General features: G+C 42.0%; 16 protein-coding genes and 4 long non-coding RNA genes across 36 annotated transcripts; 10 read left to right on the forward strand and 10 right to left on the reverse strand.

Annotated features, from left to right (window-relative positions):
* The first annotated feature begins 2,642 nt into the window (after nt 1–2,642).
* On the forward strand, nt 2,643–66,937 carry LOC124285935 (rho-associated protein kinase 2-like). The gene is given in 34 exon segments (XM_046722224.1): nt 2,643–3,272; nt 11,912–11,993; nt 13,185–13,285; nt 13,617–13,676; nt 32,699–32,776; nt 35,084–35,259; nt 38,979–39,063; nt 39,453–39,597; nt 39,909–40,047; nt 40,480–40,591; nt 42,847–43,004; nt 46,266–46,382; nt 46,603–46,711; nt 47,484–47,642; nt 47,998–48,078; nt 48,554–48,719; nt 49,460–49,566; nt 49,671–49,821; nt 50,619–50,779; nt 51,248–51,370; nt 51,706–51,767; nt 51,887–51,956; nt 52,215–52,318; nt 52,520–52,706; nt 54,487–54,580; nt 55,148–55,353; nt 56,178–56,403; nt 56,520–56,679; nt 57,065–57,143; nt 57,635–57,694; nt 57,798–57,930; nt 58,053–58,118; nt 63,893–64,025; nt 64,573–66,937. Coding segments are annotated over 34 exon segments (4,089 nt in total). The 5' UTR covers nt 2,643–3,176; the 3' UTR covers nt 64,676–66,937.
* LOC124285940 lies at nt 60,741–60,918 on the forward strand. Its single transcript, XR_006900919.1, has 2 exons — nt 60,741–60,794; nt 60,841–60,918. It is a non-coding gene; the product is annotated as an uncharacterized LOC124285940 (long non-coding RNA).
* A 3,985-nt stretch (nt 66,938–70,922) lies between the features above and the next one.
* Nucleotides 70,923–92,062, reverse strand: LOC124285949. 4 transcript variants are annotated; one of them, XM_046722241.1, is made up of 11 exons: nt 92,046–92,062; nt 88,818–88,909; nt 82,940–83,052; nt 80,285–80,421; nt 79,791–79,945; nt 78,312–78,428; nt 73,846–73,992; nt 73,326–73,407; nt 72,261–72,357; nt 71,581–71,818; nt 70,924–71,460 (listed from the first exon to the last, which is right to left on the reverse strand). In XM_046722241.1, exons 2-11 carry the CDS (start codon nt 88,834–88,836, stop codon nt 71,207–71,209), a joined length of 1,359 nt encoding a protein of 452 aa, XP_046578197.1. In that variant the 5' UTR covers nt 88,837–88,909; nt 92,046–92,062; the 3' UTR covers nt 70,924–71,206. The 4 variants fall into 4 exon arrangements, with proteins under 4 accessions (XP_046578205.1, XP_046578215.1, XP_046578197.1 ...); XM_046722249.1 differs by lacking the exon at nt 92,046–92,062 and having other exon boundaries at nt 70,923–71,460; nt 71,734–71,818; nt 88,818–89,320; XM_046722259.1 differs by lacking the exons at nt 71,581–71,818; nt 92,046–92,062 and having other exon boundaries at nt 70,923–71,249; nt 72,155–72,357; nt 88,818–89,326.
* On the reverse strand, nt 75,808–76,405 carry LOC124285971. Its single transcript, XR_006900921.1, has 3 exons — nt 76,342–76,405; nt 75,980–76,105; nt 75,808–75,874 (listed from the first exon to the last, which is right to left on the reverse strand). It is a non-coding gene; the product is annotated as an uncharacterized LOC124285971 (long non-coding RNA).
* A 14,337-nt stretch (nt 92,063–106,399) lies between the features above and the next one.
* On the reverse strand, nt 106,400–115,467 carry LOC124285977 (A-kinase anchor protein 7-like). 3 transcript variants are annotated; one of them, XM_046722287.1, is made up of 7 exons: nt 113,554–115,467; nt 112,946–113,067; nt 112,025–112,161; nt 111,225–111,382; nt 110,594–110,710; nt 107,124–107,270; nt 106,400–106,744 (listed from the first exon to the last, which is right to left on the reverse strand). In XM_046722287.1, exons 1-7 carry the CDS (start codon nt 114,998–115,000, stop codon nt 106,548–106,550), a joined length of 2,325 nt encoding a protein of 774 aa, XP_046578243.1. In that variant the 5' UTR covers nt 115,001–115,467; the 3' UTR covers nt 106,400–106,547. The 3 variants fall into 3 exon arrangements, with proteins under 3 accessions (XP_046578243.1, XP_046578259.1, XP_046578252.1); XM_046722303.1 differs by lacking the exon at nt 112,946–113,067 and having other exon boundaries at nt 113,554–113,635; XM_046722296.1 differs by lacking the exons at nt 106,400–106,744; nt 107,124–107,270 and adding an exon at nt 108,828–109,190.
* Nucleotides 115,468–117,563: 2,096 nt separating this feature from the next.
* LOC124285996 lies at nt 117,564–128,280 on the forward strand. Of its 2 annotated transcripts, none has more exons than XM_046722315.1 (4): nt 117,564–117,731; nt 121,216–121,330; nt 126,200–126,315; nt 126,858–128,280. In XM_046722315.1, exons 1-4 carry the CDS (start codon nt 117,701–117,703, stop codon nt 126,932–126,934), a joined length of 339 nt encoding a protein of 112 aa, XP_046578271.1. In that variant the 5' UTR covers nt 117,564–117,700; the 3' UTR covers nt 126,935–128,280. The 2 variants fall into 2 exon arrangements, with proteins under 2 accessions (XP_046578271.1, XP_046578278.1); XM_046722322.1 differs by lacking the exon at nt 117,564–117,731 and adding an exon at nt 117,982–118,101.
* A 9,114-nt stretch (nt 128,281–137,394) lies between these two features.
* On the reverse strand, nt 137,395–164,952 carry LOC124286010 (stathmin-like). 7 transcript variants are annotated; one of them, XM_046722338.1, is made up of 8 exons: nt 164,870–164,952; nt 158,236–158,304; nt 145,271–145,390; nt 142,766–142,944; nt 141,708–141,899; nt 140,676–140,816; nt 139,588–139,728; nt 137,395–139,004 (listed from the first exon to the last, which is right to left on the reverse strand). In XM_046722338.1, the coding sequence occupies exons 2-8, from the start codon at nt 158,243–158,245 to the stop codon at nt 138,939–138,941; spliced, it is 849 nt and encodes a 282-aa protein (XP_046578294.1). In that variant the 5' UTR covers nt 158,246–158,304; nt 164,870–164,952; the 3' UTR covers nt 137,395–138,938. The 7 variants fall into 7 exon arrangements, with proteins under 7 accessions (XP_046578294.1, XP_046578300.1, XP_046578308.1 ...); XM_046722344.1 differs by lacking the exon at nt 164,870–164,952 and adding an exon at nt 158,846–158,913; XM_046722352.1 differs by lacking the exon at nt 164,870–164,952 and adding an exon at nt 158,499–158,636 and having other exon boundaries at nt 142,784–142,944.
* Nucleotides 164,953–165,076: 124 nt separating this feature from the next.
* Nucleotides 165,077–313,717, forward strand: LOC124286454 (regulator of telomere elongation helicase 1-like). Its single transcript, XM_046722835.1, is given in 35 exon segments — nt 165,077–165,167; nt 172,181–172,298; nt 176,350–176,578; nt 178,223–178,307; nt 180,239–180,320; nt 183,478–183,538; nt 193,673–193,757; nt 195,798–195,882; nt 198,313–198,378; nt 201,163–201,310; nt 203,501–203,542; nt 204,265–204,343; nt 205,425–205,525; nt 207,975–208,065; nt 209,134–209,234; nt 211,387–211,456; nt 211,883–211,996; nt 212,151–212,191; nt 213,848–213,933; nt 228,056–228,133; nt 274,246–274,323; nt 274,644–274,709; nt 274,712–274,786; nt 275,156–275,271; nt 275,560–275,683; nt 275,923–276,088; nt 279,131–279,240; nt 281,928–281,966; nt 291,693–291,752; nt 292,785–292,874; nt 294,247–294,391; nt 297,691–297,825; nt 298,375–298,740; nt 309,571–309,668; nt 312,154–313,717. Coding segments are annotated over 34 exon segments (3,507 nt in total). The 5' UTR covers nt 165,077–165,167; nt 172,181–172,196; the 3' UTR covers nt 312,247–313,717.
* Nucleotides 239,793–271,928, reverse strand: LOC124286061. 2 transcript variants are annotated; one of them, XM_046722383.1, is made up of 5 exons: nt 271,851–271,928; nt 257,115–257,264; nt 252,153–252,710; nt 240,841–240,927; nt 239,793–240,336 (listed from the first exon to the last, which is right to left on the reverse strand). In XM_046722383.1, the coding sequence occupies exons 1-4, from the start codon at nt 271,918–271,920 to the stop codon at nt 240,887–240,889; spliced, it is 819 nt and encodes a 272-aa protein (XP_046578339.1). In that variant the 5' UTR covers nt 271,921–271,928; the 3' UTR covers nt 239,793–240,336; nt 240,841–240,886. The 2 variants fall into 2 exon arrangements, with proteins under 2 accessions (XP_046578339.1, XP_046578347.1); XM_046722391.1 differs by lacking the exons at nt 252,153–252,710; nt 257,115–257,264; nt 271,851–271,928 and adding exons at nt 241,912–242,511; nt 249,071–249,226; nt 250,126–250,489.
* Nucleotides 313,718–313,846: 129 nt separating the features above from the next.
* On the reverse strand, nt 313,847–314,512 carry LOC124286465 (actin cytoskeleton-regulatory complex protein PAN1-like). Its single transcript, XM_046722848.1, has 7 exons — nt 314,369–314,512; nt 314,236–314,301; nt 314,169–314,204; nt 314,102–314,137; nt 314,035–314,070; nt 313,968–314,003; nt 313,847–313,936 (listed from the first exon to the last, which is right to left on the reverse strand). Exons 1-7 carry the CDS (start codon nt 314,510–314,512, stop codon nt 313,847–313,849), a joined length of 444 nt encoding a protein of 147 aa, XP_046578804.1.
* Nucleotides 314,513–317,139: 2,627 nt separating this feature from the next.
* Nucleotides 317,140–318,625, forward strand: LOC124286507. Its single transcript, XR_006901048.1, has 2 exons — nt 317,140–318,050; nt 318,163–318,625. It is a non-coding gene; the product is annotated as an uncharacterized LOC124286507 (long non-coding RNA).
* Nucleotides 318,626–333,065: 14,440 nt separating this feature from the next.
* Nucleotides 333,066–380,635, forward strand: LOC124286075 (peroxidasin-like). The gene is made up of 21 exons (XM_046722402.1): nt 333,066–333,316; nt 361,823–361,894; nt 364,592–364,663; nt 365,068–365,139; nt 365,617–365,688; nt 367,352–367,515; nt 367,952–367,987; nt 369,123–369,240; nt 369,695–369,858; nt 370,664–370,933; nt 371,171–371,287; nt 372,366–372,527; nt 372,819–373,085; nt 373,207–373,476; nt 373,719–373,952; nt 374,117–375,403; nt 375,712–375,829; nt 375,939–376,141; nt 376,899–377,183; nt 377,866–377,985; nt 378,824–380,635. Exons 1-20 carry the CDS (start codon nt 333,159–333,161, stop codon nt 377,871–377,873), a joined length of 4,149 nt encoding a protein of 1,382 aa, XP_046578358.1. The 5' UTR covers nt 333,066–333,158; the 3' UTR covers nt 377,874–377,985; nt 378,824–380,635.
* Nucleotides 380,636–381,691: 1,056 nt separating this feature from the next.
* On the reverse strand, nt 381,692–389,218 carry LOC124286095. Of its 2 annotated transcripts, none has more exons than XM_046722433.1 (5): nt 389,011–389,218; nt 388,679–388,713; nt 385,876–385,950; nt 385,120–385,306; nt 381,692–384,656 (listed from the first exon to the last, which is right to left on the reverse strand). In XM_046722433.1, exons 1-5 carry the CDS (start codon nt 389,075–389,077, stop codon nt 384,565–384,567), a joined length of 456 nt encoding a protein of 151 aa, XP_046578389.1. In that variant the 5' UTR covers nt 389,078–389,218; the 3' UTR covers nt 381,692–384,564. The 2 variants fall into 2 exon arrangements, with proteins under 2 accessions (XP_046578389.1, XP_046578382.1); XM_046722426.1 differs by having other exon boundaries at nt 381,692–384,659; nt 389,011–389,194.
* A 55-nt stretch (nt 389,219–389,273) lies between these two features.
* On the forward strand, nt 389,274–406,706 carry LOC124286085 (general transcription factor IIF subunit 1-like). Its single transcript, XM_046722413.1, has 13 exons — nt 389,274–389,430; nt 391,889–391,932; nt 392,151–392,229; nt 395,728–395,939; nt 396,755–396,925; nt 399,235–399,361; nt 400,743–400,815; nt 400,948–401,104; nt 404,095–404,270; nt 404,430–404,518; nt 405,080–405,137; nt 405,341–405,431; nt 406,059–406,706. The coding sequence occupies exons 1-13, from the start codon at nt 389,404–389,406 to the stop codon at nt 406,261–406,263; spliced, it is 1,509 nt and encodes a 502-aa protein (XP_046578369.1). The 5' UTR covers nt 389,274–389,403; the 3' UTR covers nt 406,264–406,706.
* A 2,658-nt stretch (nt 406,707–409,364) lies between these two features.
* On the reverse strand, nt 409,365–412,867 carry LOC124286106 (60S ribosomal protein L37-like). Its single transcript, XM_046722446.1, has 4 exons — nt 412,746–412,867; nt 411,376–411,511; nt 410,669–410,753; nt 409,365–409,478 (listed from the first exon to the last, which is right to left on the reverse strand). The coding sequence occupies exons 1-4, from the start codon at nt 412,746–412,748 to the stop codon at nt 409,400–409,402; spliced, it is 303 nt and encodes a 100-aa protein (XP_046578402.1). The 5' UTR covers nt 412,749–412,867; the 3' UTR covers nt 409,365–409,399.
* A 5,670-nt stretch (nt 412,868–418,537) lies between these two features.
* On the reverse strand, nt 418,538–455,009 carry LOC124286115. Its single transcript, XM_046722458.1, has 35 exons — nt 454,823–455,009; nt 453,984–454,040; nt 450,017–450,177; nt 449,559–449,807; nt 443,847–443,999; nt 443,547–443,745; nt 442,854–443,109; nt 442,207–442,372; nt 440,914–441,090; nt 440,561–440,710; nt 439,884–440,456; nt 439,414–439,757; nt 438,381–438,563; nt 437,717–437,978; nt 437,084–437,231; nt 436,339–436,596; nt 433,977–434,240; nt 433,540–433,786; nt 433,077–433,308; nt 428,048–432,739; nt 427,548–427,883; nt 427,180–427,345; nt 426,489–426,957; nt 425,727–425,874; nt 425,292–425,412; nt 424,834–425,105; nt 424,340–424,706; nt 423,813–424,027; nt 422,897–423,301; nt 422,644–422,788; nt 422,334–422,531; nt 421,630–422,004; nt 421,082–421,392; nt 420,100–420,168; nt 418,538–419,190 (listed from the first exon to the last, which is right to left on the reverse strand). Exons 1-35 carry the CDS (start codon nt 454,881–454,883, stop codon nt 419,146–419,148), a joined length of 12,474 nt encoding a protein of 4,157 aa, XP_046578414.1. The 5' UTR covers nt 454,884–455,009; the 3' UTR covers nt 418,538–419,145.
* Nucleotides 455,010–471,103: 16,094 nt separating this feature from the next.
* Nucleotides 471,104–480,543, forward strand: LOC124286123 (protein SREK1IP1-like). Its single transcript, XM_046722468.1, has 5 exons — nt 471,104–471,231; nt 472,035–472,103; nt 474,012–474,149; nt 476,467–476,548; nt 479,934–480,543. Exons 1-5 carry the CDS (start codon nt 471,213–471,215, stop codon nt 480,178–480,180), a joined length of 555 nt encoding a protein of 184 aa, XP_046578424.1. The 5' UTR covers nt 471,104–471,212; the 3' UTR covers nt 480,181–480,543.
* Nucleotides 480,544–491,336: 10,793 nt separating this feature from the next.
* LOC124286132 (alpha-(1,3)-fucosyltransferase C-like) lies at nt 491,337–504,831 on the forward strand. 3 transcript variants are annotated; one of them, XM_046722479.1, is made up of 3 exons: nt 491,337–491,469; nt 500,965–502,124; nt 504,528–504,831. In XM_046722479.1, exons 2-3 carry the CDS (start codon nt 501,027–501,029, stop codon nt 504,582–504,584), a joined length of 1,155 nt encoding a protein of 384 aa, XP_046578435.1. In that variant the 5' UTR covers nt 491,337–491,469; nt 500,965–501,026; the 3' UTR covers nt 504,585–504,831. The 3 variants fall into 3 exon arrangements, with proteins under 3 accessions (XP_046578435.1, XP_046578443.1, XP_046578451.1); XM_046722487.1 differs by lacking the exon at nt 491,337–491,469 and adding an exon at nt 491,550–491,885; XM_046722495.1 differs by lacking the exon at nt 491,337–491,469 and adding an exon at nt 496,743–496,904.
* Nucleotides 504,832–517,800: 12,969 nt separating this feature from the next.
* LOC124286515 lies at nt 517,801–518,787 on the reverse strand. Its single transcript, XR_006901049.1, has 2 exons — nt 518,208–518,787; nt 517,801–517,858 (listed from the first exon to the last, which is right to left on the reverse strand). It is a non-coding gene; the product is annotated as an uncharacterized LOC124286515 (long non-coding RNA).
* A 16,986-nt stretch (nt 518,788–535,773) lies between these two features.
* Nucleotides 535,774–567,757, forward strand: LOC124286522. The gene is made up of 2 exons (XM_046722897.1): nt 535,774–535,854; nt 565,554–567,757. The coding sequence occupies exon 2, from the start codon at nt 565,554–565,556 to the stop codon at nt 567,012–567,014; it is 1,461 nt and encodes a 486-aa protein (XP_046578853.1). The 5' UTR covers nt 535,774–535,854; the 3' UTR covers nt 567,015–567,757.
* Nucleotides 567,758–576,716: the final 8,959 nt, after the last annotated feature.

Below are 576,716 nucleotides of genomic sequence, written 5' to 3' on the forward strand. Positions count from 1 at the left end.
ATGGTTTAACCAGAGTGGCTGAGCTAAGATTTGGTATCAAATTCGTACTTGCCAGTTTCAGAATTCTTGAAATCGGTAACTCGAACTCATAGTTCGAGTGTAAATTGGTGCCTGAATCGTATTCTTTGATTCATATTATTGTTTTGAAAATATGACGTATTACCTTCAGATATTTCAGGTAAAAGTATTTTAAATCATTTTCTTCATTTCTCTAAAGAAAATCAGTGTATCACAACATCAAGTCCAAACTCCTAATCTGCAACTAGAACAGCTGGCGTCAAAACACGAGTCAGCCATTTACAGTGACCAGGACATTCATTTGCCAAGTGCTTGCGACTGATTGTTGTGATTTACTTGTGTTCATAGTAAACTGTTGTTTTAGTAAACTACATCCCTTGGTTGCTCACTATCATCTGTCGAACAACACCCCGTGACTTTCAATGACCATGGCTTCTCAGTAACCACCTCACTTTGTTAAATATCCCGTCCGTATAGTTTAATTATCCATTGTTAATTATCCATTGTGATCTTGTTATAAACATTAGCCAAGAGTTTATATGTCTTTGTACAGTCTGCATCATTCACCTGAAGGAGTACGAATTAACTCCAAAACATCGTGTCAATCATACCAACACGTGGATATCCACAAAAACTCGTGTTCATCATTTCTAAACTCCTTCAAAAACTAAATATAACTTGTAACGACGTTGTCGAAGTTTCCAGCGGACGCATCGGGCCTGTAAATAATCAGTTTGTAACGTCTGTTAATTCGACTCTCTTCTATATATGGGTACAATGTGTGAAGCCCATTTCTGGTGTCCCCCGCCGTGATATTGCTGGAACTCACTCACTCTTCTATATGTATCCGTTTTGTACTATTACCCAATAAATGTTAGTTCCGGCCTGACACTCAACGCAAGGAAGCAGTTTTTCATAATCAAAATCCTGCTCATCTCACACAGGCGTTGTATAGAGGATATTTTGATAAGTTGTCAAATAACATGTATAATTCATCGAGTGGTCTGACATATCAACTTTGTCAGACCACTCGATGAAATATACATGCGCCACTCGTGAACATATCAACTTTGTCAGACCACTCGATGAAATATACATGCGCCACTCGTGAACATATCAACTTTGTCAGACCACTCGATGACATATACATGTTATTTGACAACATTAACAAAATATTCTATTTATTATATTTTGATCATTGTTTATAAATGATCGAGACATCGAGTAAGTCTGTATTTTATTACGCATTTTATTATTATTTTATTAGTAGTAGTTTCAGGCAAAAGTGATATTCTACTCAGTGAAAATACCATTTTTATTTTCACCGATATTTACAGTATTTCACCCTTAAGAATATAATAAATGCATTTATTAACCAACGAGGTTCGAGTGATTATGGAGCAAAATATGTCAGGGTGGAATTCATGTTAATTTTCCTGTTATCATGTGTACCATGCTTGTTATTATATTAATTTCTAAGTCGAAACACGTTCATTTGAAATTACAATTCTGAGTTCGTAATACATTTATGTAAGGCGGTTTACCTCTCGCCAAGAGGTTGTTCATAAACATTACGTTTTTTTATTCAACTTGTCGCAATATAGGAATTTCGGTATTTTTACGATGCAGATCCACACGACAACCACCAACATATATGCAGAATATACCAACATTATGGGAAATATGTATAAAAATATGCATACCGGTATATAGATTCATGAAGTTTCCAAAAGTAATATTTATAAGAAATATCGGAATTAATGAATTAATGAATTTTATTTGTAATATAAAAACCATGTGGTTCCACGATCAGTATTGTTGAGATCAGTGAACATTTTACATGTTTTCGATGAGAAGTTTTTTTAAACAAAAAGACTGAAATTGTCGGTGTTACAAAAGCATTGTATTCAAATTATGCCCGCTTCTTTCAACCCAAGTGAGGTGTAAATGGTAACTGCTTTTCATTTTGCAATCCAAGTATGAGTCAAACTTCCGATTATTATTTCATGAAGTTTAGTGTCTGTCACAGCCAAGCTGGTTTTAAAACGGTAACGAATTTACTAACAGCATGTTGTGAAATGAACATACTGTTGTTCACATAATTAACCATGTGAATTCGCCCCGTCGAATCTGCATTCATTTCCAGCCATTTACAGTTAGTATCGCAACAGCTGATATGTCACACGAAAAACGATGAATGACATTTTTCTTCTTTAGCGATGTTGACCGTAACTGTAAACCACCAATCTTGTTCAATTAATTCCAAGTATATACACTTGTTTTCAACTGATATGTGGGAAATGCCAAAAATAGAATATGATAGGCACATGATATCAGCACTCAAAACGCGCACCTGCTGAGCTTCTGACTGCGGTTGAGAGCGCGTACCACACGGAGTCGGGTAATATGCTACTTTCTCTACAACTATATAAAACCTAATGATTATCGATATTGTAAAATCAAGATTTGTTACCTTTACACTTCAAAGATATCATGTCAAGTATTTTAAAAACAAGAATTGTAATTATTCTGCAAAAGAAATTTAGTTTTACTGCATTGTTTTTATCTTAGTCGTTTTGTAAATGTTTTCCTTAAAATGTGTGTCGAGGCTATGTACATTTCAACCATGGCAGCCATGATCTAACTAACTTGAAACAGGAAAGGAGTACCGGAATTGTCACGTTTAATATCTCCATCGTGTTTAGATTTTCCTTTATTGTTTACACAGAAGAGGTGACTGATATACGCACACTGGAATTCACGGATAAGTGTTAATAATGTGATTGCATCTTCGACTGAAGCGACCGGGTTTCTAGTTGCAGGACAGGAATTTCACATCGCAAGTCAAGCGCCAAATGTGATGAGCTGCGATTAATGTCAAATGGTGGAACTTCTTACAGCCCTGGCATTGCTGCCAAAATGTGTTGTTAAATGGCGAAATATGGCATTTGGTTAATTGGAATTGATTACATCATCATAATTGAAATGTGTAAATGAGACACGGTACGAAAGTGTCGGTGATTTGGGGGCGGTTTGTTGTTGACAGAGTTGACAGTTAATCCCAACTCAAGTGATTACCGTCCCTCAACTGAATATACCTGCACCTGTTGAAATTTAATTTTAATCTCAAGTAGGATCAGAATTGTAAAGATCCCAAGATGGTGATGTCAGATACCGATTACAAACGGCGGCTCGCCAGCCTTGAAGAAAAGATGAGGAATCCTAATTCAGAGATCAATGTAGATGGTTTGCTGGTAAGTTGTTATCTCCATGCTTGACATAGATGGGACTCTTTCTATTACAAGTATTAATGGTTATTATGCATCATTATTGAATTAGTATGCATACCAAGGAATGTCATTGTCTTCAGAAAGCATGGCAAGTGAAGTCTGATGACAGTCTGACAAGATTGATAAGGTCTTGTCTGGCACAAACATAAAAAATCAAAGTCTTTATATTTGAAAAATATTGACAGTGTTTCTGATAGCAAGGTTCTCAAAGGGTATGGGAAAGACATCCATTTTTATCTTTCCTTTCCTGATGTCAGCAGTCACTGCTTTTGACAGAGATTAATTAATTGTGTTGATTACAAAATTTGCTGTTCACATGGGAATGTTATTTGTGCCATGTCATTATCATGATTATCAATGCTTGTTTTGGGAGGGTTTTGTCGTGAGTTAGACTAAAATGATCCTATGCCATAAATGTCCCATGTTTATATCAGGTTTAGGGAAAGCAAAATCCAAGTTGGCAATATTTAAGACTTGGGACAAGGGATGTCATGATACAGGTGCCTAACGATACAATACAATACGTATCTCAATACTGAGGTCATGATACGATACTTATCGCAATACTGCATTTCTATTACCTGGATGGCAAGTTGATACCATAACTCACCAGTCCCCAGTTAATCTAAGTCATGTCTTTTATAGTTAGAGATTATCAGAGACAAAAAAACATTAACCAAGTACCCATCAACCACACTCCTCATTTTTGTTGTTCTGTATAAGAAAATTACGAGAGATAAAAGTGATAAGCTCACTGTTTCATAATCTGTCCTGTTTGTGTTTGACAAAACAAGAAATAAACCTTCTTCGGTTTCCACCCCAGTAAATATTAAGTGAAATGTAACAACTTAAACAGTTAATAATTCACTGTACCTTGCAGATTGCAGAATGCTATGTGAATGAACTCTGAATGAACTCTTAGAGAAACATTTTACTAATAACCAAAGTAAAGTAAAAGCGTAACTTAAACTTGTTCATTCTCTCAAGAATGTAACAGTACAAAAAATTGTTGTTAGCGTCAATGTAGATAGCTTACAGTTATCTAAACAACAAGTTGAAATGGCTTGCCACAATTTTAGATTTTAGTTTAAATGTCACTTCCATATCACACAAGATGTTTTTACAACAAACGTTGCACACCCCAGTATCAATATAAGTGGAAACTTAAAATATTACCAAACAGGAGGCTTAGATTTCCCTGGTGGGTTTGCAAACTTGCCTTCAACAGATTCTAATGATGCTGCTTTTGGTATCAAGATCTGGATGTGCATTTTGATGTTTGTGATTGGCTATGGTCACTAGCATGTACTTGCATTTTTCAATCACATTTGGCGCAATGTATTATCTTAGGCAAAAAGTAAACCAGGAAAGAGTAGGGTAGTCTAGTATTCTTCATTGGGCCAGATAGTTTATAAACAGGCTTTAGTAAACATTTTTATATGAGACATTGGTGCAACATCAAAATAATAATCAATATATTTCAAAATGTGGATCATTAATGAAACAAATGAATCGTGTATCCTATCGTGAAAAACCATTGAATGATTGATAGAAAACATACCCAAACAGTGTGAACATTTCCCATCCTTATATACTTTCCTTTCTACTGAGTATGGTTTTATGCCGCTTTTAGCAATATTCCAGCAATATCGCGACAGGGGACACCAGAAATGGACTTCACACATTGTACCCATGTTGGGAATCGAACCTGGATCATCTGGCGTGACAAGCGGACACTTTAACCACTAGGCTACCCCACGTCCCGTTTCATAATGAACAAGTCATACAAGGGGAATCTTTTTCCAAATAATTTCAGAATGAAATAATGTGTGTACCACAGTGTAGGCATGGTAGAGGAACCCTTCTCTGAAATGTTTCAGAATTAAGAAGTTTCTTGAAGGGAATATTTCTCTGAAATGTTTCAGAATTAACAAGTTGGTCAAAGGGAAATTTTATATATAATGTTTTAGAATGAAGAAGTAGGTCAAGAAGAATCCTCTAAGACTGTTTAAGATTGAATAAAGTCCACATGAGAGTATGCAGGACGTGATGGAGGTTTTATGGATTATGAAGACTGGAATCATTGTTTACCACTCTGTCTAGTCTTGTGTCATGTCTGTTTTCAGCCCTAATGGTTTAATGAGACATGATTATGAATCAGAGAAGGACTGTTTATGCCCCCAGTTGTCATTGTTCTGGTTGTTGACATCAATGCTACACTGCTCTAAATAAATGTGAAAAATATGCAGATTGGAGGAAATTTATCTCTTGATATATGTAGATTTAATCAAAATGAACTTTGTGCCCAAACAGAGCAACCTATGCAACAAGTTATGAAATGTCATTTCACTTACCTTTACATGACCACACTAAAATATTGAAAAAATGACTGATTTGTAAGTTCAGTGAAGTTTTAGAAATGTTTTTGGTTATTCTGTGTATTATATTAGTTTATTTATTCAACAATTTGTATGAGACTTCCCTATATTGCTCTTTGAAGATGTTCCCTGTGGACTGAGAAAAATTATTTCAATTAACTTTGCAAATAGCGCTATCAGTAAAATATCATGAATTTATCGCAAGTGTGTTAGGGATTTGGCCATCCTGTACTGAAAAAGAAATAGTGTATGTGCCACAGATAGAACACAATCTGGTATTTGGTAAATGTGAGCTTCTTAGCAAGGCACCTGGAGACATATGACAAGTTTTAACTATATCTCTTCACCTCTGCTCGATCTGTGAACACCAAGTGAACATGTGTATTAATGTGGTTTTAATGTATTGCCCAGTCCTCTTGTCATGGGAATATATTCTTTATAAACAGAAGATTTTGAAATGTTCCGTGATAATAACAGTATATCATATATATCCTGATGTATTGTATTAATGACCATGTCAGTAATTACTAAATGCTGGTCCTGCTGATGAATGCTGGTAGCTGGTAGACATTGATAGAAATAGTTCACAGAAGACACTCAGAGTATTGGTTAGTCATCGCTAATGAGGTGATGATGAACAGTAATGAACAGTAAAGTTGATTATATCAGAAACAAATATGGGTAACTTTAGTCAGTATTATTGATCAGTCTTTGAATTTAATTTTTGTCACGTCCTCTGCACGTTTCTGTAATCTCAGACTAGCAGAGCTGTTACCTATGCTCAGCTGAGTGATCTTGATAGAACAAAGTATAATGAGACTCATTAAGTCTCCGTTTAACATCTTCAGCATGTCTTTTTAAGCTTAACCAAACCGATTTCACAAATAGGAATGCCAAAATATTTGGCACGGACCAACTGTACCTTTACTAAGTTTTATGTGAATAATCAGAAAATTTGCTTGACCATGTTGACAATGTTAAACATAAGTTTTGGACAATTTCACTGTTTTTATACATTGCTCAATAACATCAGTTCTACAAGGATCTTTCTTTTCCTCTGCTAGTGATTTCTGGCCCAATTTATCGTTAAGTCATAGTTTATTCTTTTAATTGTCCTTGTGCTGGTTTTTACCAATCTGTGATAATCTAGTTATTTCACGGCTCTTTGAAAACAGGGGCGGTGGGGTAGCCTAATGGTTAAAGCTTTGGCTCGTCACGCCGAAGACCCGGGTTCGAATCCCCACATGGGCACAATGTATGAAGCCCATTTCTGGTGTCCCCCACCGTGATGTTGCTGGAATATTGCTAAAAGTGGTGTAAAACCAAACTCAGTCAGTCAGTCAGTCTTTGAAAACAGAATTTAAGACAATTTATATGTATTATCTATATTTATATATAAATCATTGTCATCATGATAAGGCTGAAATGTTGCTGAAGGGATGTAATATTTTAACTCACTCAATCTTCATTTTCATTGTTTAAGTGCAATGGGTTTATAAAACATTTACATTACAGTTCATATTTCCATCAATGGACAATCTAAATGTTGAATTACTGTATAAGTTTTAGGCTGGCTGTCACTATAGATCATAGATATCGATGGTTGTTAACTTAGTTTTTATCAAGTATCAATAAATACCAAAGTAGTTTTGAGCAACAATGACAAAAATACAATCTGAAATAAATCAATCTATTTCACAACACTGATGAATGATGACATGTTTAGGTTTGGATTACTGACATGTCACCATCCTCAACATGATTTGGAAGCAGCATATAAATAACAACCTATGTTGGTGTATTGTCGGAGTAAATAAACACTTTTCTTCCATCAGAATAGTTTATGTGCCATATTACTCCAGTTTCATGTCGATAATCATTCATAATTTTCCCCATAGATGATATATCAAATTATCAATGAATTTAGCCAACCCTAGTTCAGTTTATTACATGCTGGCAGATATTTAGCTGACATCTGTATGTGTTTGTCCCTTGTGGGAATCTGTGACATACCAGTTTCCTATTAACTGTGTTATTAACATATTTGGTAATTGGTATGTAAGTTAAAGAGACTAAAACTGAGGATAGTCAAGTTTCTTTGCAGTAGATTAGAGAGTAGGTTTAATTAGACAAGCTGCCCTGCTGTCAGTGTGAGAGAAGATTTAATAGTCAGCATTCCTTGCTGTATCATTGAGAGCAGGTCCACTAGTCATCCCTTGTTGCAGTAAGGATGAAGCTTGGTCTCATATTGTGAATGGCCTACATTTTGGGGGTTAAGTGGGGCATGGTGTCCTCCTTTGTCAAACCCAGAATGAACGTAAAGATTTGATGGTCAAAACAATGAAGTCAGTGAAGCTAGCAGACAGAGGGTCCCTTGTTTCAGCTGTATTCGGGTCAAGTATGTACTCCGGAAGTGCACATCTTAGTAATAGCAGCTAAACCAAGCAGTGAGATAAAGTAGTCCTATAGCATATGGAGGAGTGTTTCTTTTGTATGGATACAGGTGACTGGGATTGTGAAGGTCTACAATAATGCAGACATTGCTTGTCAGTTTATGGCATGAACTCCATGTCAGGTGACAATTATAGACATATGGTGTAGGCAGGGATTTACCTGTATTTGAGGGTCCCTGGGACTCAAGCTTAAAATTATTATATTGTGTATCATGATCAACATTTTCATTGTTACAATAATGAAATTGCAAATGATACCATAACTCAGCTTGTAACAAACTCAGTGATAACTTACTGTTACTTGATTGGAATTTTTACTAAAGTATTTGGACTTTTACTGCGTCCCTGTATAATTGCTAATCAATTTTGTTGCGTCCATTGTCAATTTTTATGTGTATAGGATGCGTCCTGTAAACCCCTGGTGCAGGTCATGATCAAAGTTGGCTAATTGGACTCGATCGAAGATTCAGAAATTGTTAATTGTAGGAAGTCAGTGGTAGGAAAAGAATTAAGTGAAATGTGACTGTTATGATGAATCCCGTTATTGATTAAAGTGGGGTTGATAATATTCTAATATTGAGTCTCCTTCATCATGTTCACAATATGTTTGTCAGCCAGGCTGGTCCAGTCTTGACTTGATTGGTCCACTGAACAGATGCCAGTGTACAATATGTTGTTAAAACATTTAAGTTGTTTGATCGATATACGATGTCTGTCTCTGTTTCATTTCCCATGTTTGCTGGCAATACACAGACCCTCCTTCCCCAGTGAATTATTATAAAATGAGGAAATCTAATCAAACCTGTTGTTCCCACTTGACATGGTTGACAAATCCGTCATCTTTCTGCATGTTACTGTTAGTGAACAGGGAAGTGGCCAGTATTTACCTCAGTTTCATAAGTAGATTAATATGATACAATATGAGTTACAATGATGTGCATTTGGGATTTAACATACTGCAAATAGCTGTTACTTGTTAAGCTGAAGGGGTGTTATAAACGTTAGAAAGAATGGTAAATCTGTCATAGCTAAGTTACAAATTCAGAATTCTATGAGCTTTCAGCTAGTTATTGCTAATAAATGTATTGACAAAATGTAAATATGTAGAATACTAGCTAGGCATATCATCACTCTACCTTGTCTGCACATGGAAGACAAAAATCTGGAAACTGTTACTTCAAGCAGTAATTTGTCTTCCAATTTGTTCTACTCACAATTTAATGTAATAATACTCTGCCTAATTAATTGTGATATGAAACACATGGTTTGGAGGCTGCAGTTGCCTGTATTACCTACAATGAAGCTGAGTAGGTAACAAGCCACTGTACCGAGTCTAATCATTAGCTTTACAGCCTGCACGAGCTGACTTGGACCACTCTGATTATGGTGGAATATACCAGCGGTAATTTGCATTATTTACTTAAAGACAAACTGCCTGGATTATTTGTTTCTGTATTATAGCGTCAACATGGTCAGAATGTAGGAGGGTAGAGTATTATTCAGTATGTCACAGAGTAGGGGATAAGATAGACTCTATTTGCCAGAAGGAAGTCTTTCGTGCAAGATAAGAATCTCAGAAGTGAAATATACAGAGTATTGAACAACACTTTGAACAGTGGTTGATGGTCAGGTATTTGATTGTTTGAGCTGTAATTGCATTTCTCATAAAACTAGAAGGCCAATAGCACTGGCTAGTTTGTTATGTTCATGATGTTTAGTTTACTAAGTTGGTAAAAAAAAAATGTTTTAATTTTTGTATTTTTTACATTGGTACATGGACTTTGTAAAATGATGTAGATGAATAAATAATCCTTGTCACAGACTAGTCATGACACAATTCAACCGGTTCAGTCAATGACTCTTCGATCCACAACAATCTATTTGCTGTTTCACATTGTGTGTTATGGGTCGGACTTTAAGGTCATGTGTAAAACAAGTAAATTAACTTAGTCTACCAAATCTGATTTCATTTTATATCTCACACTTTAACATATTTGCATTTTAAAATAAGGAAATCCTTGAAAAATGAAGCTGATCAATCAGGAAGTTATATGATTGTACTACAGTGTGTACCAGGAAATTGTGTGACTTATGGTTGTGTAGGAACTCACTGAACACTGACCTTGAAAGCCTTGATTTTTATGAAGGTAATTGAACTGAAGGCAATGGCTACTGCATGGATGTTCCTCCAACAACATGACCATTGATTTAGCTAGTTCAGACTGTTGCCAGATAGCTAGAATTATTCTGACTGCTCTGTTGGAGGAAGTAGCTGGTTCATGATGTTCTTATAGTTACAGGAGCGTGGGCACACATGGGCCCTTTAGTCAAATATTTACACAGATGAATGAGTGAGTATGGTTTTACGCCGCTTTTTGCAATATTCCAGCAATATCAAGGCGGGGGACACCAGAAATTGGCTTCACACATTGTACCTACGTGGGGAATCGAACCTGGGTCTTCGACGTGACAAGCGAACGCTTTCACGTCTAGACTATTCTACCACCCAGTCTAAGTAAACTTAGGCTCATTATTATTCGTTACACTGCTATACTGAGTCTAACAAAACCTAGTAGAAGGTCGCGTCAGGTAACCTTTGAGCAACCTATGACCGTCCAATCAAACGCAAGACGGCCGAACAGATTTAACCAATCAGACAACGGCTACTTGTTAGGGTTCGGCGGGACTTACAAAACAGTTTTTGGATTTTCTCTTCCCTGATCGCTGACACTGATCTATCAATATACAAAAATCCGCATAAAACACAGATATGTGACCTGCAGTATATACGCTTATGGGTTTCTAATGACATGGTAACTATTTGCTTATATTTTCCCAAGATGACATCCTTGAATATTGACAAAGACGCTATTTTCAGCGACTGTTTACTCATTGCGTGTATCACTCGGAAGCGATCGTGCGGAAAATAGCGTTTGGAATCATTCGAAGTTTTTGAGGTAAAGGTTCAAACGGTATGAGCAAATGTTAACTTTCACGATTTGGTAAGCTGTGTTCTGATTGGTCAGTACAAAAGGTTAGCTGACATGACCTTCTACTAGGTTTTGTTAGACTCAGTATATAGTAGTGTAACGAATAATACTGAGCCTAAGTTTATTTAGACTGTTCTACCACCCCACTACACAGATAAAATGACATGGCTTGTTTTTGTACTGCTGCCAGTTTATTTTTGTTTTTGGTATGATGAAAAATATTGTTCCTTGTCTGCAATTACGAGGACATTTCAGATAAAACGAGTATTTGCAACAGTGATAACTGGTGACATGTCCAGTTGTAGAGGGTGACAGGAGGGGGTTCAGCCTGTCAGGAGTTGACAATATGTACAGATATTTCTCAGATGGGGTGTTGTCAGTTGTTATCATTGAAAATGCCTAATATTTCTGTGCAAATCAAATGATTATGAATATAGAGATTCTCTGTATAAGAAAGGGCACTGTGGAGATTGCTTCAATGTGGGTAGTGAGTGCTGATCAGTTCCTGTATGACCTGGCTGTTTTAGTGTGTCGTCATACCCCCAGCAATAAGCAGAGATGTTTCACTGCAACACACAAAGCCCAGCATGACTCCATCTAGCTCAGCATGGCTGATCCTGGTGACCCACCAGACTTGACCACATATGACTGGACAGTGGTGGCCACCTCCTGTGCACTTTGCACTGATTCATTATTGACCACAGGTTTCTCTTCCCTATATCATACACTGCACAGTGGGGGTGCATGGTCCAGTATTGTCATCCTTTCCCTTCCTATTTCAGGACAGTATAACAGCTCTGGTGGCCGATCTAGATCATACAGCCATCAAGCGGAATAAGAATGTGGAACATTTCCTTCTCCGATGTGAGTACACCTCATTTCATTGCATAACAATGCTCACTACAGACAAAACATGCACATGCTTCTGGAATGCTCCCTTGTGTACACAATTACTCGAGCCACTCAGCTTTCAGGGACCACTTTAGAAGGGGGAAATTAAGAACTAAACAACAGAACCCCTAGTCCCCATGACGGTACAGAAATAGCCTTTAAGAGTTCTTGCATTTGAAGAGACAGACACAAACTCCTGTTTGCTGGGGCACATAGACTGGTGGCAGATGGTAGCCTGGGCCACATGGAACATTCACATCCTGAGATAGAGAACTGAACATTCAGGGATATCGATCCCCTTCATGCAGTGGCTCTTTGTTTATTTTTACCAAATTTGGTGTGTGAATCATAAAAGAGATGTTGATAAATGACCAATCAATATTAAGAAGGTCAAAGATTACATGACTGTCCATAATTGGCCTGTTACCAGATTCGAGTTTATAGAAAATTATATTGACAGTTCTAGGTGTATTTGCTATTTTGAAAATTTGAATAGAAATTAATTAGAAATCCTGTAAAATTCACCATTTGTAGATGAGACATGGCCAGCAAAGTCAATATACATGAGTTCAAAGTGACATGACAATGATTGTGTGATTGTTGCATTGTGCTTCTTGTCGCTGTATGCCACAAAGTCAAAAGCACAGAACTTGCATGGCTGTTGTACAGCACAGCTGAGCACAGATGTTAAAGCCTTTCAGTGATAACACCTATCCCTACTCGAGAGACCTCTTTGAGTGATAAAATAACCACCTTTACTTGACAAGGCAGTAAGGCTGATGAAAGTCTGTTAGTGGAGACTGCAGTCAACTCAGACAGTGCCAGTTTGACCCGTGAAGATCCGGGGTAGAATAGGTCTTCAGCAACCCATGCTTGCCACAAAAGGCGACAATGCTTGTTGTAAGAGGCGACTAATGGGATCGGGTGGTAAGGCTCGATGACTTGGTTGACACATGTCATCGGTTCCCAATTGCGCAGATCGATGCTCATGCTGTTGATCACTGGATTGTCTGGTCCAGACTCGATTATTTACAGACCGCCGCCATATAGCTGGAATATTGCTGAGTGCGGCGTAAAACTAAACTCACTCACTCACTCACTCACTGATGCCAGTTGTTTCATTCTCCTACACGGAATTAATAATTTGTAACTGTTCTTTTTCAGATGGAAAAACTGTAGACTTACTAAGGAAACTTCGTATGAAAGCAGACGATTTTGATGTGATCAAAGTTATAGGTCGTGGTGCCTTTGGTGAAGTACAGTTGGTAAGTAGAGTCATCTCTTCAGATAGCACTGTATTTTGTATGCTCTTTAAAGCGATTGGAAGACCATGATATATATCTTGATACACAGGTTATCTCCAAACGATACTCAAAAATAACATGACACAGGCCAGAAATACAAAGAACGTAACTTTGTCTTGATGCCAAACTGTCTCTTATTGTCTTATAGACATGTTTGGTCATGTTTAACGATACAGGTCTATATGTATCATGTATCCCAATGCCTCTGTTTGGGAGTATGTTTTTAACCTTTAATGATACATTGATACACGTAAGAGATATTATTGTGATCAGTTTCAATTCTTCTCCAAAGGTGCGACATAAAAGGGCTAAGAAGGTGTATGCAATGAAGTTGCTCAGTAAATATGAAATGGTGAGTACTTTTAAATATTACCCTTCTCATATAAGAAATATTATTGTACTGTTAGAGTCAGTGGCAAGCCTAGGGGATATTCAACACACATCACATTTTACGCGTTTAATGTTTGAAGATGTGGATTAGGATTGGTCTTACGCAACCCATGCTTGTCACAAGCGGGTCAACATCTCTTGGTTTCTTTGTGGTATATTCCAGTTGTGTCGGCTCACAATGTCCATCAGTGGCAGGAAATGCTCACATGCACCTCCTGTACGTTGGCTATGCTGAGTCTCTGGGTGTTGCAGAATCTTATGTTAGTCGGTTCAAACCAGTATTATCAGCACCACTGCACTGAACTAGTAAACATCTAAGACATGCACAAGAGTACGCTGATGCATCATGTTATATTTGAAATACTCTTAATGTGAAAGCAGATTTGCATGCTCCACTGTACCCAGCAGTACTCAGCCTTTGGTAGATTAGTCAGTCATTCAACATGGTTCATTCATCCTGTACATGTTTGTGAAGGTAACATCAGTGTTTGTTACTGTTTTACTGACACCAAAACTGTTGCTTAAGTGCACAGGGTTCTCCCACTGCTGTTGTGTCGGGGGGTGTACAGGGTTCTCCCACTGCTGTTGTGTCGGGGGGTGTACAGGGTTATCCCACTGCTGTTGTGTCAGGAGGTGTACAGGGTTATCCCACTGCTGTTGTGCCTGGAGGTGTACGGGGTTATTCCACTTTTTTTGTGTCATGATGTGTACAGGGTTATCCTGCCGATGTTGTATCGGGAGTATATAGGATTATCCTGCTGCAATTGTGTCGGGAGCGTACAATGTTATCCTGCCAAAGTTATGTCCGGAGTGTACAAGGTTTTCCTGCTGTTATTATGCCTGGAGTGTACAGGGTTATCCTGCCGACGTTGTGTCGGGAGTGTACAGGGTTATCCTGCCGATGTTGTGTCGGGAGTGTATAAGGTTTTCCTGCTGTTATTATGCCTGGAGTGTACAGGGTTATCCTGCCGACGTTGTGTCGGGAGTGTACAGGGTTATCCTGCGAGTGTACAGGGTTGTTGTGTGTTAGGAGTGTATAAGGTTTTCCTGCTGTTATTATGCCTGGAGTGTACAGGGTTATCCTGCCCGGCGTTATTGTCGGGAGTGTACAGGGTTATCCTGCCGATGTTGTGTTGGGGAGTGTATAAGGTTTTCCTGCTGTTATTATGCCTGGAGTGTACAGGGTTATCCTGCGGCGTTGTGTCGGGGAGTGTACATGTTGGGTTATCCTGCCGATGTTGTGTCGAGTGTATAAGGTTTTCCTGCTGTTATTATGCCTGGAGTGTACAGGGTTATCCTGCCGCGATTTGTGCCGAGTGTACAATGTTATCCTGCCAAAGTTATGTCCGGAGTGTACAAGGTTTTCCTGCTGTTATTATGCCTGGAGTGTACAGGGTTATCCTGCCGACGTTGTGTCGGGAGTGTACAATGTTATCCTGCCAAAGTTATGTCCGGAGTGTACAAGGTTTTCCTGCTGTTATTATGCCTGGAGTGTACAGGGTTATCCTGCCGACGTTGTGTCGGGAGTGTACAGGGTTATCCTGCCGACGTTGTGTCGGGAGCGTACAGGGTTATCCTGCCGATGTTGTGTCGGGAGTGTATAAGGTTTTCCTGCTGTTATTATGCCTGGAGTGTACAGGGTTATCCTGCTGCGATTGTGTCGGGAGTGTACAATGTTATCCTGCCAAAGTTATGTCCGGAGTGTACAAGGTTTTCCTGCTGTTATTATGCCTGGAGTGTACAGGGTTATCCTGCCGATGTTGTGTCGGGAGTGTATAAGGTTTTCCTGCTGTTATTATGCCTGGAGTGTACAGGGTTTTCCTGCCGATGTTGTGTCGGGAGGGTACAGGGTTTTCCTGCCGATGTTGTGTCGGGAGTGTATGTTATCCTTGAGTGTACAGGATACTGTGGATGCTGTGTTGATAACGGGCAGGGTTATCCTGCTTTTGTGTCAACAGTGTACAAGGTTATCTTGCTGTTATTGTGCCTGGGGTGTACAGTGTTATCCCGCCGATGTTATGTCGGGAGTGTATAAGGTTTTCCTGCTGCTATTGTGTCGGGAGTATACAGGGTTTTCCTGCCAATGCTGTGTTGATAACGTGCAGGGTTATCCTGCTTTTGTGTCAACAGTGTACAAGGTTATCTTGCTGTTATTGTGCCTGGAGTGTACAGGGTTATCCCGCCGTTCCTGCTGCTATTGTGTCGGGAGTGTACAGGGTTATCCTGCCGATGTTTTGTCGGGAGTGTATAAGGTTATCCTGCCGATGTTTTGTCGGGAGTGTACCGGGTTATCCTACCGATGTGTCGGGAGTGTATGTTATCCTGCTGCTATTGTGCCTGGAGTGTACAGGGTTATCCTGCTTTTGTGTCAACAGTGTACAAGGTTATCCTGCTAATGCTTTAGTTCTTTTATCATTCATTAGCTGCCCGCTTTTGAAATGCTTGAGTGGAATAGCTAATCAATCAACCTCTAGCAATCTGTACAGGGCCTAATTGCCTGCAGTGATGACCCAGAGCACTTAAAGGTCACATGCAACCAAAAAATCAAACATAATTAAAACACAATTATCACTTATTCGTGACATATAATATACATTGCTGGTTATGAAAAAACATATAAACAAAATGATAAGCGTACAATCGCAAATCAAAAGTGCTATATTGTGTACTTCGGTTTACTTACCAAGAAACGAAGCAGCCGGGATACCGAACCCAGTCAGAGCGGGTGGGTGTGCACTCAAGTGTAACGGCTGGTTCATTTGCATATGCCCTCACGGCTTATTGTGTGTGTATATGTAGAGATGTTGGGTTTTGTAAATACATGCTCAGTTTTTGTGTATAACATTTTGCAATCAACAGACATCATAACATGTCATGTGTACAAGTATCACACCTGCCTGTCTGTGTAATTACATAATATGACAGAGACCAAACTCGGGCCATAAATCAATGCATTTTGTTTATGGTGTATAGTCTGATTGGTGTTAAGTTCAAATTACATGTGGTCAGTGATAGCAGATGTGTATTGAATATTTTCATTAGCAGACAGGCAGGCAGACACACAGATGTCAATAAAACAAGACATTGAGTTTTGTCTGTGACAACGACATATCTATATCACAGTTAGAAATTCTGTCAGCTAAATAATGGCGTTGCTTTTAAGTATCGAACTGAGAAAGTGACTCGGTAAGAAGAGCGTGTGGTGAAATTATATAAACAGTTAATTTACTGTCATAACATATAAAAAGCTCGCAGCCTGTGAGATATCAACAAAACATTAGAAAATAGCTCACACCAAAGCCTTCACCGAAAGTATTCACCGGACAACCAGCTCAAGTTGCGCTGAACCTATTTCACTGCGCCGCGTGCTATGAGCTTAGCCCAGCTGTTGAAACCCGTTTTCCCCAGAAAAGTCTGGGAAAATGAGTGAAACGTTTGAACTCTGATTTCGCGCGTTTTTTTTCATCGCGTTATTTTTCAACTTTATAAGTTGAATTTGCATTTTTGACGCTTTTTTTCGGTAAGTCCATACCGAAAGGTATCAGAATCTGCAAAGTTGTGTTTTACGTTGCATGTGACCTTTAATGAATGCAGATTGTAAAAAATGTAAGATCAGCATTTTTCAGGGTGATGTTATTTGATGTGTCCTTGCAGTTTTAATACCCAACTGAAAGCTATACCAACTTCATGTTATTTCTATGTTCTCTATTTCTACAGGCTGAATCTCCTATCTCACACTGGCTCTTTTTCAATTTAAATGGAACTATGTGTTTCTCTCAGAGTTAGATATTTTCAGACACTAAGCATTCATCATTTTTACAACATGCAAGATGGTATGTTATGAGACATTCTAAGATGTCTAGCGGTTAGAACAATCAAAAAAAAAAATACATTATCAGACAATAAAGGTATAGTTTTTTGATGACGTAACAATTGAATGACGTTATCCCGTCACTGCGCCATTCTAGTGTGCCCCCTCGTAATCAAGCGTCCTCGTGCTTTAACTATAATAGTTCAGGGCAAAAGTGTGTTTTATTACACTATACATGGTGGTAGAGCGAAGTGTATTTCTTAAGTGTTTCTTTCATAACTTCCGCCGTGATATTGCTGGAATATTGCTAAAAGCGGCGCAAAACTAAACTCACTCACTTTCATAACTTCAACAAATGGCTGAAGTAGCTGAATATACCTCCCAACATTCATTCTTTTGAAAAGGTTACCATAGGTACTGCAGTGTAAACTGGACGAGACACAACTGATGTTCCCGGCTGAAGGTACTGGGGGCAAGACAGTTATCTGTGGGCTGTAGGTGGGGTCATGGCTCGCCCATTGTTTGTCTGGGACAGGTGCTCCCTTTCTCTCCAGGCCTGGTGATGTGGTAACCTCTGGATGGCTCACCTTGCAACTGGATAAACACATGTTTGTCATACACCCTGCTGGAATTTGTCTTCAACTGTGTTTATCAACTTTATGTAATATGACCCAGTGATGTTATTACGTTGATCAGATCTGGGTACACATGTGAGTGGTTGTAGAAACAGTATCCATTTAATATATGTATAGTAGTGTCCTCATATCAAACATAATATAAATGGCCCAGGTACCTGTTCAACTAAACAATCTTAATGGTAAGACAATGCTTACTCCCATAATCTCCCATAATCTAACACTGGCTTACAACAGTCGCAACACTAACAGCACTATTGGAGATTTGGGCTGATGATATATGTTAGGATCAAAGCATACTGTACAATAACATATCAAAGTTTTATAATATCATCCCTTGCAATAATGCCCTTTGTGATACCACGGGTAATCTGTGGCTACCTTAAAAGAGAGTTCGTCACCGATCACACTTCTTTATGTCATAGAAAATAGCATATATAAAATCCGCCGCCGTACTCAAGTTAATCATGTTGTAAACTAGCAAACTTCATTGTGGATTGCAGTAAGAAGTGATCATTGTACAGATCCTCGTATTGTGGGTTTTCAGATGTTTAAGAAATATTCAGGGGTTTTTATGAATCACATGAACAACGAAACATTGTACTAACTTATAAAAGACAACTTTATCATAAAGACATGCCATCACCCGAGTACTTATGATGCTTGCTGTGATGCAACACACCAAGTTATTTGTGAGAATAAACACAACCATCCGAAAATGTATGATGTCAGAAAACACACAATAAAACAATCTTCCTAGACTTCATTTCAGTGGATTAAATTTTGTCCCATTTTCATTCATTAAAAACTGTTTGCAGGAACATTGGTGAAAGCGTGTGTGAAATGGCATGCTTATTCTTTACTCATACAACTTCTTCTTACCATGTTCATGAGGGTCCGCTTTTCACTCTACCGCAATTAGTGGTGGTCCGATTAATTGAAATAATCGATGATTGGTCGCAGTGACTAAACGACCAAGCAATCGTTCATATTTTCTCATAATCGAACACAAACAATTCTACAGTGTACTCTGTCAATACCGGCATCAGTCGGGACCAAGTAAAAATGCGGTTTTGACAGAGTGCGGTTTAAGCTAGGTTAAACTTATGGCGCCCTGCGCACCGCGGAAGTTAAGCTGTCAATTATGTACTGTCACTTTAGCATTAACAAGATGTTTGAATAAGAAACAAGGCAGTGTCTGAATGCACATTCATGTTGTTTAAATCAAAAATAAAAATGTCTGAAATCTCTTATTAAATTTCAACTGATCATATATTATCGGCAGAATTAAAATTATAAACTATTTTTCGCAATGTTATTGCAAACAGCGATTCTTGTTTATGCTTGACGGCGGGTCTACAATAGCATTGTCAAAGAGCAAAATAGCGATGTTTCAAACATCGAGGAAATCATTAAATAAATTGAAATCAACAATAACATTCATAAAAGTTGTCAAGCGTACATATAAAATTACTATTTCCATTCTTTTGGCGATCATGCAATGTAAGTCAAGTCACTGACAAGTTACATCTCGGCTTTCACCACGATGCTTAATGTGAAAATATATCGTGAAGCATTTTTGTCATAGGCCATAACCTATACGATATGTCCAATACGTTCCATGATTTCACATTATAGGTAGCGATGTCTTTCTTAATATGTTCAGAATAGCATTATTTTACCCCAAAACTTTCGTCTTAATCTAAAACTTTTTCGTTTCACGAGGGCGGTATCCATTTCCATAATATGATTGGCTGCTTAGGTCGCGTGTCTGATTTTGACCAATCCGACCCTTATAAGCAGAGTGTAGTGAAAAGCGTCGTTAGAAACCAATCTTTATCAATAAAATCGCTTCTTACAAATGTGAAAATACTCTCGGCAAGAGTACAGTGATATTGTTGATGTTCAGAGCTTTCGAGCGATATGCGCCATCAAGCGATTAAGCCTCTATGTAAGTGACGCGTGCCACTCACTAATTAACAAGAAACTGATTGACACTTCCGTTTCTGAATAATCACGGGGAGTCAATACCAGCGAATCAACAAAATGTAAACACTTGCTTGTTTATACAGTCAAACTGCCCACTACATGTATTAATTACTCTGGGTAAGTGTTACATTACCACTCACTGATTAACAAGATACTGATTAACACTTCCGTTTCTGAATAATCTCGGGAGTCACAGCGAATTGTGTTGTTACATCATTTGGACCTAATTGCATCAAAGGGTTACGCCGTCTTTCATGTGCGGTTTTACAGATTCGTTTTCATAACAACTTGTTCGTTGGGACTGAAAAACAATGCCGATATCCTGAATAGACAGATGCCGATGTTTACAGAGGTTTCTAAATGATAATAGCGTGCATTTCTGCGGGACTGAAACTTTGTGCCGATGTAGACAGAGTGCGGTGTTAAAAGAGAGGCGGTATTGACAGAGTCCACTGTAGTAGCATAAGAGGAACGACAATTAATTATCGTGTCTAGTGATGTGCCCATTTCTGGTGTCCCCCGTCGTGATATTACTGGAATATTGCTAAAAGTGGCGTGAAACTAAACTCACTCTCTCACTCACTCTAGTGATGTGCGAATGCAAGTTCATTTACAAAGTTTGTTCGCCTCCTACAAAAGGATCTAGTTTTGATTGGGCACAGTACATGAAATAGAAGTTATGCTATGCACATGGAAAATATGATTTTACATGCCCTTTTCTCTGTGTTAAGTATAATGGGGTTGCCTCTTAATGCAGGGGTCATCCATGCACCCCTAGACCCACCTTATGGTAAGGGATGTAATAATCACTATTGGTGTTATTTATGTCAGATAGAGGTAGGCTTGTCAGGAATGAAGTCGTATCTCTCCTACAGCGGGACCTGTTTTCATATTTCACTCATGATTACACACAGAGATAGTCTAGTGTTGTCATTTAGCTGTGGGTCAGCATGACCTGCAACTTAGGTGCCCTCTATATTTCGTCTGTAACAGCAGGCAGTGGGATTCCATGCATCCTACAAAAAGCACCCTTACACCATACCATTGTGTGAATGTAAGGAATACTGCTTCAGTGTGTGTCATCCCAGTCTCTGAGACAATGCACAGTATTTTGTTTGCTATGTACGAACGTTAAGCACTGACTTTCCTGCTTTGATAATATAGTTGCAGATGATACACGCTGCGTATGGAAAGTGTATTTTGAGCCTACAACTGGGAAAGAAAATTGCCCCTTGACATTGTGATGCTCTGGAATATATGACAGGAATAAGGAACTGTAATTAGATAGTTCTCCATGGTTTTTATCTACTACTTTTGAAGACATGTTGTTGTTTCTTCTTTAGAATGTACAGGGATTTATAAATAGCCAGCCTGTGGAAAACGTGCTTGTAGTGAATGAAAGTGAGCTTTCTTGACATTGTGCGAAATTTTGATGAGTTGAAGGTACTTGTTATAGATGCTGTGAATGTTGCACGAGTAAGACTTATGATAAATTATATTAATTGTATGTTGTTTGTCCTTTTCAAACATGCATTTAAAACTGTAGAACATTTTCTGTTATTTCTTTGAAAAACTAAGCTTTCAAAGTTCTGAACAAAACTTTATGAATGGCATATTTCGTCAGTGTGGAAAGGTCAGTTATGTTTGGAGAAATATTGGCTGGTCTGCTCAGTTTTATTCGTGATATTTTCACCGTGTGAATACTCACGTGAAAGAGCTTCAGAGTGTAACAACTGCGTAATGACTGCTGGCGTAGCTATACACCAGAGGCACAAGTGTCACTATGTATGATGGCAATCGGCCTCAGCCTGGCTGACCCCAAGTGACCGACTTCCTGACTATTGTGACATCAGGCACATTGTTCTAGGGTGACGCTGTTGCTTGTCTGCTGCTGGTGGACTGCCCAGTGACAGGCTACAGGGGCTCCCTGTGTTGGCCGGATTATTTCATGGCCTGGGTGACATTCCATCTCTATTGACCCCAGCGGTCAACAACAAAAGATCAATGATCAAAGTTCCCTATGACCCGTTCTACCGATGTTACAGTGTATAGGGCCTACACACCAGGCCTACCCTGTGTTACAGTTTATAGGGCCTACACACCAGGCCTACCCTGTGTTACAGTTTATAGGGCCTACACACCAGGCCTACCCTGTGTTACAGTTTATAGGGCCTACACTCCAGGCCTACCCTGTGTTACAGTGTATAGGGCCTACACAGCAGGACTACCCTGTGTTACAGTTTATATGGCCTACACTCCAGGACTACCCCATGTTACAGTGTATAGGGCCTACACTCCAGGACTACCCCATGTTACAGTGTATAGGGCCTACACTCCAGGCCTGCCCTGTGTTACAGTTTATAGGGCCTACACTCCAGGCCTACCCTGTGTTACAGTTTATAGGGCCTACACACCAGGCCTACCCTGTGTTACAGTGTATAGGGGCTACACACCAGGACTACCCCGTGTTACAGTGTATAGGGCCTACACACCAGGCCTGCCCTGTGTTACAGTTTATAGGGCCTACACACCAGGCCTACCCTGTGTTACAGTTTATAGGGGCTACACTCCAGGACTACCCCGTGTTACAGTGTATAGGGCCTACACACCAGGCCTACCCTGTGTTACAGTTTATAAGGCCTACACACCAGGCCTACCCTGTGTTACAGTTTATAGGGCCTACACTCCAGGACTACCCCATGTTACTGTTTATAGGGGCTACACACCAGGACTACCCCTGTGTTACAGTTTATAGGGCCTACACACCAGGACTACCCTGTGTTACAGTTTATAGGGCCTACACACCAGGACTACCCTGTGTTACAGTGTATAGGGGCTACACACCAGGACTCCCCTGTGTTACAGTGTATAGGGCCTACACACCAGGCCTACCCTGTGTTACAGTTTATAGGGCCTACACTCCAGGACTCCCCTGTGTTACAGTTTATAGGGCCTACACTCCAGGCCTACCCTGTGTTACAGTGTATAGGGCCTACACACCAGGACTACCCTGTGTTACAGTGTGTAAGGCCTACACTCCAGGCCTACCCTGTGTTACAGTGTGTAAGGCCTACACACCAGGACTACCCTGTGTTACAGTGTATAGGGCCTACACTCCAGGACTCCCCTGTGTTACAGTTTATAAGGCCTACACACCAGGACTACCCTGTGTTACAGTGTATAGGGCCTACACTCCAGGACTCCGCTGTGTTACAGTGTATAAGGCCTACACACCAGGCCTACCCTGTGTTACAGTGTATAGGGCCTACACTCCAGGCCTACCCTGTGTTACAGTTTATAGGGGCTACACTCCAGGACTCCCCTGTGTTACAGTGTATAGGGCCTACACACCAGGCCTACCCTGTGTTACAGTGTATAAGGCCTACACACCAGGCCTACCCTGTGTTACAGTGTATAGGGCCTACACACCAGGACTACCCTGTGTTACAGTGTATAGGGCCTACACACCAGGACTACCCTGTGTTACAGTGTATAGGGCCTACACACCAGGCCTACCCAGGTGTTACAGTTGTATAGGGCCTACACACCAGGCCTACCCTGTTACAGTGTATAGGGCCTACACACCAGGCCTACCCAGTGTTACAGTTTATAGGGGCCTACACACCAGGACTACCCTGTGTTACAGTGTATAGGGGCCTACACACCAGGCCTACCCTGTGTTACAGTGTATAGGGCCTACACACCAGGCCTACCCTGTGTTACAGTGTATAGGGCCTACACACCAGGACTACCCTGTGTTACAGTGTATAGGGCCTACACACCAGGACTACCCCTGTGTTACAGTGTATAGGGCCTACACACCAGGCCTACCCCTGTGTTACAGTTTATAGGGCCTACACACCAGGCCTACCCTGTGTTACAGTTTATAGGGCCTACACACCAGGCCTACCCTGTGTTACAGTGTATAGGGCCTACACACACACCAGGCCTACACACCCTAGGGCCTACACTCCAGGCCTACCCTGTGTTACAGTGTGTAAGGCCTACACTCCAGGCCTACCCTGTGTTACAGTGTGTAAGGCCTACACACCAGGACTATCCTGTGTTACAGTGTATAGGGCCTACACTCCAGGACTCCCCTGTGTTACAGTGTATAAGGCCTACACACCAGGACTACCTTGTGTTACAGTGTATAGGGCCTACACTCCAGGACTCCGCTGTGTTACAGTGTATAAGGCCTACACTCCAGGCCTACCCTGTGTTACAGTGTATAAGGCCTACACTCCAGGCCTACCCTGTGTTGCAGTGTGTATGGCCTACACACCAGGACTACCCTGTGTTACAGTGTATAAGGCCTACACTCCAGGCCTACCCTGTGTTATATACATCTTTGTTGGTGGGAGTTGTTTGACATCTGTGTTGTCATGGAACTATTGCATGTATTGATACATCACTGTTCACGACATAAACACAGGTTATGAGTGATTCCATATTCCATCTCAGTTACGGGCTCAATGACTGTGATAAATTTTTCGTTGCGATCATCATTTAACTTGATTAAAGACTCTAATATCTATTTGAACACGTCTAGTGTAGCATGGTCTAGTAACACTGAGGTAGCTGTGATTGATCCTGCTGGAAGACAAGATACGTGTGAAAGTTCCCAGCAAATCACCCATCTGTATCCAGTTTTAGCTGTAGGCTTGTCATTTCATTCAGTCCAACATGACAAGGTGGAAATACTTGTGTCGATCTCCCACAGCTTTCAGGAACATGTGTAGGCCACCTTCCTACAGTCAGCCCTCCTGGGAAGGCAGGAAACACACTTCTTCTTGTCTGTTGCTACATCCCGTCCCTGGTACTGTGGGAGGACTATAGCTGGGAAATGTAGTGATAGATCATAGTTCAGTATGTAGCCTCCTGCTATTAATATAGATGCAGAGTCAGGTCTGTGGTGAGGGTGATGCTTACAGACTTATGCTTTCCTCCTCTGTTGTTTGAGAGATGTGGGAAAACATCATTAGATGCATATGGTTTTGTGGCATTATGGCTAAACTAAGTCATTTATCGAGACAAGTTTCATACATGCAACAACATTTTCAGAATATTTTCAAGTCTTGCCAATTTTGCCTGAACGATTCATTTTGTTACCTTCATCAGGAAGAATAATATTCTGTGAATAATTGACTATGTTATGTTCTTTTAAAGCTTAGAACCCAAGTTTTCCCCTTGTGTTCCTATTCATGATGTTCTCTGTTGTGAATCTCAGCTGTGTGAATCTCAGCTGTGTCATCATGTCCCAGCTGTATGATACAGACACATGTCATCATGTCCCAGCTGTATGATACAGACACATGTCATCATGTCCCAGCTGTATGATATAGAACTGTGTCATATCCCAGGTACATGTAGAGATACAGACACATGTCATCATATCCCAGCTGTATGATACAGACGCATGTCATCATGTCCCAGCTGTATGATATAGAACTGTGTCATATCCCAGGTACATGTAGAGATACAGACACATGTCATCCTATCCCAGCTGTATGATACAGACCTGTGTCATTATATCCCAGCTGTATGATACAGACATGTGTCATCATATCCCAGCTGTATGATACAGACATGTGTCATCATATCCCAGCTGTATGATACAGACATGTGTCATCATATCCCAGCTGTATGATAGACACATATAATCATATCCCCTCTGTTTGATACAGACTTGTGTCATCATATCCCAGCTGTATGATACAGACATGTGTCATCATATCCCAGCTGTATGATACAGACATGTGTCATCATATCCCAGCTGTATGATACAGACATGTGTCATCATATCCCAGCTGTATGATACAGACTTGTCATCATATCCCAGCTGTATGATACAGACATGTGTCATCCTATCCCAGCTGTATGATACAGACATGTGTCATCATATCCCAGCTGTATGATACAGACTTGAGTCATCATATCCCAGCTGTATGATACAGACATGTGTCATCATATCCCAGCTGTATGATACAGACACATGTCATCATATCCCAGCTGTATGATACAGACGCATGTCATCATGTCCCAGCTGTATGATATAGAACTGTGTCATATCCCAGGTACATGTAGAGATACAGACACATGTCATCCTATCCCAGCTGTATGATACAGACCTGTGTCATTATATCCCAGCTGTATGATACAGACACATGTCATCATGTCCCAGCTGTATGATACAGACGCATGTCATCATGTCCCAGCTGTATGATATAGAACTGTGTCATATCCCAGGTACATGTAGAGATACAGACACATGTCATCATATCCCAGCTGTATGATACAGACCTGTGTCATTATATCCCAGCTGTATGATACAGACACATGTCATCATGTCCCAGCTGTATGATACAGACGCATGTCATCATGTCCCAGCTGTATGTTACAGACATGTGTCATCATATCCCAGCTGTATGATACAGACATGTGTCATCATATCCCAGCTGTATGATACAGACATGTGCCATCATATCCCAGCTGTATGATACAGACATGTCATCATATCCCAGCTGTATGATACAGACACATGTCATCCTATCCCAGCTGTATGATACAGACATGTGTCATCATATCCCAGCTGTATGATACAGACATGTGTCATCATATCCCAGCTGTATGATACAGACTTGTGTCATCATATCCCAGCTGTATGATACAGACATGTGTCATCATATCCCAGCTGTATGATACAGACTTGTGTCATCATATCCCAGCTGTATGATACAGACATGTGTCATCATATCCCAGCTGTATGATAGATACTTGTGTCATCATATCCCAGCTGTATGATACAGACATGTGTCATCATATCCCAGCTGTATGATACAGACTTGTGTCATCATATCCCAGCTGTATGATACAGACATGTGTCATCATATCCCAGCTGTATGATACAGACTTGTGTCATCATATCCCAGCTGTATGATACAGACATGTGTCATCATATCCCAGGTACATGTAGAGATAGAGACACATGCCATATCCTGATTTGATTCGAGATTGATGGATGAATCAACTGTTCGGTCGTACATGATGGAGAGGAAGTGTGATTGTCAGTGTTGAGTGTAGCAGGAAATAATCTGCATACAATACTGCTGAAGAATGTCACAATAGAGCAGACAGATTTAGATGTGAATGTACTTGATTGCTTCTTATGTGTCAATCCTGTGGTAGCATGTTACATTCCTCACAGAGTGTTATCCATGTGTGGTCCCAGTACGTGTTATGGCCCACTGTCGCTGGCCAGTGTAACATGCCGCACATTGTATCTTCTGGCTCTTACAGTCTGTTCAGTGCTAAGGCTTTTACCTTGCCCCCTGGAACTGCAGGGCACCTTAACAAGAAACACCCTGTCACCATCACAGTACAGTACCACATCAGCAGCTTTGTTATAAATGTCCAACACTAGTAATTCTGGGAGCAAAAGAACTCCCCCAACCACAGTACCATTTGTTCAAATTATATGGTGAATTTAAATAGTTCACAATTTGTAGTTTCAGTAACCTGTGGAATATGATGCATAATTTGACAAATTTGCTGAAGTGAATACATCACTGAGTATAAGTTTTAGGGTATGAAGATTTAACCATTGGAACTTCTTTCAACCTATTGTTCAGCTTAATGTAGGTGTCCAGGTTTAATGTTGTTAAAACTGTTACTGTTTGACATTGTAGCTATGTTTGACTAAGTCCGAGCATTTGATAAGGTATCACTTGTTGAGAAAAGGCAACCTCTCAGCCATTGATATTATTCGAAAATTTCATGACTGTCCACGATTCTCAGAAGGAAACAAAAGTTGCTGTTTCATTGAACATGTTATTTGTATATGAAGCTGGCCAAATTTCCAACATTAGTTTGGACGGTTTGTTGTGAAAACAACTAAGCTGTTACGACAACCTCACAGAAGTTGTTGGACCGGGAAGCTCTTGATCTGTTGATATTTGGTTTAGCATGAGTTTGGTGTTTGTCTGGAAATCTCTGAGGTTAAAGCGTGTAGAGGGAGGCGATTATTGAATGCTGGCTAGCAGTTGTGTGAAGCAAACTGGCCACTGACTACATGCAAGAGGCTCTTTCAGAATATACCAGAAGCAAAATCTTGCCTTTGGTACAGAAATCCCCATTTCTTATACACTTATCATCACTGTATCAGTAAAATACTTGGAAATCAATTGGAAGCTATGAAATAGCTTATCAGATGGGTACACAAAGTCCGCATGCTAGACTACCAGTTGTCCGACTTCCATTTTTGTGGAAGCTGCGGTGGCTGAGTGGTCTAGGCATCTGACTTTGTGTGCTGGCGATTAGGTGCCTGACTCTGAGGGTTTGGGTTCGAATCCCGGATGGGACTCAACCCCCCAAAAGTACTAGAATCTGTACTTTACTGAGAAAGTGTAACCCCAAATATAACATATGTTACAATCAGTTGAAACGTTATGTAGCCTTTGACCTCTGTGGTCATGTGTTGAACCCCAAATATTTATTACCTAGAGTCCTATTGACTCGAAAATATATAGACACAGGTAAGTCCTGGCTGATGGAAGCATGCAGCCTCTGAACCTTTGTCTGGACCTGGAACAGAGGAGATGTGTCGGGCAGATTCATGTCTCACATGGATAAGAATCATATTGTTTTTGCAGAAGATGGCTGTTGACTTTACTATAACTGAGGTGATCATAATTCCATTGTAGATATTGACATTTTGAGTTGAGCAAACCATGAATACACAGTTAAAGGGTTATACATTTCTCTGTCATTAACAACTGTAGTTGCTCTTAAAAACATATTAGCTCTATTCCAGTATCTGCAAACATTTCTATTTTAAAGAAAATATTTTTATGATCATGAGGATGATTAATCATGTGTTTGTGTTTGGATATTGAATGGGGTTCATTCCTATATATTTGATAGTCAAAATTTGACAAGATTATGTTATTGTTATTATCATTAGGTTTGTCAGGTACATGAATGGCTATGAGAGGTGGATTAACATGAATGTTCATAATTCCTCACCATTAGTGTTCAATTAACCCTAGAATTTTGGAATTAGCAAGATTGTTTATTTTGTTCATAATGTTTGAGTTGTTAAACTTGGCAATGAGCTCAGTTTTGAAGTTTTCAGATTTCATCTTCTTGTGAAAGTTTCCTGTTGTGATGACTGAAATTCACAGAATACAAAGAAGTCTAAAACGCTTTTGTATTTGTCATTCTTGTTCATTATAGTTATGACATTACTTCATGGCCCAATTCATTAAATAAGACAATTGGATTGGAATCATTAAATAAGACAATTGGATTGGAATCATTAAATAAGACAATTGGATTCATTACTTATTAGTTACTACAGCACTGTATACCGTGGTACTTGAACAAAAACCTTGGTATACCGTGGTACTTGAATAAAAACCTTGGTATACCGTGGTACTTGAATCAAAACCTTGGTATACCGTGGTACTGAAATGTTCGTGGTACCCAACCCTAGTTGTGAATAGAGCTTTCTTACACACCCATGGGTGAGAAACCCATATGAGAAAACTGGTATCAAACATACCGATATGTGTGAGATCGATTTCTAATCCCATGATTGGCTACTCCATGGTGATGACCTAGGGTCAGGTCATAACAAACTACTTTACTGATTAAACTTCATTGATAAGTTACTTGTGCTTCAATCAAACAGAAACCTGTTACTCATGCCAAAAAACCCCTTTACACCTACCTGATATTTTCACGATTGCAACATAAACAGGTATTTATACAATGAAACACAATTACAATAAATATAACACGAATCTAGTTTTTTCTAATTCCTTTTATTAAAACCTTTGATTCTAGTCATGATTTCAAAACGAAACGAAAAATCAGTGATACCTGCGTAAACAATTTTATGAAAATCGCCGTTGGGGATAAAGTCCAGGAGTCCCTTAGAATATTCAAAAATGCCCAACATTGGTACTTTTACTGGAGAGATGCGACAAGTGTATCATGTATCATCTTGCAAAAAATACCTGACACGATAACGTCAGTGCCTGTCTTAGATGAATTGATGCAGATTTTCCAATGTTATCAAATTCACTCATGACAATCAGAAATAAAACACACTCGTTGAAACAATGTGCAATGTTTGCAAGTGTTCATGAGTGCAAATGGCGGCACACGTCCTTTCTATTCAATCGAATATGTACAGGAACGGTTGATCTTCACATAAGACATTGCTTAAGATATTCTTCCGACATATGATAATGCAAAGTTCATGTCTTCATAACATGCAGGATGTAATCAACTCACATTTCATACTGACAACTCCGTAAATTCCATAACATTCCTAGTGGCAGTTTCTGGCTCGGGAAAACGAGAAGACTGTGACGAAGAAGAGTAGTCCCCCATTGACAGTGAACTTAACCTCAGCTATGTCACATTCAAGCACACGGGTTGCACCTAATTACACACACTCAATAGTTTTGGCTCCGGTCGATGGGAGAACATTGAACGTAAACTGGTACACAAGTACAGATCCCCAATGTCCAGAGATATCCAAAACAATCTTCCGATGACAACCACCAAATGATAACGATTATGTCACACGCTCAAATATTTTATGCTTGCAGGAATTAATATCATCCACATTTACATGGCAACATTGTCGTTTTAGAGTGTTTAATTAATTTTGTTTGCATTATCACTATTGCCCTGTTGACGCGAAGATGTGGCAGAAACTCTTTTGTGGAGGGTCACCATGGGGATGAATAGTGATTAGGAAGCCAATTACGTCACTCATTCATAAACGTTGTGTTGTGTATTATTGCGCAGCTACGATGAGAAAATATTAAATTTGAATCTATTCGACCATAAAATGGTGCAATTTTATGGTGTGTAAGAAACAGATTACTGTACTCGTGTCTGTCAGTACCATTTACCTTACAACTCGTAAGATAAACGGTATCTGATAGACACTCGTTTAGTAATCTCTATGTGTATCGTGGCCTAAGTTTCGAGACGATATATCCTGATACCAGTTTAATGAGGCGAGACGATATATCATGAAAGTATTGGCAAGGAACCTGCAAGACAATTATCATCATGACACAATGATACAATACTTTACAATTTCTAATAACAGAACATATATGATAGATAAAATGACTGAAACTTTATTTGTTATACATGAGAACTTGGATTAAATTCACACACACTTAAAAGGCTGTTCATCTAATAAAGTTTCAGTATTTAATAGTTTAGAAAGTACAATCAAACATATTCAGTATACCTTGATCTAACATATATATATAACTTTGAAACTGAAGTTTCCCTTGGGAAGTTGTGTTTCTGCACCAATGCTTTCACAAACAATTCAAGGTAATTTATATCAGAATTCAGTATCACTGAAAAAACCTCTGAAGTATGCTTTCTAAGTTATATCTTTTCTTTGTTCTCTTTCTTAACAAAGCTAAGACATCATTCATAGTTGTTAATAAATGTTAATATATGGTCTTATATGCCAAACAACTAAAACATGTTTCAGTTACTTGAAGACAAGTATTCTACAGTTCACAGAGTTTGAAAAATGTTCACACACTTTGACTTATTCACCAACTCCTTTGTTCATGAAACAAAGATAGCAGACACAAACAAATTCCTTTAAGGTTCAATTTGTTATTAAAATTCAAAGGATTTCAAAGCGACTCCCTTCCTATTCCTAATGCAATACTTACAACTTTAAGTACAGTTAAGTCTCATTAATCTGACGTCGTCCTATGCACGGCAAATTGCTGGATTAACGAGGATGTCGGATTATCGAATTTTGAGTACAGATCACGTTCTTGGACTGTCGGATTAACAAGACTAAATTACGTTTATTCAATTTGTTACCAACAAAAGTGTCGAATAAAGTGGATTGTCGGATAAACAGGAGTCGGATTAACGAGACTTGACTGTAGTATTTAAGTTGTATCAGGATATATCATCTCTTGTGGTGATACATCGATGTATCATGGACCCTCGCGATATAAATATCCTGATATATTGCCTAAATGTGTTTTGTATCGATGCACTCGTATCGCGTAGTTGACGATGCAAACATCGATAAACAAAACTCACTCACTCACTCACTCCTGATCTTTGATCATTTTCAAGGATATGTGTACTCCTTCGTATCCCTGCTCTCCATTTTATCAACATTTCAACAGGAAGGAGTATCATCCCCTAAAATGAATGTTTTGTCCACTTGTCCATTGTTCTCCATTTTCATCAATAAAGAATTGCTAGTTACTGTTTCACCAGCAGAAATGTGCTGAATAGTTGTGTATTTGGTTCAAATGAAGCATGTAAGCATGTAAAGTATTGTATTAAAACATTCAAATGTTACAGGTGTACTTTTAAGCTCAGAGCTTTTCAACCACCACTTGTGTATCATGCATGTATCAGTATTGATCACTACTTTAATTGTGTCACTTCCATGACTTCACTCAGAATTTAGTCTGCTTATTTTTTAAGAGTTTAGACCTGCCAGATTTATGTCATTTTGTATTTGCATTGCAGTTGAAGCGATCCGACTCAGCTTTCTTCTGGGAAGAACGTGAAATTATGGCAAATGCCAACAGCGAGTGGATTGTCCAGGTGAGTGACAGCATGTCTGGAGAGGTGTACTGCAGACATATGGTTGACTAAACACAAATAATCTAGGCTTAAATAGCAGACTGGAAGAAACTGATCTAGTTTGAGATGGCACAGATGTGATATAGTGTGTTTACCAATGTTTTACATAAGTGGTGTTAAATACACAATTCGCCTCCTTGAAGATGTGTACATTAGACTGGAAGTTAGATGATTTGCATCACTTGTCCACAAGCAGATTTTTTGTATTTGTAGATTATTATATCCATTTAGTGTTTGTTTTGTTGTCATTCATAGACACGTTTGATATTTTGATTTCCAGGACATTGTGTGTGTTTTGATGTTAGGTCCTTCCCTGCAAATATCAGATGTCTAAACTTGCCTGTATCTTGAAATAACTGAATTTCTGGATTCTGGTATAATGTAACTTACAAGAGCAAAAGTTTGAATAACTTTTGTGTTGTTTGTCACTGTGTGAAACACATTAAATGTTTGTGTGCTCCCGAAGTGTTTATGTTTTGTATAGAAGAACGCTTATGTTGATGATTGGATATTAACAATGTTGCCCTCACTGCCATTGTCAGCTGATGTTCAGCTCCACTTAGCAAGATAGCTTGAGAGAGATGACAAGTGGTGTTGGCAGTATGCAACAGCTTTTCATGAATGAATATACCAGTGTCTAATTTGTAGTGTTATTTAATTACGGTATGTGGTATTGTATATAATTTGATTAAAGCAGTACAACATTTTCAATTAAAGTCAAATACATGAAACTATTTGATGTGTAGCACTTACATTTCTAGTTTTAATTTCTCTGAATGAATGTTGATGGGATTTTTATATACATGAATATCACAGAATTTAGGCCTTAGTCAATCACATTTGTCTGATTACTCTTCCAATCGGATGCTTAAAATGTGCATTGATGAATGATTTTGCCATTGGTATACTTTGAAATTTACATTGACCTGAAGGAATCTTCCTCATAAACACTATCATAAATAATGTTATGTTGATATTGTATGAACTGATAGCAGATATTTCAACCAAGCACAATTGGCCTTGTGGCTGCAAGCAGTTGCCAGGAGTAAAAACATTACAATAACATGGACACAGTGTGAACAATGAAATCAGGAAACAGGCAATCATATAAAATATAATCCCTGTCTAACTGTGTCTTTCTGACAAGAATGTATGTCTATCATGAGTAGCACCACAACTCGGGAAGAATTACCGTGACAAGATTTAGAAAAACAATGTCCAACAGGCTGGTTCATCTTTGTCATAGTTCAACAGACAAATGTATCTTTACGTTCATGCTAAATACCTATGATGACAATAAAAGGGCAGAAATTCTTAAAAGATAAAGCTAGCATATTTCTTGCGCTCAGGGATTTTACGAAGTAGAAAATTGTAAACAGAAAATATGACCACATACATTAGTGTATATTTACTGATTCTAAAAATGATTTTAACAAAATCACATTCCTGGGCAGGAATCTCTGAGACTAGGGTATTGTTACATCACTCATGTGGCTCATTCAACACATCTCCCAATGTCATAGTCCATAACACCTTGCTTCAGTTGCATTGAAATTAAAGCCTTTGATCTATCATCACTCGTCATACCTTCATTACAATCTGAAAATTCTACAAATGTCAATGAAATAACAGTATAGAAGATATTCTGAAAAAATCAATCATCTGAAATTTGATCTTATATTTTGTAGGAAACTTCAACAAAAAATTACAAAAAACCTAACATTTAATGAGTCGCAAGGGAGGTCTGTTCCCTTCAGGTTGCCTTCTCTTAGATCTGTGTATTGTGAAATGTATCTGTAAGGAAACATTTGGTCATCAGCCCTCTGCAGGGTTTTACATGACACGTGATTCCTGCGTATTTGACGCAACAATTTTGTAAACGACCCTCAAAATATTATCATATGAGTCAAGCTTGTCGCAAGTTCAGTTCAATAAAATCGATTTGATAAGCAAAAATGATATTGTTCGATGATAGTTTGACTTTTACAGAGCTGTCAGATTATTCCAGAGAACTCAGAGGAGACAGTAATCCTGGCTGTTTGAATTGAACAATGCTGTAGTTTCATTTGGTGGTGTGACATACACAGTTACATACTGAGAATGATTAACACAAAGAAATATTAATATTTTCATGACTCCCAAATATTGAAAATGACTCCCAAAAATAAATACTGTGAGTCACCATGACTCCCATTTTTAAAAGTCTGTGTAAAACCCTGCCTCTGATGTAATGCCAGGGTGTACCATGTCTCCGATGCTGTTTTGCAGCTTCACTATGCATTCCAAGATGGCCGATTCCTGTATATGGTGATGGACTACATGCCCGGAGGCGACCTGGTCAACCTCATGAGTAACTATGATGTACCTGAGAAGTGGGCCAAGTTCTACTGTGCTGAAGTTGTCCTGTCCCTAGATGCTATCCACTCCATGGGATTCGTACACAGGTAGTGCCCAAGTTCTTTAGCCAAGTTCAACTTCTCTTTTCAGGATATACACTGTTTAGAATCTATTTGTTTTGTTAAATGAAATCTCGCTTATAAAATGCTTGTGGTAAGAGCTGACATTTACCAAGGGTAAAGGGTTAATTACATCATACTGTGACATTATGGGGTATTGCTCGTAATGTCAGTCACTAGATTGTCTGGTCCAACCATGATATGGCTGGAATTTTGCTCACTGCGATGTGAAACATTGTTCTGTTGCTTACAGTATGTTTCAAATATTTATCTTCACTCATAGAAACTCACTGACTCTTGCATTCATTCATTCACTCATGGCGGTGGGGTAGCCTAGTGGTTAAAGCGTTCTTTCGTCACGCTGAAGGCCCAGGTTCGATTCCCAACATGGGTACAATGTGTGAAGCCCATTTCTGGTGTCCCCCACCTTGATGTTGCTGGAAAATTGCTAAAGGTGGTGTCTCTCTCTCTCTCTCTCTCTCTCTCTCTCTCTCTCTCTCTCTCCTCTCACTCTTGCACTCCTACACTCAGAATCTCAGTAAGTCATTTGGTCACTCACTCACTCGCCCATTTACTCATTCATACATTTACACAGAAAATGAAGCATTTGACAAACAGGACATAACACTGACACCTCTTGACTAGGGATGCCTCGATATATCGAACCATTGATACTTTTTCTAAGACGATACAATTATCAAAACATTCAAAACTGTATCGATACTTAGTTTTGAAAGTATCAGTTTAAATATGTTTATGTATCATTTACATTTTGCAATTGTATCATGTTTTTTGATGTTATAACTAGCTCTCTTAGCGCTAAGATAGTTGTAAGTTAATGTTAATGTATGGCACTTACAACTATCTTAGTGCTAAGAGAGCTTTGAAAATCTAGGCCCAGTTGTAGAAGGTGAGTTGTGGAGTGGAGACTGGTTGCTGAAGTAGAGCTGGACTTTACTTTGATGATGCTTTACAAACGTAGGCCTGGCTTGACTTCATGTTGTGTCATCGTTGAGATCAAGGAAACTGCCTATTACATGAGATAGTGTCACATGCCGACATTGTAACTGCTGTCATGCTAACAGCATGCTCTTTTACAGCTGTCTATATGATGGCTTGATCAACAAGTATTAGACTGACAGATCTTACAATGAGGAGTCATTGACTTCTTCTAGTGCATTACAAAGTTTTCTTCCTGCTGCATATATAGATATTATGTTATCGTTTGTGATCATGCTTGAACTTGAAATTCATTTGAATTCCAGATTTGCATCAGTTAACAAGGGAGATGTTTTTCTGATGTTTTCCTGTTTTCTCCCCAATGTGTTTTGTTACCATGCATGAGGTCCCACCATGTCCATAGGGCCTCACTACCATGTCTGTAGGGCCTCACTACCATGTCCATAGGGCCTCACTACCATATCTGTAGGGCCTCACTACCATGTCCATAGGGCCTCACTACCATATCTGTAGGGCCTCACTACCATGTCTGTAGGGCCTCACTACCATATCTATAGGGCCTCACTACCACGTCTGTAGGGCCTCACTACCATATCTATAGGGCCTCACTACCATGTCTGTAGGGCCTCACTACCATCTGTAGGGCTCCTCTATAGGGGCCTCACTACCATGTCTGTAGGGCCTCACTACCGTATCTATAGGGCCTCACTACCGTATCTGTAGGGCCTCACTACCGTATCTGTAGGGCATCACTACCGTATCTGTAGGGCATCACTACCATATCTGTAGGGCTTCACTACCATATCTGTAGGGCCTCACTACCTTATCTGTAGGGCCTCACTACCTTATCTGTAGGGCCTCACTACCCTGTCCATAGGGCCTCACTACCCTGTCTGTAGGGCCTCACTACCCTGTCTGAAGGGCTTCACTACCTTATCTGTAGGGCCTAACTACCCTGTCTGTAGGGCCTCACTACCCTGTCTGTAGGGCCTCACTACCTTATCTGTAGGGCCTCACTACTCTGTCTGTAGGGCCTCTCTAACATATCTGTAGGGCTTCACTACCATATCTGAAGGGCCTCACTACCTTATCTGTAGGGCCTCACTACCCTGTCTGTAGGGCCTCACTATCCTATCTGTAGGGCCTCACTACCCTGTCTGTACGGTCTTACTACTACCATATCTCTAGGGCCTCTCTAACGTATATGTAACGGCCTCACTAGCCTGTCTGTAGGGCCTCACTACCCTGTCTGTAGGGCCTCACTACCTTGTCTGTAGGGCCTCACTACCATGTCTGTAGGGCCTCACTACCATATCTGTAGGGCCTCACTACCATATCAATAGGGCCTCACTACCCTGTCTGTAGGGCCTCACTACCTTATCTGTAGGGCCTCACTACCATGTTCATAGGGCCTCACTTCCATATCTGTAGGGCCTCACCTTATCTGTAGGGCCTCACACTATCTAAAGGGCCTCACTACCATGTCTTGGGCCTCACTACCATACCCTCACTACCTGTATAGGCCTCACTACCATATCTGTAGGGCCTCACTACCATATCTGTAGGACCTCACTACCACGTCTGTAGCGCCTCACTACTGTATCTATAGGGCCTCACTACCATGTCTGTAGGGCTTCACTGCCATATCTGTAGGGCCTCACTACCATGTCTGTAGGGCCTCAATATCCTATCTGCAGGGCCTCACTACCCTGTCTGTATGGCCTTACTACTACCATATCTCTAGGGCCTCTCTAACGTATCTGTAGGGCCTCACTAGCCTGTCTGTAGGTCCTCACTACCCTGTCTGTAGGGCCTCACTACCTTATCTGTAGGGCCTCACTACCATGTCTGTAGGGCCTCACTACCATATCTGTAGGGCCTCACTACCCTGTCTGTAGGGCCTCACTACCCTGTCTGTAGGGCCTCACTACCCTATCTGTAGGGCCTCACTACCTGTCTGTAGGGCCTCACTACCTTATCTGTAGGGCCTCACTACCCTATCTGTAGGGCCTCACTACCTTATCTGTAGGGCCTCACTACCACGTCTGTAGGGCCTCACTACCACGTCTGTAGGGCCTCGCTACCACGTCTGTAGGGCCTCGCTACCGTATCTGTAGGGCCTCAGTACCACATCTGTAGGGCTTCCTACCACATCTGTCGGGCCTCACTACCACGTCTGTAGGGCCTCACTACCACGTCTGTAGGGCCTCACTACCACGTCTATAGGGCCTCACTACCACGTCTGTAGGGCCTCACTACCACGTTTTTAGGGCCTCACTACCACGTCTGTAGGGCCTCGCTACCTTATCTGTAGGGCTTCACTACCACATCTGTAGGGCCTCACTACCACGTCTGTAGGGCCTCACTACCACATCTGTAGGGCTTCCTGCCACATCTGTCGGGCCTCACTACCACGTCTGTAGGGCCTCACTACCACGTCTGTAGGGCCTCGCTACTGTATCTGTAGGGCCTCACTACCACGTCTGTAGGGCCTCACTACCGTATCTGTAGGGCTTCACTGCCATATCTGTCGGGCCTCACTACGTCTGTAGGACCTCACTACCATATCCTCTATGACTCTCCCAAGTCCATGATGCCTTGGACATATGTCCTCACCAGATCCATATAGACCTACTGGTCTTAAAAACATCACCAGGCTGATAGAACAGTGTTCTGCATGAGATCAGCACACAGCAAATTATCATTACAGGATTGAGGACTGTTGTTCACTGTGTTTGTGTGTTCAGGGACGTGAAGCCAGACAACATGTTGCTGGATGCTGCTGGTCATCTCAAGCTGGCTGACTTTGGCACCTGTATGAGGATGGATGCTGTGAGTTACAATGTCTTGCCCTACCAAGTCCCGTAAAGCCCTGTCATTCTAACGTACTTACCTGTCCATGTGTCCCTTGTACTCGGTACCAGACAAGGAGGGTGTGGCTGCAGTGTTGTTATGTTAGAAGTAGTGTGTAATGGATTGTAATAGTTTTTCTGTCTGTGATGGAGATTCAGAAGGAACTATGCAGAAAGTTCTTTATGTGCTTCAACCAAATGTCGTTCCATCAGTGATATGGTCTGTGTTACAATTAGTATTAGACATTGTTTGTATTATTTAACTGACAGGCATTGAACCACAATCGTAAGATGTAAAAGCGTTGTAGTGTCTGCTGTGTTGCCCTGCACCAGGCTGCCAGTGGTTGTTACTGAGGCTGCTTGTTGCAGGACGGGCTGGTTCGGTCGGACACTGCTGTAGGGACGCCAGACTACATCTCCCCCGAGGTGCTCAAGTCCCAGGGCGGAGAGGGACTCTACGGCCGCGAGTGTGACTGGTGGTCAGTCGGGGTCTTCCTCTATGAGATGCTCGTTGGTTAGTATCCTCAGATTCTGAAAAATTATTTTGTCATTGCATACATAATCATCAAACATTTTGTGGACTGGGCCAGATGTTATTTTACTTTCTACTTCTCTGTCATGTACCTGCAGTCCATTATGGGCATTCAAGCACCTCTGTGCGTGATACTGTTATATTACTGTGATACTGTTCATAGCAGCCTTAGTGCAAACTACCTCACTCCTCCATGTTATTTAGCTGTGACAGTAAACAGATGACTGATGGTTTAAAGAAGCTTCTTATGTACCACTGATATAAGTTTTTCTGAAGTTATTTATTTCCAACAGGTGACACACCTTTCTACGCTGATTCCCTTGTGGGCACTTATGGCAAGATCATGGACCACGCCCGATCTCTGCAGTTTCCCCCTGATGTGGACATGTCGGACCAAGCTAAAAGTATTATATGTGCCTTCCTTACTGATAGGTGAGTCAGGGGATAACAGCCGCAACCATTCTCTTGGTGAGTCAGGTGATAACAGCCTCAACCATTCTCTTGGTGAGTCAGGTGATAACAGCCTCAACCATTCTCTTGGTGAGTCAGGGGATAACAGCCTCAACCATTCTCTTGGTGAGTCAGGTGATAACAGCCTCAACCATTCTCTTGGTGAGTCAGGGGATAACAGCCTCAACCATTCTCTTGGTGAGTCAGGGGATAACAGCCTCAACCATTCTCTTGGCTGAAACAAGCAAACGCTGATATTGTATGTTGATTGCACTACTTTATTCCGATCTTAACCAGGGGAGTTTCTGCCAGACCAATCTCATTGATTACTGTGATCTGACTTTGCCAAACAAATAATAATGTAGCACCTCAAAACTTACAGTGGATCACCAACCATGTCTTGTGTGCTTACAGAACAGGAAGGTTAGGACGAAATGGTGTAGATGAAATCAAAAGACATCCCTTCTTCAGAGACGAGAACTGGACATGGGACAGTATAAGGCAAAGTGAGTAATATTGATGTCCAGTGTTCTGCTGTTTCTGACTGACGCTGTTGTTGAAGTAGTTTGCCAAGTGACAATAACAATACTGCAGGGGTGAAAGGTCACATGTCACATGTAACTTGTTATATGTCACCTAACGTACGACGGCTGCATGTAACTTGATCTTCAGCTGTCACAAGTCACCTGACATACTGCTGTCACATGTCACCTGATGTTCTACTGTTACGTGACCTTAGATGCTACTGTCACATGTGACCTGACATACCTCTGACGTGTGTAACCAGGGCTCACTTGTACAAAGCGATCTTAGCGCTACGATGATTGTAACTCCCATTCTCCAACATAGATCGCTTTGTGCAAGTGGGCCCTGGTGTTCAACTGTCACATGTGACCTGACATACCTCTGACGCATGTACCCTTGTGTTCAACTGTCATATGTGACCTGACATACCTCTGACGCATGTAACCTGGTGTTCAACTGTCACATGTGATGTACCCTGGTGTTCAACTGTCACATGTGACCTGACATACCTCTGACGCATGTACCCTGGTGTTCAACTGTCACATGTGACCTGACATACCTCTGACGCATGTACCCTGGTGTTCAACTGTCACATGTGACCTGACATACCTCTGATGCATGTACCCTGATGTTCAACTGTCACATGTGACCTGACATACCTCTGATGCATGTACCCTGATGTTCAACTGTCACATGTGACCTAACATACCTCTGACACATGTACCCTGATGTTCAACTGTCACATGTGACCTAACATACCTCTGACGTGTGTAATCTGATGTTCAACTGTCACATGTGACCTGACATACCTCTGACGCATGTAACCTGATGTTCAACTGTCACATGTGACCTGACATACCTCTGACGCATGTCAACTGTCACATGTGACCTGTACCCTGATGTTCAACTGTCACATGTGACCTAACATACCTCTGACATGTGTAACCTGATGTTCAACTGTCATATGTGACCTAACATACCTCTGCCGTGTATAACCTGATGTTCAACTGTCACGGGTTCGATCCCTGACCGCATCATACCATAAGACGATTAAAATATGGTACTTGTTGGTCCCTGCCTGGCGCTCGGCATTAATGGGTACATCAAGGACTGCAGGGGTGGAAATAACCCATTGCCCGACGTCCGAGTCCAGTGTATTTTCTGTCGGGCAAGGACATTTGTATATCACGCTGTACCGGTGTCCAGTTGACATTCCAATGTTTGTTTAGAAAATCACCAAGAAAATCGGTCGGTATAGGGGAAAATAACCAGGGCAAGTGATTTTACATGTGCCACTGTACCGGAGTACACTAGCAATTCTAAAGTTATTTCCACCCCTGGACTGGTCAGCTCGGAGTCAGTATACTGTTTCTGAGTGCGGTATTCATGCTTCACTGCGGCATGGTATCTCAGTGGGCTAGCACTATAAAACCAGCTTCAGTCTGAGCTAGTACAAGCAGGCGCACATACACACACATGCACATCATCATATGAGGGAAATATTCTCACGCGGACCTGACATACCTCTGATGTGTGTAACCTGATGTTCACCTGACCTGACATACATTAGACCCAATTTCACCTCATTTCATCTCTGACATGTGTAACCTGATGTTCAACTGTCACATGTGACCTGACATACCTTTGACATGTGTAACCTGATGTTCAACTGTCACACGTGACCTGACATACCTCTGACATGTGTAACCTGATGTTCAACTGTCACACATGACCTGACATACCTCTGACATGTGTAACCTGATGTTCAACTGTCACACGTGACCTGACATACCTCTGATGTGTGTAACCTGATGTTCAACTGTCACACATGACCTGACATACCTCTGACATGTGTAACCTGATGTTCAACTGTCACACGTGACCTGACATACCTCTGACATGTGTAACCTGATGTTCAACTGTCATATGTAACCTGATGTTCAACGTGACCTGACATACCTCTGACATGTGTAACCTGATGTTCAACTGTCACACGTGACCTGACATACCTCTGACATGTGTAACCTGATGTTCAACTGTCACACGTGACCTGACATACCTCTGACATGTGTAACCTGATGTTCAACTGTCACACGTGACCTGACATACCTCTGACATGTGTAACCTGATGTTCAACTGTCACACATGACCTGACATACCTCTGACGCGTGTAACCTGATGTTCAACTGTCATGTGTGGCTTGATCTACCTTGTGGCAAAACTGTTTATATGTGACTGTCTCTGTCTGTTTGCCAGGTGCTCGCCGTTGTCCCAGAACTTTCAAGTGATATAGACACCAGCAACTTTGACGACATCGAGAAAGAGGACACACCACAAGAAAACTTCCAGCCACTGAAAGCATTTGCTGGCAACCATCTACCCTTTATAGGATTTACATATAATAAGGAGTACCAGTAAGTCGTCACACAGGTGTTCAGGCTTGTTGACTATTTTCAGGTGTTATCAGTGGCCAGGTTGTCTAAGATGCAGCAATACAGAGTTGTGTCCCTTGGGTATGCCACGAACCAATTATTGTGTGTTTGACCCAGTGTTTCTACTTTTATCATCTCCAAACCAGTGCTCTTAGGTTTTTGCTAAAATGATGACACTGTAGCTGACATGCTATGATATAACGGAAACAGTGTTCACGCTGGTGTTAAACCCAACCCATTCACTTTTTTTCAAAAGCATTTCAACTTGAAGTCGGTTATGGTATTTATTCCCTATAAGAGGTCTGTGTCTGCTTGTCATGACATTTTATGTCATCTGTTGTCATGTTTCAGATTGTTGTGCTCAGGATCATCTCCACAAGTAAGTATTCAGTACTGGAATTGGTATAGGTGTAACAATTTAAGTCTTGAAAGCATTCCGGAATTGGAAATCATTATGATCAGATAAAATCATACCATTGTTGTCAAGATCTAAATGCTAAGGTGATCCTAACTCCCATACTTTAACACAGACTTACCATCATCATAGCACTGGGGTCACTGTAGCATGTTACTGAGTGAGTGAGTGAGTTAGGATTTTAAGTCACATCGGCAATATTTCAGCCATATCGTGACTAAAGCAAGTTCTAAATATATCAACAATTTAAGTGAAATTATAAAATTCTGCCAACGAAGGACAGTAAAATAACTAGATTATCACAGATATAGATATAAAACTAGTAACAAAATCTAAAACATTTGAACTATACAAGACGATACAATATAAAAAACAGGCTATTGATCGCCAACGACTGAAGGTAGATCACCATACTAGGGACCATGGGGACTTACAGTACATTTTCTTCCTCCATGGACCCTAGCTGGATTTACACCACCCCTTAGCAATTTAGCAAATCTAGCCATACATTAAAAGAACAGGTATTCTACGATTAAAAAACGGAAAGGTGAAATTTACTATGAATGTTTTGGGACTAGCATGTTACTGAGAAGTGGAAGATGACAGTTGCTACCAATAAAACATCTGACTTTGTTTGCAATATTATTTTTTAAATTGAAATGTCGCATTTCAACTTTCTTGATTATTCATCTTGAATTATTTCTTTCCTTGCCCCAGGATTGTGTTGATGTGAGTTATCAGTTGTACAGTGCCTGGTGTATACCGTTCATAACCCCACACCACCAGTATTCTGTCCTCCCTTCTCACATGGCATTCAAATTGGCACAAGCTCCAACTCAAACATAAAACATTTTACATCTTTTTCATGTTAGTTTGGTTTGCATGCATTTATAAATGGGGAAGGTTAACTTTGTTGATGCTGGCTCCTTTGAAATTCCAACAAACTGTAATCTGTAATCACTTTCTGCAAATCCTCATAGTTCTAAGGAATTGAATTTGAATGTCAGTTCTGTGATGTATATTGTTATTTTCTGCAAGTCGACATAATTCTCAGGACTTGAATTTGAATGTCAGTTCTGTAACATATATCAATCTATCTATACAGGCTGCATATTGTCTATATAGGTTTAACTCCTGTATTACGTGAAACTTGAGCACATGATACAGGAGGCAGTATTTCTTTCTCATTATTTAACATTTTCTTGAATATACTGCATACTTTGTCTTCATTAAAACATATCTGTGGAGAGGGAGGTGTGCATAGCATATACCCTATTGAATTTTGATGGTTTGTTTCGTGAAGTACGAGTATTTTCAGTGTAGTATACAAGTAGTGGTTGACAAGGTATGTTATAGCTTATATTTGGAGAAAAAGTGTACAGCTTATTATTATTGCAGGGTTAGTTTACGAGAAAATACACACAGAAATCCTAATCTCTTCATGTGAAACAATGGCCAGCAAAACAAAAGATACAATTGAAATAGTAAATCATCGTGTCTAGCAGTGTTTAAAATTCCCGTCTGCCCGACCGTCCGGAACAGTCTATTTTCATCTCGGACGGTCAAGTTTCTAAAGTAGCCTGTTCGGTGGTGTGGTAGATATTATTACCCCAAAGAGTAAATATTTCATAATATCAGACAGGTTTTCTTGTCATCAGTTTGAGGTGTTAAAGGTATTATGATAATTATGTTAAACTACTTACTTTTGGACAGTTCATGTTGCAATTACCAATCACAACACATGTACTTTCAGTTTACCTAAACTCGGTGCATTGCCTGTTAGTGCTATGTAGTTCACTGGGTAAGACTTCCGCCCGTATCCCCCCTATAAATTATAACGATGAGGAAATATTTCATTCAGTGACATTTATAGAATTCGGACATGTCATTCAGTATGTTCAGATACAATTAAAGAAACCTGTTAAACCTCATCCTTATCAGATGAGGAATATATATTCAGGTGATATGATTTGACTAGAATGGAATTTAAGGGGGGTACAGACGGAAGTCTTACCAAAATCGGACAGGCAAGTTTGTATGCAGATTGGTAATTTTTTAAGTTACCAATCCTGCTGCCTGGCTTGGAATTTTGGGAGTTTTAAACAGTGTGTCTAGTGATGTTTATCTGAAATTTTAGTGTGGTCCATAAGGTAGCTGACTTGTATAGTTTCATGGCCTTCATTAACAGCTCACATGCAGTCATGCACAATGCAGTCATTGTCTTCATCATAACACTTCATCATCAGTGGGAACAATGGTAACTCAGAGAGCTTCAGCGACTATATGTCTTTCTTAGGGAAACAGTTATGGTTAAGCTTATTGATTTATTATATTAAAATCAAATGTGTTATTCTTCAATCAAGCTGCTAATTTGTGCTGTAATATATTGGGTGTAAACGTTTTCTGGATCTGTAGCTATTGCAAGGAAGTTAGATGTTTATTTCCATCTGTGCATGCATTTGTCTCTGTATATATCTGTTCTTGTGATTCAAGGATAGCTTAGTAGTTGTGCATGGTATCATTCTGTGGAGGGATCAAAGAGACAGATGATCTGATGCCTGCATGACAGTGTTGTTGCCATGGTGATTGGTGGTGCGAGATTGGTAGTTGGTATTACAGGCGTACCTCACATCCCAAGTTTGAGATACATTACTCATTGACATTCAGTTGGTCAGAAATAATAAATTGGTTTTGTTGAAATCATTATGTGTCTGAATAAACATTATGGAATTATTGAAGACTTCCTGTGAACTGAAGTGGTGTTTACCTTGATTGAGTGGAGCAGACGCATCAATATATTTATGAAATATTATGTATGTCATCCTCAGTCTGGCGGTTAGTGTTCCCGGGACCAGCAGTGGTGGTGGAGACGATGGTTCTCGGCACCTGGAGAACCAAGTTAAACAGCTCGTGGCATCCAAGGATGACATTGAGAAAAAATATAGGTAAACTGGAAAAGTCCATGGTAAAAGAAATATTTGGAGACTATTTGTGTCAATAATCATTATCAACCTTTCCACCCAACATTGTTGAGTCAGTAAGTTTTTCATTCCAAACTGAGACTTTCTTTAAGTCAGAATTCTTGCAGACGATGTTTTGTCACCTTATGGTTCGTGTACATGTACCTTCTGTAGCTGCGTCTTTGATGAGTGTGCCGCTTTGCAGGAATGCTGTGGAGGATCTGAACCGAGCGTCCCAGGAGGAGTCGATGGCCAAGAAGGAGCTGACTCAGATGGAGAGGACCATGGCGATGATCAAACACGACATGAAGGAGGTAGGCTTGACACTGTGCTATACTGAAGGAGGCAGGCTTGACACTGTGCTATACTGAAGGGGGTAGGCTTGACACTGTGCTATACTGAAGGAGGTAGGCTTGACACTGTGCTATACTGAAGGAGGTAGGCTTGACACTGTGCTATACTGAAGGGGTAGGCTTGACACTGTGCTATACTGAAGGAGGCAGGCTTGACACTGTGCTATACTGAAGGGGGTAGGCTTGACACTGTGCTATACTGAAGGAGGTAGGCTTGACACTGTGCTATACTGAAGGAGGTAGGCTTGACACTGCTGCTATACTGAAGGAGGTAGGCTTGACACTGTGCTATACTGAAGGAGGTAGGCTTGACACTGTGCTATACTACTCCATACGCAATGAGAAGGCAATGTAAGCCAGAGCAAGAGGTTGTGTTGTGTGCATGTTACAATGGTTTTTACCCACAGGAATAGTCAACACACATTGTGCTTGTTTCCCCAAGTGGGGATCCGATGGCGACCATGTGTGGCATGGCTGATAGTGTTGTGCTACCCTGATAGCAAGGTGTGTTCTATTATTATTAGCTACTGCAGTGCTTGACTGTCTCTTATATGGCGTCTTTCTGTCGGGATGTAACTGGAGTATTGTTGATTGTTTCAGAAGAGAGTTTGTGTCCGTGCAAGAAAGTGTGTTAATGTTACAAAAGATGTGTTGATGCGCATGTTTCCGAGATTGAGCTGTTGGCATGTGACAAGAGATCATGTACGTGTAACAAGAGATTGTCTGTCTTCAGCTTCAAAGGAAACTTGATTTGGAGACCGAGGCCAAGTCAAAAGCTGAGAATCTGTTGAGAGAACAATCCAAGAAACTGGAACATGAGCAGACTTACCGCGCCCAGATGGCGTCCAGCAGCATGCAGAACAACGAGAAGGTTGCCAGTCTGGAGAGAACAGTCAGTACAACCTTGCAACATCCCATATTGGGGCTGGGGTGGTGGTTGGTGGTCATAAGCATTCAAGATAAAACATTTTGACATACATTGTTCAGAAGTTCACAAATTGGTAATTTATGATGTTTGTGACGTACACCAGGTGGCCAGGCTTGATGTTTGGTAGCTCAAGAAGAAATGGTCATCAGATGCTACTGTCAGGGTAGTACATGGCAAACAACATTCTTGGCCCCGAATTAAAATCTTTTATTGAAAATTTATGCAGTTTTTATTCTCTCTGTTTGTTGTAATTTTGTTTTAACTTCCAAAGTGAGCCTGTGACATATGGAGTTGTATGAGTGTAGTTACTATGTTGCAGGTTGGAGACCTAACTGATAAGTTTCGAGCAGAAACAGAAAACACCAACAAATTCAAGAGAATGTACACCGAGTTACAGCAGGTAGGTTGAATCAGTACAAAGTGGCACTACTTTTAAGTGTTGGAAGTGATGTGTCAAGGGTTAGATTTAGAGTCTGTGTGTGAGGATGAAGTAATTGGTCCCAAGAATGCTTTGATTTCCAACAGCTTTCGTTTTAGCTCATCTGCAAGAAACCAAAGTACCATGATGATGCAACTATTCAGTCTTGCAGTTACCAGCCCTTATTGTGATCCAGAGTTAGATATGGCCCCAAGTAACTTTGTTTAGAATGGATTAGGCAGCCAAACCAAGTGACGTGTCTGCTTGCATGTCCTTATGCCACTGTCATAACTTGGCCTGGTCAAAATGTGAACATTTATGGTTTGTCAAAGCTGGAAAAATTAGATGCATTAACTCATTCAATCCACAAGTCCTGAATTATGCTGATTGTTGATGGTCCCAGAGACTTTCGTAGTTGCATGAAGTAGTAAGATGTTGGTGTGATGTTGTCCGCCAGCGTTACACCGGGACAGAGCAGAGCTATGCAGACCTCAACAACAAGTACATGGAGGTGGTCAACGCCAGGCAGCACATGGAGCGAGAACTGGTGGCTCTCCAGGCAGCATTAGACCAGGAACGCAACAACCGCAACCACGAGTCAGAGCACACCATGGAACTTAATGGTAAGCACAGGAAATAAAAGGCAGGGTTGATTGTATGTACAGGGCTTGTGAGCAGCTTGGACTTCTGTCTTACAGTTGGGGATTAGAGGCCAGGCTTAATTTGTGGTACGAAGCAAGAAGGTAAAAGAAAAGCTCGATTGAGAAGTGATGACAAAGGAAGTAGGTGTACAAAAGAACATTAAAGGGGGCTGCTGTAATGAAGAATCATACATTCAGTAAATCCAGTGATACATTGTTGGCATGCTTTGGAGGACTACACATTGGTTGAAACACGAGTATGTCATGATAGTTAAAAGTGTTTGAGAGGCATTCTAGTAGTTGTGAGAAATAGGAATGACGAAGTCTTTATGGAGACCCGTGAAGGTCAGGGTCAGAATATTGATCTTCAGTAACCCATGCTTGTCGTAAGAGGCGAATAACGGCATCGGGTGGTCAGGCTCGCTGACTTGGGTGACACATATCATCGGTTCCCAATTGCACAGATCGATGCTCATGCTGTTGATCACTGGATTGTCTGGTCCAGACTTGATTATTTACTGACTGTCGCCATATAGCTGGAATATTGCTGAGTGCGGCGTAAAACTCAACTAGAGAGAGAGAGAGTCTTTATGGATGATCAACTTCTTTATTGTACAATAGCGACCTTTCGGTATAGATGCTTATACCATTTTCATGAAAACTTGTCATTCCTATGATGGTTAAGGTGTATTGGGAAATAGCAATTTCCTTTGTTGTTGTAGATCGGATCCGCGGGCTGCAGAATGAGAAGGACAGGCTGATGGAAAAGGAGCGTGCGAATGGTCAGGAGCTGCAGAAAAAACAGAGCATTGTTGTGCAATTAGAAAAGGTAGGTTCCAACACTAATATCACTGGTTTTCAACAGCATCATTCAAACCTTGCTTTGTACTGAGTAAAGTAAAGATGTCATGAAACCGGTGAATCTTTTGCCAGAGAGTGGCCAATGTGGAACTTGAGAGAGACAACTTCTACCGCAAGCTGGAAGCAGAGATCCAGTCTCACAAGGAGACCGTGGCTCGCTACAATGCTGACAAAAAGAATATCCTTATGTCTACAGAAGAAGCCAACATGGAGGCTATGAAAGGTGGGTCTCGCACTGCCACAGCAGAACCGGTCTCTGAATCAACAAAGCTCTTGTTACATTTACTTCTTACATGATGGAATTATATAGACAAGAAAGTTAATAGAAAGACACCTAATGGCATATAAGCAAACTTTACAGAATTACTCATCCTCGATAATCTCCAGGGTATACGTTCCGATAAATCTCCACTAGTAACCAAGATGCATCTGTGGCGCGGCCTGATAATTTTATTACCTCCCTTTGCTGGCTCCGCATTTGCACAGTAGCCAATCAGCTAAGCCGCCGTTTATGTCAACAAAGATAGCAGTCGCAGCTGTGAAAGTTTTTTCGCAGTGCAACTCAGATTTTTGGGGAAAACATACAGACAAATTGACAGGTCTGAAACCTTAGAAAAGATATGCAAGAACTCTTTCAGAGTACCTCTGTAACAATTATGTTCCAGAGTTTAATCGGTTAGTTAAAAGAAGCAAAAGTGAGTTGTGATTGGTACGCTCAACTTCCCAGTGTAAACACCTGATTGGATAAAAAGCCAGCCAAGGGAGGTAATAAAATCATAGGGCCGAGCAGTAGATGCATCCAGGGTATAGTGGAGATTTATCGGAAAGTATACCCTGGAGATTATCGAGGATGAGAATTACTAAACCTTACACATATGTTTGTTTCAAGTCACAAGAGACACTAATCTGTTGTTTAAATATCCATGCAAATGTTATTGCATTTGAAAGAGGATGCCAGAGTAGACTGTAAACTGTTAAGCTGTGCTGAGTGGGAAGATAACTGAGGGCTGTGTGTTGCAGATATGCAGAGCAAGCTGGACCATGAGCGGGTGGTGCGTCAGAACATGGAGCAGCGCTGTCTGGAGAGTGAGAAGAGGAACAGTGAGCTGACGGTTGATCTGACACAGCTACAGCAGAGGATTACATCATTACAGGCTGAACTCCGTGCAGAAACAGAGAAGGTGGGCATCCCATGTTTGTAGTCGTGTGACAACATGAGTATACCTTGTGGTGGAGTGCTTTTGGGTTTCCGTTTAGTAAGAACAGGCTACTGGCATCTGCCTGATCGCAGTAGGGAAATGGTGTATGTTGTTGGCATTTCTATTAAGATATTTCTGACTTTATTCATGAGATCAGGATTGTATTTTATCTATGGGAGGATGAAGACTACTGTTTAGGAAATGTAGATTTCACAGCTATCATGTTCAATATTTATGCACAAAATCAGTGGTAAATTACACAGTGACACATTCTGTTATTGTCCTGTGTTGATGGACACTCCTTCATTGTCCTGTGGCCTGTTGATGGACACTCCTTCATTGTCCTGTGGCCTGTTGATGGACACTCCTTCATTGTCCTGTGGCCTGTTGATGGACACTCCTTCATTGTCCTGTGGCCTGTTGATGGACACTCCTTCATTGTCTTTCCAGTGTCGGAACTTAGGCTTACAGGTGGAACAGGAGGTACAGAGGAGGAACCTCATGCAGGGAGATTTCAAGACACAGAACCAAGAGCTCACCAAAGCCAAGGCCAAAGAAAAACAGCTGCTTAAGGTAAACATGGTGTCATGTTTGGATAGTGGACTCAGTTACTGGACAGCATCAGGCAGTAGTAGACTTGATCACACATGCTCTGGACAGGAGCAGACAGTAGACATAGTGCAGCACACATCTTCTTGACAGCAGATATTGTCTTGACAGTAGTGGACATGCTGTAGACAGAACACTGTTCAAGACTTCAGTCCAATGCAGTTTCCTTACTTCTGTATCTTTTGGATTTACCATGCCAAAATGTTGAAGAACAAGATTTTACATCTGGTAACATCGACTGACATTCTGAAGCCAGGTTTTGTTTTTAATGGTCTTTAATCATTTCTTGATGTTTCCAGGAAATTGCTGACTACCGGGAAGACAAGAGGAACATGGAAGAAGATATGAGGAAGAAGTCGGAGTAAGTGTGTTAGGGCAGATGTACTGAACGTATCAAGTAGTATGTAACATGGGTGTACGAGGGCAAGCAGTAGATGAGTGGAGACACAAGGCTTTACCCTGTTTAATCTTTACTTCCAGTGATGCCTCTGTTAATGACCTGCAGTTGAAGGAAATCAGTGAACAGCTGGAAGCTGAAAGCTACTTCTCTGTAAGTATTGTAAATATAGATTTCGTTTGAAGTTTCTCTACAAATTCTTTAAATGTTCAGAATTTCTAAAGTAGAAATGTCATTAAGTATGTACTTGATGCTATTTTGAGGTAATGAATTTGTCCTTATCAAATATAAGTTGTTTATACAAATCTTCTTGGATAATTATCTCCCATTTAGAAAGTTGTTCAAGTAATATTATGTAACGTTTGTACACTTGTGATGGGTTGAAGCAGGAGAGTGATGCCTGTGTTTCAGTCTCTGTACAAGACGCAGGTGAAGGAGCTGAAGGAAGACCTGAGTGAGAAGAAACAACAGATACAGGATCTCAACAACGACATCCAGACACTCACTGTAGAGAAGTAAGTCAGACAAAGTCGCAGCTACCAGCTGCTGCACTCACACATGGCTGAATGTTGTATGAATGCCGCTGGAACATGATAATGAGAATATTCTGTTTAGTCCAGACATAAATTTAAAGAAATGTGATTAAATGAAAGTAACTGTAGGGTATCTGTTGCGGATGAGTTATCCTCCTCATATCCTGAATGTGTGCTGCACAGGGACCACTGCCTAGCACAGTTACAACTGGCCATGACAAAGGCAGACTCCGAGCAGCTAGCACGGACCATCGCAGAGGAGCAGCTGTCGGACGTGGAGAAGGAGAAGACCATGTTGGAGCTGGAGATCAAGGAACTCATGTCCAGACACAAGTCCGAGCTCAACAAGAAGGAGTTCAATCTCAACCAGGTACACACACTATGTAGTGCTTGGACCAGCAGGTTCACACACTCTCTAGTGCTAGGGCAACCAGCTGCGCACCCTCTCTAGTGCTAGGGCAACCAGGTGCACACACACTGTGTAGTGCTAGGGCAACCAGCTGCACATACTCTAGTGCTAGGGCAACCAGATGCACACACTCTAGTGCTAGGGCAACCAGGTGCACACACTCTAGGGCAACCAGGTGCATACTCTCTAGTGCTAGGGCAACCAGGTGCACACACTCTAGGGCAACCAGCTGCACACCCTCTAGTGCTAGGGCAACCAGGTGCACACTCACTGTAGTGCTAGGGCAATTAGGTGCACACACTCTAGTGTTAGGGCAACCAGGTGCACACACTCTAGGGCAACCAGGTGCATACTCTTTAGTGCTAGGGCAACCAGGTGCACATACTGTAGAGCTAGGGCAACCAGGTGCACACCCTCTCTAGTTCTCTGGCAACCAGATGCACACACAATGTAGAGTTAGGGCAACCAGGTGCACCCCCTCTCTAGTTCTCTGGCAACCAGGTGCACACCCTCTCTAGTTCTCTGGCAAGCAGATGCACACACTGTAGAGCTAGGGCAACCAGGTGCACACCCTCTCTAGTTCTCTGGCAAGCAGATGCACACTGTAGAGCTAGGGCAACCAGGTGCACACACTCACAAGTGCTAGGGCAACCAGGTGCACACACTCTAGTGCTAGGGCAACCAGGTGCACACTCTCTAGTGCTAGGGCAACCAGGTACAAACACTGTAGTGCTAGGGCAACCAGGTGCATACTCTCTGTAGTGCTCGGGCAACCAGGTGCACACACTGTAGTGCTCGGGCAACCAGGTGCATACTCTCTGTAGTGCTCGGGCAACCAGGTGCACACACTGTAGTGCTAGGGCAACCAGGTGCATACTCTCTGTAGTGCTAGGGCAACCAGGTGCACACACTGTAGAGCTAGGGCAACCAGGTGCACACACTGTAGTGCTAGGGCAACCAGGTGCATACACTGTAGTGCTAGGGCAACCAGGTGCATACTCTCTGTAGTGCTAGGGCAACCAGGTGCACACACTGTAGAGCTAGGGCAACCAGGTGCACACACTGTAGTGCTAGGGCAACCAGGTGCATACTCTCTGTAGTGCTAGGGCAACCAGGTGCACACACTGTAGAGCTAGGGCAACCAGGTGCACACACTGTAGAGCTAGGGCAACCAGGTGCACACACTGTAGAGCTAGGGCAACCAGGTGCACCCCCTCTCTAGTTCTCTAGCAACCAGGTACACACACTGTGTAGAGCTAGGGCAACCAGGTGCACACACTCACAAGTGCTAGGGCAACCAGGTGCACACTCTAGTGCTAGGGCAACCAGGTGCACACTCTCTAGTGCTAGGGCAACCAGGTACAAACACTGTAGTGCTAGGGCAACCAGGTGCACACCCTCTCTAGTTCTCTGGCAACCAGGTACACACACTGTGTAGAGCTAGGGCAACCAGGTGCACACACTCTCTAGTGCTAGGGCAAACAGGTACAAACACTGTATTGCTAGGGCAACCAGATGCACACACCCTCTTGTGTTAGGGCAACCAGATGCACACACCCTCTAGTGTTAGGGCAACCAGATGCACACACTGTGTAGTGCTGGGACAATTTGGTACACCTTATTGTGCTCTAAAATTTTGTCACAATACTGAAACTGCCAGCTATTATAACCTTCCATATACTGTGGAGTTGATTGTATGCTGCGTTTGCTGGTCTTGTGTCATATATATCTGCTGTTTCAGATCGAGGAGTCTAAGAGGGACTATGTCAACAACATCGAGAAGCTGAAGCAGGAAAATGATGATCTGAACATGAGGATCAAGAAACTGTCTGATGGTTTGTGGAGCTTTACCCCATTCTGTTGTTGGTTCACAATTACCTTCTGATGTCAGAGTATTTATAGCAGGACTTGTGACCTGTGGACCTTGTTCACCTGTTGACCTTGTTCACCTGTGGACCTTGTTCACCTGTGGACCTTGTTCACCTGTGGACCTTGTTCACCTGTTGACCTTGTTCACCTGTGGACCTTGTTCACCTGTGGACCTTGTTCACCTGTGGAGTTTCTGGCTAAAAATATGGGTCCCCAAGAACCTGTGTATCTTGTAAGAGGCAAATAGATGGATCAGGTGGTCAGACTGTGTGACATGGTTGGTTGGCATATCATTGTATCCCAATGGTGTGGATTGATGCCGCTAATCATATCAATCACTGGATTGTCTGACACTGACTCAAATGTTTACAGACTTGAGATTAGTTAATGATAATGGATATTGTTTTGCTATTTTCATGTGTATAGTTTTGCCGAAGAATTCAAACACATTTTCAGTCAAATGCTAATCAATCATGGGGTGTTTGTTAATAGATACTTCATCTGTGTCTCATCTTTGAAACATTTCTTAACAGAGGCACAAAATTCCAAGCAGTCAGAATGGGAGAAGATGAAGAAACAGCTGGATGAAGAAAGGATGAAGAAAATCCAGGCTGTGAACAAGTTGGCGGAGATCATGAACCGCAAGGAGTACCAGCCTCACAAGTCCAGCAAGGCCAGCGCTGCAGACCTCAAGAAGAAGGAGAAGGAGCTGAGGAAACTACAGCAGGAGCTCACCATGGTAGGTACTGGTGGAGTGACCGTAGTACACCCACGTGTTGACCGTGGTAGGTACTGGTGGAGTGACCGTAGTTCACCCACGTGTTGACCGTGGTAGGTACTGGTGGAGTGACCGTAGTACACCCACGTGTTGACCGTGGTAGGTACTGGTGGAGTGACCGTAGTACACCCACGTGTTGACCGTGGTAGGTACTGGTGGAGTGACCGTAGTACACCCACGTGTTGACCGTGGTAGGTACTGGTGGAGTGACCGTAGTACACCCACGTGTTGACCATGGTAGGTACTGGTGGAGTGACCGTAGTTCACCCACGTGTTGACCGTGGTAGGTACTGGTGGAGTGACCGTAGTACACCCACGTGTTGACCGTGGTAGGTACTGGTGGAGTGACCGTAGTACACCCACGTGTTGACCGTGGTAGGTACTGGTGGAGTGACCGTAGTACACCCTCGTGTTGACCATGGTAGGTACTGGTGGAGTGACGTAGTACACCCTCGTGTTGACCGTGGTAGGTACTGGTGGAGTGACCGTAGTACACCCTCGTGTTGACCGTGGTAGGTACTGGTGGAGTGACCGTAGTACACCAACGTGTTGACCGTGGTAGGTACTGGTGGAGTGACCGTAGTACACCCACGTGTTGACCGTGGTAGGTACTGGTGGAGTGACCGTAGTACACCCTCGTGTCAATCTAAACATTTTGTCAAACATTGCAGAGCATGACATGCTGTAATAGTGCGGCATCCAAAATTCCCATGCAGTGAAAAAGGAATGCATGACATGTCGTGATGTTACTTCCAACACTTACCTTCCACTGTTGTTGTGTCCAGGAGAAGGAGAAGTACAACCAGATGGTGGCCAAGATGCAGCGGGACATCTCCGACTACCAGCAGAGTGTGTACGAGGAGAGCCAGCTCCGCCAGAAGCTCACCATGGAGATGGACGCCAAGGATTCAGAGATAGAATTGCTCCGACAGAAGCTCTCCGTTGCAAACATGGACTCGGCATCTGTCAACAGTGGTAGCATGGAAGAACCTGTGTCAGAAGAAAATCAAGGTAGGTCACTAAAGTAGTGGATCTGTAACTGGATTAGATGATAGCTGCCCATCTGATGGAATATTGTTACGTGCAAGAAATGAATGGCTATTGGAGTAACACCTGGCCTGTTTCAGACTCCCACATGGAGGGTTGGCTGGCTGTCCCGAGTCGCTCCAACATCAAGAAGTATGGGTGGAAGAAGAGCTATGTTGTCATCAGCAGCAGAAAGGTCCTCTTCTACAACAGTGAGGCAGACAAAATGAATTCTGCACCATCTGTAATATTAGATATAGAGTAAGTATGAATTCTAGTTTTCAAATATCAAGGGTTGTCATGTTTTCAGTGAGATTTGATTTGTGGGAAAAGTGATGATTTGTGTCTATGTTAATGTAATAATAATAGGTTACCATGGTAATCTGACCAATCAACACCAACCATTTCAGAAGGTTGCCTGAAGCCAGTCCCAGCATGATCCATCAGGAACAAGCTAGTTTCATATAATTTACTTGGAGCAGGAAGGACATGATTGAAATACCTTTTTTCTTCAGCATGTTTAGCCATATGTCCAGACCAACTTAGACTCAGTAACACTTCTGATGACACAGTGATAGAGCGAAGTGCAGCTGGCCTTCAGGGGGTGTGTGGACAAGTGTATGATGAAACATTCTGTTTTTTTCAGCAAATTATTCCATGTGCGGCCAGTGACCCAAGGTGATGTTTATAGGGCTGATGCCAAAGATGTTCCAAGAATATTCCAGGTAAGTCCACGATAGATTGACAGCGCACAACTACACCATAATACACGGAGGAGAAACTTAATACATTGTACTTTAGATATTGTTGTCATTTTTTTCTCTGTATTGTGTCATTTTTGTCAAGGCAACACAGATCGGACAATGTTATATGAGCAAAAAGTGGTGATGACTAGTTGGCTGTAAACTGTAGAATCTACTGCCTCAAAGTAAGCATGGACAGTTGGATAACAAACATACATCGGCTTTACGTCATTAAAGACCAACACCTTATAGTGCCTCTATGAGTTCAATTCTACCTCCTTAATAAGTTTGTTTAATTGCAATCATGTTTGATTTACAGATGCTACTTTTAACTTATAAGTGTGATCAGGAGTTGAACTATGGCATCAGCCTTATGTTAAATATAAGGATTAATGGGTGTTTAGACTGAGGTTGGACATCAGCATACTGCGCTTCTGTGTTGAGTTGGTGGTGATGCTGTCACTGTGTTGCAGATCCTGTATGCGACTGAGGGGGAAAGTGCCATCCGGAAGCCAGAGGAAGATCAGAGTCAGGTCAGTACTCCGTCCATAACTCGCACGTCTGGACGCTAGGCCAACCTGCCTTCCCTACTGCCAGTGCTGGACTGTAGAGTTTCAATGTATGTTTGTTTTACAGGACAGAGCTGGTGTTCTCTGTTACAAGGGTCATGACTTCATCCCCCTGCACTTCCGCACGCCGACAACGTGTGACTCCTGCAACAAGCCGGTGTGGCACATGCTACATCCACCCCCAGCGCTGGAGTGCAAAAGTAAGTACTGCTTCTACATGGTGCTACATCTCGGTCAGATTACTGACCAGTGTGTATGAAGATTGCCAAAAGGTATTATCAATCCACATCAGTTTAAATGTACCTGTATTTTCTTGTTGCAGGATGTCATGTTAAAGTCCACAAAGATCATTTTGACAAGAATGAAGAGTTCATCGCATATTGTAAAGGTAAGATTGTCTGTGTTCCATGGCGCCATTGATTGTAGTACCATCTGAGTTCAGGTATGCATTGTTTCCGTCAGCATATTCCGAGGATATTGGTGGCCTTGAGATCTAGGATGCTGCAATAAACTGGGGAGGTTCATCCCCAAGAATGCCAGCATTCATTAATCGTGCGTGTTAGATCCCCTTCGTTATGACCTTGGTGTACTGGCACCATACCCATGGGCATGGACATATCTTACATGTCCTCTAACCAGTATCCCCTTGTGACTGTCTCAAACCGGGAGCTGATATACTGGTGTAACTAACATTTGTGTCATTTGACACTGCGTGCAGCACTGGCTAAGGTATGTGTCACCAGTCTGTATGTCGAGACAGGGGATTGGCGCACGTCAATCGACCTCGAGGTCGCATACCTCCTTGTCTATTGCACCCTGATTTCAGTGTTGTCACCCGTACCTAGGCGACTGGCTCATCAGGGTTTTAGAATAACAGTTGAGTCTGGGAACCTCACGATCAGTGTTGGTCACTCTTACGAAACTATGCCGAATTGTCAACTTCACGCAGTCAGATGGACAGACGTCAGGCGTCTCTCCGAGGGACTCCCCCTGGAGACACCGTCGCTCTCAGTCCAGCCAGATACATCCCTGCCGGGTTGCGGTCTCTTGACAACGAAGTCACAACCTGCACATCAATGTGCTGGAATTGACAGCAGTCAGGTTGGTGTTCGATCCCGCACGCCAGGATACGAATGACCTTTTCTGCCAGACATTCTCACTCTGAACGAGGAGCCACACCCGAATCCTCGGATTCTCTGGGTGGCTTGGCCTCTGTCGGGTCTAACCCCCAGACACGCAGAATTCCTGCAGCCGTTGCAGACACAATTCTGGCTTAGAGGCGGGATTCGACACCCGTTCAGTGTGTTGATCGTAGGGGCGTGCTGGTGTGCGATAGGGGGATATCAGAATCCCTATTCTGTGGATTTAGTTCGGATATTGAAGTTACTATAACCTCGTTTTGGTTGAGAGCCTTATGACCTCCACCATTCCCGGGTACTCCATGGCTATTTCCACGTTTCACACCTCGTTCGATGGTGCTCTGCCTAGGCAGCACCCTCTCGTACAGCGCTTTGTAGCTGGCATGAACAGGGTTCGACCGCCTCAGCAGCAATTGAGCCCACCTTGAAATTGCCAATTATTCTCAATTGGCTGTCTGGCCCTGACTTTTCAAGTATATCGTCTCTCTCACTTCACTTGTTGACTTGGAAGACGGCTTTACTTTTGGTGGTGAGCTCTGGTAGAAGGGTCGGGTACATCCATGCGATACCCACTAACCCGACACTGACAGTATTTTATGCTGATCATGTCCGTATTCTCAGTTTGATATGGCTTTCCACGTGACTGCTCATATCGAACTTCCACCCCTTACCCAGCCTTCCACACCGGGGACCGATCTTTCGATTGCTCACCTGTTGGAGTGACTATAACGAACGAACGAAAGGGATCCGTACGGGTACCCATGTGTTCTGTTTGGTGGCGGGAAGACTGGGGAGTCTGCTAGTGGACTTTATCTCATTGGCTTGTTTCCGTAATTGTTCGGTTACAATGCTATGGTTTACCTTACCCGAGGGGTTGAAGTCAGACTGGGTAGGGCAGATGCCGCTTTGTTGACAATACACAGCGGCACTGCTCAATGAAAAGATCGTTTCTGTCACTCTTTGGAGCCGACAGAACACCTTCATTCGCCATTACCGACTTGACACGCATTGTAAGGATCGTGCACGGTTCGGTCTTTCGGTTCTCTCCAGTGGAGAGTGTCCTGCCAGCCTGACCAAGTTAGTAACTGGTCATTGGTATCGATTCTGTGTTCAATGTCGATATGGTTCATATCACTACATCGTATAAGCCGTACCACCCTTTCGGGTTGGGTCAGGTTTGGGTGTACATACGTCCCTTACGTCCTCTTCACTTAAAGGCAAGAGAGGGCGGGGCCGGTTTTGAACACTATAACCAGGCATATGCTATTAATCCGTCTTGCGGCAGAATTGGGTACGAACCTCCCACAGGTCACTGTTTGGTATGCCTCTCTTCGAGCCGCATGTCACGTGACCAGGTTAGTGTAATAGTGAGCTAACACATGTTCGGCTATGCCTTTCGCTATTCAGGGGATATGTACCCCAAGGAGGACTTCTTCTGAAAAAGAATTATACAAACCTGTAGAGGTTATGAATTCTTTGAAACAAGTCCTCCTTGGGGTACGGCCACCCACCTCCCCTCATTCTGTCTGATATGTTCAGCATGAAAAGTGAGGTATGAGGTAGACGGCGAGAGTTACCTGCTGTTGGCTGTAGGGGGTCCGATGGGGCCCTGTAGGGGTGGTTTCACAAGACAAAACGAGTTTTTTGTTTTGTAAATATTTTATTGAAAAATATAGTTACAACTGCCGTAGGATTTAAAATGGACATTTTAATGCTTATATGTACCCCAAGGAGGACTTTCTTCAAAGAATTCATAACCTCTACAGGTTTGTATAAATTTTTAACTAATCCTGCACTACTTACTTCCTGCACTTATTGCTTACGACTCGAAACGTGGCTGTGCCAGACGATTGATGTTGAAAGCGTAGACTGTGATCACTTCCTGGTCTCAGGTAAACATCCGTCTGCGCACGCATCACCGGAAGGTGACGTCAGCCACCTCAGATTATTGCTTTTCGCACGCCTCACAAGACGTGTGGTTTGCCAGCTCGACTGATTTGTATCCTATGAATTGTGTTTATTGATAATAAACTGACTTTTGGATGTTTTTCCTTTGTTTTTCAGAGGGTGTAGGTATTGGTTCCCTTGACTGAGTGAGTTCCGAACTACCTACGTTTAGGTCGGCACCTCCATGCAGAATTGAGGCGTCCCCTTACTATATCTGATAATCTCAGGGCTTCGGTCATGAGCTCAATCAGCAGTTTGGAGCTCTAGGCAGTGCTCCTCGCTATCCATCACTGGGCGCATTGTCTCCCGGGGCAACTCGATTGCTGTGTGATGTAACAAGAGTTTGACCGGGTTACTGTTTCTAGAAGTTCCGTCTGTTTTCCAGTAATAGCCGACACCCATGTCTGTCTGAGAACTCAGCATATTCCTGGGTGCAGGTACAGCTTAGTGGATGCTATGTCAGGATCTGACAAGAGTCGCTTTCACAGACTGAATGCTACACAAAGAGATACCGGTTTATGTGTCTCTGTCTCAGGATGGTCAGCCTGGGCAGCGGATGGCTTAAGCCTTTCCTGGGGGAGCTACATGCAAAATACGTGTCCTCCAGTCTTGCTTCCAAATGTTTTCGTCCCCATCAAGAATTATCAACTTGACTTCGACTATATTTAGTCGGTCCCAGATGACCAACCAGAGGTTGGTTTCTGATTTGAAGCAGTCTAGTGTCCAGTGTCCCTCTTCAACTAGCCAGATGGGGAAACATCCTATAGTGTATCCTCATCCCACGCCAGAACGGTTCAATTAACACTGCATGTGCAGGTGGCATTATGCTCAAATTACTTTTCAGCCAGAGCATTGTTACTGCATTGCTGATGAACATTAGACTCCCATCAGGCACATGTATAACAAGGGGCAGTCGTTCAAAACAATTGTGTTGCCACAAAGCAGGATCCGCTGAATACACACACACCCCTGTTTATTAGCAGTTTCCCTGCTGTATGTTTAGATGGAAGGCATTTCAGGAGGGACATGGCTGCCACATATGTTAGTGGCAATTCGTTTTAGCAGTCCCATTGACAGGAGTTACCGTCCATGCTTCGTTTCTTTAGCACTTGTGTACCCAAGCTGCAGTTTTGACCACCCGCCAGGACTCTCAACATGGTCCTGGACCGCCTACGCGTTGTGTTTTACATGTCACTCATGAACACTTCCCTTGCAGACTTGCACAGCGATAGCGACAAGGGTCATGCGTTTGGTGCACTTGGTGTTAACTGGATCCAGTTGGAACGACGCAGTCATGGTTCTGTACCTCTGAGTATTTTATGGGGATTTCATCACTACACACCCGTTGCCAGCTAGGGCGAAATGATCGACAGTTCTCTATTTCACCCTTATCGTCTGTTGTCAGCGTGAAGATGTTCCTGTGTTCAGCTAGTGTACTCAGTTTGGACATTAAGCGAACTCAAGCCGTTAGAGGCATGTAAGCAAAACCCTGAGTGTTTTGTGGATACGGACTTCCTTTATTCATGTGTATAATGCGGCTGGTCTGGTTTCCCCTACATCTACGCCAACCTCCAGATAATGCAAGAGTGTTTCTAGAAGTCAGACACCGTCTTTGCCAATCAGTATCCACGCCATATGTGTCCAACGCTTCGGACCATTGGTGCCAGACCAGTACCTCAACAATCCCCGAAGGATATCACATCCTACATTGTTGTTCGCGACCATTGGTGCCAGACTAATGAAGCACGACGATGTCGTGTGGGGAATGAGTTGTTTTGAGCAAAACAACTGGGTATGTCAGTTAAGGAGTAACACTTGGATAGACTCAGGTCCATGCTTCTTACTGCATTCCCTAAAGCTAATAACGCTTTAAAAATCGGGTGGCCTTTCCATTTAAGCGTACATGGCTTATATGCGAATGACCACTGAGATGTAATCCCTCTCTGTCGACCAGTCTTCCAGATTCCACGAAGGTGTCTTCATTCGTGATATTTCTTCCCATGAGGCATGATGTCGCTGTGTGGGAAAAGAGTTGTTCCGGGGAAAACAACTGGGTGTGTCAGTTAGGGAGCAACACTTTGAAAACTCAAGTCAATGCTCTTTACTGCATTTCCCTAAAGCTAATCTCGCTTTAAAAATCGCGTGGTCTTTTCTATTTAAGCCTTCATGTCTTTTATGCGAATTACCACTGCGAGATAGTCACTACTCTGCCAGGTGCAACGAAGATACCTCCCGGGGAAAACAACTGGGTGTGTCAGTTAAGGAGTAACACTTGGGTTAACCTGAGTCACTGCTTTTTACTACATTTCCCTAAAGCTAATAACGCTTTAAAAATCGTCTGGTATATTCCATTTAAGACTCCGTGTCTTATATGCGTATTACCACTGCCTTATCGTCACTCGCTGTCCGATCTAGGTGCGACGGCGGTTTTCCACCACCGAAGGCGCACTTGATAACATTGACTGAGCTGTCTTTGTTTACCTTGCGAGGCAATCCCCACAGATGACATGCCCTCCATCCTGCCTGTCCGATAAATGTGCAGGAAGTAAGTTGTGCAGGATTAGTTAAAAATTTAGTAAAATCTAAATATTTTTTTATATCTGTATACTTATCCTGCACTACTTATGATAAGGGCCCACCCTGCGCTTTCAGCTACCTCCCCTCTTTGTTTTCATCTGTGGGATTTACGGCAATAATCAGAGATGGCTGACGTCACCTTCCGGTGATGCGTGTGCAGACAAATGTTTACCCGAGACCAGGAAGTGTTCACAGTCTACGCTTTCAACATCAATCGTCTGGCACAGCCACGTTTCGAGTCGTAAGCAATAAGTGCAGGATAAGTAAACAAATATAAAAAATATTTAGATTTTACTAATATTTTACTTTGACACCTCTTGACCTCTTCGTCCATTTGGCTGCCTGTCACAACCAGCATAGACGACACTGTCTCAACTTGGAATCTCCACTTGGTTGTTGCTGAAGTCCTGGGCAAGGCTGCATTCGCTGAACTTACTTGATATTTAAGATTGCCTGCATTGTTGAATGGGTGAATAACACGCTGTCCATCTGTTTTCAGTTACATATGATTCCAGTATACAGGCAAAGGAGATGATATTGTTAGCAGAATCCTCAGAGAAACAGAAACTCTGGGTGCAACACCTCAGTAAAAAGGTCTCCAAAAAGGGTATTGTCAGTTCAGGAAATTTAGGGTAAGTTGGACTGTCTGTTTTTTGTTGTTATTGTGTAGAGGTATTGTACAGATAAACCCACACTGATAATATGTTGAATTTGTCAAAACAAGACTTTGTTATGTCTCAGACTTTCCACTCTGCATCACACACAGCTGTTGTAGGACAGACGACACACTCAATAAAGACGAAGTTGATATTCTAATTTCAGCGTCTTTTTATTCCACCCGTGCTATATTCTGATACAGATGCTGGCACCTTTATCTAATAAGTGACAGTACTGATTTCTATAGCCTATCATGAATTCCATATTACCTTGGGATGTTCTGTCCATCTCTAACTGGAAATCACCATGATGTCTTTGAGAAACTCCCCCACTTTTTCAGTCACAACAAAAATCAGTAGCTTTCTGCCACGTGCAGCAAGTGAAAGATAGTGTGAAAAATATATCCTATTTCAATTTTAACCTAATCTTTTACCGTAAGCCATGAAGATTAATCTTAACTGAGATCATTTTAAAATGTTGACCCTGTTCTCCACTATGCTAATCGTTGTTGTCTCCCTGCAGGACGTTACGAGGCACAAAGCAGTATTCCTCCTATGGACCCCAGCAGCGTGGCCATGCCATGGCCAGCAAGTCTGCCACACTGCCAGCCAACCCGCGATCATGAGGACTCCACCCAACATTGCCTAGCTTGTCCCTACCTTGTCATACAGGGGCTCATCCAAGAAGTCTCACCCCGGCCAACGTTTGCCTCCAGGCGGCTGTTGGCTCTGTATCATATCACTGACCTGCCTGACCCTCAACGTCATTGGGACGGCACCTGCCACTCATCAGGAGCTTCATCAGCAGCCCAGTTATGGGCAGAACCGAAAGCCCAAACACATACTCTATAGATATAATCCTTAGGTACTGGCAGTGTGTGGGGTCAACTGGTGCATCTATCTGCTGGTCAGTTGGGTGTTGAGAATGTACCGTGCAGACCCTACTCTGACCAACACCTGTACTCTCCTGCATATCTCGACCCAACACTAACCAGCCAGTGAGATCGGCTGCACTGCCATGGATATCTCCAGCATGGCCTGACTACAGAAAACCACATGCTCTGGCTTCCAGTGTGATGAAACCAAGTGATTACTGAATGGTTGCTACTAAAACATGGAGGTGCAAGGTTGCTGTGATGGATAAATTTTGACATTGTTTGCTTATTTCTTTTGTTGAAATGTGTAATTTGTACCTTGGTGTACGATGTGTGTTGAATGGTCAGTGTCCTCTACCTCTGCTGAGTTGTGCTTTGTGCTGGTAGGTTGGCTGCAACTCTGTGGTGTAGTGTTGACCAACAGGATGGGACACACCACTACACCAGCTGCCAACTACCTTAGCCATTAATATTCAAGTTCTCATAATTATTCCAAATCATATGTCACTTTTGCCAAGCTTTTATGTTGAAGAAATCTTACTATTTATATGCAACTGATCTTTGTGCAGCTATTATGATTATGCAATGTTGGATTGTAAATGTTGTATTTCACACATATCTTACTACTTCAGGGCTGAGTATGGTGCCTAGAAAACTGAGTGGTGTAACAGAACACCAGGGTGGCACCTCTAGCTTTGTTAGGAACTTGTGTTGACTGGTACATTGTGCTTCTGTCTTCATTGCCAAAATCTGAAAAGATTCTTTCAGTGCAATATGAGAGTAACATAGCCAATGGTGTTCAGTGTGAGCCAGGGCAGCTGCGGTTGCTGTTGCTGCTGATGCACCCGTGGTGTGGGGGGGAGGCACAGGCTGCTCATAGCCTTCCACTCTTGGAGGGACAAGGAGAGGTTATGGAAAAGAATTTACCATTACAGCCAAAGATTTTATAAGAATTTCTGTGGCTTTTATACAGGACACTGGGAAGTTGGTAGTTCGTAAACTCCTTGCTCAAACTAATGAATTCATCTGTTTGGCTGGTAGGTATGGCAGTGGTAGCTTGTTGAAATCAAAATACTCACGTGTAGTGGTCATTGCAGAAACTACAGTGCTTAGTCGCTTTATGTACTGCACAAACATCTCTATGCCTAGTGTATGTATATGTTGGCGTTTCATAGTAAAACTAAAGCATACTACTACAGGTCTCATTGTATGGGATTAAGTGCCTCATTATTTATCTTCAAGTATGAACCAAGTGTTCTTTATGTAAATCCTTAGCGCGCGCTGGAGGAAAGCAAGTGTTTGCAATATACCTCCTAATTTCTGAGAATATTAACCGTGATGAAATCCACAGGGTTTTGAGGGCTGTCTCCAGTGATGAATATCAATCCTGCCAATGTTGAATGTTTGACTGGCTTCAAGTGAGCTGGAGCAGTGAAGACTGCGTCATCCTGTCGATGTGGGCAAAGGCTAGACGCGTTAGGAGGTGACAGGGGGCAGCTGGGAATTGGAATGTGGGTTGGTCGGTAGAGAAGGGATCTGACTGGGACGAGAACTGGGACGGGGATGGGAGATGAAGGGGAAAGGGAAGAGCTTATTGGTGCTATAACCTGGATTATATGGTATGATCACTTTGTTTATCTAGAACAGACCTAGATATCTTCTCAAGGTATCCAAGTTGAGTGTGATATTTTGATAATTTGTTGGTGATTGTTATCTTTATTCTGTCAGAGCTTATTTTTCTCTGTTTGGCATGTACTGTGTTTCTCCACAGAGCTTTGTGCAGCCATGTTGTTTGTGAGTTGTGTCGACACACACACACACACCTTCACCTCATGATGGCCATAATAAATCACAGCTGGCACTCCCTGTGTACACCTGCTTCTGCTTCTCAACATATGCTTACCTGCTACCTGGATCTTTTTCTGTGGGAATGTCTGTGAGGGAAGCTCTGCTTCTAGGAATGTCTTGTTCTGGGGCCAGTGCATTAATAGGCAAGACTATTTATGACCAAAATCTTCAGTGCAGTTTTGCAGTTATCTTAGTAATATTGCTGGGTTCATTGTGACAGATGATAATATTGTTAAGTTTGCTATGACACATGGTAATATTGCTTGGGTTCACTGTTACAAATGGTAATATGGCTGGGTTCTAGGTGACACATGGTTATATTGTGGGTTTTAACGTGACACATGGTTATATTGCTAGGTTCACTGTGACACATGGTAATATTGCTAGGTTCACTGTGACACATGGTAATATTGCTGGGTTCAGTGACACATGGTAATATTGCTTGGTTCACTGTGACACATGGTAATATTGTAGGGTTTGCTATGACACATGGTAATATTGCTGGTTTCCCTGTGACAAGGTATTATTGCTGGGTTCATTGTGACACATGGTGATATTGCTAGGTTCACTGTGACACATGGTGATATTGCTAGGTTCACTGTGACACATGGTCATATTGCTAGGTTCACTGTGACACATGGTAATATTGCTGGGTTCACTGTGACACATGGTCATATTGCTGGGTTCACTGTGACACATGGTAATATTGCTGGGTTCACTGTGACACTGGTAATATTGCAGGGTTTGCTATGACACATGGTTATATTGCTGGGTTCTATGAGACACTATTAGTTACACAGTGTTTTGAAGGGGTGTAAGGACTGTAAGACCCTTATAAATTCTGTATTTCCTGAGGCTAATTTGTTACCCTTAAGATCTCTATTTAGATAATCTTTAGACTCAAAACGTTTCGCATTGATTTTTCCTGAACGGTCTTAAAGGGAAATAACTCGTGTTGGCTTAGTTTATGATAAAAATGATCAAATTTGAGGTTTTGTTTAATGACAAATCAAATATAGAAACATTTTATTGTTTTTAATTTTTCTAATTTATACAAACAAATAGGAAATTATGGCAACAATTTTATTACTGTTTATACTCATAATTGTATATACAAACTCTAAAATTTCGAAGAGATCACCTTTTTGGCAGACACATTCCATCTAAGGTCAAGGTCATTTGTACAACCAGTGTAGTGTGTCACGTGACAGATTTGACCAGGTGTATGGTTCGTACACTCTCGCAAATTTGACTACATGGTTTCATATGCTTTGTCTATTGACCAGTCAGAATTCGACAAATTTATCTTAAGGGTAATAAATGGTTATATTGCTGGATAGTCTGTGACACATGGTAATATTGGGGTTCACTGTGATACATGAAGCTGTTTCCACACTTATGTACTGTTGGTAGTGCAGCCATGTTCATTATACTGGTTACTTCTTATTTTAAAAGCATTTTCAGATCAATCAAAAGATTGGGTCATGCAATCTCAGTCAATGGAGGATGCCTTGTGTGCTTCTGATAGTTGTCTATAAAATGGCCCAGCACTGTAACAGAAAGCATGTACACCCCTTAGATGATGCATTAGTTGCCATCGTGCCTTCACTGGGTAGGTAATATGGGGGTCTGTTGTTAAGCTGTCCAGTAACAGCTTAGTCTGCATCCAGAAATACTCTTGTTCTGTTGAGATCAGATGTAGCCCAATCATTGTAGCTGACATATAAATACATACATACATCTATATATATATATATACAAGTGGTACCTGTGGTTGTGAGTAGCCGTAGAAACAGAATATTATTGAACAGGCAAATACAAGTATGTAACAGGCTCTACCTTCAATATGATCTGTATATTTCTGAAATTATATCAAATAATCTCACTTCTATATTCGTTCCATAAGGACAGACAGACATTTGTAAATCTGTGTTTAAAGAGTTGACAAATTTTATTTTCCACATTGGTATATATTGTACATACTTTGCTTCGTTGTGTATCGGCATGCATTACTGATTGTAAATATTGAAGTATGTGTATATGCAATAATGTGTTCAGATACAAGTTGTGTGTCAGGCTGGCTCATGCACTGTTGTCAGCTGTGTGCTTCTGCCTCGCGTCGGAACTGGGAGATCAGACACGGCTACACAATCTAACTGAACTCACTTCCCGGATATCTTAAACTGTTGATGGTCTTCCATGTCTTGAGAGCTTACTAATGATCAAAATCTTTTATTTGTTGTTGAATATTGATTTAGTACCAGAATTCTGCTAAGTGGAATAGGTCAGTGATGGTAGCGCTGACAGTTTGTTATTTGTTAAACAATGTTTATGATCAAGTTCTATAACTGTGGCTGCTTCAGTGCTGCAGGATGTATCATGTAGCTTTATGTGTGAGTGGAGCAAGACAGCAACATGCACCAATGTTCTCATAATGTGACAGTGCCAGGATCTCACCTGATTGTATCTAGTATTGTGTATGTTAGTCTGCTACTGCTATCTGCATATTTGGGTGGCTCTCAGTGGAGTGAGTGTGCATGGGCTTGCAGCGCTGGGTGGAGCGTGACCCAACCCTTCAATACCAACTAGGAACCACTAAGCTACAATTATTAAATCATGGTATTATAGTCAGATTTGGGTTGACCATTAGGTGCCACATTGGCTTTCTGTCTGTAACCTGTGTGTGTATGTTGTAGCAGGGTGAAGCAGCCAGTGGTGACCGCTGCTGTAGCGGTGTATATACGCATGTAGGATGTACAGACCCATCATCATACTGTGCTAGCAGCGGGAGGGGCAACCCACTGCCTCATGTAATCCTAACCTTCTAGTTGGCTGTATTCAACTACTAGCTATCCATTTGCTATTTTTTCATAAAACTTCATGTATGTGTTCAGGAAAGCCTTGTGTAACATGATAACACCTCCTGTTGCATGTCAACTCCCACATTGGTAATAATAAAATTATCAAGATAATCATGTCTTTATTTTGTTCTTTATTTCAAGTGGAGAAATGTGTATGGACACACATACCAGCATCAGCTTCAGAGCCACAGCACAACAATCATGTTTAATCCAGATGAATTTAGACAAGTGTAGGTCAACAAGTATGTACGGACATCCAGCTATGGCTAGTTTGACCCAAAACACCGTAACAGCAGATAGCTCTACTATTTCTGTGGACCTTGCATAGACAGCAACTGCAATGATGTATTGACCATGGCATAATTAGAAAATAAAGCTATTCATTTTCAATTTTGCTGTCCATTACATTTAGCTGTCTTAAATCAACGATAATGTAAAAAAAACCGAACGCATCAAAGATGCTGCCAAGGTAGAAATTGCTGATGTCCAACATGTTTCGTTAAAAACAAAAGTGGTCAACGAGTGCATTATATTCATACGTGGTCAATCAGTCTCTTAAATGGCAGTTTACGGACAGCTAATTAAAGTACGGTTTTGATAAGCTTTCAACCAATCAGAATCGAGTATCACACAATGTCGTGCTAGAATGCGAAACAAAGATGTGTGTGTATCCATGTGCTTCCTCTGCATGGTAAATTGAACACTTCATTCCAGATGATTTTTCACAAAAGTGAACGAGAACTTACTGCTAACAGTCTATCAGTGGGTATCAAGATTTTACACCAAACGTTTCATATTCATCAAAGTCTACCTGTTATCACACACATGCACACACACACACACACACAAACACAATGTCTCATATTTGATTATTGTCATGATATACTAGACACTTATAATTGCTTTGAATTGCTTACCTCGATTAAATTATAGCATTCCAGTTGATACTACCTTGAGACATCAACAGATGTCCTCTCAGCTGCCATGCGTATATAATAATTGTGATGCAGAACCCTCACTGCATCTTGTTGATGAGGGTTGTTGGTATTCAGAAGTTATGTATTCCTGGCCACACTATTAAATATGTATGGCATTGAAGAGGACCTCTGTAAGAGAATATATATATATATATATATATATATATATTGCATAGATAAATAAAAACAGAATGCCTTTGGGCTTGTGGTTATCGTTGTTTTTCCAGAGAAAAAGGCATTCTGTTTTTATTTATCTATGCAATATTTATGACTGAACACCTGTACTACTTTGGACATTTTGTGAGTGTATATATATATATATATATATATATTAGTCTAATTACAGCCTACCGTGCATGGCAGTTTAGGAATTTACAGCTATGATGTATCAGAAGTAATAATCTCACACAACTGTTGTTTGGTTTCTGAATGCAATGAACAAAATAGATTATTTGAAGTGTTCAAAGGAGTGCCATGGCACCATAGCTCTCCTGGGTATGTACAACAGTATAAAATACTAAAGTTGCTGTAACATCTACCGCTACCACGTTGCCAACCACAAGCCCAAACCACTCCGCTCTTTGTTTACCGCGATGTCAATCGTCCTCCCTCCATTTGCTGCTCTGTCCCTCTTGTTTACTACCATGTCCACCGTCCTCCCTCCATCTGCTGCTCTGTCCCTCTTGTTTACCGCCATGTCCACCGTCCTCCCTCCATCTGCTGCTCTGTCCCTCTTGTTTACCGCCATGTCCACCGTCCTCCCTCCATCTGCTGCTCTGTCCCTCTTGTTTACCGCCATGTCCACCGTCCTCCCTCCATCTGCTGCTCTGTCCCTCTTGTTTACCGCCATGTCCACCGTCCCTCCTCCTCCATCTGCTGTTTACCACCTGTCCCTCTTGTTTACCGCTGCTCATGTCCACTTGTTTACCCTCCCTCCATCTGCTGCTCAGTCCCTCTTGTTTACCGCCATGTCCACCGTCCTCCCTCCATCTGCTGCTCTGTCCCTCTTGTTTACCGCCCTGTCCACCGTCCTCCCTCCATCTGCTGCTCTGTCCCTCTTGTTTACCGCCATGTCCACCGTCCTCCCTCCATCTGCTGCTCTGTCCCTCTTGTTTACCGCCATGTCCACCGCCCTCCCTCCATCTGCTGCTCTGTCCCTCTTGTTTACCGCCATGTCCACCGTCCTCCCTCCATCTGCTGCTCTGTCCCTCTCTTTTTACATGCCATGTCCACTCTGCCTCCATGTCCTCCATCTGCTGTTTTGTCCCTCTTGTTTACTGCCATGCCCACCGACCTCCCTCCATCTGCTGCTCTGTCCCTCTTGTTTAACGCCATGTCCACCGTCCTCCCTCCATCTGCTGGTCTGTCCCTCTTGTTTACTGCCATGTCCATCGTCCTGTCCCCATCTGCTGCTCTGTCCCTCTTGTTTACCGCCATGTCTGTCCCTCTTGTTTATCACACCCTGCCTCCATCCTCTTGTCCCTCTTGTTTACTGCCATGTCCATCGTCCTGTCCCCATCTGCTGCTCTGTCCCTCTTGTTTACCGCCCTGCCTCCATCTCCTGCCTCTTTGTCCCTCTTGTTTACTGCCATGTCCATCGTCCTGTCCCCTTCTCCTGTTGCTCTGTGTCTCTTGTTTACCGCCCTGTCCATCGTCCTGCCCCCATCTCCTGCTGCAGTGAACAGCCTGCTCCCTGCCACCCCAAGCTGTCTCTCTGGTAGACAGAACCTCTTCCTCACCAGTCATCCTGTAATGTGAACATGCCTGTGAGCATACCAGCCACTATCCCTGTAGTTAACATTCCTGTATAACACATCAGAATTAGAAGTGATTCAAGTCAATAAACAACAGATACTCTACCTCTGGCCTTGCTTTGATGGAGTTGGATCTATACAGGAAGTCAGACTAATACAATGCAGCAGTTCATTTTAGGGAATTCTAAATATGTAAGAAACATGTAGTTTAGATTACATCTGCTTCTTTTGGTGTCAACAATGCTTGTCTATGGTGGCGAAGAAAAGTGTAGGTAAGAGTGTCAGCCATGCTAGTCTATAAGTGTGGGGAATGAGGAGAAAGTGTACCTGCTGGGGAATGAGGAGAAAGTCGACCTGCTGGATGCCTGGTGAATGAGAAGAAAGTGTACCTGCTGGCTGCCTTGGGGAGTGAGGAGAAAGTGTACCTGCTGGGGAATGAGGAGAAAGTCTACCTGCTGCTGGGGATGTCTACCTGCTGGCTGCCTGGGGAATGAAGAGAAAGTGTACCTGCTGGCTGCTTGGGGAATGAGGAGAAAGTCTACCTGCTGGCTGCCTGGGGAATGAGGAGAATGAGCTGGGGAATGAGGGAGAAAGAGCTGGCTGCCTGGGGAATGAGAAAGTCTATCAGCTGGCTGCCTGGGGAATGAAGAGAAAGTCTACCTGCTGGCTGCCTGGGGAATGAGGAGAAAGTCTACCTGCTAGCTGCCTGGGGAATGAGGAGCTGCCTGGGGAATGAGAGGAGAAAGTCTACCTGCTGGCTGCCTGGGGAATGAGGAGAAAGTCTACCTGCTAGCTGCCTGGGGAATGAGGAGAAAGTCTATCAGCTGGCTGCCTGGGGAATGAGCAGAAAGTCTACCTGCTAGCTGCCTGGGGAATGAGGAGAAAGTCTACCTGCTGGCTGCCTGGGGAATGAGCAGAAAGTCTACCTGCTAGCTGCCTGGGGAATGAGGAGAAAGTCTACCTGCTGGCTGCCTGGTGATCAGCCCCAAATGAAGAACATGCCAACACCTGAGCAGCCTGATCTGTCACTGGTAGTTTGGAGTCTGCAAGGACAGAATGGCTCATTACAACAATTGTGTACAATTAAATTGTGTGCATTGTATCTGTCAAATAATGTTTCGTATGTTAACCTAGTCTACAGTGCACTCAAAGGTACACCTGTTGAGTTAGTCTACAGTAGACCAAGGTACACCTGTTGAGTTAGTCTACAGTAAACCAAGGTAAACCTGGTGAGTTAGTCTACAGTAGACCAAGGTACACCTGTTGAGTTAGTCTACAGTAGACCAAGGTACGCCTGTTGAGTTAGTCTACAGTAGACCAAGATACACCTGGTGAGTTAGTCTACAGTAGACCAAGGTACACCTGTTGAGTTCGTCTACAGTAGACCAAGGTACACCTGTTCAGTTAGTAGACACAACTCACGGTGAGCTGGTCTATATTTGTCTCACATTTGACTCCAGAACACACAGTTCATCACTTACCTAAGTACACTTCATGAGCTAGTCTATAGTAGCCCGACTCAGCCCTCGGCTTGTCCATAAGACACAGCTGTATGCTCCTGACAGTTTGACAGCCAAACTTTGACGACTTAAACTCTCCATATAATGAAGGTTCAATACGTTTAGCTACTGCAAGAAAGATAACATTTGATGATGGTTGTCTTCCCTCTCAACTTTCACACAGAAAAGAATATTGTCTCTATACTTCAATAATAAATAGTTATTCCATAAGTGTATATATGTTGAATAAGTCTTTGTGTTTCATACTAGTTGATTTAGGCCCTTTTGTACAGTGAAGATGGGGTCACTTGATCGTCAAACCCAAAGGTGATGATAACGACAGGGGAGGGTCTCGCTTGGAAACAGCATTAGAACGACTAATAGGTGTATAGACCCTACCCTATTACTATATAAAAGACTTTCTAAGCGAGACCCACCCCCATGATAATAACTTGACCAGCGGGCCTATTTCCCGACCACTATCATATTCCTGTGTCCGTATACACACCTGTGTCTGAATCTGTCAATATGAACACTTGTGTCTGAATCTGTCAGGATACAGTATTCCTGTGTCAGTATAAACACCTGTGTCTGTATCTGTCAGGATACAATATTCCTGTGTCAGTATACACACCTGTGTTTGAATCTGTTAGTATACAGTATTCCTGTGTCAATATACACACCTGTGTCTGTATCTGTTAAATATTCAATATTCCTGTGTCAGTATACACACCTGTGTCTGAATCTGTTAGTATACAGTATTTCTGTGTCAATATACACACCTGTGTCTGTATCTGTTAGTATACAGTATTCCTGTGTCAGTATACACACCTGTGTCTGTATCTGTTAGTATACAGTATTCCTGTGTCAATATACACACCTGTGTCTGTATCTGTCAGGATACAATATTCCTGTGTTAGTATACACACCTGTCGTGTCTGTATCTGACAGGATACAGTATTCCTGTGTCAATATACACCCCTGTGTCTGTATCTGTTAGTATACAGTATTCCTGTGTCAGTATACACACCTGTGTCTGAATCTGTTAGTATACAGTATTCCTGTGTCAGTATACACACCTGTGTCTGTATGTTAGTATACAGTATTCCTGTGTCAATATACACACCTGTGTCTGTATCTATCAGGATACAATATTCCTTTGTCAATATACACACCTGTGTCTGTATCTGTTAGTATACAGTATTCCTGTGTCAATATACACACCTGTGTCTGTATCTGTCAGTATACACACCTGTGTGTGAATCTGTCAGTATACACGCCTGTGTCTTAATCTGTCAGTATACACACCTGTGTCTGAATCTGTTAGTATACAGTATTTCTGCGTCAGTAAACACACCTGTGTCTGAATCTGTCTGTATACACACCTGTGTCTGAATCTGTTAGTATACAGTATTCCTGTGTCAATATACACACCTGTGTCTGTATCTGTCAGGATACAATATTCCTGTGTCAGTATACACACCTGTGTCTGTATCTGTTAGTATAAAGTATTCCTGTGTCAGTATACACACCTGTGTCTGTATCTGTTAGTATACACTATTCCTGTGTCAATATACACACCTGTGTCTGTATCTGTTAGTATACAGTATTCCTGTGTCAATATACACACCTGTGTCTGTATCTGTCACTATACACACCTGTGTGTGAATCTGTCAGTATACACGCCTGTGTCTTAATCTGTTAGTATACACACCTGTCGTGTCTGTATCTGACAGGATACAGTATTCCTGTGTCAATATACACCCCTGTGTCTGAATCTCTTAGTATACAGTATTCCTGTGTCAGTATACACACCTGTGTCTGAATCTGTTAGTATGCAGTATTCCTGTGTCAGTATACACACCTGTGTCTGTATCTGTTAGTATACAGTATTCCTGTGTCAATATACACACCTGTGTCTGTATCTGTCAGGATACAATATTCCTGTGTCAGTATACACACCTGTGTCTGTATCTGTTAGTATACAGTATTCCTGTGTCAATATACACACCTGTGTCTTAATCTGTTAGTATACACACCTGTGTCTGCATCTGTTAGTATACAGTATTTCTGTGTCAGTAAACACACCTGTTTGTGAATCTGTCAGTATACACACCTGTGTCTGAATCTGTTAGTATACAGTATTTCTGTGTCAGTAAACACACCTGTGTCTGAATCTGTCAGTATACACACCTGTGTCTGAATCTGTTAGTATACAGTATTTCTGTGTCAGTAAACACACCTGTGTCTGAATCTGTCAGTATACACATCTGTGTCTGAATCTGTTAGAATACAATATTCCTGTGTCAGTATACACACCTGTGTCTGAATCTGTCAGTATACACATCTGTGTCTGAATCTGTTAGTATACACACCTGTCTTAATCTGTCAGTATACACATCTGTGTCTGAATCTGGTAGAATACAGTATTTCTGCGTCAGTAAACACACCTGTGTCTGAATCTGTCAGTATACACACCTGTGTCTGAATCTGTTAGTATACAGTATTTCTGTGTCAGTATACACACCTGTGTCTGATTCTGTCAGTATACACATCTGTGTCTGAATCTGTTAGAATACAATATTCCTGTGTCAGTATACACACCTGTGTCTGAATCTGTCAGTATACACATCTGTGTCTGAATCTGTTAGTATACACACCTGTCTTAATCTGTCAGTATACACATCTGTCTGAATCTGTTGGTATACAGTATTCCTGTGTCTGTATCTGTCAATATAAACACATATGTCTTAATCTGTCAGTATACACACCTGTGTGTGAATCTGTGAGTATACACGCCTGTCTTAATCTGTCAGTATACACACCTGTTTGTCTTAATCTGTTAGTATACAGTATTTCTGTGTCAGTAAACACACCTGTGTCTGAATCTGCCAGTATACACACCTGTGTCTGAATCTGTTAGTATACACACCTGTCTTAATCTGTCAGTATACACATCTGTGTCTGAATCTGTTGGTATACAGTATTCCTGTGTCTGTATCTGTCAATATAAACACATATGTCTTAATCTGTCAGTATACACACCTGTGTGTGAATCTGTCAGTATACACGCCTGTCTTAATCTGTCAGTATACACACCTGTTTGTCTTAATCTGTTAGTATACAGTATTTCTGTGTCAGTAAACACACCTGTGTCTGAATCTGTCAGTATACACATCTGTGTCTGAATCTGTTAGTATACACACCTGTCTTAATCTGTCAGTATACACATCTGTGTCTGAATCTGTCAGTATACACATCTGTGTCTGAATCTGTGAGTATACACACCTGTCTTAATCTGTCAGTATACACACCTGTGTCTGTATCTGTTAGTAATATTTCTGTGTCAGTAAACACATGTGTCTTAATCTGTCAGTATACACACCTGTGTGTGAATCTGTCAGTATACACGCCTGTCTTAATCTGTCAGTATACACACCTGTGTGTCTTAATCTGTTAGTATACAGTATTTCTGTGTCAGTAAACACACCTGTGTCTGAATCTGTCAGTATACACATCTGTGTCTGAATCTGTTAGTATACACACCTGTCTTAATCTGTCAGTATACACATCTGTGTCTGAATCTGTTGGTATACAGTATTCTTGTGTCTGTATCTGTCAATATAAACACATGTCTTAATCTGTCAGTATACACACCTGTGTGTGAATCTGTCAGTATACACGCCTGTCTTAATCTGTCAGTATACACACCTGTGTGTCTTAATCTGTTAGTATACAGTATTTCTGTGTCAGTAAACACACCTGTGTCTGAATCTGCCAGTATACACACCTGTGTCTGCATCTGTCAGAATACAGTATTCCTGTGTCAGTATATACACATGTGTGTCTGAATCTGTCAGTATACACACCTGTGTCTGCATCTGTCAGAATACACACCTGTGTCTGAATCTGGTAGAATACAGTATTCCTGTGTCAGTATATACACATCTGTGTCTGAATCTGTCAGTATACACACCTGTGTGTCTGAATAGAATACAATCTGTGCCAGTATACACACCTACGTGTCTGATCTGCATCTGTCAGTAGCATCTGTCAGAATACACACCTGTGTGTCTGAATCTGCCAGTATACACACCTGTGTGTCTGAATCTGCCAGTATACACACCTGTCTGTCTGAATCTGTCAGTATACACACCTGTGTCTGAATCTGTCATTATACACACCTGTGTGTCTGAATCTGTCAGTATACTGACTGACTGACTGACTGAGTTTAGTTTTACGCCGCTTTTAGCAATATTCCAGCAATATCAAGGCGGGGGACACCAGAAATGGGCTTAACACATTGTGCCCATGTGGGGAATCGAACCCGGGTCTTCGGCGTGACGAGCCAACGCTTTAACCACTAGGCTACCCCACCGCCCCCTGTCAGTATACAGTATTCCTGTGTCAGTTTACATACCTGTGTCTGAATATGTCAGTATACACACCTGTGTGTCTGAATCTGCCACCCACTTTTTCCATGTTCATGATGCTGATATGAGGATTGAGTGGTCGAGAGTCTGTGGAATATATTCCTTGTTCTGCCATCTTTCCACGTACACATTCTGAAAGGACATTGACATAGTGAAGATAAGTACTCTGCAGTTTTACTTGTGAAATCTGATCTCAGCTTTACTGTGTAATACTGGCATGTGACTCAGGTAAATACACTTGATTGGATTGTACAATTAAACTGGAATCAGTCCATATTCTTGATATGCATCTAAGGAAATAAGTCTCCATAGCTCACCTGAATTATGAAGAAATACTGGTGCCTATGTTAAAAGTTCATTCGGCATATATGGAATTATCAATACAAATTTCCTGTAACATAAGTCATGTAGTTGCAGAAGAGATCTAAATTAAACATACAGAACCTCCAGTAAAGCGAGAAGGTACATGAAGGTCAGAGGTTATAGCTTAATAAAACATGAATACATGAAAATTTCATACAATTAATTATTCCACAGACCACATACTTGCTGCATATCAAGATTCAGAATGTTGTTTGCAGAAATCCCTGTGTAATGGGTAAAATTGACATTTTCACCACGGCCACTGTGGAGGTCATGTTTAAGGCCATAACCAGTGAGTGAGTAAGTTTTGTTTTACGCTGCCTTCAGCAATATTCCAGCAATAGTGGAGGCACCAGAAATGGGCTTCACACATTGTACCCATGTGGGGAATTGAACCCGGGTCTTCGGAATGGCGAGCATACACTTTAACCATTAGGCTACCCCAACGCCCCACCATAACCAGAAGTCTGCAAGCACCTTTAAGAAAGTGAGAGAGTGATTAAGGTTTTATGCTGATTTTAGCAATATTCCAGCAAATCATTATGGGGAACACCGGAAATGAGCTTCATACATTATACCTATATGGGGAAGCAAACCTGGCTTTTCAACATGATGAGTGAATGCTTTAAACACATGGCTACCCAACCACCCCAACTTAAGACTGTTTCACTGTCCTTGTAGTTATAGAGGAAAGGTTGGGATAATAATGAGATGGACAGACAACAGGACTGATGGACAACCAGATGACAGACAACACATGAAGACGTTAATCCACTTGACTTTTAGTCAGATGAGGGTTCAAATCCCGGATGAGACTCAACCCCAAAAGTACTAGACTTTGTACTTCACTAAGAAAGTGTAATCCCAAATATAAGATATGTTACATTTAACCACTTTCTAAATGCCACTGTGTAATTACAGATGAGGTAAAAGTCAACGAAAACCACCATCGATAAACTTGATTGTTTGCTATACTCATTGTTTCTGCAGGTGTGACCTTGACACGATAATGTAATCCAACATGTCCACAAAACAATATCTCACAGTATTATTACCAGCATAATACACACATACATTTTCATAATTTCATGATTTCAGTAGATACTTGATAGGGTTCAGGTCTTATCTCACCATCTATATACTTGATCTGATCCAGGTCTTCACCAGTGGGGATCTGGGCAAAAACGACTTTGTTGCCAAAAGTACCAAGTTGTGCCACTTCAAAGACTGGGAGCTCAGGCTTCTCTCCCAGGACCTGGACACATTCATCTAAGGCTTTTCGTGCTCTGTGCAAAACAAACATAAAATATTTCCTTTAATCAGTTGATACGCAGATATTTACTTCAAATCACAGATACATCAAGTCTTGTGCATACAATTCACTATCTTGTACAGAAAAATAATAATGTTTTCATTGGTAACTACAACTGTAGCAGGTACTTGTGACTGCACCAAAATTGATTGATTTAACTCCATATTTTTACCCTTTAAACCACTGGGTTAATCAACATGGTATGCCAGACGAGACGGGTTGTCTATGAGGGTAGTAAAGGCTTTCCTTTCTACTACAATAAATGAATGCTCTCAAGTCACATGAAGGATCCAGTCTCCACAAATTATCTGACCTTGCCATCTCATCTTCAGTGTCCAACTTCATGACCATCAAGGTGACATGTAGATGTCTAGCATCCACCATCACATCTCTCATCTCCGAGACGACCGAAACTACATGTTGCTGGACCCTGGTCAGTTCCTGGTGGATCTGGACACACACAATACACAGATATAACAGGACACTCAACAGAGGAAAACACTACCATCACATCTCACATCTCCGTGACGACCGAAACTATGTGTTGCTGGACCCTTCTCAGTTCATGGTGGATCTGTACAATGTATAAATACATTGACCAGTAAATGTTAACTTCTAAATCCTAACTGATCAGAGGGATACAGTACATGTACTACCGGACATTATTGGATGTTATGACATTTTTTTTTCCAAAAGATAATAGCATGATTTGTGGCATTTACCTGAATCACTGTTTGACTGCTGACAGGATAAAATCGTAATCTAAAATCGTATGATTTGACACAAGGCATTGTGACACATCCATGAAGAGGTGTGGTGTCAAAAGTCAGTTCACAAATTCAGTATTGTGTGTGTCCACCATTTGCGTTGATGCAGACTTGATATAGATGACACTAAGCAATGTGAAGAAAGCTTGAGGAATGTTGTTCCATGTCTGAACCAACGCTTGTCCCAATACAGCACACGTAAATGGCTGATTCTAGGCTTGATGTAAACATCGCTCCATTTCATCCCAAGCCTGCTCGATAAGAGCCATGGTTGTACCAGAATGTTCTCCTGTCTCAGGAAATCTGTCACAACACAAGCAACATGTGTACGGGCATTATCTGAAGATGGTGAAGTTACATCTCCATCCTCAAATGAACTGTTGCACATGAGGCCCAATGATCTCATCCCTGTATCGCAGACCTGTCAGATTGCTATTGACAATGACAAGTTGTGTCTGACCATGATATGTGATGACCCCCCATACCATAATGCCTCTGCCACCAAACTGTCGATGTTGAACAATGCACGCGTCAGCATACCTCTCACCTCACTGTCTGTACACCCTTGCCTTGCCAATCTGAGCTGTCCAGATGAAATCTCAACTCATCAGTGAACAAAACACGATCCCGATCTTGCCTCCTGTAACGTAGATGCTATCTGCACCAGGCAAGACGTGCAGGCTGTAAGGGCTGGATGTTGTGCTTCCATACAGTCCTGGAACTTATTGGACGTAAGCCAGGAAAGTTGCGAGCCGTCAAACTGACAGTCTGGAATCAGTTCCTTAAGTTAGATGGGTCAGCCAAATGTGGTTGTTTTGCTGATGTGACGCCGGTTTGAGTCAAATCTCTCGTGTTCCCATTATGTTGAAAACATCTCCATAGAGATGAGATTGTGATTTAATGGACACCAAAATGTCTGGCACTCTATTTTGGACCATTCCAATCTCCAGCATATGCACGGCGCGGAGACGCTGATTTCCTGTAAGCTGTGGCATGATGTATGCATACTTTAGGTTGAAATTAACGTGTTTTCCACAACATTCAGAGGCTAGAGATTAATCAAGCATTCTTCAATTTTTAATATCAGGTGTGTGAACTGTCAAAAAGCATGCCAAAAGGGAGTAAGTTCATTGTGCACAAAGTGCATGTGGCATCAAATTTCATGCAAAGTGCTTTACTGTACGTTTATTTTCGGTTATTTGTATAACTTTTAAAATACTTATATTTTATGCAATTTTATGTTATGCACAGTTACATTTTTCCATTAGTATAGTTTCCGGACACTGTGACAGTGTACTGGTCAGTGTTAGTGATCTGTTGATGTTTGCCTCTTAAACCCTACCAAACACAAGTCCATGCATGCATACCTGACAGTTTGCAATTTGCACATGAAAATGGCTTGTTTGACAGTTTTTCCCTTTTCAAATAACGCCATGCTGGCTAAGTGTCAGTTTTTCTTGTGTTCTTGTTGCTTCACATTGACCTCACATGTTGTTGTTTTGTTTCATTGCAATTGGAGGCATATTTCATTTATCAGTAATTATTTTCAATCATTATGTTTGAAATAGAATGCTTTTTGGAAGAGTATAATTTGGAGAAGCATGGCCTACAACCACTGTCATCTCCAAGACTGCCCCCTGAACATGAATGAACTGCAGGCAGTTTCTGGGTTTGTCAAATGTGCCATTGCAAATATTCTTTCCCCATGAATGAGACAGCAGGAGACACCGAGGATGGGCCTCGTCCTATTGTGGTGGTGGTGTGTGGTCGTGTGTGTAGAGTGCTGGTCACAAATCAGTTGAAGTTAAGCAACATTGGGCGCGAGAGAAATGGGTGACCGTGTTTGGCAGCTTGACTCCTGAGTGTTTCTAGGAGTTCAGTCCTGCCCCACAACGAAGAACATGTGATACATGTGGTCTCACCTTAAGCAAGAAAGTTTGTTCAAACTTGCCTCTGTTCATCCAGCAGAAAATGGGTACCTAGTGGGATAAGTGTTATGACTATTAACCTTCTAGCACCTCACAGGCGGTTTAATAATAATCAGATTGTAGCTCTTTGAGCGTGCCCCTCCGTGGTGTGGAATTCAGCTCATTACAAATGCCCTTATAATAAAAATAATTGTACCCCTTTTGGAACTGAGCCCTACCCTCCAACCACTGGGCCATTTAGCCTCCCTCAGTAACACAGGGAAACAGTCTTACCTCTGGGTTTGTGATCTGAAGTGCAACAAAGTAGTTTGGTCTTTGTTTCCCCTGTCTGTGCCTGACCTTAGACCCTGCCTGGCGTTGGTCTGGCAAACTCTTGCCGACACCATCTGCAGAATGGCACAAATACAGCTCCATTCAAACTTATCGAAAAGTATGAGTACTTGCCGAAACAGCAGCAGCAAGCTGGCCCCAGAAACCAGTTTCACAAAACACATGGCCAATGTATTACCAGTGTATGAAATATGGCCCGTCCAACCGCCCGAGACGGGCTAGATTTCTGACGGACGGTCTACATTTACAGCTAGCCAACCCAATGGTCTGGTAAAATAATTTAGAAAAAATGTTCCATACATCTGAGTAAGTTTCTTTGGATTGTCTGATCTGGTGAAATCCATTTTGGGCTGGTAACATTTGAAGTTACCAGCCCTGATGTCGGGCTGGGTTTTGGGCTTATTTCATACACTGGTATTACAACTACAAAACATAAGTCCCATGCCTACAGCCACAATAATAGGACAGTCATAAATGCGCTACCTGCTTAATGACCTTGACCCTCAATATAAGCTTGACTAAGATTGGCATGGGTTCTACATAAAGGTGTGATGTGGTAAACGTATAAAATGTTATGTAATATGCATGGAACACAAGGGAAGAAAGGTTAGTTGAGTTCTGGATCACTGATAAAATGTTGATTGATTAATAACACCTATCTTGCACAGTAGATTTGTCAAAAGTAAATGTTTATATATGTTGGTTTACTAAAGCAGATGCAATACATTCTTCACTTGCCTATGTTAAAACAATATACTTTTTTTGAAAGGATTAGATCAAAATTAGTTGATTGATTGAAACAGATTTCAACATTCTAAATGCTACACATATTTAACAATATCAGATTGTTACAAAAATGTCCGACATGGAACAGGTATTGTATCAGGATGTATAGGATTGTATGGGCTCGTGAATGTTATTGTATCTGGATGTATAGGATTGTATGGGCTCGTGAATGTTATTGTATCTGGATGTATAGGATTGTATGGGCTCGTGAATGTTATTGTATCTGGATGTATAGGATTGTATGGGCTCGTGAATGTTATTGTATCTGGATGTATAGGATTGTATGGGGATTGTATCTGGATGTATAGGATTGTATGGGGTGGTGAATGTTATTGTATCTGGATGTATAGGATTGTATGGGGTGGTGAATGTTATTGTATCTGGATGTATAGGATTGTATGGGGTGGTGAATGTTATTGTATCTGGATGTATAGGATTGTATGGGGTGGTGAATGTTATTGTATCTGGATGTATAGGATTGTATGGGCTCGTGAATGTTATTGTATCTGGATGTATAGGATTGTATGGGGTGGTGAATGTTATTGTATCTGGATGTATAGGATTGTATGGGCTCGTGAATGTTATTGTATCAGAATGTATAAGATTGTATGGGGTGGTGAATGTTATTGTATCAGGATGTATAAGATTGTATGGGGTGGTGAATGTTATTGTATCAGAATGTATAAGATTGTATAGGGTGGTGAATGTTATTGTATCAGAATGTATAAGATTGTATGGGGTGGTGAATGTTATTGTATCAGAATGTATAAGATTGTATGGGGTGGTGAATGTTATTGTATAAGAATGTATAAGATTGTATGGGGTGGTGAATGTTATTGTATCTGAATGTATAGGATTGTATGGGCTGGTGAATGTTATTGTATCTGGATGTCTAGGATTGTATGGGGTGGTGAATGTTATTGTATCTGGATGTATAGGATTGTATGGGCTCGTGAATGTTATTGTATCTGGATGTCTAGGATTGTATGGGGTGGTGAATGTTATTGTATCTGGATGTATAGGATTGTATGGGGTGGTGAATGTTATTGTATCTGGATGTATAGGATTGTATGGGGTGGTGAATGTTATTGTATCTGGATGTATAGGATTGTATGGGGTGGTGAATGTTATTGTATCTGGATGTATAGGATTGTATGGGGTGGTGAATGTTATTGTATCTGGATGTATAGGATTGTATGGGCTCGTGAATGTTATTGTATCTGGATGTATAGGATTGTATGGGGGTGGTGAATGTTATTGTATCTGGATGTATAGGATTGTATGGGCTCGTGAATGTTATTGTATCTGGATGTATAGGATTGTATGGGGTGGTGAATGTTATTGTATCTGGATGTATAGGATTGTATGGGCTCGTGAATGTTATTGTATCTGGATGTATAGGATTGTATGGGCTCATGAATGTTATTGTATCTGGATGTATAGGATTGTATGGGGTGGTGAATGTTATTGTATCTGGATGTCTAGGATTGTATGGGTTTGTGAATGTTATTGTATCATGATGTATAGGATTGTAGGGGGCGGTGAATGTTATTGTAACATGATGTATAGGATTTATTGGGTGGTGAATGTTATTGTATCAGGATGTATAGGATTGTATGGGTTGGTGAATGATTGTAAGATTGGGGTGGTGAATGTTATTGTATCAGAATGTATAAGATTGTATGGGGTGGTGAATGTTATTGTATCAGAATGTATAAGATTGTATGGGGTGGTGAATGTTATTGTATCATGATGTATAAGATTGTATGGGGTGGTGAATGTTATTGTATCAGGATGTATAGGATTGTATGGGGTGGTGAATGTTATTGTATAAGAATGTATAAGATTGTATGGGGTGGTGAATGTTATTGTATAAGAATGTATAAGATTGTATGGGGTGGTGAATGTTATTGTATCAGGATGTATAAGATTGTATGGGGTGGTGAATGTTATTGTATCAGGATGTATAAGATTGTATGGGGTGGTGAATGTTATTGTATCAGAATGTATAAGATTGTATGGGGTGGTGAATGTTATTGTATCAGAATGTATAAGATTGTATGGGGTGGTGAATGTTATTGTATCAGAATGTATAAGATTGTATGGGGTGGTGAATGTTATTGTATCAGAATGTATAAGATTGTATGGGGTGGTGAATGTTATTGTATAAGAATGTATAAGATTGTATGGGGTGGTGAATGTTATTGTATCAGGATGTATAAGATTGTATGGGGTGGTGAATGTTATTGTATAAGAATGTATAAGATTGTATATGGGAATGTGGTGTAAATGTTATTGTATAAGAATGTATAGGAATGTATAAGATTGTATGGGGTGGTGAATGTTATTGTATAAGAATGTCTAGGATTGTATGGGGTGGTGAATGTTATTGTATCTGGATGTATAGGATTGTATGGGGTGGTGAATGTTATTGTATCTGGATGTATAGGATTGTATGGGGTGGTGAATGTTATTGTATCTGGATGTATAGGATTGTATGGGGTGGTGAATGTTATTGTATCTGGATGTATAGGATTGTATGGGCTCGTGAATGTTATTGTATCTGGATGTATAGGATTGTATGGGGTGGTGAATGTTATTGTATCTGGATGTATAGGATTGTATGGGGTGGTGAATGTTATTGTATCTGGATGTATAAGATTGTATGGGGTGGTGAATGTTATTGTATCAGGATGTATAGGATTGTATGGGGTATCATGATGTGAATGTTATTGTATCTGGATGTATAGGATTGTATGGGCTGTCGTGAATGTTATTGTATCTGGATGTATAGGATTGTATGGGGTGGTGAATGTTATTGTATCAGAATGTATAAGATTGTATGGGGTGGTGAATGTTATTGTATCAGGATGTATAAGATTGTATGGGGTGGTGAATGTTATTGTATAAGAATGTATAAGATTGTATGGGGTGGTGAATGTTATTGTATCAGAATGTATAAGAGATTGTATGGGGTGGTAGATGAATGTTATTGTATCAGGATGTATAAGATTGTATGGGGTGGTGAATGTTATTGTATCAGAATGTATAAGATTGTATGGGGTGGTGAATGTTATTGTATCAGAATGTATAAGATTGTATGGGGTGGTGAATGTTATTGTATCAGAATGTATAAGATTGTATGGGGTGGTGAATGTTATTGTATCAGAATGTATAAGATTGTATAGGGTGGTGAATGTTATTGTATAAGATTCATGGGGTGGTGAATGTTATATTGTATCTGGATGATGTATAAGATTGTATGGGGTGGTGAATGTTATTGTATCAAGAATTGTATAAGATTGTATGGGGTGGTGAATGTTATTGTATAGGAGAATGTATATGTATGGGGTGGTGAATGTTATTGTATCAGGATGTATAGGATTGTATGGGGTGGTGAATGTTATTGTATCTGGATGTATAAGATTGTATGGGGTGGTGAATGTTATTGTATCTGGATATATAAGTTGTATGGGAGTGGTGAATGTATAGGATTGTATAAGTTGGGTGGTGTGAAATGTTATTGTATCTGGATGTATAGGATTGTATGGGGTGGTGAATGTTATTGTATCATGATGTATAGGATTGTATGGGTGTTATTGTGAAATGTTATTGTATCAGGATGTATGGATTGTATAGGATTGTAGGATTGGGGTGTGAATGTTATTTATCATTGGATGTATAGGATTGTATAGGGTGGGGAATGGTGAATGTTATTGTATCAGGATGTATAAGATTGTATAGGGTGGTGAATTGTATGAATTGTATCAGGATGGATGTATAAGATTGTATAGAATTGGTGAATGTTATTGTATCAGAATGTATAAGATTGTATAGGAATGTATAAGATGTATGTATGGGGTGGTAGATTTATTGTATAAGAATGTATAAGATTGTATGGGGTGGTGAATGTTATTGTATCAGAATGTATCAAGGATGTATAAGATTGTATGGGGTGAGTGAATGTTATTGTATCATGATGTATAAGATTGTAGAATGGGTGGTGGTGAATGTTATTGTATAAGAATGTATAAGATTGTATGGGGTGGTGAATGTTATTGTATCAAGATGTATAAGATTGTATGGGGTGGTGAATGTTATTGTATCTGGATGTATAGGATTGTATGGGGTAAGTGAATGTTATTGTATCAGGATGTATAAGATTGTATGGGGTGGTGAATGTTATTGTATCTGGATGTATAGGATTGTATGGGGTGGTGAATGTTATTGTATCTGGATGTATAGGATTGTATGGGGGGTGGTGAATGTTATTGTATCTGGATGTATAGGATTGTATGGGGTGGTGAATGTTATTGTATCTGGATGTATATAGGATTGTATGGGGTGGTGAATGTTATTGTATCTGGATGTATAGGATTGTATGGGGTGGTGAATGTTATTGTATCTGGATGTATAGGATTGTATGGGGTGGTGAATGTTATTGTATCTGGATGTATAGGATTGTATGGGGTGGTGAATGTTATTGTATCAGGATTATAAGATTGTATGGGGTGGTGAATGTTATTGTATCAGGATGTATAAGATTGTATAGGGTGGTGAATGTTATTGTATCAGGATGTATAAGATTGTATGGGGTGGTGAATGTTATTGTATCAGGATGTATAAGATTGTATGGGGTGGTGAATGTTATTGTATAAGAATGTGTAAGATTGTATGGGGTAGTGAATGTTATTGTGTAAGAATTTATAAGATTGTATGCACTGGTCTTGAGCCAAGACCACTCAGATTATAAAATTCCATATATCCCAAAAATGAGAAATGTCAAGAATACTTCATTTTAAGTCTTGTGCAGAAAAATGATCTAGTTATTAATCATCTGAACTCATGCTCTCTTCGTAGTTACAAGACCTTGACACATTCACATTATCAAGATATTGATACAGCCAGACATCAGTGTTATAGGAGTCCTACAGGGTGTTGACTGGCTAACCCGACAGAGAGTGTTTTGTTTATAGTCATGGTAAATATTCTTGCATCACCTGGTATCACAAGACCAGGCACAATTGAACCTCACCTGATCTCCGATGATACATGGTCCCAGTTCTACAGATGATAAACTTGTCCTCCTGTGTCTGCAGCTACTTGCATCAGGGATTATCAGTGGACCTACAAACTGATAACAGCTTACAAACTATGCGCTGCACACAGACATTCAACATGGAGAATCATTAGCTGTTCATGGATGGCCTGTCCTCATATTGCCTACACCTCATATTGCCTACACCACATTTTGCCTACACCTCTATCAAAACAAATTTATGGATGAGTGCACACAACACAATCACCTTAATCCCTTTAGGATAATGAACTCTTCCAATGTGAGTTTGTATACTTTGATATACAATATTTTAACACTCCATACATCATACGTGTAGCTTGACACTCAGTCTGTACCTGTAGCCAGCATGTAGGACCTGCTGACTGTCTCTCAATGAAGATACAAACTCAGCTCTGTCAAGATGGGATTACACAATGCCATATAGAAAGGGGTCAAATGTAGCATATGTTATATTTGGGTTACAGACAGACAGACAGACAGACATATTTATTTGTATATGTGGCCCTGAGGCCAATAGTACATGCGTACAATAATAACAGTGCATTAATGCGCAACCTGTAAATACGCGAGTTATAGGAACATCAATAAATCCATAAACACCCATTCACAATTTACATTTTTTCTCTCAACATAAGTATGTGGTACAACACAAGGGCTAGCTTAAACAACAAGTCAATATTTTCTGTGCGAAGTAGCATACAGAATTTTTGTCTTGACGGTTGGTTATAGAAAAAATAAGGCAAATATGTTTCTCTTATTTCTAAATATTTCGGGCATACAAGTAATACATGGTACTCATCTTCTTGCGATAAATTGCAGAATGGACATTGGATATCTATTGCATTTGAAGTTTTGGCAAATCGCGCCGCTTGGACTTTGAAGTTGTAAGCATTACATCTAAATTTAGTAAGCGTACGCTTAAGTTGTGGTGATTTAATCTTTGAAAGGTAAATTTCTGTATTAATACAATATTTATATTCTGAATAAAAGTTGACACAGGTTGATGACGTGATTTCATTATACCAGTCCTGTTGATAAATGTCTTTGCATCTATGCTTGAATAATTTGATGAAATATTGTGTATTACTTACATTTTGAGCGAGCCATACATTTCCAAAGCCATGACTAAAAAGAATAGTTCTAACGAAGGAAACCCAATTAATATCTCCGGTATCATCTAGTGTTTTAAGCATTTCATAACTACATCTTGAATATCGTTAAATTGGTTGTCTCATCAATCTTAGCCAATATGAAATAACCCGACATCGGGCGTTAATAAACAGTGGAAAACGTCCACATTCAGCTAAAATAACCTTGTTCGCAGTTCTGTAGCCAACACGCAACAAGAACTTACAGAACTTTGAATGTACCTTTTCAATATTCTTGTTTATGTTAATGCCCCATATTTCAGAGCCGCACAACAAAATTGGTTGAATTTTTCCATCAAACAGTTTAAATGATGCATGGATCGGTAATTCTTTATATTTGCATATGAATTTCTTTATGACATGTAGGGCTCGTTCAGCTTGCATAGATAATGTTTCACAGGCTCTGGAGAATATATTTCTACATGAAAATATAATACCTAAATATTTGTAATATGATACCACCTCCAATTTTTGGCCATTAAGGAACCATTTTTCACTTTTAGAGATTTTACCCCCATTTTTAAAAACCATTACTTTAGTTTACTAATATTTATCTGAAGACCCCATTTCAAACAATATTCATTTAGAGTATCTATCTCGCATTGTAACTGGACAACAGAATCGGCAAGAATCACGACATCATTTCCAAATAGCATTATTGCAAGATCTCTGATATGTTCGTTAATAAATACACCTCTCGTATCATTTAATAACATTTCCTTAACAAGTTCTTCAACATATAACAGGAAAAGTACAGGTGATAGAATACAACCTTGCCTCACTCCGGCATATGTATCAAATATATCACTCATTAGAAATTTACTGGTTCTAACAGATGCTCTCACATTGGTGTACATATTACGTAAAAGACGTTGGAGTTTGCCATGTATACCTGACTGTAGTAGTACATATAACAGTTTTGATCTATTAACGGAATCAAACGCTTTAAAATCTACTTAAAAAGACAACAAAACTTTCCCCATTTCTTCCGCAGATATTTATGGATAATACTGTTGAGAGTAAATATATGGTCCGTAGTTGAATACTCTTCTCGAAATCCCGCTTGGCACTCAGATAAAAGTTCACGAGTGGATATCCAAGCCTTAATGCGATTATCTAATATAGTGGTAAATATTTTGTTTAGTGTATTCAATAATGCAATACCTCTATAATTGTTTTGATCACCCCTTTCACCCGACTTATGCAGAGGTACAATCAATCCTACATTCCAGGAATCTGGAAAACGCCGCTGTCTAGAACTCGATTAAACAGACTATTCATAAAAGGAAGCAATAAAGAAATACATTCTTTAAAAACTTCAACTTGAATACCATCTACCCGGGTGATTTTCAAAATTTCAAACTTTTACTGCACACAATATCTCGTTATCAGTTATAACGATTACCAAGGTATTCATCAGAAGTAATACAATCCTCACAGTCATTAAAGTTGTGATTACTTATATAGCTAAGAACATGTTCCCCAAAGGAATTATCAATGCTATTCGTATCTCCAGCGAGCAGATTTTTGAAATAGTTAAACCATTCGTCAACTGATATATTTTCAGATATATTTTCCCTACAAAAACAATATTTCTTTATAGATTTCCAGAAATGTCGACAGTCTTGTTTCTTTGCAGCATCAACAATTTCGTTTAAAATGCTTTTTTCATAATCTGATTTCTTTCTATCACAAAGTGTTTTAAAATCTTTCTTTGCCCTTAGATAATGTTTACAATGCAGTGAGTTATTTGATTTTCTGAATCTATTTAGTAAAACATACTTATGTCTTTTAGCCTGCTCGCATTCACGGTCGAACCACCTGGGCTGTACACGTGTGTGCTGTGGGCGAGCACGTGAGCGTGAGTGTGCAAGTGTTCTCGTGGGTCGGTGTGTTTGTTCCCTGGGTGCATGCATGGCTCTACGGATAAAGTCATTCAACGATGTAATAGCACCTTCAACACTGTCATGTAATACATCATGAAATGTTATGCTGAATTCATTAATATTATCTGAAATGTATTGAATAAACTCACCCTTACGGCTAGGGTCCCATCGCTCTGTCTCAATGTTGTGTACCTCTGCAAGCGCATGCTCGGAGTGATTGCTGTCATGTGTCATGTCATGTGATATTTTCATATCTACTATTACAGGCAAGTGGTCCGATTCGGATTGCGCTAGAATATCAAAGTTCTCGAAATATCTATATAAACATGAGGAAACCAAACAATAATCCACAACACTGTTCCCTTGGTGTCCAATGAATGTAAATTCTCCATTTTTATCGTTCCCGTTTCTACCATTTAAAACATGTATGTTAAAATTGCGGCTTATATCAAGGAGTTTTAATCCCTCTGAATTGCGATTTTATCTTTGGATGATCTAGGAACGTTAAATGGATCACTCTCATAGTCTATATCTTCAATTGGTAAATACTCAGTGGAGTCATGTTCTATATAACACTGTTTGTCGCCAATACGGGCATTAAAATCTCCAAATAAACCAAGCGATGCATCGGGATGTTCTCGGGTTAAAGTATATAGTCTACTCTAGATTCCTGAAAGTCCTACATCAACAGAGTTCTGTGTATCAGTCACATATACGAACCCAAATATCCTGGGTTTATTGGCGAGGTCGTTCATAATGTCGCTTCTGAAAAATATACAGTCTGACCACTCGGCGTGTATACGGGTGAATCTTGATGCGATGGACTGTCTCACATACACAGCAATACCGCCACTGAATCGTCCGACAGAGTGGATGCGTTCTCGCACACATTGGTAGGAGATATACCCTGGAAACAGAGTAGCAAAATCTACTGGGTTCTTTGCCCACGTCTCCACGAAAGCGATGACATTAAATTGTTGACATAACCCTGTGAGGTTAGCCAGTTGACTTAATTTAGAATTAAGGCCATTTATGTTCCAACATAGAAATGTATTATAATTACTTTTTTCACCGTTGTTATCGTTATCATTGCCATTAATTGTTGATATTGTCATTTTCAGACTGAAGCACAGACAAAGTACAGATATATATGCCCACCACAAAATTGGAGTAGAGGAGATTGTATTAACATAGTGAAAACTGTGTAGATGATCAAAGTAAATATAAACAATAGTACAAAGTGGATTAAACAATCAAAGCAAACTCAAGGATCAGAGTGTACTATGAAAACTTATGATTTAGTCATTTGCACAAAGGCGAGATATAAAATTCAAAGTGGATTAAACCAGTAATCCTGTTTTGTAATTTATAGGCCAAATGGGGTGTAGGCGAAATGAGGGCAAACAGAACTACATAATAGTGGGAAACATACAGAAATGTCACTTGGTTGAGGAGTGTTTTTTAGTTAATCGCATTTTGATGCTTTATCATTTCTTAAAGCAGTATAAATATATATGTTCTTGAAGATTATACCACAACATTGGCCTAATGTTAGCATGCCAATACTTGCTAAGTGCAATCATAACCGCAACATTCAGTGACCCAATGTCAGCATGCTAACTGCAACATTCAGTGGCCCAATGTCAGCATGCTAACCGCAACATTCAGTGACCCAATGTCAGCATGCTAACCGCAACATTCAGTGGCCTAATGTCAGCATGCTAACTGCAACATTCAGTGGCCCAATGTCAGCATGCTAACTGCAACATTCAGTGGCCCAATGTCAGCAAGCTAACTGCAACATTCAGTGGCCCAATGTCAGCATGCTAACTGCAACATTCAGTGGCCCAATGTCAGCATGCTAACTGCAACATTCAGTGGCCCAATGTCAGCATGCTAACTGCAACATTCACTGGCCCAATGTCAGCATGCTAACTGCAACATTCAGTGGCCCAATGTCAGCAAGCTAACTGCAACATTCAGTGACCCAATGTCAGCATGCTAACTGCAACATTCAACTTACACTGGCCCAATGTGTGTTTGCTGGGTTTAGCTGTACTCAAGCAACTTTAGACTCCACAAATAAGCTTGACATATTGGACTGAAAATGAAAGAATGCATAGTTCAAAATACAATTCATATTGACCTGTATCCTGATTCATTGCTAAAAATACATATAAACATGTACCTAATGAAAGAATAACACTATCTTGGTATACTGATTCTTCATTGGTAAACATTCATTCAACAGCCCAGGCCAAAGCTTAAAACATGGATCAATTTATCTGACTGGTTACATTCAAGCTAAATCATACTACCTTTCAAATCTTAGCCTTTGTTCACAAGCTTGTTGCTATGCTGAAGTATTGAGATACTAATGATATCATGACTGGTGTAGCCAGGTATATATGATATCGCCCCTAGGGTATCAAAATACCATATGTTCACCATCTAATGTTACCATCACATCCTATCATGTCAGGTATCCATTCACTTGTGGGTCAACTCCGCCTATTGAGAACTTGCCTAAGCAGAAACAACATGAACTGCAGGTGCTTCAGAGTTAGCCGTCCAACTACATACTGCTCACAACTGTTATATGTATACAGCTTAATAATCATGATAATGTAACCACAAACATACTTGATTATTTGGCCACTTAGAAACATGTAAGCCACTATCACAGGGGTTCATTCATTACAAAATGAGGCGCCATACACTGATATACTGTCCTATCTGCTGTGATATACGCCACCATAGCTACCATAATGTTGAAGAATATTAGGCTATAGGCTGAGGGACCCGTGAATGTCCGGGTTAGAATATTGATCTTCAGCAACCCATGTTTGTCGTAAGAGGCAACTAACGGGATCGGGTGGTCAGACTCGCTGACTTGGTTGACATATGTCATCGGTTCCCAATTGTGCAGATCGATGCTCATGCTGTTGATCACTGGATTGTCTGGTCCAGACTCGATTATTTACAGACCGCCGCCATAAAGCTGGAATATTGCTGAGTGCAGCGTAAAACTAAACTCACTCACTTACTCACTACAGGCTGAGAATTTCAAACAAATATAAAAATGACACTGAATGGATATTTAAATGAAAACTAGTTTACCTGTTAGATCAGAGGCATGGTGAAATGGGTTATTGCACTAACATACCTATGTGCTGTCTACAAGCCCACCCAGGTACCCCGGGCTTGTCTTATTATACCATCTGATACTGTTCACTACGGAGCAGCAAGAATATATCACTATTCACACTGTTTTGTTTCAGAAACTAAATATCAGTAATTTTCTAGGGAAATGTACAAAACCAGGACATTAGTGATCATATAATATATCACATCATAAATGATCATTCTGAAACATGGCTGAAAACACAAGTCATTTGGACTGTCTGTGAATGACTTAATAACAAGGCAGTCTTTTTCCTATCAGGCATTGGCAGGCCTACCAAAGACAACTTTTCAACTTCCATAACGCGGATCATCATGCACAGGGGAGGTCTATGTTCACTGCTACAAAAATGTTGCAGTTTCATAGTCTTTCGTTGCTGTTTTTACTGTTTCAGTAGCGAGGTAATATGTTTATGTTGCTATTTCCACGATTCATGTGGACTTTTCTGTGTTTTTCTGCACAGGGGAAATTTTTGTTGGTAGGCCTGATTGGAGGAAACAGTGTGGTCTGTACAACCAGGATAAATCATGTTGAAGGTCATTAGCATTACAAGATGACACAGGATTTACAGGTTTAAAGCGGACATTTATGGGCGATAAAAAAAACAACATACCTGATTGACACACAGCTGCTGTTTGGAGTCTGTCTCAGTCCATACATATGAAATAGGCTGACCGAGACTGATAAGGGTGAGTGAAACAGTTTGATATTATTTATCTCTATTCAAGATGCATTTATACAAAATTCACAATCAGAACGTTACTCAAATGGTAATTAACAATACGTTAATTAGAACTGAATTATATTTTGCCTTGTTTTGTTCAACCTTATTTATTATTTCAACAAATCAGGGGTGGAAATAACTTTAAAATTGCTAGTGTACTCCGGTACAGTGGCACATGTAAAATCACTTGCCCTGATAATTTTTCCACTATACTAGCCGAATTTTGTTGATTTTTTAAATAAACAACATAATTAACATTGGAAAGTCAACAGGACACCGGTACAGTGTGATATACAAATTTCCTTGCCCAACAGAAAAAAAACACTGGACTGGGGCATTGGGCAATGGGTTATTTCCACCCCTGCAAATTTGTCCAATATCATCCCAAATTGTTAATTTAAAATTAAATTTGTTTATTACTAATATTTATTTCCATATTATATTTATATTAATTAATAAACAGATGAAGTAAAATGCTTTTCTACAATTATTAATTAAAACAAGTCATGATGTGAGTTGAACGTAATCAAATTCCCATTGATTTCTTGAAGTCAACTTATTTTGTTTCAGGTTTAGCCAGCACTTGTTGATGACATTTGCTTCTCTAAAGATACCATCAGATACCTGCACCATTGCCTGCATATACCAGAAGTTACATTTGCCGACACTTCAAACCTAAGATTAACACTGTGAAACAGTTTTCCAGATGCTGTACTCATGTATATGACCGTCTATAAGCCGAATTTTGAGGACAAAAAAAAAACAGTCTGTAGGAGGGGGTCGTCTTATCCATGGGTTACGCTTTCGTCAAACTTTTTTCCAGGGGTAAGAAAACAACATCGTATCACTTCGCGTGAACAAACAACAGAAGACGACTTTGTCAGTAGAGACGTCAAATTTGCAATTAAACATCACTAGACAAGATTATTTACCTTTTAAGTTATAAGTTGTTTTTGCTGGGCAATGTATTATTTGCAGGGATTAAGATTACCGTGCGTATTTGTCTCGAACACAAAGCCGGAAATGGCAATCAGCTGTGCGGTCGTCGCTATTTTACACCCTCTCAGATGACATGGTGTGGGACTGAATTTATCGACTGTACCATTTTCAAGGGAGGCAATTCAACACAATATATATTTATGTCTACATTATACTCACTGTACTACTCACACACCTTAATACTCACACTGAAAGCTTCTCTGTTGCTTTGTATTTCTTTTTTCGAATTACAATTAACACTTACCTTACCACTCACCCCCCTTAATACTCTGCTCAGGTGATATTGTTTCAAAAGAGATCAAACATTACTTGCACTTCATCAAAGCTTTCATCAAAGCTTCTTTTTTGCTTTTACTTTAACTTTTAGTATTTTTATTCAAGTTACAATTAATTCTTACCTTGCCACTCACGCACCTTAATATCCTGCTCAGGATATGTTGGATTTTTTACTCCACCAATGTGCCATATTATAGTGTTAATTGTAATTCGAAAAAGAAATACAAAGCAACAGAGAAGCTTTCAGTGTGAGTATTAAGGTGTGTGAGTAGTACAGTGAGTATAATGTAGACATAAATATATATTGTGTGCAAAGGTCCTCCCCTGTGAAAATTGGGCAGAGTTGAGTGTAGGTAAAGCTGCTCTGTGGAAAGTTATTTGTGGGCAAGGTTCATAGATTCTTTATCGGCTGGCTATAAAGGAAATTACTATGGCTATGGTAACACTAACGAAAAGGAAGTCAAGATTTCCATGCGTACTTCATTTATGATATGATTAAACTGAAATGTTCATACAAAAAAACCTTAAAGTTGTTATCAATATAACAGTTTTGTGTATTGAATAATACAATCATGAAAACAATAACATGTCCAATTTTTCTCTGAGAGGGTGTAAAATAGCGACGACCCAGCTGTGCACACGTTTCCCGGCGAACAAGTTTAAACATGCACAATAATATAACGGGATGAATTCTGACGCAGTCGTCAGTAAAATATAATACAGAATACTATTATTTAACCAAAAGAAATATATCCTAGCATTGTGTAATTTTATTTACAGTTTTTATGTAAAATATATATAATCAACACTAAGGTTGTACGGACCCTCATGAACGTGGTAAGCACATGGAATGGGGTAAAATACGGAAGCCATTTAAATTCACACATGTTTACCGATGTTACTGAAAACTCGCAGTCAATGGAAAACGAGGCGGTAATCAGTTCGTGATTGTTGGATGGGGTAAAATAAGCAAGCCAGTTTGTTGCTACAATATACATATGATATTTAGAGAAGCAAAATATATTATGCATTTTCTGTCAACTACACTTCGTTTCGATCCGTGAGTAGACACAATATATATGACAGTGAATTCTTTGAATAATGTGGACCAAAGTTATAATAGACCGATCCAGTTTCGGCCGATAAGCCCCGCCCACTTCGTTTTTGACGTTAGGGGGGACAACCACTGGCAAATCACAATGGCGTCACCGCCGGCGAAACGTTACGTGATTGCGAACGTTGTTGATGAATTCTGCTTGTGATACTTTGGTATCCGTCGTTTGTGAATGTTATTTAAAGAGGCAAGTTATGCGTATGTGATTTTTAATATATTTTAGCTGGCAGATTACAACTGATGAGTGAAAATGAGTTACATTCCCGACGAAAAAGCGTCTCGACTAGCTGCTGAGGCTGTAGGAAGCGTAATTTCTTTCGAATCAATTAATCTATCTGGCAATTCACCTCCGTCACAGATATTAGCAGGGAAAGGATAACTGAATTTTGTTGTTTGGGTTTATAATTTTTTAAAACTCGTGAAGACAACCACATGGTCATGTTGCAGATCGTTTCGGTAACTATAAATAGATTATCAACACTGCGCGTGGCGCCTTTACTTGTCCGTTTGCGTTGTTCAAATTTAGTTCAATAATCTGAAAACATGGGTTTCTATCTTTTAATGAATTAAGAGAATGGTAAATTCGCCAAGCTTTCCCTGACTTTCCCTAATATCAAACCATGTTTGTGCGCTTTGAGCATCCTTATGTTTGGAATTAGCGCTATATAAATGCACTATTATTATTATTATTATTTATTATTAAATAAAAAGCAGAAAATATTTCCCGTCTACTACTTCATGCACCTTTTTTGTCTGTACAATTAATGTAAACAAATCAATCACAGCATAACCTATTTAATCCATAGTAATTAGGCTTGTAAACAATATGTTTCCATGGACGTATCTGGACATACCCAGAAAAATATTCAACAGCTGATCTGCAGCAACTCTCAGTAAAGTTTCTCTCTTCAAAATCTGTACACCATGATAAAATGACACTGAATATAAGGAAATCATTTTTTTAATCATCATTTCCATTTAATTTTTCTATATGTACTTTGTTGTGGAATCCGAATTTACATACAAACTTCCACAATACTGGACTTCATGAACTACCAGCGTTTATGTACAGGTATGTCACAGCACCAGAACACAAAGAAGATCCAAGATACAGTCTGCACCTATACACTAGCTGACCCATCTTCCAGAAATAGGAAACATGTGATGCAAAATTTTGGAACAGAGAATCCACAGTTATTCGAACAATTAACTAGCATTGAAATAGAATGTTACACAAAATACAAATGTAGATCTATTGTTTTTTCATCAGAGATGTTAAACTGCTAACTACTAGAGTAAATAAGGTGCAAAGAATATATCCTATGTTCAAAGCCTCCTGTCAATACAATTATTGCTTCTTAATTAAACAATGATAATCTTTGTTTTATTAGATCTGAGACCATATCCCTAGAGGACATAACACTGATGTTGATCTATTTCCTTTTCTGAGATACTTACTGGTGTCATAAAAATTATAGTAAAGTTAATTCAAAATTTGGTAAAAGTCATAACAAAGGTTTAGGAAAACAGACATGAAAATGTCCTGAAGCGTTCACCTCCTACAAACCAGTGTGCAATTTAATATGAAGCTCATTTTGCAAATAACCATCAACAAACCTTGAACAATTTGTCCAAATCCACCATCTTAATAAACACTAGCTTTGGCTCACCAAATAGTAGTAACCTCCTAAAAAACTTATGATTTATCAGTAGAATTACATCAAATATGGGTTAAATATATGTTTCAATCTTTATTCCGTTACATGAAAAGTCACCTGAGATTTTTGTAAGTTATTCTGTTCCAGGACTAGATAATGCCTGACCAGGGTTTGACCAAAACGTAGCCTTTGCTTTTTCAAATTTTCTGTATGTTGAAATAACTTTAATGAGTTATGATACTAGCAATCACTTTCATAATTATTTTATTAGTAAATGTAGTATTTAAAAAAAAAAACATCTAAAAGCAGGAGCCAAGAAACTAAGTTAATACCAAGTGATTGTCCTGCCATGATATGTATGGTGTTTGTTAGCCTACTTCTGCCTTAAAATCTAAAAACATCTGATATGTCAATCAATTAAATAATTATTTATTATTGATTAGATTATTATTAATTTTATTACCCTTCCACGTTTACTAAAAAAAGCAAGATTCTTAAAGCATACCTTGATATCATTTCCAGTGAATTAATCAAAATTACAGTTGTAATATTTCTCCTAAAATGTACCATTATATGTGAATAATTTATGTGGTAACAAAACTTCAAATAATGTTCTAATAATTAAGATATGCACTTTATTTCACTCCGTCCAATACTCCAGAAAGTCACTATTCTTCTCACATAGTTTTCAGATTCGATCAACCTGGAGGAAGGTAATTCAGTTCAAAGTCCCATGCAACTCTTTATAAAAAATCTGAAATATTTCAAGCATGGTTTTATAGGCACTCATATGAACTAATTTTGATACTTGGATATTGCATGATAGGCAACTGCTGACACTGACAATATTTCCGTTTGAATAAAAAAATATTACTCCCGAATATTTTGCTCTGTTAACAAGATACTGTAGGCCTTCAGATTGTGCTTATGAAACTTAAAACATCCTAAAATGTGTGACAAACTGAAGAATATCTAAGAGCGAAGGGGATAATATCCGCCATACATTGTTCTTTCATGTAACATGTTTTGCTATTTCGTTGACCCTAACCGAAATGAAGATTTGTTTACATTGTGTCACGGCTTTCGCCTGTCTCTTTTTTGAGCTTTATGGCGTACCAACTCAATGCCTAGTAGTGACTAAAAACGTTAAGCAAAAACAATTTTGTAGTTACAAGAATTGTCCGTGTTTATAACACTTGCAAAGTCTTAAAGTGCTATTTGTTGTCATCAATTGGTAATGATTTTGCACATGTGCAAAAGTGTGGAAATTCGTGCAAATTCTCATCAGCAGGCAGACGTAGGTTTCCTGAACGATGGTGCAGACATTTAACTGATCGTCAGGCCTATCGCGTTTCTGGATCCGCCTCCATTTTTGTTGTCTTGACCGTAATGGTTTGGTTAAGGTACACATCAAATCGCAGCAATATGTAATAAATATAGCGAGTGTAAATGGCATAATTCGAAGCACATCGCTTCGGATGCATCGTTTGACCCCGGAAATAAGTCTGACAAATCCACACAACGCGCCCGGCCTGCTGATTGGCCAAAATTGACGCATGCGCCAGTTTTGATTGACAGACTGGATCGGTCTATTAGGGGCAAGATAGAATACCGGATACCTATCCGCCATTTTTATTTTGATTGCGCATTTATTTTTTTGCGCACTTCCGTTTTGTTTCCTTAGCAACGGCACGCCATGAAAGAAGGCTGTGTTGAAGCAGTGTTCAATATATATATCAGCCGGAGGTTTCAAATGGAATATTCCCGTGCTTCAAATACTCAATAACACCCGGAAATTGGCCAACACATGATGTTTATCGACATTGTAAACACAAAAGTAAACCAAAAGGTCCACACACGTTTTTGTGTCTGCACTCATTGACATAGAGTACGGGTACAGCAGTGCAATGTCATCAGCCGGCCGTTTTGGCTGTCTCCCATGGTAGCATCTGGAACTGCTCATTTGTGACGTCATTTGGACTTTACATCACAATATGATTTGAATGACGTCATCTCAGCTGACGACGTAACAATACAATGGTGTGAGCAATGCTTGTATGTATTAATACGCAGCGAATTTCCGGGAATCGAAATACCATTTGATCACGTTTTTCAACCAATCATATTAAAGAACACAGTGACTTTTGGTTTACAATTATTGGTAACTGCCAGTTGTCTGTGTTTGCCGCAATTAGGACCCCATCGCGGGGGATCGACTTATGCACGAAACATACCATTTTGACACTGATTTTAAGGGTCAAGTTTGGGGGTCGTCTTATTTAGACGGTCATATACGGTACTCACCCAGTCATTACCGACTGGACTCAGATACAAAATGAAGTTTTGCCTTCACCATTAACTGTTATGATGAAAAAAATAAGTATTTGTCTGAGCAAAGTCTACAAATTATGTGTAAGAAAGTGTTTTCAGATCAGGTAAAGGTAACCCCTGACATGGTTGCAGCACTAGAGAAGGCAACAGCCGGTCAGAGTAAATTGTCAACCTGGTTTGACCACCGAGTGGGACGTTTAACAGCCTCCAACTTTGGTAGTATTTTTCATTGTAGATGTAAACCAGATCAGTTTTCCTTATTGGAAAAGATCATGCAATACGACCAGACTACAGACAGTAAAAACAATTATTGCCGAACTGAGATGCGAGATTCCTGTGAATGGGGTCTAAAGCATGAGAAAGATGCTCTTAAACACTACCAGTGCCTTATGATGTCATCTCATTTCAATCTTGCCTTAAGTAATTCAGGTTTAGTTGTGAACCCAGATTTTCCTCACAAAGGTGCAACTCCTGATTCTTATGTGTCATGTGATTGCTGCGGGCGAGGACTAGTTGGGGTGAAATGTCTCTATAAATATAAAGATGAACATCCATGCAAGTTAGCAGACCAACAGTTCTTCCTGAATCCCCACACTATGTCAAACTCACTCTGTAGCAATGCACTTAAGCTTTCTCACAATCATTACTATCAAATTCAAAGACAGTTACATGTATGTAATCTTGAATTTTGTGACTTTGTGGTGTGGTCATCTAAAGGTCTTCATGTAGAACGAAATATTTAAGAATAAGACAATATGGGATACTTTGAAAGTCAAACTGGACTTTTACTTCTTGCATGTAGTTCTACCAGAACTTCTCACAAGAAAGAATGACCCCAAAATGGAACATGCTTGTCCAACCCCAAGAAAAAAACAGCCACGTAAAGTATGAACAACAACAAAATAAAACATGGGTAGTTGACAATTGTATTTACATCTGGACAAGGGAGGTAATATTGCAATTTTCTTGTCAATTTCTATAATGCAATTATTGTATAATTTTACAATTTTGATGGATGTTGAATTCAAAAGATGTTTGTATTTCAGGCCTTATACAATCATATATAGCTTGAATACACTGATGATTTTAACAGAGTATCACGCTTACACATTGCATTGTAAATGTATTGTTATAGTTTTAAGTTGTTACAGTTAATGCATATACAGGACAACCAGAAAGTATTGAGAATTAGAGATTGTAATTTTTTTTTTTTTAATTTTCAGGAGGCGGTTTGGTATTCTTGTTTCTAAAAACAAACAAAGGGGTTTAGAAAAGCCCACGGTGACTTGACAAAATACTAACTGTTCACCTGTCTTTGAATCTGGAGTTATGTTCTGCTAATATTCACATTTAATACGTGAGTAATGAGTGAAATTTTGTTTCAAAATTACAATCTTTAAATTCTCAATAATTTCTGGTTGCACTGTATATGCATGAAAATAGACTACCCCAAAGATGAATATGCTTGTTCATCTGAATGATTTGGCTAAAGGAACATGGGCATCTCATGTAAGAAACATATTTTCTCATGGTTATGGTTTCATGTGGCTAAACCACTCATCTGGCAATGTGAATCTTTTTGCTATCAATATATTTATTCAAGATAGGCACTCAGTGTGAGATGAAAGCTCACAATATGATTCCTATAGGTTAATGAAGGAAGATGTATGTCCATTAACATATATTAGAACTAGCCCATTGTGTAAAGTACCTATTTCAATTTTTATTTGTCTGTCCATCTTAATGAGATTTGCGTAAACAATATATTCCTGAATGGTACATCTCCAAGTCACCTACTGTAGCATTTAAATAATTCCTGTCTTCTAATGATAACTGTATCAACTTAAAATACAAATATTGCTGAAATGAAAGAAGAGCCGCCTCCTGTCACCGACAGTCAATTTTCTAGGCCTACCTGCGCCTCCCTGGTGCTCAATGCAATATCCATTTGTAATATTTTTCAAAACACGATAAACAGTGGACAAATTGATGCCTGTTCTACTTGAAATCACTTTAGCTGATCTGATGTCCTTGTTATAATACTCTAAAATCAACTTCCTCTTCTCTAAATCATCCATTCTGAGGATCACTGAAAATGTCGTCTGCTAGCAAGTAAACAAAGGGGGATAATTCTTCACAAACTAAGGAAAAAGGATTAACGGAGTTGTCTCTCTTGAATGAAACCAAGCACTTAAACATATTAAACAATTAAACATATTCCTAAAATTCTCAATAATTTCTGGTCATACTATATATCACTTCCACACAGGCAGTCCATGTGGCAGTGTTCCAGGTATGTCAGACCCACAAAGGCAGTCCACATGGCAATGTTCCAGGTATATCACATCCACACAGGGAGTCAACGAGGTAGTGTTCCAGGTATGTCACACCCACACAAGCAGTCCACATGGCAGTGTTCCAGGTATATCACTTCCAAACAGGGAGTCAACGTGGCAGTGTTCCAGGTATATCACACCCACGCAGGCAGTCCATGTGGCAGTGTTCCAGGTATGTCACACCCACACAAGCAGTCCACATGGCAGTGTTCCAGGTATATCACTTCCACACAGGGAGTCAACGTGGCAGTGTTCCAGGTATGTCACACCCACACAAGCAGTCCACATGGCAGTGTTCCAGGTATGTCACACCCACACAAGCAGTCCACATGGCAATGTTCCAGGTATATCACTTCCACACAGGGAGTCAACGTGGCAGTGTTCCAGGTATATCACACCCACACAAGCAGTCCACATGGCAGTGTTCCAGGTATATCACTTCCACACAGGGAGTCAACGTGGCAGTGTTCCAGGTATATCACACCCACACAGGGAGTCAACATGGCAGTGTTCCAGGTATATCACACCCCGCAGGCAGTCCATGTGGGGAGTCCAGGTATATGTGTCCATGTGGCAGTGTCCCAGGTATATCACACCCGCGCAGGCAGTCCATGTGGCAGTGTCCCAGGTATATCACACACGCGGGCGCGGGCAGTCCACGTGGCAGTGTTCCAGGTATATCACACCCACAGGGCAGTCCACATGGCAGTGTTCCAGGTATGTCACTTCCACACAGTGGCAGTGTTCCAGAGGGGGAGTCAACGTGGCAGTGTTCCAGGTATATCACACCCACACAACGTGGCAGTGTTCCAGGTAGTCACCCACATGGCACGTGTTCCAGGTATATCACACCCACACAGGGGAGTCAAGCATGGCAGTGTTCCAGGTATATCACACCCACACAGGGGAGTCCAACGTGTGGCAGTGTTCCAGGTATATCACACCCACACAGGAGTCAACGTGGCAGTGTTCCAGGTATATCACACCCACACAGGGAGTCAACGTGGCAGTGTTCCAGGTATGTCACACCCACACAAGCAGTCCACATGGCAGTGTTCCAGGTATATCACTTCCCCACAGGGGAGTCAGGCAGGTCCAGTGTCAACATGGCAGTGTTCCAGGTATATCACACCCACACAGGCAGTCCATGTGGCAGTGTTCCAGGTATGTCACACCCACACAGGGAGTCAACGTGGCAGTTTTCCAGGTATATCACACCCACGCAGGCAGTCCATGTGGCAGTGTTCCAGGTATGTCACTTCCACACAGGCAGTCCACATGGCAGTGTTCCAGGTATATCACTTCCACACAGGGAGTCCACATGGCAGGGTTCCAGGTATATCACACCCACACAGGGAGTCCACATGGCAGTGTTCCAGGTATATCACACCCACACAGGCAGTCCACATGGCAGTGTTCCAGGTATGTCACTTCCACACAGGCAGTCCACATGGCAGTGTTCCAGGTATGTCACTTCCACGCAGGGAGTCAACGTGGCAGTGTTCCAGGTATATCACACCCACGCAGGGAGTCAACGTGGCAGTGTTCCAGGTATGTCACACCCACACAGGGAGTCAACATGGCATTGATCCAGGTATGTCACACCCACACAAGGCAGTCCATGTGGCAGTGTTCCAGGTATGTCACTTCCACGCAGGGAGTCAACGTGGCAGTGTTCCAGGTATATCACACCCACGCAGGGAGTCAACGTGGCAGTGTTCCAGGTATGTCACACCCACACAGGGAGTCAACGTGGCAGTGATCCAGGTATGTCACACCCACACAGGTAGTCCATGTGGCAGTGTTCCAGGTATATCACACCCACACACGGAGTCAACGTGGCAGTGTCCCAGGCATATCACTTCCACACAGGTAGTCAACGTGGCAGTGTCAGGGTTAGTTACCCCTGAGTATGAACATTAAGCATGTCCACAAGTTTTTACAGTGAATGGTTATTATGCAAACAGTTCTTGGCTCTACTCGACAGATGAGTTTTACCTGGTGTTAATACAGTACAACCATGCCTGCTTTACTTTTTCACTTCTTTGGACTTCTTACTCTTTTGTTTCTTTTTCTGTGGCTTATGTTCTGGTTTTCCTTTACTGTCCTGTGAATTTACTTGCATTTGAGACATGACACTATCCAGCTTAACTTTCTCTAAGGCTGATACAATGGATGACTGGACCAGACAGCGACTGAGCTCAGAAACAGTTACTTCCCCTTGTCCTGAAAACGTATAGGAAGACCATACAACATGCAAAACAAAACTTGACACATACCGGTATGTCAGTTTTATCAGATAATTTCATTAATCTGGCACAGTGACAAACTGTGTTAAATAGGGATACAACCCAGTTATAGATTTTTACAGAGACTTTGAAAAATTAGAGTCATGGTGATTTACAGTTTATGTTCTTTGGACTCGTTATTTTACGAGTTCAGCAGATGTAGCTAAACCAAGGGACTCAACTCCGATTAGTGAACTTCAGCACTTTCAACCACCGAGGCCCTGGGTTTTAAGTCTATCAGAAAAAATCCTAAAACTAAACAGAACTAGAAGTGTCACCAAATGACTACATGTGGTTGAGTGTAAGTCCGTATGTACCTAGGTACACCTCATGAGCTACATGGTAATAGCCAGATGTGTCTTTGGGCTTCAACATTGCACATAGCTGCAGCCTCTGTACGGTCTCTGTGCCAAACGTCATTTCCTTAAACTGGCTGTATAAAGATGGGTCAATTTTCTTGGCAACTGAAAACATAATTTCAACATGACTACTAACAGCTATAGAGATATTTCCATTCTACTTCAGCCTGATAGGGCACAAAGAGTCTTCAGCAATAAACACACCAAGACCTGTACAGATCTAAGATAACTGTTTCAATATTCATCCATCATGTTCATCACACGTTTGTATAAAACATCTAGAACATAGGTTCATGTGGTTACAGAAAATGACTAGAGCATTCTTTCTAAACAAGTGTCTTCAGGATATGGCACATTAAGAAATATTGCTTTTTGGGAATGAAGTTCAGCTACTTTTACCCAACTTTTGGTTCATTGCCAAAGGATAGATATCCTTCATTTTAGTGTATTTCCTTTGTATTCAGTAAAGTCCAACTTGTTGTCAAAAAAGAAAAGAAAGAAAATTGAAACAAATAAAAAAGAAGTAATACATGTTTATACCAGATCATGAAATTAATATACCAGATCCTGAAATGTATATACCAGATCCTGAAATGTATATACCAGATCAGATCCTGAAATGTATATACCAGATCCTGACATGTATATACCAGATCCTGAATTGTATATACAACATCCTGACATGTATATACCACATCCTGACATGTATACACCACATCATGACATGTATATACCACATCCTGACATGTATATACCACATCCTGACATGTATATACCACATCATGACATGTATATACCAGATCCTGACATGTATATACCAGATCCTGACATGTATATACCAGATCCTGAAATTAATATACCAGATCCTGAAATTAATATACCAGATCCTGACATGTATATACCAGATCCTGAAATTAATATACCAGATCCTGAAATTAATATACCAGATCCTGACATGTATATACCAGATCCTGAAATTAATATACCAGATCCTGAAATTAATATACCAGATCCTGAAATGTATATACCAGATCCTGACATGTATATACCAGATCCTGAAATTAATATACCAGATCCTGAAATTAATATACCAGATCCTGAAATGTATATACCAGATCATGACATGTATATACCAGATCCTGAAATTAATATACCAGATCCTGAAATTAATGTACCAGATCCTGAAATGTATGTACCAGATCCTGAAATGTATGTACCAGATCCTGAAATGTATATACCAGATCCTGAAATTAATATACCAGATCCTGAAATTAATATACCAGATCCTGAAATGTATATACCAGATCCTGAAATGTATATAACAGATCCTGAAATGTATATACCATATCATGAAATGTATATACCAGATCATGAAATTAATATACCAGATCATGAAATGTATATACCACATCATGAAATGTATATACCAGATCATGAAATTAATATACCAGATCATGAAATTAATATACCAGATCCTGACATGTATATACCAGATCCTGAAATGTATATAACAGATCCTGAAATTAATATACCAGATCCTGAAATGTATATACCAGATCATGAAATGTATATACCACATCATGAAATGTATATACCAGATCCTGAAACGTCATTTCCTAAACTGGCTGTATAAAGATGGGTCAATTTTCTTGGCAACTGAAAACATAATTTCAACATGACTACTAACAGCTATAGAGATATTTCCATTCTACTTCAGCCTGATAGGGCACAAAGAGTCTTCAGCAATAAACACACCAAGACCTGTACAGATCTAAGATAACTGTTTCAATATTCATCCATCATGTTCATCACACGTTTGTATAAAACATCTAGAACATAGGTTCATGTGGTTACAGAAAATGACTAGAGCATTCTTTCTAAACAAGTGTCTTCAGGATATGGCACATTAAGAAATATTGCTTTTTGGGAATGAAGTTCAGCTACTTTTACCCAACTTTTGGTTCATTGCCAAAGGATAGATATCCTTCATTTTAGTGTATTTCCTTTGTATTCAGTAAAGTCCAACTTGTTGTCAAAAAAGAAAAGAAAGAAAATTGAAACAAATAAAAAAGAAGTAATACATGTTTATACCAGATCATGAAATTAATATACCAGATCCTGAAATGTATATACCAGATCCTGAAATGTATATACCAGATCAGATCCTGAAATGTATATACCAGATCCTGACATGTATATACCAGATCCTGAATTGTATATACAACATCCTGACATGTATATACCACATCCTGACATGTATATACCACATCATGACATGTATATACCAGATCCTGACATGTATATACCAGATCCTGAAATTAATATACCAGATCATGAAATTAATATACCAGATCATGAAATGTATATACCAGATCCTGAAATTAATATACCAGATCCTGAAATTAATATACCAGATCATGAAATGTATATACCAGATCCTGACATGTATATACCAGATCCTGAAATTAATATACCACATCATGACATGTATATACCAGATCCTGAAATTAATATACCAGATTATGAAATTAATATACCAGATCATGAAATTAATATACCAGATCCTGAAATGTATATACCAGATCATGACATGTATATACCAGATCCTGAAATTAATGTACCAGATCCTGAAATTAATGTACCAGATCCTGAAATGTAATGTACCAGATCCTGAAATGTATGTACCAGATCCTGAAATGTATATACCAGATCCTGAAATGTATATACCAGATCCTGAAATTAATATACCAGATCCTGAAATTAATATACCAGATCCTGAAATGTATATACCAGATCATGAAATGTATATACCAGATCATGAAATTAATATACCAGATCCTGAAATGTATATACCAGATGAAATAATATACCAGATCCTGAAATGTATATACCAGATCCTGAAATGTATATATACCAGATCCTGAAATGTATATAACAGATCCTGAAATGTATATACCACATCATGAAATGTATATACCAGATCATGAAATTAATATACCAGATCCTGAAATTAGTATACCAGATCCTGAAATGTATATAACAGATCCTGAAATTAATATACCAGATCCTGAAATGTATATACCAGATCCTGAAATGTATATAACAGATCCTGAAATTAATATACCAGATCCTGAAATGTATATACCAGATCCTGAAATGTATATACCAGATCCTGAAATGTATATACCAGATCCTGAAATGGCACCAGTTCACCACTTGGCTAATCTTTATAGCAAATTTCATCCAGACATATTCGACGGTTTGGGTGTCATGCCCCAGAAACAGAAAACATTTGTTTAGACAACCCGTCATGTCTCAGTGTCCAGAAGAAGATAATTTTTCAATTATGTTATGAACTAATAAGCTGGAAATGCCCGACACATGCACATCTTGTGTTTCTCTGGCTTGCAGACAATTACACAACTTACCTGACCTTCTGAAAGCAGCCTTGACCTTGCTCATCTTCATGATGGTGATGTGAGGAGTCAGGCCTTTGGTCTCTGTGGAGACTACTTCATGGTCAGCCATCTTGTCTATTACACATTCTGTGCAGCAACACAGACTTGCATGTATATAACTACATCAAGGCCCTTTCTAGAACACTGCCACATTGCACTCCTTATAGAGGCACCCCAAAGAAAATAAGTCTGGTAACAATGATGGCAAAGTTGGAGGACAAGTTGGGAAAACCAACTTTTAACTGTGACTTAATTAGCTAATTTTGTTACTCACTGATTGTGTTAAATAATTTGACGAATATCTAAATGTTAGGGACATCTTATTTGAATATAGTAAGCACAGTCTATGACCTCAACATGCCCGGTACTGCCTGATCTTGTGATCCAGGAACATTTAGAGTTATATATTGTCTCATTTCCAGATGACATGGTTGACTGTCATATCTGCTAATTCGCTAACAATATCAGGAAAGAATGATTAATGTCTACATAATTTCTTTGCAAAACCATTCTGAAGGAAAGCAGTTTGTGATCTTTTTGAAAGACTAAAGTTAGACACTGAGCAAGATACAGAAATAAGTGAAAGATAATCTCAACTTACGGTGTATGTGGGTGAGGTCATCAAGAGCATCACCAGGTGAGACCGTGGCAAACACAACCTGATTCCGGAACGTTCCCAGTCCTGCCACCTCCAGGACTGGCAGGGTCTTGAACCTCTCCCTCAGCTCACAGCCACTCTCAGTCAGTGCTGCCCTCGCTCTGTAAGTAGTGTGTCAAATAGTGTATCATGTCTTGTGTCAAGTAATATGTCAAGTAGTGTCATGAAGTGTGTCTTGAGTAGTGTCATGAAGTGTATGAAGTAGTGTCATGAAGTGTGTCTTGAGTAGTGTCATGACGTGTGTCTTGAGTAGTGTCATGAGTAGTGTCATGAAGTGTCTTGAGTAGTGTCATGAAGTGTGTCTTGAGTAGTGTCATGAAGTGTGTCTTGAGTAGTGTCATGAAGTGTGTCTTGAGTAGTGCCATGAGGTGTGTCTTGAGTAGTGTCATGAAGTGTGTCTTGAGTAGTGTTATGAGGTGTGTCTTGAGTAGTGTCATGAAGTGTGTCTTGAGTAGTGTTATGAAGTGTGTCTTGAGTAGTGTCATGAAGTGTGTCTTGTGTAGTGTCATGAAGTGTGTCTTGAGTAGTGTTATGAAGTGTGTCTTGAGTAGTGTCATGAAGTGTGTCTTGTGTAGTGTCATGAGTGTGTCGGTAGCTTGCACTGTTCCACCCCTGAATAAACACTTTAAGTACTCACTCCTCGAGTCAGCTCTTTCTAGTCTTTGGAAAAGCAAGGGAAGTACGGACCTGTTCCATCTCAAATACACACTGGGTTAATCTCAGCTGCAAAACATAGCACTTACCTTGCAATGTCCTCCTCTGTCTGCAAGCTCATGACCATGAGAGTAATATGTAAAGTTGGCAATTTAATCATCACCTCCTTCATCTTGTGGTTGACAGACATCACTTCCTGTTGGACATGTGACAGTCCCGAGTGGATCTGTAGACAGTAAACAGGGTAATCTTGGTAACACCTCAGAATGGAGAACACATAAGCAGCAAGGGTGGGCAGTCTGAAAATGTGGATTTATATTTTCAACCACAAAACACAGCTTTCTGCGTAGTGCATTGCTAAAATGATTTTGAATCTCCACATACTGCACACTGGTGTCACCACAGACAAAAAATTTGAGCGAATGAATAAATAAATAAGTTGGTTGCTGTGAACAATATTCCAGTTTTATCATGTTTCGTAATGTGTGAAAGAAGTCTGAAGTGATGCAGGTACACTCTGTACACCTCATATACAACAGTAAGACTGCTCACAGGAGCACGATAGGTGAGGTGAGGTAAAATTGGGTTTTACGTCGTGCTTGAGAATATTTCGCTCATATGACGACGTGCATGTGTGTGTATGTGCGGCTGCTTGTACTAGCCCAGACTTAAGCTGGTTTTATAGTGCTAGCCCACTGAGATACCATGCCGCAGTTAAGCATTAATACCCCACTCAGACACATTATACTGACTCCAAGACGACCAGTCCTTGTTGTACCCATTAATGCCGAGCGCCAGGCAGGGACCAACAAGTACCATATTTTAACGTCTTTTGATATGACGTGTTCGAGAATCGAACCCGCGACCTTCCGCTCTCTGGGCGGACGCTCTAACCACTACACCACGGAGGCGGTCCAGGAGCGCAATAACAAATATAGGAGTGATCTATGATAGTAGACTAGCACCAGCTCCCAACCTGCACAAGCTAAGATGGAGACACATTACAGCACCTGTGGGTTTGTTATCTGCACAGCAACAAAGTAGTTGGGAGAGGGTTTCCGTGGTATCTGGCGGTCTCCCTTCCCCTTTGCTACTTCTCCAGATTCTTCATGACTTCCAACTACAGAGGATTCTACAAAAGAGCTTCGTGTCTGAAACTGTCTCTAAACATGATATTCGTCCTTGGGTTTGAATCTCCTACTGACACATAGTGACAAGTGTTAGTTCACAGAGGCATTTTTATTCCTATCATGAATGGAGGCGAGATCAATGGTACCAGCTCATCATCTAATAAGGAGTGAGAAACTTTTATGATAAACTGAAAACAATCGGGATAGGTGGGGGGATAAAACATCCTAAGATTTACACTAACAAATTTACATTATGTTTAGCATGTTTAGTCAATTTAGTTTTGGTAATATTGGCAGTCAGTGGTTTGACATTTGTTTCAGCCGACTCAATCATCTTTTCATACTCCCTCAAATGTTTGTTGCAAAGACTGAGAGGAACATATATCAGCAAGTCAATTAATGTTTAATTTGTTTACTATAAAAGTAATAAAAACACATGGGGCCAAATGTAGGTACATATGTATTTCATGAAGTGTATCTCCACTTACTTTTCTCATGCATGGCTTGATCTCTGGTCTTGACATCTTCTTGTTCAGAAAATAAATTTCCAAATAAACATGCATCCTCTGCCTCTGAATCCAGACGTGATGTGTCTGAAGGAAGCATCACAACGTGATGTATCCAGGATATGTCACTGTCACATTTCTTGGATACAAACTGTTCAACCCTTTCAAGAACATGCTTTGGTAAAACTGTTGGTTTTGTCTTCCTGCTTGTTCCCATGTCAGCCTTTGTGGGGGGTACAGTTGTGTCTGATCTGACTGATTGTTGAGACTGAAAGTGAAGTTGTGTCGTATCTGACTGGGCAAACTGTCGACACTGAGGGTCAGAAAGTGTTGTATCTGACTGGTCAGGTTGTTGAGACTGAGGGTCAGAAAGTGTTGTATCTGACTGGTCAGGTTGTTGAGACTGAGGGTCAGAAAGTGTTGTATCTGACCGGTCAGGTTGTTGAGACTGAGGGTCAGAAAGTGTTGTATCTGACCGGTCAGGTTGTTGAGACTGAGGGTCAGAAAGTGTTGTATCTGACCGGTCAGGTTGTTGAGACTGAGGGTCAGAAAGTGTTGTATCTGACCGGTCAGGTTGTTGAGACTGAGGGTCAGAAAGTGTTGTATCTGACCGGTCAGGTTGTTGAGACTTAGGGTCAGAAAGTGTTGTATCTGACCGGTCAGGTTGTTGAGACTGAGGGTCAGATCGGTCAAATAGTGCGACTTCACTAGGCTGGCAATACAGGACCTCCACATTTTTGACACACTGTTCAAGCTGTGTAGCATGCATATGATTTTCATTACTTTCAATATTAACATCCACATCCTGTGCACTTCCACTTATACCACCATCATCACAACTTTCTCTATGATTCAGGGTATCCTCTTGAACACATGTGATTCGATTTCCTTCAGTTTCAATGTCTACTTCTTCTTTATTCATGTTGTTTTGAGACATAAGTGAGACACCCCTAGTGATCACAGGTTTAGGATATACCAGGTCAGGTTGTGAGAACTTCAATCTGTCCTCTGCTGGCTTAAGTGGGGCCTGTTCCAAACAACCACAATTATGTTGTACACTTTCAGTTCGTGAAGAGATACACCTGCCTAATAGATCTATTCCCTCACCTGTGATAGTACTTCTTCCAACAGTCACTGTTTCCAAAACTCTTTTCTTTTCAATATTATATCTTTCTGGCTGCAGTTTTCGTTTAGACATGGCCATCGGGAAGGAAAAACAATATTTTTGTGACAGCCTGTTGCCATAGAAACCAAAATAGATATTATTATAAAACTTACTATTTACATTTAAAATTCTACTTCTTCTGATATGACATATAATGGCAAGTAGTGGTTTTCTTGTAAACATGCAGATGTTCTGGTATCGCTGTATGTACATCACAGTAAACAGAAGATACTCTGTGTTGCCAGAAGTTTCTATTTGCACCATGCAACCTCCGATTGACTGGCTACTGGCTATGACTATGGGATGACTCCACGCCCTGCTACACCAACACTGGCTATATAAACAGTCGGTCTATGTACATGATGCAAGTCTTGTACAGACTCACTGAAAGCCATGCCTGCATGCAGATTAATCAATTACATGGGTGTACTGTCATAGACGTAATGACACTGAGGCAAAAACAATGTCACCGCACGAACACCTTCGTTGTTGTAATAAGTCGATTATTAACACTAGAACAAGAAGCTAGTTAAAAAGCAAAGTTGGCATGTTGGTGTACGGAAACAGTCTTCTCGTAGAGCAGTGAAGACAAGCACACGTGATTTAGACACAGTTAGGTCCAAGCACACGCCATGAGTAGTATTATCTATGGAACGTTTTCACACGGTCATGCTAAGACGATGCTCAAGGTAAGTAAGTGTTCCACATACACACTTACGGCTCGACGTCGACTGGCGGATGTTTACTTTTACGACATTTACGGAATCGTTATAATAAAACAAAATAATATATGATAATTTTCACATAAATCGTGATACAATAATTAAATATATGAATGACTTTAAATCTTACAGAAAATATTTTACTCAATTTTACGACATTCGTCAGTTGTAGGATGTGCTTGTCCAAGTCCGTGACGGCTACATATATAACAGGTCAGTAGCCTGTGCGAAAATAAAAATGTCATGTGATATTTTTTTAGCCCATGTATCTTTCGTGACCAAATGCTACAAATAAGTGTACATGAAAGATTCAACCGGTACATTTCATTAACGTTACGTTCCAAAGAGGAAACAGATGTTGAAGAGAAATTAAGAGAAAATGTGACATTTATTCCATTCCTTTGGAAATGTTTCATCTGTATGGATATATATATGTTACTTTTTCTCATATGCATTGGAATTGGCTAGTGTTAAGGAATATCCCCTACTTTTTTTAATGGTATATAACGCGCTCTCTCTCCAGAATCCATCACATTTACTGCGATGACAAAACAGGTGTGCGTTGAGAACCAACTCTGTCTCTCTACTCTACTCATTCTGTCTGTGTTGAAATCCAGAGTTCTGACTCAAGTATATACAGGGCCATCCAGGGGCACTATTTTAATGGGTCATATATTTAGAATGTATTATGTACATGGAGAAGGAAATGCATTGACAGTTAATGATTAAATCAGCAACTACTGGGTTTTAAGTAAGCTGAAGTCACTCCAGAAATATACCACTGTGTATATCTAGTACCATTGGCAGGACCAAGGTACCATATCAACCTACACAACATCTGCCTCTCTGCTTCTAAACAGAAGCTGCCGTCAATAGGTCTAATAATGGGATTGGTCACGTAAATTCGAGAATTCATGATAACTTAGGCCCATGTTTGTCATACAGACCCCGAAACAAATTTATCCAAGAACGCCCATGCAAGTCTAGTTTATGTGGAGAGTTCAGGAAATTTCTAAAAATGAAGAAAGTCTCTGGGCTCCTTTTTATTATATTTCATGATTAAGATTTTGGGACTGTTTTTTTCTGTATAATATGTTCATTTCAGAGAGTAGATGTTAGTCTACCCAGACCCCTCCTGACCTCGTGTTAACCTGGTGGTTTAAGCGTAGGCTCGTCACGCCGAAAACCCGGGTTCGATTCCTCACATAGGTACAATGTGTGAAGCCCTTTTCTGGTGTCCCCCGCCGTGATATTGCTGGAATATTGCTGAAAGCGGCGTAAAATCATACACACTCAATTGAGTCAAAATGTTCCTTCCATACCAGCGCAAAACTCCAGAGCATACATATATCTGTATGTATGTATGTATGTATGTGTGCGTGTGTGTGTGTGTGTATGTATGTATGTGTATGTATGTATGTGTGTATGTATGTATGTGTGTATGTATGTATGTATGTATGTATGTATGTATGCGTGTATGTGTGTGTGTGTGCGTGCGTGTATACTGTGTGTGTGTGTGTGTGTGTGTGTGTGTATACTGTCTTTTAAAAGCTATACTTGCTTATATTTCAGTTGATATGATGTGGATACGAGTTTGCACTGGGCATCTCGTAGCTGTATGAAAATGTACGACACGACACTCAGACAGCAGTCAACAGGAATTCTAACAGCCGCATCGCGCACGCACACGCACACGCACACGCACACACACACACACACACACACACAAAGAAAAAAAGCAAACACCGGATCCGCCAATGCAGTATATATATTGGCATTATGGAATCTTAGCTGAAGTCAATTTGTGCGAGTGGGCCCAGGGTTGAGTTAAGTTGGGCTTTACGTCACATCGGCATTTATTCAGCCATATAGTGACGAGCGGGTGGGCCCAGGGGACAGCGACATCGAGAATATCACGCAGGTTATTGCTATCCACAATCAATATGAATCAGTAAGTCCATACGGACAGTGTTGCGACACTGCGGAGCATAAACATACGCCGAATTAAGCCTCAGGCTATGAATTGAAAAGTTCATGGACGGGAACCTGAAGGTGCTAGTGATCCTAATCCAATAGGCCCAGACGTCCACCTGCTCGCGGGTAACGCTGTACAGAGTATATACGGCAATCAGTAAGTGGGACACGCTGCGTACCTGGCGCAGACGACAGATACCGCTCGGACAAGGAGGTCGTGCAACACTCGCGGGACGTCGGAGGATTGCTTCTTTATTCATACCTCAAAATGAAATACGTTTTGGCACTACTGTGTTTAGGTAAGCTATCTTGCATCTGACGATGATCACATCCTTTTCTCGGTTCGGTTTTGTATAAATACTACTATAAACAGTCCTGACTCACTCCTTGTTTACCTGTCCGTACGTGAGTTGTGTAGCCAAGTGTAGCGGCAGGTGGCATTGTTGTTTAGCTTTTTAAAAACGGTGTTATTCAGATATGCATTTCTATAATGGCTGATGACCTGAGACAGACTTCATATCAGATGTAACCAGGTGGTAGAAAAAACAGCTAACTGCCTATGCCCTTCCAATGTGTTGGTCCGAGTTGTTAATCTTCACTGAACACGGTCCTGACTAGCCTAGCATGGATTAACCGAAAGCATGTGTCACTTGTGGTTGTCTCAAACACGTACGTTATGCATATTTACTGGATGAAACAACCTTTCGTAACAAGGAAGTTTAGTGTTGGCTGCGATGTTTGGTTGGGACCATGTATGAATATACCAACCAAACATCGCAGCCAACACTTACAGTAACTTGGTCCAAACAAGAGAATGCTGTTTACTTCTTTATATTGCCTAGACTAGTTAACAGTCCCTGCTCTGATTAAACATGGCCGTTTGGGTCATTTACATAAGCTGTTATTTTTAGCAATAATTTATCGTCATTATACTGGGCGTATCATCTGTCAGCGAATGTACACTTCCTAGTCACGTGATACGTCATGAATAACAGGTACAGCGATGAGTCGACGCTGTCAAATGTCCTCGGAACAGTGAAGATCTGAATATGACGAAAACAAGTCTGTGTTTTTAAATACTACTAGTTGTCGGTAATCCAGGCGGGATCAACACGCGTCCCGAGTCCTCTACGATACGCCCGCCCTGTTTCTGAAACATTGGCACATTAACCTAACAATTATCGCTTCCTGTTTCATATTGACTGAACATAAATCAGCTGCGAATCATGGCTCAATCACGACAGTCGTGACATATAGATGTATTATCATATATTTATCTATGACATCGATAATGTTCCGATCGATGCTGTATGAGGTTATAGAAATATGTCCTAAAACTCAACAGGAATTATGACGAAAGCCTTTAATTTGGATATAATATATTAAGTCTAGAGACACCTGTGGACGTGATGGAAAATGTACATTTTCACGTCTTCAGTCTCCTAGCAACGCCCCAGACACATATCCCCTCGTTATAACGCTGGTAGAGCGTGACAAACCTCACCATAAGATCGATCAATTTTAGCCACACCTATTGCCGCAGGTCAGCTTATAAATACGCGAGCTAAAGTTGTTGAGGTGAAGTGCTTTAATTGCCGACTGTGACATTTATCATTTCATATGTTTTATGATTTAAGAGACCTTCCAACGGGGCGGACAGAGTAAGGCAGGGTAGTTTGTACAATCAGGGTTTGAAAAAAGAAACTCTCACCGTCCACGATTAGATAAAAATGTCTGCGCCAGAGTGGAGAGCTAATAAATAATGGCGCCATTCATATGAACGCCTATATAGGTCCAAGTGGATGCACTCGTAATACTGAGGTATACAGGCAGTATAAAACGAAACTACCACACACACTAATTTATACGATGTTAGTAATATATATGTATGGAATGTATAGTGTACAGTCTAAGGGACCGTTCATAATTTATGGCTAGGGTGTGTGTGTGTGTGTGTGGTGTGATGATGATTTTTATGGAGAAGCATGTACAATGTGAGTGACCCCCCCTAAAATTTATGTACAAAGTAAGTGCCCCCCCTGCATGTCATGTACAAATTAATGACCCCCACTCCCCTTCCCAATTTTTTAAGCATAATTATTTAATAATGTTGTGTACAAAATTGATGCCCCCCCCTAGTACATGTGTACAAATTGATGACCCCCTACCTCACCAGAACAAAATGGGTACCCCCCCAAAAAATAAAATAAAAATAAATCAAAAATAAAAAAAATCATCATCACCCCCCCTAGCCATAAATTATGAAGGGTCCCTATAAGCATGATAACAGTGTTCAGGTATGCGATATTTGGAGGACGCCTGTGTTAGTTTGTGTGTGTCAGTAACGTTATATAGAGGAATGGCCTTATAATACTAATATTGCATACTTCATTATTATACCGTGTAACAGTTGTATGGGTGCGGTGACATATTTGTGTGACAATGTGAAGCTATCGTGTGTGTTTTCTGGGTAAGAATCCAGGGGTACACCAACCATGCAGTGCTTGTTATTACAGGTGTGTTCTTGGATCGGGTGGTCAGGCTCGTTGACTGGGGCGATTGTCCTCGTATCCCAACTGTACAGCTCGTGATGCCAATCACTGGATTGTCTTTCCAAAACGCGATTGTATACAGACATATGTCATAATGCTTATATATTGCCCAATGACACTACAATTCCTTCCTTTTTGCATTCGAGATGAAAGGCGCCGTCTGTCATTTAACATACAACAGAGACTGCCGTTGTTACAGAAAAATCCATACTTGTTAAAAACACGCACAAGTGTGGAGTTACGGAATACTCGCCACGGAGGCCGGGCCATGGTCTGTATCGATACACTTGAAACAATGTCCGTCACTGGCGACACAGATTGTTAAAGTTTAGTAACTTTCTACAAGCCCAGTGCTGTTCAAATAACATCAGTGAGATACGTGTCATTCGACCACGTGAACAGCGCCCGCCGATCTGCTGGCCGAGGTCCAAACTGGTCAATACTGGCACATTCCAAACTATGCTACACGCCTATTTCGAGGCTACACATGCTGCAGAATGCTACTTATTCTTGAGGTCACGTTGATGTGCAACCAGCTTGATGATCCAGAGCAAACAGGACCACAGGTTAAGCAGGGGCATGCCTGTCTCTCAGTATGTACATTTAGTTCGATTCCCGTAGTAGCGGACTGTGTAGAACCGGTAGTTCCATTATGGATGGTTGGTGTTTAACGCCATACTCAGCAATATTCCAGCTATATGGCGTCGGTCTGTAAATAATCAAGTCTGGACCGGACAATCCAGTGACCAACATCATGAGCATCGATGTACGCGATTAGGATACGATGACATGTGTAAACCAAGTCAGCGAGCCCGACCACCCGATCCCGTTCGTCGCCTCTATCGACAAGCATCCCACCATGGGCAAGCGGAACTATACATACTGCTTTGCGCCGCCACAGCATTATAATAGCCCGAATCTAAGTATGCCTTTCTGGCGATCACAAATGGGAGTTCTCACAGATGGGAGTTGACCGATCTGTCAGAACCATACTGGTGCTCGTGGGTCTCATTAAAGGGGTTGACATCCACTTCGCCAGTTAAACTGGCTTCGTCAAATAGTTGTAAAATCTCATTCACTCACACAGAGTATGGACGTTTGGCTTGTGAGCATGCAGAAACCTCAGTACTGATTTTACAAAAACAACGACCCCCAAACAGCCCTATTTTTAAAGTCTGTCCGACTATGGCAGCGGCCAGTTACCTACAGTCATATGATGTGTATATTTCAGTGGCCACCTTGACCACGGTCCGCGGGGTGTCGCAGTGTATCAAGGCAAAGGATTGTAATGATGTGTTCTCCAGAGAAGTTTCACGAAAAGGAATTGACGAGGGAATGTTCTGCTGGTAGGACCTACGTGTCGGGGTATCAATGCACCTCAGCCTATGTCAGTGTGCTGGAATGAGTGTGAGAGTGTGTCAGAGTTATTGATGAACGCCACTGTGTTAATATTGTTGCGATAAAGCATACACGACATGTTACATGTCTGTGAAGATACACATGGGGCGATGGTTGAGTGTCCATTTGTTCATACGGGACAAGGTTGACTGCCTGTGTTGTGGTGATACACGTCAGTCTTCCTGTGTAAATACATATACGGGAAGGTTGACTGCCTGTGTTGTGGTGATCCACGTCAGTCTCCCTGTGTAAATACATATAGGGGAAGGTTGACTGCCAGTGTTGTGGTGATACACGTCAGTCTCCCTGTGTAAATACATATAGGGGAAGGTTGACTGCCAATGTTGTGGTGATACACGTCAGTCTTCCTGTGTAAATACATATGCCAGTGTTGTGGGTGAAGGTTGACACAGTGTTGTGGTGATACACGTCAGTCTCCTGTGTAAATACATATAGGGGAAGGTTGACTGCCAGTGTTGTGGTGATACACGTCAGTCTCCTGTGTAAATACATATATAGGGAAGGTTGACTGCCAGTGTTGTGGTGATACACGTCAGTCTCCTGTGTAAATACATATAGGGGAAGGTTGACTGCCAGTGTTGTGGTGATACACGTCAGTCTCCTGTGTAAATACATATAGGGAAGGTTGACTGCCAGTGTTGTGGTGATACACGTCAGTCTAGGGAAGGTTGACTGCCAGTGTTGTGGTGATACACCTGTGTAAATACATATAGGGAAGGTTGACTGCCAGTGTTGTGGTGATACACGTCAGTCTCCCTGTGTAAATACATATAGGGGAAGGTTGACTGCCAGTGTTGTGGTGATACACGTCAGTCTCCCTGTGTAAATACATATAGGGGAAGGTTGACTGCCAGTGTTGTGGTGATACACGTCAGTCTCCTGTGTAAATACATATAGGGGAAGGTTGACTGCCAGTGTTGTGGTGATACACGTCAGTCTCCTGTGTAAATACATATAGGGGAAGGTTGACTGCCAGTGTTGTGGTGATACACGTCAGTCTCCTGTGTAAATACATATAGGGAAGGTTGACTGCCAGTGTTGTGGTGATACACGTCAGTCTCCCTGTAAATACATATAAATGGTGATACACATATAGGGAAGGTTGACTGCCAGTGTTGTGGTGATACACGTCAGTCTCCCTGTGTAAATACATATAGGGGAAGGTTGACTGCCAGTGTTGTGGTGATACACGTCAGTCTCCCTGTGTAAATACATATAGGGGAAGGTTGACTGCCAGTGTTGTGGTGATACACGTCAGTCTCCTGTGTAAATACATATAGGGGAAGGTTGACTGCCAGTGTTGTGGTGATACACGTCAGTCTCCTGTGTAAATACATATAGGGGAAGGTTGACTGCCAGTGTTGTGGTGATACACGTCAGTCTCCCTGTGTAAATACATATAGGGGAAGGTTGACTGCCAGTGTTGTGGTGATACACGTCAGTCTCCTGTGTAAATACATATAGGGGAAGGTTGACTGCCAGTGTTGTGGTGATACACGTCAGTCTGTGTAAATACATATAGGGGAAGGTTGACTGCCAAATACATATGTTGTGGGAAGGTTGACTGCATATAGGGAAGGTTGACTGCCTGTGTTGTGGTGATACACGTCAGTCTCCCTGTGTAAATACATATAGGGGAAGGTTGACTGCCAGTGTTGTGGTGATACACGTCAGTCTCCTGTGTAAATACATATAGGGGAAGGTTGACTGCCAGTGTTGTGGTGATACACGTCAGTCTCCCTGTGTAAATACATATAGGGGAAGGTTGACTGCCAGTGTTGTGGTGATACACGTCAGTCTCCTGTGTAAATACATATAGGGGAAGGTTGACTGCCAGTGTTGTGGTGATACACGTCAGTCTCCTGTGTAAATACATATAGGGGAAGGTTGACTGCCAGTGTTGTGGTGATACACGTCAGTCTCCTGTGTAAATACATATAGGGGAAGGTTGACTGCCAGTGTTGTGGTGATACACGTCAGTCTCCTGTGTAAATACATATAGGGGAAGGTTGACTGCCAGTGTTGTGGTGATACACGTCAGTCTCCTGTGTAAATACATATAGGGAAGGTTGACTGCCAGGTTGTGTTGTGTGGTGATACACGTCAGTCTCCTGTGTAAAATATAGGAAGGTTGATAGTGTTGTGGTGAAGGTTGACTGCCAGTGTTGTGGTGATACACGTCAGTCTCCCTGTGTAAATACATATAGGGGAAGGTTGACTGCCAGTGTTGTGGTGATACACGTCAGTCTCCTGTGTAAATACATATAGGGAAGGTTGACTGCCAGTGTTGTGGTGATACACGTCAGTCTCCTGTGTAAATACATATAGGGGAAGGTTGACTGCCAGTGTTGTGGTGATACACGTCAGTCTCCTGTGTAAATACATATAGGGAAGGTTGACTGCCAGTGTTGTGGTGATACGTCAGTCTCCTGTGTAAATACATATAGGGAAGGTTGACTGCCAGTGTTGTGGTGATACACGTCAGTCTCCTGTGTAAATACATATATAGGGAAGGTTGACTGCCAGTGTTGTGGTGATACACGTCAGTCTCCCTGTGTAAATACATATAGGGAAGGTTGACTGCCAGTGTTGTGGTGATACACGTCAGTCTCCTGCCTGTGTTGTGTGTAAATACATATAGGGGAAGGTTGACTGCCAGTGTTGTGGTGATACACGTCAGTCTCCTGTGTAAATACATAGGGGAAGGTTGACTGCCAGTGTTGTGGTGATACACGTCAGTCTCCTGTGTAAATACATATAGGGAAGGTTGACTGCCAGTGTTGTGGTGATACACGTCAGTCTCCTGTGTAAATACATATAGGGAAGGTTGACTGCCAGTGTTGTGGTGATACACGTCAGTCTCCCTGTGTAAATACATATAGGGAAGGTTGACTGCCAGTGTTGTGGTGATACACGTCAGTCTAAATCCTGTGTAAATACTGTGTAAATATAGGGGAAGGTTGACTGCCAGTGTTGTGGTGATACACGTCAGTCTCCTGTGTAAATACATATAGGGGAAGGTTGACTGCCAGTGTTGTGGTGATACACGTCAGTCTCCTGTGTAAATACATATAGGGGAAGGTTGACTGCCAGTGTTGTGGTGATACACGTCAGTCTCCCTGTGTAAATACATATAGGGGAAGGTTGACTGCCAGTGTTGTGGTGATACACGTCAGTCTCCCTGTGTAAATACATATAGGGGAAGGTTGACTGCCAGTGTTGTGGTGATACACGTCAGTCTCCCTGTGTAAATACATATAGGGGAAGGTTGACTGCCAGTGTTGTGGTGATACACGTCAGTCTCCCTGTGTAAATACATATAGGGGAAGGTTGACTGCCAGTGTTGTGGTGATACACGTCAGTCTGCCCTGTGTAAATACATATAGGGGAAGGTTGACTGCCAGTGTTGTCAGGTGATGACTGCCACGTCAGTCTCCTGTGTAAATACATATAGGGAAGGTTGACTGCCAGTGTTGTGGTGATACACGTCAGTCTCCCTGTGTAAATACATATAGGGGAAGGTTGACTGCCAGTGTTGTGGTGATACACGTCAGTCTCCTGTGTAAATACATATAGGGGAAGGTTGACTGCCAGTGTTGTGGTGATACACGTCAGTCTCCCTGTGTAAATACATATAGGGGAAGGTTGACTGCCAGTGTTGTGGTGATACACGTCAGTCTCCTGTGTAAATACATATAGGGGAAGGTTGACTGCCAGTGTTGTGGTGATACACGTCAGTCTCCCTGTGTAAATACATATAGGGGAAGGTTGACTGCCAGTGTTGTGGTGATACACGTCAGTCTCCTGTGTAAATACATATAGGGAAGGTTGACTGCCAGTGTTGTGGTGATACACGTCAGTCTCCTGTGTAAATACATATAGGGGAAGGTTGACTGCCAGTGTTGTGGTGATACACGTCAGTCTCCCTGTGTAAATACATATAGGGAAGGGAAGGTTGACTGCCAGTGTTGACTGCCAGTGGTGGTGATACACGTCAGTCTCCTGTGTAAATACATATACGGGAAGGTTGACTGCCAGTGTTGTGGTGATACGTCAGTCTCCTGTGTAAATACATATAGGGAAGGTTGACTGCCAGTGTTGTGGTGATACACGTCAGTCTCCCTGTGTAAATACATATAGGGGAAGGTTGACTGCCAGTGTTGTGGTGATACACGTCAGTCTAGGGGAAGGTTGACTGCCTGTGTAAATACATAGGGGAAGGTTGACTGCCAGTGTTGTGGTGATACACGTCAGTCTCCCTGTGTAAATACATATAGGGGAAGGTTGACTGCCAGTGTTGATACACGTGTCTCCTGTGTTGACTGCCAGTGTTGTGGTGATACACGTCAGTCTCCTGTGTAAATACATATAGGTGAAGGTTGACTGCCAGTGTTGTGGTGATACACGTCAGTCTCCCTGTGTAAATACATATAGGGGAAGGTTGACTGCCAGTGTTGTGGTGATACACGTCAGTCTTCCTGTGTAAATACATATAGGGGAAGGTTGACTGCCTGTGTTGTGGTGATACACGTCAGTCTCCCTGTGTAAATACATATAGGGGAAGGTTGACTGCCAGTGTTGTGGTGATACACGTCAGTCTCCCTATGTAAATACATATAGATGAAGGTTGACTGCCAGTGTTGTGGTGATACACGTCAGCCTCCCTGTGTAAATACATATACGGGAAGGTTGACTGCCAGTGTTGTGGTGATACACGTCAGTCTTCCTGTGTAAATACATGTAGAAGAGATCTGACTGCCCGTATCAAACTGTTACATTATCCTCTGTATCCGCAGGTTCCTCCGACAAAAGATAGACTGTCTGGTGAACGTCAAGGGATCATGTACTTCAGACCAGAAAGAGTGGGTCCAGAATGACATCGACACTGCCGAGGGCAAATACCCCAAGTGTGGTAAGCAGATCCTTATATATACACCAAATATATACCAACTTCAACCGTTTACCTTGTGTGTGGTTGCATGTGCATGTGTACCTGCGTATGTGTACGTACGTGTTGTGTCGTTTGACTTTCTACAAGTCAATATTTCAACTAATTCTATCTAGTCATTATTTTATTAAATATTTTTACAATTTTATGTACCTTATATATACATTGTACTGTACGGTTATTTTATCTTCTTGAAATAAGTTATATTTTACAGTTTTATACCGTGTCTCTTCGGCCTATTGAGGCCCTGCATAATCTATTTTATCTTTGTATATTTATTGTGTGTATACCTTGTAATTTTATGCGTGACACGTTAATAAACAATTCATTCATTCATTCATTCTTCACACATCATAAACAGACTTGAATCACACGTACTGATTATATGACATAATGTAATACATGACGTCAGTTGATACAGCGTGACCTTTTACACTTCAGTTCTACTTTCTTGTTGTATCGTTGAATTAATATTCAGAGTAAATGTTTTAATGGTCCTTTTTCAGATTCGGCGTCATTTGTGAAAAGTTCCCTCATCACCAGCATCTTGCTTGTCCTGCTCGCTGTCTTCATCCGGCCGTAGAAACATACTGCATGTTCATTCCTGCCAGTTTATTTAAAATCCGCTATGCAATCTTCATGGACTTTGATAGTATATGTAGATAACCCTCAAACCTACTAATACCATTTCAGAACAATCACCGAACCGCGACAGGCAGACGTATAAAAGACGAAATTTCACTTCTGGTCCAACTGCGAAATCGGCTCCACCGCAAAAGGTGGTACAATGTTTACCATTACCATTCTCAAGGTACCAACCGCTGATGACATCAACAGTAATTCAGTGGCGGCAGATGGGCCCGCTTTCAGATCAACAGCCTCACGGCGCATCTGTCGAATGTGAACTTGGTCACATACTGTCTGGTACAAATACAGGATAAAGTTTAGTAAAAGGATATATCAAGGCTCCAATACAATCTGTGAGCTATAGGCGATTTTTGGCTTCACAGAAACAGATAATATTAACATAGTGTTGATTTCAGCATAAATATGTGTTAATCCGAACTAAGGACCATTGGAACTATTGTTGAAAACCCAACAGGTGCTTTGCTTCTCGTATGTTGCGATCATAATCATAATGAATATGTCATAGTTATATCATGTAATCAGGAGAGCACTTTAATCATGTGAGTTGGTGAGCGAGTGAGTTGGTCATGGCTGCCTGCCGACTGAGTTTTTCTACTTGATTATCACCGAATGAACAAGAGGACTCGTGACAAAGTAAACAACCATGTACGCATGTCATCAAATACTCGACATGCTCCTGTGTCGCCCACCATGCCTTGAATCGCCCTGCATTCTCGTGTATAGTCCAGCGTTCCCGTGTGTACCACAGCATTCTCTCGAGTGGTCACAATTTAGTCCACTATCTCCCCCACCACGTGTGGTCAACACAGCACTATCTTGGTATAATTGTATAATTTCGTATACTGCTGAAATGAGAATGATGTTAATGAAGTAATGAATTTGTTCAAAGCTTGAAATAGGGATGAGGCCCTATCATTTGTTTCTGTTCCTGCAGCACAAAGAAAGTGAAATCAAACTATAACACTGATGGGATATTTCTTTCATTATTGTAAATATGTCATTTTATCGTCCCGTCCGTAAAATATAACGATTAACGACTAAGGTATATCCGTCGGCTCTCTACTGAACCCCATTGACGTTGTGTGCGGGGCTGGACAGGCGCTGATGTACGGACCTATGATGTAGTCACACAGTGTTTCCTGTCCAGAAATACAACTGAACTGCACCTTTTGCGACAGTTGAGTCACGGTTGTTTATTGCAGATTATTTCTGTTATGTTTTGCGATTTGTATAATTTTATATGAAGTGTCAAATGGTAATAAAATGATTAACTCACGGAAATGCTTACATTTGGCGTTGATCTGACACAGTGTTTAAATGCACCACACCCTCGAAAAGTGATTGGAATAGACACTGTTTAAAAAACACATGAAAAATGTGTCGAACGAAAAACATTCGTTCACTGATATCCATATACATATATACTTCTTTATATGTATATGATTATCAGTGAACGAATGTACGATCCAGGACGTATTGTTTTCAGCAATACAAGCCCCCGTGCCTTATTTCATACACTGTCGGAACACCTATGGTTTTTAACACTGATATAGCCATTTATATTCATATAGCACCTGCTTGGTTAGTTTTATGGTTATTTTGACCCTTCGGACGCAAATAGACATTGATTTTAGATTAGCACATGATTCGTTCAAAGGCGTGCAATACATGTACCTATATGTATGGGGCAAATATATATTTTCAGTAAACTGTTTTTGCAGCTCGATAACTTGCAAAATCAATTGATTTCGTTGTTGATATGAGGCCGCCTCAGTTAGCAACTGTTCAAAGATGGCAAGTTAGGTATATATGTGGAATGCTGTCATTGCGGGTTATGAGAATCATAACACTAAATCCGTTCATTTCAAGTGACTTTTTAAAAACAGAGTGGCTTCCACATCGTTTGTCCAACAGAATGATCCGAAAACTCCCTTAATGGGCCGGAATCAATGATGACATTCAGTCTTATCTGATTTACATGGGCGTGCTGAAGGACGAGAGTCTGGTGTCCAGAATCTCTTCTCTGCATGTAGGAAGTGAGGCTGACATGTGAGAAACATGTGAGAAACATGGGGAACATAAAACCAGGCAATGTTCACCCACATTTTGTACTGTACAATACAAATATAGTTGTATTGACAATACAGTAACATCACATGTCCATACAAGATGCATGCCTCTTCCAGTTGTAGTTTGTAGACGCGGAGACTCAGGATAATCTGTTCACCAGTTCACACCTGGATAACGCCAGTTCGATCTGTATGAAGGCGGTCTGTAAATAATCGAGTGTTCCATATCATAAGCATCGATCAACACAACGGGAATCAGACGTAACGCAGTCAACCAAGTCATCGAAAATTGTGTGTCCACCAGATGTAATGCATAGGCGGATCCAGAGGTGGGGAGCAGGGGTGCGCACCCCTCCTTTTGTGCTGAAAGTTTCTTAAATGACCATTGACACTCGGGTAAAAATGATGTGTGCACCCCTCCTTTTCTCAATAGTGTGCACCCACCCTTTCTCAAAAAGCTGTATCCGCCCCTGTAATGTACTGAAATCAATTAGAAACGCATAACCAAATTATCATTTATCATGGAATATGCAAAACGAATTGTGAACCCAAACTGTGATTGAAGTAATCGTGGTGCACACCGTGACACACCATTTGCTGGAAAACACATTTTCATCTGCAAATCGCGCGAAAATGAAGAAAACGTGACGATTCCACAACACATTGACATATCATTCAACTGTGTCCCAAATCCGCACCTAACGTTTGAACAGCACTGAATTGTTGACTTTACACAATGCCACGTATATCAGCAGTTGGGAGAAAAAGAGTTGCTTGGTGTATTGATACTGGCGTCTCCACAGGTCAGGTGGCCTGAAGGTTAACGGTCACAATTCAAAAATCGTCAGGTTATGACAGAGCCTACGAGCACAACGTCATCGACCACGCCCAGGGCAACCACGTGTCACGATCCCGCCCCAAAATACTTCACAACATGAAACCCAACTGAACTTACTGAGTGCTTTTTGTCGTGTACAACTGACTTTCCCCCGATCACAGGGGACTTGATCGAGTTTTCCTCTCTATGCATAAAATACATCACCAAGCTGTATTCCAGTGACTCCTTGTGACAGGCTCATCAAGAAAACGTGATATCGGCTAAAATACGCATTAAAGTCAAAATCCTGTAGTAACTGCATAAATGTGTTCTCTTTCTGTACACTTCACTATGCAGTATATTTCTCCACTCATTTAAAGGTCACATGCAACGTAAAACACAACTTTGCAGATTATGATACCTTTCGGTATGGACTTACCGAAACAAATCATCAAAAATGCTAATTCAACTTATAAAGTTGAAAAATAACTCGATGAAAAAAAACGCGCGAAATCGTAGTTCAAACGATTCACTAATTTCCCCCCAGCGTTTGGCTGCGTTCATAGCAAGTGCGCAGTGAAATAGGTTCGCGCAACTTGGAAGCGGGTTGTCCGGTGAATACTCGGTGAAGGCTTTGGTGTGAGCTATTTTTCTAATGTTTTGTTGATATCTCACAGGCGCGAGCTTTTTATATGTTATGACAGTAAATTATCTGTTTATATAATTTCATTTGTCTATTTCACCACAGGGGCTTGTATTGCTGAAAATAATACGTCCTGGGTCCTACAAGCGTACACTGATATCCATAGTCATATAAAGAAGGAAAGGGATGTAACGCACACAAACTTGTCAAACACCCCCCTCTCGTAGATGGGCGAAATCTGGGTGGGAAATTGTGAAATACACAGCCGGGATTCTTACTGAAATAAAGCCAGATGAATTCCCTTTCGATTAAATCCAACATTATCAAAATCGGTGCACTATTGACGGAGTAACTTTGCTTGGAACTCGGGAAAAGACAACTTTTTCATTTGTACGCCAAAAACCTGCCTACGAAAATCATCGCCTCTCGGCGAAGAAATACTAAGTATTTCAATGGAAAACGCAATCGGCGAAAAGGCATAACCTTTTCGTAATCGATATTCCGCTTTCGCATTACAACATCTCAAATGAAATGAGTTACTGATTTTACCTGCCATACACGACTTTATTGGAAAATTAGCGGTATCGAGTGATCGAGGCCACCATGTTTGTCCTTCACCTTCAATAGACTCGCACCAACGACGAGCTACTCTATTTAGGAAATAAAGTTCGCTCACCCCAATGTGTTTTGTAATAAAGTATAGTTTTGCCCTTAACTATTGAAATTAAAGCACGAGGACGAACTTTATTTCCTAAATATCGCGCCACGAAATAAAAATAATACTGGTATTTTATTTTTAACCAATCAGAGAGTAGCTCGTCGTTGGTGCGAGTCTATTGAAGGTGAAGGACAAACATGGTGGCCTCGATCACTCGATACCGCTAATTTTCCAATAAAGTCGTGTATGGCAGGTAAAATCAGTAACTCATTTCATTTGAGATGTTGTAATGCGAAAGCGGAATATCTAGCGATTACGAAAAGGTTATGCCTTTTCGCCGATTGGGTGTTTTCCATTGAAATACTTAGTATTTCTTCGCCGAGAGGCGATGATTTTCGTAGGCAGGTTTTTGGCGTACAAATGAAAAAGTTGTCTTTTCCCGAGTTCCAAGCAAAGTTACTCCGTCAATAGTGCACCGATTTTGATAATGTTGGATTTAATCGAAAGGGAATTCATCTGGCTTTATTTCAGTAAGAATCCCGGCTGTGTATTTCACAATTTCCCACCCAGATTTCGCCCATCTACGAGAGGGGGGTGTTTGACAAGTTTGTGTGCGTTACATCCCTTTCCTTCTTTATATGACTATGGATATCAGTGTACGCTTGTAGGACCCAGGACGTATTATTTTCAGCAATACAAGCCCCTGTGTATTTCACGGGATGGCCTAAAAGTCGGGCCGGGCCAGCGGGTAATACTAAAAATGGATTGCAGAATATTAAAACGGAACCTGCACATTTGGGCCGATACACTTCCTGCCTTCACAAATGCAGAGTTTGATTGAAAATGTATAGTTAATGGTGAAAAAAAACACACAACAACAATGACTACATACCGAGATTCCCGTAGAAAAAACACCGTCTTGTTGTTATGTGTTTTCCTTGATATGTCTATGAGGGAAGGTTGCTTACTTCTCTTAGCGTGTGACATCCGGGGGGTCCTGGGCAGGAAGTAACAGTGTTTTGACTGATTTTCTTTCCTTAATTAAGATATTGGGGTTCCCTAATTAACCTTTATTGTCTCATGCTGAATCAGCACAGGATGTTTACGTTAAAGAGACGTGGATATCGACGAGTGTCAATGGGCAAATATGACATGATTATGTATATTAAAAGAAATATTTGAAATCACAACATTTTGTAATATGTTATGAAGGATCAAACAAAGTATGCATTCACAAACACCAAAATTCTTATGTGTTTTCATTGTAAACAATACCAGCCCAAATCAAATAGCCAGCGCGTATGCATATGCTTATATTTACTAATACACATGAAATACAAAATGGTATTATATTTACCTAAATACCACTTCATAAAGTAAAGTAAACTGAAACCCCTTTCTCTCTCCATTCCCAACGATTTAGGAGAAAAAAGTCCTCGGAAAATGAAATCCGCAATCAAAAGTGTTTAGTCTCTGTTCGGCCCGTCTTGGCCCGTGCTGCCAAAAACAACCTAAACCTCACACGTGTATCTTTAAATGTGTTCATATCCATAGATTAGTAATATATCTACCTACATATCACTTCACAGAGTCTCAAAGCGAAGTATTTGAAGCAAAAACGTTGCTCAAGAGGGAAGCTCTCTTTTCTACATATTCTCAACAAAGACACTGTATCACAAGCGTTAGGTCCGGTTGGCCCGGACTCTCAAAAACACCTTAAACCCCAAACATGTATCCTGATTTGTGTTTAAATCCATAGATTAGTATTATATCTACCTAAATATCACTGTGTGATGTTACAAAATGCCACATGTAAAGATAACTGCTCCGTTAAAGTGAAGCCCTTTTCTCTCCCCATTCACAACATAGCCTCAATCAAAAGTGTTTAGTCTCTGTTCAGCCCGACTTGGCCCGTGCTGTCAAAAACAACCTAAACCTCACACATGTATCCTGATTTGTGTCTATATCTATAGAATAGAGTTATATCTACATAAATACGTCTTTATAAAGTCTCAAAGCGTTGTATTTGAGGCAAACACGTTGCTTAAAGTGAAGCCCTATTTTCTATACATTCTCAACAACCACACAGTATCACAGTCATGCTTTCGGTTCGGCTTGGCCCGGGCTCTCAAGCGCACCTTAAACCCCTCACATATGTCCTGATTTGTGTTTAATTCCCTAGATTAGTATTATATCTACCTGAATATCACCGTGTGATGTTACAAAATGCCACATGTAAAGATAACTGGTTCGTTAAAGTGAAGCCCTTTCCTCTCTCCATTCACAACATAGCCTCGATCAAAAGGGTGTAGTCTGTTCGGCCCGACTTGGCCCGGGCTCTCAAAAACAACTGAAACCTCACACATGTATCCTGATTTGAATTTTAACATAGATTAGTAATATATCTACCTACATATCACTTCACAGAGTCTCAAAGCGAAGTATTTGAAGCAAAAACGTTGCTCAAGAGGGAAGCTCTCTTTTCTACATATTCTCAACAAAGACACTGTATCACAAGCTTTAGGTCCGGTTGGCCCGGACTCTCAAAAACACCTTAAACCCCAAACATGTATCCTGATTTGTGTTTAAATCCATAGATTAGTATTATATCTACCTAAATATCACTGTGTGATGTTACAAAATGCCACATGTAAAGATAACTGGTTCGTTAAAGTGAAGCCCTTTTCTCTCCTCATTCACAACATAGCCTCAATCAAAAGTGTTTAGTCTCTGTTCAGCCCGACTTGGCCCGTGCTGTCAAAAACAACCTAAACCTCACACAGGTATCTTGAGATGTGTTTATATCCATAGCTTAGTATTATATCTACCTACATATCACTTCACAGAGTCTCAAAGCGTAGTATTTGAAGCAAAAACGTTGCTGAAAGTGAAGCTCTCTTTTCTACATATTCTCAACAAAGACACTGTATCACAAGCGTTCAGTCCGGTTGGCCCGGGCTCTCAAAAACACCTTAAACCCCTCACATATATCCTGATTTGTGTTTAAATCCATAGATTAGAATTATATCTACTTAAATATCACTGTGTGATGTTACAAAATGCCACATGTAAAGATAACTGCTCCGTTAAAGTGAAGCCCTTTTCTCTCCCCATTCACAACATAGCCTCAATCAAAAGTGTTTAGTCGCTGTTCGGCCCGACTTGGTCCAGGCTGTCAGAAACAACCTAAACCTCACACATGTATCTTGAAATGTGTTTATATCCATAGATTTGTATTATATCTACCTACATATCACTTCACAGAGTCTCAAAGCATAGTATTTGAAGCAAAAACGTTGCTGATTGATTAATTGTAGGCATGGTTTTCGTTAATGGGTTTATTAGCCAATAATAGATTTGGCCCGCATTGGCCCGGCCCGGCCCGACTTTTAGGCCATCCCCTATTTCACCACACGTTCTCCTTACCGAGTCACTTTCTCAGTTCGATACTTAAAAGCAATGTCATTATTTAGCGTTGACAGAATTTCTAACTGTGATATAAATATGTCGTTGTCACAGACAAAACTCAATGTCTTGTTTTATTGACACTACACAACTGCGATCACTGACCACATGCAATTTGAACTTAACACCAATCAGGCTATCATAAACAAAATGCATTGACTTATCCCAGTCTCGCCAGACACAGGTTTTAAAACAACATATTGGTTGTTGATTGGTTATTACAAAAATAATGATCACACTTGTGTCATACCTATGACTGAAGAATGGACTCTCGCCCACATCCCATCTTTTAAAACAAAGATGTTAGGGCATAATGATCAATTGACTGAAGAATGGGAAATGTGGGCGATTGAGACAAAAGTAATTTACATTTTGTTTTTATTTCTGTAACAAAGTTTCATAATGTTCAGTTCAACTTGATCAGGTGTCCAGCCGCGTCCAGAAACTGTAGCGGTGATCTTCTGCCAGTTTCCAGTTGCTGCTGCAGTCTGTGCAGGCGGCTGTCCAGGTTCTTGTAGAGTCTGGATCTTGGGCGGACAGCTGCTCCATGCTCAATCTGTCTTCTGGCCACTCTGTTTGTTGTCTCGAGCTTCTTCATTGTGATCACAAACTCGTAAATGTTCGGGTGGTGCTTCTGAACCAGCTTCTTAAATCCAAGGTGGAATCCCTCCAAGTGATTGTTTGTTCTTGGCCCAGTGTTTCCATGTTGATTCCAAATGCGAGGTGGGAATCTTGCGTCGTAGTCAACCCATGTAGATGTGATGTAGTCGTTGAACTGGCCGATTCCGTCAACGTCGGGAGACTGGTTCAATACTTCCATCCAGGCATCTTGGATCTGATCCACTGGGAGGAGGGGGAGTGCTGCAGCACGTCGCACGTGGGTGTTGAAGGCACGGTTGTCCTTGTAGGTTTTCACAAGGCCTTTCTCTGAAACCTGCCGCCATACCGCCTGGGTGAAGTGGAAGTAGCATCCACGGACTTCTGCATCGGGGAAGACTCTCTCAGTGGCTCCAATAGCAGCAGCTTCGAGAGAAGTTATTTCCGATTAGTAGATACATTAATTAATAATACTCTCTACTTTATTTAGACAAAATTGAAATATACTTTAAATCTTCTCTAAGTTTCCTTCTCCATCCTGTATAACTACCACAACACTGAAACAAGAGCACTTTGTCAAGTAACTCAGAGATGTATGTGATTTTAGACTAATCCCCCCTGTCAGGACACCCCATTATGAGAGTAGGGGTGCATTGTCTGACCCTAATTAACCTCTGATGTTTTTGTGGGCCAATTGGGATGTGGGCAATTAGGGATGTGGGCGAATAGAGACTAAGCCCTGCAAATGAACCAGCCGTTACACTTGAGTGCACACCCACCCGCTCTGACTGGGTTCGGTATCCCGGGTGCTTCGTTTCTTGGGAAGTAAACCCAAGTACACAATATTGCACTTTTGATTTGCGATTGTAGGCTTATAATTTTGTTTATATGTTTTTTTCATAACCAGCAATGTATATTATATGTCATGAATAAGTGATAATTGTGTTTTAATTATGTTTGATTTTTTGGTTGCATGTGACCTTTAAGGAATGAGCCCGCAGGATCAAGCCAGCCTCAAGAACAGCCACTTCCATTTGTGGAAATGGGGTATCATTAGACTAGCGCTTAGTCTCTGAATATATATAATTTTGATAGTAACAAACAACCCATTTATAATTGAAAAGGAGCCCCAGGGAGACCAGAGATTCAGAACCTGAGGAAATCTAGACTTGCTTCATTTAGGTCTTTAGCAGAGAGGGCTAGGCAGTAGGGAAAATAATGTGGTTCAGGGACTGTCAGCCAGACTAGGGTATCATCTGTCCCGAGACGTTCCTCACATTGCCTGTGTTAACGTCTTGAGCAGGCATGAAATGTCAATTTCCCAGGAAACATGTCTGCGGACGAAAAACATATAAGAGAGTTGTTCCCCTTTGTTCATCCCATTATTCAGATGAAATGACGTATTTCCGGAGATGCGACTGATGCAACCTGCCAAACCTTTGGAATTCAGTTGGAAGGGGTGGACGGTTGTTCAGCGGGCCAGTTAAAAAAAATACTGGTTTGTGATAATGTTTCATAATGAAGTTCTAATTTTATTATAACTATATTTGGCAAAATTCATACATTCACAGTTGCCTTTATTTACCAAACAATGATGTCAAGCCGACAGCATTGAAAACCATTCACAGCATGAAAAATTAAGTTCATGTTGCTTTCTGGATTCAAGACAACCCGAAGACAGGAAACTGAATGGACATGGTTGACTGTACTGCATCCTATTCTGATTGTGTGATCATAGTGTCAACCACTGGACTGTCTCCACCAGACTTGATCATTCAGACCACCCATGTCTTATACATGCAGCCAAAAGATTGCAGAATTCAGCTACCATATCCAAGCAAATCATCTGCCAACAGTATCCATTTCACTGTTGGATGGACATCATTTGCTGTGGGACATCCAACCAGTTAACTGTAATATTAATATTGCAGTTAAATGCTGTAATCTGTCCAGGTAATGTATGCTCTGATCCACATAGATCATTATGATATCAAGTTCCAAGGGTGTTTCAGGTGTATTAAATGGTCAAACCAACTTTGAAAAAACACTGATAGATTCACATTTAAGTGTCTTTCACAACTACTATCCATGTAGGTGTCTTTTCAGACATACAATAAGCAATAAGCAATAAGAACAAACAGTTTGATTAGAAGGCAAGTAACCAAATTTTTATTCACATGTACTAAGTTCCATAAATGCTGAAAAAACAAGCAAGGGGCCTTTGCAAATTATGATGCACAAAAACAAAATCACATCTTGGTCCCACTGGCATAACACAGTTCTGAACATTGTGCGTAACAATCAACAATCTGGCGTACATACATGTTAGTGCAACAAGCGTAGCTTGCACTTTAGCACATGGTTCATAGTACACTATGGAACAGCAGTCTATCATACAAAACCAGAACTTGCCGCTTTTTAGGTTCTTAACACTCAGGTCCAAACCATCAATCTTTCACCAGACTACTTGTGCTGGCATCATCCCTGTTAAGACTTAGTCTTGTTTGGATGTACAAGGACGTTATCAGTGCTACACAAAGTGGCTACACTGCCTGCTGACTAGACTACTGCCGGTCTACCCCTCGTATGATACAAACTGTGGTTACATGCGTCTCGAGCAGCGACACTCACACAATATTTACTTAATCACTGCCAAACACTAAAAACACCAAGTTTCAAAGGAATCGCATTAATCTTGCATTAAAATGGACTTACATAAAAAGGTCAGTTTCAAGGAAATGTTAATCAATTTGGAAAACATGTCACAACGATGGACTGTCAGCATATTCTAACTCCGACATACACACGGGAAAGAAACGTCTTGGCAAGATAATCCACATTTGAAATAGCTGTTGATGAGGAGCTGGATATTCAGTGAACAACTAATGAAACCTTCAATGCTGAAATGGTGGCAAGTGATAGATTATCTGCAATAGACGCATGTCGCCACTAACTACAATACTGTTGATTGTCCTCTTAAAGCACGCAAATTGACCTTGTACTAAAAACTTGACTATAAAAGCTACAACCTGGGCTTGACGATACATGAACGGAATGAATGGTGGAGAGATGGAGGGCTACAATAATTATTACTGATGAAATGCTTGCACACAATCTTTCATGCGTATGAAATCCTTCTATCATCTAGGTTGACGAAAAAATAATGCATAGCTTGTGGATGATAATAAAAATGGCAGTATGAAATACATGACAAATTTGCACTTCTTTCATTAACACCAAGATGGACAATAAGTCCAGAACAAGCAAAAAGTAGTTGTAGAGTAATACGGACAGAGAAAGAGATTCATACAGACAGAGATTCAAGTCAGCAATACACCTGTAATGAAATAATTGTGTGTCCATGGCGACAGTGTAAAACGAGGGAGGGAGAGGGCATCCAACTGGTATCACTTTACAGCATTATCATCAGATTAAACATGTCCAACTCAAAAACAACTGAGTTGATAAACTTCTATGCCTTACGAACAGCACTATACAGATAAATGAAGAGCTGGAATCATGTAATCAAATAAACAATATTATAATAAATGCTGCTGTCAGTGGCTGACAGATTAGCAACTCAGACTCCATTAAATGTGTGTATGTCTTCCACGGTGGTCAGGAGAGGTGACCAGAGATGCTGTCCTCAGGACAATAGCAGAAACTGACCACTGGTCACCAAGTACATGCTCAGGCATCCACACCTGTGGACTGCAGAGAACTCTTGTTCTTCCGCACTTCCTCAATTCTCCGTTCCTGAAATCAGAGATGACACAGGTAAAAACTGTTTATTGACAATTGAGAATAATTTAGGTACTACATGAAATCATAGGTCACATGTATGTGAGTGAATGGATTTTGTACTTAAAAGAGACATCTAATTTGTAATTCAGAGCTACCATGGTTACCATTAAGTTATTTTATATCTTAGCCATGGTCTATTAGATGTCAAGGTAAATGTGCCATGCCTGTTTGCCTTTGACGACCTCAGCCCTGATCTAACCTGCACTGAAACTAGTCAGTGACCTTATTTTGCTATACAGAAAATAAGCCAATCAAATGGCTGGCTTTTTTCCCAGTGCAGGGTAGATTAAGGCCATGGTCATCATTGGTGAATGGGCATGGCACATACTCAATTGAGATCAATAACTAAGTAAATTTATTACGACTGTACGGTTTTTTGTGTCTCAGAATGTAAAGTGATGAGCCTGCAGACAGGTGCCATCAATGCAGCGTGTTTAACTATAGGTGTATTGTGTCCGTATATAGAGGATCTGGGGTATAACTACAAGTTCCTTGTGTCCAGCTGTATTTACAAGGGAGATCAGTTGGTACATACATGTTCCTGGAGTCTCTCCTGCAGAGCCTTCAGCTGCTCTTCTCGGTTTTTCAAGGCAGTCTCCATCTTCACCAGGATCTTTTCCTCTGACATCTTGCCCATGTTCTCACTGGCCTCACATACCTCCTTTATGTGGCTGGCCTGAAACATGGCACAGATACTGGTGTCATACATAGCAGGCAACAACACTAAACTGATTCATGTATACAGACCAAACCAGTCATTACATTACTTTATACAAATATATGAAGAAACCTTGTTCATTAGTTCTCCTCACACATCCTCATACAGTGTGTTATCTCCAGTCTTCTATGATAAATGGACCTGTCCACCGCCACTGCTTCAAGGAGAGTGATTGGAAAGAAACAAAGCTAAACATGAGCTTTTAATCCCAAACCTCTGAGTTACAACACTGTCTGTGCTTAGTTAGAAATAGGAGTGTTGGACACAGAAAGTCTCTTTTGAAAGAGCAATGGTGGCAAATGGGTGCAGGGTATTTATTGATACAGAATAAAGATATGATACACTTGGTATTCAAGACTGTTCAATGCACTGACAGTGTCAAAGTGATATCACAGTGTCAATCTGAAACCTTCATGCTGGTATGTGATGTGGTTGACACTGTTCACCATCATACTGCCAGCCTCACCATCAAAGATGAGAAGCTCATGCTATAAAACTACATCTTGTCAAACATTATGTCAACTAAATCTCCATTCAGTGATTTACAAAAGACTGTGAATGCCTCTTCCTTGATGAGCAGTAACATTACTTCACTACACAATCAGGACTGCAACAGATAAAGACAAAAGCAGAAGAAACTGAATGTGATCTGCAAAATGGTTTAACTCGATATATCTAAGCATCAGCACATTCATCTGTAGCCAGCGTGTAAATAATTCTGCTAAAATGTCTCCTGGCTGATCAATAACAGCTTTACACACTGTCAAGTATGTGAAACACAATACAAATCTAAAACATGCACATCACCACAATCACTTTGTACACAAAACAACAAGTGTATGGGAAGTTTGTGAAGAAAAATAAACCAAACAAGAACTACAAAAGCAAATTGATCCTAAACTCACATGGTCCTTAAGTCGTTTCAAAAGACTGTCCAACTGGGCCTGTCGGTTTTCCTCATATATTTCCATTTTCTGATTAATACGTTCCTCGAGCTCCTTGGCCATGGAGTCGCTGCGTTTACATGTCTCTTCCACCTTAGACAGCTGTGTGAATCAAGAGCAACAAAAACAAGGATAACAACTGGACTACAGAAAGTGTCAACAGAAGGTGTAGTATCCAAACACAACAGCTACTGGACAGGACACATGCAAGGGGAGGGAAGAAGGAAGGAATGGAGACGACACTGTGCCCACTCTGAGTTTTGTCTTCTTCCATTTCTATCTTCAATCTATATTGTGTTAATCATAATCCTTAAAAACATACTGGGTTTTTTTTCTGTCAAAAATGAAACTGTAAGGCATGTGTTATCATCGGTGTGCTATTGAGTTTCGTTTTCTGCTGTTATTATGAATTTTGTCTTTTGAGTTCCTGCTAACCCATAACACTAGGACAAGCAAACAAAACAAAAACTTATGAACTGAGTCTTCGACTACAACCTGTACTTACACAGTTATCATCACAGACTCATCATTCAAGTTATCATCACAGACTCATCATTCAAGTTATCATCACAGACTCATCATTCAAGTTATCATCACAGACTCATCATTAAAGTTATCATCACAGACTCATCATTACAGTTATCATCACAGACTCATCATTACAGTTATCATCACAGACTCATCATTCAAGTTATCACCACAGACTCATCATTCAAGTTATCATCACAGACTCATCATTAAAGTTATCATCACAGACTCATCATTCAAGTTATCATCACAGACTCATCATTCAAGTTATCACCACAGACTCATCATTAAAGTTATCATCAGACTCATCATGACTCATCATTAAAGTTATCATCACAGACTCACCATTAAAGTTTTTCAAAATGTATGACAACACATGCCTAGCCTCTAGTACCAATACCTTTACTTGTTTGGGTATGCTGTGTATTAGTGGATGTGGATGGTATGTCAGGGTCATAGACTTACATGTTCTCGCAGTCTCTCCTGCAGGGCTTTGATCTGCAGCTCTCTGTTCTCCTTGCTGATTTCCATAGATCGCCTCAGTTTCTCCTTGGTTTGTTTGGAGAAGCTCTCACTCTCCTCCTGCACCTTGGCGATCTTCTCCTGGGCTCGGGCACGCTCCCGGGAGATCTGCTCAAGACGCTGAGCTTCAAGAGACTGTAAGGGAAGAAAACCAATAAGGATGAGTTAGGCAAGATGATTGAACAGTGAGGGGATATCTTTACTGAATGACACTGGTTCCAAATTCAAAAGGTTAAATATTTTCAGTTCATGAGTGAGTTGGGTTTTACGCCGCTTTTAGTAATGTTCCACCAATATCACGGCTGGGGACACCAGAAATGGGCTTCACACATTTTACCCATGTCGGGAATCGAACCTGGGCCATCGGTGTGACGAGCAAAGCTTTAACCACACGGTCACCCCACCGCCCTTCAGCTCATGAAAATCAACATGAAGCACACAGACATATTTGTAGACATGATTAACATCACGGGCATCATGTAAGTGTCTTGACATTTTTACACACAAAACTACCCATGAAGTTCCGGATTAGAATACTGATCTTCAGTAACCCATGCTTGTAAGAGGCGACTAACAGGATCGGGTGGTCAGGATCGCTGACTTGGTTGACTCATGTCATCGGTTCCCAATTGCGCAGATCAATGCTCATGCTGTTGATCACTGGATTGTCTGGTCCAGACTTGATTATTTACAGACCGCCGCCATATAGCTGGAATATTGCTGAGTGCGGCGTAAAGCTAAACTCACTCACACACAAAACAATATATGAAATTTTCAAGAAAGGAAAAGCTACAGATAAACGTTTTGATAAAAGAGATTATTAAATTCATGTGTGCATCATACATATTTTATAAAACATAGTCTACCTTAATTCTGTCATAAGTCCACAAAATCAGTACGAAACACGTACTTGTAATTAAATCTTTTAAAGCAAAAGCAATGTTGGGCCAAATGCAGGAATGAAACAGGCTGTAAAGATGACTAAGAAAGAAGATACTAGCCACTCTAGGTCGTACTACCTCTCTGCGTTCCTGTGCCTTCTGCAGCTTCTTGAGGATGTCATCTTGTGTGAGGTTCTTGTCCTTGGGTGGGGTCTGGGGCTTCAGGGGGGTAGTTTCTGCTGAAGCTGGCTTGAGGATCACCTCATAGGCAAGACCACTCTTTCTTTCTTTAGCACCTTCTGAAGACAGCAAATTTACACAGGTTCTAATGACACGCATAAACTAGTAAGATGACATATTGTAAGGAAACTCTTACACTAGTGGGAATCTAGGATGATACTGGCACAGTATTTGACTCATGTTGATTTTTTTTGAAAGTTGCTAAAGTTTACTAGCATAGATAGAATCAACTCTTAATCAAGGTAAGTGGAAAAGGATAGTTGGCCTGCAATATTTTAGACCGTAAGTTCTACCTAAAACTGAACACATGCTGGCACTGCTTGCAGATTACTGGAAGAAAATGTAAATATACCCTGATTCAAATTGCCCCCAAACTGAACATAAGCCTGCTTGTCAATGATCAGTAATATTCAGGAAAGCCTTGTGACATTTCCTTGTGGGTTACCACTTTCACCACAAGGTAAACAGCAACTGAAGCAAGTCTGCTTTTCGGCTTGTGAAAATATCAATCAATTTCTAACCCTAAATACCACATACCCTATACAACTTGTATGATAAGATAAACAACTGTCTCAACAAATGTGTACACATTCCTGTTAGCTTACCCTGTTCATACATTATAGTTTCAATATTTAATGTAAAAGTTATGATTTTTAGTAATTCATCTAAAAATGTGAATAAATAATGTATTTTACCTGCAATTATATCATCAAGATGAATGTGATGAGTAGACACATTGTCACATCAAAAAGACAAAAACATGGTGGAGAATGGCATGGTGAGTGAATCAAACACACAGTGCTAAGAATCAACATCACAAACCCAGCGACTACTGTCTTGAATTAGCAGGATCTAACACAAGACACACACAATGTCAACATGATTAACAGGGAGGGAGTTATTCACACATCAGCTCTTCTTGAAAGGCACTATTCCAGAGTTAGGGAGAAAAATCAATATTTTACTTGCCAACACAATACATTGAGCCTGGGGGTGGTGGACAGACTACACAACAACTAGCAGTGTAATATGTCAGCTACATCCATCCATCAGTGCTAACAGCAGCATGGTCGTCGTTCTATAATCTTGTGCCTTTTTAAAATCAGGGCCTCCTTTCACAAAGCACAAAAAAGTGACTGTAAGTCACCAAGGTGACCTTAGTGCAATGTTAAAAAATGGGAGTTAAGGTTAACCTTAGTAAAGGTTGCATCGTGAAAGGAGCCCTGATAAATTTCTTTCTTGTTTCATGGAAAATGGAATCAAGTTCTGCAGAGTTCATTCTAGGATATACCATTCTCACTATTATGAGTTTCCATGCAGTACATAAAACTACAGATGGGCCATAGGACTGTAGTCAGTTCCTGGCCATTTCTAACTATTAACTTGCTGAACACCATGTAAAACCAGTGTGAGATTTGTTTCTATAAAGAGGCAAGCTGAAAGTTCCTAATCATCAATGTTTTACTTTGGGTTTTATCATTGATGGTGCATCAGAATCATGGAATGGCCATCATTCTAACTGAATCTTTTGTCATCTTTGTCAACGCTAAATATTTTGAGGAATTATGAGTAAAAATTGCTGTAATTTGAAGCATATTTCCTGCACGTACTAGAATTCTGGAAAAGAAAAACATACAATCTATCTGAAGACCTGCAATGCATACTGAACTGATGGTGGACTTTTCAGATAGAACTGTAATTGAATAATTTCATGCAAACAAAAAGTGTGAATGTGTTTTCCGTGGGAGTTTGGTGGTTGGCCATTCCCCCCAAATAGTGCTACCTATTATGTTGTAGCTGCTAGAAACAGAACATGTCACTAAAGGAGACTATCAGGTAGGGGTTAAACAAGTGTTAAACCAACAGTGTGCTGACAACATCGAGCATTAAAATAATTCATTATGGAAAAAATACACATACAGTCTGCAACTTGGTCCACTAGTTTGAAGCCTGGGTCAAACACTAAATCTTCTTGAAAAGATGTGGAGTTTGGGCACACAGATTGCAAATAATAAGTAAAAACAAGAGTGAAGCTATGTAAGAAATCCACAAAACGTAAGTACATGAAAATATCACTGATGGAGAAGAACCCCCTTTAACCACACATAGGAGAAAAACAGATATTCAAACCTTCCTCACTGGAATGCACAGCAATAAAACAAAGAAACAAAAGATTTTGATGGAAACTCAAAAGCGTCCAAAATAGCATGACAAAGCTTGACATTTAAGCACCAAGACATTTGGAATGATATCGATCAGTTGAAGCAAAACTGCAAAATAATGGCTTTATAAAAATACTGATTGTGAAAAAAACTCTGGTAATTGCATTGCTGGTGGAAGCAGTTTGTCAGGACAGCCATGCAGTCACATCAAATACATATCTACCTTTTCCTTTCCACAAGATAACAGCATCAAATGTGCCTCTGTGGTTTGGGTGGATCTTGTGGGCGATTGGCTTTTTGGGGGAATCGCGGAGACAGAGGAAAATACTCAGCCAGTTACACACTGGTTACCAAACGCAGCATGAATAGGAAGAAAAGTCAATGAATCAACAAGTTGGCAGACAAGAATCACATAAACAGATGATTACAGTGTAATTACATGTCACATTGCAGGAAACAGACTTCATCTGAAATAAACAGTAAAGTCGATACAAAACACAGTTCAGGAGCTCGAGATGTTTGTGTTCGTGTTATAAATATGGTGTCATATACAAAAATATATTAATCAGTACTTCGCCAGTCTGATCATGTGCAGGGTTCCTTTCTTCAAAAAGAAATAAGTACCCAATAAAACATTTACACAATGTCCAAAAACAGGTTTTAGCACATCCAGTTTCTCATATATATGCTCTAAAAAAATAGTAGGGGAACTTCATATTAATTTACAATTGAAAAATTTGGGAGATATTCTGGAGTCAATCAATGTTGATATGATAATAATGAATGTTTTTAGAGTGCACCACCATTCGCACTTCCTTATGACCCTAGTTGTTTGTACACCAATCGCTCTTGGTATATGACCCAAACACACACACACACCCCACAGCTAGAAACAAACACTAACAACTGTGTGATGCAAGATGATTGTTAAAATTAATGGTCTGCAGTGATTTATCGACCTTGAAAACCGTTAAAATCAAGAATGCCACCATGCACGTGCATAGGGCTACTGCGTTGTGTTTAGGGGTGGTGATAAAGAGAAATGGTGGTGCATTCATAAGATGTCTGTCTTTGAAATGTTTGTTGAGATTTGAATTCAAACTTGGAAAGGCTGCGGGCTTGGGCAAAGCGGTGGCTTATAACATACAATCCTGATAAAACTGAGGCAATCTTTTTCTCCTTGCAAAAGAATGTTGATGCACTAAATCTGTACTTTAACGGGGTTTGTGTCAAAACAGTTAATAATCATAAACATTTGGGATTAACATTTTCAAAAGATTGTAAATGGTCTGACCATATTGATAATATTGTAAAAATAACTTCAAAAATGATATCTTCTCTACGTAAACTCAAATTTTTATTACCACGCTCTGTATTGAATAGAATTTACGTAATGTTCATAAGACCCCATTTTGAATATGCGGCGTGTGAAGTATGGGATGGATGTGCTAAATATCAAGCAAATAAATTAGAACAACTGCAATTAGAAGCAGCAAGAATTGTTACAGGTTTACCTAAATATACTCATCATGAACATCTGTATTATGAAACTGGTTGGGAATCTTTAGCAGAACGTAGGAGAAAGCGTAAACTTTAGCCTTTTTACAAAATACAGAATAATATGGCACCATCGTACCTTATTGATCTTGTTCCTGGGGACGTAGCATCTAAATGTAGCTATAATCTTCGCGAACTCTGATGATATCTCACTTCCTTTCGCGATTAAAATTTTCCCATGATTCTTATTTTTCATCCACAATTAGAATGTGGAATGAACTTCCAGTTGAAGTGAGAAAAGCGAAGTCATTGAATTCTTTTATATCGAATATTGTTATAAAACATAAAACTGCTCCTCAATACTTTGATTCTGGACCGAGAATCACTAACATCATCCTTACAAAACTACGCTACACCTGTAGTCAGTTGAATTATGATCTATTCGTGCTGGTTTAAGAGATAACCCAAGTTGTTCTTGTGGAAATGTTTGTGAAAATTCTCATCATTACTTATTTGACTGTCAATTATATACAGTACAGAGAACTATCATGATGACTAATTTACGCAGTATTACAAATGTGGATATAACCTATGAGTTACTATTACATGGCAATGCAGATCTGACTGTTCACATAAATCAAAACAGATTTAAAATTGTTCAAACATATATTTGTCATTCAAAACGATTTTCTTAAATGTTGCAATTGTTCCTTTTTTTCCCCCATATTTCTGCTCTGTTCTTCTCTGTCCATTTTGTAGAATGAATGTAAATAATACTATGTAAATACTACGGAGAGGGTGTTCTAAGTTGTATAACTTGTACCCAATCCTTTTCTCATGAATAAAATATGTTTAAAACAAAACAAAACAAATGTTTGTTAATGCTTATGCAGCTTGTTCAGCTTGACCTGATCAAGTGAATACTAATGCATTACGTGATCGTGTCACAACTGGTTGGGCCTATTATTGTGAAGGGGTGCATCTCTGTCACTTGATTGTCAACATGTCCGAACAGCCGAGACGAAGTCGCCTTTTGACATCTCAGTGTCGAGAAATCGCCAGCAACGCCCTAACTTTCTTTAAACTTAAAAAAGAAGCTGCAGATGGTTGAATGTTTCCGATCCGGGGTTTTAGGCAGCGAGCAGCAACATTAATAACCTTCTCTGCTCCCCCTATTTAATGAAGTTAACTCGACCTGCCATTCGTGCCATTCGACCTCCCAGGTCATGCATATGTAGAGTAGGGTAACCTGAACTTTCAGAGAGTATACAACATTAAATGATGTGGTTCTTTGCCTAAGAGCTGAGTCATACACTTCAATACATTCTGAGAACCAACTGGTGCTACAAGAAAGCATTCCCATATGGTGACTAACATATTCAATAGTCCTCCATTACATATCCCTTGAGTAAAGTTGGCTGAGCTGACCTTTACATTTTCATTTACCAGTGCTCCCCAAATATAATGCAGTCATGCATTGTACAAATATATGGAACAGCAAAACAAAATCTACCCCTTGACCTAGTTATGTCTGGAATCAACCTGTGCTGCCGGTTTCCAAGATAATCTGCTGGTACTGATGACATTCCAGTGTTTCCATTTGATGCCAGCACTCTTACAATATCAGTCATGCCTGTAGGCCGTGTCCACCAGTATTTTGAACATCAAACATATCGCCATGGTAACCACCAGGTATTTCATCAAAAGAGATAATGTTGGGTTACTGAGGTAGGCAGTTAAACCATCCAGCACGTGATGACTTCCTTCAATTTGCTTCTTTCATATATCAGGGGTATATGATGCAGACAGGCCCAATATTGAGTTTGTCTAGATAAACCCTTGATATCAACTTTTTTGGGGCCTTCCTATGTCCCACCAACAAAACTTTAGCCTCTCTCTCAGTTCCTAAATCACATTATTTTCCCTTCCTCTTAGTCTTAGCCCTTTCTGCAGCAGGGATGTGATTTGACCCAACTGAAAAAGACTGAAATTTAGCCAGGTCCAGATTTTTTATCAATTGAACATGCAAAAATTAACAGACAGCACCATATGAAGAAAAAAACGCAGAAAGATAAAAAGACGGAATTCCGACTTTAGAAGGACAAATCACATTCCTGCTGCAGTGCTAAAGCCTGAAGCAAGTCTCAGGATCAGGTTCTGAATGGCCTATCTTAAAGGGAGCTCCTTTTCAGGCTTTATTTGTTTCTATTAAACATTTATATATACACATGCATGCAACATGATAGCTGTATTGCCAACAAGCCGTCACCAATATATAGGCTCAGATTCCTATTTACTGTAACTTGGTTGTTGGAAGACTGAGGGTTGCCTTTTCTCTTCCTACAATACATGTGAGCAGGGTCATGGTTCAGTGGTCATATGTCAGTGTTAAAGTATGGTAGATCCTATTATCTTTAGTAAGATCTCTTTGTGGAATTGAGTGCAGGTGAAGAAGATGATTACATGAATATTACAACCATGTAGAATCTACACAGACTGTTTCATTGCTGTGAGAGCAGTTAACTTCTACCAACATTCATCTCAATACAATATCCAATGAATGTTGAGTACATCTTCATGGAAGTAACTGTATTAATTTGAATATGATAAAGGCACCGCACTTGGCCTAGTTCTTTGACCTCTAAATCAATGATAACCTAAAAAAAAGCATTTGATATTGGATGTGGTGATAGTGGCCGAGAGATTCTGCACAATATTGCAAGGGATCATGAATTACCTGTTCAGGGTGGCACTAGTGTTCTGAACAACAAGGAGAAAACTTTGTTTTTAAGGGTAGTAGATGCAATAATTGCATGATTCGGCCATGCTGTTGCACACAGTGCTTAGTGCTGCAAGCCATTCACTCAAGAAGCTATCTGCCAGATCACGTTCGATGAACACAGAACAGGTCCAAATTAATTCAGTGTTGGAGCAATTGCACTGTGACTGGCAAACACAGACAGAGCCAAACCTATTGCCTCCCAGACCAGGAAACAGAGTGCGTGGGTTGGCGCCATCTGATTCCCTGTTGGGAGCGAGACGAGTCTCATCCACCAGTAGCCGTGATCATTCATACAGCTTATTCGGCAAGCATCGGCACATGCATGACATTACACAAAACGCTTGGCCATTATCAACCTTAAGTACACTCTGCTGACCATTTAGATATTGAAACATGTTAATGAGTGGCATCAGGTCAGCTCATATCGGTCATTGGTTAGTGGAGAGATAGCTTTATTGGCTAGTTGGGCACTGGCAGAGGGTGATTGTCTTGTATAGATCTCCAGATCAATACAATGTCTCTCTTGCTGGTATTGTTGGTATCATACAGTCTGGAGCCTTATACGTGCCTTTAACCAAGTTCCAATGCCATGGAAAACCATTTTCGAGAAGTCTAGATTCAGGAGATTGAATGCTTATATCGTAATGTCCAGCATGCCCAATGGTGACCACGCATCTCACCATGTATTAAGTCCAAGAATGTATGTCAAGGCTTGACATACAGCAGCAGCACAGTTCAAACACATTTTCAGTGCTGTTTTTACCAACTGAAACTTAATCCAATATTAAGACAATATTATAACTTATATAAGTTATGAAACTGACTTCAAATCCTCATTCTTCACGGTTGTTTTATGTCATTTTCAAAGAAGACTGAGGTTTTCAAGCTTCCAGCAAATCAATTTCATTCTGGCAGAATGCCAACTGAAAAAGCTAGTCCAACTTTTAACTACATTTTGATGAAGCCAGATCGTTTTTCCCCTGACATGTAATGAATTATTCACATGGCTGACAGTACACACACACACACAAGCCCAGCACCTTCCAAAACAGAAATGCTATTCCAATAGACACAACCAACCATTAGTTCAATTGCTTCTTTATTACACTTAGAAAGAAAAGAATATGTACACAATTTCTTTGTTTAAGAATTATCTAAGATTCTTCTTAGCATGATTTGTTGCTGAATGCTCAGGGATATTCCAACTACATGACACCTGGGACATGCAGAAAACAAGACAAGACAATCCTGTCATTGATAGTGACATGCAATCAACCAAGTCACTAAGTTTTATCACTTAATCAATTTGGTCGCCTCTTAAACTCAGTATTGGTTGATCCCAACTTAAATGTGGTATCCCAACAGATAGTGGTAAAACTCAGTTTTAAGGCACATTTCATTTGAAAAAGGCATGTTATCATGTGTTACTTTGAAGATCCACATTATCTAGTTCAGTGTGGATCCGAGGATTTAACCCCGGGGAAAGTTGGGGCCATCTATTTATCAAGGAGACCCCATGATATTACAATCTTTTTTTTGACTAACTAGCTGCAAATATGATAAAACTCAAACCTCCTTCATGATAATCACCATTCGTTTTGAAGTGTTAAACAGGTGTTACTTAAATGGTTATCCTGGTCATTACTGTCAGCTTGTCTGGAATGATAATTTTATGCTGATTACTACCATATAAACGTGACTGCTACATTCTCTGTAACTCAGTACCCACCTAGACATCCCCTAGGCCACCCCTTGAGACACTTTCTGTGGTTGTGTCTGGCTTGCCTACCAGATGAATCTGCACCACACTGCATTTCGCTGCCACAAATGTACATCCAATACTTCCAGGACAATCTTATTGATTTCACCAAGAAGATTAATTCTGCTGCCGACAACTTGCTTCCCCATGCTCACCTGACATACTCCACAACAGTCTGGATAATCATTGACGCACAGCAGCTTACCTAACACTTAACAGGGTAATTCGTTTCCGAGGACGATGATAAAGACAAGATGGATGCTTCATTGCTTTCATTAGTACATTAATATTGATGGAGGAGAGCAGGTCACAGTGACCACTCAACACCACAGGGCATGGCACTCCTTGTTCAGACTGTAGTCTTCTTTACTTCCAGTAAACCATATCTATTATATGTGTCTGTTTGTACATCTATCCCTATGAAACTGGTTGTGTCTTGTAAACTAGCATATAGTGAAACGATGTTATTAGCCATGACCTTTTCCAAATTTCCTTTCATTTTGATATATTTCAAACTGTTTGTGAGTTAATCTCGAGATCATGCTAGTTAAAAATAATTGTCGAACTTACTCTTCCCACTATTGTGAAGCATTAAGTCAACAATGTTTAATGCTGTGAGTGAGTGAGTGAGTGAGTGAGTGAGTTGGGCTTTACACCGCTTTTTTGCAATATTTCAGCAATATCACCGCGAGGAACACCAGAAATGGGCTTCACACATTGTACCCATGTGGGGAATCGAACCCGGGCCTTTGGCGTGATGAGCGAACACGTTAACCACTGTGCTACCCCACCGCCCCTTGTGCTGCGATGGAAGCAAAACACTCATGTAGCTCATGTGAGATCTGAACCGTGTGAAGTGCTCTTTCTGAAGCAACTATATGATCATTACCAATTGGAGACCAACAAACACATCAGCTGGTAAACTGTAGTTTCTTTCACATGCCATGAAGAACTTGTACCATGACAAGAACAAAGATGCATCCCTATGTATTTTAACAATACCGAAACTTCTACATTGTCAAGAGGTTAGGTGAAATTGGGTTTAACGTCGTGCTTGAGAATATTTCGCTCATATGACGACGAGCATGCGTGTGTGTATGTGCGGCTGCTTGTACTAGCCCAGACTGAAGCTGGTTTTATAGTGCTAGCCCACTGAGATACCATGCCGCAGTGAAGCATGAATACCCCACTCAGACACATTATACTGACTCCGAACCGACCAGTCTTTGTTGTACCCATTAATGCCGAGCGCCAGGCAGGGACCAACAAGTACCATATTTTAACGTCTCTTGGAATGACGCGGTCGGGGATCGAACCCGCGACCTTCCACTCTCCGGGCGGACGCTCTAACCACTACACCACGGAGGCGGTCCACATTGTCAAGAAGAAACTGTTGTCAGATAGAGTCTCTACTTAGCTTCATCATGACTCGTGTGCCCAGTACATGACGCTTCAAGGAACATATGTGACCATTCACTGTCACAATCAGATTCAGGCTCATAAGTTAATGCTGACTGTGATTGGTTACTACTGCAGGTCACCATGACAGGTTTGTCTGTACAACAAGATACAAGATGAACAATTATTCTCCCAAAGATTTATAAAGATTGAGATCATAAGACACTTCATCTTATACCAACACAACGATACATTTTCTTGCAAATTGATCTGTTGCAAGATGAATGATCTACACTCTTGACACAAAACATGACTTGCTGACTAGGAACCAGGGTCTAACTCATTCATTCTGTTATCAGTAATCAATTTCTGCAAGGCACATGTTATGTCTGCATCTTATTGATCTGCAGCAGCAGCATTATTTGTGATGATGAAGGATCCCATGAATCAAGTGCAAGGTTTAATAACAACACGGTTAGAACTATTCCAGCCATATTGGGACAGCCTGTAAACAGCCACATTTTGGACAGCCAATCCAAGAGCATGAGCAGTAACACAAGCAGAAAGGGTGCACTGACACACTGACATCAGCCAGGTTACACAAACCTCATACCTTGTGGTGGACAGAACAAGCAACACTTGGGTGCAGTGACACTATTTGCTATTGCCTAGATATAATTACTCTTGGTTAATCACATTGGTATGAGAATGACATTGTTACAGGTATTTACCTACGATTTCAAACTAAGTGCCTTTGAGCATCTGAGGAGGCCTCAGTGAAACCCAGTGTGACGTAATCTAACATTATATACATAGCCATGCACTAATTTGTAGGGCTGCAATGATTCGGTTGATTCATCAAAAATCAAATCTGACACTTTACTTTATGGATTTAATGCCAAAGTGCAGACCCTGAGAGTTAAATGAAATCTGATGTTTTCACTTGCATGGAGAATCAAAATATTAAATTCTTATATCTGATATCAGTCGAGACTCGTGTATCAATCAAGGGATAGCATTTTATGAAATGAGTGAGTTTTGTTCCACCTACTTACAGTGACTGTAGACTGCAAGCATACAATACCGTGAAAATAGCATGTCAACAAGTCCATACTGAAATGTGAAAATTAGTCCTGTACAGACAGTATCCGGTCATGTAGAGTGTTCATATTCATATGCCTGTATGTTTTAAAAATCTATTTCATAAGGTTTATTCAAGATGTCATTCACTAATTTTTTTTACATTATAATACACATTATAATGTCTAGATAAACCACGAAGGAAGCAAAAAATGCAGCGATTTTTTTCCCATTTGTAATATGTCATAATATCCCCTTACTTTTTTCTTCTATATTTTCATTTTTACGAAAATTATTATAAAAAGGTATCTGAAATAATATGTATGGGTGGTTATTTCCCGATAACTGGATAAGAAGACTCGTACTCCGTACTCGTATAGTACGCCATTACTGCCAAAAATCGTGGCAATCGCATGTAGTAAAATGTGAAAAGAGTCAAATACATTTGTGACCAATTTGTGTTATTCCGGACAAGCCGAATAGCGTAGGTCACGGAAAGAGGCGAGTAGTTACGAATGGAGTCAAATAGTTTCCTTGTGATTATCGAATTTCATTATTAGTTCCGGGATTATAAAATTATCTTTTTACTGATATTTGTTAACGACATAAGAAACTTACTCAAGAATAAGTGAATCATATGTTAGGTTCCTAAAATTATATACCATTTTGATGCGCCTACTGCCAGGCCGGTTTACCGGCCTGTGGTGCTGAATGGGTTAACTAAGGTAATGAAATTACTGTCTTCCTTTCATTTGAAACAATGCCACTGGCCACTGTCAGCACACAGATGTGATTGACCAATATACATTCTCAAAACTATTAATGTATAATGATATAAAGGAAATACACATCGTATTCGTATTTTTAACATCACGAAAATAACCGATCATGATCACGGAAGTTGCTGATCGCACCGGGTGAACCGGTCGCGAAAAGTGTACCGCAATATATCGTATTGTGAAGTTCGAATTGTGATATACCCGTTAACCGGTATTATCGCCCAACCCTACTACCTACCCTAAATTTTAAAGAGGTGTAATCGGAACGACATTTTTTTGTTTGGCCTTTGTTGTATGACTCTTGCATGTCAATATATTATTTTTGTGACAGAAATGGCAAAATAACAGGAAGATTGTCAGTTACTGATTGGTTGACCTAATGTGCCTGATCCAAAATTACCATTAATACCATTTGGTCACCCCCGATGATACGCCATTGTTTTGAGTGGGCACAATACACAAGTGAGTGAGTGTGAGCGAGAGAAGTGAATGAATGAATATGGTTTTACGCAATATTCCGCAATATCACGGCAGGGGACAACAGATATTGGCTACACAGATTGTACCCATGTGGGGAATTGAACCCGGGTCTTCAGCGTGACAAACAGACGCTCTTAACCACTAGGCTACCCCACAATACACGAAATAGCCGGTATGCTATGCACATGCAAAATATGGTCTTACATGGCCTTTATGCCGTTTATGTACAGCCTGTGCGTACGTGCGTGCTTGCGTGTCATCCATTGACCCAAAGACCAGCTTTATGGCAAGAGATGACTGTACAACAAAAATGCTTTCCTATTAAAACCAGCTAAGATTACAAGCTAGATCAACGTAGTAGATATCATTCCTGGCAGAATAATAGTTCCCATAGATTTTTTAGACTTTATTTCCCAGGTAATATTTTATAGTAATGATAATACTGGTTATCAATTAAATGAATCACTGGTAGATCACCAATGATTACTATTTGTGCTAATTTTACAAGATCTGAATTTCTGTCAATATATAAATGTCTAATAACAAATAGAAGTGAAATTGTGAATCATTAAGTTCAGCAATGTTTTTTGTTGTTGCAAACTTCCACGCTTGGTTTGTTGACGTGATGCCAAGTTTTTAACTACGCATTACATATGAAATGGTACTACACATAAAAACTAACTGCACACTTGCTGATACTTTTTCAATGTATGTGCAAGTATACACTGTGTCACATACATAGGCAACTCGTGTCAGGGGGAACCATGCCCAATTTTGTGAATTATTTTTTTGGTGACTTTCTGCCATGCATGTTGTTTCGCATCCCAAAATGACAAGCACATGTGGAGAATGTCAAAGGATGTATGAAGGATGAAAAAACTAACTGCCCTTGGCAGCATGATTGGGAACAATCGCTATCTTGTTAAAATTTGTATTTTTGAAAGCTTTAATCAAGGTTTTACGAGATGCAGAAATGTGCGTCCAGTATGCACAGATGTGGAGAATGGACGCAGAAACCCAAAATTACTGCATCCAAAGTGACACACAAAAATAAAAAAGACCACTCATTCATTCAATGCTCTGAAGTAATTATCTGAACATACACTACACTACACCATTTCGATACTTTTCAGGACCCTCATATTAAAAGCAAGGACCTCCACATTTATTGATGTGGGTGTAGGGGACCCCACACTTGTGTAAGTCAAGTTAAAACCCTGTTTAATGTACTGGACCCGGTTGTATCAAACTTTAATGAAGCATTAACCTGCCATTAAACGTTCATTAAGTAATGTATCATTAAATTCTTTTGTACTAACGTTTTAATGACGCTGTTGTCATTAGTGCGTCATTAACTTAATGAAGGTCTTGGGGTATCATTAGAGCGTCTAAAACTTCCTGGAAAAGTGATGTAAGTAATCGGAAACATTCTGACTATCTGCGTATGGTTATTTGTTTTTATTGTTTTCATTGAAAAAGTCAGAAATGCCGATAATTGCCTATGTCGTTCTCCTTGATTTTGCGTCTGGCATGGCGTCACGCTTCACAGAACTTTCGTATGAGTATATCAAATTTCAGTATTGTATCTGTTTTTAATTTTCTAGTTCTTGCTACGATACTCTTTCCGTGCATATTCTAAAAGTATTGAGCTCATGTATGCTATGAAAAGACAAACTGATGTCCAAAAACTTGAGAAAATGCTGCTCAGATTTTTGCTTTGTTTACTTTTCCAGCAAGAGCTGTGTTATGAGCACAACACTCCGTTTTCACACCCAATGTTTCGGAATTGTGGGAAATATTTAGGAGAATCCCTGATTTTAATGAAAATATTTACATTAGGACGTCATTAAATAATGATACGCTAATAAGTGTTTGATACAACTGTTTTTAACGTTGCCATTAACTAATGATGCATTAAGGATTTAATGGATCATTAGGGTTTAATGTTGACATTAGTTAATGAAGCAATGATACAACCGGATCCTGGTATCTAAATTCAGAAGAATTTCATAACAGAATTTTTACACTGCATCCTATGTAATAATGTTAACCTCAGTATTAAAGCCCCTTCTTATATATTAGTCCTGTAATATATAAAATTTAAGTTTCATCAGTAAAGCCCTAAATTCAGATGTAACTTTAACAGAATGAATCGGGAAATGTTTATGATATTTCCAATATTCCAATACCTATGCTGCAGAATTTGGCATGAATGTCACCGTAAATCACTCCACTTATAACTTCTTTAATACGAGACGGTTTTTATTGTTGCTAAACTAATAAAACACTTGTATGGCAGAATATCTTGGGGCAAACAAAAAAAGTATAGAAAAGAGTTGCTGGTTATTTGTGCGGAAACCTCAGAAAGTATGAAGAAACTACCAAAATCTGTATCAGCTGAAGGGTACAAAAACGTATTGAAATAGCAAATTTGTAACTCCTTTTACCAATAATCCAGCCATACTGCACATCCCTAAGAATGAACTGTCATGTGAACTGTAAACAAACATATTAAATTGTATCCATTATCAGCTGACTGAACATCTAATGCATCTCAACACATGATCCAGGTGTGAAGGAAACCCCAGGACTTGGCAGGAGGAAACTTGTACAAATGTACTACATAATTGATAGCATTATCATCACCTGAAGTCATCAGTTACAGTCTATTGAAAAACAACATCACTGAAAGGAAATCAATGCTGCCATGAGATGCCATGACTGTCATTGACACAAATGTATAGCTGTATGTGCTGGAAGGAGTGTCATAGCATGAAGCACTGGGCAAATCAATGGTGGCTATGAGTCACTCTGACATTGTCCAGGAAGACACAGTCATCGTCTCACAATCCAAACTTAACTTCAGAATCAACCATCTAAATACATGTTATTGTATGTGAGTTTAAGATGAAAAGAATGACATTTTAAGAATGAAAGGTTGCGGGTAATGAGTAGTCAATTTCATTAAAACAAACCAAAACGTTGGCAGAATCAATAAAATCAGTCAATATGTGAAAAAGATGAGCATGATGAAAATACAAAACTTTGATAAAAATAATTCACATTTATAACTGGTATAATATGTTGTAATTCACTGCCAATGTGAAGATTGTTTAACCTGCAAAATTGTTACTCATAAACTTAACAATGGTATCAATTTCGCTATAAAAAAATAATGAGTTGGTTGCTTGGCCACAGAGGCTCCGACATTTCAAACTATCACAATCAAATAAAAACATAATTTTCAAACTTGAATATCATTTTTCACAAATATCAAACTTCAGATGACAAAATATAATGAGTATATTCCGTTTTCATTATAAATGGTCCACAACGGATGGCCAGACAATCCATCCCTCGGTCTAGACATAAATAATCAGGTTTGAGAGAATGGTATGACGGATGAGTCTCACCTGTTGACATGATGTAGGCTGGATATTCTTGGCCAAGCTACAAAACACTACCAAAGGCACAGAGAGGATCTGAAATGAAATGTGAATTCCTTGAAAGACAAGCAAGTTCTGTCGTTCTGCATAGAAATACAAGGTAACGGCCATGCATGAAACATTATGTCCATGGTGAAATCATTCTTAAACTAAACACATCACACAATCTGGAAGACCTTCTCCCTGTTTTGATATAGTTATAGGCTGTGAAACACCGCCTGCTGATGTACCTGGGTTTTCAGGACTGATAATCAAACATTGGCAGTCCTTGGGATCTATGTACAGGACGTGAGACCGGTCATCCAGCTGAAGCGATCACCAAATGAGTCAACAGTTCTGATCGGTTGTGTCAGACTCAAATCATTATAATAATTCTTTAATGTATACTAGAGAAAAGCTGCAGTAGAACCCTCTGCTTGCAGCATCATTAATAATGTATTCACATGCAAGCTCAAAGGCTGAATATGGCGTTCCCTCCAAAATTTTACCCCCCTTCTGCTAAGTTCCAACACAACTATGCCCACAATTGTCTTTGGACAGTAATGCAAGTACGCAAATTCCAGTGCATGGCCATTACCAATGAAAATCAATGCAAGTTTTCACCAGGAGCCTCCATTTGGATGATGACGAGGACTTGCATCCAGGCAGTGACTCATGTGCTTGTCATGGAAGCTGCAAGGTTATCTGGTACCGGCCAGAGAACAAGATAAAACACATTCTTGCCTAATAGATTCCTGTGTAGTAGCTGGGGGCTTCAGTGAACGTGCAGAATATTGCAAGTATTGATTTGTCACAGCAGTGCTGATGGCACCAAGCAAGATGGGGGGGCTGTGGGTGGCAGGCCAATAAATGGCCTGGTTTAGGGATCTACCAGACTCCAAACAATTTTCACAAGGCAATGAAGAAAAGGATCAACAACAAAATAAAAATCTGCTTAATTTGATACTTGGCTCCAATGCGCGCAATGAGATGGCTCAAAATAAAGCATTGCAATGTTCTAAGCATAACCACTGTAAAAAAGACACATGTTCATTTTTAATTTTCCCAAATAAAATGCAGATACAGGTTGCAATGACCTTGCATCTCTAAGAGCAATGCTCTGGCAGTGACAAGTGACAGACAGACAGACAGTGCTCAGACATTCATGTTTATAGTACCATTTGAGTTATCTGAAAATTGCCACAATTTAATGGACAAATATTTTCAAAGAATACATGTGTGAAAAAAGCCCTAACAACATGATTAACATCTCTCAGTGTCTTGTCTGCCCTTCTGGACTTCAGACTAAGTCAATTACTGCTACTGAACTGGTAAAACCAGCTTCATGATCAAAACAAACATATGTTAAACAGTATTACTGACTGACTGACTGACGAGCAACATCACGGCTGGGGACACCAGAAATGGGCTTCACACATTGTACCCATGTGGGGTTAAACAGTATTAGTACTATTATCTGCATGTAAAAGATCCTGACAACATTCATAAAAACTATAACATAGTTATAACACTAATGTTAATGGTCAGTCCTGTGATACATGTGGCAGAAATAAAATGAAATAAATAAATAACATGATGATGATAGAAGTCTTAAAACGGTGCTATGGTTATTTTCACAAACTGACAGTGCCAATAACTTTCCATCAAAAACATCCCAAAGTACAACTTGACACCATGTCTGATGTCAGTCTGTAGAAATAGTGCATGGCCTGAGCTGAATCACATTTACAATAGTTTATTTCATACTTTGGGAAAAATAGAAAACAAATTAGACATCACTGCACTTAGAGTGAGTGAGCGAGCAAGTTTAGCTTTACGCCGCACTCAGCAATATTCCAGCGGCCTGTAAATAATCGAATATGGACCAGACAATCCAGTGATCAACAGCATGAGCATCGATCTGTGCAATGGGGAACCGATGACATGTGCCAACCAAGTAAGCAAGCCTGACCACCCGATCCCGCTCGTCGCCTCTTACGACAAGCATGGGTTACTGAAGATCAATATTCTAACCCGGACCTTCATGGGTAAGTAACGCTTAGAACGCTCTGTAGACATGGTGGATCGCTGCTCCATGAAATTGCACATGCTTAGGAGAAAAGTAACAACTCAATATGCACACAAGTGTAAACAAGTGAGTGCTATTATAATATCATTATTAGCAATAATAATGATGGACAATCATGCTAATTAACTGTAAAACCCAACTTCACGCTGAACACACAAGCACTGAAGCAGGGATCATTTTGGATATTATATGATTATAGTCCGTCAACTTAACTTTTGGCACCGTTTTTCACAATTTACATAAAACTCCTGAATATTTTAAAACGCTACTCTGATCATATGGTAATTGTATACTGTGACCTAACAAGATATCGATTTTAGTAATTCTAAAACGATTATTAAAGATTTTGCCTTTAAACCTGTCATAAAATATATGTAAAACTGTAGAGAGTTTTACGAGGGGTTAACGCACGTGATGGAAAAGCCAACAACATTGTAAAATGTGTCAGCGTGATATGTATATGCACGGGTATTTAGGTTAGCACGCTCAAGTGATGTCAAAGATCGTCAACACACAGGTTGTGGTAAACACGATGTTGTACAAAGATGACCAGTAAATCATCAAAAGAGTTTTTTTCAAGCGCAAGGCAAAGCGAAAAAAACCCTCTCTTTTTTCAATTGAGTGTTTCTCCAAAAGACACTTAATGCCACCAAGATCTGCAAAAGAACATAGCAAAGAGTTATTTCCCATGACATTATTTCAGAGACTGACAATGACAATTGACATGACAGTTAAATCGGGGACCGTCTCAAAACATGCAAAGAAAAGATAGCTTGATGAATTCGATAGAAGGGTTGTGACGGACTTCATGCGTCGGTTAAATCGATCCAGTGAGTCCATATCGTCAAGCAAACTGAAGAAAATATTGTTCAAAAGAAGACCATGACATCAATGTATCAAAGCATACCATATGCAAGCTGATGCTCAAATTTGGATCTTGATACAAGAGATTGAGCAACCAGTATTTAAAGACTTCAATAAATCTACTTGTTTAAAATGGATTTGTGATGATTATACAGTCTCTTTAGATTTGCTTGCAGGCGTAACAATGTAAACAAGATGCACGCGTGTCACACCAAGTTGTTTGCTGTTCCATCGTATCATTTTACTCCTTGTATAACTACATCTATTTTTCATATTTTTATAAGATGGCTTCTTAAGAAGAAGCTTTAATAATTGACATGAAATTATGAAATTTAAACCTTAGATACAGTCCGTTTGAGTCAGAAACGGACCGATGAATTGCAAATTTTATCATTGTACAAAATTGCCACATAAATATAAATAGTACACATGTTTATCATTTACTAATACCTAATTTCTTATATTTGAAAATTTTCCGGACTCCACCAAAAAAGTTGTTTAAATATCTGTCGCGGCGGGGTGAAACCGCAGAAACGGAACAGCCAGTCATGGCGGGGGACATCTCAAAATCTATTCCAGGACACCTGTCGGTTCCTCGTCTGTCGTAGGGTCAGAGTCACGAATTAAAGGGATGACAAGTGGTGCCACAGTAACCTTGTTCAATGACGTTAGCTACCTTCTTGACACAGTTTTGCCACGTTTCAGTTGTGATTTTGTTAAGGGATTCCTTAACCAAAACCTCTACGTCACGAAATCTAAATGTTGTGTTTGATCTGGCAACATCTCCTTTGACAATACCCCATATCATTTCAATGGGGTTAAGGTCACAGTGATAGGGTGGAAGTTGCAGAATATCGGGACCCTTACTTTTTATGTAACTGTCAACTTTGTAGAAAGGTTCACCTTTGTGGGTTTTTATGATCTCATATAGCTGAGGCTTCGTTGCCTTTGAAGGCCGTGCGATCTGAAATTTGTCGAGCCATGATATCATATCACCTTTTCGATGTCGGGGTCCTGCATGCTGTGGTATGGGGCATTGTCCATTACAATAAAAGACTTCTCTGGTAGAAGTGGTACCAACTTGTTTTTAACCCAATCGAGGAAAACCGCACCATTCATCTCAGAATGGTAGTCTCTGTTATCGGTGGACTTTGCCCTGAGTACCAAGTCGCAGCCTGGGAGAAAGCCTTTGCTGGAGCAACCAGCATGGAGAATGATTAGTCTCTCTCCTTTCCCTAGAGGCAGCTTTCTACGTGACCCCTTATCACCCCCATCGGGTACCCACTGACTGCTGGCAGTGTGCGAGGCATTGATCCAGGTCTCGTCCAAGTACACTGGCTCGAACTCTTCCTCGCACTTCTTCTATATAACCCTGAGAAAATTATTTCTCAAGCGAACGATATCAGGGCGTTCACAGAGTAATGACCTATTCTCCCCCCGAAATTTTCTTATCACGATACCTGAAAGAGTGTACGAGTCGTCAGAGTGTGTACTTTGATACTCTGAGGTTGTAGTTCTTGCTTCAAATGCTGTTTTAAAATTTTCAGCGACAGGTATTTGTTTTCAGAATAGAGCTTGTTGATAGACTGCCTTAAGTTACAAGGTTCTTTTGAAAGTTGTCCAAATGTTTTAATTTGTGTGATTTTGACACGACCCCTACCTGCTTCGCATCACCCTCACAATGTTCGTGTTCCAGAACATTTGTCAGTACCCTTGCTGATTTTCCTAAAGCTTTTGCTGCCCGCTTACGGAATAAATTAATGGCATAAAATGGTTTGCCCCTTTCAGATTCAGCACGGAAAAAATCGTACACTTTAATCATCAACTGTTTCACGTCAGCATTGAACTTTATTTTTCATCAGGCATGTGTATCCCGTGCATGACGAGATAGTGGCTGTTCCGTTTCTGCGGTTTCACCCCGCCACGACAGATAACAACTTTTGCCTATTCAATGAAGATAATTTCTTAAACAACTTTTTTGGTGGAGTCCGGAAAATTTTCAAATATAAGAAAGCTGTTGGGTATTAGTAAATGATAAAAATGTGTACTATTTATATTTATGTGGCAATTTTGTACAATGATAAAATTTGCAATTCATCGGTTCGTTTCTGACTCAAACGGACTGTAGGTCATAAGATATAAAGAGCGTATGCCTAAAAACATTTTGAAGGCATTTTTGGTTAAAAGGTAAATTGCAAAAAAACAGGGTGCCAAAAGTTCAGTTGACAGACAATAGGGCCCATGCAGATAGATGTAAGTGGGCCTTGTGCCCTAGCACCCTGACAGGCTTCCCTTAGGAAAATTTGGAATGAAATGGTGACATCCAAGGTTGTGAATTTTTTTATCCACCAGTCTTTTCTGCAGGTTTTGTGACTTTCTTTTTCGTTTTTCCTCATCTTCCATGATGATTCGCTGTCACCAGCATGTGAGCCGGATACATTTGCAAAAAAACTTATAGAGGAGAAATGTGAGGTAAAAATGCATCACATCAGACAACTTCCACCATATTCTAATATTTGAAAACATAATGCGGGACATACTTCCTCAGCAACCAAAGGGTCAGGTTCAGTGTGTGAGTTTAGTTTTTTACTCCACGCTCAGCTATATTCCAGCTATATGGCAGCGGTCTGTAAATAATCAAGCCTGGACCAGACAATCCAGTGATCAACAGCATGAGCATTGATCTATGCAATTGGGATGGGTCAGGTTTTAGGCACTTATAGTCTGCAGTGAAAACGTACTGATGAATTTCACTTTAAACAAAAAAGTAAACCAAATAAAGTGAAATGAAGATTGCGAATATGCTAGGTTGGTGTTCAGTGTCATGCATGTGTACCAAAATCACATGTACGAGCATTTGACACCCAAAATACCCTGTCAACTATTAACATCAACAATTTAACTTCTGGTTTTAACTGTATGTTGTGATTAATGTTTTTCATCTATTTTATATTTTTGTTACATTAAACCGAAGGAAAATGGACACTTTGATAACACATGCCTTACTTTAGTTTGTTCTAAGTCATAATTGTTGGAAATTTGACAATAATATGTCAACATTCAGTTTTACAATATGGTGAGCATGGGCAATTGTTGGGAACTTCAATCTGTAAAACATATCTGACTATAACGATCAGTTTTAACAAAGTGCTACACACTGGAATATCTTAAATATATTCATTAAACTAAAGTAACGCATTATTGGACTATATCAATACTGATCAAAACATTAAGCTAGTCCATCAATAACCACAGTAAAACAAAAAAACCAATGCATTTTCTGGAACAGTATTGTTTTCCTGTCTCTATTTACAGTGATTGAAAGTGGTGAAAATATCATGGTATTGTCAGATGTTGGATCAGATTAGGGGTGTATCTGTAAGTGTACAGGTATCAGTCAAAAGTCTTTACTGTATGGAAAGCTGTATGAAAAAAATAAACATCAACAAAATTCACCGACTGATTCTGACTAAGTCTCCTGAATACTTTGCAGATTTTGAAAGAAATGAAACGGTAAATAAGATGACTGCCATGGTCACGAATGAACTTCAGTTTGGACACATGTGACCACAAAACTGACACTATGTGTGTCGCATATGTACCTTGTACATCAAGGAAAAGAAAAGAATATCTAAAAGCATTACACGTTGAAGAGAAAAAAGAACAAACCTCTGGATTAAACGGTAACGACCTGACAGAATGTTCCAACTAAACTCCGCGCTACTTATGTGTGACGTCACTTCTGGTAGAAACGATTGGCTGTTAGGACTGTGAACGGTTTATTGATTGGCTCTCTGTTTGTTTTTCTTTCATTTCATTGGTCGTTTGAGTTGAACCGGATTTAATAAGGTTTGTCTTGGGGGTCATGTTCAAAATTGGCCGCCACATGTGTTTACATTTTGAATGTCACACTTCGAATGAAACTCGGATCATTTTAAATGTTTTGAAAGACACCGAAGTAATTTTGGTGAGATTGTCATTTCTTCCAATCGTCTCGTTAACGGCATCACATCAGCAGTATGTCAGTTGTGCAAATATCAGTCATGTTCACGCAATTATTTTCGCGGGAAATCTTGTCACTCTGTATGATACGCTCACTTAGTATGATTCGCTATTCATTTATCTCTGTCAGAGTTCATTTGACATAATGCAAGCCGTGGATTAATTAGCAGACTGCCCTGATGTCATTTTATGTTAAAATTTCAGGAAAGATTATTAGATGGTGTTTTTTTATATTAAAAAAAACCCTTTGCTCACCCGGCCCGTGAAGATCCGGGGTAGAATAGGTCTTCAGCAACCATTGCTTGCCACAAAAGGCGACTATGCTTGTCGTAAGAGGCGACTAACGGGATCGGGTGGTCAGGCTCGCTGACTTGGTAGACTCATGTCATCCGTTCCCAATTGCGCAGATCGATGCTCATGCTGTTGATCACTGGATTGTCTGGTCCAGACTCGATTATTTACAGACCACCGCCATAGCTGGAATATTGCTGAGTGCGGCGTAAAACTAAACTCACTCACCTTTCCTCACCCTAACACAATCCCTAAAACCTCAAAATGATCCTAATAAATAGAAACATTTTAAGCAGGGTTTACTGAATGCTCATCTTTTAGAAGCTTCCAGCAAAAAGAAACTGTTATCTAGTAATTCCACCCTCCAGAAATTCCTGTTGATATGGAATATATGAGGTTACTAAAAAACAAGCAAGGTTTTCCCACTGCTTGACCCACATAGCCAACAGACCATCTGTATTAATGCTGAAGGAGTTATTGTCGGCACAGGTACAACAGATGTGTACCCCAGGTACGTTTCTGTATACAGAAACATCCCTTCATAAAATCAAAATGCAGAACAAAGACCCCTTCAGCTTCATATGCAGTGTGTATCATATTACCTGATTTAGATACTACCTCTGCATTTGGCCAAGGAGTAATATGAAACATCTAATATACATTCACATCATAATCCAGAACAAAATAAAAATAATTGCCATATCTAGATATACCCTACAACATGAGCTGAAAAAATGAACAAAACATTACCAGAAGGTAGAAGGTATTTTGCTTGTGTTTATTTGATGAGACTTAATTCCAGTTGGTGGAAGCCATTGACAACATTTGGTGAGATATGACATTCACATTTATGTTGATGTCACAGATCAATAATATGTCATCAGAACTATAATGCGTGTGGTTGTTGAATTTTTATGTGGTTGAAATTTATATTTCGCTCATTTTCTTTCATAAATTACAGTGGGTAATTTGAAAGAAGACTTCAAAATTTAGAATTACATTGAATGGAATGTATGAATGTTTTAAATCCAACAGCAAAAAGCTAGATGCTCACTCCATACACTTTCATATGTCAACCCTTGCAGTACTGCTGTTGATCATCGGGGTCGGAGAACCCTCCTGATAGCAGTGACGGATAGCGTCACAATCAAGTTGCAGCAGCTGTCAGCCGAGATCCTGTTAGCGTTGGGAACATTAACCCGTCGCTGATGTCTGTAGATGAATCCATGGCAGTCGTCCCGCAGCAGCGTTCGTTGACTAACATAGAAGCTTCAACGCAGACGACTTCGCTGATACATCACTCGTTGGGTGATGTCTACAGATGAGTACGTGGCAGTCGTCCCGCAGCAGCGTTCGTTGACTAACATAGAAGCTTCAACGCAGACGACTTCGCTGATACATCACTCGTTGGGTGATGTCTACAGATGAATCCATGGCAGTCGTCCCGCAGCAGCGTTCGTTGACTAACATAGAAGCTTCAACGCAGACGACTTCGCTGATACATCACTCGTTGGGTGATGTCTACAGATGAGTACGTGGCAGTCGTCCTGCAGCAGCGTTCGTTGACTAACATAGTGGCGACTTGGCTGATACATGAACCGCGGACAGTTGTCCCAAGCGCTGGGTGATGTCTACAGATGACATCACTCGTTGGGTGATGTCTACGTGGCAGTCGTCCCGCAGCAGCGTTCGTTGACTAACATAGAAGCTTCAACGCAGACGACTTCGCTGATACATCACTCGTTGGGTGATGTCTACAGATGAGTACGTGGCAATCGTCCCGCAGCAGCGTTCGTTGACTAACATAGAAGCTTCAACGCAGACGACTTCGCTGATACATCACTCGTTGGGTGATGTCTACAGATGAGTAGCAGAGAACGTGGCAGTTGTCCGGCAGCAGAGTTCGTTGACCAACGTAGAAGCTTCACTGCAGACGACTTCTCTGATAGTAATACATCACTCGATGGGTGATGTCTACAGATGAATCCGTGACAGTTGTCCCGCAGCAGCGTTCGTTGACCAACGTAGAAGCTTCAACGCAGACGACTTTCGGCTGGATACATCACTCGCTGGGTGATGTCCGCAGTAGAAGCTTCAACGCATGAGTTCGCAGCGTTGACCAATGTAGAAGCTTCAAGCGCAGACGACTTCGGCTGATACATCACTCGTTGGGTGATGTCTACAGATGAGTCCGTGGCAGTTGTCCCGCAGAGCAGTTGACTAACATAGTTGACTTCGCTGATACATCGTCGGCTGATACATGGGTGATGTCTACAGAAGCTGGCAGTCGCCCCGCAGCAGCGTTCGCTGACTAACATAGAGCTTCGCGCAGGCTTCGCTGATACATCACTCGCTGGGTGATGTCTACAGATGAGTAGCAGTCGCCCCGCAGCAGAACGTAGAAGCTTCAACGTGGTAGTGATACATCACCGCTAGGTGATGTCTACAGATGAGTCCGTGGCAGTTGTCCCGCAGCAGCGTTGACCAACGTAGAAGCTTCAACGCAGACGACTTCGCTGATACATCACTCGTTGGGTGATGTCTACAGATGAGTAGCAGAGAACGTGGTAGTTGTCCCGCAGCAGCGTGTCGTTGACCAACGTAGAAGCTTCAACGCAGACGACTTCGCTGATAGTAATACATCACTCGATGGGTGATGTCTACAGATGAGTCCGTGACAGTTGTCCCGCAGCAGCGTTCGTTGACCAACGTAGAAGCTTCAACGCAGACGACTTCGCTGATACATCACTCGTTGGGTGATGTCTACAGATGAGTAGCAGAGAACGTGACAGTTGTCCCGCAGCAGCGTGTCGTTGACCAACGTAGAAGCTTCAACGCAGACGACTTCGCTGATACATCACTCGTTGGGTGATGTCTACAGATGAGTCCGTGACAGTTGTCCCGCAGCAGCGTTCGTTGACCAAGGTAGAAGCTTCAACGCAGACGACTTGCTGATATCATCACTTGTTGGGTGATCCAGATCATGGAGAAGAAGCAGATGCATCCTGGGAACAGCGTTGCAGTGGGCGAGATGACGACATCCCGTTCCTGTCCGAGAATCAATGCAGGCCGGTCCTTGGCGCATCGTCAGCAGTCAACGCAGACGATACACATCAGAGAGGGGTCTGGCAGCTGATGAGGGGCATCCTAAGGAAGACGACAACTACGTCTTCACTGATGATGAGACGCTGTCTTGGGTGGCTAACGGCCTTCCGATATCATCCCCGACCAGAAGTTTGGGTCCAGGCATGCATCTAGATCTTCCGACTTTACAAGATCTTCGAGGTCGTCGTTGCATAACCCTATACAACGATCTTCAACAGATATTGGGGCACCTGGTGCTGAAGCAGATGGTTCCAGTCCTTTGGGACCTCCAGTGTTGCAGCCTGAGGTCTTCCTTGCAGCGTCGCAGAGTGTATCCAGTGCTGAGATCTGGTCAGCGCAGATTAGAAGTATGTCGCCGATGTCATCGTCGCAGTCTACCCGCAGTGATGCTGAGAGATCTTCGAAGATGGTGCATCTTCTTGTTGGCAGTCTACCACAGCCGTTGCAGAGCCAGAGGCAGCAGAAGTCAGCTGAGAAGCCGTTAGCATTGAGAACAGACGAGTCAGTCGCAGTCATCCTGCAGCAGCGTCCGATTACGAAAGCTGAGGTCCTCAATGCTGAAGATTTTGCTGACACTATCACCCGTAGGGTGATTCCGGCCATGGAGACGCATCCTGGTACCAGATGACCGATGGCAGAGCATCCAGTCGTACATACCAGACACCCTCAACTCTCCACTAGACTTAAGAACGTGGCAGCAACTCTTGGGTCTACTGACGTCGATGCAGGCTCTCACCAGCAGAGGAAGATTGCAACTTTAACCGCTACAGAGGTTCCTGATAGCTCATCTAAGTTCGCCATCCCGCAACATCTAAAGCAGTACGTGCTTTGGTGGACAGTAAGATCGAATGTTTGCGTGAACCTGTTTGAGAGAGCCAGATTACGATCTTCATCTCTAAGTGGATGCGTCCCTCCAAGGCTGGGGGGCACATCTCAACGACGAGGTTGCAGCAGGGCAGTGGTCACAAACAGAATAGTCTGCACATCAACCAGCTAGAACTGAAAGCAGTAATAGAATCAGTTCTATATTGGGCGGCGCAGTTAGAAGATCAGGTCCTGATGATACACACGGACAACTCCACGGTGGCCTTTTACATAAATCTGCAAGGGTCCACAAGATCAGCCTGTTGCTTCAACTGACATTCCAGCTGTTTGACATCGCAGACGAAATCAACCTGAAGATGAGGGCTTGCCACATCCCAGGGGCAAAGAACGTCCTAGCCGACGCCCTATCCAGACCAGTACGGACATCTCCCACAGAGTAGAAGTTACATCCAGAAGCGTTCCAGTGGGTAACAACACAACTAGGCCGTCCCCTCATCGACCTGTTTGCAACCCGTTTCAACCAGCAGGTGACAACGCCTTCCCTCCACCGATCCTACTACCACAAGTATTACGCAAGATCAACCAGACGAGGGTGCTTCAACTGATTGTGGTAACGCCTTATTGGCCAGCGAGACTATGGTTCCCAGACCTCATAGATCTTCACGGCGAACCAGTTCTACGATTACCAGATTGGCCGAACCTACTCGTCCATCCTCACACCAAGCAGTGTCACGGCAACCCAGAAGCGTTCCAGTTACACGTATGGAGCATATCACGTACTGCTTGAAGAATTGAGGTTATTCTACTAGAGCAGCCAAGGCTGTGACCTTGGCTCTATGAAGATCTACATGTAACTTGTATGATTACAAGTGGAGAAGTTTTGACCAGTATGCTGTTCAACAGGGTTCACGGCCAGGAAGGCGACACATCCACAAGTAGCAGACTACTTGTGTCATCTGAGGTCCACTAGACATCTGAAGGGCTCTACGCTGTCTACATACCTTGCGGCAATCAGCTCGGTCATCACCATGAAGACAGGCGTGAAGTTGACCATGGTGCCTGAACTAGTGGCCCTGCTGAGATCTTTCAAGTTGGAAGATCAACAACAGAAGTTCAGAGCACCAACATGGGACCTCAACATAGTGTTGCAGCACCTCATATGTGATGTATACGAACCGCTGATGCAGACGACATTTGAGTTATTAACTCAAAAGACGATATTCCTCCTCGCCTTGGCTACTGCTGCTCGGATGTCAGAAATACACGCCCTTGACTTCCGCCGTACCAGATTCGACACGAGAAAAAAGGAAGCAGTCAACCGCTATGACTGTAGACTTATCCCGTACAACGATCTCCTTCTGGATCAGAGCGGTGATCCTAAGAGCCTATAAAGCAGCAGGGTTAGAGCCTCCAAGAGCATCAAACCCACATGAAGTTAGAGTATTGGGCTCGACACTCGCCCTACATGGAAACTGCTCTATATCATCTATAATGGAAGGCTGCTTTCGGAAGTCAGACACTGTCTTCGCTAATCACTACCTGAGAGACATCTCCACAGAAGATGTATCAGGGATACACCAGTTCGGCCCTCTAGTCGTAGCGCAACAACTCACTGTAACGGCCGGACGTTGAAGAAACTCACCCTTGTCACGCAGAATCGTTGACTCCAGGCAACTGTCCATTGCCACCGGCTGAGAGTCCATGTTCCCCTGACTTACGAGATAAGTCAGCGCATGAGTGATACATAGACTCAGTTATGGTAATGTTCTTGCCTTAACAGATGGGTCGCGATTCCAGTTGCGGTAAAGTTCTTACCGTATCATATTGGGTCGTTGTAGATATGTAGACAACCAGGCGTCTAGTGTACTAAATCCACAAAACTTAGGAAGTTTACTTCTAATACGAATGTATAAGAAGGTGGTCCCCCGACAAGCATCAAGAAGCATTGAAGTTAGCCGCAGAATAAGAAAATTCCCAGGGGGTATATATATCAGGCGAACTCTGACATGAATACAATCATGCAGGGAATCCCGTTAGGTGGTTGACCCACCACTGATTCCGTCGGATTCAGTAAGCAAATAAGCATGAGTCAGGATAAGGAAAAATATGTAATATTTATGATAAAATTAATATTTGATACTTATCCTGACTCATGAGATAAAGCCCTCCCAACCTCCCCTCTCACCACATGGGTTTCCCTGTAAACCTGCGTGGGGCTTATATCGGAGAGAGTGAGGATAGAGGCATGCTGATGTCACCTGCCCGGTTTTGGCGGGAAATAAGGGAGGTAATTTCAGGGTGAGGGATTGTACGTTCACTTCAAGGGATTTGAAGGGATTCAAGTTTCCACTTGACCGTTCGGAAGAGAGGATGAGAAAGCAAATAAGCATGAGTCAGGATAAGTATAAAATATTAATTTTATCATAAAAATTACATTAACAGGAATAATTTATGCACTTTGGTATGGATTTTTTTGACATGATATTGTCATGGACATTTTTTAGCATTTGGAAATATGCTCAAATCACATGAAGTGTATGCAGCACCCCTAATCTCTGCAGTGGCTTGTGTGTGAAAAACGTGTGCACAATGGATATGATGTTTGGGACCATGATCTGCCGTGGATTAAAGTTTAAGTATATCCTCTGCACATGCGGAATGACGTGATAATTATTGTAAATATTGATGTGTGGAATCCATGATGGATGGTTCCTAAAATGTTTTTGTACACTGTGTTTGTTTGTTTGTTTGTTCCAGACATGAGAAGACAAGAATGACACAGTTAAATGTGCGAGGGGTGTCAGTTGACTTTCCCTTTGAACCATATGAATGTCAGAAGGCTTTTATGGAAAAAGTCATAGAATGTCTTCAAACGGTAAGCAACCCTACACTTCTAATGTCATGCTGTTAAAAACTGTTAATTTTTGGAACCACAGACATTAAAAATGACCAAATAATTGGAATCTGCAAAGCACTAGTTTTATTATGTCTGCTCTGATTTTCAACATGGTTGCTATGAGCCACGACAAAAAATAAATAGGCAGTGACTATTACTCAGCCATTTTGTTGAGATGAGATGAAATGAATTGGGTAGTTTATCTTGTCAGTGGGTCTCAACATATGTGATTAATTTTTCCCCAATATTTTGTACTTAAACCTTTATTTGATCTTTGTGATATTGGTGGTAACATCTACACCGAAACATCATATACAGTGAGACCTCTGATACCCGGACCCCAGATATCCGGAAACCTCGCCTTCCGGTCAATTTTTAGTAAAAACCAATCTCTTACGTTATAAAAGTGACTGTCTATAACGGATATTCGGTTTCCGTTTCCGGACGGTACATTTTACAAACAAACCGGCTAAATCAACACAAAATTGACTCACCTATCCGCACGAAGCTTTGATCTACCGCTAACCGTGTGAAGGGAAGTGCGAGAGTCCTACGTGTTTTGACATGAGACATGGTCGGCTAATCCGGATTAATGATCATCAAGGTATTGGTGGTGGTTAGAAGGCCTAGCTGACACTGAGTTAACCATTGAGTTCTAACTGTTAAGTTGTTTATTCAGTCAAAGCAATAAAAGTGTAGTGCGTCGATATTCAATTGATCACAAATGGCTAGTCAACCTACTAAACGCAAGCGCTACGCAGTGACAGCCAAGGAAAAGAAAGAGATATGTCTTTACAAAGAACAAAATCCCAAAGTAAGCTTTAATAATAGTACGAAGGCCTACTCAGCTACTTTGAGAACAATGGCGACCGTGAAAACCTGGACAAAATGTTGTCCGTCGTGTTGCAAAGGAGCGGCACCCAGTGTAAGCAGTCCTCAATGAAAGACTTTTTCAAAACTGAATAATTGTAAAGGTATGATTGTTATGTTGTGATGCTGTTTTTAAATGTCTATACATGTACAATAAACGCTTGATGATCATAAACATTTTTGATTTTCCTTGAGGTGTATGAAAACCAAAAAATCCAGATATCCGGATATTCAATTATCCGGACGATTTACGTAAAAACGAATGTGTCCGGATATCCGAGGTCTCACTGTATATTATACTGGAGTTGTACGTCCATGTAGCTATTTCCCTTGTTTATTTCCTATGTGCCCTTTATTTGACCTTTTCACTCTTGATTTCTCTCAAAGTGCATTTCATCACACTGGTATAATTTCCAAGGAAGCCACTTGACCAATAATTCTGATACTTATTCCAACTAATCTTGTCATCTGAATTTTTTCAAGAGGTTTGTATCTAATTTTTGTATGTTTGTAACAATAAACTAAATGAAAATCCTACTTAAGACCATTATTTGCTAAAGTATAATGCCATTTGTTTTTTTGTTATTGAGTGATTCACACTGTTTCTGTTTGTTTGTTTTTACAATATTCTACATTTTGACCTTTAATGATTACACGCTTGTATTCTCTTGTAAATGTCATATTTGACCATGAAAGTGCCAAACACCCAGGAAGTGAAATGTAAACAGTGTTTTGGATTAAGCTGATTAGTTATATATCAATACACTAACTTCTTTGAGAGGCAGTTAGAAGTTGGAGCAGTAAGGAAGGATAACAATATATGGATGAACAACTTCTTTATTGCTGTGAGAGCGATGTTTCGGTGTAGGTTCTAACACCGTTATCAAGCAAGTGATGAACAGCTTAAAGATGACGGATACTTATATACAAGTTAGAGCAGATGTTTGTACAGTACAACAGTGATTAGGAAGCCAGCCACAATAACAACACAAGGGCTTAGATGAACGTGTTAACAAATGAAGCCTGCAAAGTACACAAGGGGAAGTGAAGCCTGTGGTATACATAAATAGGGGATTATGAGGATGATGCATTCCATTCATAAATGGGGGATTATCGATGATGAGGATATTTAATGAGCTGGTAATACCCTTCAGGTATGTAGTAACCTTTGTCATGGTTGAGTGATGGCTGGAGTCTTTTGATTTAGATTGCTTCTTGGAGTTTCATGAGTTTATGGTCTTTGAGGTTGGTTGTTAGGGTTTGGGTTCTGTCCCACTGGATATTGTGGTCGAGATTGTCTTTGATGTGATCTGAAAGGGCTGATTTTGAGTCTAGTTTGGATACTGAGGTCTGATGTTTTTTTATTCGGATTTTGAGGGGTCTTGATGTTTCACCTACGAAGGTCTGTCCACAGTCGCAAGAGACGTGGTAAACTGTTCCCTGTAGTTGTTGTATCAGGCTGGTTGGTGGCTTGCCAGTCGCTTTGATGGTGTAGAGGATGGTGTTGCTTCTTTTGAAAACCACATCTATATTGGCCTGGTTTTTTTAGGAGTCTCTGGACTTTGTGGTTGACAATTCCGTAGTAGGGGAGGCTGACAAAGGGTGCAGATTGTTTGGGTTTTGGGAGTTGATGTGGTCTAGTAGAGCTTTAGGATCGCTGTCGGGTTTAAGGATGACAAAGGTATCGTCCAGATTCCGGAACCAACAGAGGGGTGTTATGGGGGATGTTTCCAGGGCTTTTTCTTCTAGGTGGGTCATGAAGATTTCAGTGATTAATGCTGATAGTGGGGAACCCATGGGGAGGCCGGGGGTTTGCGGGTATATGTTGTCCCGCCAGGTGAAGTATGTGGAGCTGATGCAGGAGTGTATCAGTTGGATGATACTGTCAGTTGTTAGACAGGTTTCTAGGGTTGGGTGGATTTCATCTATGCGGTTTCTCAGGATTTCAATGGCTTCGTCACACGGAACATTGGTGAACAGGTCAACGACGTCATAGCTGATTAATTTGCCGGGTTGGTTGATGTCTTGGATCTTCCTACAGAAAGCGGATGAATCTGGGATGAACGATTTAGCAGTTTTTCTGAGTGGTGAGAGGAGGTGGAATAGATATTGGGCTGTATTGTTGTGGATTGTGTCCCTGCTACAGACTAAAAGACTGGCTTTCACAGGGTCATTGTGCATTTTTATGGTGGCACGCGCATATGGTGGCGCATTCTGCAACTTGTATATAAGTATCCGTCATCCTTATGATGTTCATCACTTGATTGATAAGGGCGTTAGAACCTACACCGAAACGTCGCTCTCACAGCAATAAAGAAGTTGTTCATCCATATATTGTTATCCTTCCTTATATCAATTCACTGTTTTGAAACTTGTAGCTTCATATAATTACATTACCTGCAACTGTCAGACAGCGCAAAATTGTCATAGAAAACACTCAGTTAGAAGCAGGGGAGCCATTGTGTAAATAGATGCATCTGTGTGTATTTGAATGTCTCACCCTTCATGGCCCTAACTACCTTATTGAAAAATTGTAACTATGTAATGTGAATGATGGATTGCTTGTTTTATTAATTTGGTGATATGACATATTCTGTTCGTAAATAATAATGTAATGAATGTATATGTTTTCTAAAAACTCTTTTGGACTTTGTACTCAAAATGTGTGTGAATTCAGACTTGGTCTCGTCGCGATATGGCTGGAAGAATGCCGATGTGACGTAAAACTCAACTTCACTATCCTTATTGAAAACTTCAAATTAGGCAACACAGTTCTGTTAATGTTTCTGTTTGAGTTGCAAATCTGCAATTCTGTATAAATTCGCGGGATTTTTTTCTTTCATTGTTTGCTTAATATAAGAATATTTTTTAAGCAATGGCTTCTCAAAAGAAAGCATCAGTTGTAAATGTCTCCTAAACAAGGATCATCCAACCAGAGGGCTTGCATTGTTGTTGTTGGTTGTGCGTGCTGCCTGGTTCCCAGGACGTTGCCCAGGCATCTTTAAAGGGGGGCATCATGGAGCGCACGGATTTTTATTTGCAGTTCGTTCCCACTAAGCAGGTCGAATTGAAGAGAGAGTACAAGACGTGAGATAGGATAACTATATAAACATACAAGTTATAGCTAAAATATTTGAGTTAATGGTTGTGCTTTTTCCAGGAAAAACATGGTATTCTGGAGAGTCCCACAGGAACTGGCAAAACCCTGTGCCTCTTGTGTTCCTCTCTGGCATGGCTTCAAGGTCGGAAGGCTCAAGTTCATCTCAACAAGCAGATTGGTGTGTCATCATTATTTGGTGACAAGGAAAATCTTCAAGATGACTTGATGGCAAAAATCTCCTCCAAACTCCAGCAATCGTCTGGCTCTTCCTGGGGAACTAATGAGTATGGTAGGTATATATTTGTATGACAAAAACGTGAATGACTGGATTGATTTACAAGTAAATTATTTGGTGATCGGAAAAAAGTCATAGGAAAAAAGGTCATAGGAGAAAAGGTAATGGGAAAAATACCTATTATAAAACTTCCTTTTCTCTGGCTATTTACATTGTTTATACCTCGTAAGGATGGGAATGCCACAATAACTCGGTGCACCTAGTGGCTGCAAGAGTTGTATGCTCCCAAAGGAGTTGAGATTGACAATACGATGTGCCGTTGAGATTGACATCCAGTGAACGAGGGAAAAACAAAGCGCCTTTGAGCAGCTGAGCTGAGATGAGCTGGACATACAAATGTATGCATGTATGTATGTATGTATGTATGTATGTATGTATGTATGTATGTATGTATGTATGTATGTATGTATGTATGTATGTATGTATGTATGTATGTATGTATGTATGTATGTATGTATGTATGTATGTATACTGTATTTTATAAATACTATTTCACTTTTTTCTTCAGAAATGAAAACATTCTGTTCTCAAGTTGTTTGCTAAAACTAATTCAACAACACCTGTTCTAGAAATATCCTGTTCTCCATTTACTTTGTACTGGATCTTGTTAATACTTTTTTACTTTCATCTTCAAATGTCAATGTTTATGAATGTGAAATAGTGTTCATTTAGTAAATGTTTTCTACATAATTTCATCTTAGATCTTTGATTTAAGGTGATAGAATAATATTGTAGTGTTGATAAAGTTTTGAGTCACGTGTATACCTTTCACCATGACTCCGTCTGTGCACATTTGTCTTTTCCGGAGCAGACCTCTAAAATCGTTCAATATTTCTTCACCAAACTTGGCACATAGATAGATCTGGTGGTGTACTGGTGCCTTTTGGTAGTTTTGGAATTTTGTATAAATTATTTTTGGCGTTTCAATGGCAACAAGTTCGACTTTGACTGAAATTAGTGGTAGTGCTCTTTTCCGGAGCCGAACTCTAAAACCGTTCACTATTTCTTCACCAAACTTGGCACACGGACAGATCTGGTGGTGAACTGGTGCCTTTTGGTAGTTTTGGAATTCTGAATAAAATATTTTTGGCGTTTCCATGGCAACAAGTTTTACTTAGACTGAAATTGGTGGTTGTGCGCTTTTCCAGAGCAGAACTCTAAAACCGTTCACTATTTCTTCACCAAACTTGGCACATAGATTGGTCTGGCGTTGTACTGGTGCCGTTTGGTAGTTTTGGAATTCTGAATAAAATATTTTTGGCATTTCCATGGCAACAAGTTTGACTAAAACTAAAATTGGTGGTAGTGCTCTTTTCCGGAGCAGAACTCTAAAACCGTTCAATGTTTCTTCACCAAACTTGGCACATACATAGATCTGGTGGTGTACTGGTGCCTTTTGGTAGTTTTGGATTTCTGAATAAAATATTTTTGGCATTTCCATGGCAACAACTTTGACTTCGACTGAAATTGGTGATAGTGCTCCTTTTTGGAGCAGAACTTTAAAATCCTTTCAATACTCTCCTTCCACTTTTCTATATACACACCTAAATATTTGACATAATCATAACTCGTAGACATAATCATGAAGAGTATTTTGCCATTGTGGGGGAAATTGATGACTTTGTCTTCTTGTTGTAGTGGTTCCGAAGGTCATCTATGCATCTAGGACACATTCTCAGCTGTCTCAGGCTGTGCAGGAGCTGAAGAGGACCACATACAACACGTAAGTTTCATCAGCAGCTGTCCCCTGGGATTCCAGGGGATGTCCCCTCAACCCAGTTAGTGGACCACATGACGTAAGGATGGGGTGGTGACCAACATGCCTCTGGGCAAGGTTTCACTGATTGTGAGAAAAAACTCACTGATTACTATTTACTCTCCTATTGTGGTATTAAGGGAAGGCTGCCAATAGTCTCAGTGGTGGTTACAGTCATCTGTTGTGTCCTGGGGTCCATGGAGCAGCTGTATAGTGTTGTGGTTGTGTTAAAGTGTCAACTCCTGTGTGTTGGGGTCGAGGAAGCAGCTGTCTAGTGTTGTGGTTGTGTTATAGTGTCAACTCCTGTGTGTTGGGGTCCAGGAAGCAGCTGTCTAGTGTTGTGGTTGTGTTACAGTGTCAACTCCTGTGATCTGGGGTCCATGGAGCAGCTGTAAAGTGTTGTGGTTGTGTTATAGTGTCAACTCCTGTGTGTTTGGGTCCAGGGAGCAGCTGTGTAGTGTTGTGGTTGTGTTACAGTGTCAACTCCTGTGATCTGGGGTCCATGGAGCAGCTGTAAAGTGTTGTGGTCGTGGTACAGTGTCAACTGTGTGTTGGGGTCCAGGGTGCAGCTGTAAAGAGTTGTGGTTGTGTTACAGTGTCAACTCCTGTGTGTTAGGGTCCAGGGTGCAGCTGTATAGTGTTGTGGTGTGTGGTCAACTGTGTGTTACAGGGTGTCAACTTGTGTTGTGTTATAGTGTCAACTGTGGTCCAGGGTACAGCTGTTAAGTGTTGTGGTTGTGTTACAGTGTCAACTCCTGTGTGTTGGGGTCCAGGGTGCAGCTGTATAGTGTTGTGGTTGTGTTAGTGTCAAGTGTCAACTGTCAACTCCTGTGTGTTGGGGTCCAGGGTGCAGCTGTATAGTGTTGTGGTTGTGTTATAGTGTCAACTGTGTGTTGGGGTCCAGGGTGCAGCTGTATAGTGTTGTGGTTGTGTTACAGTGTCAACTCCTGTGTGTTGGGGTCAGGGTGCAGGAGTATAGTGTTGTGGTTGTGTAGTGTCAACTCCCTGTGTGTGTTGGGGTCCATTTGAAGATGTTGTGGTTGTGTTATAGTGTCAACTGTGTGTTGGGGTCCAGGGTGCAGCTGTATAGTGTTGTGGTTGTGTTACAGTGTCAACTCCTGTGTGTTGGGGTCCAGGGTGCAGCTGTATAGTGTTGTGGTTGTATTACAGTGTCAACTCCTGTGTGTTGGGGTCCAGGGTGCAGCTGTATAGTGTTGTGGTTGTGTTACAGTGTCAACTCCTGTGTGTTGGGGTCCAGGGTGCAGCTGTATAGTGTTGTGGTTGTGTTACAGTGTCTACTCCTGTGTGTTGGGGTCCAGGGAGCAGCTGTATAGTGTTGTGGTTGTGTTACAGTGTCAACTCGTGTGATCTGGGGTCCAGGGTGCAGCTGTATAGTGTTGTGGTTGTGTTACAGTGTCAACTCCTGTATGTTGGGGTCCATGGAGCAGCTGTGTAGTGTTGTGGTTGTGTTACAGTGTCAGCTCCTGTGTGTTGGGGGTCCAGGGTGCAGCTGTATAGTGTTGTGGTTGTGTTACAGTGTCAGCTCCTGTGTGTTGGGGTCCAGGGTGCAGCTGTGTAGTGTTGTGGTTGTGTTACAGTGTCAACTCCTGTGTGTTGGGGTCCATGGAGCAGCTGTATAGTGTTGTGGTTGTGTTACAGTGTCAACTCCTGTGTGTTGGGGTCCAGGGAGCAGCTGTGTAGTGGTTCTGTTACAGTGTCAACTCCTGTGTGTTGGGGTCCATGGAGCAGCTGTATAGTGTTGTGGTTGTGTTACAGTGTCAACTCCTGTGTGTTGGGGTCCAGGGAGCAGCTGTGTAGTGTTGTGGTTGTGTTACAGTGTCAGCTCGTGTGATCTGGTGTCCAGGGTGCAGCTGTATAGTGTTGTGGTTGTGTTACAGTGTCAACTCCTGTGTGTTGGGGTCCAGGGAGCAGCTGTGTATTGATGAGAAAGTCAGCAAGGAAACAAACAACACATCTAAGGTAACAGTAGAACAACATTGTGAACAACATAGTGGGTTCAATATCTTCAATATCCTGCCCTCTGTCCATCTACCTGTAGGTTTGTCTGGAATATCCTGACCTCTGACCACCTACCTGTAGTTTTGTCTGGTATATCCTGCCCTCTGTTCACCTACCTGTAGGTTTGTCTGGTATATCCTGCCCTCTGTCCACCTACCTGTAGTTTTGTCTGGTATATCCTGACCTCTGACCACCTACCTGTAGTTTTGTCTGGTATATCCTGCCCTCTGTTCACCTACCTGTAGGTTTGTCTGGTATATCCTGCCCTCTGTCCACCTACCTGTAGTTTTGTCTGGTATATCCTGACCTCTGACCACCTACCTGTAGTTTTGTCTGGTATATCCTGACCTCTGACCACCTACCTGTAGGTTTGTCTGGAATATCCTGCCCTCTGTTCACCTGCCTGTAGGTTTGTCTGGTATATCCTGACCTCTGTCCACCTACCTGTAGTTTTGTCTGGTATATCCTGCCCTCTGTTCACCTACCTGTAGGTTTGTCTGGAATATCCTGACCTCTGTTCACCTACCTGTAGTTTTGTCTGGAATATCCTGACCTCTGTCCACCTACCTGTAGGTTTGTCTGGAATATCCTGCCCTCTGTCAACCTACCTGTAGTTTTGTCTGGAATATCCTGCCCTCTGTCAACCTACCTGTAGTTTGGTCTGGAATATCCTGCCCTCTGTCCACCTACCTGTAGTTTTGTCTGAAATATCCTGACCTCTGTCCACCTACCTGTAGTTTTGTCTGGTATATCCTGCCCTCTGTTCACCTACCTGTAGGTTTGTCTGGAATATCCTGACCTCTGTCCACCTATCTGTAGTTTTGTCTGGTATATCCTGACCTCTGTCCACCTACCTGTAGTTTTGTCTGGAATATCCTGACCTCTGTCCACCTACCTGTAGTTTTGTCTGGTATATCCTGACCTCTGTCCACCTACCTGTAGGTTTGTCTGGAATATCCTGACCTCTGACCACCTACCTGTAGTTTTGTCTGGTATATCCTGCCCTCTGTTCACCACCTACCTGTAGGTTTGTCTGGTATATCCTGCCCTCTGTCCACCTACCTGTAGTTTTGTCTGGTATATCCTGACCTCTGACCACCTACCTGTAGTTTTGTCTGGTATATCCTGCCCTCTGTTCACCTACCTGTAGGTTTGTCTGGTATATGACCCTGCCCTCTGTCCCCTCTGTCCACCTACCTGTAGTTTTGTCTGGTATATCCTATCTCTGCCCTCTGTCCACCTACCTGTAGTTTTGTCTGGTATATCCTGACCTCTGACCACCTACCTGTAGTTTTGTCTGGAATATCCTGACCTCTGTCCACCTACCTGTAGTTTTGTCTGGTATATCCTGACCTCTGTCCACCTACCTGTAGGTTTGTCTGGAATATCCTGACCTCTGACCACCTACCTGTAGGTTTGTCTGGTATATCCTGCCCTCTGTTCACCTACCTGTAGGTTTGTCTGGTATATCCTGCCCTCTGTCCACCTACCTGTAGTTTTGTCTGGTATATCCTGACCTCTGACCACCTACCTGTAGTTTTGTCTGGTATATCCTGCCCTCTGTTCACCTACCTGTAGGTTTGTCTGGAATATCCTGCCCTCTGTCCAGCTACCTGTAGTTTTGTCTGAAATATCCTGACCTCTGTCCACCTACCTGTAGTTTTGTCTGGAATATCCTGACCTCTGTCCACCTACCTGTAGTTTTGTCTGGAATATCCTGACCTCTGTCAACCTACCTGTAGTTTTGTCTGGAATATCCTGACCTCTGTTCACCTACCTGTAGTTTTGTCTGGAATATCCTGACCTCTGTCCACCTACCTGTAGTTTTGTCTGGAATATCCTGACCTCTGTCCACCTACCTGTAGTTTTGTCTGGAATATCCTGACCTCTGTCCACCTACCTGTAGTTTTGTCTGGAATATCCTGACCTCTGTCCACCTACCTGTAGTTTTGTCTGGAATATCCTGACCTCTGTCAACCTACCTGTAGTTTTGTCTGGAATATCCTGACCTCTGTTCACCTACCTGTAGTTTTGTCTGGAATATTCTGACCTCTGTCCACCTACCTGTAGTTTTGTCTGGAATTTCCTGACCTCTGTTCACCTACCTGTAGTTTTGTCTGGAATATCCTGACCTCTGTCCACCTACCTGTAGTTTTGTCTGGAATATCCTGACCTCTGTCCACCTACCTGTAGTTTTGTCTGGAATATCCTGACCTCTGTCCACCTACCTGTAGGTTTGTCTGGAATATCCTGACCTCTGACCACCTACCTGTAGTTGTCCCCGGCCGCAATGCGAAACGAGGAACTATGTATTCAGTGGCATCCGTCCGTACATACGTACGTCCCGATCCAATGTCTTCAAATTTGGTGACGACCTACATTGGGGGGTTACGCAGACACCAGTTGGTTTTGGTGACCTTGACCTTATTTGAAGGTCACCATGGCATTTTGACGACTTTTCAAACTTTTGTTAACGCGATGTCTCAAGAACTGTTGTACCAAATGTCTTCAAATATGGTGATAGCCTACCTTGGGAGATCAAGCAGACACCAGTCGGTTTTTGTGACCTTGACCTTCATTTCAAGGTCACCACAACACTTTGACCACTTTTCAACCTCTTGTTAACGCGATATCTCATGCACTGTTGTACCCAATATCTTCAAATTTGGTGACAGCCTACATGGGGGATTACGCAGACACCATTTGATTTGGGTGACCTTGACCTTATCTTCAAGGTCATCACGACAATTTGACCACTTTTCAAACTTATGTAAACACGATATCTCATAAAGCATTGCATCCAGTGTCTTCAATTATGTTGACAGCCTACATTGGGTGATTATGCAGGCACCAGTCATTTCTTGTATGTGACCCAAAACAAAAGTAGTAAATATGTTATAAATATTTCGTTCTTCTGGACATTGACACATTAGTGGCAAACACTTGTTTTGTCTGGAATATCCTGACATTTATCAACCTTCTCTTTGGTACTTGTCAAAAATGATCATTTGGTGTGTAAGGCTCTTCTACAACTTGTAAATCAGGATGATGTTCCTTCTCGTACAAATGACATACTTGTAGTGTTTTGCTAGGTTCCTCTGTTTGTTGTGTTCTGTAGGTGCTCATGTGCAGGGCCAAGGTGCAGGCAAGAAGATGCCATTACTACAATGTGCTGGATGGTGAGTATACATCATCCCCATTCAGTAATACCCTCACTGGCACCACTCTTTATTGCCCGAACACGTTTTGCAGGGTATTATTTTGGACTCAATCTGTCCATGCAAATTTATCATTTCCAGAGCAGAACATAAAAACCATTCAATATTTCTTCACCAAACTTTGCACATAGATAGGTGGTGAACTGGTGCCTTTTGGTAGTCTGGGATTTCTGAATATAATATGTTTTGCATTTCCATGGCAACAACTTTGACTTGACTAAAATTGGTGTTGGTTCCCCTTTCCAGAGTAGAACTTTAAAATGTTTCTTCACCAAACTTGGTACATAGATAGATCTGGTGGTGGACTGGTGCCTTTTGGTAGTTTTGGATTTCTGAAGAAAAAAAAAGATTTTGCATTTCCATGGCAACAAGTGTTACTTTCACTGAAATTAGTGGTAGTGCTCCTTTCTGGAGCAGGGCGTAGATTTGCGAAGCTCTCATAGCTCTAAAGTAGTCGTAAGTGCCATACATTAACATTAACTTAAGACTATCTTTGCGCTAAGAGGGCTTTGAAAATCTAGGCCCAGAATTTTAAATCCTTTCAATAATCCCCTTCCACTTTGTTGGTATTCAAGAACCTAATGATATAATTTAACATTACCACTCTATTTCCAGTATCAACATCATTGATGTACATCAAACCATGGAAGCACTCAGGCAGCCTGTTGTTCATACAAGCATGCTAGTATATGAATAGTTGACATGTATATATGTTTTCGTTGGATTAATGTGAAGGACAATGTAACATTTGATATAGTCATAACTAGTTGACATATTTATGAAGAGTATTTTACCATTGCGGCGCATATTGATGACTCTGACTTCTTGTTCCTCTGTTAGTTGGGATGCTTTAAAGAACAAATAAACTTTATTTTTCCTTATCCTGACTCATGCTCTTTTGCTTGTCTCCTTCCTCTTGCGAATATAGTGGAACACTTGTATCTCCCTAATTGAAGTTCCCTTCAATGTAAAATCACTAATTAGTACACCACGAGTTACCTCCCTTCCACAAGCACGGGAACGAGGGCGCCACCTCTACCCATGTGCCTCACTCTCTCCTTCTTCGCCCAGTGAGCTGGACGTGAGAGCGCCTGTGTCTCCCGACACACTATATCCTTTGATTATATTTAGTTAGTTACCTCGTATAGACATCTATAGAGGTTTAGCTAGTATTCTTCAACAATTATATATTGATATTTGAAAGTCGTGTTTCTACTGTTTATTCACGGGACCGTGTGGTTTCAGTGGATTACGCGTTGATAAAAATTCTGTACTGTTGCACATTACGTTTTATTCTGCTGCTGATCTGCATTTAATATGCCCTAGCTGTACTGCGCCATGTTTCAGGTTATTCCGTTGCAGTTCGCGGTACTAATTTATCCAATTCTGCCTTTAATAAATAATTACTGCGTTTGAGGCAGCAGCAGCGAAGGTCGGCGTGTATGCAGAGTCTAGCCATGACTGATACACCTGAAGCCCCTCGCCAGTCTACTGCTGTTGGTCGACCCCCCTCCCGTCTGGTGTTCCGCTAGAGTGGTGGAGAGGCGTGGGACGTAGTCCGCCGCCTCCAAGAAGCGTCCTGCTTCCCCAGACATCCCATCATCGCAGCCGAAGACTAGAGGGTTTTCTACTGCATCTCAACGCGACCTCTGAGGGGAAATCAACGAAGTCTACTTGAACTTTCTCAGCCGAGATTGTTCCCGTCGCAGATTTGGGCCTGTATGATGATCAGCTGATCATCATACCTGATGTACATCAAAAGAATGACCGATGTCGACAACAGTGATGTCAGCGCAGATCAACACTAGGACTTTCTCAACCGAGATTGTTCCAGCCACTGAACTGGGCCTCTACGATGATCAGCCGATCATCATCCCCGACGTACGTCACAAGAAGCGACCGGAGACAGCTACAGTGACATCAGCAGAGATCGCCATGCAGCCTGAGGTCTCTACACTGACGTCAGACGACTTCCCTGAGGGCCCCGGCGCTAACATCGCAGAGAGGGCACCGACTAATTCGTCGCAGACCATCCCAGATGAACTGTTGCGGCAAATCATGATCATGATGGAGGGCCACTACAGACTGGAGAAGCAGCCAGCCCAAGGCCTGAGCCTTCGCAGAGGTTCCAACGCATGACGACACCCCAGAGGCACCCCCATCAGCGTAGCAGCCACGAAGCCACAGCCGGCGAAGGAAGTCGCAGACCACCTCGACGAAGGACCCAGATGTACAGCCCAGCGAAGGTCTTCGCAAGGCGGATAGATCATCACCTTCCTCGGCTTCATCCTTAGATGCGGACTCAGACCATCAGACCTCACGGAAGCCTTCGCTGAAGGTCAAATCGCCGTTCCCCAGGACCAGGCAGAGGAAGCTGCGAAGGCCTTCAGCGAAGGACACCTGACTACACAAGAGCCGGCTGAAGCTATCAACATTCTCCTCACAGGTCTCGAGAAGGTCAACCCATAGGCGCAGATCACCAACACGATCCGGCGCCGTTCACCGCGCCGATCTCCTCGTACATCACCACGTCGATCGTCTCACAGGTCACCACACAAGTCTGCACACAAGTCTACAGTCAGGTCTCCCGGCGTCACCCGACATAGAGATAGAAATACACAGTCCACCATCAGAAGAGCATCAACCTCTCATCAGCGATGCTGGGATAGAAAATGATGGAGGCATCATTTTCTCAGACGCTGAGATACGATATTGGATGGTAAACAACCTACATCTCTCTTCACCTTCCAAGAGTGGCAGCTTCAAGCAGACATACCTGATAAAGGAAGACGCAGAGGCAGACGCCATCACCTTACCTCCGATCGACTCGATTGCTGCGGTGCCACAGTATGTGGACACAGCCTACCATAAAGCCATAACAGTTCAAACGCCAGAGGCGTATGTTCTTGGCCTTAATAGATCTAGAACGATCAATGAGATTCTTATCACCAGATTTTCGTGACACGACTTCTGAAGATGATAGGATGATCTACTCGGCTCTATTTATGCAGAACCAGCAAGAACCACACCCTGTATGAAGCTAGCGCCATATATTGATCGGATTCTAAACACTTCGCTAAGGAAGTCCCAGGCCACCTCCCCGAAGGAGCTAGAGCCTCACCAGTTACAAGGGACGCCACGGAGGAGAAGGCGCTTCACCGAATCCCCCACATATTGCTGAGTGCGGCGTAAAACAAAACACTCACTCACTCACTCCTGTTGAACACAGAGGTCGATTCGCTGAAGCAAGCGCTCATATATTATATATATACTGATCGGGCTCTGACTTCGATACCTTCGCGAAGGTGAAGGCTAAGTGGCTCCAAGTCTACCTCACACAGAAAATCTAGAATGGATACTCGAGAGCTTGGCGAAGTCTCCGGCGCCCACCGAGGAAATCTCCTCCAAGGTCTCCATATATTAGCCACTCGTCATATATAGCTACTTCGTCAGTCCGTTCAAAGACATCGCTTAAGTTGTCTATCAACTGTATGCTATATGCCGTCTATAAGCCTACGCGAAGACAATTGCACAGGCTATTTACAACACAGAACGTCGCTATATTAATTGGTCAACGACGTTTCATAGATCTTCACAGAAATCAACCTTTCCGTATAGATTGCTAGAATATGCAATCCCCGACTACTGATCACGATTATCTACATGCGTGACCATTACGCAGATCTGCAGACAATTCAATATCGAAATTGAACAGCAGCCTTGTTACAGCGAAAGTATAACTCATAATCGTCAAAGTTTCTGAGAAGAAATATGTACAACAAGTTCAGCTTTAATTCTACAATTATGACGATACATTCATGTATACAGTCTACAAGCTGACAACTTGCAAGTTTATTGTACCTTTTATATAAGGAAGTCGGAATTATATTCGAAACTGAAGTTACATTCGACAGCCAGGAAAATAACCTACCCAGCATTAATATTACAGAGCGAGGTATTTGGCCGGAGGTTTCGCGTTTACCTTTAACCCTCAAACACGTGGTCACTTTCGGGTAACCGAGGGAAGCTACGGTGAAGACCGACGATTGTGCTAATATCAACGACGGCAAGATTTTATACAAGGTTTTTCCTGCTACACCGGTGACATCACAGCGCTGGGTATTCTACAGAATCAAAATGCCTTGTTCTGATTGGACCACGTTGGACATCGACCTCACGAGAGGTCGATCTTAGTTCACAGTTCAAGACTTACGTTACAAATGACAACTATATATCAGTGATCGAGCAAGCCTCCTTACAGTCCAGTTAATCTGAACCTTCATGATTGGGCTGCTTTCTTCAGGTTAGAGACCTCCCCTGTCAAGTTAGGGACGAGGCACACGCGGCAGTCAGGCAATTTTACATAAAGTTCAACGAGGACAGACACACCTGGTTGTGCACCTACATCGTCAAGGACTTCGAGGCGAATAACCTAGACGACGTGGATACAAGTGGATCTAAATCCACAGCCGCCTCAGACTACAGCTGAATTTCATAATCAAGCTACTAACACAACTAGATGGTTAGTAAACATACTTAAACTTTCTGATTGGAGAATTAAAACGGAAGTTTCACCCTCCAACTTGGGGATCTGAATATAAGTTCCAACACCTCACAAGTGAGGTTTATGAACACGCCTGGATGACATACTTGGACTCCATGATCACGATGATTCTATCACGATGGCCAGCAAGAGCACTGTATATTTATCTCCACCGAACCAAACAGAAGGGAATAATGCAACAGATTATTTCCTCTATCCTCAACTTACGCAGAATGAAATCTCACGTACTATATCTCCGTTTGGATCAGAACTGTCATACTACGTGCATACAAGACGGATGGACCCAATCCGACCCTCCATGAGCTTTTAATACTCATGATATTAGAGCGCTAACTTCTACAATTGATCTACACAATGTTAATTGAAATAATGGAGGGTTTATTTTCTGGAGATCCGATATGGTGGTTGCCAACCATTATCTGAGAGATATCATCACCGAGGGCGTCTCAGGTATCCACCAATTGATCCCATGGTCCTCGCGACAACAGTTGACAGTTCCTCGGAGAAGATAAGTCAATCTTACAGATTTCTACTTATCTTATAACAGTACTAAATAGCTACATGCTATATATAATTTGCTTAAGTTCTTTTATCATCACAGTACTATGATTATTACATCATACAATATATAAGTTAACAACTCTACAGAGTTGGTTATTATATATTTACCTTAACTTAATTATATCTTAAGCATAGTACTATACTCAGATTGTAAAATATATAAGCTAACAAACTCTACAGAGTTTGGGCTATTATATAGGTAGCTTAAGCTTATTTATATCTTAAGCTCAGTACTATGTTTATATCATATAAGTATATTAGCTAACAAACTCTAAAAAGAGTTTTGCTATTTGGCTTAAGTCTCATCATATCTTAAGCAATATGGTTACATTATAACATGTATTAGCTAACAAACTCACGGAGTTTTTTGCTATTATATATATGTAACTTAAGCTTATTCATATCTTAAGAGCAGTACTATGTTTATATCATATAGGTATATTAGCTATCAAAACTCTAAAAGAGTTTTTTGCTATTATATATTTGGCTTAAGTTTCATCATAATTTAAGCTTTATGGTTACATTATAACTTGTATTAGCTAACAAACTCTACGGAGTTTTTGCTATTATATATGTAGCTTAAGTTTTCCTTCAAATCTTAAGCTCAATACTATGGTTATATCATATAAGTATATTAGCTAACAAACTTTACAGAGTTTTTTGCTATTATATATGTAGCTTAAGGTTTCCTTCAAAGCTCAATACTATGTTTATATCATATAAGTATATTAGCTAACAAACTCTCATGGAGTTTTTGCTATTATATATGTAGCTTAAGGTTTCCTTCATAAACTCAATACTAGGTTTATATCATATAAGTATTTTAGCTAACAAACTCTAAAGGGTTTTTGCTATTATACAATTAGCTTAAGTTTCATCATATCTTAAGCAGTATGGTTACATTATAAAATGTATTAGCTAACAAAACTCTACTTAAGTTTTGCTATTATATATATAGCTTAAGTTTAATTATATCTTAAGCTCAGTACTATGGTTATAACATAAAAGTATATTAGTTAATAAACTCTAAGGAGTTTTTTTGCTATATACATTTAGCTTAAGTCTAATCTTATCTTAAGCTTAGTACTATGGTTACATTATAAATCTATAAGCTAATAAACTCTACAGAGTTTTGGCTATTATATATGTAGCTTAAGTTAATTATATCTTAAGCACAGTACTATACTCATATTGTAAAAATATATTAGCTAACAAACTCTACACAGTTTTGCTATTATATATGTAGCTAAAGCTTATTCATATCTTAAGCTCAGCACTATGTCTATATCATATAAGTACATTAACTAACAAACTCTAAAAAGAGTTTTGCTATTATATAATTAGCTTAAGTTTAATCATATCTTAAGCTTAGTACTATGTTTATATTTTAAAGTAATTTAGCTAACAAACTCTAAGGAGTTTATACTAGCATATTAACAAGCTTAAGTCTATTAGTCTTAAGCATTGTATTAATGTTATATATACTTTATCATAATAAGTACATTGTAATAACCTTTATATGGCAGCTGATAAGTTAGCAGCAGGAATTCATCAGTTCAGTGCCTTATGAAGTTCCCATAGGGTTATTACAATCATCACAGTTCAAATCACTAATTATTTAAATCCAAAGTATTATATATTCCCACCTCCGCTCTGTAGGATTCTACAAGTAGAGCATGAGTCAGGATAAGGAAAATATGTAATTTTTGGAATAAAATTGATATTTTATACTTATCCTGACTCATGAGGTCAGCCCTCCCATCCTCCCCAAATAACACTTTGGATTTCCCTGTAAATTCAAATGTTGGGCTCAGTATATGAGGAGAGAGTGAGGCACATGGGTAGAGGTGGCGCCCTCGTTCCCGCGCTTGTGGAAGGGAGGTAACTCGTGGTGTACTAATTAGTGATTTTACATTGAAGGGAACTTCAATTAGGGAGATACAAGTGTTCCACTATGTTCGCAAGAGGAAGGAGACAAGCAAAAGAGCATGAGTCAGGATAAGTATAAAATATCAATTTTACTCAAAAAATTACATGTTTTTTTGTACTCTTTAACTATTACATATGAAAGATTTGTGGTTAGACTTATGCGGACCACAAAATTCATTCTTAAAAAACTTGTGGTTAATTAATACCGAGCGATTGAAAGTTGCCAAAAAGTTGCCTGCTTCACTCTCGCCCGCCAACGAAACCAGAGACAGGTTACGTAACTCTGTCGCCAGAGCACTGCAGTGACGTCATATGAGGAACGATTTTCAGTTAGTTGTATAGAAAGTGTGTAGCAAGCTCATCATTTTGATGATTTCTCGACATCAACGACGACATGCCGAATCGCTGCTTTGTCGTCAATTGCTCCTAGGGGTCGGGCAATGGTGTCACCATGCACAGATTTCCACAGGACCCCGCAGTTCGTGCTAAATGGGTTATGTTTGTGAGTGCGAAGCGAGCGTTGTGGAAGCCTGAAACGATATCATACTTGTGTTCAGATCGCTTCACGGAAGTTAAAGAATCAAAACTACTTACTAGTTGTAGTAAAATATATATATGATTGATGACCATAAAGATTTTCCTCGGAAGCGAGGTTGTGGTCGAAGTAACAATAATAGTATTATATTGACACCCACCTCGCTGCCACGAGAGAAATTGTTATGTTATAAGCTATGTCATGCAAAATCCTATTGGCCATCAATCAAATACATATTTTACTACCAGTAGAAAGTAGTTTTGATTTTGTAAGTCGGTGAAAACAAACCTAAATAGCATTTATCCTCAGACTGGCTGGTGTTCGCAACAGGAAGCCGTCATTTTTTAAAATCGTAAAGTGACGGGCTGAAGTTTGTTAGAATTAATGAGATTATGGTTTGTTTTCATCAAGTTAGAAAATCAAAACTACTTTCTACTCGTAGTTAAATATGTATTGGAATCATAACCAGTGTAGGAAAGATAGCCCGTCCCAACGTCCGAGACGGGTGAATTTTGTGGAGGACGGGTTAAAAAAATATCTAGTCCGTCCTCATGTCGGGTCAATTTTAGCAAACCAATGACAAATATATAATGATTATAACCTTTTTGAATATTTACTGCCGAAGGTGTTTTATTTATATTTGGAGGACAGGCTAGATTTTGGCAGGACTGGTAAAAAAATTGACCTGCCAGTCCTGTGGACAGGCTAGATTTTCTACATCTTTCCTACACTGTCATAACGAAAAGGATTTTGCATGACACAACTTATAACATAACGATTTCTTGCACGGAAGCGAGGTGGGGGTCGAAGTCACAATACTGCGCGATAAATGTCTTGCTACATTCACATGGTTAACGTCCACTCACAAGTATGTAGATACTAGTCAATGTACGTCTATATGTTTGGTCTTATGATCCTAATTAGTTTGTTATCATAGTTGTATGCATTTTGAAACTTAATAAAAAGCAGACGATCTGCTGATACTTATAGTGAATTTATGACAGAACTGTAATATCTACATATTTTATAGTTTGCCAATGTGAATCATAATTCGCACACACACCCTAGTGTATGCTGTCTGTCTCATTACACTTCACGGCGAAAACAGTGATTCTGTTGAATGCTACGACAAATGAATAAAAACAAAATGCAAATATGTTAAAATTAAAACAGATTAAAGTTATAGGTACAATGTCAGGCTATTACTGTGTTCGAGGAATGTATCCATCAATATCCACAAAAACGAGTGATATGCCATTCATCTGCAGCTGTTCCAAGTGATGTGTCTTTTAACAGTTTAATATACGAAAAAGTGATAAACCTTTTCAGGTATTTCACATTGGTGTATAGTCTCATTGGTCGCCCAAGATAGCACACCTGGCAACTAATTGCATAATGTCCGCCTTTCTTTAAAAACAGTAATTTAGTTAGCCAATAATGGGCAAGCAATCAATGTATTGCCGGTTAATCCTTTGAAAGAAGGACGTTGTTTTTACGCAGACACCGACACGACAGAGTGTATTCAGTATAGATTAGTAAATCTACATACATAAACACTACCTTTTGACAAATCCGCTGTGTAAGATAAAAGTAATTAGTCAATCAACGTGTTATCGGTTAATCCTTTGATCGATGTTTATAATGTTGAATATTTACTCCAGACACAAGAAATGCCAAATGGGATCCTTTGTTGGGTAATCTAAGTGTGTTACCACTAATTATACCTGTTATAAATTCATTAACTGACCATCAAGTGAATGATGACAAATAACATGTGTAGGTTTATACCACCTAACACGGGTTACAACAAGGGAGTATTAATTACTGTATTGCATGTGAAAACTTATGGGCCGACACTGTTTTGAGAATACAAACAGATTTTTACATGACATGATTAAATATCGAGGTAAATAAACACAGTAATGGGATCAATTTGGATCATTCATTATACAAATAAGGCCTAACAACACCAAGCGATTTTGACAGAAGCGTCTATGAAAACAAGTTGTAACTCGGGAACTAGGCAAAGCAGGAGACAAAATTAAATGACAGTAGATTGTGAGAACATATAACTTTCATTTTCCACAACAGTTGTCACGATTTCAGGTTCATACAAACCTGTAAACAAGATAATTTACCCCCTGAAATGTAGATGAATTCTGCATCGGCCCTCATATCTATTCCTCATATGATGTCACAGAGACGCCCCGCTCTGATTGGTTGAAATTTCGTTTGCGGGTGAGAATTGTGCACTGTTGTCAAAAAGGTCGATTTAAGTTAATTAAAGACCGAAGTGAGTAGTTTTAATGACAGGGTTTCATTTATAGCGATGCCAGTTAGTGATTTATGTATTTGTACCCCCTAGAGTATATGTGATCTTTAAGTAAAAAATAAGAAACTCCTCGTCAGCTTTGGTTAAGAATGTAAAAATCAAGTAAGAGAAGACAGTGAGAGCGGAAGACAGACAAGTCTTTGGAAGTGTCAACTGTCTGCCTTTTTTTTTCAGATATGAAAAAAAACAGTGAAACACGTCAGATTTTGGGCTCTGTTGTGGACATTGAAGACTTGGTATCCAAGGGAAAGAAAAACAAGTGAGCACACACCTCATTTGTATGTATCAATTCATCACTATGAGGACTGTGACCAAAGTCAAAATACCTAGTCAGTGTTAGAAATACTGAAACAGCTTCCTCAGCCATATGGTTGTCCAAGGTTGGGTAGTCAGGTGTATGGGTGACTACTCTCGGGTAGTCAGGTGTATAGGTGACTACTCTCGGGTAGTCAGGTGTATAGGTGACTTCTCTCGGGTAGTCAGGTATATGGGTGACTTCTCTCGGGTAGTCAGGTGTATGGGTGACTACTCTCGGGTAGTCAGGTGTATGGGTGACTACTCTCGGGTAGTCAGGTGTATAGGTGACTACTCTCGGGTAGTCAGGTGTATAGGTGACTACTCTCAGGTAGTCAGGCGTATAGGTGACTTCTCTCGGATAGTCAGGTGTAGTCAGGTGTATGGGTGACTACCTCGGGTAGTCAGGTGTATGGGTGACTACTCTCGGGTAGTCAGGTGTATAGGTGACTACTCTCGGGTAGTCAGGTGTATAGGTGACTACTCTCAGGTAGTCAGGCGTATAGGTGACTTCTCTCGGATAGTCAGGTGTATGGGTGACTACTCTCGGGTGTATGGGTGACTACTCTCGGGTAGTCTGGTGTATGGGTGACTACTCTCGGGTAGTCAGGTGTATGGGTGACTACTCTCGGGTAGTCAGGTGTATGGGTGACTACTCTCAGGTAGTCACTTGTACATGCACATGATGGGCCATCTGTTTTGCATACATGTTATGTCCTCTACTCATGGAGGGAAGAAGGGGAAGTTAACTTAGCTAAACAGGGCTCAGCTGTAAAGCGACAATGTCAGAAATACTGTAGTGTTATTGTCGTAGGGCCATTGTCAAGCCTCGGACCAGCCTCTGTTTTGGCTAGTTGTAATTGCAGGTTTATGTAAAAAATATCCTTAGATATATCTGTGTTCTTTTGAAACCTAAGTTTTGCGATGGAACATCTAATTGAAAGCACACCTTGCTTCAAACGTGTTGCTTGTTGTCAATTGGTCTTATTTTGCATTGTGACTTATCGGGCTGACACTTGGATGGAGACATCTGGCTCACAGGGAGAAAATGGAAGTACATAGATAATCAAGTAATTACCATGGACTGTCCCCTCATGTGAAGGGCATGAACATAACAAACATCGAGGGTACATCAGCCCATGTCCCCCTCGAGACCAGTGAACAAAGTATTTATCTTACCAAACACCTCAATGGTAAGTTTGAATCACGGGTCTCGGATCATAGTATAGAGTACCAGACAACAAGACGACAAGAAAAACAAATTTAGAGTTATCTCCCTTCCATCAATTTACATTCGCGAAACATCAGTAATTCCCATACATCATAAGTGATTCAATGTTATTCGAGATAAAGCATTACTACTACAAGTACCAAATGAGTTCGGCATTCCCAGCGGGGTACATAGAAAATGTTACTCGCTTGTAAGCGGGGTACATTGAAAAAAATAGAAGAGCGCTCAGCCAATCAGAAAACGACGTTTATGTGTGAGGCAAGATAGTATCTATGTGTGTGTGGTGTATGTTACTGTTGCTTGCAGATGACATTTGTAGATGATGGAGATGGGGTCATGATTGGGAAATTGCTCACTCCCAATGTTTTGATAAATGAATTCGATGCAACTCTTCACTACAGAGAGAACCCAGCAAGAATTGGCTACATCTGAAGATGGTTGTTGTGTACTATGTTTTATCAGTCCAGTGTTTGCCAGCACCCTGGCTGTTTTAACTAAGGAGATACACATCCAAAGCTGAGTTTTAATTTGCAGCATGAGGTGTAAAGTCATCTTAAATGCAGTCAAATCTGCAGGTAAACTGTGAAGAAAATGGTTCTGGAAGCTAACATTGCAAGTTTTGAGTTCAGACTGGTGCAGCGCAGTTTACAGACAGACAGACAGTTTACACTGGTCATTGTGGTGCAGATTGGATTGGAGTGCCAGATTTCAAACTTGCCCCAAATACTACTTGAAATACGAACATTAGCTGACCCCCCTGTTCTGTATTTTCAGATTGTGTCCATATTACATGGCCAGAGAGTTGAAGTCAGATGCTGACATCATCTTCATGCCCTACAACTATCTGCTGGATCCGAAAGTAAGCCTTGAAGTTTATTGCTTATCTTCCTGAAAGTTGTGATGGAATTGATTGTACAACAAGCAGATGACATTTGTCTTTTCTGTCCTAAGTCCTGGAAAATGTGTGTATTGATAGTTGTGCTGCGTGTATTTAGTCCAGGAGAAAGTGTGTACTGATAGTTGTGCTGCGTGTAGTTAGTCCAGGAGAAAGTGTGTTGATAGTTGTGCTGCGTGTATTTAGTCCAGGAGAAAGTGTGTGTTGATAGTTGTGCTGCGTGTAGTTAGTCCAGGAGAAAGTGTGTACTGATAGTTGTGCTGTGTGTATTTAGTCCAGGACAAAGTGTGTACTGATAGTTGTGCTGCGTGTATTTAGTACAGAAGAAAGTGTGTACTGATAGTTGTGCTGCGTGTATGTAGTTCAGGAGAAAGTGTGTACTGATAGTTGTGCTGCGTGTATTTAGTCCAGGAGAAAGTGTGTACTGATAGTTGTGCTGCATGTATTTAGTCCAGGAGAAAGTGTGTACTGATAGTTGTGAGAAAGCTGTGATAGTTATAGTTAGTCCAGGAGAAAGTGTGTACTGATAGTTGTGCTGCGTGTATTTAGTCCAGGAGAAAGTGTGTACTGATAGTTGTGCTGTGTGTATTTAGTCCAGGAGAAAGTGTGTACTGATAGTTGTGCTGCGTGTATTTAGTCCAGGAGAAAGTGTGTACTGATAGTTGTATTGGTATTTAGTCCAGGAGAAAGTGTGTACTGATAGTTGTGCTGTGTGTATTTAGTCCAGGAGAAAGTGTGTTCTGATAGTTGTGCTGCGTGTGTATTTAGTCCAGGAGAAAGTGTGTACTGATAGTTGTGCTGTGTGTATTTAGTCCAGGAGAAAGTGTGTACTGATAGTTGTGCTGCGTGTATTTAGTCCAGGAGAAAGTGTGTACTGATAGTTGTGCTGTGTGTATTTAGTCCAGGAGAAAGTGTGTACTGATAGTTGTGCTGTGTGTATTTAGTCCAGGAGAAAGTGTGTACTGATAGTTGTGCTGTGTGTATTTAGTCCAGGAGAAAGTGTGTACTGATAGTTGTGCTGTGTGTATTTAGTCCAGGAGAAAGTGTGTACTGATAGTTGTGCTGCGTGTATTTAGTCCAGGAGAAAGTGTGTACTGATAGTTGTGCTGTGTGTATTTAGTCCAGGAGAAAGTGTGTACTGATAGTTGTGCTGCGTGTATTTAGTCCAGGAGAAAGTGTGTACTGATAGTTGTGCTGTGTAGTTGTTGTAGTCCAGGAGAAAGTGTGTACTGATAGTTGTGCTGCTGTGTATTTAGTCCAGGAGAAAGTGTGTACTGATAGTTGTGCTGCGTGTGTTTAGTCCAGGAGAAAGTGTGTACTGATAGTTGTGCTGCTGGTATTTAGTCCAGGAGAAAGTGTGTACTGATAGTTGTGCTGCGTGTATTTAGTCCAGGAGAAAGTGTACTGATAGTTGTGCTGTGTGTATTTAGTTGTGCTGATAGTTGTGTATTTAGTCCAGGGCAAAGTGTGTACTGATAGTTGTGCTGCATGTATTTAGTCCAGGAGAAAGTGTGTGTGTACTGATAGTTGTGTACTGATAGTTGTGCTGCGTGTATTTAGTCCAGGAGAAAGTGTGTACTGATAGTTGTGCTGCGTGTATTTAGTCCAGGAGAAAGTGTGTACTGATAGTTGTGCTGCGTGTATTTAGTCCAGGAGAAAGTGTGTACTGATAGTTGTGCTGTGTGTATTTAGTCCAGGAGAAAGTGTGTACTGATAGTTGTGCTGCGTGTATTTAGTCCAGGAGAAAGTCTGTGTTGACAGTTGTCTTGTTTGTCTTTAATCCAGGAGAAAGTGTGTGTTGACAATTGTCTCGTTTGTCTTTAGTCCAGGAGAAAGTGTGTGTTGACAATTGTCTTGTTTGTCTTTAATCCAGGAGAAAGTCTGTGTTGACAATTGTCTCGTTTGTCTTTAGTCCAGGAGAAAGTGTGTTGACAATTGTCTTGTTTGTCTTTAGTCCAGGAGAAAGTCTGTGTTGACAATTGTCTTGTTTGTCTTTAGTCCAGGAGAAAGTGTGTACAGACAATTGTCTTGTTTGTCTTTAGTCCAGGAGAAAGTGTGTACAGACAATTGTCTTGTTTGTCTTTAGTCCAGGAGAAAGTGTGTACAGACAATTGTCTTGTTTGTCTTTAGTCCAGGAGAAAGTGTGTACAGACAATTGTCTTGTTTGTCTTTAGTCCAGGAGAAAGTCTGTGTTGACAATTGTCTTGTTTGTCTTTAGTCCAGGAGAAAGTCTGTGTTGACAATTGTCTTGTTTGTCTTTAGTCCAGGAGAAAGTGTGTGTTGACAATTGTCTTGTTTTTCTTTAGTCCAGGAGAAAGTCTGTGTTGACAATTGTCTTGTTTGTCTTAAGTCCAGAACAAAGTGTGTGTTGACAATTGTCTTGTTTGTCTTTAGTCCAGGAGAGCTCATGGAGTGGAACTACAAGGCAACATAATCATCTTCGATGAAGCACACAATTTGGTAAGTTTATAAATATCTAAACCATTGCCATATACTATTTGTCTGGCATCTATCAGCATTTCCCTTTGGAACCCACAGGACCTTTGATACTGAAACTTTGCATGCTTGTTCCCAGAAATGTCAACTGATATTCAAGAGGTACTTATCCAGTTTCCATGTGGACGATCTGTTTAGTACCGTAACTCAGGTATATATTTCTAGAATATAATGGGTATTGGTATACAGAAGTCAATGCAGTATTGCAAGTTTTTGCCTATGTTTTAACCATGTGTCTCTAACCATATTCTTAAGTTTTTCAAAATGCATGGGAGCCTAAGGATAGGGAATGCAGTTCTGATTCTCGTCAAGCCGTAGTCACAGGAACTTTCAGAACATGTAGTGTGGACAGTAGTATGTAGTACTGTTACCTCCCTTGCAGCAGTTTTGGGGGAAGAAACAGCCTTTAGCAATTGTTTCATTCTGCTCCACATTCCCCAGACGTGAAGGAGGTCACACCATGAGACCAGTAGTACCACCAAACAGAACACCACATGCCACAAGCTGACATGCAGGGTCAGGTCTCCCTTGACGAGATCATCAGCTGTTATCTATTCACATGCTTCCTATAAGGACACTTGAGATTATGATTCTACTGAATCTAAGCTTGTGAGTTTTGAGGATGCATCGTCTGTATTTGATAAGCTCAGCCCACCTGTTTGCATTCAACCAGCTCCAATTCACAGAGCCTGAACCACTGGAGGAGACATTTCATAGCTCCCATACTTTTCTTCTGTCACGACTCTTCAGCAGACAAATGTCTCTCTAAGGCTGATGCAGTAAGTAGCCTAAAACAAGTTGTTGAAGACTCACCCATAAGATGAATGTCTACCTGAACAGAATCAAGGAGATGGATTCTAGGAAATGACACATAATGTATGTTGGAGCATACACTAACTGGTTTTACTGCAGGAATCTGGCTTGTGAAGAACCTGCCATTCATGAAGAACATCGGTAATAGTCCATGGAACTTGAGACTGATTAAGAGCATTTGTTCAGTGTTTTAGAAAGCATCCTCAAGATGCTGGGAGAGTTGCTTGCTGACCAAGTTTCATTCACCTCCCAAGTTGTGGTCTTTCAGAGATGTCCATATTTAATCACAAGCCGAATTCAGTCGTCAGCCTGTAGGACTTGGGACGTCCAGTCTAATGCTCTCAAGCGAACCTTCGAGAAAAGCCGGGATTAGAGGAAAGCTCCTAAAAGAAGACATTATCACTACAAGATTCTTTCATGTTAGAAATGTGCAAGGACCAGTCATTGCAAACTTTTCCTCACAAACACAAGATACCAGTGAACTCCAATGGCATGGCGGCAGAAGCAAACCCATGTTAAGGGCAAGAGACTCTGACAATAGCTGCTCCCAAACAGGCTTGCTTTACTCCTCTCAGTCCTACTTGCTGATGCGGCTTAAAGCCACATTTACTCACTCACTTATCTTTGGATCTCAAAACCAGATTAGGGGCGGTGGGGTAGCCTAGTGGTTAAAGCATTGGCTCGTCACGCCGAAGACCCGGGTTAGAATCCCCACATGGGTACAATGTGTGAAGCCCATTTCTGGTGTCCCCCGCCGTGATGTTGCTGGAATATTGCTAAAAACGGCGTAAAATCAAACTCAGTCAGTCAGTCAAAACCAGATTATCAATCCTGAAGAAACTGATGCTAGTGCCAGGACCAGTGGAAGGTCATCGACAATTGGAAGCGTGACATCACAGGTTACTTCTGAACTTACAACTTATATTAACACCCAGCAGTCTTTACACTGTTTTTAATCTCCTGAGAGCACAGTGGATTATCCCCAGCAACGTGTTTTGCAGGGGTATAAAAATTGACTCTGTTCGTCCGTGCACATTCGTTTTTCCGGAGCAGAACATAAAAAAGGTTCTATATTTCTTCACCACATTTGGAACATAGGTCTTGAGGTGTACTGGTGCCTTTTGGTAGTTTAGGATTTCTGAATAAGATATTTTTTGCATTTCCATGGCAACAAGTTTGACTTCGACTGAAATTGGTGGTAGTGCTCTTTTCCGGAGCAGAACTTTAAAACCGTTCAATATTTCTTCACCAAACTTGGCACATAGATAGGTCTGGTGCTGAACTGGTCTTTTTAACAGTTTTGGATTTCCGAATGAAATATTTTTTTGTGTGTGTTTCCATGGCAATAAATTTGACTTCGTCTGAAATTGGTGCTTGTGCTCCTTTCTGGACCAGAACATGCCAACCTTTCAGTACTCTCCTTCCACTTTGCTATATACATGCCAAAACATTTGATATAGTCATATCCAGATGACATGTTCGTGAAGAGTATTTTGCCATCGCGGGATATTGATGACTTTGTCTTCTTGTTGACTTCAACAATACAGACTCTACTAGTCCAGTAAGTGATCCATGCATTGGAACACTCGGACACCACCAAAGGATGCTACTCCACAGTCTTTCTGGTTCTGTAGCTAACAAAATGTGAACTGAGAACATCTCTATTACTATGTGGAAGATTGTACTGTCATTTGCTGGTGACTTTATGCTGATCATCAGCATCTTAGTAGGTGTTAATCTCCAAGGGGTTCTACTGTTGGACTAAGCATCCATATTGTGTGGTCACACATTTTTGCAATTCTTTAAGCACTTTTACCAACATTTATTAATTTTATGTTTTACTAATAATATAAACTTTTTGTTGACTGAATACTGCAGTTTGACAGTTCAAGTGACATATACATCTGATGTCTATGTCATTGTCCTCTTCTGCAGGAAAGAATATGTGAAGAGAGTGCATCCTTTGATCTAAGTTCAGTGGACATTGCCACAGCCATGGAAGAGACCACAAGGCTCATGGAGAAGGTTGTGGAGCTAAGCCAGAGTGAGAGTCAGGTGTCGGAGCTGGGAGAGGCAGTTGCAGGTAGGTCTATTGACTGGCAGGTAGTCAGCTGCAGGTAGGTCTATTGACTGGGTGAGTCTATTGACTGGCAGTCAGTGGATCTATTAAGTGATTGGCAGGTGGTCAGTTGCAGGTAGGTCTATTGACTGGCAGGTAGTCAGTTGCAGGTAGGTCTATTGACTGGCAGGTAGTCAGCTGCAAGTGGATCAAGTGATTGGCAGGTAGTCAGTTGCAGGTAGGTCTATTGACTGGCAGTAGTCAGTTACTGGCGGGTAAGTAAGCTCAGTTGCAGGTAGGTCTATTGACTGGCAGGTAGTCAGCTGCAAGTGGATCTATTGATTGGCAGGTAGTCAGTTGCAGGTCAGCTATTGACTGGCAGGTAGTCAGTTGCAGGTAGGCGGGTATTGACTGGTAGTCTGCAGGTAGGACTGGCAGGTAGTCAGCTGCAAGTGGATCAAGTGATTGGCAGGTAGTCAGTTGCAGGTAGGTCTATTGACTGGCAGGTAGTCAGCTGCAGGGTCTAGTGTAGTCAGCTGCAAGTGGATCTGGCATTGGCAGGTAGTCAGTTGCAGGTAGGTCTATTGACTGGCACTGGGTATTGACTGGCAGGTAGTGCTGCAGGTAGTCAGTTGCAGGTAGGTCTATTGACTGGCAGGTAGTCAGTTGCAGGTAGGTCTATTGACTGGCAGGTAGTCAGCTGCAGGTAGGTCTATTGACTGGCAGGTAGTCAGCTGCAGGTAGGTCTATTGACTGGCAGGTAGTCAGTTGCAGGTAGGTCTATTGACTGGCAGGTAGTCAGCTGCAGGTGGGTCTATTGACTGGCAGGTAGTCAGCTGCAGGTAGGTCTATTGACTGGCAGGTAGTCAGCTGCAGGTAGGTCTATTGACTGGCAGGTAGTCAGTTGCAGGTAGGTCTATTGACTGGCAGGTAGTGGCAGGTAGTCATTGCTGCAGGGTCAGCTGCAGGTAGGATCATTGATTGGCAGGTAGTCAGTTGCAGGTAGTTCTATTGACTGGCAGGTAGTCAGTTGCAGGTGGTCAGTCTATTGACTGGCAGGTAGTCAGTTGCAGGTAGTTCTATTGACTGGCAGGTAGTCAGCTGCAGGTAGGTCTATTGACTGGCAGGTAGTCAGCTGCAGGTGCTATTGACTGGCAGGTAGTCAGCTGCAGGTAGGTCTAGTGACTGGCAGGTAGTCAGTTGCAGGTAGGTCTATTGACTGGCAGGTAGTCAGCTGCAAGTGGATCAAGTGATTGGCAGGTAGTCAGTTGCAGGTAGGTCTATTGACTGGCAGGTAGTCAGCTGCAGGTAGGTCTATTGACTGGCAGGTAGTCAGTTGCAGGTAGATCTATTGACTGGCAGGTAGTCAGTTGCAGGTAGGTCTATTGACTGGCAGGTAGTCAGTTGCAGGTAGGTCTATTGACTGGCAGGTAGTCAGTTGCAGGTAGATCTATTGACTGGCAGGTAGTCAGTTGCAGGTGACTGGCAGGTAGTCAGTTGCAGGTCTATTGACTGGCAGGTAGTCAGTTGCAGGTAGGTCTATTGACTGGCAGGTAGTCAGCTGCAGGTAGATCTATTGACTGGCAGGTAGTCAGTTGCAGGTAGATTCTATTGACTGGCAGGTAGTCAGTTGCAGGTAGGTCTATTGGCAGTTGCAGGTAGGTAGTCAGTTGCAGGTAGGTCTATTGACTGGCAGGTAGTCAGGTGCAGGTAGGCTCTATTGACTGGCAGGTAGTCAGTCTATTGACTGGCAGGTAGTGCAGGTAGCTGGCAGGTAGTCAGTCTATTGACTGCAGGTTCTATTGACTGGCAGGTAGTCAGTTGCAGGTAGGTCTATTGACTGGCAGGGCAGGCAGGTAGGTCTATTGAGCAGGTGTCAGTTGCAGGTAGCTGGCAGGTAGTCAGTTGCAGGTAGGTCTATTCTCATTGACTGGCAGGTAGTCAGTTGCAGGTAGGTCTATTGACTGGCAGGTAGTCAGCTGCAGGTAGGTCTATTGACTGGCAGGTAGTCAGTTGCAGGTAGGTCTATTGACTGGCAGGTAGTCAGTTGCAGGTAGGTCTATTGACTGGCAGGTAGTCAGTTGCAGGTAGGTCTATTGACTGGCAGGTAGTCAGCAATTTTACAACATTTCTTTTGCCTATCAGTATAAGTTTTGAGTGTCCGCTGCCAGGGTCAATCTTTTTGTGATCTAATAAACTTGTTTTCTCTTTCAGTTGAACCAGATTTTGATCTTGATGATGTCTTGAAACTGAAAGGTCAGTGTTAAACTTTGGGTAACAAGATTTAAATAACTTAATTTGTATATACTTGTCAAGTAAGTTTATGTTGTGGGTTGTTGTCACTGAAACCTCACAGCCTTTTTAAAATGTCTTGTTTGTCCTTTGCTCAGCCGGTTAGAGCCGTCCGCCCGAAGAGCGGTAGGTCGCGGGTTCGATCCCCAACAGCGTCATACCAAAAGACGTTAAAATATGGTACTTGTTGGTCCCTGCCTGGCGCTCGGCATTAATGGGTACAACAAGGACTGGTCGGCTCGGAGTCAGTATAATGTGTCTGAGTGGGGCATTCATGCTTAACTGCGGCATGGTATCTCAGTGGGCTAGCACTATAAAACCAGCTTAAGTCTGGGCTAGTACAAGCAGCCACACATACACATACACACGCATGCACGTCGTCATATGAGCGAAATATTCTCAATAATGACGTTAAACCCAATTTCACCTCACCTCACCTTTCTCAGCCATTACTGCATGTATCCTTGGAAGGTTCTGTTTTTTCCTTTTCTTATACCTGTATGACTTTTCAAATGAGAAATTCATGTCAAGAAAGTCTATTGGCTATATATTTTTGCATTATGTAAGAAAGAACCCTTAGTGTTAATTGAAGAGAATCATGTTAGTTCAAAGACAATTATAATTTATGACTTTTTGACATATGTATTGTGACTTTTTGCAAAACACTTGCACCTTTTATTTTTCAGAAACTCTACGACAACTGGAGGAGAGAATAGATGAGATCCATATTCCAGGTGGAGGTCAAGGTCTCACCAAGCCAGGCATGTAGGTCAAGGTTATCACAAATTGTGTCACAGTGAGCATATTGGTTTGGTTTTGTACCACAGTGAACACGTTCAACCTTATGTTACAGGTGACAATCCACATGTTATAGCTGTTGTGTATTACCTATTATAATAGTATTACGTGTAACAGTTGTGTTCTACATATTTCAGCAGTTGTGTCCTATTTGTAACAGTTGTGTTCTACATATTTCAGCAGTTGTGTCCTACATGTAACAGTTGTGTCCTACATGTAACAGTTGTGTTCTACATATTTCAGCAGTTGTGTTCTACATATTTCAGCAGTTGTGTCCTACATGTAACAGTTGTGTTCTACATATTTCAGCAGTTGTGTCCTACATGTAACAGTTGTGTTCTACATATTTCAGCAGTTGTGTCCTACATGTAATAGTTGTGTTCTACATATTTCAGCAGTTGTGTCCTACATGTAACAGTTGTGTTCTACATATTTCAGCAGTTGTGTCCTACATGTAACAGTTGTGTTCTACATATTTCAGCAGTTGTGTCCTACATGTAACAGTTGTGTCTCATATTTACATATGTTCGTGTAACAGTTGTGTTCTACATATTTCAGCAGTTGTGTCCTACATGTAACAGTTGTGTTCTACATATTTCAGCAGTTGTGTCCTACATGTAACAGTTGTGTTCTACATATTTCAGCAGTTGTGTCCTTTATATTACAGTTGTGTTCTACATATTTCAGCAGTTGTGTCCTACATATTTCAGCAGTTGTGTTCTACATATTTCAGCAGTTGTGTCCTTTATATTACAGTTGTGTTTCTGCATTTTCCCAGCACACTATGTTTGACAGGATTGGGTGGTCAAGCCTGCTTACTTAGTTGCAGCATGTCATTGTATCCCTACTGCCTAGCTTGGTGCTCATGATGTCAATCACTGGGTTGTCAAATAGCTAAGTTTGCATTCAACAACAAACAAGTAGTTGTGTCCTAATTCTGCAGTTGTGTCATATATATAATTATTGCTGTTGTGTCCTTGTTATGTCAGGTGTGTTCTACATGTTACAGTCGTGTCCTTGTTACATCAGGTGTGTTCTCATGTTACAGGTTCATGTTTGAGCTGCTAGCCCAGGTGAACATCACATTTGAAACCAGAAGTTACCTGTTGGATGTCCTGGAGAAGGTTGTGGCCTATCTCAACAATGATGGTAATAACCTTAGTTCTTGTTGGTCACTGCACCTCTGTGAAACAGTTTAATGCAGTGTTGGGTGATGGTGCTAAGAAAGGTTGAAGCGATGGTCAATCTGGAAGGCGATACAGCATGGACAGGGACTGTGCAGACACGGAACAATAGAAAACAATATTTAAATAATTTGCATCCAGGGCCCAGGTTTTGACTTCATTGTTCACCATGTATGAATACTTTCCTTGTCAAAGGTGAGGTGAGGTGAAATTGGGTTTAACATCGTGCTTGAGAATATTTCGCTCATATGACGACGTGCATGCGTGTGTATGTGTATGTGCGACTGCGTGTACTAGCCCAGACTTAAGCTGGTTTTATAGTGCTAGCCAACTGAGATACCATGCCGCAGTGAAGCATGAATACCCCACTCAGACACATTATACTGACTCCGAGCTGACCAGTCCTTGTTGTACCCCTTAATGCCGAGCGCCAGGCAGGGGCCAACAAGTACCATATTTTAACGTCTTTTGGTATGACGCGGTCGGGGATCGAACCCGCGACCTTCCTCTCTCTGGGTGGATGCTCTAACCACTAGTGGTGGTCCGATTAATTGAAATAATCGAAGATTGGTCGCAATGACTAAACGACCAAGCAATCGATCTTGTTCTCTAATAATCGAACACAAACAATTTTGGAACACTTTTTTGCTGTAACAATATTTTTCACAAATTGTTTTTTCTGTTACATTTCATAAGCACTACAAGCTCGTTCCAAGTCAGGATTGAATTTATCTTAAGATTCCAGGAATTTATGTTCCTGACATACTAGTCATATTTGCAAATGCATTTTGTGCAATTTGCAAAAAACTCGAAAGAACTACTTGTTTTTTCTTTATTTCTTGTGCATTAACAAACATAACCAAGAAAATTTGATAAAAAACGCCAACCAATTATTTTCGATGATTGATCGATTATATTGAACCAATCATCAATTATGAGATTTTAACCAATTCCCAACACTACTAACCACTACACCACGGAGGCGGTCTCTTTGTCAAAGAAATATAAGAGCTGTTGGAGTCTGTTGAATATAGGTGGCCCTATCTCAGAAGATGTATTAAGGGTGGAAAACATCCTAGAAAAAGCGCTATGTCTTGTGATTGAGTTTGTTTCGTTTTCAATTACATGCATACTGGTTTATACATGCCTATTGTCTTCATGTCTCTTAAGTCCCTGGAATTTTACCTGAATGACCAAAACTCGATTGACCTTTAACTGACCCATAGGGACTTTTGACTTCTCTTGATGAAACTGTTGTACAGGGACTTGTCGATACTGAAACTGTTGTACAGAGACCTGTTGATACTGAAACTGTTGTACAGAGACCTGTTGATACTGAAACTGTTGTACAGAGACCTGTTGATACTGAAACTGTTGTACAGGGACCTGTTGATACTGAAACCGTTACCTGGTTGTACAGGGACCTGTTGATACTGAAACTGTTGTACAGGGACCTGTTGATACTGGGAAACGAAACTGAAACTGACTGTACAGAGACCTGTTGATACTCGAAACTGTTGTACAGGGACCTGTTGATACTGTAACTGTTGTACAGGAGGACCTGTTGATACTGAAACTGTTGTACAGAGACCTGTTGATACTGTAACTGTTGTACAGAGACCCGTTGATACTGAAAACTGTTGTACAGAGACCTGTTGATACTGAAACTGTTGTTACAGGAGGGACCTGTTGATACTGTAACTGTTGTACAGAGACCTGTTGATACTGAAACTGTTGTACAGGGACCTGTTGATACTGAAACTGTTGTACAGGGACCTGTTGATACTGAAACTGTTGTACAGAGACCTGTTGATACTGAAACTGTTGTACAGGGACCTGTCGATACTGAAACTGTTGTACAGGGACCTGTTGATACTGTAACTGTTGTACAGGGACTTGTCGATACTGTAACTATTGTACAGAGACCTGTTGATACTGAAACTGTTGTACAGGGACCTGTTGATACTGTAACTGTTGTACAGAGACCTGTTGATACTGAAACTGTTGTACAGAGACCTGTTGATACTGAAACTGTTGTACAGAGACCTGTTGATACTGAAACTGTTGTACAGGGACCTGTTGATACTGAAACTGTTGTACAGGGACCTGTTGATACTGAAACTGTTGTACAGAGACCTGGTTGACTATTGTAACTGTTGTTTCAGAGCGCACAGACCTGTTGATACTGAAACTGTTGTACAGAGACCTGTTGATACTGAAACTGTTGTACAGAGACCTGTTGATACTGTAACTGTTGTACAGAGACCTGTCGATACTGTAACTGTTGTACAGAGACCTGTTGATACTGAAACTGTTGTACAGGGACCTGTTGATACTGAAACTGTTGTACAGGGACCTGTGTTGATACTGAAACTGTTGTACAGAGACCTGTTGATACTGAAACTGTTGTACAGGGACCGAGACCGATACGAAACTGTTGTACAGGGACCTGTTGATACTCGTAACTGTTGTACAGGGACCTGTTGATACTGAAACTGTTGTACAGTGAGCATATTGGTTTGGTTCTTTGCACTACAGTGAACACGCTCAACCTTATGTTAAGAAAGTGACAATCCACATGTTATAGCTGTTGTGTATTACCTATTATAATGAGTATTACGATGTAACAGTTGTGTTCTACATATTTCAGCAGTTGTGTCCTATTTGTAACAGTTGTGTTCTACATATTTCAGCAGTTGGGTGTCTACATGTAACAGTTGTGTCACTTACATGCAAACAGCCGTTTTCTACATATTTCAGCAGTGGTGCTATGTTTGTGTTCTGACACTTTCCTGCAGCAGTTTATTGTCCTACATGTAACAGTTGTGTTCTACATATTTCAGCAGTTGTGTCCTACATGTAACAGTTGTGTTCTACATATTTCAGCAGTTGTGTCCTACATGTAATAGTTGTGTTCTACATATTTCAGCAGTTTATTGTCCTATATGTAACAGTTGTGTTCTACATATTTCCAGCAGTTGTGTCCCTACATGTAAAACAGTTGTGATTTCTACATATTTCAGCAGTTCGTGTCCCTACATGTAACAGTTGTGTTCCTAGCATATTTCAGCAGTTGTGTTCTACATATTTTAACAGTTATTACTCTAGTCCTTTCAACTGTTATTGTCCTATATTAACAGTTGTGTTCTACATATTTCAGCAGTTGTGTCCTTTGATGATACAGTTGTGTTCTACATATTTCAGCAGTTGTGGCCTACATATTTCGAAAGCAGTTGTGTTCTTGTCATATTTCAGCAGTTGTGTCCTTTATATTACAGTTGTGTTTCTGCATTTTCCCAGCACACTATGTTTGACAGGATTGATTTGGTCAAAGCTCGCTTACTTAGTTACAGCATGTCATTAATATCCCTACTGCCTAGCTTGGTGCTCATGATGTCAATCACTGGGTTGTCAAATAGCTAAGTTTGCATTCAACAACAAACAAGTAGTTGTGTCCTAATTCTGCAGTTGTGTCATATATATAATTATTGCTGTTGTGTCCTTGTTATGTCAGGTGTGTTCTACATGTTACAGTCGTGTCCTTGTTACATCAGGTGTGTTCTCATGTTACAGGTTCATGTTTGAGCTGCTAGCCCAGGTGAACATCACATTTGAAACCAGAAGTTACCTGTTGGATGTCCTGGAGAAGGTTGTGGCCTATCTCAACAATGATGGTAATAACCTTAGTTCTTGTTGGTCACTGCACCTCTGTGAAACAGTTTAATGCAGTGTTGGGTGATGGTGCTAAGAAAGGTTGAAGCGATGGTCAATCTGGAAGGCGATACAGCATGGACAGGGACTGTGCAGACACGGAACAATAGAAAACAATATTTAAATAATTTGCATCCAGGGCCCAGGTTTTGACTTCATTGTTCACCATGTATGAATACTTTCCTTGTCAAAGGTGAGGTGAGGTGAAATTGGGTTTAACATCGTGCTTGAGAATATTTCGCTCATATGACGACGTGCATGCGTGTGTATGTGTATGTGCGACTGCGTGTACTAGCCCAGACTTAAGCTGGTTTTATAGTGCTAGCCAACTGAGATACCATGCCGCAGTGAAGCATGAATACCCCACTCAGACACATTATACTGACTCCGAGCTGACCAGTCCTTGTTGTACCCCTTAATGCCGAGCGCCAGGCAGGGGCCAACAAGTACCCATATTTTGCCGCCTTTTGGTATGACGCGGTCGGGGATTGAACCCCTGCGATCTTCCTCTCTGGGTGGATGCTCTAACCACTAGTGGTGGTCCGATTAATTGAAATAATCGAAGATTGGTGCGTAATGACTAAGCGACCAAGCAATTGATCTTGTTCTCTAATAATCGAACACAAACAATTTTGGAACACTTTTGCTGTAACAATATTTTTTCACAAAGGTTGTTTTTTCTGTTACATTTCATAAGCACTACAAGCTTCGTTCCAAGTCAGGATTGAATTTATCTTAAGATTCCAGGAATTTATGTTCCTGACATACTAGTCATATTTGTAAATGCATTTTGTGCAATTTGCAAAAACTCGAAAAGAACAACTTGTTTTTCTTTAGCTTTTTCTTGTGCATTAACAAACATAACCAAGAAAATTTGATAAAAAACGCCAACCAATTATTTTCGATGATTGATCGATTATATTGAACCAATCATCAATTATGAGATTTTAACCAATTCCCAACACTACTAACCACTACACCACGGAGGCGGTCTCTTTGTCAAAGAAATATAAGAGCTGTTGGAGTCTGTTGAATATAGGCGGCCCTATCTCAGAAGATGTATTAAGGGTGGAAAACATCCTAGAAAAAGCGCTATGTCTTGTGATTGAGTTTGTTTCGTTTTCAATTACATGCATACTGGTTTATACATGCCTATTGTCTTCATGTCTCTTAAGTCCCTGGAATTTTACCTGAATGACCAAAACTCGATTGACCTTTAACTGACCCATAGGGACTTTTGACTTCTCTTGATGAAACTGTTGTACAGGGACCTGTCGATACTGAAACTGTTGTACAGAGACCTGTTGATACTGAAACTGTTGTACAGAGACCTGTTGATACTGAAACTGTTGTACAGAGACCTGTTGATACTGAAACTGTTGTACAGAGACCTGTTGATACTGTAACTGTTGTACAGGGACCTGTTGATACTGAAACTGTTGTACAGAGACCTGTCGATACTGTAACTGTTGTACAGGGACCTGTTGTAACTGTTGTACAGGGACCTGTTGATACTGTAACTGTTGTACAGGGACCTGTTGATACTGACCTGTTGATACTGAAACTGTTGTACAGAGACCTGTTGATACTGTAACTGTTGTACAGGGACCTGTTGATACTGAAACTGTTGTACAGAGACCTGTTGATACTGAAACTGTTGTACAGAGACCTGTTGATACTGAAACTGTTGTACAGAGACCTGTTGATACTGAAACTGTTGTACAGAGACCTGTTGATACTGAAACTGTTGTACAGGGACCTGTTGATACTGTAACTGTTGTACAGAGACCTGTCGATACTGTAACTGTTGTACAGGGACCTGTTGATACTGTAACTGTTGTACAGGGACCTGTTGATACTGAAACTGTTGTACAGAGACCTGTTGATACTGAAACTGTTGTACAGAGACCTGTTGATACTGAAACTGTTGTACAGGGACTTGTCGATACTGTAACTGTTGTACAGGGACCTGTTGATACTGAAACTGTTGTACAGGGACCTGTTGATACTGAAACTGTTGTACAGGGACCTGTTGATACTGAAACTGTTGTACAGAGACCTGTTGATACTGTAACTGTTGTACAGAGACCTGTTGATACTGTAACTGTTGTACAGGGACTCTGTTGATACTGAAACTGCTGTACAGAGACCTGTTGTTGATGTTGTACAGGGACCTGTTGATACTGTAACTGTTGTACAGAGACCTGTTGATACTGAAAACTGCTGTACAGAGACCTGTTGATACTGAAACTGTTGTACAGGGACCTGTTGATACTGTAACTGCATTGTACAGAGACCTGTTGATACTGAAACTGTTGTACAGAGACCTGTTGATACTGAAACTGTTGTACAGGGACCTGTTGATACTGTAACTGTTGTACAGAGACCTGTTGATACTGTAACTGTTGTACAGAGACCTGTTGATACTGAAACTGTTGTACAGGGACCTGTTGATACTGTAAACTGTTCTGTACAGGGACCTGTTGATAGTTACAGCCCCCTGTATGTCCTAGCTACTGAGTTACAGCCCCCTGTATGTCCTAGCTACTGTGTTACAGCCCTCTGTATGTTCTAGCTACTGTGTTACAGCCCATTGTATGTACTGTTACAGCCCATTTGATGTCTGTCTGGAGAACCCTCATGTGATAGAGAAGGAGCAGGTGTTCATCAGCGTTATCAGCCGGGGCCCGGACAACTCCATTCTCAATTCCAGCTACAACAACAGGTATGCATATGAGAAGTTAACTTGCTGGCCTTCTGCCTTGATTGACACAGTAACTAAACACATTAAACATCCTACTTTGTTACCTTTGCTTCGTTTTGCTAAGCTGTAGCTGAATAGTATCCAGTTTGCATTAGCACTTGTCTTCTGTCCACAGGTTCACTGCCTCCTACCAGACCTCTCTAGGAAATGCTGTATGTAAGTAATGCCGGTGCCACAAGCATTGCTCCAGATAAGGAGCGTATTGATGTATGTATGGGTAAAAAATATGTGGATATGATTGAATGTAAAATCAATAGCGTGACATGTACAAGAGTATAAAGGCCTGCTCACCACTATGTCAGATTTCGACTTCTCCTCACACTTCACAGTCAGCTGTATTGTAAACATGGTAAACCTTGTCGTGGTTGAAGTAATTCCCCTTTGCAATTTATTATGGATCTACTGTGTAAAGGGGGAATCCTCATTGTTTAGTTATTTCACATCAGCATTGGCGAAAAATAATAACCACTTTGAGTATTGTGTGTTTCTGATGAAGTCTGAAATAGCATTGCATTCATAGAAAACTGTCACAAGCCTTTTTGTTAATGCGCAGGGGGCAGTGGGGTAGCCTAGTGGTTAAAGCGTTGGCTCGTCACGCCGAAGACCCGGGTTTGAATACCCACATGGGTACAATGTGTGAAGCCAATTTCTGGTTTCCCCCCACCGTGATATTGCTGGAATATTGCTAAAAGCGGCGTTAAACCAAACTCAGTCAGCCGGTGTTAAAGCACAGGTCAGTACTCAACTGTCATGTGGTGTTAGCTTAGATAATGACCAGCAAACATCACGTGATCTTCATTTGTGGTTCTTAGTCCTGATCTAAACTTGATAAACATGATATAGATTTATAAATGTTGTACCCGTGAACAGATGGTGTGACAGTTACTATTTACTGTTCATTAGTCAATAATATCGTGCAGATAATAGTTAAAAGAAGGGTTGATATTTGCTTTCTGATATTCTGAAGTGCTGAACCCCACTCAGAGTATGATGTGCCACTGTCTCCTGGTAACAGACTGCAAACAGCAGGGCAAAGGCAATTTCCACAAATAGATCAGCCTCCCTGTTTTCAATAAAGTCCTTAAGTGTTCTGCTTTGGTGTCCTTTCAATTGCTTGTTATTATCCCCCGCCGCGCGTTTAGCGCGAAGCGGGGGATATAGTATTAGGCTCCGTCTGTCCGTACTTACGTACAAATTGGAATATCTTAAGAACCGTTGACTGGATTCTTTCATATTTGGTACCTAGGTTCATCACAGTAAAAGAAAGGTCCCAGTCAGGTTTGGTGACCTTGCCCTTCATTTCAAGGTCACAAAGGGACTGTAACGTTTTACCCTTGTCAGCAAGATATCTCAAGAACTGTTCACTGGATTTTCTTCATATTCAACACCAAGCTTTATCTAGGGAAGGCGCAGGGCCCAGTCGATTTTGGTGACCTTCACCTAATTTTCAACGTTATGGCGACACTCTTAAGATTTCAGCATGTTAAGCTGCATGTTAAGCTTGTCAGCGAGTCATGTTTTTGTTTACATTTAACTTCATCTTAAATTACGACCTTCACTTTCATTACTCTTTAAGTTTGATTTGATAATTTGCGGTGGGGGATTATGTCACCTTAGTGACAATGCTTATTTATCAATGTGCCAGTGACTGTACCCTTTCTCTAATGTCTGCCCTATGTGTGTTGTGTTGTTTTCCAGTAGGTGCTCGTTTTGAGAGATTGGCTGTCACAGAGAGAGAGTTGAGTTTGTTGTCAGAAGAAGTAATTGTTGATGTGAGAACTTGTAATTAGTGAAATCTTCTGCATTTTTCAGTCAACTTTGCACGGGTAGTGCCAAATGGACTGTTGGTGTTCTTTCCCTCCTACCCTGTCATGGAGAAGTGTGTCGAGTTCTGGCAGGTGAGTTCATGTCATGGTGTGGAGTTCTGGAAGGTGATTTCAGGTCATGGTGAGTAGATCTGGAAGGTGAGGTCAGGTCATGGTGTGGAGTTCTGGAAGGTGAGGTCAGGTCATGGTGTGGAGTTCTGGAAGGTGAGGTCAGGTCATGGTGTGGAGTTCTGGAGGTGAGGTCAGGTCATGGTGTGGAGTTCTGGAGGTGAGGTCAGGTCATGGTGTGGAGTTCTGGAAGGTGAGGTCAGGTCATGGTGATTAGTACTGGCGGGTGTGTTCATGTCTTGGTGAGGAGTACTGGCGGGTGAGTTCATGCTTTGGTGAGGAGTACTGGCGGGTGAGTTCATGTCTTGGTGAGGAGTACTGGCAGGTGTGTTCATGTCATGGTGAGGAGTACTGGTGGGTGTGTTCATGTCATGGTGAGGAGTACTGGTGGGTGAGTTCATGTCATGGTGAGGAGTACTGGTGGGTGGTCATGGTGAGGAGTACTGGTAGGTGTGTTCATGTCATGGTGAGGAGTACTGGCAGGTGTGTTCATGTCATGGTGAGGAGTACTGGTGGGTGTGTTCATGTCTTGGTGAGGAGTACTGGCGGGTGAGTTCATGTCATGGTGAGGAGTACTGGTAGGTGAGTTCATGTCATGGTGAGGAGTACTGGTGGGTGTGTTCATGTCATGGTGAGGAGTACTGGTGGGTGTGTTCATGTCATGGTGAGGAGTACTGGTCGGGTGAGTTCATGTCATGGTGAGGAGTACTGGTGGGTGAGTTCATGTCTTGGTGAGGAGTACTGGTGGGTGAGTTCATGTCTTGGTGAGGAGTACTGGTGGGTGAGTTCATGTCATGGTGAGGAGTACTGGTGGGTGAGTTCATGTCATGGTGAGGAGTACTGGCAGGTGTGTTCATGTCATGGTGAGGAGTACTGGTGGGTGAGTTCATGTCATGGTGAGGAGTACTGGTGGGTGTGTTCATGTCATGGTGAGGAGTACTGGTAGGTGTGTTCATGTCATGGTGAGGAGTACTGGCAGGTGAGTTCATGTCATGGTGTGGAGTACTGGTAGGTGAGTTCATGTCATGGTGAGGAGTACTGGCGGGTGAGTTCATGTCATGGTGAGGAGTACTGGTGAGTCATGTCATGGTGAGTACTGGGTGTGTTCATGTCATGGTGAGGAGTACTGGTGGGTGAGTTCATGTCATGGTGAGGAGTACTGGCGGGTGAGTTCATGTCATGGTGAGGAGTACTGGTGGGTGAGTTCATGTCATGGTGAGGAGTACTGGCAGGTGAGTTCATGTCATGGTGAGGAGTACAGGCAGGTGTGTTCATGTCATGGTGAGGAGTACTGGCAGGTGAGTTCATGTCATGGTGAGGAGTACTGGCAGGTGAGTTCATGTCTTGGTGAGGAGTACTGGTGGGTGAGTTCATGTCATGGTGAGGAGTACTGGTGGGTGTGTTCATGTCATGGTGAGGAGTACTGGCAGGTGAGTTCATGTCATGGTGAGGAGTACTGGTGGCAGTTCATGTGTGAGTTCATGTCATGGTGAGAGGAGTACTGGCAGGTGTGTTCATGTCATGGTGAGGAGTACTGGTAAGGTGTGTTGTTCATGTCATGGTGAGGAGTACTGGTGTGAGTTCATGTCATGGTGAGGAGTACTGGTGAGGTGAGTTCATGTCATGGTGAGGAGTACTGGTGGGTGAGTTCATGTCATGGTGAGGAGTACTGGTGGGTGTGTTCATGTCTTGGTGAGGAGTACTGGTGGGTGAGTTCATGTCATGGTGAGGAGTACTGGTGGGTGAGTTCATGTCATGGTGAGGAGTACTGGTGGGTGAGTTCATGTCATGGTGAGGAGTACTGGCAGGTGAGTTCATGTCATGGTGAGGAGTACTGGCAGGTGTGTTCATGTCATGGTGAGGAGTACTGGCAGGTGTGTTCATGTCATGGTGAGGAGTACTGGTGGGTGAGTTCATGTCATGGTGAGGAGTACTGGTGGGTGTGTTCATGTCATGGTGAGGAGTACTGGTGGGTGTGTTCATGTCATGGTGAGGAGTACTGGTAGGTGAGTTCATGTCTTGGTGAGGAGTACTGGTGGGTGTGTTCATGTCATGGTGAGGAGTACTGGCAGGTGTGTTCATGTCTTGGTGAGGAGTACTGGTGGGTGTGTTCATGTCATGGTGAGGAGTACTGGTGGGTGAGTTCATGTCATGGTGAGGAGTACTGGTGGGTGTGTTCATGTCATGGTGAGGAGTACTGGCGGGTGTGTTCATGTCATGGTGAGGAGTACTGGTGGGTGAGTTCATGTCATGGTGAGGAGTACTGGTGGGTGTGTTCATGTCATGGTGAGGAGTACTGGTGGGTGTGTTCATGTCTTGGTGAGGAGTACTGGTGGGTGTGTTCATGTCATGGTGAGGAGTACTGGTGGGTGAGTTCATGTCTTGGTGAGGAGTACTGGCAGGGTGAGTTCATGTCATGGTGAGGAGTACTGGTGGGTGTGTTCATGTCATGGTGAGGAGTACTGGCAGGTGTGTTCATGTCATGGTGAGGAGTACTGGTGGGTGTGTTCATGTCATGGTGAGGAGTACTGGCAGGTTTGTTCATGTCATGGTGAGGAGTACTGGTGGGTGTGTTCATGTCATGGTGAGGAGTACTGGTAGGTGTGTTCATGTCATGGTGAGGAGTACTGGCAGGGGTGTGTTCATGTCTCATGGTGAGGAGTACTGGTGGGTGAGTTCATGTCATGGTGAGGAGTACTGGTGGGTGTGTTCATGTCATGGTGAGGAGTACTGGTGGGTGTGTTCATGTCATGGTGAGGAGTACTGGCAGGTGTGTTCATGTCATGGTGAGGAGTACTGGCAGGTGAGTTCATGTCATGGTGAGGAGTACTGGTGGGTGAGTTCATGTCATGGTGAGGAGTACTGGTGGGTGAGTTCATGTCTTGGTGAGGAGTACTGGCGGGTGAGTTCATGTCTTGGTGAGGAGTACTGGTGGGTGAGTTCATGTCTTGGTGAGGAGTACTGGTGGGTGTGTTCATGTCTTGGTGAGGAGTACTGGTGGGTGAGTTCATGTCATGGTGAGGAGTACTGGCGGGTGAGTTCATGTCTTGGTGAGGAGTACTGGTGGGTGAGTTCATGTCATGGTGAGGAGTACTGGTAGGTGTGTTCATGTCTTGGTGAGGAGTACTGTTGGGTGAGTTCATGTCATGGTGAGGAGTACTGGTGGGTGAGTTCATGTCATGGTGAGGAGTACTGGTGGGTGAGTTCATGTCATGGTGAGGAGTACTGGTGGGTGAGTTCATGTCATGGTGAGGAGTACTGGTGGGTGAGTTCATGTCATGGTGAGGAGTACTGGCAGGTGAGTTCATGTCATGGTGAGGAGTACTGGTGGGTGAGTTCATGTCATGGTGAGGAGTACTGGTGGGTGAGTTCATGTCATGGTGAGGAGTACTGGCGGGTGAGTTCATGTCATGGTGAGGAGTACTGGCGGTTGTGTTCATGTCTTGGTGATTAGTACTGGTGGGTGAATTCATGTCTTGGTGAGGAGTACTGGCGGGTGAGTTCATGTCATGGTGAGGAGTACTGGTGGGTGAGTTCATGTCATGGTGAGGAGTTCTGGCAGGTGAGTTCATGTCATGGTGAGGAGTACAGGCAGGTGTGTTTATGTCATGGTGAGGAGTACTGGCAGGTGTGTTCATGTCATGGTGAGGAGTTCTGGCAGGTTTGTTGATGTCTTGGTGAGGAGTACTGGTGGGTGTGTTTATGTCATGGTGAGGAGTTCTGGTGGGTGTGTTCATGTCATGGTGAGGAGTTCTGGTAGGTGAGTTCACGTCTTGGTGAGGAGTACTGGCAGGTGTGTTCATGTCATGGTGAGGAGTTCTGGCAGGTTTGTTGATGTCTTGGTGAGGAGTACTGGTGGGTGTGTTCATGTCATGGTGAGGAGTACTGGTGGGTGAGTTCATGTCATGGTGAGGAGTACTGGCGGGTGTGTTCATATCATGGTGAGGAGTACTGGCGGGTGTGTTCATGTCATGGTGAGGAGTACTGGCGGGTGAGTTCATGTCATGGTGAGGAGTACTGGTGGGTGTGTTTATGTCATGGTGAGGAGTACTGGCGGGTGTGTTCATGTCTTGGTGAGGAGTACTGGTGGGTGTGTTCATGTCATGGTGACGAGTACTGGCGGGTGAGTTCATGTCTTGGTGAGGAGTTCTGGCAGGTTTGTTGATGTCATGGTGAGGAGTACTGGTGGGTGTGTTTATGTCATGGTGAGGAGTTCTGGCAGGTTTGTTGATGTCATGGTGAGGAGTACTGGTGGGTGTGTTTATGTCATGGTGAGGAGTTCTGGCAGGTTTGTTGATGTCATGGTGAGGAGTACTGGTGGGTGTGTTTATGTCATGGTGAGGAGTACAGGCAGGTGTGTTTATGTCATGGTGAGGAGTACAGGCAGGTGTGTTTATGTCATGGTGAGGAGTTCTGGCAGGTTTGTTGATGTCATGGTGAGGAGTACTGGTGGGTGTGTTTATGTCATGGTGAGGAGTACAGGCAGGTGTGTTTATGTCATGGTGAGGAGTACAGGCAGGTGTGTTCATGTCATGGTGAGGAGTTCTGGCAGGTTTGTTGATGTCATGGTGAGGAGTACTGGTGGGTGAGTTCATGTCTTGGTGAGGAGTACTGTTGGGTGAGTTCACGTCTTGGTGAGGAGTACTGGCGGGTGAGTTCACGTCTTGGTGAGGAGTACTGGCGGGTGAGTTCACGTCTTGGTGAGGAGTACTGGCGGGTGTGTTCATGTCTTGGTGAGGAGTACTGGTGGGTGTGTTCATGTCATGGTGAGGAGTACTGGTGGGTGAGTTCATGTCTTGGTGAGGAGTACTGGTGGGTGAGTTCATGTCATGGTGAGGAGTACTGGTGGGTGTGTTCATGTCTTGGTGAGGAGTACTGGTGGGTGAGTTCATGTCATGGTGAGGAGTACTGGTGGGTGAGTTCATGTCATGGTGAGGAGTACTGGCGGGTGAGTTCATGTCATGGTGAGGAGTACTGGGGGGGAGTTCATGTTATGGTGAGGAGTACTGGCGGGGAGTTGAGTTCATGTCTTGGTGGAGTACTGGCATGGGGAGTTCATGTCATGGTGAGGAGTACTGGTAGGTGAGTTCATGTCATGGTGAGGAGTATGTCATGTGGGTGAGTTCATGTCATGGTGAGGAGTACTGGTAGGGGAGTTCATGTTATGGTGAGGAGTACTGGCAGGGGGAGTTGTGTTCATGTCATGGTGAGGAGTACTGGTGGGTGAGTTCATGTCATGGTGAGGAGTACTGGTGGGTGAGTTCATGTCATGGTGAGGAGTACTTGGTGAGTTCAGTCATGGTGGTACTGGTAGGTGAGTTCATGTCATGGTGAGGAGTACTGGTGGGTGTGTGTTCATGTCATGGTGAGGAGTACTGGTGGGTGAGTTCATGTCATGGGTGGAGTACTGGTGGGTGAGTTCATGTCATGGTGTGGAGTACTGGTAGGTGAGTTCATGTCATGGTGAGGAGTACTGGCGGGTGAGTTCATGTCATGGTGAGGAGTACTGGTGGGTGTGTTCATGTCATGGTGAGGAGTACTGGCTGGAGGTGAGTTCATGTCATGGTGAGGAGTACTGGCGGGTGAGTTCATGTCATGGTGAGGAGTACTGGCGGGTGAGTTCATGTCATGGTGAGGAGTACTGGCGGGTGAGTTCATGTCATGGTGAGGAGTACTGTGGTGTGTTCATGTCATGGTGAGGAGTACTTGGCATGGTGAGGAGTACTGGGGTGTTCATGTCATGGTGAGGAGTACTGGTGGGTGAGTTCATGTCATGGTGAGGAGTACTGGTGGGTGAGTTCATGTCATGGTGAGGAGTACTGGCAGGTGTGTTCATGTCATGGTGAGGAGTACTGGTGGGTGAGTTCATGTCATGGTGAGGAGTACTGGCGGGTGTGTTCATGTCATGGTGTCATGGTGAGAGTAGTACTATCTTGGGTGAGTTCATGTCTTGGTGAGGAGTACTGGTGGGTGTGTTCATGTCATGGTGAGGAGTACTGGTGGGTGAGTTCATGTCATGGTGAGGAGTACTGGTAGGTGAGTTCATGTCATGGTGAGGAGTACTGGCAGGTGTGTTCATGTCATGGTGAGGAGTACTGGTACTGGGGTGAGTTCATGTCATGGTGAGGAGTACTGGCGGGGGAGTTCATGTCATGGTGAGGAGTACTGGTGGGTGAGTTCATGTCATGGTGAGGAGTACTGGCAGGTGTGTTCATGTCATGGTGAGGAGTACTGGTGGGTGAGTTCATGTCATGGTGAGGAGTACTGGCAGGTGAGTTCATGTCATGGTGAGGAGTACTGGCAGGTGAGTTCATGTCATGGTGAGGAGTACTGGCAGGTGTGTTCATGTCTTGGTGAGGAGTACTGGTGGGTGTGTTCATGTCATGGTGAGGAGTACTGGTGGGTGAGTTCATGTCATGGTGAGGAGTACTGGTGGGTGAGTTCATGTCATGGTGAGGAGTACTGGTGGGTGAGTTCATGTCATGGTGAGGAGTACTGGCGGGTGAGTTCACATGGTGAGGTACTATTGGGTGAGTTCATGTCATGGTGAGGAGTACTGGTGGGTGAGTTCATGTCATGGTGAGGAGTACTGGCGGGTGAGTTCATGTCATGGTGAGGAGTACTGGTGGGTGAGTTCATGTCATGGTGAGGAGTACTGGTGAGTGAGTTCATGTCATGGTGAGTACTGGCAAGGGAGGTGTGTTCATGTCATGGTGAGGAGTACTGGTGGGTGAGTTCATGTCATGGTGAGGAGTACTGGCAGGTGAGTTCATGTCATGGTGAGGAGTACTGGCAGGGTGAGTTCATGTCATGGTGAGGAGTACTGGTGGAGTGAGTTCATGTCATGGTGAGGAGTACTGGCGGGTGAGTTCATGTCATGGTGAGGAGTACTGGGTGGGTGAGTTCATGTCATGGTGAGGAGTACTGGTAGGTGAGTTCATGTCATGGTGAGGAGTACTGGTGGGTGAGTTCATGTCATGGTGAGGAGTACTGGTGGTGAGTTCATGTCATGGTGAGGAGTACTGGTGGGTGAGTTCATGTCATGGTGAGGAGTACTGGTAGGTGAGTTCATGTCATGGTGAGGAGTACTGGGTGGGTGTGTTCATGTCATGGTGAGGAGTACTGGTGGGTGAGTTCATGTCATGGTGAGGAGTACTGGTGGGTGAGTTCATGTCATGGTGAGGAGTACTGGCAGGTGAGTTCATGTCATGGTGAGGAGTACTGGTGGGTGTGTTCATGTCATGGTGAGGAGTACTGGTGCAGGTGAGTTCATGTCATGGTGAGGAGTACTGGCAGGTGAGTTCATGTCATGGTGAGGAGTACTGGCAGGTGTGTTCATGTCATGGTGAGGAGTACTGGTGGGTGTGTTCATGTCATGGTGAGGAGCACTGGTGGGTGAGTTCATGTCATGGTGAGGAGTACTGGTGGGTGAGTTCATGTCATGGTGAGGAGCACTGCAGGTGTGTTCATGTCATGGTGAGGAGTACTGGTGGGTGTGTTCATGTCATGGTGAGGAGTACTGGCGGGTGAGTTGTGGTCAGGAGTCATGGTGAGGAGTACTGGTGAGGAGTGTTCATGTCATGGTCATGTCATGGTGAGGAGTACTGGCAGGTGTGTTCATGTCATGGTGAGGAGTACTGGTGGGGTGTGTGTTCATGTCATGGTGAGGAGTACTGGTGGGTGTGTTCATGTCATGGTGAGGAGTACTGGTGGGTGAGTTCATGTCATGGTGAGGAGTTACTGGCAGGTGTGTTCATGTCATGGTGAGGAGTACTGGCGGGTGTGTTCATGTGTGGTGAGGAGTACTGGAGGACTGAGTGAGTTCATGTCATGGTGGCACTGGTGGGTTTGTTCATGTCATGGTGAGGAGTACTGGTAGGTGTGTTTATGTCATGAGCACTGGAGGAGTTCATGTCTGAGGAGCAAGTACTGGTGGGTGTGTTCATGTCATGGTGAGGAGTACTGGCAGGTGAGTTCATGTCATGGTGTCTTGGTGAGATGTCATGGTGAGGAGCACTGGGGTGAGTTCATGTCATGGTGAGGAGTACTGGTGGGTGTGTTCATGTCATGGTGAGGAGTACTGGCTGGGTGAGTTCATGTCATGGTGAGGAGTACTGGTGAGGTGTGTTCATGTCTTGGTGAGGAGTACTGAGCAGGTGGTGTTCATGTCATGGTGAGGAGTACTGGTTGGGTGAGTTCATGTCATGGTGAGGAGTACTGGTGGGTGAGTTCATGTCATGGTGAGGAGTACTGGCAGGTGAGTTCATGTCATGGTGAGGAGTACTGGTGGGTGAGTTCATGTCATGGTGAGGAGTACTGGCAGGTGTGTTCATGTCATGGTGAGGAGTACTGGTAGGTGAGTTCATGTCATGGTGAGGAGTACTGGCGGGTGAGTTCATGTCATGGTGAGGAGTACTGGTGGGTGAGTTCATGTCATGGTGAGGAGTACTGGCAGGTGAGTTCATGTCATGGTGAGGAGTACTGGTGGGTGAGTTCATGTCATGGTGAGGAGTACTGGCAGGTGAGTTCATGTCATGGTGAGGAGTACTGGAGGAGTTGGCAGGTGAGTTCATGTCATGGTGAGGAGTACTGGTGGGTGAGTTCATGTCATGGTGAGGAGTACTGGTAGGTGAGTTCATGTCATGGTGAGGAGTACTGGCAGGTGTGTTCATGTCATGGTGAGGAGTACTGTTGGGTGAGTTCATGTCATGGTGAGGAGTACTGGCGGGTGAGTTCATGTCATGGTGAGGAGTACTGTTGGGTGTGTTCATGTCATGGTGAGGAGTACTGGTGGGTGTGTTCATGTCATGGTGAGGAGTACTGGCGGGTGAGTTCATGTGATGTCATGGTGAGGAGTACTGGTAGGGTGAGTTCATGTCATGGTGAGGAGTACTGGCAGGTGTGTTCATGTCATGGTGAGGAGTACTGGTTAGGTGAGTTCATGTCATGGTGAGGAGTACTGGTGGTGAGTTCATGTCATGGTGAGGAGTACTGGTGGGTGAGTTCATGTCATGGTGAGGAGTACTGTTGGGTGTGTTCATGTCATGGTGAGGAGTACTGGTGGGTGAGTTCATGTCATGGTGAGGAGTACTGGCAGGTGAGTTCATGTCATGGTGAGGAGTACTGGTGGGTGAGTTCATGTCATGGTGAGGAGTACTGGTGGTTGTGTTCATGTCTTGGTGAGGAGTACTGGTGGGTGAGTTCATGGCCGTCTTGGTGAGGAGTACTGGGTGGGTGAGTTCATGTCATGGTGAGGAGTACTGGTGGGTGAGTTCATGTCATGGTGAGGAGTACTGGCAGGTGTGTTCATGTCATGGTGAGGAGTACTGGTGGGTGTGTTCATGTCATGGTGAGGAGTACTGGTGGGTGTGTTCATGTCATGGTGAGGAGTACTGGCGGGTGAGTTCATGTCTTGGTGAGGAGTACTGGCAGATGTGTTCATGTCATGGTGAGGAGTACTGGCGGGTGAGTTCATGTCATGGTGAGGAGTACTGGTGGTTGTGTTCATGTCATGGTGAGGAGTACTGGCGGGTGTGTTCATGTCTTGGTGAGGAGTACTGATGGGTGAGTTCATGTCATGGTGAGGAGTACTGGTGGGTGAGTTCATGTCATGGTGAGGAGTACTGGCGGGGGAGTTCATGTTATGGTGAGGAGTACTGGTGGGTGAGTTCATGTCATGAGTGAGGAGTCATGGTGAGGAGTACTGGCGGGTGAGTTCATGTCATGGTGAGGAGTCATGGTGAGTACTGGTGTGGGGAGTTCATTTCTTGGTGAGGAGTACTGGCGGGGGAGTTGATGTCATGGTGAGGAGTACTGGCGGGTGAGTTCATTTCATGGTGAGGAGTACTGGTGGGTGAGTTCATGTCATGGTGAGGAGTACTGGCAGGTGAGTTCATGTCATGGTGAGGAGTACTGGCGGGTGAGTTCATGTCTTGGTGAGGAGTACTGGTGGGTGAGTTCATGTCTTGGTGAGGAGTACTGGTAGGTGTGTTCATGTCTTGGTGAGGAGTACTGTTGGGTGTGTTCATGTCATGGTGAGGTAGTACTGTTGGGTGAGTTCATGTCATGGTGTGGAGTACTGGTGGGTGAGTTCATGTCATGGTGAGGAGTACTGGTAGGTGAGTTCATGTCATGGTGAGGAGTACTGTTGGGTGTGTTCATGTCATGGTGAGGAGTACTGGTGGGTGAGTTCATGTCATGGTGTGGAGTACTGGTAGGTGTGTTTATGTCATGGTGAGGAGTACTGGCAGGTGTGTTCATGTCATGGTGAGGAGTACTGGTGGGTGTGTTCATGTCATGGTGAGGAGTACTGGTGGGTGTGTTCATGTCATGGTGAGGAGTACTGGCGGGTGAGTTCATGTCATGGTGAGGAGTACTGGTGGGTGTGTTCATGTCATGGTGAGGAGTACTGGTGGGTGTGTTCATGTCATGGTGAGGAGTACTGGTGGGTGTGTTCATGTCATGGTGAGGAGTACTGGTGGGTGAGTTCATGTCATGGTGAGGAGTACTGGTGGGTGTGTTTATGTCATGGTGAGGAGTACTGGCAGGTGTGTTCATGTCTTGGTGAGGAGTACTGGTGGGTGTGTTCATGTCATGGTGAGAGAGTACTGGTCATGGTGAGTTCATGTCTTGGTGAGGAGTACTGGCAGGTTTGTTCATGTCATGGTGAGGAGTACTGGTGGGTGTGTTCATGTCATGGTGAGGAGTTACTGGCAGGTGTGTTCATGTCATGGTGAGGAGTACTGGTGGGTGTGTTCATGTCATGGTGAGGAGCACTGGCAGGTTTGTTGATGTCATGGTGAGGAGTACTGGTGAGGGTGAGTTCATGTCATGGTGAGGAGTACTGGTGAGGGTGAGTTCATGTCTTGGTGAGGAGTACTGTTGGGTGAGTTCACGTCTTGGTGAGGAGTACTGGCAGGGTGAGTTCATGTCTTGGTGAGGAGTACTGGCGGGTGAGTTCATGTCTTGGTGATGACTGTTGGGTGAGTACTGGTGAGGAGTACTGGTGAGTTCATGTCTTGGTGAGGAGTACTGTTGGGTGTGTTCATGTCATGGTGAGGTAGTACTGTTGGGTGAGTTCATGTCATGGTGTGGAGTACTGGCGGGTGAGTTCATGTCATGGTGTGGAGTACTGGTAGGTGAGTTCATGTCATGGTGAGTACTGGTGGGTGAGTTCATGTCATGGTGAGGAGTACTGGTGGGTGAGTTCATGTCATGGTGTGGAGTACTGGTAGGTGAGTTCATGTCATGGTGAGGAGTACTGGCAGGTGAGTTCATGTCATGGTGTGGAGTACTGGTAGGTGAGTTCATGTCATGGTGTGGAGTACTGACGGGTGAGCGTGTGAGTTCATGTCATGGTGAGGAGTACTGGCGGTTGTGTTCATGTCTTGGTGATTAGTACTGGTGGGTGAGTTCATGTCATGGTGAGGAGTACTGGCGGGTGAGTTCATGTCATGGTGAGGAGTACTGGTGGGTGAGTTCATGTCATGGTGAGGAGTTCTGGCAGGTGAGTTCATGTCATGGTGAGGAGTACAGGCAGGTGTGTTCATGTCATGGTGAGGAGTACTGGCAGGTGTGTTCATGTCATGGTGAGGAGTACTGGTGGGTGTGTTCATGTCATGGTGAGGAGTACTGGCAGGTGAGTTGTTCATGTCTTGGTGAGGAGTACTGGTGGGTGTGTTCATGTCATGGTGAGGAGTACTGGTGGGTGTGTTCATGTCATGGTGAGGAGTACTGGCGGGTGTGTTCATGTCATGGTGAGGAGTACTGGTGGGTGTGTTCATGTCATGGTGAGGAGTACTGGCGGGGAGTTCATGAGTGTTCATGGTGAGGAGTACTGGTGAGTGGGTGTGTTCATGTCATGGTGAGGAGTACTGGCGGGTGTGTTCATGTCATGGTGAGGAGTACTGGCGGGTGAGTTCATGTCATGGTGAGGAGTACTGGCGGGTGAGTTCATGTCTTGGTGAGGAGTTCTGGCAGGTTTGTTGATGTCATGGTGAGGAGTACTGGTGGGTGTGTTTATGTCATGGTGAGGAGTTCTGGCAGGTTTGTTGATGTCATGGTGAGGAGTACTGGTGGGTGTGTTTATGTCATGGTGAGGAGTTCTGGCAGGTTTGTTGATGTCATGGTGAGGAATACTGGCGGGTGAGTTTATGTCATGGTGAGGAGTACTGGCGGGTGAGTTCATGTCTTGGTGAGGAGTACTGTTGGGTGAGTTCACGTCTTGGTGAGGAGTACTGGCGGGTGAGTTCACGTCTTGGTGAGGAGTACTGGCGGGTGAGTTCATGTCTTGGTGAGGAGTACTGGTGGGTGTGTTCATGTCTTGGTGAGGAGTACTGGTGGGTGTGTTCATGTCATGGTGAGGAGTACTGGCAGGTGAGTTCATGTCTTGGTGAGGAGTACTGGTGGGTGAGTTCATGTCATGGTGAGGAGTACTGGTGTACTGTGGTGTGTTCATGTCTTGGTGAGGAGTACTGGCGGGTGAGTTCATGTCATGGTGAGGAGTACTGGCAGGTGAGTTCATGTCTTGGTGAGGAGTACTGGCGGGTGTGTTCATGTCTTGGTGAGGAGTACTGGTGGGTGTGTTCATGTCATGGTGAGGAGTACTGGCGGGTGAGTTCATGTCTTGGTGAGGAGTACTGGCGGGTGAGTTCATGTCATGGTGAGGAGTACTGGTGGGTGTGTTCATGTCTTGGTGAGGAGTACTGGTGGGTGAGTTCATGTTATGGTGAGGAGTACTGGCAGGTGAGTTCATGTCATGGTGAGGAGTACTGTTGGGTGAGTTCACGTCTTGGTGAGGAGTACTGGCGGGTGAGTTCACGTCTTGGTGAGGAGTACTGGCGGGTGAGTTCACGTCTTGGTGAGGAGTACTGGCGGGTGTGTTCATGTCTTGGTGAGGAGTACTGGTGGGTGTGTTCATGTCATGGTGAGGAGTACTGGCGGGTGAGTTCATTTCTTGGTGAGGAGTACTGGCGGGTGAGTTCATGTCATGGTGAGGAGTACTGGTGGGTGTGTTCATGTCTTGGTGAGGAGTACTGGTGGGTGAGTTCATGTCTTGGTGAGGAGTACTGGTGGGTGAGTTCATGTCTTGGTGAGGAGTACTGGCGGGTGAGTTCATGTCTTGGTGAGGAGTACTGGTGGGTGTGTTCATGTCATGGTGAGGAGTACTGGTGGGTGTGTTCATGTCATGGTGAGGAGTACTGGTGGGTGAGTTCATGTCATGGTGAGGAGTACTGGTGGGTGAGTTCATGTCATGGTGAGGAGTACTGGCGGGTGAGTTCATGTCATGGTGAGGAGTACTGGTGGGTGTGTTCATGTCTTGGTGAGGAGTACTGGCGGGTGAGTTCATGTTATGGTGAGGAGTACTGGCAGGTGAGTTCATGTCATGGTGAGGAGTACTGGTGGGTGAGTTCATGTCTTGGTGAGGAGTACTGAGTTCAGTTTATAGAGAAGTGAGGGGAGCACTGGTGGGTGAGTTCATGTCATGGTGAGGAGTACTGGTGGGTGTGTTCATGTCTTGGTGATGAGTACTGAGTTCCGTTTATAGAGAAGTGAGGGGAGCACTGGTGGGTGAGGTCATGGTAAGTGTGTACAAGTAGTCCGTCTGTGTTTACATTATTTCAACAATGCAGTCTTATGAAATGCATTCGAATGACAAAATGTGTCAATCATACACTATAAGTGTCAGATTCGCAGTCATTGTACTTGCCTCTGTAAAGCTGTAAACCTTGTCGTGTATACTTTCAAGGGAAATATTTGGGAGAAGATGTTGTGAGTACAGTACAGATTCTCGTATTGTTGGGGGTTGAGTGCCAACAAGGAAGGCTTGGTGACTGCGTTGGTTAGACCACTGTGTCATCTGCTGCTTCACCCTCATGGTTTGGGCTGGAATCCTCAACGGGACTCAACCCAACAAAAGTTCTAGAATTTGTACCTCACTTAGAAAGTGTAATCCCAAATTTAAGACTTGATACCTCGATATAGCTGAATGTGAAAGTGACGTGCACTTAGAAGTACACACACACTGATGTGCCTTAACTAATGTCACTTACAAATAGTTCTCCAACAGCTTTCATTCCATGTTCAGGACAACAACATCTGGAACAGGGTCACCCAGTACAAGCCAGTGTTTGTGGAGCCCCGGGGGAAAGTGGCCTTCACAGACGTAAGTTGTGCTTTCATCACTCTTCTACAAGCATATATGGTTGCTCTCTACTGCCTGTACCTGTTATCAGCTCAACTGGTTGTAAATAATCATCACCTATCACCTCCCCACTTTAGCCTTTTGTTTGAATACAGTATATTTTACTAATATTTGAACAGTACCTCTGTAAAGACAGTGACAAATAACTGTGGATTGCAGAGTCTGACAAGGGTTCCACCATGGCATATGTCAATGATTCATGACATTGACATGATGATATTCAAAGTGATTTTATACAATTTTACCTCATCATGACTCATATTAATTGCTTATCTCATCTCATTTCCAAATGGTAGTGGGAACTCCAATGCTTGTGTTCCCATAGAGCAGAAAAACGTCTCACCCGAAAGTACCCCCAGCCTTGGCCAAGTCACTGTCTCATTTTCGTGCCAAACATGATAGTTGGGGAAAATTTTCAGTGCTCTCGCAACTCGCAAACTGACCCTTTTCTGTCCAAATCTTCATTACATTCTTCATTAAGTCATTAAGAAGCTAAATTTGTCCTTCGCCAAGGCTGCCAGAACGCAGGGTCTTCCCACACCTCATTACAACGCTAAGAAGTTCCCTCTGCACAATATGACACCATCCCTGTGAGCCTTGAGTTGGATGAAGACTACAGCCTCCTTTCAAACTCCAAAAGGAGATCTTACAGAGTTGAAGATAGTTTCAAGCTATGCCAGCTTCCTATCATCAGACAAGCCTTCCTTGGTGTCACCATGTCCGGATCCTTCCAACGCGGCATTGATATCACACCCCAAATATCCAAGGTCTGACAAGGAGCGTCTGCTTTTGTTCGCCATGGTCAGCCAGCATAAGTACCAAGAGTCTATCTCTGACCAGATCAGGTCAGGATTGGTGGGACTCACCTTACTGTCAAGATTAGGACAAATTCCAATTGGTCAGATCTGTATACCAAAGCACTATGTGTCAATCCTGGGACCACGATCTTTAATAATCAGGTACAGGGCATTAACAAGGAGATGGTCCAGGATCCGGTTGTATCATTGCTTCATTAACTAATGTCAACATTAAACCCTAATGATACATTAAATCCTTAATGCATCATTAGTTAATGGCATCATTAAAAACGGTTGTATCAAACACTTATTAGCGTATCATTATCTAATGACGTCCTAATGTAAATATTTTCATTAAATCCGGGAATTCCCCTAATATTTTCCCACAATTCCGCGCTGTAAACATGTAAGTGTTACTCTCCGTCGTCTGTCAAAATGGCATCTTTGGGGCTAAACCTCGGAACAAAAACAAACATTTCGACTGCTGTGAAGAAACACGTCTAAATAATTCTGAACGTCGCCGATAAACCTAGAATCGGTTGGGATGTTTTGGAATATACATTTAACACCTAACGCCGAAGCGAGCTTTCATATTGGATAGTGTTTACAAAATCAAGTTTCGCTAAGGCCAGTCATAGGACGCCTATTACATCATGTATATTTCATATTCAGTTGTGACAAATGCATCGCTGAATTCCTCATACATTTTAGAATCAAATTCCAAATGGTCTTTGTCACTATAACAAAGTGTCTAAGAAAAAGCGAAACATATTGGCTGTGAAAGCGGGGACGTTGTGCTCATTACACAGCTTGCTAGAAATATAAACAAAGCAAAAATAAATACTGTGCAGCATTTTCTCAATTTTTTAGACATCAGTTCGTCTATTCAGAGCATGCATGAGCTCAATATTTTTAGAATATGCACGGAAAGAGTATCGTGAGCAAGAACTAGAAAACTTAAAACAGATACAATACTGAAATTTCATATATTCACACGAAAGTTCTGTGCAGCGTGTCGCCATCGCGAGACGCAACATCATGGAGAACGACATAGGCAATTATCGGCATTTCTGACGTTTTCAATGAAAACAATAAAACAAACAACCATAATGGAGATAGTCAGAATGTTTCCGATTACTTACATCATACATTTATGGACAAAGGTATCCTCGCCAAAATCGTGGGCACCCATATCCACGAAGCCGCCATTTCATGAGAAATCGGTCATCGGTAGCGATGTCATACATCAACATTGTTGGACGAATGTGGCAATTTCTTTGAGGTGAAGGTCGGTTGAATAAGAGTAAACACAATCACACTGTCCCTGCGGATTACACTTGTATTATTAATGTATACTTTCTATATCGTTCACATATGGTTTCATGAAACTAATTTCATTATCAACATTTAGTATTTTAAACCTAAGTAAAACTGACATAATAAATTAAAATGATTTATTTATTCCATGAAATATATATGCACACGTTTTTAAAGGATATGTCTTGTTCATTGAATTTGTTTATGTTGTGTTATAGACAAAACAATGGCGTATAATCATTGGCCAGGTGCTGCGTTTTGTCACAAATGTTTTGAGTATCATTGTTTTCGATAATTCTGTGAACAAAACATCACGAATATATTGTGTCCTTATTCACAGCAAATTCTCGCCAAGTGATCTGAGTTACAATGACTTAGTATTAAGCATACCGGAGTGAGGCCCCTTATCTTTATAAGCGTGTGACCTTTATGTAGCCAATTGGCGTCATAGGGGAAAATCCATTTTCAACACATATTGCGAGTCACTTTTAAGATTGAGCCGTATAACGTTATACATAAGCACACAAACTAATTTAATACATACCTATGTCATTCAGGTATCAGGTAGAATTTTGTTAGCTCACACTTTCCGTAAAGATGCCAAATTGAAAATATAGTAGCACAGTACTTTTATCAGTGCACGCGATAAACAGCAGAGAAATTTACTGTTTTTAGCGAAAAAACAAAATTAGGCGTAACATTTAGCAATGTCTACTTTTCAAACTGAGTTTATACCATGAGATAGTACATTGAATACTCTACATTTCTGTGTAATTTTATAGCTGTAGGTAGATCCAGTGCGGCGCAAACAAAATTCTGGCGCAATGTTCACTTTTCCAGGACGTTTAATGATGCTCTAATGATACCCCACGACCTTCATTAAGTTAATGACGCACTAATGACAACAGAGCATCATTAAAACGTTAGTACAACAGAATTTAATGATACATTAGTTAATGGACGTTTAATGGCACGTTAATGCTTCATTAAAGTTTGATACAACCGGGTCCAGGACTCTAAGGACCAGATGCTCATCAAATCAGTCCAGACCATGAATTTGATGGTCACGCAGTTCACGCAGACATCAAGCTTTAAAAGCAGATTCTGAGGCATCCAGAAGGCAAAGGATAAGAAGTACTCCGGAAGCCTTATGGTAAATCAAAAGACCAATCTTCCCATGTCCAGGGCAGAGGAAATTAGGTGAAGGGGCCTTACTGGTGAAGGGGTGCACTTGGGCAATTGAGAACTTCCACTCCCAATTGTCCAAGTGGCAGAAAGCACAGTAGAAGGAAGACTACAGACGTATTGGCCAAACTGGGACCTCCTGGAAGACAATTCATCCCAAACACCTTAAGGAATTGATATACCATTCCGGTGTTTGTGACTCCACTGCTCACACTCTACCGTCTGCAGATACACTACGCAGAAACCCTACTACCCAAGCTGACAGAAGCGATAGATTCACTTCTATCCAAAGATGCAATAGAAGTTATACCTCAAGAGGCAGACGACAAGACACAAAGACTTTCAGGCAAGCTTAGATCAAAGAGGTGCCTACCTGCATATGCCAATCAACACAGGGTCCAGCGATTCCTGTTCAACCATCAGCAGTACCAGTGGAGAGTTCTTCTGTTTGGCATTTCCACAGCCATGTCATTAATCATTCATGTCACCAAGCCCATTGTGAACCTTCTACTTAACACCAACACCCTAGCACTTCAACAAGCCACTATGCTCAAACAGCTACTAACTTCACTCTACAACTGTTGTCCCAACTGAGGTAGAGTATCAATGACCAGAAATCGGACCTTCAACAAACACAGGATCTCAAGTACCTTGGGATAAGGTTTTTCACTTGCCCAGAACTTGATTCAAGTCCCAGTAGTTTGTTGGCTAAAGACAAAACAAGCCCTGACAACTGCTCTGTACAAACAGATAACTGTCAATCAATGACAAGTGCTTTTAGGCCTACTTACTTCAGCCCAAGCAGATTGCAACTACGACCCATCCAGAGGTTTCTAAACCCACTACTGGGCCAACAGGACTTCACACCCCAACTACCACCTCACCTACTACAGTATCTCTAATGGTGGATGATAAAATCTTGAACAAGACAACCTTCAACCTGCACTATACGTAGATGCGTTTATAAAGTGTTGGAGTGCAAACCTCGAAACAGAGGTAACCTCAGGGCTATGCTTGCCAGAAGGGAAGCTATTTCACTGGGAGTTCAAGGTGATCATCTGAGCCATCAATCACTGGGCCCCTCGACTGTCCAATCAGTCATTGATGGTCAGGACAGACAACTGGACAGTATCTGTTGACATCAATCTACAAGGCACAACAAAGTCACCTACCATATTGAAGCTAACTTTTCAATTACATCGCCTCACAGACAGCCTAAATCTGTGGATGAAGGCAAGACACACATCAGGAGCCAAAGACGAGAGCTGTCTCCAGCAGAATGGAAACTTCATCCAGCAGCATTCCAACTGGTGGTAAAATAACAAGGTGCCCATCAGTAGACATGTTAGCCACATGAATCAACAATCAGATAAGCGCCATCTCTCCAGTTCCAGAACCCACAAAGCTACACCATCCCAGGCATAGTCGCGTTTGGCTCAAAAGCGGACCGATGAAGTGCAATCTAACTCGAAAACTAATAAAAATATAATACTCACTGAAATGCTGATCATAATCAAAACATCAGACCAGCTCTGTTATTCTTTTTCATAGAGATCGTCCTTGGGGTACATATATGCATTTTCTGCGCTGAAAATGTCCTGTGACAGTTGTATCAATGTTTTACTAAAAATATTGTACAATAAATAAAATCTTTTTTATCTATTATACGGCCCCCACCCCGTGGAGTTACCTCCCGCTACGCATGCGCTAAGCACCTACGCCCGTATCATCATTCCTTCTGCTGTCACTCCACAGTAAAGATGTGTAGAGTACCTACCTGAATCCCTTGTCTACGATAAAGAATAATGTCTGAGACTCCACCACCTGTATGTATGGTCTTTATTTGTCCTTGAACGGAACAGCTAAGACTTTTGCGGTTGGTTTTCTCATAATTGTGACTTTGTATTAAATTTTTTATGCTCGCTTTCCTGTGGTTTACGCACGTGTTGCTTTGCCATGGCGGGAAGTTTAGCGTGCCACGTGGTTGTCATATTGCGTTTTAACCAAGTATTTCTTCCCGTGGTCGCATTCACGTAATTTTCAATGTTTTGTACGTGTATATTTATGCTGCTGGCTCCGCTGTTAGCTACATGCTTGCGTGTTTGCTTTCAGACGTTTTCTGGATGTTCTGTCAGCGGACAGAGCATTCCTAGAGCTGACCAGCACGACAAGTGCTTAAGTTGTCTGGAGAAAGTCTGCCATAATCCCGACGTTTGTGAGCTGTGCATAGGCTTCTCCCCCCGGGCCCAGAAAAGGAGGGCCGCGGATTTTCTCTTTTATAGAGAACTGAGAGAGGCGGGAGGGGAACTGACCCAGGAGGTCCCCCCGTCTAAAGTAAAAAAGGCTAAAGCCGGCAAAAAAGCTAAGTCGCATAAGGTGCCTACTCCTTCACACAGTGGTTTTGACATGTCCGTAATAACACAGCTTTTTCAGCAGCACATGGACTCCGTGAAGTCCCTTGTTCATGAGTCGGTTGGAGGTCTCCAGCAGGAGTTCCTCGCCCACTCTGAGCAAGCGACGGAGAGTCCGGGGGTGGGATTGCCGAGCCCTTGGGCTGGAGGCGTCTGTAGATCCATTGCCTCTGGCTTCGGGTCCAGACGCCTCGGCTACCCCAGAGGGGGAGGGTTCGCTCCCAGTCCCCCTCTCGGTGTTGGCGCAGGGTCCGTTGAGGATTCCTGGAGTTCTGGTCCCTGCGCCGCCCCGCCCCATGAGAGCGGAGGAACCAGTTCTGCCTGGTATTCCTCCCGCGTCTTGGGACCGGGGTTCGAGTGTGGTGTCGGGTGCTGAAGCGGGGAGTTCCTTTGGCTCTTCCCTTCCCTCTGTGTCTGGTGCTAGGCCTCCCACCGGGTCGGGGTTCGGGTCCTCTTCGCGAGGAGACCCAGCCTCTGACTCGGGCTCGGGTGCCGAGTCCATGGACGTTGGGGAGGTCGAGGAGCCAGAGGGCGCTTTCCGTTTCTCGACGGCTCTGCGGGAGGTACGGCAACGTATTGCTGAGTTTATCCCCCAGGCCGCAGTACCTACCAGCTGCTCGGACTCGTCTGAGTTCCGCCTGCCGGGCGAGGCGTTTGCCCCTAGGCAACCCTCGCAGACGCTGCTCCGCATCTTGCCGTCCCTGGTGCAGGACGTGGTGGATCCCCTCATGGTTGGGACACGCCTCTGGTTCGACTTGCCCAAACTTGTCAAGAGGTACCAGCTGGGGGACGATTCCCTGTTCTTTGTACCAGTGGTCGACGAGTGTGTTTACTTCAGTAGCCCTGGGGGGGAGGCTCGGCTTTCTCCGGTGCAGCCCCGGTTGCCAGGCAAGGGCGTTTAGTGCCACCGTTTGCCCTTGTGAGCGCTCCCCTGCGGCAGGCTTACCGGACCATATGAGGAGGTCTATCGGAATGCCATGCAGCAGGTGCGGGTGGTCATCCACGAGGCCTACCTCTCCTCTATTCAGAGGTCTGCCCTGGAGGCTGAGGGGAACGCTGGGGACTTCTCCCCGCATGTCGTTCTCTTACGCCAACTATCCAAAGTTCAGGCCCACCTAGCGCGACTCCTTGCGGTCTACGGTGATGTGCGCAGTCATGGGGATGGGCAAGCTGTGGCTGTCGACGTCTCGCTACTCGGCAGCTACACAGCAGACCTTGCTGGCCCTTCCCTTCCGTCTGGGAGCGACGTTGTTTCCTGGGGCTCAGCAGGTCATACGGTCATGCTAAGGCCTTGTTGGAGCATACGCTCCGGGGTGCAGCCAACACCTGAGTCTGCCGGTCAGTTCATCTACTCGGGACCACTCATGCTCTCTTACCAAACATCCCAGTGGGGGACCGCCTCTCTCTATTCCTGCCGGAGTGGGAGAAGGCTACAAGCAACACTTGGGTGCTTTCCACCGTCAGTGTCGGCCATCTACCACTGTGGAAGCGAGGCCCCGCCAGAATTCACTGGCATACGTCTCACTCCCGTGCCGTCATGTCAGGTCAGGGCGGGTATACTGCGCGACGAGGTTCAGGCTTTGCCGGACAAGTCCGCAATAGAGTGCATACCACCGGGCGAGGAATAGGCGGGATTTTATTCCATGTACTTCCTCGTTCCAAAGAAAGACGGCGGGTTCTGTCCCATTCTCAACCTCAAGGGGTTGAATTGCATGCTAGAGGTTCCATCCTTCAAGATGGAGACACTTCGCTCGGTGATCTCCTCTGTTCAGCCCGGCGATTGGCTTACGTCGATTAATCTAAAGGATGCGTATCTACATGTGCCTATTCATCCATCGTTCAAGCAGTACCTCCGGTTCTCTTATGACGGGATGAATTACCAATTCACGGTGCTCCCCTTCGGCATATCCACTGCCCCCAGGGTGTTCACCAAGCTCATGTTAGTGCCAGCTACCCTCGCTCGATCGCAAGGAAGGCGTTGTTACCCTTACCTCGACGACTGGTTGCTCAGCGCGCTAACTCAGCCAGCGAGCCTAGATTCTACTCACACAGTGATAGACATTCTAGTTCGACTGGGGTGGATCATCAACCTCAAGAAATCCGACCTGGTACCCACCCAGGACTTGGTTTTTCTCAGGGCGCAGTTCCAAACTCACAAGGATCTTGTCTCCTTGTCGCCCAACTGGGTCACCAGAGTACGGGAGATGGTGTCTTCGTTCCTCTCCCAGCCCCAGGCACCAGCGCGGACTTTGCTCCGTCTACTGGGCCATATGGCGGCGACTATCTCTGTAGTGTGGCAGGCGCGGTTGAGGATGCACCCTATACAGCAAGCTTTGGCGAGTCTGTGGGCTCACTCGGAGGACCTGGAGCGGAGTCTCACAGTCCCCGGGTGGTTGTCTCCTCACCTTCAGTGGTGGACCAATGTCGGGAATCTCTTCAAGGGGATCCCTTTGGAACTCCCGACGCCAGCTCTTACAGTTCAAACCGATGCCTCCGTCACGGGCTGGGGGGTTGTTCTGGGCAGTCTGTCTGTGTCCGGACTCTGGTCCGAAGCCCAAGCCCGCCTTCACATCAACGTGTTGGAACTGAGAGCTGTGCGGTTGGTTTTCGAGCGCTTCCGGGAGCATGTTCAGGGCCAGGTGGTTCGTCTTCAGTTGGACAACCGTACGGCCATGACGTACATCCTGAAGCAAGGCGGCACGGTGTCCCTAGAGCTCCTTTGGGAGACGTGGGAATTTCTATTCTGGTGCGACCAGTGCGACTGTCAGGTGCTTCCTGTTTATCTCCCGGGACTGGAGAACGTGCGAGCAGACGCTCTCTCTCGCCGGATCCTGGCCCCGCACGAGTGGATGCTTGACCGTCAGATATTCGGAGTTATCTCCCAGTTGTACGGATCGTTCCAGGTGGATCTGTTTGCGTCCGGCGGGACGATTCAGATACCCGTGTTCTGCTCTCGAATACCGGACCAGAGGGCGTTAGCTTCTTCTGCTCCTAGCACCGCTATGGCCGTCACAGAGCTGGTTTCCGGTAATTCTCAGGTTTCTGGCTCAGCCTCCTGTTCTATTACCTTTGCGACCGGACATTCTCACTCAGAACGGCGCGCCATACCCCAATCCAAGGATTCAGTGGGTGGCTTGGCCTCTGTCAGGTCGAGCCTCGAAGCACGCGGAATTCCTGCAGCAGTTGCAGACACAATTCTGGCTTCGAGGCGGGATTCAACAAACGTTCAGTATGAGGATAGGTGGTCCTGCTATGCGCGCTGGTGTTCAGATATGGGGATTGCAGATCACTTTTCTGCGGAGTTAGTCCGAGTATTGAGGTTTTGCAAGCTCGTTTGGAAGAAGGCCTGGCGGCTTCGACCATTCGTGGCTACTCCAACGCTATTTCCACTTTTCACACCCCTGTCGATGGTGCTCTTCTGGGGCAGCACCCTCTCATGCAGCACTTTTTAGCTGGCGTGGAACGGGTTCGACCTGCTGTCAGGCGAACTAGCCCACCGTGGGATTTGTCAATTGTGCTAGATTGGCTGTCCAGTCCTACGTTCTCACGTCTATCGGCTATTTCCATTCAGTTGTTAACATGGAAGGCTGTATTTCTGGTGGCGGTAACATCTGGGCGCGTAGGGTCGGCGACTTACATGCTATGTCGGCAGACCCGGCGCTGACTGTGTTCCATCCAGATCGTGTCAGTATTCGCCTCCCGGATACTTACCGCCCGAGGGTCGATCACGCTTTCCATGTGAGAGCTCCTATCAAACTTCCTACTCTTACCCAGCCTTCCACATCGGGGACCTCTCCTACGAGCACTCACCCGTTGGATGTCCGAAAGACTCTCAAGGTCTATATCAAACGAACACAGGGGATCCGTACGGGTACCCATCTGTTCTGCTGTTACGGTGGAGGGAAGGCTGGGGTGCCGGCGAGCAAACAGACCCTGTCTCGCTGGCTTGTTTCGGTCATTTGTGCTGCTTATCAGGCTAAGGGCAAGCCTCCCCCCTGAGGGGTTGAAGGCTCACTCGGTCAGGTCAGTAGCCACGTCAAAAGCTTTTGCATCGGCACTACCCATTGAAGAGATATGCTCTGCTGCTATTTGGAGCCGGCCTAGCACTTTTATCAGGCACTATCAGCTCGATACACATTCACATGATCATGCGCGCTTTGGCTGTTCTGTTCTCTCCAGTGGACAGTGTCCTGCCACCCTGACCGAGTGAGTCTTGGTTATCTGGTTTAGTTGACGCTGCTTTCAATTGTGTTTTATTGATATGTCCGCTGTTGTGTGATCTAACTTTCATTTCTGTACGGAGATTATGGTCGGTTGTGAGTTGGTTTTTCCCCCCTACAGTGCTCTCTAATAGACCATGAGGTGGGTGGGGTTGTTTACTTTCACACTTCATGCGATTTTGTTATGCTTAACCTATGAGGTCGACTCTCAGTACCTTTCGTCCCTGTCGGTTACCCTCCCCTTTCGCGGAAGCTACGGGACACGTGACAGGTGAGTGTTGTGGCATCTGTTACATTATTCTTAACGATCGCTATTCTTGTGTACTTTGACAGAATTCCCTCCTCTCTGGCCTCCGGTCTTTGGGAGTCTGTGTTTATGCATATATGTACCCCAAGGACGATCTCTATGAAAAAGAATTAACCAAACCTGTAGAGGTTTTCAATTCTTTGAAGAGAGTCATCCTTGGGGTAGGGCCGCCTGCCTCCCCGCAATTCTGTTCACTGATTTATTCAGCAGAAGGAATGATGATACGGGCCTAGGTGCTTACTGGTTGGCTGCGCATGCGTAACGGGAGGTAACTCCATGGGGTGGGGGCCGTATAATAGATAAAAAAGATTTTATTTATTGTACAATATTTTTATTAAAATATTGATACAACTGTCACAGGACATTTTCAGTGCAGAAAATGCATATATGTACCCCAAGGACGACTCTCTTCAAAGAATTGAAAACCTCTACAGGTTTGGTTAAATTTTTTGCAGAATTTATGTCCTGAAAATAAAAAAGTTGTTTAACAAACTATCATTAAAATTTAGACACAGTTCACTATTTGTTACGAGGGAGGAGTGGAAAGAGAGGAACAGCCAGGTATACGTGAAGCACGTGCACAAGTGACGACAAAGCTATTGATTCATTTACCTGAGCTATACCGTTTCCATCCTTTCTCGCACAAATGGCTGTTCATCTCTTTGACTCCTTCTTCGTACCAAATATTGATCTGTGTAAATATTTTAATGATAGTTTGTTAAACAACTTTTTTTATTCTTAGGACATAAATTCTGCAAAAAACTCTGATGGTCTGATGTTTTCATTATGATCGGCGTTTCATTGAGTATTATATGCTTACCAGTTTTCAAGTTAGATTGCAATTCATTGGCCCGCTTTTGAGCCAAACCGATTACAGCAAAGTTCCCTTGCCACCTCAGAACCACGAAGCATCTCAATGGTTCAAGGCTGGGCACATATTTAGCAGCCATCAGTTCTGTCATCACCATGGCAAATGGCTCTAAACTCACCAACATGACTGAACTGATGGCATTATTGCATTCTTTCAGATGAAGTGTAAAGCCATTAGGAAATGAGATGAGATAACAATCAGTATCAGTCAGGATAAGCATATGGATCATATTATTGTAAATATTACAATGGGAGCAGTGGGGCGTGTTTGGGCAAATGGTACTAGAGAGGCCAAAAACTCAGTTTAAAGTTCATTTCAACTCAGCTGACGATCATGAGAGAAAGAGTACAAACTGTGAGTTAGGATAAGTATTATAACTATACAATTTTTTTCAATATGATGTTTTCATTAAAGAAAAACAGTTGATGACTCTGTCAACGCGTGGATATGCGTCGACTGGGGAATTAGCTCATGTTAAGATGAAGTGTGCGTTGATGAAGACGAAGGCATAGTTGAGTTCAAACGTCTTTAGTACATGAGAAACAAATACACAAGACATAAGTGAGGTGAGCTGAGTACCTGCTCAACCCAAGGGCGTTTCCAACGAGCAGCATTATCCCGCTTGTGGACGTCCCTACACATTCAGTCGGAATACCGGACTCGTACTCCTTCACAGTGTAGATGTGAGCATACTAAGTATATGTACAGTTTTTTACAACAATTGACAGGCGATGACTCAACAATTGACAGGTAGAAAAACAATAGCACACCCTTGACAAGTTGATGCGATGGCAGGCACGGCCAAGGGGGATGACCAATAAAGGTTATAAATGTCATATACAGTAATTGATTGCCTGACAAGTCAATGTACAATGCAGAAGTTATAAGGATTGCTTAGAATACAGATTAGCATCATATAAATAATTACAATAAAGTCTCACATGTCTTGAGTACATAGTTTTTACATTTTTGGATGATGGCTGTCCTGAATTAGTCCCTATAACAACTCTCTTCCTTTCCTTCACTCCTGATCAGCGTCAGTCCAGCCTCTTTTCTCTGTGTAAGGAAAACAATATGGATGTAATTATATATCGGTATACAGGTAAATTACAATATATGTATTTAATTCTAACCCACACTATCAGAGTAACGCACCTATTGGCCAGCACATACAGTGAGCAATCTAACCCACTTCAGCCACCATTACTTTGGTTAAGTGGAAGTTTGACAACTGGTAGTCAAGTTCACATACTTTGTGTACCCCTCTGACAAGTGTAAACTGGCATGACTCCCATCGCCAAAAGCTATGAATAACCTGTGCCTTTTAGAAAGTATTCAGATGTAATATATGATAGTTTGGGGATTACACTTTCTCAGATTCTAGTTCCTTCTTGTTGACGTTCTGTACTTGTAATGGTAATTAGGTGCCTGACACAGAGAGAATGGGTTCAAAGCCTGAATGTGTACTTTACTATGCAGGTATAATTCTTTGTATAACATAGGTTACATTTGACCTCTTTCTCGAATGCATTGTGTATTCAAAAAACATTTATGGCTCACTTTTCTCCAAGACTGTTTCTTGTGAAGTATCCATGGCTTCAAGTGTTTATGACCGATCCATGATGTCATCCGCGATGAAATCCATGTCTGTTTATGAGAAGATGAACTGCTTGTTGAGATTATCATGTATTATAACATGAAAATTTTATCATTTTGAAAGTCATTTAGAACATGCTCTGTGAATATTTCTTGGATAATGTCTTGGTTTTCTTTCTGTAAAATTTCTTGTTTTAAATCATGATTTCTGGAATTGTAATCATGGTAGGCTGATCTATACCATGGTGGTTGTTACTGCATTTATTTACCACAAAGCAAACAAGAAGTCAAGATTATAATTTGATTGCAGTTATTTGGCAGGAAGTTGATGCATCAGTACATCCTGAGATGTTGTCACTGTATCTGTTTCATGGACTAAATATTGTAAAAGCCCAATACAGGGCTACAGATAAGGGGCATACAGGCGTAATGTACGCCTCAAAATCAATTAAGTATGACATAATATAAGATCAAGAGTATCGTGTACGCACATAAATACCTTTGTACGTCTAACATTTAATTTCTGTGCGTATCGTGCAAATGGAAATATATTTCGGATAAATACTTGTCAACTTTCTTTTGCGAAACACGATTTGACACGAGGAAACCCCGACAGTAGGAATCCCTTGCGTTGCCATGCAACGATATGCGTCACTATTTTTCGATTGGCTAAAAACTACACTGTTCCTATTTATATCCAGTCAGACCTGACATTTCGCGCATCACAAGGTCGCTCAGTTATTTCTCACACGTCTTCAAATACAAAAACATGGTTGGAAATAGTGATCGATGACTCGTCCAGACAAACCACATCACCAACTCGCTCACACAAAAACATGTCAGTACTCCTCAAAATTCTCAGTACACCTCCACTTGCAATATGATGTGTAAGTACACTCGCACCCCCAAAAGTTATCTGGAGCCCTGCCAATACATCAAATCAGTTTTGGAACACAAGATTACATACAGTATTATGGCTGGCATTCTTAGACATTAGCTATGACTGAAACAAAGTCAAATATCTTATGTACTTACCGAACATGCTGAGCTTTACTGCTGCTTTGATGATGAACTTTTCATCAATGCATCTTTTGTATTTATCTTCAAGGTCCCAGTAGAATTCAGGATATCCCTTGATAAACATTGCAATCACCAATGGCTTCCCCTCGTACGGTACAACCACAGGAGAGCCAGACGCACCGTGTGCGAAGTGGGTTTTTAGAGGCAGAAGGTGAGGGTGGGCGAGGTCATTGTACCATTTACCATTGTGTGGTTTACCGTTGTACCAGTCGTCATGGAAACCCATCTTTTGCAGGTCTTGACGAGCCAGGCAGCATTCTTCTTTTGATACTTGAATTGTCAGACAGCTAATGTCTACTAGTTTTGTCCCATCTCCATCATAGCCTATTATGGTCACTTTGTGTGAATACGCCGAGATACAACCAAAAGGGTGAGAGGGTGACATCAGAGGCAAAGAAGGAGGCAGCCGATGTCCTTCAGGAACATCAAGTTCCAAAATAATCACATCAAGTTCCTCACTTTCAAACACAAAATCTTTGAAATGGAATTGTTGCTTGTCCAATTGTACGTAGGTGTTTTTATCTTTTAACTGCGTAACAATTGTTTCCTGAGCACCTGAAATGGGAATATAGACATTGCTACAAGTACATCAATAACTGGGAAGTGGCAGGTCCCAAGGACCACATGCTTGTTACAAGACATGGCTGGGGTGACATTAAGGTAGATTATGTGTACCGCAGTTGAACCATTGCTATCAACCACTGGTTTGTTTACATGTATTTGTTAAGAAACAGTTGAAGTATCAGTTTGATCATGGTGACACGACAACCTTGTGGTCCTTAACTCTTACAGGTACAGATAATACTGTGACGTAACAGTCCTTAACTCTTACAGGTACAGATAATACTGTGACGTAACAGTCCTTAACTCTTACAGATAATACTGTGACGTAACAGTCCTTAACTCTTGCAGGTACAGATAATACTGTGACGTAACAGTCCTTAACTCTTACAGGTACAGATAATACTGTGACGTAACAGTCCTTAACTCTTGCAGGTACAGATAATACTGTGACGTAACAGTCCTTAACTCTTGCAGGTACAGATAATACTGTGACGTAACAGTCCTTAACTCTTACAGATAATACTGTGATGTAACAGTCCTTAACTCTTGCAGGTACAGATAATACTGTGACGTAACAGTCCTTAACTCTTACAGGTACAGATAATACTGTGACGTAACAGTCCTTAACTCTTGCAGGTACAGATAATACTGTGACGTAACAGTCCTTAACTCTCACAGGTACAGATAATACTGTGACGTAACAGTCCTTAACTCTTGCAGGTACAGATAATACTGTGACGTAACAGTCCTTAACTCTTACAGGTACAGATAATACTGTGACGTAACAGTCCTTAACTCTTACAATGTAAAACACAACTTTGCAGATTCTGATACCTTTCGGTATGGACTTACCGAAACAAAGCGTCAAAAATGCAAATTCAACTTATAAAGTTGAAAAATAACGCGATGAAAAAAAACGCGTGAAATCGGAATTCAAACGTTTCACTAATTTTCCCCAGACTTTTCTGGGGAATACGGGTTTCAACAGCTGGACTGCGCTCATAGCACGTGCGCAGTGAAATAGGTTCGCGCAACTTGGAAGCGGGCTGTCTGGTGAATACTCGGTGAAGGCTTTGGTGTGAGCTATTTTCATAATGTTTTGTTGATATCTCACACAGGCGAGCTTTTATATGTTATGACAGTAAATAAACTGTTTATATAATTTCATTTGTCTATTTCACCACACGTTCTTCTTACCGAGTCACTTTCTCAGTTCGATGCACTTAAAAGCAATGTCATTATTTAGCGTTGACACAATTTCTAACTGTGATATAGATATGTCGCTGTCACAGACAAAACTCAATGTCTTGTTTTATTGACACCTGTGTGTCTGCCTGCCTGTCTGCTAATGACAATATTCAATACACAACTGCGATCACTGGCCACATGCAATTTGAACTTTACACCAATCAGGCTATACACCATAAACAAAACGCATTGATTTATGGCCCGAGTTCGGTCTCTGTCACATTATGTAATTACACAGACAGGCAGGTGTGATACTTGAACACATGACATGTTATGATGTCTGTTGATTGCAAAATGTTATACACAAAAAATGAGCATGTATTTACAAAACCCAACATCTCTATATATACACACACAATGAGCCGTGCAGACGGCATCTGCTAATGAACCAGCCGTTACACTTGAGTGCACACCCACCCGCTCTGACTGGGTTCGGTATCCCGGCTGCTTCGTTTCGAGGGAGGTAAACCCAAGTACAAAATATTGCACTTTTGATCTGCGATTATACGCTTATAATTTTGTTTATTTGTTTTTTCATGATCAGCAATGCATATTATATGTCATGAAGAAGTGATAATTGTGTTTTAATTATGTTTGATTTTTTGGTTGCATGTGACCTTTAACTCTTGCAGGTACAGATAATACTGTGATGTAACAGTCCTTAACTCTTGCAGGTACAGATAATACTGTGACGTAACAGTCCTTACTCTTACAGGTACAGATAATACTGTGACGTAACAGTCCTTAACTCTTGCAGGTACAGATAATACTGTGACGTAACAGTCCTTAACTCTTGCAGGTACAGATAATACTATGACGTAACAGCCCTTAACTCTTGCAGGTACAGATAATACTGTGACGTAACAGTCCTTAACTCTTACAGGTACAGATAATAATGTGACGTAACAGTCCTTAACTCTTACAGGTACAGATAATACTGTGACGTAACAGTCCTTAACTCTTGCAGGTACAGATAATACTGTGACGTAACAGTCCTTAACTCTTGCAGGTACAGATAATACTGTGACGTAACAGTCCTTAACTCTTACAGGTACAGATAATACTGTGACGTAACAGTCCTTAACTCTTACAGGTACAAATAATACTGTGACGTAACAGTCCTTAACTCTTACAGGTACAGATAATACTGTGACGTAACAGTCCTTAACTCTTGCAGGTACAGATAATACTGTGACGTAACAGTCCTTAACTCTTGCAGGTACAGATAATACTGTGATGTAACAGTCCTTAACTCTTGCAGGTACAGATAATACTGCGACGTAACAGTCCTTAACTCTTGCAGGTACAGATAATACTGTGACGTAACAGTCCTTAACTCTTACAGGTACAGATAATACTGTGACGTAACAGTCCTTAACTCTTACAGGTACAGATAATACTGTGACGTAACATTCCTTAACTCTTGCAGGTACAGATAATACTGTGATGTAACAGTCCTTAACTCTTGCAGGTACAGATAATACTGTGACGTAACAGTCCTTAACTCTTACAGGTACAGATAATACTGTGACGTAACAGTCCTTAACTCTTACAGGTACAGATAATACTGACGTAACAGTCCTTAATTCTTGCAGGTACAGATAATACTGTGACGTAACAGTCCTTAACTCTTGCAGGTACAGATAATACTGTGACGTAACAGTCCTTAACTCTTGCAGGTACAGATAATACTGTGACGTAACAGTCCTTAACTCTTACAGGTACAGATAATACTGTGACGTAACAGTCCTTAACTCTTGCAGGTACAGATAATACTGTGACGTAACAGTCCTTAACTCTTACAGATAATACTGTGACGTAACAGTCCTTAACTCTTGCAGGTACAGATAATACTGTGACGTAACAGTCCTTAACTCTTACAGGTACAGATAATACTGTGATGTAACAGTCCTTAACTCTTGCAGGTACAGATAATACTGTGACGTAACAGTCCTTAACTCTTACAGGTACAGATAATACTGTGACGTAACAGTCCTTAACTCTTGCAGGTACAGATAATACTGTGACGTAACAGTCCTTAACTCTTACAGATAATACTGTGACGTAACAGTCCTTAACTCTTGCAGGTACAGATAATACTGTGACGTAACAGTCCTTAACTCTTACAGGTACAGATAATACTGTGATGTAACAGTCCTTAACTCTTGCAGGTACAGATAATACTGTGACGTAACAGTCCTTAACTCTTACAGGTACAGATAATACTGTGACGTAACATTCCTTAACTCTTGCAGGTACAGATAATACTGTGATGTAACAGTCCTTAACTCTTGCAGGTACAGATAATACTGTGACGTAACAGTCCTTAACTCTTACAGGTACAGATAATACTGTGACGTAACAGTCCTTAACTCTTACAGGTACAGATAATACTGACGTAACAGTCCTTAATTCTTGCAGGTACAGATAATACTGTGACGTAACAGTCCTTAACTCTTGCAGGTACAGATAATACTGTGACGTAACAGTCCTTAACTCTTGCAGGTACAGATAATACTGTGACGTAACAGTCCTTAACTCTTACAGGTACAGATAATACTGTGACGTAACAGTCCTTAACTCTTGCAGGTACAGATAATACTGTGACGTAACAGTCCTTAACTCTTACACAGATAATACTGTGACGTAACAGTCCTTAACTCTTGCAGGTACAGATAATACTGTGACGTAACAGTCCTTAACTCTTACAGGTACAGATAATACTGTGATGTAACAGTCCTTAACTCTTGCAGGTACAGATAATACTGTGACGTAACAGTCCTTAACTCTTGCAGGTACAGATAATACTGTGATGTAACAGTCCTTAACTCTTGCAGGTACAGATAATACTGTGACGTAACAGTCCTTAACTCTTACAGGTACAGATAATACTGTGACGTAACAGTCCTTAACTCTTGCAGGTACAGATAATACTGTGACGTAACAGTCCTTAACTCTTACAGGTACAGATAATACTGTGACGTAACAGTCCTTACCTCTTGCAGGTACAGATAATACTGTGACGTAACAGTCCTTAAAGGTCACATGCAATGTAAAACACAACTTTGCAGATTCTGATACCTTTCGTTATGGACTTACCGAAACAAAGCGTCAAAAATGCAAATTCAACTTATAAAGTTGAAAAATAACGCGATGAAAAAAAACGCGTGAAATCGGAATTCAAACGTTTCACTAATTTTCCCCAGACTTTTCTGGGGAATACGGGTTTCAACAGCTGGACTGCGCTCATAGCACATGCGCAGTGAAATAGGTTCGCGCAACTTGGAAGCGGGCTGTCTGGTGAATACTCGGTGAAGGCTTTGGTGTGAGCTATTTTCATAATGTTTTGTTGATATCTCACAGGCAGGCGAGCTTTTTATATGTTATGACAGTAAATAAACTGTTTATATAATTTCATTTGTCTATTTCACCACACGTTCTTCTTACCGAGTCACTTTCTCAGTTCGATACTTAAAAGCAATGTCATTATTTAGCGTTGACACAATTTCTAACTGTGATATAGATATGTCGCTGTCACAGACAAAACTCAATGTCTTGTTTTATTGACACCTGTGTGTCTGCCTGCCTGTCTGCTAATGACAATATTCAATACACAACTGCGATCACTGGCCACATGCAATTTGAACTTTACACCAATCAGGCTATACACCATAAACAAAACGCATTGATTTATGGCCCGAGTTCGGTCTCTGTCACATTATGTAATTACACAGACAGGCAGGTGTGATACTTGAACACATGACATGTTATGATGTCTGTTGATTGCAAAATGTTATACACAAAAAATGAGCATGTATTTACAAAACCCAACATCTCTATATATACACACACAATGAGCCGTGCAGACGGCATCTGCTAATGAACCAGCCGTTACACTTGAGTGCACACCCACCCGCTCTGACTGGGTTCGGTATCCCGGCTGCTTCGTTTCGAGGGAGGTAAACCCAAGTACAAAATATTGCACTTTTGATCTGCGATTATACGCTTATAATTTTGTTTATTTGTTTTTTCATGATCAGCAATGCATATTATATGTCATGAAGAAGTGATAATTGTGTTTTAATTATGTTTGATTTTTTGGTTGCATGTGACCTTTAACTCTTGCAGGTACAGATAATACTGTGACGTAACAGTCCTTAACTCTTGCAGGTACAGATAATACTGTGACGTAACAGTCCTTAACTCTTGCAGGTACAGATAATACTGTGACGTAACAGTCCTTAACTCTTGCAGGTACAGATAATACTGTGACGTAACAGTCCTTAACTCTTGCAGGTACAGATAATACTATGACGTAACAGTCCTTAACTCTTACAGGTACAGATAATACTGCGACGTAACAGTCCTTAACTCTTACAGGTACAGATAATACTGTGACGTAACAGTCCTTAACTCTTACAGGTACAGATAATACTGTGACGTAACAGTCCTTAACTCTTGCAGGTACAGATAATACTGTGACGTAACAGTCCTTAACTCTTGCAGGTACAGATAATACTGTGACGTAACAGTCCTTAACTCTTGCAGGTACAGATAATACTGTGACGTAACAGTCCTTAACTCTTGCAGGTACAGATAATACTGTGACGTAACAGTCCTTAACTCTTGCAGGTACAGATAATACTGTGACGTAACAGTCCTTACCTCTTGCAGGTACAGGTAATACTGTGACGTAACAGTCCTTACCTCTTGTAGGTACAGATAATACTGTGACGTAACAGTCCTTAACTCTTACAGGTACAGATAATACTGTGATGTAACAGTCCTTACCTCTTGCAGGTACAGATAATACTGTGACGTAACAGTCCTTACCTCTTGCAGGTACAGATAATACTGTGACGTAACAGTCCTTAACTCTTGCAGGTACAGATAATACTGTGACGTAACATTCACATACACTGTGGTGCAGCATCACCATGACATCACATACACATTCACATTATGATCTGTAGTCTCTCCCTGAAGATGAAGGTGAAGTACATAGGAGAGAAACTCTTATAGTCATTATTTTGTGCATTTCTTTTTAATCCTTATATATACACACAAAATGCATTGACATTATATAAGGTTATGATAAAGTACTCAGTCTGCTGTTTCCATGGTAGTTTGCCCCTGCAATGGAAGGCGAGGTTTTGTGGGTCATGGTATTGGGCAGTCACTGTTTCTGTACTGCCACACATCACATGGTATTCATCTGATGTCATTTGTGTTTCGGTGATTTGTGCCACCTTGTGCCAGCCCACGTATAAAATGGTAGGACATTAACAGCATGAAAACTTACTTAGATTGCCATGAAACTGGTACTGGTTTGTGGTAAATAGGTGCCAAGCTGTCATCACACACTGCTCAAACACTCTGAAGGCTGTTCCTGTATATGTTGGAAGGTGTAGGAGGCCAACTGACTGGTCATTCAATGGAGTCCACCGTTGTAGATAATCTGAAAGCAGATAAAATCTTACATCTCAAGTTTTGGTATCTGGGTTGAAAAGAGAATGAGTCTAGAACCACTCACTTGGTAAAACATGAAAGTCACAAGCCCTTCACTCTCTCTAGGATGGAGTTTACTTAACAGAAGATGCAGATGCTATCATCTGAATCCACATCTCAATCCACATAAAAAAGTTAACTATCTCCCTGGTTATAAGACAACTTGATATTTGACAGTGGTGCCTCTTCATCTCATGGCAGCAGCAAGGCATGGTGTTGTTAAGCTCAGTGCCTAGACTGTGTTCATAGTGGTGTTCTTTGAAAGAATATCAGGTATTCTTTCATGAAACTGTGCACAAACAAAAATAGGTTGCGGACTGCTGCATTTTGCTATTAGGGATTTTAAAAATTTGGTATTTTTTCCTTTGACTCTGATACTTGTGTGTACCTGACATAGAATAACGGAGTTTAAAATCCCAGTTCCATGTTATTGTTTTGATAGCTCAATATCCACTCTTGTATACAGACTGACAGATCAAGTTGGACTTTAGGTAACTGTCATATTATTTGTTCTTTCAAGTTTATGGGGTGGGGGGTTGGGGTGGTGGGGTTTGTCATCTTCTGACGACTCTTATATTCATATTTGTCTCAGTAACTGGTTAACCAACTTCAAAAACATTTGAACGATACAGAATTGTTAGTGCCGAGCGCTGTATGGCAGTACCTGTAGCCTTTAGTCATCACTGGTGAGCCAGCCATTTGCCCATGATCTGACATGTAGTTTGTCTACATTTACCCTTACTCCAGTGGAGACTAATGACAGTCACTGTAATGCCTTGTGGAACAGGTCCCAGTTCTGAAGCTATGTTACCTGTGTTTTGTTACACATGTAAGATGTGCAGTGCTTACCCTTCTGTTCTCTGCATCATGTTCAGCAGTGATGCAACACTGATGCCTCATCTTGTGTGCAGATCATGCTTCTTACTTGGCGTGTTTGTGTTTAGAAACAGACTGATGACATTATTACAATGTCCATTCTGGCTTATCGTCTGTATTCTTGCCTAGTCTGTTTCTCATCTCCTGATGTTTGTGACTGTCCCTAAGGGTGGTAGTGTGTCAGTGGCTTGTCTTCCACTTGCACCTTGTCCCAGCAGATGTTGGTGATGATCATGAGAGAAAGAGTACAAACTGTGAGTTAGGATAAGTATTATAACTATACAATTTTTTTCAATATGATGTTTTCATTAAAGAAAAACAGTTGATGACTCTGTCAACGCGTGGATATGTGTCGACTGGGGAATTAGCTCATGTTAAGATGATGTGTGTGATGAAGACGAAGGCATAGTTGAGTTCAAACTTCTTTAGGTACATGACAAACAAATACACAAGACATAAGTGAGGTGAGCGGAGTACCTGCTCAACCCCATGGCGTTTCCAACGAGCAGCATTATCCCGCTCGCGGTCGTCCCTACACAACCAGTCGGAATACTGGACTCATCCTCCTTCACCGTATAGATGTGAGCATACTAAGTATATGTACAGTTTTTGACAACAATGGACAGGCGACGACTCAACAACGGACAGATAGAGAAACAATAGCACTTCCTTGACCAGTTGATGTGATGGCAGGCACGGCCAAGGGGAATGACCAATAAAGGTTGTAAATGTCATATACAGTAATTAATTGCCTGACAAGTCAATGTACAATGCAGAAGTGATAAGGATTGCATAGAATACAGATTAGCATCATATAAATAATTACAATAAAGTCTCACATGTCTTGAGTACATAGTTTTTAGTTTTTAAATTTTTGGATGATGGCTGTCCTGAATTAGTCCCTATAACAACTCTCTTCCTTTCCTTCACTCCTGATCAGCGTCAGTCCAGCCTCTTTTCTCTGTGTAAGGAAAACAATATGGATGTAATTATATATCGGTATACAGGTAAATTACAATATATGTATTTAATTCTAACCCACACTATCAGAGTAAGGCACCTATTGGCCAGCACATACAGTGAGCAATCTAACCCACTTCAGCCACCATTACTTTGGTTAAGTGGAAGTCTGACAACTGGTAGTCAAGTTCACATACTTTGTGTACCCCTCTGACAAGTGTAAACTGGCATGACTCCCATCGCCAAAAGCTATGAATAACCTGTGCCTTTTAGAAAGTATTCAGATGTAATATATGATAGTTTGGGGATTACACTTTCTCAGATTCTAGTTCCTTTTTCTTGTTGACGTTCTGTACTTGTAATGGTAATTAGGTGCCTGACACAGAGAGAATGGGTTCAAAGCCTGAATGTGTACTTTACTATGCAGGTGTAATTCTTCATATAACATAGGTTACATTTGACCTCTTTCTCGAATGCATTGTGTATTCAAAAACGTTTATGGCTCACTTTTCTCCAAGACTGTTTCTTATGAAGTATCCATGGCTTCAGGTGTTTCTGACCAATCCATGTCATCAGTGATGTCATCCATGTGGTTTATGAGAAGATGAACTGCTTGTTGAGATTATCATGTATTATAACATGAAAATTTTATCATTTTGAAAGTCATTTAGAACATGCTCTGTGAATATTTCTTGGATAATGTCTTGGTTTTCTTTCTGTAAAATTTCTTGTTTTAAATCATGATTTCTGGAATTGTAATCATGGTAGGCTGATCTATACCATGGTGGTTGTTACTGCATTTATTTACCACAAAGCAAACAAGAAGTCAAGATTATAATTTGATTGCAGTTATTTGGCAGGAAGTTGTTGCATCAGTACATCCTGAGATGTTGTCACTGGATCTGTTTCATGGACTAAATATTGCAAGAGCCCAATACATGAAATCAGTTTTGGAACACAAGATTTACATGCAGTATTATGGCTGGCATTCTTAGACATTAGCTATGACTGAAACAAAGTCAAACATGTTATGTACTTACCGATCGTGCTGAGCTTTACTGCTGCTTTGATGATGAACTTTTCATCAATGCGTCGTTTGTATGTATCATCAAGGTCCCAGTAAAACTCTGGATACCCCTTGATGAACATTGCAATGACCAATGGCTTCCCCTCGTATTGTACAACCACAGGAGAGCCAGATGCACCGTGTGCCAAGTGGGTTTTCAGAGGCAGAAGGTGAGGGTGGGCTAGGTCATTGTACCAGTCACCACTGTACCTATTACCATTGTACCAATTGGCACGGAAGCCCATCTTTTGCAGATCTTGTCTCGCCATTCTGCATTCTTTTTCTGACACTTGAATTGTTGGGCAGTTATTGTCGACAACTTTCTTCCCATATCCATCAAAGCCTAGGATGGTCACTTTGTTGGTCACGTGTTGGTCACGTGACATCAGAGGCAAAGGTGGAGGCAGCTGATGTCCTTTGGGAACATCAAGTTCAAAAACAATCACATCATGTTCCTCATTTTCTAACTCAATACCTTTTAAATAGAATTTTTGCTTGTCAAACTGTACGAAGCTCTTTAACAGCATAGCACCTGAAATGGGAATATAGACATTGCATCAAGTCAGCTTGGAGGTGGCAGGTCACATTACAGGGGGTGACATTAAGGTAGATTATGTGTACCGCAGTTGAACCATTGCTATCAACCACTGGTTTGTTTACATGTATTTGTTAAGAAACAGTTGAAGAATCTGTCATGCCATGACAGTTTGATCATGGCGACATGACCACCTTGTGGTCCTTAACTCTTACAGGTACAGATAATACTGTGATGTAACAGTCCTTAACTCTTACAGGTACTGACTGACTGACTGAGTTTAGTTTTACGCCGCTTTTAGCAATATTCCAGCAATATCACGGCGGGGGACACTGGAAATGGGCTTAACACATTGTGCCCATCTTACAGGTACAGATAATACTGTGACGTAACAGTCCTTAACTCTTACAGGTACAGATAATACTGTGACGTAACAGTCCTTAACTCTTACAGGTACAGATAATACTGTGACGTAACAGTCCTTAACACTTACAGGTACAGATAATACTGTGATGTAACAGTCCTTAACTCTTACAGGTACAGATAATACTGTGACGTAACAGTCCTTAACTCTTGCAGGTACAGATAATACTGTGACGTAACAGTCCTTAACTCTTACAGGTACAGATAATACTGTGACGTAACAGTCCTTAACTCTTACAGGTACAGATAATACTGTGACATAACAGTCCTTAACTCTTACAGGTACAGATAATACTGTGACGTAACAGTCCTTAACTCTTACAGGTACAGATAATACTGTGACGTAACAGTCCTTACCTCTTGCAGGTACAGATAATACTGTGACGTAACAGTCCTTAACTCTTACAGGTACAGATAATACTGTGACGTAACAGTCCTTAACTCTTACAGGTACAGATAATACTGTGACGTAACAGTCCTTAACTCTTGCAGGTACAGATAATACTGTGACGTAACAGTCCTTAACTCTTACAGATAATACTGTGACGTAACAGTCCTTAACTCTTACAGGTACAGATAATACTGTGACGTAACAGTCCTTAACTCTTACAGGTACAGATAATACTGTGACGTAACAGTCCTTAACACTTACAGGTACAGATAATACTGTGATGTAACAGTCCTTACCTCTTACAGGTACAGATAATACTGTGACGTAACAGTCCTTAACTCTTGCAGGTACAGATAATACTGTGACGTAACAGTCCTTAACTCTTACAGGTACAGATAATACTGTGACGTAACAGTCCTTAACTCTTACAGGTACAGATAATACTGTGACATAACAGTCCTTAACTCTTACAGGTACAGATAATACTGTGACGTAACAGTCCTTAACTCTTACAGGTACAGATAATACTGTGACGTAACAGTCCTTAACTCTTACAGGTACAGATAATACTGTGACGCGTAACAGTCCTTAACTCTTGCAGGTACAGATAATACTGTGACGTAACAGTCCTTAACTCTTACAGGTACAGATAATACTGTGACGTAACAGTCCTTAACTCTTACAGGTACAGATAATACTGTGACGTAACAGTCCTTAACTCTTGCAGGTACAGATAATACTGTGACGTAACAGTCCTTAACTCTTACAGGTACAGATAATACTGTGACGTAACAGTCCTTAACTCTTACAGGTACAGATAATACTGTGACGTAACAGTCCTTAACTCTTACAGGTACAGATAATACTGTGACCTAACAATCCTTAACTCTTGCAGGTACAGATAATACTGTGACGTAACAGTCCTTAACTCTTGCAGGTACAGATAATACTGTGACGTAACAGTCCTTAACTCTTGCAGGTACAGATAATACTGTGACGTAACAGTCCTTAACTCTTACAGGTACAGATAATACTGTGACGTAACAGTCCTTAACTCTTACAGGTACAGATAATACTGTGACGTAACAGTCCTTAACTCTTACAGGTACAGATAATACTGTGACGTAACAGTCCTTAACTCTTACAGGTACAGATAATACTGTGACGTAACAATCCTTAACTCTTGCAGGTACAGATAATACTGTGACGTAACAGTCCTTAACTCTTGCAGGTACAGATAATACTGTGACGTAACAGTCCTTAACTCTTGCAGGTACAGATAATACTGTGACGTAACAGTCCTTACCTCTTGCAGGTACAGATAATACTGTGACGTAACAGTCCTTAACTCTTACAGGTACAGATAATACTGTGACGTAACAGTCCTTAACTCTTACAGGTACAGATAATACTGTGACGTAACAGTCCTTACCTCTTACAGGTACAGATAATACTGTGACGTAACAGTCCTTAACTCTTGCAGGTACAGATAATACTGTGACGTAACACTCTTAACTCTTGCAGGTACAGATAATACTGTGACGTAACAGTCCTTAACTCTTGCAGGTACAGATAATACTGTGACGTAACAGTCCTTAACTCTTGCCGGTACAGATAATACTGTGACGTAACAGTCCTTAACTCTTGCAGGTACAGATAATACTGTGACGTAACAGTCCTTACCTCTTACAGGTACAGATAATACTGTGATGTAACAGTCCTTAACTCTTGCAGGTACAGATAATACTGTGATGTAACAGTCCTTACCTCTTACAGGTACAGATAATACTGTGACGTAACAGTCCTTAACTCTTGCAGGTACAGATAATACTGTGATGTAACAGTCCTTAACTCTTACAGGTACAGATAATACTGTGACGTAACATTCACATACAATGTGGTGCAGCATCACCATGACGTCACATACACATTAACTTACATCACATTATGATTTGTAGTCTCTCCCTGAAGATAAATTTGCAATGCATATGAGGGAAATTCTAAGAGTCATTATTTTGTGTATTTCTTTATGATCTTTATATATATATACACAAAATGCATTGACATTAATACAGTACAACCAGAAATTATTGAGAATTTAAAGATTGTAAATTTTTATATATTTTTTCACTCATTACTCACGTATTAAATGTGAATATTAGCAGAACATAACTCCTGATTCAAAGACAGGTGAACAGTTAGTATTTTGTCAAGTCACCATGGGCAGCAATGCAGGCTTCAATGCGGCGGGGCATACTACAGATCAAAGAAGTTAGAAAGTCGTGGTCCATGCTGTCCCAATATCGGACGACTCTTCTTTCATTTCAGCAATATTTCTCAGATTTTTTTTATTGACACTTTCCTTCATAAGTCCCCAAACATTTTCTATTGGATTTAGATCAGGGCTATAGCTTGGCCAATCTAATAATGTCATATTTTGGATCCGAAACCAAGCCTGTGAATGCTTTGAACGATGTTTTAGGTCGTTGTCCTGCTGGAAAGTCAAAAAATTTCCATAGAACACGTGAGCAGATGGAAGTAAATGTCCCTCGAGAGTATCTGTGTACCACTCACTGTTAATATTACCTTCAAATACACAGAGGGGTGTTGACCCTAACACAGATATGCCACCCCACACGTTAAATTTCGGACTGTACTTTGGGCGCTGATACAAAGGTTTTTGAGTTTGTTTGGTCCAGAATTTCAGTGTATTAGGAAACAGCCACACAGAACTTCCATCTGAGAAAAGCACATTGTCCCAGTTAAAATTTCTATGTTGTAAGCACCAGTTCAACCTTCGCTCCTTTTGTTCAGCTTTCATGATCGGTGATGGAATTCCTCGACTTTTCTGCCAACCCATTGCATGCAGCTCAGTTCTAATTGTCTCCTTACAGACAGCCACAGTTCCTCTATCAATCATATCCATCCTTAAGTTTTCTAAACTCTTTCGTTTGTTTTTAGAAACAAGAATACCAAGCCGCCTCCTGTCACCGACAGTCAATTTTCTGGGCCTACCTGCGCCTCCCTGGCGCTCAATGCCATATCCATTTGCAATATATTTCAAAACACGATAAACAGTGGACAAAGGGATGCCTGTTCTACTTGAAATCACTTTAGCTGATCTGATGTCCTTGTTATAATACTCTAAAATCAACTTCCTCTTCTCTAAATTATCCATACTGAGGATCACTGAAAATGTCGTCTGCTAGCAAGTAAACAAAGGGGGATAACTCTTCACAAACTAATGAAAAAGGATTAACGGAGTTGTCTGAAACCAAGCACTTGATCAAGCTGGTCAAGGTTGTTTATATACTAGAAATCCAATTAAACATATTCCTAAAATTCTCAATAATTTCTGGTCATACTATATAAGGTTATGATAAAGTACTCAGTCTGCTGTTTCCATGGTAGTTTGCCCCTGCAATGGAAGGCGAGGTTTTGTGGGTCATGGTATTGGGCAGTCACTGTTTCTGTACTGCCACACATCACATGGTATTCATCTGATGTCATTTGTGTTTCGGTGATTTGTGCCACCTTGTGCCAGCCCACGTATAAAATGGTAGGACATTAACAGCATGAAAACTTACTGAGATTGCCATGAATCTGGTATCTGGTAAATAGGTGCCGAGCTGTCATCACATACTGACTACCCACTCTGAAGGCCGTTCCTATTTGTTGGGGATGGTGCAGGAGGCCAACTGACTGGTCATTCCATGGAGTCCACCATTGTAGGTAATCTGAAAGCAGATAAAATCTTACATCTCAAGTTTTGGTATCTGTGTTAAAAAAAGAATGAGTCCAGAACATGAAAGTCACAAGCCCTTCACTCTCTCTAGGATGGAGTTTACTTAACCGAAGAACCAGATGCTATCATCTCAATCCACATCTCAATCCACATAAAAAAGTTTATCAATCTCCCTGGTTATAAGACAACTTGATATTTGACAGTGGTGCCTCTTCATCTCATGGCAGCAACAAGGCATGGTGTTGTTGTTAAGCTCAGTGCCTAGACTGTCCATCAGACATGGGGCAGGACACTTCAAGAATATAAGATCATTTGGCTTCAGTAGGCTCATTGTACAAACCTGGGCCTAGATTTTTGAAGCTCTCTTAGCGCTAAGATAGTCGTAAGTGCCATTCATTAACAGTAACTTACGACTATCTTAGAGCTAAGAGAGCTTCGAAAATCTAGGCCCTGGATATTGACATTCTTGCTGGCATTTCTTTTGAGGAGAGCAGTGACTGTCGGACACACCTGCACCTACAACATACAACAGTGTTTCAGACCATTAAGAAGGAAAGAACACCTCAATCACCCAAATATAATGTGGGGGGATATTGTCAATGCTTCATCCGTCTGCCCATCTGCCATCTGTTCATCTGTCGTATATTTTTCTCGGGTTTACATGGAAACGATTTGAACTTAGTTGAAAACATTTCAATATTTTTCACCAAAAAATGGTAGATATATCAAACAGAACCTAAAATGGTGCCTTTTGCCATTACATATATTTGCCTTTTTATTTTTCTTGATTTCATGGAGACAATTTGGACTTGGTTTCAAATGGGTTGATCACTGGATTTTCTGTGAAACAATCAATCAATCAACGGTTTGTAAAGGAGGGGGCTGGATTTTATTTCTTGGGCACAAATTGAAAATCATGAAAGATATTTCATCCAAGCCGGGTACATGTATTAACCAAGGGATGAAGTGGTGCCTTTTGCCATGTAGGGGATTTTTTTAAATTTGAGTTTTCCCCGTTTCCATGGAAACTAGGTAGGCTTAGCTGAAATGGTGTCATTTCCAGAGCACAACGCGAAAACCATTCAATATCTTTCAACAAACCTTGGTAGATATATCAAACAGATCCCAAAGTGGCGCCTTTTGCTATTTGTGGATTTTGGGTTAATCTATATTTCTAGAACTTACATTGAAACGATTTGGACTTGGTCTCAAAAGGGAGGGTTGGACTGTATTTCCAGAGCACAACTCGAAAGCAGTTCAACATTTTTTCCAAAGTTGTGCCTTTTGCTATTTAGTAATTTTAAGAAAACTAATTGGTTTTCTGTTTCTATGGCAACAAGTTCGACTTTGTGTTCATAGTGGTGTTCTTTGAAAGAGTGTCAGGTATTCTTTCATGAAACTGTGCACAAACAAAAATAGGTTGCCAACTGCTGCATTTAGGGATTTTAAAAATTTGTATTTTTTCCTTTGACTCTGACACTTGTGTGTACCTGACATAGTATTACAAAGTTTCAAATCCCAATTCCATGTTATTGTTTTGATAGCTCAATATCCACTCTTGTATAAAGACTGACAGATCAAGTTGGACTTTAGGTAACTGTCATATCATTTGTTATTTCAAGTTTATGGGGTGCGGGTGGGGGTTTGTCATCTTCTGACGACTCTTATATTCATATTTGTCTCAGTAACTGGTTAACCAACTTCAAAAACATTTGAACGATACAGAATTGTTAGTGCCGAGAGCTGTATGGCAGTACCTGTAGCCTTTAGTCATCACTGGTGAGCCAGCCATTTGCCCATGATCTGACATGTAGTTTGTCTACATTTACCCTTACTCCAGTGGACAGTCACTGTAATGCCTTGTGGAACAGGTCCCAGTTCTGAAGCTATGTTACCTGTGTTTTGTTACACATGTAAGATGTGCAGTGCTTACCCTTCTGTTCTCTGCATCATGTTCAGCAGTGATGCAACACTGATGCCTCATCTTGTGTGCAGATCATGCTTCTTTCTTGGCCTGTTTGTGTTCAGAAACAGACCGATGACATTGTTACAATGTCCATTCTGGCTTATCGCCTGTATTCTTGCCTGGACTGTTTCTCATCTCCTGATGTTGGTGACTGTCCCTAAGGGTGGTAGTGTGTCAGTGGCTTGTCTTCCACTTGCATCTGGTCCCAGCAAATGCTACATTTGTCAGCCAGGTAGACGTACATCACATAGCAGCTGGTCATCCATGGTCCCCAAGCCTGACAATCAGACAGCGTTTAACATGGTTTAACATGGTTGCTGATCTGCTTTGTGGTAGACACAGCCAGGGGACCAGATAGAGACATTGCGTGATGGATGTGTGGGAACAAGACAGCACAACATTCAGTCCCCGGGAGCTTGGTGCCTCACAATCAACTGTGGAAAACTGGGTCCACTCCCAAGAGGCCAGCAGGGACTTATGTGAAATATGATGCAGGGAAACACAGTCAGGAAAATCGTTTCCAGCCACGCAAGAAGAGAACAGGAAAATGAAATAGTCATTTGTCAGACGCCATGATGCTCGAGATGGATTCAAACCCATGCAAGTTGTAATTAATCCTTGAAATAGTGTTTTACATATCAATGTGATGCATTGTATATATCTAAGTCCCACCATTGGTGAATGGTAAAGAAGCTGTAACTTACAGTGTAAGAAGTGTAGAGCCAAGTGCTGAAGCACCTTTAGAATTCACATCTATTTGCGGACCGATATTTGGATCGTTTAGCAGACACTTTTGGTTAAAATTTGCTATAGAGAGAAATCAATGTTCCACATTTAACTTCACACCCAGTAATAATATGTATTTTATCTGATAATCTCAGTGCAACCAAAAAGAATGAAACAATGGTCAAGAAAATGTCGAAAGGATTACATGTTCATTTTGAAAATGCTATGTTGTCTCATGATAAAAAATAATTTGTAGGCCAACTACATCTATTTTTCAGCTAATTCAGAGGGGAGGGTGCCAATTTGGGAAACAAAATGCACATATATATCTTATGGAAATTAAGATGTGATCAGCATGGAAGTACCAGAACAAGTGTATCATGCACATGCACAGTCGTCGTCCCAGTAATCTGAGACACAAGCAAAGTGGATGAAATCAACATAAAGAGGAAGTGATCTTACATTAAGGAGTGTTATCTGAAAAACATAAAAAGTAAAATGGTCTGGATTTGTACTTTCAGCAATACAACTTCTTATTTGGATAATCTCTGCTTGAAGTAAGATGTCTCAGAGACAAAGGGTGTTGTAGCGACTAATTCAGAACAGCCATCGTCCAAATATTTAAAAATTCCAAAAACTATGTAGTCAAGACATGTGCGACTTTAATGTAATTATTTATATGACCCTAACCTGTATTCTTAATCACTACTGTACATCATTGTCAGTACCACATTGTACACTGACTTGTCAGCCAATTAATTACTGAATATGACATTTATAGCCTTAATTGGTCATCCTTCTTGCCTGTATCTGCCATCACATCACCTGTCCATTGTCTATTACTATATATTTGTTCACATCTATTCTGTCACCAGTCTGGTATTCCGACTGTCTGTGTAGGGACGACAGCGAGCAGGATAATGCCGCTCATAGGAAGTGCCCTGGGGTTGAGCAGGAACTCCGCTCACCTCACTTATGTCTGAGCCGGCAACCCAACTCATTTATGTCTTGTATACCTTGTATACCTTTTTGCCATGTCTTGTGTAACCCACTAAAGAAGTTTGAACTCAACTATTCCTTCGTCTTTGTCAACATATCAGGGGCGGTGGGGTAGCCTAGTGGTTAAAGCGTTGGCTCGTCACGCCGAAAACCCGGGTTCGATTCCCCACATGGGCACAATGTGTTAAGCCCATTTCTGGTATCCCCCGCCGTGATATTGCTGGAATATTGCTAAAAGCGGCGCAAAACTAAACTCAGTCAGTCAGTCAGTGTCAACATATCATCCGTATAGTTATGAGCTAGTTCCCCCTGTCTACACATCTACACGTTGACAGGAGTCTCAAATCTGTGACCTTTGTGTTGTTAGTCAAGTCAACAAGCTATATTCTCTGTATCAAGGCTAACACAAGAGCACAGGAAATCCTGTAACTGAAAGTTGTTTGATTGAAACAATTACGCCCTTCGCAATACTGCAATCTCGGTTAAATCATCGTGTTTACAAACTTATTCTGGAAATGCATTTGATTTAGAAATGACTTTGACATGTTTCCATTATCATAAGAAAATATGGAATAAAAGTGTATTAATCTCCTTTTCACAAAGTTATCTGTACAAAAGTATGCATCTGATTCTTCAACCTGAATCGTCTTGAACTTGAAGTGACTCCGGGCACGATGGTGTGGTCGCCATTTTATCGATGGTAATTTCTGCGCATGTGCAGCTCTCAAGTTCGATTTACGTATTTCCTGTTTCTGTCCTAACCATAAGGGTTTAGGTTGTAATGTGTTGTGCTCCACCATTAAACTGAAAAAATTCTGTCAACAGCTTGCGCAAAACTAATGTAGGTACTTTCATCTATATATGGTATGTATGACAGAAGTCACCTCCCACAGAGTTGACTTCTTGACATTATGTAATGAGAGAACATAATAAGGAACCAGTATAATTCTTATTTACAGCTACCTCTATTGCATCCTTGCCCTAAATCCTGTTTGTGGTTGCTGTCACACTAAAACTAAAACATCATATTTTTTAGCTCAAGTCCTTTTCATTGTCACCCATACCACAATAAGTTGTTCCCACAATAGCACTCTCAGTCAACAGCGTTTCGTGTCTAGAAGCAGGAAAACCTCACTTTCTTCCAACATCTTTCCCGTAGAGACTGATAATTGTGACATTGAGAGGGAGTACTTTTTATGGGAAGTATTGTTAAGTAATGGTAACAATGAGAACTCTTGTTCCATAATTCATGAAACAATGTGAAAAACCCACGGACGCTATAACTGTGCCTAAATGTATTGTTTATCTGTCAGTTTGTGTATCACTTTATGAATGCATCTATTTGTATCAGAAAGCATTAATGACAGTTTACGATCAGAAAGCTGTAGATGTAAGGAAGTTGTCTCCTTTTGCTTTGTTTCAATTTTCTGTTTCATGTGTAAATACCCAATATTTTTCTTAGTATTACTATATTACCATTTATCATAGCAAAGAAACTTAACCAAATCTTAGTTTAAGTTAACTTACCACCAAGGAATAATTCATCTCATGGCAAAATGCACAAATAATGAAAACTGCAGTATATTCATATAAGAAGCATGTCAGAAAGGTGACTAATTTTGTTGGTCTGACAACCATGGCCGTATGACCTTAACATGTGCAGCCATTTTTTACACAGTGAAAACACATAAGTATCAATAGCGTAGTACAACGTCAATATCTGGTGTGACCTCCGCCACCTGCAGTAACATCCCTGACCCTTCTCATTGGTTGTAACCGCCTCCGTGGTGTAGTGGTTAGAGCGTCCGCCCGGAGAGGCGGAAGGTTGCGGATTCGATCCCCGACCGCGTCATACCAAAAGACGTTAAAATATGGTACTTGTTGGTCCCTGCCTGGCACTCGGCCCGGAGTCAGTATAATGTGTCTGAGTGGGGTATTCATGCTCCACTGCGGCATGGTATCTCAGTGGGCTAACACTATAAAACCAGCTTCAGTCTGAGCTAGTACAAGCAGCCGCACATACACATACACACGCATGCACGTTGTCATATGAGCGAAATATTCTCAAGCACGACGATAAACCCAATTTCACCTCACCTCTCATTGGTTGTATTTGAAGTTGAGGTATTGTTTTCCATTCCTGATTAGGTCTTGTACAGCAGGATCTTTCTGCAGTATTTTGCAACCCATAATGTTCCAAACGTGCCATATGGGATTGGATCTGGATCCCTGGTTGGTCAAGGTAGAGTTGCCACCTATTGACATAATAAATTGGCACATTCACAATGTGCCCATCATTGTCTCCAATGAAAACTGGCCTTTTGTTCAGAGGATGGCTATGGCAATGTGGCACAACAACCCTGTCTGCGATTCAGTGATGTATCGTTGTCAATTCAGATATTGTCTGATCGTCAAAAGGTCAAGTTAACAGTCATGTGAGAGCACCCGCCAAACAGTACTTGCTCCAAGATATTCCGTTGTGTACATACAGTGTTTCTGTGGCATCAAACACAAGCTCGGTCATCTGTCACACAACAAAGTGGAATCGACGCTGCTTTTCAGACACAACTTGACATGTACAGATGAAGTGTTGTGATTCTGAGAAGGCTGTATCCTTCCTAGGAGTATTGTGGTCAACTTGATCGCTGACGGCCCTCAACACCATTAGTTTGCTGATGTTTTCTGGCCAATCCGCTGATAGTCGATGGATGACAAACAACATCTGTTGCAATATCCCACAATTACATGCCAGCATTCCACATGCCAATGACTGGCCATCTTTGAGCAGTTGTCAGTAAGGAGGCCCCATATTTGCTTTCAGCAACAAAATCAACTGATGTTCAAAGTTATCAAGATGTATGAACAGTGATGAAACTTGATAATTGCTTAATGATAATTATGTTGCCTGTGATGCACTTCTTTTATTGTAGTGTGTGCATATCTAAAAACAATGTATGTGTGCCCATAGGGCCAAAATAATCATAAAAACATATTATTTGTCCTTATCCTGACTCATGTATTATTGCTTGTCTCCTTCCTTTCCCAAACGTTAATGGAACACTTGTATCTCCTTTTTGTAGCTCCCTTCAAAAAAGCAGACGTAAAATCACTACTCACCAAGCGTTGTCTCCCTATGGTTTTGGCGGGGAAACGGCGCACCCGTCTTCCCACTCTTCACTCTCTCCTTCTTCGCCCTAGTGGACGGTTGGGAGAGCACCTGTGTCTCCAACACGGCACTATATCCTTTGATAACTTAGTTATTTCCCTATAAGTTACCTTTATAAGGTTTCAGGGAGTATCCTTCTACAATATGGTTTGAAATTTATTCGTAATTTGACTGTTTATTCACAGTTTTACGTGATTGTTCAGTTTGTTTACATTTCATGAAAACCTGTTTTTGTTGTAGGTTTAGGTTCTCTGCTGCAGACCCGCATTTATTGTGCCCCAGTTGCACAACAATATGTACTTCCAGCTCTCGCTGTAAATTATGTCAGCAATTAACACAAATTGAATTTAATAATTATTATTTCTCTGTACTTAGGCGTGCTAAGGATAAATCCAGACGACTTTTGCAAGTCATGGATAAACCAGCTTAGTCCCTAAAGAGCTGTCTATCGTTGTCAGACGACATACTTTCATCCAGTGACCTGCCGGAGGCGTCCTCGGAAGATGGGCGTGGGATGATGTCCGCCATTACATCGAAGAAAAGATCTTCTACGTCGGAGAACTCCTCAACCCATATGAAGAAAAAGAGGCCATCTTCAACGCAGAAGAAGTCTTACAACCCTAAGACTTCAACCAGTTCTACGGGGAGTTCGTCGCAGATTACGAGGACCTTTTCGGCCGAGATCGTCCCGATGGAAGAGAGAGGCCTTTATGATGAGCCGCTGTTGATCATCCCAGAGATACAGCATAAGAAAAGGAAGCAGGCCTCAGCAACGGTAACGTCAGCAGCCATCTCTACGCAGTCCGAGTTACCTTCTACACTGACAGCAGAGATCCATGAGGCACAGCGATCCCTGGACCATATCGCTACCATCTCAGATACGACATCTCTACAATCGTCGCAGACATTCAACCTGGGGCCTTTATGCAGCAATTCTCTCAACAAATGATGGAGATGATGGAGAAGCGCTTCGCACAAGAAAGAGCCTCGCATGATGGACAGCCAGGCGGCTCTCATGCTCAAGTCATCAACCGCAGAGAGGATCCAGAGCTGCACGAAGGACCCCACACTGATGATACATCTGAGAGGCCTACCAGAGAATCTAGCTCTAGGACTAAGAGCAGATCTACGCTACATGACGTCAGCAAACCTGCATGCAGGACGGCACCCTCTTCAGAACCAATGAGATCGTCATCAGATGATGAGGCTAATGAAGAACCTTCACGCAGGCTACCCACTTCACAGAGAAAGAAATCTACACCACCTACAAGGTCTAGAGAGACGTCTCGGGACTCAGACCCTCAACAAAATCTCTCACCTGCGCGAAGGTCATCCGAATTATCTTCAAGGGCGTCAACAACATCTCGCAGATCGTCACGGGATTCACCACTTAGGAATACATTGCCAGGAAGGCAATCCTGGCCTAGAAGACGCTCACCTACACGCAGGTCGCCATACAGATCGCTTCTTAGAACTAGACGTAGTTCAACACACTCATACCCACATAGATCGCCACATAGATCGCCACGTAGATCGCCACGCAGATCCCCAACAAAGGATGGTCAACGATCTTGTACCAGTGGACATGATACAGAGGACGATGGCGGTATCATATCTTCGGACTCAGAGATAAAATATTGGATGGCTAATGGACTGGACCTAGCGTCACCCTCTAAGGAAGAGAACGAAGTATTGACGTACCTAATGAAGGACGATGATGTGGACACGATATCTCTACCTCCAATTGATCCGATCTCGGAAGTACCAGAGGATTTGGATGCAGCCTTTAGAAAGGCAACGAAGTTCCAGGCTCCTAATATCCCACAGTTCAACGCAAAGAAGTTCTCACTACAAAACATGGACCCCTTTATGAAGGCGCAAGAAATAGGTGAGTACTATAAAATCATCAACGACTCCCGGACCAAATCTTACAAGATTGATGACAAAAAGCTGGCACAGATAGACACTATGACCAGAAGGATGTTCTTCGGACTTAACAGATCCAGGGCAATTAATGAGACGCTTCATCGCCAAGTTGAGGAACTCTACTGCAGAGGAAGACTGGATGATTTATTCTGCCCTACTAACGCAGAAAAAGGACCACCAATTTATGTCGGAGCATCTATCATCCATATCAGCAGCATTGACGTTAGCTAGAAGACAAGGACTATTGTCGTCATGCAACTGGAGTGAACGCTTCACTAAGACGCTGTACAGAGCTCCATGGTCTACAACATCCATCTTCGCAGGAGAGATTGACGAGGTCGCCAAGGAAGTCACTAAGGAATCTAGGGAAGTCTTGATGATCAAGTCCATTGATACACTAGCCAGTGTCATCAGACAGATGTCCCAACGCTACTCTGGAAAATCTCAATTTGCAGGCATTCAGAAAGCAAGAGAAAAGAAAATGGGGACCTCCAAAGGAGGAAAGGATTCTTTTCGTCGCCCATCCGGCAACTATAGAGGACGACCCGGACGAGGCAGGGCACCCAGAGGCTATAGACGATGAAAGACGGGTTCGGAACTACTGGAGTCTTCCACCCCCAGCCGTTCCTGTTCAACCTTCCCAAGTGGGTGGACGTCTACAACATTACTGGGAGAACTGGGGAATTCTTCAAGATCCATTTGTATCCAACATCCTAAGAGATGGATATCACATACAACTACAAGCAGCCCCTCCATTAACAAACGCACCACAGAGGTTCAACTTTGCAACCCATCGGACAGAGAGGCTACAAGAAGCGCGGTCACATCTCTACTAGAGAAGGACGCTATAGAGGTGATAGACCAGGACCAGATCTCACCAGGATTCTACTCCCCAGTTTTCCTCGTACCAAAGAAAAACTCCAAAGAGAAGTTCCGACTCATCTACAACATGAGGACATTCAACAGAGATTATCTACACAAACCAGCAAAGTTCAGCATGATTCATCTACCTCAACTACTACCTCAACTACCTCAACTACCTCAACTACGTCTGTCCGTTGGACCACATGGAAAGTCCTGCTATTTGGAATATCATCGGCCCCCCTGGTTGTTTACACGAGTGACAAAGCCCATCATCACATATCTACATCATCGAGGTCTACGCAGTGTGTTCTACCTAGACGACGGGATTCAAGCTCATCAAGATCCCAGTCATCTCAGACTGCAACTAGACTTCACCATCAGGCTTCTCACTCAACAAGGATGGCTAGTGAATCTCCTCAAGTTGGAACTAGAGCCTACACAGGATCTGCAGTTCCTAGGAATTCGACTCATCACAACAGAAAACCGCATAGCGGTTCCAGAGGACCGTTGGCTAAAGATACAACAGATGGTATCATAAGCTCTACTCTCTCCGTGGCCTCTCCGACAGTGGCAGAGCCTGTTGGGTCTCCTCACATCAGCACAGGATATGACGCGCAGAGGGAGATTACAACTACGCCCACTACAGGTCTTCGTAACTGTACATCTGGAGCTCCGGACCCCTCCGCGACCCGGCCAGACTAAAACCATATCTAATATGGTGGACTCAGAGATCGAATGTTTGCGGAGGCACCTACTTAGCAGAGCCGGAGTGCAAGACGCATCTCTATGTGGACGCATCTCTCCAAGGTTGGGGAGCACACCTCGACAGCGAAGTGTCAGCTGGGAAATGGACAATAGAAGAGAAAGATCTGCACATCAACATGCTGGAAATGAAAGCAGTGATAAACGCCATACTCCACTGGACCAGCATTTTAAAGAATGCTCATCTAACGGTACACACGGACAACTCCACAGTGGCGTTCTACATAAACAGACAAGGATCAACAAAGTCGGCGAACCTTCTGAACCTCTGCTTTCAACTGTTCAGCATAATAGACAATCTGAACATCCACATAAAAGCATGCCACATTCCAGGAGCCAAGAATGTGATCGCAGACGCACTATCTCGTCCAACGCAGCCGTCCCCAACAGAATCGATGCTACACCCAGAGATCTTCAAACAGATCATACAAAAGATAGGAGCGCCACTAATAGACTTATTTGCCACAAGATTCAACAATCAACTGGTAACATTCGTCTCTCCAATACCAGATCCACGAGCATGGGCAACAGATGCTCTAAGCATCTCTTGGGAAGGACTAAACGCTTACGTGTTCCCACCACCAGCTCTAATACCGAAAGTGTTGCAGAAAATCATACAGACGAAGAACCTGCAACTGATTTTGGTCGCGCCTTACTGGCCAGCGAGAATATGGTTCCCCATTCTCATACAAGAATTAGGACAACCTCAACTGCAACTACCAGAGTGGACGAATCTACTGGGACATCCTAACACCAAGCAAGCACACGGCAGCCCAGAGGTGTTCCGTCTACACGGATGGAGCGTATCAAGGCGTTCTTGAATAAGAGAGGATATTCTGCCAGAGCAGCTTAAGTGGTCACACTAGCTTTACGCAAGTCAACACGCAACTTGTACAACGACAAGTGGCGAAGCTTCGAGACCTACGCTTTGAAAACAGGCTTCACAGCCATAAAAGCGACACACCCTCAAGTGGCGGACTATCTTTGTCACCTAAGACAAACGAAGCGGTTAAAAGGGTCAACACTCTCAACATACCTAGCGGCATTGAGCTCAGTTATCACTATGAGGACGAGTGTAAAACTGACTAAGGTACCAGAGTTACTGGCCTTACTACGCTCTTTTAAACTGGAGGACTAACAACAGAGATTTTAAAAAGCTCCGGCGTGGGACCTCAACATAGTTCTGCGGCATCTTACCAGTGACGCTTATGAACCATTAGATAGGACATCTTTTGAGTTCTTGACGCAGAAAACTCTATTCCTGATCGCCTTAGCAACAGCAGCAAGGATGTCAGAAATACATGCTATAGACTTTGAAAGGACACGATTTGATGAAAATCGAAACATCGTGCATATGGGACTGAGATGGGACTTTATAGCAAAGAATCAACTGCCAGGTCAACCGGATGGACAATTCCACATCCCAGCACTATCATCAGTCCTTGGGCCACAGGATACACAGGACCTATCCTTATGCCCAGTAAGAGCATTGAATGTCTACCTACAAAGGTCTAAGACCAGGAGACGAAAATTCAAGCGTCTTTTCATCCCTATATCGACAGCGACACAGACTGAGATCTCTCGCACTACGATATCAATATGGATGAGAACTGTCATAATACGGGCCTACAAAGCAGCAGGACTTGATCCTCCAAGAGCCTCCATTCCACATGAAATTAGAGCTCTGGCGTCAACACTCGCTCTACATGGGAATTGCTCTATCACGACGATTATGGAGTGCTGCTTCTGGAAATCGGACATGGTGTTTGCCAACCACTACCTGAGAGACATCGCCACCGAGGACGTCTCTGGCATTCACCATTTCGGCCCACTTGTTGTAGCACAACAATTGACAGTTCCACAGAGGCGCTGAGACAGAGTCTCGCCCTTTAATCACATGACTTGCAAAAGCCTACACTCAGGAGAGTTACAGCTTTAAAGTCCATATGCACGTCTAAGACAGACTAGCATAAGTGATAAGACCCAGTACTTGTATGACGTACTCGTACATAGGAAGGGTCGCTTCTCCACTTGATGCTTGCATCAAGAGATGGAGTTGCAAAAATCCACGTAAAAATGTTAACAGAAGCAAGGACCAAAAGTTAACAATTGTGGTCCCCCCCTCAGAGAAAGCTGGAAGTAAAGGGTTACAGCAGCAGCAGAGCCTAGCAGGAAATTGAAGTGCTACCAGGAAGTTCCCATAGGGGGGTATGCAAGACGTAAATCACTAATTGGAATCCAGAAGTGGCTTGACCCACCACCAGATCCGTCGGATTCTACAAGCAATAATACATGAGTCAGGATAAGGAAAAATATGTAATTTTCTGAGTAAAATTGATATTTTATACTTATCCTGACTCATGAGGTAAGCCCTCCCAACCTCCCCGCTAGGCACTTTGGATTTCCCTGTAAATCGAAGTGTTGGGCTAGCAATTCGGAGAGAGTGAAGCGTGGAAGACGGGTGGCGCCGTTTTCCTGCCAAAACCTGAGGGAGACAACTCTTGGTGAGTAGTGATTTTACGTCTGCTTTTTTGAAGGGAGCTTCAAAAAGGAGCAAGTGTTCCATTAACGTTCGGGAAAGGAAGGAGACAAGCAATAATACATGAGTCAGGATAAGTATAAAATATCAATTTTACTCAGAAAATTACATTATGGTATGAATATAAATTTCTATATGAGGGTTAAAATCATAGGTACATGATTAGATGGTATGTACATTAGCTCGAGTTATGATGGTCAGCGTTACTGATATTATGTAAAGTATTGTACATATGTCCTTACCTCAATGTTTATCTTTCAATATTTTAGAGCATCACTTTTCAAACAATTGTGCTCAGTTTTACATCTTCTCTTTTCTTTCACTGAATATTATTTGTCACAAGAGTCTCCATGTAGAAACAACACAGAACATCCATTGGTAGATCCCGAATACTTCAATACTGTACACAAACATCAATTATTTCCTGATATGCTTGAAATATTATCACTGATGTTTGCCGAAGATGTCATTCTAGTATCTGATGCTATATCTGGATAATAGAGACAACTGAATATTTTAGAAAATTTTGTTGAGTCTTGGGGATTAAGTGTCAACCTTGATAAAACCTAAGGTTGTTGTGTTTAGAAAGGTCGGGCATTTGTCAAAATGTCAAAAATGGTTCTTTCAAAATGAAATGATTACAACTTGTACTACATACATATCTGTATTATTTAGGTATTATTATTTTTTCTGGTTCTAAAATGACTGCGTGCACTGATGGAAATTCTCCATAACTTGAATAACTTAAATACAGTTGACCCTACTGTTATTAAATCTTTGATTCACAGGTTCAGCCTATCTTATTGTATGGCTCTGAGGTGTGGGGACTTAACAGATTTGAGAAAATCAAAAATTAATTTGTGAAAATTACGCTTTTCTACTTGTTTTAGAAAATCAATAAAGTGGAAAAAAATTCACAGGGAAGTGTTTGGTAGAGCACCGGTACAGGGGTTCAGATATGGTCTTACTCTTAGCATCGAGCTCATTCCAATGAACTTTTAAGGAAATTAAAGTATTTTGTGTCCCATGACAAACAATTTTCGATGTATGGAGCTTCATAATGATTGGTCACATGTATTTCTGTCTAGAATATTTCCTATTCATGTGAATAAACCTTCTTACAAGTAATTTTTATAAAGTTATCACCTTTCACTAAGTATTTTTTTAATTATTGCACTTTTTAGGTCCAAATTACACTTTTTGACCTCCAGTATTACACTTAGGCCCAAAATAGGGTTGGCATCTCTGCATATTATCGCATGTAAAATACTGAGATATTCTATTACAAATTGTGTCATGGCTCATCAACACAGGTAAAGTTTGTGATAGTGGTTTTCTCATTCAGTGTGTTAATGTGAACTGCGTGAAAGACTCAATGTAGTGCATAAATAGTGTTTATATTTCCTTAATGTGTTACAGTCGCAGCTGAGTAATGATACTTTTTGCTGGAGAACTGCCCGACAGCCCATAACATTCGTGACAATTTTTCAATGGCAACAAAAGCTAACTTCCTTGAGTGAACACTTTTCTCATTTCCGTGTTGTTTTCTTTTGTAGCCTTTGTTTTTTTGTGGTGTCAGTGATTTCTTTCTTAAATAGGATGGAAAGAGAATGCTGAAATGTTGTCTTACCTTTTGAACGTCCTTGATCCATATAAAAATACAGGAAGTGAACCGAAGGGCAGAAAAGGCCACGTGCCATGCAGTAATTTCTAAAAACAGACAAGGGAAGTTGCGCAGGAAACCAGCTTGTAGGCTGATATCTGCTGCAGACGAGGACAATGTATGATATAAATCTAGTTGCGGGCAACGATGAGGCCTCCTTGGCTTTACTTTCTATCTATTGTATCTGAGGGCTAGATGTCATCGTCCAAAACGGAGCCGGAACACATGTTTTGACAGGCGAGCGGATCTTCCAAATATAGCCGGGGTCATGGGGGTCAGGTACCTTTTAAGTAGTTCCGGAGAAGAAATAGTTCCCTCTTTAAAAGGCGGTATCTCGGTTGTTCCTTGGGTCTACATTCAAAACAATTAGTGTTCTGGAATCACCAGGACATCATCTACCATACTGGCACTTTTGTGTGCAGAATTTGCACATTTTGGGAGCAAACTACTCAGAAAAACTGAAAACAGAAATAACTGCCAAACGGTAGGTTTTAGCGACTTGACCCGTCCAGGCAAAATTGTTGGGAATTCGATTGTGCATCTGTACAAGAAATTTGGAATTGTTGGAACAATTAGTTCTTGAGATATTTGCTGTCAAACGTTGAAATTTTGGAATTAATTATGAATTATTTCCCCTTTGCTATTGGGCCAAGAGCCTAGAGATTTTTAAGGGGAATATCTACACCTGGGTGCGCATCTGTGTGATTTTTTGTAAGCGATTCGGAGCATTGGTTTAGGAGTTGTGTTTGGTACAAAAATCGGCGGAATAATAAATAATAATAATAATAATCCGAACGATTACAATAGGTCTCCTGCCTAGAGGCAAGGAGCCCTAAAAATCCCAAACAAACTTGAAATGATGATGGATGATAACAAAACTAACACCCACTTTGCTGAAAAATAGACTGCCTGCCTGTCATCCATTTAGGCTCCGTGCAGGTTAGTCCAAATAGCATAGATAATGACTGGGGAGTTGACAGTCTTGAGCCAGGGAAAGGACTAGTTGGTGCTGTTGGGGATGGTGTAGATGGTGTAGGTACGGGTGATCAGTTGCTGGTGGTGAGCTAACTGATGGCAGTAGCGACACTGGGGATAGGACCAATCCTGGAGAAAGAGTACTCTCATGGTGCATGTTCGTTGTTGAGGTTTCCAGTGTTGTATCAACAACACTTGTGTTGTCAAGCTTGCTTGTGGTGGCCTGGGTGAAGGATAGCCATCTGTAATCTGTAACAGATTAGAAAGAGTAGTTTACAGTGAAGAATACAATGCTCTAGATACCCTTCCTTCTGGACTTGAAACACTAGAATATTGGAATGAGGTTGAAACTCATCCACCACGAAATATCCCTCTTCCCACGACGTATGCACCAATACAACTACACTAACCTTGACTGGGGGGCCATGTGCCTAATATTATCACTCTTATACTGTTTAATCTGTGCACTTTCAAGGTTTTCACCTGTAAGCTCATACACACAATGTATTTTCCAGATTGGCAGCAAAAACAATCACCTTTGATTGTCTTGGGATGGGTACAGTACTGCACACTAGCCATCCCCACTTGCATCAGCTTGCAATTCAAAGAGCAGAATGAAGGCCAAAACAAGACAAGCCTCTTTTACTGAAAGCTCACTGTTGAGCACCCCCTATACAAATGGTTGATCAGACTTCATCTTGTATTTGGACCTCTCGCAATGACCAGCTACTGAACTAGTCAGTGGCTTGGCAACTTTAACATAATCTGGCACGAAATGTCCATAGTACCCGGAGAATCCAAGATATTTATATACATCCTTGACATTATATGGAACTGGCCAGTACTTCAATACCTCTGTTCTCTCTCAGGGTCTGTTTACATACCCTCCATAGAGATCACATGACTTTGATATTTACTGGAGGTCTGCAAGAATTTGCATTTTCACAATTTGAGCCCCATCTTGCACAGTCATTGAAGAAGATGAATGTCACCCATATACTCCATCAGGTGCTGGAAAGTAACCAAAGCATTTGAGTTACATTTGTAAAACCCAAGTGGGCCAACAGTTCAGGCAGTACTGCCTTATTTTCTGTGTTTACATTCGATGACAAACTTTTTGTTTAAACCATGAAGAATTTCATTATAGTTCATACTAATATGTCAGAAATATTTTGATGTCAATGCTGACAGAGACTTTCTTTGTTTTTTCCAACTATTGACTCCATATCAAGGTGAGCTACAGTGCATCAGCTATTATTCAAGGTTGAATAAGTATGGTCACAGATGTTTGGGAATATAATGCTTTCATATCTGAATACTCCAGAGAAGAGATGTCTTTTGCACATGTGTCTTCTGTTTTATCCCAATAAATTGTGTTGTATTTCAGGCCATGGATGAATATTATGAAAAAATTAATGATCCAACCCAAAATGGTGCAATCTTCATGGCTGTGTGCCGGGGAAAGGTGAGCTGCAAGTGTGATTTCTTGAGAAAATATTACAAATATTGTAAATACAATTTTGTGTGTAATTCAGACTATTGATTAACATTTTAGAGGCAGTAGCATAAAGGTCACTTGTGTGACCTTGTTCATGGAATGAGGAGAACGTACAGTCAACCAGGATTTTCAGTTTTGGACCCCAAATACCTGAGATGTTATTAATTTCCTGAGTTTGGTTTTAGCATCTCTCCATGTGGCTGCACAAGCTCATTGAAAGACAATGACATTTTACCTCTGTACTTTTATGGTGTCAGATCTTGAATGTTCTTCTGTCTATGCTCCAGGTGAGTGAGGGCCTAGACTTTGCCGACAACAATGGTCGGGCTGTCATGATCACTGGCTTGCCGTTTCCCCCCCCAGGATGGACCCTCGCATCGTCCTCAAGATGCAGTTCCTGGATGAGATAAAGAGGAAGGCTGGTAGCAAGGTGAGAAACGTGAACGTAATGAAGAGCAACATCATGTTTGCTCGGTGTACTGTATAGCTTACCCCTGTGTTGTACATATAGAGAGGCAGCACTAGTGAACTACCAGTCAGGTTAGTCTGGGAAATATCTTAGGAATGTGTATAAAATGCTGCTCTGTGTGTGTGTGTGTGTGTGTGTGTGTGTGAGAGAGAGTGTGAGAGTGAGAGAGAGAGAGAGAGAGAGACTGACTTTGTATCTCGCAACTTGTGTAGAAATCTGGAAAAAAATAAAGGATCACTTGTGCTTTCATGTGATCCCTTATTTGTTTCCCTCAGTATATATATGCCCCAATGTCACCAACTGACAATTTGTGCCTGTGCTGGTCTGCAGAGCCTGAGTGGACAGTCCTGGTACCGGCAGCAGGCCTCCCGGGCCGTCAACCAGGCCATCGGCCGGGTCATCAGACACAAGCAGGACTTTGGGGCAATTCTGCTGTGTGACACAAGGTACGTCTGCGCTCTCCAACTGTCCCAGAGATTGTTGCTAACAGAAGGTGTATCTCATCTTTATTTTTACATTATTGCTCGTAAATTGTTCCTAGGTCAATGTTATTGTCGTTTTGAGATATCTGAATTTATTTTGCGGCAATGGTAAAACTTTACAAAAACATGTTTGATAAGGTGTGGGTTTTACTTGTAAGCCTTTTGAAAGTAGAGAAGGGGCTTGATGAAGCTTTTGTTTAGAAGCAAGTTTTGTCTACCTTGAGTGTTCTAATTTGGAGAGTGGTTGTATAGGTTTGGCTCAGGTGAAGCGCTGGCCCAACTGCCTGTGTGGGTGCGACCTTATGTGAAGAAGCCATTGAACTTTGGACATTCCATAAGAGACATGATGGCTTTCTTCAAGACTGCGCAGAAGTCTGTGAGTAAATGACCTTTCATGTTCTCCCTTTATGGCTAGTTTATACCTGGTGATCTGACAGTCACCACGGTTCATTAGAGAATACATACTAGGGTTATACCAAGGTTAAGCGAATGTCAACAGTGTGCTGTATGGTCAATGTCTCAGTTGTGTGTCATTCCGACGATGTGGCTGATAACTCGTTGAAATGCTTTCTGAATCAAAATACAAAGTGCTGTGATAGTTGTGAATAATTACAGATGCCAGCTCCAAGCATCAAAAAGAAGTCAACTCACTCTGAGGCTGCCGGGTGCCAGGGAGCCTACTTCGTGCCCACATTCTCCAGGGGAAACACTCGAGGCAAGATCGAGTACGAGCAAGCACGAACTATCCCATTACACGTCCCTAGTCTCAGGGCAGATACAGGTGAGGAACAGCTTGCATTCTTAGTGTCAGGGCAGGTACACGTGAGGCATATCTTGCATTCATTGTCTCGGGGCCAGTGTAGGTGAGTCACAGCTTGCATTCCTAGTGTCAGGGCAGGTACAGTCAGGAGTGTCTTGCATTCCTAGTGTGAGGGCAGGTACAGTCAGGAGTGTCTTGCATTCCTAGTGTCAGGGCAGGTACAGGTGAGGGGTGTCTTGCATTCCTAGTGTCAGGGCAGGTACAGGTGAGGGGTGTCTTACATTCCTAGTGTCAGGGCAGGTACAGGTGAGGGGTGTCTTACATTCCTAGTGTCAGGGCAGGTACAGGTGGGGGTGTCTTGCATTCCTAGTGTGAGGGCTGGTACAGGTGAGGGGTGTCTTACATTCCTAGTGTGAGGGCAGGTACAGGTGAGGGGTGTCCTACATTCCTAGTTTGAGGGCAGGTACAGGTGGGGGTGTCTTACATTCCTAGTGTGAGGGCAGGTACAGGTGGGGGGTGTCTTGCATTCCTAGTGACAGGGCAGATACAGATGGGTAGTGTCTTACATTCCTAGTGTCAGGGCAGGTACAGGTGGGTGGTGTCTTGCATTCCTAGTGTCAGGGCAGATACAGGTGGGTAGTGTCTTACATTCCTAGTGTCAGGGCAGGTACAGGTGGGTGGTGTCTTGCATTCCTAGTGTCAGGGCAGATACAGGTGGGTAGTGTCTTACATTCCTAGTGTCAGGGCAGGTACAGGTGGGTGGTGTCTTGCATTCCTAGTGTCAGGGCAGATACAGGTGGGTAGTGTCTTACATTCCTAGTGTCAGGGCAGGTACAGGTGAGGGGTGTCTTGCATTCCTAGTGTCAGGGCAGATACAGGTGGGTAGTGTCTTACATTCCTAGTGTCAGGGCAGGTACAGGTGGGGGGTGTCTTACATTCCTAGTGTCAGGGCAGATACAGGTGGGAGGTGTCTTACATTCCTAGTGTGAGGGCAGGTACAGGTGGGTGGTGTCTTACATTCCTAGTGTCAGGGCAGATACAGGTGGGTAGTGTCTTACATTCCTAGTGTCAGGGCAGGTACAGGTGAGGGGTGTCTTGCATTCCTAGTGTCAGGGCAGATACAGGTGGGTAGTGTCTTACATTCCTAGTGTCAGGGCAGGTACAGGTGAGGGGTGTCTTGCATTCCTAGTGTCAGGGCAGATACAGGTGGGTAGTGTCTTACATTCCTAGTGTCAGGGCAGGTACAGGTGGGTGGTGTCTTGCATTCCTAGTGTCAGGGCAGATACAGGTGGGTAGTGTCTTACATTCCTAGTGTCAGGGCAGGTACAGGTGGGTAGTGTCTTACATTCCTAGTGTCAGGGCAGATACAGGTGGGAGGTGTCTTACATTCCTAGTGTGAGGGCAGATACAGGTGGGTGGTGTCTTACATTCCTAGTGTCAGGGCAGGTACAGGTGAGGGGTGTCTTGCATTCCTAGTGTCAGGGCAGATACAGGTGGGTAGTGTCTTACATTCCTAGTGTCAGGGCAGATACAGGTGGGTAGTGTCTTACATTCCTAGTGTCAGGGCAGGTACAGGTGGGTGGTGTCTTACATTCCTAGTGTCAGGGCAGGTACAGGTGGGTGGTGTCTTACATTCCTAGTGTCAGGGCAGGTGGGGGGTGTCTTACATTCCTAGTGTCAGGGCAGGTACAGGTGGGGGTGTCTTACATTCCTAGTGTCAGGGTAGGTACAGGTGAGGGGTGTCATGCATTCCTAGTGTGAGGGCAGATACAGGTGGGGGTGTCTTACATTCCTAGTGTGAGGGCAGATACAGGTGGGGGTGTCTTACATTCCTAGTGTCAGGGCAGATACAGGTGGGTGGTGTCTTACATTCCTAGTGTCAGGGCAGGTACAGGTGGGTGGTGTCTTACATTCCTAGTGTGAGGGCAGGTACAGGTGGGTGGTGTCTTACATTCCTAGTGTGAGGGCAGCAGGTACAGGTGGGTGGTGTCTTACATTCCTAGTGTGAGGGCAGGTACAGGTGGGTGGTGTCTTACATTCCTAGTGTCAGGGCAGATACAGGTGGGTGGTGTCTTACATTCCTAGTGTCAGGGCAGGTACAGGTGGGTGGTGTCTTACATTCCTAGTTTGAGGGCAGATACAGGTGGGGGGTGTCTTACATTCCTAGTGTCAGGGCAGATACAGGTGGGTAGTGTCTTACATTCCTAGTGTGAGGGCAGATACAGGTGGGGGTGTCTTACATTCCTAGTGTGAGGGCAGGTACAGGTGGGGGTGTCTTACATTCCTAGTGTGAGGGCAGGTACAGGTGGGTGGTGTCTTGCATTCCTAGTGTGAGGGCAGGTACAGGTGGGTGGTGTCTTACATTCCTAGTGTGAGGGCAGGTACAGGTGGGGGGTGTCTTACATTCCTAGTGTGAGGGCAGATACAGGTGGGGGTGTCTTACATTCCTAGTGTCAGGGCAGGTACAGGTGGGGGTGTCTTACATTCCTAGTGTGAGGGCAGATACAGGTGGGGGTGTCTTACATTCCTAGTGTGAGGGCAGGTACAGGTGGGGGTGTCTTACATTCCTAGTGTCAGGGCAGGTACAGGTGGGGGGTGTCTTACATTCCTAGTGTCAGGGCAGATACAGGTGAGGGGTATCTTACATTCCTAGTGTGAGGGCAGATACAGGTGTGGGGGTGTCTTACATTCCTAGTGTGAGGGCAGGTACAGATGGGTGGTGTCTTACATTCCTAGTGTGAGGGCAGATACAGGTGGGTGGTGTCTTACATTCCTAGTGTGAGGGCAGGTACAGGTGAGGGGTATCTTACATTCCTAGTGTGAGGGCAGGTACAGGTGGGGGGTGTCTTACATTCCTAGTGTGAGGGCAGATACAGGTGGGTGGTGTCTTACATTCCTAGTGTGAGGGCAGGTACAGGTGAGGGGTGTCTTACATTCCTAGTGTCATTCAGGTACAGGTGGGGGGTGTCTTACATTCCTAGTGTGAGGGCAGATACAGGTAGGGGGGTGTCTTACATTCCTAGTCTGAGGGCAGGTACAGATTTTGTTAATTTTGTATTTCAGGGAACCAGACACAGGCATTCTCCCAGCTTAGTCAGCAGTACAGGAGCACTGGAAAGTCTCCCCAATCCAGCACCAGGCAGAGCCTGCTCCAGGCACTGGAACATGATGAGGTGAGGGATGTAACTGTAACCATTAGTAGTCATCTCCTGACCCTTGATGTGGTGAAATAGATAACTCTCCTCAGTCCAGTACCTCAGGGGTTGGATTACAATGAGGTAAGGAAGATAACTCTCCTCTGTCCAGTACCTCAGGGGCTGGATTACAATGAGGTAAGGAAGATAATGCTCCTCAGTCCTGCATGCCTTGATTTACAGTGAGGTAAGGGAGATAACTCTTCTTGCCTTCACAGCTTTACTTCCCACTGGGTTTTTGGCATTGTTCGTGGGATTGATTAATTTTCTCATTTGCAATAGCTGTAACTTATTAACATCAGAGTCATGGATATGGTAGCAGTGATTTGGCTGACATGCCATTCTGTTGGTTCAACTCAAATCTAGAAATTCTAGACGTGATTGCCTTTTTTCCTGAAACTTGTTTCTGAATCAGCAGGTTGAATAAAAAGTACAAAGTTTTTGTGTTGTCTTTTTTCCTAGTGGCCTTCCAAGTGCTATCTGCAGGAGTCATCTCCCCTAACAGTACCATAGGAAACCTTATAATTTTTCCTGTTGCTCACATGCACTAATTTGAATGCTTGTTCTCTGAAAAAATGTGTAAAATTTTCTGAGGTTTACCTATTCTTTTTATTTAAAAATAGGTAAGATAATGGGCACTAAATTTATCTCTTCTGTCCCTTTGTACACAAAAAACTGTTGAGCATTTTGAAAGCTTAAGTCCCCTCGGCATCCGCATGCTCAACAGTTCGTCACTTCATCGGCAGTTTACACAGGCACTCAATATGTCGACCACGACGCTGTTATCGTAGATTGTCCGACCTCCAGGAATTTTGCTTGGTGGCTTACTGTGGAGTGTAGGAGGCCTACTGGTCCTATTCTGGAGCATGCATGCAGAACTAACCGAAGCAACTTTTAACAGTATGCGGAGGCAGTAAAGTCATGGACCACATGGACAGCTTATCATAGGACCCATGCAGCTCAGAATCAAGAAGAGGAAAGCACGGTTAGCTCAACAGCATGATAGAGGCAGTGATGTGTGCTCTTTTTCACAGTTATATGGACTGTATTTCAGAGGATTTGGACAATTCTGCTGTTGTATATATGGCTGTGAGGACAGAAACTTCAGAGCACAGTTCAGCTTCTTATACATTCACAGACAAGCTTGCAACATTGGACATTTTTTCCCTGGCTCTATGCCGGCCTTCCCAGATCATGAGGAATTTCGGACCTAAAGGAAGGATTATCAACACTTTATCCAGACCACCTGGGCCATCCCTTGCTTCAAGGGAGGACTCATGTTCTTCAGATAATATAAATTTACCCGTCAAGTTGCCAAGGCAGTAGTCGACTGAGCAAAGACCACTACCTGCATCAGCTCAATTTGTTGTTTTCATCAGAGACCAAAAAGATGCTTTATTAAGGCCATTTTCAGACCAGCTCTTCAACAGCAAATGCAAGGAATGGGCCGTTGTTGGTCAGCCTTTGCAGAAAATGTTTGGTAGATAACCCGAACAGACCAGTCATACCTCACATCAACAGGATTTCACAAGGAGTTCAACTTCAATATCTGCCTTGTATATGGAACCAATTCCGTTAGTGAAAAGTCAGATCTGGAACCGCTCATCATCCCATATTCCTTTGGTGGCTGAATTTCTGCTCCATCTCAGGAAAGACCTGCATCTTTTGCTCGGCACTCGATAATATTGGACAACTGCCCGGACAACAGTCTCAACTGACGGTGAATTACCTATTCAGCTCTCACCTGAGGCTGGTTGTGAACACAGAAATACTTCTTGCTGCATAGTCAGTCTAACGCTTCAAATTGTTTATGGTTAATAGGGGCCGGGTTACAGACAGTTGGATATATGGAATTCCTGTCTCACAATGTAGTGGACAGGATGTAAACCAGAAGTGATGTCATCATGACGTCATCATGATGTCATCAGAAGTACCTTTACCTGGAAATGATGTCATAGTCGACCATTATGGTAAATATGCAGGTCTTAACTGTCTTATCAGTTAACATTTAGTCACTGTTTATGGTTGTCCTACTTAATTGTTTAGGAGTACTCTATGTCCACCAAGCCTAATGTGTCTTATATTTGTAAAAGAATTAACATTATCAACAATGATAACAATGTCATATTCAAACAGTGACAACTGTTTCGCTCTCAATAACTCCTCAAGAACTCATATTTTGAAGACATGGATTAGTGTACTCAAGAAGTTCATTATCAGCAGTGACCCGTGAAGATCCGGGTTAGAATTGATCTTCAGTAACCTGTGCTTGTCGTAAGAGGCAACTAACGGGATTGGGTGGTCAGGCTCACTGACTTGGTTGACACATATCATCATATCCCAGTTTCATAGATCGATGCTCATGCTGTTGATCACTGGATTGTCTGGTCCAGACTTGATTATTTTCAGACCGCCGCCATATGGTTGGAATATTCCTGAGTGCAGCGTAAAACTAAACTCACTCACTCACTCGTTATCAGCAGTTGTCTAATATTTAGCCAAGTCTGAGAAGAAATTACTTGCAAATAAGTATTAATGTTTATTTATTTATCATATTAAGCTTGATCTGAGGAGAACAGAGCTCACATTTTCCCCTTTGTTTGTGAAGTAAATTGTCTTACGGTTTGAAACCAGTACCAACACACAATTATTTTCTATATTTTCAGAAACATGTTGAGGATTCCAGTGTTACGTTTGACTCCAAGGTAAGGTTTGTCATGTTGCCTGTGTTCCGATCCCAGTCTCCTGGTGTGACTGTCTGCTGGTAGATGCAGAGATGCCAGCCATTTTGGTAGAATCGATATTTGAACCAAATTCTGCAAATCCAATTACATTGTACAGATTTTTATCAGAACACTTGCACACTACATATATGTATAACACTTGCACACTACATATATGTATAACACCTGCACACTACATATATTTGTATAACACCTGCACACTACATATATGTATAACACTTGCACACTACATATATTTGTATAACACTTGCACACTACATATATTTGTATAACACCTGCACACTACATATATGTATAACACTTGCACGCTACATATATGTATAACATCTGCACACTACATATATGTATAACACCTGCACACTACATATATGTATAACACTTGCACACTACATGTGTATAACACTTGCACACTACATATATGTATAACACTTGCACACTACATATATGTATAACACCTGCATACTACATATATGTATAACACTTGCACACTACATATATGTATAACACCTGCACACTACATATATTTGTATAACACCTGCACACTACATATATGTATAACACTTGCACACTACATATATGTATAACACTTGCACACTACATATATGTATAACACCTTCACACTACATATATGTATAACACTTGCACGCTACATATATGTATAACACCTGCACACTACATATATGTATAACACTTGCACACTACATTATAAGTTGTTCACTGGTCTCGATGGGGACATGGGCTGATGTACCCTCGATGTTTGTTTATGTTCCCTGAGAGCGAAGTTATCTCCCTTCCATCGATTTGCATTCGCAAAACATCAGTAATTTCCATACATCGTATGTTATTCAATGTTATTCGAGATAAAGAATTACTACTATGAAGTACCAAATGAGTTCGGCATTCCCTGCCTGGTACATAGAAAATGTTACTCGCTTGTAAGCGGGGTACATTGAAAATAATAGAAGAGCCCTCAGCCAATCAGAAAATGACATTTATGCGTGAGGCAAGATAAATATGTATAACACTTGCACACTACATATATGTATAACACTTGCACACTACATATATATACAACACTTGTACACTATATGTATAAAATACTGGGATCACAATCCAGAGGTCGATGCCACCCAAGAAGTATTTAGACTTTGAGAAAATTCAGAAGTGACAACTTCTTGCCAACCAGTAAACAAGTAACACAAACCTGTTTCACCTTTAGTTGGACTGTTTAGTGATGTAAATTTGAGATGAAAAGGGAAAAAAATCTGCTGTGTATTTTTGTGTTGTAGAGTGATGTTTGAGATGATACCCAGCATAAACAAACACAGTGGGTATTATCCCTTTGCCAACTACTGGACAATTAAGATTTTGGTGTTTATTGCACCCAAACTGGATATGAGTAATAACAGAACATAGATTGCTAGTTATCCCCCGCCCCGCGTTTAGCCCGAAGCGGGGGATATAGTATTTGGCTCTGTCCATCCGTCCGTATGTACGAATTGGAATATCTTAAGAACCATTGACTGGATTCTTTTCATACTTGGTTCCTAGGTTCATCACAGCATAAGAAAGGTCCCAGTTAGGTTTGGTGACCTTGACCTACATTTCAAGGTCACAAGGGACTTGAACGATTTACTCTTGTCAGCAAGATGTCTCAAGACCTGTTAGCTGGATTTTCTTCATGTTTGACACTAAGCTTCATATAGGGAAGGCGCAGGGCCCAGTTGGTTTTGGTGACCTTCACGAAAGTTTAAAGGTCACAGCAACACTTTGAAGATTTCAGCATGTTAACCTGCGTGATAAGCTTGTCAGCAAGATACCTCAAGAACCAATCACTGGATTTTCTTCGTATTTGACACCAAGCTTCATATAGGGAATGTAAGCCCATTTCTGGTGTCCCCCGCCATAATGTTGCTGGAATATTGCTAAAAGCGGCGTAAAATCATACACTCACTCACTCATATAGGGAAGGCGCAAGGACCAGTCGACTTTGGTGACCTTCCTATAACTTTCAAGGTCACGACGACACTTTGAAGATTTCAGCATGTTAGCCTGCATGTTAAGCTTGTCAGCGAGATACCTCAAGAACCAATCACTAGATTTTCTTCGTGTTTGACACTAAGCTTCATATAGGGGAGGCGCAGGGCCCAGTTGGTTTTGGTGACCTTCACATAATTTTCAAGGTCACAGAGACACTTTGAAGATTTCAGTATGTTAAGATTGTCAGCAAGATATCTCAAGAACGGTTCACTGGATTTTCTTCTTTATGGACTTTCAAGACTTCTCTTGAATGTTTTTTTATAAGCAATTTCTCTATTACCATTTTTTGCATATTTCATACACCATGACAATCATGGCAAGGTCAAAGTCAGTTTTGAAAATATTTGTGTGTTTGAACAGCTACAGAGCAGAGCAAGATATCAAGAGAGGCTGACAGGTCATGTTTTTGTTGACATTTAACTTCATCTTAACCTACGACCTTCTCTTTCATTTTCTCTTTGCGGTGGGGATTATGTCACCTTAGTGACAACTTCTTGTTGTTATTTATTCTCAACATTAGCATCAAAGGTAATGTTTCATACTTTTAACTATATATTACATGCTGTTATTTTTGTAGGATTTACATAAATAGCATGATACAGTGTGTGTGTGGGTATGTTGGTGCGTGCGTGCATGTATGCATGTGCACCACATCTTCAAGTATGTTTGTTTCAGAAATTAACTAAAAGTATCATGAAAACTTATCATTTGCATCAAAATGACAGAATTTCACTAATGTGTGGTCCTGAGAATTTGTGAATAGTTTTGTATTGATTTTTGTTTCAAGGTATGACAGATTGTTAAGATCTATGTATTTAAAGTTAAGGCTCAAGTATATGTTCAGGGTTTTTTTCCCCATTCTAAGAATGATCCTTTAATCATGATAGAAGCATCATATAATCATTACAGACTGTTGCTTGCTTGCATTGTGCTGAACACATGGAAGTCCTGATGTTCTTATATAAATATAGCCATTCATCAGGCCTACAATCACAGAAAGATACTTATCACTGTGAAATTCATTATGAAAACTCAATGAAATTGGACTTAGGCTCAACAAAATAGTTTTCCTCTGACTAATAAATCCTTCAGTACTTATAATGTATTACAGTTATGTGTTGTTTGCCGGGAAGTGTAAGAAGCTGATACAGGCAGGAGATGGTGTCCTGGGGCTGTGTATCTGGAGTTTGTCACCATCAGCTGATACAGGCAGGAGATTGTGTCCTGGAGTTGTGTGTCTGGAGTTTGTCACCGTCAGCTGATACAGACAGTAGATGGTGTATCTGGAGTTTGTCACCGTCAGCTGATACAGACAGGAGATGGTGTATCTGGAGTTTGTCACCATCAGCTGATAAAGGCAGGAGATTGTGTCCTGGAGTTGTGTATCTGGAGTTTGTCACCATCAGCTGATACAGACAGTAGATGGTGTATCTGGAGTTTGTCACCGTCAGCTGATACAGACAGGAGATGGTGTATCTGGAGTTTGTCACCGTCAGCTGATACAGACAGGAGATTGTGTCCTGGAGCTGTGTATCTGGAGTTTGTAACCATCAGCTGATACAGACAGTAGATGGTGTATCTGGAGTTTGTCACCGTCAGCTGATACAGACAGGAGATGGTGTATCTGGAGTTTGTAACCATCAGCTGATACAGACAGTAGATGGTGTATCTGGAGTTTGTCACCGTCAGCTGATACAGGCAGTAGATTGTGTCCTGGAGCTGTGTATCTGGAGTTTGTAACCATCAGCTGATACAGACAGTAGATGGTGTCCTGGAGCTGTGTATCTGGAGTTTGTCACTGACAGCTGATACAGACAGGAGATTGTGTCCTGGAGTTATGTATCTGGAGTTTGTCACCGTCAGCTGATACAGACAGGAGATTATGTCCTGGAGCTGTGTATCTGGAGTTTGTCACCGTCAGCTGATACAGACAGTAGATGGTGTCCTGGAGCTGTGTATCTGGAGTTTGTCACTGACAGCTGATACAGACAGGAGATTGTGTCCTGGAGCTGCGTATCTGGAGTTTGTCACCGTCAGCTGATACAGACAGTAGATGGTGTATCTGGAGTTTGTCACCGTCAGCTGATACAGACAGGAGATGGTGTATTTGGAGTTTGTCACCGTCAGCTGATACAGACAGATGGTGTATCTGGAGTTTGTCACTGTCAGCTGATACAGACAGGAGATTGTGTCCTGGAGCTGTGTATCTGGAGTTTGTCACCGTCAGCTGATACAGGCAGGAGATTATGTCCTGGAGCTGTGTATCTGGAGTTTGTCACCATCAGCTGATACAGGCAGGAGATTGTGTCCTGGAGCTGTGTATCTGGAGTTTGTCACTGTCTGTTCCAGGACAGCTGGAATAGTTTTAAATATGTAAAGCTAAGTCTCAGAAACCACACATCAATAAACTGCAAATGTAATATAATGTGTTGAACTTCCTTCTGTCAGCGAGCTGGGTGTTCAATGCCAACAGTGTTAATGCAATATGGAAGAGACGCCAAGTGTGATGCAGACCTTATGATGTTGACCACTTTTATTAAAACCCACGGCCTTAGATGTGTTGCTGACACACCAAGAAATGTGTACAATGACATTGTTACAAAATATGCAGCTTTTTACAAACATCTATACATGGAGCAGACAATGTAATAGTGTTGCCTCTGTGTAGGGCCACAGCTGGCATGGGGGAACCTCCTGTAAGGCACATATCGTCTGTCAACCAGTGGTCCCAACATGTGTGTTTGCAGTGGTTTCTGATTGGCCCTGTCCTCATGCATCATGGGATACTACCAGCATGCCTGAACTACACTGGGATTCTTCGTACATTGCTGGAACGATGAATGATGATACTGTTAATGCTGACGATGACATACAAATGTGACCTCATTTTTTCATTGCCTAGTGTAATCTCTTCAGATGAAAATGGAAATATGAAAATGCATGTGTATAACATTATTACTGGTAGTGTGATGTTCCCGGTCATGACCTTGGACTTCTATGGGCTGGACACTGCTGATGTCCACTGTCCTCACAGAAGCACCATGTGTCTACAGGCGTGATGTATGTTTCTGAACTGAAGGTGATAGTACCGGCCAGGATGGGCTGTAAGTCTTGCTGGATGTGATGCTTGTATAGCATGGCATGTAATATACGCACCTGGGCCTAGATTTTCCAAGCTCTCTTAGCGCTAAGATAGTCGTAAGTGCCATACATTAACATAAACTTACGACTATCCTAGTGCTATGAGAGCTTCGAAAATCTAGGCCCTGGGCTGCAGAGGGAACAGACTGATCAACTGAGGTGCAACTAAACTTTACAACACGTACACTGAAATTACCAACCTGGAAATTATTCAACACATTTGCATAGAGATACTCAAAGCTATGAAGAACCACTTGTTCTCAGCTGCATATGAAATCAAAGTGGATGAGTGAGTTGGTTCGTTGTTGTGTGAACAATAGATATATCATATCACAGCTCGATGTGTGAAGACAGACAGATGGAATGTATGTCTCACATGTTAACCACCTTGCTGACATGCTCTAGAGCTGGTGCTGACAGACAGGGAACAATCAGACCCAATAACTGACAGAGCAAGATGTGTGCTACATGGCTTTGTCAGTGATTGATGACGTGCCTCTCATTGTTCAGTTGGTGTGTAGGTGCTTGTCTGAGAGGTGTCACTTTGTGCACTTCTGTCAGGAAATGGTTGTGAGTGTGCATGTGTGTAGATCAAGGTTTGCGGAAGGCACAAGCAATTTTTCTGTTCTGTGTTGTTGGTTTTGTTGTTGTTTTTTTGGGGTGTTTGATCATTTTCAACATCCTTGCCTCTCTGAGTCCTGTGCTAACAGTCGCCAGATTTTATGTTGATGACTGACTGACTGAGTTTGGTTTTACGCAGCTTATAGCAATATTCCAGCAATATCACGGCGGGGGACACCAGAAATGGGCTTCACTCATTGTACCCATGTGGGGATTCGAACCCGGGTCTTCGGCGTGACGAGCCAACGCTTTAACCTCTAGACTACCCCATCGCCCCTTATGTTGAAGAAGTTTGTGATTGTGCAACTATGTTGCTGAGCATACAGCATTGCTTTGCTTTTGCCTATATCATATTAGGGAAATACAACAATGCATATTTGTTATTGGTTTAAATTCACATGTAGTCTGCCCGAAAATCTTGATTGTTTTGATAAGGCCAGACCAATTTTATTTCTTGTTTTACGGATCTGCCGGTCGTATTTTTTCAAGAATAAAAAAAAATAAAGTTAATTTTCCCTTCTCAAAAAATAAAATCCTAATGTTTTTAATGTAACCTTACAAGAAAAAGATTTTTTGATTGTTTTTTGCCCCATACACATATCATAAATTGCCAGAAGTAAAATACTTTTAATATTTAGAAGGAATATTACTTTGACTCGTGATTTTATTTTTACAATTTTTTTCCCTCCTGCCTTTAGGTTTTCTGAGGACAAAAATCCGTAAAACATGAAATAAAATTGGTCTGGCCTAACTTTGCATTTAGCTAACAGTTACGTTTTGGTTTGCAATATTGAGTGTTTGATTACATTAAAGTCAATGGGATTGTGAGATGCAAACATCTGCATTCTTGACAGAGGCAGCTGATGCCAGTGTAAAATCTGAGCAACATTTTGCTTGTTAGCACCAAGTTCCAACCTTGTAAATCTGTTTGTAAATGTGAGCTTGTCTGTATTTGTATATCTGTATGTATATGTTTACAACAAATGTGCTGACAATGAAGTGACAGATCCAATGAGGTTGTAACGAACAAGAATTAGTGGTCCCTTTGAATGTGTTATAACCATAGATTAATGTATGTCTGCATGTGTATGAGTGCCTATGTTTGTACTGGTGTTTTCTGTCTCTCTGTCCCACACTATAGAGCAAGCATAGCACTAGATTGGGGTGTAGCAGGGACACGTTACAGTCTGAACATGTTGGCTCACCTACCTATCCTCTCACCACTGCTAACATAGCAATGTGAAGGTTTTCTGTCTCTCTGTCCCACACTATAGAGCAAGCATAGCAATAGATTGGGGTGTAGCAGGGACACATTACAGTCTGAACATGTTGGCTCACCTACCTATCCTCTCACCACTGCTAACATAGCAATGTGAAGGTTTTCTGTCTCTCTGTCCCACACTATAGAGCAAGCATAGCAATAGATTGGGGTGTAGCAGGGACACATTACAGTCTGAACATGTTGGCTCACCTACCTATCCTCTCACCACTGCTAACATAGCAATGTGAAGGTTTTCTGTCTCTCTGTCCCACACTATAGAGCAAGCATAGCACTAGATTGGGGTGTAGCAGGGACACATCACAGTCTGTACATGTTGGCTCACCTACCTATCCACTCACCACTGCTAACGTAGCAATGTGAAGGTTTTCTGTTCCTGTTGTCCAACTAACTCACCCACTCACATTACATAAATTAAAACTGATGATGACCTGTGTTTATATTTATTGTTTTGACTTTGACGCTGATGGTCCTTAGGGCAGGCAGTGATACCTGAGCTTACTGTACATGCCATGAAAGCTTCCATCAATTACCACTTCAGTATGTCATCAATTGTTGGCATGCAGGAGAAAATTGAAGCATGAATATTTGCGGTGATTTTGGTCACCGCCAACTTTGGTGTTTCACAATGTCGTCCCCGAGACACCCAGACACCCAGACACCCAGACACCCATGCGTGATGTGAGTGTGCAGATGACTTGACCAGGAGTGAAGAAGACGCCGTCCTTTGATTCGAGTCTAGAAGCTTGTTACACCCTACTCAAATTTGTACTTCCTTTCAATATGTGTAGTGTTCAAGAATGAAAAAAAGTATTAAGTATCAGTAGTGACACTGATATTTGCAAGGTAACATGGGATGGTACAACCTCTTTGAATCCATATTTCCTGAGTCTGAAGTCAGATGGGCTTGTACCATCCCAATCCATCTGGCAAATGGCCATGTAACAAATGTATTACCCTTTATATGCTTTAGGTGCCTTTTTTGAGTTTTTTGGCACCGTTTTCATAATTCGCCATGATTGCTGTCGCAGAACATTCAAATGGATAGAAATCTTGTAAGCTTTAAAACTATGGGTCTTGTTAGCTCAAATAATGCCACCATTAAGGATATATAGGTCCAATCTGTTTCCACTTCATAGAAACATACAGCATATACTCAACACCACTTTCCATGATACTGTAGCCAGAGTGGTTTTGTATACCCCCAAAGGCCAAATACATCGTGTAGATGTCACTTTAATGGCAATAAATAATCTGAGAAGGCCCCGTGAAAAATATATACATTGTATTAGAATATGTAGATCCTTCATAGGCCAATACAAGTGAAGCAATAATATTACAATCAAATTAATACAATTACTATTAACTAGCTATATGACAGTGGTCTGTAAATAGAATCTGGACCAGACAATCCAGTGATCAACAGCATGAGGGTCGATCTATGCAACTGGGATACGATGACATGTGTCAGTTAAGTCAGAGAGCCTGACTACTTGATCCCATTAGTCACCTCTTACGACAAGCACTGAAGATCAATTCTAACCTGGATATTCATGTAGTATGGATTGTAAACCTTCCTGTAGAGCATACTACCTACACTCAAGACACAAACAGAAACATTCACTCTCAATGGTTGAATTGATGGGTCTTTCGTAATGTGCTTCAAATATTTCCAGATGATGCAGTACACATGCCATGCATTAAGTTGTGACTTGTGACCAAGGTGGCTGTATGGTTGGAAGTGAGCACAGTGTGGGTACTATGTTTCTGGTTGAGTACACACACGTCATGCAGTTGATTGTAGTGTTATATCACCAAACCATCAATCTCTGTGAAAAGACTCTCCCTGCCCCCCGGAGATCAGATTTACATGTGTAAACGGGAACCAAGAAGAGCACACACTACATACTCCACACCTTCACAAAGGTATTATCTTGGTCATCATTCACTCCTTTCCTTACCTGCCCTCCAACCATTATCCTGGAACGACAACAGTGGCCATCATCCCACAATCAAGGGAAAATACAGCCACAAATGGGATTTCACTAAACAACTACAACTTGACAGGAAAACATTCCTTATGCTCAACTCGAAATATACACATTGCCTCATATGGAAATATTACAATGATAGCATTGTAGTTTTGGTTGTCATCATTATGCTATTGATATTTATTGAGGAAATTATGTAGACATACAACTGTTTCCAAACATTGCCAAAGGAATGTCCAATAGGTTTTTAGAATTTCTAAATTTGGAATGAAATAATATATTTGATGCATTGATCATTTAGGCTGGCTCAGCTCACGGCTGGCTCAGCTCACTGCACACCTCTTGAAGACTGACAAATGCCTGTGACACGACAGTGCTTCATTTTTGGGAGTATGGTTGACTGAAAATATAAAATAATGCTTTTATTCGTCTCAAACCAGACAAGTTAATAGTTACTACCAGTTCAGATGCCAATCACCCGATGTTAAAGAGGTGATGTGGGAAATTCAAGGCTTTGACAGAAGTGAAAGCAGCACCAAGGCCTTTCTATCTGTCTCTGGTAAGACTTTTGGTATAGTGCAGTCAGGGATTATATGACATGCTTTCTTTCCCCAGGTTCCAGCAAGTCAGCCAGTCAGACAGAACCCTGCCAAAAAACGAAAGATTGTTATCAAGGTAAGAAGAAATTGTTATATTTCCTATTGTTGTAAGTCTTTATGAAATAAAATGCATATATATTTTAGTGTATAATTTATGTAGTAGTGAAAATATTCTGAAATGTTTATAAGGTCTGTATGCATGTACAAGAACTTACCTCCCAGGCATCATGTGTCCCTGTGACAGTAGCTTACACTTTGTTGCCATGACGTGTGGTGGTCCAGGACAGTGTAGGTCCAGTGTAGGGGACAGTAGAGACACTTTGTTGCCATGATGTGTGGTGGTCCAGGACAGTGTAGGTCCGAGGACAGTAGGACACTTTGTTGCCATGATGTGTGGTGGTCCAGGACAGTGTAGGTAGGTCCGAGGACAGTAGAGACACTTTGTTGCCATGATGTGTGGTGGTCCAGGACAGTGTAGGTCCAAGGACAGTAGAGACACTTTGTTGCCATGATGTGTGGTGGTCCAGGACAGGTGACTGACAGTAGAGACACTTTGTTGCCCCAGGACAGTAGGTCCCGGGAGCTGGACACTTTGTTGCCATGATGTGGTGGTCCAGGACAGTGTAGGTCCCCGGACAGTAGACACTTTGTTGCCATGATGTGTGGTGGTCCAGGACAGTGTAGGTCCCGGACAGTAGACACACACTTTGTTGCCATGATGTGTGGTGGTCCAGGACAGTGTAGGTCCCAGGACAGTCCAGGACAGACACTTTGTTGCCATGATGTATGATGGTCCTGGACAGTGTAGGTCCCGGGACAGTAGAGACACTTTATTGCCATGATGTGTGGTGGTCCAGGACAGTGTAGGTCCGAGGACAGTAGAGACACTTTGTTGCCATGATGTGTGGTGGTCCAGGACAGTGTAGGTCCGAGGACAGTAGAGACACTTTATTGCCATGATGTGTGGTGGTCCAGGACAGTGTAGGTCCCAGGACAGTAGAGACACTTTGTTGCCATGATGTGTTGATTGCCAAGACAGAAGGTCTATGTTCCGATGGTAGTGAAATCAGAACAGTATTATACTAAAGGTTCCCCATCTGAATTTTAGAAGCAAGGAGAGTCCTCCAGTTCCACAGCCCAACCCAGTCAACCTTCCACAGCTGGACATCTGAGCAAGGCAGAAGACTACATCACACAGGTCAGTACCGGCTGAAGTTGAGCTTAATCTTGTCAATCTGTACTGAGTGTTCTTTAGTTACACTGGGTATGCAGGGATACCCTAATGTTTCCCACATGTGTATAGTGTGCGATGTTCATTTTGGTGGTATGTCATTACATCACCTGAATATTTCTTGATGTGGAGTAAAATCATACAGCCTTGATAATCGTTTTCATATAGGTTTGATTTTTCAAAATCATATTTCACGTTTAAATATACTGGACAAAAATAGTTAGGGATATATGTAAATTTTGAAATTATTAATAATGACCTATTTATTCATTGACACACTGATAAAATATCAATCATAAAAATACCAATATCCCTAACTTATTTTGTCCAGTATATACAATTCTATAGATATTTTATCAAAAGGGAAATAGTATATGCATGAAACATTAATATTATGCTTCTCCTATATATGGGCGATGGCACAACAGCAAACACCCATAGCCAGGGTGTTACATCTTATCTCATGTACCATTCAGTGAGTCTGGAATCATAGTCAGCACTAAAGGACAACACATGACCTTCCAGATCCTGTAGACCGTGTGTCATTGCAACCTCTGCAGGATATCAGGTTTACTTGAATGTCAACCCAGGAAGATCCGAGTTAGAATTGGTCTTCAGTAACCCATGCTTGTCGTACCCTTTTGGGGTTTGAACTTTTCTTTCAAGTTGGACTTGGTCTTTTTGAAGGGTAGGGTTTGTGTTCGGAGCATAACTCTAAAACCACTTCACCCATGCATCTTCACCAACTTTTGTAAACTTGATACCGATTATTAGTAAGCTTAGAAGCATCAACCATATACATGTACCACTATTAAGCACCAGGAACTAGACTAGACTACTGACTATGAACACTATTGACTAGAGACAACTCTGGGACTGAAAAACAACAGATTCATTCATTCATTTCGAAATAGAATCATTTAGAATTCTGAATGTTTTGTAAAATATAACTGTGGAGTTGTTGATTTGTTGATAAGCAATTAAGTTCAATTGAATATAAAAATATTCAATGAAAACTACAAAGAAAATTACAAACTATCAATAATATATATTTTCATACTTAGAGATTTTGAAATTGAAGGAATCAAATGAATTGTTTGAGGTCTCAACGTTGAATTGGGGGAAGGGGGAGGCATCTTTTTTACGAGTATAAACACTGTCTAGTTTTTCTCCCGACATAAAATCATCACCTATTATCATTTTTAGATATGAAAGAACGCTGCCACAGCATGCATCATGTTGCTGAAATGGTCCAATCGACTTTGAGAATCACTGATATGATGTCAATATCAGAGAGTAAGTAATCTTGACCTTCCTAAAGGTGATGCTTGTGTTTCAGGTGAAGAAAGTACTCACAGCTGAATCCTACAAAGTGTTCTCTCGGGCTCTGGTTGGGTACCGCAAAACGGAGGACTTGACTAAAGTCACCACAGTCCTTGCTGACTTCTTCACCGACAAGACAGAAAACTATCACCTCTTCCGCAGTAAGTGACTTAGAGAACACCTAGGCTAGGCTGCATTTGGCCAATTGCCATCCATGCTGTGAGGAAACATGCCTTGTATTTATTCACCTCCATAGCTTTTTTAATGACATGACGCTAAGAATAGACAAAACATGCATTTGGGACCAGAAATCACCAGTACATGTATTTTTGTATGGAAATGTAAAGGTTAACCCAGAAATTGGTATCTTCAGTACTTACTTGTGGAACCAGTAAATGATTACACAAAGTCAAAGAATCAAACACAGATTTAGAATTAAAGTTTAGACTGGCTGACTGACTGACTGACTGACTGACTGAGTATGGTTTTACGCCGTTTTTAGCAATGTTCCAGCAATATCATGGCGGGGGAACCCAGAAATGGGCTTCACAAATTGTACCCATGTGGGGAATCGAACCCGGGCCTTCGGCGTGACGAGCAAACGCTTTAACCAGTAAGCTACCCCAACGCCCCATTAAAGTCAGAAGGGCAATATAATGGTCAGTAATAACATGGTAACAGCAATAAGTTATGATGAATTACTCATGAATGCCAAGCATCTTGTCTGTGGAAAAGTTTGAAACAGGTCGGACTTTGTTCTTAAATCTGGAGAGTGTAGAAAGGTGGTTGTATTTTCAAATAGCACCTGGCAAATTGATAATACACACATCATGTCGAAAATGGGGTTGAGAATTGTCACATACTTGTGTAGTGTGGAATGTTTTATCCATGTTTACATGCAGGATATGATGATCCCAACACAGGGCAATTGTGATCATACCCTAAACAATAGTAGTGTTAGGTAATTAGTATACGGTTACAAGTATCTCATTATAACCATGTTGGTCCACTATCTGCCTGTATATAATGTCCTAGTAATGTTTTAGTTCAAGGCTTATAAACCTCCAGCGATGTCACTCTATTGTCTCGCTAGGTTCTCCTTTTACCAAGTAAACCTCTACAAGCAGTTTTGCGGGCATTCTCCATGACATCCCGGCGATTTTCTACAGAATTGCCCGCATCCCGGGGATTTTCTGAGGAATGGCCATATTACTTGTTTTGAAGATTAATATACCTTTGTCTTGCTATCACTGAATACAAGCGTAAAATATCACATTATTGGTGGTGGTGGAATTGGGTTTAACGTCGTGCTTGAGAATATTTCGCTCATATGACGACGTGCATGTGTGTGTGTGTATGTGTATGTGCGGCTGCTTGTACTAGCCCAGACTGAAGCTGGTTTTATAATGCTAGCCCACTGAGATACCATGCCGCAGTGAAGCATGAATACCCCACTCAGACACATTATACTGAATCCGAGCCGACCAGTCCTTGTTGTACCCATTAATGCCGAGCGCCAGGCAGGGACCAACAAGTACCATATTTTAACGTCTTTTGGTATGACGCAGTCGTGGATCGAACCCGCAACCTTCCGCACTCCGGGCGGACGCTCTAACCACTACACCATGGAGGCGGTCATCACATTATTGAAATCTTCCAATGTATAGTGCCGATACCTGGTTTCGAACCTGCAACCTTTCACTTTCTAGCTTGGCGGTTTTATTCATTAGGCTACGAAGGATCGCTGTGAGGAATAAGATTGTTTGTCAGTATCAACTAGTGGTGTTCAGATTACCTGAAATAATCAAACATTGGTCGCAGTGACCAAACAATCAAGCAATTGACCACGTTTTCTCATAATCGAACACAAACAATTTTGTAACTACTGTTTTAGTGTTTGAAACACTTGATGATTGAACATATCTTAGAAATTGTCAGGGCCTGAAAACATGTTTAGTTCTTAGAAAACTCACTTCACTTGCTGAAAGGTCGACGTCATGACTGCATATTGCTTGAAGACTCCAGGAAGTTTATGTTCGTGATATATTAGTCATCACTTTAAAGTAGCAAGTTGCATCATTTTACATTGGATGTGAAGTTTGCAAATGAAATTTGCGCAATTTCTAAATACAACCAAAAAAACAACAGAACCACATTATACTTATCTGCTACAACTTGAATACGAAAATCTGAAAAATGATGCTAACCAATTTATTTTGATGATTGCTTGTTGGTTATGAACCAATCATCAATTGTGAGATTTCAGCCAATTCCCAGCAGCAGTATAAACCATGTGTTCCTCACAAGACAGGTAGTGTGGGCAGTGCACATGCAGGACATGGACATTGGGAAGGGCCGACAGACCTCAGAGTCTAATATGATGAACGCCTCATTAACTAGACAGAACACCAGATGCTATCCTCACGATAAATATATATACAAAAAAATCTAAATGAACTTACCCAGTATGTGCAGTGACCACAGAAGAGAAATGTTAAAGTAAAAGCCTTAAGATCTGGTCACATGCTACAGAAACAATAGAAGCAATCACTGGCCAGGCCATGGCTGGGATTTGTAGAAAGTGCTCATGTTAGTTTAAAGAGTTTACAGTACTTCACCAATATCCACCCAAGCTTAAAATACAGTACACAATATTTACATCACTTGCTTGATGAAAGAGTTAGAACTTAACCTAAACGTTGCTTTCATTGTAATAAAGATGCTTCCCATCCATGTATTGTTATTGTTTACTATTGCTCTAACTTCAAAGAAGATATATACATTCTCATGACTATCTACTACAGGCACAGCCAGCCTTCAAGGAACTGTCCCGACAAACACTTGTCCGCTGAGCCTGCCATGTTTGGTTACAATAAGCAGTGTCAGGAGTGTCAGCAGTCTAGTCATCTATTCTAACCTTTAACTAAGCATACAACTTATTGCATTGAGCGATGTTTCGGAGTAGATTCTAACACCATTATCACGCTGAAAGTGAAACGTCACTCCATGCAATAAACAAGAAGCCGATATCCACAATGTCATGCTTCATTATTGACTCATCAACTTCTTGAATACTGATCCAAACATTATTCTAATGTAATCCTGCCACCGATTGGACTCCACATTGTTACAAGCACATGAGTTGATCACTGGATTGTCTGGTCCTGACTCGATTATTTACAGACCGCTGCCATATAGCTGGAATATTGCTGAGTGCGGCATAAAACTAAACTCACTCACTCACATGCCCTTGAATCATTTGACTTCTCAAATACAACAACCCTTGAACGTGAAATACTGTTGTGAGCATGGTGATGTAATGGTTTTTAAAACACTACACATTGTACATTTCATGTGCAATGAGGTGACAATGCTGATCGGTAAGACTAGATGCCCCCACTCCGGCTCCTGAGACAAGGCGAGATATATAGACCCTAATGATCTTGGGTTACTGTTCCAGAGTTCTACAAGTACACGCGTCCCCAGCACAAGCATGAGTTTGACCAGCTCTGTGTGTCAATCACAGGACAAGGTTGTGGATACAAGCCGGAACATTCTGTGTCCTCGAAGCGACTCTTGCAGAACACTCTACCAGGTATGTTGTGTCACAAAAACATCCTTGTAGACATATCCTGCAGTCACCAGTAACAGACGTTTACGTAGACATATCCTAGTAGCCACATTTATGTAGACATATCCTGCAGTCACCACTAAAAGGCGTTTATGTAGACATATCATAGTCGCCACTAACAGACGTTTACGTACACATATCCTGCAGTCACCACAAACAGATGGTTACGTAGACATATCCTGCAGTCACCACTAACACGTTTACGTAGACATATCCTGCAGTCGTCACTAACAGAGGTTTACGTAGACATATCCTGCAGTCGCCACTAACAGATGTTTACGTAGACATATCCTGCAATCGCCACTAACAGATGTTTACGTAGACATATCCTGCAGTCGCCACTAACAGACGTTTACGTAGACATATCCTGCAGTCACCACTACCAGACATCTACGTAGACATATCCTACAGTAACAGATGTTTACAAGCCAGTTACATTAATGACCACTAAGTTGATCCACTTATAGTGAAAGTTCTCATTTGTTAAATGGTAGCATTTATTTCCATTTCCAGAGAATGAAAAGAAGTTGAGGCTTGAAGCCACCACATCTTCCTGTAGATCAGACAACCTCACCGAGTCAGCAAACCAGATGGCAGCACCACACAGGACCAAACCTAGTTTCTCCACTGCAACACAGGATCCATGTATTCCCAGCTCGGTGTCATTGAATGGGCTAAACCCAGACACCAGGTGTCAATCAGCTAGTGCTAGTCAACGGGTTGAGGTGGTGTCTGGTGGTACAGGTAGGAAGGATGACATCACAGTATCACCTGCATCAGACAGTTCATCAGGGATGTCATGTGGCAGGGAGGCAGCTGGCAGTCAGTCGGCTGGCCAATCAGATTGTTCCACAGTGAAGAAGACTCAAGCTCTAACAGGTGAGAGACGAGTCTGATGTACAAGTATAAGCCAGGGCAAAGATGTATAATTTCTAGCAAATTTTCAAATTCAAATTCATACAAATTTACTGTACACCCCCTTCTTTCAGTCAAATCACCCCTCTAAATGGCGTGGTGGGCCTGCGTGCAAAATTTGCATTATGTCGGAAAATGCATATTAAATCTCCAAATCCTCATCAGATGTATAAGCTTGGTAAAACGATCTACCGGTGTGTGAAACATTCTACCTGAGAGTCTGACCTGAAGAAATGTGTGACTAACAGTCTACCTGTATCCAACAGTCTACTCTACCTCTGTGTAAATGTTTACCTTTGTATCTGATAGTCTGTCCGTCTTCAAGTGTACTTGCATATCGGCAAGCATACCTGTCGGAACTGAAGCATATCAATAGCTCTCCATCTGACATTTCCCTGAGGCGCTCCAGAACAATGAAGTGAGGTGTCTTACTGACTGAAGCATACCAATAGCTCTCCATCTGACATTTCCCTGAGGCGTTCCAGAACAATGAACTGAGGTGTCTTACTGACTTCTGCTCTTCTTAGGAATGCATTGAATGGAAATGATGAGCTTCTTGGTCTTCTAAACCAAACTTGTTGCAAATTTTATGCAAGTCTCCTGACAATTGGTTGGTTCTTTGACCATGCTAACTCACTGTTTCTTTGGTTCAAATCCAAAAATTAATCCGCAAGATTTACAATTTAAAAAATTCAATACTATGATAACTTTTGCCTCTGAGTATAGTATGAAAATATTTTTCAGTATTGTGTTATTTTAGTTTGCTGATTTTGATAAATAATAAGCATAGGACTTTTGTACAGCTGATCGGTGTTGTCAAGTATCTTCTTATGTATGGAAGTACTTGATGAATCACCATCGACACTTCCACAGTCACGATCGCGTAAACATGTGGACATACTTTTGTTCCCCCCCCCAAAAAAAAGATTTTAAAGTATGTCATTTATGATGAATGTATCCATTCTCTATCAACTAAAACTTGTTTCAAGGCATCAGTATTGGTTATCTGTCTGTGGTTGCTGTAAATAACAATGACTGGGTGGAAGCTGCCAATAATATGATATTTTAAAACTTATCCTATCTCACGACTTGCACCTCTCTCTCTTCATTCGACCATGAGTGGAAACGAATTAAAACTTTGCTCCAGGCCTACCTTGTCCCTCTCCCGTGCTGTGCGTGCCTTCCTGTCTCAGTCGTGCTCACTAGTCCATGACAGCACGAGGCATGCGCAGTCCTCACCCACGTGATCACCTCACATACTCATTCTCTTTCTTGTCGCTCCACTGAGTGGACGTGAAAATTCTTTTCATCTGAGATTTGCTCAAAATGGTTAAGCCTGTTCAGGCCAGTAAACGGAAGTTTTGCGCCCGTTGTAATAAAGTATTTTCAGCATGGGACCCACACACATCGTGTGTTGATTGTGGGTGTTTGTGACTGGGACACACGCTGTCCAAAGTGTTCAGCTCTGTCTAATGAGGCGTTTAAATCTTACAAACGTGCTTGTGCCAGACATTTGGCAGATAGGGCTAGGACTAATTCTGCGGGGTCTGGTCCATCTCCCGCTAAGAAACAATGCTTAGATCGCCCCACCCTCACTGCTCACCGTTCTCAATCGCCCGTCTCTCCTGACGAAGATTTATGGACGCTTCGTCGGATTCCTATTTATCTGAGAACGTTAGAAGGCTTTTAGGGGAGCTTCCCTCACCCAGTTTAAGTTCTCATGAGCGTACCAGGGTGGTAATGACCGATATTTCTTCTACGCCAGACCTGCGATCTACATTATCTCGTAGGTCTGCTTCTTTGGAACGATCACAGACTTCGAGAACTTCTAAGCATTCATCATCGAAGCGGGGATCGGCGCAGTTGGAACGTACCCGCTCTTCTATTTCCACGGCTGGGAGGAGTCGTTCGAGGTCTCGTTCACTTTCCCGAGCCGGCTCACCCTGCCGAACCAGCTCACACGGCCGAGTCGGCTCACCACAACATCCTCGAATGAGTTCAGTTGATCGAACTGATTCACGTACTCGTGGGGGTTCACCTGACCGAACTGATTCATGTTATCCAATGGGTTCACCTGACCGAACTGATTCACGTAATCGAATGGGTTCACCTGACCGAACTGATTCACGTAATCTAAGGGGTTCACCAGGACGAACGGGTTCACATTCCCGACTCAGTTCACCTCAAAATAGGTTTCAGTTCGAATCGACGCACCATCTCATAGTCGAATCAATTCACCACAGCGTTTTGATTCCCGTAGTCGTTCAGTCTCACCTGGTCGAGGTGGTTGGCCATTTCGATCCGGTTCACCTAGCCGTACGGTGTGTTTTCGTCAGAGTGATTCTCGTAGTCGGTCTCATTCACTTCAGGTGAATCAGGATATCCCGTCTTGTCAGTCTAGACTCAGTAGCGTAATTTTGCGCACACTGTAACAATATTTACTTCCTCGGATCCGCAATCGTCATGTTCCTGGAGAAAACGTCGGGAATGTGCTCCCTTATTAAGGACGTTTTTAGAGCATGTAGACATGCTTGCTCCCGGTGGCTGGAAGACAGAGCTCGTTACACTTCAACAGTTGATCACCCGACACCCCCCCGCTTTTAACGACCGGTATTAACTGCTCGTCGTCCGTAGGCAGTTTCCCATGTCGGATGGTGATAATTTTATGGGCGCATCATTAAATGTCTTCTCGTGGTTCCGCCTCATCAAAACGCTCTGTGTTGCCAGTTGACTCACACATCCGATCTACATCGTCAAATCGCCGAACCGATTCACCACCACACCGAATCGGTTCGCCATACCGAATGGATTCACCACACCCAATCGGTTCGCCATATCGAATGGATTCACCACACCCAATCGGTTCGCCATATCGAATGGATTCACCACACCCAATCGGTTCGCCATACCGAATGGATTCACCACACCGAATCGGCTCGCCATACCGAATGGTTTCACCAGACCGAACCGTCAAATTGCCGAACCAATTCACCACTCCGAATCGGTTTGCCATACCAAATGGATTCACCAGACCGAACCGTCAAATCGCCAACCGATTCACCACACCGAATCGGTTCGCCATACCGAATGGGTTCACCAGACCGTACCATTTCGCCACGCCGTATGTGAATACGACATCGACTCAGTTCGCCATAATATTAAGACTGTTTCTTATCGCAAACAGTTCACGCCATCGATTCAATTCACAGCAATCAAACGATTCACCTCGGCCGGAACATTTCACCTCGCCTCACCGGTTCATCTGAGCGTTCTAGTTCTCTCCATCAGCTGAGATCATTTAACTGTTTCGGATTACCGAACCGATCCAGATCAGTCACGATTCAGATCACATCAGACTGATTCAGATCACGTCAACTTTCCAGCTCACCACCCTGAACTGATTTACCAGTCGGCTCGTACCGTTTCACCAGGTCGAAAGCTCCCTATCGTCGAACCAGTTCACCTGGCCGTTCAAGATCAATGTACAGAGGTAGTAGCTATGTGCTTCACCATACCGATTTGATTTACATGTGATGTTAGTAGCGCAGTCATCTAGAGATATCACGCTCTGCACTTGACGGCCTGATGATCCCAGTTCTCAAGAGTCCTCCGTGACCGGGGCTCATCTCATTCCATATTTAATCTACCATCCGATCTTCACTTTTGATGAATGATTCGGTTCAACGATTCTACCCTTCGGTGTAGATATCAGTTCTGCAACCACCCGATATGGCATAACTAGATACGCTTGCTAGCCAGGAATACTCTACGACGCTCCGATGAGTGTTGTTACTACTGACTACTCGTAACAGCGTGTTTGTGTATCCCTTGGTGCAATTGTTGCAGATGGCTCGTCATCTTCAGCTCCTTTTGTTTTACATGATAAGCAAGTTTCTGGTCAGATACCAAATGGGTGAAGTTCTTGCGCATGGTACCAGCAATGTTTTGTCAAATAGCCAGCATAGCTCAGCCCGGAATTTGTGGGTTGCGACTCGCCCGGTTAACCAAAGACCATGTTGTCCGTATTTTTTGTCACTCGTGTGTAACGTTTGCAAATGGCAGATTACTGCTTGTTTACCGGAATTTTGACGATTAGAGTGACTATGAAGTGCCCTTGCAGAATTCTCTGGGTCCCACGAATCGGATACCAAGTCCAGCCTTTAAATGCAAGTAACAACGAACGCTGCCATTCCCGGTAAGAGTGAATGTGTCGGGATTTTGACAGCCAGTCGAGAGAGACTGCTTATTGAGGGTGACGGACAGAAACACCCGTGAACGGTTTGACTAGTTCAAGCACTGAGTTCAGAGGTCACTGCATTATGCAAGGACTGTCACCAGGCAGCGATCTACTACTTATATCACTCCACTTGGCGCACCATTATTTTGTTCAGCCAAAAGAACCTTTCCTGAGGTCACCGATCCTCACTTAATTTCTACAATTTGTTTATAATGTGAACGCTCCTGTAGATTGACTGACAATCTCCATGCGCCGAACATACTACATTGAGCACTCCGTCAGAACTGACGTAGTTGCTCGACTTATGGAACGTTCTTATATCAGGAGATATCTTTTTGTCAGAGGCAAGAGTGGTTAGACCTCTCATTTCCCTTGACCTGCGATGGCCGTGGGGTAGCCTAGTGGTTAAAGCGTTGACTCGTCACGCCCAAGACCCCGGTTTGATCCCCACATGGGCACAATGTGTTAAGCCCATTTCTGGTGTCCCCCGCCGTGATCTTGCTGGATTATTGCTAAAGGCGGTGTAAAACTAAACTCAGTCAGTCAGTCAGTCAGTCAGTCAGTCAGTCAGTCAGTCAGTCAGTCAGTCAGCCAGTCAGTCCCTCGACCTGTGAGACGCCTACCTTCACATCCGGATACATCCAGACTATCGGAAGTATCTTCGATTTGCTTTTATGGGGCGTCATTGATACCAATGGAGGATCCTGCTGTATGGGCATATGTGCAGCCCCGTGGCTTTTTACTCAGATACCCATTCTGATAACAAGCTACCTGCATTGTCGAAGCGTGACAATTGACAACAATATCGACGACTGTGTTCAAGCCCAGCAGGATCCAGTCGTCCTTCCTTTCCACAGACAGTTCATCATCAAGTTGCTCACGCAATTAGGATGGCTGCTAAATTCGGAGCAATCAGGGGTAACACCGACCCGCTGCTTTCTTCTTATTGGGACAATATTCAACTCGCCAGGTCATGATGTTTGTGCCCCAGGAGAGGTGGGACAAGATTCAGTGCAACGCACCACTAGTGTTGGTCCAACCCACACCTTTTCGCCAGTGGCAGAAGTTACTAGGGTGGTTGGCGTCGGCACAAGCGCTGACTTACAGGGGCCAGCTGCAGCTTGCCCTCTTCAGATGGTTCTGTGCCCATACATCGGGGATGACAACCCCAGGGAGTTGATTCGTCTTCCCGCACAACTACATTCAGTCTTTCGTTGGTGGCTCAACAAGTGGAGTGTTTGTGTTGGAGTCTCTAGGGTGCCCTTCATACCGACTCAACACCTATTCGTTGGCACATCTTGCAAGCCAAGCCACTTTCTCCATCAAGTGGCCTAGCAGTGGTCATCAGGAGAAAGGGCCCTTCATCACAACGAATTGGAATTCAGCACTGTCATTATCGCCTGTTCGGCACTCGGAACAACCATCAGCTTCAGCGCAGATGATCACCAGTTGCGATCATTTCTGCTTTGTTTACAATCTGAATATAATTCTGAATTTTATTTCTGATTTGTGTCTTCGATTCTTCTGGGACTTGTGAGTTTCCGATTCAATTACCCTTTCACCCTCCACGGGACGGTATCTTTGGGGGTTGTTTCGAAGAAGGGGCTGGCCCGATACTGGTCGTCAGACCTTGGAAATCGTGGTAATGCGACTGTTTACACTCGCTAAGCTGCGTCCTTTCACTTTCATGAAGGTAGTGACTGAACACCACATTGCTCGGGAATCCCGGTCCCTGGAGCACTTGTGTTTAGTAAGTCAATGGGTTCGAACTGACCATCGCAGGTCTCGCTTTTGAGACGCTGGAGGGTCGTCACCTCACTTACTGTCCTCTGCTCCACGGATTAATTATGTCAGTGAAGTGAGTCATTCCCGAAGTGTTACACTTCGTAGCGTTACCTTAAAGCATCGCAAGAGCGCCGCCGTCTGCGTAAGGCTGCGTCTGTCTACTGCTTCCAAGGCGGAAGTCTCTTGCACAACACTCTCATATTGGCTACGAGCTACAATACTACGAGCCTACACTTTTGCCGGTTTGCCACCACCTATGGCAGTCAACCCTCAAGAAACCAGGGCATTGGCTTCTACAATGGCGTTGCATAGCAACTGCTCGTTAACTGCCATAATGGAGGGTTGTTTTTGGCGATCTGACACAGTATTTTCGTCTCATTACCTCAGAGATGTGTCGGTGACGGATATTCAAGGCCTTCATCAGTTTGGACCACTCGTCCTTGCCCAGCAGTAATCAGCGGCACAACATCGCAGATAATGAACTTCCTTGTGCTCCGATGCTATATGGATCCCACTGTGCAGTTGATCCCAAGTCGCGATCGTTTCTGCTTGTGTACAATCTGAATAAATCTGAAAAACTTTTTCTGATTTACGTCTTTATTTCTTCCGGGATTTAGATTTCTCCTCTCATTTGTTTGAGACTACAGAGAGTCGCCACCTCACTTACTGTCCTCTGCTCCACGGAGTAATTAAGTCAGTGAAGTGAGTCCTTCCCAAAGTGTTACACTTCGTAGCGGAGCAATTGTGCTTAGTAAGTCAATGGGTTCGAACTAACCCTCGCACGTAGTAACTTGGTAGTTATTGGCCTACCTTGTAGTTGCTTCCTACGGTTGTTTGGGCATAACACTTAGCTGTTATCGCTTGAATTTCGGGTATTCTATGACCCACCTTCCTACCGTGGGATAAGTGCAAGTCGTGAGATAGGATAAGTTTAAAAATTTGAAAATATTAACTATAAATTGTATATTTATATACTTATCCTATCTCACGCGATAAAGTCCCTCCCTACCTCCCCACTACATAGATTACCACCGTTCCGGTTTTGTCCTTTTATGGCTCCAAGATCGAGAATGAGTATGTGAGGTGATCACGTGGGTGAGGACTGCGCATGCCTCGTGCTGTCATGGACTAGTGAGCACGACTGAGACAGGAAGGCACGCACAGCACGGGAGAGGGACAAGGTAGGCCTGGAGCAAAGTTTCAATTCGTTTCCACTCATGGTCGAATGAAGAGAGAGAGGTGCAAGTCGTGAGATAGGATAAGTATATAAATATACAATTTATAGTTAAAATTTTCAATTCACTGAATTAAATGTAAATAATCAGGAATGAAGTTTGGATGAGATAAATAAAATAACTTTTCATGACCAGACACTATAGGTACATGATAAAATTGCATAGTTCAGTTTGGATTTGTTTACATAGTATTGATGTTACCCGGTACATGCTTATAGAAATGTCTGTGGATTGAGTTTAAAACATAAAAACTCATTATGGTATGAATATGCATTAGACAGCTGTGCTGATTTGAAGAATATTGTACACTGTACACAAGAAGACAAGTGGTATGTCAGTCTCAATATTGAAATCATCAACTGTCTACCAGAGACAGAGTCTACCATCATTTGTCATGTGAACTTGTTGCCTTGGAAATATAAACATTTTCAAATTTTATATTGAACCTGGAACAAGATTTGCCACCTGTATACACAAGTTTTGAAAAGAAATTGAAACAAAACATTAGAGATGCAAGCAACTGTTTTCATCAATATGTTTTGGTGTTTCAAACATGTAGTTCCAATGTGTGTACTGGTATAAGGTCGTATATATCACATCTCAATACAACCTGTTGGCGTTGATCCAATGTTTGTACTGGTATAAGGCCGTATATATCTCATCTCAATACAACATGTTGGCGTTGATCCAATGTTTGTACTGGTATAAGGTCGTATATCTCTCATCTCAATACAACCTGTTGGCGTTGATCCAATGTTTGTACTGGTATAAGGCCGTTTATATGTCATCTCAATACAACCTGTTGGCGTTGATCCAATGTGTGTACAGGTATAAGGTCGTATATCTCTCATCTCAAAACAACCTGTTGGCGTTGATCCAATGTGTGTACTGGTATAAGGTCGTATATCTCTCATCTCAATACAACCTGTTGGCGTTGATCCAATGTTTGTACTGGTATAAGGTCGTATATCTCTCATCTCAATAAAACCTGTTTGCGTTGATCCAATGTGTGTACTGGTATAAGGTCGTATATCTCTCATCTCAATACAACCTGTTGGCGTTGATCCAATGTTTGTACTGGCATAAGGTCGTATATCTCTCATATCAATACAACCTGTTTGCGTTGATCCAATGTGTGTACTGGTATAAGGTCGTATATCTCTCATCTCAATACAACCTGTTGGCGTTGATCCAATGTTTGTACTGGTATAAGGCCGTATATATCACATCTCAATACAACCTGTTTGCGATGATCCAGTGTGTGTACTGGTATAAGGTCGTATATCTCTCATCTCAATACAACCTGTTGGCGATGATCCAATGTGTGTACTGGTATAAGGTCGTATATATCTCATGTCGATACAACCTGTTGGCGTTAATCTAATGTGTGTACTGGTATAAGGTCGTATATCTCTCATCTCAATACAACCTGTTGCCGTTAATCTAATGTGTGTACTGTTATAAGGTCGTATATATCTCATCTCAATACAACCTGTTGGCGTTAATCTAATGTGTGTACTGGCATTGATCCAATGTGTGTACTGTTATAAGGTCGTATATATCTCATCTCATTACAACCTGTTGGTGTTAATCTAATGTGTGTACTGGCATTGATCCAATGTGTGTACTGGTATAAAGTTGTATGTAATAGGCACACTGAGAGAACAAAGTGCAGATCCAGTCTTGGTAATCTGCCAAAGAACATACTGGAAAGGGCAATGTGAAGCTTTTGAGAACAGTATCTAATATGAGGTGATTCACTGGGAACAGTAATTAAATGGTGCTTGTCCCAAGTTTTCGTTTTTAGTGGTGACACCAGCCAGATATCCTGTCCAGCCACTCCCTGTTGCACACCAAGCACATTCCTGCAGTAAACAGCCACTTCCTCCTCCTTGCCCAGTGATTAGCATCACAGTTACTTTCTTCAACCTTGAAATTAGTTCAGTTCAGTGCCAGCGATATGACAAACATAAGCAATCTGGTGGCTATCAGGTCTTGTAGGGGTCATCTCCACACTACCAGAGCACAGGTCTTGAAGGGGTCATCTCCACACTACCAGAGCACAGGTCTTTGTAGGGATCATCTCCACACTACCAGAGCACAGGTCTTTGTAGGGATCATCTCCACACTACCAGAGCACAGGTCTTGAAGGGGTCATCTCCACACTACCAGAGCACAGGTCTTGAAGGGGTCATCTCCACACTACCAGAGCACAGGTCTTTGTAGGGATCATTTCCACACTACCAGAGCACAGGTCTTGAAATGGTCATCTCCACACTACCAGAGCACAGGTCTTTGTAGGGATCATCTCCACACTACCAGAGCACAGGTCTTGAAGGGGTCATCTCCACACTACCAGAGCACAGATCTTGAAGGGGTCATCTCCATACTACCAGAGCACGGGTCTGTACCCTGTTTGTTTGTTGTTTAATGCCACACTCAACAATGTTCCAGCTATATGGCAGCATTCTGTAAATAATCTAGTCCAGACAATCACTGGACCAGACAATCCAGTGATCAACAGCATGATGAATGCAATTGGGATACGATGACGTGTTAACCAAATCAGCGAGCCTAACCACCCGATCCCGTTAGACCCTCTTGCAACAAGCATGGGTTACTGAAGACCAATTCTAACCCGGGTCTTCACAGATTCATCTCCACACTGAAAGAGACCAGGCCTGTGGGGGCTATCATGTCTTGTAAGGTGGTTTCCACATTACTTCAGCCAGGTCTATGGTGGATATCAGGTCTTAAAGGGTGGTCTCCACACTGCCAGAACACGGGTCTATGGTGGATATCAGGTCTTAAAGGGTGGTCTCCACATTGCCAGAACCCGGGTCTACGGTGGATATCAGGTCTTGAAGGGTGGTCTCCACACTGCCAGAACACGGGTCTATGGTGGATATCAGGTCTTAAAGGGTGGTCTCCACACTGCCAGAACCCAGGTCTATGGTGGGTATCAGGTCTTAAAGGGTGGTCTCCACATTGCCAGAACACGGGTCTATGGTGGATATCAGGTCTTGAAGGGTGGTCTCCACACTGCCAGAACCTAGGTCTATGGTGGATATTAGGTATTGAAGGGGAGATCTCCACACTGCCAGAACCCAGGTCTATGGTGGATAATAGGTATTGAAGGGTGGTCTCATTTTACAGAACCTAGGTCTGTGGAGGATATTAGGTATTGAAGGGGTGATCTCCACACTGCCAGAACCCAGGTCTATGGTGGATAATAGGTCTTGAAAGGTGGTCTCCACACAGCCAGAACCCAGGTCTATGGTGGATATCAGGTCTCATAGGGGTCTGTACTCATCTGTTTTTCAGCTCCTGAAATTCAGAAACTTGATGAATTTCTTGAATGTTTCAACAAATCTGCTATATTTCAGGGACTATTTGTTAATCTCTCTCACCCCATTCTGTGGGGGCCCAGCTATACTGGAATCTGCCTAGGGCTGGCTTTCTGTTGCAGTAAACAGGTAACTGACCCAGCCCACCACGATTGTAGTGAGGAATATATGTCAGTACTGTCTGTTTCAGGGTACACGTGTGGGCTGTGTAAGAATGATGCCAGCATCCCGTTTCAGGCCCAGTGTCAGCACGTCTGCTGCTACATGTGCTGGAAGCAAGTGTTTCAGGTACAAGCCTTGCACCGTGCAGTAGTCTCTAGGGGTTTACAGTGACTGTATCACAGCTCTTTCGCGTCAGCGATACCTCAGTATCACTGGCGCTATTGGGTAACCTTGAACAAGGGCATCCAGGAAATATTAAAGTTATTGTCCATACTGCATGTGTTCAGAGACCATATAATAGACATGGTCTCTGATGTGTTATGTATTCCTGAGTTGTATGTACAGTTGGGCAGCTGGGAGATATTATAGTTGTTGTCCTAACTGTCTGCGTTATGGAGTCCTGTGTTGTATGTACAGTTGACCAGCTTGTGGATATTATAGTTATTGTCCTGTGTTGTATGTACAGTTGGGCAGCTTGGTTATATTATAGTTATTGTCCTGACAATCTGTGTTATGTAGTCCTGTGTTGTATGTTATTGTCCTGACTGTTGGGCAGCTGTGTTGTATGTACAGTTGGGCAGCTTGGTGATATTATAGTTATTGTCCTGACAATCTGTGTTATGTAGTCCTGTGTTGTATGTACAGTTGGCAGCTGGGGAATATTATAGTTATTGTCCTGACTGTCTGTGTTATGTAGTCCTGTGTTGTATGTACAGTTGGGCAGCTTGGGGATATTATAGTTATAGTTATTGTCAGTTGGCAGCTGACTGTCTGTGGCAGCTGGGAGATTATAGTTATTGTCCTGTGTTGTATGTATGTACAGTTGATATTATAGTTATTGTCCTGACTGTCTGTGCAGCTGGGGGGAGATATTATAGTTATTGTCCTGACTGTCTGTGTTATGTAGTCCTGTGTTGTATGTACAGTTGGTAGCAGCTGGGAGATATTATAGTTATTGTCCTGACTGTCTGTGTTATGTAGTCCTGTGTTGTATGTACAGTTGGGCAGCTGGGGAGATATTATAGTTATTGTCCTGACTGTCTGTGTTATGTAGTCCTGTGTTGTATGTACAGTTGGGCAGCTGGGAGATATTATAGTTATTGTCCTGACTGTCTGTGTTATGTAGTCCTGTGTTGTATGTACAGTTGGGCAGCTGGGAGATATTATAGTTATTGTCCTGACTGTCTGTGTTATGTAGTCCTGTGTTTGTATGTGTACAGTTGGGCAGCTTGGTACAGTTAGCTGGGAGATATTATAGTTATTGTCCTGACTGTCTGTGTTATGTAGTCCTGTGTTGTATGTACAGTTAAGCAGCTGGGAGATATTATTATAGTTATTGTGACCTGACTGTCTGTGTTATGTAGTCCTGTGTTGTATGTACAGTTGGGCAGCTGGGAGATATTATAGTTATTGTCCTGACTGTCTGTGTTATGTAGTCCTGTGTTGTATGTACAGTTGGGCAGCTGGGAGATATTATAGTTATTGTCCTGACCTGACTGTCTGTGTTATGTAGTCCTGACTGTCTGTGTTATGTAGTCTTGTGTTGTATGTACAGTTGGGCAGCTGGGAGATATTATAGTTATTGTCCTGACTGTCTGTGTTATGTAGTCCTGTGTTGTATGTACAGTTGGGCAGCTGGGAGATATTATAGTTATTGTCCTGACTGTCTGTGTTATGTAGTCCTGTGTTGTATGTACAGTTGGGCAGCTGGGAGATATTATAGTTATGACTGTCCTGACTGTCTGTGTTATGTAGTCCTGTGTTGTATGTGTACAGTTGTCCTGACTGCAGCTGGGAGATATTATAGTTATTGTCCTGACTGTCTGTGTTATGTAGTCCTGTGTTGTATGTACAGTTGGGCAGCTGGGAGATATTATAGTTATTGTCCTGACTGTCTGTGTTATGTAGTCCTGTGTTGTATGTACAGTTGGGCAGCTGGGAGATATTATAGTTATTGTCCTGACTGTCTGTGTTATGTAGTCCTGTGTTGTATGTACAGTTGGGCAGCTGGGAGATATTATAGTTATTGTAGTCCTGTGTTGTATGTTTGGGCAGCTGGGAGATATTATAGTTATTGTCCTGACTGTCTGTGTGTTATGTAGTCCTGTGTTGTATGTACAGTTGGGCAGCCTACAGTTGGGCACTGTCTGTGTTATGTAGTGTATGGGATAGCTTGGGAGATATTATAGTTATTGTTCTGACTGTCTGTGAGGGGGTGGGGTAGCCTAGTGGTTAGTCTCGTCACAGTGGTTAAAGACCCGAGTTCGATTCCCCACATGGGTACAATGTGTGAAGCCCATTTCTGGTGTCCCCCGCCGTGATATAGCTGGAATATTGTTAAAAGCGGCGTAAAACTGAACTCACTCACTCACTCTGACTGTCTGTGTTATGTTGTTCTGTGTTGTATGTACAGTTGGGCAGCTGGGAGATATTATAGTTATTTCCTGACTGTCTGTGTTATGTTGTCCTGTGTTGTATGTACAGTTGGGCAGCTGGGAGATATTATAGTTATTGTCCTGACTGTCTGTGTTATGTAGTCCTGTGTTGGGGATAATTAAGTTTTGTCAAGCCTGTTTATGGTATGTAGTCCTATGTTGTTTCCTGTTGACAGAGAACCAAGGAGTGCCCCGAATGTGGAGAGCATGTTCGACGCCGCCAGCTCACCCAGCTCCTGTTTGCCTCGGGGCCCAACCTGCATGAGTAGGAGGACACGCTACAGCAGACACTCTCTCCTGTGTTGATGTTGTGATGTTCTTGCATACAGCTTGTTGATGTATGTGATGTACACAGATGGAGACCAACAAAAGGAAGGTGAATCGGAAAGCAGTCCTAAATACCACCTACACAATATTGCCATTCTGTGCAGGAAAACTAACTGCTCAGCTTTGTAAAAAGGTTTACCGGTTACATCCAGTTCTTCCCGCAGGAGGCACAATGATCTAGACTGTTGTTGAGATGGATGGAAAGAACATGGGCATGTATCATCACGTCATGAATACGGTCATTGTGTACTTGACCGTCACGGATGTGAACTATTCAGGTTGTGTATGGACTTTCATTTAATGCCTCACAACAGACACATGGAGTATTCTAATAACATGGCAGCCTCGTAAAATATACCATGATTTTGCTTTATTTGTCTAGAATGTTCTGGTTTCAGTTAGGCCAAGGTGTAAATGATGTCAGATGATCATATGTGTTTTGAATAGCTCTATACCGATGCTGTGTGATCAGAATTGGAAGGATGCTCAATAACTAACTTCATTGTTGTTCTTAGGCTGTATATTTATGCTAGTAGAGTATCTGGTATATTTCCACTTTTAATGTGACTGGTGTCTTTCAGATGTTAGGGTCTGTTTCAGTTGTAAAGGTGCCTTGTCAGTTACAGCTGAAAGGGTGTCTGGAATTTTTAACTATTTTGGTGTCTGAAATATTCAGCTGTACGGATGTCTTTTGCACTTAGCAGTAAGGTTGTCCTTTGAGGGTGTATTTGAATTATGAGTATGTTCACATTATGTTGAAGATTAGATGCATGTTTACCGCAGTCTTTCATCACTACAATACATAATTCATATAGTAAATATATGGAACTCAGTTATACTCTCCTGATAAACATTTGGCTACTGATACATGTGTAACTGCTAGCTCATGGATGTCAAGTGACACAATGCAGTACAATGCCATTTATCTGACATTTTTCTCACAATAGACAAACGTGAGACTGTGATATGAGAATGCTGCAAGACTTGGAGGAATGTAGCAGTATAACTGTGCAGGTCTGCAGTCCCGAGCATCATATGCAAGAGTGATTCCACACAAACATGAACTGGCAGGAGTTACTTCCTTCAGTGAACAGCTGTGCTGGTTAATTATTAGCTGCTGGTTTCAGACATGCATGTCTAGAGTTTAAGATAACAGTTAACATTCCATGTGTAAGTGATTACATAACAAAACATTAGGTATTCCCAATAGCAATTTTCTTCATTGCCTCATTACATGTGTTAAAAGGGGCCTTGTAAGGGATGGCTATATATCTGACTAGACATTTTCAGGGGCATACTTGGTGACTGCCTGGCAATTAGATCTTTATTTCAAGGGCCACAGAGCCTGTTGTTCCTTAGATCCAGAGTTGAGAGCTACCTGGTTCATTGGATCAGTAGTTGGAAGGAGAGCTCCCTGGCTTCTGAGTTGGAAGGAGAGATGAGATGGGTAGTTGAGAGCTACCTGGTTCATTGGATCAGTAGTTGGAAGGAGAGCTCCCTGGCTTCTGAGATGGGTAGTTGAGAGCTACCTGGTTCATTGGATCAGTAGTTGAAAGGAGAGCTCCCTGGCTTCTGAGATGGGTAGTTGAGAGCTACCTGGTTCATTGGATCAGTAGTTGGAAGGAGAGCTCCCTGGCTTCTGAGATGGGTAGTTGAGAGCTACCTGGTTCATTGGATCAGTAGTTGGAAGGAGAGCTCCCTGGCTTCTGAGATGGGTAGTTGAGAGCTACCTGGTTCATTGGATCAGTAGTTGGAAGGAGAGCTCCCTGGCTTCTGAGATGGGTAGTTGAGAGCTACCTGGTTCATTGGATCAGTAGTTGGAAGGAGAGCTCCCTGGCTTCTGAGATGGGTAGTTGAGAGCTACCTGGTTCATTGGATCAGTAGTTGGAAGGAGAGCTCCCTGGCTTCTGAGATGGGTAGTTGAGAGCTACCTGGTTCATTGGATCAGTAGTTGGAAGGAGAGCCCCTGGCTTCTGAGATGGGTAGTTGAGAGCTACCTGGTTCATTGGATCAGTAGTTGGAAGGAGAGCTCCCTGGCTTCTGAGATGGGTAGTTGAGAGCTACCTGGTTCATTGGATCAGTAGCTGGAAGGAGAGCCCCTGGCTTCTGAGATGGGTAGTTGAGAGCTACCTGGTTCATTGGATCAGTAGTTGAAAGGAGAGCTCCCTGGCTTCTGAGAGATGGGTAGTTGAGAGCTACCTGGTTCATTGGATCAGTAGTTGGAAGGAGAGCTCCCTGGCTTCTGAGATGGGTAGTTGAGAGCTACCTGGTTCATTGGATCAGTAGTTGGAAGGAGAGCCCCTGGCTTCTGAGATGGGTAGTTGAGAGCTACCTGGTTCATTGGATCAGTAGTTGGAAGGAGAGCTCCCTGGCTTCTGAGATGGGTAGTTGAGAGCTACCTGGTTCATTGGATCAGTAGTTGGAAGGAGAGCTCCCTGGCTTCTGAGGTGGGTAGTTGAGAGCTACCTGGTTCATTGGATCAGTAGTTGGAAGGAGAGCCCTGGCTTCTGAGATGGGTAGTTGAGAGCTACCTGGTTCATTGGATCAGTAGTTGGAAGGAGAGCTCCCTGGCTTCTGAGATGGGTAGTTGAGAGCTACCTGGTTCATTGATCAGTAGTTGGAAGGAGAGCTCCCTGGCTTCTGAGATGGGTAGTTGAGAGCTACCTGGTTCATTGGATCAGTAGCTGGAAGGAGAGCTCCCTGGCTTCTGAGATGGGTAGTTGAGAGCTACCTGGTTCATTGGATCAGTAGTTGAGAGCCCCCTGGCTTCTGAGATGGGTAGCTGAGAGCTACCTGGTTCATTGATCAGTAGTTGGAAGGAGAGCTCCCTGCTTCTGAGATGGGTAGCTGAGAGCTACCTGGTTCATTGGATCAGTAGTTGGAAGGAGAGCTCCCTGGCTTCTGAGGTGGGTAGTTGAGAGCTACCTGGTTCATTGGATCAGTAGTTGGAAGGAGAGCTCCCTGGCTTCTGAGATGGGTATGAGAGCTACCTGGTTCAGTTGAGAGCTCCCCCTGAGATGGGTAGCTGAGAGCTCCCTGGCTCATTGAGATGGGTGGAAGGAGAGCTTCTGAGATGGGTAGTTGAGAGCTCCCTGGTTCATTGAGATGGGTAGTTGAGAGCTCCCTGGCTCCTGAGATGGGTAGTTGAGAGCTCCCTGGCTCATGAGATGGGTAGTTGAGAGCTCCCTGGCTCCTGAGGTGGGTAGTTGAGAGCTCCCTGGCTCCTGAGATGGGTAGTTGAGAGCTCCCTGGCTCCTGAGGTGGGTAGTTGAGAGCTCCCTGGCTAATGAGATGGGTAGTTGAGCTCCCTGGCTCCTAAGGTCGGTAGTTGAGAGCTCCCTGGCTCCTGAGATGGGTAGTTGAGGGCTCTCTGGCTCCTGAGGTGGGTAGTTGAGAGCTCTCTGGCTCCTGAGGTGGGTTGTTGAAAGCTCCGTGGCTCCTGAGGTGGGTAGTTGAGAGCTCCCTGGCTCCTGAGATGGGTAGTTGAGAACTCTGGCTCCTGAGATGGGTAGTTGAGATCCTTAGATCGGTAGTTGGAAGGAGAGCTCACTGGCTCATTCGATTAGTAGTTGGAAGGAGAACTCCCAGGTTCGGTAGTTAGATGGGTTACTCCTTAGATGAGTAGTTTAGAATGAGGAGTAGTTGGAGGGGAGCTCACTGGCTCCTTGGGTCAGTAGTTGGAGGGAAGCTCACTGGCTCCTTGGATCAGTAGTTGGAGGGGAGCTTCCTGGCTCCTTGGGTCAGTAGTTGGAGGGAGCTTTGGGTCAGTAGTTGGAGGGGAGCTTCCTGGCCCCTTGGATCAGTAGTTGGAGGGGAGCTCACTGGCTCCTTGGGTCAGTAGTTGGAGGGGAGCTCCTGGCTCCTTGGGTCAGTAGTTGGAGGGGAGCTTCCTGGCTCCTTGGGTCAGTAGTTGGAGGGGTGCTCACTGGCTCCTTGGGTCAGTAGTTGGAGGGGAGCTCACTGGCTCCTTGGGTCAGTAGTTGGAAGGGAGCTCATTGGCTCCTTGGATCAGTAGTTGGAGGGGAGCTTCCTGGCTCCTTGGATCAGTAGTTCGAGGGGAGCTGGCTCCCTGCTCTCAGTAGTTCGAGGGGAGCTCACTGGCTCCTTAGGTCAGTAGTTGGAGGGGAGCTCACTGGCTCCTTGGGTCAGTAGTTGGAGGGGAGCTCATTGGCTCCTTGGATCAGTAGTTGGAGGGGAGCTTCCTGGCTCCTTGGATCAGTAGTTCGAGGGGAGCTCCCTGGCTCAGTAGTTGGAGGGGAGCTCACTGGCTCCTTAGGTCAGTAGTTGGAGGGGAGCTCACTGGCTCCTTGGGTCAGTAGTTGGAGGGGAGCTCCCTGGCTCCTCAGATCAGTAGATGGAGGGGAGCTCCCTGGCTCCTCAGATCATCAATTGTAAATAGGAGCTTTCCTTTATCCATATTGATGCAGTGGGAAGGCATTGATATCCGACACCATCACAACCACGTCATGGCTGATGTAGTCCCCTGCCATATAACCATGCATACACATGTTCATTGTATGCAGTAGTTTTATACCGGTACTACTTTACAAACAGCAGTCATTAAGTGTGTTTGTAGTTGCTGATGTGTAGTGCCCACTGACACAGTGCATCGCTTGTCATACAAGAGAAACTGTACCAGCGTGTGGGATAGTAGCCCACTGACACAGTGCATCGCTTGTCATACAAGAGAAACTGTACCAGCGTGTGGGATAGTAGCCCACTGACACAGTGCATCGCTTGTCATACAAGAGAAACTGTACCAGCATGTGGGATAGTAGCCCACTGACACAGTGCATCGCTTGTCATACAAGAGAAACTGTACCAGCGCAGGGATAGTAGCCCACTGACACAGTGCATCGCTTGTCATACAAGAGAAACTGTACCAGCGTGTGGGATAGTAGCCCACTGACACAGTGCATCGCTTGTCATACAAGAGAAACTGTACCAGCGTGTGGGATAGTAGCCCACTGACACAGTGCATCGCTTGTCATACAAGAGAAACTGTACCAGCGTGTGGGATAGTAGCCCACTGACACAGTGCATCGCTTGTCATACAAGAGAAACTGTACCAGCGTCTGGGATAGTAGCCCACTGACACAGTGCATTGCTTGTCAAGTGTGACATCCTGATAAGCTGAGGTGTTGGTTCTGCCCAGAGAACGACCTTCAAGCTTCAAGCTGCATCCTTGTGTGTGTCCCGAGGGATGTAATTTGGTATTTTTCAGTTTTTCTAAAGGGCATGAAATATTACTCCTCAAGGATCAGATGTTCTGTACATCAGCGATACGTGATGGGATGTAGTTACACAAGAGCATCAGATATTGATGATGGAGTTGAAAGGAGGCTCTTCTTGAGTTAGCCACAGTGTGGTTTGTAAAAACAAGTAAATAAATATGAAAGTTTGTTAATCACACAGTCATTAGATCATTGAACCGTACCAGTCATCATGACAAAGGATGACATCCTCTTTGTTGTGACACTTCATTGGTTTACATGTTTTACTCAGGCTGCATTTACCATTCAGTTGATATGAAGAAAGAAATGAATTGATCAGTGAGAGCTGACTTAATATAACTTCCCTGGTATCAGTGTCGTAAGTATAGTGTATACTGTCACTCCCACTACACACATGGGCAACACAGGCTCCATCAGTAAAGGTTGACTCACCAACTCAGCGTTTGTTGTCATTAGTGTATACTGTCACTCCCACTACACACATGGGCAACACAGAGGCTCCATCAGTAAAGGTTGACTCACCAACTCAGCGTTTGTTGTCATTAGTGTATACTGTCACTCCCACTACACACATGTGCAACACAGAGGCTCCATCAGTAAAGGTTGACTCACCAATCAGTAAAGGTTGACTCACCAACTCAGCGTTTGTTGTCATTAGTGTATACTGTCACTCCCACTACACACATGTGCAACACAGAGGCTCCATCAGTAAAGGTTGACTCACCAACTCAGCGTTTGTTGTCATTAGTGTATACTGTCACTCCCACTACACACATGTGCAACACAGAGGCTCCATCAGTAAAGGTTGACTCACCAACTCAGCGTTTGTTGTCATTAGTGTATACTGTCACTCCCACTACACACATGGGCAACACAGAGGCTCCATCAGTAAAGGTTGACTCACCAACTCAGCGTTTGTTGTCATTAGTGTATACTGTCACTCCCACTACACACATGTGCAACACAGAGGCTCCATCAGTAAAGGTTGACTCACCAACTCAGCGTTTGTTGTCATTAGTGTATACTGTCACTCCCACTACACACATGGGCAACACAGAGGCTCCATCAGTAAAGGTTGACTCACCAACTCAGCGTTTGTTGTCATTAGTGTATACTGTCACTCCCACTACACACATGGGCAACACAGACGCTCCATCAGTAAAGGTTGACAAACCGACTCAGTATTTGTTGTCATTCAGTGAATACAAACGGATGTTCAGCGGTATTATAAGCGTATATACTAACAGAGGCAGTCCCCTTTGCTGTCACCTGTTGAAGACTTCAGCTGACACTGATGGTTAAAAAATGGGACTAAAATTTGGGTTTGGGTGCGACACTCTGGGATCTGATTGATAGTGAGCACCTGTAGTCTTTGCTCCTCTTATGAATTACTGATTTGCCTTGACCAGACTCAACTATAAGGGCGATACAGCTTGAGTATTGTTAACTGCATATAACAAGATTCACTCACTCACACCTCACAGGAACAGACAGTGGAAGCTACTCTGTTTAATATTATGTTGTGTGTTGACTCCCAAGTTAAATGAGAAGGCTATCCCAGAAATCTGTACATGGGTATGCAGAACTAGATTGTGTAATGAACCACACAGTATCATTGAACCATTACCATGTTTTTTAGTACACAGGATTAGGTTGATGAAAGGTGATACAGAGGGTCAAAGTGTGTGCCAAGACAGAAGTCACTACTCTCAGGAAGTTCAGTATTTGTCACAGTTGAATATCGTCAGTGAGATATGAGCCGTCATTGAGTCAAGGCATCATTGTTGGAGACCGAAAAGTCCTGCTTTGTGATAAGTGTGTCATCTGCACTGGCCAAGTCAGGTTGTAGATGAAAGGCCTCAAACCATATTCTCCTTGCACCCAACAGCCTCCATCAATATGCTGCAGTGAACCAACTCGAATAACCTAGTCTTCTGGAAGCTGCCTCACCTGTAAATAAGTCAAGATCCTCACAGTTGATCGTCTACACTATGGTAGTAATGAAGGTGTAAAGTGCTGGGGCAGAGTTTGTACTGTAGCAACTAAGGGAGGTTACTCTAAAGTACAACCATAACTCAACATTATGAGAGTGCCTCAATCAATTTGCTGCCAGTTACATTCATTAGAATATACACTGCCACATGACACTTGATATCACCATGCGTTTACATTACTGTGAATGCCACTGTTACAACAACGGTATTGTGTATAACATTTGCCATGTGTGAGCTACAACTCCACCTACATTGGACTTATCACAGAACTTCCAGTTGTGCACCTGTACTCCTAAGTCAGACTAAGTGACACTGGACATTGTGCCGACATTGGCAGATGCTCAACAGGAAGTACCGGTTGGCACAGCGATTGAGTTATCGGACGGAACAGTCTCAACAGGTGCTTGTACACCGGATATGAAGAGGCAAAACAATCATATATGGGTGGATGCTGCTGCTGATGAGGACTGGTCGGGACATCCTGAATCTGATATCTACCGTCCCGAGTGGAACTTAATGGCATGAGAACTTTGTGTACAACTAACACCGGCGCATGTAAGGCCCAACCATCCTTGTTATTCGTCATGTATAATTTCGGAGGTGCTTCCTTCTGGTGCATGACGTCACTGAGGTCGGCGTCAATCGTTTCTAACACGAGACTTGTTTTGGCTGTATGTGGTTAATTATCGTGTCTTTTGTCTGGATTCCCTGGAACGTTCCATGTGAACTTAATCGAGTTATTTGCTAGTTTACTACCAGTCTATGAACAGGGTTGTCACTTCCTAGCAATAGCGTGGTTAGGAAACAACAACTGATCCTTGGTGATGTTATATGCTTCATCTATCCACCACGTGTTAACGTTCGCTGTGTGTGTGTGTTTACAGAGGCGTTTAGTTGAACCACATGGCAGTCCGTGTTACAAGCCTTGTAAATTATGACAACCATTTTTTGTCAACTTCCTAACAGTGGCAGCTAATTTAGCGTAAGTCAACACTTCACTAAGCTGGGGCATCAATATTTTGATTTCAACGAGAATCGCTGCAATAATCCGTCTTTTCGAGACCTATATTGCTCGTCACGTTCCTAATGACCGCCCAACACTAGCCGAACGCCAATAATGATCCGAGTGCATTAGCTTTTACAGCCAGATAGTCAGGTCAAATGTACACAATAGCTGTTTTGTGGGTGGTGGGTGTGGTCCTGCATTCTTCTCCCTGACTCGGGTGCAGGGTTATTTGTTCGCCCGTGGCCCATGATGTGGCCCGTGTATACACAGACTACATTTTTTAGACAGGTGACGCATCCATTATAACAAGAATTCGGCCCTTTGTCAAGAGCGGAACAACACGGTAGAAAATTACTGACCCAGTAAAACAGTTATTTACAAAATGCTCATGATGCTACACCTTCCGATATAGACTAATGCTTAGTCTCTGAATATATATAATATTGATAGTAACAAACAAGCCCATTTAAATTGAAAAGGAGCCCTAGGGAGACCAGAGATCCTGAACCTGATGAAATCTAGACTTGCTTTATTTAGGGCTTTAGCACTGCAGAGAGGGCTTGGCAGTGGGGGAAATAATGTGGTTCAGGGACTGTGAGACAAGACTACTTCCGATAATATAGTGATCCTTGTGATGTTTTGTGTAAAGATGGGGTCGGACGTCGGACCAAGCACAGAATTGTGTCGACCCGTGAAGGTCCGAGTTAGAATATTGATCTTCAGTAACCCATGCTTGTCGTAAAAGGCGACTGACGGGATCGGGTGGTCAGGCTCGCTGACTTGGTTGACACATGTGATCGGTTCCCAATTGCGCAGATCGATGCTCATGCTGTTGGTCACTGGATTGTCTATTCCAGACTCGATTATTGACAGACCGCCGCCATATAGATGAAACATTGCTGAGTGCGGCGTAAAGCTAAACTCACACACAGAGAGAGAATTGTGTCCCTTTGTTGTACTTTTATCTCTGGTTCGAATCCCCTTAAGTCATTGTTGTCATCCTTGGTTCTTTGGCACCTCTTTGGACTTTCATTAGAGTGGCAAAACTTCACTTCAGACATTAACCCGACACCTCCACATATAACTGAAATAAAGTTCGTGTCGTTGAAACCAAGGTATGTGGTTATATCACTGCCTTGATTGTATTGCACCACAGTTTGGCTTCATCAGTTACATGTCAAACAGGGCGTGCAGTTAAGTAATGTACAGCATTACACTCTCCACTAGTTGAATAACGGCGTTATTTGCCCGTGTATAAATATGTATTCCCCTAACGACATGAAATAAGAATATAAAACATCGCATCTGGCGTGTCATGGTTGTGCAGATATCACAACATTTCGTATTTCTATAGCCAGGGAGACTACCCCTGCTACAGCCAACTCCTACTGACAGTTCCCTCCGCCCGAACATCTTTGGAAATATAAGCTTCCAAATTGTAGCTCCACGGCTCTGGAATTCTCTAGCTCCCTTTTGAATTACGATCTTCTCAGAACATAGAAACATTCAAATCACACCTGAAAACCTACCTCTTCACCTCATGTTATGCCTGAACTGCAAACTCCTCGTGTATATAGACTCACTGCTGTAATCTTCTCCAGGAAAATTCATTGCCCATAAAGCCCTTTTGAGCAGTTAAACCTAACTGGAATTAAGCGCTATATAAATATATATATTTTTATTTTTATTTATTTTATTCTATGTGATGTGAATGAGGACGGCATGAAGCCCGCACCGACCATGCAGTTCCATGGTACTGAGCGTACCCTGTACCACACGTTACGTAACCACCATGCACGTATCATGTATCGGCTGATGTTTCACTCATTCCAGGAGTGCGAGCATCTTGCCAAGTGCACCGTTTATCGTTTATTAACCGTGGACGCTTTGTTCTCTGTAACTAGCGCTGTGCATGTAAGTAAAATGGCCACACAGGCTCGGCGAAGGCTTGCCTGATCTGCACTGCACACACACGAGAACTCCCTATTATATCATTGATGTCAGTGGATTTGCAAGACGAGATGATTGGATACACGGATGTCCGCATTAATAATCTGAAAAATTCCAGACTGGCAAGTTTCAACTCATATTTCAGTCATCCAGTGCCCGTTTGTACATGTGGGAATATCCGCCAGAGAGAGATAGGACTGCCATGATACTTGACTGCCATGCTGGTGGTGGTTCCAATAACATTCCGGTCAGATGAAGGGGCAACGGTTCCCGTACTGGCAGGTTGTCTGAACATGAATTGCCTTGAAGTATTTTTAATAAACTGCGAGTTGATATTTACAGTCCTTGAGCGTCAATGTCATGGTTGCCGTAAGGGAGATGACTCTGTGACTGAGTGTGTTAACTTATACAATGCATGGACTACTTTTCAAAACATCCATCAATATTCAGTCTTGAGGGCATTAAGCCTTCCTGAAAATTCGAGCCTCGATCCCTGAGCTTGATTATGATGTCAACATTACATTTCTCAGGTATTCACATTTCATTGTAAACCTACAACACGACACCTGCTTGTAAATCTGCACTTAAAATTCATCTGAAGATACGCCTCCAAACCGCTCACAGTAATGTGTTCTCCGCGACCATGTTTTCTCTATTTCCAAAGGAGTCCCCTATCAAAGTCGCCATAAAGATGTACCCGTGCCTCACATTGTACTTCCACAGCTTCACTAGTCTCTTAAAAGCTTAGTTCGTGATACATGTGATGTGTTTTATACCCCCATCAGTAATGACGCATAGCTCGGTGTCTTACCTCCGAGTTATTCCGGTGTCAGCCATTACCAGTAATAAAGACATATGCACGGCTATGTGGCGACATCCTGCATGCCAGCAATGTTGCCGGGGCGGTATAGCTTTACCTGGTCCTGATCACATACGTGCCCCACTCACTGGAATGTCCACTTACTGAACAAGGGACTACAGCCAGGTAGCGGAGTGACCTGGAGTTGGTGAATGGGGCAGATGCCCCAGGAGTGCACCACACAACAGTACCGGTATCTGTAGAATACATAGATACAACCTATAGCCTTAGTAGCTGATATCATACATCAGGCCTCATGATATCTGGTAAAAAACATCAGGTCATATAATATCTGATAACATACATAATATTAACATAATATTTCAGGACAAAATAACCAGGTCATAATATCTGAGAACATATATCAGTTAACATAATATCTGACCACCAACATCAGGCCATACATAATGGAACCACAAACATCATTAAGTGCATGTGTTATAAATGATTATCAATACGCCTGTAAAGATGCATTATCCAGATTGGTACATATTGTTCACAAACAATACACGTAATATTTGTTATTTTGACAACAGACAGAGAATTAAAGGGCACGTGTCTGTCTACTTGCAGAGGACCACAATGTATGTATGTGATAACACACAGAGGACCACAATGTATGCATGTGATAACACACAGAGGACCACAATGTATGCATGTGATAAGACACAGAGGTCCACAATGTATGCATGTGATAACACACAGAGGTCCACAATGTATGCATGTGATAACACACAGAGGACCACAATGTATGTATGTGATAACACACAGAGGACCACAATGTATGCATGTGATAAGACACAGAGGTCCACAATGTATGCATGTGATAACACACAGAGGTCCACAATGTAAGTATGTGATAACACACAGAGGACCACAATGTATGTATGTGATAAGACACAGAGGTCCACAATGTAGGTATGTGATAACACACAGAGGATCACAATGTATGTATGTGATAACACACAGAGGACCACAATGTATGCATGTGATAACACACAGAGGTCCACAATGTATGTATGTGATAACACACAGAGGACCACAATGTATGCATGTGATAAGACACAGAGGTCCACAATGTAAGTATGTGATAACACACAGAGGACCACAATGTAAGTATCTGATTAAACACACAGAGGACCACAATGTATGATAACACACAGAGGACCACAATGTACGATAACACACAGAGGACCACAATGTACGATAACACACAGGGGATTACAGGTTACGTATCTCACGACACCATTAGCCGATGTTTCCCTCCAAGACATGAATACCGACACTGCTTGTATGATAACAAGCAGGTGCACATGCAGGTGTGGCGACGTGAGATAACAGTAATCTGACCGGGGTAACACATATCCGCAACAAGGAGCCATTTATCTTGGGACCACTGCGCTGACGTTATACCTCGTCCAAGAGATCAGTCCCGCCATTGAACCCCGCTATGTTGGGGCCACTGATCCTTGACGACAACAATGTCAAAATCCTAATTTATAATGACAGCAGTTTTAGATTTTGGCGCTGAGTGCCTGTGATTGAATGTGATTCAAGGGGTGAATAGTCATTTGATAGCAACAACTGATTCCTTTTAAATTGAAAAGGGACCCCAGTGGGATGAACCTGGGGGAATCTGGACCTGCTTCAGGTCGGGTTTTCGCATTGCAGAAAAGGCTTGGCGGAAGAGAAATAATACTGTTTCATGGACTGCCAAACAAAGTACGTTTTTATGCGCGTGCGTGCGTGTGTGCGTATGGGTTCGGTGTCTGTCTGCACAGTTTTCACTGTCCAGACCTGCTGTTTACCAGTCAGGCGATTCCTACAACACATTACTACACATTAGTGTAGCCCCGGCAAGTATAATGAATGCGCTATCTAGACACATCATTCTGTAAGTGTCTTAAGCTCTTTGTGTTTGTTCAAGTTTGGACAAATTTGATAAAAAAACATATAATTTCATTTTAATTCATAAGGAACCTGAAGAAATCTAGATTTGCTTCATTTACGGCTTCAACGTTGCAGAAAGGACTGGACAGGATGATACTGTTGAGATACTGTAAGACAGACTCGTCCATGTGTTGGCTCACATATACTGTCAAAAGGCTCGACACGCATGGCTGTGCGGAAGTACCCCCCTATTGCATCTCGCATCAACACGCTGTTACGCATGTCGGAAACCAAAAGAGAAAACATGTGCCGGTGGTTCCTCCACACACGCAAGGATGTGCTTGTTAGCCTGTGGATATAAATATCACATGTAAAGTATGGTAATTAAAATGTGCTTCTATAAAACTCCGGACACGTCAGAGGGGAACGCTGTCTGCTGCATGAAATTTGTAGAACCGACACAGTCTGAAGTACATTCAACCGAGCAGAATTCTTCCCATTTCCTGAAGTCCTAAGATCTTAGTCGTTGCACTGCTACCGTCAGACTGAGTCAAAGAGGCGGACGGAAATTACACTCTGAAAATACCGAATGGTTCCTGTCTCTGAAGAGGGCGAAATTGCTCGTCAAAATGAGGGCTCCACACAGTGACTAAGCCGCCCCTGTACTCCCCGAGACTGCACTTGCTCAGCTGGTTGACGCACTGACATGGGTTTATCTATCAAATAGGGTTCATCGAGCACGACACTCCGTCACGGCCGTCAGCAGTCAGTCACTGCTCTGGTTGGGATCCTCTTGACTAACGCTTAGTTAGATTGTAAGAAATATACCCATTTAAATTGAATAGGAGCCCCATGGAGACAAGAGATTCAGAACCTGGAGAAATCTAGACTTGTTTCATTTAGCACTTTAGAATTGCAGGGAGGGCGAAGCAGTAGCGAAAATAATGTGGTTCAGGGACTGTAAGACAGACAGGGATTCTCCTATATTGCGGAAGTTGCGTCGACATTAACAGCATATAAACCCAGTATAGAGATGTCTGGAACTATGCTCGCACTCGTCACTCACTATGTCTCTCTGTCGAATCTGTGCAAATATAACGCATAACTTACTGGAAACATTAACGTTCTGACTAGACACAATATAAAGAGAAGAGATCGAGCTCTTACAAATACCATACGGGTTCTATTCCCTGACATGGACAGAGCTATTCCTGGACTGGGCGATCGCTACCTCCTCGTGTCATGACAGTATCTTCTCTTTCAATCATTCTACAACAATACCTTTCCCTCCCGTTCTATAAATACAACGTGAGCAGCTGAAACGAGAAATTAAAGAACTCTGTGACAGACACACAAGCCAGTAAAGAAGTCCACATTGGAACACGTTTAATGCTGAACACTTGACTTCCCCGTGGGCCAGCTCCATTCTGTAAACGCGTTGCTGTTCGACTTAGTATCTTCTCACAAACCAAGAAATGCGAGATGTCTGTTTATTTCCCCTGCAATAATCGACACACTCTATATTAATAGTATAAGTGTGTCTCTTCGACATGTCCATGGCCACGGGCTATTCCTTTGCCAGGAGGGACCGACATTGCTTCTGTTGAGTGGCGATATTTCGGGAAGCATTTGTCGTGGGTGGCAGAATGTTGGGATTTAGCCGACTTAAAGGTTCATCTTGTTGGTACAGCTTGTGGGACATGCAAGGCGGGAATGTATTATTTGTGTGCTATACGGTACTTCACACACACGCCGGACAGTACCAAACAAACCAGACGTGGGTCACCGACCTGCCGGGACTACTTTCACAGAACACCTGGAGTTAGTGACGAACCCTATATTCGTATTCATATTTCACTTGTCTGACGACCCGTTTTTATAAGCAAACAGAAACTGAGGTCACGTCCACAGCTGACAAAAGACTGATGTACGTAACATCCTTCTAAAATCAGAACAGGCGTTCTGCATATACAAATCTGAATGAATTAAAACTGAAAGACAACAAGAAGTGTGATTTGCGCCAGCCATTTGCATTGCAACAATGGAATGACAGCACATGTACAGGGAACGTATCACAAGCCTTCATGGATATTTTACTGACGCACTTGTTCTGCACTATCCATTCTTTTGTATTGTCACACTATCCGTTTAGGCCATTAATCCAGCTGGCTTCCATGTATATATGAAGTGCTATCATCAGCCAGTGCTTACTACCCTCTTGCCCTCCGTTTGTCCAGCATCCAACCACTGCCATATAGTTAGTTACCCGCTTCACTTAATTGTGAATACCCCTGAAGATCCGGGGTAGAATTGGTCTTCAGTAACCCATGCTTGTCGTAAGAGGCGACTAACGGGATTGTGTGGTCAGACTCGCTGACTTGGCTGACATGTCATCGTGTCACAATTGCGTATAAAGGTGCTTATGCTGTTGATCACTGTATTGTCTGGTCCAGACTCGATTATATACAGACTGCTGTCATATAGCTGGAATATTGCTGAGTGCCGCGTTAAACAACAACCAACCATTGTGAAGTGCCCACCTTTGTTATCTTCTCTTCTCTCAAGCTCTCTGCATCATAACTTTCATTCACCTGATGAAAGAGAAAGAATACACTCCGACATGTCCCTTATAATAAAGAACAAGTTGACGTCCCTAACTTTCCACCTATATATGTGTATCATTTCTAATTACCATTCAAAGACTTCACTCTGCCAAATTGTTTTGAGTTTGTATTTTAAGTGCTGTGTTGAAAATGGAATTTGTTTTACGTCACAGTCAGCAATATTCCAGATACATCACGCCAGTCTGCATATAATGGAGTGTGGTTCATACATCACGTCAGTCTGTATATGATGGAGCGTGGTTCATACATCACGTCAGTCTGCATATAATGGAGTGTGGTTCATACATCACGTCAGTCTGTATATAATGGAGTGTGGTTCATACATCACGCCAGTCTGCATATAATGGAGTGTGGTTCATACATCACGTCGGTCTGTATATAACGGAATGTGGTTCATACATCACGTCAGTCTGTATATAACGGAGTGTGGTTCATACATCACGTCAGTCTGTATATAATGGAGTGTGGTTCATACATCACGTCAGTCTGTATATAATGGAGTGTGGTTCATACATCACGCCAGTCTGCATATAACGGAGTGTGGTTCATACATCACGTCAGTCTGTATATAATGGAGTGTGGTTCATACATCACGTCGGTCTGTATATAATGGAGTGTGGTTCATACATCACGTCAGTCTGTATATAATGGAGTGTGGTTCATACATCACGTCAGTCTGTATATAATGGAGTGTGGTTCATACATCACGTCAGTCTGCATATAATGGAGTGTGGTTCATACATCACGTCAGTCTGTATATAATGGAGTGTGGTTCATACATCACGTCAGTCTGTATATAATGGAGTGTGGTTCATGGTTCATACATCATCACGTCGGTCTGTATATAATGGAGTGTGGTTCATACATCACGTCAGTCTGTATATAATGGAGTGTGGTTCATACATCACGTCAGTCTGCATATAATGGAGTGTGGTTCATACATCACGTCAGTCTGCATATAATGGAGTGTGGTTCATACATCACGTCAGTCTGCATATAATGGAGTGTGGTTCATACATCACGTCAGTCTGCATATAATGGAGTGTGGTTCATACATCACGTCAGTCTGTATATAATGGAGTGTGGTTCATACATCACGTCAGTCTGTATGATGGAGTGTGGTTCATACATCACGTCAGTCTGCATATAACGGAGTGTGGTTACATCATAGTCATCACGTCGGTCGTGTATATAATGGTTCATCACGTGGTTCATACATCACGTCGGTCTGTATATGATGGAGTGTGGTTCATACATCACGTCAGTCTGTATATAATGGAGCGTGGTTCATACATCACGTCAGTCTGTATATAATGGAGTGTGGTTCATACATCACGTCAGTCTGTATATGATGGAGTGTGGTTCATACATCACGTCAGTCTGTATATGATGGAGTGTGGTTCATACATCACGTCAGTCTGTATATGATGGAGTGTGGTTCATACATCACGTCGGTCTGTATATGATGGAGCGTGGTTCATACATCACGCCAGTCTGTATATAATGGAGTGTGGTTCATACATCACGTCAGTCTGTATATGATGGAGTGTGGTTCATACATCACGTCAGTCTGTATATAATGGAGTGTGGTTCATACATCACGTCAGTCTGTATATAATGGAGTGTGGTTCATACATCACGTCAGTCTGTATATAATGGAGTGTGGTTCATACATCACGTCAGTCTGTATATAATGGAGTGTGGTTCATACATCACGTCAGTCTGTATATAATGGAGTGTGGTTCATACATCACGTCGGTCTGTATATAATGGACTGTGTGGTTCATACATCACGTCGGTCTGTATATAATGGAGTGTGGTTCATACATCACGTCAGTCTGTATATAATGGAGTGTGGTTCATACATCACGTCGGTCTGTATATAATGGAGTGTGGTTCATACATCACGTCAGTCTGTATATAATGGAGTGTGGTTCATACATCACGTCGGTCTGTATATAATGGAGTGTGGTTCATACATCACGTCAGTCTGTATATATGATGGAGTGTGGTTCATACATCACGTCAGTCTGTATATAATGGAGTGTGGTTCATACATCACGTAATGGAGTGTGGTTCATACATCACGTCGGTCTGTATATAATGGAGTGTGGTTCATACATCACGTCAGTCTGTATATAACGGAGTGTGGTTCATACATCACGTCTGCATATCCCATCACGTCGGTCTGTATATAATGGAGTGTGGTTCATACATCACACGTCGGTTCATACATATAATGGAGTGTGGTTCATACATCACGTCAGTCTGTATATAATGGACTGTGGTTCATACATCACGTCGGTCTGTATATAATGGAGTGTGGTTCATACATCAGTGTGGTTCGTCAGTCTGTATATAATGGAGTGTGGTTCATACATCACGTCAGTCTGTATATAATGGAGTGGTTCATACATCACGTCAGTCTGTATATAATGGAGTGTGGTTCATACATCACGTCGGTCTGTATATAATGGAGTGTGGTTCATACATCACGTCAGTCTGTATATAATGGAGTGTGGTTCATACATCACGTCAGTCTGTATATGATGGAGTGTGGTTCATACATCACGTCAGTCTGTATATAATGGAGTGTGGTTCATACATCACGTCGGTCTGTATATGATGGAGCGTGGTTCATACATCACGTCAGTCTGTATATAATGGAGTGTGGTTCATACATCACGTCAGTATGCATATAATGGAGCGTGGTTCATACATCCCGTCAGTCTGTATATAATGGAGTGTGGTTCATACAGCCGAGTGGCAACATGAACAGCAAAAGACTTTATCGAGGTACAGTACACAGCAACCAGTCGATCCCCAATCGCGGACTTAACAAACAATTAATGGCTACCGGAGATTTCTTCTGACTGGGAATTTCTTCAGAAAGTTCTGCATGTGACATAACGTCCCTGGTTGCCGGCGTTTAGTGTGAGGCGAACCCATTTGCTAGCAAAGGGGATCGATATGTTGTGTGCGAATGCAGAACAATGTTGTGTGCATGTGTTTGAACTGTCGACTACACTGGGTGATCTTCTACCATTGTATTTTACCCGTGAAGGTCCGGGTTAGAATGAGCCTTTAGTAACCCATGCTTGTCGTAAGAGGCGACGAACGGGATCGGGTGGTCAGGCTCGCTGGCTTGGTTGACGCATGTCATTGGTTTACAAATTGCGCAAATCGAGGCTCATGCTGTTGATCACTGGATTGTCTGGTCCAGACTCGATTATTTACAGACCGCCACCATACAGCTGGAATATTGCTGAGTGCGGCGTAAATCTAAACTCACCCACTCTACCATTGTACAAGTAATGACCGACTTGCGGACTCTTGTCTTGTTTAACGTGTTGGTTCTCCCTCCTTCTTGAAGGCACTACACACATTTATGTAGTTAGAAGGCTGTGCAAGACCTGCAGTTGCTGCGGCCAAGGGCACATCGCGTCTTGACACTCTCCATCAGCTGTAGAAATACAGGCTGGGGGGCTACATGAGATGGAATACACTCTCACGTCAACCCAAGGTTTCCGGGGCACTGCTGGATGTTGCTCTACCCCATATTCTGCTACGAATACACGCTTTTTAAGTGTGTTGAGTAAGGAGGCTATGATTTTTTGGAATGACATTTGACATTTTCCAAATCAGTAGTTCCCGTAATTCCATCGCCCTTGGACTTTGAGAGGGGAATACAATATCCCTGCTTCCACGGCAAAGGTACAAGAAACGTGAACATGTGAACATTTGGCTGTCTGAGAACAGAAAACAAAACATCTTGGGTATGTTTGGCGGGACGGTGACGTTTGCGTGAAACGCTTGTTGTTTCCCATGGTAGATAGGTAATGCTTGCCATTCGCGAACGCCTCCTCCTCTCTCCATCACACGACATGAGTGTATTCATCTGCCCACAGTATGCTACTGACCCTCTTCTCTCACATTCCAGCAACATATATAACGTCCTACATCCGTCCGGTTTATAGGATACGGAGTGGCGAAACATGGATTACACAGTTGATATATATAAAGATACGCCCATTATAAACTGCTAAAAGAAGATTTTGTTCTCCAAAATTTGGCATCACCAAGGTGAAAAACAAAGTGTAATTATTTGATGAATGGCTTTGTTCATTTTCTCTACCCCAAGCCTATTGTCTGATTTGTTATTGCACGACAGATAAACTTCTTGTTCCGTTACCATTACTCAAGGCGTAATGAACAAAGGTATTGACATGATAAAGAAGCACTACAAGGCCGCGCTGACCAATAAACAAGAGAATAGGTGAACGTGCAGAAATTAGAAGTAGAGACATTCGATCAGTCAAACAATTCGGATGATATTGCCGATCCATGGACCCGTCGCCGAAATACCTTAGTTGTGCGTGCGACGTTTATAAAGCAAATGAATAACAACAACATTAATTCGTACTGATATCAGTGACTTACGGAAACACATACGTAAGGTCTTCGGATCCTGGCTTCAGCTGGGTTGGTCATGAACGTGTAACAGTGTTCAAAGGTTTCCATACACAGACAAGAAATAAGTTGCAATGTAGAATGCCTAACAAAATAAAACGTAAACAATTTACAAGAAATCTCAAACTGTAATTTAGGAATTTTCTTTGGTGTAAGGTAGACGGGCAGGCACGTACAGTATCTGGTTATTGGCGTTCATTATGTACTGGGCCTGTGACCATATACATAACGTTTTCAGTTTTAGAAAGGACTGCATCATAAAGCAACATTTGTTACGTAATGTTTCACATTATTGTGTGTATCTCTTTCAATTGATCTTTGTGTCGTAAATTGTTTAAAGTCTCCAGGCGTTATACACGATATCACCCTTGGCTGTTAGACACGCATAGAGTTACTTTGCAGCAATTGCTCTTCTTTGAGAAGGCTGACGCCTATTGTATATTTCCTATATCGTGTTTCTGATAATTGCTCCAATAATAAAAGAATCTTTGTCCCGCAAAATTGAAGGGAAATCACGTATCAGGTCAAACATTTGGTAGCACACATATCCCTCCGCGCGATTACAAACTTTTTATTTTGTTATTGAAACATAACGTGCAGAACATATGGCTTCGCATGATTCTATCAATATGGTAGCTGGTGTTCATTGGCGTGACGAGTCTTGGCTAACAATATAAAGTAACTTTACACGATGAACTACATTTTCTAGCGGTACGACTCGGCGCGCGAGAAGCCGAGAGGGGTGCTTCCCCACCAAAACAATAAGCCCGTGCGGTAGCAGTACACACCACGCGCACTGCGCGAGCAGGACATATACCGTTATCAATATGTGGAGGGGTGTGATTTATTTTGTTATATATCTCATGACCATACTGGAAGGGACATCTGCCTGTCCTCACCGGTGTCTGTGTTTTCGTACGACCGTCAGGTGTATGTTTCTGCAATTAGAGCAGATCCCCCAAATTCCCTCGGATACTAGGATCTTGTGAGTATTTTGTTTGCTTTTCAGTGGCAACATGTATGCATTGTTTTCTGTGTTGTACAATGGCAGAATTTCACTTTATCATTCACGACTTGAATTGTTCTTTGGTGTAACAAAATGATTCATTGAGGAATTTCATACAGTTATCTATATCAATAGATATCTTTGTGTATCTATTGGAATTCTAGCAACGCAGAGTCAGTTTGACAGTTCGTCTGCTGACTTCGCGTTATTGTCCTGTGTGGAGCAGACGACACAGCAGGCGTTATAGCGAGGTATTCAGTGACTTGTTTTTCATACCAACTTCCAGGTTGAGTATATTGTTATCCGAGCTTAGTTGTGTTAAGTGCAGGTATGCGCTCAAAACGGCATGTTGACACACTGTTATGTTTTCATTCAAGAACAATAACTAGCAACGCCTCGCTCAGATTTAGTGTTATGTAGAAGTATTTATGTAAGAGATATCACAAGATGGACAGAATACTTGTCATCTGGGACGCCAAGATGACGCCTCAGAAGAAAGTGCAACTAGAGGAATTGCAGTACAACTGAGCTGATATAATGGATGGTTGTTGTGGGCATATTACATTAAAGCCAGTCTCATATAACGTGTATAACTTGAATGCTTTCCTTAACTATTTCACCATGAGATGTGGGGGTTTATCAAACCATGCATGTTAAACCTGTTCATAGGAGTAAGCCCCACACTGAGCTGTCAAACACTGCAATGGAGCATGGAAAGTTTGACAAATTGCTACCACCTTTCTTTCCAGACCATTGCCACTGCTACCCTGCTGGACTCACTACAGTGGCCCTGTGTGTTCACAGTATACATGAAGTAGTTAGATTAACAGGGTCAATTAGTTCACATATACTTGGAAGCTGGGTGTATATCACTCAGCTTGACCTGACCAATAACTAGCTCACTATGTACTGTGACAAGAGGCCCAGATCACACTGAAGTTTTGTACTGCCGCACACTCCCTCACTTTAAAGCAGATATTGTCTGCAAGAGGCTTTTCAAAAGTGCTTTGTCAAAAGGCTGTTTGCCTATATATTGAGTTACTGTCAATCGACAACCTATTTTCATGCCCTGTTTTCTCCACAGTTTATTCTGAGAAGCAATTTTGACAACCTACATATTTGATAAGGATTGAGAATGAGGTTTCAAGCAGAAGTGCTGACTGTACGTAATATTACCTGTGAGAATTCTCTTTGTTCAGTGGCTACCCCAAGGGAGAGCATGCTCAGAGAGTTTAAAGCATGGAATGATGATGAATATCAGTTTACCTGTTACACACATGTCGGAGTGGAAGCCACTTGCTGAATCTGTATGTCCATGAGACTCTTGGCTTACAATGATGGTTAAGATTGGAACAAAGTTGGGAGAAATGTTTAGAATATCACTGCCCAAGCTTATAATTTCTGTTGTAAAAATTATCATCCAGCCAACAGAGGCAATGTACTGTAGCCATGGTAACTACATACAATATTGAAAACCCATCTTATGGTAATTTATGTGATGAGGTTTAGGTACATGTTCCTTTCCCACTATTATCGTGAATACTGGCTATCATTTTACCATGTCTCCATGACCATGCTCTAAATGCACTTAGAAAAATGAGTGCTGTTATCAATGTAATTTCAGTACAGAAAAAGCTGAAATTTGGTTGGCATGTTACTTCCTTTGAACATATGGCTTGATCAAATTGTTGTACTTTAACTGTTCCTTATATGTTTAAAAGCTCAAAATGTCCTCAATAATTTTTATGTTCAAACTACCTACTGGTGTAAATAATCCGGTCCCGACAATCGGATATTTAATATATGAGCATCCATATATTGTATCAGTTAATCAATTAAGGCCTCTGAAACTGACCACCTGCTCCAGTTGGTCATCTCTTCACCAGCGTATGACCAATGCTAACCAGGAATCTATACAGGGACTAACAGGATTATTTCCAGGAATGACAAGTCTTATGGATGATAAACTTCTTTATTGTACAATAGCAACGTTTCGGTACAGATACTTATACTGTATTGAAGGCGTAACAGCTTTGTTGAAATCCAGAATAGAGAAACAGCCCATTAGTTCTTCAAGTTCAACCCTTAAAAGGTTCATCAGCTGTATGTAAACACCTGTTCATTTAGTTATAAAGCATATGGAGACATCTCATTCCACTCTAGTTTAGAAGATGTCTCAAAACCAATGTATGCATGGTTTCTTGCATGGACTAAGCAGTGAGACTCAAGCAATACACCATTTTCCTCTTGCAGTGTTCATGGATGTCCAACTAGCCAGTGCTGAATGTTCAAGTTACATAGTGATGCACACATTCATAAGACCTGCACTAATTAGCTTATACATGTTGTGTTACGTCAGGTAGCTCTGTGTTATGTATGTGCTGCTTATCTAGCAGCTTACATCAACAACATCCCTGCTGGAGTTGCAGGAGGAATGGCTTCATGTCAACCACTGTAATGTTGTTGTTAGTGGAGGAGTGTTTTCACAACTTCCCGGATCTGTTAAATGCAGAACTGTAGTATGCCAAAAATGTTCTTTTTTTCAAAGAAAAGGTTAATGTGTAGACATTTGAAGATTGTCGACCACAGGAGCAAGAAAATCACGCATACATGCACATGTACCCTACAAATACTGGGTCATGGATATTTGGATGAACCACGTATTGGAAGGGCTGCCACTTTGTCACAACAGTTTGGTGAAATATGAGTTCTTACGAGTAAGTGAGTTTAGTTTTACGCTGCTTTTAGCAATATTCCAGCAATATCACAGCAGGGGACACCAGAAATGGGCTTCACACATTGTGCCCATGTGGGGAATCAAACCTGGGCCTTCGGCATGACAGGTGAACACTTTAACTACAAGGCTATCCCACCGCCCTGAGGTCTTACGAATGAATCCATATGACTGGTTGTGGTGTATTGGGAGCTGCTATGAAGGACTGTATAGTGTGTTGTGGTGTATTGGGAGCTGCTATGAAGGACTGTATAGTGTGTTGTGGTGTATTGGGAGCTGCTATGCAGGACTGTATAGTGTGTTGTGGTGTATTGGGAGCTGCTATGAAGGACTGTATAGTGTGTTGTGGTGTATTGGGAGCTGCTATGAAGGACTGTATAGTGTGTTGTGGTGTATTGGGAGCTGCTATGAAGGACTGTGTAGTGTGTTGTGGTGTATTGGGAGCTGCTATGAAGGACTGTATAGTGTGTTGTGTATTGGGAGATGCTATGAAGGACTGTATAGTGTGTTGTGGTGTATTGGGAGCTGCTATGAAGGACTGTATAGTGTGTTGTGGTGTATTGGGAGCTGCTATGAAGGACTGTATAGTGTGTTGTGGTGTATTGGGAGCTGCTATGCAGGACTGTATAGTGTGTTGTGGTGTATTGGGAGCTGCTATGAAGGACTGTATAGTGTGTTGTGGTGTATTGGGAGCTGCTATGAAGGACTGTATAGTGTGTTGTGGTGTATTGGGAGCTGCTATGAAGGACTGTATAGTGTGTTGTGGTGTATAGGGAGCTGCTCTGAAGGACTGTATAGTGTGTTGTGGTGTATTGGGAGCTGCTATGAAGGACTGTATAGTGTGCTGTGGTGTATTGGGAGCTGCTATGAAGGACTGTATAGTGTGTTGTGGTGTATTGGGAGCTGCTATGCAGGACTGTATAGTGTGTTGTGGTGTATTGGGAGCTGCTATGAAGGACTGTATAGTGTGTTGTGGTGTATTGGGAGCTGCTATGCAGGACTGTATAGTGTGTTGTGGTGTATAGGGAGCTGTTATGAAGGACTGTGTAGTGTGTTGTGGTGTATTGGGAGCTGCTATGAAGGACTGTACAGTGTGTTGTGTATTGAGAGCTGCTATGAAGGACTGTATAGTGTGTTGTGGTGTATTGGGAGCTGCTATGAAGGACTGTATAGTGTGTTGTGGTGTATTGGGAGCTGCTATGAAGGACTGTATAGTGTGTTGTGGTGTATTGGGAGCTGCTATGAAGGACTGTATAGTGTGTTGTGGTGTATTGGGAGCTGCTATGAAGGACTGTATAGTGTGTTGTGGTGTATTGGGAGCTGCTATGAAGGACTGTATAGTGTGTTTGTGTAGTGTATTGGGAGCTGCTATGAAGGACTGTATAGTGTGTTAGTGTGTTGTGGTGTATTGGGAGCTGCTATGCAAGACTGTATAGTGTGTTGTGTATTGGGAGCTGCTATGAAGGACTGTATAGTGTGTTGTGGTGTATTGGGAGCTGCTATGAAGGACTGTATAGTGTGTTGTGGTGTATTGGGAGCTGCTATGCAGGACTGTATAGAGGGTTGTGTATTGGGAGCTGCTATGAAGGACTCTGTAATGTGTGTTGTGTATTGGGAACTGTCAGAGTATACTGCATGCAACCAGCAGGTTTGCTGACTGCCATATGTAAATCATTCAGGAAGTGAGAGTCCCCTGCTTCATTACTAATTGATTTGCCACCAATATATATTCTCCTCCAATATCTTATTCACAGTGTATCAGTGTCTCATGCATGCTCTTACATTTGGTTTGGAATATAGTGACTCTGGCTGTCAGTTTCCCTGATAACAACATGCACCAATGAATGGATGATGCACATTAGCAGCAGATGAAAGAGGTGGCAGTCATTGAATGCTGCTAAGTCCACAGTAAGTGCTCCCAAACTGATGAGTTACATGGCCTGACAAACTCAGATTGCGATGCTTGGTTTGAGGCCCTACTCAATACTACTACATGTAGTATATAGATATTATTGCACAAGTGAGTGTGGCATATGACTTAAATAAAACGAGTGTGAAATTTTGTATATGTCTTATGGCACACTTGCGAGTGTAATAATTTCTTTATTATCCATTTTGTTCATGTACATTTGTGCAGTAAACCACAGTAAGCAAGTGTGACAGCCCTCGTCATTGACGTCACTGTCAGTTGTTTAATAACAACTGGACAATGGTGTACTGTTGTGGTGTGAATCTGTTCAGCTAGCCATTACTGCCAGATTTGTTCCATCCCATCTTGCAAGGGAAAACAATTCAGCAGTGAGTTTAAATGTTCTTTATGAAACATTTCTTGTGTGCATGTTTTACTGTCAGGGGATAGTTTCATAAAGCAGGTAACCATGAACTCATCACATTCCCTGTGGGGTGCTTTGTTCACTAGGATGATGGGCTACGGTACAGCAGTGTTCGACACTGGGGGTGTTGTCAACAATACATCAATAGAAGATAATGGTAGTAATAATAATAAATGCATATTTATGATGTGCCTATTTCCACACCCTAAGGCATGCTCCACACCCTAAGAGCTACAGAATATTTACACTGGAGTATTTACAGTTGAAACTATAAGTAATATGCTGAGAACAGGTGGGTTTTAAGTCTGGACTTATAAATGTCAATTGTGTCAGAGCTTTCAATGGCTCAAGGGGGGAGACTTCCAAAGCACAGGTGCAGAGTAAGAGAACAAGCGGTATCCAAGGGATTTCAGTTTGTATGATGGGATGACCAGTAGATTTTGTGTGTTTGAGCACATGTTGCATGTAGGAGAACAGACAAGTAGGAGGGAGTCAAACCATGGAGGCACTTGTATGTCAGACAGAGGATCCTAAAGTCAATTCTGACCCTAACCGGTAGCCCATGCAGTTCTTTTAACAGGGATGGCAATTTTCCGCTGATCCGCGGATTTCCGCGGATTTTATGTCAAATTGTTCAATTGTGAATCGTTTAAATCCATTGAGAAACTCTCAACTCGATGACACAATATTAAATTTTCAGCTGAAAATCTATTATCCTGTTGCCATTCCTGTTTTAACATGAGTGTAATATGGGAACGTTTAGAAGTCTTGCTGATGATGCGGGCGGACGTGTTTTGGATCTTCTGAAGCTTATCAAGGAGGTTTGAACTGAGGCCTGAAAGGATGCTGTTACAGTAGTCAAGCCTAGATGTAACAAGAGCTTGAACAAGGGCTTGAGTTGCAGCAGTTGTCAGGTAATGCCAAATGTTGCCAATGGACCTAAGATGAAAGTAGCAAGTCCTGCTCAAACTGTTACATAGTGATACAAGCATTTAAGTGTGTGAGTGAGTGAGTGAGTTGAGTTTTACGCCGCACTCAGCAATATTCCAGCTATATGGCGGCGGTCTGTAAATAATCGAGTCTGGACCAGACAATCCAGTGATCAACAGCATGAGCATCGATCTGCGTAATTGGGAACCGATGACATGTGTCAACCAAGTCAGCGAAACTGACCACCCGATCCCGTTAGTCGCCTCTTACGACAAGATAGTCGCCTTTTTATGGCAAGCACATGGGTTGCTGAAGACCTATTCTACCCCGGACATTTAAGTGTGTATCAACAGTTTACATAGTAGTTGCAGTTGAATTATGCAGGTGCTGTCACCATCACAAGTAATAACCAGCTCAGTATAGGATGATATCTTCTCCTAGTTCATTCTACCTGTGTCCTCTGTCTAGTAACAACCAACTCAGTATAGGATGATATCTTCTCCTAGTTCATTCTACCTGTGTCCTTTGTCTAGTAACAACCAAGTCAGTATAGGATGATATCTTGTCTAAGTTCATTCTACCTGTGTCCTCTGTCTAGTAACAACCAACTCAGTATAGGATGATATCTTCCCCTAGTTCATTCTACCTGTGTCCTCTGTCTAGTAACAACCAACTCAGTATAGGATGATATCTTCTCCTAGTTCATTCTACCTGTGTCCTCTGTCTAGTAATAACCAGCTCAGTATAGAATGATATCTTCTCCTAGTTCATTCTACGTGTGTCCTCTGTCTAGTAATAACCAACTCAGTATAGGATGATATCTTCTCCTAGTTCACTCTACCTGTGTCCTTTGTCTAGTAACAACCAACTCAGTATAGGATGATATCTTGTCCTAGTTCATTCTACCTGTGTCCTCTGTCTAGTAATAACCAACTCAGTATAGGATGATATCTTCTCCTAGTTCATTCTACCTGTGTCCTCTGTCTAGTAACAACCAACTCAGTATAGGATAATATCTTCTCCTAGTTCATTCTACGTGTGTCCTCTGTCTAGTAACAACCAACTCAGTGTAGGATGATATCTTCTCCTAGTTCATTCTACCTTTGTCCTCTGTCTAGTAACAACCAACTCAGTATAGTATGATATCTTGTCCTAGTTCATTCTACCTGTGTCCTCTGTCTAGTAACAAACAACTCAGTATAGGATGATATCTTGTCCTAGTTCATTCTACCTTTGTCCTCTGTCTAGTAACAACCAACTCAGTATAGGATGATATCTTCTCCTAGTTCATTCTACCTTTGTCCTCTGTCTAGTAATAACCAACTCAGTATAGGATGATATCTTGTCCTAGTTCATTCTACCTGTGTCCTCTGTCTAGTAACAACCAACTTATTATAGGATGATATCTTCTCCTAGTTCATTCTACCTGTGTCCTCTGTCTAGTAACAACCAACTCAGTATAGGATGATATCTTCTCCTAGTTCATTCTACGTGTGTCCTCTGTCTAGTAACAACCAACTCAGTATAGGATGATATCTTCTCCTAGTTCATTCTACCTTTGTCCTCTGTCTAGTAACAACCAACTCAGTATAGTATGATATCTTCTCCTAGTTCATTCTACCTGTGTCCTCTGTCTAGTAACAAACAACTCAGTATAGGATGATATCTTGTCCTAGTTCATTCTACGTGTGTCCTCTGTCTAGTAACAACCAACTCAGTATAGGATGATATCTTCTCCTAGTTCATTCTACCTTTGTCCTCTGTCTAGTAATAACCAACTCAGTATAGAATGATATCTTGTCCTAGTTCATTCTACCTGTGTCCTCTGTCTAGTAACAACCAACTCAGTATAGGATGATATCTTGTCCTAGTTTCATTCTACCTGTGTCCTCTGTCTAGTAACAACCAGCTCAGTATAGGATGATATCTTGTCCTAGTTCATTCTACCTGTGTCCTCTGTCTAGTAATAACCAACTCAGTTTAGGATGATATCTTCTCCTAGTTCATTCTACCTGTGTCCTCTGTCTAGTAAGAACCAGCTCAGTATAGGATGATATCTTGTCCTAGTTCATTCTACCTGTGTCCTCTGTCTAGTAATAACCAACTCAGTATAGGATGATATCTTCTCCTAGTTCATTCTACCTTTGTCCTCTGTCTAGTAATAACCAACTCAGTATAGGATGATATCTTCTCCTAGTTCATTCTACCTTTGTCCTCTGTCTAGTAACAACCAGCTCAGTATAGGATGATATCTTCTCCTAGTTCATTCTACCTGTGTCCTCTGTCTAGTTACAACCAACTCATTATAGGATGATATCTTGTCCTAGTTCATTCTACCTGTGTCCTCTGTCCAGTAATAACCAACTCAGTATAGGATGATATCTTCTCCTAGTTCATTCTACCTGTGTCCTCTGTCTAGTAACAACCAGCTCAGTATAGGATGATATCTTGTCCTAGTTCATTCTACCTGTGTCCTCTGTCTAGTAATAACCAACTCAGTTTAGGATGATATCTTCTAGTTCATTGTATGTGTGTCCTCTGTCTAGTAAGAACCAGCTCAGTATAGGATGATATCTTGTCCTAGTTCATTCTACCTGTGTCCTCTGTCTAGTAATAACCAACTCAGTATAGGATGATATCTTCTCCTAGTTCATTGTATGTGTGTCCTCTGTCTAGTAACAACCAACTCAGTATAGGATGATATCTTCTCCTAGTTCATTCTACCTGTGTCCTCTGTCTAGTAATAACCAACTCAGTTTAGGATGATATCTTCTCCTAGTTCATTCTACCTGTGTCCTCTGTCTAGTAAGAACCAGCTCAGTATAGGATGATATCTTGTCCTAGTTCATTCTACCTGTGTCCTCTGTCTAGTAATAACCAACTCAGTATAGGATGATATCTTCTCCTAGTTCATTCTACCTTTGTCCTCTGTCTAGTAATAACCAACTCAGTATAGGATGATATCTTCTCCTAGTTCATTCTACCTTTGTCCTCTGTCTAGTAACAACCAGCTCAGTATAGGATGATATCTTCTCCTAGTTCATTCTACCTGTGTCCTCTGTCTAGTTACAACCAACTCATTATAGGATGATATCTTGTCCTAGTTCATTCTACCTGTGTCCTCTGTCCAGTAATAACCAACTCAGTATAGGATGATATCTTCTCCTAGTTCATTCTACCTGTGTCCTCTGTCTAGTAACAACCAGCTCAGTATAGGATGATATCTTGTCCTAGTTCATTCTACCTGTGTCCTCTGTCTAGTAATAACCAACTCAGTTTAGGATGATATCTTCTAGTTCATTGTATGTGTGTCCTCTGTCTAGTAAGAACCAGCTCAGTATAGGATGATATCTTGTCCTAGTTCATTCTACCTGTGTCCTCTGTCTAGTAATAACCAACTCAGTATAGGATGATATCTTCTCCTAGTTCATTGTATGTGTGTCCTCTGTCTAGTAACAACCAACTCAGTATAGGATGATATCTTGTCCTAGTTCATTCTACCTGTGTCCTCTGTCTAGTAACAACCAACTCAGTATAGGATGATATCTTCCCCTAGTTCATTCTACGTGTGTCCTCTGTCTAGTAAGAACCAGCTCAGTATAGGATCATATCTTCCCCTAGTTCATTCTACCTGTGTCCTCTGTCTAGTAATAACCAACTCAGTTTAGGATGATATCTTCTCCTAGTTCATTCTACGTGTGTCCTCTGTCTAGTAAGAACCAGCTCAGTATAGGATGATATCTTCCCCTAGTTCATTCTACGTGTGTCCTCTGTCTAGTAACAACCAACTCAGTATAGGATGATATCTTCTCCTAGTTCATTGTATGTGTGTCCTCTGTCTAGTAACAACCAACTCAGTATAGGATGATATCTTGTCCTAGTTCATTCTACCTGTGTCCTCTGTCTAGTAACAACCAGCTCAGTATAGGATGATATCTTGTCCTAGTTTCATTCTACCTGTGTCCTCTGTCTAGTAATAACCAACTCAGTATAGGATGATATCTTGTCCTAGTTCTTTCTACCTGTGCCCTCTGTCTAGTAATAACCAACTCAGTATAGGATGATATCTTGTCCTAGTTCATTCTACCTGTGTCCTCTGTCTAGTAATAACCAACTCATTACAGGATGATATCTTGTCCTAGTTCATTCTACCTGTGTCCTCTGTCTAGTAACAACCAACTCAGTATAGGATGATATCTTCTCCTAGTTCATTCTACCTGTGTCCTCTGTCTAGTAACAACCAACTCAGTATAGGATGATATCCTAGTTCATTCTACCTGTGTCCTCTGTCTAGTAACAACCAACTCAGTATAGGATGATATCCTAGTTCATTCTACCTGTGTCCTCTGTCTAGTAATAACCAGCTCAGTATAGTATGATATCTTCTCCTAGTTCATTCTACCTTTGTCCTTTGTGTACCTTTGTCTCCACGGAACTGCCAGGTGTCTCAGGGGTAATCACTCGCTTCCTTTGTATGAGGGTCGGATTGGGGGATTTACCTACATTCATAGTGTTTTCCGCATGGACTGTGATGTGTATGTGTGTTGTAGAGGTGGGGGAGGGGTGTGTGATAAGTTGCATGTGTCAGTGGTTGTCTGGATCTGTTTTCATTCCACCCCACATCTGAGAGACACCTGTCTCTTGGCAGTCAACCATAGCATATCAATTTTCCTGTCTGTCACAAGTGTGTGGCTCCATTTAACATCTACAACAAAGACGCTTGGCTCCTTTTTTATTGGCACCTTGGATAACTGTGAAATTTCCTTTTTACAACCTTTGTTCATGATTTGAAGTGGCAACAGTTCCTGCCTCAACAGCTCTCTCTCTCTCCATCTTTGACTGCTTTAATTAAGGAAGTGTTTATTCCAATTCACAATTTTACTTAAAGTAAAAGTTGCTGGCAGTGATCTGTTTATGTAGGTTATTTTTGTGAGACTCAAGCTGTTTACTTGATATTTAAAGGTGGCTTTTTCCAGGCATTTAACTGTGACTGTGAGAGGAGACACCTGTAAAGGCGTGTGTTGGAATAGTGATAAATCTCTCCAATAAGTCCGGGTAATTGTGCAGTGGTAGAGGTTAACACAGGTTAATTGTCAAGGAACATTGAAACAGCTTATGCATTATCTTTTGGAGTGAAGCTATGCACATGGCAGGACAAGCTAAGATGGTGTGCAAGATTGCTTAACAAATAACAAACAGAGCACAATGGAAGCTTGTCATGCTATGAGAGATATGTATGTGACTTACAGTGTGTGTTTCATCATTGTCAAGTATAGGAAATCAGACCTGCTGCACCTAACAGACAGCACCTCCTAAAACCTGATGACTGGCTCTCTAGCAGCCCATGAAATGGGACAGCCTTCTGTTATTTTTCTTTGCAATTACACTGGTGCTGGTGCTTTCAAACAACACAGTGATTATTGATATCAGTGATTGTTCTTCCATAGACTTCTTACAAATTTCCCGGAAAGCTTTTAACGTATCATGAAATAATGACATACAATAATGATTCTGAGATAGAAAAACATCACAAAACATTTTGTGATGACACTTTAGCAAAATGTTTTAATGCAGTTATTAAACTTGGTACCTCTTCTCCAAAATGGGGCCATGATGTTAAAAGGTACTTTTTCTGAGAACTGTCAAAGGTTATGGTCAGCATTCAGCTTTCTGTTGAAAATGGTTGTATTACCATCAGTTTCTGACTTACAAGGAAGTCATGTTTTTGAAGAAACCTTACCTCAACATATGTCAAATGCTCATATGTCTAAATTCAAATTTTCTAATGTAGTATAATATTTTCTCTTTGATAGGGTGCAAAAATTATTGAAATTTGAGGATACCCAACCATGGTCTTATTCTGCATAGACCTGGCAAATTCGTTTGAGACAATCATAGTCATGAAATAGAAAATCTCACTCAAAAGCCTCTTGTTACACTTATTAAAAAAGTAATAATAGTGCGTCTAACATTAAACTTGGTCTATACTTTCTCAAGGGTTGTTACATTCCTGAGTACAGAATACTCAGTTGCAACATTGAACATTGGTGGGACTTCTCTGTCTTTTCAAGTACTTGCAGGTACTTCTATTGGTTTTCTATGACTCAGATAGAAGTTACCTCAACATAACCCTGCTGTAATATTGCCATCTGAAGAAACATATTGTTGTTTTTTTTTGACTGCCACTATGTCACTAATGTATTGGAGGTTAGTATATTAAAGGTATACTTGGGTTGAATACTGACAGAAAATCAAGGAAACAATACTAGGGTTCGAAATACCCCATATATATGTGTGCCATGGCACAGTAAATATTGAAATGGCACGGCTGAAAAATGCTCTCCGTGCCCTTTTGACACGCCTAATTTTTTAGAAACATAACTCACATTTAGTCATTTAATCCCCCAAACAATTTTTTTTTCAAAACTGAATAATACCATACATATTTGAATGCTCATAAACCCATTTCTTTATTTAACAATAAATTTCAAATGATCATCATCATTGTCATATATTCTAAGAACATGTGGGCATACTTGATTTCTGAAAGGCACACCTAAAATATTTGTCTGGTGCCCTAAGGCACACTTAGAAAAAAAAAGGTATTTCTATCCCTGAATACCATGTATGGATGGTATGAGAACTAAGAATGAATGCATGTTGCAGTATTCTGCCAAGATGTTAGACTGGGGACAACATATCTCTTTTATCATATTACACATTGTAAAATCATGGTAGGTAGGGAGACGGAAAATGGTTAACAATCACTAATGGTAATATTGTTACTAATATGGCCTATATTGACATAAGTTATGGACATAATAATCTAATTAATGACCTGAAAAATACAGACCCCTAAAATGAAAATACCAAACAAGTGAGGCAGAAACAGGCAGGCTGGATGGTGGTCAGACACCAGGAACTCTTTGTATCTCCCATGACAGATCTCTTTGTTTAAAGATGATTTTGAATGTAATTTTTTAGGGCTCCTTGCCTCGTTCGGATTATTATTATAATTATTTATTATTCTGCCGATTTTTTTTACCAAACATACCTCCTAAAACAATGCTCCGAATTGCTTACAAAAAATCACACAGATGCACACCAATGTGAAGATATTCCGTCTTAAAAATCTCTAGGCCAAATAGAAAAGGGGAGATAATTCAAAATTATTTCCAAAATTTCAAGATATTCAGCAAATATCTCAAGAACTAATTGTTCCAACACTTCCAAATCTTTTGTACAGATGCACAATCGAATTCCCAACAATTTTGCCTGGACGGGTCAAGTCGCTAAATTGTACCGTTTGACAGTTATTTTTGTTTTCAGTTTTTGGCCATGTTTTTCAGCAGTTTTTTGAGTAGTTTGCTCCCAAAATGTGCAAATTCTGCACAAAAAATGCTAGCATGATAGATGAAGTCTTGTTTTGACTGTAGACCCAAGAACAACTGAGATACAGCCTTTTAAAGAGGGAACTATTTCTTTTCCAGAACTTCTTTAAAAGGTACATGACCCCTGCGACCCCGGCTGTATTTGGAAGATCCGCTCGCCTGTTGAAAACGTGTTCTGGCTCCGTTTTGGACGATTTCTAGCCCTCAAATACAATTCAAACACCCGTAACTCTCAAACTAACCGTCTGATTTCGACCAAAATGTACCTGTACAAGTGGGCTATTAATGTCGATTATAACTACTGATTGCAGTAATGTATCTCCAAAGACTGGCAGTGAAATGATTCATATTAACTAAAACTATTACAACTTTCATCAGCTATGTGACAGACACAATAGGCTAAATAGAACTAAAGCCGAGGAGCCCTGATTGTTGCTTGCAACTATATTTTTCACATTATTTATAGTCTATTTTGCCTTATTTTTTAAATTTACTTTTAGATGAGATATGTGATTGTGATGCCGTAAAGTATTAAAATATCTGAAGGTGCAATGTTGAGTTTACTTGCCATGTAACAGTAAAAAGTGCTTCATGTCATGACCATACCATGATGTACAGTCAACCAATCATGGAATCTGACCACCTGCTCCATGCCATGACCATACCATGATGTGCAGTCAACCAATCATGGAATCTGGCCACCTGCTCCATGTCATGACCATACCATGATGTGCAGTCAACCAATCATGGAATCTGACCACCTGCTCCATGCCATGACCATACCATGATGTGCAGTCAACCAATCATGGAATCTGGCCACCTGCTCCATGTCATGACCATACCATGATGTATAGTCAACCAATCATGGAATCTGGCCACCTGCTCCATGCCATGACCATACCATGATGTGCAGTCAACCAATCATGGAATCTGACCACCTGCTCCATGCCATGACCATACCATGATGTGCCGTCAACCAATCATGGAATCTGGCCACCTGCTCCATGCCATGACCATACCATGATGTGCAGTCAACCAATCATGGAATCTGGCCACCTGCTCCATGTCATGACCATACGTTGATGTGCAGTCAACCAATCATGGATTAACCACTTAGCATTTGATATTTCCATGATACTTGCTTGTATATCTCATTCAGATCCTGTGACAAGGGAGCTGTCTGTAGACTGTTGTGGTGATACACATGCCATGCTAAAATATTTTTGAAACAATAATCAGTGTATAAACAATTAAACAAAACAATTAATATATTGGTGTGAAAGAATTATCCATCTGTCTGTGTCATATTTTATCTGTCCTTGTCATTAGCTATCATATTTGATATACTCAAAGTATAAGTCCCTTTTTAAGAAATCACAATATCATGATAATGATGGATGATTTCTTGTTAGTGTGAATAGAGCTTGGATTAATGCTCCATTGATCTAAGCTTATGCCATGTTTTCCATCAGTTGTTTGCAAGTGTCCTGAAACAGCTGAAAGGTATACGCTTACAGGGAGTGTGCAGCACATTTAAAGTAATTTTTTCAAGGACTTAATCAATAATAGCATTCTATACTATGAAAAGCAAACCCCATACAGTCAAAGTTTACATAAATTTCCAAACTTTATCACTAGGAGGAGGTATCCCAGCCTCATATTTGTTTCTGTCCTGACAACAGGCTGCTGACTCTCATCATGGTGAACCAGTTTGCCAGGATGTAAGCTGGCCGTGTGTGTTTCTGTCCTGACATCAGCCTGCTGACTCTCATCATGGTGAACCAGGTTGCCAGGATGTAAGCTGGCCGTGTGTGTTTCTGTCCTGACAACAGGCTGCTGATTCTCATCATGGTGAACCAGGTTGCCTGGATGTAAGCTGGCCGTGTGTGTTTCTGTCCTGACAACAGGCTGCTGACTCTCATCATGGTGAACCAGGTTGCCTGGATGTAAGCTGGCCGTGTGTGTTTCTGTCCTGACAACAGGCTGCTGATTCTCATCATGGTGAACCAGGTTGCCTGGATGTAAGCTGGCCGTGTGTGTTTCTGTCCTGACAACAGGCTGCTGATTCTCATCATGGTGAACCAGGTTGCCTGGATGTAAGCTGGCCGTGTGTGTTTCTGTCCTGACAACAGGCTGCTGTGTTTCTGTCCTCATCATGGTGAACCAGGTTGCCTGGATGTAAGCTGGCGTGTGTGTTTCTGTCCTGACAACAGGCTGCTGACTCTCATCATGGTGAACCAGGTTGCCTGGATGTAAGCTGGCCGTGTGTGTTTCTGTCCTGACAACAGGCTGCTGACTCTCATCATGGTGAACCAGGTTGCCTGGATGTAAGCTGGCCGTGTGTGTTTCTGTCCTGACATCAGGCTGCTGACTCTCATCATGGTGAACCAGGTTGCCTGGATGTAAGCTGGCCGTGTGTGTTTCTGTCCTGACATCAGGCTGCTGACTCTCATCATGGTGAACCAGGTTGCCTGGATGTAAGCTGGCGTGTGTGTTTCTGTCCTGACATCAGGCTGCTGACTCTCATCATGGTGAACCAGGTTGCCTGGATTGCCGTGTGTGTTTCTGTCCTGACATCAGGCTGCTGACTCTCATCATGGTGAACCAGGTTGCCAGGATGTAAGCTGGCGTGTGTGTTTCTGTCCTGACATCAGGCTGCTGACTCTCATCATGGTGAACCAGGTTGCCAGGATGTAAGCTGGCGTGTGTGTTTCTGTCCTGACATCAGGCTGCTGACTCTCATCATGGTGAACCAGGTTGCCAGGATGCCAGGAAGCTGGCCGTGTGTGTTTCTGTCCTGACATCAGGCTGCTGACTCTCATCATGGTGAACCAGGTTTGCCAGGATGTAAGCTGGCCGTGTGTGTTTCTGTCCTGACAACAGGCTGCTGACTCTCATCATGGTGAACCAGGTTGCCAGGATGTAAGCTGGCCGTGTGTGTTTCTGTCCTGACAACAGGCTGCTGACTCTCATCATGGTGAACCAGGTTGCCTGGATGTAAGCTGGCCGTGTGTGTTTCTGTCCTGACAACAGGCTGCTGATTCTCATCATGGTGAACCAGTTTGCCAGGATGTAAGCTGGCCGTGTGTGTCTCTGTCCTGACATCAGGCTGCTGACTCTCATCATGGTGAGTCAGGCTGACTAGTATCAGAATGAAGTCTCTCAGCTGGTTTGATGTGAATCAATGTCATGGTGGCTCACACAGAACATTTAGTACAGCCCTGTCCTAGTCCATCAGCACATTACACATTCAGCATGACCTGGAAAGTGGGTCCCACCAGAAGCACACAATCACCTTTCCTTCATTCGTGTTACATAGTATGCTGTTGAATACCTTACAACCATGCCCTATATACTCCAACCTCTTTGCCAGTATGGTTTACTGGACTTCTATTGTAACCTTTATTGTAACATTCATGATGAGGTGTTGCAGTGTATGTAAAATGAAAGTGTTGAATTCCCCTGGTAACTGCTTCCAAATATTCCTGCTGTCTAAAGATAAGGCTGACATCATGCCAGTGAGTATGTGGTGAAATCAACCATGGCTGCCAGGCAGAGTGAATCATAGGGTGCTGACACATGCTGCCTCCGACCCATCCTCCACACTTCCCACATGATGACATCAGTGATGAAGCAGCGTCATACCTTCCCATGTCCACTTGGTATGTGCAGAAGAAATATAGTGTTTGCAAAGGGAAGCAGATGTTTGATAGTGAAGCAATTATAGCTGCACGATGGCAGTGATAAGGAACACTATTGAGGTGTTTTCTAGCAAGTTGATGGGTCAGGTTCTAATAATGAGAGAGGTCTCAGGTTCCCTTTTTAAAATGTCCTGTTTGTGCTGGTATGATTAGCCACATTTAATGTTTTGCACTTTTCTAATCCAGCTAAGTGACATTTTACATTTACTTTCTCCACAAGGAATAAGATGGGCGGACAAATGCCAGGCAAACTATTTTCAGTACAAACAAAACACCCAGGGATATCTAATGTGAAAATGTATATTATGAACTCCTAAGGCATGTGTTACATATCAAAGGACAACAGCACTGCTTATTCAAAGAAAGCTTATAATGATCTTGTGAATTCCCCATTGTTTGAAGTCTGCAATGCCAATCCCTCTTCCCCCTGTGACTCCATGTGAGGAAGCCAAGCCTAGAAGATAGTACTACGTGTCTATATGTGGTGTTGGGTGTTAGCCCAGTGTCAGGGGATATCAGCTGTCATAATCAGATGTAAGATGGATGAATGTACAAATACCCTTTCTGACCATGCAGTTGTCCCAAGCCGGTACAGCGGGTCAATGTCCCTACCCGACTACACACATGACCCAAGACAGTACAGCAGGTCAATGTCCCTACGCGACTACACACATTACCCAAGACAGTACGGCAGGTCAATGTCCCTACCTGACTACACACATGACCCAAGACAGTAACGGCAGGTCAATGTCCTTACACACATGACCCAAGACAGTACGGTAGGTCAATGTCCCTACCTGACTACACACATGACCCAAGACAGTACGGCAGGTCAATGTCCCTACCTGACTACACACATGACCCAAGACAGTACGGCAGGTCAATGTCCCTACCCGACTTCACACATGACCCAAGACAGTACAGCAGGTCAATCTACCTACCTGACTACACACATGACCCAAGACAGTACGGCAGGTCAATGTCCCTACACACATGACCCAAGACAGTACGGCAGGTCAATGTCCCTACCTGACTACACACATGACCCAAGACAGTGCGGCGGGTCAATGTCCCTACCTGACCCAAGACAGTACGGCACACACATGACCCAAGACAGTACGGCAGGTCAATGTCCCTACCTGACTACACACATGACCAATGACAGTACAACAGGTTAATGTCCCTACCTGACTACACACATGACCCAAGACAGTACGGCAGGTCAATGTCCCTACCTGACTACACACATGACCCAAGACAGTACGGCAGGTCAATGTCCCTACCTGACTACACACATGACCCAAGACAGTACAGCAGGTTAATGTCCCTACCTGACTACACACATGACCCAAGACAGTACGGCAGGTCAATGTCCCTACCTGACTACACACATGACCCAAGACAGTACGGCAGGTCAATGTCCCTACCTGACTACACACATGACCCAAGACAGTACAGCAGGTCAATGTCCCTACCTGACTACACACATGACCCAAGACAGTACAGCAGGTCAATGTCCCTACCTGACTACACACATGACCCAAGACAGTACAGCAGGTCAATGTCCCTACCTGACTACACACATGACCCAAGACAGTACAGCAGGTCAATGTCCCTACCTGACTACACACACCGACCAAGACAGTACAGCAGGTTAATGTCCCTACCTGACTACACACACATGAGACAGTACGGCAGGTCAATGTCCCTACCTGACTACACACACATGACCCAAGACAGTACAGCAGGTCAATGTCCCTACCTGACTACACACATGACCCAAGACAGTACGGCAGGTCAATGTCCCTACCTGACTACACACATGACCCAAGACAGTACGGCAGGTCAATGTCCCTACCTGACTACACACATGACCCAAGACAGTACAACAGGTTAATGTCCCTACCTGACTACACACATGACCCAAGACAGTACAGCAGGTCAATGTCCCTACCTGACTACACACATGACCCAAGACAGTACAGCAGGTCAATGTCCCTACACACATGACCCAAGTCAGTACGGCAGGTCAATGTCCCTACCTGACTACACACATGACCCAAGACAGTACGGCAGGTCAGTGTCCCTACCTGACTACACACATGACCCAAGACAGTACAGCAGGTTAATGTCCCTACCTGACTACACACATGACCCAAGACAGTACGGCAGGTCAATGTCCCTACCTGACTACACACATGACCCAAGACAGTACAACAGGTTAATGTCCCTTCTTAGTGTTAGATAACTGAGGATAGCAAACAAGAATTGGCATGCATCTATGAACAATGATTATGACTGGGCATCTATGAACAATGATTATGACTGGTTTGAGATTTTGTACAGCATACTTTGTCCTGCTTCATACCTTCACTAGTTACCCTGTATTGCTGTTGAAAAGTGCTGCCTTTGTGGATCAGTTGCTGCAGGATATGACTGTGATGGCCGTGACATTAAGTTTGGCAACACTTTCCCTTGTGATGTAAACTGTAGCCCACATCCAGATGAGAGCCATCTGTATCACAAGGGAGGAGCAGAGCTTCTCTCCCACTGTACATACAGCCATAGGTTAGTGTAGGTTACGTGCTTAGGACTGTCAGTGTTGTGCTGTCAATCCTTGCTTACACAGACTGTCAGTGTTGTGCTGTCAATCCTTGCTTACACCGACTGTCAGTGTTGTGCTGTCAATCCTTGCTTACACCGACTGTCAGTGTTGTGCTGTCAATCCTTGCTTACACCGACTGTCAGTGTTGTGCTGTCAATCCTTGCTTACACCGACTGTCAGTGTTGTGCTGTCAATCCTTGCTTACACCGACTGTCAGTGTTGTGCTGTCAATCCTTGCTTACACCGACTGTCACTGTCTTAGTGTTGTGCTGTCAATCCTCAATCCTTGCTTGACTGTCTTACACCGACTGTCAGTGTTGTGCTGTCAATCCTTGCTTACACCGACTGTCAGTGTTGTGCTGTCAATCCTTGCTTACACCGACTGTCAGTGTTGTGCTACCGACTCAATCTTGCTTACACCGACTGTCAGTGTTGTCCTGTGCTGGGAATCCTTGCTTACACCGACCTTGCAGTTACACTGTCAGTGTTGTGCTGTCAATCCTTGCTTACACCGACTGTCAGTTGTGCTGTTGTGCTATCAATCCTTGCTTACACCGACTGTCAGTGTTGTGCTGTCAATCCTTGCTTACACCGACTGTCAGTGTTGTGCTGTCAATCCTTGCTTACACCGACTGTCAGTGTTGTGCTGTCAGTCCTTGCTTACACCGACTGTCAGTGTTGTGCTGTCAATCCTTGCTTACACCGACTGTCAGTGTTGTGCTGTCAATCCTTGCTTACACCGACTGTCAGTCAATCCTTGCTTACGACTGTGTCAGTGTTGTGCTGTCAATCCTTGCTTACACCGACTGTCAGTGTTGTGCTGTCAATCCTTGCTTACACCGACTGTCAGTGTTGTGCTGTCAATCCTTGCTTACACAGTTTTATTGATGACAGGGAAAAGGTGCAGAATATACATGTAAATATTCTTCACAATTCTTACCAGAAAGAGACATTTGGAAAATCTTGACTTTTGTAAATGGGAAAAGGAGAGGACCAAACTGGCTCAGGATATTGTGAAGGCAATCCAGTGCCTCCCCACTCTTGTGTATCAGCTATCATCTTGATGCTGGTACCACCTCAAGCACCATTTCGGAGGTTTCAACAAACTGGGGATGTTTTCATCACATCAGTAGGTGGTCTTCTGCAGTATTTGAAGTCTGTTTATTCTCTATATCCTCTACACATTTCCTCTGAACATGTTGAACACAAGTTCCCCTTAGCACAAACTATACAGCAGAATCTGAATCTGAAACTAAAAAAAATGATCTGATCAGGTCAGTCTCAATGTCTTTCCTGAAACTGCCTGAAAGATTCATAAATAAACAGCATTATGCTATTGCTAGAATATTGTAATTGGTCCCAGTCAAATGGGCTCACATGTCTTGCGTAATAAACCTGATAAATAACCTCAAATGTTCCCATGAACTTGTGTTGAGAAGATGTGTTTAAAGATTGGACATTCAACTTTTCGTAAGGTATTATTGTGTAAATGACAAGGTAAATGAAAGGGGCCCTTTTAAAGCCAGTGGAAATAAAAAAATATAAACATTTGGAATATTGGTATGATGTGTTTTCATGATTACATTTGCATCTTTTGGACATTTGACTTTATCAAATACATAAGTCTTGTTAAACAAGTCAAAAAGGACAATATTTCAAACTTCAAGTGAAAATATACTGTATATGACTACAGATAAGATAGATTTTTAGGACCCAAAAAAGCATTCTGCAGAAAGGAGTTTGGCTTATGTAAAGGTTACACTTTCATCAAACTGTTTTTCTGGTGGTCAAAAAACCCATTGTATCACTTCATGTGAACGAACAAGACAAAATGTCTTTGTCAGTGAACATGAGAAATTTGCAAATAAACACCATAACCTTCTCAGTTTGAATTTTCAGTATTTGCTAGGCTTGCATTATATGCAAGGATTAAGATTACTATGTGTATTTGTCTTGGAAACAGAGCCAGAAATAGCAATCAGCTCTACGGCCCTTTAATTTGATTTACTTAAAGCATACCCCAATAATATAACGGAAATGAATTTTGATGCAGTAGATGGAAAAATAGTATCGTGAACTGTTATTTTACCAAAAGAAATATATTCTAGCATTCTGTTATTTTAATTGCAGGCTTTGCTCTACAAACGTCAAATTCTGATCATCATAACTAAGGTTATGTAGCAGCACTTCAGTGTATTGTCAGACAATTTGTGTGTATTGAACAACTGACCTGGCACCGCTGCAGTTTTGCACAATGAAAACGGTTTGTTGACATGTTATCGTCCAGCTGCAAGAAGTATGACTTAAGTAAGAGCAACTCCTGCAACCCCAGAGAAAGTTTTTACCAAATTATGAATATGTCCCTTTTACAATCAGTTTGCGTCAAGACTCCCTCTACATTGAACCTTTTCTACACTATTTAGACTTTCTGATGTAAGTAAGAACAGCAAATGTTTGAATAAACCAAGTGTAATATATAACAAGTTTTATGGATAACAACTTCTTTATTTTCGTGAGTGCGATATATTGTACGTCTCAACTTCTAAAATGCCACTCAAACAAGTAAACCAAGTGTAGTTCTCCGATATGTAAGGCCATCCTGATTTCTTCAATGTTGAATATTCCTGGGGTAAAAGGTACCCTTATATGTTACATGCAAGGTGTAGGTAGAATCTCCTGGGGTAAAAGGTACCCTTATATGTTACATGCAAGGTGTAGGTAGAATCTCCTGGGGTAAAAGGTGCCCTTATACGTTACATGCAAGGTGTAGGTAGAATCTCCATTCATCATCTGTGTAGCATTTGGTTCAATGTTGATTCATGCAAGCGAATGACACAGGCAGCAGGTCCATCCATCATGGATGCTTGATCCCATGGGAGTTAACAAGCAGTAAGTCAACTTCAGTGAGGCCATGTGCCACATCCCCATGAATCTAGTACCTTGAACCACAGGTGCTAAGTGATGTACCAGTGTGCACAAATTCCCCTGTGGTATTCCAATGCATATCCCATGCTTCACCAGAACTGATATCAGGCTCCATGAATATCCTTATGTATAATGACCTATTAATGGTCATAGGATCTTTAGTCTATATGTACCCTTCATTACAACATTCCAGATGTGCCTGGTCATGACATTAAACAAATGTTTTAACCAACTCTGCTTACATCATGCATATCAGCTGGTCCCCTAAGTGCTGAATGTCCATGACCCAAATCTTGTTCAGTCTAACTGTGATCTCATCTAAGCCTTTGATACCTCTCTGTAACAGACAAACCATCCATGGGCAGTCCTATCAGGTGAAGTTTCCATTTAGCCTATCAGCATCATGATTTCCAAAATTCTGGTGTTAGAAAGAAAAGTATCATTAGATTTGATTTGTTTATCTCAAAAACAAGTGTAAATGAGTAGTTCTGAATGACGAGTGTTAATGTTTGCACTCTGTTGCTTATACACTGTTTACTGACCATGAGTTGGTAGTGCTGGTAGTGAGTATTGACTGTCTCATACATGCACACTGGCCAGCAGCAAAATACCTCTCCCACTCAGTAAAACCCAATAACTTTGGCTGTGTCCATCGATCATAGTCAATTGACAGCAGTGTATTGGGGAAAAAAAGTGGGAAAGAAATTGCAGCGACAAACAAATAAGTGACATGCGAAGTAAGTTTGTTTGGTTAGCTCACTCCAAGTCATGACTGGCAAGGCATTGATCAACAAACACATGCATCAAAATTTGTTATCTAAATTTGGAGACTTTCTTGCATTAGTTTAGTTATCGCAGATAAATGGGAGGGAGTGAAGTATGGCCTCCGAACATACTGAAGATGACAGAGTTTCTGGAGTTGTATAGATGTCAAAACTATCTGACATCTTGCCCAACCATCCTCCAGATGTAATGGAACTTGGCAACCTTGTGGTATCCAAAACAGACGATTGTAGATGTAGGTCCAGTGGTGGTTGTGTGGTAATTCCAGTGAGAACCACCCTGTCAGTAGCAGTGGTGGTTGTGTGGTGATTCCAATTTGATCTGTTGTTTCACTTCCAGTGGTGGTTGTGTGGTAATCCAGTGAGAACCACCCTGTCAGTAGCAGTGGTGGTTGTGTGGTAATCCAGTGAGAACCACCCTGTCAGTAGCAGTGGTGGTTGTGTGGTGATTCCAATTTGATCTGTTGTTTCACTTCCAGTGGTGGTTGTGTGGTAATCCAGTGAGAACCACCCTGTGGATACCAGTGGTGGTTGTGTGGTAATCCAGTGAGAACCACCCTGTGGATACCAGTGGTGGTTGTGTGGTAATCCAGTGAGAACCACCCTGTGGATACCAGTGGTGGTTGTGTGGTAATCCAGTGAGAACCACCCTGTCAGTAGCAGTGGTGGTTGTGTGGTAATCCAGTGAGAACCACCGTGTGGGTACCAGTGGTGGTTGTGTGGTAATCCAGTGAGAACCACCCTGTGGATACCAGTGGTGGTTGTGTGGTAATCCAGTGAGAACCACCCTGTGGATACCAGTGGTGGTTGTGTGGTAATCCAGTGAGAACCACCGTGTGGGTACCAGTGGTGGTTGTGTGGTAATCCAGTGAGAACCACCCTGTGGATACCAGTGGTGGTTGTGTGGTAATCCAGTGAGAACCACCGTGTGGATACCAGTGGTGGTTGTGTGGTAATCCAGTGAGAACCACCCTGTGGGTACCAGTGGTGGTTGTGTGGTAATCCAGTGAGAACCACCCTGTGGGTACCAGTGGTGGTTGTGTGGTAATCCAGTGAGAACCACCGTGTGGGTACCAGTGGTGGTTGTGTGGTAATCCAGTGAGAACCACCGTGTGGGTACCAGTGGTGGTTGTGTGGTAATCCAGTGAGAACCACCGTGTGGGTACCAGTGGTGGTTGTGTGGTAATCCAGTGAGAACCACCGTGTGGGTACCAGTGGTGGTTGTGTGGTAATCCAGTGAGAACCACCCTGTGGGTACCAGTGGTGGTTGTGTGGTAATCCAGTGAGAACCACCGTGTGGGTACCAGTGGTGGTTGTGTGGTAATCCAGTGAGAACCACCCTGTGGATACCAGTGGTGGTTGGTTGTGTGGTAATCCAGTGAGAACCACCGTGTGGGTACCAGTGGTACCCAGTGGTGGTTGTGTGGTAATCCAGTGAGAACCACCCGTGTGGGTACCAGTGGTGGTTGTGTGGTAATCCAGTGAGAACCACCCTGTGGGTACCAGTGGTGGTTGTGTGGTGATTCCAGTGAGAACCACCGTGTGGGTACCAGTGGTGGTTGTGTGGTAATCCAGTGAGAACCACCGTGTGGGTGGGTACCAGTGGTGGTTGTGTGGTAATCCAGTGAGAACCACCCTGTGGGTACCAGTGGTGGTTGTGTGGTAATCCAGTGAGAACCACCGTGTGGGTACCAGTGGTGGTTGTGTGGTAATCCAGTGAGAACCACCCTGTGGGTACCAGTGGTGGTTGTGTGGTAATCCAGTGAGAACCACCCTGTGGGTACCAGTGGTGGTTGTGTGGTAATCCAGTGGGAACCACCCTGTGGGTACCAGTGGTGGTTACCTATATTTCCTCAGGTTCTGAATCTCCCAATTCACTAGGGTTTCTTTTCAGTTTAAGTGGAATTATTTGTTTCTTTAAAAATTATATATATTCAGATACTAAGCATTAGCCTGTTATTAATACTTGCGGATGGAAGTTTGTCAGGGTGGATCTTGATACTTTAGAAACCAGGTTAGGCTGACTTTTTCAAAACATTAAAATTCATTGCTTTGTTTGGATTTTCAGAAAATCAAAAACATTTTCTAATCTCTAATCTGCACTAGACTTCTAGCTGCATATGCTGTGTTGGCCCACACATTACTGACTGGTTGACGACTTACTAATGGGAATCCTGTAGGAGCCGCTGTCTGCTGACGTGGTTGGAACATGTGGCTGGTGATGTCAGCATCCTGCATGAACTCATTAGTAAAGTTGATGATCTTCACAGTGATATCAATAACTACATGCATACTACAGTTGATGAGAACCTCCATTGATGAGAACCTCCACTGATGAGAACCTCCATACAGTTTGTATTTAGCATGACTATGGTGACATTGGTGGATCATGCACACAACTGCTGCTTGTGAAATCCTGTTGTAATGGCAATACTCCGAGTATAGTATACTGTCATTATTTATGGACAGTGGAGGCAGAGTGGAAACTATTTAACATGGTCGATGTATTGTTGGTTTCTTAGAGGGCATATGTAGATCCATCTGAAATAGCTTTGGGTCACAAAACTCAGGGAAATTAAAGACTACTAAAAGTTGTACATCCTTTGCATGTTTAGAAACAATTTGTTTGGGAGGTCAAGAAATATTGCTTATTCAGCTGAACTTGGGAGGAGCAATGGTGGAAGCTGGTACTTCCTGGTGGTAATAATAACATAATGGGGAAGACTTAAACTTCAGATCGTATCTTGATTCTGTGTAAAGATGGCATGTAGATTTGTTTGTTTTAGTTCATCAGTTTATGTTACAATATATAACACGTTTCAGTTAGCTCTCTATCTCCACACATGAATCTCACAACAACCAAACCTCCACCAGTTTACTGTATGTTTAATGAGGAGCTTTTATAAATCTTGTAAAAACTTTGCATGAATAACCGGTATTACTTCATTTATCATATGTGAGAGACTGGGGGAAGAGATGTCACTTTGTAAAACACTGTGGATAAGATTTGGCTGAGTGTTGAGAATAGGATGATGTCATATCAGATGATCTTTGGTTTATTGATGCCCTTGTCATCAAGTTATTCTGTGGGTTTATTTTGGCGTTTCTGTTGTGTTTCCCCCCAATTGTCATATTCTTCTTTACCATGATGTTATACTATGGAGTACACATATCTATCACAGTTTGTATAGGATCTAGCAAAGCCAGAAAATGTGCTGCAGATTTCACTGTGAGCAGTGACATTCCAGCTATTATGGAACTTATGTATGTATATGTAGTCAAATGTTATTTATAAGTTCACATCAACATAATCAATTATAGAAGTCCCCGCCTTTTCTGGTGACCTTGAGGTTGGAGTTTCATAGTGCGGGTCACAAGACAATGCCTGGGCAAGTTGAGGGCTAACCTTTACGTACAATCTCATATGACCTGTGCCTTGTACATTTCTCGTAATGGGTTCAAAGGAGGCCATTCCATTTGTGCACTACATCACATAAGGTATGTGTAAGTGCCTGCCGGTACTGTCAATACTTCCACTTGGTGTCTGCTGACAGACTGTCAACCTGAGTGCAGATTATTGTAGTATTTTGTACTTGCTTATATGCATGACATGAGTGCACATCAGTGCAGCTGATGCACACTAGCGTGCACAGCATTAGTGTGTAATGGCTATTGTTAGTGCCCTTGTGGGTTCCCTCAGAGCAAATAAGTTTTGCAACAGAGCTGTGTTATCTGTTACTATACTCATACAATAGTTTGAGAAAAGCTATGGAAAGCCCATGTATTTAGATTGTTGCAGTAATGAACAGATAAATGGTGTGCGTTTCAGACAGTAATGTTAGTTGCCATTGTAGGCATGCCAATACCTCCAGTACAAGAGCTCTCAGCCTGTTTGTACAAGGTAGGTGGAAGCTGTAGATGGTTGGCGCATATTGGCATCACATGTTATGGATTACTCACTCTATCCTGTACTTGTGGAGGAACAGCTATGAATGAAAAGGCTGGTGTATCTGCGTGGGTGTAGATAAGTTGTGTTGTGTACAAAGTTAATGCTGCGAACAACAGTAAATGAATTCTGTGATGAAAGAAGATAATGTAATTTGTGTTCTAATCATGTTTGTGTTTGCTCAGACATGTTGGAAAGACAATATGTATGTCAGTAGTGTGTAGTGAACAGGGCTGTGTAAAGAACATTTGAGCATGTGTGTGCATCCTTCAGCTGTGTAAACCAGCAAATTAGGACAACCCTTCCTATTAAATACATGGACGATTGATGTAAAGACATCATAATTTGATGTAATAAAATGAAAACTCACTTTAATTTTCAGCCTTTGTGTTATTTCCCATGATGAGAAAGTGATAAGGATTGTTATGAATATACTATATGTGAATCTACCATGCATCTATAGGCCAGTCAATTACTCAGCTGCAATATATGTACTAGTCATCATAATAGTTTGATATCACCATTTGCATTCTGAGATTCAGAGTTTTAAAATAGGGAAAGCAGGATGGTTGCGGTCACTGAAGCATCTGTAGGGAAAGCAGTATGGTTGCAATCACTGAAGCATCTGTAGGGAAAGCAGGATGGTTGCAGTTACTGAAGTATCTGTAGGGAAAGCAGGATGGTTGCAGTTACTGAAGCATCTGTAGGGAAAGCAGGATGGTTGCAGTTACTGAAGTATCTGTAGGGAAAGCAGGATGGTTGCGGTCACTGAAGTATCTGTAGGGAAAGCAGGATGGTTGCAGTTACTGAAGCATCTGTAGGGAAAGCAGGATGGTTGCAGTTACTGAAGTATCTGTAGGGAAAGCAGGATGGTTGCGGTCACTGAAGTATCTGTAGGGAAAGCAGGATGGTTGCAGTTACTGAAGCATCTGTAGGGAAAGCAGGATGGTTGCAGTTACTGAAGCATCTTTAGGGAAAGCAGGATGGTTGCAGTCACTGAAGTATCTGTAGGGAAAGCAGGAAAGTGTATGTTGGGATCTAATCATTTATGAGGCTACCAGTATGTTATCAGTTCTTTTTATATAGAAGGTAACATTAATTGATAATATGTATTTAATTTGTGCTGTTTTCTTTTCAGAGACTTAAGATTCAACAAAATAAAGAGTATACCACGGGGATCCTTTGGGAATTTATCAAGTTTACAAACATTGTGAGTATGCCTTGCTTCATATTATACATATAATGCCATCTGTCAATGGTATTAATCAACTTGAAGTTGTTTGTAAATGAATAGTGGATTTAAATAACAAGCCAATGGATATAAATGAGATCTAGAATTGCTTTGGAACTTGACTCTGGACAATTGCTTCTACAAATTATTAAATGTTTATTAGATTGTTCTCTTGATAATTCTTCCTGAAAGACAGTGTCCAGAGGTGCTCAAGCAGCAACATAAACTGGTGTGGGACAGTTTGCCCCTGATGGTAATTTCAGTAAATGTTGATTGAATTAACTAGTTCAGTTCTCAGTGTGTGTGTCCACCTTGTGCATTGATACGGGGATGGCACCCTCGCCTATTTGAGGCCTGTAAGCATAAAAAAAAGTCATGGGGAAGATCCTTCCATATCCGAGGAAGGATTTGGTGGAGTTCCTGCAGTGTTGTGAGAGGATTCAGATACTGTCGTTAACGTTCAGTGGGTGACATTGAATCAGGGGATCTTGCAGACCAGGCTAACACATTAACATTGTTCTGATTAAGATACTACTGTACAGCTTGAGCAACATGTGTTCTAGTGTTATCATGTTAAAATGTCACTACAGGGCTGTTCTGTTTCCAGAACAATAAAGCGGCCATTTGCAAAATCTCATCTTGGTGCCTCACAGCATTCAAGTCCCCCTCAATCATTATCATTGGCATCCTTGCTGCAGCTTTAATCCTACCCAAAATCAGAACGCCCTCACCTTCAAAACGATCCCTTTCCAGAACACATGCCCTTCTGTAACGTTCACCTGTGTGAATGTATATACATGTCCTGCCATCAGTTCGGTGAAGAAGGAAACATGGCTGTTCTCCACTCTCATGCTCTCCATCACAAGTGTTGTCTGCTCCACTGTAGAAGTCAAAGTTCTTGCATCAGAATTGGCTTTCAATCTGGGTGTCTTGCATGGATGCCGTACATGTTGTCGAACTGTTCTCAAAGAAACACCTTTGTTGCCAAGTAGATTCTATTTTCAACATATCTGAAAGCAAGAAATTAAGTTCTCATAGGTACCATACAGAGATAGGAATATTGTTAGTGGATAGTAAGTTCTCATAGGTACCATACAGAGATAGGAATATTGTTAGTGGATAGTAAGTTCTCATAGGTACCATACAGAGATAGGAATATTGTTAGATGGTAGGAATATAGGAATATTGTTAGTGGATAGTAAGTTCTCATAGGTACCATCATAAGTTCTCAGGTACCATACAGAGATAGTGGAATATTGTTAGTGGATGGTAAGTTCTCATAGGTACCATACAGAGATAGGAATATTGTTAGTGGATGGTAAGTTCTCATAGGTACCATACAGAGATAGGAATATTGTTAGTGGATGGTAAGTTCTCATAGGTACCATACAGAGATAGGAATATTGTTAGTGGATGGTAAGTTCTCATAGGTACCATACAGAGATAGGAATATTGTTAGTGGATGGTAAGTTCTCATAGGTACCATACAGAGATATTGGAATATTGTTCATAGTGGACCATACAGAGAAGTTCTCATAGTGGATACCATACAGAGATAGGAATATTGTTAGTGGATAGTAAGTTCTCATAGGTACCATACAGAGATAGGAATATTGTTAGTGGATAGTAAGTTCTCATAGGTACCATACAGAGATAGGAATATTGTTAGTGGATGGTAAGTTCTCATAGGTACCATACAGAGATAGGAATATTGTTAGTGGATGGTAAGTTCTCATAGGTACCACACAGAGATAGGAATATTGTTAGTGGATAGTAAGTTCTCATAGGTACCATACAGAGATAGGAATATTGTTAGTGGATAGTAAGTTCTCAGGGGTCATCTTTTCATCTTAGACAATGTTGGAACCAATTCTGGTTAAGTTGGATATTTGCTTTGTCTAGTTGTTGTGGTATTTTTAGTATTACATTAATGTAATGCTGTACTTTGATTCTATTACCACACACACAGTGTGGGGTGCAAACTTCTGTCACAGTCTTTTTCTAAGGGAGGTCACTGTATGTGACATGCCTACCTTGCTATTTGTAGGTCTCTGTATGTGACATGCCTACCTTGCTGTATGTAGGTCTCTGTATGTGACATGCCTATCTTGCTGTATGTAGGTCACTGTATGTGACATGCCTACCTTGCTGTATGTATGTCTCTGTATGGTACATGCCTACCTTGTATGTAGGTCTCTGTATGTGATATGCCTACCTTGCTGTATGTAGGTCTCTGTATGGTACATGCCTACCTTGCTGTATGTAGGTCTCTGTATGGGACATGCCTGCCTTGCTGTATGTAGGTCTCTGTATGTGACATGCCTACCTTGCTGTATGTAGGTCTCTGTATGTGACATGCCTACCTTGCTGTATGTAGGTCTCTGTATGTGACATGCCTACCTTGCGCTGTGTAGGCCTCTCTACCGGACATGCCTAGCATGATGTACGTAGGTAATGCTTGGTTTATTGCACACCTTACAGGAATATTTATATTGCTAAAATGTTTCGAGTTTAAGATTGTGTTAAGTTTTGCAAATCAGTATCTGTAGAAATTGCCCAAAACAAATAGTTTGTGAATTTTTGTGAATCTTGATTTTGGTCAAAGTAGTCCACAGCAGTGGCTTCTTCAAGAGCTATTGACTGCAACCCAGTCTGAGACATGATGTTGTTTTTCAGGTTGTTGAACAACAATGAGCTGGCAAGCCTGGATGATGGGGCCTTCCAGGGGCTTGGTGAGCTGAGATATTTGTGAGTAACCTCTAAGGTCCAGATAGTGTAGCTCATCAAAGAAGTAACCACATATTGATGTCAATAATGTATATTAACCTTTACCTACGCCTAATACAACCATAAGCTTAAGGAACATATGCTGATTTGCAGTTTATTAAAATAGTTAATTTATAGTCTTTACCAACTATTATAAGGATGCTTTGCGAAATGTTGTAATTCCAATCTGTATGAGCCATGCCTCCGCCCTGCGTTTCACAGGCCGGTTTCCTGTGTGCAGAGAAAATCTTGAAAGCTAACATCTTAAATACATTAGCCCACAGAGGTTACACTGACATCAACTAGCTGACTGTAGTGGAAATATAATTATTGAAGTGCAAATATGTTCACTGTTTTGTGTACTCTACTTGATGTTCGCCTTTCAGATATCTATATAAAAACAAGATAGAGACCATTCATAGTAGAGTATTTAGAGATCTTCCTAAACTCGAACAACTGTAAGTATGCCGGGTATATTTAAATACTTTTTATCTTTCTTTCATTGTAATGCACTGAAGGTTAACTATCTTGCAGAATCTTACCATTGTAAATGTGTTCAGGCACATACCATCATAACAGGTTTTATCTACTGCATTATATCAATCATATGAATACTTGTTAGTCAACTCTAATATTGACAGACCACAGTTCTCAGATACTTACAATAAGTTTTTGAATGATATGATCTAGTGTATTGTATAATATTGCCTCTCGCTGTTTCTTGTTACAGTTTACCATTCTCTCTTGAATATTTCAGTTCTACCAGCTAAATCATGTCAATATTGATTATAGTAATATACAGACTGAGATATGGACTCAGTAAATATTTAAGGTTTAGCTTATATCATGTGTGTGAGTATTGTTTGACTTCTCATAAGATGAACGTCTGAAGAGAACAAAGTTCTGTTATCAACACTACTGTGTTTTTGTTGCAGATTCTTACACAGCAATAAACTAAAGAGTCTACCAAAAGGTGTATTCTCCCACTCCAGACATCTACGTCGGTTGTAAGTATATCACACATTTTCTTCTTGAAGCTCCCTAGCATTGTGCACAAAATCAGGAAGTAAATAGGAAACTTTTGAGATACTGGAATAAAAATGTTCTCAACCATGACAGTTTTGTATGGCTTGACATGGCCATTTGCAGAGTCATCTCCCTTGTTTATGGACTAGTCACGTGACAACACAAGCAGACAACAACTTCTAAGATCCACAAACATGTGAGGACTTGACAAAGAAAACCATCTCAACAGTCTGTACTCAAATGTGTTCTGAAATACTCATGAGTTGTACAGCATGACTAGCATTCCTCTCTCTACTGTGTACATGTGTGTGAGTAAGTGTGGTTCTGGTAGTGCTTCATATGTTAGGTTGGATCAGGATATTGGTCTATTTATGACACTAACAATAGACAATGTGTTGCTCAGCTTACCCATCTTCTAATGTAGTTTGCTGAACTTAGCTGGGAAATTAGGAGAAGAGGCCATCAGAAGAAGCACATGTCAAAATCTACAAGACATAAGTAACTGGAGATATAAGAACCCAATCAACAATGGTCCCCCACAAAGCTTATTGTTTAAGCACATTAAACTATAGAAGACATTTCTTTAAAAAATATAAGTTTAAAATTTCCAGTTTTGTTTGCATTCTTAGTATTCGGCACAACATAAACCTATGATGATGGGTTCAATAGGAATGGTAGTCTGAGTCTGTTTCCATGTGTCATGATTATGTAAAATGTTATGGTCACTTTGGAGATCACTGACTTGTGAAATTACTTATAAATAAATAGTTTTATTCATTACATTTGTAAGTTTGGTGTGGAAACTTCATATTTCTAATACACAGTTTGCAGCTAGTAACATTCCGAAGTGTGTTGAAGGTCAAGGTCATTCTTGTGTAATTATAATGCCTTAATTATTTATGATTGGAATTTAGTAATACTTGATACACATGATCTTTAAGCAGTTCATGGCTATGCTTAGGAAGCAAGAGGGGTAGTCATTTCTGTTTCATAGTTTTGTCATCAATGATTTCAAAGATGAAGTGATGATGATGTTCCAAGAGATGTTATTAAACTGGAAGTGCTCAAAAGTACATCTACAAATTAACTGAAGGGGCATGACTTTCTGTTGTACAGCAAGGGTCAGGGCCTAGATTTTCGAAGCTCTGTTAGCGCTAAGATTGTCGTAAGTGCCATTAACTTACGACTATCTTAGCACTAAGAGAGCTTCGAAAATCTAGGCCCATATGTTTTTCAAAACAAGAAGTGATGTTATATGGTTATAATTACTTATGACATTGTTATTTAAGGTGCTGGGTTCATGAAATGTGTCGTTTCTAACTTGTACGGTAGTGCGGTTTGTTTACTGAGAAACTGGGCATTCAGGAAACGGTGGGATGGGTCTGTTTCTCTTTTTGCATGCAATGCAAAGGCGTTTCTAGATGATGTGTGCTGTTCATCTGGCCAGGACATAATCTGGGAACTGTAAGCATATATTGACACCTTGCAATGTTCAGCTGGCACAGTGCATTGGACACAATGTGTCATGTGTAATCTGAATCTAAATGTCAGTAGTTGGCACAGTCAATTCATATACTATGACGTGATGTGGAAGGATATGTGATCACATTGTACAGATGTATTTGTTTGTGATTGACAATTCAGACGATTGGACTCAAATGCACTGGTCTGTGACTGTCAGTTGATGTGGCTGTCCAACATGCTGAAGGAGAAACATGGCTATACGCAGGCTGCTGCCACCTGTGAGTTTCCCAGCAAACTGCAGGGGAGGTCCCTCATGAGCATATCCCAGGATGACTTCCACTGTGGTGAGCATTCCGTACTAGCAGCATGCAGTATGTACAGGCTATAGCGTTCCCTTTATAGGATTACTATGGTATGCAAAGATACGTATGTGCATGCTTATCACTCTCCGTCCATCAGGAAACTCAAGACTTTTTCGTATTTGACTTCATTGTCAAAGCTGATATCCATTCTATTAATGAACTATCCAGTGTTAAACTTTTTATAGTCTTTCTGAAGTGTACTTCCTAAACCACTCAGATTTCCAATTTCTGTCAAATATTCTTCATATATGTCTATAACATTAAGTGACTTGTAATTTGGTTGAGGCATCAAACCTTTACATTTCAAGATGCGAGAAATGTTTCCTCTTTTATATCCAGTTAGATAATGGTATAGGCATACAATAGTTTGAATATGTACAAGTTTTAAAAGCTTAATGACCCTTTCACTTTTTTGCAGAATATCAAGTGGCTAATGATTCTGACCATAGATCAGGTATGTACTGAGCTTTTATTGAAATTCACTCTATCATACTTACTTTATGCCATCTTCACAAGCCGACTTTTCTTGGGGCAACTGCAGTGCAACCTATCTATGGTACGAGATGTGATCCTTGTTATGAAACTGTGATACCTTGTCAGATGACTGTTCTTGTTTGGAATGACTTCACAAAAAGTTACCAATATACGATGAAGCCAGTGTCATAAAGTGAAGTGGAGTCAATGCACGTAACACTCCTTGTTTGTAGTGACGGGTAGTGGGTTATTATGTACTTTAGATGAGATATGGTGTGTAATAAGGGAGCTGCAGTTTTTTTGTCTTTACTGAATGTCTTCCTTTTCATTTTGCAATCAAAGGATTGTGAGAGGTAGGTCCTATTTATTTTGCAAGTCAGCGTCTTTGTAACAACTGGTTGAAGACAATATTGATTCACAATATCTGTCAATATTAGGGGTAAAGGTAAGACATTTGGGTGAGATTGATATCAGGTTACCCAATGTCACTGGATTTATAGACACATCCACATTGCAGTATTAAGGGGGTCAAAGATTACAAATAGGTAAATTGCTGTTAGTGGTTTCTGGATAAACATATACATATTTATGGATGCTAGAGCCATATTGATGGTTGATGTATGTCATACATAAATGATCAATCAGGTGATAATGATAGATACCGACTCCAGAATGATTTCAGTACATTAGCTTTGAAATGTAATGTACTTCACTGCCATATTGAGTTTGTTCACAAGTTTTCTTATTTAAAGATAGGTGGTAAATTTAGGCAGCCATATGGGTGAATGGTGAGGTCAGTGTTCATGAGGCAAGTACAAATATGACATAATCCTGGTTTACTCCCATCTATATGGCATTGTTTGCACCAATGGCAACAATGATATGCCAAGTACGTTTAATATGGGCACTATTACCAGCACAAAACATTTTGTGAATGTAGATTATTCCTACTTATAAGAAGGTACAGGCACTGGTTACAAGCTTTGTGTTTCACCAGTGTTATTAACAACATGCCTTTGTTGTGTGACATGACGCCTTGCATATATGGGAGCTGAGTATCATCCGACCAACCTGTGATGTGCATAATTTTAATCCTATCTCATGTTTTCTGTTAGAAATGCCAAGATTTACAATGGAGCCAAGAGACGTTGATGTGACATTTGGCAACACAGCATACTTCACCTGTAGAGCAGAGGGCACACCTAATCCAGAAATAATATGGCTCCACAACAGGTGAGTGGTGGTTTTGTCGTTAGTGATTCCCTATGGTTTGATTGGGCATATATTCTGTAATGTGAACTTCAGGTCCCTCAGGAGATTATTTCAGTTTATAGATTCTTCATTTTCACATTGATTATTAGTTTAGGAAGGCAAATTTCTTTTTTAAACTGAAACAACGCCCTCTCTGTGATTTGTCTGCAGTAGTTATTCATTAAGTCTCTATTTTGACAGGGATTTTAATGATTCTCATTATTTAGGTTTTGCATTACTTTAAAATATGAAATTGTTTCTTCTCATGAGTCCTTAATGTGTATGAAAACAAGTTTAGCACTGCATATCTCTATGCTGATCTGATTTGCTGACTTGAATTTGTCATTCTGATCATCCAAGTAGAATTACAGCTTCTCTGAGTGGTACCAGGACATGCATGGCTATATAACTGAACAGACTGGCTGTGGTGTTGCAGTGAAATGGTGGAGCCTGATAATCGCTTGACTATCCTCTCTGATGGTACGTTGATGATTCAAGAGACGAAGGACACAGATCAGGGGGCCTATGAGTGTGTGGCCAGGAATGCTGCGGGAGAGGTGAAGACAAATAAGGTGGAGCTGAGGTACTTTGGAGAGCCGGGTAAGATATGGAATAATCTAGGGCTGTATTATAGATTTGAGGGAGCAACTGTTGCAGTCTCACAGGGTGGAACTATGAGTGAACTCACAGGTCAATGTGTCATCTGGGTATACACTCAAATCTTATTGGTTACCACGTAACAAGGTGACGACATGACAGATGAACACCCACATTAGTGGGCCATCTGACTGGGATGCTGGTTGAAAGGAATATCACACTTTTTGATTGTAAATATCCATCAAATTTTTCCAGCACATAAACAAATGCACATGTCTTTGCTTAAAAACCTGCCTACTGGCTTCTCTTTGGTGTTGGTTTGGTTCCTCCTCCTCTTTCAGTTTGTTATGTGGTTATTGCCATGTTTTTACATTGTTGTCAACTCCTGGTGTTTCAATATAGACCAGTTCCACTAGTTGGTTGTCAGGCCCAAATCTTTGTCACTTGAAGTTTCAATATGAGAATAAGATTATGATGTGATACAATAAACCTTCAACACAAACAACTGGAACTAAACATTGTATTATTGGAACCATGAATGCATCAAATGTGCCATAACTCCTTTTCAGCACCTCTAACTGTGATTGATGCAAAGGCTTAAACACATAAACTTTTATATAAAATACATAAATCTTATTGACTCATATGTGATTATGGAACCATTGTGGTATGCAAGCTATGTCTTACGGGTGATTTAATGTTTGATAGTCTTTATTGATTTTATTTGTTTTAGTGTTGTTAGTAATTTTTCCAACTGTAGCCATATTAATGTTGTGATGTTGAGAGTCATTTTGATTTGTGCTTTCAGTGATCCCGACTTTCATGGAGACACCAGCTGATATAACAGATGTGGCAGGCGAGACAATTCAGCTACTTTGTCGGGCATCAGGAAACCCACGGCCAGACATCACCTGGACAAAGAATGGGTCCCCCCTACAGAGCAGCCCACGGTTCCGCCTCCTGTCCAATGGTGCACTGATGATCCGTGATCTGCGGGAGGAGGACGAGGGCCTCTACAGGTGCAGTGCGGCCAACAGCATTCAGACCATCACAGCCTCGGCTAGGGTCACCATCCAGTGTAGGTACTGCTTGTAAACAGCAGAACACTGATTAACACATCACCTTGGGGTCAGGCTGCCTTTGTGTTGCCCAGGACATTCCCAATATATCAGTTTCTATTTATGTATTTGTGTTATAGGTGATAGTAAGGCGAGTCTTGTTGGTTCACAGTGGTTCCTTTCCGGAATAGACTTTTCAGTGATATGAGGTTTTATGGTGCCATTTATTGTCTTATCTATTGCTTGTTTTTTTCCAGCTCCCCCTGAATTCTTTGTGATTCCTCGTGACAAGGAAGTCCCAGAGGGTGATAATGCAGACTTCAGCTGTAATGCTAGGGGGGACCCAAGTCCAGTCTTGTCATGGGTCAAAGATGGTATGTCATCCAGCTGTATCACGGTTATTATTAGGTCAAAGATCGTGTTTCACCTAGCCATACAGCTGTACCTTATCTGAATTACAGCATGTCACCAAGCTATATCATTGTCTGTCATTGGTTTAGAACAGTAAGTCACACAGGTTATACAGTCAAGCACCGTTGTCTCGATATTCATGGGCCCAAGAAAAAATATCGAGTTATCCGAACTTCGATACATCCGACCAGGGCATATCATCATTTATCGCTATGAAAGAAAATAAAACGCTTCTCAGTATGTTTTGATTTGAAACTATAATCCGTTATCAGTAGTGTTTAGTTGTAATAGTGAGTACTTCCTAAATATTAATCCTAATTAAATAACAATCAAGTGACACCTTCAACTCAATTAGCCCTAATTAGTTTACACTATTGCATCTCTTTGATTCATGCTGCTACGTGTGTAAACGTGTGCAAACAACCTCAGTTCAGAGGGATACTTGCCCATGAAAAGTAGGTGAATATCGAGGGTTTTTTCAAATATCGAGTTAAAAGGGTAATTTTGCTTGTTGGGACCATGAAATTATATCGAGATATCCGAAATATCAAGACACCCGTATCAAGTTAAAAGAGCTTGAATAATGATAATTTTATGAAGGATATTGCCGGGACCGAGATGTTATATCGAGACAACCGAGATATCGAGTTATCAGAGTTCGACACAACGGTGCTCGACTGTAGCTGTATATCAGTTGGTCACGCATTATAGCCATATGTTGTGGGTGATGGGACAGCATGTCGTCTAGAATGTTGAGGTATGTCATGAGTAAAGGATCTAAAGGACACAGTAGCATTAAGGGGATTCAGCAGCCTTAATATGACAAATACATTCATCTTACGTGCATTGTAACTCTAATATCATAGAAAACTTCTTACTGGAGAATGATCCCAACCAAAATAATTCTAGGGACATCTATGAGACTTGGTGCTCGATATATATATTTTGTTTGTGTGTGAAACATAAGCTTTGTTTGTACGTGGACTAGATGATGTTGTTAGGTGTACACTGTGTATCCTGATCTTACTGTTGCTACTGCAGGTCGCCCCATACCCACCAACAGACGGTACACTCTACAGAATGGGGGACGCTTGTTCCGCATCCTGAACACCGAGAGCTCCGACACCGGACAATACACTTGCCGGGCAGAGAATGCAGCAGGGGAACAGCAAGCCAGTGCCAGACTCCACATTATCTCTCATAGTACGACACAAAAGCTTGTAGTTGAGATAAGCTCTTCATAAAGTGAATGAACAAACTTGTTTGGCACTGCTCTAAACAGTGTGTCACAGGGATATCATGGCATGTCAGCTTGGTGTGGGATGAAGCAGTAAAGTGCCTTCTGAGGACCTATCAGACCTTCAGTTGTAGTTATGTAAACACAATTGTAGTTTTTCACTTCAAGTTTAGTGTGTTAAAGAAACTTCATTCACAGGTAAGATTTAGCTTTTCAACCTGTAACTGCTTGTAAATAGACCTTGTGTTTGTTTGCAGCTGCTCCTGTGTTCAGTGAGCGCACTGTGAGCAGTGTGCCCACTGCAGGCAGCGACATCAGTCTGGAGTGTCGGGCAGAGGGAAACCCTACCCCTCACTACCAGTGGCGGAAGGAAGGGCGGCGGATACGCAACAGTCAAAAGTATGACCTGCAAGGCAACACTCTGACTGTACGGAATGTGCAGCATGGCGACTCTGGCAGATATGACTGCATTGCTCAGAATCTGGCAGGGAGATCGGTCAAGTCTGTTAATGTACAGGTGCAGGGTAAGTGTCACAGTGTTGTAGTGTTAGAGAACAGAATATTCAGCTGATTTAGCGCTGCCTCATCTCATACATGTCTTCCTAAGCACCTTCAATTCTGTGTGTGTTGTTTGTCTTTTTACAGGAATTCCAACACCTTCTAGGAGGGGAGACAACTTTGTACACGCAGCCTCAAACCGTGCGAGGACAATAGTGAATAATGCCATCAACGACACTTTGCGGGACCTGTTTAACAAGGACAAGACACATACAATTGAAGACTTGCTGAGAATTTTCCGTTACCCTGCACCAGAGGCACTTGAACTGGCAAGAGCAGAAGAAATCTTTGAGCAAACACTGAACATCATCCACCAGCATGTCAGTGATGGAAACACTTATGATCTGGACGACCATGGTAAGCTGGCACACTCTACAGTAATTGTGAATCATAGGATATACACATAGCCAAGATGATGCTAATAGAAAGAGAAAGGATAATGGTTGGTTTACATAGAATGAAAGAAGGACAGCACATGCACATTGACAAATGAAACTGCCACAGCGGAAACAGGGCTCAAATATTACAGATTATACAATGAGGGATTTTTAATGAGGGGAAGCAATTGGCCATGATGTGTTATTTTCTTGTTTTTACAGAAGAGAATTACCGTGAGCTGGTGTCTCCAAGTCACCTCTCACTAATTGCCAACATGTCTGGTTGCAAGAACCAGTACCAGAACATTGACTGTTCCAACACATGCTTCCATCGCAAGTACCGTACTCTGGACGGCACCTGTAACAACTTCAACCAGCCTGACTTGGGGGCATCCAACAAGGCTTTCCTTAGGCTGCTGGATCCCATCTATGAGAATGGTTTTAATACTCCAGTAGGTATGCTCATTTACTTTTCTTGTCATTTTGCATAAAGAAAATTGATTGTCAGTGATTAATGTTAGAAAGAACGTATGATGTTACTTCCCCATGGAATGACATTTGTGACATTTGAGTGATTATGAAAGTGTGTCAGTATGTAATATGTAGTGTACCTGTTTTAGGCTGGGTGCGCTCTCGCCGATACAATGGTCAACAACTTCCTAGCCCACGCCTCATATCCTCGTTGATGATGTCCACCAGTCATGTGACAGAAGATGAAGATTACACTCACATGCTGATGCAGTGGGGGCAGTTCATGGACCATGACCTGAGTCTTGCACCTCAGTCAGTGAGCTTTGCAAGGTTCAGTGATGGTCGCAGGTGTAATGAAAGCTGTGAAAATATCAGTCCTTGTTTCCCTATCTCTGTTCCAAACAGTGATGACCGTGTACACACACGGTGCTTAGGCTTCTCCAGAAGCAGTGCAACATGCAACACAGGGAGCACCTCCATATTCTACCACACTGTGTCCCCTCGCCAACAAATCAACTCCCTCACCGCATTCATTGATGCATCTAATGTGTATGGTAGTACCCAGAGGGAGGCAGAGAGCTTGAGAGATTTATCAAATAACAGAGGACTTTTGCGGGTGGGATCCTTGACGCTGCGGGGGTCAAGATACTTGCCATTTGATGACGACTCTCTCTCCCATGTTGACTGTCAGATAGAACCGAGTAAAAGACATGTCCCGTGTTTCAGAGCTGGAGACCATCGAGCCAATGAACATCTTGCTCTCACAGCAATGCATACACTGTGGTTGCGAGAAAACAACCGTATTGCTACGATTATGTTACAGCTGAATCCACACTGGGATGGCAACAAGGTGTATCATGAAACGAGGAAACTTATTGGAGGTGTCATGCAGCATATATCATACACACATTGGTTACCTAAGATTCTAGGCAAGAGAGGAATGGAACTCCTGGGGCCATATACAGGCTATGACCCAAGTGTAAATCCTACAATATCAAATGTATTTGCTACAGCAGCATTACGATTTGGGCATTCTTTAGTGCAGCCTGTGATATTTAGACTGAATGAAACATTTCAACCCATCCCTGAAGGCAACCTACCTCTCCATAAAGCATTTTTCTCTCCCTACAAGATAATGGAGGAGGGTGGCATTGATCCTCTGTTGAGAGGCATGTTTGGGGTAGCAGCCAAGAAGAGGATGCCTGGAGAGCTGCTTAACTCGGAACTGACAGAAAAGCTCTTTTCACTGGCTAACACTATCGGTCAAGATCTGGCATCACTCAACATCCAGAGAGGAAGAGATCATGGCCTACCATTTTATAATGCATATAGGAGCTTCTGTAACATGAGCCAAGCTCGGACATTTAATGACTTGCGTCATGAGATTAGAGACAGGGACACGCGAGCCAAGCTACAGGATCTGTATGGCCATCCTGGTGAGCAATTTACATTTTGTCAATGGCCAAAATTTATTAGACCTTTCGAAATATTAATTTCTCAAAGTGAGCAACATTTCTACAGTAGATGGCATGATCTTAATAATGTATGTATGGAATGAATGATATACAACACAAGTATGTTACTGTATCAATAGGAACTTCTTTCTAATGTGTACTGATTATAGGTATTGTTTTAACATTTACACTTGTTCAGCGCAGATGAAATTGATCATGTTGATGTATTTGTGGGAGAAATGTTTAAGTGGGACTGTTTTACATTGACATGTATACTTTGTTCAACACAGATAACATTGATGTATTTGTGGGAGGAATGGCTGAAACACCAGTAGAAGGTGCCAAGGTGGGCCCAACTTTCCTGTGTATTCTAGCAAATCAGTTCAGAAGGCTACGGGCAGGAGACAGGTAATTTTTGTAACATTCACTCTGTACTGAAATATATTAATTCAGATCGTCACAGGTGTACTTTGAATGAAATTGATTGAGTGTTGATTTGTGTCTTTGATGTGTTTAGGTTCTGGTATGAGCAACCCGGAGTGTTCAACACTGAGCAGATTGTTCAAATCAGACAGATGTCGCTTGCAAGGGTAATCTGTGACAACACAGACAGCATTGACAAAGTCCAACTGGATGTCTTTAAACGGAATATTGGAGATTACAAGTCCTGTGATGATATACCCCGCCTGGATCTCCGCATGTGGACTGACTGCTGTGAAGGTGATACTAGCCATACTGCACACCATCATCATGCCTCGGCTGCTTTATAAGCCCCAAGATTTATTAGAACAAATTTAGAATGTAAATTTCATTGAGGTAGCATGTCAGTTTCATGACTATTTGTTTCCGAAAAAAACCAGGAGCCATAACTATTTATGGAAGTTACTTCGTCAAAATGAAATACAGTTACAGGTAAAATACAGTTACAGGTGTACAGGAACGATTTTTTATGGGTAGACAACTTCTTTATTGCAATGGGTGCAACGTTTCGGTGTAGATGCTAACACTGTTATCAAGCAAGTGATACACAACGCTTTATCATCTACACTGAAGTGCACCCACTGCAATAAAGAAGTTGTCTGTCCATAAAGAATCGTTTCTGTTCATCATACCAGCTTCTCAACGCCACTCAAAGAATGTACAGGTGTAGTTTGTATGGGGGACAATGTTATGTATTGGGTGATTTTTTAGATTTATACATTGATAGACCTTTGCACATCAACAATACTGGAAGTTGAAAATTCTATTATTCAGTGATGTTCATTGAAAATGTATTGCAATTTAGTGTATATATAGTTTATAGTAGGGTTCAAGATGTGTGTTGTGTTTTCTGCAGTATTATATATTAATCGTTTGGTCCAACTTTCTCAATTTCTTCAAGTTATTTAAGTAACACATTTTCAGTCTTAATTTGATCAAATTATCAGTGTTATTACTTGACATGGTGAATTGAAGGAAGGATCATTTTGGTTTTCAGACTGCAGAAGGACCAATAACTTCCAGTCATTTGCCCGTCATTTCCGTGGCCGTCGTTCCGTCGAGTACAGCTACCCAGATCACCAGGAGGTGGAGGAGGAGGTGGAACAGCCAGCAAATGTGACGGACCCAGTGGTGGCTGCTGAGGAAGAGCCAGGATGTAACTCCACAGACACACGGGGGTCTGTCATACAGGATGACGTCATGCTGTTGGACTCCCGGCTGGAGTGGATGGAAGCGACCATGGCCGAAATGGTCAAAAATTATAGCAAATTAAAAAAGAAAGGTACAAACACACAGATTAGTATGTTTATGATTAATTTAGTGTGCTTCTCTGTTAGGTTGTTCTGTATCAAACCGGCAGGACATATATACATGGAAAAACATTAAACACATCACAACACCTACAATTTATAACATATGATATACTTGTTTGTATGATTACTTTGACTCTTTGGGTGCACGTTACATTGATCTCACCTGTCCTGTGCTACAATCGGAGGGGAGCATCACATACAATACATGTACCCGCCATCAAGCAAATATCAAGTTTTTCATCAAACTATTCTTACGGCTTGATCTGTACATGTCAAATACACTTCATCTGTACATGTCAAGTTGTGTATGAAAAGCAGGATCGATTCCACATCATTGTTTATCCAAAAGAATGGTGTGAAAGTGCCTAAAATCAGCTGGTTATAGAGCCGGCTTGGGGCTATCTCCGGAGCACAAAGCAGCACAGCTGGCATGGTGTCACACTCGATGTCACTGGAATTTGAGGTCATGGGAAAGGGTCCATAAATGATTGCCAAAAAAGTTAGTGGTTTGGGCCACAGAAACAGTGCATGTGCACAACAGAATATCTTGGGAGTACCGTTTGGTGGGGGTGCATGCCTCTTACTTAGAGACTTTGAAGATATTTCAGGCTGTATATAACCATGTTCAGTGCAGGATCACAATTGTTTCAGATGCGTAACATGCAAAGGGTGCTGCAAGGCAGGAATTACCACTGCAAGGACCACAAGAGGAAGAAGAGAGTGCATGGGGAGAAGTGGAAAATAGACACTTGTAAAATATGTCAGTGCAAGGTCTGTTCATCATGTTCTGTATTACAACTGCATTTAAATGAATATGTTTACAAACATAAGATTAATTTGTCAAATGTTCAAAATATTCCAGTGAGGGTGCCTGTAAGCATCAACTATGTTTATCACATGACAAAGAGAAGTCCATAGGTAACTTCTCACAAGGTAAAACATTTCATAGGAATGCAGCGTTATTCAAATTAGAGTATAGTAGATCATCAGGATAACACAAAATGTTTTCAAGTAGAAAGTTGTATCAATTGTACATGTGTTACTTAAAAAAAGTTCATTACTTGTGTTGTGTATGAGAATGTCCACTTCTTCTTGTAACAAGCTCTGTCTGGTCTAAACACAGGACACATGATTCATAACGTCTTCAATGTGTACATGTCAGCCTGGATTTGTGCTAATGCACAAATGGCACAAATGTTTCAAACCCATTTAGTATAAATTCTCTTCATGGTTACTATAAGTATCAAACTGTTGCCTTTTGTGTCTAGGTACTTTGACATTTTCTTTCTGTTTGAGATTTCCTTTACTGGATTAATGTAGCATGTTATGTTGCTCCCAGAGCATAAGCTGCCAGCCCCAGGCAGAGGTAAAGAACTGTGTTGTAACAGGATGTGAAATATCAGACACTATTTCTGCAGGTCATAAACACATATGAATTCAGGGAGAGGACAAACGTTTTGGATGGAATTCTTCTACCCCCAGATCAGTTGCAATGTCCTATGTGACGTTTCCAATATTAAGATAGCTGCTGTGGTGAATGCTCAAGTCGAATGTGTAGCCAGATTTTAGTATAAATATACAAATGATGTTTGATGCTGTTGTGTTACAGAAGGGTCAAGTGGAGTGTGACAGGCAGGTGTGCCCATCAGTAACCACGTGCAGAAACCCCCGGAAGGAGGTGGGCAAGTGCTGTGCCACCTGTGACTGAAGCCAGCAGAGCAGGGCCTCTGTGTGAATGTACATACTGTGATGATGAACTCTTCAGACGCTGGCCACGCCATTTGTGCTCCCAAGTGACAAACATTATTTACTCACTGAGTGGGCTCTGCAATGCCAGCAGCATTGATCAAGTCACCTAGTTATCATTCCCACACATATTTGCTCGAGGACATACCAGCTCGAGATATACTTCACCACACACCAGCCAAGAGTGTGTATACACAGTGACAATTGTAATGTGATGTTGCCCTAGGTAGTCATTCTCAGACTAAGGTGCCCACAAGCAGCTGTTTTCCTCCATTTCATGCTGAACGGAGTGATCGTCAGGGCAGGACTCACTTACCAGGTAGCTGAAAGAACCTGAGGATGTTCTACCAGGTGTTACCTGGAGAGTTGTGTACACATTCAGAATAACTGGCAATGTGAAATCACCATGTGATAGGTTAGTATTGTGCGAGCCACACCCCCATGATGTCCCCACATGTGGCATTACCCCACCCAACTCAGGTAGTCACCCTGCTCCCATGGAATTACTAATGTACTGGTGCTTCTCTGTAAGTCTCCTTCATCCTACTGCCAGCCTAGCTTCCACTGATCACTTGTAGCTCACCTCCACTTGCTTGGACAGATTTTCTATTGCTTGAATCAACTTCTGTGAAAATTAATGAAGAATCCAAGAACAAGTATCTGAGACATAATGAGTTCCCTGTTTTCAAAGGTCACCGCATGTAACAGAGAGGTACAAATTTTGATAAATGATAATGGCTATATATTTTATAATCACTGTTTCTTATATCACAGAAAGTGCTGTGTCAAAGTTGTTGTATTGTACATCTGTGGTTGTAGGGACCGATTCTTGGCTTGATTGTTGAAAATATCAGTGTGAAAACTTTCAGCTTCAGTTTTTGGAGTGGGAATCTGTGCTAATTTCAGTTATTTGCCAAATTTTCAAATAGATAAAATGATTTTGAGTGGTTCTTTGTTACCATGCACTGCATTGTGCTTTTGAATCACACATGAAACCAGAGATACGCAAATCCCATCATGTGACTGAAGAAATATGAATATTGAAAGAAATCCTATTCAATATTGATTTGAACCAATCAGATTGCAGCATATACTTACATTGTGTTTTCACATAGCTGACACAAACAATCTAAAAATAATTGTCTCTTTGTTACATCTGTCATCTCTAGTGAAGTCTAATTTTTTGCATCTAATGATCTTCAAAATTAATCATGCAAGTAAGGCATGTTAACAGTAAGAGTATGAAATAAGGGGCTAGATCATTTCTTGTCATTTTAGTAGTTTGTTTGGCATTAAGCAAGAAGACAGTTATTTGGTAAAATATAGGTGCATAGCAAGCTTTGTTTATGAAGTGTGTTGCAGTCAAACCAGTAATTTGGAAAATAAATATTTGTTATGTAAAATTTTGAAATTGGGTGGGATGAAAGTATTCTGTAGTATGTACTGTATGACATTTATCTTCTTGAGTTGGTTTTGACTGAATTCTACTGACGGTACATATATGGAGATGTGAATTGCTCCTGTATCAGTGCTAGTTTGGTGACTGTATCTTGTTTTCCATCTGAGAGGTTGTAAAAAAAGTAGCTTGGAGTAATCTCCCCCTAGCTCTGTTTAGTAGTGTAGTGCCTGTAGTCTTTCCCCATCTTCCCAGGCCAAGAGTGTCCACTGGCCAGTATTAAAAAAACCAGTCATTTGTTGAATTAATTTTGAAAGTGTGTGGGTCAGAGGGAATTAGGGGAGGGTTACCAAACTATATGACAGTCTTTAGTCATGAAAAATATTACAGATATTTGAGGAGGGCAGTGAAAGAGAACATTTTAGGAAAAAAATTAGAAAGTTCTTTTGCATTTCAAGGTCATGAAAAACATGTACATCACATGGACTGCATTGTCTTTATCTCAAAACGACTGAGTATTTAGTGCAGTTACAGATCAGTGCTAATATTAGTCAACCCATTTTCACTGGATAGCTGGTTCTTGATACAGGCTGGTCAACGCTCTTGCCTTGGTCGGATGGTCTCCCCCCTAGCCTGTTGTGTACAGAAGTGTACAGCTGCAATGTATAATGCCAAAGGTGGTATATGGTCAGGATGTCCAACAGAGAAGAATGAGACCTGTCTTTCTTTAAATGTGCTCCGATTTTATTCAGGATCTGAATATGCCAATTATTTTCGATCATTTAAACTTATGCATAATTAACTCATTTGTACTTTTTTAGTTGTTTACTTTTTTCTATTTTGAGTTGTATATTGTGTTTTTTACCAACTAATTATGCTTTGGGTCATGTTGACAGTATTGTTGCATGATAGGGTTTAGAAAGTTATTACCTCAGTAATGCACAATGAGTTCCCTCCTCCCTACTACAAGGAGACTTGGGTAGCATGTTAAGGGAGGCAGTGTAATCTGGCACCATGGCTGATCTTAACAATGGACATTGCTTGGTCCAGCTATTATCATAGTGACTGATCAACTAATTAGATGTGTTGATGGCACCGGGGAGTGCTAGTTCATTACTTCCTCATCAAGTCATCAGTAATATCAAGTATCTGTCTATCATCACGCTGTGGGACATGGATGTTCAGTGCCATCACTGATGCTGACTCAGCGAACATGTGGCTGATGTGCAACCACACCAGATCCATAAACAAAGAGAGACAACTCTCAGATACAAGCATAGATAGTAACAAGGAAGTAGTTTATTATTTTGGAACATATAACAACCAAACTGTATAAAAATTTGAAAGACGTCAATTTTAATATCAACTTAAGTTTCATTTATTTTGATGTGATATGCTGAACTAAATTTATGAGTAGTTGAGCATACTTGGACAGACATTGAACACTTACAGGTTGATTTGACATACACACACTTTGCGTGAGCACCAACAGTAGATGATCTGTGGAGCTGTGTCACATTATTAAGTTCTAAACATACCTAAAATCTAATACCTAACTCGTGCAACACCCTTCACTTCAGGTCTGCTGATCTCATTAAAGTTGCCTACACAGTATGTGTTGCACTGGCATTACTTACTGCTTTCAGGTATGTGTTTTTCATACTGTAACCCATTTTAAACTGCAGTTTCCAAACAACACTGAAAATACTTTCTGTTAGAAATTAATTAAGATAAACTTACACTAATGCCTTGGCATAGCAATTTAAAACAGCATATATATATCAGCTGATAGTAGAATAGCATGGTCATTAAAGCTCTCACTCGACTGTGTTGTGAAACATTGTTTTCCTGTACAAATATCGGTAGCAATATTTGTGATATAGGACCATCAACATTCCTCATAGTTTGTCAAAACCTGAAATTCTTTCAAAATGCATATCACTGTAACGCAAAAGACTGTCAAGAATAGTAAATGATTGCACAGATGGACAGCGATCACGATATGTACTCATGAAGGTCAGCACAGGGGAGGCTGCAGGTTGGTCCAAAACAGTTGTGACTAAAGGTGTACATTATTTGTACACATTTAAAAGTTGTCATCTTGATCTGTTTCTTTAAATGAGATTTAAGACATTCTTTGTCAGATGAATAATAGACATATTTGTTGTGAGGCAAACATAGACACCAATGGCAGCCTCTCCTGTGAAGGTGACCTCCCTGTGTACATCTGTATGTCGTCATCCTGGATGTAATCTCATGATACAAGCTTGTATATCTTGGTGCTACTTACCTGCTTTTACTCATGGTAATACATATCAGCTATTTGACGTGTTTGTGGTAATTACTTGTGCCCATCTAACTCTTTAGCATGACTTTGAAATCATATGTATTTCACAAATACAACTACAGCAATATGTTGACAACACTTATGTTTGAGAATGTTAGTTCAGTGTTTGTCAGTGATATTCTTGTACAATTGATCATTCTAATATCAATCCTCTGTGCTGTTCCTTTTGAAGGCAAATAGAGAAAACAGTTTATTCCAATGCATTTCAGGAAATAAAATAATGTTCACAAACCCACATAGCTGTTTTTATGTTTTCAGATCAAGTGTAATGTGTGTGGCATTAGTGATACACCAGTTGTGGTACACAGGCCATCAGAATAAAAGCAATCTACTACTGATTTTTTACTCTTAAGTAGGATTAAAATAACTTTTTATTTTGTTGCAGTTTAGTTTTAGGATGCAAATAATGGTGCTCCCAACTAAGATAAGCTTAGACACAGAAAATCCATCTCTCAAACGAGACCAGTGTGAGTAAGTGTTGCTTAATGCCGCATCAGCAATTTTGCAGCTATTTGTGGGTAGCAAACAAAATCAACTTAAATTATGTTTGTATTGTTGGTACTTTTGACTACGGACCTAGTTCAACAGCAACGGCTACAGACAAAAGATGAAGAATGAGAATACATCCTCAGCAGAAAGAGAGAGTTGCAATAAAAAGAACCTATTCCAAACTATGTATAAGGCCCGATAACATAGACAAACTGATATTCTGAATGTTAGGTTTGTAATCATGAAGAAATAGACAGCAATGATACAGGCAAAGAAAGCCCTGGCAGCAACGATACAGCATTCAAGTGCAGAACAATGACACATGGGGACACAGTCTGTAGTCAGTGTCAAACACAATATGACAGAGGTACAAAGTGACTCCTGATTGACGGATTTAATAATGATATATCACATGTGTCCTCCTTTGACTGACTGAGTTTGGTTTTACGCCGCTTTTAGCAATATTCCAGCAACATCACGGCGGGGGACACCAGAAATGGGCTTCACACATTGTGCCCATGTGGGGATTCGAACCCAGGTCTTCGGCGTGAGTCCTCCTTTGAAGTGAATGTAGACTGCATACAACATATTGCCTTTGTTCTTGTCTGAACCCTACCCTGGCCTGTTCTTCTTTTGGGATGAAATAGCCTAACTCTTCCCCTGGACTATCCTTTGCCAATTCTTCTTGCACCCATTGCCAGACCAATTCCCCAGCAAATATACAGAATGTACATGTTTGTTGTCATGACCAAGGTCAAGTGGTTGAACATGATTGTACATGGTACACTAAAACTCAATCATCAAGGGTATATATAATTCGTAAATATATCCATTCTGTTGTGACATATACAGCCTGGACCCATACAAATCCAAATCTTTTCATTGAGGAAGTGATGCCACAATCTCCATCTCTCACATTCACATAACTATAAGGGAGCCCTGGATGTGTTTCATACAAAGGATTTCACTTTCTGTCCTATGAACAGAGTAAACTCTGTGCATTTTGTGTTTTCAGCCTAGTCACTGCTGTCCTCACTGTCTGAATAGGGCAAATTGAGTGATGGAACACTGCCTGATGTAACATTACCTGCCTGGACATTGTCCAGACATGAAGCAACCACTGTACTCTGGACACTGCATGTGGTCACTGCACCATCATGTGTTGACTGGCTACACTGCTGGCCCAGGGGAGTGGCTTCAGGTGCTTCCACATCACCTTCCCCTTTATGGTGACTCTTTACCAAGCCGTTTACATTCTCCATATGTCTGACCTGCTTTGCAGAAATCAAGAGGCAAGTCATGCAGGTCTGTATTCACACTATAGACAATCAGTGGACATTCCACATGGCCATATTCATGTCTGAAGTTGTGATCACCGTCTAAGATGGGGGTTGTAAGTGGCTGGAAGGCAGACTTTTTTACTGGCAGTACCAGGATCAGCATCCACTCCAGCATCAGATGATTCTGCTACAGACATTAAAACAATGAAGCAGACAAGACATAGTGCACAAACAAGTTACAGTATCTGCCATTAAATCTCAAGATTATATATTATGATTGGTCCGCCAGCTTTATCAAATCTATCAAATCTGATGATCTGTCAGTCTACTGATGTGCTCCCTGATTCAGACACCTAGCCAGTATACTGATGTGTTCGCTGATTATCTTACCCAACAACATACTGTTGTTCATTGATTACCTCCCCTGACTGATGACACGCCAGTATTCTTGGTTGGTTGGTTTTATAGTTTTAGGGCGACATGGGCCAATAAGAGGCCTATTTGCGCCCAACACACTGACTTGATTTAATAAACAATCATAGGTAATTTCATCGCCCAAAGGATTCTGATATGTTCCCTGATTACCTCCCCCTGATTGTGAAGACTTTCCAGCATGCTGCTGCGTCCCTCTGATTGTTATGACCTACCATCAGACTGTTGGCCTGCACCTCTCTTCTGGCCAGCATATGGGCGGTCAGTCCAAGGAGTGGCTTGTAGATTTGGGTTTACCTCACGAAGACGCCGGATGAAAGCTCTATATTCTCCTTTAAGTTTATCCACACGACTCAAAAACTCCTTTACAGTGCCCTCTGGGTAGCATGTTACCATGCTTTGCTGAAATGAAACCATTCTTCAGTATCTGCCAACATACAAAACCAGTATTCCAGTAATTTGACAGCAGCCTATTAAGTAATCACATCATTAAAAACAGATTGAACGTATGAGTTGTGTCTTTCACATCGAGGTACAATGATGATACACGATCAACCACGCTATCCTTCCTGAAGACCTTATCCATATAGATGTCTATTACGAGAAACAAAGGTAGCTTGTGATCTGTTCTAACCTGGGTCTTATAACTTTGAGACATTTTCTTATATCAACTCAGAGAGGCATAATAGAAAAACCATAAGAAGTAATCGGGTTGTTTGGTAAAGGAAACACATATTCACATACAAACTGTTATTATAGACGTAAATGAAAGGCATATTTGATCAAACTTGTGAATCATCAAGGAATTTCAGAAAAATCAATTTGCTAGATTACTTTTCAATTGAATAGATGTGTATTGGATTTCTTTGCCCCATCATTAGGTTCCTTATAACCTTTCATGAATATAAGCTCACAATATTTAAGCAGAATATACTGTTTTCTATACAAATGTAATGCACACTACTTCTTACCTTTACACAAAATTCTATTTCTTTCTTGATAGATGGCAGCCATTTCTGGATATCTGCAGCTGTATTGAGTGTGTCCTATATAAAGCAAACATAATAATTATACAAGCAGTCACAATGATCTCGTAGAGCTAGTCAGGACAATACCTGTTTGTAGAACAAGGAGCAATTAGAATCTGTAGCTCACCTAAAGTAGGACTGAAACTGTTGGGAATTGCTTTGTTTGTTAGCATTCATCGTTTCTTTAACAAGAAAGTTTATGTCAAAGAACCTGTTTTCACCATAATTTATACTTTGGGATTCTTATTTAATAATGAAAACTATAGTTAGTTACATACTGACAAAAGATATTTTCTGAGTGATCATTGACATACCAAATAGCATGTTTTCATTGATCATTGACAAATTCAATAAAGCATTTTTACAGTATTTCCAGCAATCAATTATCCATAATAGCTGCTCTTTCAAACATTATTCTTTTTGGTTTCATTGATTGTGAGGTTTCCATCAAAAAGATGCTTCTGATGCATGACCGGTTCCAGACTAACAGATCAAGACATAAGCTCTTCTGACTTTCAGTCTAGTGAGCTAATAAAAATCAACGGCATATGGCCTGAACTTAAAATATCTGCATTGCAGGTACATTGTAACAGAGACACATTGTAAAAACATAACATTTAACATATATTGCTTGTTTTCAGTTGATGTCAGTTGCAATGATAGTTTGCAGAAATAATTGGTCTCGTCACTGCCAGTAATGTTTCACATGACAAATACACAAAGGAGTTTTATCACACTGACATATGATACTCTTCCAAGGGGTTAATCCAAATGGCCCTAGGGGGTCATTTTGGCATATCCTGAAAGGGTAAAATGCTATGGTCTCAAGAAAAACTCAGACAAATGATTCTCCTTTCATTCTTTCAAAAAGTATTCTTGCAGTCGACAGTAAACTTGGAAAAATCTTTGGTCAAAGGTAGTCAAAGTTCATGGTCAGCTTTCAGGGTCATATCATTGTTGGTTTCCTACAATGACCATTATCCCACATAAACTTGTGGAATTCTTCTTGCACATACAGTGCGTATGTCAAAGTAATGAAACAGAAAAATCTCATTAATTTACAACTATTATCTTCCAAACACATATTAATGCATTTATTGCATGTACTGCTACATACATGGGATGTGTGAAATGCTTTGAAATGCCTAACGGTTCAGGTCAAAATTTCACAGGTCAAGGTCAGCATTGTTAAACATGGTGATATTATCCGTGTCTGAGGCATGGTTTCCTTTTTACAGGCATGAAACATAATATTAGTCACATTTAATGTTGGTGCTACGTCTATCAAAGATCAAGATCATCTTTGGCATTAATGCGAAAGATGGATGTATAACTTAATTCCAGTCGCTGTTATACTTTCACTTATACAATCCTGAGAGATGGGTAATTGTTGGATCTTAAGGTGTTGTCTCAATTGGAAGAAAAGAAGAGAATATTTTTCTCCAGTGTGCACACTGTGGGTATTGGCTTATCATCTTACGAGATTTTCTTGTTTGTAAACAAACATATTCTGATATATTGACAGATGCAATGCAAGCCTTACAATGCACTTTACATTTTGTTTTGTCAAACGACATTGATATGCTACCACAATTTCAAGAGTGAGGTGCATGACAATATAGATTTCTGAAGGGCTTTGAGGACAGCATGTGAAGACACAACCTATGAAAACAAATCATAAATTTACAAATAGATAGACGTTTCACATTTCAGATGAAAAATGTGCAATATCCTGAAATGACTGTGGAAGAGATGAGTGTGTGCCAGAGGTATTGGACTCCCTGAATGAAATTTTGAAAAGGCGGTGAACATCATTGTATCACACAACATAGGCATTTATACTGTAATCTCACTGGCTTTAGATTTAATCAATCTGCAATCAGTATTGCGTTAACTCATACATAAGAAAAACACCAAGGTTTTACCTGTAATATGCCAGACAGAATCAAGACCAAAACTAGTGATACTCAGCAAACACAGTTGTTGGTTGTGCTGCGAAGAGGTCACTTATGTTAATTTTAGAATTGAAATGTGCATGAACTAATGCTGAGGGGGTCGTTGTCGGCATGGGTACTACAGATATGTACCCCAGGTATGTTTCTGTATACATAAATATACCCTAAACAAAGTCAAAATACAGAAATGTTTCTGGTACCCTAAAAGGGGGGACAAGCCTATATTCTGCAACCCAAAACCGAAACTGTATGTAGTTCAACTAATTGCGAGTGACATTGTGCATTGTGAAATATTCATTATTATGTGTGCTCGTTTATGACACAATCAAATGCATTAAATACCACGGTATGACAAGTACGATCTAGAAAACGACACAATGTGGAATGGACTTGCCGTAGGGTATGTTTCTGTATTGTGATTTTGGGTAGGGTACGCATCTGTAGGACCCCTTCAGCTGAACTAACAGTGTGGTCTTTAAGTCACATTTTTGCACCGGGTGTACATGGCAATACATGAAATTTTTCAGCTTTAAGACTGACTGACTGAGTTTGGTTTTACGCCGCTTTTAGCAATATTCCAGCAACATCACGGCGGGGGACACCAGAAATGGGCTTCACACATTGTGCCCATGTGGGGATTCGAACCCGGGTCTTCGGCGTGACGAGCCAACGCTTTATCCATTAGGCTACCCCACCGCCCCTTCAGCTTTAAGAAAATGTCTGTGATGTGGCTACTGCTGTTTTAGCAAGTGAATGCAAAAAAGCTGTAGATAATTTCAAGCTGTGCTTACTAACTTGGGTCTTGGTGGATTCTTCTTCAAATACTCTGCAAGTAAAATAAAACGATTTTATTTTTGTTTGTTTAAAATTCGTACCTTGACACCGTGGTTCACATAATTAGTTACTAATAAAAGTCGATTGAGGTAGAAAAAATTCAGCACTAAGTGTCATATTGTGCCCCATGTGAGGGGTTTACAATTACACTTTACAGGCTTTTTAACCAACTTTACACCATTATTTTCAGTTAATCAAACTTCACAATTCCTTTTGATTGGTCTCTTTACACAAACAAAGAAATAATCAAATTTTATCACAACTAGGTCTTCAGTTATTGTGTACTCACCTTCCTTGTCTTTTTGTAAGTAAAACCTGTTTAATCGGGCAAGTTGCTTTTCTTCGTTCCTTGCCATAGCTACAGTTATCCCCCTTTACTATTAGACATGTGTAGTTTCGTATTATATGTTTTACTCATTCAATTGTGTGCTCGTCACCTTCAAACAGAACATTCCAACCCAGCAATAATACTTCTATAATTTATAAATGGATCTGACCTAACAACACAATAAATAAAGAAGCGATTGATTTCGATATAATTCATTATAAGTAAAGCTACCATTGGTTGAGTATAATGGCCGCCGAATGTTGTGTACCTATGTGTTAGGAAATAATATATTTATATATTAAACGGATAACAACAGTGAAATTCTAACTTTCTTCTGACCGAAGTGTATAAGATATGTCTGCGTCAATGTCTACTCCCCAGGTGAGTAAATTTTCAGTGAAATATTTCGTCAAAGTCCAGAAGTGTCTCCAAATCTACCATAAGAATGTTATCCCAAGCCTTACATTCTATGGGCAACTACAGAGTAGTGCAAAAAAGTATTCGGACACGTATTCTTGACGTAATTTCCATAGATTTACATGTTAATTGTTAATTTAGTGTAGCATAAATATTTTTCATGAATTTAACTTTCGTAACATCCAAGTCAAATTTTGCACATTTATCATCTTACCTTCAATTGCATAATTTCTGTTTAATTTTCCTTTGCTTATTTATCGAATGGCGACAATTTAATCAACATGTGTACAGTTCCGTGAATGCCTTGAACATGGCGGCCAATGGGATTGTGCATTGTGTAACCATACGTAAGTTGATAAATGTGATGTCATTAGTTAAATAATGGGCGGAAAATTGAACTGAAATTATGTGCGCAGAGCAGAGATGATTTCAAATTTGCCTGTCAAACTTTACAAAGATCTATCTTAAACTCACTTCATGAACATTATTTATGCTACACTGAAATAACATGTAAGTCTATGGAAATTATGTCATGTGCCCGAATACTTTTTGCACGGGTCTGTATGTAAACATGATTTAGTTCCGAGTAGTAAATGTTCCGTTTCGGACTAAATGCTGTGAAATAGAGAATGGATGACATGAATAAAAAGTCTGCACATACGGCAAATATTCCATCGAACAGGAACAAATACCGTAGGTATTCCCTTCAGAATACCTAGACAAAAGGAAGTATTAGTAATACAAGTTTTGGCTTAAGATTGCTCTCGAAACTTCGACACCCAGACTCTCTCATAGCTTACAACCCCCTTACCTGAACCAATAACTTCTGAGAGTCTTAGTAATCTTTTTAGAGGTTAAATTGTCTAGAAATTAAATTTAAGCAGCCTCACCAATGTTTAATCAAGACCAAGTTTATCAAGATGCAAGTGGCACATCTCAATTATTTTGTTAAATTATTGTTATAGATAATTTTTACCATTTGTCTAGGAGCGCTGTAATAAACAGCTTGAAAGGTCATTATTGTCAGTGTGTAAATTTTATAATAAATAGCCACACTGTTATCAGCCTCATTCAACACCACTGGCAGTAAAAGTAAAAGCAGTCAAGGAGTCATCAGTTCCCAGACACAACGTGCCATAAAACCAACCAGGCCAGAGGCATATCAAATATATATTTTTAGGAACCAAACTGTAATATGACTCATTTATTTAACCTGTTACTTTTCACAATGTCAAAAAACACATTGCAATAAGTACGATGCAAATTGCAAATGGAATCTTCGGGAAGATGATCTATATGTCTCTTCTGAAATATCGCTCCACACCTATTTAGGCACCAGCTCAGCTGATGATGAGAAGACAAAAACAGACAAAGTAACCCTTTTTGCCAGAAACCTGGCTCCTCAATGGCCATTAACCAAGGATCTTGTAGCTTTAGCCAAATTTGTCAGCATTATCATGGTTATTATGCAATATATTAGCGATAGCTGTATTAACTCCATCTAGATGTACATATCTCAGAAGTACAGATAAGCTGCGTATCTGCATAAGTTATGCAAATATTTATGTGAAAACTCAATTCTTATTAAGTCTATTGCGTACAAGTATGCTTGAATTTTTGTAAATACTCAATAAATTTGATCTTACATCCGTACACACAAAAATGTCGAATCTTAGTTTGCGTACCGATGGATAGATAAAATAACTGAGGTATACTAAGAGGTTCTATTTCAACACATGAACTTGTCAACTTGCAGTCTTTCTTATCGTTTCTCATATTACAGATCAAATATAAATAACAAACACTAATATTTAAACTTTATTGTATTTTTAAAATTGATGGAAAATGGCAAAATACCCAATTGAGTTTGAGTGAGATGGGTACAATTTATTTGGTTACTCAAAGGAAAATTAGGATACCCAATTGAGATGAACACAAGCGAGTACATAACTCAATGACCCAAAAAGTTATCTGTAGCTCTGATATCTGTATTTCATGCCTACTTTTGTAAACTCTTGTACCACTGTTGGGCATTGGACCATGTGAAAAAGACCTGTTTGTGTTGATCCTTAGGTGTTGTTCCACATCTTCTAATGAATATTTCATGCATGCATGCAGAAATAGGTTTATGATGTGTGTGTAGCCACTGTAGGGTTGTCATACAACATGGAATTATTTTATTTATCCAACATGAAGTTAAGTACTGCTCGTTAATCATGCAAGTCATAGTTCTAATGATATCCCTGGTATTTGTGGGGCCAAATTCTTGGTGCCAAATGTGTTGCCTAAATGGGATTTGAGTCACGAGCATGGTGGGATTTGAGTCATATACATGTGTATGTGGACTACTCAAGTGGCTAAAAAAAGATTATGTATGAACATATCCTAATGGAAATGTGATTTATTGATTCTGATGTTTCAGACCTCAAGTTCAGATGTCCAGGAACATATTGTACGAGTACCCAGGTTTGTGTTTATACAGTTTCATTGGTGGTTTGTCCTCTCTTGTCTACTCCTGACCAACCTCACCTGAGCAGGCTTATTGTACTTGACGTGACATTATTGATCTCCCAAAGTAGGGATGTTCACTCTTGTGAAGAGAAGTGTAATGTTTTATAAAAAATACACCATATACAAATGATAACTGGTATGTGTCTGTTATTCGTAACACTTTTAAATTTCAGAGAAAGAAAGAAGAAGTACAGCATGATGAAGATTGGGAGTGGTGTGGACCTTGACTTTGTCAAACTTCAGCAGGCACAGGTGGGGAAGATAGAGCTCTCTGATGGAAGCAAAATATGTGGTGCAACATGCATAAAGGCATATACTGCATGGAGGGGTCAAAAGCCTCTGCAGCTAAACACGTACAATCATCACAATATTACACTGTAAACTGATAGGTACAGTACAACCAGAAATTATTGAGAATTTAAGATTGTAATTTCTTTGGGTTTTTTCACTCATTACTCACGTATTAAATGTGAATATTAGCAGAACATAACTCCAGATTCAAAGACAGGTGAACAGTTAGTATTTTGTCAAGTCACCATGGCCAGCAATGCAGGGTTCCATGCGGCGGGGCATACTACTGATCAAAGAAGTTAGAAAGTCGTGGTCCATGCTATCACAATATCGGACCACCTCTTCTTTCCTTTCAGCCATATTTGTCAGATTTTTCTTTCCTTCATAAGTCCCCAAACATTTTCTATTGGATTTAGGTCAGGGCTATAGCTTGGCCAATCTAATAATGTCATATTTTGGGTCCGAAACCAGGCCTGTGAATGCTTTGAACGATGTTTTCGGTCGTTGTCCTGCTGGAAAATCCAAAAATGTTCATAGAACATGTGAGCAGATGGAAGTGAATGTCCCTTGAGAATATTTGTGTACCACTCACTGTTCATATTCCCTTCAAATACACAGAGGGGCGTTGCCCCTAACACAGATATGCCACCCCACACGTTAAATTTCGGACTGTCTAAAGGTTTTTCAGTTTATTTGGTCCAGATTTTCAGTGTATTAGGAAACAGCCACACAGAACTTTCATCTGAGAAAATCACATTGTCCCAGTTAAAACTTCTATGCTGTAAGCACCAGTTCAACCTTCGCTCCTTTTGTTCAGGTTTCATGATTGGTGATGGAATTCCTCGACTTTTCTGCCAACCCATTACATGCAGCTCAGTTCTAATTGTCTCCTTACAGACAGCCACAGTTCCTCATCAATCATATCCAGCCTTAAGTTTCCTAAACTCCTTCGTTAGTTTTTTAGAAACAAGAATACCAAGCTGCCTCCTGTCACCGAGTCAATTTTCTAGGCCTACCTGCGCCTCCCTGGTGCTCAATGCCATATCCATTTGCAATATTTTTCAAAACACGATAAACAGTGGACAAAGGGATGCCTGTTCTACTTGAAATCACTTTAGCTGATCTGATGTCCTTGTTATAATACTCTAAAATCAACTTCCTCTTCTCTAAATCATCCATACTGAGGATCACTGAAAATGTCGTCTGCTAGCAAGTTAACAAAGGGGGATAACTCTTCACCAACTAATGAAAAAAGGATTAATGGAGTTGTCTCTCTTGAATGAAACCACGCACTTGATAGCTGGTCAAGGTTGTTTATACTAGAAATCCAATTAAACATATTCCTAAAATTCTCAATAATTTCTGGTCATACTATAACTTATGCTGATGATACTAGAGAGAAATAGCACAGGGCGTTCCACAGTACTTGAGGCTCATTCTTATCTCTTGTTTTAAATATGAATCAATGTCCTTTTTTGTCAGCCTCACACAGTTATGATGCCTCTGAAAATGCACTAAATGACTAAATTTCACTTAATGAACATGATGAAGGTAGATGTTTAAAACCCCACCACAGACATGCAAGTGTCAGTCTCTTGCTGCTGAAGTTAGTTTGTGAATTAAGCTATACAAAGCAACATATCCAGTAAGTATTGATATTTGGGATTGTTGTCAAAGGTTTAATGCACCAGGCTGTGGTGCGATATCTATAATTCAGATAGTACTCGAAACACTAGTGCAGTGTATGAAATAAGACAAAAACCCAGCCAGACATCTGGGCTGGTAACTTCAAAATGGATTTAACCAGACCAGACAATCCAAAGTAAATATCTCAAATTTTAGTTACAATGAATAATTTAATGAACCTGAGACATGTATTTACTGTCTAATAATCTATTCACAACAATCATTGTCAGAGAAATCCGACTGCGCATCGATAGGTGTCACTGTTTTACTGATAATATACTAGTATGTCAACGCAGTGCTTTGAGCTTGCGATGTGATAGCTTAATGTTCAAACAGTACTTGTCAAGTCTAAATGTAACCCTCAGTTTGAGAAATACATTTTAAGGTATGGTGAATTTACTCAGATGTATGCAAAATATTATACAATATCTTTACAAGACCATTAAATTCATAAATGGAACAAAACAAGATATTGGTACATAATCTTCCCCCTTCAACATTCAATCAATATGAACAAATGCATTCTCCAGATGCACACTCTGGGGGCAGTGATGACTGCATTTCACCATTGCCACAGACCACTTTGCATATCACCTGACTTCACTCCTTGTGTGTAAAGAAACATGTCAATTCTAAAATGAGAGCAGACTGGCCAAATGCAAGGCTTTTGGTGTGCTTCTCATATTGTTTTGTGACCTAGATACCTTACTACATCTGTGATGAGCATGGCCGAATATCTCCTAATATGCCTCGCTATCAATAGAAATAATAGACAATACCTGTGGACTAAATAGCAATTGATTATTGACAAATGGTAGAAAAAATAACTTTGAGCAAAACTGCCAGTCTGAAAGAAAAATATTTCACCACACAGCACAGAGAGGTGACACATTTATTCACATGAATGTACCTGCTATACCTTGTTTTGACAGTTTGCTTTCTTGCATGCAAGGCATGCTCTGTATCTTTCACTTCAAATGACCTTTGTTGATGGATCAGAATGTAATGATGATGAGGACGTTTGCTGTTGTTGAGAACTGTGGCTAGAAGAGCTGTGTTTTTTGCTTCATGGGTGCAGGGTACACTTGCACCCTGATACATATTAATATGATCACACTATGAATTTTGGTGGTCATGTCACTCAAGGAAGACCAAGGTAGAGTACTGAGAATACTGTTTGATATGCACAAATCCCATGGTTGTTTTTCATTTAGTTACACTTTGGTCATGTTTTCCAAGTTTACTGCTCAATGTCTTTGGTAGCAACAACGTGACTGTTTCCATACCACCCAAGGGAGATGTTACTGAGATTTTATCATGAGATCTTTATGTCCCCCGCCACAACACGGTACGGGGGACTATGTATTCAGCAGCGTCCGTCTGGCCGTACGTCCAGATTCTTGTTAACACGATATCTAATGAACTGTTGTACCCAATGTTTTCATATTTGGTGGCAGCCTATATTGGAGGATTACGCAGACACCAGTCGATCTGGGTGACCTTGACTTTATCTTCAAGGTCTCCAAGACACTTTGACCACTTTTCAAACTTATGTTAATGCGATATCTCATAAAACGTTGCACATAATGTCTACAATTATGTTGACAGCCTACATTGGGTGATTACGCAGACACCAGTCATTTCAGGGTGACCTTGACCTTATTTGCAAATTGTTGTTTGGTGTCCTCTTAGTTTGTCAACTGTGGAAATGTGAACCGTACAATTACTTTTGTACTCAAGATTAGATCACATGCCTCTTTGGTTTCTCTTCAGACATCAGTGAGGATAGAGAGAGAAAACAACTTCAAGGAATTTAAGAGTGCTTATGACATTGACACCATGCCCAAGTTTGGTGCTGGCAGTGAGTTTGGTCGGGAACAGAAGGAAGAAGCACGGAGGAAGAAGTATGGGATCCGAGTGAAGAAATATAACCCAGATGATCAGCCATGGATGCTCAAGATAGGCCAGGGAAAAAATATGAAGAAGTAGGTTGTGTTAAGGTCAAAATATGAAACTGGTTTATTTGCTCGTACGCCACCCAGAACAAGGCACCTGTATTGCAACTGCATTACACCGTGTCTGACCTGATGATACTCTCAACTGATGTGCAATTGAAGAAATGAAAATATGAAACAAGAGAGTCTGACTAATTATCTGGGTCATGTTCTTTATGAATTGTGCAAAGTAACTGATTGATATAATTTTGTAGCTGCTGTGATATTGCTGGAATATTGCTAGGAGTGGCATAAAACTAAACTAACACTATAATTAAATTATTTTTGGTCAATATTATCATGTCATGTGCATTGTGTGTGAAAGTATGCCTCATGGATATGTAAAAGTATGCAGAATTTATCATTAATACAGATATTGTATTAAAACAGTTGAATGTAAACAAAGATTATATGTACCTTAGTCCATTTTTATACAATGTACATAGATAAACTCCATACATAGAGACAGAGGTTTTGTGCTGGAGGAGATGTCCTATAAACACACAAGAAGCCTGCCCTCCACTGCCAGTCACAGTTGATTGCACACGTTTTGTTGCAAGTAGACTCAGCATAACCACCATAGTGATGTATATAGTTTAGGGCACACTTAATCACAAATGTTTGCCCAAAATCAACTTTGAAAAGCTAAAATAGTCCATAAGAGATGAAAATAAATGATGGGTAGTTTTAGGCGAAGCCCCAAGATAAGGAAGAGCTGACGTAAACATCAATAATCTTTGTACATTTTAGTTGCCTCTTATCTCTAGTAGATAGTATCGTGTTGACATGCTGCATGTGTTTCACAGATACAAGGGTGTGCGGGAAGGAACGATTGCTGACAACACATCTTACTACATCTTCACAAAGTGTCCTGATGGAGCGTTTGAGGCAGTGCCAGTTGAGGAGTGGAACAATTACACCCCTCAGATCAGATACAAGTACCTCAACTCCGAAGAGGCAGAGGAAGAGTTTAGTCGGTCAGTCACCTGTACACTGTATTGTTCAGTTGGTCAGTCACCTGTACACTGTATTGTTCAGTTGGTCAGTCACCTGGACACTATGTTTAGTCAGTCACCCGGACACTGTGTGTTGTTCAGTTATTCAGTCACCTGGACACTGTGTGTTGTTTAGTGGGTCAGTCACCTGGACACTGTGTGTTGTTTAGTGGGTCAGTCACCTGGACACTGTGTGTTGTTTAGTGGGTCAGTCACCTGGACACTGTGTGTTGTTTAGTGGGTCAGTCACCTGGACACTGCATTGTTCAGTTGTTCAGTCACCTGGACCCTGTGTTGTTCAGTTATTCAGTCACCTGGACACTGTGTGTTGTTGAGTGGGTCAGTCACCTGGACACTGTGTTGTTTAGTCAGTGAGTCACCTGGACACTGTGTGTTGTTCAGTTATTCAGTCACCTGGACACTCTGTTGTTCAGTTATTCAGTCACCTGGACAGAGTGTTGTTTAGTGGGTCAGTCACCTGGACACCGTGTTGTTCAGGTGGTCAGTCATCTGGACACTCTTGTTTAGTCGGTCAGTCACCTGGACACTACGTTTAGTCAGTCACGTGGACACTGTGTGTTGTTTAGTCAGTGAGTCACCTGGACACTGTGGGTTGTTTAGTTGGTGAGTCACCTGGACACCGTGTTGTTCAGTTGGTCAGTCAACTAGTCTGTCACCTGGACACTGCATTGTTCAGTTATTCAGTCACCTGGACAGAGTGTTGTTTAGTTGGTCAGTCACATGGACACTGCATTGTTCAGTTGGTCAGTCACCTGGACACTGTGTTTAGTCTGTCACCTGGACACTGTGTTGTTCAGTTATTCAGTCACCTGTACACTGTGTTGTTCAGTCAATTAGTCTGTCACCTGGACACTGTGTTCTTAAGTTGGTCGGTCAACTAGTCTGTCACTTGGACACTGTGTTGTTCAATTGGTCAGTCAGCTAGTCTGTCACCTGTACACTGTGTTGTTCAGTTGGTCAGTCAACTAGTCTGTCACCTGGACACTGTGTTGTTTAGTCAGTCAGTCACCTGGACACTGTGTGTTGTTCAGTTATTCAGTCACCTGGACAGAGTGTTGTTTAGTGGGTCAGTCACCTGGACACCGTGTTGTTCAGGTGGTGAGTCATCTGGACACTGTGTTGTTCAGTTGGTCAGTCATCTGGACACTCTTGTTTAGTCGGTCAGTCACTTGGACACTGTGTTGTTCAGTCACCTGGACAGAGAGTTGTTCAGTTGGTCAGTCACCTGTACACTGTGTTTAGTCAGTCACCTGGACACTGTGTGTTGTTTAGTGGGTCAGTCACCTGGACACTGTGTGTTGCTTAGTTGGTCAGTCACCTGGACACTGTGTGTTGTTTAGTTGGTCAGTCACCTGGACACTGTGTGTTGTTTAGTTGGTCAGTCACATGGACACTGTGTGTTGTTTAGTCAGTGAGTCACCTGGACACTGTGTGTTGTTTAGTTGGTCAGTCACCTGGACACTGTGTTGTTTAGTTGGTCAGTCAACTCGTCTGTCACCTGGACACTGTGTTGTTCAGTTATTCAGTCACCTGGACAGAGTGTTGTTTAGTGGGTCAGTCACCTGGACAATGCATTGTTCAGTTGGTCAGTCACCTGGACGCTGTGTTTAGTCAGTCACCTGGACACTGTGTTGTTCAGTTGGTCAGTCACCTGGACACTGTGTTGTTTAGTCAGTCAGTCACCTGGACACTGTGTGTTGTTCAGTTATTCAGTCACCTGGACACTGCATTGTTCAGTTGGTCAGTCACCTGGACACTGTGTTTAGTCTGACACCTGGACACTGTGTTGTTCAGTTATTCAGTCACCTGGACACTGTGTTGTTCAGTTGGTCAGTCAACTTGTCTGTCTCTAAACAGTTAGAGTTTAGTCACATGGCTACTGTGGGTTACTTGTGATTTGTAATTTGCTGTTATTGTACAGTATCACGACTGTACTTTGTCTCAGTTGTAAAAAATATTATTGTGACTTCTGTATAAGATCAAGGTCACATGAGGTCAAAGTATCACATATGGATAAAACTTCTTGAATGTTTGTAGTAACTCTTGAGAAATCTAAGCATATTCTAGTGACATATGATTGACACTCAGTAATTAGTCCAATATGTATGATTTTGATGCATTGTTCTTTTCAGATTGTGGAACATGAACTTCAGTGTTAAAATTTGTCAAATATATACAAAGATGCAAGTGTTCAATATTCTCACCACATGTCATCATTGTGCCTTCCCTCATGGTGATTCAGTTATGAGCACAAGACATTGATGTTGCAGGAGAGACAAGACTCTGAACTACTTCAACATCATGGTGAAGAAGAGGTTACGCAATGATGCAGTGGACATGGATGACGAGGGCTCTGAGAAGATGCCCAAGGGCAGCAAGCGGAAAGGGAAGGACTTTGTGAGTATGGGTAATGTGCACATCATGGAATAGCCATGATGGGTGGAGGCCTCTCACTCCTCTCCCACATGAGCAGATTTTGGTGTCTGGTGCAATATGGCTGTTTTACACCTTGACATCTTATGCTAAGGGGTATAGTGATCAGTATGTTTCCAAGATACAGTCAGGCCGTGGTAATCCGGTCCTCGTTAATCCGAATCCACCGACTTCCGAACGCTACTCACTGGGCACCAAATCATCTCCCTATATATTGTATATAATTGACACCTTGTTAGTCCGATGATTCAGTTTCCGCCTCCGAACGCTGGTCAGTCGGAACGGATTGGACTAATTAAGTTGTAAACAGCTGAGTTAATCCAAAGGATTGAAGTTGACCGCGCTGCTGACTTGTCCACCCAAAGTGACACGTTGTTTGTTTAGCGACTCATCCCTTTGATCCCTTCATCATAAGTGATAGGGAAATTTCGATAACCACGCTGTTCGGAGAAAGACTTCAATCCAGAAATAAATGCTCGGTACCGTATAGGTAGCGATTTCTTGCTTAATATGTTCAAAATAGCATTATTTTACCCAAAACTTTCGTCTAAATCTATAAGTTTTCGTTTACGAGGATGGTATCAATTGCCGTAATATGATTGGCTGCCTTAGGTCACGTGTCTGATTTTGACCAATCACGACCCTTATAGCAGACTGTAGCGAAAAAGCGCCATTAGAAACCAATTTTTATCCGATAAAATCGCTTCTTACAACTGTGAAAATACTCTCGGCATGGGTTCAGTGATGTTGTTGATGTTCAGAGCTTTCGGACGATACCCGACATCAAACGATTCGCCTCCCATGTTATTCATACGACGCTTCGAAAACGGAGGTATTTTCTGTTGTTATGTCATGTTACCAAGCGGAAAGCCACAGATATCGGGAAATAGACGACCATACATATTATTTAAGAAATCTTTTTATAATAATTTTCTGATGACGTAAAAATGAAAATATAAAAGAAAAAGGCACGGGCATGTTATGACGCCATAGTTTTTGCTTCTTTCGTGGTTTATCTGGATGTTATAATTTCCTTCATAAACATAGGCTTCATCTATGACCTCAGTGCCTCGATAGTAAGGAAAGATATCAAGGGTAAGTAACTCGGTGCATATACTGTGGTTTCAGCAGTACGAACGTTTCACTATCCGAACGGTTTTTTTTAAAAACCAAAGTGTTCGTATTAACGAGGTCTGACTGTATTTCTAATAGTTGCTACTTTGTCGGAATTAGGTTTGACTAAGCATCAAAACCTTTTTATATGGTGAATAATTCTTTCACACATTTTGCATGAAGCAGGGAAGATAAGTCATCTCATGGTGATTCTGTTACCTTTAATCTCCAGAAACTGACAGATCAGGAAGACTGGGCTGAATTGTCAGATGATGATGAAGAGGAAGAGGAGGACAGAGAGGATGGTATGCATACTTTGTTGCTAGTTGTCATCAAAGCATAATTCACTTGGAGGTTGACTCCACAAGACCACAATGATTACCACTGCCTTGTAATGTGATGATGTAGCTGTTGAAACTGAATAATTTCATCTTAAGGTGATGCTCCAAAGAACAGGGCCAAAAAAGGCAAGGGAAAGCCAGTCCCAAAGAGGAAAAAGAATTCTAAACACAACTCTGATGATGAAGCTATTGAGGAGAGCGATGAAGGCGACTATGATGACAGGGAGGTGGATTACATGAGTGACTCAGGCAGGTGAGTAGTATCAGATGAAGGAGGGTGGTATGGTGAGTTGTATCAGATGAAGGAGGGTGGTCTGATGAGTTGTATCAGATGAAGGAGGGTGGTCTGGTGAGTTGTATCAGATGAAGGAGGGTGGTCTGGTGAGTTGTATCAGATGAAGGAGGGTGGTGTGGTGAGTTGTATCAGATGAAGGAGGGTGGTATGGTGAGTTGTATCAGATGAAGGAGGGTGGTGTGGTGAGTTGTATCAGATGAAGGAGGTGGTCTGGTGAGTTGTATCAGATGGAGGAGGGTGGTATGGTGAGTTGTATCAGATGAAGGAGGGTGGTATGGTGAGTAGTATCAGATGAAGGAGGGTGGTATGGTGAGTTGTATCAGATGAAGGAGGGTGGCCTGGTGAGTTGTATCAAATGAAGGAGGGTGGCATAGTGAGTTGTATTAGATGAAGGAGGGTGGTCTGGTGAGTTGTATCAGATGAAGGAGGGTGGTGTGGTGAGTTGTATCAGATGAAGGAGGGTGGTATGGTGAGTTGTATCAGATGAAGGAGGGTGGTAGGGTGGTATGGTGAGTTGTATCAGATGAAGGAGGGTGGCCTGGTGAGTTGTATCAGATGAAGGAGGGTGGCATAGTGAGTTGTATTAGATGAAGGAGGGTGGTCTGGTGAGTTGTATCAGATGAAGGAGGGTGGTGTGGTGAGTTGTATCAGATGAAGGAGGGTGGTATGGTGAGTTGTATCAGATGAAGGAGGGTGGATGGTGAGTTGTTTCAGATGAAGGAGGGTGGTCTGGTGAGTTGTATCAGATAAAGGAGGGTGGTATGGTGAGTAGTATCAGATGAAGGAGGGTGGTATGGTGAGTTGTATCAGATGAAGGAGGGTGGTGTGGTGAGTTGTATCAGATGAAGGTTGCATAGTGAGTTGTATCAGATGAAGGAGGGGTGTATGGTGAGTAGTATCAGATGAAGGAGGTGGTGTGGGGAGTAGTGCCAGGTGAAGGAGGTGGTGTGGGGAGTAGTATCAGATGAAGGAGGGTGGCATAGTGAGTTGTATCAGATGAAGGTGGCATAGTGAGTTGTATCAGATGAAGGAGGGTGGTATGGTGAGTGGTTCAGATGAAGGAGGGTGGTGTAGGGTGTAGTATCAGGTGAAGGAGGTGTGTGAGGAGTAGTATCAGATGAAGGAGGGTGGTTTGGTGAGTTGTATCAGACGAAGGAGGGTGGTATGGTGAGTAGTATCAGATGAAGGAGGTGGTGTGGGGAGTAGTACCAGGTGAAGGAGGTGGTGTGGGGAGTAGTATCAGATGAAGGAGGGTGGTGTGGTGAGTTGTATCAGATGAAGGTGGCATAGTGAGTTGTATCAGATGAAGGAGGGTGGTATGGTGAGTGGTTCAGATGAAGGAGGGTGGTGTAGGGTGTAGTATCAGGTGAAGGAGGTGTGTGAGGAGTAGTATCAGATGAAGGAGGGTGGTTTGGTGAGTTGTATCAGACGAAGGAGGGTGGTATGGTGAGTAGTATCAGATGAAGGAGGGTGGTGTGGGGAGTAGCATCAGATGAAGGAGGGTGGTGTGGGGAGTAGCATCAGATGAAGGAGGTGTGTGAAGATGTAGTATCAGATGAAGGAGGTGGTGTGGGGAGTAGTATCAGGTGAATGAGGGTGGTGTGGTGAGTAGTATCAGATGAAGGAGGGTGGTATGGTGAGTTGTATAAGATGAAGGAGGGTGGTGTGGAGAGTAGTATCAGATGCAGGAGGGTATGGTGAGTTGTATCAGATGAAGGGTGGTATGGTGAATTTTATCAGATGAAGGAGGGTGGTGTGGGGAGTTGTATCAGGTGAAGGAGGTGGTGTGAGGAGTAGTATCAGATGAAGGAGGGTGGCATAGTGAGTTGTATCAGATGAAGGAGGGTGGTGTGGGGAGTTGTATCAGATGAAGGAGGGTGGTGTGAGGAGTAGTATCAGATGAAGGAGGGTGGCATAGTGAGTTGTATCAGATGAAGGAGGGTGGTGTGTGGAGTTGTATCAGATGAAGGAGGGTGGTGTGTGGAGTTGTATCAGATGAAGGAGGGTGGTGTGGGAGTTGTATCAGATGCAGGAGAGGTGGTGTGGGGGAGTTGTATCAGATGAAGGAGGGTGGTGTGGGGAGTTGTATCAGATGAAGGAGGGTGGTGTGGGGAGTTGTATCAGATGAAGGAGGGTGGTGTGGGGAGTTGTATCAGATGAAGGAGGATGGTCTGGCGAGTTGTATCAGATGAAGGAGGGTGGTGTGGGGAGTTGTATCAGATGAAGGAGGGTGGTGTGGGGAGTTGTATCAGATGGAGGGTGGTGTTGGGAGTAGTATCAGATGAAGGAGGGTGGTGTGGGAGTAGTATCAGATGAAGGAGGGTGGTGTGGGGAGTTGTATCAGATGAAGGAGGGGTATGGTATGGTGAGTTGTATCAGATGAAGGAGGGTGGTGTGGGGAGTTGTATCAGATGATGAAGGAGGGTGGTGTGGGGAGTTGTATCAGATGAAGGAGGGTGGTTTGGGGAGTAGTATCAGATGAAGGAGGGTGGTGTGGGGAGTTGTATCAGATTAAGGAGGGTGGTATGGTGAGTTGTATCAGATGAAGGAGGGTGGTGTGGGGAGTTGTATCAGATGAAGGAAGGTGGTGTGGGGAGTTGTATCAGATGAAGGAGGGTGGTGTGGGGAGTTGTATCAGATGAAGGAGGGTGGTGTGGGGAGTTGTATCAGATGAAGGAGGGTGGTGTGGGGAGTTGTATCAGATGAAGGAGGTGGTGTGAGGAGTTGTATCAGATGAAGGAGGGTGGCATAGTGAGTTGTATCAGATGAAGGAGGGTGGCATAGTGAGTTGTATCAGATGGAGGATGGTGGTGTGGGGAGTTGTATCAGATGAAGGAGGGTGGTGTGGGGAGTAGTATCAGAATAAGGTGAGTGGTGAGTGATGAAGATGGTGGTTAGTGGTATCAGATGAAGGAGGATGGTGAGTGATGGTTATGTCTGTATTTCAGTGAGTCTGAGGTGGAGGACAAGGAGAAGGGAGACAAATATGAGGAGAAGGGAGTGGATGAGGAGGCAGGCTTGAGGAAACTCATTGACTCAGGCGAAGAAGATGAAGAGGAAGAAGAGAACAAGGAAGAAGAGAATGATGATGAGAAGGAGAAAGATAGCAAGGCCAAAAAGACTGGTAAGTGGAGTTATCGGATGAATTATGCAGTTATTGAGAATGAGTAGACTAATCAGCTAAATGTGTTGTGAACAAGGAACAAATCTTTTCAAGTTAGTTGTTCCTGTTCCTTCCAACAGGATGACTTCCTGTTGTTATGTATGTGTATTTATGTGGCAGGTTCTGATAGCGACAGTAGCAGCTCCAGCTCTGACAGCGACTCTGATATAGAGAAGGACGACAAGCTCTCCTCAGCTCTGTTCATGCAGGTCAGCTCCCTCATTCTGCAGCTCATATGAGCAGCTTTTACACAAAGAAAAACTTAAAAAAACTCACATGGTAGTTCCTGTTCCTCAATTATGTTCTCTTATCACAGAGAGCAAGGAAAGTAGTCATAGTGATCTTCAGCAGAGAAAACATTGCCTCTGAGTTTCCCCATGTAGCAATAATATGCTTCTGTGGTTATAACAATGCATAGTCTTAACAAATACCCTGTGTCTTTTCAATGAGTTGAGTAAGGTGTGTCAACTGGTGGCTGGTGTGCCTATCGTTGCCTTTCTACCAACCACAGGTTCATCCAGTACACTCGACCATTTGGAGGCTATATTGGGGGAACTTAATGTTACCCTGCTTTCTGAAACATACATAAATATATATACACCTTGTTACACCTGGTATTCTGAATACATCTCTATATGTTTTAGTAACATCGACTGATTCAGATTATTAAACTGCTTTTTCTCGGCAGGAATAATTACGAAGGTGTCGTATTGTTGTAATGTTTTACAATGACATGCTTCTGATTTTGTATATTTACTTGTAAATTTCAGAAAGGCTCTGAGAAGAAAAAAGGTGATAAAACAGCATCTCCAAAACCCGATGAAAGAGGTACATAATCTTGTGTATCATGAGTGCTACAAATAGGCAACTATTAGTACCTTGTGTTTATTCTGTAACTTCTACATTTATGATGAAAACTAAGTGGACGTGTAAGTGTTGATTGAGTGGGTAGAACTAGATATGGTGATTGTACATAAAGAATACAAGCACTGGGGTTGTAGTGGACTACATGTGTTGGTAACGTGTTGTAGGAGTGAAAAGGAAGATGGATGGAGAGTCGTCATCAGTGAAGAAGTCCCGGACAGACAGTCCCCTCACAACACAGGGCAGTGGAGGATCTAGGCAAGTATAAACCCTGCAGAACCAAGGACAGTCTTTCACCACCTGTAGTTCACTGTGGCACAGCAGCCAACATTTCTACACCACTAATGATGACAACTGGCCTTGACAAACTCTCCAGTTATATGTCATTTAGTTTGATATTTCCTTGTGAATTAGACATTGAAATACATAGCTAAGCCTTTCACACCAGCCGGTTCCAAATCATTTCACAGCAGTGGGCTTTGATGAGCAATACTGATCTCACAAATTGTTCTTGCTTTTCACTTTCATAAGAAATATTGAATTTACATAGAACTGATTTAAAATCTTAATACCCTAGGCAGAAGGGTAGTCGAGCAGTTAGATGTCATGCTGAACACACATTTTCCATTCCTCACATACTTACACTGCTGATTGCTATTATGAGAACCAGCCGTATGTAGTTGAAATGCCAGCTTCACTCTGATTATGGTGTTCGGTTTGTTCACATCTTGCACATGTAGGTTTTTTCTAAGTGGAAAACACCTGTCTTTTGACTCTTAATTTGTGCCTGTTAATTTTTACAAATTTTGCTACATATTGATATGTTATACTCTGCCATTTGACATACCGGTACAATCTAATGTTCTTTGTCATCTTTGTTTCTAGTGAGGGTATAACAGAAGATGCCATTCGTCGGTACCTCATGCGGAAACCTATGACAACCAAAGATTTGCTCCAGAAGTTCCGGTCTAAGAAACTCAATATGACAAATGAACAGATGACCCACACTATTGCCCAGCTGCTTAAAAAGATCAACCCTGACAAGAAAATCATCAACAAAGTCATGTACCTGTCTATAAAATCTGACTGAGAGTTGGTAGTGTGGCATTACTGGAGCCATGCTGATTTGGCAATACTGGATCTGTGCTGGTCTGGCATTAATTAAGTTGTGCTGGTCCGGCATTACTGGATCCATGATGGATTCGCATTACTGGAGTTGTGCTGGTTCGGCATTATTGGAGACATGCTGGATAGGCATTACTGGAGTTATTCTGGTCCTGCATTACTGGTTGTGCTGTTTAACCTAATGAGTTAGTTCAGCAACTCAGTGGTGGTGATGTCACAGTCAGATCTTCAATCATCTGTGACAAAGCACAGGTGTTACCAGCATCGGAGAGTGGTGAAAAGAGAACCGCAGTACTAAGCGTGTTTAACAGGAAGACTGGTCACTTGTCTGTTCCCAAGCAGCAGGACAGTTTGCGAGTGTTTTAACACTGCCCATGTACATATGTAAATAAAACTTTATATTCCTAACAATGATGTTTCAGTAACAAGATGATGAATTTTGACTACTGAAAATAATTCTACATTAGGAATCTGATATGCTTTCATGGAATTTATTAAATTGCCTAGACAAGCACAAGTCTGCAAATTCAGTAGTGATAAACCCCAAAAGTACCCATCGACAACCTGACCTGTGCATGCAATGTTACATGAAAGAATAGCTTTTATAAAGACTTGCTTGGTATATAGCAGGGATAAGCACACCACCATAGAATGAGTCAAAATCAAATTTGTCATGGAAAGTATAGAACTTCTAAACCTCCCTTATAAGAGAGGCACCAGTTGACAGCCTAATCTGTGTACACAATGCCTTACAGAAAAACAAAAATACAGATAAAGCTGTTTAGTATTATATCTAAAAGATAGGTCTAGATCAAAGGATGGAAAAACACTTATCAAATGCTCACAGGGATGTCTGTTAACTTATAAAACACCTTAACAGTTAGGTCAGGGAGAATAGGTGCTATAGTTTTCACTCTGAAGAAGACCTGGGATATCAAGGTACACCATTGGAGGAAAACGTACCTTGTACCCCAGATTCTATCAATACCTAGGAGGGAAACTCCAAGAGCAATCGGTTGATTGAAATTGTACCTGTGATTGTGGCTCTATGCTGCCTTTAGTGTAACAAGCTGTCACAAGATCTAATCAAGACACGATACCAAATACCATACAGAACTGCCTACTCTGTCTCTGAAGCTCAAATATTGTGGTTAAATGTGTACATGAAAACTTGCTCGAGTGTAATTATGGATTTGTGTAAACTTGGTCTTGTTGCTATATGGCTGAAACAATGCTGATGCAACGTTAAATTTTAACTCGCTCACTCTTGTAGCCCAGTAAGGACCTGTGCATGTGTCCTGACAGTGACCAGCCATTGTAAGTTGTTCATTCTCTCACCAATCTAATTCACAGGGAACTTGGAATACGGAACAGTCTCTTTTATGTTCTTTTCAAAGGCAGTACTCATTTCCTCCTGATGTATCTTCAGCCAGGTGTTGAATCAGACTATAGATTGTCCACCAGGCTACACAGAAATAAGACTTGCACACCTGATGTGTGCTTCCATGATGTCACTCCTGACAGGTACAAACTACCTTCACAAACAAACACCTGTTGATTGTAATGAGTACTTTAGAGTACAGCCAGTATAAATGTTGTGTAATCACACAATACCTTGATGACCCTTTTTATTGTTTGTAGCTGCTGGGATTGAGCTATTTACGCATCAATTTCATGACAAATACCAAAATGACTCCACGTGATAAACAAGGCATGGTTGTTTGGTATTCTACAAATAGCTTGCATGGACAAAGGATCCAGTACTTAAGATACTTCGGTAAGAGTTTCTTAACACACCCTACTGTTCTTGGGCTGATGTGAACTTCAACGGTGAAGGGACAAACATATTAACAATACAGTAACAAAGAACCCATGTTATTCACTTAGGAAATAAAGTTCGCTCTACCCCAATGTGTTTTGTAATAAAGTATAGTTTTGCCCTGAACTATTATGCCTTCTGTTATTAATTAAAGCATGATGACGGTAGTCCGAGTGCTTTGATGTTATAATAGTTCAGGGCAAAACTATACTTTATTACAAAACACATTGGGGTAGAGCGAACTTTACATCTTTTCTAAGATGCTAAATTTAATACTTTCTAAGGATAATTACGATTAATTTAAGGCAGAAAACAAACGACGGTGTCGGTGACCTAAATTAAGGATCCTCGCACAGGGCTAACTGGTGCGCTGTTCTATTGATGTGTCTGCCCCCTACGTTAAGACGAACGGTACCAGAAAAAAGGAAATGATAACAGTTTGATGACGGTTTACGTTCGGATTAAACATCTTCTCTGAATTATTTTAATTACATCTGTCATTAACGTAAACCATATGGGGCAATATGATCGTCGCATTTCTACTACCAACGTATGTTTAGATCAGTACATCCAGATGAAGCTGAGTAGTCAAGCGATATTCCACGATTGCATTGTGGGAATGTAAACATTGCGAACGGTACCGTGTCGCTGAAAACTTGTGAGTCGAATTGACACATTTTAACCGTCGTGAAACATATACGTAATGTTTCCACCAGTGATGTTAGCTGCGTGAAGCAACTGCAAACCAAGAAACGGGATGCAACGGAGTAGTTTACTGTAGGAGGCTATACGAGGCGATGACAACTGACATGAATCGTGACGTTGCTTACATTGTGACGTAATGTAAAATAATTCGATTACGAGGGGCACACTAGAATGGCGCGGTGACGGGAAAACGTCATTCAATTGTTACATCATCAAAAAACTATACCTTTATTGTCTGATAATGTATTTTTTTTCCGATTGTTCTAACCGCTAGGCATCTTAGAAATAGTGTCATTCGTGTTTCAGGGGGATGTGCACGTTGCCCCCTTGAAGTCTGAATGCTACTTTAATTCACATGAACAGGCTAACGGATAGTGTTGAACTTCCTTGGTAGCAGTCCAAGACATTGTCTGTTCTGTCATCTGCTCCCCCTCATTCCCAGAAATGACCCTACTTTCCTCTGACACATCAGTGACAACTGCATTGAACACTGCATATGCATGCACGATATGCAAATATCCAGAAAGACAACACAAGAGAAATTAAACCTGACATTTACTTTACAATGCATGATACATTATTTTGCCACAGCGGTTGATGGGGCAGCAGCTCCCTTCCTTCTGGGCTTGGGAGTTGTTCCTTCACGGAATCCATTCCTGAAAAAAAAACCCGAAAAGGGTAAAGCAATTATGAATTTCACAACAATAATTGATCTTTTTCCTTGGACAAAACCAGAAAAGAATAAATGTGTTAATTTTTCATCTGGAGAAAACACATTTAGTCATCCTTAACAAAATGTTCTACAAACAATCCTTCATGTAATACTATAATATAGCGCAATGAAATATTTCCAAATCTTTTCATTGGTCTGTACTGAGTGAGACAAGCAATCACCACGTCAACACTACTGAATGGGTACCTCATTAGGATGAGAGAGCCACAATAACTTGGTGCGCCTAGTGGCCTAATTGTATACTCCCCAGGGTGTTGAGATTGATAATACGATGTGCCGTTGAGATTGACATCCAATGATTGACGCCTTGAGCATGCACTAGTTGCCTGGATATGTGCGCTATATAAATATCCTATTGTATTGTATGATTAGCTGCCAGAATAACAGTGGTTGATCACATGAACAACAATTAGCACATGATGTCAAGGTATAACATATACTGAACAAAATAAAGTTAAGAAACATGAACATTTTTGGAGACATTTAACGAAATTATGTGCATGTTCTTCACTGTAAAGAAATATTCCCCCAAACTGTCATGAATCTTACGTACATTTTGAACAACATATGCTATCATGCCCAGTTACTCTGGCTACTGATATGATATACAGTCAGCTCTCGTTAATCCGACACTCATTAATCCGACAATCACGTTAATCCGACAACAAATTAGGGAACCATTTAAAACAGTGATAATTACTCTCGTTAATCCGACATTCTCGCATTCCAACTCCGACACACCAATCTAGTAGCTGATTATTGTAAATACATTGTAAAAACACTCGTTAATCCGACAATCAACACAGCCGGTCGGATGATCTGACCGTATACAAACAATCACACGCGAGTGGTAATTAGCGTGTGCCTTACTGGCTGCTTGACACCAGCGTCAGTGAACACAGGATAATTAATTGAGACGATTTAATCAAGAAATAACAGTAGAGCGAGCTGTATAAAATGTTTACAACCGACATGAGTTTTCATCACACCCATTGGGCTAATTTTGCTCGAGTCACTGTGCAAGGTAAGCAGTTTCTACCAACAACAAATCATGCACACTTGTCTCGGAATACCTTTTCCTAGCTGATACACATTGAGACACTAAATCCCCACCTGAATCTCCTGAAGACAATCTTGAGATGCCTCATCCTGCCAGTGCCAGTTGTCCTCCTCCTCTTGGACTTAATGCTCCAGTTAACTGTAACATACCACTGGTTGTCATAGCAACAGGCAGAAACAAATATGGCCATAAACAGTACTTACTCCAAGCTAATTAAAACATGCTTATTAACTTCAGTATTAAAGACAAAAATAATTACGCAATCAACAACTATTTGACAAATATTCAAGGTTTGGACAAAGCTAATTCTCTAACTTTTTTATTGTAAATTTAGGTAAGAGTTTCTTACGTACCCCCAACTATTTTTTTTTTTTTAAAAATACAAAGAAAAGATATACAAGTAATGAAATCATAAAATAGGCAGGGGGTATGTAAGGAACTCTTTCATAAATCTATTCAGGTAGGTGCGGAGAGACATTTTACTCCTTCAATGAAGTTAATTAAATGTTCGACATCACTGGAACAACGTGTTCTAACACCATACAGCAATATGGTGATAATACTTAAATATGCATCAGTACAACTGTATTTGCAAACGTTATACTTAAGCAGGATTCTATAACTGGAGAAACAATGGCCTACTTTCTGAAAGTGTCATATGCATTCTCACATTTTTTACTGAACTCACAAAATATTTGTTCATTCAATGAGATCTACCCTGTGATTATCCTGTCTCATGACCTTTTCACTTAGAACTTACACGTCCTTTTCCTGGCGGCAGGGTAACCACATGATGCACAGGTTTTCTTCTGGATATGATAACCACGGCGCCCACACCTGCGGCAGTGTGTGTGGGTCTTGTTATGCCGCTTACCAAAGCTGGATGTACCTTTGGTCTACAATCAAAGAGGTAATGAATTTTTTAACAACAGTTCTGTAGAAAATGACAGCCATCAAAACGAGTGTATGCATATTTGAATTTAAACATATCAATAGCAACAGCATACACTGTATCAATAACATACATAAAAAACTGATCTTTTCTCAAGTGATTGATTATATATAACATATTTGACTGAAGATATGTCGAGGTCTTAACATGATACTTAAAATATGTGTTGGCACACATAAGCCAGACCACCAACCTACAAACATCATCCCATAATCAGTCATCAGAAATGGAATACCATCAACAAATCTGTATTGAATTATGAAAGTCAATTCTGTTACTACATTATCTCTTACAAAAAACATAATAAACAGTGTTCATTGTATCTGTATACTGTTTGTAATTTATTTGAATATATTTTATGTCCAAAATTCATTCTAAAATGTTCACAATCAATTTATAGCAAGTTATATGTTCAACTGAAAGGTATGTATCCAGGTAGTACGTTTGCAAGTTGACTGACTGAGTGAGTTTTGGTTTTACACCGGTTTTAGCAATATTCCAGCAACATCACGGCGGGGGAAACCAGAACTGGGCTACACACATTGTACCCATGTGGGGATTCGAACCCGGGTCTTCGGCGTGACGAGCCAACGCTTTAACCACAAAAAACCCCACCGCAAGTTGACTAACAGGCCTACTGTTGATGCAATTCGAACATATCTAAATTCCCAAACTCTGCATCCTTTCCTTGGCAGTGAATTTCCTCCATACACAACAGATGAAATGGACAAATGATTACTGCCAAAACGTTATTTCCTGGAAAGGACACAAGCATTGGACATGCGTCAAATCATAATCTTGTCGAAAACCTTTGGATGTGACTGAATATGTCGGAGGAATGTACGTAAACCTAACCCATCTGAGATATTATTTGCTGTGCAAAACTCACATATATACATGGGACATTAATACGTATTGTTGTGAAGAAACTTCATCGAATACCACACTGTGTATAGCCGCTTCCTTCGGTAATGTACAGAGTTCACCGTGGTTTTCACGTGTATATGGTGAAATACAAACTGTATTTTCAACAACTGTAGACCTTCCCACTCGGGAATATGTATATAGTTGAACACTTGTGACTTTACTCTAATGAAATACCCGATTTCATAAATTATGTCTTATGTGGAAAACGTGATGTTCATGGATTTAGTAGTTGCCCCAGTTCACAAACCCACCATTTTCTATCCAGCGGAAGTGAGAGAACGAGCTCAGTCTCGTTCTGATTGTAAGCCGGATGTTTTGATATTTGTATCACATGATCGTCATGTGATTACTTTATGCAGCGGTCAGTCAGTCAGTCACGAGAAGCCGAGCAGAAAACAAAAATGTTTACTTAGATGCAAAGCAAAACTCTCCAGCCTCAATAAAATCAACAAATCTTTTGCGGAACCAGTTATAACAACGGGGCCTAACAACGCTGTAAATGGACACACACACACCCAACCGCATGTATGTCTTTTGTGTACAGAGAATACTTGCTGTTTGAGTGTACAAAATGTTAAAATACATCACCGAATACCGATGCATATATTAAGATTTGTGTTTAGATTCATATTTCGAATATATACATTCACATAAGTATATATGTATGGATGACCGACATCTCGAGAGCAAGGTATATCTGTTTTTATTACCCTTAAGCAGGAGTGATTATTTTAGTTTCGTATCACTGGGATGTGTTATATAATTAAATACTGTCAATAGCCAAAATATACGAAACCATGTAGGCGGATTTGCCAGGGTGCACGAACCGTACACCCCGTCAAATCTGTCACGTGACACACAACAATGTACCACTGTTACACATAAAATGTGACTGTTGACTGTTTGATTAGACATACAATATGAAGTTTGTTATTTTCTATTGAATGTTGGTTTTTAAAGATTAGCTAAATAAAGACAACTTAAGGGTAATAAATTCGTCACATAAATTCGACACCCATTCACATTAACGCATGCACACACACACACACACACACACACAGTCACACACAGTGACTTTAAAACCCTGTAAGAACCCTGTACTGTACACGCATATAACCCTTGAGCCCTGTACTGTACACGTATATCACCCTGTAAGAGCCCTGTACTGTGCACCTATATACCCCCATAAGAACCCTGTACTGCACGAGCATATAACCCTGCCCTTATAACCCTGTAAGAGCCCTGTACTATACACCTATATACCCTCATAAGAGCCCTGCACTGTACACGCATATAATCCTGCCCTTATAACGCTGTAGGAGTCCTGTACTGTACACCTATATACCCCTCTAAGAGCCTTGTACTGTACACGTATATAACCCTGCCCTTATAACGCTGTAAGAGTCCTGTACTGTACACCTATATACCCCTCTAAGAGCCTTGTACTGTACACGTATATAACCCTGCCCTTATAACCCTGTAAGAGTGCTGTACTGTTCACGCATATAACCATGCCCTTATAACGCCGTAAGAGTCCTGTACTGTACACCTATATACCCCCATAAGAACCCTGTACTGCACACGCATATAACCCTGCCCTTATAACCCTGTAAGAGCCCTGTACTATATACCTATATACCCCTCTGTAAGACCCTGTACTGTACACGTATATAACCCTGCCCTTATAACCCTGTAAGAGCCCTGTACTGTACACGTATATAACCCTGCCCTTATAACGCTGTAGGAGTCCTGTACTGTACACCTATATACCCCTCTAAGAGCCTTGTACTGTACACGTATATAACCCTGCCCTTATAACGCTGTAAGAGTCCTGTACACCTATATACCCCTCTAAGAGCCTTGTACACGTAGAGTCTTATAACTGTACTGTACACCTATATACCCCTCTAAGAGCCTTGTACTGTACACGTATATAACCCTGCCCTTATAACGCTGTAAGAGCCTTGTACTGTACACGTATATAACCCTGCCCTTATAACGCTGAAGGAGTCCTGTACTGTACACCTATATACCCCTCTAAGAGCCTTGTACTGTACACGTATATAACCCTGCCCTTATAACGCTGTAGGAGTCCTGTACTGTACACCTATATACCCCTCTAAGAGCCTTGTACTGTACACGTATATAACCCTGCCCTTATACCCCTCTAAGAGCCCTGCTGTAGAGACCCTGTTACTGTACACCTATATACCCTGCCCTTAAGAGCCTTGCTGTACTGTACACACGTATATAACCCCTTATAACGCCCTTATAACCCTGCCCTTATAACGCTGTAAGAGTCCTGTACTGTACACCTATATACCCCTCTAAGAGCCTTGTACCTGTATATAACCCTGCCCTTATAACGCTGAGTCCTGTACTGTACTGTACCTATATACCCTCTAAAGCTGTAGGAGTCTTGTACTGTACACACCTATATACCCCTTAAGAGCCTTGTACTGTACACGTATATAACCCTGCCCTTATAACGCTGTAGGAGTCCTGTACTGTACACCTATATACCCTCTAAGAGCCCCTGTACACGTATATAACCCTGCCCTTATAAGAGTCCTGTACTGTACACCTATATACCCCTCTAAGAGCCTTGTACTGTACACGTATATAACCCTGCCCTTATAACCCCTGTACACCTTGTACTGTACACGTATATAACCCCCCTAAGAGCCTCCCTGTACTGTACACGTATATAACCCTGCCCTTATAACGCTGTAGGAGTCCTGTACTGTACACCTATATACCCCTCTAAGAGCCTTGTACTGTACACGTATATAACCCTGCCCTTATAACGCTGTAAGAGTCCTGTACTGTACACCTATATACCCCTCTAAGAGCCTTGTACTGTACGTATATACCCTGCCCTATAACGCTGTAGGAGTCCTGTACTGACATATATAACCCTGCACCTATATACCCCCTAAGAGCCTTGTACTGTACACGTATATAACCCTATACCCTCTAAGAGCCTTGTACTGTACACGTATATAACCCCCTTATAACCCTCTAAGAGCCTTGTAGCCTTGTGTACACCCTATATACCCCTCTAAGAGCCTTGTACTGTACACGTATATAACCCTTATATACCCTGCCCTTATAACGCTAAGCCCTTATAACCTGTAGGAGTCCTGTACTGTACACCTATATACCCCCTGTACTGTACCTACATATACCTAAGAGCCTTGTACTGTACACGTATATAACCCTGCCCTTATAACGCTGTAAGGGTCCTGTACTGTACACCTATATACCCCTCTAAGAGCCTTGTACTGTACACCTATATACCCCTCTAAGAGCCTTGTACTGTACACGTATATAACCCTGCCCTTATTACCCCGTAAGAGCCTTGTACTGAAGATACTTTCTGGGTCAAACCAGTCGGTAACTTTCTCTGTCAGCTTAGGCCTTGTTCATAATACTGACCGAGCATTTCGACAGTAGATTATACACCTTAACTTGTATTGTACTTTATACACAAGTTCATGATGTATATTTGCATTAATTTGTGTATTCAGTTGTATATTGACAATGTTTAAATATTTATGTGAATAGTCCAAGCATATATGGTCCAATCATTGCGGCATTTCACATTTTAAACATGGTCTGTAAGTTTGTAAATAGTTTAGGGCGTGGGGATTATAGATGTCCCGTGAAGTGGTCCGCTGCAGGGGCGGATCCAGGATTTTGGAGAAGTGTGTGTGTGTGTGTTTGCGTGCGTGCGTGCGTGCGCACACAAAGTATAAAGGTTAGGGCAAATGCTCCTCAGCGGAATTGAGTTTTCGGGAGAGAGAGGGGTGGGGTGGAGGTTGGGGTTGCGAACCCTTCCTCTGTATCCGCCCCTGCGCTGATGGTCTCACACCTTTACTACATGATACATGAATATGCTTTAAAGCTAACAGTAATGTGTGATTGTGTACTTTTCCAAACTCAGTGGGAAATTTACAACATGACAACGAGGGACTACTGGTTCAGTTGGTGTTCCCCGTCTCCCCAGAAGCCGATAGTAATGTAAAGAGCGTTACGGTTTGTTTGCGCCCTCAATGGTGGTAGCTCAGGGTGTTCGACGGAAGACAACAGAGGACATCAATAATATGTATTGTTTTGGGGGAAAAATGGCCCAAATGGTACTGGGTGGCCTGTGTTCGGGGTGTAGAGACCTGCTGTCATTTACACGTGATGGGTTGTGATAACAGGGGGTACACAGAGTGTTTGCTGAATGCATTAAACAAAGAAGATAGAATTTCGGTGCACCTTGGACTCATCAAAACAATGATGACTTTTGAATGTATGAAGTTTTAAAGAAAATGATTGAAATGGTTTGCACTACAACGATAACATCACATCCAATGTGAAATTAGAATCTGTATTTACATGAAGATTTACAAAGAGAACAAATAACATCATTAAGGATTGGAAAGACACATATACCTGGTGCGCCTAAATGGCTGCAAGAGATGTATGATCTCCAGGGAGTTGAGATTGACATCCTATGATCGAAGGAAAACAAAGCGCCTTGGAGCAGCTGAGTTGGATATTGGCGCTATACAAATATTAGTATGTATGTATTAATCATTTTACACATGTTGGGAAAATGTGATCATATTTATGAATGAGATTCAAATGACGGGCACATAAAAGATAATGAAATTCATCACACAATTGACAATGTGGGTACATGTATTTCCTTTCAGTTACTGTTATATATTTTCCTCTACCTGTCTGTTGCAGTCCGTAAACCGAATGTTCTGAACTTCAGGAAAGTTATCCAAACGTTATCAAATGTATTAATTAAATAGTTTTTCAAAATTAAAAAGTCATGTTTACAATTATATAATTGAACTTTTGGAAGATTTTTGATCTTGCTCATATCCATGATTACAAGTAAATACCATTCGGTTTAAGTTTAACTATATTTTTAGACAGCCTTGACTTTGAAAAGTTTGTGACATGTAACTGAGCGCAAGTTCGTCAAATAATTGTTTCATGGTTGTTATCTATTTATGTTTCCGTCCTCCCATTAAATTACACGTATCTTCGAAAACTAATTCATTCACAGTGAAAGATAATTTAGTTTCCGTAACAAAAATTTCCAAATCCCCATATTTTGCAACCGTATATTTGGTACAACCATGATGTCAAGCAGGCGCCCCGATTGATAAATGTAATGTCCGCCCCTAGCAAATCACCTCTTACTTAGGTACCAAGAACAGTACGGTTCATAGGTCCTTTTCAATGCTGAAACTCCGTCCAAAATCAGACAAGTGCTGACCTGTTTTCCCCGGCAGTTCAAGACAGTTGCGTGCTTTTTATATTTCAAGTTTCCAAGGCGAAAGATTGGACTTAATGATTAACTACCGGTTTGTATTAAAAAAGGCATTTCAACTGTGTTGGCCTTTTGTCCAGAGGCAAACCAAACGTTAATTATATCTCTAAGAAACGTTAAATTATATCTTTTAGTAAACTGGACTCACGTGTAAAATGTAAAGTAAAGAGTTCACTCTTTCTAGTGATTTCTCACGAGAATGTCGAGTGTTAATATACCGACTTGGTCCCAATAATGGATCGTGGAGACGTTGTGGTGCGTCCAAAATCTTTGTGACATCGTGGTCATGCCATTACCAATTAGCTGTTAGATTTAGATGCTCTGTGTCGTCGTGTATCTTTATTCGTATACTTCACTTACGGTCAGAGAAAATGAATCTGAGTGTGACTGTCACTAGGATGGGCGTTTTTGAGTACTCCAGCTGATTTGCATGAACGTAACTTTCGTTAATCGAAACTACCAATTGTGAGGTGGTCGGTCATATGTGCGTGATTGAAGACAGGTATTCAGTTGCGGATCCAGAGTTGCGTGTGTGCGTGTGATTGAGGGAGGGATATTTAAGTGCGCACGCACACACACACATTCTAAAATATCCTGGATCCGCCTCTGGTATTTATCATTATTTCGTCAATGTTGTAAGATGGTAATAATATATGCTTCAAAAGCAAACAAAATGTAGTACTCAAATAAAATATAAAACACATGTTTATGAAAATGCTAAACATTTTTATTCAGGAAGAAATAAATACAAAAGACTTATGTACAATAGAAAACGATTTATTTACAACTTTGGCACTTTGACGGATCACTGTGACTCATCCAGGTATGTAGAAGTACAAAGTTACAACATTGAACACAAACTGTTTTTTTCAAACCGTGCAAAATTAAAAATGCGAATATTGCCCCAAACACTGGTGATACGCTGAACACTGAGCCACTGTGGGGTCAAAATTGGTGTTTTGCTAAAAACTAACAAAAACTACAGAACATATTTATCTGTCTAATAAATAGAGGTAATGGATTATAGTTCTGTCTCTGATTATTGATTTGATTGTGGCATGATGAAGGAGTGAAAGATTATGACGATAAACAACGAATATAAACATCCTAGTGAACACAACGTTGAAGACGACGTCCCTCCTGGTGCCAGGATCTATGGTGATCTGAGCAGAGTTAGACTGTGGTAGTGTACCGCGTCATACACACAGGTGACATACTGATGTAGACAAAGAGGAAACTATAGGGACAGGTGTGGCATATCTGAAGTAGTGTAACACGAGGAGAGATGACCTTCCCTAACTCGCGCGACCACATCAGGCTGCTAGTGACACCTGACGCCGGAATGACCCAAGGTATTCCTGTAACAGACAACAGTAAGATACTACCAGACTCTGTCTCATATGGATTGATATGGTAATATGTCTTACATAGTAAGATATATCCAGCTACAGTAATATATAGTTAGATTGGTCATATATAGCCAGATAGCCGTTGCTTTAGTCAGATAGTCACAATTAGTCTTGTACCCATTGCCATGGTGAGGTGCTGTAACACATAGTTAGATATAGTCATATAGAGCAGGGTGAAGTCATATATTGCCAAATGCCTATAGATATAGTCAGACACAGTCACACATATACTTACATATACAGTAGGATACATATATATTCATATAGCTTCAGATATTGTTAGTCTGATGCAGTCATATATAGCCAGGAACAGTGATCTTTAGTCCGATAAAATCATTCGGTTAAACAGTAAGATTAAAGGCTTTGAATGGCATTTAGAAGTGATACACGTCTGTCAAGATTAAATTACATTTGTGACGTCATTCCATTGTTTGCTCGCTCCATTACTTTTCGGGAATGGAGCGATGTGTACCAGTTTCAAATTAAAGCCTTCCTTTTGTCATTTTGACATTTAATTTTGATAACAGAAATTTCCCCAGTTCTTTGAATGTAATTTAAGCAGGGTAATATCCTCGTAACTCTCCATTCCTTAAATAATGTGCCTCGGCCCCTCCGGGGCCTCGGCTCCATTATTTTTAAGGAATGGAGAGTTACTCGGGACATTACCCTCTACGTAATTTTGTCTTTTAATATGCCTTTTGCTATCTGAGACAAAACAATACATGTAATTCTGTACTCACAAAACGTTAACTTTCAGAATACCAAACATGTCCAAGAATTGAGTTTGTGAACCCAGAGGACACTCTATATACTATCAAGCTGAGAACTGAGTATTGTCTCCTGAGACTTGAGACGTACCTTCAGTTGTTCTGTTAAGACATCTCCCACCACGGGTGTTCTGTTGCTACTCCACCAGTCGGGCATGTACTGCAACACAACAACACATAGATACACCAGTTGCCGCAGCTGGCATCTACAGAGGAACCTCACGGGACGACAGGGACTTTATTTTGACAAGGGGACATGGCTCGGACAAATTAGCAGTCCAAGTAGCAGAAAGGATCAAACATCACTTTGTCTGCTTACTCGACACTTTTACAACAATAAGTGGTGTGTAATTACAGAGAGACATGTACGCATGAAAATGGTATATATTTATCATGTGCTACTGAACTAGTTCCAAATGGAAGCTTTGGAGTTTTATGTTAAAGGGACCCTCGACCCATTATAGAACGCGCATTGAATTACACTGCTGCACTGGCGCAGTATATGGTAGGATTGGTCGTATATATGAATCGGTGCACTTTTGTCTATAAATGCTAAAAGTACATGTATACATTTAATCCGACCGTTTACTACAATAGGATTTGATGATGTATCTAATAGTCTCACAGAAGTAACATTGGAGAACGAATTCCCTTCAGCTGTGATACAAGGCTGCTCCAAAGACTGGCATTAAGATCTTTACACAAACATAACGCATTCGTACCATGAGAATACCAGTCATAAGATTACGGCCTGAGCACTGAAACTGTCTTAGAAGGGATGCAATAAGCGTCAATGTTTACACATGATAAATACAATTCATAAATATGTCCAGCTTGAATCTTCTAAAGAAATCCACAAGAAATTCTTTACTGTTTACTCCCAAACAGAGGCAAAACCAGATATATGTAATATATATTTTACATTTAATGCCCAACGTTCTACGCCTTTTCAGCAATAATATACTGATACGAATGATTTAAAACAAAGTTTCATGATCCTGCTCCTAAAAAGACCCGTATGCATCTATTGAGATGGATGTCACAAGGTTTTCTGTGTGATGCAAAACACTCACCTTCCACAAGAAAGACGCCTGGTCGCATGGTTTACAGACGGTTTTGCCCATCCCTGCTGCATCCTGTTCACACTTGCATGTTTGACACTGTGGCGGTGCTGCTGTCTTGGCGACACGGGAGGCAAACTTCTTGACAAATTCTCTCTTGATCTTGGAGCTGCCACCTTGCAAGTGGGTGGAGTCGAAGACTGAACCGTTAGAATTGAGGGCAAGCTGAGAACACCTGTCCCCTGGCTGGACCAGCTTCTTGAACAGATCTTCATTGCGTGTTCTGCGAGACCTCATGGTGAAAATCTGTGCTTGATCCATGCCTGCAGATAGGAAGGGAGATAACTTCATTAACCTGCTCTTAGCCTTGGTGAGCTGGATTGAGTTAGAAAATGGACCCATTTTGAATACTTAAGTATGAACCTCACTGAACCTTCAATGAATCTAAGCAGTATACATCTGAATATTTCTAGCGAGGCTGTTGTCTGAAGATGTCAAGACACTCAACATATATCTAAACACTTCTGACTGCCCATGTCTCAAGATGTCAAGACACTCACCATATATCTGAACATTTCTGACAGGCCTGTTGTCTCTGATGTCCACTGGCTTGCTGCGGAGTACATGCATGACGAAACCATGAGCTTTCAGTATCCCGTCCATGTCAACGTGGGCTTCAGTGGCCTCACAGTCTGAGGCTGGGATGAACAGGATGACCTTGGCCACTCCTGTCCTGAAGGGGTAGTTGGTGGCAAGTCGAATGGCGGCCAGACCGTCCCCTGAAGCCTTGTTCTCAGAGTACACGATACCTTCAACGCCTTTTATGAATCCCTTGGACTTGCTGAAGAGCTGACCGTCAAATGTTCGACTATGCTCTGTCACTAGACGACCGGGACCTCCGTAACCAACCAAGCCATATTTGTTTTCACTGATACCTGTCGGGGACAAAGATGAATCAAAGCTAAACTCTGCTTCTGAAAACTATGCACCTTTAAATTATGAAACTAATTAAAGGAATTCAGCTTGTGTGAGAACGATGCATGCGTGTGTGTTAGATTTAAGGTCGTTAACAGTACTCCACTTGTAGTTATGACGTACTCCGTTGACATTTTCAGCGTGTTATGCTCCGGAATGGTTCCGACAAAATGAATTACCACTATCACTTACCAGCTCCTTGCATTACTAAGGGACACAATTCCGCACAACGAAATGCTGCTTTGTGCAATGAGAGTACCACACAACCTATGTCCACCCTGATACATACCAACAGTCCTGAGTGCGGAGTCCACGTCAGTAACGAGATCTCCAAGTGTTGTTGCTGTTAACTTCTGTGTACTCTTCTCTTCAAGAACCAATACCACGTCTGCGGACGACGGCAGTGGCGCCTCCTGGTCTCCAGCGGTCAGCTGCACGGACATACCGCTGGTGATGGAGGTCAGGTCGCTGGTCAGGGCACAGCTTACTGAAGGAGAACAACTAATTGAGTGAAGCGCATCGTACATGTAGTGGTGTGAATTTTCATACAGATCTCGTCTCCTCGTAATGGGGTAAAGACACGAAAAGTTGCTACTGACCACAGTTCGTGGGTACACTGAGGTAGACGCCGTGGGTTCTGCACAGATGAGTGTACTGTGCTGCTGTCCTGCAGCTGGCATTGGTTGGTGTGGCTCCGGTCTGGACGTAGCCTACACACGTCTGGAGGAACTCTTCAGCAGGTACCTACAACAACCAACAGGTCAACTCTAAACATAGGCACTCTCTGTTGTATTTTAACAGTATTTAGCCGTCAGTGAAACCATACTACGATGTACTTGATGACCCACTTACCACAGAGAAACAGGGTCTAAACGGTGATGCCTGAGTCTTGAAGTGTGCAGCACACTCTGGGTAGACGGAGTCCACGTCGACCATGCTGATGTCGATGGCTTTGTTGGAGGCTCTGCATGATCGGCGACCAACCTCCCAAGAGTTTGCGAAGTCAGTGACATCAGTCAGTTTCTGTCGATTGATGGCGAGCATGTCATTACTGCCCTCGTTGTCGAATGTTCCCAGCAGTCCGGCCACCCTACCGTGGTACCAGCCGCTCAGTCCGATGGTGTAGATGTCGTTAACTGGATCTACCTCCACAGTCAGGCCAGTACCATCGTCGATGGTGATGTGATAGTTCTCCCTGATGGCCTCCACCTTGCCCTGTGTGAAGGGCAACTCCACCGGCCGGTCATTCACCAACACCTGCAAGAGTCAGAGACAATATGTTACATGGCCGATGATATCCTCCGTCACGTCCAAACCTGCGTTAAACGTTATTACCGACTGATGCATTAGGGGCTGGTCTCATGACGCCGATGGAATCCATACCATGTGTTATAGACATATGGAAAACTCTTACAAATGTTTATTCGACAGTATCACTAGAAAAGATGAAAACCACCAAATTTGGACACCATAGCTATTTAAACTAAATTAAAGATGAGAATTTTCCGTGTTCCGAGTCCTAATAGTTCAAGACCAATGGCGAAAACAGTATGGTATATATATTGAGAGGTATTTTATTGGCTATATTATTTGTGATGTATCCTTGAAAGTAGACATTTGACCTGTTTCGAGATATCAATGTGGGTATTTCCGATACGACCCTAATTACAAAAGTATTTGTTGTAATTTTGGCTGTCGTACTGACAGTACTTGTATTTTAACAAGACTCTAATCTTAACATTTCGTGTTGCTCATATATGGATCTAACCTTGTAGTCTGTGGCGATCTCTATGTTGACGCCGCTCAACATGACAAGCAGTGACTTCTTCTTTGGCGCACGCATGTTGTTGTCGTAGTTGAGGACTACAGTGAAAGTGTCGTTGACCATGTCACGGGTCAGCACGTAGCTGCAGCGTCCAGCAAAATCAAAGTGCTTCTTGTCAAATGTAATGAAGTGTTGGTTACCCACGACCGCAGCATAGGCTGTGAAGATAACAATACCTATCGTTAAAGGCGGACCTCAGACCACGGATGTCTAAACATCATCAACTTGAAATACCTTATGTCAGATTGGCCTGGCGGATAGAACATCCTAGCATGAAAATAAGGCATATTTCTGCAATGATAGTGTAATTAAAAATGTCGACCGTGCCCAACCCTGAATAATTCATTCTGGCGAACATTTTGATATCCAGTGCTCTGAAACAATTGCTCAGCAATTTACACAATATGAATTAATCAGTGAGTATGCATGCAAGACCCGACATCTCTACGCCGACTGCCTTTATGTCTCACCTTTATAAGGTGGCATCCATGTTGATGAGTCCAGCGAAGGCACAAACTTGTAGTAGGTGTCCCACACGGAGTAGTTGCTGCCAGGGATGTATCTGTTGACAAAGGTCTTCATCTTGTGGACGTAACGGCGGATGTTGAAGTCCGGTGCTTCTGCCAGAGACTTGAGAGGAATCGGCAGATATAGTTCCACCTGCAGCTCTCCATTCAGCGGATCATACACAATAACCCTGGACTTGTCAAGGTCCACCAGACTGTCCTTCAGTTTGTTCAGTTCCATGAAAATCATGTCGCGTGATGCCTCGTACAGCCTGAGCATGGTGAGACGGAGATTGGAATCCAAGTCCCAGTATTTGTAGGCCCACACCAGCTGTAATAACATATAATCATAACATAAGATTCCCAGGGTAGTTCAGCCGCGTGTACCACCGTACCACACATACAAAGAACCGTGCACAACAAGCATGCAATAACAACAGAAAACTGTAATACAATACCTGTTGGTTGATTTCGTTTCCAATACCATATGCCCGTTTCAGGTCTTGGTGGATGTTAAGGGATTCAAACGCTTCCTTCGCCTTTGTCTTCATCACCTTGTACTTGTCTCCCAGCTCAAGGGAATCCAGGGCATTCTGTATGGCTCGATCTATGATTTCTCCATATTGTTTGTAGTCCACTTCCGGTAGGCTAGCAACGCGAGACTTCAGGTTGGCGTAGGTTGCCCGGATGTCTTTCACCTTTGGATGCTCCATGACAGTGGCCACAAAACCTGCATTACATTATGCACACCATGTGAGGACCCTGATATACATGTCTAACGCAGGGATCATGGAAATTCGAATACATATAACGTAATGGAAACGAAACAGGAGACAATATTTGGCAGTACTGATAATGATCTGATCTCATAGTATGCTTGTTCTGTGCTGCTCACTGGAATGTTACTGACACCCACCTTTCATCCTCCTTTGCAGAGAACGTGTGTTTGTAAGGTAGGACCTGTACAGCTGGTCAGATGCCTTGTCCATCTGGTATGTCCACATCTGGAACTTGGCAGTACTCGTCTGGCGGAATTTCTGAACATACATGACAACATATAACAATTCATGAATATGTAATGATAAAGATCTAATACAGCTTTAGTTATGCCCTAGTTATAAGAATGTCACATTTAAATTTCATATTCTTCAATAAAAACATAAAGAATGCCATAACCTTACTGTATGTAAATATCTGAAATCACATTTTAACCCCACCCCGAAGTATCAGTGTACCCGGTACTGAATGCGTCATACGATCCAGTTATTCGGTTATTATACATTCAAATCCACTGAAACCTGGTCTGTATTGAAAACGTACTGACTGATGCATGATATAGCCATATACACACCTTGATATCACTGATGAGCTGATCTACAAACTGCATATATTTCTGAGTGATCGGGTAGTTCTTAAGAGTGTGAAGCAATTGTGTTAAGGTCCTTTCAGTCGTCACATAGAACCTTTCAAATTCGTCAACAAAGTTGCCAAATCCGCCACTGAAACAAACATATGCCTGTAAAACTGCTGTCAGAAACTGAAACTGAAAGGTTTGCAGATAAAAATAGTCCCAAACCAATATTAATAAGTTCAGTTTAAACATCTAATATCCTATTTCCATTAAGGGGTAAGGTATGTCCTCGGTGTCCTATGTTCTTCTGAAAAGCCGACTAATGGACATCGGATGATCACAGTATGTGGTGGCTGATTGTGTGGACCGTTGCCCATAATATAACCACTGAGCTGTTGACAAACATGCATGTGATGCACGTTATTCAGTAAACAGTACGCCTCAAGTGATATTCCAGCAGTATCATCACGGGGAACACAAGAGACCGGCTTCACTCATTATAACCAAGGATTCGAGCCCAGGTCTTCGGCGTGAGCCCTATACTCATGACACAAACAAAAATCTCCCTTTGTATGTACGTGGGGCGGTGGGGTAGGCTAGTGGTTAAAGTGTTGCCTTGTCATGTCGAAGACCCGGTTTCGATTCCCCACATTGGTACAATTTGTGAACCCCATTTCTGATCTCCCCCATGGTGATACTGCTGGAATAAAACCAAACTCACTCGCTCACTCAGTTTATGGACGTAAATGTAAGTCAACTTACAACATCTGGTTGAAAGCGCCATTGACAGCATCGCCCATGTCCTTGATAAACAAGTCGTTCCGTCTGTAGGCTCTGCGCACTTCACGTCGGACTATGTCCAAATTAACCTTGGCATTCGCCATTTCCGTCTCCAGAAGAGTAAAGACTGGCTCCATTTCATTGAAGATTTCGTTGGCGATTCTGTTGTATTTGGCCGTCACCTCCTGTCCCATAGCCTGAGACACCTCACTCGCGGCTTCATTCATCACATAGCTGTACACCATGACCTTGGACGACACAAACCGCTGCAGCTCCACGAGAGAGTTAGGACGCCAGGTGACGCGAGTGTGCAGGATATGCGACGAGTTGAGACGCACGGCTACCCAACTTTCTGGAACACGCTGTTGGTTGACCTTTCTGTAGATTTCAGCTTGGACGGCTGTGTCGTTCACGTAGCCGGCCGACAGGTGGATGCTGTCATTAGGATCCTCTGGAAACAGGACACGGTGTCACATAGAAAACCTCAGTAGCCAAACGGCTATACATGGTACATAACTATTATCTGCATATTGAAATACTTTGTATCCATTATTAATTTTGAAGAAAATGTGACAGTAGCACTGAAGGTGAGATATGAAGTGGAACATTTCAGAGAAAATTAATCAATAGTCATGATTATATGGGACTTATTCAAACGAAATGTTATACTTACCAGAGTTGTAGGCGAAGTCAAAGTTGAGTGTTTTTTTGCCAGTGTCGACCATGATCTCTGTGTTGACGACCTTGTTGTGGTCGTAGGTATTAGTGAGTCCAAAGTGGTACTCAATGCCCTTATACAACCAGCCACTCAGAACAACATGTTTCAGGGGGGAACTCGCCTGCAATCGCCAGTAATCAATAAATTATTGCTGCATCAATATATCATATATCTACTTCCCACTTTTTCACTTTTATGAAAAAAGTACATTCAAATCACTTTCGACTTCAAATAATAGATTTAATGTCATTTCAGACGCGAGAAAATTGAAGACATGTTGAGTTTTATAGTTCAAACACAATAGTAAGCAAGTAAGGTCTTACCTCAATATTCATTTTGTTCATTTTGTGGTTTACATCACCCCTGAGGACGAAGTACTTCTTCTCTCTGTTCCGGGCTTCATAAGAAAGGAGGAGACCACTCGAACAGGTCGTGGAGGTCTTGCCCATGTGTGTGTTCAGTAGCAGGTTGGTGTATGTCGACGGGTGATTGATGCCTACAGACACGGTGTAGTTGTTGTAACCACTGCGTCCCAGATTCTCCAGCTTTGTGGTAAGAGTTAAGGCCTTACGTGGATCAGGAGAATAGGTGAATACGGTTGTTCCGTCTACGAGAACGTTGCCTTGGTTTCTGATCATGGATGTTTCCAGTTTGTAGTCCTATACACAAGAAATAGAGTGTCTTCTTGTAGATTTCAGACATAGTATAAAGTTTGTTCAGATCATGCAAGGATTTGTTTGAGATCATCTAGAACATACATGCATGTTAATGTGGCTGTATCATCATTTCACTTAACAAACGTTTGATTACATTTTCTTCTTACCTTTTTAATTGATGGCAGATGGACCAGGACAGACCTCTTAACAGAAGTGCTCCTCTGATCCATGTCCAACTTGACAGCCACTTGCTTAGTCTGGTCTCTCTCTGAATCCCACATCACTGTGGCATCTAAGCTCTTCCCAGACGTACTGTTAACATAGGATCCACGTACTTTCACACTTCTTGTTGGGACTACAACCTGGACACTGCCATCACGCGCTTGTCGATATCGGCTATTTCGGTCATTCCATTGCACATCATAAGCAAATGTGTTGCCATTCTTTTGGTCCCAGGTAATGAGGGCTTTGTTTTGCATTTGCATAGGGAGTCTCTTTACCACAGTCTCAATTCCCATTGTTCTCACTGGGTGGATAATCATGAATTTCAAGTCGGTGTCCACGTTAGAACTGACAGTTCTATCATTGTAGACTGTCTCAAACTTGACGTTACTCTCAAGCTCATCTTGGTTCCAATTAAGGAAGAGATCTGTGCTAAACTGGTTCCTCTCATACTGACCATCAACTCTCATTGACATGGGCTGAGGTGTTCTTACATTGACAGAACACTCATGTCGACGCCCATGAGTATAGTCCATGTCTGCATCCAGATAAGATTTTCCGTTGTAGTCAAAAGCGATCCTCTCAGCAAGCTTTTCAGAATTGTGCATGTGATCCAACTTGAAGTTAGCAGTGGCAAGTTGGCTAAATGGAGTTGTGATGGATGTTCCAGTAGCTAGGTCCACCCCATTCATATTGTTTACAAAGCGGAATGTTGAAGAAGTGGTGATAACTTTGTTTTCTTGCCAACCAACTTCAGAACGGAGCTCGGACAACTCTTCTGTCCTTAAGCCTCTTAACAATATTCTTATCTTTTCCATGTTCTTCAAGCCGCTTGACATTGTGAACAACCCATTATAATCCCTTCCAGTACGGAAGACGCTCGACAATTCACCAGTTATTGTTTCCATTTGGGGAAGATTTGCTGTCAATGTTGTTTTAAAGTCACGGATATGTTTTCCCCGATGTGTGAAGAGCACTGTTATTTGTTCATATCCTGTGAAAGGAGTATTCACCGTAGCGCTGCCTCTATAAGGGGCGCCACTGGTATCAACAGTTGACTCTGCAGTGATAGCACCATGCTTGCCAACATTAGCAGTGGCAGAGAATGTGTGACGGCTGTTTCTCTTCTCATAGTTTCCAGATGCTTTGATATTTCTGTATCCTTCATGGGGAGTGATGATGTTCAGCGTGCCAGTGAACGGGACAGTGTAGGCTACATTCACATCAGCGGAGTAGGCACTGCGTCTGTTACGGTAAACCTCTGCCTCCGCTATCAGTCTGTCTTTCCTTAAGCTATGCATATATGTTAATTTGTAATCTTCATGGCCCTTGTGAGGTGTCTTTAGTTCAACGGTAGTTTCAATCCTCCTTTTACCTTGTTTCAGGTTTTCAATTCTTGCTTCGTACTCCATGTTATCCCGAATGTTGAATCTAGCATTGGTCGTGAAATGGGTTTCATCCCCAGTATGATCAAAGGAACCTCCGATATCAGTATATCGTTTCCAGGGGGTGGTAAGTCTAAAATTACCCCTTGATATTCTGCCCTTCTGGAAAGATGTAACAGCATGGACTACTTTGGTGTTGAACTTTCCCCCAAGCTCTGCATTAAAGTTATTAATGTCCCCTTGCTTGACAGCTGTGACTCCAACAGATCTGCTTTCACCCTGCCAAGTGTATCCCGAGTCATAACGAACACTGAAGTCTGTGCCACTAACCTTGAAAGTTATATCTTCGTCAAGCTTGTAGGCTGAACCATAAGCCACTTCTGATTTGGTTGAGAAGTCTGTCCAGTTACCATTCATCATATAGGTTACTTTCATGTCTTCAAGGTATGGTGACTTCAGCACAGACGCAATTCCAAAACGGTCATCTTTCATTGCAAACTGAAGTGCACCTTCATGGTTCTTAGTGCCATATGTTAGGATTCCCTTCAATTTGAAGTCGTTAATCGTACCTTCTCTATTTATCTTGGCATTTATGTTTTCAAATCCTGGGAATGGTGTCTTCACGAAAAGGGATCCAACTGTTTTAGAATCATGTCTAAATGAAACATCTCCCTCAATTCGCTGATTGGCATACTGGACTTCTGTCTTAGATGTGAAATCCCTCCATGTTTTACCTTGATGATTAAGGGTTACTCTGATGGTCTCAAACCCCTTAAATGGTGAGTGGAGTGTTACAGTGCCACCAACTCCATTATTCAAATTCAGATACAGGTCTGATTCAATCTTCCTCCCTGGTCCGTAACTTGCCTCAACGTGGGTCTGAATATTTTGCCTGGTCATGGCATGGTTAAAATTAGCTGAAATAACTCTGTACTTTTCAAAAGGAGTCTTCAAAGATGCTCGTCCCTCCATTGCAATGCCTGGTTTCTTGAAAGATATCTCAGCTTCAAACTTCCCATACTTAGGATAGGGGGTAACAAGGGCCGTGTCAAGTGCAAAATCAGTAATAGAATTGATATGATATGTAGTGTTCAGGACGATGACTTTGCTGGGATGATATTCCATTTTCAACTGACACATCTTGTCACGTCTGTTTGTGAGATGGCTACCTGTCACCTGAAGGTATCTGAACTGCTTGAAGGGTGTGTCTAACCTGAACGCACAACTGAGCTGTTTAACAAGGTTCCAGCTGGCTTCTGCTGCCACTTTCCCCATCAATGGCCGCAGTTCAACATCGGCGGAAACTTTGGCGACCTTCTTAACTGATCCAGACATTTCAATTCCACTTTCAAAATGTTGCATCTTTGGGAAGGAAGAGTCGATACTTACTCTGAAATTCTTCAAGTTGTCTAGGTTAACATGAGTTTCTCCTGTAATGAACATACCAAGGCCATACTCTAGTGTTAGTTTGGATACGTATTCTCCACTTCGTTTTTTGTTCTTTAACTTTAAAACGATATTTCCTGCATCCTTGAATGGTGTCGTGATCCTAACACTGGAGTCAACACTGTGAACAGCAGTCTGCAAATCAAGGTACACATCCATTGATATCTTCTGAGTTCTTGCCCACTGGAATTCTGCATGTCCTCTCTTTGGATTACTCTCATATTCATTCACATTCACTTTACCTATGATGTCATTTTCTAGCAGTGACCCAGTTAGGCTGACATCAAACTCAGCAAGACCGTGATTTCTTCGGTAATTAGAGTCAAGCAGGACCAGAGTTTGTCTGTCACTCTTAGCTAATGTATGCAGCTTGAGATATCCTTTTCCTTGTTCGTAGCTAAGGTTAACATCTACATCATTAACTGGTGTCCAAGGTGTCTGGATAATTACTGCGCTGTTCACCTTGGTGTTGACTATCTTTTCATAGTCAGCGCTGACATCAACACGAATCTTCTGTCCTTTGCCCCAATCGGTGTTAAAAACGGTACTTAGAGCATAAGGGCGATGCTCATGATGAAGGGTCGTAGTTATCTTGTGATTTGGAGATGTGAGGACAAGTTTACCATTTCCATTGAAATTTATTCTCGTATTTATAGCATTCATGTCGAATTCTGCTTTGTACATGTCTCCATTGTCATTATATTTCACTTTGCTTTTACTATATGTATGCCCATCGTCACTGTGTTCAATGGTGACAGATACAATTCTGTATGCACGTTGACTGGACTTAAATACAATCCCTGCCTGGATGTCTCTTTTGAGAGTTGTGACAGCATACTCAGCATTAAACTTTATGTCAGCATTGTGAGGCCCAACAACATACCTGACTTGAGTCAGTAGTGTTTTATCAAACTTATTGATGACATTCATCTCAATGGCTTCTAATCCCTTGAATGGTGTTGTTGCAGCAAAGCTGAGACCCAAGTTTGTTATTGTGAAAGGCTTGTCCATACTTGCAGTGGCTGATATCTGTTTACGCCCATACCCTGCAGAGCCCTTAACACTGACGTCCTTCCTGTCGTTGGAATAGTCGAAGTCTCCAGCAATCTTTTCATAATTCTCAATAGGACTTCTAAATTCAAAGTTTCCTCCCATTCTCCTGTTGGCCCCACCTTTGTTATGGAATAGAACCGATCCAGAATACCTCGGCCTAGCAGCAGTCTCTCCATTTAATTCAGTGTCAAAGGCCGCTTTATATTTATCACCGTATTTTCCACCGTTCGCTGTGATTGTGACCTGTTTCTTGAGGTAGTCTACCACCAGCTTCCATTTACCATTCTTCTGTTTTGTATTGACAACAGACTCCCCTGTTAACCCATAGACGTCACCTTTCCTGGTTACCTTCCCTGAGAGTTTAAGATTTTTCCAGTTAAGATTTGCAGATCCATCAAAACGTACAGGCTCATATCCATGGATAACTGCTTCACTTGATAACTCAACGCTGTTTGACGTAGGTCTCTCAAAAGACGTCACGAGTGTAGACTTTTGTCCCTTCTGCAGATTCAGATTTGTGATGTGTAGGTATTTAGAGCGGCTTTTCTGTGTGAGATTACTGACAAATTCTATGTCACGTCCAGGGTAGGCGAGGGTAAATGAACCCTCTAAGTTGAGCAGTTTGTTGCGAGTGCGATCTCGAAGTTTGAAGGCTGTGTTTAGATTCTGTTTCTTGCCATAGGACACGGACAGGGAGGAGGCCAGGTTCCTCTTGTCATGACTGTGATGACCCTTAGCATGGATGTTCACATCCTGAAAACATAAATTTGAGAATGACCCAATTGCTTCAAGAAACTGGATGCAGTGTCCTTTCATGTATGTCAACAGACCCGTGAAGATCCGGGTTAGAATTGGACTTCAGTAACCCATGCTTGTCGTTAGAGGCGACTAACGGGATCGGGTGGACAGGCAAGCTGACTTTATTGATACATGTCATCATATCTCGATTGCGTAGATCGATGCTCACTGGATTGTCTGGTCCAGACTCGACTATTTACAGACCGCCGCCATATAGCTTGACTATTGCTGAGTGCGGCGTTTAATAGCAACCAAACCAAACCACATGTTATAGCGTTTTAAATGTACCTACTTTGGGAGGGTAGACGGCTTTGACATTATAGTCAATAGATGCAGGGCTGCCAGAGGAAGCGACCTTGTGGTCCACAGAAGCAAGTAGGCTTAACTCCTTCCTCTTGTCCTTCATGTCACGTACAGTTGCCCCGTGCCGGAACTTCATCTCGAACTCCTTGTGGCGAGACATGCTGTTCACGCCCACATCTAGGATCATGTTGTATTCCTTGTTCTGTTTCACATCCAAGTTGCTGCGAAATTGAAGCAAAATGTGTAACTGACATTTGTTTTATTATAACATGTTACCTTTAGAATGTGCATTAGTCCATGCATAATATTCACATTCAAACGATATCACAAGGGAATCAACTTACAAAACCGAAGCTTCTCGCAGCTATATGACCCTAACGCCAGCTGTTCATGTGAAATTGTAAGAGGGGTCTGTCAGCTAAGATATGACGATGTAAAGAGGCATACTGTACCTATTAAGCTTGTATGTCTTTGACGTCTTCGTGCTTCTGTCAATAAACTTGCTGCTGAAAGTAATTGTTTGTTTCTTGATTTTAGGGAGAGTGTAGTCGAGGACCAACTGGCTGGACATGGTCCCTTTGCCCCTCTTCTCCAAGGTGGAGCTCATCTTCAGAGTGATGAAATCCGAGGTGAGTTGGGCGCTGCCCTTAAACCGTCTGAGCCTCTTTCTCTTCATGTTCTCAGATCGGACCAAGTTAGCTGAATAAAAGGATATATCTTGACAAGTTAATACATTTCAATAGTGAATCATTGTTACTACGCATGTCAGGAACAAAGTGTTTTAAATGAAACCTTTTTCACAATTTGATCCCCAAAATTACTAACCGCATGGAGCCAAGTGTCTTATTAGTGTGGATCCAGATATGAAACATGCGTGTGCTTCACTTACCCTTGAATTTGAAGGGATTCTGAAGGATCGGTTCCATCCGGACCACTGTGTCTACCTTGAAGGACTTTCTAGTTTTGTACTCGGCTGATCCTTTCAGGTTGATAATCTCTCTCTTTGGCATACTGATGACAAGGGTGGGCACGATGCGTGTGGTTGCTTTCCCGCTGTTTGCTATCAAAGCTCGTGCAAGGAACATATACTCATCCTTTTTGTACTTGTAGGATCCGCTCAAGGTCTTCTCGGCCTCTGTGTTGACGTAGCCAGCTGGCGGGACACAGGGGAATATACAGGGCTTAGTTATGTGAACCACAGGGGGAATATATAGCGCTTATTAATATGTACCGTAGGGGGAATATACAGGGCTTATTTATATGAATCACAGGGGGAATATATAGCGCTTATTAATATGTACCGCAGGGGTAATATACAGGGCTTATTAATGTGAATCACAGGGGGAATATACAGGGCTTATTAATAAGAATCACAGGGGTAATATACAGGGCTTATTAATGTGTATCACAGGGGGAATATACAGGGCTTATTAATATGAATCACAGGGGGAATATACAGGGCTTATTAATGTGAATCACAGGGGGAATATATAGGGCTTATTAATGTGAATCACAGGGGGAATATACAGGGCTTATTAATGGGAATCACAGGGGGAATATACAGGGCTTATTAATGGGAATCACAGGGGGAATATACAGGGCTTTTTAATGTGAATCACAGGGGGAATATACAGGGCTTATTAATGTGAATCACAGGGGGAATATACAGGGCTTATTAATGTGAATCACAGGGGGAATATATAGGGCTTATTAATGTGTATCACAGGGGTAATATACAGGGCTTATTAATGTGAATCACAGGGGGAATATACAGGGCTTATTAATGTGAATCACAGGGGAATATATAGGGGGCTTATTATCACATATGAATACCAGGGCTTATTAATGTGAATCACAGGGGAATATACAGGGGGGGGGAATATACAGGGCTTATTAATGTGAATCACAGGGGGAATATACAGGGCTTATTAATGTGAATCACAGGGGGAATATACAGGGCTTATTAATGTGAATCACAGGGGGAATATACAGGGCTTATTAATGTGAATCACTTATTAATGTGAGATCACAGGGGGAATATATAGGGCTTATTAATGTGTACCACAGGGGAATATACAGGGCTTATTAATGTGAATCACAGGGGGAATATACAGGGCTTATTAATGTGAATCACAGGGGGAATATACAGGGCTTATTCATGTGAATCACAGGGGGAATATATAGGGCTTATTAATGTGAATCACAGGGGGAATATACAGGGCTTATTAATGTGTATCACAGGGGGAATATACAGGGCTTATTAATGTGAATCACAGGGAGAATATACAGGGCTTATTAATGTGAATCACAGGGGGAATATACAGGGCTTATTAATGTGTATCACAGGAGGAATATACAGGGCTTATTAATGTGAATCACAAGGGGATGTACAGGGCTTATTAATGTGAATCATAGACACAATATCTGCTATACTAATCTGTTGTTTAGGAGTTGGGACCATGGATCTTACACTTTGTACAGACAAGGGTACTGTGTGCCAGTACAGTATGAATATTAGAACAATATATGGCCATATATTATGCAATCAGCTTTAAATCTGTCGGCCACTGCATTCTGCTAAGTCTTACATTAAAACATAATAAAGAGCTAAACATCTAAACATGATGTACTATTTTTCAGAATAGTCCCCTGCCACATTGACACACTTTCGTTAGGGAGATGGTATCACGAATTTGTAGACATAGCTTAGCTGTCCAAAGCGTTCTCGACAGCTGCTATGACGAGGTTTTCGTCGTGTTTGGGTACAGATATGAATATGGCGCACCAAGATCAAGAGAATCAAGTGGATGCTGAAGACGGCCAGAGATACAATCGTGGACTGTATCCACGGTAGTAACTAACATGTGCACTGGTGTATTGTCCTGATGGAAGAACACACTTGTTCAAACCTTCCAATGTCTGTTAGTCCTAACTCTATACCGCAGTTGCCTCAAAAGTGGAACATGCGTGCTCAACTCTTGAAGAATTGCTTTTAGTGTTTAGCCCTTTTCTGCAAATATTACATCACTGTACATTATTCAAGTTGGACAATTTTCCTAAACACGAAAGACTGATTTTACAAACGTGCCAAAGCGAAACAATTTGCTAAACTGACTGACGTTTTGTGGATGTACATCTGTGGCAATGTCCACAACAAAAGTTAGTTTTAATCAATTCCTTCTATGTTAGGCTCGGAACTTTAAGTTCCGATCAGTCAACCCTCGTATATTGGACGACGACTTAGTTATTACCTTTAACATTTGCCGGCTCTGCTGTGATGATGTCTGTAGTGAGGTCGATATCGATCTTCTGAACGCCGTCCCTGGTGATGGAGCCAGTGAGAATCTGCTGTGTGTTACTCAGTCTCCGCAACTCAACCGTGGGCAGGTACGTCACCTGACTTCCCTTCTTGCTGATCCTGACCTGGGTGTCAAGGCCGTACATATCCTTCTGGTCAAGGAGGAGGGTCCCCTTGAGCTGCTTCATGTTGACGCTGTCCACCAGAGACGCTACAACACACGGAACCTTTTACCACCAGCATTTCACAGACTTAGTTAAAACCGTTAATGATAACACTTTAAATATTCATCTATACATGTAACACCAAGAATCCCACTTCTTTTTCGACATAGCGTAATTCTTTGAAGAATTCGGTCTGTTATAACTTTTATAAAATCGAACGCTAAATTCACCTCGACAGTACGATGCCTGATCTGTCCACACCGTGTTTGAGGTCGCAGGTGTCACTACGTCAATGTCGGTTTTCAACTCATATTACGCTGCCGCGCTCTGACAAAACTGAAGTGCTTCCCATAGTGGGGTGAAACCAACCAAGACCCAACACATGTTATACCCAGTGAGAAGGTGTATATATAGAGAGAGAATTTTCTGGGTTTCACCTTGTTTTATTTGTTTGGTAAACCCAGAAAATTATCTATGTTCATCTATAGCATCTTGTAAGATGCCAGTCAAACATCTTAGGTATATATAGCTTACATGTAAATGTAGCTTTTTTCCAAGGGGAGACAAGTCCGATTTCCATTGCCTTCTCTTTGTAGCTGACTGCTACATCAAGAGACATGGCTCGTTTCACGCTGGAGCCAGGAGTATCAAATCCTAGCTGGCCAAATAACTTGTCCCGTGTCTAAAATAGAAATAACGAATGAATTATGTTGACGTCAATGATTGTGTAGGAAGTGGATTTTGAGTAATACTACCAGCCAATCAGAGATGTTTACACAGTCACTGATCACTCAGTTACCGACAATAATACATAATAACAATTAATCAATTGCTTCCGTAGTTGGTAAGATTGATCACTGTGTTACACTGTGTACTACACATTCAAAGACTAAATTTATACACTTTGACGTTGTAAAAGTATACTCGACTTATTTAATGCATTATGAGGGCTGTGATCAATCCTTTGTACATTGTGTAAAATTCATAATTGCTGACTGCTACCATCGTGGTCTATATACTAAAATTAAATATTTAAAAATCTACTACTCAGAGAAGAACTAAGAATGCAGTAATACTCATGAGTTCAATTCGACGACATGGGCCAAATTGTTTTTCTAATGACTCGTTAAATATTTACTGTAAACAAGATATTGGTCGCAGACTTACAGAAATGCTCTTGACGACCATCTTGTATCCAGAATGCGTGTCCTTCTTGGACAGTGTTAAACCGAAACTAACAGGTCCGGTGAATGGGAAGTATGGCGAGTCGGTGATCATGGATGCGTTGGGGAAGGAGATCTCTCCACACAGTTCTACCCCGGTGAACTTGGCCAGACGGTCTCCCGAACAAACCCTCCTCGTCTTCCTGTTCTCTTGAATCATCCTCTGCTCCTTCTCCACCTTGTCGTGCACCATGAAGAAGGTGGACCTGATTGGCACAGTAGGGGTCGTGTTAGTGGCTGACTCAGCTAACCAGGGAGCGAGTACAATGTACAGATAGGCGTGTTGCGGGGCCACAGCCCGTCGTGAGTAATACAACCGTGGAGATAAACCATTAGTAAGATAATAATTAATGACAAAAGACAAAGCGAACTGATTGCTTACGCTAACCTGTACATGAAATAGATTTGATTCCTTATCAATGTATACTGACTGGGTCAAGTGATTAAAATTCGTACTGCGGAGCTCAAAGCTAGGAATTATGCAGAGCATGGCATAACTATGCTGTAAGATATCGATTAGTTTTCGAGCAGCAAGTACTGCGAACCAGTGACTAGCTAAAAAGGAAAGTGAAGTGAGTGCTATTGAAAGAAGCTATTCTGGCCCATACTTGACATTGAAGATCTCCATTTTGTCCTGGGGCAAGTCCAGCTCCAAGTTGAAGATCTGCCCTCTGGACAGCTCCACGCGGCCTTTGAGACTGGTACTTGAGTGGACACTGGATACCATCTTCAGGCCTGTCTTCGCCACAAAGGCATCAACTGTCATCGTCCCTGTGATCTCTACGGCACCACTGAAATGCAACCCGTGTTCTTAACAAACCGTACTACCTGGGATGATAAGTCACAAAGATAATGCACAGCGCAACCTGTTACACCGGACCAAGGCATTTGATCAACATGACATCTCCCATTGCAGGGATGACAGGTAGTAGAAATTGTGAAGAGAAATGCTGAACATATGTTTTTGTTCCGTAAACCTAATTAACTATCAGAATTAGTTAGGGAGCAGTTGGTTTGAAATATATGCCCAACTGTGGTACATATTAAGAATGACAATCTTTCTAGCCTGAACTACCTACACCTGATCTACTTGCGTTACCCCACATGGGTATAATGAGTGAAGCCCATTCCTGGTGTCCCCCGCCGTCATATTGCTGGAATATAGCTATAAACGGCGTAAAACCTAACTCACTCACGCACATCGCTGTTTATGGCTTCTAAACTGGTTCTTCACGATGACAGTACTATAAGACGATCTCGATATATAGTTTTGTTCAACATTAATAAGTTATTGGCGGCTATGAGCCTACTAGCATAACCACTGCCAACAGAAACATCCTGGAGAATCGATTAACAATGTCGTTTTTTAGCCTAAGACCAGCCGGCTCTGAGCGCCACGGAAACTGCTATTTTCTGCCACAGTAGGCAGTGTATGTTTTACTTAATTGTACGGATTCTGATGTTTGAAGATGTTTGAAGCTGTTAAGACCAAGGGCTGGAATTTGGAATTAGATACTTGAATTTGACAAATTAAATACCAAACACTCTTCACTGTCCTCATACAATGTAGGTATTGGAAACAATTAACTTGTCATAAAATAGCGTCACATAACACGAACTATCATTCCGTTGTACACCCACCTGGGCTGCATGAGGCCCTCGATAAGCAGGCTGGTGGGTTTTGTTGCCAGGTTGCGTAGATCTAGCTTGCCCTTGACATTCATGTTGATAGTGGCAGCTCCGTGAACAGTGAGGTTGAGGGGGAGCCCGGCACAGGTTGGCACGATGATGCTGCTGTCCATGAACATGAGGTTGTTGGTGAACGAATAATCGTGGTCCTTTGACATCTTGATTAAGAAGTCAAGGAAATTGAACTTGTCCTTGGTAAGAGGCCAGCTGTCTGAGTCGAAGTGCATGTATCTCAACTCGTTACCAAAGATTCTCAGGAACATAGCGGCGTGAAGGTCATCTTTCACTTGTGCATACTGAAACATGAAATATGTCAACGTGATTTAAGAGTAAGTGATACATTATTAAACGCAAATAAAACAAAATCATATAGAACCTGTGTATTTTACTGTTATATTGCAAATGTCACATTGCTAGCTAACCTTCTGTTTCATTCTGTCCATCTTGTCTTTACGAACTGATCTGGAGTCTTCATAGCCCTTTTTCTTGCTACCAACATCAGTCGGGGAATCTGCACCAAAGAAAGATTCCAAAACACTCTCCAGACCCTCGACACGTCCCCCCATCTCAAACAGGTTGACTGATTGACCAAACAGGTCAACGGTCAAGTTAACGGAGGCCGATCTGGGAAGGAAGGACTTGGATGAAAATATCAAGTTGCTCTCAACCATTGCACCCGCATTGAACTTCTCCCAGAAAAAGGAGCCTTCGTAATTCCTGGAGAACTTCCTCTTGTCTAGATCAAATTCTCGCGAGAGTTGCTCGTCCTCCAGAATGTAGCGGATCTGCTGCTTGAGGGGGCTGGATGTTTCCTGCAGGTTCATGAGGTGTGACCAAACAAAGGACCCCACTTGGTTAGCCTTCTCCACCTCCAGGGTCGCACGCACTTGTGTCAGGATCGTTTCAACAGGGCACTGCATGGCTACCAAGTAGGCGGCGATCCTCACCTCGGCGTCAGATTCACTGTCCATATACAGCTGCATAGCGTTGTTTCTCTGTGGAAATAAATTGTTTTGTAAAACAAAATCTATTATTTGTGGAATTCTTACATGGACTTGTTCTATCGGGTTAAAAACCTAGAGGATGCTTGAGAACTCACATCAGCACCACAAGGAATTCGACGGAAGGCATCAAGGGCGGCAACTCGGATCTCCATTGTGTTCTTCTCCCTAGTGAAGCAAGGTTCTAGAGCCAGAGATAACCTTTCAGCATTTCCGATGTTACCAATAGCCCGAAGCGTCAGGAGAATCTGTGCAATAAAGGTCAATTGTTTAGTTTTCATATTTAGGCCCATATCAAACACATCATGTATTAATTAATATAGATAAATAATGATAATTAGAAATGACACTGTAAATTGATTTTGTAAGATTCTAATTATCAGCATAACCCAAAGTGTAACATTTTAGCAAACACATTATACAGTGATCGAGTTGTGTTGCATTAACATACATCTTCGTCGTTCTTATCCGTCACGACACAGCCTCTGCCGATGTCATTCTCGAGTATGGAGAGGATGCGGTCGACGGCTGGGACCTTCGTGCATTCCGGAGTCTTCAGACAGAAGTTGTTCACCATGGCCGCCACAAGGATCTTCGTCTTCTTTGAGTGTGATGTCAGCATGAGCGGCTTCAACAGACACAGGTATGGGATATAGTGGGGACACACTACATGTACATGTATATAATATAACACAAGGGCGGAGCAAACCATATTACATGGTGGGAACACTAGGCTCCCTGACCTCCTTCATGTAAACCTATAGCAAGCCGTTTTTACACTGTTTTCATGTTTTATACGTGAACGTATGAATAATGTTTTTAAGATGTCGGTAAATAACTGAAGATATTTTGAACTAATTTCTGATATCCAAAGTAGAATTACTGATATCATAAAATGGTACTGAGATATCAAGACAATATTTCGTAATATCTCTAAATGTGTAACCTCTACACAATCATATTTGCAATTACTTCAAGATGTCTTAAATTCAGTTCAAGATCTCATGAAATATTGCACACTATCATTAATTCGTTTAAGATATCTTTAATTCAATATAAGAAATATCCTCAATTCCGAACGTTACAGATATTTAAAATGCAATTCAAGGTATCATTACATTTTAGGAAGAGTAGCTATATATTAATTGTTGATATTCAGAAAATAAGTAACAGCAAAGAACGGCAAAACAAGGGGACATGGTCGACATGTATCTTCAGATATGTGCGGTTTCATATCCGGTTATACCGGTTCCTAAACGGCGACCAGCGACACCGGCGGAGCCGGGATCCAGACCCGAGGCGAAATTCATTTCACAGGGAGAGTTGTCACCCTTTGGCACAAAATCATCCATTCAAGATATTAACAGTTAATTAATGATATCTGTATTTAATTGCAAGATATCAGAAATTGAATATTTGATATAATTATAAACATGAATTTGCTTCATGTCTTTTACCCTATTTTGATATCATTAATAGAATTTAAGATATCAGCAATTCAAGATATCCTTGACACGCTTCCTCACACCTTAACATCAGTTCGTAATATCATGAATTTCATTTCAGATATCCTTAATAAACTCTATTCGAGAGGTCTCTAATTCATTGTAACATATCTTCAGTTCAGGATATCTTTAAACCAACAGAAAACTTTAGTAATTTCTTGATAAATGTGTGAACGGCGTGCCATAAGAACGACTTGTGTGCATGAGAAGGGCTGACGGTGCAGTGTCGGCCGTGTTACCTGGACCTCTGTGATCATCTCCACTGTTGGGTGTTGTATGAAGGCGAGTGAAGTCAACCACATGTCGGCCTGGGTATCATCCACATCCTTCGCCGTCATCAGTTCTCGCATCATCTTGATGGCGTCAACAGAGCCGATCATCGGGATAGCGTCAATGAAGAATTTCCTGGAGCAGGTGATTAACTTTTTTAAATAAAGCTGGATGCACTTCAGCTACAGCTACTAAACCCTAGGCAATCATCGAAATTGTTTCGGGTTATCCAGATTTTTTCAGAGATAATCAAGATCAAGATAACTGACGTGGAACACTGAACCAGGTATCGCACCAATACAACTTGTCTACAAAGAGACCCTCGTACTCCGGACAGCAAGGTTCTTGGGGAAATCGACCGATTCACACATTTCTGCAGCACATGCCTGCAGTTACATCGATTCAGTTCCATAAAGACTATCCAAACAATATTACGTAAAGAGAGGTTTTATAGCAACGGTGTTCGGACCATGAAACTTCCTCTTAACAAATGATATATTTAAACGAATCTACGGTTCATCTGAATTTCGTTGTCTAAGCGTTGCCGCCTTACGGACAGGTGTGTTTAATCGTTAACTGATGCAGGGGAAATAAAGGGTGAAGGGGAAGGACTGACTTTCCGATCCTGGAGTTTTTGCCGCAGATGTGTCCGGTTTTCAGCTGTCTGTACAGAGCCCGCAGAGACCGGAAGTTGGAGTTCTTCAGAATGTAAACCAGTTCTGAAAACATCTGGGGGACCTCGGGGCGGATGTCCGTCGCCGTCACCCTGCACAGCTCTTGCATCTTCGTGCTTGCGTCATGACGGTTCACCTCCTCGTCACGCAGGCCGTACGTGTGTTCAAAGGTCAGGGCGCTTCTACTGGCTACTAAGCCTGTAATGTCCAACATGATACCATCAATTGTTTTTAAACTTGGATATATGATAGTGAGCAAATGTTTCATACATTTATTACGACACGGCTTGATAAGCGTCCTGGATTGCATATCTGGGACCTGAGGACCTCACGTCATGATGTCGGCCACTATATTAATATTCTGGTCTATACTAAGCCGCAACAAGCAGCTGTGGGGGTGGAATATCGCTCATCACAATGTACAATTTTCACAGCCTAATGCTTAGCCTCTACAAATGTATAGTTTGATAGATACGATAACTTCATTGAATCTGAAAGGGAGTTAAGGTGATAGGTGAGATAACCTGTGGAAGATTTTAGACTTACTTCATTTCACTTTACAGACGGGCATGGGGAATAGGCAAATCGGTCAAGGGACACTGCTGCAGACTCTCGCTGCCCTAGGTAACACCTACCTTGCTGGCTGCGGACGTAAGGTCGAGTTCTCCTGTATTCCAGGGTGTGTGATGCCTCGGTCATAGCCCCATTGTTGTCCTTAGAGAAGGGCCTGAACACATGCGTCTCGCTGCAGGTGGAGCGCCGGAGGATACCCTCACTCATGATAGTCTGACTGCACTCGTGGGTGCTCTTCAGAAGGGGGAGGGAGTGCACGGCCTGGAAATAAAAGCAGGGATTACAGAGATGTCTTCATCGTTTAGAAGACATTACGAAATGCTATGGTTAATTAAATGTGCAAAATGAGGACTGTTTCTTACGTTTGGCATCTTGTATGGCAGAGAGTGGAAGGACGTTTTGTAGCCGTGCCTGTTTTCGCAGCCCTGCAGATCCTTGCTCTTTTTGATGATGGAAGTTGTCCGACCTCTCTGTGTGACCCGATAGTCCGTGAAGCACTCGCCGGCCACGTCACTCTGAACATAACACAATACCATGAACAGTGTACATGACACAATATCATGAACACTGTACATGACAAAATACCACGAACATACCAGCATCATGACACCTCACCGCCCTTGTCACCTCCCATGACACGCCAGCATCATGACATCTCACCACCCTTGTCACCTCCCGCGACATACCAGCATCATGACATCCCATCACCCTTTTCACCTCACATGACATACCAGCATCATGACATCTCACCACCCTTGTCACCTCCCATGAAATACCAGCATCATGACATCTCACCACCCTTGTCACCTCCCATGACATACCAGCATCATGACATCTCACCACCCTTGTCACCTCCCATGACATACCAGCATCATGACATCTCACCACCCTTGTCACCTCCCATGACATACCAGCATCATGACATCTCACCACCCTTGCCACCTCCCACAACATACCAGCATCATGACATCTCACCACCCTTGTCACCTCCCATGACATACCAGCATCATGATATCTCACCACCCTTGTCACCTCCCACAACATACCAGCATCATGGCATCTCACCACCCTTGTCATCACCCGCAACATACCAACATCATGACGTCTCACCACCCTTGTCATCTCCGATGACATACCAGCATCATGAAATCTCACCACCTTTGTCACCTCCCATGACATACCAGCATCATGACATCTCACAACCCTTCTCATATCCCATGACATACCAGCATCATGACATCTCACCACCCTTCTCACCTCCCATGACATACCAGCATCATGACATCTCACCACCCTTGTCACCTCCCATGACATACCAGCATCGTGACATCTCACCACCCTTGTCACCTCCCACAACATACCAGCATCATGATATCTCACCACCCTTGTCACCTCCCATGACATACCAGCATCATGACATCTCACCACCCTTGTCAACTCCCACGACATACCAGCATCATGACATCTCACCACCCGTGTCACCTCCCACAACATATCAGAATCATGACATCTCACCACCCGTGTCACCTCCCATGACATGCCAGCATCATGGCATCTCACCACCCTTGTCACCTCCGTTAACATATCAGAATCATGACATCTCACCACCCGTGTCACCTCCCACAACATACCAGAATCATGACATCTCACCACCCTTGTCACCTCTCATGACATACCAGCATCATGACATCTCACCACCCTTGTCACCTCCCACGACATACCAGCATCGTGACATCTCACCACCCTTGTCACCTCGCATGACATACCAGCATCGTGACATCTCACCACCCTTGTCACCTCCCACAACATACCAGCATCATGATATCTCACCACCCTTGTCACCTCCCCATGACATACCAGCATCATGACATCTCACCACCCGTGTCACCTCCCATGACATACCAGCATCATGACATCTCACCACCCGTGTTACCTCCCACAACATATCAGAATCATGACATCTCACCACCCTTGTCACCTCCATGACATGCCAGCATCATGGCATCTCACCACCCTTGTCACCTCCGTCAACATATCAGAATCATGACATCTCACCACCCTTGTCACCTCCCACAACATACCAGCATCATGACATCTCACCACCCTTGTCACCTCCCACGACATACCAGCATCGTGACATCTCACCAGCCTTGTCACCTCGCATGACATACCAGCATCGTGACATCTCACCACCCTTGTCACCTCCCACAACATACCAGCATCATGATATCTCACCACCCTTGTCACCTCCCATGACATACCAGCATCATGACATCTCACCACCCGTGTCACCTCCCATGGCATACCAGCATCATGACATCTCACCACCCGTGTTACCTCCCACAACATATCAGAATCATGACATCTCACCACCCTTGTCACCTCCCATGACATGCCAGCATCATGGCATCTCACCACCCTTGTCACCTCCGTCAACATATCAGAATCATGACATCTCACCACCCTTGTCACCTCCCACAACATACCAGCATCATGACATCTCACCACCCTTGTCACCTCCCACGACATACCAGCATCGTGACATCTCACCACCCTTGTCACCTCGCATGACATACCAGCATCGTGACATCTCACCACCCTTGTCACCTCCAACAACATACCAGCATCATGATATCTCACCACCCTTGTCACCTCCCATGACATACCAGCATCATGACATCTCACCACCCGTGTCACCTCCCATGGCATACCAGCATCATGACATCTCACCACCCTTGTCACCTCCCACAACATACCAGCATCATGACATCTCACCACCCTTGTCACCTCTCATGACATACCAGCATAGTGACATCTCACCATCCTGGTCATCCTCCCACGAGACACTAGCGCAACGACATTTTACAGTGCACACAGCATGTGTATTTTATACCACACTTTGCACCGTGTTCTCCTCTAGCCCTGGGTGTTCCTGTGACCTTCACCTACATGGAGTCACTGTATACATCACTGCTGTCAAGACAATTACAACGTGCAGAATCAGCGGAAACACCTCCTTTCTGTGGAGCTGCTCAACTCCAACCAACTAGGCTCCACTACAACACTCGGAAACTGTCACTTATAACAACCTTTTGACATAAACAACTACAATGCACATCTTCTCTGCACCGGGGAAATAGCTTGTGGTGCCCCGCATTGTCATGATGTGAGTGTCCTGATGTGACGTTATTGTCCGTAAGTCAGTACAACAACATCTAGGAAACACACAAGACACACATTTGAAGTGATAAACAGTGATATTTAAAACAGTGCAATCAGTGAACAACAGTTTCATGCACAACCAGGAGACTCTCTCCACAGTTTATGACACAGTGCGTCTTGCGATCGTTTAAGTCCTCCCTGACATCATGACATCTCACCACCCGTGTCACCTCCCATGACATGCCAGCATCATGGCATCTCACCACCCTTGTCACCTCCGTTAACATATCAGAATCATGACATCTCACCACCCGTGTCACCTCCCACAACATACCAGAATCATGACATCTCACCACCCTTGTCACCTCTCATGACATACCAGCATCATGACATCTCACCACCCTTGTCACCTCCCACGACATACCAGCATCGTGACATCTCACCACCCTTGTCACCTCGCATGACATACCAGCATCGTGACATCTCACCACCCTTGTCACCTCCCACAACATACCAGCATCATGATATCTCACCACCCTTGTCACCTCCCATGACATACCAGCATCATGACATCTCACCACCCGTGTCACCTCCCATGGCATACCAGCATCATGACATCTCTCCACCCGTGTTACCTCCCACAACATATCAGAATCATGACATCTCACCACCCTTGTCACCTCCCATGACATGCCAGCATCATGGCATCTCACCACCCTTGTCACCTCCGTCAACATATCAGAATCATGACATCTCACCACCCTTGTCACCTCCCACAACATACCAGCATCATGACATCTCACCACCCTTGTCACCTCCCACGACATACCAGCATCGTGACATCTCACCAGCCTTGTCACCTCGCATGACATACCAGCATCGTGACATCTCACCACCCTTGTCACCTCCCACAACATACCAGCATCATGATATCTCACCACCCTTGTCACCTCCCATGACATACCAGCATCATGACATCTCACCACCCGTGTCACCTCCCATGGCATACCAGCATCATGACATCTCACCACCCGTGTTACCTCCCACAACATATCAGAATCATGACATCTCACCACCCTTGTCACCTCCCATGACATGCCAGCATCATGGCATCTCACCACCCTTGTCACCTCCGTCAACATATCAGAATCATGACATCTCACCACCCTTGTCACCTCCCACAACATACCAGCATCATGACATCTCACCACCCTTGTCACCTCCCACGACATACCAGCATCGTGACATCTCACCACCCTTGTCACCTCGCATGACATACCAGCATCGTGACATCTCACCACCCTTGTCACCTCCAACAACATACCAGCATCATGATATCTCACCACCCTTGTCACCTCCCATGACATACCAGCATCATGACATCTCACCACCCGTGTCACCTCCCATGGCATACCAGCATCATGACATCTCACCACCCTTGTCACCTCCACAACATACCAGCATCATGACATCTCACCACCCTTGTCACCTCTCATGACATACCAGCATAGTGACATCTCACCATCCTGGTCATCCTCCCACGAGACACTAGCGCAACGACATTTTACAGTGCACACAGCATGTGTATTTTATACCACACTTTGCACCGTGTTCTCCTCTAGCCCTGGGTGTTCCTGTGACCTTCACCTACATGGAGTCACTGTATACATCACTGCTGTCAAGACAATTACAACGTGCAGAATCAGCGGAAACACCTCCTTTCTGTGGAGCTGCTCAACTCCAACCAACTAGGCTCCACTACAACACTCGGAAACTGTCACTTATAACAACCTTTTGACATAAACAACTACAATGCACATCTTCTCTGCACCGGGGAAATAGCTTGTGGTGCCCCGCATTGTCATGATGTGAGTGTCCTGATGTGACGTTATTGTCCGTAAGTCAGTACAACAACATCTAGGAAACACACAAGACACACATTTGAAGTGATAAACAGTGATATTTAAAACAGTGCAATCAGTGAACAACAGTTTCATGCACAACCAGGAGACTCTCTCCACAGTTTATGACACAGTGCGTCTTGCGATCGTTTAAGTCCTCCCTGTCGTAACACGGAGATCTCACAACCCTGACACCTTCCTCCCTGTCGTAACACGGAGATCTCATATCCCTGACACCTTCCTCCCTGTCGTAACACGGAGATCTCACAACCCTGACACCTTCCTCCCTGTCGTAACACGAAGACATGAAAACCCTGACACCTTCCTCCCTGTCGTAACACGGAGATCTCACAACCCTGACACCTTCCTCTCTGTCGTAACACGGAAATCTCACAACCCTGACATCTCCTTCTCTGTCGTAACACGGAGATCTCACAACCCTGACACCTTCCTCCCTGTCGAAACACGGAGATCTCACAACCTTGACACCCTCCTCCCTGTGGTAACACGGAGATCTCACAACCCTGACACCTTCCTCCCTGTCGTTTCACGGGGATCTCACAACCCTGACACCTTCCTCCCTGTCGTAACACGGAGATCTCACAACCCTGACACCTTCCTCCCTGTCGTAACACGGAGATCTCACAACCCTGACACCTTCCTCCCTGTCGTAACACGGAGATCTTACAACCCTTACACCTTCCCCCCTGTCGTAACACGGAGATCTCACAACCCCGACACCTTCCTCCCTGTCGTAACACGGAGATCTCACAACCCTGACACCCTTGCTCTATACCGCCTTGTATCTCTCCCCAACTGAGATACATTTAGCCTTTGGAGTCACCTGTAACTCGGACTCAAACATAGTTCCGATACGCTACCCTAACTCTTCACTGATACAGTGACAAAGCAGTTGGATTGGATTTGTTTCTTCCCTTCTCCTTCTATTCTATCCACCATGTTGATGCTTCCCCTCTGTTCCTTCTCGGCCATCTCTCACCGTGTACTCACCTCCTTCACTCTCTGGTCTCTCTCCAGGTCTGCCATGGAGTTCTGGAAAGCTGACAGTATGGCTCTCTTGATGTTAAGGGCCCACGTGGAGTCGTCATCTTCAGGACAGATCTGTTCGACGACGCCATCTTGGAAGGAGAACCGCAGTGGGTTGGCCTCCAGGGCCCGTCTGAAGTCACCTGAGTTGTCTCCTGATGTCATGCTCCGTGCCAACACTGGATCCGACTTTAACACTTGCACGCCAGAGAGCTGTGTGCAGAATTAAACACACAACTACATAAACACTTGTGACATACACACTGCAACACTGACTTAAGACCATTAATACCTTCCCGTTGGACATCCACCGACAAACCCATTATAGTGACTTCATGTAGTGCGGCGTAACAGAAAGCGATATTCTCTTTGTATGAGACAAAACCTTTGTGACGATCAGTATGTTCATTAACACGTCTTACCGCCAGTATCATCTCACAAGAGGTCAAAACTTCAATGGTGACGTCAGCTTTGATTCTCAGCCCGGCGTGGTCCTCGGCTGCTCCGGACATCGTCGTCCGTGTATCAGCCTGGTACGTGTACTCGTACGTTGACCCCGCGGCGTACTTGAACTTGGTGGCTCCTGGAGAATATACACATGTGTGTAGGCAAAGAGGTATGGAGTCGTTCCCTTTCACTTCATTCAGTACACTTTACCCCCAGGATTCAGTGAACTTTTACTTCCAGGATTCAGGGCACTTTACCTCCTGGATTCAGAGCACTTTATCTCTAAGATTCAGGGCACTTTACCTCTAGGATTTAGAGCACCTTTACCTCCAAGATTCAGGGCACTTTACCTCCAGGATTAAGAGCACCTTTACCTCCAAGATTCAGTGAATTTTACCTCAACAATTCAGGTCTGTATGAAAATTACTATCCTACAATTAGAGAGGTAGTTTTTGTCACTTATTTGTGCACTGCAGCGGATAAAATGTCGTTGGCCATGGCATGCAATCTCCAGTGGCAAATGAAGACATTTACCATTGAGACACCTTTGGGTTGGTTGGCAGGAGACGACAGTAAGATTAACGACCTATGAGTCACAAGAATTAATACGCTCAGACCCAAAATCCTTTCCAAACGCAGATCTACCTTTTGGAAATCGCACTTCGCTTAGTGCCCCAAAATGTCAAAACACTTAAATTCAATCCCAATTTTCATTGTTTGCGTTGTGCTAACTGGATTAAAATGTGCCTTTCATGAAGGTAATGTGTGATCCCCAGAGTAACACCCAACCTCCCAAATGTAGGCTCGGTCGTGTGACTAGGTGCGGAGAACATGAAAAGAATTATGCTTGACACAAATCCTGGCGAGCTGCGCGTGTGACCCTTTCTGCTGGCTGTTAAGCAGGAGCTCGACTATGTCCGCCCGTGAAGCAGGGCATCGGTTCCAGCAGGTAGCCTGACGCCATGGGGCCGGGCACACTGGTTGCGTTTTTTCGCACAAACATGAATTCACTGAACACAGACTAGGATTTGAATCTTAGCAACAAATACGCCTCCAACAGCATATCAATAGTTAAGATGGACATTAAGTTAAAAAATGCCCTCCCCTGAAACGTGTTTCCTCGTCCGCTTTAACCACTACTCGTCTACCGACGAGCTAGGAGAAAGGAGTAACAATGAAGGCATCACGTTTACTTCAAAGAATAAAAATTCACCTTGCCAGTTAGTTTTAAACTGTAAACATTATCTTTGCATTTTATGCAATACAAAGGTGTTACAGGTAGCTCCCTCATCTGCAGCTAACCTGAGATAGCTACCGTCACTGACACTAGCCACATCTTATCAACCACTGCAACAACAGAATCATCACAATCAAAGGTGTGGGCTGATTGATGGTGATGACAAAGGTCGCTAATCAGAGCTCACTGTAGATAAGAGTTCGTTTTATCTCTGCCTTTTCAAATGGTGGATGTTCACACCTCAGATAACGTCCTGCCTATTACTGTGGTGACCAAGTGACCACATGTCGCCATCCTGCACCCCGGCACGGGAGATGACAGGCTCACTGGGCGCAGTAGGCTAGCGTTTAGACTAAGGCTTAGTCTCTGAATATATTTAATTTTGATAGTAACAAACAAGCCCATTTATATTGAAAAGGAGCCCTAGGGAGACCAGAGATTCAGAGGAGACCTGAACCTGAGGAAATCTAGACTTGCTTTATTTAGGGCTTTAGCACAGCAGAGAGGGCTTGGCAGTAGGGAAATTAATGTGGTTCAGGGACTGTGAGACAGACTAGCTAGCGTTGGGCGGCCTTCAGTATTAGACTACTGCATCAGTGTCACAAAGCGATCTTAGCGCTATGGCGATCGTAACGCCCATATTTTAAACTTGGCTTCCGACCATCGTAACGTTAAGAACGTTTTGTGGAACGGGCCCTGGAGCTACGTTAACGTGCCCACAAGAAGTTTGTTTAATATCTATTCACATATGAATTGGATAAGCACAGTGCGTATAGGAATGCATCAATTTTCCATTAATTGACACTCATGTTTGGATCTGGCTGTTTTTTTTTTAAGTTAAGTTGTTTGGTCAATACTATTTGGGTTATCATTGGTCGGTAGCATGTCGCCTTCAGGTGACCAGTAGTCAGGTGACTGTGACAGAGATACTGTGGTACAGTTATCGGTAAATGGTGGCCTCGCCATTCAGGTCTGTGACATACACTATCTAACAAAGACCGAAGGTCAGGTGGCCAGATGACAGTATCAGCCCATCACAGTCAGATGTGTAAATTGGAGCTTGCAAGAAGTCTTTCATATGATATGAAACAACTCAAAAGTGTTTTTTTGCAATATAAATCACCCCAACCACATTTAGAAGGGAGTGGAATCTGAAAAACAGATGGCCTTAGATTGATCATGTGGGCAAGGCGTCCGACCACGCACCAGAAAGTCCTTGGTTCAGATCCCAAAAACAGAACTCAGACATATTATGTCGGCGACATTAACAAAATTCAGAATCTGTTGAACTTCACTCTATCATTCCAGTTACTGATCTGGCCGTATCATGTGGTGGTAGCTCACCGGCCATGACAGCTCACTCTATCATTCCAGTTACTGATCTGGCCGTATCATGTGGTGGTAGCTCACCGGCCATGACAGCTCACTCTATCATTCCAGTTACTGATCTGGCCGTATCATGTCGTGGTAGCTCACCGGCCATGACAGCTCACTCTACCCGCATCACGGACACAAATGCACAGCAACCGATAACCGACCTTCAACTAATCACCCTCCAGCAATAGAGTACAGATAACCACTAACCTTTGTCTCATAATTAGTTCCAACATACTTTCTGGAGTTGCAATACTCTGCCCATTGTCCTACTGTTTTCTATAAAAGGCATGGAGTAGAGCTACGCACCCCGTAGTGGGTATATGCAATGCAGCCTTCACAAGTCTCTGCTTCTTTTAAACGTGTTTTTTTAAATAAAAAAAAAAGAACTTTTTTCTGTAAACCATGTTCCTTTCAGAGACAAGATGCCAGTTTAGCGGGAAAATTACAGAACAAGATATCCCATTTTGTCAGAAAGAAGGTTTCGTTGTCAGCAGTGTGTAGATGTCAAGTTGATACACTCATTCTGACAATCCCAACATTGCCCCATGTGCAGTAACTTGTAAACACGCCTCCTCGTGGCGGTGGAATCAGGCATACGTTAATGCGCCACCCATTAACCACCAACTGGTGGCGGATGCTGACTAGATCTAGACATGGTACCGCATGATAACAACTGACCCACACCTGAACTTAGGGAGGGTGGGGGAGAGGGAGTAAGGGGCGATGGCGTGGCCAACGAGAGGCTTCTGAACAACTGTTCGCCTTGAACTACATCTGACATGAGGGCTGGAGGTGATGTCTGTCCTTATTTTCAAGGACCACTGGACTTTGGACCTCAAAAGTAGAGTTTCCGCATTACGATAACAGAAGTAGAAATAGCTGTATGTGTCATGTTGTTGAAAAGAGATGAAGTTCTAAACACTGGATATTTACAGCGAGAGAAGGGATAAATAAGGCTGGGCGGCGAGGAGGGAGGGAGAGGACACAGCAACCCTTGATGGTTCCAGGAGTACGCCGCTGATCTGTTAGAACTACCAGCTCAGTGACACAGGGCACGGAAAGGGTTATGTTTTCGTCAAAATCTGAAACCTAAAACCAGGAACTGCAAGGAGTTAACACTTTGAGTGCCGCATGTGTAAGAAGATATAGCTTGCACACACCCAGGGTGTTAAAGTGACACCGATGTGTCGGCCGGTCAACCACACCGGGGAGCCCACTGTTGGCGTGTATTGTGTCAGGACTTAATCAGCAGCATCTGAGCAAATCTTTTATAGTTGACGGACAAAGGGTTAATGAGATCAGCTGATGAAGGATGTAAACAAACTCACCAGCGCACTGACTTGCACATGACGACGGGTCTCTCGCATCTCGCTGGATGATAGGCCCTGAAATACGAACGTTAAAGTTGATTGGGCGAGATTACTTACACTCACAGCAAACACAAAGCCAAATGTCCGTCTGTTGTTGATTCTTTAGGTGGGATTGCGTGTTTATACGCTGTTTGTCCAGGACATGCTAATGCTGCTCACAAAACGTCATATGTATTGAAACGATGTCAACAAGTTTGTTGGAGCCGACATAATGCCAATTCATATGAAGAACACTGTGTTCATATAATATATTCCGTAGTGTAACAGGCTAGTTTTGAACAAGTCTTTGCAGAGTCAATGTACTTAGAATTTCACAAGTTAATTTCCTCCGTAGATGCATGTTGTATTATGAGTTTAAAGAGCTCCTCAGGGAGAGCTGATAACAGTGACAGTCTTTGCCACTGCCTGGAGCCGTCCTTTGTTGCCGTAACGTGTACATTCGAAGTTATTTCCATAAAGATATTTAATATGCCTGAGTCTCCTTGGCAGAGCTATATGTAATTCTACCAGCGTTTTATAGAGAGTGTAGAACTGGAGGCGTTGTCCTACAAGCTCATATGGCACCCATACCATATCCTGCCGCTGCGAAGAAAACCTGGATTGAGTCAAGGTTTGCCTGTGTGAATATACCACTCATCCCATGTGTACATCAACGCATGAAATATTATTTATGAATAACAAACATTCCATAAATGTATAATTACAATATCTCTCTCAGAGAATCAGTTTCTAGACAATTGCCGACTTTCTAAACAAAGTGTCCATGGTTGAAAAAAAACAAGATAAAAGGTACTTACCAGCTAGAGTTCCTGCCGTGAAGGCGACAAGCAGGATGAGCTTGGGCTCCATCTCGCGCATGTGACTGACCTGCGTGATAACAGTGCGTGCTTTTATATCACCAGTGATTACAATTAAGTCCAAAGTCAAACTTTTCTCCAAGCTGTTTGCATCCTGATGGACTGATGTTGCTGATGATGTTGCTCAGTGCGAGGCAATACCTCTTCTGGCTTATAGTGCGCAGATCACTCGCACTTGGCAGCAACATAGAGGTCAAGGGTGAAGGGGGAGGGGTCAGTCCGGGGATTTAGGGTGATGGGGAGTCCGTGAGCACTCTTTCTGTCAAAACATTCACATATGTGTATTTCATAACATTATGTCATTTTATAAATCTACGTTTAGTGTCTTGGCCATGGTTAAGATTTAGATATCCGTACGGCCCAAAGTGTCTATAATGTTAAAAAATTGAAAATATATGTAAATAATTAAGTTAATAAAAAAATCATGAATACATACATCTCTATTAGACTAACGCTTAGTATCTGAATATGTATGATTTTGATAGAAACAAATACTTCCTTCTAAAGGAGTCCCAGTGAGATGAACCCAGGGAACTTTAGACTTGCTATATTTAAGGTTTTAGCATTGTGGAAAGGGTTGGGAGGAAGGGGAAATAGTGCGGTTCAGAGACTTTGAGACAGACTACTATGCTAATATACGGCGCTCGAAATCTCACAGAAACTGAAAACGGAACGACGTGTATTAAGGACATGTTTGGCTTGTTTGTGACTACAATGTGCTAAATGTTTGTTGTTTGTTTTCGTATCAAAGGAGGTTTCTGTTTCAAGGATGTTATCGGGTCAACTCGTCGAAAGAAACAAAATCGTTATTAACTGATGTGTATGGAACTGTTGGTTGGTTTTGTGTAGAACACAAGAACTATGTATCAATTAAAACTTGTGTCATGTTGGTACGTGAGATATATACTGTGTCTATCAATGGGAGGCATCATGTACTTACGTCAGATAACTTGTGTCATGTTGGTACGTGAGATATATACTGTGTCTATCAATTAAGACTTGCGTCATGTTGGTACGTGAGATATATACTGTGTCTATCAATTAAGACTTGCGTCATGTTGGTACGTGAGATATATGCTGTGCCTATCAATGACTTGTGTCATGTAGTTACGTCAGATATATACTGTGTCTATCAATGGCGGGTGTCATGTAGTTAGGTGAGATATATACTGTGTTTATCAATGGGAGGTGTCGTGTAGTTAGGTGAGATATATACTGTGTCTATCAATGGGAGGTGTCGTGTAGTTAGGTGAGATATATACTGTGTCTATCAATGGGAGGTGTCATGTAGTTACCTGAGATATATACTGTGTCTATCAATGGCTTGTGTCTGAGATATATACTGTGTCTATCAATGGGAGGTGTCATGTAGTTACGTCAGATATATACTGTGTCTATCAATGGGAGGTGTCATGTAGGTACATGAGATATATACTGTGTCTATCAATGGCTTGTTTCATGTAGTTACCTGAGATATATACTGTATCTATCAATGGGAGGTGTCATGTAGTTACGTCAGATATATACTGTGTCTATCAATGGCTGGTGTCATGTAGGTACATGAGATATATACTGTGTCTATCAATGGCTTGTGTCATGTAGTTAGGTGAGATATATACTGTGTCTATCAATGGGAGGTGTCATGTAGTTAGGTCTGATATATACTGTGCCTATCAATGGGAGGTGTCATGTAGGTACGGGAGATATATACTGCGGCAATCAATGACTTGTGTCATGTAGGTACATGAGATATATACTGTGTCTATCAATGGGAGGTGTCATGTAGGTACGGGAGATATATACTGCGGCAATCAATGACTTGTGTCATGTAGGTACATGAGATATATACTGTGTCTATCAATGGGAGGTGTCATGTAGGTACGGGAGATATATACTGCGGCAATCAATGACTTGTGTCATGTAGGTACATGAGATATATACTGTGTCTATCAATGGGAGGTGTCATGTAGTTACGTCAGATATATACTGTGTCTATCAATGGGAGGTGTCATGTAGGTACATGAGATATATACTGTGTCTATCAATGGCTTGTTTCATGTAGTTACCTGAGATATATACTGTATCTATCAATGGGAGGTGTCATGTAGTTACGTCAGATATATACTGTGTCTATCAATGGCAGGTGTCATGTAGTTACGTCAGATATATACTGTGTCTATCAATGGGAGGTGTCATGTAGTTACATCAGATATATACTGTATCTATCAATGGGAGGTGCCATGTAGTTACCTGAGATATATACTGTGTCTATCAATGGCTAGTGTCATGTAGTTACGTCAGATATATACTGTGTCTGTCAATGGCTTGTGTCATATAGTTAGGTGAGATATATACTGTTTCTATCAATGGCTTGTTTCATGTAGTTACCTGAGATATATACTGTGCCTATCAATGGCTTGTGTCATGTAGTTACCTGAGATATATTCTGTGTCTATCAATGGCTTGTGTCATGTAGTTACCTGAGATATATACTGTTTCTATCAATGGCTTGTGTCATGTAGTTACCTGAGATATATACTGTGTCTATCAATGGCAGGTGTCATGTAGTTACTTGAGATATATACTGTGTCTATCAATGGCTTGTGTCGTGTAGTTACCTGAGATATATACTGTGTCTATCAATGGCCTGTGTCATGTAGTTAGGTGAGATATATACTGTGTCTATCAATGGCTTGTGTCATGTAGTTACCTGAGATATATACTGTGTGTATCAATGGCTTGTGTCATATAGTTAGGTGAGATATATACTGTGTCTATCAATGGCTTGTGTCATGTAGTTACCTGAGATATATACTGTGTCTATCAATGGGAGGTGTCATGTAGTTACGTCAGATATATACTGTTTCTATCAATGGCTTGTGTCATATAGTTAGGTGAGATATGTAATGTGTCTATCAATGGGAGGTGTAGGTACATGAGATATATACTGTGTTCATCACTGAATCTCTGCCCCAACAGCCTCCCACACCCATGTGTTCATCACTGAATCTCTGGCCAAACACCCACTCACACCAGTGTAAGTGTTCATCGCTGAACCTCTGGATAAAACAGCCACTCACACCCGTGTACTAATCACTAAATAACTCTCTGTCATTAATGTAAGGTGTCTAAAGATGACGAGTTGGAGTTGATATGAGAAGGAATACGTTATACAGACAATATACTCTAGTATCTGAGTGAGGGAGTAATATAAATACAGTGGTACTTCACACTCATCCTTCCCCCCTTCACCTTGCGCTGTAACAACAACACCCTCTCCTTGTAGCGAGAGTGGACTTTGGCCAAATCTTGTGTCGGCCAACGGCCAGATGATATGGTACAATTCACTCCTTATCTTACTAGATCACCGAGTTAATTCCCACTGAACAACACCAGCTCTGATTCCGTGTCTTGTAACAATCACCATTGTTTTCTAGTGGAATAAATAACTTAACCCATCTGGAACGGCCCGTGACACCAGATGTCACAGTTCGGGCATCGCTTAAACAAGTGAGACCAAATCTGTATCGAGTGATGCAACCTGTTGTTACAGTATGTGTGGAGACATATAGCTGCAGACACAAGTGGGTTATTTCTTGTGATTCAGTGTCGGTAACTGTAGTGGAGCGGTACAATATGTTCCACACCCTGTTTCATCCTTGGGCAAACGTGGGACAATATACCGAATAATTCGTTTACTACATATCTGCCCATGAACGGGTCGGTTGGATGGCGTTGTCCTCAATATTACCTCCGATCACACCGTATTCTCCCAATGTTTACACTCTACCTTGCTCTAGGCTGTACTGATCGACAACTCCATGGATGTACAGTACAGGTCTTTATGATACTCAAGTGTACATAAGACGCCATGCAATCATTCCACAGGGACGACTTATTCTTATAATTTATACAATCTGGGGATTATGATACAAACTAATAACTGTTCCCTTGGACACCTGTGCATTTGTCGTAGTGTACACTTGGCAGTCGGAGGTCTGAGTTAAAGGAAGTGAAACAATCATAACTCATTTGTCGTAGTGTACACTTGGCAGTCGGAGGTCTGAGTTAAAGGAAGTGAAACAATCATAACTCATTTGTCGTAGTGTACACTTGGCAGTCGAAGGTCTGAGTTAAAGGAAGTGAAACAATCATAACTCATTTGTCGTAGTGTACACTTGGCAGTCGGAGGTCTGAGTTAAAGGAAGTGAAACAATCATAACTCATTTGGTCAGAAATGCTCAGAGACATCATATGAAAAAAACAACAACAACATTTAAATCGCAGCTAAAAACAACAACAGAATAGAGACTGGTCATGTTCTATAGGTCTAGATAATCTCAGGAAGGTTTACACTCTCCAACATTGACATGTAATTCATAATACACGGTATCATCTGAAATATCTCCCTCGGTGGGCATTATGTCATAATCAAGAGGCCGTATTGCATAAGCCATATCTTCTTCCTTAACACATAAGCAGTTATCATGCCGCCTCCAAGTGCCTTGTTTGTACACTGGTCTTTTAAGTTTGATTACAGACGGGTAGTGACGTAACACAATCAACAAGTCATTGCGCCAAGACGGATTTCATCTATCCCAGGAGGAACTGACCACGGACAAGAATAGCAGTGACCAAGCTGCAATCTCTACCGGACGACAAGGCAGCTTATGTCTGCTGTTGTTGCGTAACGTGCATCTACACAGGACTCTTTGTGGCAGCTGGATCCGCTCAACGTGACGTCAGTCTGGCCGCTAGAGAGCTGGAGAGGTCAGCGTAGCTCGTCCCCCCGACGTTAGATTGGTCACGCTGGGATCACACCCAACATGGATGTACGAACAGCTGCAGACGGCAAGGTCAAGTATCCCTTCGCCCATTGACCAGAATCGGTGACACTGGAGCTGGTTGGCTACAAGTGTTGTCAAGAAACACTTCAAGTGTACATAGTTCATGTTATGTCGTGACTTCACGGTCACGGTGTATGGATGCACATGCTTACACGTGAACACCAGACATATTTCAGTGTGGTTGTGTTCCCTTTCTCAATTGAAATACTTATAGCTGGGTTCTTCCATATCTGTATCAAAGGTAACAGCTTTCTTGATTGCTGTGCATTAAACCGTAAATGTTGTTTTAAGCTGTCTGAAGAGTGGGAGATAACGTACTACATCAGTACTATATCTCCCACTTTTACACCTAACAATAAACACGACATTATAACGTACTACATCAGTACTGTATCTCCCACTTTTACACCTAGCAATAAAACACGACATTATAACGTACTACATCAGTACTGTATCTCCCACTTTTACACCTAGCAATAAAACACGACATTATAACGTACTACATCAGTACTATATCTCCCACTTTCCACCTATCAATAAACACGACATTATAACGTACTACATCAGTACTGTATCTCCCACTTTTCCACCTAACAATAAACACGACATTATGACGTACTACATCAGTACTGTATCTCCCACTTTTACACCTAACAATAAACACGACATTATAACGTACTACATCAGTACTGTATCTCCCACTTTCCACCTAGCAATAAACACGACATTATAACGTACTACATCAGTACTGTATCTCCCACTTTTACACCTAGCAATAAAACACGAAATTATAACGTACTACATCAGTACTGTATCTCCCACTTTCCACCTAGCAATAAACACATTATAACGTACTACATCAGTACTGTATCTCCCACTTTTCCACCTAACAATAAACACGACATTATAACGTACTACATCAGTACTGTATCTCCCACTTTTACACCTAACAATAAACACGACATTATAACGTACTACATCAGTACTGTATCTCCCACTTTTACACCTAGCAATAAACACGACATTATGACGTACTACATCAGTACTGTATCTCCCACTTTCCACCTAGCAATAAACACGACATTATGACGTACTACATCAGTACTGTATCTCCCACTTTTACACCTAACAATAAACACGACATTATAACGTACTACATCAGTACTGTATCTCCCACTTTTACACCTAGCAATAAACACGACATTATAACGTACTACATCAGTACTATATCTCCCACTTTCCACCTAGCAATAAACACGACATTATGACGTACTACATCAGTACTGTATCTCCCACTTTTACACCTAGCAATAAAACACGACATTATAACGTACTATATCTCCCACTTTTCAACCTAGCAATAAACACGACATTATAACGTACTACATCAGTACTATATCTCCCACTTTTACACCTAGCAATAAACACGACATTATAACGTACTACATCGGTACTATATCTCCCACTTTTCCACCTAGCAATAAACACGACATTATAACGTACTACACCAGTACTATATCTCCCACTTTTCCACCTAGCAAGAAACACGACATTATAACGTACTACATCAGTACAATATCTCCCACTTTTCAACCTAGCAATAAACACATTATAACGTACTACACCAGTACTATATCTCCCATTTTCCACCTAGCATAGTGATATACTACAAGTGGCATTCGCTCCAACGTATTTCAGACACAACTGACAACAGACATCTCAGATCACAAGGAACAGAACATTATTCAGACCCGTATCTAATCTTCTTCTTTCAGAGACAATTAATTAGACTGTTGTCTTCAGACTGCAGGAATATTTGCAACAATGCAAGTTTTGACAAATGCCAGTCAGCCTATTGACAGTAACATAACACTAAAACTGTCACAAGATCTCAGATGCGTTACCTTGGACTGCATGGTAAATATACTGAACAGCAAAAGAAACGCAAGTCTGGCTTTTTGTTATGTTTTTGAATAGAAGACAACCAAAATTATGTCTAATCATTTATTCTATAGAAAACACTGTCAATGTAACAGCTAAAAGTTGCTGTTGACATTGAATTGCAATAAGTTCAAATTGATCATAGTCCGTCAAATGGAGATACCCCTGAACCCCTGACAGTCTCTTTAGTAGCGCGTATAGCCACCTTGAGCTTGCACACAGGCCGTGCAACGTGGGATCATTGAGTTCACTAGAGTCTGAAAGAATGCCTGAGGCAATTGGTTTCCCCCAAACACCAATATCTATTCCAATTGTGCTAGTGTGAGTGGCTGTCTACCTGCATCGATCCTCCGTCCAATTTCGTCCCAGAATGTTCAATGGGAGCCATATCCGGGGAAAGGGACGCCCATGGAAAAACGTTAATGTTGTTCTGAGCCAGATAATCCATCGACACCCCTGCTGTGTGAGTGCTGTAAACGTGGCTGGCGTTGTTGACGTGCCAAATTGGCGTCACATATGGCCTTCGGCAGTGGATTCCAGCAGCCCGAAGGCGACGGCTGATCGTATCATTGGACACTGCTCCCCTTGAACCATGAACTAAGGCTGCTGTTACTGTTGCTGCTTGAGTTTGGATCCTTAGATGAGTGACCCGGATGAACCGATCTTGCGCATGAGTTGTCACTAGTTGCCGTCCGGTACGGGGACGATCAGCAGCAACCCCGGTTTGCTGATGACGTTGAGCAAGTCGTGCAATGGTGGTAAGAAGACGTCCCACTTGTTTAGCTACAGCGGTTGCAGAGCTACCTCCGTGCAACTTCCCAATGGTCATTCCCCTCTGCTCAGTCGTTAGTCTAGGCATCGTTTGTGTGGCGTGTTCACCTCTTAGCGTCAATACTGGACTGTTTTGTGACACAAGCCTTTATCAAGGATACCTCAGAGTGAAATGCATGCTTCTCATCCAGAACCGTCGATGCACGTGCTAAAATTATGGTTTTGCTGCGCTGTTGGTATGTTTGTGCGAATGGTTCGTATGGACGTCAAATTGCATGACATCATCTCATCGGGGATCATTACGTAACTTTACCATGAACGTTCCATAAACATGAACGCTTACCTTCATAAAATTTCATTTTTTCGAAACTTGCGTTTCTTTTGCTGTTCAGTATAGCTCTGCGATTTCTGCTTCACGTATCACGTTTGCTTGTAACCAATATTTAGTAATCATAACCACGCAGGTTGGACCATTGCCCGGTATTAGTGCTGGAGATTCCTTTAGTCCCTGAAATTAGGGGACTCGAGAGTTCTTTTGTAGAATTGCCTTTATTCAAACTTATTTCATAATTGGATGTCCATAGCAGGATACGTCCTGTGAATAGCGCGTTCCGTGCTCATCACTGTGACTCTGTTCTGGCGGTCGGTGCGCGTGCTGTAACTATAAGGATAATACGAGGCCAGTCATATTTGGGTCAAAACAACAACTACGGAAAGATGACAGCTGGAAAATACCAATTGCGGATGTACACGTGCAGTCCGCCAACGATGTGAAGAGCTATACTGACAGTGTCTACGTGAAGGTCGATAGGGTCAGAGGTCCGCTAAGTATATATATATGTCAGGGTAGAGACTGCGATTGGAGTCTCTACTGGTAGAATCTCCGATCCTACTAGTAGAGACTGTAATCGTAGTCTCTACTGGTTGAATCAGAGATTCTACCAGTACATTTTCCAATTCAACTGGTAGAAACTCCGATCCTACTAGTAGAGGCTGCAATCGTCTTCAACTGGTAGAAACTCAGATCCTACTAGTAGAGATTGTAATCGTAGTCTCTACTGGTTGAATCAGAGATTCTACCAGTACATTTTCCAATTCAACTGGTAGAAACTCCGAGCCTACTAGTAGAGGCTGCAATCGTCTTCAACTGGTAGAAACTCAGATCCTACTAGTAGAGATTGTAATCGTAGTCTCTACTGGTTGAATCAGAGATTCTACCAGTACATTTTCCAATTCGACTGGTAGAAACTCCGAGCCTACTAGTAGAGGCTGCAATCGTCTTCAACTGGTAGAAACTCCGAGTGATCTGTGGGTAAACAACAAAGACACTTTTTCTGAACAGTACTATGCATTTTATTCAGATATAACACTAGACTGTTTCCACTTCTACAGAAATATTAAGGACTAAAAATACAAATGTGACTTGAGAGATCATATTACAATATATACATATATCACAAAACTGATTACAAGCAAGATCAATTACATAATCAGTGTTTGCCCTAGGCATACAAATTTAGGAGTCATCATGACTCCTTGGTGTCATGAGAGGGAGTCATGGACATGTTTTGGGGAGTCAACTTCTTTCATCAAGAGATCAACTGTTATTGTTTAATAACAACAGGTCCAAGTAAGGCAGGTCAGGTATTTAATGAGCACTGAGCAGTTAACTGGCAAACATGAAACGTAGTAGTTTTAAACAACAATAAATTACAATATGTACTCAAACTTAACTAAAGTAAAGTTATCTGAACTAACAGCCCAGGTCGAGCATTGCCTCAACAATGACGCCATATCCCCACCTGGTCATTTCCCCACCTCTTTGGAAAGCAGTGTTTTTATAACAATTACTGACCATAGGTTTTGAAATACATCTGAATGAACTTCCTACTTTTAACTGAGACTTTGATAACAAACATTTAACACCTCACTGTAAACAATTTCAAAATAAATTACAAAAATGGTTTGTAATACTGTATTTACATCATGAGACCAAGCTGCGAAATTTGGACTCCACTCAAAAAAACAAAACAAAATACCTTACTCCAAAACAGACTTAACAAATAAAGTTAACAAGATAACAATAAATAAGTTCAATTATAACTGGCAAATAATAGGAAAACATTATTCCCACTTATTATACTTGCTTGCATAAGCTTGCACTTGCTTGCATAGGTTATTCCATATAATCGTAGTCTCTACCAGTAGAGACTACGATTGCAATCTCTACTAGTAGGATCGGAGATTCTACCAGTAGAGACTCCGATCGCAGCCTCTACTGGTAGAGACTCCGATCGCAATCTCTACAGGTAGAAACTCCGATTCTACCAGATCACAGTCTCTACCCTGACATATACATAACACCTGTATTCAAAACTCCACTCGCTACCCACGAGGTTAAAACTCATTTCCATGTGAGTGAGTGAGTATTTGTGATTTTACGCCGTTTTAAGCCGTTTTAAGCAATATTCCAACACTACCAGGACAGGTATACAATAGGGGTCTAGGTCAAAAGCCACACAGGACAAAAGCCCCTCGACCAAAAGCCCCTCAGGACAAAAGCCCCTCGAAAAATGACCAAAAGCCCCTCACTTTACGTCACAATGGGAAAATAAGATTAAAGACAAGAAATGATTAACAACATGAAACGTTTTATTGCTTGATGATATAATGACCCTAAATACTATATACATTAATATGTAATTAGCAAATATTTTTAGAGAATAAGAAATATATACCATCAAAGAAATGAAAACAAATCAACAAGAATTATAAATGACATGACATAATAATTCTGGAGCTAAACCTGACATGATAAACCATATACCCATTTCCTCCTTGGGAAAGCCTGAGATTTGCTATGAGAAATGTTTGTTTGTCAAGTATTATTATGAAATATTTGAAGCAAGTGTTTTATTATGAAATACATGAATCGAGGGGCTTTTTGACAGGGGTGCTCAAATTAGCGAGGAGCTGTTGTCTAGAGGGGCTTTTGGTCGAGGGGCTTTTGTACCAAGGGGCTTTTGTCCTGAGGGGCTTTTGGCCGTTCCCCTACAATAGATAGGCTTGACAGGTTGAACACCTTCCAGGAATCAAATCCAAATCTTCGGCGTGACGATCAACCGCTTTAACCAGTTGGCTACCTACAGTTCTGATTTTAAAGGACAGGAGACTCAGTATATTCAAATATTGCTGATGGAGGCATAAATCAACAACAAGCAACCCCAGGTGGAATGATTAAAAAACTTGGTCAACTGGACACGGTAGTATCTTACGGTGCGTGCATTTTATCAGTCTCTCGTTTAGCGGTTGCTCTCGCCGCTGTCAGGAAGATAGCATTGATGTCATGTACAAGATAGACCGACATGATAGAGTTATCAGTGCAGATGAGAGGAATGTGTGTAGCTGGTGATACGCGGCCACGTGCTGTGTTCCAATAGTAGGTCTACATCGCACACACTCTATAACCACGAGGACCGGTGTCCTCTGTCATTGTATGGTGTGTTGTCTTTCACGACCCCAGCATTTCCTTTTTATCAGCAAGCAGCGGAAATATACTGTTACCCGGCTCGTTATGGGATAACAAGTGTCAATCCTTCAAATACAATGTAGAATTCCTTAAAGTCAATGATCAGTCATGGAGATGTTTCAACATTTATTGTGAGGTCCAGTGTGTTAAAACGTTATTCATAAATACATATACATAAAAGATATTCAAACAATAATCTAATATACTCATCTCAAACGGTAGAGCTTGTATGTATGACATTCTATTTGAAAACAAGACATTCGACCAAGACATTCTATTTGAAAACAATTCCTAAATAGGCACAATAAACAGAAACCTGAGGTGTGTCCCCCAGCTTCCATTTCACATAATTCCTATCTTTGCCTCCAATTCTGAAAAGTAAAATACTTCTAAACCCCATGTGCTACAAGCTATGTTCCTTTGTGGTCCGAGGACTGTATCTGAAACAAACAAATCGTTAGCATACAAAAGAAAAAATAAATAGATCCAAAAGCTGGAGTACAAAGACACCCCCCTTCCCCTAACAAACACACCCACACCAAAAAAACAACAAACAACAACAACAAACACACACACACACACACACACACACACACACACACACACACACACACACACACACACACACACACACACACACACACACACACACACACTCACTCACTCACTCACTCACTCACTCACTCACTCACTCCAAACTGTTGGACATCATCCTATAGGGGCGGTGACGTAGCCTTGTGGTTAAAGCGTTCGAAGACCCGGGTTCGATTCCCCACGTGGGTACATTGTGTGAAGCCCATTTCTGGTGTCCCCAGCCGTGATATTGCTGGAATATTGCTTAAAAACGGCGTAAAACCACACTCACTCATTCTGTAACTGGTTTATAAATGGTGGAAAACAAAAGAAGATTTAAGTTGCAGTCTTGCCTCACAGCACACTTTTAAAAAGTCTTGATATTTTAACCGAGGATAATATGTTACTGTTCTATATTTAAACCGAGGATAATATTTTGGATAGATATATTTTATAGCAGAATACCTTTCCCCATGATTTCCGTTGGAGTGAAGAACAAACCAAAACAGATCACTAGTAACCGAATCTGAGGCCTAGTGGAAATCTACAAACTGGCAGTAGAACCATCCCTTTGATTTCGACAGATATTTGTGAAGTACAATTTGTTGTATAAACATATATTGTCAACTGTAGAGAAACCTTTCTGGAAAACTGCCTGACATTTACTGTTTCAACGCCTGTTATTTAGAACCTGCGTAAAAGCCTTACCTGCGTGATACCCCGATAGTTGTATACATCATGGACACTAACCTTCTCGTGGAGGGGATATATATTGTTTTGACCACTCACCCGTAAAGGCAGCATAACGGAAAATATTGTTAAAATGAGTAAGAAGATATGGAGTCAAAACATTGCTACGTATTTCAACATCTCTGATAATCGTTTTACCACTTTTTAAGGCGTCAACAGCATATACATCTCTTCAGCCGTTTTATCATGGTTCAGTGAATCATTGATATAATCATTACAACACACGTTACAGTTACCAACATCGGAAGCATGGTCAGCGATGGCATTCGGTCACAACATCAGAGACATCATCAAACACGGTTATACTGACTGACTGAGTTTGGTTTTACGCCGCTTTTAGCAATATTCCAGCAACATCACGGCGGGGGACACCAGAAATGGGCGTCACACATTTTACCCATGTGGGGATTCGAACCCAGTTCTTAGGCGTGACGAGCCAACGCTTTGACCACTAGGCTACCCTAGCGCCCTCAAACACGGTTATACAATAGACAATCCACTGTGAAACACATACAGATAGTACTGATACTGTAGGTGGTTACCATTGATCTTCAGTAACCCATGCTTGTTGTAAGAGGCGACTAACGGGATCGGGTGGTCAGGCTCGCTGACTGGATTGACACATGTAATTGTATCCCTATAGCGTAGATCGATACTCATACTGTTGATCACTGGATTGTCTGGTCCAGACTCGACTATTTACAGCCCGCCGCCATATAGCTGGTATATTGTTGTGTGCGGCGTAAAGCTTTACTCACTCACTATGACCAAAATGCTTGATCATTTCTGTTGTTACATTTATCCAGAATGTCAGCAATAGTTAAATTCATCCCGTTTTCGACTTCTCTAAATTTATTACTATTTTATGAGAATTCTTAAACGTTTCAATGTCGCCGGTAAGTCTGAAATTATCTTAATGTATATATTTTCTGCATTTCATATGTTCACATTTTGCATCAAACCATGGTGAGGACGTGCTGAATACACCAGTCAATGTCTCAGCTAATTTTGATGAGTTAATGTCTTATGAAAAGATAAGAAAAGATAAGATAAGATAAGATAATGCTTTATTATCCCGAAGGAAATTTGCTTTACACGGTAAACATTGACAACAAATACAATACAACAAAAGATACATTTACATAAGACCACAAAACACCCATACATATGTCCAATATTACTAAAACAGCTGGCAACAACGCCCAGTATATGAGGTAAAGATACATGATGAACATAAATAATATATTTAAGATTCAGAGCTATTTATACTGGCGACATTAAAATAGCTGAGGAGCATTCGCAGTAAAAGTATATTCCTATAACAGTTTGAAACAATTGATAAAGTATTATAAAATTATTAGCAAACATTAAAATAATTCATTTAAAACACTGATGTTTGCTGGGATGAAAGAATTCCGTCCCTTGTTTGTTCTGAATATCGGCGTGCGCAGTCGACGGTCAGAAGGAAGAAGTTGAAATTCGGGAAATAAGACATGGGTGCTGTCATTTAAAATTTTACGTGCTTTCTTTTCAATTTGCTGCTTGTAAATAGTGCCGATATCAGAAAGTTTACTTGCTGTGTTAACAATTTTGGAAATGTTTACATCGATTTTGAACAGACAGACCCCCATACCAGCAATGTACATTGCAAACTAAAATACTTTAAATAAAAGACTTGTAAAATAACGACAATATGGTTGTGTCAATCTTAAAATAACGAAGACGACGTAAATAGCCGCTTTAGCCCTTTGTTGTATATGTAATCAGTATTAATGTTCCAGGTGAGCTTAGAATCTATCACTGTGCCAAGATAGTATATTCCTCAACTCTATCTATGGTTTCGTTATAAATGACAATTGGCAACAACTCACTTTTACTTTTCCGAAAATCAATAACCATCTCTTTTGTTTTCTTAACAATTAATTTAAGGAAGTTGATTTTACACCAATCAAATTTTTTTGTGATTTCAGAGCGATAGCCATTCTCCGAGTGCCTTATAGATCCAGCGAGTGCGGCGTCATCTGCACACTTTACAGTTAAACATTGTGAAAACCTACTGATACAGTCATTTGTATATAGAATATATAGAACCGGGGAAAGAACACAACCTTGCCGGGCACCAGTGGATACGAATGTTGTTACTGATTGGGTGTTATTAATAGTTACAAACTGGGGTCTATTTAGAAGAAAAGATTCTATCCATTTTATAACACATGGGTTGACTGATATTACAGAGCTTTTGCATTACAATATGAGGCTGGATGGTATTGAAAGTTGAAGAAAAGTCAGCAAACAGAATTCGTACATAGGAATGGGAAAGTTCTAAATGTTTGTAAATATTGTATAATAAAGTGATGGTAGCGTCCTCGACACCTCGCCCAGGCAAACTGAAGACGGTCGAGAAGGTGTTCTGTTTCTTTCAGGAGCAAACGCTTTACAATTCTTTCCAAACACTTCATAGGTATAGGCGTCAAAACAATTGTACGGAAGTCATTATCAACGGTGGGCGTGGGGAATTTAGGTACTGGGATAATATTTGAAGTTTCCCAAATGCTTGTTCTACAAGGTTGATTTGAAGGACCCGATATAAGCATCAGCGTTCTCGGGGAGCCATTACAATCTCTGTATTACCTTCACACTGACTAACCGTTTCCGTCTCCGGGTAAACACATGTACATTTGGTGGAATAAACCTACTGTGTTTTGGAATGTGTGGATGGTCGCCTCACTGAAGATACCTCTCAATGTTAATTCGTAACCAAGCACACATTTGAAACAATCACAATCAAGTATCCTTCAATGACATGGTAGAATTCTCGGTTGACGTTTTTCCGGAATGGTTACACCGAACTTAACCGACAAGGATGTCACACGATATTTCATTAACACAAAGGGAGCAATCTCCAACGTTACTGCAATCTGAACGCAATCTGATGTTATAATGAACGCTAGTTTTTCGACATCGCATAATACTCTTAAGATTATAGACAACTACAGCTGATGTGGGACCAGGGGTATAGACGTCTACTGTAGCTGAGAGGGGACCAGGGGTATAGACTTCTACAGCTGATATGGGACCAGGGGTATAGACTACTACAGCTGATATGGGACCAGGGGTATAGACTACTACAGCTGAGATGGGACCAGGGGTATAGACTACTACAGCTGAGATGGGACCAGGGGTATAGACTACTACAGCTGATATGGGACAAGGGGTATAGACTACTACAGCTGATATGGGACCAGGGGTATAGACTACTGTAGCTGATATGGGACCAGGGGTATAGACTACTACAGCTGATATGGGACCAAGGGTAGAGACTACTACAGCTGAGAGGGGACCAGGGGTATAGACTACTACAGCTGAGATGGGACCAAGGGTATAGACTACTACAGCTGAGATGGGACCAGGGGTATAGACTACTGTAGCTGTGTACAGAGTGAGATGTAGGGGGTACTACTGTTGAAAAAGGGATGAGGTGTATAGACTACTACTGCTGAGAATAGAGTCAAAAGGGAAGTGGAGTGATAGTTCTACGAAGATATGACTCCCTGTCGAGGCTCGAATATTTCCCGGCAGATTGGTAATGAACAATATTTTGGTGAATATCTATTTTTTACATACGGGAGGCTTTCTATCTATGCTCACAAGTTAAAAACCTTTTAAAAAAGGTTTATATGAAAAATCCAGTTATAGTGTTTGTTTTCACACAAAGCTTTTAGTATAAACCGGCTCAGACTGGTTTCGGGGTTAAGCTGGGCCCCGTCTCGCATATCGCAATATATATAGGTGCGTCAAAGCGTAGCGCAGCAGACTCCGGGAACCAGACTGAAACCGGTCGCTCCAGTTTTTGTATCAACCAGATAACAGTTCCGCTTCCGCTTCGTCACTAAAAACGTCTTCAGAAGTTCAAAACAATATGCAGAGTGACATTCAAGGTAACTTTGGATTATGGAACTCTCAAGAACATACTATTTTTTACTACCGATAGCTGTCTGCCTGTACACTCTCAGTTGCACGATTGTCTCGTAAAATGAACACCACGCGTCAACAGAGCACTGACAGAAAGTATCATGGATGTTTGGATAAATACATTTATTGTTCAAGAGAGAACGCGAACCTACATTGGCCCTCAGGGTTAGTTATGTTAGTGTATGTGTCCCCCAGTTCAACCCTCAGCCCTTGGATTTAGTGGTCGCTGCTAACAGAACACCCAACTGTTACCTTATTCATTGTCATTATGATTAAATAGTCCTTTCCATTCAAACACCCAATTATGATCCGTAAAGAGAAACAAAACCTTCAGTCGTTCAGCTGCAACATTTCAATAACCCTTTATAAATTATCATCAGCCACTCAACAAACTGAGCTTCTGACCATCTACTAAGTGCCTCACTGAAAACCAGGGGAATCCCCCTAGAATTCTCATATGTTATCAGATTATGCTTACAAAAACTTTTCACCATGCAAATTCATATACTCTTCAGTAGAAAGTAGAAACCAATTAATGCTGAATCCCAACATGTGGAGGAATGGTTGAAAACGTTAAAAAACAGAAACGTTGAACAAAAACGTAATGTTACACTCATGTTTGTAGTGAATTACTAAAATGCACACTACATGAAATGCACGTGCATCATGAAATTGTGTATCACCCTGAATTTGGTTCTCTTCAACAACGTCAACAGTGGAACTTTCCACCTGGAGTATGTGTAGTCATCATCATCTCTTTGTGTTTCAGGGTTGATTGCCAAGTTCACCAATAAGACCAATGAAGGTGTACGACCAGCCTGTCAGCGGTGTGGCTATGGTAAGTATACAACTTTTCCCTTTCCTCAAGTCAAATAGTCCTCACCCCCAGTGTCAAGTAGTCCTCACCCCAGGTGTTGAGTAGTCGTCACACCAGTCGTCAAGTAGTACTCATCTCAGGTGTCACATAGTCCTCATCTCAGGTGTCACATAGTCCTCATCCTAGATGTCGAGTTGTCCTCACCTCCGGTGTCAGGTAGTCCTCATCCCTGGTGTCAAATAGTCCTCACCCGAGGTGTCAAGTAGTTCCCATCCCAGGTGTCACATAGTCCTCAGCCCAGGTGTCACATAGTCCTCATCCCAGGTGTCAAGTAGTCCTCAACCAAGGTGTCATGTAGTCCTCACCCCCGGTGTCACATAGTCCTCATCCCAGGTGTCACATAGTTCCCATTCCAGGTGTCAAGTATTCCTCAACCCAGGTGTCACATAGTCCTCACCCCCGGTGTCACATAGTCCTCATCCCAGGTGTCACATAGTTCCCATCCCAGGTGTCACATAGTCCTCATCCCAGTCCTCAACCCAGATGTCACATAGTCCTCAACCCAGGTGTCACATAGTCCTCATCCCAGGTGTCACATAGCCCTTATCCCAGGTGTCACATAGTTCTCAACCCAGGTGTCACATAGTCCTCATCCCAGGTGTCACATAGTCCTCAGTCCAGGTGTCAAGTAGTCCTCAACCCAGGTGTCACATAGTTCTCAACCCAGGTGTCACATAGTCCTCATCCCAGGTGTCACATTGTTCCCATCCCAGATGTAAAGTAGTCCTCACCTCCGGTGTCAGGTAGTCCTCATCTCTGGTGTCACGTCGTCCTCAACCCAGGTGTCACATAGTTCCCATTCCAGGTGCCATGTAGTCCTCAACCCAGGTGTCACATAGTCCTCATCCCAGGTGTCAAGTAGTCCTCAACCCAGGTGTCACATAGTTCTCAACCCAGGTGTCACGTAGTCCTCATCCCAGGTGTCAAGTAGTCCTCAACCCAGGTGTCACATAGTTCTCAACCCAGGTGTCACGTATTCCTCACCCCAGGTGTCAAGTTGTCCTCACCCCTGGTGTCACATAGTTCTCAACCCAGGTGTCACGTAGTCCTCATCCCAGGTGTCAAGTAGTTCCCATCCCAGGTGTCACATAGTCCTCATCCCAGGTGTTACATAGTTCTAAACCCTTTGTGTCACTTAGTCCTCATCCCAGGTGTCACATAGTCCTCATCTCAGGTGTCATGTAGTTCTCAACCCAGGTGTCACGTAGTCCTCATCCCAGGTGTCACATAGTCCTCATCCCAGGTGTCACATAGTTCTCAACCCAGGTGTCACGTAGTCCTCATCCCAGGTGTCACATAGTCCTCATCCCAGGTGTCACATAGTTGTCAACCCAGGTGTCACGTAGTTCCCATCCCAGATGTCACATAGTCCTCAACCCAGGTGTCACGTAGTCCTCACCCCAGGTGTCAAATTGTCCTCAACTCAGGTGTCACATAGTCCACATCCCAGGTGTCAAGTAGTCCTTATCCCAAGTGTTTACTAGCCCTCATTCCTAGTGTCGACTTAATCCGTGACACTTTTGGGTGAATTTCTCTATGTCATAGTGCATAAAGACTACCGGTATTAAAATGCTTGAAAGTTCCAAAATGTCAGATCTTATGTTATAAACCATTGATTTGGCATTCAGTCATGACTATTTTTCAGATAAAATTGAAGTGTCAACATTGGTATTTTCTATTATTAAATATGACTGCAGATTTCCTTTTTGCAAAATTCCTTACATGTTAACCTGAATGAATAAATTTGATATGCATGAATAGGTCACTGAATGAAATGATTTCGGATTGAAATTTGAATCATGCACCTTATTTGAGAACATTATGGATACAGCAACGTACTGTAAAATCATGACATACCTACTTTTACAGCTGGCCACTTGACCTACCAGTGCCGGAACTTCATCAAAGCTGACCCAAACAAGGACATCCTCCTTGACGTGAGCAGCACCAGCTCAGACTCGAGTGATGAAAACTTTGTGTCTCCTCTCACACAGCTCAAGAAAGCAGGTGACTGTCTCCCTGACAGTTCGCATTAGCTAGGGACAAGTCTTTGCTAGTCATTAGCTAGGACCAGGCTGCAGGCAGGCACATCCAGGGGAGATAACCATGTAGATTGCAGTGCATTCGTGACTTCTGGTCCCTTTCCATAACCTGAAAGTAGACCTGTACCCCTCTCATAGCCATTTTATTGAATGTGGCTCTGTCTGAGCACAAAAGAGCATAGAGAAAGAAATAGTCTAGTCGCCGAACAATTTTCAAGGGCATGTAACTCTAATTTACTTGGAAAACACACATGGCATCCATGCCAAGGAAATTACCTCAAAATGTATGTTTAACATGCTTAAATACTTTCCTACACCATAATGTTAATATATCCTGGAATCAGGAAACCCAGGACTATGCAATAATTAGAATATACTTGAAGTGTCTGGAAAAAAATTATGCAAGCCGAAATGAAAAATATTTCAACTAACTATTTCTACCCAATTTCTGCTCTACATATGCGCATTCTGTTGGCTGGGGGAATATATCTCCCGGACATGGCTACTGAGAGGGGTATGAGTCTACTTTCAGGTTATGGAAAGGGACGAGTAGTTACGAAAGATTGCAGTGTTGTCAATGTTACATTACATGTTGCTGTCATGGGAGTAGATAACTGTGTCTTTCTCAGCGTGTTTCCTGCAACTCAGCAGTCTCTGGAACACTATCAGAAAGTACCTACCAGTTACGACTGATAGAGAATAACATCGTATAAGCTAGTTACCTTGATTGCAAAGACAGGTGTTAAATCTATGTAAAACATTTCTGACTGAAAAATATATAATTCAGTATGTACCAGAGGTGTTGTTTAAACATAGGTGTTATTTCAAAGGAGCTCCAGGTATAATACTGTCCAAGCTTTATGGGTAACAACTTCATCTATTTCGTGATTACGACAGTTCGAAACAGATTCTTGTACCGTTGTGAAGTACATTCCTGCTTGACAGTGGTACAAGAATGTGTATGGAGGCCCCACTTCTAACATGTCTCCCAGAGAAGCTCCAGGTACATGGAGGCCCCACTTCTAACATGTCTCCCAGAGAAGCTCCAGGTACATGGAGGCCCCACTTCTAACATGTCTAGAGGCCCCCCAGAGAAGCTCCAGGTACATGGAGGCCCCACTTCTAACATGTCTCCCAGAGAAGCTCCAGGTACATGGAGGCCCCACTTCTAACATGTCTCCCAGAAGCTCCAGGTACATGGAGCTCCAGGTACATGGAGGCCCCACTTCTAACATGTCTCCCAGAGAAGCTCCAGGTACATGGAGGCCCCACTTCTAACATGTCTCCCAGAGAAGCTCCAGGTACATGGAGGCCCCACTTCTAACATGTCTCCCAGAGAAGCTCCAGGTACATGGAGGCCCCACTTCTAACATGTCTCCCAGAGAAGCTCCAGGTACATGGAGGCCCCACTTCTAACATGTCTCCCAGAGAAGCTCCAGGTACATGGAGGCCCCACTTCTAACATGTCTCCCAGAGGCCCCACTTCTAACATGCTCCAGGTACATGGAGGCCCCACTTCTAACATGTCTCCCAGAGAAGCTCCAGGTACATGGAGGCCCCACTTCTAACATGTCTCCCAGGGAAGCTCCAGGTACATGGAGGCCCCACTTCTAACATGTCTCCCAGGGAAGCTCCAGGTACATGGAGGCCCCACTTCTAACATGTCTCCCAGGGAAGCTCCAGGTACATGGAGGCCCCACTTCTAACATGTCTCCCAGAGAAGCTCCAGGTACATGGAGGCCCCACTTCTAACATGTCTCCCAGAAGCTCCAGGTACATGGAGGCCCCACTTCTAACATGTCTCCCAGAGAAGCTCCAGGTACATGGAGGCCCCACTTCTAACATGTCTCCCAGAGAAGCTCCAGGTACATGGAGGCCCCACTTCTAACATGTCTGGAGCTCCAGGTACATGGAGGCCCCACTTCTAACATGTCTCCCAGAGAAGCTCCAGGTACATGGAGGCCCCACTTCTAACATGTCTCCCAGAGAAGCTCCAGGTACATGGAGGCCCCACTTCTAACATGTCTCCCAGAGTGTTACCCTAGTGTGTTATATATGTTGAATACCCAAATAATATTTGTATCATGATAAATAACTTATGACAATGAATGTGTGTAGATATTTATCGACTTAATGATATTCTTGTGGTTTTATTGTTTAGTGCAGTAGGGATGACATCATTTCCTGTCTTGCTTACTGACGTTAACACAGAGTACTGATAAGACAATACTACTTTGTAATGTGTAGATAGTTTGATCATTTATTATGTTCCTGTGTTTCAGAGGACAAGAAAACAGTGAAGAAGATGAAGAAGCACAAAGTGAAAGATAAGCGTGACCGACACAAGAAGACAAACAAGAAGAGGTCAGTGTTTCTGCAGTGTTGACAACACTGTGATAATGGATACTTTACTGTAGAATTAGAAAAGTAATTGAGGCCAGTAAGCAATGTTGTTATTAGAAATTAAGTTCAAAACAAGGCAGGGCAATATGTTACCTGAGAACTGATAAAACACTTCTTATCCTGACACATTATGTTGCAGTTTCCTTCTCAACATTGATCATATAACACAGAACCCAAATATTGACTCATCCTTCTCCGCGATGCCATTGGTCATCAGTGAAAGTTTTCAGTCCTTTGTATCTTTAGAGTAGGTTAAGGCCAAATACAGCATATAAGGAAATTGCCTCATCAGCAGTTGCCATGTAAATACCAAAGCATACAACTTTATGGATAACAAGACCGATCTAGATTCTTATACCATTCAAGCTAAACCCTAAAGTTGTATGCTTCATTAGCACACAAAGCAGGTGTTGAGAGAGGTAGGTGGGAGGCCGCTAGATATGATCACTACCTTGCTGACATACTCATGAGGGGCTGTGGGGTAGCCTAGTGGTTAAAGCGTTTGTTCGTCATGCCAAAGGCCTGGGTTGAATTCCTCGCATGGGTACAATATCTGAACCCATTTCTGGTGTCCCTTGCCGTGCTATTGCTGGAATATTGCTAAAAGCAGCGTAAAACTATACTCACTCACTCACTCACTCACTCACTCACTCACTCACTCACTCACTCACGTCACGCACGACGCACGCACGCACGACTCTCACTCACTCACTCACTCACTCACTCACTTTCACCATGAACACCACCAATGCTAATGTCCCTCCTACTCCCAATGTAGTCCCTCCCCCTGTGTTGCATTCTGCAAGGGATGGGACTCCACTTGGTATCGGTGTCCTGCCTAGGACTCACATCTTCAGTACCAGCACTTCTTTCATCCTTGATAACCATTGGTCCTGTGGTGGTGATATCCTGGTATCATTACTGAGCAAGGCTCACGCTGGTTAGGTAGTTAGTTCCTGTGAGTGCTACACCTTGTACAGCTGTGTACAGGGATTATCTGGATATATGATGACATCAGCATCTCAAGCTGCTCTTTCCCAGGCACTGCTTCAATTAATGATGATTCTGGGGATATGCTCAACACATCAGTCAAGAATATTCTTGTAGTAGATAGTTATTTTAGTAATGCTTCACTTTCTGTTCAAGGGAGATAATTCATGTATAGCTTCACAACTACAGCATTGTTGTCATTGTGTTGGGATGTTGCCAAGAATGTTGGAATTAGTATATTTCAGCTCTTGCCACAGACCTAGGAGCAGTCCCACAGTATCTGATATCATAGCTGTATGAAATGATAGAGCAGACAGAGCTCAGTCTCTAACAGAGGAACACCATGCAGGATAGGACACATGTCATATTCAAAATCCAAATGGAATCATGAGTCCAGTGTCCTATGCTCCATGATAGATGTCATTGAGAGATGTCTGGGGCAAATGGATAGCCCTGGAACCAGCTATTCTCCAAAGAATATCTCTGAAGAGGATATTTCCCTTGTGTCATGGAGTCTCATTATATATTCTATGAGATGTTTGGCCTCCTGTCACATTTTGCTGCATAAAGAGGTTCAGTCCACAGGTTGCCACTTATAATGAGTGAGTGAGTTCAGTTTTACGCCGCACTCAGCAATATTCCAGCTATATGGCGGAGGTCTGTAAATAATCGAGTCTGGACCAGATAATCCAGTGATCAACAGCAAGAGCATCGATCTGCTCAAATTGGGAACAAATGACATGTGTCAACCAAGTCAGCGAGCCTGACCACCTGATCCCGTTAGTCGTTAGTCGCTTCTTAGGACAAGCATGGGTTACTGAAGGCTCATTCTAACCCGGACCTTCACAGGTTGCCACTTATAATGAGGTTCAGATGTACTCACTATGACTACATGTCTTTGATGTCACAATTCTGAGGGATTGCTGGGATCTTGTTGTTTGTCAACCTGACAACCTCAAGTCCTGATCATCCAGACATCACATATCCAAAGTTACACAGGTACTCGGCCATGAAGTGTAGCTTGTTCGTGTTAGGGTGTGACAGGTGATAGGCAGTTAGTGAAGAAGTTACACCATCTCATCAAAATGATTATTTACACAGAACAACCATGGAAGGTGAATATAAAGGAAATGCTGTCACAATAGCCCAGTGAAATTATTAGATTATTGAAATTACATGAATGCAGGTATTCCTGAAGCATGTATACTTATCCAAATTCATGTAAATAATTTCTTATCTTAATACAACATATTACAAGTCTTATACCCACCATTGGAGACAGGGTTCTGTAGTGTATAATGGAACCAGTGCTAGAATACATTATGTTTTGGGATATGGTTGCTTAAAGTATTGGGTTTTTGGAGGTCCAAAGTGATTCAACTCCATCTTTTCAAGTTTGCCTGTGGGATCACGCTGACTGATCCAGGTCTCAGTGCTTATCACTGGACTAAGATGAAAACCTTCTTGGTTCTGGTTGTATCTGTTTAACAGGGCATTAGAGGTGATAGCACTAGATATGTATGATAGATTGTTTCTACTGATGATACAAGGTTGCTGTGGTCTAGTGTAACTCAGTCTAATGCATCTGTTGTTCAATGCCATGGCGTGAATGTTTTCTGTTATAGTGCTGGTGGCAGGTAAACTAGTGCAGGGGGTTCCTTCATCTGATACTTTATTGCAGGCTTGACCAAGCAAGCTACTGACATATGTAATTAAATCTGGAGACTGTAGTAGATGCATTTTACCAAGGAAGGATTTTTTCCTAAGTTCTGACATAGGGCAACAAAGTCCTTATACTGTAAGACATTCCTGATGCATTTGAGACAGAAAGAGTCCAATACAGTTAATATGTCCATGATCTCTCCTGGTTTCAGTCCTGAAAAACAAGGGCATGGAGACAAATGAGTCCAGGGTGTTTACACAATAGAAGAGAGATTTTATAGCCTGAATAACAGAAGTTGAGGATCACATTCCAACCCTTATTTTCGGAATACACACAAACATGGATTTAAATGTTGGTGCTATAGTGGTATTTTACACAGGAGTAGCCAAGTATTCAAAGTATTCTGTTGTTAGTGTGACTCAAAGTCAGCACATGACCTGTGTAAAGGTAACAGCATTGAGGAGGAAAATATGGATCAGGGGCTCCTTTCACGAAGCAACCTTTACTAAGGTTAACCTTAACTCCCATTCTGTAACATTGCACTAAGGTTACCTTAGTGACTTCCGGTCACCTTAGTGCTTCGTGAAAGGAGGCCCAGGATAGTATATCATGCTCAAAAGAAAGCAAACAAACATGCTATCATTATGTGTAGGAACGGAAGATGTTAATTGTTAACTTAAATGTATTTTGCAGGTCCAGGTCAAGATCTCCTGTAAAGTCTAAGAAGAAGAGGCACAAAAAAGACAAGAAAAGACATAAGCACAGACAGGAAACTCATTCAGACACAGACACTGATTCTGATTCAGACACTGATTCAGACAGTGAGCCTGACTCTGAGCTTCATTATAGAAAGTCACGCAGCAAGCACAAGAAACATCATAAACATAAGCATAGCAAGCATATCCGGAAGTCTGAGAGAGACAGCTCCTACAGTGATTGAGTGGATCAGCATGTCCAGGTGCTGTGAAAATGTCCGAGTCAGGGTCAGTGTTGCGTGCTTGTCTTAGGGGGTCAGTGTGACCTAGTACTGTACATGTCTTAGGGGGTCAGTGTGACTTAGTACTGTCCACAGCTGTGAGTGGGTCACAGTGACCTAGTACCTGAGTACCAGTATCTCAGACTTAATCAGTGTCCAGGGGATGTGTGTCAATCATTCATTGCAGCACTGTGACTGTACCCTAACATGTGACCCGTGAAGATCCGGGTTAGAATGAACCTTCAGTAACCCATGCTTGTCGTAAGAGGCGACTAACAGGATCGGGTGGTCAGGCTCGCTGACTTGGTTGACACATGTCATCGGTTCCCAATTGCGCAGATCGATGCTCATGCTGTTGATCACTGGATTGTCTGGTCCAGACTCGATTATTTACAGACCTCCGCCATAAAGCTGGAATATTGCTGAGTGCCGCGTAAAACTAAACTCACTCACTCACTCCCAACATGTTACCTAGTTATGGGATGACTATGGAGAAAAACAGCAATAAGAGTGGAGAATATTAAACACGAAATATTGTTACAAATTACAGGGACCACTAAGGTGTTTGAGCTGGTGAAAAGTGATATGCACTGCCTCTTCATACCAGTTTTCACCTGTCATGTTCATGTTTTAACATGTTGTCTGTACAACATGGTTGTAGCTATTTCACAAGCTATTCCTTATCACATCTGTAATAGAATGAAGCATCATGAACATCATGGTGTTGGCGCTTCTCCCTGTTTCACATGTCTATTACCGGTATATGATGGTATTTTCAAGATGTGATCACTCAGATGTTGTATCTCAATTATCCACTGTATGTTATTGGAGTATAGCTATTTAGCAGCACTGAACCAAAGGTTGTATGGAGCTTGGCATACTGTCTGTAGTAAACTTTTCCTCTGTAGGGCTTCTGGGATAGACCGCTTACCGTAGGAGGCAACCGAATGGATGGGGTGGTCAGGTTCAGTGGCTTGGTCAGTAGCATGGTTTCAAACCCAAACATATTGATAGTTGCCAACAAGTACTGGTCACTGGATAGTCTGGACGTGATTATGACGTGAGCAGCACTGATAGACTGGGGACCTTCATCTTTAACCCTGTGTACGTCCTGTCATTGTGAAATATTCTTACAATGTTGTTGTATTGGAAGTACTCTTTTTTGTCATGTTTTCTTTGGTCTAGTTTTACACATTTTCCGTGGAACATTTAAGTGAGCATTATGACTCCAATGTCATAGGATCCAATGTTTTAGACAAAACACTTCCTTGGGAATGTTTGACTTGCATGCTGGACTACGTTTTCTGTCAAAGTGACGGGTAAGCTTTGCATGATATCAGCTGGCAGGACCAGAAACAGTCTGTGAAGGCACATGCTTGTACAATTTGTTTCCATGGGTGGTGTTCTCATGTATAATTTTATTTCTGTATTTTAGTTTTACTGTATGATGCCATGTCATATATCAGCCCAGGTTTTAGTATTGTCAAAACTGTTGGTTACAACTGAACTTTAATAACATATTGACATTTTACTATGTTACACTTACACTGATAGAAAATGATGTTTTATATGAAATGTGATTGTATCTCTTATCAAATAAACATTTGTAAAAGTTGTGAATATGAGGTAAAACTCAATGCTTTAATTTGTGGGTACACTACTCAACAGGTTTCTGAATGGACTTCATGTTTTGAAACTGTTGAAATAATCTAATGACTATACAATTGTCCTATGAACAAATATGTTTGTTTTAAGGGAAACATTCATGTAAGTACCAGTATGTTTCCATAAACATGGAGATAACCCCAGCCCTAACATCCACAACCGCCAGACGATCAAATAGTTCAAGTGTTTGAAAATCCAGTGTTAAAAAAAAAAGCATACACCTTTATGGACAACAACTTCTTCTGTATTTTTGCCTTGAGCGATGTTTCAGTGTAGATTGTCAAATTAAAAGTAAGAATCTACACCAAAACATAGCTCTATGCAATAAGGGACTGTTCGTGTGTGTGTGTGTGTGTGTGTGTCTGCGTGTGTGCGTGCGTGCGTGTTGTTTTTTTCTGAATAGACCCATCGGGACTCAGGACGAGGAAGCTGTTCTCGTTGTGTTGAACACTGTAGCACCCCTCCTCAATGAAGGATAGATGTGGATAATATATTGGGATTAATACACCAGCTGTTGTTGCACAAGCATCCTGCTCAAGGTCTGTACCGTATTGCAAACATTCTTTGTGTGAAAGCGGAATCTCCTCCTTTGATGAATGGTTGATAACTATCGAAGTGTTGGATCTGTGACTTCAGCATGTCGAAGCCAATCGCTGTACAGACGGTACTGCCTGAAGCTTTGGCTTTCTCCCGTTCTGAAAACCACGTCTGTGACCTTTGCTTCAAGATATGCTGCTCAATACCTGTTGAACTCTTCTCGATAGTGTGCAGGGATTCATCAGCATTTATGCAAACATAGTGTTCCTGTTTATTTAGGTCAACTTTTGATCCATAACAAATTTTTGCACACATTCCCCCAATTTGTGAAATCGTATTCAAGGAATTGGTAATGCATTCATTGATTTGATATATTTTGGTCCGGTTTGTCAAGCATCTTGAACTTCTCCAAACAGGGTTTCTTTGTGACTAATGTTTCACCCATATCTTTTATTCTCATACTTAGCAGGCGAATTACTTCTTGTAACTCTGTGACACATGTATAGTATGACCAGAAATTATTGAGAATTTTAGGAATATGTTTAATTGGATTTCTAGCATAAACAACCTTGACCAGTTGTCAAGTTCTTGGTTTCATTCAGGAGAGACAACTCCGTTAATCCTTTTTCATTAGTTTGTGAAGAGTTATCCCCTTTGTTCACTTGCTAGCAGACGACATTTTCAGTGATCCTCAGTGTGGATGATTTAGAGAAGAGGAAGTTGATTTTAGAGTATTATAACAAGGACATCAGATCAGCTAAAGTGATTTCAAGTAGAACAGGCATCCCTTTGTCCACTGTTTATCTTGTTTTGAAAAAAATTGCAAATGGATATGGCATTGAGCACCAGGGAGGCGCAGGTAGGCCCAGAAAATTGACTGTCGGTGACAGGAGGCGGCTTGGTATTCTTGTTTCTAAAGACTAACGAAGGAGTTTAGAAAACTTAAGGCTGGATATGATTGATAGAGGAACTGTGGCTGTCTGTAAGGAGACAATTAGAACTGAGCTGCATGTAATGGGTTGGCAGAAAAGTCGAGGAATTCCATCACCGATCATGAAAGCTGAACAAAATGAGCGAAGGTTGAACTGGTGCTTACAGCATAGAAATTTTAACTGGGACAATGTGATTTTCTCAGATGAAAGTTCTGTGTGGCTGTTTCCTAAGACACTGAAATTCTGGACCAAACAAACGGAAAAACCTTTGTATCAGCGCCCAAAGTACAGTCCGAAATTTAACGTGTGGGGTGCCATACCTGTGTTAGGAGCAACGCCCCACTGTGTTTTTGAAGGAATATGAACAGTGAGCGGTACACAGATATTCTCAAGGGACATTTTCTTCCATCTGCTCACATGTTTTATGGAAATTTTTGAATTTTCCAGCAGGACAACGACCCAAAACATCGTTCAAAGCATTCACAGGCCTGGTTTTGGACCCAAAATATGACATTATTAGATTGGCCAAGCTATAGCCCTGACCTAAATCCAAAAGAAAATGTTTGGGGACTTATGAAAGAAAGTGTCAATAAGAAAAATCTGAGAAATATTGCTGAAATGAAAGAAGAGGTGGTCCGATATTGGGACAGCATGGACCACGACTTTCTAACTTCTTTGATCAGTAGTATGCCCCGCCGCATTGAAGCCTGCATTGCTGCCCATGGTGACTTGACAAAATACTAACTGTTCACCTGTCTTTGAATCTGGAGTTATGTTCTGCTAATATTCACATTTAATACGTGGGTAATGAGTGAAAAAAATTAAAACTTACAATCTTTAAATTCTCAATAATTTCTGGTTGTACTGTACCAAATCCGACTGGGCTCTGGGTTCTGTAAAAGCTCCTGTTTTTTCTAATTTCTCTGCCTTATTTCTGCAGGGGCGTCTGGGTAGCCTAGTGGTACGTGCGCTCGTCACGCTGAAGACCCAGGTTCGATTCCCCACATGGGTACAATGTGTAAAACCCATTTCTGGTGTCCCCCGCCGTGATATTGCTGGAATATTGCTAAAAGCGGCGTAAAACGAAACTCACTCACTTATTTCTGCAACTGTTGGTGATGGTTCACATTAAAAGAGGTCAACATCTCTTTCATCTTCAGTGTTGATCTTTTTACCATCAAAACACAACTTCAAAGGCTTTTTATTTTCGCCACCATGTAGTTCTGCAACCATATCTAAAGAATCTGACAGAATTCCAGGTGAAATCTCACTTGAAAGTATACTAGTAGCGGCAGTCTCTAAAGTTTTTATGTCAGGAACCACGAAATATAAGGCAGACTTTTGGGGTGTAAGTAACATATCACTTGTTTCTGTCCTGTCAGAGTTTTGACTTTTTGTTCCACCCATGTATTTGCCATGAAATAGCGTTGACTCGGTCAACCAGAACATTTTGATTTGCTCACTATATGGCATTTGGCGAAGGTCATCTGTACTAAGGAAACTGACAACATCCATGAAAAGCAAGAAGGCAATATTTATCAATGGAAATTGATTCACTGCAACCAGTTCGTTAAACTTATAGTGTTTGTAGACCGCCTCCGTGGTGTAGTGGTTAGAGCGTCCGCCCGGAGAGCTGAAGGTCGCGGGTTCGATCCCCGACCTCGTCATACCAAAAGTCGTTAAAATATGGTACTTGTTGGTCCCTGCCTGGTGCTCGGCATTAATGGGTACAACAAGGACTGGTCGGCTCGGAGTCTGTATAATGTGTGTGAGTGGAGTATTCATGCTTCACTGCGGCATGGTATCTCAGTTGGCTAGCACTATAAAACCAGCTTTAGTCTGGGCTAGTACAAGCAGCCACACATACACATGCATGCACGTCGTCATATGAGGGAAATATTCTCAAGCACGACGTTAAACCCAATTTCACCTGACCTCACCTAAAGTGTTTGTAATCTTTCCTCACATATTTTAGTGACCCAGTCACCTTCTGATCATGATTCTTTCTGATGAATGTTCGTTCGTCTTTCATATGCGTAATGAAAAACTTTGAGAAGCATGCCCACAATAGTAACATGCGTATGGTTGCATTTTAGAGGTTTATCTGAAACGTAAAAAATCAAATCCTTTAGAAAACACCTAAAAATATGTGACGTAATGCGTTCACTGCCGATAACGTTAATCGTTCTCCAAAGCTAAAACAGTTGTCGCGTAATGCGATCACCACGACAAACATACCAGAGCTCCAGATAAGATTTAGCTCATGTGGGTACTGTACCCACTGTATTGTTTGGGAGACGGTATTATGAATGTTGAGTGGGTATTTCATTTTCCGTTACCCACTGCTTTCAATATGTGCGTATTTCAGTCATTTTACTCACTTAAGTATTATGTCATTGAGTTAGTTTACTAAGCAGGTATGTTCTGAGTTATGTCATACCTAATCAAAACCAACTTAAATATAATGGAAATGATTTCATAAAAAATCATTCATCCTGTACTGACAGTACAACACTAGTCCTATACTAACAGTACGACTTGATAGCAATCGATGTCTTTTTCATTACGCAAGCGATTTCTATGAATATATTCCGTACGCATTTGTTTTATACTTTTTGCGTATCTAACATTTTAAATGCGTAATTGGTACGCAACAATTATTTTTCAATGCGTAATTGGAAATATTCTATGCGTATTTTACCCGGATACGCAGCTTATCTCGGCCTCTGCATACCACTTGTTTTCAAATGCTTTACTCAAAAACGTATGTTATAATCTATTGAAAATTTGGATATAATCAACACTTGCATTTATCTTTTAAAATTGTACATTTGTATATATTGTTTGTTTGGTTATATAATAATTGTATATAATTTTGCTTTCATAACATTTTGCTATTTTTCAGAAGGGATTTTGTCTAAAAGTCGCCCATGTGTTCCTCATAGATCATATCAAGAGCTATAAACATACACTTGATATCTTCAGTGTCTACATTTTTACAGCCTGAAATATAATATCTAAAATGTCGATAATAATTTGTTTTTAACACAAAATGCTATACTGAATGCATGAAACAAACTCCCCGTTAGCATAGCAACTCGTTCACTTCCTGGTGCGTAACGATGCCCAGGCGTACACGTTCCTACGGTGTGTAACTTATATATAACCGCGGCCGTCTGATCAGTTGTCTGGCTCTCTATCCGGCCGATGTTTAGGCGAATTCGGACCGTTCTATAGTGGACAAACGTCGATGTTGAAGCCACTCTACTTGACATGAACGGATGAAGTGTTATGATCCTGATAAGGACTATCCACCCCAGCAGTAGTCACTCGTGGTAGACCTGAACGCTGACGGTCCTTAACGACATTAGTTTGCTGATATTTTCTGGCTAGTCTACTGACAGTCGAGGGATAACAACCATCTCTTGCAATAGCCTTAATGACATGCAAGCATTCCGGATACCCATAACCTGTCATCTTTGAGCAATTGTCAATTGATTGTCAAACTTATCGAGCCGTAAGAACAGTTTACTGAAACATGATATTGGCTTAATGACGAGTACACGTGTTGTGCGTTGTGCTCGCCTGTGATCGTAGAACGTGCATATCTAAAATAAATGTATGGTGCGCTGGAAGGGTCGACAATCATACAAACAAATATTAGTATGATGTGAACATAAAATGGCTATATGGGGGATAAAAATCGTACATGTTGAATTTTTTTTTTTATATATGTATAGATATGAATATATACTACTAAATAATTGCTGAGGAGAAAGTTTGGATGAAATAGAAAATAATCATTCAACAAATGCAGATTAAAATATTGCAGAACTCATTCGTTGGTTAACCCCTATATTATCTTGGTTTCTCCTCTGTTTCATGATTAGCGAACAGAGACATGCAGTCATTACCACGATGTATACGTATGTGCATGGTGCTTGAAAAACTGCTTTGAGGAATCATCGAGCACAAAAACATTCGCTTAATGTCAAAGACACTGTTTGACGACCACAGAATTAGGAAGATACATAAGCACACTTGAAACTGCATCAGCACCACGTTACGTTGCAAACGCCAAAATGTGATCAGCAGGGCATGGAATCGATAACAGATATTTGGATCAGCTACGAAGTGACATGCATGTGGTCGACTGCGTTCTACCATGTGCACACAGCCGCTGAGCGGGTAGGTAGGTTTCTCCTAACTGCAGCAAGACATTTTGTGACTGTCACCACACTCAGAAATGACCCCCGAAATGGCAGTAGCGTTAACGTTTCTACTCAGTCCACAATCGTCTCCGTTATCCCCGGTTTGAACACCACGTCAATTGAACAGCTCAAGACTCAGTTCTGGTACTTTTTATTAATGAATCGAGATACTGTCTTGACTTCAGAGGCTGTGACCGTGTGTGATGTAGATTTCAGGATTCTAACGTAGCCTTGCATGCAAAGTGTGTGAAAATTGACAATGGTATCTGGTGTTATGGGTTTTCAGACGCTAAAGAACATGGGTGGTTTTCCGATTTTCGTATGAACAATTATAAAACATATCACTATTTTTTAAAGACATCTTTATGTTAAATTGCCAGTCATCGTCCGGGTATTCACTATGCCTGTGTGACAGGCTTCATTCTAGCAAGATTAAACACTGCCGCCCAAAACCGTAGGACATCCGATATTATATAATCCGACGACAGATGTTTCCAACCTCAGGATATAGCGATATTTTATATCCTTGTAAACTTAGAAAGGAGTAGGAAAACTGACTACTTGTCACAATCTAAAGAGATGCCTAGGAAATACACTAGATGAAGTGTTTATTGGGGTGTGAACCAGTAGATTCATGCATGGAAATTTGTGCAAATCCGGTCATAGCATTAACGACAATAGTCTTTGTACTACGACAATATACGATGATCAAAGGTTTAGCTTCATATCGGGAAACAACGCAAATCTGGCCACTGTATGCATTTCCTTTAGACTAACGCTTAGTCTCTGAATAATATATAATTTTGATTGTAACAAATAAACCCATTTAAATTGAAAAGGAGCCCCAGGGAGACCAGAGATTCAGAACCTGGAGATATCCAGACTTGCTTCATTTAGGACTTTAGCATTGCAGGAAAGGCTAGACAGTAGGGAAAATAATGTGGTTCAGGGACTGTGAGACAAACTAGCATTTCCTTCTGTATATGCCTTAGGTTCAATGGTGTAACACTCTGCTTTGATCCCGTGCTAGGCCATGACCCCTCTTCACCCTGTACGTGGTAATAAAGAACAGACGACGAAAATCTTAGAAAAGATTCCTGATCACTGGATAAGATAAGAAAGGTTCGATACTTTGTGGATAACAACTTCTATAATATATTATGATGTTGTTATTATATTATGTTGATGCTATTATGAAGTTGTTATCCATAAAGTATCGTACCTTCTTTATTATTCATCAACTTCTAAAATGCCAATCAAACAGATCACTGGATAAGATGTTGGTCCAGCCAGCCATGGCACTTCTATATGTTTACTCAGTAACCTATGGTGTCCTATAATTGCCATCGCGTGGCGCGTAAAAAAAGACTACGTCGACCACGACGTCGTGCAGAAATACACAAGAATGATCTACGACAAAAATACAAAATCGACGTCGCCCACGACGTAGTTCTTTTTTTTACGCGCCACGCGATGGCAATTATAGGACACCATAGTAACCAGACTCCTGAAGTGAGTTAGTTTATTGCATTGAACCTGTGGAAACTCTAAACTTGCGTCACGTGGGGATGTTGCATTACAGAAAGGGGCAAGAATACGTTTCCGGGATTGTGAAAGACAATATAGGTGTTGGTGATGCCTCTGCGTCAACTGTTCGCGGTGCGATCAGATCTAAAACTTTAAAGGGTGTTTGTTTCTTTCAGTTCAAAGAAGGTGTCAGTGTGTTGTTTACCACGCTCTTGTGTTCTGTCTCCTGTTTCACGCCACATTCAGCAATATATTCCAGCTATATGATGGCGACCAGTATTTAATCATTCTGTAGTAGAACATACAGTGATCAACACCCAGAGCACATACATCCACCGAGTGGGTTGTAGTCAAAAGGACAAAAGGGCCAAAATTGAAAAAGTCAAAAGGGCCAAAGGCAAGTCTAAAGGGCCAACAGAAAGTCAAAAGGGCCATAGACTTAAGTCAGAAGGGCCATAGGTTAAAAAAGAACATACAAACTAATATATATTTTATGTTTTATTATATTAATATTTATTATTATTATTATTTATATTTGTATCAATATGTAAATATGTAAATAGTAACAAAAGTAATAATTTTTAGTGTGATCATCTGCTGACCAGCCTTCAAGTACCCATGTACAGACAGTAACTGATACAAGGGACGCTTAACAATTTTAAAGGTGTCACTGCAGTGACATGGATAGATGAGATGAGGTGAAATTGGGTTTTACGTCGTGCTTGAGAATATTTCGCTCATATGACGACGTGCATACGTGTGTATATGTATGTGTGGCAGCTTGTACTAGCCCAGACTTAAGCTGGTTTTATAGTGCTAGCCCACTGAGATACAATTCCGCAGTGAAGCATGAATACCCCACTCAGACACATTATCGTGACTCCGAGCCGACCAGTCCTTGTTGTACCCATTAATGCCGAGCGCCAGGTAGATACCAACAAGTACCATATTTTAACGTCTTTTGGTATGACGGATCGGGGATCGAACCCGCGACGTTCCGCTCTCCGGGCGGACGCTCTAACCACACTACACCATGGAGGCGGTCACATGGATAGATGATAAAGCTGTCTGTTGCAAACAAGAGATGTCTCTCTCCCTGCACACGCACATACCCACGGAGAAAAGCATCAAGCACGTAACTCTCCACAATCTGAAACAGAATATAGATTATTGTTCATATTGTTAAGTCTTTGGTTATTGTTGAAAGTTGAATAGGTTTAGTTATTTAATGCTTGCATTCCCACCGAGTCACCGAACAGGGTCCATGCTAAAACCAAATACAATGTATACACAATGTCTGCTTTCAGTTATTTATGAAACCGAATATGAATTAGATGTACATTCAATTTGAATATCTAGGTACTGCCGCACACATAGCGTGTCAAGTGTGTGAGCTTTCAACATGAATATCAATTGTTTATCGCTGGAATTCGTGCAGTGCGTGACTTGACTTGCAGTTGCCGTGACTTCTCGACTTGCCATGACTTCTTGATCCAGTATTGTGATGGCAATATTATTCTGCAAGTTTTGTTATCAAATATTACAACGCATATAAAAATAGTACTGTAGCCACCCATTGGCGGGATCAGAGCTACATTTCCATAGACTTACATGTTATTTCAGTGTAGTATAAATAATTACCATGAAGTGAGTTTAGGATGGATCTCTGTAAAATTTGGAATCATCTCTGCTCTGCGCACATAATTTCAGTTCAATTTTACGACCACTATTTAACTAATGACATCACATTTATCAACTTGCGGATGGTTCCACAATGGACAATCCCACAGGCCGCCATGTTAGAGTTCACGGCACTGTACATATATGTTGATTAAATTGTTGCCATTCGACAAATAAGCAACGGAAAATTAAACAGAAATTATGTGATTGTAGGTAAGATGATTCCTCACAAATGTGCAAAATTTGACTTGGATCTTACGAAAATTAAATTCATGAAATATATTTATGCTACACTAAATTACCATGTAAGTCTATGGAAATTACGTCAAGTGTCCGAATACTTTTTGCACGACTCTGTAGCTTATATAGGGATGTGTATATACAAATACAGTCATACATCTACACGAAACACTTTCGAGCGGCTACTGTAGCGTATTTCAAAGTATCCTGTGTCCTCCTCAATATATCACGACATGTTGTCATACAAGCAATAAAACCCGCTTGGTGTAATGTGCCCGAAAATAAGAACTGACTATAGTGTCCAGTGTCCACAATGATAACGTTAACTGCAGGGTCAACAGCAGGTACGCCGAGAGGGCATAGGCACAGCACCACACAGCATGTCCACAGGAGTACAAGAGATGCAGAGGAGAATTTGGATAGCTTGTCGTTGACACTGACTGCTTGTCCTCTTGCACACGGTACTGTACTGGTATTTCATTTTCCAACAAATGGCATCGTTACGGCGTAAATGAATAATGTTTGGATCTTGACCTTTTTAGGCTTTTATCTTTTGACTGAAAGTCAACGCTGTTACCTAATGCAGATCAGAAGTACAATTCCATCTGTCATTTAAGTTCTAAAACATTTGGCACAGTCAAAACAGTCCATTAATACATGCTTTATATTCTACTATTTTCCTTTCGGGTCATGTTTAAAGGGGAGTAACTGTGGTCTGACTCCACTCAGTAACTCGATGTCGGTAGTCGACAACTACCTGGTCGATAATGGAATCCAACCTCGATTCATCATCACGGCTGCGGACAAACCGCACAGCCTTCGTCGACAACCGTCATTTGATTTCTGTTTAGAAACTGTTGAAAAACACAGTGATAAGGTATGTGAGACCGTTTTATAGAGTCAATTATATCTAAAGCACATTTATTCTGATCAACTACATTTTCAGTGCAATTTCAGTGTTGGCGCTGATTCAGCCCTGTGGCTGCAAGTCGTTCGGTCTTCATCCGTCAGAAGCCAGGTCATACCACAAGTATCATATGCTCCATAATCGCCCTCTCCCATTCACCCGCCCCAATGTGGCTAGAATAGTGTTCAGTGCGGAGTAAAACTAAACTCACTCACTCTCCCATTATCCTACAGGTCAAGTTAAAACTGATGTCTCATTGTAAACTCACCTGTTGATGGTAAACTAGACTTGCACAAGTCTCTTAAGTAATAATTAACAGTTTAAAGGGACACTGATCTAGAGCAATTCCCCCTGATGATATCCCAGAATTCATCTGAACTTTATCTGCAAGTGATGCAAAATGTTAGGACTGAAAAAACCCACCAAAGTCAAGGTACGTCTTTATGCTCTTATTTGTGGTCGTATGATCCTAATGAATTTATTATCCCCCGCTGCGTGTTTAGCGCGAAGCGGGGGATATAGTATTAGGCCCCGTACGTACGAATTGGAATATCTTAAGAACCGTTGACTAGATTCTTTTCATATTTGGTACCTAGTTTCATCACAGTATAAGAAAGGTCAAACTCATGTTTGGTGACCTTGACCTTCATTTCAAGGTCACAAGGGGACTTTAACATTTTACCTGCATGTTAAGCTATATCAAGAACAGCTCACTGGATTTTCTTCATATTCAATACCAAGCTTTATCTAGGGAAGGCGCAGGGCCCAGTCGATTTTGGTGACCTTCACTTAATTTTCAAGGTCATGGCGACACTTTGAAGATTTCAGCATGTAAACCTGCATGTTAAGCTATCTCAAGAACCGTTTACTGGATTTTCTTCATATTTAACACCAAGTTTTATCTAGGAAAGGCGCAGGGCCCAGTCAATTTTGGTGACCTTCACATAACTTTTTTAGGGTAAACCTGCATGTTAAGCTATCTCAATCAAGAACCGTTCACTGGATTTTCTTCTAATACCAAGTTTTATTGAAGATTTCAGCATGTTAACCTGAATTGTCAGTCACTGGAGTTTCTTGATATTATATATTTTTAGAATGGTTCACTGGATTTTCTTCATAGACTTTTAAGACTTCTCTTGAATGTTTTTCAATAAGCAATTTCTTTAGTACTAGTTTTGCATATTTCATACACTATGACATTCATGTCAAGGTCAAAGTCAGTCTTGAAAATATGTGTGTGTTTGAACAACTAAAGAGCCAGATATCAAGAGAGGTTGACTGGTCATGTTATTGTTGACATTTAACTTCATCTGAAACTTTCATTCCTTGAATGTTTGATTTGATAATTTGCAGCGGGGGATTATGTCACCTTAGTGACAATGCTTGTTATTATATTATTATCAGTTTGGAACTTCATAAAAAGTACATGATATGTTTTAAGTGAATTTATAACATGACTAATATCTAGACATTTCATAGATTGCCAAAGTGAGTCATATTTCACGCAAACACCCTAAGTGTGACATAGTGGATGTTGGCTGTCTTATCGAACTTCACTGCGAAAAAATATGAAGTGGGATGATTCTGCTGTATGTTACAACAATTGAACAAAAACAAAATACAAATACTAAAATTGAAATTGACTAAAGTTATAGCAATATCATCATTCTATCACATTCTATCACAAAAGACACATGACATGGAGCAGGATTCTTTATCAGTTGAATGGCATATCGTTCCTTGATGTGGATGTTGATGGATATATTCCTCAAACAAGGTAATAGCCTCGCATTGTTCCTATGGTGGAGTCTACTAATGCCTATAGGGAATAACACCTACAGTCTGAAATAAACAATTTTATGCACCAGTGGTTAGATATTGTACTGCCTCTACCCTTTCACTAAAGTGGTAGGTCCCACTTCATTGTGTACTAATGCCTACGGTGTCCTCCCATTTGCGAGAACTCCCAGTTGCGAGACACATTAATTAATGGTTCAGTGCACACAGGTGGTGCTTCCCAATCCCTACGATGAAAGTGGGAACAGCCCTGTTGCTGAAGAGTACCCGCAGGAGGCATAGTTCATTAATGAGACACAGAAGACATTGTTCATTGAAGAGCATTTATTGATTTCAATAAAGAACAAGTTAAATACTGAAATACTGAAAAAGATTATCATTATATTTACACAGAAGAAATAGTTCATTAAATACTTCATTATCATTTTTTATTCAAACATTTAGATGATTTGCGTTATTATGATGTTTGTGTGTCATTATAAAACACTTTTTTGCATGGGTCCATATTTGGAAATTTTGACACTTTTCATATTTTCAGCAGTTTGCTGCATCAAGATACTGCATGTGATTTTTCGTTCCATCTGCAAGTTGATCTTTGAGTCTATGTAGTTGATTGTCTATTTCCCTGTACACGCGTTTCCTCGATCGAGGGGCGCCTCCCAGGTCGAGTTGGCACAGCTTGGCCTTCTCTGCCTTTCTCTATTTTCCTGATGATTTCCATAAACCTGAAGATGTTTGGATGGCGATGACTGAGTGTAGCATTCAATCTACTGTGAAACACAAATGTTAATTACTTTATCTTTTAAGCTACCTCCACAAGATTCAGTTAAATAGCTAATCCCTAATTAGCTGGGGTTAATCCATTCTATCAGATAGGGGAGTAAGGTGTGTTTTCTTTGCTCCTTACCTTCTCCACTGTCTCACAACTGGGAGTTCTCGCAAATGGGAGTAGACCATGCCTACAGGGAATAACGCCTACAGTCTTAAATAAACAATTTTACGCACCAGTGGTTAGATATTGTACTGCCTCTACCCTTTCACTAAAGAGGTAGGTCCCACTTCATTGTGCATGCCTACAGGGAATACAAAACACAGATTTTTATTGAGATTATATATATCTGAAATATCTGGACTCATATTTTATATATATATTTATTCTTGCCAAATCTCCTTTGTTTCTGCACAAGATCTTTCGCCGTTCAACGGCTCTTCAGGTGTACAGGTGTTTCAGGTGTTTTTAATATCACAGCATAGGTTAATAGACATCATATTGTTACATGATTGAATATCCAGGTAAAAAACACAGAAGTAAGATCAAATTAGATCAGTCATTATACCATCCAGGCATTAGAAAATCTGAAAAAGTTTACACTGCTGGGATACTTTATTACAATCAGACAAGAACTACCGGGAATATTTTCAAATAATGGGCATGCACCCTTCCTAATGTCTCACTGTTTTGGTTGAAGAAATTCTGCCAAGGTGGACAGTCCCCAGTCCCCATGTCCGTCACGGCAGAGGGAGCAGGGGCTGACTAGCCTGCAGCCAGGTTTCGTAATTAGACTGTTGGCGAGAAACATTAATCGCTCTGGATCAGTGCCCCTTTAAGTGCAATCCAAAGATTCGGTATTTTCGTCCTTCATACCGTCATTTTATTAACCTTTTAAAACCTTTTCTAAAATGTCTGTTCTTCTTCTAGTCATGAAATGGCAGTTTTGTTCATTCAAATTAACAAAGATTATGGTTATTTTTTCCATGTCATTAAACAATGAAAGGTTTGGCTCTTGTCAATTTTCTGCATTATGATCATATCTCATATACTGAACTGAAACAGACCGAACCGAAGGCCTTGTACCGCAATACGTACCGTGGCGTGATTCGAGCGTACCGTTTCATCCACTACCGTCATGGCCGAGGGAGCAGGTGCTGCCCACCTGCCAGCTAGATACTGTAATAAAATTGTTGGAGTGAAACAGGAGTTTCAGTGCCCCTTTACATATTTATTTCTGAAAAGCATATATACAAAAAGATCACATTTCTCTCTAACAGATTGACGTCCTGAGATGACTTGCCACTACACAGCCTTGTAGCAAGGCTAATGGAAGACAAACTGTGCCATTAAAGTGATGAAATATTAATTCCAGAGCGATTAATGTTTCTTGCCAACAGTCTAATTACGAAACCTGGCTGCAGGCTAGTCAGGTCACATTGCAGATTCTGATACCTTTCGGTATGGACCGAAACAAATCATCAAAAATGCAAATTCAACTTATAAAGTTGAAAAATAACGCGATGAAAAAAAACGCGCGAAATCGGAGTTCAAACAATTCACTAATTTTCCCCCGACTTTTTGGGGAAAACTGGTTTCAACAGCTGGGCTGCGCTCATAGCACGTGCGCAGTGAAATAGGTTCGTGCAGCTTGGAAGTGGGTTGTCCGGTGAATACTCGGTGAAGGCTTTGGTGTGAGCTATTTTTCTAATGTTTTGTTGATATTTCACAGGAGCATGCTTTTTATATGTTATGACAGTAAATAAACTGTTTATATAATTTCATTTGTCTATTTCACCACACGTTCTTACCGAGTCACTTTCTCAGTTCGATACTTAAAAGCAATGTCATTATTTAGCGTTGACAGAATTTCTAACTGTGATATAGATATGTCGTTGTCAGACAAAACTCAATGTCTGTTTTATTGACACCTGTGTGTCTGCCTGCCTGTCTGCTAATGACAATTTTTAATACACAACTGCGATCACTGACCACATGCAATTTGAACTTAACACCAATCAGGCTATACACCATAAACAAAATGCATTGATTTATGGCCCGAGTTCGGTCTCTGTCACATTATGTAATTACACAGACAGGCAGGTGTGATACTTGTACACATGACATGTTATGATGTCTGTTGATTGCAAAATGTTATGCACAGAAAATGAGCATGTATTTACAAACCCCAACATCTCTATATATACACACACAATGAGCCGTGAGGGCATCTGCAAATGAACCAGCCATTACACTTTTTGGTTGCATGTGACCTTTAAGGAAAGAGCTAGTTGGAACAGAAAATAACATGGTTCAGGGCCTGTCAGGTTTGCTATAGGCGTTTGTAAGTCATGGCATTTGTAAGTCATGGCATTTGATGCTCTGAATGAGGTGGATGTGCAGTTGAAGGACAAGTGATACAGGTGAACAACATGATACCTACAGCATTTTTCTTTTGCCAGTTTTGACACGTTGCAAGTTTTTAACTTTTATGGGCATGAACGAAAGATAAAAAGCCTTAGGCTTGAACCTGTAGTGTGTCCGGATTACATCCTCTCACACATCACATATCTTGAACCTGTAGTGTGTCCGGATTACATCCTCTCAAACATCACATCTCTTGAACCTGTAGTGTGTCTGGATTACATCCTCTCACACATCACATCTCTTGAACCTGTAGTGTGTCTGGATTACATCCTCTCACACATCACATCTCTTGAACCTGTAGTGTGTCCGGATTACATCCTCTCACACATCACATCTCTTGAACCTGTAGTGTGTCTGGATTACATCCTCTCACACATCACATCTCTTGAACCTGTAGTGTGTCTGGATTACAACCTCTCACACATCACATCTCTTGAACCTGTAGTGTGTCTGGATTACATCCTCTCACACATCACATATCTTGAACCTGTAGTGTGTCTGGATTACATCCTCTCACACATCACATCTCTTGAACCTGTAGTGTGTCCTGATTACATCCTCTCACACATCACATCTCTTGAACCTGTAGTGTGTCTGGATAACATCTCTCACATCCTCTCACACATCACATCTCTTGAACCTGTAGTGTGTCTGGATTACATCCTCTCACACATCACATCTCTTGAACCTGTAGTGTGTCTGGATTTGAACAACCTCTCACTGTAGTGTGTCTGGATTACATCCTCTCACACATCACATCTCTTGAACCTGTAGTGTGTCTGGGATTACATCCTCTCACACATCACATATCTTGAACCTGTAGTGTGTCTGGATTACATCCTCTCACACATCACACATCTCTTGAACCTGTAGTGTGTCTGGATTACATCCTCTCACACATCACATCTCTTGAACCTGTAGTGTGTCTGGATTACATCCTCTCACACATCACATCTCTTGAACCTGTAGTGTGTCTGGATTACATCCTCTCACACATCACATCTCTTGAACCTGTAGTGTGTCTGGATTACATCCTCTCACACATCACATATCTTGAACCTGTAGTGTGTCTGGATTACATCCTCTCACACATCACATCTCTTGAACCTGTAGTGTGTCTGGATTACATCCTCTCACATCTCTTGAACCTGTAGTGTGTCACATCATCACATCTCTTGAACCTGTAGTGTGTCTGGATTACATCCTCTCACATCCTCTCACACATCACATCTCTTGAACCTGTAGTGTGTCTGGATTACATCCTCTCACACATCACATCCTTGAACCTCACACATCACATCTCTTGAACCTGTAGTGTGTCTGGATTACATCCTCTGAACCACACATCACATCTCTTGAACCTGTAGTGTGTCTGGATTACATCCTCTCATCACATCTTGAACATCTCTTGAACCTGTACCTGGTGTGTCTGGATTACATCCTCTCACACATCATCTCTTGAACCTGTAGTGTGTCTGGATTCACATCCTCTCTGGATTACATCCTCTCACATCACATCTCTTGAACCTGTAGTGTGTCTGGATTACATCCTCTCACACATCACATATCTTGAACCTGTAGTGTGTCTGGATTACATCCTCTCACACATCACATCTCTTGAACCTGTAGTGTGTCTGGATTACATCCTCTCACACATCACATCTCTTGAACCTGTAGTGTGTCTGGATTACATCACATCTCTCAGTGTGTCACATCACACATCACATCTCTTGAACCTGTAGTGTGTCTGGATTACATCCTCTCACACATCACATCTCTTGAACCTGTAGTGTGTCTGGATTACATCCTCTCACACATCACATCTCTTGAACCTGTAGTGTGTCTGGATTACATCCTCTCACACATCACATCTCTTGAACCTGTAGTGTGTGTCTGGATTACATCCTCTCACACATCACATCTCTTGAACCTGTAGTGTGTCTGGATTACATCCTCTCACACATCACATCTCTTGAACCTGTAGTGTGTCTGGATTACATCCCTCACACATCACATCTCTTGAACCTGTAGTGTGTCTGGATTACATCCTCATCACATCACATCTCTTGAACCTGTAGTGTGTCTGGATTACATCCTCTCACACATCACATCTCTTGAACCTGTAGTGTGTCTGGATTACATCCTCTCACACATCACATCTCTTGAACCTGTAGTGTGTCTGGATTCACATGAACCTCTCACACATCACATCTCTTGAACCTGTAGTGTGTCTGGATTACATCCTCTCACACATCACATCTCTTGAACCTGTAGTGTGTACATCCTCTCACACATCCTCTGAACCACATCACATCATCTCTTGAACCTGTAGTGTGTCTGGATTACATCCTCTCACATCACATATCTTGAACCTGTAGTGTGTCTGGATTACCTCTCACACTCACACACCATCACATCACATCTTGAACCTGTAGTGTGTCTGGATTACATCCTCTCACACATCACATATCTTGAACCTGTAGTGTGTCTGGATTACATCCTCTCACACATCACATCATCTTGAACCTGTGTGTCTGGTACATCCTCTCACACATCACATCTCTTGAACCTGGATTACATCCTCTCACACATCACATCTCTTGAACCTGTAGTGTGTCTGATTACATCCTCTCACACATCACATATCTTGAACCTGTAGTGTGTCTGGATTACATCCTCTCACACATCACATCTCTTGAACCTGTAGTGTGTCTGGATTACATCCTCTCACACATCACATATCTTGAACCTGTAGTGTGTCTGGATTACATCCTCTCACACATCACATATCTTGAACCTGTAGTGTGTCTGGATTACATCCTCTCACACATCACATCTCTTGAACCTGTAGTGTGTCTGGATTACATCCTCTCACACATCACATCTTGAACCTGGATTACATCCTCTCACACATCACATCTCTTGAACCTGTAGTGTGTCTGGATTACATCCTCTCACACATCACATCTCTTGAACCTGTAGTGTGTCTGGATTACATCCTCTCACACATCACATCTCTTGAACCTGTAGTGTGTCTGGATTACATCCTCTCACACATCACATATCTTGAACCTGTAGTGTGTCTGGATTACATCCTCTCACACATCACATATCTTGAACCTGTAGTGTGTCCTGATTACATCCTCTCACACATCACATATCTTGTCATTTACCAATCCCTTCCACGGATATCTGTGGTAAAGTGCATATAAACTGACCAAGGCAATGGGTAGTTCTAAAGAATTACAAAATAACATTTAGGCCACAAAATAATAGTTGGCAGGAAATAAAAATGCCTTGTAACTAGTTAAATTTGAAATTAAACTGATACAGGAAAATGGTGTTTGTTTGCAGTCTCCGCCAGTGTTTGCAAGACTTTTATTTGCCAGTTTGCCATCAGGGTTGTTGCCCTCTGCAGGCTTTAAAATCTACAGGCCCTGAATGAAATTTGCAGGCCCATTTTGTTAAAGTCAAACCAAAATAGACTTCACTGTACACAGTTTCACACTGTTTCTACAAAAATCAATTAGTGACTTTACACAATATAATTCATATTTCAGCTCCTCCGTAAATGTGATGCTGAAAAAAGTGCATGTTTGTGGCTTGAATTGTGCCAGTCATCCTATAGAGTTGGAGTGACAAATGTCGTATACTACCCATTTGGATTGAGTGACACTTGTTCTACTTTGAATTCAGCCTGTACTTGCAGCCTTTGAACAGGAAGCTTATACTAAGACGGTTTTGTAACATAAACCAATATGTGCAAATTGTGAAATTCGAACTGTGAAATCAAGTAGATGTATTCGTGAGCATGGAATGTATCATTTTCATTGAACTTATCTTAAGCACTGTAACTTTAATTTCCCCTAGTATATATGAGGTGGTGGAGCCTCTTGGGGCTTGGTTGATGTCAACGCCTTTTTATGGCAAGACTAGGTTGGGTCTCCTCTTATCGTAACATTTGTATGTAAGACGACCTACACCTGTGAAGATTCAATGTGATAGTTGCTGTGTTTGCTCAGTGTATAATTTCACCACTGTTCCTTTGTGTTTCAGTGAGGGGTAGTCGATGGTCACTCAATATGACATGACGGCTCAGAGCCCCTCAGTGTAGCGGCATGCTGAGCAAATGGAAGAAACTATTCCTCTTCCTGCTGGCCTCGACATTCATGTGGCTACTGGGAACATCTTTCCTCCCAAGTACCATCAACCTGGCAGCCATCAACAGGAACTATGCTGCTGACAGGAGCTACATCACCGTCTTCCCTCACCGACACCTCAGAAACACATCTCACAAGCTTATTCTGCTATGGACCAAATATTTTGGTAGTGATAATTGGAACTTTCGACATGATTTCCTACAATCATGTTCCAGTTCAACATGTAAAGTGACGTCAGACCGGAGCAGCCTAGCAGAGAGTGATGCAGTGTTGTTTAACTCCAGAGATTTGGATGCCTCCACAGTGTTTCCAAAAACACGGACACCGGAACAAGTGTGGGCCCTGCACAACTCGGAACCCCCTTACTATATATATACTGACTTAGCTTTATTCAATGGAGTTTTCAACTGGACTAGTTGGTTTAGGCAAGATGCAGATATATATTCCCCGTATGGCGATTATAAGGAGGTTGATAAAGACAAAAAAATTAATTTGCCTAATTTCCATGCACAGAAAAGTAACCTGTCTCTATGGGTTGCAAGCAGTTGTACGGACAGAGCACGGCGGTACAGACTTATAAATGAGATACAGAAGTACATGAAGATAGACACGTATGGTGCTTGTGGACGAAACATTTGTCCTAAAAACTCTCCCAAATGTCATCATATCTTTAGAAAATACAAATTTTTGTTTGCACTTGAAAATGGCCACTGCCGAGGCTATGTAACAGAGAAATTTTGGAACGCATTTAGACAAGATCAGATCCCAGTGGTGTGGGGCGGCGCTGACTACGACAAGATAGCACCACCCGGCTCCTACATCAACATGAAACACTTCTCCAGTCCACGGGCTGTGGCGATGTACTTGCAGCACGTAGCCAACAACGCCAGCCTGTACAACAGCTACTTCCGGTGGAGGCGGAGGTATGAGCTGACCCCGCACCAGGTGGTAGGTTGGTGCCACCTCTGTACGGCACTCCATGACCGCCAGCGACCAGCACAGCTGTATACAGACCTCCGCGGCTGGGTGGATGCCGACACCTGTCACGGCTACTCTGTAAGTTAAACACAATTCCAGATGCCTTGTATTTGCACTTTAAATCAAACCATTTTTTTGTTGAGAATATGGTAATGGGTCATAAATATATGATAAAGTATTAGAATTCTGAATGTTTTAGCGTTACGCTTTGTGAAACAATGCCCCTGCTGGTGGTGGGTCATCATATACGCAGATTCATCGGATATTGGTGTTTCTTGTTGGAACTTGACTAGATATACAGACTGCCCTGTTACTGGTGTCTGTGTAAACCCCCAATGTAGACTGTCACCAAATTTGAAGACATTGGGTACAACAGTTCATGAGATAACCCGTTAACAAGAATCGGGACGTACGGACGGGCGGACAGACGCCGCTGAATACATAGTCACCCGTTCCGCATTGCGGCGGGGGACAAAGATATACAGACTGCCCTGTTATTACTCAAGATGAATCATGATGGATAAATTACTTGTATGCAACAATTTGGACAATTAAAAGAGAAGAGAGTGCTGAGTGTTTCAATCAGACAAACTAAGTATTCTCTTTAGCAGGGCTCGATTTAGTGCTTTGTTACTTGCACTGGTGCATCCCAATATAACAAAGTGCAACCTAGTTGCACCTGGTGCAAGTCAATTTTTGAGAAATGAATTAACGATAAGTCTAACATTATAAGCATAATTGTCCCCCGCCGCAACGCAGAACGGGGGACTGTATTCAGCGGCATCTGTCCGTACGTCCCGATTCTTGTTAACAGGATATCTCATGAACTGTTGTACCCAATGTCTTCAAATTTGGTGACAGCTTACATTGGGGATTACGCAGACACCAGTTTATTTGGGTGACCTTGACCTTATTTTCAAGGTCACCACGACACTTTGACCACTTTTCAAACTCTTGTTAATGCGATATCTCGTGGGCTGTTGTACCCAGAGTCTTCAAATTTGGTGACAGCCTACATTGGGTGATTACGCAGACACCAGTTTATTTGGGTGACCTTGACCTTATGTTCAAGGTCACCATGACACTTAGAACTCTTTTCAAACTCTGAGTAACATGACATCTAATGGACTGTTCTACCCAATGTCTTCAAATTTGGTGACAGCCTATATTGGGGGATTACGCAGACACCTTTATTTGGATGACCTTGACCTTATCTTCAAGGTCACCATGACACTTTGACTGCTTTTCAAACTTATTTAAACGCAATATCTCATAAAACATTGCACCCAATGTTTTCAATTATGTTGACAGCCTACATTTGGTGATTATGCAGACACCAGGCATTTCAGGCATCTTGTATGTGACCAAAAAATAAAAGGTAGTAAATATAGATATTCCATTCTTTAGCGGCGGGGGACATTGCCATATCAGTGGCAAACACTTGTTATGTCAGCTCCTTTGGCTTCTAAACGTTGAATAGTCATAGCACTGACACATTGCTATTTATAGACACCTCTTGAAAACAGGGATCAGCGGTGTGGCTGTGTTGCTATAGTTTCATGGGTAATATGTCTCGGAAATGTGTTTATGTGCACTGAAACCTCTGACGTTTTAACACACTACATCCTCATTTTAAGTGATAGCTGAACGATTTATTGCACATTGCTGTGTGAAAGCTAAGATGATGAATTGAAACATAAATTAGAGACAAACGTAAATCCAGCCACAAGCAATGCTAAAAATATTAAGACTTATAAATTTAAAGAGGAATGGAAAAAAAACAGGGATTGGTTGCATTATGATGAGATTGAAAACATCTTAATAACAGAAGAACATATTTCTTTCATTAAATACTGCAATAAAAGCAGTGCAACTGGAGCTTTGCTGACTCAACTTGGTTTTTATCTTAGGTTGCACCTGGTGCAAGTAGGTTAACATCTCTTAAATCGAGGCCTGCTTTAGACTTGTGTTTCTTGGAAGCAGTAAGTGTCAAGTCTTGACAATAATAATATGGATGCCATGATCATCTCGAAACGGGCATCATCATTAGCTTGCATCTTGTTATTAGTTGAATGTCACATAAGTAATCTTAACATTCTGCAGTAGTTGTTCCGTATTCCTATCCTGCAACTCCTATGTCTTAGGTCGAGTTAATGCGGTAGTTACATAACAGGACATTATATGGTCATGAGGGCATAGTATTCAAATTTCAGACAACCACGAAAAAAGAGTTATGTTTCAAAAGGAGTTTTGTTTCAAAAGGAGTTGTGTTTCAAAAGGAGTTGTGTTTCTTTGAATGTGCTCCAAACTCAATTCACATCACACTTTAACATGGAGATTCTACTTACTGGCTGTTGCCGGTTTGTGAAATGTTACAACGTGATTTGTACCCAGACAAACCTCACAAGAACCCATACAACCGCCATGAATCTGATGCTAATCAAATGCAACATGTATATATAATTGTTCCTCTGGTTGCAGGTTTGGGGCATGATGACAGACTACATAGCCCGCTTTGCCTTTCTCATTGGCTTCTGATCACTGACAACCCAGGTCACATATAGCATCACTCTGTCAAGGGCCTGCTATTTGAGCCTAGAAAGATGGAATCACAGATACAACCAGCCCAGCACAGATTGCTGTAGAGTGAGAGCCAATCATGTCCTGTCCTCACTTGGTCAGACTTCCTGGGGGACATTCCGGATACTGTCACTAACAGTTTATCCGGACAAATCCTTACTTTGTTGCCAAAATCACTTTTTCGTTAAATAAATGTTATATTCTTGAACCTGTTCACTTGAATCTACAAAACTGGAAGCTGAACCTGCCCCAACGAAGGCATTGTAGGGTCAGTTAGCATGGACAGATAATCCAGCAAAACAACTGAATGAACACTGTGTGCACAGTGCATGATGAATGACGGTGGTGACCCACCAATGTTTGAAGTTGAAGGTGGTTGACTGGGGAGATCAACAGATGTTTGAAGTTGACGATAGTTGACAGTGGAGATTGACAGATGTAGGAGGTTGAATAAGGTGGTTGACATGGGAGATTGACAGATGTACGAGGTTGAATAAGGTGTTTGACTGGGGAGATTGACAGATGTACGAGGTTGAATAAGGTGTTTGACTGGGGAGATTGACAGATGTAGGAGGTTGAATAAGGTGGTTGACTTGGGAGATTGACTGATGTAGGAGGTTGAATAAGGTGGTTGACATGGGAGATTGACTGATGTACGAGGTTGAATAAGGTGTTTGACTGGGGAGATTGACAGATGTAGGAGGTTGAATAAGGTGGTTGACATGGGAGATTGACAGATGTAGGAGGTTGAATAAGGTGGTTGATGTAGGAGGTTGAATAAGGTGGTTGACATGGGAGATTGACAGATGTACGAGGTTGAATAAGGTGTTTGACTGGGGAGATTGACAGATGTACGATGTTGAATAAGGTGTTTGACTCAATGGGAGGTTGAATAATTGACTGGGGAGATGCAGACGATGTTGAATAAGGTGTTTGACTGGGGAGATTGACTGATGTACGAGGTTGAATAAGGTGTTTGACTGGGGAGATTGACAGATGTACGGTTGAATAAGGTGTTTGACTGGGGAGATTGACAGATGTAGGAGGTTGAATAAGGTGGTTGACATGGGAGATTGACTGATGTAAGAGGTTGAATAAGGTGGTTGACATGGGAGATTGACAGATGTAGGAGGTTGAATAAGGTGTTTGACTGGGGAGATTGACAGATGTACGAGGTTGAATAAGGTGTTTGACTGGGGAGATTGACAGATGTACGATGTTGAATAAGGTGTTTGACTGGGGAGATTGACAGATGTAGGAGGTTGAATAAGGTGTTTGACTGGGGAGATTGACAGATGTACGATGTTGAATAAGGTGTTTGACTGGGAGATTGACAGATGTACGATGTTGAATAAGGTGTTTGACTGGGGAGATTGACAGATGTACGAGGTTGAATAAGGTGTTTGACTGGGGAGATTGACAGATGTACGAGGTTGAATAAGGTGTTTGACTGGGGAGATTGACAGATGTACGAGGTTGAATAAGGTGTTTGACTGGGGAGATTGACAGATGTACGAGGTTGAATAAGGTGTTTGACATGGGAGAGGTTGAATAAGGTGGTTGACATGGGAGATTGACTGATGTACGAGGTTGAATAAGGTGTTTGACTGGGGAGATTGACAGATGTTTGAAGTTGAAGTCCACATATACTAGTATACAAACTTTGGTTACCAACAAATGTGTTCAGTGAATGATGCTGGTTGACAGTGTATTAGTTCTGTGTCTGCCTGTAACCTCCCATGGGCGGATCCAGGAATTTTTGAAGGGGATGGGGGTGGTTTAGCCATTTTCAAATGGACCCGCCAACGGTGAGATTATTCTCTAGCCTCTGAATGTTGTTGAAACCCCCCGTTAATTTCAACCTAAACTGCGCATACTCCATGCCAAGGCCTTCAGAAAATCAGCGTCTCCGCGCCGTGTGTATGCTGGAGACTGGAATGGCTCAAAATAAAGAAGCCAGACATTTTAGTGTCCATCGAAACACGATCTCATATTTATGGGGACGTTTTCAACATAATGGGAACACGATAAATTTGCCTCGGACCGGCCGTCCACACGTGACGTCACGTCAGCAAGACAACCATATTCGGCTGACCCATCTAAGGAATCGATTCCAGACTGCCAGTTTGACTGCTCAAATCATTCCTGGCTTACGTCCAGTCAGTTCCAGGACTGTACGGAACCGACTGAGGGAACCAAACATCCGGCCCTGCAATACATCTAATTTTGCTCCATCGTCACCGACAGGCACGTCTTGCTTGGTGCAGATTGCATCAGCAGACAGGGGACAAGATTGGGATGGTGTCCAGATTTCATCTGGACAGCTCAGGTGTCCCTTATATTATCGAGCACGCTTGGGGTGAAATGTAGCGACGTTTACGTCAAGCCCGGAATCAGCTATTGGCATTAGCTGAATTAGGACAAGCGTTGGTTCAGACATGGAACAACATTCCCCAAGCTTTCTTCAGTCGTTTAGTGTCGTCTATGCGTCGCCGGTTTCAAGCCTGCATCAACACCAATGGTGGAAAAACGATACTGAATTTGTGAACTGACCGAGGGAATAAATTTTGGGACATGCCCTAAAAATGTGTTTTACTGATGAAAATACCCCAAAAAAACAAAAATAAGGGGTAGTGGGACGTTATTTGACACCTGTGTGTACGTCACATCCACGGTATCGACAGGTGAAATTGACACCTGAGCACACGCTCGGGCGAGGGTCATCTCAATAGATGTTTTCTGCAAAATGTTGAATATGGGTACGTATAGTATACCTATTGGTTATGTAAGGGATCATTTGTGTATGTGTGTTTGTTTTGAAATAAACATACGAATTACTGTACATTGGAAAGAATCCTATCACATGTGTTATCTTATCGATTGATTGTAGAAATGTGCAACGTTTTAATAAATGTTTTGCATGTCAACAGTATATTTCATTGAAAAGAAATGGATGTATCAAATCATACAAAGATTTTCACTGGTGTAGCTTAGAATATATATATTATCCTGTCAACAGTCAAACAATGATTAAGGAAAACACCACACATCATGTTATTATCTTCTTGCATTAAAAAATGGCATACCATGAAATGATGCACAGTTACTCTATTTCAGTGGTATACACTAAACTACTCTTTTGTTTGAAAGTGGTAGCCGAACTTGGAATTACCGTATTAGATGATACAATGGTGACTAATGTCATGTTGCGTCAGTTTGAGATGTTACTTGTGGAAAAGATATTTGTGGAAAAGATCTTTGATCAACCAAGAACAATTTATTGGTTCTACGTACATAGTGTTGGGTATCACGGAGTAAACGTCCTATGTACCAGTTACACTGAAGTATCAGTATTATATTAATTAAATTGTTTTCAAGTCTTGTTCCACTTACGTCTGAATTATCAGACATCGATTTCATGAAGTAAAAAGGTGAACTTGTACACATTAACTGTCAACACCACTGAGTGGTAAGATTCAACTTGCCGACTTCAGTTTAGACAAATAATATAACAGTTTCTGAATAATCCCATAAGGAAATAGTCACCATACGGTAATAAACTACCGTCCAAAAGAAAGTATACCACTAGTTTCGAAATCCAATTAAGAAACAACAAAAACGATATCAACAAAATATGTTTTATACTTCATTAGAGTATTCATTTCTGCATTATTTAAACATAAACACAATTCAGAAATGAAAAGGAAACAAACACATGGGGGTGTCCAAAAATGGAACATAACAATAAAACTGAACAACCAGAAAGTTTTTCAAAATGCCCGGTACAAAATTTAGAGCCATGTACTGCCTCAGTAGCGAGTATGTCCTCCTTGAGCATTGACACAAGCAACAATACGTCGGCGCATATAGATGACGCCAAGCGTCTAATGACGTCGCGTGGAATCTGTTGCCAGGCGTCATCCAGGCACTGTTCCAGCTGTTGCACGTTGACTGGGGCTACTGATCTGTTCCTAATCTACCTGTCGAGGTGGTCTCACAAATGCTCTATAGGGTTCATGTCTGGTGAACATGCTGGCCATGGTAAGACGTGTACGTTCATGTTGTTCAGGTAATCTTTTGATAGTCTGGCGGTATGTAGTTTTGCATTATCATGTTAGAAGACAATGCCACGTGTCTGTTGGTGAATGAATGGAAGGGCTACCGGTCGCAGAATGTCATCCCTGTACCTCTGTGTAGTAAGGTTGCCACGAATGATGACTAGCCTTGTTTTCAGTTCACCACATATTCCTCCCCACACCATAACACCACCTCCACCATACGCCGGAACTTCCTGGATACAGTTAGGAGCTAAACGATCTCTAATACGTCCGTAGACACGTTGACGGCCATCAGCTGTGAATACGCAGAACCTGCTCTCATCCGAAAAAAGGACACGTGACCAGTCTCGGACTTGCCAACGTCGAACTTGTCTTGCCCACTGGAGCCTGTTACGCCGGTGTTGTTGTGTCAGTACAACCCCACGGTATGGACATCGTGCTCGAATACCATGTTCACGCAGTCGTCGTGATACTGCCTGTCGACTGACACTATGTCCGAGTGCCGTTGCTGCCGTTGCTGTTCCCGGGATGAAGCGCTTCCTGAGGTGGATCACCCGGATGTAGCGGTCCTCCTCCGGTCACCCACTTCTCGGCCTGTCTACTGTCTGCCCTGTCTGGCGGAGACGCTGAAACAACCTAGTGATACATACCCGGATGCAGCCGAAGGTTCTGGCGATGAGGGCATGTGACGCTCCTTGTTGGGCCATTCCTACTGCTCTCTCTCTTTTTACTGCGGTCAGGCATGGCATTTTTCTTGTGTGCTTTTTTTATTCTGTGACAATGCCTTGTGTCATCGGCTGCTCTTATACGGTTTGAGCGAGACGAGAAATTGGTCATTACACATAAGTAGTCATTACCTTATCACATGTTTCTGTACATTTTCCTGGATCTAGGTTCAAAGTTAAGATTTTAAACGGCAAAAATATTTGGTATACTTTCTTTTGGACGGTAGTATATATTTGTTTTGTCATGTTTTTCTTTCCTGTTTGATTCGGATATAACTGGACCGCATTAATGTCCATGCAGGAGCATGGTAATTCCACACATGTTGAATATATCATTTCTCTCCGTGTCAGATGCAGCAGGGTAATCCTGATCCCTAGTTTTGTCACACGTCTCTCATGTCAGCTGTGTGGACTCATGTCAGTGTCAGGACATGAACTAGGTCTAATCGTCACAGCATAATGTTTGTTTGTTTGTTTATTATATATGATATTTAGAGATGATGTTACATTTAGGTACATAACATAAGAATGTAGCTTATAGCTATAACTATTATAGAAATGTCAGCCACACGTGAATGAACGTAAACTGGACAAGAGGTGCCACAGTTCGTTCTGCAGACTTGCGGCCGCCATACATGTCAGAAACTATGAACGTTGGTTCGAATCCCAGTTCGCCGTGATTACGACTATAAATTGTTATCACCAAACCCGTTCTTGTTGGTTTTACACGAAAGTGTTAAATGTCTGCTACCTTCGTTACTTGGAGTGTTCTTCAACATTAAGTTGACAACTGACACCTGGAATACTTTTAGAAGATGCTTTTACCCCGACTAACACAATAACAGAATGAACAACAGATGACATCAGAATAGACTCACGAAAATTTGCTTCCGACCATCAGTTTCAATCAGCCCTCGCTTTGGAATCGATTGCTTTATTAAGCTTTCAGAAAGTTCTCGTTATCTTCTTACTTGTTAATTGAAATTCGGCTTACAAACATTTATGCTTCCAAAGTACGACAAGTGCCCCTTTGATAGCATAACATTGTAAGCCGAGATTTCTCGTTATTTCAACTATTTTGGGGGGTTCAAATTTGAAGTTTGTCAAAGAAATGCATACAATTATCAATCGTATTATAAAATGCACTAAATTTATTGCAACGTAATAGCATTGAACAACAGAGTGGCCTAACAGAATAAAGTGGCGGTACATTTACTATGGCAGTATAATATAGACTAACGCTTAGTCTCTAAATATGTGTTATCTTTATAGAAACAAATAAATCCATTTAAACTGGAAAGGAGCCCCAGTGAGATGGGAGATTCACAATCTGAGGAAAAACCAGACAGGGTTCATATAGGGCTTTTGCATTGAAGAATTTGCTGGAAAATAATGTGGAAGGGAAAATAATGTGGTTCAGGGAAAATAATGTGGTTCAGGGACCGTGAGACAGACTATATCAACTACAACAGCAGTGGTAACAGCAGTAGAGTCAGTGATAAGTATATTCATGTAGTAGCAATACTAGTCACCCATCCAAACTAAGATAACATAAGATAACATAAGATAATTTCTTTATTATCCCAAGGGAAATTTGTTTCGCATCATTTGCAGTTCTGCAGTTTTTCTTTCATAAAGCAGCCATATATAACATTGCAAAGGATAGTCATAAAACTATTGTTTCAAATAATCAGTATATAAATACACCAATTTAGTACACAAACACTGATATTGACTAGAATTTGGACAGTTGGAAGACAAGTCATTCATTGAGTTTGTTGTTAATACATCTAATAATATCGCCATTGGTTTGCTTGAAGCTGGCCAGTCTCAACGTGCAGTTGCCCGACGCATGAATACTCACCAAAGCACCATTTCACGGCTCTGGGAGAGATATCGCCGGCAGAATGCGGTAGCAGATGCCACTCGTAGTGGGCGACCTCGAGCGACCACTGCGGCGCAGGATCGCTACATCCGGGTACATCACCTGCGTCATCGAACAGCTACGGCGACCAGTACCGCTCGACAAATACCCGGATTGAGGAGGCTTCCTGCACAGACCGTCAGGAACAGGTTGAGAGAGGCTGGTTTATGTGCCAGAAGACCTTATTTTGGCCCTGTGCTTCGACAACAACATCGTCGACATCGAGTTCAATGGTGCACCTACGTTCAGGCCTGGAACCTACCGAATTGGCGTAGAATCTGGTTCAGTGATGAATCACGATTTCTATTGGAACGGCGCGATGGAAGAATGAGGGGGTACAGACGTCGACGTGAACGTTTCGCCGACGCTTGCGTTCCCCAGGTGGACAGGTTCGGTCGGGGAAGTGTTATGATGTGGGGAGCGATCACCTGCCGTAGGAGAAGTGATTTGGTGATGATCCAGGGCAACCTGACAGCTCAACGGTACTGTAACGAAATCCTACGTCCACACCTCCTTCCAATCATTGATCGCCAGAGGGAGTTGTTTCAACAGGAAAATGCCAGGCCCCACACAGCACTTCACACTAGAGACTTCCTCAAGAACTACAACATCAATGTGCTCCCCTGTCCCTCAAGATCACCGGACTTAAACCCGATCGAACATCTGTGGAGTGCCCTGGACAGACGGGTGCGACGCCGTAACCCTCAGCCCAGGACACTTCAGCAACTCGCACAGGCACTACAGGCAGAGTGGGCTGCGATTGGGCAACACGGGATTCTGAGACTTACTCGTTCGATGCCGAGGCGATGCCGTGCAGTTCTGGATGCCCACGGTGGTCACACGAGGCATTGACTTCAGCGCCACCACATCGTCAATACTAGCTGGAACAAATGAGAGGCGAACCCTGTTTGTCGGCATACGCAGCCTGCACCCAGAAGATAATGATGAATATTCCGAAAAAAGAATGTGAGTAGGATCACTTAAAATTTTGTTTGCCTTTTTTGAAATTTGCTGCTCATAACAACTGCTGATATTTTCGATAGGAAGCCCAATAATTTTAGACGCAGTGTTTACGAGTTTTGAGAGTTTGCTTTTATTCTGGACAGACAGGTTCCCGAACCAACTCAAGAAATTAAAGGTTATAACACTTTGAATAAAGGTTTTGTAAAATAACATCATGGTAGTTTGGTCCATTTTAAAATGTTTCAACTTCAACAAGAAATGCAAGCGTTGTTGTCCTTTCTTATCTATTTTCTCAGTGTTTTCGTTCCAGGAGTGTTTTGAATCTAAGACAGTACCCAAATATTTGTATTCAGTTACACTTTCTATTACACCATTCTACAATTTTTGAAATTTCAGCTCTGTAACTCAGTTCTGATTCCCTAACAAGGCCAACCAATGCATCATCAGCGAATTTAATTGTAAAAGATGTTTCTGCGTTATATACACAGTCATTGGTGTACAATATAAACAATTGGTGAAATAACGCAACCTTGTGGAGCGCCAGTTGATGTGTTTACAATTGATGATTTCACATTATTAACCTGTACAAAATGTTGTCTGTTAACTAGAAATGAATTATTCCATTTGATGATGTTAGAATTAACATTCGTTTTGAGTTTATCAATTACCAAATGAGGTTGAATAGTATTAAAGGCAGATGAAAAATCAACAAACATAAGTACCATAGTTTTCTAAATGCTTATAGATATTGTTTAACAGAGTGATTGTTGCATCATCTACCCCACGCTTTGTTCTGTATGCAAATTGTAATGGGTGGAGAACATGGCTGATTTCATTCAACAATAAGATCTTAACAATGCGTTTTAAACATGGTAATAGAGGTTAGGGCCACTGGTCTCAAGTCATTATAACAGACGGATTTTTCTTTTTTGGCAATGGAACAATTTTAGAGGTTTTCCAAAGAATGGGAACATTATGAGAAATAATTGATATCTGAAATAGCTTTTGAAAAATAACAGCCAGTTGCACTCTACATTCCTTAAGAACAATCCCAAACAAGTTATCAGGCCAGCAACATTTATGTGGATTTAACGAATGAATTAATCACATCATCTGTCAATATATTTAATATTTCACAAGGTGGAAGCGATTCCAATACAAGATTCCTTTTATCTGAAAAATTTCCAGTATCACATCGGGAGTAGAATGAGTTTAACTCATTTGAAAAAGATAAGTCGTCGGTGGATTCCAACTGTCGAGATATAATATTTGATTCAATGATAGTTTTTATGCCACTCCTTGCATTACGTAAATTGTTTACAGAAAATTGTCTTTGTTTTGTATACACCTTTACACTTCCTTATTAAACAAGCAATCTCTTTCTGAATCTCTTTAACCTTGACCTTGTCCCCTGCACAAAAAGCTTTTTTATTTTCATTTAAAACTGATTTGAACTCTTTATTTACCCAAGGCTTGTTTTTAGGAACAGTGTATATTTTAATACATTTGACGGGCACAGTGATTTCTACACATTTATATAATCAGGTACAGTTTTTGTAAAATCATTCAAATTATCACTAGTATGTTCAAACATATCCCAGTTTGTACAATCAAAACATCCTCTCAACTGCTCTAAACAATCTTTTGTCCATGACTTTACATATTTAAGACTGACTTTAATTTTTGACAATATAAAGGAACTAAATAAACAGTATTGTGATCAGAGGTCCCCATCGGAGCCTTTACAAAAGATTTGTAGGCGTCTTTCACATTACCATAGCACAAGTCAATAGTTTTTTCTAGATCTTGTCAGCCTTGCTGTTTGAAGGACTATTGCTTGTTTTGGAATTCCCAATAAACATAATAAGTTCAATGGGATTTTCATATTAACCCTAAACATTATGAGCCAACTGCGCAAGGCAGCTGCTATTTTCTTACGCGTATGGGCATCGTGGTTCATTGTCGTCCTCCAGTGTCCTCTCCATCCACCTGAAACATGTAACAGGTATTTTATGGTCGCTTCATCAGGTGGACGCAGCTCAATGTCGACCACATGAATGCTGCTGTTTCATCTGCCTAGACCGAAGATTATATACTCAGCAGCAAAAAAACCCCAAACAACGTCAGTACGAATTCAAAATTAGACAGGCACTGTAATCAAATCATTACAGAAATTGACATAATAAGACCAAAAACATTTTTGTGTACAATATCTTGACACATCAATGAATGACTCAGCACAATTTCAAGACATTACGTGAACGTTTGCAGTCCATTGAGACTCTTGACTTCAGTGTCTAGTGTGACCACCACGAGCGGCAATAATTGCAGCACAGCGTCTATGCATGGAGTGCACCAATCGGTTGATGAAGGCCACTGGCACCTGGAACCACACTCTAAGAAAGGCCTGGCGCAGTAAATCGTCTGTGTTCGGCCTTGGTATGACATTATTCAGTCTCCTCTGAATTTCAACCCAAAGATGTTCAATTATGGTTTAAATCAGGACTAAGGACTGGCCACTGCATAATATTGACACCGTTCTGCTGTAGGAAGTCCTGTGTAGCTCTGGCAGTGTGGGCCCGGCCGTTATCATGCTAGAAAATGTTGTTCTGGTGACGTGCGAAATGTGGTATGACGTGGAGTCTGAGAGCTTGGTCGATGTAGCGCACCGCTGTGATGCCGCCTCCTCTCCATGGACCAAGATTCTGGAACACCGCAGGACCCACTCTCTGGTTCAGGCCTATTCCACTCCATACCATGATGCTTGCACCTCCCCATGAGTCTCTTTCCATAACACATTGGTCTGAGTAACGCTGGCCACGTCGTCGCCATAGTCTTGTTCTGCCATCTGCATTTGATACGCAGTACCGACTCTCATCTGTGAACAGAACAGTTCTCCATTGCTTGTATCGCCAGTTTTGGTGTTGTAGGGCAAACTGTAGACGTTCACGCCGATGACGAGGGGTGAGGACAGGTCCACGGTAAGGTCTACTGCAATGGAGGTTCCCGCTGTTAAGACGTCGGCGTACTGTATCAGTACTGATTGGTCTTCCGTGTGTTCCCACTGTCTGGCGTGCTGTTTCGGATGCCTGCATGACGGGATTCTGTACATGCTGTCGCACAACATGGCGGTCTTGTCGTCTTGTGGTCATCCTTAGTCTGCCAGTACGGGGGCGACCATTTGTGGTGATGGTGGCCCGGAAACATTGCTGCAGCCTGTAGATGGTCCGAACGTTGACCTGGAAGCGATTGTCAAAGGCTTGTGCAGTGTGGCCAGCTTCAAGTCTTCCTAGCGCCTGGTTCCTCTAAGCTGTCGTGAGCCGCGGCATCCTGCTGACGTTGTAATGTGAATGTTTCAACATTTCAAGTTGGAGATGTTGTCAAAAATATACAATCAAAACATTAGATGAATTTACAGTTATCCGCTTCTGCGTAGGAAATATCCAAACTGACGTTTCTTTTGCTGCTTAGTATATTATGCATACCCTTTGCTGTACATGCAGTAAACCAGTACTGTGACGTACATGGCCCACGTGCTGTAAACCAGTACTGTGTCGTATATTGCCCACATGCTGTAAACCAGTACTGTGACGTACATGGCCCACCTGCTGTAAACCAGTACTGTGACGTATATGGCCCACGTGCTGTAAACCAGTACTGTGACGTATATGGCCCACGTGCTGTAAACCAGTACTGTGACGTATATGGCCCACGTGCTGTATGGCCCACGTGCTGTAAACCAGTACTGTGTCGTACATGGCCCACGTGCTGTAAACCAGTACTGTGTCGTACATGGCCCACGTGCTGTAAACCAGTACTGTGTCGTACATGGCCCACATGTTGTAAACCAGTACTGTGACGTACATGGCCCACCTGCTGTAAACCAGTACTGTGACGTACGTATGGCCCACGTGCTGTAAACCAGTACTGTGACGTACATGGCCCACGTGCTGTAAACCAGTACTGTGACGTACATGGCCCCCACGTGCTGTAAACCAGTACTGTGACGTACATGGCCCACCTGCTGTAAACCAGTACTGTGCTGTAAACCAGTACTGTGACGTACACGTGCTGTAAACCAGTACTGTTTCGTACATGTGCCCAGTACCTGCTGTAAACCAGTACTGTGACGTACATGGCCCACCTGCTGTAAACCAGTACTGTGACGTACATGGCCCACCTGCTGTAAACCAGTACTGTGACGTACACCTGCTGGCCAGTACTGTGCTGTAAACCAGTACTGTAAACGTACATGGCCCACGTGCTGTAAACCAGTACTGTGACGTACATGGCCCACCTGCTGTAAACCAGTACTGTGACGTACATGGCCCACATGCTGTAAACCAGTACTGTGACGTACATGGCCCACCTGCTGTAAACCAGTACTGTGACGTACATGGCCCACGTGCTGTAAACCAGTACTGTGACGTACATGGCCCACGTGCTGTAAACCAGTACTGTGACGTACATGGCCCACGTGCTGTAAACCAGTACTGTGACGTACATGGCCCACCTGCTGTAAACCAGTACTGTGATGTATATGGCCCACGTGCTGTAAACCAGTACTGTGACGTACATGGCCCACGTGCTGTAAACCAGTACTGTGACGTACATGGCCCACGTGCTGTAAACCAGTACTGTGATGTATATGGCCCACGTGCTGTAAACCAGTACTGTGACGTACATGGCCCACCTGCTGTAAACCAGTACTGTGACGTACATGGCCCACGTGCTGTAAACCAGTACTGTGACGTCGTACATGGCCCACCTGCTGTAAACCAGTACTGTACATGGACGTGTTGTACATGGCCTGTGTGCATGTAAACCAGTACAGTGTGATGTACATGGCCCACGTGCTGTAAACCAGTACTGTGACGGTACATGGCCCACGTGCTGTAAACCAGTACTGTGATGTATATGGCCCACGTGCTGTAAACCAGTACTGTGACGTACATGCCATGGCCCACCTGCTGTAAACCAGTACTGTGACGGCCATGGCCCACGTGCTGTAAACCAGTACTGTGATGTATATGGCCCACGTGCTGTAAACCAGTACTGTGATGTATATGGCCCACGTGCTGTAAACCAGTACTGTGATGTATATGGCCCACGTGCTGTAAACCAGTACTGTGATGTATATGGCCCACGTGCTGTAAACCAGTACTGTGACGTACATGGCCCACCTGCTGTCTCTCTCGCTGTCACACACTCTACATATATGAAACAGTGAAAACTCACGCACGCACGCACGCAAGCACGCACGCACGCACGCACGCTCGCTTAGACACTCGCACACTACTATTGTATGTTTAAATATCGTGAAGAGAGTAACCATCCAATGCATATATACTACATACAGAGAAGGAACACCTTGTCTCCCTCACAGGAACCACCCAAAGCACACGTCCAACATACAGTGCGGACACACCTTGTCTCCCTCACAGACACCTCCCAAAGCACACGTATAGCAGGGTCAACGTGGCCATAGACTACCAACACTCTGCTGGGGTGTGAGGTTGTTTATTTCGTAGGATGAAACATTGCTGAATGTTAAACGACACCCTGTAACAATAAATATAATAATATTATATACATCTCACACAATTCATACAAGATACATATCATTCCATACACGGGTTAATACATATGGACAATTACCAATAATACTGTAGTTACTCAAAGCATGAATACCATTACTTACTACACATATGGAATATGGGCATTATGATATTACAGCATTACGAATAACGTAATGATAATACATGCATACAATGTAATACACAGAAGATAGATAATAATACACCATTACGCATTAGTCGTAATGATAAAATACACATGATTCGTCACCACGCATTACGTGATGGTACTATATACAAATACATGGATATATATATTATACATATACACATACCCTGTGGGTGGTACAAGGGTGTACAACAATCGGGCACAGCACCAGTCTTATGGACGGGGACTTATCTGCTGCAAATAATATTAGATGATAAATAATATACACTGTAATGTGGAGTAGATTTAGGGCTGCTACATTCATGAACATAAAATTATTTCCACACATTGATAATTACACTTATAGTTATCACAGTTAAAACATAGCAACTTATATTAAAACACATTCTCTCATCTCACACATTCAGTGAAAGGGATAGTAAAGATAAGAATATATTAGTGATACTTATTTATGTTTATACCTTAGGCTTGAAAAGCTAGCATAAATACATTTAGCACACTTACATGCTATACAATATAATACCTATTTAAATGATAGTAAATAGATATACGTTTATTATATAAATACTGCAAGGATTAAATGCAATATTACTTTAATTAAATGAATACTAACCTTAATGTCACGCTGTGTGTCTATCCAAGCTGTCTTTACGTGGCAGAGAGTCAGTGCAGAATGAGTGAAATTGTGCATGGAGTTAATGAGACCAATCAGCCGAGAAGCGTCATGGCTTGGGCAATTAGTGAGACAGGCCAAGCTCTAAAGCTTAACCCTTAAACTGCCTAGAAATAATAAAGCTAAAAGGAGAGAATAATAATATGATTAAAATACTATATTTACACTAAAATACACCTGCCACACACGTGCAACATACAGCGAGGACACACCTTGTCTCCCTCACAGGAACCACCCAAAGCACACGTGCAACATACAGCGAGGACACACCTTGAATCTCTCACAGGAACCACCCAAAGAATCCGTGCAACATACAGCGAGGACACACCTTGAATCTCTCACAGGAACCACCCAAAGCATGCGTGCAACATACAGCGAGGACACACCTTGAATCTCTCACAGGAACCACCCAAAGCATCCGTGCAACATACAGCGAGGACACACCTTGATTCTCACAGGAACCACCCAAAGCATACGTGCAACATACAGCCACCTTGAATCTCACAGGAAACCCAAAGAATCCATTACGAGGACACACCCTGAATCTCCCACAGGCACCACCCAAGCATCCGTGCAACATACAGCGAGGAGACACCCCATACGATTCTCCCACAGGAACCACCCAAACACACCATACGTCACGGGGACCACGCATGCAACATACAGCGTGGTCGCACCTTGTCTCGTGGTCGCACCTTTCTCGCCACAGGAACCACCCAAAGCATACGTGCAACATACAGCGAGGACACACCTGAATCTCTCACGGGAACCACCCAAAGCATACGTGCAACGCACCTTGTCTCTCACAGCGTGGTCCACCTTGTCTCGACACACCACACAGGAACCACCCAAAGCATACGTGCAACATACAGCGAGGACACACCTTGTCTCGCACACAGGAACCACCCAAAGCATACGTCACATACAGCGGGACACACCCAAAGCATACGTGCAACATAGAGCGTGGTCGCACCTTGTCTCGCACACAGGAACCACCCAAAGCATACGTGCAACATACAGCGAGGACACACCCTGAATATCTCACAGGAACCACCCTAAGCATACGTGCACATACAGCGAGGACGCACCTTGTCTCGCACACAGGAACCACCCAAAGCATACGTGCAACATAGAGCGTGGACGCACCTTGTCTCGCACACAGAAACTATCTTAGGCGTTTGTGCAGTATAGAACGAGTGAACACCTTGTTACACTCACAATGACTACCATATGCATACATGCAACATACAGACAGTGAAAGCCATCGGCCATTCAAAGTGTCGGGAAAATACATCGTCTCGGAAAATGCTTGAAAATAATGGTTATGCTTCGGGCTGTTTAAAAGTAGTTCTTTTGCGAGAAAAAAACTATATATTGTCGTAAGTGCCAAAGAATACATTGTCGCAATCCTAGGCTCATAGTTCTATCAAAAGCGCACTCACAATATCACACATTAGGACCCTAAAATTAACACAATTAATGGGAAACGACGCCAATGCTCGTAGAAGCGGCCGTTAAATATTCCCGATCGCCCTTTACTGCCGTCTCAGAGACCACGCGTCCACGTCACCTTCTCTTCTGGCGGAGAATACACTCAGACATATTAGCGGATACAACCAGTCAGGCCAGTGCCAGTGGTATCCTGTCAAAACAACAGTGTCGTTTGAACGAAATATAAATTTCTTCGGCGAAGTAGGATTCGGTCCTGATAAGGAGTGCTATGTCGCGTGTTTAGGAGAACTGTCAGACTCTCGCCAGCGTGCAGGATTTATGTAATGTCATTATCTCACAGAGCTTTTGCTTCGTACCCTGTTTTATCAGGGAAGAGCTCTGGTTACAGTGCTACAATGTATGGAAACATGTATAGAACATAAATCCTTTGCCAAAAGCTGTAAAAGTGCTCAGTATTTGTATACAGATTGCTCAGGGTTCTGCGGAATGGCCCGTGTAAGGATACATAATGCATATATATATTATTGTGCGAGTTACCATGTTTTGTAATCTTTTAGTACAACGAAACTGAATAAAATACTAAAGACTGAATTCTGTAGGGTCTCGGCCAGGGCCAGCCTGGGACTTCGGCCTGTCAGCGTGTCACCAACAACATATGTCACCAGGAACACGTCACCAACACGTCACAACGTCACCGTCAGCACGTCACCACCAACTCGCCACAACGTCACCGTCAACACGTCACAACCAACTCGTCACCTCCAACACGTCACCAATTACACGACACCACCACACGACACGATCAAAAGCCAACTGTGTTTCTATTTTCCGAATCGTTAACACCTGCTCAATCAGCTCCAACACAGCTACCAACACAGCTACCTATTCACTCAGTCACTCGAAAACCTGCCTCTCGCTCACTCGGAGGCGTGTTACCAAGGCCTTAAAATCATATAGCCACTTCAAAGTTGATTTCACTGTTACGTTTGTCCTTTGACCCTGCACCGGTATAGCCATCCCAATATCGATGTTCGTGTTATTCCACACTATCCAAGATGTTTCCGGTCAGTTGATTGACACAGATTCAGACAAAGGAATCAACATATGGTCTTATCGTCCCCCCGAATGAGAACGACCTAGAGAGGGTTCCGTACAAGGACATTCGATCAACACGGCTCTTTATTCCCATGTTTGTTAAAGATTACGATGGACAGATAAAATTAATGTCAAAACTGTTTATATTTGAAACGCGTTGGTATCGTTTTCACAAAATTGGAAAATGAATGAGTCTGTCAAAGTGAGTGGAAACACGACCACAATTTCAGGCGTTGTGAGAGTGTAGCCCAACCAGAAAACAATCTCTATGTGCACTTTTCATTATGTGTCATTTACATTTTTTAATCGTTTCCCTTCACCGACTCACTAAGGTTTGGCAGTAATCAAATCTGTTCCGAACTCTCGCGTCTGCTCGTGTGCCCGGTGGGAGTATTTCACAGTTACATAACGACGATGTAACTTCTTCTATCAAACCGGCTACTGAAATAAAGCGGTTTATACCCGGACTGTCGACAACAACAAATAATCAGCAGCAGTTTACTGAATATGTTGTAATGTTGCTCGGAGTATCTGTGTAATATTCATTCTAACTGAATACCGTACTGATGAAACCCGCGTTACTCCCAACTCTACTGATATTTTAACTTTCTCCCGCTGAAAAGATCTGCAGACCTGTAAGGGAAGCTATGACTTTCCGGTCACTTGGGGACGCTATGACGTCACGGTGACCTCAAAATTTGGGACTCAATAGGTACGTCTTCTCCTAGACATAAACACAACTTTTCCTACAGCAGTTGGAAGAAAGACCACGTGGTTCGTCAGTACCAGCAGTAGAGACTGAGTTGGGCCTCAGGCCAATTTGAGTTCTAAGTTCTGTCCCAGAGTGTCAGCGTGAACATAGTAGGAAATCCTAAAGTGACTTCCGTGATACAAATAAACATGGGCATAGTGTTAACAGTACAGAAACCACAACCAGCTAGAATCCAAGCGCGATCATGGGACGCAACTCAATAGCAGTACATCTAGTTCCGCCACCCGCGACTCAAGTAAGAGTAATGGAGAATGCTAGTTGCGGCTGCTACAGACATTTATATTCCATAGGTATTTCTCATACTGGACATGCCCCAGATGGATGTTGGGAGGGAATTATGTTTTAAACTCCTCCAGGGGTAACAGTGACCCAGACAGTCGACATAGCTCTGTAACAGACAGCATTTCTGGGAAAACATCTTAGCTGAGGTTCGCTAATCGGTAATGGGAAATAACTTACTTCATATTATTTTTGATGTATGTTCTATGTTAATAGGAAACTATTAATGAAGGTATGTTGTTCAGCTATTAATGGTTTACGTTCATTGTTTCGAGAGCATCTGTCCTAAGCGACATGTAATGAAAGACCTTTGAAGTTGTGACTGGAATGTTCCCAGAATCTTTTTGTGCAATTCCGGTGTTAGGCAAAGTTAAATGTTTTCACCAAATCGGTACAAGCTTGGAGATGTCTTGTTGTGCAACACATCCATTTACATCTTGCCTTATATGCCCCTGGTTGAGCTGGGGTTGTGAGGGTACATCAACTAGTTGTCCATACACAGAAGTGCCGTATAACGCGTCAATAACGAACACACAGATATGACTAATCCCCAGCTACATACTACAGGTATTTCCAACAGCGAACGGATTATATATAACTCCCATCAAAAGTTTAGACTCACTGGTGTAAATATAGCCACTTACTTCAGGCAACTGTTCTAAACTAAAGTTTGCAAAATATTCCATAATGTTTAAAGGTGCTGTTTACACATGAACTGATGTATTGTAAAACAAATTCGTAACGCTGAAAAGATTACTGTCATGAGTTCAATAAATCATAAAAATCAGTGAAAATTGGCGAATTCTTAACAAAACTTTACACCAAAAACGCAGCTATTCACATGCACGATATTTGCACATGCTTTTCAGCAATTTGATGCATGATCCTCATGCAATTCATCTGTATAAGGTTTGCAATTGGTTCCCCCAAGTTAGTGGAGAAATCAATCTTTGTTTTAACCATATATATATATACATAACATATAGTGAGTGTTTTAAGTGAGTCTAAACTTTTGATGAGAAGTATATAATCTTCAACAGACCGAAATTATTTCCGTCAATGTCACAAGGGGTCACAAGAATTTACGAGTACTCGTTTCGATTTGTAGATATTATCAACGAAGAATCAACCTTGTCACACAGCAAAACACCAGCGATGTCTTACACTTAAGGAATGTCTGACTGTTGATAACCACCTTCAATGCACTGACCAGATACTGAGTGTAATAACAGGGCTCACTCGTGTAATTACAAAATGGTTCAGACAGGTATCCTCAAAATGGTAACCTGACATACAAACACATGATCTCGCGTTAGGAACTATACGAACACTATGAGCCGATGTTCTAAGTCACTTGGAGTTCGTCATTTCAAATACGCTAGAACCTAGTTTACCGACATCTTGTCATTACAGTTTCATACATTTCTCTAACGCGTTGATACATCGCTACCATAGTTATACAAAATACATCAAGCAACAGGACTAAACCAAGAATATACTCTAGGAAACAGTATCACTCTCACCCTCTTATAAGCCCTAGAGTGCCTGGGATTTCTTTAACGAATAATGTTAGTCAATCTCTATATTGTGACTGGACGTTTTTACAAAGCGTTCTCAAGTCCTTCACAAGTAGTGGTCTGCTGTCCCAGGCTGACGATGTACAGACATCTCAGGAGCAGCGTTCGAAATAACCACTAGCCCGGTAGCCCGATGCTAGGTAAAACTTCCCCGGGCTAGTAAAAATAGAATGACTAGTGTAACTTTTCAGCCTGTGAAAAATTCTCTTCATGGCCTTTTTTCATTCAAATTTTCCAAATTCTTTTAGTATTTTTTAGTATCACGCGTCGTGATTGGTCAGTGTTACTAAATAAACACCAATCAAAATAGCCGACGCATCCTTCATCATTTGCAAATGGCGCCATATAAACAGACATGCCGAAACGGCAGGCAGATATTAAGGCCTTGATGTTGATAGAGCTGATACTCACTCTACCAGCTTCTACTGCTGAATGTGAAAGAGGCTTCTCTCAGCTTAAGATAATAAAAACTGAGCTGAGAAATAAACTAAAGCCATCCACTGTATCCTTACTGCTCGATGTGCAGCTGGCTGGACATGAAAGACAGGAGGTATAGTAAGCTTGTGTCACCAACTACAACTGAACTTGCTGAACATGCATCTACTCCTCTTAAGCATGTTGAGGAGGCTGAACAGAGAGACCTGGAGTTGCACAAACATGATGACAATTGTGACAGTTGTTTTGATTCAGACTCAGGATGGTCTGATAATGAATGTGATGATGATGATCTCATTAACCTTGGTCAGTCAGACCTTAACTGGCCTGTCACTGTTTGAATACTAGTAGTTATAAACCTGAAACTTGTGCTGAATCATCTGGGCCCTTATTCTCGAAACGTTCGTAGCCCAAAGAATTCTTAACTTTGATCGTAGCCAATGTGTTAAGAATGGGCTTAAGAAGTCCGTAGGGCTACAAACGTTTCGAGAATAGCTAGTCTGGTCCTGAAAATTTGTAACGTTGATGTTTAACTTTGAACTTTATGAAAGAAATAATAAATAACTACTTTTGAGAGTTTTGTATCTTTATTTAGTTTGGCTAGTAAATTTTCATGCGGGCTAGTAACTTTTAAAACTTCCAAGCCCGGTTTGCTAGTGATCCTGAAAAATTATTTCACATACTGCTCAGGAGTGAGTGAGTTTAGTTTTACGCCGCACTCAGCAATATTCCAGCTATATGGTGGCAGTCTGTAAATAATCGAGTCTGGACCAGACAATCAAGTGATCAACAGGATGAGCATCGATCTATGCAATTGGGATACGATGACGTGTGTCAACCAAGTCAGCGACGCTTACCACCACCTGATCCTGGTAGTCGCTTCTTACGACAAGCATGGGTTGTTGAAGATCAAGTCTAACGCGGATCTTCACGGGTTTGAGAACACTGAAGAAGCGATCCCTTATCAGAATTACACAAAGACGTCATAGTTGGTGAGTGTTGATTCCTCGCAGAAATATTCCAACTGTATCAAGACGGACTGTCAACAAGCATTGTCACTAAGGTGACATAATCCCCAGCCGCAAATTATCAAATCAAACTTAAAAAGTAATGAAAGTTTAAGATGAACTTAAATGTCAACAAACACATGACCAGTGAACCTCTCTTGATATCTTGCTCTTTCCCATTTCTGGTGTCCCCCGCCGTGATATTGCTGGAATATTGCTAAAAGCGGCGTAAAACTAAACTCAGTCAGTCAGTCAGTCTTGCTCTTTAGTTGTTCAAACACACAAATATTTTCAAGACTGACTTTGACCTTGACATGAATGTCATAGTGTATGAAATATGCAAAAATGGCACTAAAGAAATTGCTTATTGAAAAACATTCAAGGGAAGTTTTGAAAGTCTATGAAGAAAATCCAGTGAATTCAGGTTAACACGCTGAAATCTTCAAAGTGTCGCACTGACCTTGAAAATTATGTGAAGGTCACCAAAATTGACTGGGCCCTGCGCCTTCATTAGATGAAGCTTGGTGTCAAATATAGAAACAATCCAGTAAATGGTTTTGGCGATATCTTGCTAAACGCGCGGCGGGGGATAATAACCGAGTCTGGGCCAGGCAAACCAGTGGTCAAGGAGAACAGAACCATCACGGAACCACCAAGAATTGCCACATTATGGTCAAGCTGTTCATCGAACAGAGATTGTGACGAACCAACGTCGCTGTTGCAACATACTGGCGATTGTACCCATTTACACAGCTAAAGAAACCAACAGCCATACCGACAACAATATTCTCCTTATAGATGCAGATTGAAAATTAATTTGGCTTTTGATATTCCGTGTGAAATAATGTTTTGTCATTCCAATGTGGGGACCGATGACAGACATCTCAGGAAGTTGCAAGTAACTTAATGTTGTGTGGGATAACCAAAGCTGAGTGCACATGACCTTAAATGAAGTTTGCACTGTATGTCCTCGATGCATTGTTAGATATGCCACGATTATAAACAACAGCCCAGAATCGTGATAATTCAAATCTCCTACTTGCAAATCCGATACCTGCACTGGTTGTTTAAGGTTCCAGGCACACGGACGTCCCGGACAATCTAGAAAGATAAATAGTAAAGTGATACAGCAGAAGTGATACAATATCGGGTACAACACACAGCAGAAGTGATACAATATCGGGTACAACTCACAGCAGAAGTGATACAACATCGGGTACAACACACAGCAGAAGTGATACATTACTGGGTACAACTCACAGCAGGGATACAATATTGGGTGGGTACAACACACAGCAGAAGTGATACAATATTGGGTACAACACACAGCAGAAATGATACAATATTGGGTACAACACACAGCAGAAGTGATACAATATCGGGTACAACTCACAGCAGAAGTGATACAATATTGGGTACAACACACAGCAGAAGTGATACAATATTGGGTACAACACACAGCAGAAGTGATACAATATTGGGTACAACACACAGCAGAAGTGATACAATATTGGGTACAACACACAGCAGAAGTGATACAATATTGGGTACAACTCACAGCAGAAGTGATACAATATTGGGTACAACACACAGCAGAAGTGATACAATATGGGTACAGGGTACAACACACAAGCAGAAGTGATACAATATTGGGTACAACACACAGCAGAAGTGATACAATATTGGGTACAACACACAGCAGAAGTGATACAATATTGGGTACAACTCACAGCAGAAGTGATACAATATTGGGTACAACACACAGCAGAAGTGATACAATATCGGGTACAACTCACAGCAGAAGTGATACAATATTGGGTACAACACACAACAGAAGTGATACAATATTGGGTACAACACACAGCAGAAGTGATACAATCTTGGGTAAAACACACAGCAGAAGTGATACAATATCGGGTACAACTCACTGGTGATTAAAAGTGGTGATTGATGAGCATGATGCAAAAGTATACATGATAAATAGAAAGTGAAAATGAACATCAATGAGTGATGATAAAGTAACCGTGGTGAAAGTAACCGTGGTGTCTGGGAAATGAACAGTGATGATAAAGTAACCGTGGTGTCTGGGGAAATGAACAGTGATGATAAAGTAACCGTGGTGTCTGGGAAATGAACAGTGATGATAAAGTAACCGTGGTGTCTGGAAATGAACAGTGATGATAAAGTAACCGTGGTGTCTGGGAAATGAACAGTGATGATAAAGTAACCGTGGTGTCTGGGAAATGAACAGTGATGATAAAGTAAACCGTGGTGTCTGGGGAATGAACAGTGATGATAAAGTAACCGTGGTGTCTGGGAAATGAACAGTGATGATAAAGTAACCGTGGTGTCTGGGGAATGAACAGTGATGATAAAATGAACAGTGGTGTCTGGGGAAATGAACAGTGATGATAAAGTAACCGTGGTGTCTGGGAAATGAACAGTGATGATAAAGTAAACCGTGGTGTCTGGGAAATGAACAGGATGATAAAGTAACCGTGGTGTCTGGGAAATGAAAGTGATGTGTAAACGTGGTGTCTGGGAAATGAACAGTGATGATAAAGTAACCGTGGTGTCTGGGAAATGAACAGTGATGATAAAGTAAAAACGTGGTGTCTGAACAGTGGGAAATGAACAGTGATGATAAAGTAACCGTGGTGTCTGGGAGAATGAACAGTGATGATAAAGTAACCGTGGTGTCTGGGAAATGAACAGTGATGATAAAGTAAACGTGGTGTCTGGGGAAATGAACAGTGATGATAAAGTAACCGTGGTGTCTGGGAAATGAACAGTGATGATAAAGTAAACGTGGTGTCTGGGAAATGAACAGTGATGATAAAGTAAAGCGTGGTGTCTGTCTGGGAAATGAACAGTGATGATAAAGTAACCGTGGTGTCTGGTGATGATGAAGTAAGTGATGTGGTGGAAGGAAATAACCGTGGTGTCTGAAAGAAATGTGTCTGGGAAATGAACAAATGATAAACGTGGTGTCTGGGGAAATGAACAGTGATGATAAAGTAACCGTGGTGTCTGGGAAATGAACAGTGATGATGATAAACGTGGTGTCGAAATGAACAGTAATGATAAAGTAAAGCGTGGGAAATGAACAGTGATGATAAAGTAAACGTGGTGTCTGGGAAATGAACAGTGATGATGAAAGTCAATGATGTTGATAAAGTAACGTGGTGTCTGAAATGAACAAACGTGTGGTGTCTGGGAAATGAACAGTGATGATAAAAGTAAGCGTGGTGTCTGGGAAATGAACAGTGATGTAAAGTAAACGTCGTGGTGTCTGGGAAATGAACAGTGATGATAAAGTAAGCCGTGGTGTCTGGGAAATGAAAAGAACAGTGATAAAGTAACCGTGGTGTCTGGGAAATGAACAGTGATGATAAAGTAACCGTGGTGTCTGATGATAAAGTAAGCGTGGTAAATGAAATGATAAAGTAAGCGTGGTGTCACAGGTAACAGTAATGATAAAGTAAGCGTGGTGTCTGGGAAATGAACAGTAATGATAAAGTAAACGTGGTGTCTGGGAAATGAACAGTAATGATAAAGTAACCGTGGTGTCTGGGAGGAATGAACAGTAATGATAAAGTAACCGTGGTGTCTGGGAAATGAACATGAACAGTAATGATAAAGTAACCGTGGTGTCTGGGAAATGAACAGTAATGATGAAGTAAACGTGGTGTCTGGGGAAATGAACAGTAATGATGAAGTAACCGTGGTGTCTGGTGTCGGTGATGGGAAATGAACAGTGATGATAAAGTAACCGTGGTGTCTGGGAAATGAACAGTGATGATAAGTAAACGCGTGGTGTCTGGGAAAAACCGTGGTGTCTGGGAAATGAACAGTAATGATAAAGTAAACGTGGTGAAATCTGGGAAATGAACAGTAATGATAAAGTAAACGTGGTGTCTGGGAATGGAAATGAACAGTAATGATAAAGTAACCGTGGTGTCTGGGAAATGAACAGTGATGATAAAAGTAACCGTGGTGTCTGGGAAATGAACAGTGATGATAAAGTAAACGTGGTGTCTGGGAAATGAACAGTGATGATAAAGTAACCGTGGTGTCTGGGAAATGAACAGTGATGATAAAGTAACCGTGGTGTCTGGGAAATGAACAGTGATGATAAAGTAAACGTGGTGTCTGGGAAATGAACAGTGATGATAAAGTAACCGTGGTGTCTGGGAAATGAACAGTGATGATAAAGTAAACGTGGTGTCTGGAAATGAACAGTGATGATAAAGTAACCGTGGTGTCTGGGAAATGAACAGTGATGATAAAGTAACCGTGGTGTCTGGGAAATGAACAGTGATGATAAAGTAAACGTGGTGTCTGGGAAATGAACAGTGATGATAAAGTAACCGTGGTGTCTGGGAAATGAACAGTAATGATAAAGTAACCGTGGTGTCTGGGAAATGAACAGTGATGATAAAGTAAACGTGGTGTCTGGGAAATGAACAGTGATGATAAAGTAAACGTGGTGTCTGGGAAATGAACAGTAATGATAAAGTAAACGTGGTGTCTGGGAAATGAACAGTGATGATAAAGTAAACGTGGTGTCTGGGAAATGAACAGTGATGATGAAGTAACCGTGGTGTCTGGGAAATGAACAGTGATGATAAAGTAACCGTGGTGTCTGGGAAATGAACAGTGATGATAAAGTAAACGTGGTGTCAGGGAAATGAATAGCAATAAGGAATGATTGTAGCGAATAGCGATGAAACAGTAAATGCGGTGAGTCAACTCTGAGACTGGACAGCCAGGACATATGGTGACTCTTCAGGTAAATCAACTCATTCATGTCAGTATGCTACAGGACTACAGTTGTACAGGTTCAGTTTCAACTTCAAAGTTCACATCTTCGCAGCCTACTCCTTCATCATTTCAAAATCTGGAATCCTTCCAGGACAGCATAACCTGGTTATGGAAAATTAAGAGGAACAGGGATTTACGACATTGGAGTGGCCTGGAACCTTATGCTACACATTACCTATGTTTATCTACCCAGATCTGGGTGCACTGACCCGATCAACATGAACGGAATGTATCAAATGAAACCTCCTTAAGTCATTGCAGGAACCGTCTCTGTGAATAAATTATGCCGATATCTATGCCAAATCCCCTTTAAATTCTTGTACGTTCCTAAATACTAAAAAACACTGATGGATAATATCCTGTTTAACAGATGAAGTAGGTTTGGAAGGTTTGGAAATGGGCCTGGACATTCCTATGTCGACTGTCTGACGGTCTCAGTGATAGCACACGTGTGCTGCCCGTTACTGTAGGTAGTGACTGAAGTGTATTGTGTGGGGGTAGATATGCTGGAGATAAGACTATGTCGTTCGTCAAAGTTGTGCATAAATATCCGCCGCTCTCACACTCCTCACGTCAATTTTTTATCCTTGCGCCAGAAAAACGTCGCAGGTTTTCCTATCTCAATAGCGTGTTGTGTGTGGGTGAGTTAGGTGCAACACTAGTACTGCATTGGAAAGCGGGATAAAACGATTTTAAAGTCTCCGTCATTAAGACGAAATGTTTACGTGCTGAATAAACACATTGCCCCATCCAGAAGAGTAATGGCGCTATCGTCCACACATGTGGCTATACTTGATAGATTACGACTTATAGAAATGCAGAAAGCAGATAAACCAACACATCATGAAATGAAAAAAGTGGGGTTTTTTATCTTTCGCAGTTTGTATTGATAAATATTTGTCATGTCCTCAAACCTGCCATGGTGTATGCATTGATATCACAGATTAATTCTCAATACAACACCCCAGTCTTTAGTCAGTCAGTAAATATTACAAGGGTGAAAGAGTAAACATAGAGAGAGTCTTGTTGTTACGGTGCGAGACCATTCAGGAACCACGGTATCTACGTCCTCTCACCCTCCTCTGCTTGTCGTTGACACATATGTTACTATTGATGTGGACACATATGTTACTATTGATGTGGACACATATGTTACTAACTATTGATGTGGACACATGTTACTAACTATTGATGTGGACACATACACTACTTACTGGTGATGTGGACACATACACTACTTACTGGAGATGTGGACACATACACTACTTACTGGATGTGTGGACACATACACTACTTACTGGAGATGTGGACACATACACTACTTACTGGCGATGTGGACACATACACTACTTACTGGAGGTGTGGACACATACACTACTGACTGGTGATGTGGACACATACACTACTTACTGGTGATGTGGACACATACACTACTTACCGGTAATGTAGACACATACACTACTTACTGGTGATGCGGACACATACACTACTTACTGGAGGTGTGGACACATACACTACTTACTGGTGATGTGGACACATACACTACTTACTGGATGTGTAGACACATACACTACTTACTGGAGGTGTGGACACATACACTACTTCCTGGTGATGTGGACACATACACTACTTACTGGTGATGTGGACACATACACTACTTACTGGTGATGTGGACACATACTACACTGATGTGGACACATTACGCCTACCTGGTGATGTGGACACATACACTACTTACTGGAGATGTGGACACATACACTACTTACTGGTGATGTGGACACATACACTACTTACTGGTGATGTGGACACATACACTACTTCCTGGTGATGTGGACACATACACTACTTACTGGAGATGTGGACACATACACTACTTCCTGGTGATGTGGACACATACACTACTTCCTGGTGATGTGACACATACACTACTTACTGGTGATGTGGACACATACACCACTTACTGGTGATGTGGACACATACACTACTTACTGGTGATGTGGACACATATACTACTTACGGAGATGTGGACACATATACTACTTACCGGAGATGTGGACACATACACTACTTACTGGAGGTGTGGACACATATACTACTGACTGGTGATGTGGACACATACACTACTTACTGGAGATGTGGACACATATACTTGGGTATTGAGCTACTACTGTACAGGTACTGAGAGGGTACTGAGCTACTACTGATCAAGTACTGAGAGGGTATTTAGCTACTTAGCAGTGAGCAGGTGCTAGGTGGGTAGTGAGCGGATGTTAGGTGGATAATGAGGATGTTATGTGGGCAGTGTGCAGGTGCTAGGTGGGTAGTGAGCGGATGTTAGGTGGGTAGTGTGCAGATGTTAGGGGATAATGAGGATGTTAAGTGGGCAGTGAGCAGGTGCTAGGTGGGCAGTGAGCAGGTGCTAGGTGGGTAGTGAGCGGATGTTAGGTGGGTAGTGTGCAGATGTAAGGTGGATAATGAGGATGTTAAGTGGGCAGTGAGCAGGTGCTAGGTGGGTAGTGAGCAGGTGCTAGGTGGGTAGTGAGCAGGATGTTAGGTGGGTAGTGTGCAGATGTTAGGTTGATAATGAGGATGTTAAGTGGGCAGTGAGCAGGTGCTAGGTGGGTAGTGAGCAGGTGCTAGGTGGGAAGTGAGCGGATGTTAGTCGGGTAGTGTGCAGATGTTAGGTGGATAATGAGGATGTTAAGTGGGCAGTCAGCAGGTGCTAGGGGGGTAGTGAGCGGATGTTAGGTGGGTAGTGTGCAGATGTTAGGTGAGTAGTGAGCGGATGTTAGGTTGGTAGTGTGCAGATGTTAGGTGGGTAGTGAGCGGATGTTAGGTGGGTAGTGTGCAGATGTTAGGTGGATAATGAGGATGTTAAGTGGGCAGTCAGCAGGTGCTAGGGGGGTAATGAGCGGATGTTAGGTGGGTAGTGTGCAGATGTTAGGTGGGTAGTGAGCGGATGTTATAGGTGGGTAGTGTGCAGATGATAGGTGGATAATGAGGATGTTAAGTGGGCAGTGAGGATGTTAAGTGGGCAGTCAGCAGGTGCTAGGGGGGTAATGAGCGGATGTTAGGTGGGTAGTGTGCAGATGTTAGGTGGGTAGTGAGCGGATGTTATAGGTGGGTAGTGTGCAGATCATAGGTGGATAATGAGGATGTTAAGTGGACAATGAGGATGTAAAGTGAGCAGTGCCAGGTGCTAGGTGAGCGGATATTAGGTGGGTAGTGAGCAGATGTTATAGGTGGGTAGTGTGCAGATGATAGGTGGATAATGAGGATGTTAAGTGGGCAGTGACCAGGTGCTAGGTGGGTAGTGAGCGGATGTTAGGTGGGTAGTGAGCAAGTGTTAGGTGGGTAGTGATCGAGTAGATCTTAGGTGGGTAGTGAGCGGATGTTAGGTGGATACAGAGCAGGTGCTTGGTGGAATAGTCCGCGGACGTTAGGTGGATGTGAGATGGGTAGTGAGCGGATGTTAAGTGGGTACTGAGCAGGTGTGAGGTAGGTAGTCAGCAGATGATAGGTGGGTTGTGAGCAGGTGTGAGGTAGGTAGTCAGCAGATGTTAGGTGGGTAGTGAGCAGGTGTTAGGCGGGTAGTGAGCAGGTGTTAGGTGGGTAGTTAGCAGGTGTTAGGTGGGTAGTGAGCAGATGATAGGTGGGTAGTGAGCAGGTGTCAGGTAGGTAGTCAGCAGATGTTAGGTGGGTAGTGAGCAGGTGTTAGGTGGGTAGTCAGCAGGTGTTAGGTGGGTAGTGAACAGATGATAGGTGGGTAATGAGCAGGTGTGAGGTAGGTAGTCAGCAAGTGTTAGGTGGGTAGTGAGCAGGTGTTAGGTAGGTAGTCAGCAGGTGTTAGGTGGGTAGTCAGCAGGTGTTAGGAGGGTAGTGAGCAGGTGTTAGGTGGGTAGTGAGCAGGTGTTAGGTGGGTAGTGAGCAGGTGTTAGGTGTTAGGTAGGCAGATCAGGTGTTAGGTGGGTACAGATAAGTGGGTAATGAGCAGGTGTGAGGTAGGTAGTCAGCAGCAGTGTTAGGTGGGTAGTCAGCAGGTGTTAGGAGGGTAGTCAACAGGTGTTAAGTGGGTAGTCAGAAGGGGGTTAGGTGGGTAGTGAGCAGGTGTTAGGTGGGTAGCTAGCAGGTGTTAGGTAGGTAGTGGACAGGTGTTAGGTGGGTAGTCAGCAGGTGTTAGGTGGGTAGTGAGTAGGTGTTACGTGGGTAGTGAGCAGATTGTTAGGTGGGTAGTGAGCAGATGTTAGGTGGGTAGTGAGCAGGTGTTATGTGGGTAAGTGAGTAAGTGTTAGGTGGGTAGTGAGCAGGTGTTAGGTGGGTAGTGAGCAGATGTTAGGTAGGTAGGTAGCTAGTAGTGTTAGGTGGGTAGTGAGTAGGTGTTAGGTAGGTAGCTAGTAGGTGTTAGGTTGGTTGTTGCCAGGTGTTAGGTGGGTAGTGAGCAGGTGTTAGGTAGGTAGCTAGTAGGTGTTAGGTGGGTAGTGAGCAGGTGTTAGGTAGGTAGCTAGTAGGTGTTAGGTAGGTAGTGAGCAGGTGTTAGGTGGGTAGTGAGCAGGTGTTAGGTAGGTAGTGAGCAGGTGTTAGGTAGGTAGTGAGTAGGTGTTAGGTGGGTAGTGATCGTGTGTTAGGTGGGTAGTCAGCAGATGTTAGGTGGGTAGTCAGCAGGTGTTAGGTGGGTAGTGAGCAGGTGTTAGGTGGGTAGCTAGTAGGTGTTAGGTGGGTAGTCAGCAGGTGTTATAGTCCGTTTGGCTCAAAAGCGGACCGATGAAGTGGAATCTAACTCGAAAACTAATAAACATAACATACTCAATGAAACGCTGATCATAATCAAAACATCATACCAACTCTGTGAGGTTTGTGCAGAATTTTTGTCCTAAAAATAATAAAGTTGTTTAACAAACTATCATTAAAATATTGACACAGTTCACTGTTTGTTACAAGGGAGGAGTGCAGAGAAAGGGACAGCCAGGTGTTCGAGAAGCACGTTCACAGACAAAGTTATTTATTCATTAACCTGTGCTGTGCCGTCTCCATCCGTTCTCGAACATCTGGCTGTCCCTTTCTCTGCACTCCTCCCTCGTAACAAATAGTGAACTGTGTCAATATTTTAATGATATATTGTTAAACAACTTTTTTACTTTTAGGACAAAAATTCTGCAAAAACCTCACAGAGTTGGTATGATGTTTTGATTATGATCAGCGTTTCATTGAGTATTTTATGTTTATCAGTTTTCGAGTTAGATTGCAATTCTTCGGTCCGCTTTGGAGCCGCATCAAGGTGTTAGGCGGGTAGTCAGCAGGTGTTAGGCGGGTAGTCAGCAGGTGTTAGGTGGGTAGCTAGTAGGTGTTTGTCATTATCGTCATTGTAAACTGCCACAATATTGAGCATTATATCAGTAAATGTAAAATTCAGATTGTCCTTTAGATAGGTGAGATGAACCTCAACATGTGGATGCATCTCCGGTTACCACTTCCTGTAATCATCATCGTACACCCCACACACACGACCAGTGTGGCAGCAGTAGGGGCACTGTATGAAACAATTACTTGTAACCAAAACCACCCACCAGCTGGCCCAGATGGTGTTATGTAAACTAGAGTTACCTCCCTTCTATCTATTCCTGGTTTCTGCGACTGAATTTGGTCGAGAAAATGGCGTCTTGAAGTTCTAAGACAAGACGGATGAAGTGATACTATCTAAGGTAAGTTTGACTGTCTGGGGCTTCCCTTCACATACCAGGCCAACATTCCCATCAAACAATTCCTAGATTGGGCTTCTGTTTGACAAATAAACATGTAACACCCGAATAGTGACCCAATGAGCCATCTTTGTTTACAAACAAAACTCAGGAAAAAGTTTGTAAAGTCTGCAAGTGCTAGCTCCAGTAGCCTCCCATCGCGATTCCAAATGTCCCATCATTTAATGAGCGCTAGTTGAACCTGGGTTAAATACAGGCGCAGATGTCTGCTAATTTAAACATAGCACGCCTTTATTCACTGCGTAACGCGAAATTTACTTTCCATCTACAACGAAAACACGGAATCACTATAACAACTGTGAATAATTCGTATACGACATTGATAATATTTGAGACGAAGATTCACTCGAGTGATTGCAATCGCAAGAATGCTACCCAAGCCATTGTGTTCATCCGCCATTCTGCACGTGATTCTGTTGCGCTGCAGAGGAACTTGAGACGAGCTGACCTTCCAATTGATGTGACCTTTCTAAAAATACACAAAAGGAGAGGAGTAGCTGATGATATTCTTGCGAGCACACGTGTTTTCTATAAACACGAAAGAGGGACTACGCAGGATGAATATACACTGGGGAACTATCTTGTGTGATGTCAGCACATATCCTTCGTATCGGCAAATCACAGGAAACAGTTTGACAACGCATGATATACATCCGCGAGCCCCACCATCTGTTAGATGAGGCTATTATAATGCAAGTTCGCAGGTACGCGCCATTAGAAGCTGTTATCATAAATGGCCCGACTGAAGTTGTAAATATCAATTTATTCTTGAGAACACGTGTTATGTGAGGTATTAGTCAGTAGATAGGGATCTCCTGGTGCTGCACACAGCGACTGACAACTTTCAAGGAACCACTTGGAAGTCTGTTTATTATATTTATCGTTATTCTAAGCTGATCCTATCTAAGACCTGCTTTTAGCCAAGGTAGTAGTCATAATAACATGAGGAGATCTAGTCTCAGCTGATGACCAGGTCTGCCGTAAGCAGCATCTGAATGAAGACGCTGCGGTGTGTTCTGGCAGCTGTGTTCTGGTGATCTTGTAGGGGCAGTTTATAGCTGAAGGAGTCGTTGTCGTCACAGGTACGACAGATATGTACCCCAGGTACGTTTCTGTATATAGAAATGTACCCTAAACAAAGTCAATACAGAAACGTACCCGGTACCCTAAACGGCGGACGAGTCCATATTCTGCAACTCCAATTAGAAACAGTGCGTAGTTGTTCCCGTTCAACTAACTGCGAGTTGTGTTGTGCATCGCGAAATATTCGTTACTGTGTACTCTCGTTTCTTGTATAACACAATCAAATGCATTTAATACAACAGTATGACAGTTCCGATCAAGAAAAAGGCACAATGCGGAATGGCTTCGTCTTAGAGTACGTTTCTGTATTTTGATTTTGGCTTGGGTACCTGGGGTAGATATCTGTAGTGCCCGTGCCGACAATGCCCCTTTCAGCGGTAGTTTAACCTTACAATATGATTAATTATATGTTAAAGTCGTTTACAATACACTGATTATTTCGTGTCATGGTCTATTTTAAGGTGATTCCACACCATTCCATGCTTAGTTGAGAACAAATGTTTTGAGTGCATGAGACCTCCACATTAAACAGTAGTTCAACTCTGTCAGGGCTTGTCCTGTTCAGAAGACAGTTCGACACCTACAGAAGACAGTTCGACACCTACCAAATAGGAACACACGTGACATGGCTGATGCTGACACCAACAATCATCTCTTTCAATCCAAACAAACATGGGAAGGGACGCAACTCTGTGTCTTTTTGGACCACAGTCCCCTGACACACGACCCGTGAAGCTCCGGGGTAGAATTGGTCTTCAGTAACCAATGCTTGTCGGAAGAGGCGACTAGAGATCGGATGATCAAGCTCGCTGACGTAGTCATCGTCATCGTATCCCATTTGCGTAGATCGATGCTAATGCTGATAATCACTGGATTATCTGGTCCAGACTCGATTATTTACAGACCGCCGCCATATAGCTGGAATATTGCGGCGTAAAACAGCAACAACCACTAAATCACACGGAATTGTGTTATTTGTAGAAAAGCGGAATTCCACATCTGCCTGGACGACGGGTTTCACGATATTAACAAGCACTGCTTCACTATACGAAATAAACGGTCCCCTATCCTGATGAACCATTGTAGTGACCACAACAAGGAAGTAGACATTCCTTTAAGGGACCGTTCATAATATATGGTTATGGGGGTGATGATGATTTATATGGAGAAGCATTCAAAAACATTTATGTACAAAGTGACCCCCTCTACATGTCATGCATGTACAAAATCAATGAGTCCCCCTCCCCCCCTCAAAATCATCATCGCCCCTCAAGCCATCAATTATTAAGGGTCCCTAACAACACTCTTATGCTCATGCTTTCAAGTACAAGTATACTTTGTTTTCGTGTATTCGTATTTGGAATAGATAAATGTTTGAAGCAAATGAAGTGTACATGGAATGACAACTTTATCAGTGTGCGGAACACTCGGCTGCGAGACGGGTCTGCTAGGCCAGATGTGTGTGCGTGTGGGGGACCTCACAGGTCTGCACGACATTCTCCTCAAGTATTACATACGTACAGATTGCTACCCCGGTGTGGCGAGCGGGCAGAGGTATGGAGCAGCCATGTGCTGCGTGTCTCTCCACCGGTAACAATGTTAGGTAACACGCACGCCATTGCTCTTGCCTCGCTCACCAGTTGAAGAGGTTCTTTTAAGTGTTTCACTTTTTTCAAGTTACAATAGAATACACGAGATTTGCCCATGTTTTGTTCAGGTGTCTGTTTCAAGTGTATGCAAAATGGAGGTAGCAAAGTGAGTTTTGTTATCTCCGTGGCGCTATTGATTGTCAGTGAGGCGATGCCGCCAGCCACCGCTACTCCAGCGGGCTGGAATCAGGGGAGAGTACATGCTTTCTGGAGTCAGGAAATTTAAAGAATTTTTAAAGATTCTAAATGTCATGAGTCCAGTAATTTTTAGATCGTCTTGATCGATGGCAGCTATAGAGGGCATATACTCGTGTTGTACAGAACATATGTTCTGTAAAGTTCAAAGAGGCCTGTGTAAATCAGAAAATACGACTGTGTAATAAAAGTGGGCATCATGTTTCAAATACTTGGCCGCGAAGACTACTTCGCCATCACCTGTCCCTTGTTTCTGTGAAATGTGAGGGCAGGCGGGAGTATGTTGTTGGTAGACAGGAGTTTCAGCTGATACAATTAATAAACCGACGGAGTATGTACAACCTAACACAGGAGCAATTACGCTACATCTGTGTCTGTCCTCCTGAGAGGGTACGTAAGTCCCAACACATTTAAAGTAAATTTGAACTTGCCACTTTTTAAATCGTAGAATATGTGTGCTTTTAATTTATGGCTAGATTTGCCTTCAATCACCAATGGCTGAAGGGATGATGTAAATCCAGCTAGGGTCCATGCAGGTAGCAAAGGTACTGTAAGTCCCCACGGTCCCTAGTATGGTGACCTACCTTCGGTTGTTGGTGATCTATAGCCTGTTTTTATTTTGTACTGTCTATAGTGATTTAATTTTACGATAGCGTACTAGTTAAATTTATATAGCTGTGATACTCTAGTATTTTTACTGTCCTTCGGTGACAGGTTTTTATGTTCTAACTTTATTTTCATATTGATATAATCTAGATTGTTCTCGTCACGATATGGCTGAAATATTGCCGATGTGACGCTAAATAATAACTCACTCACATCTGTGTCTGGATTTGTCTCAGATGGCTGTCGTTCGTTGTAAAATGAACTCCATCTTTCACAATAGAATTATTAGCGACTACCATTATCCGCTCAATAGGGAAATTCTGTGATCACCACGGTGTTTGTCTATAGGTTTTCATCACATAGGTCATCATCATAGGTCTGTGCCAGTTGACCTTCAGATACGGCATATTTGAATGATAAAGGGAGACTACTCGCTGGGGAGCTTACAATACTACTTACGAGGACAGACGTTGTTGAGCCAGGACAAGGGGACAGACTATTTCGTGAGTGGTATAAATGGAGCGTCAAGAGACACTAAGTATTTAAGTAGTGAGACTGTTTCTCTCTCTGACGTTGCGTGTCATGAGTACACTGCCGCGGTCGGCGCACATCGGCAGGGATGCGGGGCCATTAAGAGACCTCAGCGCCGGTGATGTAACGATGCGAAAAATTACCTAGAAAAAACATAGTTTCGACACTTTCCTATGTGTACCATTTATCTATTTCACTGTCATTTCTTCACCGCACTCTGAAAAAACTGCCACGTAATCCCGTATGACAGAGAGGTAATATGTCATCTCGACGCCTCAGCGGAACCGACACACAATGGCGCTTGTTTGCTGCCGCGTGGCAGTGCAGGAAAAACAGTCGACTCGGGAAGAGATGCACGCTGGTGCTATCCATCTTGAATATTATAAGCCCTAAAATTGTGGCGGACTCAGGCGGGAGACGGCTATAAGTCATATGTCTCTTGTAATCGTCGCTGTAGCGATCAAAGCTTAATCATTTTGGACACCGATGATGGTCTTTTTATTCTACTCAGACAAATGATACTATTTTTGCTGTACCTTACTGGCTTTCTGGCATTTTTGGTTCTCGGTTATCAACTATATAACTGTGGTAAGAAGAGCAAGGAGAAATCCATTTCCTGAAATTATCATGTGATCTTTGAAAGGAAGTCGTGAAGACATACACAGTGGCACGTCATGTATATATGTGTACAGAATTATGGGAGATCGTTCAATCGATGTTCCATCCTTCGCGGCATGCTTAGCGGGAGAGAAAAATAACTGGATGAAGAATTGCATTGTTTTCCTAGTGCAATTGTTTATCATCTGATTTCATTATATTCTTACATACGTATTGTCACTGTCGCCCTAGCGTTTTTTGAACATCACGGACTGTTTACACTAAGGTGTTATTGGCCGGAACATAATTATCAAATGCATAATTTGTAAGTTAAAATGTTAGCACGAAAAGTGGAATGATAATGTAGGTAAGGGGTTACCCGGCTGTGTCAAGGCTGCAAGGAGTACCTGACCAGTACAGCAGCACTCCAGAGGGGAATATAGGATTCATTAAGTTGTAATAGTGGGATTGGAAAAGGAATCATGTTTTCATGTTTCAGATTGAAGCAACTCCCAGCCGCGTTGTTATCGTCTGACTATAGTCTGTCATACAGACCCTGAAGTAAATATATTCAAGAAATCCCACGCAAGTCTAGAAAATGTGGCAAGTCTAGAATATGTGGCAAGTCTAGAATATGTGTAAGTCTAGATTTCCACAGCTTCGTGAAGAAAGCCTCAGGGCTCCTTTTCATTGTATTTTATTATTTTTTACTTTGAGCTTTTTTTCTGTTAAATATGTTCATTTCAGAGACTGGTTGTTAGACTACCTCTGACCACAACCGGATATGCATTGAAAAATTCAAGGCTCATAGTTGAAATCTTTTACATTCCATCTTAGGAGAAATATATTTGTCATGGATATATTAATTGTCAGTCTAATCAAATTCCACCCAAGTCAAGCAAGCCACACAATGCTGAGATTACTGAACGTCAGATTACCGGCTGAAAACACTCCCACCAGTTACTTCGCCAATGGATGACATTCTGGAATACAGTCCACAGATTCTAAGAGAGAGTATCTAAGATGACAGCTACACAACCGGACGTGACAATAATCTCAGCGCAAGGCCGCGGTAGAGTCCTTGTGTTACACATAGACCGACTGCTGATTTGGTAGCTGTGTGAAACATGGAAGTACACTCAATGTAATTGTCCAGTCAACAGACTTGGAGGCGCAAAGTCATTTCATTTCGGTCACGTACGGGAGGTGTATTTTCACAAGTTTAACTATTTACCGGGGCGTACTATATTGTAGATGGGAGACAATTTGGTTTTCGTCATATCCATGCCATTCTTATTCATTAAACAATTCTTTTGTCGTCGCGATGTCTCGAATTGGTTTGAATTATTGAAACGTGAATGTATTGAACAGACGATGGATCCAGTGTGCCTTCTCATCTACACTCGACAATTAATGCAATTTCATTAAGAAGTTGGCGTCTATGTCAGAAAATACCTCTCTGCTTTGGCCCGAAACTCCTTGACGCTAATGTGTGTGTGACTTTACCAAGAAAATATATTGGATCGATCCCCTGTGGTGTGGGTATACATCCAAAGTACCTGTTCCCCTGCACCCTGGTGACCTATGGTCAGATAGATGAAGGCCAGTACCCGCTTAGACCCGTGTCCAGCCAGTATTCTGGACACACCACTGTCGCCAAATACTTTTGTGAATCGAACTTTTTGTTTGGTGAAAGCACACATAGACTTTTTCTATCGAGATGCTAAGCTCCATATTTTTGTTTGGATGACGTTCCTTTATAGGTTCCTGAACGTCTGTGTATCTTCCTCTTGACATGACGGACGTCTCTGTCAGGGGGACTTAAGGCGTCCACGTGTATATCTCATGTTACTTATGTTCACTGATTGGTAGAGATCAGAGGGATTAGAAGAAGTGGGATAATAGCATTAAAAAATGAAAAAAGAGTGTTTTATGAATGCTACAAATGTTGGTTTAGTGCACTTGTTGGGAGAATCAGGTTCACTATGTTATCACACAGTCTCGGTGGTTAATGATCTATTCCTGTCGTGGCGCGAGGTACACCGCTGTTGTCGACATGTACAAATTTCGTCTGGTTTTAAATATAGAGGCTGAACAAATATTTTGAATCGCACGGCAGTTTAACTGTACTGGAAACACACGATTTGAATGGGCACGGCAGATGGTTGTGTAGATGTTGCTGTGATGGTGGTGTGATGTGGATGGTGGTTTAGATGTTGTGTTGTGTGATGATGGTGGTGTAGATATTGTTGTGATGGTGGTGTAGATGTTGTTGTTGTGATGGTGGTGGTGATATTGTAGATGGTGGTTGTTGTGATGGTGGTGTAGATGTTGTTGTTGTGGTGTGATGGATGGTGGTGTAGATGTTGTTTGTGATGGTGGTGTAGATGTGGTGTGTAGATGTTTGTGATGGTGGTGTGATGGTGCAGTTGTTGTGATGGTGGTGAAGATGTTGTTGATGGTGGTGTGTGATGGTGGTGTAGATTGTTTGTTGTATGTTGTTGTTGTGATGGTGGTGTAGATATTGTTGTGATGGTGGTGTAGATGTTGTTGTTGTGATGGTGGTGTAGATGTTGTTGTTGTGATGGTGGTGTTGATGTTGTTGTTGTGATGGTGGTGTAGATGTTGTTGTGATGGTGGTGTAGATGTTGTTGTTGTGATGGTGGTGTAGATTTGTTGTTGTGATGGTGGTGTAGATGTTGTTGTTGTGTGATGATGTTGTGTGATGGTGATGGTGTAGATGTTGTTGTTGTGATGATGGTGTAGATGTTGTTGTTGTGATGGTGGTGTAGATGTTGTTGTGATGGTGGTGTAGATGTGTATTAAAAACGCACAAAGGATTCCCAATTCGAATTGCTTTAAAAGACAATTGTTTAATTTGATCTATGACAATCTCATACAACACCAGACCATACCATATGTGTTAGACATGTCTTAGTGTTAGACTGAAGGCTGTTCTGTGCCGAGGGTAATCCTGCAGTTAAATGGTTTAAATACGGAGGCGCCTCTATGTGAAGTGGGCTCTATACAGGAGCTATTTGAAGATGAACTGATCGCATTCTACAATTCACTTTATACCCGTGAAGATCCGGGTAGATATGGTTGTTGTGATGTCTTCAGTAACCCATGCTTGTCGTAAGAGGCGACTAACGGGATCGGGTGGTCAGGATCGCTTACTTGGTTGACACATGTCATCGTATCCCAATTGCGTAGATCGATGCTCATGCTGTTGATCTCTTGATTGTCTGGTCCAGTCTCGATTATTTGCAGACCACCGCCATATAGCTGGAATACTGCAGAGTGCTGCGCAATACAAACAACCAAACAATACACCTAATTGAGTGTTTTTACGGACGGTGTTAGTGCGTGTGTGCGTGCGCGCGTGCGTGCGTACGTTTATGTGTGTGTTTGCGTTCGTGGTATGTAGAATGAAGGTAGTACTGCACTGCCGTACTCCATAAGTACAAGGGGTTGTTTTCCTTCACATTAAATAACTCCTTGCAGGCGGGTTGTCCTTACTTACAGTGCTCTGTGTTGAGAGAGTTGCCCTGCTTTACAGTATTCTGTGGGTGTGATGCACCACAGTACTCTGTACAAAGGTGGATGTGATGCACCACAGTATTCTGTACAAAGGTGGATGTGATGCACCACAGTACTCTGTACAAAGGTGGATGTGATGCACCACAGTACTCTGTACAAAGGTGGGTGTGATGCACCACAGTATTCTGTACAAAGGTGGATGTGATGCACCACAGTACTCTGTACAAAGGTGGGTGTGATGCACCACAGTTCTCTGTACAAAGGTGGATGTGATGCACCACAGTACTCTGTACAAAGGCGGGTGTGATGCACCACAGTACTCTGTACAAAGGTGGGTGTGATGCACCACAGTACTCTGTACAAAGGCGGGTGTGATGCACCACAGTACTCTGTACAAAGGTGGATGTGATGCACCACAGTACTCTGTACAAAGGTGGATGTGATGCACCACAGTACTCTGTACAAAGGCGGGTGTGATGCACCACAGTACTCTGTACAAAGGTGGATGTGATGCACCACAGTACTCTGTACAAAGGCGGGTGTGATGCACCACAGTACTCTGTACAAAGGTGGATGTGATGCACCACAGTATTCTGTACAAAGGTGGATGTGATGCACCACAGTACTCTGTACAAAGGTGGGTGTGATGCACCACAGTACTCTGTACAAAGGTGGATGTGATGCACCACAGTACTCTGTACAAAGGCGGGTGTGATGCACCACAGTACTCTGTACAAAGGTGGATGTGATGCACCACAGTACTCTGTACAAAGGCGGGTGTGATGCACCACAGTGATGCACCACAGTACTCTGTACAAAGGTGGGTGTGATGCACCACAGTATTCTGTACTGTGATGCACCACAGTACTCTGCAAAGGTGGGTGTGATGCACCACAGTACTCTGTACAAAGGTGGGTGTGATGCACCACAGTATTCTGTACAAAGGTGGGTGTGATGCACCACAGTATTCTGTACAAAGGTGGGTGTGATGCACCACAGTACTCTGTACAAAGGCGGGTGTGATGCACCACAGTATTCTGTACAAAGGTGGGTGTGATGCATTACTGTATTCTGTACAAAGGTGGGTGTGATGCACCACAGTACTCTGTACAAAGGTGGGTGTGATGCACCACAGTATTCTGTACAAAGGTGGATGTGATGCACTACAGTACTCTGTACAGAAGGATTGTCCTGAACTACAAGAATCTGTAAAGAAGGATTGTCCTGAACTACAAGAATCTGTACAGAAGGATTGTCCTTAACCTCAAGAATCTGTACAGAAGGATTTTACTGCATTACAATAATCCGTATAGAAGGGTGTGTGATGCACTACAGTACCCTTTACAGAAGGGTTGTCCTGCACTACTGAAGGTGTGTGATACACTACAGTACTCTTTACAGAAGGGTTGTCCTGCACTACAGTACTCTTTACAGAAGGGTTGTCCTGCACTACAGTACTCTTTACAGAAGGGTTGTCATGCACTACAGTACCCTTTACAGAAGGGTTGTCCTGCACTACAGTACTCTTTACAGAAGGGTTGTCATGCACTACAGTACACTTTACGGAAGGGTTGTCCAGTACTACAGTACTCTTTACAGAAGGGTTGTCCTGTACTACAGTACACTTTACGGAAGGGTTGTCCTGTACTACAGTACTCTTTACAGAAGGGTTGTCCTGTACTACAGTACTCTTTACAGAAGGGTTGTCCTGCACTACAGTACTCTTTACAGAAGGGTTGTCCTGTACTACAGTACTCTTTACAGAAGGGTTGTCCTGCACTACAGTACTCTTTACAGAAGGGTTGTCCTGTACTACAGCACACTTTACAGAAGGGTTGTCCTGTACTTACACAGTACTCTTTACAGAAGGGTTGTCCTGTACTACAGTACTCTTTACAGAAGGGTTGTCCTGTACTACAGTACTCTTTACAGAAGGGTTGTCCTGTACTACAGTACTCTTTACAGAAGGGTTGTCCTGTACTCACAGTACTTTTACAGAAGGGTTGTCCTGTACTACAGTACTCTTTACAGAAGGGTTGTCCTGTACTACAGTACTCTTTACAGAAGGGTTGTCCCTGTACTACAGTACTCTTTACAGAAGGGTTGTCCTGCACTCACAGTACTCTTTTTACAGAAGGGTTGTCCTGTACCACAGTACTTTTACAGAAGGGTTGTCCTGCACTACAGTACCTCTTTACAGAAGGGTTGTCCTGCACTACAGTACTCTTTACAGAAGGGTTGTCCTGCACCACAGCACACACTTTACGGAAGGGTTGTCCTGTACTACAGTACTCTTTACAGAAGGGTTGTCCTGTACTACAGTACTTTACAGAAGGGTTGTCCTGTACTACAGTACTCTTTACAGAAGGGTTGTCCTGTACTACAGTACTCTTTACAGAAGGGTTGTCCTGTACTACAGTACTCTTTACAGAAGGGTTGTCCTGCACTACAGTACACTTTACAGAAGGGTTGTCCTGCACTACAGTACTCTTTACAGAAGGGTTGTCCTGTACTACAGTACTCTTTACAGAAGGGTTGTCCTGTACTACAGTACTCTTTACAGAAGGGTTGTCCTGTACTACAGTACTCTTTACAGAAGGGTTGTCCTGTACTACAGTACTCTTTACAGAAGGGTTGTCCTGTACTACAGTACTCTTTACAGGAGGGTTGTCCTGTACTACAGAAGGGTTGTCCTGTACTACAGTACTCTTTACAGAAGGGTTGTCCTGTACTACAGTACTCTTTACAGAAGGGTTGTCCTGTACTACAGTACTCTTTACAGAAGGGTTGTCCTGTACTACAGTACTCTTTACAGAAGGGTTGTCCTGTACTACAGTACTCTTTACAGAAGGGTTGTCCTGTACTACAGTACTCTTTACAGAAGGGTTGTCCTGTACTACAGTACTCTTTACAGAAGGGTTGTCACTACAGTACTCTTTACAGAAGGGTTGTCCTGTACTACTTTACAGAAGGGTTGTCCTGTACTACAGTACTCTTTACAGAAGGGTTGTCCTGTACTACAGTACAGTATTTTTACAGAAGGGTTGTCCTGTACTACAGTACTCTTTACAGAAGGGTTGTCCTGTACTACAGTACTCTTTACAGAAGGGTTGTCCTGCACTACAGTACTCTTTACAGAAGGGTTGTCCTGTACCACAGTACTCTTTTTACAGAAGGGTTGTCCTGTACTACAGTACTCTTTACAGAAGGGTTGTCCTGTACTACAGTACTTTACAGAAGGGTTGTCCTGTTTACAGCACTCTTTACAGAAGGGTTGTCCTGTACTACAGTACTCTTTACAGAAGGGTTGTCCTGTACTACAGTACTCTTTACAGAAGGGTTGTGTCCTATACTACAGTACTCTTTACAGAAGGGTTGTCCTGTACTACAGTACTCTTTACAGAAGGGTTGTCCTGTACTACAGTACTCTTTACAGAAGGGTTGTCCTGTACTACAGTACTCTTTACAGAAGGGTTGTCCTGTACTACAGTACTCTTTACAGAAGGGTTGTCCTGTACTACAGTACTCTTTACAGAAGGGTTGTCCTGTACTACAGTACTCTTTACAGAAGGGTTGTCCTGTACTACAGTACTCTTTACAGAAGGGTTGTCCTGCACTACAGTACTCTTTACAGAAGGGTTGTCCTGCACTACAGTACTCTTTACAGAAGGGTTGTCCTGCACTACAGTACTCTTTACAGAAGGGTTGTCCTGTACTACAGTACTCTTTACAGAAGGGTTGTCCTGTACTACAGTACTCTTTACAGAAGGGTTGTCCTGTACTACAGTACTCTTTACAGAAGGGTTGTCCTGTACTACAGTACTCTTTACAGAAGGGTTGTCCTGTACTACAGTACTCTTTACAGAAGGGTTGTCCTGTACTACAGTACTCTTTACAGAAGGGTTGTCCTGTACTACAGTACTCTTTACAGAAGGGTTGTCCTGTACTACAGTACTCTTTACAGAAGGGTTGTCCTGTACTACAGTACTCTTTACAGAAGGGTTGTCCTGTACTACAGTACTCTTTACAGAAGGGTTGTCCTGCACTACAGTACTCTTTACAGAAGGGTTGTCCTGTACTACAGTACTCTTTACAGAAGGGTTGTCCTGTACTACAGTACTCTTTACAGAAGGGTTGTCCTGTACTACAGTACTCTTTACAGAAGGGTTGTCCTGTACTACACAGTACACTCTTTACAGAAGGGTTGTCCTGTACTACAGTACTCTTTACAGAAGGGTTGTCCTGTACTACAGTACTCTTTACAGAAGGGTTGTCCTGTACTACAGTACTCTTTTACAGAAGGGTTGTCCTGTACTACAGTACTCTTTACAGAAGGGTTGTCCTGTACTACAGTACTCTTTACAGAAGGGTTGTCCTGTACTACAGTACTCTTTACAGAAGGGTTGTCCTGTACTACAGTACTCTTTACAGAAGGGTTGTCCTGTACTACATTACTCTTTACAGAAGGGTTGTCCTGCACTACAGTACTCTTTACAGAAGGGTTGTCCTGCACTACAGTACTCTTTACAGAAGGGTTGTCCTGTACTACAGTACTCTTTACAGAAGGGTTGTCCTGTACTACAGTACTCTTTACAGAAGGGTTGTCCTGCACTACAGTACTCTTTACAGAAGGGTTGTCCTGTACTACAGTACTCTTTACAGAAGGGTTGTCCTGTACTACAGTACTCTTTACAGAAGGGTTGTCCTGTACTACAGTACTCTTTACAGAAGGGTTGTCCTGTACTACAGTACTCTTTACAGAAGGGTTGTCCTGTACTACAGTACTCTTTACAGAAGGGTTGTCCTGTACTACAGTACACTTTACAGAAGGGTTGTCCTGTACTACAGTACACTTTACAGCAGGGTTGTCCTGTACTACAGTACTCTTTACAGAAGGGTTGTCCTGCACTACTGAAGGTGTTTGTGCACAGCAGTACTGTTAACCGACGTGGCGCTGTGTATCGACTGCGTTCATCAGACACGTTGCCCAGCATGGACGGCTCTCTTTACGGATGACGTTCTGTGGGGAAGGTTGTTTATCAAGGACACCGTGAACGGCTGTGGGAGTTGACGGGGCGTGCTGAACGAATGTGCACTAATTGAGAAAACCGTCCGTTCTGAGATAATTTCATTGCCGAAGAGTCTAAAATTATGCTGACAGATAAGTTGGAAATGTAAGGGAAGACGAGCAGTCTAGGCAAATAGATAACGCACATTTAGTTTCGCGTTTTGAAATAAAGCCGGCAAATTTTCACTTACAAAACATACTGAATTCAGCTTAGCATTGAAAAAATTACAAATTTCCCAATTTCGTTCCATGCTGTTTGCAAATGTTGACGAGGTGATTCGCCAGAGGGCGCTATTATCGCAAAAGCCCGGATGAAAGAAATTGCCATATCACGTGCTTCCCCTGGGATGGCGACAGAGTAGAAAAGCGCTGCGTGTGTTCGGACAGGCTTAGATGATATCAAATATCTATCACATGGGCTTGTATCTCACCCGTGAACAAGTATTTAGTAGCTCGTCGCTTGAGCGTCTTTAAATTACCTGTAAACTGTTCATCGTATTTTTTACATCAGATGGACGACTCTTGTACAGAATTCAATCATTACTCATTTCCCGCCTTGAATACAAATTAGGCTTTTTATTGCTTCTTTTATAGACAGAGCACATGGCAGCTGCTTGTGCTCATGCGCATACTTCAGTCATGCGCAGTGTGGGTCAGTACGAGGATATAACGTGTCTGGTCGGAACTCAGACCGTAATACAGCAGCTGGAAAACACATAGGAAATGGTGTTAGTATTTAAGAAGTTAATGGGTATTGGCGCAACTTATTAGGAACGCTTTATCCTGCACCTACGTTGCAACAGTTTCCAAACTGCCGTATCACGACACAAACAGAGGACAGAGGTAATGGCTGCTACACTTTCAGTCGCAGAACAAAGAGATAAAACTTTCTAACCCAGCTTCAATTAGTCTGCATTTGTTCTGTATGCCAACAAAATAAACAAGTGTCACATGGCGCTCGATTTCCATTTCAAAGTCGTTGCTGTAACCGCCTTCTGATAAAATGAAGCGTTATAAAATTAAAACCATGTAATGGATCCTTTGGGAGAAGGACATCATAGAAGCTATTCATTGTTCCACGGCTGTTTTCGGCGTCTCCTGGTGGTTTCATCATACAGATACATTAGTACCTTTTCCAGGGTCTCTAATTCATTTGATGTATTGTAATCTGTTTAGACAGCGCCGTAGTGTGAGACGTCCGATGGACGGCGGCCGCTGGTTTAATGAACTGTATGATATATGTCTAAAGGGAAGCGATATTGGACGGTCATAAATTCTACACCGCCCCTGTGTTTAATATTTCATGATCATTACGACACTCTGGCGACGATATTAATTGATAAAAATAATCTTCTCCGTAATTATGTAACACGTTCATTACTATTACCCAGCATGCCTCACGTTGACGTCGAGGGGTCTCGGACCGCCTCCCATGGCTCGGTGCGTTGGAAGATCAAAGCCGGGAGAAATGCTTCAGTGCGGGCTCACATGGTTTGTAAGCTAATTGCCCGCCTATATCGCACTTAGTTTGTAATAATGTATACTCCCCGATGTCATGCAACTTCTCTGTTTAATAGATTTCTTTCTGCTTGCAATATGATTAAGTAATCGATTTCCTGAAGAATTTTTTTTATCACCGTCAAACTCCAAATGGTTACTCATTCAGCTGTTAGGACTTGATTAATTTACATAGACGTTTGTTTGACTGTTTGAGCAGAAAACTAAATCGTGCATGGACTCAACCGTTCTTCATAATTAAAGGAGGAGTTCTTGGCGGTTAATGACGGCTAATAGGGAAATAGGTAGAACTGAAATGACTGTGTTGCTCTTACCAGGAAACAGCTCCGTGATATCCCAAAAACATACCTGGACCTTCTCTCACACCTTCATAACATACCTGGCTCGTCACTCATACCTTCATAAAATACCCGGACCTTCTCTCAAACCTTCATCACCCACCTGGACCTTCTCTCCCACCTTCATAACATACCTGGACCTTCTCTCACACCTTCATTACAGACCTGGACCTTCTATCACACCTTCATCACCGACCTGGACCTTCTCTCACACCTGCATAGCATACCTGGACCTTCACTCACACCATCATAAAATACCTGGACCTTCTCTCACACCTTCATCACAGACCTCACCCTTCTATCGCACCTTCATAACATACCTGGACCTTGACTCACACCATCATAAAATACCTGGACCTTCTCTCACACCTTCATCACAGACCTGACCCTTCTATCACACCTTCATTAAATACCTGGACCTTCTCTCGCACCTTCATAAAATACCTGGACCTTCTCTCACACCTTCATCACCGACCTGGACCTTCTCTCACACCTTCATCACCGACCTGGACCTTCTCTCACACCTTCATAACATACCTGGACCTTCACTCACACCATCATAACATACCTGGACCTTCTCTCACACCTTCATCACCGACCTGGCTCGTCACTCACACCTTCATAAAATACCCGGACCTTCTCTCAAACCTTCATCACCCACCTGGACCTTCCCTCCCACCTTCATAACATACCTGGACCTTCTCTCACACCTTCATAACATACCTGGACCTTCTCTCGCACCTTCATAAAATACCTGGACCTTCTCTCACACCTTCATCACCGACCTGGACCTTCTCTCACGGCGGTTAATGACGGCTAATAGGGAAATAGGTAGAACTGAAATGACCGTGTTGCTCTTACCAGGAAACAGCTCCGTGATATCCCAATAACATACCTGGCCCTTCTCTCACACCTTCATAACATACCTGGCTCGTCACTCATACCTTCATAAAATACCCGGACCTTCTCTCACACCTTCATAAAATACCTGGACCTTCACTCACACCATCATAAAATACCTGGACCTTCTCTCACACCTTCATCACAGACCTGACCCTTCTATCACACCTTCATTAAATACCTCGACCTTCTCTCGCACCTTCATAAAATACCTGGACCTTCTCTCACACCTTCATCACCGACCTGGACCTTCTCTCACACCTTCATCACTGACCTGGACCTTCTCTCACACCTTCATAACAAACTTGGACCTTCACTCACACCATCATAAAATACCTGGACCTTCTCTCACACCTTCATCACCGACCTGGATCTTCTCTCACACCTTCATCACAGACCTGGACCTTTTCTCACACCATCATAACATACCTGGACCTTCTCTCACACCTTCACCACAGACCTGGACCTTCTCTCACACCTTCATCACAGACCTGGACCTTCTCTCGCACCATCATAACATACCTGGACCTTCTCTCGCACCTTCATTAAATACCTGGACCTTCTCTCACACCTTCATCACCGACCTGGACCTTCTCTCACACCTTCATAACATACCTGGCTCGTCACTCACACCTTCATAAAATACCCGGACCTTCTCTCACACCTTCATCACAGACCTGACCCTTCTCTCACACCTTCATTAAATACCTGGACCTTGACTCACACCATCATAAAATACCTGGACCTTCTCTCACACCTTCATCACAGACCTGGACCTTCTCTCACACCTTCATCACCGACCTGGACCCTCTCTCACACCTTCATAACATACCTGGACCTTCACTCACACCATCATAACATACCTGGACCTTCTCTCACACCTTCATAACAGACCTGGACCTTCTCCCACACCTTCATCACAGACCTGGACCTTCTCTCGCACCTTCATAACATACCTGGACCTTCTCTCACACCTTCATTAAATACCTGGACCTTCTCTCACACCTTCATCGCCGACCTGGACCTTCTCTCACACCTTCATCACCGACCTGGACCTTCTCTCACACCTTCATAACATACCTGGCTCGTCACTCACACCTTCATAAAATACCCGGACCTTCTCTCACACCTTCATCAGCGACCTGAACCTTCACTCCCACCTTCATAACACACCTGGACCTTCACTCACACCATCATAAAATACCTGGACCTTCTCTCACACCTTCATCACAGACCTGAACCTTCTATCACACCATCATAAAATACCTGGACCTTCTCTCACACCTTCATCACAGACCTGACCCTTCTGTCACACCTTCATTAAATACCTGGACCTTGACTCACACCATCATAAAATACCTGGACCTTCTCTCACACCTTCATCACCGACCTGGACCTTCTCTCACACCTTCATCACCGACCTGGATCTTCTCTCACGGCGGTCAATGACGGCTAATAGGGAAATAGGTAGAACTGAAATGACTGTGTTGCTCTTACCAGGAAACAGCTCCGTGATATCCCAAAACATACCTGGCCCTTCTCTCACACCTTCATAACATACCTGGCTCGTCCTTCACCTTCATAAAATACCTGGACCTTCTCTCACACCTTCATCATCACAGACCTGACCTTCTATCACACCTTCATAAAATACCTGGACCTTCTCTCACACCTTCATGAAATACCTGGACCTTCACACCTTCATCACCGACCTGACCCTTCTCTCACACCTTCATCACCGACCTGACCTTCTCTCACACCTTCATCACCGACCTAGGCGTTCTCTCACCTCACACCAAATAGGTAGAACTGAAATGACCGTGTTGCTGGACCTTCTATCCCACACCTTCATCACAGACCTGACCCTTCTATCACACCTTCATAACATACCTGGACCTTCACTCACACCATCATAAAATACCCGGACCTTCTCTCACACCTTCATCACAGACCTGGACCTTCTCTCACACCTTCATCACCGACCTGGACCTTCACTCACACCATCATAAAATACCTGGACCTTCTCTCACACCATCATAAAATACCTGGACCTTCTCTCACACCATCATAAAATACCTGGACCTTCTCTCACACCTTCATCACAGACCTGAACCTTCTCTCACACCTTCATAAAATACCTGGACCTTCTCTCACACCTTCATCACAGACCTGACCCTTCAGTCACACCTTCATTAAATACCTGGACCTTCTCTCACACTTTCATAACATACCTGGACCTTCACTCACACCATCATAAAAGTACCTGGACCTTCTCTCACACCTTCATCACAGACCTGAACCTTCTCTCACACCTTCATTAAATACCTGGACCTTCTCTCACACCTTCATAAAATACCTGGACCTTCTCTCACACCTTCATCACCGACCTGGACCTTCTCTCACGGCGGTTAATGACGGCTAATAGGGAAATAGGTAGAACTGAAATGACCGTGTTGCTCTTACCAGGAAACAGCTCCGTGATATCCCAATAACATACCTGGACCTTCACTCACACCTTCATAAAATACCTGGACCTTCTCTCACACCTTCATCATAGACCTGATACCTGGACCTTTTACTCTCCTTCACCTGGACCTTCATCATAGACCTGATCCTTCTCTCACACCTTCATAAAATACCTGATCCTTCTCTCACACCTTCACACCTTCTCTCATCATCAGACCTGGACCTTCTCTCAAACCTTCATCACAGACCTGGACCTTCTCTCACACCTTCGCCACAGACCTGATCCTTCTCTCACAGCTTCATCACAGACCTGGACCTTCTCTCACACCTTCATCACAGACCTGGTCCTTCACTCACACCTTCATTAAATACCTGGACCTTCTCTCACACCTTCATCACCGACCTGGACCTTCTCTCACACCTTCATCACAGACCTGGACCCTCTCTCACACCTTCATTAATTATCTGGACCTTCTCTCACGCCTTCATAAAATACCTGGTCCTTCTCTCACACCTTCATTAAATACCTGGACCTTCTCTCACACCTTCATTAAATACCTGGACCTTCTCTCACACCTTCATCACAAACGAGGTCTCTCATGCCTATATCAAACGATCATATCTAATACATTTCATTATGATTCGTAAATGTTTTCTGAAATGTCATAAATTATGTATATCCCCTGGGCAAAACGCACATGCAGCCCGACCTTTCATTGTGTGTAATGTGTAATGCCTGATTCATCCCAGGAATGATATATTCCCTCACCCCACCGTTTTATATTTTCCCTGAACTTGCATGTGAAAAATACGTTGATGTGTAGTAAGGACATATGGTATAGAGACTGCAAGGATTGATGTGTGGTAAGGACACCTGATATAGACTTTGGAAGGAGTGTTGTGTAGTAAGGACACCTTGTTTATAGACTGCAAGGATTGATGTGTAGTAAGGACACCTGATATAGACTCTGCAAGGATTGATGTGTAGTAAGGAAACCTGATATAGACTCTGCAAGGATTGATGTCTCGTAGTGACACCTGGTCCAGACAACTAAGTCGCCGCGTCAGTTGTTACTTGCTAAACTACGTCTGCATTGCATTAGGTCAAGATGAACTTATAGCTTTGACCATGGTGCATGCATATTCGATGTCCAATTTATGTAATTGCTCAATTTTCTGTAGAGGAACACATCCGCTTAAGACCACGTTGGCTCCCTAGAAATATGTTTAGACATCCAATAAAGGTACAAGAGGTATGATTCATTCTATTTCCCACAGAAAAAAACCGTTTCCTTTTGATAATCTTTAAAATCAGAAATCACGTGCATACGAGATCTCAGCGTGGGCACAGCCGCCGCCATCTTGATTGATCGTCGGCATGGCGACGCCACACTGAGCGAACATTGCTTCTTTGTTTGTCGACTTCAGTATGAGATTTGGAAATAAAATTTCTATTCTGTTTTAAGCATCATCCTTCTGTGGCGCTGTGAGTGCAAGTATGCCCATCATGGCGCCTGTTGGAAGACACGGGCTGAATGACTCGCAGACACTACGATCTAATTTTGCGGGACAGGTCATGCAGAGACTCCTTTCAACATGGGATCATGTCCATGCAAGATGCAGCCATTTAACGGATGTGCGTCACGCAAATGTCTTTGTGTTTTCGGCGCTTCTGGGGAATTACTTCAGATTTAAGAGTGTTATGATGGAAAATTTGCCTGTATAGTTTTACGTTTAGAGATCATTTCCTGGAACAAGGATATTGAGTACATTTTGTTCAAATTAATGGCATTTTGGTTCCAGACGAGCCATCCGTGGCTGTGCAAACGTAACTACGCCGCAATATAGTTTCAGAAAAGGAATCACAAATATAATGTAATCATAGTTTCTTCTCTTCAACGAATACCTTGTAGTTCTATTACTCGCTCAGAGCCTGACCTGAGTCTGTACTAGCTGATGCTGAGTCCTTGCAGCAATGGGCAGATTAGTATGATAAAGACATAAGGGGGAACAGAAGAGGGGGGAACGTCGGTTCCAGAAACAGGAAGTTGAGTCGCCACAAGTGATGACTTGATGCTTGGAGTCATTAACATGACGTCCCAGGGTTCATGCTTGTTTTTAAAATGGCAAGCGTTCAGCGCCATTAGTAGTCAAACCGGGATCCATTGTTGTAGCTAATTGCTGAGGTTTTCTTTCCTATGGGCAATGGTCGCATTGGTCTTAAAACTGTAACCATTTTTATCAAAATGCTAAAATATTTCTCCCAGTTGATGATAGGTTTCGGGTTGAGTGGCAGAAATGGCCATGTGCATGGACATTGTCAGTAATCCTAGTAGTGTTAAAATGACCAGCCTGCTACTGTATGCTGCTGTGGGCGTCTTGTCCGACTCGTCCTCGTATCTTACTTCGCCTTCAGCAGGTTCAAACTATGAGACCAAGGAAGATTTCCAGTTGATGTATTTCTCGTGGCTTTACAGTATGTATCACTTCATACTTATTTCTTATACCATGTATTTTAAGTCACGCTCAAGACATCGCGAGAAAGATCTACTTAAGATGGGTTTTCTTGATACATGTCATCCCTAATATCAACCACGACCACCACCCCGCCTTAACCCATCATCACCACCACAATTGACCACTCCACCCGCCTCACCAACCATCACCACCACGACCACCACCCCGCCTCACCCATCATCACCACCACGACCACCTACCCGCCTCACCCACCATCACCACCACGACCACCACCCGCCTCACCCATCATCACCACCACGACCACCTACCCGCCTCACCCACCATCACCACCACGACCACCACCCTGCCTCACCCACATCATCACCTCCCACAACCTAATCACCCGCCCATCATCACCCACTTTCACCACTCTCACAACCACCTGCTCCTGCCTTCACCCACCATCACCACCACGACCACTCACACCCTGCCTCACCCATCATCACTCACCACGACTACCTACCCGCCTCACCCACCCATCACTTTACCTTACGACTCACCACCCTGCCTCACCCATCAATTTACCACTCATAACCACTTACCGGTTTTAATTTGTATCAATTTACCAAATGACCACCACCCTTGCTTCACCCAATTTTACCACTTACCTACCTTACTTCATCTTGCACTTTACCATTTATTATCATTTACTTTACCATTCCACCCCGCCTTTACCCACCATCACCACTTTACGATCTTCCCATCGCTTTAATTTGACACATTCACGTCACCACTTCACTCCAGCCTCTTCTCATTATCACCATCACCTTACTGACTACCACCTTCAGCCACCATCTACCACCTCACCATCTTGCCTTTACCCACCATCACCACCATTACCACCACCACCCCCGCCTTCACGACACACCATTTACGGGATTCACTTCCACTTTTCACGACTTCCACCACTTATTGACTACTCCACTGCTTTAATGACATTACCACTATAACCCACTTCCATTTGCTTTAATTTTGCGATACTTTACTTTATTGACTTTAATTTGCTCTTTAATTTGACCATTTACCTTTACTTCCACTTGTTTCTTTACTAATTTATTACCACTTTACGATCTACCACTCTTGCTTCACTACATCGATTCACTTTACCTAATTTTAATTTACATCTACGCATTTGCTCTTTACTCTGACATTTACTTATTTACTTAATTCTTTACTTATCACGACATTTAATTTTATTGACTACTTACCTTGTTTTACTGATAATTTATTACTTTACTACTTACTTTGTTTTTACATTTTATTACTTTATTTTACGCTGGACTACTTGTTTGTTTTTACTCTACTTTATTACTACTTTACGACTATTTACCTTTGAGCACACGACGACATTTACTTACTTTATCTGTTTTTAACGACGACATTTTACTTTACGATTCATTTACCTTTGTTTTACTTTAATTTATTTACTCTACTTTAATTTAACTCTTTACACGACACTTTAATTTACTTTGTTTACGATGACATTTACGATAAGTTTTAATGACATTACTATTTTATTGCTTTACCGACGACATTTAATTTTTTTTATTGACGACGACGAGATTAATGACGACATTTACTTTAATACTCGACTTTAATTTAATGACATTTACTTTACTTTATAATTTTACTTTAATTTAATGATACGATACGACATTAATTTTACGACGACTTTAATTTACGATTACGACATTTATTTACTTTACTTCATTTACTTTATTTACCGACGACATTTACTTTTATTGATTTTATTTTACTCGGAGCAGTTAATATTTATTTATTTACGACGCGACTTTAACATTTGACGACATTTATTTTATTGACTTACTTACCTTGAGCAGCTAATGACGATACGCATTTTACTTTATTTTATTAATGACGATACGACGACGATCTGTTTTACGACGACATTTATTTATTGATGACTTTGTTTACTGACTACTTTACTTTATTTATTTATGCATTGACTTTGCTTTTACTGATTCCATTACTTACTTATTGAGATGATTTTGCTTTTATTTATTACGCATTTTATTGATTTATTTAATTTTATATTTATTTATTTATTACTTAATACGACGAAATTTTATCGATTTATTTTATTTATTTACTTTGTTTTTTACGACATTTATTTACGCATTTTTACTTTACGATATTTACTTTATTGATGATGATGGAGTTTTTACGACGAGACATGGACGACATTTTGTTTTACTGATGATATGATGATGATTTACGATGAGCTTTTACCGATGACATGATGATGAGCGGGATGATGACATTTAAATATTTACGAGACGATGACGATGACATGATGATCTGACGATGACGATGACATGATGACGGATGGAGCGATGACATGATGACACTTTACTGACGATATTTATTTCGACATTGCTTTATATATTTATATGACGATGAGCGGGATGATGACATGATACATACGGACATTTTTACTTACGACATGATGACATTTTATTTTACGATGATATTTACGATGCATGATGATGATGACATTATTATGATGATGAAGCGATGGGATGATATTTATGTTTTATTTATTTTCATCATCACCACCCTGCCCCACCCACCATCAACACACACACACACACACACACACACACACACACAAACACACGCCTCTCAAACACACACACGCCCCCACAAACACACACCTCACACACCATCGCCACCACCCTGCCTCACCCACCATCACCACCACCACCATCACCACCACCACCCCCGCCTCACACACCATCACCATCACCACCACCATCCCCGCCTCACCCACCACCACCACCACCACCCCCACCCCACCATCCTCACCCACCATCATCATCACCACCACCACACCTCACCCACCATCAACACACACACACACACACACACACACACACACACACCTCACAAACACACGCCTCAAACACACACACGCCTCACACACACACATCGCCTCACACACCATCGCATTAGCCCCTTCAGTATGGTGACGCAGTAAAAGCTATTGTCATTTTCAATACTTCGTTCATGATTCTTAGGAAGCAGTCGTTTCAAGATTAAATGTATATCAAGTCCTGGATTCATAAAATCAATTTGTAACAAGGTATTTCAGTGATCATCACACCGGACTGGATCACACAATTAGAATAATGCATCACGCTCGAGTAACCCTCGGAACAAATACGGACTATTCCGAGCAAAGTACATTACTTTCCAAAAAAGACAAAAGTGATTCTAATTCTTAGGTGTGTGCTCGTGTTTTCACTTTATTCAAGTCGTGTACACACGCCATAGAGACATCCGCAGGCTTTGTGAACGCGCGCCCAACATACTCAGCTCGACCGTCTGACAGCCAGTCTGCAGAAGCTGAATTCTGCACAACTAGCTCTCGATCAATCCAGTTATCGCTGTAATTCCCCTATCCCATTCACGGGGTTAAATGATCCGTGCCAGATTAGTAATCCATCAGATGAATATTTACATGCTGTATTATTTATTTGATAGATTTTTTATCCGGGAATTACATTATTGATGTGTTTTACACAAACACTGCTCAATGTATCAGGAATCAATTCATTGTTAACACTATAAAATTTAAATTTTAATTTTGTATTTGTTTCATCATCAAAGCCCCAGCCTGGTCCAGCGAAGGCTCATACTGCTTAGCGGTGATGGCTGAGATGGCGGACGTAGTTTGAACATGGGACAGATATTTCCCCCAATGTATTGTAACACCCAGAATAATGCAAAAGCTATAGATTCTGACAAACTCTTGAAAGGAAACATGGCAATAAAGCGCAATGAGTATCGCAGGTAATGGCACAGAATGACTCATTTACACTGCCAAGCATGTCAAAGACCGCTTCTAATCGATCTCTACTGCGTATTGCATATTGATATAGAGGTGTGCGTTTTCAGCATAGTCAGAGCACGGAATCCGGGAACTTCATTTCCAGAGACTCTATGAACTATCATATTATACTGCTCTCAAATCACGAAAAACACTGCTCGATCAAAGGCGCAGAAAACAATCACATTGTCGGCAGTGTGTAATAGTGCCATCGCTCGAGGCCAGGGGGATTCAATCGGTATGCAATTCAACTGCTAAATATATGGTGTTTTTTTATACTATCGATATCAAAGAACAGCAAATGTTAGTTTTTGTTGACGTGATAATGTTTCATCGTGGGCTGTGTTGGCGTGCAACCTTAATCCAAGCGATAATTCTTTCGCAATGTAGCAGACAATAAAACTAATTTGCAATATTTTCTCCTTTGATACAGCTGTGTAATAGTATTTAAAGACCGAAAACAAGTTGGAAATGAAGCATCAGTTATTAATGTCTACATGATAGGACCCCATAAACAGACGAAATATTCCCCGTGTTCCATGTTGCGGCAGAACGGGTCGCCGGGGAGACGTTAACCCCCACCTCCAGGTCGCCATCTTCTTTTGATGTTCTCATCCCTCCCAGGAAATAGCTTTTGATCAAGCATATTAGCTTATTACACAACGTTCCGCCTATTAGCTGGTGGAGTTGCCGAAGTAGGTGATGTGGGAGAATAGGCTTCTCCGATGTTACAGAAATACATCTGCAATGACAGAAGTTTACGGCGATGATTGTACTAGTAAATAGGTCATCCGATATCTGACAGAATTACCCAACAAAAGGACGGGGTATTTCTACGTTAATCTACTATATCTTGTAAGTACCAAGAAGGCTCAGGGTTGGTATAGAGCTGTAAACTAGACTTTCCTCCCTAGTATGGCAAGTTCTGACAAGTTCTGACAAGTCCTTCAGAACTGATACACCACATATACCGTCTTCCCCCAGACTGTACACACTTCCTTATAACAGTGACAATCACGGGTCAATTTTCAGACAAACCCCTTCCGTGGCAGCGTCAGATCTTCACGTGTATGTGTGTGGCTTGAGACCCGTGGGTTAAGGTGAACTGACTTGTGTGTGAGCCTGACCCGAGTTGTTGGGAAGATGATTTTTGTAGTATCCATCAGTGAATTGCGATCTCTTATTACATGGAAGCTGTATCGCACGTCGTTAAGGCCATCAAGACACCACGGCCCGACCAAATGCAAGACATTATTTGCAAAACACAGGAAACTCAGGAAGGAAACCATTTGTTTGACTTTATCAAACAGCAGGAACTGTACCAGCTTACCGTGTGCTGATAGGCTAGAGACTGCTATCGGTGTATTCTCACCTAATATGGGGGTCGGAATTGTCCCTGATGAACGACTGGTTAAGTCTGATAGCAAGCCAAATCCGCGAACGCTGACTGAAATGGTCAAAATAAGTCTGATCATGACCCGGTACTACTTTCATGAAGATTATGTCAAGGAATTATAAAGGAATTTGAAAAACAATGTTACAAGTGTAATAGACCAACATGGAAAGAATCGTGAACTGTAACAAAGTCCTAGGTTACCTGCTGATGAATTAACATTACCTCATCATATACTGACACTATTTAACTAAGTCATAACTTGTTGTAGGAACGAAGTACATTTACAAACGTTTGAGGTGGCGCAACAGTGTAAAGTATAACATAAAGGTCCGCCAGTATAAAGGTGTTCAGTGAGTGAGTGAGTTTAGTTTTACACCGCACTCAGCAATATTCCAGCTATATGGCGGCGGTCTGTAAATAATCAAGTCTGGACCAGTGATCAATAGCATGAGCATCGATCTGCGCAATTGGGAACCGATGACATGTGTCAACTAAGTCAGCGAGCCTGACACCCGATTCCGTTTGTCGCCTCTTACGACAAGCATGGGTTACTGAAGGTTCAGTCTAACCCGGACCTTCACGGGTTATAAAGGTGTTCAGAAGGAAAGGACTTGGTATACGTGGCATCGATCTTTAACCCATGTGTCAATGGCCGTCAGAGAGATTCCCTTACCAAACATATACATTCGGCAGCTGTACACACATAGATGGTATATCATTGTGTGGCAGAGACATTTGTCATGGTGTTTTTAATAAGTTAGTTTGTTTTGTTTGTATGGTACTATTTTATAATTATTTCTAATTATTACTGTTTTCTAATGGTTGTAGTTTTAAGCATGTGACAATCACGTTGACATTTGTTGTATTTCATTCATCCGAAACCCATATTACGGTTATGATGCAGAAAATATGCTGGATCAAGAGTATGGTCTCATTCTGGATCCAGGATGGAATTTGTTCCTAATTTGATCCTAATTCGTAGCTCCCAATTGGCTTATTTCAAATTAACATAGTCCCCATGCACCAATCTGACCACCCCTGTGATAGGACTGTAAACAGTATGGCACAGCACAGCACAGCACAGCACAGCACAGCACAGCACAGCACAGCACAGCACCCAGGCAACAAGGCAACATCGCAGGTGGCAGTAAAATAAAAACTTGGAAGGTTTTACTGCTAAACACCACCCCTCTATCAAGTAATGACTACTCAAGTGATTCTTTACATTGCCCTTTAGCTTGTACAGATGGTTTCACTTTTAAGGTTTGGTCACTTCCCTTATAGTTTCTATTTTTTAACCATTCACTTTGGTGAGTGTACTGGTGCTGTAATGGTAAGGCAGTTGGGTCTGTTAGTCATGGAGGGACTTCAAGGAGGAGGGGGTCCAGAACAGGGTGAGCAGCCAGGGTCAGATACAATGCCAGATTTAGAATCAGATCCATGTCTCGCTGGTCTTAGTGGCAGTTTGAAGCAGATGGGTGTAGTGCCTGTATTATATTTTAAGGATTGGATGGTTTCCTATTTACAATCGATAGGGAAGTTGTCGGGTGATAGTCAGTCTAGCCGTGATGGTACTTTAGGTGGAAAAGGTTTTCAGTTCACACCTGATAACCAATCTGTAGTTACCTTACGTCAGACCCCTAAATTGTCATCTTTCTTTGGCGAACCTGGTACAGGTGAGGCTTCTTGATCATATGACGCTATGAGGTAGAGTGTCTCTTGGTTGAGAGTGCTTATCCTGACGATGTCATATCTGAGGATGTACGACGCTCTCTAAAGGGAAAGGCTTCACTCTTAGGTCCACAGTCTACCATTGATTCATGGTTAGCTAAACTATAGGTCTTTATAGTAGTTGTGGGGCAAGATGGCAAGATTCTATAGTGCCCAACAGATGGCAGAAAAGGACGTTTCCTCTTGGGGTTGCAGACTTGAAGACCAATATGCCTTAATACAGATTTGAAGGATGTGTCTGGTCAAAGGTTTGACTACTTTTATTGACTGTCTGAATAAACCGCACCTCACCCCTACAGCGAATCACGTGGTTACTAAAACAACTGTAACAATTACATATTAACCATAAGTGTAGGATTATAATCTGTTCTATTTCTAATATTTGCACATGTGCGTTTTAGCGATTGGTCAGAGGAGGTTTTATGACGTCACCATGCTTCGTTGTTAAAAATATACGATATGGCGGCACCCATTGTTCATGACATAGCAAATTATTTACTGTACGTCATCTGGGATCAGTGCTTTGCGACAGTCGTAAGTCTTTATACTACAGACGTGGATGTTTAAAGTTCTAGTCTTTAGGCCGTCCGTATTTTTTTCTGTGTTTCTCATCTCCCGATCGACCCAGACTTTCCTTCCGACGGAAAAAAACAAACAGTTTTTTTATTTTACGAAATGCCGCCGACAACATTAATTTCAGCCCGATAAAACGAAAAATGTGTCTCAAAAGTCAACTTTGAAAAAAATATAATATTTTGAAAAGTCTCTCAAGCATCTAAATTGGCCACTCGCCTCTTTCCGTGACCTACAAACGCCATCCGTCTTGCCGGAATGAAACGAGTAGTTACGAATGCTAAATGGGCGATCTTTTTGAATTCATCTTCCCTTCACTAATCCGCTTGGAGCGCTGATCCGGACGGTCAAAAAAAATGTGGATGGCCTTAGTGTAGTTACCCCAGAATGGTTGAGATTTCACACGAATCCTTTAGTATAATTTTCTATTTGTAGATAATACTGTAATGAAGAAATATGTATTTTAAGAAGCCCTCTTTACAATTTGTACTTGAAATTGACTTGTGTATATGTGCAGACTTGGTCCCATCGTTATATGGCTGAAAAAGTGTTAATGCGACGTAAATGTCAATGTCAACTCACTCACTCACTCACATACTCACACACTCACTCACTCACTCACTCACTCACTCTTTATTTCTCCTCTTAAAGTGTTAACGTATAGTAAACTGCCGAGCAAAAGAACGTACATGTTAAAGTGTTACAAGGTGGTTAAACTGAAACCAGTCGAAGAAGCGCTGGAAAGCTAAGATGGAATCCGAGAAGGGAAATTGTCGCGTTGTCGCATTGACGCATTGTCGCGCTTTGGTTAATTTTGCCTCATTTTGCTTGTATTTGAGAGGGCGACAACGCGACAACGCGACAATGTCCCTTCCAGGATTCCATAATGATGCCTGTATCACACACGTGAACATCCACCATCAAACATGGGTGTATACTTTGTCCGACAGTTTAGAATAAACTACGCCAAACTCAGAATAACTGATTAACTGAACCTCTGACTGAATGCTGAAAGGATCGGGGAGGGATAGAAAGTTCGTAATTTATCGTAGCGCATTGCTTATTGTCTAACTATGTATTGCAGATGTACGCCGTACAGCGCCGCTATGTGAGAAAGTACCGACTGTCGGACTCGGACTACGATGACCACGATGACCATGAGGATCAGGAGGACGACGGGGAGTGTACGAAGTTTCTGACATCTTTGAAAAGAGACTGGAGCGGCGTCCCTGAGATGCTGCTGGAGGATATCTTCACCCTGCTGACGCCCAAGTACCGCCACGTGGCGTCCCAAGTTTGCAACTTATGGCGCGCCACGTTCTACTCTCCCCGTGTGTGGGAGACTTTCACCCTGTTAGAGAGGACCCTAACACGCCGTATCTTCAACCTGTACAAGGGCTACCAGCGCGACCTCTGTTGCAGGAAGACCCAGGTGTGCCTGTTAAAGGTGGGAGCACACTTCAAGAGGATCATCATAACGCCGATCGACAACTTTTTCAGCCTGTATGAGTTTCTCAGAGTACTAAACTGTTTCTTTGAGTTTTATGAAGACTTTCCAATGCCCAAACTGCATACTTTCTTGTTCACGTTCTCGTGCGAGAGCCGCGGCATAGCTGGTGTGAGAATCCATGGAACTGGTGGTAAAATCCTAGATATCCTGAAGTTGACGCTGAGAAACATCCCCACTCTGAAGTGTCTGAGACTGAACCAACTCCTCCTAGATGAATGCGAAGTTCCAGGCCTAATTGAATCCATGATAGGCAGCTGCCAGGACACCATGCGGAGATTGGAACTCCTCAACCTGTCCAAAGTCCCAGTTCCACTGCCAGAACTGGCCAGGTTCTCCAACCTGTTCCATCTAACCGTCAGCCCCCAGCACATGGACGAGGAAATGCTGCTGCTGCTGGGCGGGATGGGGCTGGTGTATCTTCATATTCTGCAGGACCCCTACACGTGCGACTGTGAGGCAGTGTCGTACGAGGCATGGAAGCTGTTGAAGGAAATTGCACCACAATTAAGAGTCATTTTAGAGATACAAGGCCTGACAAAAAAGGATCTTCTGTTCCAACCAAGAGCTCCTGTTTCTGAGGTGCGCTTTTCTACACCATATTCGAAGATGACAGCAGACATCGCCAGTACGATCGTGGAGCACTACAGCAAGACTCTCGAAGTGATAGTACAGAAACACCTTCCTAGAATTCAAGGTCCTAGATCTTTCCACGACAGAGGGGACTCCCACTTCTTGTTTATCGTACAGCATTGCCAGCGCCTACGCAAACTTGTGATTCGGGAGAGGTTGTCTAATGCCTCACTTATTTTATTGGCAAACAGAGGCAAGAGTCTAAAGTCGCTACTTGTTCGGCAGAATGCCCTCTTGAAGAAGTGCGACTGGCCAAAGTCTCCAGACTGGTCAACAGATTTTCACAGACATCTGAAGAAGACAGCAAGGTCGTATGAAGATTCCAAAATAGAAGTAGCAAAGGTGATGGGTCAATCGTGGAGGCCATTGAGAGATGACGAGTTCATGAGATTGTATTCTCGATAACGAATTGCTGTGTTTCTTCCGAAAGTGTAACCTACGCCTGAGTGTGGGTTTGTGATATCGTGACTTGCCCAGAACGTATGTACAGATGTAATGTTCAATGTCACATTGAATGGCTTTTGAAAAACTATATGACGTGTATCTTGAAGGACAATAGTATGGCTAGCAACGTTGATTGGCCTATGAACAAATGTGTATCTGATGGGGATGTTACTGAAGGACAGAGATCACGCCTGCATGTTAATGTTTACTAGACTTCTTGTAGTGTTTACATGTGTAACAATTATTATTACAGTTTGCTTTGAGCTATATGTTTTCTATATTGCTATTCAGTGGGTTAATTCATCTTTTTTATACAATTATTTTGTATTTGAAACACGTTTTCCTCACCTGGCTGAAGGTTGAGTGAGCAGAATATATGCATGGACTGACGTGAGTATCTCCTTCTCCGAAGCCATTGCAAGAATCAAACGGAAACGTTATTTTCCATAACAATGGTGACACCGCGTTTGTTCTATTATCCTTTTGGACTATATATCTGCTACATTTCTCCATGTCACAGCTGCTACCTCAATTTCATCCCACAGTTATGTTTTCTTTCTACCCAACCCTACTGTTGCAGTCTTTGGAGTGCTGTTGGTTCTCCTAACACTACAGCTTTTACCCCCAACCGATCCTATAGTTGTTGTTTCCCCCACCCTACAGCTTATACTTCTCCTGTCCAATGGCGGCATTGCCACCCATCTGGAAATTGCAGCTTCTTCCACAACATAACTGATACTTCACCCAACCTACAGCGGATACCTGCCCAAACCTAAAGCTGGAGCTTCCGCCCTACAGTACTTTTTACAGCTCCAAACTACAGTTTCTGCTTGTCCTTTGTTGTTGTTGATACTACCACCCCACATGACAGTTCCCCCTACCCGCAACCTACAGCCGTTACTCCTACCCTATCCCACAATTATTACATATATACGCTGATACTATACCACATGGGGAAAAGCCGTCTGAGGGAAGTGATCCAGGGAACTTACGGTGACAGTAAACTGTGACAAAGTACTGTGACTATGTGTCCCAGTCCACCCAGCTGTGAATGGCTACCTCGTAAGGATGGGAAAACCACTTTCACCTGGTGCGGCTGCAAGAGTGGTTTGATCCCCAGGAAGTTGAAATTGAAAATACGATGTGCCGTTGAGATTGACATCCAATGATCGAGGGAAAAACAAAGCACCTTTGAGCAGCTGAGCTTGATATTGGTTCAGTATATATCAGTATGTATGTATATGGTCCCATCACACACCACAGTGTGTACTGTACATTGAGATGTTCCCCGACGGGCCATCACACAACACAGTGTAGACCTGTACATTGAGATGTGCCCCAACGGGCCATCACACAACACAGTGTAGACCTGTACATTGAGATGTGTCCCAACGGACCATCACACAACACAGTGCGGGCCTGTACATTGAGATGTGCCCCAACGGACCATCACACAACACAGTGTAGACCTGTCCATTGAGATATGCCCCAACGGGCCATCACAACACAATGTGGTCCTGTACATTGAGATGTGCCCCAACGGGCCATCACACAACATAGTGTGGGCCTGTACACTGAGATGTGCCCCAACGGGCCATCACACAACACAGTGTGGGCCTGTACATTGAGATGTGCCCCAACGGGCCATCACACAACACAGTGTGGGCCTGTACATTGAGATGTGCCCCAACGGACCATCACACAACACAGTGTACATTGACCCCCAACGGACCATCACACAACACAGTTCATTGAGATGTGCCCCAACGGGCCATCACACAACACAGTGTGTACCTGTACATTGAGATGTGCCCCAACGGACCATCACACAACACAGTGTAGACCTGTACAATGAGATGTGCCCCAACGGACCATCACACAACACAGTGTGGGCCTGTACATTGGGATGTGCCCCAACGGGCCATCACACAACACAGTGTGTACATGTACATTGAGATGTGCCCCAACGGACCATCACACAACACAGTGTAGACCTGTACATTGAGATGTGCCCCAACGGACCATCACACAACACGGTGTGTACCTGTACATTGGGATGTGTCCCAACGGGCCATCACACAACACAGTGTGTACCTGTACATTGAGATGTGCCCCAACGGACCATCACACAACACAGTGTAGACCTGTACATTGAGATGTGCCCCAACGGGTATCACACAACACAGTGTGGGCCTGTACATTGAGATGTGCCCCAACGGATCGTCACACAACACAGTGTGTACCTGTACATTGAGATGTGCCCAAATGGACCATCACACAACACAGTGTGGGCCTGTACATTGAGATGTGCCCCAACGGGCCATCACAACACAGTGTGGGCCTTTACATTGAGATGTGCCCCAACGGGCCATCACACAACACAGTGTGGACCTGTACATTGAGATGTGCCCCAACGGACCATCACACAACACAGTGTGGACCTGTACATTGAGATGTGCCCCAACGGGCCATCACACAACATAGTGTGTACCTGTACATTGAGATGTGCCTCAACGGGCCATCACACAACACAGTGTGTACCTGTACATTGAGATATGCCCCAACGGACCATCACACAACACAGTGTGTACCTGTACATTGAGATGTGCCCCAACGGGCCATCACAACACAGTGTAGACCTGTACATTGAGATGTGCCCCAACGGACCATCACACAACACAGTGTGGAACTGTACATTGAGATGTGCCCCAACGGACCATCACACAACACAGTGTGAACCTGTACATTGAGATATGCCCCAACGGGCCATCACACAACACAATGTGGTCCTGTACATTGAGATGTGCCCCAATGGGCCATCACACAACACAGTGTGGGCCTGTACATTGAGATGTGCCCCAACGGGCCATCACACAACAGAGTGTAGACCTGTACATTGAGATGTGCCCCAACGGACCATCACACAACACAGTGTGTACCTGTACATTGAGATGTGTCCCAACGGACCATCACACAACACAGTGTGTACCTGTACATTGAGATGTGCCCCAACGGGCCATCACACAACACAATGTGGTCCTGTACATTGAGATGTGCCCCAATTTGCTATCACACAACACAGTGTAGACCTGTACATTGGGATGTGCCCTAACAGGCCATCACACAACACAATGTGGTCCTGTACATTTAGATGTGCCCCAACGGACCATCACACAACACAGTGTAGACCTGTACATTGAGATGTGCCCCAACGGACCATCACACAACACAGTGTGGGCCTGTACATTGGGATGTGCCCCAACGGGCCATCACACAACACAGTTTGTACCTGTAGATTGTGCATGTAGTGTGTTACTGGGCCTACATCTGTTCCAACATCAGTTTCAGATCGGTATTTGGCTGCTGTGGGGATAGTATTGACGTCACAGCGGTTTACGTTAAGCTATATAGTCAGGCAACATGACACCCTTACATATCTTTGTTTCTGCAGTATGCATGTACACTCTACCTACTTGGAATAGTTCAGAAGGACTGTTTAACACGGATATTGTTTATGTAACATTTTAATTACTGAGAATTGATGTCTAGGCATACATCCAATGAGTGCAGGTATGAACACAGAGATTTCTTGTTTACGTCAAACATCAGTTAAAATGGCTCTTCTGTGTATATCTTCTTTCAACGTGTCGATATTCTGCTCACCTTGATTAATGTGGCGAGGTTAGCGAGGCAACTACACACTTCAGTGACGACAATGGACAAATAATAGGCCGTCAACTCGCAATGATGTAGCAAGGAACATATGTCTTTGGTTTGCCACTGCCTTTTTCCAGTTATTTTCAATATGAAAACAAACGGAGAAACATCTTGTGCATTCCAGTTTCAGATTTTGACAATATTCCCAGAATTTAGAAACTAAATCACCTCGAAATGAGTTTCATAATTATTGAATTATATGTTACAAATTGTTTCCAAGCTGTTGCTGTCTTTCTACGTACAGTAACCATCTGTCTGCATCGTACTGACATGCATGCCTGCATTGTGCCATGCCCGCGTGGCAGTCCTAGAGCGGCAGTCCTAGAGTGGTAGGACATGTTAACCTACCCACATTGAAACTGGGCCTCTCAGCTGACTGGATTATATGTGTAATGTCCAGGTGAAAACCTCGTCAGCTAGAAACAATACTTTGTGTTGCTCCTCATTTTATATACCAAGTACACTTCACCGGGGATGTTGTAATACTATTGGTGTAGTTGTTCTGTGTAGCAAGTTAAGTAGCGTCTTACCTAGTCAGTTTAAGTGGAATACATGTATATGTTTGTGATACTTAATGCATAAGACATACTGTAATACTGATGTGAGGCATGTTGTTTACAATGTTCTGGACTATTACGACCCTGGTCATTCAGCGGCGCCGAGCTGACCGTGTCCTCGATTCCACTGATCTACTGAATAACGTTTTGATAATGCATTTGTATAATGTATATATTGCTATTGTCGCATTTACATATGCTGTTGTTTTATATGTGATTTCCAGTTTTTGTTCTTTTTTTCGTGATACTTCGGCTGCTCCAACAAATACCAGCGTAGTTCGACCAATGTGCCCTAGCCAATGAAACTGGTGTAAAAGCCAACTTCTTAATTCGCATATATCTACATGGCCCATCTGTTTGGAGTTGTAGATGGATGTGAGGGTGCAGCGAGAGAAGATGTGGCCATGTAAACCGTGGCGTCAAATACCACCAGCTGTCCAGGATCCTGTGATATACAGCACAACCAGAAATTATTGAGAATTTAAGATTGTATTTTTTTGTTTTAAAATTCACTCATTACTCACGTATTAAATGTGAATATTAGCAGAACATAACTCCAGATTCAAAGACAGGTGAACAGTTAGTAATTTGTCAAGTCACCATGGGCAGCAGAGCAGGCTTCAATGCGGCGGGGCATACTACTGATCAAAGAAGTTAGAAAGTCGTGGTCCATGCTGTCCGAATATCGGACCACCTCTTCTTTCATTTCAGCAATATTTGTCAGATTTTTCTTATTGACACTTTCCTTCATAGTCCCCAAACATTTTCTATTGGATTTAGGTCAGGGCTATAGCTTGGCCAATCTAATAATGTCATACTTTGGGTCCGAAACCAGGCCTGTGAATGCTTTGAACGATGTTTTGGGTCGTTGTCCTGCAGGAAAATCTACAAAAATACACAGAGGGGCGTTGCCCCTAACACAGATATGCCACCCCATACGTTAAATTTCGGACTGTACTTTGGGCGCTGATACAAAGGTTTTTCAGTTTGTTTGTTCCAGAATTTCAGTGTATTAGGAAACAGCCACTCAGAACTTTCATCTGAGAAAATCACATTGTCCCAGTTAAAATGTCTATGCTGTAAGCACCAGTTCAACCTTCGCTCCTTTTGTTCAGGTTTCATGATCGGTGATTGAATTCCTCGACTTTTCTGCCAACCCATTGCATGCAGCTCAGTTCTAATTGTCTCCTTACAGACAGCCACAGTTCCTCTATCAATCATATCCAGCCTTAAGTTTTCTAAACTCCTTCGTTTATTTTTAGAAACAAGAATACCAAGCCGCCTCCTGTCACCGACAGTCAATTTTTTGGGGCATACCTGCGCCTCCCTGGTGCTCAATGCCATATCCATTTGCAATATTTTTCAAAACACGATAAACAGTGGACAGATGGATGCCTGTTCTACTTGAAATCACTTTAGCTGATCTGATGTCTTTGTTATAATACTCTAAAATCAACTTCCTCTTCTCTAAATCATCCATACTGAGGATCACTGAAAATGTCGTCTGCTAGCAAGTAAACAAAGGGGGATAACTCTTCACAAACTAATGAAAAAGGATTAACGGAGTTGTCTCTCTTGAATGAAACCAAGCACTTGATAGCTGGTCAAGGTTGTTTATACTAGAAATCCAATTAATCATATTCCTAAAATTCTCAATAATTTCTGGTCATACTATAAATGCACTGTACATGTGTTCCAATGATTACTGTATATTTGAAATAAAATCTGTGCAGCCTACCCTCATGTTTTCATGGTTTTGTGTCGATTGGGCTTTACCCTGTTGATTTATGCATGTTCCGTTTGTCGAACTCACCCACCGACTCTAGAGACGCCCTTTAGCACGATGTGTCCTGTCTGTCGAACTCACCCACTGACTCTAAAGACACCTGCAGCTCGATGTGTCCTGTCTGTAGAACTCACCCACTGACTCTAGAGACACCTGCAGCTCGATGTGTCCTGTCTGTCGGACTCACCCACTGACTCTAGAGACACCTGCAGTTCGATGTGTCCTGTCTGTCGAACTCACCCACTGACTCTAGAGACACCTGCAGTTCGATGTGTCCTGTTTGTCGAACTCACCCACTGACTCTAGAGACACCTGCAGTTCGATGTGTCCTGTCTGTCGAACTCACCCACTGACTCTAGAGACACCTGCAGCTCGATGTGTCCTGTCTGTCGGACTCACCCACTGACTCTAGAGACACCTGCAGCTCGATGTGTCCTGTCTGTCGAACTCACCCACTGACTCTAGAGACACCTGCAGTTCGATGTGTCCTGTCTGTCGGACTCACCCACTGACTCTAGAGACACCTGCAGCTCGATGTGTCCTGTCTGTAGAACTCACCCACTGACTCTAGAGACACCTGCAGCTCGATGTGTCCTGTCCGTCGGACTCACCCACTGACTCTAGAGACACCTGCAGCTCGATGTGTCCTGTTTGTCGGACTCACCCACTGACTCGATCTAGTATCAGCTGCAGCTCGACGTGTCCTGTATGTCGAACTCACCCACTGACTCTACATACACTTGTAGCTCGATGTGTCCTATATGTTGAACTCACCCACTGCCTCTAGAGTCACCTGACGTGTCCCGTCAGTCGGTATGTACAACACGTATAACATACGGGATACCGGATTACATTTTCTTGGGAAAGTGCTGTGTACATTGTTGTTGAATCCAACCCGTGATTCGAAAGAACACTAACAGACCAAGGTACCAAATTGCAGCACACAAAGCCAGAGTTTAACCTACTGGGGCACTTGGACCTTCAAAACAGTAGGAGTCCATTGTCCATTATGTCCAAAATGGCATTCATCAAGTTTCCACTTCCTGAAATAGATTCAGGAACAGTATGTCATATGATGAAACTGTACCAGACTGAATTTCAAAACTAACTCTTTTAACACCACGGCAGTTTTTCCAGGAATACTGTTACAAAACTCTCCGTGTACGGAGTATGTCTGTGAAGACTATTTCCTGTTGGCAGCTGTCAACCTGTGAGAGTCCCGGAATATTATTTGTAGGATATACTCATGCTGATCAGTGTTACTGGGTAGTCGATGTCGTCAGCAGTGACGCGCTGCTTCGATATATCCCCCACATAGACCCCGGCATATGCAAACGGTTGTAGGGGAATTGAGAGTGGTGCTCAACGGCCAAGTTGTGAATACGTGTTCACCTCAAATGTTTATGTAGAAAACTGACGATATAGCACAGCTACCGACCATAACAGGCATCAGAACACTGAGTGAGTGAGTGAGTTTAGTTTTACGCCGCAGTCAGCAATATTCCAACTATATGGCGGCGGTCTGTAAATAATCGAGTCTGGACCAGACAATCAAGTGATCAACAGCATAAGCATCGATCTACGCAATTGGGATACGACGACACCTGTCAACCAAATCTTCACGGGAAGAGACAAGCATGGGTTGTTGAAGATCAATTTTTACCCCTGATTTTCACGGGTCTGAGAACACTGAAGAAGCGATCCCTTATCATAATTACACAAAGACGTCTTAGTTGTTGAGTGATGATTCCACGCAGAAATATTCCAACTGTATCGAGACGGAATGTCAATAACCGAGTCTGGGCCAGGCAAACCAGTGGTGATCAGTGTAGGGAGAACAGAACCATCCCGGAACCACCAAGAATTGCCACATTATAGTCAAGCTGTTCATCGAACAGAGATCGTGACGAACCTACGTCGCTGTTGCAACATACTGGCGATTTTTCCCATGTACACAGCTAAAACACCAACAGCCATAACGACAACAATATTCTCCTTACAGATGCAGATTGAAAATTAATTTGACTTTTGATATTCCGTGTGAAATAATGTTTTGTCATTCTATTGTTACCCAGCTAAACATGATACAAAGTCATAAAACAGCCTCACAGTATTGACGGTTGACAGGCCGGGTCTAAAGTTTAAGTAGTATTGATCTAGGGTAGTGGAAGATTAAGTATTCAACAAACAGTCGAACCAAGTATGCATGGAAAACACAAACAATACCCAATTTGTCAACAGTTGAAGCAGAGTATCCGGGATGAATATAACACCTGTGTATTTGTGCCAGTCAATCAGCCACTTCACACAGCTTACTTTAACACCCCTGTAAGTGCTGGTTAATTTGTGTGGACTATGGACTCCCTTGCTTGGTAACTGGTCGATGTGTACAGTGACCTACAGTAGACTACACGGGATTACAGTGGACCTGAGAGCCGCGGTCTGTCGGTCAGAGGGACCCTCCTGGGACGACACTAGGACCCCACCAACCATCAGATCTACACATATCACAATGTTGTATGTACTTCAGTCAAATTGTATAACAAAGCGTAGCCATTAATAATAAATGCTATATCAATATAGCGGCTACTGTATAAATAGCCTGCGTGTTGTGTAACGGTAGACGGTGTCCAGTGATCAGGAGGCTGTTTTCGCGGACGCCAGAGAAAAGATTTGGAGTTTATTCTGGCAGCAGGGAGTGTGTGTGAGAGAGATGAGCCTGGTATTGATTGATGCCTTGTCTCAGCTGCAGCAGCCCGCTACACCGCCTCGACGTGTTTACCTGACTAGGTGAGGCAATTAATACCGAGCAGCACACGATTAATTGTCATTGATTAGATGTTATCAAATTAATAACGTACGTGACCTTACGCTGGCACGTGGTGTGCACGTGCATGTCAATTTCAATGATGCAGTTCCAGCTTGACGAGGTAAATTTCAGCTAAACAGTCAAATTTGAAGGCTATTACATCACAATTGGCGAAAAGTCCTGTCTGGTTTGACCGATCTACAACGTCTGACAGAGACATTATCTCAACAAAGGACGCTAGACAGACGTAGTTGAAGGTAGCCCACTGTACTGACGCATTAGCATCCATAGTACCAACATAAGAGAATTCATAGTACCAACAGAAGAGTAGTTATAGTACCAACACAAGAGAATTCATAGTACCAACAGAAGAGTATTCATAGTACCAACACAAGAGAATTCATAGTACCAACATAAGAGTAGTCATAGTACCAGCATAAGGGTATTCATAGTACCAGCATAAGGGTATTCATAGTACCAACACAAGAGTATTCATAGTACCAACAGAAGAGTAGTCATAGTACCAACATAAGAGTATTCATAGTACCAGCATAAGGGTATTCATAGTACCAGCATAAGGGTATTCATAGTACCAGCATAAGAGTATTCATAGTACCAACATAAGAGTATTCATAGTACCAACACAAGAGTAGTCATAGTACCAACACAAGAGTAGTCATAGTACCAACATAAGAGTAGTTATAGTACCAACATAAGGGTATTCATAGTACCAACAGAAGAGTAGTCATAGTACCAACACAAGAGTAGTTATAGTACCAACACAAGAGTAGTCA

Source organism: Haliotis rubra, unplaced genomic scaffold (assembly GCF_003918875.1).
Source record: "Haliotis rubra isolate DU_JTF1 unplaced genomic scaffold, ASM391887v1 Scf110, whole genome shotgun sequence".
Taxonomy (NCBI): domain Eukaryota; kingdom Metazoa; phylum Mollusca; class Gastropoda; order Lepetellida; family Haliotidae; genus Haliotis; species Haliotis rubra.

Excerpts from the sequence above, each read along its gene's own strand:
- LOC124286085 (XM_046722413.1), top strand. The coding sequence starts at position 389,404 with ATGTCTGCGTCAATGTCTACTCCCCAG. Across the intron at positions 396,926-399,234 it reads GCAGAGGAAGAGTTTAGTCG|GAGAGACAAGACTCTGAACT; the intron begins GTCAGTCACCTG and ends TTGATGTTGCAG. Across the intron at positions 404,271-404,429 it reads TAGCAAGGCCAAAAAGACTG|GTTCTGATAGCGACAGTAGC; the intron begins GTAAGTGGAGTT and ends TTTATGTGGCAG.
- LOC124286010 (XM_046722338.1), bottom strand. Across the intron at positions 140,817-141,707 it reads AGGAGAGACTGCGAGAACAT|CTGTCTAAGGTGGAAGAGAC; the intron begins GTAAGTCTATGA and ends TGATTCACACAG. Across the intron at positions 139,005-139,587 it reads AGGAGAGACTCCAGGAACAT|GAACGGAGAATTGAGGAAGT; the intron begins GTATGTACCAAC and ends CTCTGATTTCAG.
- LOC124286075 (XM_046722402.1), top strand. The coding sequence starts at position 333,159 with ATGTGGAGGGGTGTGATTTATTTTGTTATATATCTCATGACCATACTG. Across the intron at positions 371,288-372,365 it reads CTTGTCATGGGTCAAAGATG|GTCGCCCCATACCCACCAAC; the intron begins GTATGTCATCCA and ends TTGCTACTGCAG. Across the intron at positions 373,953-374,116 it reads TGGTTTTAATACTCCAGTAG|GCTGGGTGCGCTCTCGCCGA; the intron begins GTATGCTCATTT and ends TACCTGTTTTAG.
- LOC124286106 (XM_046722446.1), bottom strand. Across the intron at positions 410,754-411,375 it reads TGCCGCCAGGAAAAGGACGT|TTAACTGGAGCATTAAGTCC; the intron begins GTAAGTTCTAAG and ends GGTATGTTACAG. Across the intron at positions 409,479-410,668 it reads ATTGTCTTCAGGAGATTCAG|GAATGGATTCCGTGAAGGAA; the intron begins GTGGGGATTTAG and ends TTTTTTTTTCAG.
- LOC124286123 (XM_046722468.1), top strand. Across the intron at positions 472,104-474,011 it reads CTGTCAGCGGTGTGGCTATG|CTGGCCACTTGACCTACCAG; the intron begins GTAAGTATACAA and ends CTACTTTTACAG. Across the intron at positions 474,150-476,466 it reads CACACAGCTCAAGAAAGCAG|AGGACAAGAAAACAGTGAAG; the intron begins GTGACTGTCTCC and ends CCTGTGTTTCAG.
- LOC124286465 (XM_046722848.1), bottom strand. The coding sequence starts at position 314,512 with ATGAACCAGGTAGCTCTCAACTACCCATCTCTCAGAAGCCAGGGAGCT. Across the intron at positions 314,138-314,168 it reads CTACTGATCCAATGAACCAG|GGAGCTCTCCTTCCAACTAC; the intron begins GTAGCTCTCAAC and ends CTCAGAAGCCAG. Across the intron at positions 314,004-314,034 it reads CTACTGATCCAATGAACCAG|GGAGCTCTCCTTCCAACTAC; the intron begins GTAGCTCTCAAC and ends CTCAGAAGCCAG.
- LOC124285977 (XM_046722287.1), bottom strand. The coding sequence starts at position 115,000 with ATGGTGCAAATAGAAACTTCTGGCAACACAGAGTATCTTCTGTTTACT. Across the intron at positions 111,383-112,024 it reads ACAGAGGAGGACATTGCAAG|AGCGAGGGCAGCACTGACTG; the intron begins GTAAGTGCTATG and ends CACTACTTACAG. Across the intron at positions 110,711-111,224 it reads TGACCTCACCCACATACACC|AATGTGTAATAGACAAGATG; the intron begins GTAAGTTGAGAT and ends GTTGCTGCACAG.
- LOC124286095 (XM_046722426.1), bottom strand. The coding sequence starts at position 389,077 with ATGGCAAGGAACGAAGAAAAGCAACTTGCCCGATTAAACAGGTTTTAC. Across the intron at positions 385,307-385,875 it reads AAATAGAATTTTGTGTAAAG|CAAAGCATGGTAACATGCTA; the intron begins GTAAGAAGTAGT and ends GTTTCATTTCAG. Across the intron at positions 384,660-385,119 it reads TGCAGGCCAACAGTCTGATG|CAGAATCATCTGATGCTGGA; the intron begins GTAGGTCATAAC and ends TAATGTCTGTAG.
- LOC124285996 (XM_046722315.1), top strand. The coding sequence starts at position 117,701 with ATGAAATACGTTTTGGCACTACTGTGTTTAG. Across the intron at positions 117,732-121,215 it reads TTTGGCACTACTGTGTTTAG|TGGCCACCTTGACCACGGTC; the intron begins GTAAGCTATCTT and ends TGTATATTTCAG. Across the intron at positions 126,316-126,857 it reads GGGCAAATACCCCAAGTGTG|ATTCGGCGTCATTTGTGAAA; the intron begins GTAAGCAGATCC and ends GTCCTTTTTCAG.
- LOC124285949 (XM_046722241.1), bottom strand. Across the intron at positions 78,429-79,790 it reads TCAGATCAAGTATATAGATG|AATGTGTACGTGGAAAGATG; the intron begins GTGAGATAAGAC and ends ATGTCCTTTCAG. Across the intron at positions 72,358-73,325 it reads GATCACCAGGCAGCCAGCAG|GATGACTGGTGAGGAAGAGG; the intron begins GTAGACTTTCTC and ends TTCACATTACAG.
- LOC124286115 (XM_046722458.1), bottom strand. The coding sequence starts at position 454,883 with ATGCGCGAGATGGAGCCCAAGCTCATCCTGCTTGTCGCCTTCACGGCA. Across the intron at positions 441,091-442,206 it reads AGATGATCACAGAGGTCCAG|CCGCTCATGCTGACATCACA; the intron begins GTAACACGGCCG and ends TGTCTGTTGAAG. Across the intron at positions 425,875-426,488 it reads GGCGCTTTCAACCAGATGTT|TGGCGGATTTGGCAACTTTG; the intron begins GTAAGTTGACTT and ends TGTTTGTTTCAG.
- LOC124286061 (XM_046722383.1), bottom strand. The coding sequence starts at position 271,920 with ATGGCACGTGGCCTTTTCTGCCCTTCGGTTCACTTCCTGTATTTTTAT. Across the intron at positions 252,711-257,114 it reads CCAGATTCATGGCAATCTCA|GTGCTATGCTGTTAAAGAGC; the intron begins GTAAGTTTTCAT and ends TTCCCATTTCAG. Across the intron at positions 240,928-252,152 it reads AGTAAAGCTCAGCACGATCG|ACATGGATTTCATCGCGGAT; the intron begins GTAAGTACATAA and ends TCTCATAAACAG.
- LOC124286132 (XM_046722479.1), top strand. The coding sequence starts at position 501,027 with ATGCTGAGCAAATGGAAGAAACTATTCCTCTTCCTGCTGGCCTCGACA. Across the intron at positions 502,125-504,527 it reads ACACCTGTCACGGCTACTCT|GTTTGGGGCATGATGACAGA; the intron begins GTAAGTTAAACA and ends CTCTGGTTGCAG.
- LOC124286522 (XM_046722897.1), top strand. The coding sequence starts at position 565,554 with ATGTACGCCGTACAGCGCCGCTATGTGAGAAAGTACCGACTGTCGGAC.